Source organism: Cetorhinus maximus, chromosome 18, assembly GCF_964194155.1.
Source record: "Cetorhinus maximus chromosome 18, sCetMax3.hap1.1, whole genome shotgun sequence".
Classification (NCBI taxonomy): Eukaryota; Metazoa; Chordata; class Chondrichthyes; order Lamniformes; family Cetorhinidae; genus Cetorhinus; species Cetorhinus maximus.
Genome location: NC_135896.1, coordinates 34,503,257 through 35,079,972, shown reverse-complemented (window position 1 = coordinate 35,079,972; position 576,716 = coordinate 34,503,257). Strand labels below are relative to the sequence as shown.

Genomic DNA, 576,716 nt, shown 5'->3' with positions numbered 1-576,716 from the left:
CACAAAAAGAACTTAAACAATAAGCGATAAAAATAGTAAATACTTACCTGACCTTACCCACTACTTACCAATCATTCCTTTCCCTTGTACCCTCTACTGCTGCAGCAGGGCAAGACCACGCTCTGAAGATTTAAGAAGTTGGATAGCAAGGAAAAATGCAAAGAGCACCTGTTCCCCTATGCACCGAATTCCCACTGTGCAGCAAATTGCCTATACCCACACTCACTCTGGCTGTGTCAGCAGGTCTGACAGCTTCTGTGGAGAGGGAAACAGAGTTAACATTTCGAGTCCGTATGACTCTTCTTCAGAGCTTTGCTTGATCCCTGGCCAGACTACAGATACGAATGTCTGAAAATGTGGGGAAGTGAAACATTCTCTGGGACATGAGAATCTGAGGCATCGAAACCACAATCCAATCCGTAACAAACCTCACAATTATAACAATGCCCACTGGGAGTTGTATTAAAATTAGTTTGTGGAGGATTTTCTTAAACTCTTGGAATGACTCACAGCCAGAATATAAGCATAACAATGTGGATGATTTCCCCAGTATGGTATGGTAGGAGAATTTAACTGGGAGGTAGGCTGAGTGTTAAACCCATCACATGCCATCAGTTGCAGGCTTGGACGACTTTAACTTCTACATCTCATTTCCCAGCTGCCCGTCCAACGTACTGCTCCATTTATATAAAAACAAAAAACAACTGCGGATGCTGGAAATCCAAAACAAAACAAAAACAGAATTACCAGGAAAAACTCAGCAGGTCTGGCAGCATCAGTGGAGAAGAAAAGAGTTGACGTTTCGAGTCCTCACGACCCTTCAACAGAACTGAGTAATATTAGGAGAGGGGTGAAATATAAGCTGGTTTAAGGTGGTGGGGGGGTGGGGGGTGGGGTGGTTGTAGGGACAAGCAAGCAGTGATAGGAGCAGATAATCAAAAGATGTCACAGATAAAGGAACAAAGAGGTGTTGAAGGTGGTGATATTATCTAAGAGAATGTGCTAATTAAGAATGGATGGCAGGACACTCAAGGTACAGCTCTAGTGGGGGTGGGGTGGAAAGACTGACAGGGCATTACAGGTATAGATTTAAAAATAATGGAAATAGGTGGGAAAAGAAAAATCTATATAAATTATTGGAAAAAACAAAAGGGAGGGGGAAGAAACGGAAAGGGGGTGGGAATGGAGGAGGGAGTTCAAGATCTAAAGTTGTTGAATTCAATATTCAGTCCGGAAGGCTGTAAAGTGCCTAGTCGGGAGATGAGGTGCTGTTCCTCCAGTTTGCGTTGGGCTTCACTGGAACAATGCAGCAAGCCAAGGACAGACATGTGGGCAAGAGAGCAGGGTGGAGTGTTAAAATGGCAAGCGACAGGGAGGTTTGGGTCTTTCTTGCGGACAGACCGCAGGTGTTCTGCAAAGCGGTCGCCCAGTTTACGTTTGGTCTCTCCAATGCGGTCTCCTCTACATTGGATTCTCATGTTGAATATGAATGGTAGGTCACTGTGCCTCTACAGACAGCTCTTAAGATATCCACCAGAAGACTGCAAAATGTGGCATTCACCATCCAGTTCAGGCGCTGTATAGACTGGAAAGAAATTTAAATTTGTGACCCCCTAACCCCCCAAACCCCAACCACCACTATCTTTCTAGCGGTCACCTTGATAAGATTGTCACTTTTTAAACAAAATTTAAAATGGAGATGCTCTTCGCAGGTCTAGGCCATGATCCTGGCCTGTACTCCCAGGTGGGGCCCCCACATGCGCTATTGGTTAGCATACCACTGTTATTGCTACTCAGGGTCCCATCATTTATGAAAGTGCATGGGGAAAAATTTATCTGTGTTTCACTTTTTCCTGTGGAATAGCATTTTTATCATCCACTATCAACAAGTTAAAAATTAGCACTTCATGGTAAACATTTGCTTTTCATCTGTTTTCTTCATTTTACTTCAAGTTCATTCATCCCATGGTGTCACATGTTGTCTTAAAAATCACAAATAAGCATGCAGGACCGGGACATGTCCTTAATGACTTTTGTTGGCATATCCCCTGAAACCTATGACCTGAATTTTCAATACTTTGTGCAGGCTAGCTCCTCAACATAAACCACATCCCCAGTGTGTGTTTGAGTTTATTGAGTCAAGTACAATTTATACTTGTACTAAATGTTAATTTGTAATGCAATTTGCACAGACATATAGGGCCTCACTTACACAGAGTTAAAATCAGGCCCATAATTGTCAATTCATGTAGATGCATAAAGCAGACCAGGGCAAACAAAATGCAAAGTGGTTGCTCGTGCTGCACAGGCATAGTTAAAAGCGTTCACTTCTCTAACACATGGAGCAAAATTAGAAGACAACATCTAAAAGCATGCTTTCAGGTACACACAAAAATATTTTTCCAGAGTCAGTGCTCAATGTGGTGCTTCGATCAGACCACATGAAGATTTTGGAATCTCAAGATGCCAAAGATCCATGGAACATGGTAAGAAATAAACCAGTGCAACAGTATCAGGTTCACTATAAAAGACCAGGAAACACTTCAGAGAACATTTCAGTGATGTTAGGCACAAAACTGAAGTTAAGTTGACCTGGAAAGTATACTCAGGCACAGTAACAGAACACAAGAACGCATACCAGGAATTGCTGACTGGTGGGGGAGGCCTCCCAGGACATCAATATAGAGGCTGTATCTGGTGCTGAGGAAGTCCAAGTTCGTCCAGGAAAGAAAGTCAATAAACAGAGTCAAAATAACCACATAAAACTGTAAGGACATCATCAGAAGGAGTGAAAAGTTAAAGCAACACAAAGCACAGATTGAAAACAGTCTTTCTTCTTGATGCAGCCACCACCAAGTTCTTTTCAGGCTGTATTTAAAAGGAAATGATTCTCACGTTGTCTGCAAGCTCGGTTGAAATGAGTGTTACTTTATGAATGTGTTTGGCAGGAATTGGCCTGATTTTGATATATTGCCTGTTTCATTTTCTTTTGATTGAAATTACTGACCTGGAGTTTCTTGCGAACGGAGAATTAGTGGCCAATCCAAGTGGCTCTGTTGCTAACACACCTATTCTTCCTCCTTGGCTCCTTATTATGAATTATTAATAGGTTAGAAGCTACAACAACAAAATCAACTTGCACTTACATAGCTCCTTTAACGTAGTTAAACATCCCAAGGTGCTTAGCAATAAAGCTTCTCATTGAGTTATCACTGCTGGGAAGGCAATAGAGCAGCATTGGAACACTGCAGCCAACCAAAAAGCATCCGTGTTTTAGGAAATCAGTAGCCACAATGACTTTTAGAACAGAAGCCTTCAGGATCAGCAGCAGAAAAGGCTCATAGCTATACCTGTGGATGTCTCACTGGCTGAAGTAAGGGCTAGAAAGGTTACAGACTGAAAACAGGGAGCCACGTGGAGACAATGGCTCAGGGGAAATGCTGAAAGATTGCTGAAACAGTGAGCGCATTTCCCACCACCCCAAGAATAGTCACACAGTGCAAGAGGAAGTTCAAAGACTCACAAAGGATTCTGGAGTAACGGAAGTCAAGGCACATTCCAATCCTTGGTAGATGCTTCACTCATCTCCTCAACTCTAATGTTCATTCTGCACCATCACCTGGATGTTAAAGAAACAGACTTATATAAAAGAGACCCCCTGCAAACAATGAAGTATCATGTAAACACAAGCACTTTGTGAAGTCACAATGCCTGTCACAAGGCATCCTTGAAGACCAACAGAGGACAACTAAAAAAGAAATAAGGAGGGAGAAGATTAAATATGAGGGTAAACTAGCCAGTAATATAAAAGAAGATTGCAAGAGTATTTTAGATATATAAAGGGTAAGAGAGAGGCAAAAGTGGACATTGGGCCGCTGGAAAATGACACTGGAGAAGTAGTAGTGGGGAACAAAGAAATGGCGGAGGAACTGAATAGGTACTTTGCGTCAGTCTTCACGGTGGAAGACATGAGTAACATCCCCAAAGTTCAAGAGAGTCGGGGGGCAGAGGTGAGTATGGTGGCCATTACCAAGGAGAAGGTGCTAGGAAAACTGAAAGGTCTGAAGGTGGATAAATCACCTGGACCAGATGGATTACACCCCAGAGTTCTGAAGGAGATAGCTGAAGAGATAGTGGAGGCATTAGTGGTGATCTTTCAGGAATCACTGGAGTCAGGGAGGGCCCCAGAGGACTGGAAAATTGCTAACGTAACCCCCCTGTTTAAGAAGGGAGTGAGGCAAAAGACGGGAAATTACAGGCCGATTAGCCTGACCTCGGTCATTGGTAAGATTTTAGAGTCCATTATTAAGAATGAGATTTCAGAATACTTGGAAGTGCATGGTAAAATAGGGCAAAGTCAGCATGGTTTCATCAAGGGGAGGTCATGCCTGACAAATCTGTTAGAATTCTTTGAGGAGGTAATGAGTAGGTTAGACAAAGGAGAGCCAATGGATGTTATCTACTTGGACTTCCAGAAGGCCTTTGACAAGGTGCCGCACAGGAGGCTGCTCAGTAAGATAAGAGCCCATGGAGTTAAAGGCAAGGTACTAGCATGGATAGAAGATTGGCTGTCTGGCAGGAGGCAGAGAGTAGGGATAAGGGGGTCCTTCTCAGGATGGCGGCCGGTGACTAGTGGAGTTCCGCAGGGGTCAGCGTTGGGACCACAACTTTTCACTTTATACATTAATGATCTAGATGAAGGAACTGAGGGCATCCTGGCTAAGTTTGCAGATGATACAAAGATAGGTGGAGGGACAGGTAGTATTGAGGAGGCGGGGAGGCTGCAGAAGGATTTGGACAGGTTAGGAGAATGGGCAAAGAAGTGGCAGATGGAATACAACGTGGGGAAGTGTGAGGTCATGCACTTTGGTAGGAAGAAAAGAGGCATAGACTATTTTCTAAATGGGGAGAGAATTCAGAAATCTGGAGTGCAAAGGGACTTGGGAGTCCTAGTCCAGGATTCTCTTAAGGTTAACTTGCAGGTTGAGTCGGTAGTTAAGAAGGCAAATGAATGTTGGCATTTATTTCGAGAGGACTAGAATATAAAAGCAGGGATGTGCTGCTGAGGCTTTATAAGGCTCTGGTCAGACCACATTTAGAATATTGTGAGCAATTTTTGGCCCCGTATCTCAGGAAGGATGTGCTAGCCCTGGAGAGGGTCCAGAGGAGGTTCACAAGAATGATCCCAGGAATGAAAGGCTTAACATATGAGGAACGTTTGAGGACTCTGGGTCTTTACTCAATGGAGTTTAGAAGGATGAGGAGGGATCTGATTGAATCTTACAGAATACTGAAAGGCCTGGATAGAGTGGACGTGGGGAAGATGTTTCCATTGGTAGGAGAGACTAGGACCCGAGGGCACAGCCTCAGAGTAAAGGGGAGACCTTTTAGAACAGAGATGAGGAGAAACTTCTTTAGCCAGAGAGTGGTGAATCTATGGAATTCATTGCCACAGAAGACTGTGGAGGCCAGGTCATTGAGTGTATTTAAGACCGAGATAGATAGGTTCTTGATTGGTAAGGGGATGAAAGGTTATGGGGAGAAGGCGGGAGAATGGGGTTGAGAAACTTATCAGCCATGATTGAATGGCGGAGCAGGCTCGATGGGCCGAATGGCCTAATTTCTGCTCCTATGTCTTATGGTCTTATGGCAGTTCAATTAAAGAGAGAATATACCTGCATCTCTTATCCTCATGGGATTCATGCACTGTTATGGATGAAAAGAAGCATCCATGTCACTTAGGTTCCTTTAACATTCCGTTCTCTAGCTGCAAAGGAAAAGGTCGCTCCGATCCAGTGGTAAAGAAATAATGCAACTGGTGAGGGGGGTTGGGGGGTGGGGGGGGTGGGTGCGGTGTAATAAGGAACACCATTATCAAAAAACATGTATCCGAATGAAGAGGATGCTCTGGAGATAATTAACAGATGGGAAATTTGGGTTATGGCAAGGTTGGAGGCGAAGTAGCAAGGGAAAATTGATTAAAAATTAAGCAAGGATCCATGATAGGCAGTGCACTGCTATCTCAATGTATTACAGTACTTTACCCTCAGCTGTAATTTCTCAAGGCGAAATGTCACCACACAACTAAACAAGCTCTTCTGACTTTCAGATTATAGGGGAGGCTTGGATGAAATAATCAACCACTCTGATGACAACCAGATGCACACACATGCTGCCATGTCCTTACCAATTCCATCATGGAGTTGTGCTTGCACACGAGCAGGGGAGAGACCTCATCCTGAGTGAGACACAGCCTGAGTGAGTGTGGGTATTGGCAATTTGGTGCACAGTGGGAATTTGGTGCAATGGGGAAGAGGTGCTCTTTGCATTTTTTCGTTGCTATCCAACTTCTTAAATCTTCAGTAATTTAAGCAGTAGTAGAGGCTACAAGGGAGAGAGATGACAGGTAAGTAGTGGGTAAGGTCAGGTAAGTATTTACTATAATCGCTTATAGTTTAAGATCTTTTTGTGGTTTATAGTTTATATATTCTGTAGTAACGAGAATCGGGAAAGAAGGGCTCTAGAGTAATTGATTTAAAAGGTTTAATTTAAAGGGGATAAGTCATGGCAGGAGAGCTCAAAGCCATGGTGTGCTCTTTGTGCTCCATGTGGGAAGCTGGGAACATTTCCAGTACCCGGGACCAGCATGTGTGCAGGAAGTGTACTCCTGGAAGCTCGGATTTCAGAGCTGGAACGGTGGCTGGGGACACTATGGAGCATCCGCAAGTCTGAGAGCATCATGGATAGCACATTTGGAAAGGTGGTCACACTGCAGCTGAAGGGATTTGAGTAAGGAAGGGAATGGGTGACCACCAAGCAGTCCAAGAGAAACAGGCAGGTAGTTCAGGAGTCCCCTGGGGTCCCGCTCATAAATCGGTATTCCATTTTGGAGGCTGATGAGGGCGCTTGTTTCTCCAGGGAGTGCAGACAAAGCCAAGCTTCTGGCACCACAAGCAGCCTGTCTGTACAGGAGGGGACGAAGAGAGGAAGAGCAATAGTAATAGGGGATTCTATAGTCAGGTGAACAGATAGGCGCTACTGTGGCCGTCAACGTGACTCCAGGATGATGTGTTGCCTCCTTGGTGCCAGGGTCCGGGATGTCACTGAACGGCTGCAGGGCATCCTGAAGGGGGAGGGTGATAAAGGCAGAGGTCATGGTACATGTTGGTACCAATGACATAGGTAGAAAGAGGGATGAGATCTTGCATCAAGAATTCAGGGAGTTAGGCAGTAGACTGAAAAGCAGGACCTCTTGGGTTGTAATCTCTGGATTACTCCCAGTGCCACGTGCTAGCGGGCACACAAATAGGAGAATAGTGCAGATGAATACGTGGCATAAGAGTTGGTGCAGGAGGGAGGGTTTTAGATTCCAGGATCACTGGGACTGTTTCTGGGGAAGGTGGGACCAGTACAAGCGGGACGGTCTACATCTGAACCAGAGCGGGACTAACATCCTTGTGGGTGGGTTTGCTAGTGCTGTTGGGAGGAGTTTAAACTAATTCAGCAAGGGGAGGGGACACAGAATGTTAGGAGAATAGGGACATATCATAATACAGTAAAACAATCAAGTCAGAGGGAGTACAGCTGCATTAAGTTTCAGGGGAGTAAGGCAAGGCTGGATGGCCTCTACTTTAATGCCAGGAGTATTACAGGTAAAACAGATGAGTTAAGGGTGAGGATTGACACGTGGAATTGTGATCTAGTAGCCATCACTAAGGTGTGGTTGAGGGAGGAGCAGGATTGGCAGCTCAACATTCCGGGATATAGAATCTTCAGACGAGACAGGGGAGGGGGTAAAAGAGGAAGAGGCATGGTATTATTAGTTAAGGAGTCAGTTACTGCAATAAGAAGAGATGATATCTTGAAGGGGGCATCAAATGAAGCTTTGCGGGTAGAGTTTAGGAATAAAAAAGGGGCAGCCACATTGTTAGGTATTTATTATAGACCCCCAGATAGGCAGCGGGAAATTGAGGAGCAAATATGTGCACAATTCGCGGAGGTGTGTAAAAACAATAACAATAGGGTGATATTAATTATTACAATATTATTATAATATTACAATATCAGGTGATTTCAACTTTCCCAACATTAATTGGGATAGACATAGTGTTAAGGGCTTGGATGGAGTGGATTTCTTGAAATGTGTACAGGAGAACTTTTTAGGTCAATATGTAGAGTGTCCAACAAGGGACAGCACAGTGCTGGACCTAATTCCAGGGAATGAAGCCGGACAAGTGGCTGAGGTGGTGGTGGGGGAGCATTTTAGTGATAGTGACCACAGTTTAAGTTTGTTATGGACAAAGAAATAGACAAGTTGCAAAAAAAATGTTTTGGATTGGGGGAGAGTGGATTTTAGTAAAATAAGGCAGGATCTGGCCATGGTAGACTTGGAACAGCTAGTTTTGGGGAAATCTACAGAGGACCAGTGAGGGGTGATGAAAAAGGAAATGGGGAGGGTACAGGCTCAACATGTTCCCTCTCGGGTGATAGGAAGGAGTAACAAGCCCAGAGAACCATGGATGACCAGAGATATTCAGGTTACGATGAGAAGGAAAAGAGTGGCTTTTAGCAGGTACAAGGGGAGCAAATCAGCGGAGGCATTAGTGGAGTACAGAAAGTGCAGGGTGGAGCTTAAGAAAGCAATTAGGAGAGCAAAGAGGGGATATGAGAAAGCTCTGGCTGGTAAAAGTAGGGAAAATCCCAAGATATTCTATAAGTAAATCATTGGGAAGAGGATAACCAGGGAAAGAGTAGGGCCCATTAGGGACCAAGGGGGCAATTTATGGGTGGAGCCAGAGGACATTGCTAGAGTGCTGAATAAATACATCACATCCGTCTTCAACCAAGAGAATGAGGGTGAAGGTATGGAGCTCGGGGAGAGAGACTGCGAGGTTCTCGAGCAAATTGATATAGGGAGTGACAAGGTATTGGAGGTGTTGGCAGGCTTAAAAGTGGACAAATCTCCAGGTCCGGATGATTTGTGTCCCAGACTGCTGAGGGAAGCAAGGGAGGAAATCGCAGGGGCTCTGACCCAAATTTTAAATTCCTCTCTGGCTACGGGGGAGGTGCCAGAGGATTGGAGAACAGCTAATGTGGTTCTGCTATTTAAGAAAGGTTGTAGAGAGAAGCCAGGGAACTGCAGACCAGTGAGTCTCACGTCAGTGGTAGGGAAACTACTGGAGAAAATTCTGAAGGAGAGAATCTATCTCCACTTGGAGAGGCAAGGTTTGATCAGGGATAGTCAGCTTGGCTTCGTCAATGGGAGGTCATGCCTAACAAATTTGATTGAATTTTTTGAGGAGGTGCCCAGGTGTGTAGATGAGGGTAATGCAGTTGATGTGGTTTATATGGATTTCAGCAAAGCCTTTGACAAGGTCCCACATGGGAGATTTATAAAGAAGGCAGATGCACATGGGACACAGGGTAATTTGATAAGGTGCATTCAAAATTGGCTTAGTTGTAGGTGACAGAGGGTGATGACAGAAGACTGCTTTAGTGACTGGAAGCCAGTGTCCAGTGGCGTTCCACAGGGATCTGTGCTGGGTCCCCTATTATTTGTCATTTATATAATTTATATAGATGACAATGTGGAGGGTAGGATTAGTAAGTTTGCGGGTGACACAAAGATTGGCCGGGTGGTTAACAGTGACGTTGAGTGTCTTGGGCTACAGGAAGATATAGGCATGATGGTCAAATGGGCAGATAAGTGGCAGATGCAATTTAACCCTGAAAACTGTGAGGTGATACACTTTGGAAGGAGTAATTTGACAAGGAAGTATTCAATGAACAACATGGCACTAGGAGGTTCTAAGGAACAAAGGCGTGTGTGTCCATGGATCTCTGAAGGCAGAGGGGCATGTTAATGGGCTGGTGTGAAAGGCATATGGGACACTTGCCTTTATCAATCGAGGCATAGATTACAAAAGTAGGGAGGTCGTGTTGGAGTTGTATAGAACCTTGGTGAGGCCACAGCTGGAATACTGTGTGCAGATCTGGTTGCCACATTATAGGAAGGATGTGATTGCACTGGAGGTGGTGCAGAGGAGATTCACCAGGATGTTGCCTGGGATGAAACATTTAAGTTATGAAGAGAGGTTGGATAGACATGGGTTGTTTTCATTGGAGCAGAGAAGACTGAGGGGCGACCTGATCGAGGTGTACAAGATTATGAGGGGCATGGACAGGGTGGATAGGGAGCAGCTGTTCCTCTTAGTTGAAGAGTCAGTCACGAGGGGACACAAGTTCAAGGTGAGGGGCAGGAGGTTTAGGGGAGATGTGAGGAAAACCTTTTTACCCAGAGGGTGGTGACGGTCTGGAATGCGTTGCCTGGGAGGGTGGTGGAGGTGGGTTGCCTCGCATCCTTTAAAAAGTACCTGGATAAGCACTTGGCACGTCATAACCTTCAAGGCTATGGGCCAAGTGCTGGTAAATGGGATTAGGTGGGTATGTCAGGTGTTTCTCATGTGTCGGTGCAGACTCGATGGGCCGATGGGCTCCTTTGCACTGATGGTGTCTCATCTTCTCCAGCAGCAACCCAGAGAAGCTTACTCAGAATGATTTTCACTGAGTGAAAAACTAAGTGACCATGAGAACCTGAGTGTAGAAGGGGAGGACAGTGTTGCCCCTTCATGGAGAGTAGAGAAACAATAATGCTCAAGGCAGTAGTGACTTTGATTGGTACAGAAAAATACTGTTGCCATCTTGAAATCGAATAGCTGGTTTTCAGACAGCAGTTGACAAATCTTTCCAATAGTCATGCCACTTTATTCCCTGTAAATTTACTTACAAAGTTCTCACCTGTTTTAGATGGAAATCGCCACGATTCACTGGAGAATCAAGTGAAGTGCAGGGTGATCAGAAATCAGATGGAACTTATTTTTATGCCACTTTTGCACCAATCCACGCTTCTCTGTAGGTTGTAACAAAGACTAAAATTAATCATTGTGACTTCAGCGGAAGCTGGGATAAAGCACAGGCCATAACTTCTGATGGAGTGGCAATTAAGTCGGATTGCCACTCCGCTCAAAAGTTCCTACCTTGAAATCCAGATGATCCTATCTTGCCCGAAATTCTGACTAAGGCTGGGTGAGATCTGGGCAGTGCAGCATGTCCCTTGGGCCTAGCATCAAGGTCTGTAGAGTCGAAGGTAAGTAAGCCACAAGCTGTTTTTCACAGCACTAGCTACTGTAAACCAGGTAAGGTTTAAAGGTTGGGTTGGGCTTTGCTGTGGTTGAGAGCCGAGCCAGGCCTGGGGGCGGGGGGATGCAGGGCGGGCGAGGCCCTAATCGGGTTGGGCCTTGATTGGGGTTGGGTCAGGCCTAAGGGGTTGGGGGAAGTCCTGTGGGTGTGGGGGAAGTGGGGGGGGCGGAGTCCCATAGTGTGGCAGTCCCTTGGGGGAGGTGGGGGAATCCCATGGGGGTGGCAGCATGGAGGGGGGGGTGGTAGAGTTCCATGGGGGGAAGGAGTCCCATGGGGGTTGGGGGAGTCCTGTGGGGATGGGGGGGAGCAGTCGGAGGGTGGGGGGAGTCCCCTCGGGTTTTTGGGATGTTAGGGGAGTCCCTTGGGCGGAGTGGGTCAGGGTGCATCAGTACAATATAATTTCCCAGAAGTGTTATGGCACAGCGGATGGTAAATGCTGAGCTGCTCAGATCCCAGGGGGAAACTTAAAACAACTGACCCAGGCAAAGCACACAATACCCTGGGCAGTGATATTCATAATGAGTTTTCTTAGCTTCGGTTCCTGTAGACGGCAACCTGATACCTAGAGGCTGGAGGCTTTTCATACTTGTTAATCTTAAAATGCCTTCTCCTTACACATAACCACAGCTTCTTTATACATGTTTCTCCCTTTTTAATGTAAATCCCATTGTTCCAAATTTGTCTTTGCAACTTTACTTTTTCCATAATATAAATCTTTCATAGTACTCATATTATCAATAAACTTTGGGAAAAATAAACACACTGTTTGGCTTAGCCTCTTGTGGTTAAATGTAACACCTTACCATCTCTTTGAAATTCACTACTCTGGCTTATCGAAAAATACAAATTTTCCTCACACTTCATATTCTAAAACTTCAGCCATGTTTACATACTTAGCATTTCAAACCTAGCTTCCTTTTTGTACACTCAAAAGCTCCAGACTAACTGTCTCTAATTCAATTAAACCCCCACCACACACACACCTACACATCGAGAAACTAATCTAAACCTCACTCTTAACCTACCTTTACAATGAATCACAATAATATTATGAAAATTATTATATTTTAATGACAGAAGCTAAAAGTGTTTTTAAATCTTCTAACTTTTTCTGGCTAACTAGTGATGTAACACAGTCGGAACCATCTCAAGTTTGAAATTTAAATTGCATTTTCGGTTCCCAGTGCAGGGCAATTGCCCAAGGGAAGTTTGCACTTCCCATGCAATTGCCATGCAAATCCTATCTGGGAATGTCCAGTTGGGGTTCCCCAGCGCATCTTAGGGGTACCACCCAGATAGGATGCCCTGAAGCTCAGAAGTTACAGAAATTACGGAAGTTATTTATAGTACTTAGATAATCTGCACTGAATTTCATTGTGTGTAAATTTTGAGTAATGTTTAGAAATATTGGTGCACCAAATGTCATATTCCAAATACTGTGCTAGTTTGTTACATGGTGAAAACCAGCTCACAAACATCAGTGTTAACGTTTTGAGTCCAATATGACTCTTCATCGGAAGAAGAGTCATATTGGCCTCGAAACATTAATTCTGTCTCTCTCTCCACAGATGCTGCCAGACCTGCTGAGTTTTTTGAGCACTTTCTGTTTTTATTTCAGATCTCCAGCATCTGCAGTATTTTGTTTTATAGAAACATTAGTCCTAGGGAAGGCTTGAAGTGCATGAAACTCAATGAAGCTTTCTCTTCTGACACATCAGTACAAACTTATTTCAACACATTTGTAAATATATTTGTTTAAAACATTGGAGAATTTGTCTCAAAAAAATGTTCAATATTGTCAGAATTATTATTAATGACAATGAAATGTTTCTCTTCGAAGGCTGGAGCTGAAATAAATAAACATATATTTTTTAAAAACACATTTGTTATTTGTACAGTTTCTTATTTCCCAATAATAATATGGTCCTGCTGTTCAAATGACATTTGTTTAAGTGCAAAGGTCACTCATTTACAATGACGTATAACATAAAGATGTTAAACTTGGAAACAGCTATTACAAATACACATTCGATCCTATTCTTGTCGGCAGACTAGTTAATAAAGATTTGTGTCATAAACCATCAAGTACTCATTGTCCCTGGCATCTTACCGAGGAGAAATCTTTTTCCATCACTTTTTGAAGGCTGGAAGAAAAATCAGTTTCCAAAACACAAGCATAGTTCAGATTAAAAACAAATTTCAGTATTACTGACCAAAATACAGCGGCTCTCGAGAAGAATTGGCAAATTAAAAGATTGTGGAACAATATTACTACAATCAAACATTATTCCAAGACTATTCATATAAAGGGTATTTATTTCTATATCAATTGCTTGTAAAATTCAAATCTGATGAAACTTTAATTATGATTTAAATCTTTATTACATTGGCCGCAAGAATAAAAGACGTGAATTTGAATTTGGATTTTTAAAGTGTTTTTTCATGTTTTTTGAGTTTCGTTCATGCAAAAACTAAAACTAAACTACACATTTTAAAGTGTGTTCATAGTTGTCAGAAATGCTAAATTATTGAATATTGTAGAAAAAATAGTTATTTCAAGCTCTGAGAAAGAGAAAGCACATTGGAATACTTCCTTATTGTCCACTGGCACCAAACCTAGTGCAGCAGATAGAAATTTGTTCTCATTTCCCAGTATTGATTCAAAGTGTTAGAAATTGCTGATCTCAATGCATTCAGATTTACTAAATGTTGCAGTAAAAGGAACAGTGGTTACTTGTTGTGGTAAATCTGTTGGAAATAAATTATTCCTTTGTTACATTCTCTTGGTTAGTTTATCTGTGCTTTTAATTAAGATTCAAAAATTTAGCACCTGCAGAATCCCCTAGCTAATAGTCGTCAGTTATCAATGTGGAATCATTGGGCTTTGATTATAGTTCAAAATTGTAGAATTCCCTAGTTAATGCAATTAGCTGTCTTTGGATGATAAGTAATAATTTTACAGCCCCTGACAATGGGTTTGGAGGTAGGGTGGCCCATAAAATGTCCATCGATTCCATGCCCGCCACCTACTCGCCTGCCCCTGCCTCCCCACCGCAATTTTACCAGCAGTGAAGAAGGTGTTCAGCAGCCCGACAACCTGTGGGCCAAATAAGGCCCTTAAATGACTAATTAATAGCCTCATCCCACCACTGTTACAGAGGCCCATGCCAGGCATCCAGCCTGGCAGCTCTCACTGCACTGCCTGGTGGTGGACAAGGGGGCTATCTTCTTGATGGTCTCCCCAGTCCCATCGGAGGGCCCCCCAGGTCATTCCCCTCCTCAGTTTCCCTCCCCCACAACCTGTCTAACCCGGCCCCCACCCACCTTGCCGAGGCCTGCTAGCTTGTCCCAGCGATCCCACCCCCTCGATTAGCTTTCACTCCAGCTTTGGCTCCAGCTCCAGATCCAGCTCAAGTTCCTTGGTGTTCGGGACTGTTGTAGTCCCAGAAGTGGCCATTGCTCCCAGTGGCACAGCTGGGACCAGAGAGGTGCCAACCATTCAATTGTCCGGCAGCTCTCTGAGGCAGGGCTTCGTGCCCAGATGTGGGTGCAAATCCCGCCTTAAACCAATTTATGCCCTTCCAAGCATTAAATGCCTGTGGGGCGAACCCAGCCCTGACTTTTTCACTGTGGGTTGGGGGGCTGATCCTGCGGCCTGATAAATCCAGCCTAATGTTTCCATTCTCTTACTATTGGTTTCCTGTGTTAGGTGTAACCAGCAGCTACAATTTCATAATATTTCCAAATGGTCATAATCATCTTGTGGAGACACGTTCAATTCTACACTTGAGCAGTTGCTACTTTTAATTTACGCTTTGTTAGTTAAAGGTAGTGTTCCACCCATTTCTCCAACTGTTTATTGCAGTCTTTGATTAACTCCCCTGCCTTTGTTTTCAATGGAGCCATTTTCTTTGCCGATGGACCTGTTGCCTTTGTGATTCCTTCATACGTGCCTTTGTTACGATCCCCTTGAGGGAACCTTAAACCAAAATAATTAAATTAGCAAATGGCCCCCAGAAAAGAAATGACCAACAAGATTTCATTTTTTGTAACTTCTACTTTAACATGAATCAGAATCAATGGAAATTAAACATGAATTAACGGGCAAATGATACTTCAAATAAAAAGGTAAATTTCACTTTAAATAGTCGATACAACAGAGATATGTCTTATACAACCACAAGCATTCACCACTCCCCACAAAAGGATGGCACTGTGTAATCACACGGTTCCACAATATGCTGTTCTTTATTCACTTAGGGTAGGTCAAGAGTCCTATGTAACAACAGTTTTCACCTCTGAGTTTCATGGGTACAATTATCATAACCATAGCAATTTCTACAAACCCTCTCATCCATTTGGGTCAAGACATGTTCTGATGGTATCACTTTCCAGAGTTCATTTTCAACTGACCAATAACACTCTGGTTAAGGGTTTGGCCACTTCTAGGGAAACACCCAGTTCTTTCATGTCTCCAAGCTATCCACACAAATTTCCAGGTTTCAAACCTTTTAGCCAGCTCACACAGTGCCTCCAAGAGCTCCTGTCTCCTTTTCTGCCAAACAGAAAAACTGACCTCTTCCCGAATGTGATTTGCTTCTTCTCCTTACAAGAATTCTGTGTTCCTCTTTCTGTTTCTGTCTGCTTTCTCTTTGAGTCTGCATCTCTGTGCTGACACTTTCAACCTCCAACTCTTCTGCTTGTAGCTCTTTTTTGTGACTGCAGCTCTCCTTTGCGTCTGCCAGCCACATGCTTTTTTCTTACCTTCCTTCCTGTTGATACTGCTTCGAGGCCAAGGGTCGCCAGGCCATAATACCCAGTACTTATATTATCCAAGAAAAATACAATTGATTCCTTTACAATTGATACAAACTCTTAAATATCTTTTTCAACATTCTTAAAAACAAATACGGATTCCACAGGCCTGTTAAAGATGTTACATATTTTCCTTACGGCACTGCACATTCCTTGTGTTGAAGGACATCTGGCAAAGTAGTAACCAGTAGCCATTGATGCACCCTTAGCACCTCCTAGTGCATTCAGAGTCTTCTCTCTTGTATTTCTTTTGTAATTAATGAGAGTACATCACTTGCCTTCAATGACAGGTTCGATCACAGCGTGCACAGTCACCAATAAAGCTTTAGACAGCATAGAAAGCCTGCCTGTCATGGCACAGCAGGACATCGAACCCACAGTGGAGGAGCTTCTCAAAGCTATTAACTCATTTGCCATGGGCAAAACTCCAGGTGCTGATGTTATACTGCCTGAACTCATCAAACACAGGAAGCTAACACTCTTGTAGCATCTGCATGAACTTCTCTGTCTCTGCCGGAGGAAAGGTCAGTGCTCCAGGATATGTGTGATGAAAAGATTGTGACCCTGTACCAGAACAAGGGCAACCACAGCAACTGCAATAGCTATCTTCTTGCTGAACAACATGGGTAAAGTATTTACTCATGTTGCCCTTGTCAGACTGCAGATCCTGGCTGAATGCATCTATCTCAAATCCCAGTGTAGTTTCAAAACTGGAAGATCTACAATTGACGCAATCATCTCAGTCCAGCAACCGCCGTGAACAAATTCCTTCGACGGCGCCTTCCAAACCCACGATCTCTACCACCTAGAAGCTCAAGGGCAGCAGATGGTCGGGAACACCACCACCTGCTAGTTCCCCTCCAAGCCACACACCATCCTGACTTGGAAATTTATCGTCATTTCCTGTCCATTTCTTGCCTGTATGACTCTTCTTCAGAGATAAAATTAAGTAGAAATGTCATGGATTTTATATTGTTTAAGAGGGGTGGAGCAGGTGGAACAAGATAGAAGGTCAGGGATAGGTGACAGCTAAGGAAAGATTGACAAAGATGTCATGGACACAAGACAAAGGGAGTGTTAATAGTAGTGGTAAAGAGTAAAGAAGGTGCTAATACTGGTAGAAAGGTAAAATAGCAGAAGGTGTTAATAGCAGAACAAAGATCAGTGCTCTGTGAAAGCAAAACATAAAAACAAGTGATGATGGCGCTGTGGGGGGGCGGGGGGGGTTGTGGGGAGGAGGTGGGGGGAGGGTGGGTTTGGGGAAACAGGATTAAAAAATGAACAAATAAATAAAAGAATGAAATACAATTTAATATAAATAAATAAACAAAAATTGTATTAGAAAGTGGGTCAAGTTCATGGTCTGAAGTTGTTGAACTCAATGTTAAGTCCAGAATCGGGAGGTGAGGTATTGTGCCTCCAGTTTGCTTTGGGCTTCACTGGAGCTAGCGACACCCACATCCCGTAAAAGAATAAAGAATGAGGCCACTATATATCGCCTTCATCGATCTCATCAAGGCATTCTAATATATGAGCAAAGGTGGTCTATTTAAGCTGCTGGAGAAAATGGCTGCCCGCCAAACCTGCCCAATGTGATTTCCATGACAACATGATGGGTAAGGTCAGCTATGACGGGGAACCGGTTGAGATCTACAATGGAGGCAAACTGGGCTGTCTTCTGGTATTGACACTCTTTCGCATATTCTTCCCTTTGCAGCTGTCACATGCCTTCAGGTTATCTACGTAGGATGTCTACTTATGTACCAGAACTGATGGAGGAGTATTCAACCGTGCTCGCCTGAGATCCAAAACAATGGCGCACCAAGTCCCCATCAGAGTTGCTTTACACTGACGATGCTGCACTAGCATTCGATACCAAGGAAAACCTACAGTAGCAAATGGACAGACTTTCTCATGCCTGTAAAGTGTTTGGTTTGACCATCAGCATCATGAAGACAATTGTCATGGTCCAAGATTTTACCAAACCTCCAACTATTAGCATTGACATTGTGATGCTGGATGTTGTTGACAGCTTCACATATCTAGGCTCCACAATCACCAGCAATCTGTCACTTGATGCTGAAATCAACATATGCATCAAAAAGCTGCAGCTGTTAAGTCCAAGCTGAGTGAGAGAGTGGGGAATAATAGCAACCTGACTGAGAACACCAAACAGAGATCTACCAAGCCTGCGTTCTGAGTACACTCCTCTACAGTGGTGAGACCTGGTCAACAAATGCCAGGCAGGAGAAAAGGCCAAACAGTTTCCACTTTTGCTCTCTGAGGCATATCTTCAGCATCTCTTGACAGGACAAGATCACCAACTCAGAGGCCCTGGAGTCTGCTAATTCCATCAGTATACACTCATTGCCAAGCCAATGACATCTGCGCTGGCCTGGCCACATTCATCAGATTGAGGACGACCATATACCCAAAGACCTTCTATGCAGTGAATTGGCCATTGGGTCATAACACCCTGGGCATCCATACTTCCACCACAAGGGCACCTGCAAGCGAAGTATAAAGATGGTGGATATTGACACTGACCACTGGGAGACAGTCGCTGGTGGCTGAACAATGACTGTTTGGAGAGGCATTGGTAGAGGCTGGTTGAGAAGAGGGCCCAGAGAAAACAGAGGCCAAAAGATCCTGCACCTTCTCAACCCACGGTCTTCCTCTGCAGGAAATGTGGCAGAGACTGCTATGCCAGGGTGGGCATCCTGAGCCACACCAGGTGATGCTTAACACAGAGTTCACCATGGCGCAAACCATCGTCTTACAAAATGGAAGTTTCCAATGAGATAAAATGAGACTGCTAGTTGCACATGAATCTTCTTATTAGGTCTTATGTTATTTGTAACAGATAATGGGGTGCATGGTTGATCCTTGTTGGAAACAATGGGCTAGAAATTAATTTAGCCAACATAAACTGGGTGCAGGGATATTTCCTGGTGTTGGAGCTGGTAGGTCTGCGGTGCACCTGATATTGGGCCTCAGGCCTCATTTACATCAGAACAACTGACAACTGTGGGATGTTTCCATTTTTCCTGCAACGCCATGTTTCAATCTTTCCAATCAGGTTTCTGCCCCCGCCACACTGCTGAAATAGCCCCAAACAAAAGACATTCTCTGTAATTTTAACATGACTTCATAATTTTCCCATCTTCATTGGCCTCACTGCAGCCTTTGACTTGTTTGGCCATACCATCCTCCTCCAATACTTCTCCTCCGTAGTTCAGCTGAATACTCAGTTCCATTTTTATCTGATTGTAATCAGAGCATCGCCACAATGGTATCTTTTCCTACTATGGCACTGTTACTATTGGAATTCGCCAAGGATTTATCCTTGGCTCCGGTCACTTGAACATTTGCATGCTGCCCCTTGGCAATATTATCCCAATAGATGGGATCAGCTTCTAGATGTATGCTGATGACACCTAGCTCTAACTTTCTTCCCCTTCTCCCAATGCATTCAATGGCTGGAATTTTACCTTTGATAAACAGATGGTGATGAAGGTGGGAGGGCCATAAAATCACAGGGGAGGACATCGGGTCAGGTCCCTGATGTCACCATGCTGGGATGCAATTTCACAAGGGGTGGACAGTAAGACAAGTGGGAACTCTGCTCACACTCTCCAAAGGAGCAATTAAAGCCAATTAAGATCATTAAGGAGGCAATTGACAGGGATTTTACAAACCCTTCAGAATTTTGTCAGCAGTGCACAGGTGACACAGGGGTCGAAGCCTTGGCAGCATTTAAAGGGCGGCAACAGGGTGGCAGCTGTTGGTGTTGCAGCACTTAGCAACCACTCACTGAGGCCTTCTCATTTAATTGAAAGGAAGGAGAAGGGCAACTATTTGTTTTGACTTGAGGCCCCCTTGAGCAGTTAGACCTCCTGGCAGGGGGCTCATTAGAGAGGGGCAAAGAGGGGCACTGGTCTGGATGACATTTCTGCAACCACAGGAAGGGGCCCCTTTATAGCAGCGGTGCCCAGGTGCATTCCAGAGGAGGTTCCTCCAGCAAGGGGAAGAACCTGAGAGGGAGACAGAGTGGGTAAATGGAAACAGACATCAGCATCCTGCTGGCCACCTGCAGGGATAGCCTTGTGATAGGGGAAGTGGAGTGGCAGAAGGCCGCAGGGGTAACTGGGCACAGAGACCTGCGAGGAGACAAGGGTACTCAGTGGCCAGGGTGTACAGGCAACAGATGAGCTCACTCTAGGTGTCAGCTCTGCAGTGTTGCCAAAGACCACATCTTACCTGAGAGGCTGTGGCCAATATGTGTGCCACGATGGCAGAGGAAGTGAGCTCTGATTTTACTGATGGGCATCTGATGCCAGTGGCTCTCAAGGTCGCAGTGGTCCTGAATTTCCACACCTTGGGCTCATTCCAGGGTCCCACTGGAGGTAGGTGTAGCATCTCCCAATCAGCTGCATATCACTGCATCAAGGTAGTGACAGATGTTCCCTTCAGGGGGTCAACCGAAACATCAAGTTCAGAACAGAGGTAGACTGTTAGGTTGAGAGAGCCGAAGGCATCGGCATCATCATTGCTGGGCTCACCAGGTGCAAGGTCACATAGACTGCACGCATGTGGCCATCAAGACAGCCACATGCAAGCAGCAGTCTTCAATACATATAAAGGGTTTAATTCCATCAATATCCAACTGGCCCGTGACCACCATCAGCAGATCCTGCAGGTGTGTGCTCATTATTTTGGGCGCAGCCACGCTCAACACGACACCTCAGCCCCCAGATTCCCCCCTTCCCCCACCAGCACCACCGCAACCCCCCCGCCCCTCCTCCCACCAATGGCACTTGGGAGGATGGACATTCTCCAACAAAGATTACCCAGTGTAACATGGCTGATGACACCAGTAAGGAACCCAAGGACTGAGGCAGAGCAAGGGCATAACGTGAGTTACACTGCGACCAGAACAACCATTGAGTAGACCATCGGTCTCCTCAAAATGAGATTCAGGTGCCTGGACCAATCATGTGGCTCCCTTCAATATGTCCCGGAAAGGGTCTCCTGGATAGTGATGGTTTGCTGCACTCTACACAGCCAAGTGCTACAGAGTGGGTGGCTCTGGCTGCTGAAGGTATAGTGGAGCACAAGGCATCTTCAGATGTGGATGCTTCTGCTATGTGCATATATGATGAACACACATGCCGTGGTCACCCCCGGCAAACCCCTGGGTCACCACATGCCACTCTTACACTGCTGGATGGCCACCCCCGGCATTGAAATATTCATGAACCAAATTAAACATTTAGTGCAATAATAGTTGCACACTGGTGGACAATCGTTGCTTTTATGAGCATCGTGATGACCAAGTGTGTTATCCATGAAGGCTCCGCCTTCTCAACCTCCCCCTTCATCTGAGGTGTGGTGACCCTCTGATTAAACTCACCACCAGTTGTCTCTCTCTGATGAGAGAGCAGCCTATGGTCCTCCGGGACTATGGTGACTTTCATTCATTCATTCATTCATCGGAGTCTTTTCTTAAATTCCTTATACTTGCTCCTACATGGTGACCCCTCTTTGCTGCCAGCTGTAGTGGAAGGAGGTTGCTGACCCTGGCAGGTTGGAGAAGGTCATCGACCCACTTGCGGCACTGCAGCCAGTTTCTCCAGATGACCGCATGACTGCTGGTCTCCAGGCATCCAGGCTTCTGCCATGTCCACAAGAGAGATCCAACTGCATCCTGATTGGCCAGATCGGTGGCGACTGTTGGAGATGATCAGGGGGTCGTGGCGGATCCTTGGTGTGAGACAAAAGAGGATCGGCTGCAGGCTGTGAGGGGAGGTATTACAATTATGAGATGTATAAGAATGTTATGTTTTGGGACTGTATCTTTAATATAAGGTAAAATGTAGGGAGGTCATGTGACCTGTTCTAACATCTTCCTGACAGCAAGTCTGGATGGTTTGAGATTAAAAGGGGCCCAGATTGTTTTACTGGGAAGAAGGTGCAAGGCATTTACACTTGGAGACAATGGCAGCCTGTGTGCTAACAGTCAATAGATTGTGAGTCTCCAAAGTCCCAGAAGAGTGTTGAGAACGTCACGTTGTAAACGGTTATGCTTGAAACTGTCTATTTACTTCCAAGATAAAAGAGAGCTGGAAGGCTAATCAGGATTTCTATCTGGATATAAGGTCCATGTGATTCACATGAGTTCCTCAGGGTAGTGTCCTAGGCACAACCATCTTCAATTGCTTCATCAATGGCCTTCCTTCCATCATAAGGTCAGATTTGTGGATGTTCGTAGATGAGTGCACAATGCTCAGCAGCATCATTCGTAACACCTCCTGGATGAGTGCAGCTCCAACAACACTCAAGAAGCTTAACACTGTCCTGGACAAAGCAGCCCACTTGATTGGAAACCCATCCACAAACATTCACTCCCTCCACCACGGACACACAGTAGCAGCAATGTGTACCATCTATAAGATGAACTGCAGGAACTCACCAACGGTCCTTAGACAGCACCTTCCAAACTCATGACCACTACCATCTAGAAGTGCAAGGGCAGCAGGTACATGGGAACCCACCACCTGGAAGTTCCCCTCCAAGCCATTCACCATCCTGACTTGGAAATATAGTGCCTTTCCTTCACTGTCACTGCGTCAAAATCCTGTAACGCCCTCCCTAACAGCTATGTGGGTGTAACTATACCAAATGGACTGCAACGGTTCAAAAAGGCAGCTCACCACCACCTTCTCAAGGGCAATTAGGGATGGGTAATAAACACTGGCCTAGCCAGTGATGCCAACATCCCATGAATGAATTTTTAAAAATTGCCATGGATATGGGCTTTGAGAGAGGAAAGGTTTCCAAGATATCCCTGAAGCCCACAGACATTAATCCGCCAGGGCCATAGAGGGAGGGAGAAAGAGATATAAGGAGAGAGTAACTTTAGGTCAAATCTTCTAGGGCTCACCTTGTAAGAATGCGGGAGCTCGGGCTCAGATTGAAAAGTCCAAATTCATGAGGTCATAAAACAAGGCTGGAAGATTTGCCTAGCTTTAGTTAGATGGAAAAGTCGCCAGGTAAACTGGCACCATGAAAGACAGTTCTAGAGTTAAAATTTCTAGACTGGGAAAGGAAAAGATCCAGAAGTAAACTTTAGAGAGCTAAAAATCATTTTGGACTGGTTCCAGGAGAATTGAATGAATACTATTATGATCTTGGCAGAGTCCAGTGAAGTTTTTGGGGTTATTTTTGGAGATCCAAAACCTGGTATCTACTAAAATAATGAAGCCACAAGGTTCACTGTTTAAAATAAAGAATTTTACTACACAAAAATCAAAGAATATGAATACTAATAACCATACTCTATCTTAAAAGGGCAGTTATGTTAAAGATATTAAAACTACAAGGAACACATTTAGTCATACTCTAACTTGAACTTCTTAACTCAAATTTCCTTCTACATCCATATGTCTTACAGCCCCCCAACACCCCCCACCCCCACACCCCAAAAAACTCAAGCAAGAATTTGGAAGATTAACCATTTAGTCCGAGGACTGTTTCAAAGTTTCGTTTCAGGGTTGGCATTTCTGCTTACGTTGTCCCTTCAAATCTCCTCCAACCGTACCACGGTTGCAGACTCCTAATTCAACATAGGCATTGTTAGTGTCTTAAGTGTAGCCACCTCAGGTCAGAACTCTCCTGGTTCTAATATTCTTTAACAATTGAGTCTTACACCTAGTAACTGTCTCCTTCTCTCCCTCTCAGTTTGGCTATCCCAGAATTCCAACTCATAGTTAGTAGAAACCCTCAGTTATCAAGGGTTTTAAACCCATTTAACCAGCACACAGAATTTCATCTGAATTTTGTATGAAAGAGATGTTGATTGGATTGTTAACCTCAACATCAAACTATAACTGCTTCCCCAGCCATACAAATGAACAAAACATTTCTCCCAACCCCCAAACTCTTTGTTTCTCTGCTTCCCTTCTTCCTTTGCTCCACAAAGGAAGTTGTTCCTTGAGCCAACCATATCCCATGCCCTGGAATTCACACCCTAAACACGTCTGCTCCTGTACCTCTTTCTCCCTCTATCCTCCTAGTTTAGGAGGAGAATAAATTGCTTGGGCTCTTAAACCAAATCTCTACATGGCAACTCATGTTGCAGTTGCACATGTGCAAGCTTCAGGTAAGAATCCCTCCCCACCCTTCCATGGCTACATTGCCTTCCAACACCCGCACAAGTGGTCAAAGTCAGTGAATGTACCTTCAAATGCCACATACCATTAACTGCTCAATATCACTCACCTATCAACAATTTCTATTAACCTATTGGCTCATACCTAACATTCATAGCTTTAGACCACCCTCACACACTTAGCACTACCGCACGTCTCACACCTCACAGCTTGCACACATTGCCAGCTATTCAACCATGACAGGCACATTCTTCAAATAGGCTGTGGCTTGCTCACTGACATACTTCCCTCTCCCTTGAAGACAAGATGGAGGACAATCAGATGCAGCAGGAGCTAACTGAGGTAGGCCAGGCATGACAGCAGATCCTCATTCAGATGGAGGATTTGATAGACGTCATCATTGGAGTGTCTGTAGCTGAGGCCATGACCAGCAGCAGTGCTGAGTCCTTCGAAAATGACAGTGTCTCATATCTAATCCCCCTTCACACTTCCTAGTTCCCCCTCATCCCACACTCTTTTCTGGTTTACAAGCAGCACATGGTGTAAGCATGCACCTCTTGCTTTTCCCCCTTCCCTCAGTACAAACTTAGCATTGTGCCTCCCTCTTTTCAGACATCCAAGAACCAGAATCTAGCAGTGTAAGAGCAAGGAAGAGCAGAAAGACAGTGATGAAGAAGAAACATCATCACTCCCTCTCACACTCTTAGCTGCCAGTAGAGATACTGACACCACGTATAATTTTGAGGATAGCTTAGAGGTAAGATTTATCTGTGACCTTTCTGCCAGCCAGCACAGGTTGCTTCCAACCATACTGCGATGGTGCAGTCCAACCCCAGGGCTTATAGGGTCACAGCTACTTGAGGTCAACCTTCAAGACCACCTGCAGTCTCCCTCACTGAAAGTAAGCAGCCTTCCACCAACCATGCTGCAGCCACTGGGGTAGCACTGGATAGGAACACTAGGACAGGCGAAGGCATACGGAAGACAAACACTAAGGGATCATGCAGGGTGAGTAGTTGACTTTTATATGCAATATGGCATTAGTTCATTTCTAAATTTGGTTTGAGATGTTTATTTTGGGCTGGCTTTTATTCTTTCATTACGGCCAAGTGTATGGTGTAATAGAGGGAAAGTAAAGAATGGAACTGTTGATGAATGTTGAATTGTGGTTGTGGTAACTGATATCAGAGTTGGATATCAGATGAGTTATTCATGGACAGCCTGGCTAGAAAGGGGCTGTGTGAGTTGCCATCTCGTTGCCTCTACTGCCTCCTGATCCATCTTTTCCTTCTCCCATTTCTCCTTCTCCTCCAACTCCTCAGCTCGTAATGAAGCCGGTAAGGCCTGTCTCTCATGATGGCGAGGTTGTGCAGTATGAAGCAGGCTACCACAAATCTTGACACCCACTGTGGAGAGTACAACAGGGCTCCTCCTAAGCAGTCCAGAAACCGGATGTGTTGGCCCAAATCTTCCAGTCTCCAGATTGTCAGAGATCGAACATAACCCAAGATTCATGTCGGGATTCCACGGCCTGCCTGATGCGCTGACCTCCATGGGAATTGACCGGGAAGTTGGAGCTCCCTATGATTTACCCGTGACCTTTCTGCCAGCCAGCACAGGTTGTTTTCAACCATTCCATGATGGTGCAGTCCAACCCCAGGGCTTATAGGGTCACAGCTACTCGATTCCCATGCTCCCCAGGATTCTCTGTGAATGTCTCCAACTCTGAGTTACAGTTTCAGACTTGGCACAGTTCCAATTTGCTTACCGGGATAGTTACCTAGGAAATGTTAGACAGGAAAACCTAATCTAACTCCTGGTTAACTACAGACTGACACCCCAATCACTTACACTGACCCCAACCCCAAACTGACTATCCCCAATCCCACAACTATCCCCCCAATACCCAGACTATATCCCTAACCAGCCCTCCTGACCACCTGCCTATCTGCCTGAGCCCCCGACTAGCCCACTGACCAAACCCGACTATCCTCTGAGCCTCTGAATATCTCTGACCCCCTGACTACCTATGACCAAACTAATCCTACTCTCTACCCCTCCTGCCGACCCAACAATTCTCCAATCCAACCTGACCAACCCCCATTGCCACACCATAACCCCAAACCCAACCTGACTAGCCCCCAACCTGACTAACCCTCCTGACTCGACCTGGCTCCTGCCCGACCCACCTGCCACCTCATCCACCTGCCACCTTATCCGACTACCACATCACCCATCTACTACCTCACCCACCTTCCACGCTACCCACCTACTACCTTACCCACCTACCACCTCATCCACCTTCCACTCTACCCACCTAAACACTTACCCCACTGAACACATCCACCTACTCACCCTGCCACCCTGCCCATTCACTCATTCATCCGCTCACCCATTCACTAACATTCAAACTGGACATTTAAACTTGCCATACGGCAGCTAGTGCCATAAAATGGGTGTGCCCTGTCTTTCCCCAAACTCCACAGTGCTGCAACGGAGCTCTTAGAGGGATGCTGCGCTCTACATTTCTGGTAAAGCCGGCCTTGGAAGACGCAGCAAGGCGAGGGAAATTTCCAGCGGAGCAGCAATCCAATGACAATTGCCACTCCTTGGAAGTTCCGGGCTAACCTTTCTACACCTCAACGTTCTTCACTATTGCATTGCATGTGGCAGCATGACTTGCATTGTATTCCTGCTGGCCATGTATGCATGGGTGCACACCATAATCATGAACCTTATGTCAAATTCGCCCTTGTCGGCCAGTCGCCGCCCTCTGGCTTGTCATGGTGGTTCAAATACAGATAGCATAGCCAAATGCAACAGAATGAAGGCACCATGATTGATGTGAGGATACCGGCATTGATCTGCCTGATTCTGGATATGGTCACACATCAACTGACAGCTGAGGGAGTGGAATCCCTTTCAGTTGCAGTATAGGGCAGAGTTGACTTGTGGTGCTCGCAAAGTGATGTGCATACAGTCAATGGCACCCTGCACTATGGGAAACAATTCACATCTTCACTCTGCCTTCTCCACTCCGGCAAGAGAGAATGAAATGTATTCTGATCACTTGAAATGCAGAGCCCCATTGGTTTCCCTTGTGCAACAGTGGATGGTAAATTGGGAGATGTTGTAAATATTGTTGACCCCTGCCTGGAAGGAACCAAACACGTAAAGGTCATGGTCGATTTCACAGCCACTGGCAATAGGTCCTTGTCCTGTTCTGAGGTTGCAGTTGTGGTTACAGCAGGTAGCAGATTTCCTTCCTAAAGGGCACACATCAGACACACTGGGTAGAATTTTCTCAGCCAAATGGAGATGAATTCAAGGATGTGCATGTAGGGTCAGGATTCTGACCACATTCTCTTTCTGCTTTCCTCAGGTTGGATTCCATCCAATGGGGAACCAGCTTGGATCTGGCAGGATTGCAATTGAGCCAATTAAAAAGATAATTAAGATCCTTTCTAACCTTGGATTCCTTCTTCTCCAACAGCACACAGGTTTCCTGTTGTGTTTGTGCCTCACCAGGTTGGAGAAGGTTAATACACAGCAGGAAATTACCATAGAGTTCAACTGACCTGATATCAACAGTGTAAAGGATGAAACTGGCAAGCCTGTGTGTTAATAGTGGATAGACTGTAAGTCTCCAAGGTCCCAGTAAAGTGTTGAGAATGTCAGGTTGTAAACAGTTGTGCTTCAAGTTATAAGAAAATCTGGTCTTGAGGATAGCCACTCAGCATTTCTATCTGGATACAAGGTCCAAGTGATTCATGTTTCCATGGAGATGGACTTTGAGAGGGGAGGGTTTAAGATATTTCTAAAAACTCACTGTCAGGACCTGGGAGAGGAAGAACAGCTACAGGCAGCAAGATGCTATGGTTCACTGCACAGGAATGCAATGGGAACTTGCACTCAGGTTGAAAAGACCAAAGTTATGAGATGTTAAGACAAAACTGGAAGATTTGCCTAGTTTGTGCTAGAGGAAGAATCTCCAGGGAAAAACCCTCACTGTGGAAGACAGTTTGTGATTCTGAGTTCCCACACTGAGAAAAGAAACGAATAAAAGTAAACCCTTGAAAGCTAGGACACTTGCCAAAGGCGACAAAAAGTTGCTGTCCACAGCAAACTAGTGGATCAGGCTCCTCCTGTCTGTGTTAGCCTTTCACTGTGGCTCGCCCTAGCGTTACAATCTCCATCCAGCCCGATAACTTTTAAAAAGAAATTTGAACTTCTAGTTAGTAGCTGAAAGGATGGCATGACAAGATTTCACATTTTAAGGCTTTTACTATAACAAAAGACAAAAAGCTCCATGACTAAACACTATCTTTGTAGGCAACTTATACTTTAAACCACAAAACAGAACATTCCCTTTTTTCTTTTGGCACAATGAAAAACACGCTTTACAGATATACTTTACATTGTCCTTTAAGTAGACATTCAATTCTCCCAGAACTAGTCCAAGTGGATTCTTACCTTTCTAAGGGTAATTTCACCTTATTATCCATGAGACTTCCCTGTATCATGGGGTCTATATATTCTGCAATTGGTTGGATACTTAAGTATCAGATGAAGCTTGATCATATTCAACAGTCCCAGTGACAGAAGCAGCAGTTCCAGCAGTAGCAGCAGCTGCCTTCTCTGCAGCCACATGGAACTGCATGGTACAGAGGATGGACACAAAGCAGCTGCTCAAAGGAGGCGATATCCTCAGCACAGGGTCAATAGGCCAAGGGTCAGCTTCCTCAACATGTCTCAACAAGCATCACAGAAGTCTCAGGCTCTCAAGGCAGATAGGCACAGACATCTGCCAACTCTTGGAAGCAGACCTCGACACAAGAGGAGCAGGTGGCCACAAGTTCCCCATGGTTGACAAGATCACCACAGCCCTAAATGTTTTTGCACCCTGCTCTGTCCAGCAATATGCTGGTAACACCTGTAGGATTTCACAATCTGAAGCTCACAACTGCATCAGCCAAATCATCGATACCTTGTTTGCAAAGGCCTCCAACTATTGCCACTTTGAGGTGGACAAAGCTAGTCAAATTCAGAGGGCTGTTGGCTTTACTGCCCTTGCAGGATTTCCACAGGTCCAGGAGTGATACACTGTGCTCATGTGGCAATCAGAACAGTCATGCGTATCTGTTAATTTGACCACTGCAAGAAGATAATGCAAGTCTGCGCCAAGTATCCATGACTCTTTCATCCTTCAGCAGTTTTATGTCCTGTGGGTATTCTCTGCATCAGGTAACTCAGCAGTTGGCTCCTGGGGACAAGGGATACCCACTCAAGTCCTGGCTGATGACCGAGGGTGAGGAACTGTACCACAGAGGCACAAGAGAGATTGAACAGGAACCATGTCACCACCAGGACCACAATGGAGCAAGTCATTGTTTTTCTCAAATTCCACTGCCTTGTCAGATCTCGGGGTAGCCTTCATTATGACCCAGCAAGGATTTCCAGGATTGTTGTGATCTGCTGTGCCTTCACAACACAGTGTTGCAGAGAGGACTGGAGCTGGTGCCAGAGGAAGGTGGTGAGTGACTGGAATCCTCAGAGGAGAAGGTGCAGGAGGAGCATCCTGATGTAGTGTTGGTGCCTGCAGCAACAGACCTGCCTGCCAGAGAAATCGGTGATTGCCTTATCCAGACACGCTTCACCTGAGCAGCATTGAAAGCTTCCCATGATGACCTCTGTACACATCAGACACCTGTGGCAGACATTCTCTTCTTTTGGAACCCACGAGGACCCGGCCAAAAACTGCTGAACCTGCAACTGTGCAGGGCAAGCTCGGGCATCGGAGCAGGGAGCAACGTGTGCAGCTCTGTCAGGTGTAGTAGGGCAAGGGCTGAGAAGTGGGGGCACCTTCAGAAAAGCCCTTTCTGCATCTTCTCTCTCAGGATTCACCTACACTTCTTGCTAACAGATGGAGAGCACTTGGCTGCATGTGAAAGTGGCGTTCAGCCATCAAGATGAGGCTTTGATCGATGCCGTGCAAACTGGCAGCTAGAGCGTGCAGACCATTGGTGTGGGCCAGCATACACTCGGTTGTGTCTAATTCCCCATGAGGTTGGCTACTCTTTCAATGGAGGTGGTCATCAGTGCAAATGCCTGAGATATCATGGCACTCATGCTAGAAATGGACTCTTCAATTTTCTGTACAAGGATGCGCACTGCCTCTGGAAATTCTGGCAGAAGCACAGACATTTCCCATTGCTGCTCCACAAGTTCCCTTTTAATGTATGACCTCCGAGACTCAGCATCTGTGTCCAGCTGAGCAGAGCTTGAAATGTTATGTGTCCTCCAATGGGGACTCTCCATTGCTGTTCTGTCTTTAACTCCTGCCCACATGTGAAGTGCTCCTCATTATGTGCCACCTCATCTATATGAGCAGCTGCACCACCAAGGTGTGTGTATCTGAGCTGGTGGAGGGTGTGCAGGAGTCATGTGACAGCACGTCCCCAGACAGCTGGCCCTCCTAAGCCTTTCTACATTTTCCATCCATTCTGCAGGTCTTTGCTCCTTCCCACAGGGTTGTATACTGCAATAACTGCTGCCATTGAGAGTCCTGCCACGGCCCTTTAACTAGAGTTCAATCATTTGATCGCTCGGCGCAACTTCCCTCCCTGATTGGTCCAGATACCAGAAGTAGGATAATAATTACATTGCTCAGGGAAAGAGCAACAGCAGGGTGCACAAACTAATGAGCTGGATTCCCATCTCCAAAATGGTCCTGCTGTTCCAGCAAAATGGACAAAATTCTGCTCACTGTTTCTTGCTGAGGCTCAGGTAGGAGAATTGCTTCCTGAACATCCTGGGTGGATAAGGCTGCCTGTTGAGAGACCTTCTTCCCCTCCACTCCCTCTTCCAACAGTTTGTCCTGTTCTATGTCACATCTGCTGATTCTCTGTCATGTTGCAGTACAACCAGAAACTATATCACCCTTCATAACGTGGCGATGGGCATGGGTCATATCGTAAGTCATTAGAAGCATAGATCACATCACCCCCGAACCCCCTGCTCCCACCCCCCACCCACCCCTGCTCCCCCACCCACCCCACCACCACCATCACCCCCTCACCCCCGGCCTGCCATGCTGCTAAAACCAGGCACAGTACAGAGCTGAGTTTTGCAGCTTAATCAGTCTCTGGTTTCTGTATTGTTCATACAAACTTAATGGGGACAGGGCAGAGACATTGTTCCATCTTATGAACTAGCCAGACAGATATAGCAAGTTCTAGATCATCAACCTGAAATATTAACTCTGTTTTTCTCTCTCCACAGATCTTACCTGACCACCTGAGAATTCCCAGCATTCCTTGTTTTTATTTCAGGTTTCCAGCAGCCGCAGTATTTTGCTTTTATAGTAGATATAAAAACAGCCCCAAAGGCGAATCAGCTCTCTATAAATTGAATTTATGCCTATTTCAGGCAATCAATTCTACATTTCAACATTGATTATAAATAGTTCTGACATGAGCAGAAGTACAATGCCATTTCTGATTTGCCCCTGCACTCACTGCAGCTTATTCTAATCAGTTTTCTGGCACATTTTGCCATAAATTCACCATTGAAGGATCGAGGAGCACACGGTCTAACTTTTGACATTTTTGCAGCAAATTCTGGGCCAATGTCCTATGGTTACTGGCAGTCATACAGTAGTTTATCCAGGTAGTAATTGGTGATAATTGAGTTTTAATACTGAAATCAATATTCTCCTCCATGGTCATGATGAAGAATGACAGAAGTTTGAGGTCAAGAGGTCAATCACCATCTCACTGATCTGATCCCCAGACTTCCCTCCTGCGCCTGCCAGGACGGCTGCTGGGCATTCATTCTCTGTCTACTGCATGCAAGTGGCAGTGGGAGTGTGTGAGGATGGTGCCCGAGTACCTGGTGGATTTTCTTCCTGTCCACCTAATAACTGCTGCTTCCTGGGGCCTCCATGGGAATTTGGCGGTAGGATTTTGAAAATGGTGGTCATGGCCTATGTTTCCCCAATGGAGGTAGCTGGCTCTATAGTGGCCTCCTTTCCCTCCATTCTGGTGTGCCTTGTTGTAGGGTCCTAAATATCTGCCAAGGGCTACTGGAATGACAATCAGGAAACTGGGCGGGGGCTCCCCAGCAAAAGTCCCATCCTGTCACAACACTGTCGCTGGGAAGAAAATCCCCAACTGAATATTAGCAATAATTGTATGGGTCATCAGAGCTGAATTCAACATCCACCTGCAGTTTCCATTACCACTCATTAGATGCCAGTCAAATCCAGGAAGGAATGGTAATATTAACACTCCCTAACTGTGTGGCACTGGGCCTAGCTGTAGTATCCATACTGCTCCCTTGATGAAGACCAGAGATTGGACCTGGAAAGTTCCATATCAATGCGGCTTAATTCAAGAGTAGGTGGCTCATTATTTGCTAGTCCATGAGGAGTGGTCCTTCACAATCTTAAATAGCCAAAGGTTCATTGGTGAAGGATTATAGGGCAATTGACAAGAGTGATTCTCTATATAGTAACTTCTAAATTTCAGTTATATTGTCAATGGAAAGTGCCACAGGAAGGAGAGAGGGATGATCTGAAGGCAAATCAACCAAGACCAATAACACAAAATTTTCCGTTAGTAACTGAAGGGCATTGATAGGTTGCCTGCCCGACCTCTCACGTGGAGAATGTTATTTAGTGTGTGGCCTGAGAAAGAGGAATAAAAACACTAAGGGCGGAATTTTCCACTCCTGTTGGCAGCGGGCGTGTTTGGTAGCGTGAGCGGACAATATGGCGAGAAGGCCAAGATTAGTTTAACGCCGTCGTGGAACCAGTTTGCGATTGTCCGCGTCACCTGTCAATGTCCGGCCCCCTTTCTCCTGGCCACACATCGGGAACCTCATTTCAATACTTTAGCATCTCATTATAGGCCCTGCCCGCTGGAATCATCCCCCTGTGCTGGATGCTCCGGGAAATCATGCCGACGTGTTTCACAACTGTACATAAGTGACATGCACCTGGCCAGCTACACTTCGCTTGGAACTTCGAGGTTTATTTGCCTATCTTGCTTCGGGCAGTACTCACGGTCATCAGGTCCAGGCTTCACAGGCAGCACCACATCACTTTTAGGAGGGCTTACGGGCAGGTCTCTACCTACCTGACCAGCCATAAGGCAGGGGTGGCTTTTCAATGGCTGCAGGGTTAGGGCTTGCTTGGGGAAGGGGGAGAAGTGGCCTCAGGTTAGGGAAGAGGCTGCAGGGCGAGGACTGTCCTGGGGAAGGGGGATATCCCAGGGTGTGTGTGGGGGGGCACATGTTGATCTGTACAAATGGAGAGAAACTTCAGAATGCTTCAGTGCAGAGGGATCTGGGTGTCCTCGTGCATGAATCACTGAAAGCTAGTATGTAGGTACAGCAGGTAATAAGGAAGGCAAATGGAATTTTGGCATTCATTGCTAAAGGAATAGAGTATAAAAATAGGGAAGTGTTATTGCAACTGTACAAGGCATTGGTGAGACCGCACCTGGAGTACTGTGCACAGTTTTGGTCCCCTTACTTGAGGAAGGATGTAGTTGCACTGGAGGCGGTTCAGAGGAGGTTCACAAGATTGATTCCAGAGATGCGGGGCTTGACTTATGAAGAGAGATTGAGCAGTTTAGGCCTATACTCACTAGAGTTTAGAAGGATGAGAGGGGATCTAATTGAGGTATATAAGATGCTAAAGGGGATAGACAAAGTAGATATGGAGTGGATGTTTCCCCTTCTGGGGCATTCTAGAATGAGAGGCCATAGTTTTAGGCTAAGGGGTGGTAGATTTAAATCAGAGATGAGGAGGAATTACTTTTCTCAAAGGGTTGTGAGTCTGTGGAATTCACTACCTCAGAGTGCAGTGGATGCCAGGACGCTGAATAAATTTAAGGAGGAGATAGACAGATTTTTAATTAGTAATGGGTTGAAAGGTTATGGGGAGAGGGCGGAAAATTGGAGTTGAGGCCAAAATGAAATCAGCCATGATCGTAATGAATGGCAGGGCAGGCTCGAGGGGCTGAATTGCCTATTCCTGCTCCTAGTTCTTATGTTCTTATGTAAATGGTCTCAAGATGGTGAGGGCTGAGGAGGCAGTCTCCAGAGGATAATGAGGCCAGATATGGATGTGTGTGAGAGAGTGAGTGATGATGTCCCTTGAGCTGGCAGTAAGTGAGAATGTGCGATGGGCTTGAGAGTGTGTGAGTTTAGAGTAGGGAGATGGTTGCATTACCCTGTTGACACAGATGAGATCATTCATCCTCTTTTTGCACTGGGTGGCCAACCTCTTCTGTGCAGCATTGGCGCTGATCACCACTGCCACCACCTCCCAAGCTGGAGTGATGAGATTGCTGGACCTCTTGTGACCAGAGCAGGGGTGGAGGACATCATGGCGGGCCCCCAAAAGGCATTCCAGTGATGGGTCACTGAACTCTGCTTGGCTTTCAGGGCCATGTCATCACTGGAGCAGTCCTGGGCTGCAAATATTGAGCAGCATGTGGATGGCTATAGTTTAGATACGGCACCTGGAGTGAGGAAACGGTGAGGTAATGGTTTGGCGGGCGATTCAGAGGCCGCCCGCCATCGAGACAATGTATTTCCTGTGGCTGCTTAATTAATGAGGCGGGAAGCGGACGATACAGCGTGAAAACCCGCCATTGCGACCAGCAGGTAAAACGTCGTTTTTCAGGTCCACTACTGCATTTAGGGCAAATCTGGGACGATTCTGCCCTAAGTAATTTATTCAGAAGGATCAGTTCTAGGGAAGGATCACCTTGAAATGTTACATGTTATTTCTCTTTCAGCTTTGTGTATTCCCACGATTAACGATTGCAGATTTTTTTAATCATTGAAGGTTCAAAATGTACAAAAGCAGTTTGTGACTACTTCTGAAGTGAAATTAGGTTGTTTCCTAATGGAGGTATTTTCATATGTTCAAAACTTCTGCTTAAACATGATCTAACTGAATGCGGGCTACAATGATTTAAGAAGAATATTTTAATAAAATGACATTGGTTTTAAGAAAGGGTTAGGCATATAGTACAGGGTTTAAGACCCCAGAAAGTACAACGGTTAAAAACTATACAAAAGCTAAATCATGTGATGGAAGGGGCAAAACCTTTTCTGCTGTGCCAGAGGTTGGAGACCGAAAGGTTAGTCACTTGTTGTTTATTACAAGGCAAATTGCATTTATTTAATAAAGCCATGACCTTTGCACAAGAATGATGGTTTGTGTAACGTGTAGATTCTAGTAGATACCTTATGCTACAGTCACTTCTATCAGAAGCTGTGGGCTGGATTTTAACTTAACTGACCCACAGAGAGGGTGGAGGGGGGTTGGTAAGATGCGGGGTTCACACAGAAGTTGGGGTTCCCCTTCATACTGTGGAATTTCTGTGCCTGCGATATCACTGAACAGTTCCACGCCCTGAAGCCAGCCTGATTGACCCAGGGGGTGGGGTGGGGTGATGCGAGGGACGGGTTGTCAATTTGTAGGGCAGTGTTGATCCAGGGGTGGGGGTGGGCAATCCCAAAGTGGGGGCACAATCCCAAGGTTCTTGGAGGGGAGGGAGGGAATAATCAGATTCCGGGGTCCACGGAGAGGGGGAGAATGGAATGCCTTGGTGGAAGGTTGGAGGGCTCATATGGGAGGACGTGGTGGAAATCGGAACGGTGGAGAGGGGTGCCTGATCATGTTGGGGAGGTGGGGGGTGTTGCCCAGGCAGGCATGCTTGACCCAACACATTCAGCTCCTGGATCTGGCCGTCCTCACCTGGGTTTAGCTGCCAGGTTTCTGAGTATCAACAATTCAATGAGCTCCTTGAGATTCTGCGAAAAATCCATCAATGTATGATGGCTAGGATAGAGGAGTTCACTTCACAGCACATGGCAGGTCCCAAGGCATTCATAGATGGGGAGCTCCCACCCATGTCACTCTCCACCACAGCACCCTCCAACTTTAACTGAGGTGCTAAACACAGCTATCACTTCTCTCAGGCGCAGTATAACTAATGGCGATCTTGGACTCTCATTTCCATGAATTGGTTCTTATGGGACCTCAATGCTTGGGGATATATCTGGACAGAACCTTGACACAGAGCTTCCACAGCCTCGACGTGGACCTGAGGTCTACTCATGCAGCTAGCTAAACTTGGTAAGGGAGTCCTCAGCAGCAGACAGCTATGAGGAGGAGAGAGGAATGAGGGGGATGTTGTTCAGGTCAATTCATCCATAAGTGAGTCAGTCCATTGAAAGGATTCATGTGAAACTTGGCAGCTAGCACAGCTGGGCAAATGGTGACTCCAGCTGCAGGGTGACCTTGCTGAAGGAGCTAATGAGCCATTCTCCTCACAGGAAATCATCAGGGAAAGCAAGTAGACAGTCATCTCACTTTCTGTTTGCACTAAGTTAGCACGTGGAAGAAGCACTAGGATAACGTGTAACAAAACCTCATTATATCTCGGACTGAAAGCCGAAGCAGGGAAAGTAACACTAGACCACACGAGAAGCACATTTTTGTCATCAAAACATTTGATGCATTTTGCACTTGAACTTGATGTTTGGATTTTATTTGTGTTTGACCTCTTTTGCTCAGCGTATGACTGGACATGCTTTCATGGTGAGAGAGGTGTATTGTTGGCATGCTGTGACCATTCATTGGGAACCTGATGCAGGAATGCTTGTGCAGGGGAGCTTGCAAATTTTGAGTGAATTTGTTCTCAAGTAACCATTGGCAGAGTTCCCAGACATATTGCTGTTCAAGTGGAGCTGGAAAATCCGCAGGCTCTGCCTCAATGTTTCCATTCTCTTTGGCTTCCGCATGACCCACTCCTGTCCCTACTGTATGCTTTGTCTCCAGGCAGAAAAATTGTACAGCATGTTGCACGCTGCTGTAAATCAGGGCATTCCCTGCATCCATCTACACAGTAGAATCTTTGTTTGAGCAAATTAATAATGTGATCCTTTTGGTTCCTGGCAGGCAAGTAGCTGTTCTAGGAGTCCACATTGAAGTCATCAGTTCCAGAGAGTATCCGTTCATTTTTTGGGGTGAAACTGCCTTGAAGTAGTGCTGGGCCTATAGACTGGCATAGGAAAAAGAAACCATGGCAGTTTTCAGGGTACTTGGCATCTACCTACATGGTACATTTCCAGCGGTCATATACAACCTGCATGTTTATATACTGGAAATTCTTCCTGTTCATAATTATGGTGGCATTGGTGACAGGGGCTTTGATGAAGAATTGTACCTTTAGGAATCCTGCTCTTCTGCTAATATTCCTCAGTTTATTGGTCTTGCACTGCACACTGACTGATGCATCACATACCACCTGTGGGACCCTGAAAGGAGTCAATGAATTTCCACTGCAACTTCCACTTTCACTACCTCAGACAGAACTGGGCCAAGCATAGAGGAGGTTGGGAAGTCCTGCTGTAAAATACAATAAATTTCTGTAACTCCCTTCCTGTAGAAATCTAAGTGGAGAAAATACAATTCCTCTAATCTTTGCAACAAATTGTGGCATGGCTGTGAGGTAGACATGGGTCTGCTGAATCCTCCTCGAATCCAGGCCTATCAGTCTCTGTAGCTAGCTTAAAAATACTCCTATTCAGCCTCTGTCTTCTTAAGGGATGGCAGCGTTCCCCATGGAATTCCATCCTAAACAAAGGATGCTGTTCCCTATTCCTTGTAAACTATCTTACACGGGAACAAAGAGATTCAAACCAAAGAAAGACAATAAATTAAAGATTCAATCCAACCAAACTATGAGAGTACATGAGCAATGCAAAAAAACAAGGAAAGGCCCAAAAATGAGGGACTTCAATGAGAATTGAGAGAGGTGTTTACTGGGTGACAAGCCAATTTCACGATTTTACACTACCACCCAAAGTGAAAAATGACCCCAAAATGTCCTAAATAACAGGTCAGGCTGGACAGTTTTAAGAATCCTTTCACCATGAATGTGCTGTGCTTAGGCATTACAGGCTCACTGCAACCACAGCACACCAATGATGCAATGCAACACAAACACCAAGGTAGCAACAACATAAAGTGAACACCCCTTATCAAACTTGTGCAACAGCACACAGTGAGCCTCAAACTCTGCCTGTGCAGGCCCAATGGGGAAACTGGGACAAGTGCAAATTGGCTGCAAGCCCTTTCCCACTAGGTTTCTGTCCTCTCTGCATCTAATGTGCCTGACCATCAGTGCACAAGAGTGAACCATTTATCCCATAGAGTGCTTAGGACATCTCAAAATGCTTCACAGCCAATCAATTATTTTTAAGTGAAGTCAGTTACGTAGGGAAATGCAGTAGTGTTGTAAGGTGGCCGAGTTGTGCTGTTAATGATAGGATTGATCTGCAGACACTTCTTGGGTGGAAAAATTAAGTTTATTTACAACATACTCAGCAGCAACTATACTTGTGCTTTCAACTCTAACTCCATCACTACACTGATTCCCGAGGTAGCCCGAGCTACTCTCCTATTGGTTACTACAGATCATGTGATCTTCTTTAACAAGTATTATTCTTAAAGGTATATTACACACTAAATAAAACCATAATTACTACAAGCAACCATTCTGTACACAGCAGGATCCCAGAAAGAATAAAGAAATAAATGATCATTTAATTTGTTTTCTGGTGATGTTGGTTAAGGAAGAAATATTAGCCAAGGTACTTTGAACAATGAACTTTTACTGCCATTCAAACCACCACAACAGACAGATAGGACTGCTGTCAAAAGCCAAAAGACGGCACCTCCAACAAATTAATGCAATACTGTCAGTATTCCACTGTGTCAGTACTGAAGTGTCAGTTTAGATTATTCCTGGAGAGGGAATCCAGAATCATTACAGAGCAGAAAGATAAACTTGAAGAAAAGAAAAATCACAACCTGCCTCACCTCATTTAATTTGTGTAGAAGTGGTCAGATAAAGCCAAATTTTCATTTTATACAATATCTATGATTTTAATTTGTTGAGAAAATGGCTGATTTTTCTAAGCAGACTACAGATTCTACAGATAAAATACAGACTACAGGCAAAAAAAGCAAAATACTGCAGCTACTGGGAATATGAAATAAAAACAGAAAATGTTGGAAAAACTCAGTAGGTCAAGCAACATCTGTGGAGAGAGAGTTAACGTTTCACGTCAATATGACTCTTCTTTGGAACTGGAGAAAGCTAGAAATGTGATGGGTTTTATGCTATTGATAAAGTGGGAGGGGCAGGTGGAGCAAAATAGAAGTTCAGGGATAGGTTAACGAGTGGGGGAGATTAAATGACAATTATGTCATGGAGCACAAGACAAAGGGAGTGGTAATGATAGCATTGGTCCAGGGTACGTGTTAATAGCTGAATAAAGGGAAGTGCTGTCTGAAAGCAAAATCATTCTGCCAACTCCAGCACAATGCTATCACCAACACATCCTGCCCTCACCTCCCCTGTCAGCATTCTGAAGGGACCATTGCCTCCATGACACCCTGGCCCATTCCTCCATCATCCCCAACACCTCATCCCTTTCCCATGACACCTTCCCATGAAATCGCAGGAAATGTAACATCTGTCCCTTTATCTCCTCCCTCCTCACTATCCAGGGCCCCAAACACTCCTTCCATGTGAAGCAGCAATTTACTTGCACTTCTTTCAATTTGATCTACTGTACTCACTGCTCACAATGCAGTCCCCTCTACATTAGGGAGACCAAACGCAGACTGAGCGACCGCTTTGCAAAACACCTTCGCTCAGTCCGCAGGCATGACCCCGACCTTCCGGTTGCTTGCCATTTCGATTCACCATCCTACCCTCATACCCACATTTCTGTCGTCAGCCTGCTACAATGTTCCTGTGAAGCCCAACGAAAGCAGGAGGAACAGAACCTCGTCTTCCGATTAGGCACTTTACAGTTTCCTGGACTCAAATTCAAGTTTAACAACTTCAGACCAAGAACTCTGCCAGATCTGCTGAGTTATTGCTGCACAGTTTATAGGATGCACTCTAAGCCTTTTAGAGTCATAGAAGAAAAAAATAAAACCAAAGTTAAAGATCAATACAACAATAACGTGAATACTCTTTTTGGTAGAAAGGCATATGCTGTTAAAGTAAACATTTTTTCCTTCAGTGCTATCTTCCCTTTAAGACATTTGCTAACTTTAACCAATACACTTAGAACAAATTGCTTTGGAATCAATGGAACAATCCTATTGAAGTAAATATTGCTTTCTGATAGGTCACTCTAAAGTACGTAGTAAAGCTATCAGCAATCTGTTTTACCTCATTTGGCCTCGTCACAAAGTCAAGGTAGTTTTTAAACAAGTTACAGCCAGGACAGGTCAGCAAAGTGCCTTTTACTCCATTTGAAAGCAAAAAGATTGATACATTATCATATATTTTATCTGCTGCTAGAAATATTCTAAGCTGTAAGCTTTGAAGCAATGATCTGTAACTTTTGGCAAAATAATTTTATTCACCTTTTAGAAGAAGAAGTGGTTTTCTATTTGTTCTTCTGTCTTTCTGATGGTATTATCACATGGTGTTTTTTGGCATTCCAGTGAGAGGAACAGGAAATGTTTTAAATCAACAAGAGTTGGCTGACCCATTGTTTACTAGTTTCTGTAATATTTGATCATGCCATTGAAAGAAGTACTAAAACAAAATGATCTGTTCTTCTACAGATCAATAGGTGAAAAAAATGAAGATTTTTCCAAACAATCTGCTGAAAACATCCAAATTGTGTAGTTGTGAAATAAAATGTGGACTTAGTCTATCTGAATCTGTTTGAGTGCCTTGTATGTAGAATGGATAGTCGGCAATGAGCTACAGACACGCAGCAGTCCTAAGTTAGTTTGGCACCAATGTCTGAATGAGTGCATGCTAACAAATTTACTTAAATTTCCAAATATCTGTTCCTGTGCTAAAATCTACTACATTTATGTTGGGGTAAATATGCAGATGCTTTAAGTTCACATCACAACACAAAAACATTTTATGTGAACCAACACAAAGTAATTTGACTTCTCCTGGGGAGTGTTTATTCTTAAAGTTAAGACCACATTAATCTTCTTGCTCAACACAAAGAACTTCGGGAAAAAATTATGAATGCAAAAAGGGTTTTCAGGAATTTTTAGGTGGATGCGCTAAATGTTACATAACTTTTTTTTATTCATTCATGTGATGTGGGTGTCGCTGGCTAGGCCAGCATTTATTGCCCATCCCTAATTGCCTTTGTTCAGAGGGCATTTTTAAAAGTCAACCACTTTGCTGTGGGTCTGGAGTCACATATAGGCCAGACTGGGTAAGGATGGCAGATTTCCTTCCCTAAAGGACATTGGGACTGGAGTCTCTAAAGTAATTATTTTATTCTATGTATGTTGCATTTCTTCATCAAATTACAATACAGCTTAAAATTGAATCCTGATAATTGCACAGAAATTGCAAAAAAAATACAATGGCTCTGAAATTACCTGCACCATGATTCCAGTGAGAGATTGGTGGATCCACATTGCACCAGGCCTCCATTGTTTCTGGATGATTCCTGGTTTCATTGTAAAGGCTGGAATCTCTCCATGTCCTTCACAAGGCTGTTGCGCTGAAGACTTGCGCTCCAGAAATAGCCACACCTCAAGCCAAGCTGTTCCCATACAGCTACAATACTGGCATTTACAGAACAATGTGGAAAATTGCCCAGTTATATCCTGTCCAAAAAAAGCAAGACAAGTCCATTCTGATCAATCATCTCTCCATCAGTCTACTTTCAATCATCAGCAAAATGATGGAAGGAGTCATCAAATAGCATTTGTTCACCAATCACCTACTCAGCCTGGATTCTGCCAGAATCATTTGGCTCTTGACCTCATTACGGCTTCTGTCCAAATTCAAAAGAGCTGAACTCCAGAAGTGAAACTCTTTCGAGTTATCAATAGTCACAGATTGCAACTCTTTCGAGTACAATCACAGTTCTTGGTTTCCGGGAGTGGGACATGAACCCACAACCCTCTGATTCAAAGGCGAGGGTGCTATGAACCGAGCCACAGCTGACACCTCCAACTCCAGAGGTGAAGTGAAAGTGGTTGTCCTTAACACCAAGGCAGCATTTGACTCAGCATCAAGAAGTGAAGTCAATGGGAATCAGGGGGAAAGAATTGTATTGGCTGTAGATATAATTGGTACTAAGGAAGGTGACTATAGCTGTTGGAAGACAACCATCTCAGCCCCAAGACATTTGTGCAGAAATTCCTCAGGGTAGTGTCCTGGACAAAAGCATCTTCAGTGGTTTCATCAATGACCTTCCTTCCATGCTAAGGTCAGAAATGAGGATGTTCACTTATGACTGCACAGTGTTCAGTTCCATCTGCTACTCCTCAGATAATTAAACAGTTTGTTCCCACATGAAATGAGATCTGGACAACTTTCATCCTTGGCTTGATAAGTGGCAAACGCCATTCACACTACACAAGTGTCAAGCAATGGCCTCTCCAACAAGAGAGAATCTAACCATCTCCCCTTGATGTTCAGTGGCATTATAATCGCTGAATCCCCCACCATCAACATCCCAGGGGCCACTATCAGCCAGAAACTTAACTGGACAACAATAAAAATACTGTGGTTACAAAAGCAGGTCAGAGGCCGGATTACTGCGGCAAGTAACTCACCTCCTGACGCCCCAAAGCTTTGCCAACATCCACATGGCACAGGTCAGGAGTGTAATGGATACTCTCTACTTCCCTGAATTATAGAATCATAGAATGGTTTCAGCATAGAAGGAGGCTGTTCAGTCTGTCATGGCTGCACCAGCTCTCTACAAGAACAATTCACCTAGTCCCACTAACCCCCCAATTCCCTTGCAAGTTTTTTCTGTCTCAGATAGTTACCTAATTATCTTTTGAAGGCCTGGATTGAATCTGCCACAATCTCAGGTAGTGCATTCCAGATCCTAACCACTCACAGCATAAAAAAGTTTTTCCTCATGTTGCCATTGCTTCTTTTGGCAATCACCTTAAATCAGTGTCCTCTGGTTCTCAATGCTTTTACCAACAGGAACAGTTTCTCACTATCTACTCTGTCCAGACCCCTCATAATTTTGAACACCTATTGTCAAATCTCCTCTTAACCTTTCCTTCTCCAAGGAAAACAACCCCTGCTTCTCCAATCTATCCACATAACTAAAATTCTCCATCCCTGGGACCATTCTTGTGAATCTTTCCTGTACTCTTCCTAATGCCCTCATATCCTTCCTGAAGTGTGTGATCATAATTGGACATAGTACTCCAGTTGAGGTTGAACCTGTCTTTGTACAGGTTTATCAGAACTTCCTTGCTTTTGTATTCTATACCCCAATTTCTAATCCTGCCCGCTTTATTAACCTATTTCTCAACCTGCCCTGCCACCTTCAATAATTTGTGCACATATAACCCCATTCCCTCTGTTCCTGCACCTCCTTTAGAATTTGATCCTTTATGTTATATTGCCACTCCTCGTTTTTCCTACCAAAACGAATCACTTCACACTTCCCTTTCATTTGCCACCTATCCGGACATTTTAAAAAATTCTTTCATGGGCTGAGGGCTGTGGCTGGCAAGGCCAGTATTTGTTGCCCATCCCTAGTTGCCCTTGAGAAGGTGGTGGTGAGCTGTCTTCTTGAACCGCTGCAGTGGTGTAGATACACACATATGCTGTTAGGAAGGGAGTTTCAGGATTTTGATCCAGGCACAATGAAGGAACGGTGATTGAGTTCCAAGTCAGGACGGCATGTGACTTGGAGGGGAACTTATGAGTGGTGATATTCCCATGCGTCTGCTGCTCTCGTCCTTCTACATGTTGTCATGAAGATGTGCTTATTTCAAATAGTGATTTTCAATTCACTGGCTGGAAGTTTGAACTTGAACTTTAAAGAACAGAATTTTTAAAAACAACAGGCTTAAAAGGGTGACTGGAAATCACACCCAAAAAAATGGCTGCCGCAATGTGCATTACTATGCAGTCCACATTCCACTACATTGGGATGGGGATTCTGGATCGGTGAAGAGCCCACCAGAGGCAATAAACCCCTGAGGAATATGAAAGATGCCATCTCATGTGCCATTAACAGGGCATTAAGACAGGCACCTAAGGTTCAACTGTTGGAGTTGAGACATTAAATCTAATCACTTGGGCCATTGAGACAATGGCTAAGGTAACTTTGTAGACATGAGCTAATCAACCTACCTTTTGGAATACACGAACCTTATTTGGATTCCCCCCTCTGACAATCTGACAAAGTCACATGACCAGCACACCCCTTTTGCATGTTAAAAACAGCACATTTTGCAGTGAATTGAGGCTGAAATGCTGATGAACTGAGGCTGTTGAGCCTTGCTCGCTCTCTCTCTCTCTCCACCCTTCCTAAAAAGCTTCAAGCCTTGTTTGCAGATCAAGACCAATCAGAGACATACCAACTGTGAACAGAAACCTTTTAAAACAGAAATTCTGTTCAAAACCCACTGTCTCCAGCGAAACAAGCAAATTAACTGGCTGCAACTTTAAATTGAAATGACAGGGCCACCATTGGGCGTCTGACCAGCAGACTCACCGGCCATATATTGCTTTTACTTGCGGACTCTAGTTTGATCAACCTATCCTTCCTCACTCTGTAATCTGTATTTGTGTATGTGTGGGCCCTCTGAGTGTGTGGGTACATGTGGAAGTTGGTGCATGTTTCAATTCTTTACCCAGGTCGTTGTAGGTACAATAAAACTAACCTCTTTCTTTGTTAAACTAAAGAAAACACGTCCGGCTGGTTCCTTTATGATCAGACGGCGTAAACAGTTAAACACTTAGAGAATTGGAAAGTACATCCTTTTAAATTAAAAACCCTGTTACAATAAAATGACATGCGGGAAAAGAGGGGAGCCACTTGACCCCTCCTCGCCTGGTTGTAACAATGTCCTCTTGAAGTTTAACACTTCCTCAAAGATCACAATATTCCAAGTTTTGTGTCATCCACAAACTTTGAAATTGTGCCCTGTACACCTGAGTCTAGGTGATTAATGTACATCAAGAAAAGCAGGAATCTTAATACCAATTCCTGGGGAACCCCACTATATAACTTACTCCAGTCTGAAAAACAACTGTTGACCTCTATTTCCTGTCACTCAGCCAAAAGTGATGAGTGCAGCTCCAACAGTACTCAAGAAGCACAACACCAACATATCCCCTAAATTTTTTCTTGTAGTGAGCAGCTTATTTAAGTGTGTGAGCCTTTTAAATGTTTGGTCTGGCCATGCATGCATGCATGCTAACTTAAAGGGGACAATTGTGGCCTGTTCCCACGGGTGTATGGGAACATCTGTTGCCGCGCAACTTTGAAGTAACATTGCTCGACACTATCTGGGAAAAAGCAGCCTGCTTGACTGGTGCTTCACCCACTACCTTAAACATTTATTCCATTCACCACTAGCACACCTTGACTGCTGTATGTACCTTCAATAAGATGCATCACAGAAACTCACCAAGGTTTCTTCAACAGCTCCTCCCATACAGGGGACCACTGCTGCCTAGAAGGACATGGGCAGCAGATGCATGGGAACACCCAACCCAACCTGAAAATTCCCCTCCAAGTCACACACCATTCGGACTTGGAAATACATTGCCATTCCCTCATCGTCAGTGGGTCAAAATCCTGAAACTCCTTATCTACCAACACGACAGCAGTTCAATAAGGCGACTTACCACAAGGTTCTCAAGGAAAATGGGTTTTGCCAGGGATGTCCATATCCCATGAGTAAATGGACCATGGGTTGGGGATTCCTTAATCTGGGAGTTCCTCCTCCTCTGGCTGGTCAGGGGCCTGGGATATCACTATGCTGAGTGAGATGAGGGAAGCCTGTTTACTCCGCACTTGTGCTCCATTGGTGGGAGCAAGATCTAGTAAGAAGCATAAGTCCCCAAAGAAGAATGTAAAAAAATGTGCCACTGGTAGATCAGCCCCTTTCTTGTGCCTGGAGTTGGTAGAGGGTGTAGGGAATTGAGGAAGCAGCGAATTCTGACTAACCACACTGAAGGGTGTAAAGTTTCCATAGATACAAGGCAATCAGGTGTTTCATCCAAAGAGGTGTTTATATCCACCTGCCCTGTGTTAATTAAATGTTTCCCATTAACAACACAAACTTGAGGAAAGTCAGCATTGGAGGGCACCACAGTGGGTACAATCCAAATGTAATCATCAGGATCCCTTCTCAAGGAATTTTGGAGCCTATAGGTAAAATCTTCTGGATCGAATGAGAGGTAAAGAAAGATTCCACATTAAAATGTTGTTCTTAGGCCAAATAGGCATCTTCTACACTAGCACCATTTTAATAATTTTCACATAATTTTCTATTCAGATTAACAGCACACCTTCACTTCTTTAGAGAAAATAAATCCTTTAAGGTAAATTAACTCAAATGAGCTTGGTTATAATACACTCTCATTCATTTTCCATTTTCTGCTCAGTTGCTGTCTACAAATTTCTTCCGGTACTTTGGTGTTCTTTTTCTTCACATTACAGGGATAAATTTTTAGCTTCACCACAAAGGTGCTGATCTGGTGGAGTTTCAACCTGCAATGCAATAAAAATGAAATGGGTTCTACAACAAGCAGGTGATCCATTTCGCCAGATAACTACCCAGGCAGTGAAGAAGAAATACTATATAATTCTTTCCAATTAAAAATGATCTGTGATCAGATGATTTATTTTCATTTATGTCACTGGTTTATATTGTTTACTTAAAGTGGAGGGTAAGGAAGGCTAAGTATAATGAAATTACCATGGAATCTGAATTTTATGGCAGTGACACATTCTAGGTTTTGGCAATGCACTCACAGACCAGTCCTCCCTTTTCTCCTAAACTATGTGATAAAACATTTTTACTAGCCTCATTTCTTAAAAGAAAGCATGTTTCCAATTAATTAAAATTCACCTGTCAGTGAAAATGATAAACACTTGGAAGAAGATTTTAAGGCTGTTTATAAATATGAAAAATTTTAGAAGTTCTTGATTTTGTATTAAGCCCTTTAACACTGCTGACTGGATTACACTGGATTGCTTCAATATGAGTCACCGAGCACTTAGGTTAACCTTAACTGGTACTTACATTATGTCACAAGCACATGTTCTACACATATGAAACCACAAACGTGTGAGGACGGAAAGAGGCAAGAATTCAAAACACTCAGTTTACGCCAACTTAAATCCACTCTAGCTATATCACAGCTATGTTCAAAACATAATGCCCAGTGCCTGGGAAATCAACAGTTCCAAGGAAAAAGGGACAGAGAGTACCTTGTCACCACCCTAAAGTATTGCCCTGGAATTTCCCGAAGCTTCCCAGGATACTGAGGCCCATGCCTTTGGCAAGGGGCCCAATGATTCTATTTTACTAAGGAGGAAGGGGCACTCTTTCCCCTCTTCATTTCATTTCTATTGACTTTGTCCCAGCTGAGGGACACCTGTGAAAAGCTGGATCGCCAGCTTTCCAATGGAGCCTTGTAAATCAAAGGGTCAGCAGGAGTCCTGGAACCAGGCTGAAAACATGGAGGAATGCAATAAATTTCTAAATCAGATGAGCTCTCTGCCCGGAATATTTCCAGCATTGAAGGGCCTTTCTGATAGCAGATCTTCAGTTGCAGTTGAAGGCCTTCAACTATACTGAGATTTCTAGCTTGATTTTAAGACAGATGGCCCAGGGTAGGAAAGACAAGGGCAGTTGTTTCCTGTTGCGCTGGTCAGGCACCCATAGAAGGAAATTTGCCCTCACCTCTATTTCCTTATGTATAGATAAGAGAACAACTGGTGTTAGAAAACAACTTCATGGAATGCTATCAGTACTGTTGGTTATATCATCACTTGTGCTTGAAATCATTTGGATAAATGGTTAGAAAGGAAAATATAAAAGGATATAGAGTAATGAAATGGAGTTGTAGTTCCTCTCAAATGTTTAGTACTAACACAGTTTCAGCAAAACAAATTGCCCCCTTTTGTGTTGTGATTCCTACAATTGTATGAAACAACCAGAACCCTTAGGTCTCACCTGCATATGAGGATCTTCAGTAGCTGGAAAAATGTTCCTTTTTAATAAATAGCTTTTGGGTAACTCGGGCTTTAGACATGGTTTGTTTCATTCCTACTTGGGAATTGAGATATAATAAATTATAACACTTTGAGAAATTGGCACAGGAAATCGGAAACAGCTGCGCTTTGGCTTATGTCTCATTTATCCTTAAATTCAAAATATACACTTACTCCAAGTTTCCAGTTGAATCATAGAAAGTCAATAAACTGATCTACATCAAGTAGCCATTGCTTACAAAATCTGAAGGAGTGGGTAATCTCTAAGCAATTGATCTCAGAGATCAGGAGATTCTCATTCTGGATTAGGTTGAGGGAGCTGGAAACTTTTATACATTTTTTTTACGCTGCCAACATAATCGCAGAGCTATTGGAGCGAGAGAGATAGTTACACACAAATCTCTTAAGAGAATGATGGGCTGGATTTGGTTCTAGCTTCGCAGCATCCACCGGCAGGGGCCTGGAAACCGTCGGGGATCTGGTGCGGGTCTGTGGTGATCAGTTTTACCCGATTGAGTGGCAGTAAGCTCATGAATGTGGGTGACACAGGTTTACTGCCGGATCAGTGAATGGGGGGCAGCTCTGATGTCTGGAAACCCGCATCAGCTGATGGCAGCGGTACAGGAGCTGGCACCATATTTAAAGGACGGCCAGCCCTGTGTTAGAGTTGGAAATCATCTTGCAGGTTTTTTCTTAAAGAAAGCTCATGTCTTCTAAATATATCGATACATCACTTCTAAAATTTCTAACTGACGTTGATGAGATTTTACTATTGTCAGTTGTTCTTTCGCTGGATTTTGTAAACCAGACCTCGCAAATTCAAAAAGGAACTGTCAATTAAACATAAATGGAACAAAGTCATTTGAAAATCATATGTTACACTTTCTTTCAGGTGAGTTAGCAGAAAGATTAAAACAATAAATCTGTCAAAAATGTATAGGATCAGCTTGGTACAAGATCTTGCCTTTAGCTAGCCGTAAAATTCCTTAATCATAATTACTAAGTTATAAAAAGAAAGTTGCTAAATCAAAAACTGGGCAATATAAATAATTTTTGTTCCTAGCTGCTTTTGGTGATACTTAGGCCAGTTCATGTTAGATGTTGCTGATGTGAAATGGGAAGAATCAAGTTGTAATAAATAGTACCAAATTGGTTATACCAAAATAATGCCTAATACAAGGGGTCATGTGTGCTGTTCCTTAAGAAGAACAGTAGTAGGGACTCCTTAATACTATTCACACAAGAATGACTTTTCAATAAAAATAGCTGTTTGATTTTATAACAGGCCAGATTTTGCTGTAGAAATAATGGTAAAGCTAACAGCACTCACTGTTATTAAACTGTAAACTGGACAGCAATTCTGGCAACCAAATGCCAACCGTTAAACATGGAATTCAGCTTCCTTCAGGGTTGCCCTGCTACTACATTGGTATCTCACCAAGAGACTAGACATTCAAATATATTGAACAGTACAAAATTACAGTACTTCCAGAATAGATACCCTTTAAACCCAAAAATTGTTCTGACCTGTCCATTCAAGTATAAGTGACTTTTTAATGATGTGTTAAGTCTCAGTTACTGCTGAGTAACCTCTCCAGTACTGGAAATTAGCTTTTACAAGTGTGGAGTCTCATTATTTGAGATTTTAATTATTGTTAGAGATAACAAAGGTGTAAGCATACATATTTTTACTCTTTATTACTATGTATTTTGTCTTTCTGTCAACCCGTTTTTGTTCCCCTCTTTTTACTTTGCTTTCTATACCTGATTTAATGCAGAGAAGCTGCCACAGCTCTGCTACCAGGATGTATTAGCTTAGAAGAGGATACCATAAAAGCAAACATATTTTCACAAATACATAACACTTTCTTCACACACCATTATGTCACTTACATTTCTTCTATTCTTAACATCCAAAGCATTAAGAAGTAACCAGGAACTGACAGTGAATTAAATATTCTAACCTACAATTCCTAGTTTAGAATCTGCCCTGTTAATTAACAATTCTTCAATCTGATTGCCCTTTTCACACAGATCCCAGATCCCTGTAGAGGACACCACACTATTTTAGCTTTCTAATTTGCAGTAAATTTTACTGCAAAATCCCATAGAAAGTATGTGGGCTAGTGTAGGCGTAATGAACGGCTGACACCACTTGTTTGCCACTGAGAACAAAATCTGGCTCAACAATTGCTCCACACTGATGATACTATTATTAATAATGACCTAGGTGGTGTTTACAGTCAAGTCACAACGGGAGGTACATTTGACGTGGTGGTTTCATGTTCTCACAATCTGACTCTGTATTACAAATTTACATAGGGTAGTCGAAATGGGGCAGAATTTTCTGCCTGTTGGGCGGGCAGGCCAGATCCAATCTCCGGCGGGCGGGGAGCCGATCCCCGCCAGCGAAGCAGGCCGCACCGCCATTTTACGTGGGCAGGCCAATTAAGGCCCGCCCAGCGTGACGTCCAGCGGGAAGCGCTTCCTGTGCAGGCGGGGGGGATTCCCTAAAAGCGAGGGTGAGCTCTTTCGTGCATGCGCACGAAAGAGCGCACATCTCCCTGAGGCTAAGTGCAGCCTCAGGGAGATCGCTTCCACTTTGAAAAATATTAAAAATAGAAAAAAAAAAATTCCCTAACATGTACCCCTCATGTGACAATGTTACATGAGATGGGACATGTTCAGAATTTACAGAATAACTTTATTAAAATTTTTAAAACCCTGCATGAAACCTCATCCCGCCGCTGGATGAGGTTTTATGTTTTCTCTATTTGCCGCCGGGGCTCCTGGCCTGCCTGCCAACCTTAAGGTTGGACGGGCAGGTCCTTAATTGTTTAAATGATCCTGTCAATGGCCTCAAGGTCGGCGGGCCCACAGCTGATTTTGCTGCGCCCCCACCTTCCTGAAAATTTAAATGGGGCGGGATGGCGTCGGGGGTTCCGCCCAACATCATCCCACGTTATTTTAACGTGTCAGCAAGTGGGCCCCGCCCCCTACTCACCAACAGCAAAATTCTGCCCATGGTTTAGAAAGAATGCACATGCTGTATTTCCCACGGTGAAATTCTTCAAACAACTTATTATGATCCTAGTCCAGACCTTCAAGTTTTTGGTATGATCTGGTTAGGGACCAATAACATTTTGTTTAAAGCAGACAATTTTGAAATTTAAGACACTTGTTAAAAGAATAAAGCCACAAGATTCCACGAGTTTTGAAAAAACAAAAATAAACTTTACCATACAAATCAAAATGGTAAAACAATTTGCAAATCTATCTTATACGCTAATATTCAGGGTTAATATGAGGCATGTGAATCAACAGGCAAACTGTGGTCAAACACATCACATTATACAATAAATAGCAAATGTGACCAAGACAGATCCCATGGATTTCTTAGCAACACACCCAGACATCAGCAAACACTGCGAGTCAACCACTCTCACTGAAACTCTGTCTCCCTTATATGGGACTCCAAACTTTTCACTTTCGAAGATCAAGCCTCTGCATTCCCTCAAAGCCACTCCAACTCAGGCAGTCTTAATGACTGCACACCTCACAGGTTTCAATCTCATCTCCCAAGACTCTGTTGCCCTGGATTTCTCAGTCTGCACTCCATTCTCCACTTACTGGCGCAATTTCAGCTCTTTCACTGGGCTGGTACTACCCCTGGATTTCACAAAGCTCTAATTTCCCCAGCTACCCGAGTTGTGAAGAGGACATAAAGAGGCTACAAATCGATATAGATATTGATACAAGTGAGTGGACAAAGATCTGGCAGATGGAGTATAACGTGGAAAAAGATGAAATTGTCCATTTTGGCAGGAAGAATAAAAGAGAAGCATATTACCTAAATGGTGAGAGATTGCAGAGCTCTAAGGTGCAGAGGGATCTGGGTGTCCTAGTGCATGAATCGCAAAAGGCTAGTATGAAAGTACAGCAAGTAATTAGGAAACCTAATAGAATGTTGCCATTTATTGCGAGGGGAATTGAATACAAAAGTAGGCAGATTATGTTTCAGTTGTACAGGACACTAGTGAGACCACATTTGGAGCACTGTGTACAGTATTGGTCACCTTATTTAAGGAAGGATGTAAATGCATTGGAAGCAGTTCAGAGAAGGTTTACCAGACTACTACCTGGAATGGGTAAGTTGTCTTATGAGGAAAGGTTGGACAGGCTAGGCTTGTATCCACTGGAGTTTAGAAGAGTAAGAGGCGACTTGATTGAAACATAGATCCTGAGGGGTCTTGACAGGGTGGATGTGGAGAGGACGTTTCCTCCTGTGGGAGAATCTAGAACTAGGAGTCACTGTTTAAAAATAAGGAGTCGCCCATTTAAAACAGAGATGAGGAGAAATTTTTTCACTCAGGGGGTTGTGAGTCTTCGGAACTCTCTTCCTGAAAAGGTGGTGGAAGCAGAGTCTTTGAATATTTTTAAGGCAGAGGTGGATAGATTCTTGCTTAGCAAGGGGGTGATAGGTTATCGGGGGTAGGTGGGATGCAGATTTGAGGTCACTGTAGGGTCAGCCATGATCTTATTAAATGATGGAGCAGGCTCAAGGGGCTGAATGGCCTACTCCTGCTCCTTGTTCGTATGTTGTATGTTCATATGTATACCAAGCTATAAATGGCTCCCAGGCCATTTTCTGAGCTCTAACTCTTTCCAGGATGGAGCAAATGACCTTTAGCCATCCTCTCAATTCCTCAGGACTTCTCCTGAGCCCTAACTGCACAGAGCTATCAAACTGCTCCTGGGATTTCCCCTGAGTCCCAACTAAACAGAACCAGCTAACAGCAACACATTTGCTGCCTAGAGCCTGGTAACAGAGGTGCCATATCAGTATGGCCTTTCCCCCTGCTACAGATCACTCACTTCCCCAGCAAACACACAGATATATTGGAACCCTAGAACTTTCTTAAGCTCCACCTACCTCCAATGTAGCAATGTAACATTCCAGGGCTCACTGAAAGCTTTTAAATTAATTTTAGCTTTAACTTGCAAAGCAGAACAGCTCTTTGGGCTGCATTTCTTTGGCAGAATTTTCCGCTCCCATTGGTGGCGGATGTGTTTGGTGTAGTTAGCAGACAATATGGTGAGAAGGCCAAAAATCAGTTTCATGCTGTCATGAAGCCAGTTTGCAATCGTCCACCCCACCTGTCAAGGGCAGGCCGTGTTTCCCGCCACATCACGTCGCAAACCTCATTTCAATTATTTAGCATCTCATTATAAGCCCTGTTCGCTGGAATCATCCCCTCATGCTGGATCATTTGGACACGTCGCTGTGATTGCACATTGACTTGTTTCACAACAGTACATAAGCGACGTGCACCTGGCAGGCTGCACTTCGCTCGGGATTTCGAGGTTTGTTTGCCTACCTTGCTTCGGGCAGCACTGCGATCATCAGCGCCAGGCTTCACTGGCAGCACCACATCACTTTTAGGGGGGCTCACGGGCGGATCTCTACCTACCAGACCAGCTGTAAGGCGGGAGTAGCGTTTCAATGGCTGTAGGGCTAAGGCTTGTTTGGGGATGGGAGAGAAGTGGCCTCAGGAAAAGGAAGAGGCTATAGGGTAAGGGCTGTACTGGGGAAAGGGGATATCCCAGGGTGTGTGTGAGGGCACATGTTGATCTGTGCAAGTGGCCTCAAGGTGGTGAGCACTGAGAAGGCAGTCTCCTGAGAAGATGAGGCCAGATGGAGATGTGAGGGTTTGTGCGAGAGAATGAGTGGTGATGTCCCTTGATCAGGCAGTGAGTGAGATGCCAGTGAATGTGTGATGGTCTTGTGAGTGTGTGAGTTTAGAGTGATGAGATGGTTGCCTTACCCTGGTGGCACGGATGAGATCATTCATCCTCTTTCTGCAGTGGATGGCCAACCTCTTCTGTGCAGCATTGGCACTGACCACCACTGCCACCATCTACCAAGCTGGAGAAGTGAGATTGCTGGCCTCCTGTGGCCAGAGCGGGGGCTGGAGGACATCATGGCAGGCATCCAAAAGGCATTCTAGTGACAGGTCACTGAACTTCTCTTGGCTTTCAGGGCTTCACTGGAGCAGTCCTGGGCTGCAAGCATTGAGAACTGTGTGGGCGGCTACAGTTTAGATATGGCATCCGGAGTGAGGAAACAGCGAGGTAAAGTTGTGGCAGGTAATTCAGAGGCCTCCTGCCAGCAAGATGGCATGTTTCCTGTGGCTGCATAATTAATGAGGCGGGATTGGGACAATACGGCACGAAAACTCACCATTACGGCCGGCTTCCACACAGTGCAATTCGGGAACAATTCCGCCCTTCATCTCCAATTCTCCAGCTAAGTAAGCCCACCTGCTGTTTTATGATCTTACCTTTCCGGCTGTTAATCCCTTAAGCCAACATGGCCCTCAACCTCATAAATGTAATAATTTTCAAGCTGCTTAATTTGCATTTATCTCATTTTCTACAGTTAAACCTTAACCTTCCCAGAACGAAATTTAACCTCTGAAATATTACTACGAACCATAAACTAGGTATTTGTAACAAACTTAAATTAGACGAGGAAATGGAGAAAAAAGAAAAAACACATAAATGCTGGAAATCTGAAATAAAGAGAGTGATTTTAACCCTATCCACCTGGTAGAAACCAGGCAGATGGACAGTAAAAATCACTTAGTTGCTTATCTATCAGAAAGCCACCAGGATTCTCTCCTGTGCACATGGTAAGGAAAGCCGACAATGTCCTTCTTCACATATTCATGTCAGGTCCTGATGATATCATTAGGACCAGACAGCAATTTTAGCTCAGGCCTGAGGTGGGAATGCTGCTATGGCTCTCCCACTGGGCTCAAGCAGCCAGGAAAGGCCATGAAAGTGAACTTTTTTAAAGAAGTGTACAACATTTTCTTCACACAGCATTATGCCACTTACATCTCTTCTATCCTTAACACCGAAGTATTAAGAATTATCTTACCATGTGAGGACTGTGCCTCCTGACCGCCAGACAAATTATTTTTATTCTGTCTTATGTTGAAATCGCATCATGAGTCAAGTTTATGGCAAGGCTTTGGAATGTTTTTCATGTGGGTCCCGTTTGCAAAATGGGCAATGGAGTCAGGAGAGCCTAGAGTACAAATCAGGAAAAGTATATAAAGTTAATTATTTTAACATGCTGAAGCCACTTGTAGTAAATCAGCCATTATCCCAGCCAAAGTCAGTTAATTCAATATCGATCAGGCTCAAGCCTTCTTTGTCTGTATGAAGGAGCGCTGTACTGGGTGATGCATTTACTCACTGAACCATTCCTACATCACTGGTTGGACTGTAACTACATGCTTGTGGAACAGGGGGTTAATGCTTTTGTACAATAAAATTATGAGTACCTTACACAAATGCTTAAAATGAAATTGTAGATTATTGGGATAGTATTTATTAGTATCTTTTTGGGCACAGCAATTCAAGTAATGGTCGCTTTCCTTTACAAAGCAAGACAAACATAAACAATTCTGTGATATACTATGATGTTGATTAATTAAGTGTTTTTTATGCTTGCAGTAGCAACAGAAAACCAGAATAAAGGTTTATCCTCAGCCACATAATAGTTCAAAGTTGAGCACATATAATGAAGTCAATGTTGCTCAATTTTACCAAAACAGCTCATCATCTTTTGTAATAGTTTATCTTCACTGTGTTCAAAGCTGTGCCAAGGATTAAGGCTTTGCCAGTTGGATGGGGCTGACAAAAGTATTGCCAGAAGCAATGAAACTTTATCCAACATGCCAGACACATGCAAGACATTTGTTCAAAGCGCGTGAATAGTACGAGCAAAAAACATGGTACGAGGTTGGGTTCATGTGATCTCTAATGTCAGATGGTTGCAATCCACCACTAGGATACTCATTGAACTTTCACATTGATTTTTAGCACCCTCGTGCATTCCCACTTCATCCCAGGATGGATCACTAAAACTACAATTCTTAAGTGCAATCATGATATCTCATTCATGTGGTACCTCATAGAGCTGCCTTCTGTCCAATCTCAAATAGTGTGGCAGATCACTTAGTATATGTCCAGTTGAAAAGAGAACTACTGTGAGTGCCATACTTTGACAGATCTACATTACAACAGTGGCTACACTTCAAGAGTGCTTCATTGTCTGAAAGCAATTTGGAACATCCTGGGGTTGTGAAAGGTGCTACATAAATGCAAGTTCTTATTATCTTTCTTAAATTAGGTGATATTTTTTTCCTGCATTGCTTTGTTACCTGGGGTGAAGGAATTACCTTTAAACAGCTACACCCTTACTGGACTCATTTCAAAGGGATTCAACTGCTTTCATCTGTTTTGTACATGGAAAATGTCAGATTTACTCTTCAGCTTATGCAAATTAACTTATCCAGGAATCTGGTGTGTGACTCCCTCTGCTTGTGAATGGCATAATAACCTTCCAGCTAAACTGCGGTGTAACAATAATATAACTGCATCAAGAAAATTCAGGACTAATGTCTTTTCACCCAGCTGTCTGCAGCTACTCACTTATTAATAGAGCAGCAGTCACTTCATTTTTCAGTCAAACACTGTAGAAAATATGATCTGGGACAGTGGAATCAGAGGAGATGCACCCATGAAGTTGATGCTGAGGGTTTCTTGGGCCTACCAAGGCTCAATATTATTTCTCCCTTTGTACCATATGGTACTGGTTAGTGTGGGGTAACTCATGCTTTCACGAGTAGCCCAGTACCTCAGTATCTGGGGACTCAAGCCTTCATTCACTTGGGCTGGCACAAGATAGTCTGTGCCACTTCTCTCCAAACTGCCTGCACATCATTTCTAGAGTATAACTCCCTGGGTGCCAAACAGTTTTTGTCTTTTGGACCTTCTTTCTGCCAGAATTAGAGGCCTGTGATACAGTGACATGAGTTTAAAGCACACCACACCAAGTCTGGAATTTAAATGCAATTAATTAAATAAATCTGAAATTAGAAGCTAATAATGGTGACCACAAAATTGCCAGATTGTTAGAAAAACGTACCTGGTTTACTAATGTCCTTTAGGGAAGGAAATCTGCCATCATTACCCAGCCTGGCCTATAAGTGACTCCAGAGCCAGGGCAATGTGAGAATCTTATCTCCTCTTTGAAACAAGCCACTCAGTTGCATTCAAGGAAGTGGTTCACCACTACCTTCATGGGCAATAAAGGCTGGCCTTGCTAGTGATGCCTAGGCCCCAGGAATGAATTTTTTAAATCCTGCTCTTTAGTTTCACCAGTGCAATGTTTGGATATTCAAACTTTGGCTTTCCAACTGAGATCATCTTAGGGCAGAAGAACTCCTACTCACCCTGGAAAATGTTTCCTCACCTTGATCATATTTCTGGCCAAAAGTTCATTTATATGTAGGAGTCAGGACGGGGATCTGGAGAAAGTTAACTGAGCGCCCTAATGACAAGTGGTGGCTGAATCAACGTGAAGGCACATAGAGCAGAATTCTTCCCTCCTCAGGGTGGGCTTGGTGGGAGCAGTCGGGAAGCCGACCGCCGCCCGCGATCGGGGCTGGACCGCGATTTCACGCTGGTGGGCCAATTAAGGCCCACCCATCATGAAACACGTGCTTCAGTGCTCAGCACTGCATGTGTGAGGAGGAGGGCGAGAGCACAAGTTGGTGCATGCGCGCAGGTGTGCACTGGAAAAGCTCCCTGAGGCACAGAACTGCCTCAAAGAGATGAAGATATAATAAAATAAAAATAAAGAATTTTAAGGTGTTAAAGAACATGGCCTGAGCAGGGACATGTTAGAAATTAGTATTAAAATGTTTTAATTTTTTTTAATGACGGATCGAAACCTCATCCCGTCCGTAGATGAGGTTTCGCAAAAAATGCAAAAGCTGCTTGGCCTTTTCACCTGCCCGCCAACTGTATGGTTGGACTGGCAGCAAAAAATTAAATTCAATTACGTTGTTAATGGCCTTAATAGGCCTTTTAATTGTTGGCGGGCATGCTGCCAACTCCCGAGTGCGCCCGCCAACCGAAATATCGTGCGAGTGCGTGATGACGTCGGAACACTCGCCTGACGTCATCGCGCATCATTTTGCGCTCGTTCAGGTACGGGCGTAATATTCTGGCCAAAGAGTCAGAATTGATCATTGAACAAGGGACATGATGCATTATCTTTAATACTGAAATGATTAAATCAAACTCTTTTGTAAAAGATAGACTGTTGTATTGCTTTACTTCCCTCTAATCTTTAGGAGCTACAAACAGTCTCAATTTAGTCCGTTGGTTTAGTAATCACATCCAATCTGCAATAAAGCAAATAAATGATATAGGCGGTTGGAAAAGTTAGTAAAAGAATGATATTTTTGACAAAAAGCACCACTCTGTCACTATTAGGGTTCTAAAAATTGTAAATCTGCCTGATAATAAAATATTGCAACCCTTTTCTATCAGGCAGCAGAGTTAATGGGCTGAATTTTTACCATGGAGGTGGGAAATAGGAGCTGGGTATGTTTTGGATCAGAAACACACCTTCGGGGTGGTGGGTGGGGTGGGGGGTGGGGGGGTGGGGAGCGGCAGAGAGTGATTAAAGTTCACATTTTTTTACAATGATGAGTCCTAAATTGGCTTGGAGATGAGTCTCCTGTCCATTTAGAGCCAATGGGGGCAGGAATGGTGGTGTGTCAGATGAAGTGTGGGATTCATTTAGGCAACCCATGACAGCCATCGCTGAGACTGTTGGTGGTCCTGAGAGATTTGAGCTGGAATTTTATGGCACCATCAAGGTGAGAATGGGGTTATAATATGTGGAAAGCCATTGTAAACTCCATTGACTTCAGTGGGACCATAAAATCCCACCGGCGTAAAATTCCGCCCTTGCAGTTTGTGCCAAATCCTTCCTCTGCGTCGTGTGAGTTGTCACAGAGAAGCTGAGGCCTGACACTTGAAGCAGGGCAGATCCTTGCTTCAACAATGCCAACATGGGTCTAACACAGGAGGCCATGAGGGAGAAGAAGGAGGCCCCCTTCCCGAAGGATGGCAGGAGGACACCACCTCGTTGTGCAGCAGGGGCATATCTCTGTTTTCCGCATCATCTCCCTCCGCCTTCTCCTCCTGCTCCTATTTCCCTGCTCCTGCTTTCCCCCCGATGAGCTGTCTCTTTCCAGGGCCTAACTATCTACAAGGTCCGCTCTTCTCTGGAGGATATGGAGAGCACAACAGACCACCACAATGACTGAGACCCTTGCAGGGTGGACTAGGCACCAGAATGGCATCTTCAGAAATCTGATGACCTGATTAGTCATTGTCCTAGTGTGCAGGTGACACTGGTCGCCTCTGTATCTCTGTTCTTGACTTTGGCAGAGGGGTAAGTATCCATCTCTTCAAGCAATTTCCTTGACCTCTAGGATCCATCCATACACTTCAAGGGTTGGTGTGAAGATCTGGGGCAGCCTGGACTGCCAGAGGATGAAGGAATCATGGCAGCTGCCAGGAAAGTGAGCACACACATGGAGGATGTTCTTGCTGTCGCCAAAGACCAGTTGGACGCCCTTCCCGCTGCTGGATCTCACTGGATGGTCATTGATGAGGTCTTGGGTGCATTTGAAGATGCCCTGAATCAGGGCAATCCAGCGATGAAAATGAAACTCAATGACTTCTGTACCTGCAAGACCCGTCTGTCCTTAAGTGAATGCGCTGTCCAGCTCTGGCAAAGAAGGCATGAGTAACCAGTGAGATGCAGCGATGTGCAGGAGTTTTTGAGATATCATTAAGGTCCGCAGCTGATCCTTGGAAGGAGGCAGAAACAAAGAGGTTCAAGGCCACAGTGACTTTGATGGCCACTGGCGGGCATGGTGACCAGTGCTACAAAGTGTGAGGTCTTCGGCAGTGAGGGCACAGATGTCTGTGGCCATTTACCTGGAGAGCTGCAGTCTTCTGTGACACTGGTTCTCATTCATTGCCAGGTAGCTCCATCTTTGGCGGTCAATCCTGTGTTGAGGATTTGGTCTTCATTGCCTTTGTACCCTTCTTCCCACTCCCGTGCCCTCCTGATGTCTGCTCTTCCTCCTGAGGGTATTAATATTCATGCCACTGGGCCCAAAATCTGACAGTGGTGCTCCCATTTCCAGGTGGAGCCCTCTTCCTGGGCAAGTGGCAGCCCAATTGTCTCAAAAGCCTCGCTCCCTGCTCTTCTACTCCTGTGATGCAAGGGTTGCTGACCCCATTCAAAGGTCGAGCGCTGAGTGCCCATTCTCCCAGGCATCTGTGTAGCACCAAGGGCACTCCTTTACAAGTGCCCAGTCCTCCTTTGGCCCACTGACTCATTTATGGGACTAGGCTGATGTCTTAGGGCAGCCATGACTGGTTGCCTGCTCTCTACCCACTGGCCTTCAGCTAGTCACTTGCTGAAGGTGCAGATAACCTGTCAGCCCTTTAAAATTATGAAGGTCACACCTTGCTTTTTCATTGATTTAATTGACATCAATTGAATGTAGAGGAGGATTCTTGTCCCTTCCTCCCTTTGGCTGTCCTCTTGTGGGCCAGCTGCTCTCTCTGGGATGACAGAGGATGAGGTTGATGGGGTCACAGGCAAAGTGAACTTGGAGGGAGAGGACAGCCTCTGAGATCCCTGAGTGGATGACCCAGGGGTGTCCAGCTGCCGCTCCTCCTCCTCCATTCAGGTTCCCAAGGGCCCCGGCCTGACTCTTTGAGGGGAAGGAACACCTGTGGGGATGTCGAGATGCCCCATTTTCCTCTAGCATTGCCACTGCAGGAACTCGCCCATGGCTCTCGCAATGGAGTGCAGGTCTGTGCACATCTCGGTGTTCTACTGCACCAAGGTCTCGATAGCACCTGCCATCTTCCCCATGGAGACTTCCATACTCGCAAATATAGGCACCACTTCATCAGGGGGCAGGCGGACACACTCCTCCGACTCACGTGCCACTCTGTTGAGGGCTTCCAACAGCTCTGGGTGATGTTCCCACACCTTCTGCTGACTCTCCAGGATGAGTTGGAAGGCCAAATCCAGAGGCTCATCATCTGACTCGGACCTCTTAGATGCCTCTTCTCCGGCAGCCCTCCGAGTGCTGGGGAGTTTGGCTGAACCTGCCTCTTCCTGTGTCCATGTGGTGACCAACAGATTGTGAACCGAGCCTGCTATAGATCTAGGCCCCACCAAGGTATGTGTCTGCGCTGGTGGAGAGTGTGGTTAAGCACTGTGACGTGTCTTCCAGGCTGCTTATTTCCAGCTGTTCCATTTTGGCTGGAGGTGAGGAGCTGGATGGAGCTGAGGGGCTGGCTGGCTGAGGGTGTGAGTCCCTTGGCAGAGCTCCCTGTGAACAAAGTGGAGATAATTAGTGCATGGTAGCACAGTCAAGAGCAGGAGAGAGAACACTCGCAGTTGTGTTGAAAGAGGGATGATGTGGTACAGGATCCTCACATGGGTGTTCGCCGCTGACCTCACCGTCATCACAGGCATGGTCCAATCCTCATCAGTCAGCGCGATGGCACACTCCTCAAATTGAGAATGGGGAAGATGGCAAATAATGTGGGCCACTCCCCCCCTGGTCTGGGACCTCTCCCTGCTGATGTGAGCAGGTTTCTCCTGCATGAAAACAGATGGAGAGAGTGTGAGCAGGACACATGGCACTGCGTGGAATGTTTGTGTGGTGGGTGGAGACATGGACGGGATGAAGTTGTGAGCTCCAGAGGATATGAGCCTGAAGGAGATGTGAGGGTGTGTGTGAGAGTTAGTGTGTTGTCCCTTGAGGTGTGAGATCCCTGTGGATGTGTGATGGGTTTGTGAGTGTGTGAGTTGAGAGTGATGAGAAGAGTGAGTTACCCTGGCGGAATGGATGAGACCATTCATCCTGTAGTGGCACTGGGTGGCTGTCCTCTTTTGCAGGACATTGGCGCTGACCACAGCTGCCGCTGCCTCCCATGCTGGATTGGTGATACCGCTGCCCATCCTGTGGCCAGAGCAGGGGTGGAGGACATCACGGCGGGCCTCCACGGTGTCCAAAAGGGGACACATCATTAAACCAGGGCGGGGGGTGGGATGGTGGGGGGCTGCAGTCTTTTTGCCTTTTGGAGCCATGTCTTCTTTGCAGCAGCCATGGGCTGGAAGCACTGAGAGGTGTGCTCGCGACTGCACTTTAAATGTGGCGTCCGGTGTGATGAGGCTGAGAGGCAATGGCATGGCGGGTGAATGAGAGCCCGCTTGCCATTGCAACAGCGTGTTTCCTGGGAATACATGATTAATGTGGCGGGGTTGGGATGATACGGCGTGAGAAGCCGCCATTGCGGCTGGCGGGTAAAACATCGTTTTTCATGCCCGCTACCACACTTAGTGCAAATCTAAGATGTTTCCACCCCTCATTTCAGTTCTAAATGATCAACCCTTATCCTGAGGCTGAACTTCCATGTTGTAGATTCTCCAGCCAGGGGAAACAATCTCTCAGTGTCTGCCGAGCCCCTTTAGATCGTAATGGGTCTAGGAACAAAACGCTGGTTGGGCTGGATTTCTGGGCCCTCTCAAAGATGGGAATGGAAGCGGCAGCTCCTGAAAATACTGGTGCTGGGCGGTGCGTCAGTTTCAAAGTGCTGATTTCAGCGCTGGCAATGATCACCAGGACAGTCTGGAAATATATTCACTTTCACTGAATATTGTGTAATGGTGTCTTTCAGCTTCATTGACAGACTTCGCGAGTTCTCCCACTGCATTCCCCCCGACATGCTGCACACAACTGGCCCACGAGTAATTCTGGATGGAGAAGTGTGTGTGTGGCAGGATCTTTCAGAGCCTCGTGCAAGCACTCTCCCACACACCCAGATACTTCCTGTGTCACACTCATCTCAATGTCCTGAGCATTTTCAATGCTGCCTGCTGGTATTCGCTTTCAGTTGTCCATCAGAGCTGACCTGCATCTCCGCCCACCCACTGATCACACTCCCAAGCAGCACTTAATCTCAACCACCACTTTCACTTTCAATTTAGCCAGCATGTTAGTAATATTATTTTTCTTTCACTTCCTCGTCCTTTCCCCTCACCCAGTCACCCATTTCCTTTCTCCCATCACTGTCGACCCCCCGGCATCACCTTCCACCTCCTCCCAAACCTACCAGCCACAACCCTTTTCTTTTGGGGATATCCAGGTGAACGTGCACATTCCCTTCCTTCCCAAAAATCCCACCCCTATCCACATTGACCTGCTTGACCTCCTCCTTCCCACCCCAGGGTCTGCCTCCAAGTCCCCACTAACCACCTTCACTGTCCCTTCCACCGATAGCATTGAACTCTCACCCACCCACCCTACTGCACCACTCTGTCCTCGGTCGCTCTCACCATTCCCCCGTTCAATGCCCACCCTCAGTTCGCTCCCCAGGAGGTAGTCATGGACTCATCAGAGCCCTCCCTTGCATGTTCACCTGGACACCCCCCTGCTCCAGATTTCTTCCCCGCTCAGGACCCCTTCGCCCTTTGGAACTCCTTACCCCAATGCAACTCCTTCCCCACCTGGAACTCCTTCCCCCCTTGGAAACCCATCTCCCACCGGACTCTTCCCTTGCACCCCGTCTCCCCCACATTTAGTCCTTCCTTCCCTCCGGGAATCCCCATGCCACTTAGTCCTTCCCCATTCCTGATTCCTTCAGACACCATTACTTCTTCCACCACCCTTCCCCCTTCCCCCTTCCCTACTCCTTCCTCCACCCTTACTTCTTCCGCCACCCTTACTCCCTCCCCTGTCCACATTCCTTCCTCCCCCCAGACTCCTGCCTCCCCCTGGACTCTTTCCCCTCTCCACACTCCTTCCTCCCCCCGGACTCCTTCTTCCCTCTGGACTCCTTCCCCCCACTGCACTCCTTCCCTTACACCTTCCACCTCCCCCTTACTCCTACCTCCCCATTTGCCTTCTTCTACCGTTTCCACTTCCTCCCTTCAGTGGTCCCTCTCCCTCCTCCAAACCTCCCCTGCTGACACCTTCGTACCCCCCGCAACCTCCCCCCACCGATGCCTTTGCTCCCCCCCAACCTCCCCCCTGACATCTTCGTTACCCCCCACCAACCTCCCCTGCCGACACCTTTGTTCCCCCTTCCCAACCTCATTCACCCCCGACACCTCTTCCTCTCCCAGTTGATCCTAGACTTTCCTCTCCCAACCCCCTCGGTACATCTTCCTCTCCCAAACACAGCTGGACTTTCCTCTTCACCCCCTCGACCATCATCCATTATGTGCAGGCCCTTAACGGTGACTTTCCAACCTCTGTGAGCTGCTTCACGACTGAGCCATGTCCATGAGAACCCATCCAGCATCCCATGGACATTTCTCCAGGATCCCATTGCTGTTGGGCTTCAGCATCTTCTGCTCCTTGGATGTCCGTGATGTGAGCAAGGCCCTGGCGGTAAGTCCCGTGTTTTCCACCAGTGTGTTTTCCCGCCAACGTGGGCAGATGATCTAGCGTTGGGGTGATGATTCTAGCAGGCTGGCCTTATAACCATATGCAGATGGATTACAATGAAGTTCCAGATGGTGGGAAACGCGGCCCGCCATCGACAGGCTGAGTGGACGATTGCAAACTGGTTTCATGACGTCGTGAAACCAATTTTTGGCCTTCTCGCCATATCATCCGCTCACGCCACCAAACACGCCCGACACCGATGGCCACGGAAAATTCTGCCCAAGGAAACATTTCTCTAGTCAGAGGGTTGTAAATCTTTGGAATTATTTAGCTAGAGGTTTGTGGATGCTCCATTATTGAGTGTAATTAAGACTGAGATCGAGGGATTTTGATTTCAGAGTATCAAGGGACTGGACATTACAAGCCCTCGGCAGTGGGTTTGCAGATGGAAAACCCATAAAATACCATAGGCGCCATGCCCACCGGACACCCTCCCACCCCTTCCCACACTGTAATTTTACCTGCAGCAGGGGAGGCATCAGGAGGCCTGCCCGCAGACAAGGGCTTCATTCCACCACTGCTGAGATTTAACCAATGGCAGGAGAGGCACACATCAAGCGTCCAGCCCAGCAGCTTTCTTTACGCAGCCTGGTGGCAGGCAAGGGAGGGAACACCTCATTTACAGAGCCCTTGGGCCTACTGGAACCCCCCCACAACAGATCTTCCACCATCCCTGAGTTCCCCTTCCCATCTAGCCTGTCTAGCCCAGTCCTTCAACTCCCTTGCCCCCTCTTCAGGACCTTCTAGCTCCAGTGATACCTCCCCCATCCCACTTATCTTCCACTGCTGCTCCGGCTCCACAGCGTTGGGGACTGTTGTAGTCCCTGCATTGGCCACTTGCTTCTGGGACTGAGGAATTGCCAGCCATTTGATTGACCGCACCTCTCAAATACAGGACTTCCTGCATCGATGGGGCAGAAGTCCCACCTTGAAGAATTAATGTTCCTCCATGCATTAAATGCCTGTGGGGCAGACCTTCAGTTTGGGGGCAGGCTCGTCCCCAATTTTTATGCCGTGGGCGGGGAAGGACTCTGGTGCCCTGTTAAATCCAGCCCAAGGGATATGAAGAGCGAGCAGCAAAGCGGAGTTGAGGCAGAAGATCAGCCATGATCATATTGAATGGCAGAGTAGACATAAGAGGCCAAATGGTTTACTGCTCCTATTTCTTATGTTCTTACAAAAAGTCATGGGAGGTGAACTTCCATTGATTTTAATAAAATAAAATCAGATAGGTTGAAAAATGGACTCCAATTCACCATGACGCATTTTACGCTACTATCCAAGATGAATTTCACCCCCATATGGACCATTAAACTGGGGTGCCGATTGTCTATTCTATGCCTGGGACAATTGTGAGATTTGGCAGATCAAATATTACTAGAGCAGCAGTGGAGAGTTATTTCTGTACATGGAGTTTAAAGTTTATAATTATAAATTACATTAGACCCATCACCACTGTCTCTTCCTTAGAGAAGAATTTACTTTCACATGACAAGAGCTATTGAACAATACACTTGCATCATGCAAGTTTCCCTACCATGACCAGAAAGTTGTTAAAATTACTCCTAATGAATCACACCTAAGATTACTGAATCTGTTTTGTATAAATAAAACCATGTTTTATTTGGACCTAAAATAATGGAGCTTAATATTTTTATGCCAGGTGATTAGTGCAAGAGTGTACTCCATCATCATGAACAGTGCATTATCTTTTCTTTCATCTAATTGGCAAAATTCATTGTCCTTTGCCAGATTAGCAAATGGCAAAACTAATTTTTGTAAGGCCAGTGACTCAGCTGTAACTTCATTATGGTTTCCTGGAAATGTAACAGTACTCCATTAAGGTACTTATTGAAAGTGGAACATTCTACTATTCACTGTCATGTTAATGGCACCTATAATTATACGGTATTTACTGTAATTACAAATATACTCCTGTACTTGTGTGGGAACTACCACTAACAGGTAGTTTGAGGGGAGAAATTATTTGGCAGCGGTGTGCCTTGTCTGTTCATACTTTATACTTCCCAGGTTCCGTCAAGTTGATCTTTTGTAAACATGTTATAATTGCAAGGTGAATTAGAGGTGAATTTGAAGTAGTACAGTGATAATTTGAGCCTATTTCAAGCTACACAACAACAGAGTGCAACATAGAGCTGTCACTCAATTTTATTTTATTAACTAACATGAACATTGCTTGATCTCTATTCTCTTCCTCAAATACAAGTTTACTTCTGGTTGGCAAAGATCTTGTTAGTCTTCTTGAATATTGACAGAGTTACATAGAATGTTTCTTGATATTTTAACTAAATAATTATCCCTTCTGGCTTGTGTAGTGAGTGCAGATTCGATGCAAACTGTTACATGAATATATAAGTGGCATACTATCGAATAATAAAAATATTTGACAGTATAGGAAATATAGATTAGCCTTCACTCAAATAGCAGTAGATCATGATGTCATCATATGTTCATGATTGACATTAAAACATTTTGATACAGATTTTCATTCAGCTGCTCCCACCTTCCATCTTCACCCAGTAGAATTGAATTTCAGATCCCATAACAGACAGCAGAACATATTCCAGCAAAATGAAGGATCAAAGTGAAGGATAAGACACAATTAAGCCATTTGGTGCACAGAAGTTTTGCAAAACAGATACTTTTAGATGTTTATTGGCTTACTATTTTTGTTAGAAAACAGAAATGAAAGAATACAGTTATCTCTAAAAGAAAGTGGAGGTTTCTGTGTAAAAGTGCTATCTGTACAAGATCTGATATCTTAATGAAGTTATTACTGAGTCACTGCCCCCAGACAGACCAACCTTGTAATTTTATAGTTTCATGTGAATTACTTCATGCTTACAAAGGTCTTTTACCTGAGGGAGACATAAAGAAAACTTAATTTGTTTTGGGAAATAAATGGGAAAAGTTATTAAAAACATATTTATACCTGTCATTTATAGTATTTATTTAACTTTATTCTTCCTTCAGTGAATTCTGTATGTGATAAAGTAGAAAAATGAAAATAAACAGCCCAAGCAAGTGCTTATAATTTTATGCCAAAATGTGGTGCCATATTGCTAGAGCAGTGTGGGTGTACCTACACCACAAGAAGGCAGCTCACCACCATCTTTGCAAGGGCAATTAGGGATGGGTAATAAATACTGGCCTAGCCAGCAACGCCCACATCACATAAATGAATAAAAGAAATTGTAAATACAGTTCATGATGGTTGCATCAAATTCTATTTGATGATTCAACTATAGAATTATGTATATTCATTTATGAATATAAGCCATGTTACCTTCGCTACTTTGGGAAGAATATTTCCCCCACTGGGGGGAAGTGCAGGAGCGGGCGCGGGCAGGCACGCCTCTGATCGGTGCCCCCAATTGAGGGCGCGCCGCTATTTTACGTGGGCGGGCCAATTAAGGCCCACCCAGCATGACATTCGCCAGGAAGCGCTATGCGCTCCCTGTGCGGGTGGGAGGGGATTCCCTCAGCCGGGAGTGGGCTCTTTCGCGCATGCGCGCAAAAGAGCGCACTGATCTCCCTGAGCCTAAGTGCTGCCTCAGGGAGATCGGCTCAGAATTAAAACTTTTAAGGTAAATGTTTAAAAAATTTCCCTGACATGTCCCCTCACGTGACACTGTCACATGAGTTGGGACATGTCCATCACTTTTACTGAAACCTTTATTAAATATTTTAAAACTCTCATGAAACCTCATCCCACCCATGGATGAGGTTTCATGCTTTTTCTTAAGCCCGCCAGGGCTCCAGGCCTGCCCGGCCAACCCTAAGGTTGGACGGGCAGCCCTGTCAATTATCTAAATTGTTTTATTAATGACCGTTGATCAATAGGCCGTTGACAGGTCGGTGGGCACACAGCTGACTCGGCTGCGCCCCCGCCGACCTGAAAATGGAAATGACATGGGGTGATGCTGGGAGTTCCGCCCGGCGTCATCCCGCACCATTTTATGCGTTGGCAAGCGGGCCCCGCCCCCACTCGCCGACTGAAAGATCCTGCCTTTTAAAAAGAAAATCAAGCTAAAGTTTATACATTTGCTCGAATTTTGTTTCGGTCTGTCTCCGGTGCAGAACAATCACCATGTTGAGAGTGCACTAGAATCCAAAGACTCAACCAAAATTCGGTCTCAGGCTCCATTGGCATTATTCCTGGCAAATTGTGGATCTTAATTGGGCATCCAGATGTAGCTCACCAGCCTGAAGAGGACCAATTTTGATGGATAATTCCTGAGTGGGGGAGAGGGAGGAGAATTGAAATGAGACCAGTGGGGGCCAACAGAGGCATTTCCCCTTCCCGCCAAGTAGGTTTAGGTTAAAATTATCCCCAATAGTCTGTTGACACTTTGCAAGAACAGTGCAAAACTAATGCTTCAAACATTTACCTAAATTTCCTACAAGCTTCAAGCACTCCATGTAGCAAAGCATTCAAAGCTTTAAAAATCTACCGTGTGAAGTAGTTTTCTCCATAATTTCAGTGACAATTTTAAATTGATGATCTTTTGGCACCAACTCCCCAACCAGAGGAAATAGTTTTTCCAATGCACCCTATCAATTTTTTAAAATTCTTTTAACTATCCTCTTCTATGGTGTAGTGGATACAGTCCATTATCTCAAGTCTCTCTTCATAATTATCCCATCCCATGTCTGACATCACACTGAGGAATCTACACGGTACGCGCTCTATGGTTTTATGGCCTGAATCTTCCGATCAGTGCGCGGGGGCGGGCTCCACTCGCCAACGCTTAAAATGACGCACGGTGACATCAGGCGTGCGTCCTGACTCACTCCGATCTTCAGTTCGGCGGGCGCACACCAGAGTCGGCCTATTAAGGCCATTTTAAATACCAATTGAAATATTTAACAGGGCTGCCCGTCCAACCTTAAGGTTGTCGGGCAGGCAACGAGCCAAGGCTGCCTTCGCATTTTTCATAGAACCTCATCCACAGGCGGGTTGAGGTTTCATGAAGGGTTTATAAATGTAATAAAAATTTTTTAGTAAAATTCATTGACATGTCCCAGCTCATGTGACACTGTCACATGCGGGGACATGCCTGAATAATTTTTAAAATTTTTTTTTTTCAAGATTTCCAAATCAAATTAATTTTTCACGCGCATGCCCGAAAGAGCGCAGGCCCCGACTCTCCCTCCTCCCCCACCTGCGCTTCTGGGTACACATCACGCTGGGCGGGCCTTAATTGGCCCGCCCACGCAAAATGGCGGCGCGCAGCCTATCGCGGGCGGCGATCGGCTACACGCCCACCCGCGCCAACTCCCAAACCGCCCGCCCGACAGGGAGAATTCTCCCCTATGTCATTTCAATGGTGGGGCACCAACGGCAGGCAGTACTCCAGGTTTGGACTAAACATTAGCTATAAATTCACCATTGTTTCTTTACTCTTATACTCTATACCCCTATTTATAAAACTCAAAATTCTATTGGGTATTTTTATGGCTTTTTCTATTTGCATTTGCACTATCAAGATGATGAACGTGAACATATGATCCACGGTGATCACATGCATTATTTTTATACTGGTCTGTCTTGGGATAGTTCAATTTAATCAATATTGGTGGCCTGTTGTTTTTGCATTTATCTATGAACTGTGCGCAAATATCCCCTTCTAAACAATCTCCACTGTTGGTAGCCTATTATACAAACCAAAAATTGTGCCATTTCTCTTCCTATTTCTTAACTCTACCTTTATGGAATCTGACCTAATGCAACCCCATTCCTTTCAAATACACCAGTAGAATTCCTCATTAACAAAAATACAAAAGCAAAATACTGTGTATGCTGGAAATCTTAAAATGAAATAAAATGTCTTCATTAACACCATCTCCCAACCCTCTTTTCCCCCTCTCTATCACTTCTAAACATATTTTAACCAAGAAATTTAAGTTACTAATCTTAAATTTCAAAGAAATGTAAGCCATGTCTCTGGTACAGCCACTATATCATAGTCCTTATAATTATTAATGCTTCAAATGCTCCAATTTTGATTTGAATACTTGTCTTCACATATTTACCACTCATACATAGCAGCTTCATGACTGAAATGGAAGATCTTAGAAATTGAATTATAATATGAATGATGCTTAATTATCATAGAGGAATAAATTATATTTCAACTTGAAAAGATAAACGAAGACCATCTGTTATACAGCCAATTTGTGAAAAATTACTTATTTAGATGGTCTATACTTGCAGGTCCAATGAATTAGGCACATCTAAACTTTCAACTGCCAAATGCAACCTTTTGAATCGGAGATCAGCCCTCTTTGATCAAGTTTAGTTGTTGGAAGCTACATAACTTTGATCTTTGCAAGACAAATATCCTATCTTTGCAAATATGATAACCACAATTGATGTCTTCCCCTCACTACCATTCTCAATAAATACACAGTGAAGCCTGCCATTAGTTATCATATTAAAAATGAGTCACAGAGAAATGTCAATGTTTCCCTGAGGTGATCCTTGTCCTTTCTATTCTTTATATAACTGACTGACTAATGGCCCATTAACAGACATTAACAGATTGATGGGATTCCCTTACGCAGGAACCATTTGTTATGACGCTCATAGTCTGAAGCATGGACATTTTTAGCCAGTTTCTAATCTAAAAAAGATTCTGTGCAGTGAAAATACCAAACAAATCAAAAACCTTGTCCATCAAATGTTACTTATATATAATGTTCACATTTAGACTTGCTATTTTCTAATTATGAACTTGAGCTCCTTAAATGAAGGCTTTCTGTGCGCCGACTAAACCAATTAAATGTACTGAAATTTTTGCATAGCATTTGAACTTAGTTTGTTAAAATAGCTTATCTATACCAGAAACAAAATACCTTATGGGCACAGAGAGTTTTTGAAAGTATTCAAATAAAGATGAAAAAGGTAATTTATGTTCGTTATAGGAAAGTTTCTAAAGCTGTAGTTATACCACAGTATGTACCTGACAACAGTAGCTGTAGACTGCAGGCAAAATTGGCATCACCCAAGTTATGCTGCAAGCCATGACTCGCAGAAACTGCACTCCTTTAGTGACTACTTTAAATGTTAGGAGATCATGAGCTGTAAGGTTCACTTTCTTATAGCATTCATCAGTGGATTTGAGCCAAGCTTCATAGTTGACTGCAGTTATACCTCAGTCAAGCTTAAAACTGCATGAGACATCCTTTACGGTAGGGGTGGACATTCTCATATTGATTTGTTTTAATCAGATTGCGATATTATATGTGAATTATATTGCCAGCTTGATTCCCATATGCACTCGCACATTAATAATTTTGACACTAATATACCATCACGCAGAAAATGTAGGACTAGCTGTTAGTAAGCTGGTATTGATACTGGTTTTCATTTATCAAAATGGACTTAAAACAACTCCTAATAAGTGAAAAGCAGTATTATAAACCATCATTGGATAGGGGGATCCAATTACGTGTAGACATCTTGTATTTTTAAAAATGGATGGTGTACATAATCATTCAATTTAGAAACAACAAAGGATGTATTAGGTGACAAATTCAGCAGGAGAATAGCAACTTGGGCCAGAATTTCACATTCGGTGTCAACTCTTTCTCTGGTACATCAATGACTGTTTCGGTGCTGCTTCATGTGCTCGTTTGGACCTGGAAAAATTTATTAATTTTGCTTCCAATTTTCACCCCTCCATCACTTTCACATGGTCCATCACTGACACTTTCCTTTCCTTCCTTGACCTCTCTGTCTCAATTTCTGGTGATAGACTGTCCACCAATATTCATTACAAGCCCACCAACTCCCACAGCTACCTTGACTTCAACTCCTCACACCCCGCTTCCTGTAAGGACTCCATCCCATTCTCTCAGTTCCTTCGCCTCCGAGGCATCTGTTCTGATGATGCCACTTTCCAAAACAGTGCTTCTAACATATCTTCCTTCTTCCTTAACTGAGGTTTCCCACCCACGGTGGTTGACAGGGCCCTCAACCGTGTCTGACCCATCTCCCACGCCTCTACCTTCCTCTCCCTCCCAGAACCATGATAGGGTCCCCCTTTTCCTCACTATTCACCCCACCAGCCTCCGCATTCAAAGGATCATCCTCCGCCATTTCCACCAACTCCTGCATGATGCCATCACCAAACACATCTTCCCTTCACCCCTCCGCGGGATTCCATAGGGACCGTTCCCTCCGGGACACCCTGGTCCACTCCTCCATCACACCTAACACATCAATCCCCCTCCCATGGCACCTTCCCATGCAATCGCCGAAGGTGCAACACCTACCCCTTTATTTCCCCCTTCTTCACCGTCCAAGGGCCCAAACACTCCTTTCAAGTGAAGCAGTGCTTCACTTGCACTTCCCTCAATTTGGTCTACTGCATTTGCTGCTCCCAATGTGCTCTCCTCTACATTGGAGAAACCAAATGCAGACTGGGTGACCATTTTACGGAACACCTTCGGTCTGTCCGCAAGCATGACCCAGACTTTCCTGTCACTTGCCATTTCAACACACCATCCTGCTCTCGTGCCCACATGTCCGTCCTTGGCCTGCTGCAATGTTCCACTGAAGCTTAACGCAAACTGGGGGAACAGCACCTCATCTTCTGATTAGGCACTTTACAGCCTTCCGGACTTAACATTGAGTTCAACAACTTCAAATCATGAACTCTCTCCTCCATCTTCACCCCTTTTTGATCCCCTTTTTAAAATATTTATTTTTTAACTTCTATATATATATTTCTTCCCACCTATTTTTATTTATTTTTTTATTTATTTCCATTCATTGTTTTATCCCCACCTTCTAACCTATTTCGATCTTTTCTCCCACATCGTCCCCTCCCCCCACCCCACCCCCACTAGGGCCATCTGTCACTGGCTCATTCTGTTTTCTACTCTTAATGTCACCATTAGCACCTCCTTTAGCCAGTATCACCACCATCAACACCCCTTCGACCTTTTGTTCATGACATCATTTGCAATCTCTCCTTTGCCTCCACCTATCACTGGCCTTCTATCCAGCTTCACCTGTTCCACCCCCCTTAAACAGTATATATTTCACCACATTTTTACTTCTCTTTAGTTCTGAAGAAAAGTCCTACGGACTCGAAACATTAACTCTGTCTTTTTCTCCACAGATGCTGTCAGACCTGTTGAGTTTTTCCAACAATTTTTGCTTTCGTATCAGAATGCCAACATTCGCAGTATTTTGCTTTTATCAGTTGAAAACCTATTAGGTTTTAGAAATGTGTGGACAAATGGAATGCAGTGTCCAACAAATGGGCAAGTTCCTCAAATTGCCCAATTGTTGTAGCAAGCAATTTCAACAAACCAACTTTAGGCTGGCTTCACAAACTGAAGTTAGACTGGAAGCATGTTTTTCAAGTTGAGATGACCAAGAAGACAATCAGCTACCCAATAGCTCCGGCATCAAACGGAGCAGCTGAAAGATCTACTAGGATTGTTAAAGAAGCTCTCAAGAAGCACATGCTTTATGGGTGTCAAATGCAACTGGCTAATTTTCTGATGGGTTATAGAACAATTCCACACTCCACAATAGGGTATATGCCTGCTGAGCTTTGATGAAGACAAAGGTTAAGGACACATTTGAGGCTACTTCTGGGGAGGTGATGGCGTAGCGTATTGTTCCTGGTCGAGTAATCCAGAGACCTGGGGTAATGCTCTGGGACCCGGGTTCGAATCTTGCCACGGCAGATGATGGAATTTGAATTCAATAAAAATCTGGAACTAAAAGTCTAACGATTGTTGACATTGTTGTCACTAATGCCCTTTAGGGAAGGAAATCTGCTGTCCTTACCTGGTCTGGCCTACATGTGACTCCAGACCCAAATGCCCTCTGAACAAGGGCAATTAAGGACGGGCAATAAATGCCAGTGATGCCCACATCCCCTGAATGAATTAGAAAAAACTGACTGTTAAAGTTGAACACAAACGGTTCAAAAACATCAGTATGAAACAAACAAAATGGAATGCAGTTTCAGCCAATATTATAATATTACCCCCCCACCCCCACCCCCACCCCCACCAAACAAGTCACACAACACAAGATGATATCACGTGAAGATATGGAACCAAAACATACTTGGTTGAAGTTCTGTATGTTGACAGAAAGGTGAGAAATGTCCATGTAGATCACATGATCCCAATGAGGGATGAATCAAAACATGGGCCAGAATTCTTCGCTCACCGGGTGGGCGTGTGCCTGACCCAAACGAGCGTAAAATGGCCCACCTCGCACTCACATGATATTTTGGTCAGGAGTGCAGCAGTTGGCAGTGCGCCCACTGACAATTAACAGGCCTATTAAGGCCATTAAAGTCCCAATTGGATTAAATTTTTCACTGCCCATCCAACCTTGCGGCTGGTGGGCAGGCGAAAAGGCCAAGCGGCCTTTGGATTTTTTAGCAAACCTCATCCACGGGTGGGATGAGGTTTCCAAAAGCTATTAAAAATTAAATTAAAATGTTAACAATTCATTAATAACATGTCCCTGCTCATGTGACAGAGTCATGTGAGGGGACATGTTTTTTAAAAATTTAAAATTCTTTATTTTTAATTCTTAAAATCGTCATCTCCCTGAGGCAGTTCTGTGCCTCAGGGAGCTTTTCCTGCACACACTTGTGCGCATGTGTGAAGTTCCCCGCTCGCCCTCCTCCCCCCACCACACAGGCAGCGCTGAGCGCTGCAGCATGCGTTTCATGCTGGGCGGGCCTTAATTGGTCTACCAATGTGAAATCGTGGTCGGGACCCAATCACGGGCGGCAGTCAGCTTCCCAACTGCTCCCGCTCAACCCCGCTGAGCCCACATGACGAGGGCAAAATCCTGGCCATGAACATGATCCACTGAGCAGGACAGGTAGATAAGATGGTTAAGAAGGGATATGGGATACTTGCCTTTATTAACCGAGGCATAGAATATAAGAGCAGGGAGGTTATGCTGGAACTGTATAAAACACTGGTTAGGCCACAGCAAGAGTATTGCATGCAGTTCTGGAATCCGCATTATAGGAAGGATGTGATTGCACTAGAGAGTGCGCAGAGGTGATTTACCAGGATGTTGCCTGAGCTGGAGAGTTTCAGTTATGAGGAGAGATTGGATAGACTGAGGTTATTTTCCCTGGAGCAGAGGAGATTGAGGGGGGACATGATTGAGGTGTATAAAATTATGAGGGGCGTAGATTGGGTAGACAGGAAGTAACTTTTCCCCTTGGTGGAGGGATCAATGACCAGGGGGCATAGATTTAAGGTAAGGGGCAGGAGGTTTAGAGGGGACGTGAGGAAGAATTTTTTCACCCAGAGGGTGGTGGGAATCTGAAACTCACTGCCTGAAAGGGCGGTAGAGGCAAAAACCCTCACAACATTCAAGAAGTATTTGGATGTGCACTTGTGATGCCATGGCATACAAGGCTATGGGCCGAGTGCTGGAAAACAGGGTTCGAATAGTTAGGTATTTGTTTGACTGGTGCAGACTCAATGGGCCAAAGGGCCTTTTTCTGTGCTGTAGACCTCTATGACTATGACTCTATTACACTTGATCAGGGGCTTATGCCAGATTTTGCACCAGTTTAGACATCAGTATCTGAAGTACCAATTTCTGAGAATGAAACAGGATTTTCTTTGAGTATTTAACCAAAACCAAACAATCCAAAACACGACTCTATACCAAAACCTGTAAAGGTCAAAAAAACAGCCATAATCATGTCAAGTGTGTATATTCACAAAGATTTGTTTATTTGTTTTTCACTGTGGAAGTGGTACAGTTAGTGAAACAGGAAATAGTTCATTAAAAATACTTTTATAAGGAGAAAGCAGTGTAATTCATATATTGTGAGCATGCGCAGTGTGCAATGATGCCATTCAACATGTGAACTGGTCATCTAGGTGTCTGTCTTTCTTTGCAAGTGCCTCTCAATATGAAACACACCTCATGTTAGACTGCTCCTGTCGAGGGGATGTGAGGAAGAACTTTTTCACCCAGAGGGTGGTGGGAATATGGAACTCACTACCTGGAAGGGCGGTAGAGGCAGAAACCCTCATAACATTCAATAAGTATTTGGATGTGCACTTGCGATGCCGTGGCATACAAGGTATGGGCCTGCTGTGTCAGAAATCCTTGGAGCACAGCCTCTGCTCTGTAGCACCATATTCACTCTTCCTCTTGCTCAGAATGTCTTCTCCAGCTACTTCCAGTACCTGCTGCAAGAGGTGCTGTTTGGCTTTAAGTAGAGCAGGCTAACTTTAAGTGCCATTGTCCTCGTAAGAGCCTGGGCCCCCTGCAGAGGCATGCAGTCACCCAGCAGTGTCTTTAGCATGGGCTGCATTCTAATATTTAAATTAGCAGACAGCATGAACTTAATGGGTTAATCCTGCATCACGATCCCTGCGTCCATTTTCGAGGTGTATCGAATTTTGTACCTACTGTTACTTATAAAGCTGATCAGGAAGAATAGGGGTTTAAAATAATCTAATGGTCACCTATGTCAATTAAGGAATGGTCAAATGCCAAGGTAAGATATTTCATGCATCAAACTGGTTGCTGCAAAGTCATATATTTTGGGACATCATATCAACTTGCATGCACCTAAAAATTGTACGTAGGGTAGTAGAATTCTCATGGCAGTGCTCTCAGTAAATAGATGGATATACTGTTTTATAATAGATGAATCTTTTCACTGCAATAATGTAGACACCCAAAGCATTAAAAAAATTACATTCATATAGGACCTTTCACGACCATATGACACTCCAAAGCACAGCACTAGAATGTTAGGATGAAGTTTTGTACTAAAGTGAGACTTAAGCCCACAACCTCCTGACTCATAAGCAAACATACTACCTACTGAGCAACAACTCCAGCTAATTGTGCTACTGATTCTAAATGACCTTTTGTGTACTTCCAGCATCGTACCCTTCAATTTAGATTTTCAGCAAATACAGCATTCACCTCCATACCAACAACTCCCTCCCTTCCCCGCTGTTGTAAGGCATTTTGATATTTTGTGTATTTCTGAAATCACAGAATCACACAGTGCAGAAGAGGCCCTTCAGCCCATCGAGTCTGCACCAACACGTGAGAAACACCTGACCTACCTACCTAATCCCATTTACCAGCACTTGGCCCATAGCCTTGAAGGTTATGACGTGCCACGTGCTTATCCAGGTACTTTTTAAAGGATGTGAGGCAACCCGCCTCCACCACCCTCCCAGGCAGCGCATTCCAGACCGTCACCACCCTCTGGGTAAAAAGGTTTTTCCTCACATCCCCCCTAAACCTCATGCCCCTCACCTTGAACTTATGTCCCCTCGTGACTGACCCTTCAACTAAGGGGAACAGCTGCTCCCTATCCACCCTGTCCATGCCCCTCATAATCTTGTACACCTCGACCAGGTCGCCCTTCAGTCTTCTCTGCTCCGATGAAAACAACCCAAGTCTATCCAACCTCTCTTCATAACTTAAATGTTTCATCCCAGGCAGCATCCTGGTGAATCTCCTCTGCACCCCCTCCAGTGCAATCACATCCTTCCTATAATGTGGCAAGCAGAACTGCACACAGCACTCCAGCTGTGGCCTCACCAAGGTTCTATACAACTCCAACATGACCTGCCTACTTTTGTAATCTATGCCTCGATTGATAAAGGCTAGTGTTCCATATGCCTTTTTCACCACCCCACTAACATGCCCTTCCGCCTTCAGAGATCTATGGACACACACACCAAGGTACCTTTGTTCCTCAGAACTTCCTAGTGTCATGCCGTTCATTGAATACTTCCTTGTCAAATTACTCCTTCCAAAGTGTATCTCCTCACACTTTTCAGGGTTAAATTCCATCTGCCACTTATCTGCCCATTTGACCATCCCATCTATATTTTCCTGTAGCCCAAGACATTCAACCTCACTGTTAACCACCCGGCCAATCTTTGCATCATCCGCAAACCTACTAATCCTACCCCCCACATAGTCATCTATGTTGTTTATATAAATGACGAAAATTAGGGGACTGAGCACAGATCCCTAAGGTACCCCACTGGACACTGGCTTCCAGTCACTAAAGCATCCTTCTGTTATCACCCTCTGTCTCCTATATCTAAGCCAATTTTGAATCTATCTTATCAAATTACCCTGTATCCCATGTGCATTTGCCTTCTTTATAAGTCTCCCATGTGGGACCTTGTCAAAGGCTTTACTGAAATCCATATAAACTACATCAACTGCATTACCCTCATCTACACACCTGGTCACCTCCTCAAAAAATTCAATCAAATTTGTTAGGCATGACCTCCCTCTGACAAAGCCATGCTGGCTATCCCTGATCAAACCTTGCCTCTCCAATTGGAGATAGATTCTCTCCTTCAGAATTTTCTCCAATAGTTTCCCTACCACTGACGTGAAACTCACTGGTCTGTAGTTCCCTGGCTTATCTCTACAATCCTTCTTAAATAGTGGAACCACATTAGCTGTTCTCCAATCCTCTGGCACCTCCCCCGTGGCCAGAGAGGAATTAAAAATTTGGGTCAGAGCCCCTGCGATCTCTTCCTTTGCCTCCCTCAGCAGTCTGGGACACAAATCATCCGGACCTGGAGATTGTCCGCTTTCAAGCCTGCCAACACCTCCAACACATTGTCACTCCCTATATCAATTTGCTTAGGAACCTCGCAGTCTCTCCCCCCGAGTTCGATACCTTCATCCTCATTCTCTTGGGTGAAGACGGATGTGAAGTATTCGTTCAACACTCTACCGATGTCCTCTGGCTCCACCCATAGATTGCCCCCTTGGTCCCTTATGGGCCCTACTCTTTCCCTGGTTATCCTCTTTCCATTGATATACTTATAGAATATCTTGGGATTTTCCCTACTTTTACCAGCCAGAGCTTTCTCATATCCCCTCTTTGCTCTCCTAATTGCTTTCTTAAGCTCCACCCTGCACTTTCTGTACTCCACTAATGCCTCCGCTGATTTGCTTCCCTTGTACCTGCTAAAAGCCTCTCTTTTCCTTCTCATCGTATCCTGAATATCTCTGGTCATCCATGGTTCTCTGGGCTTGTTACTCCTGCCAATCACCCTAGAGGGAACATGTTGAGCCTGTACCCTCCCCATTTGCGTTTTGAATGCCCCCCACTATTCCTCTGTAGATTTCTCAGTCTACCTTGGCCAGATCCTGCCTTATTTTACTAAAATCCGCTCTCCCCCAATCCAAAACATTTTTTTGCAACTTGTCTATTTCTTTGTCCATAACAAGCTTCAATTGTACCATGTTGTGGTTGCTATCACTAAAATGCTCCCCCACCACCACCTCAGCCACCTGTCCGGCTTCATTCCCCAGAATTAGGTCCAGTACTGCGCCGTCCCTTGTTGGACCCTCTACATATTGACCTAAAAACTTCTCCTGTACACATTTCAAGAAAGCCACTCCATCCAAGCCCTTAACGCTATGTCTATCCCAATTAATGTTGGGAAAGTTGAAATCAACTAATATTAATCACCTAATATAATAAATCACCTAATCACCCTATTGTTATTGTTTTTACACACTTCCGCAAATTGTGCACATATTTGCTCCTCAATTTCCTGCTGACTATCTGGGGGTCTATAATAAACACTTAACAATGTGGCTGCCTCTTTTTTATTCCTAAGCTCTGCCCACAAAGCTTCATTCGATGCCCCCTCCAAGACATCATCTCTCCTTACTGCAGTAACTGACTCCTTAACTAATAATGCAATGCCTCCTCCTCTTTTACCCCCTCCCCTGACTCGCCTGAAGATTCTATATCCCGGAATGTTGAGCTGCCAATCCTGTCCCTCCCTCAACCACGTCTCAGTGATGGCTACTAGATCACAATTCCACATGTCAATCCTCACCCTTAACTCATCTGTTTTATCTATAAAACTCCTGGCATTAAAGTAGAGGCCATCCAGCCTTGCTTTACTCCCTTGAAACTTAATGCAGCTGTACTCCCTCTGACTTGATTGTTTTACTGTAAGACCTGTAATGCTGTAAGGCCTCTCTTTGTTTCTTTTTAATATGTATTATCTTTATACTTGTGTCAGATTTTAACTAGTTGAGAGCTGGACCAACACCCTGAGCTCAGAACCAGGTGGCATAAACATGGAGTGCAGAGGACATCGAACAAAGGGAGATTTTTGACTGAAGACATCAACTCTGAGGCTTATATGGAACTTTTAAAAAATAAAGCCTGGACAAGGACATAGACACACACAGACAGAGATGTGTCAGGACATAACACTGGGGTGTGGCTAACCATCAGGCTCCCTGATTTCAGAAACTGACTTAGACAATGGTCTCATTATTTTTAAATCTAAAACTAAAACCTTTAGTCTTTCCACCCCACCCCCACTAGAGCTGTACTTTGAATATCCTGTTTTCCATTCTTAATTAGCACTTTTCTCAGACAAAGACCACCACCTTCAGCACCTCTTTGACCCTTTTGTCTCTGACATCTTTTGATTATCTGCTCACACCACACCCTCAATGTGTCTCTTCCCCCCCACCCACCTTAAACCAATTTATATTTCTCCCTTGTTGAAACTATGCTTCAGTTCTGCCGAAGAGCCATGAGGGCTCGAAACGTTGACTGATTTCTTCTCCGCCGATGCTGCCAGACTTGCTGAGTTTTTCCAGGTAATTCTGTTTTTATTTTGTTTTGGATTTCCAGCATCCGCAGTAGCTTTTAGCTTTTTGTTTTTAGACAATGGTCTCTTGGGTATGTGTGAATGGCTTTCTTCCTGCTTTACCAAGATACAGAAATCACATCGATTGCTGGCAGGTACCTAGAGACACCCACTGCTGAGAGCAGGCAATGACCACAGGCAGATGGTCTTTGCATGGCCAGGGTGGGATTGATAATTCAACCAGATGACTCAATTTAAAACATTACTTTATATTCCGAGAGACCAGGGTCAGAAAGGGATATAAAGCCACAGCTCCCAAGGACATTGGGGCTGCGACCAAGAAGTATGATTTGGTTAGTCACAGGAAATCGTGTGGAGGAATTCGTTCAGCAGACCGACCACCCAGGGACAAGCTCCTACATGCGGGTCTTACTAAGCAACTGGTGTTGTAAGTATATACTATTGCTATTGCTTAGTGGATTAGTAAAGGCTTTCCACATAAAGTGGAAATTGTATCCATAGCTTGTTTCGTGTCGTTGACACCAAAGTATGGGGTTAAAGGATAGTGAGACCCCCTGGTTAAGAGCCCCCATAACTTTGACGCTTTACTGGGCAATGTTTTATGTTGGTAATTAGAAGTGCACATTACCTGACCTGTTCTTTTGAAGCTACAAGGCCTTATTACTGTAAGTAGAGACAATCTGAGATCTACTAGAAAGAAAATTGCTTTCACGCAAATGTGAGGTCAATCACAGAGAATGTTCTGTCGCTGGGGAAGCTTCTCTAAAACCAGCAGGAATCCTCTGGCATGCTTTCTTTCTTTACATATACTTCCTTTAGCACTGGCAGATCTCCCAGTAAATCAGAAGATAGAAGTGAGGTTTAGCTGTTAGCCTGTTCTTTTAAGGGCAGTGATGTAAATAGGCATGTCTCCTACCTTATCAAATATCTCTACAACTTGTATGTTTTTGGTTATCAGGTTCGCTTTGTCCAGCAAACATTAACTCCGCCCTTGATATTAACACATTATCTGGTGCTTGAAGCAAAATAGGCAGAGAGGCCGATTAACTGACCAAACACTGGTAGTTTACTGGAATTAAGAACAGAACACTAACACCATGTGTGCGTCTTCAATCAGCTCCAGCTCTAGACTTACAGTTACCCAAGAAGCCCGCGTTGTGTAGCGATTGGTCAATACAGTCACACGGTCAACTAACTACATTCTCTTAAAGGTACATAGCACTGCACTTTACCACATCCCACCCCCTTTACTTGAAAGTACAATTGACAAGCAAAACAACATCCCAATTATTTACATGAATAACTATTTACAAGTCAAGTCTCTCAGGAGGCTTCCTTGGACGTGCCGAGCATTGTAGCTCAACGGTCTCACCTGGTTTTTCCAAGACCCCCTTCTCAAGGGTCAACTGTCCACCAGGCTCTTCGGTGGAAGTGGGCAAGTTTGTGTCTTCAACCCTCTTGGGTCCAACAGGCCCCACTGGTACTTCCAAATTGTGTGACATTCCTTCTACCTGTGGTGCAAACTCAAATGCAAATGGTGACGGCATTCCTTCTAGTGGGACTGTCTCTCAATTAATGACATGTTGAGAGGCTGATTGATATGCGGAATCGGGGACGATGCTATTCAAAAGTGATTGCTATCTGAAACTAATCTAGACTTCAGTAAGGCATTAGAATTGGCAACAGCCATGGAGAGCGCTGTTAGAGACTCGGAGGGAATAAAAGATACACAAAATGGTGCCATCTATCTTCTAGGGCGAGAAGGGCCGGTAACAAAAGGCGCGAAAACGTTGGACTTTGCAGAAAGGTGGGAAACGCCCACTATATACAGACCATTGAAGAACAACAGTACTACAGTGAAAACCCACGACATTAATGAGAGAAATGCATCCAGGCAGCCTGCAGGCGATCGACAGTTCAGAAACATTGAATGCTTTCTCTGCCACCGCAATAGTCACCTAATGCAGCACTGTAAAGATAGGCTGAGACAGCATTTTAAAAACAAAGGTAGAAATCATGAAATCTGTCTCGTTGAAGAACCAGAGAAAGCAGAATCTGGCATCTATTAATTTTGCAACCTGAAAGTGGGTAGAAGTGATTTTAACTTGCGATGCATTCCCCTGTGGTAGACGGGGCTGTACTTTCATATCGGATGGCGGATGGCACCGAAAGACCCATTGGTTAACCGTCTCGCATGATCAGCGCTGCGAGTGACAATATTCTCAAATTGAGAAGGAGGGCTTGTCTGTCCCGTAGAGCATAAGGGACTGGTCTGGCTCTGATAAATCTGGGGGTTGTGTTAGGGTCTATGTGGATTTTGGTTTGTAGCCCCCAAATCCTTCCTAGCTTCTCACTGAAAATGGAAGCGTACTTTTGTAACAATTCCTGTAAGTTTCTCATTCTGATTTGAAAAATCTCGGCCTATTGCAATTTTATCTTTTTGAGCCAGTTGCGACCAATTAAACTGGGGCCCACCCCAGCTACTACTATAAGGGGTAAATTTTCACTGATCCCCATACTGCACCAGGACTTGACATATCCCTTTCACTCTTACTTCTTCGCCTGTATATGTTTTTAATTTAGTGTCCGATTGCTCCAAACTTAAAGGATGGACTCCTTTATTCAAGTGTCTGAATGTATGTTCTCCTATGACAGACATTGATGCCCCAGTATCGACCTCCATCTTGATGGGTTGTTCATTGACTCTAATGACTACCTGGATTGGCTCAGTTCTACCCAATTTCAGGTTGCAAAATGAATAGATGTCAGATTCTGCTTCTCTGGTTCTTCAACGAGACAGATTTCATGATTTATACCTTTGTTTTTAAAATGCTGTCTCAGCCTATCTTTACAGTGCTGCATTAGGTGACTATTGCGGTGGCAGAGAAAGCATTCAATGTTTCTGAACTGTCGATCGCCTGCAGGCTGCCTGGATGCATTTCTCTCATTAATGTCGTGGGTTTTCACTGTAGTACTGTTGTTCTTCAATGGTCTGTATATAGTGGGCGTTTCCCGCCTTTCTGCAAAGTCCAACGTTTTCGCGCCTTTTGTTACCGGCCCTTCTCGCCCTACAAGATGGATGGCACCATTTTGTGTATCTTTTATTCCCTCCGAGTCTCTAACAGCGCTCTCCATGGCTGTTGCCAATTCTAATGCTTTACTGAAGTCTAGATTAGTTTCAGATAGCAATCACTTTTGAATAGCATCGTCCCTGATTCCGCATATCAATCAGCCTCTCAACATGTCATTAATTGTGAACTCACAATATTCTGTTAATCCCTTTAAAGCAACTACACAGCCAGCGATTGTCTCTCCTGGAAGCCTATTCCTCGAACTGAATTTAAAACGCAGCATAGTGACTGAGCGCTTTGGCTTCACGTATTTTTTTACGATGTTTATTAACTCGTCGAAAGCCTTCGTATCGGGCACGTTAGGTGATGTGAGGCATACAGTTTGCTCCTGCATATGGACAAAAGAATCGCCCTCTTCTTGTCTTCCCCCGGGATGTCGTTGGCAATAAAGAAGAACGCTAGGCGTTCAACGTAATGAGACCAGTCATCGGAAACAGGGTCGAACGGTTCAAGATACCCAAACCGCGGCATACTCGATGACTAAGGAGACTGCGCTTTCAAGATAGTGGTGAAGTAACATAGCTGGCTTACCGCGGCTTTCTCGATTGCCGTCATTGATTGGTTTATCCTCGTCACCAGTTTTATGTTTTGGGTTATCAAGTTCGCTTTGTCCAGCAAACGCTAGCTCTGCCCTTGATATTAACACATTAGTTGGTGCTTGAAACAATATAGGCAGAGACCAATTAACTGACCAAACACTGGTAGTTTACTGGAACTAAGAACAGAGCATTAACACCATGTGTGCTTCTTCAATCACCTCCAGCTCTAGACTTACAGTTACCCAACAAGCCCGTGCTGTGTAGCAATTGTGTAGCAAATCCCAGTCACATGGTCAACTAACTACATTCTCTTAAAGGAACATAGCACTCCAATTTACCACAACAACTGATCTTCAGACAAAGACAGGTGAGGCTAGACGATAATCAAAGGACAGCATGGTAATTCAGTCCCTATTTTAAAGTCTTACATTCTGTTCAGATTCTTATATAAAAATCTTTTGAACACTAAGCATAATATTCGTCCATCTCCTGTGTAATGTACATGAAGAGTCAAACCAAATGCATTATTTAGGTCACATAGTGTTAAGGATTTTGGGGGGAATAATTGACGCCAGGCAGATGGCGAGAGCGGAGGAAGGATGAGGGAGGAGTGAAGAAGAGCAGGGGAGGGGAAAGAAAGGGGAGGCAGAGAAGAAACAAGAGAAGACACAAATAGTAATGGAAGGATAGATGGGAGGATGGGGTAGGGAAGACAAGATGGAAGGGGAGGAGAGTGATAGAGGAAAGAAACAATGAGAGGAATGGGAGAAGGGAGAAAAAGGAAGAGGCTAAAACATGAGGGGGAGATAGAAGGGAAAGGAGAGAATGTGGGAGGAGGAAAAGTGAGATGGAAGAGAAGCATGTGGGGACACAGAAAGGAAGGGAATGAGAGAAGGAAATAAGATGGAGACATGGAAGAGAAATAGAGAAGACGGGACAAAGGTAAGAAAATTATCTTAGCAGGGAGAGGTGACCTATATTTTCATCACAGAGCAACCAGCATGTTTTGTACATGAAGGACATTTTGAATTATGGACAGTTGCCCAGGTGGATACGCTGAAATCACAAAAATCTTCAATTACATAGCCATGATGTATTCTAGTTTTCTGTACATGTACAATGCAATAGTTTTATCACACCACAAGTGCAAAACATCTGTTTGACTATAATTAAATCTGTATCCCTATGAAACAACCTACAAATTGTGGATCCCCATCTGCTAAAAGCAGCACCAGCCATATTTACATAGCCTATAAATGCATCTCCAAGGGCAAACATTGACAAGATATTAATGCCTAAAGGAAATTCCATACTTAAACTTAATGACAATAATGTGAACTGCCAGTTATGGGCAGAATTTTATGGCCCCTTCTGCCAGCGGGATTTTACCGTCCCGCCAAAGTCAATGGGCTTTAGAACGGTTTGCTGCATTTTACAGCCCCTCCCCCGGTGTGACGGGGCCGTAAAATTCCACCCTTGAGTAATTGGAGAAAAGTTATTTCAATTATCTTACATTGGATGGAAAGGTTAAAACAAAGGGTTAAAGTAGAACGCAGTTGCTTTTTGTTCTCTTCTGAATAATGTCTGAATGAGTGGACCTAAATAACCTGCTACTTAATCTGAACTCAATGGTTTCCTTCTTCTTTATAAGTAGCCTATCTAAGCAAATTCCAATTTCTCTTTTAATAAAAACACAATGCTTTGTTGCCAAAGTCTTAGTAAGGTTCTATTTCTGCCATGAGACTGAATTAAACCTTTATCCCAGACACAGGGATTATCATGCTATTTTTGTAATAAATGGAGTGGCTGCTTATCGCATTACTGAAAGAAAGTATCATCCAGTTTTTGGGAATAAATCTTATGCGTTTATGTAAACTGTTCTTTTCTCCTTTCGCTGATTTGATAGGTGAACTATTATTGGTTAGACTCTGAGAAGGACACTGTTGATGTCTAGGCTTCTAAACAAAATTCAGTAAATGATTTTGTATCATCCCTCACTACCTCTCCAATTAACCATTTCCCTTTTAATCTCTTTCCTTCTGTCTCCACTGAATTCTCTTGCTTCACTTTGCAAGGCTACATTCTCAAAACGTAGCAAAAAATCACATATAGAACGGGACAACTTACTTTAGTAAGAAGATACGGGACAAAAATTGGATAAGGCTCTTTATGGGGTGAGAGACTAAAAATCTGCCTTAGTCAGCCATAAATATATTCAGTGATAGAATGTCTACAACCCTCTGGGGTAGAGAATTCCAAAGATTCACAATCCTTTGAGTGAAGAAATTTCTCTTTATCTCAGTCTTAAACGATCAGCCCCTTATCCTCCATCTGGGGAAACAACCTCTCAGTGTCTACTTAGCTATGGCAGGCACGACACCCATTGGGCGGAATCGTCCCAGATTTGCACTAAATGTGGTAGCTTATAAACGTTTTACCTGCCGGCCGCAATGGTAGGTTTTCATGCCATTTCGTCCCAAACTGGCCAGATTTTTTATGCGTTCCTGGGAAACACGCCATTTCAGGCTTTCATTCGCCTGCCCGCCATCACCTCGCCATTGCATCACACCGGGCGCCATATTTAAAGTCCAGCCACAAGCACACATCTCAGTGCTTCCAGACCACCACTGCTGCACGGAAGACATGGTCCTGAAACTGAAGCAGACTGCAGCCCCCAGGTTCAGCGACCCATCCCTTGAGTGCATTTTGGACGCCTGGAAGCTCACCGGGATGTCCTCTACCCCCACTCTGCCAGCAGGATGGGCAGCAACAGCACTAGCGTGGCTTGGGAGGCAATGGCAGCAGTGGTCAGCGCCAATGCCCTTCAAAAGAGGACAGCCACACAATGCCGAAAGAGGATGAATGATCTCCTCCGTTCCGCCAGGGTAAGTCACTCTTCTCATCACTCTCAATTCACACACTCATAAACTCATCACATATTCAGCGGTCCCTCACTCACTGCCAGTTCAAGGCCATTCCCTCTTTCACACTCACCTTCATTGTCCTCATCCTATCCATGGGACCACTCACCACCCATACAGGCCAGGCATACTTATCATCTGGCCTGGCAGGTGTCCTGCTTACACTTTCTCCATCTCTATTCATGAAGGACAAGCTGGCACACAACAAGGGGGAGAGGTTGCTGACCGGTGGCGAAATGCCTGAAATCAAGGTCCTCATGGACTTTGAAAACAGGGCCATCCAGCTAGGCGATGAGGATCTGGACCGGTCCTGTGCTGACGGTGAGGTCGGTGATGCTCTATCAAGTGAGGGTCCAGCAGTGCAATATCCATCAGATAACCATGCTGTGGGTGATGTGCCCTCTTTCATAGGCCACTGCCATGAACTAATTATCTCTCCTTGCTTTCGCAGGCACATCTGCCAAACAGCCGATGGAGTCCATGTCCCAGAGCCTCCCATCAAGCCCCAAAGAAACCTCTGAAGAGGAAACTGAAGGCACCCTCATTGAAGACCCATCTAAGCGCTCACCCACACCCTCCACCAGCGCAAAGACACAGACCTCGGTGGGACCTAGCATTAGAATAGCCCCAGGATCACAATCTGGTGAGCACATTGCTCCATCCGATCCACAGCTGGTGGAGGCAGGGTCTTCCCAGGTCCCCGGCACTCTGAGGACTGCTGGAGGCCAGAAGGTTGCTGAGTTTGAGTCAGATGACCAGTCTCTGGACTCGGTCATGTCATAGTTCCTGGAGCTACAAAGGCAAGCTCGGGAACATCAGGAAGGGATGTCCGCTGTGCTCCTCAGTTTGCAAGGCACGATGGGGGAGTCTATCTGCCATCAGGCTGAGGTGATAGCGTCGGCATGCCAACACACTGAGGTCAACACTGGTCGGATGGCGGCCGCCATGGAGACCTTGGTCCAGGACGTCACTCCTGCACTGCTGCGCAGGCTCAACTCCATTACTGATGCCATAGTTGGCCTCCAACATTGTGTACGTGAGAGGGGTCCCGGGCAGTTCGATCTCGCTCCAGCTACCCCTGCTCCTCAAGGAGTCAGCCTGGGGCTCCAGGGCACCCATAAGGAGGAGGATCAGCAGGTGAACACTCCGGGCCCATCCATCCAGGTGACTCCTAGAGTGTCCGGCCCATCCGAATCCCCTCTTCCTGTGACCTCAGCAGCTCCAGCTCCACAGGCTGAGAAGGGCACTACTACCACATAGCAGGACCTCGAAAGCAGGCCGGAGGCCAGAGCCCTCCAAGTCTCGGTCTTCCAGAGGACAACTACCAAGGTCATCACAGACAGGGTATCGCAGTCAGCAGGCTGCCTCCACCTCCGTTATGAATGTTCAGGGAGCACCATGATGTAGCGGCAGGGTTAGGAAAGTTAAGGAGAATTAGTTGTACAGCCTAGGCATGGGTGTTAATCATTTGTACATACTGTTCATTATTGTCAATAAACGCCCAAGAATATCTCCCTGCCTATGGCTCCTTTTTCTGATGAGCAGTGTTCATGTCAATCAGATGTGAAACCTTTCTGCACAAGATAAAAGGCAGGTGTCTCAGTCCAGGGCCTCTTCCCTGTGCTCTGTGCAGCCTTCAGGCCACAGTGATGGTCCAGCCTTACACTCCCTGGAAACATTACTGATGCCTGCACCTCGGCGATGCTGGTCATTGCTGCCAGAATGTAGTGGGCAGGCGCCACAGAGTTCTCTCATTCTCTCGATATGCTCTCAGCACCTTTAAAGTGGGGCTGGCCTCCATCTCGTCACATCTGTGACCACTGATGCTGTGCTCCTGAAAGGCTCAGGTGCTGAAGGCAGACAAAGGATCAGATGCTTCTAAAGTTTCATGGCTGCGTCTCTTCGATATGACCCTGATCACAGAGCACAAGCCATCCGCCCTCGGCCAGACAGGAGTCAGACATTCTCAGAGGCTATGTGAAGATTTAAGGAGTGTCCTTACTACGTGTTGTCATCATCCTCTTGCAATCGAGCGACTATTAGGGCCTCCACTGCGTCTCCATGACAGGAGCCTCTCACAGAGGGTATGCGCGCTGCCATAGCCAGACTGGAGTCAAACGTTCACAACTGCAATGTGAGAATCTATGGGGTCACCTCACTGCATGTCATCGTCATCCTCCACAAGTCTAGCTGCTGTGAGGGCCTCCCGAGCACGCCTGCCTTGTCTGGCCAGTGCGAGGGCCTAATCCCCGTCATCGTCACCTTCAAGGACCTCCTCACCCTCATCGCCGTCGGCGACCTCCTCATCAGACGAGACGTGCAGCTCCTCCAGTTCCTCCTCAGCCAGCTCGTCTCATTGTTGGAGCGCCAGGTTGTAAAGGGCGCAGCAGATGACAATAATGCATGACATCCTCTGTGGACTGTATTGCAGGGCTCCACCAGACCGGTCAACGCACCGGAATCTCATCTTCAGGGTCCCAATGGTCTGTTCCACCAAGTTGTGAGCTGCAGCATGAGCCTCATTATAGCAGTCTGACACCGCCCCATTGGTGTCGTCAGCCACAGCCTCTGCGGGTAGCCCTTGTCCCCGAGGAACCAATCCTGCAGCCTCTGTGGACCCTGGAAGACTCCCGGGATCTGTGACCGACTGAGGATAAAGGAGTCATGTACACTCCCTGGAAACCATGTGCATGCCTGCAGGATGCATTTCTGGAGGTCTCACACCAGCTGCACATTCAGCAAATGGAAGCCCTTGCAGATGATGTAGTCCACCACATGTTGCAATAGAGATCTGAGTGCAGGCGATCGCACCCTGCACCTGTGGGAATCCCAAGATCTGGGTGAATCCAATCGCTCTTGCATCCTGGTTGTCCTGGTCCCAGGTGAAATGCACAAAGCTGTGTGCCCTCGCAAAGATGGCATCCGTGACCTCATGGATGCATTTGTGGGTGGAGGCTTGTGAGATCCCACAGAGGTCACCTGTGGAACCCTGAAAGGAGTCACTGGTGTAGAAATTGAGCACCACGGTCACTTTCACAGCCATTGGCAGTGGATGCCCTCCATGTCCCGGTGGCACCAAATCCTGCAGCAGCTGGCAGATGTGACCAACCAGTTCCCTAGACATTCGCAGTCTTTGGCGACACTGGTTCTTGGTCATCTGCAGGAGTGAAAGGCAGTGTCTCTAGACCCTGGGTGTCACTAGGCACCGAACAATGACAGCTCCCTGTGGCTCTTGGGCGGCGTGTGCGAGAGCCCCAGCAGCCTCTTCCCCCTGAGGTTGCTGCCCCTCCCTCTGTGCAGTCAGGAGCCTCAGTCACTCTCCCCTTCGTCACCTTTGCTCTCTATAGGCCATCAAGCCTACAGTTAGTTCACCAGGCTCCATGGTCCTGATGTACTCCTCCTGCAGGATGAAAGAGACACATGGTTAGCGTGGGCATACCAAGAACCTGTCCTGGTTAAGTATAACAGCCTCCTAACGCTTCCCGGAGAGTGCTGGCCACCACTTGGATGGCCAGAAATTAGTGCGCTGCATGGCCACCCTGTCAGCTTGAACCACGGGGGAAACTGGTCCAAACCGAGATGCTGACATTGCAAGGGGCTGTGAGCGCTTCCTGCACTGACTGCTCCATGCCCAGCTTTAGCGAGGAGATTGTACAACATGTGCATTCGTCCAACTGTTCTGCAGTCCACTAAAATGCTCATGAATTTGCAGGCTGTGCCAGGGGTGGTGGTGGGGCGAAAAGCTCTGGAGCACTTGGTGGCACTTTGTTGCCTCTGCATTGCTTCAGTGGGCAGATAAGCTAGGAGCACAGCCCCAATCATATCAATGTGGCTGCGCCTGAACTGTATAAGTCACAGAGGAATGGTCACTTTATACATGTTTCCCTAATGCGTGCCCACTTCCCTCGTCCACCCTCGAATGCTTGTGCCCTATATTAAACGGCAGGGCTGCCCTTGCCCCTCGTCCCCCACCACCAGTTGCCTCAACAGCAGGGCTGCCCTTAACACCACCGCCCCTCGCCATGAGCCACCACAACAGCAGGGCTGCCCTTAACACCACCGCCCCTCGCCATGAGCCACCACAACAGCAGGGCTGCCCTTAACACCACCGCCCCTCGCCATGAGCCACCACAACGGCAGGGCTGCCCTTGCGCTCCCCCCCGCCACATCGTCTCAATGGCATCGCTGCCCTTAACCCCGAACCCCCTGAAGCTTGAAGTGCAACAGGCAACCTGGCGAGCGCTGCACAGAGTTACTGTGTACTCACCTCTGAGTTTCCCTCAAAGTGCAGGCCGCCAAGTGCACGCCTTTTATGTGCTGTTGTGAAACACGTTGGCGTGCTTCCCTGCTGACGTGGGCAGGAGATCCAGAAGGGGGTGGGGGGGTGGGAGGAGGAGGTAACGATTATGCTAATGTATTACAATAAGGTTCCCGACATCTGATGACGGGAAACGTGCCCCGCCGTTCGCGGGCTGAGTGGACGATTGTGAAGTGATTTCCCGCTGTCGTAATACTGATCGCACCATATTGTCTGCTCACACCGCTGATCACACCCGACGCCAACAGGCACAGAAAATTCCTCACATTGTATCACATTCACTGATACTCTTCCCTCTCTCTTTCAGGACAAGGTCACAGCAAAGAACTCGTAAGGGAACAGACTTGGCTTCGTGATGTCAGCCTTTTAGTGGAGATGGTGCTCCACTATATTGACATGACAGACACTGAGGCTGTGGCAGCTGGCGTGAATTAAATTATCCAGGCTGACGAATCTTCTTACCTTATGCACCTTTTCAATTCCCATTTCACCCTCATCCCACTATCTGGTATCAAGTACGAGCTGTTGATAGTGTAACCATGCACCGTTTGCTTTTCACCCATTGACCCCCAATTCCTCACTCCAACCCTCCCCTTCTGCATCTATGCTTTCAGAGCCCCAAGACCTGTCACCTGACCAGCCAGTTCAGCCTGACAATGAAGAGTGAGAAGAAGAACTTGCATCTAAGGAAGGAATATCATCACTTGATCTGACACTCACAACCACCAGTTCAGATACTGGAACTGCGAGCACTTCAGAGGGGGATATAGAGACATGATTTGCATGTGGTGAGTCATTGGGCCGAGTGGCTGCAGCAAGGCCAGGCGAAAAGGCCCGCACTTGAGCTAATTTCCTAGAAGGCGAGATTGCACACAAGTTCTGTTGCAGAGGACTCAGATGAGAGCATCGGTGGCCTGATGTACAAGAAAAGGTTGAGGGGCTTGCACACAGAGATGTCTAATGCATTGGCTGGCCTGATATTGAGATTGTTGTCACTGCAAAGGAACATGGAGGAATCTGCCTCCAATTTAGCACAGGGATTCATGTACATCTTGGAGCCCATTCTTTCCAGCATAGAAGTGGTGGCCAACTCCATTAGCACACTGGGAGACCCAATCATGATTCAGAGTTTAATGGCTGATGTTTCAGCTTCCATTGCATCACAAACAGAAACTACCCAATGTCTGTTGCATTGGAAGCTTGAACTGAGGTCATGAGATCTCTTCTTGTTGCCATGCACGCTCAGCTTAATTCCATTATGTTTGTGGATAGCAATGCTGAAAGGAGTTTGCAGTCTTTCACAGCAAGCCACTAGGGTTGCTGAGGCATCACCTCAGAGAAATGACAGTGGCTTTATGGAGCATGAACCTGCTGTCCTCTCTCAGAATGATACTGTTCACCAACCCAACACTCACTCCACTAGTACCCTTGCTGTTGCCTGTCAGCTAACCAGCCCAGACTGCTGCTGCCTATTCTCAGGTGGTGCGATCCAAAGCCAGATTGTCAAGGCCTAAAGCTACTTGAGGGCATCCTGTAAGAGCATCTTCAAACCCACCATTGAAAGTCAGCAGCCTTCCACCAGCCCTGCTACAGCCACTGAGTAGCACTGTGTAGGAGGACTAGGACAGGCAAAGGCACCTGCAAGAGAGGCACTAAGGGAATGCATAAGGGTCAATAAATGAGTACTATATGTATTATGGAAATGTTGTCGGATAACTTTGGTATGGAATAATTGGTGGCAAGGGCTCTTAAAAATCCTCAGGTCACCGTTGGTCCTTGACAGGCACTGGCAGCATCATCATGCTCAGCTCAGTGGCTGCAGGTCTAGTTGGAGGAGGTGGAATGGTTCTGTGACCACCATCTTGGTGAATTATATTCAACACAGACACTGCTCCTGTCTGAAGTGGAGGTAGGAGAAGAGCTCCCTCAATATCCTAGGTGGGTACAGCTTTCTGCAGGCATCTTCCGCCTCCTGCTGTGTACAGAGGAACAGCAAATACAGCCCCTTTGACTGAGAAAATGTTTTCTGATCAAAAGCCTTTCAAATTCACAATACTCCTTCCAAAGATCCAGCACCACTCCATGAAAAGACTTGTGTGAGTTCCTCCAACAACACAGTACACTATACTTCCACTAACTCTGCAACAGCAAAGGCAAGTCAAAAGCACATCACTTGAAAGCTGCATGGCGATCCCTTTATATAACACTAGTGAGGCATTCCTCGTGCAGCTGAACATATCTTCAGCTATGCGTATTTCAAAGAAGGCACCAATAGGACTGGTGAGGTCCAAAATGGCAAGTTAAGCGCCAAATCGACATTAGACGCTGACTACCGGTATATCGGCCCACACAGAATGCACCCTTCCCATCACAATTAACAGTGCAGACCACACTGGATGCATTGGGAGTGCTGTCCTACCTCCCCATATTTTCCATCTCTGGCCTCCAGTAGCATCAGGAGCAGCAATACCATAAAGCTGAATTTCACGGCCTATACATGTTCAAAGAGCATGTTTCACATAGGGATAAGAGCTGCCAAAGTATGCAGGTTGGTTCTGCTGTGAAATTGCAAATGACATTGATTGGCAGCAACATTATTCTTAGTTGTTGCCTCCAATCTCTTTTCTGACAAGCAAGCAATTTAAAATCAAATACAATAGCAGAGCCAGTAGGAGTGTTAGAAAAGTTCATGATCTCCCCCAGTTAATTTGGGGTTGGGCAATTTTGTACGTCAAGCCTCAGCCAAAATGGGCTGTAAATTTACTCGCTTAACCCTTAATTTCTGACTCATAGTCACATTGCCCTTTTATCTGATACAACTGATGATTAATGATGCTATACCTGAATATGTATGTGTGAAAGAGGATTTCTGTTAAATACAGTGAAACGTATATTTAAAGCTCAGCTCAATGATATCATTTAAGAAAAGCCACACATTCAGTATCTGTTTTCTCAGGAATAAACTAACATGGGGGCAGAATTTTATGCCAGTGGGTTTACAGGTAGGTAAAATTCGTGGATATTCCCTGGATAGCTTGCCCACCCCCAACCTGTCCTCATGGGTGGCAAAGGCTTCAGGTGGCCTGCACGCTTCCTGCCCAGCCGAAAGTTTTCGGCTGGTGGGGGGAGTTCAGGGATTGGAGGAGGGGGTGCGGAGGGGGGAGCCCAGCAGCTCACCCTGCTTGGGCCTCGGGTGAGAAGAGGGGGCACTTCCCTCACTGGCCCCCTTTCCACATCAGGCACCCCCTCAAGTCCACTCCAGGGGCGGAATCGTCCCAAATTTGCACCGTGCGGTAGCAGGCAGGAAAAATGATGTTTTACCTGCTATCCGCAATGGTGGCTTTTCACGCCATATCGTCCCAAGCCCACCACATTAATCATGCATTCCCAGGAAACACGCCGCTTCAATGGCGGGCGTGCTCTCATTCGCCCGCCATGCCATTATCCCGCTGCCTCACCTCACCGTGCACCACATTTAAAGTACAGCCACGTGCATCTCTCAGGTGTTTCCAGCCCAGGGCTGCTGCACAGAGGACAGGATGGCCCCGAAAGTCAAAAAGACTGCAGCCCTCTGGTTTATTGATGTGTCCCTCAAGCGCCTTTTGGATGCCATGGATGCCCACCATGATATTCTCTACCCCCGCTCAATCCACAGGATGGGCAGCAGTATCACCAATCCAGCATGGGAGGCAGCAGCAGCTGTGGTCAGTGCCATTGCCCTGCAAAACAGGACAGCCACCCAGTGCCGCTACAGGATAAACGGTCTCATCCGTTCCACCAGGATAAGTCTCTCTTCTCATCACTCTCAACTCACACACTCATAAACCCATCACACATCCACAGGGATCTCACCCCTCAAGGGGCAACACCACTAACTCTCACACACACCCTCACATCTCCATCAAGCTCATATCATCTTTGAGTTCGCATCCTCATCCCGTCCATGCCTCCGCTCACCACACAAACATTCCATGCAGTGCCATGTCTCCTGCTCACATTCTCTTAATCGGTTTTCTTGCAGGGAGAGGTCCCAGACTGGGGGTGGAGTGGCCCATATTAGGCCCCTCACTTACTCTGGGAAGCGTGCTATCACGCTGACTGGTGAGGGTGTGGACCGCACCAGCAGAGACGGTGAGGTCGGCGGTGAACACCCACGTGAGGATCCTGCACCACATCATCCCTCTCTCAACACAAATGTGAGGGCTCTCACTCCCACTTTTGACTGTGCTGCCATGCACTAATTATCTCTACTTTGGTTCACAGGGAGCTCTGCCAAGCGACCAACACCCTCAGCCAGCCAGGTCCTCACCTCCAACGAAGAGGACACCAACTCCATTGAAGAGCAGGAAACAAGCAGCCTGGAGGACCCGTTACAGCGCTCACCCACAGCCTCCACCAGCTCAGAGACACACACCTCAGTGGGACCTAGATCTAGAGCAGGCTCGGGTTCACAATCTGGTGGTCACCGCACGGACACGTGTTCTCAGCTGGAGGAGGCAGGTTCAGCCGAGCTCCCCAGCACTCAGAGGACTGTTGGGGAAGAGGCATCTGTGAGATTGAGTCAGATGACGAGCCTCTGAATTTGCCTTCCAACTCATCCTGGAGAGTCAGCAGAAGGCAGGGGAACTTCACGCAGAGCTGTTGGAAGCCCTCAACAGGATGGCTTATGAGTTAGAGGAGTGCGCCCACCTGCTCTCTGATGAAGTGATGCCCACATGTGCACATATGAAGATCTCCACAGGAAGGATGGCGGACACCATTGAGACACTGGCCCAGCAGAATGCAGAGATGTGTGCAAATCTGCACTGCATCGTTAGATCCATGGGTGAGTTCCGGCAGTGGCAACCCGAGAGGGAAACGGGGCACCTCAATGTCCTTCCAGGCGCTCCTTCCCCTCAAGGAGTCAGGCCAGGGCCCCTGGGCACCTGAAGGGAGGAAGAGTGGCAGCTGGGCACCTTAGGTTATCCACTCAGTAATCTCAGAGGCTGTCCTCTCCCTCTGAGTCCCCTTTGCCTGTGAGCCCCTGAACCACGTCCTCTGTCACCAAAGAGGAAGCAACTGGCCAACGAGTGATTCTGGAGGGAGAAGTGTGTGTGTGGCAGGGCCATTGAGACCCTTGTGCAAGAATTCTCCCATGCATGTGGATTCTTCCTGTATCACACTCACCTCAATGTCCTGAGCATTTTCAATGCTGCCTCCTGGTGTTCACTTTCAGTTGTCCATCTGAGCTGACCTGCATCGCCACCCATCCACTGATCACACTCCCAAGCAGCACCTGATCTCACCCACCACTGTTCCCATTTCACTTTCGATTTAGACAGCAGTACTGGTGATACAGTATTTCATTCGCTCCACCATCCTTTCCCCTCCCCCAACCACCCATTTCCTTTCCCCCATCACTGTCGACCGCCCTGGCATCGCCTTCCACTTCCCACCCATGACCTACCAGCCACAACCCTTTTCCTTCGGGGATATCCAGGTGAAAGTGTACGTTCCCTCCTTCCCAAAAATCCCACCCCCATCCACATTGACCTCCCCAACCTCTTCCTTCTCACCCCCAGGGTCCATGTCTGCCTCCGCGTCCCTGCCAACCAACCTCGCCATCCTTTATACCAATAATATTGAGCCCTCACCCTCCCATTCCACCACCTCACTCTGCCCTCGGTCACTCTCACCATTCCTTCGTTCCAAGCCCACCCTCAGTTCACTCCCCAGGAGGCAATCATGGACTCAACAGAGCCCTCCCTTGCACGTTCACCTGGACATCCCCCACTCCGGACCCTCTGGTCTCCCCCGGAACCCCCTCCTCCCTGGAATCCCTTCCCCCCCAAAACCCCATCCCCCCCCCCGGAATACCTTTCCCTCCCGGAACCCCTTCCCTTCCCTTCCCCCTCCCTGAACTCCTTCCCCACCAAAACCCCTTCCCCCCCGGAATCCTTTTCCCTCCCGGAACCCCTTCCTGTCCTGGAACCCTTCTCCCCGGAGCTCCTTCCTCCCCTGGAACCTCTTTCCTCCCTGGAACTCCTTCCCCTCCAGAACCCCTCCCCACCTTGGAATCTCTTCCCCCCCTAGAACTTCTTCTATTTCTTCCTCCAACCTTACTCCCTCCCCTCTCTTCACTCCTTCCTGCCCCTGGACCTCCTCCCCTCTCCACACTCCTTCCTCCCCCTGAGCTCCTTCCCCTCTCCACACTCCTTCCGACCTCCGAACCCATTCTCTTACACTTTCCGCCCCCACCCCTTACACCTACCTTCCCAGTTGCCGTCTTCTCCCCCCATTACTCCCTCCCCACCAACCTCTCCCCTGACACCTTCATTCCCCCTTCCCAACCACACCCCCCGGCACCTTCGCTCCTCCCTCCCAACCTCACCCCCCTGACACCTTCGTTCCCCTCCTCCCAACCTCATCCCCCCGACACCTTCATTTCCCCCTTCCAACCTCACCCCCTCCGATAACTCTTCCTCTCCCAGTTGATCCTAGACCTTCCTCTCCCACCCCCCCAGTACATCTTCCTCTCCCAAACACAGCTGGGCCTCCCTCTCCACCCCCTTGTCCAACATCCATTGTGAGCAGGCCCTCAACGGTGACTTGCCAACTTCAGTGAGCAGCAGAGCCATGTCCATGAGAATCCAACCTAGCATGCCATGGACATTCCTCCAGTGTGCCGTCGCTGTTGGGTTCCAGCATCCTCTGCTCCTCGGACGTCCGTGATGTGAGCCAGGTCCTGGCAGTAAGGCCCAACTTTTGCATGTCACACGTGTGATTTCCTGCCGACGTGGGCAGGCGATTCAGCGTGGGGGGATGATTCCGGCGGGCTTGCCTTATGATGGTATGTGGATGCATCACAATGAGGTTTCCGACGTCCGATGGCGGGAAACTCTGCTGGCCTTCGACGGGCTGAGCGGACGATCACGGACTGGTTTCACGCGTCGTGACACCGATTTCCGGCCTTCTCGCCATATTGTCCACTCACCCTGTCGAACACACCCGACACCAACAGGCACGGAAAATTCCGGCCCAGAGTTCAAACTTTTCTCTGTTGGAAACACTCTCAGCTTTGGAGCGATAAGCTGGCTAATGATGTTCTCGATTTTACCATGTTGTTTTACTTTTTACCTTCAAATGCTGATTAGCAAGAATGTCTCCTTGAATGATCAGCTATTCAGAAATGAAAAATACACTGCCAAAGCAGATCATAAAATTTTCATCAGTTGCATGCTTTTGTAGTGATGCCAAAGATTTGAAGAATTCCCATCAATTAGGTTGCATCTTCAGGGCCTTCTTTATGTAAATTAAAATTTTAAAGATGCCTTGTATAATTAATTGAGAAATTTTAGCATTTCAGGATCAAAGTACTTTTCTTCAGCTTTGAAGTCTTTTCTTAAAATCTGTGTGCAATAACAAAATGCAAATAATACAAGTAATTTGGTAGTAAAGGGGCATCCTCCTTTAATGAAGATTTATTATATTCAAAACATGAACACTTGAAATCAAGCGTGCATATATCATGATTTAGGTCATGCTCTGATCTGTCAGCTCTTTACCCACTGCTGTTTTGGCTGCAAGTCTGGTATCCTGTGGCTGCTTTTTGTTTGATTAAAAACAACCTCTCAAGCACATGACCCCATAACAGTTTTATCATTCATTTTTACGAGATGTGGGCATCACTGGCTAGGCCAGCATTTATTGTCCATGGGGAAGAAAAGAGTTGACGTTTCGAGTCCTCATGACCCTTCTACAGAACTGAGTAAAATTAGGAGGGGTGAAATATATATATATTTCACCCCTCTCCTAATTTTACTCAGTTCTGTAGAAGGGTCATGAGGACTCGAAACATCAACTCTTTTCTTCTCCCCGATGCTGCCAGACCTGCTGAGTTTTTCCAGGTAATTCTGTTTTTGTTTTGAATTTCCAGCATCCGCAGTAGTTTTTTGTTTTTATTTATTGTCCATCCCTAGTTGCTCTTGAGAAGTGGTGGTGAGCTGCCTTCTTGAACCGCTGCAGTCCATGTGGTGTAGGTACACCCACAGTGCTGGTAGGCAGGGAGTTCCAGGATTTTGACCCAGTGACAGTGAAGGAACGGTGATATATTTCCAAGTCAGGATGGTGAGTGGATTGGAGGAGCTCATCCAAGCGGTGGTGCTCCCATATGTCTGCTGCCCTTGTCCTTCTAGATGGTAGCAGTCATGTGTTTGGAAGGTGCTGTCTAAGGAGCCTTGGTGAATTTCTGCACTGCATCTTTAGATGGTACATACTGCTGCCACTGTGCGTCGGTGGTGGAGGGAGTGAATGTTTATGGATGGAGTGCCAATCAAGTGGACTGCTTTGTCCTGGATGTCTTGAGTGTTGTTGGAGCTGCACTCTTCCAGGCAAGTGGAGAATATTCCATCACGCTTCAGACTTGTGCCTTGTAGTTGTTGGACAGACTTTGCGGAGTCAGGAGGTGAGTTACTCTCCACAGAATTCCCAGCCTTTGACCTGCTCGTGTAGCCACAATATTACATGGCTGGTCCAGTTCAGTTTCTGATTAGTAGTAACCCCCAGCATGTTGATGGGGGATTCAGTGATGGTAATGCCATTAAATGTAAAAGGGTGATGGTTAGATTCTCTCTTGTTGAAGATGGTCATTGCCTGGCAGTTTTGTGGTTACTTGCCACTTGTCAGCCCAAGCCTGGATATTGTCCAGGTCTTGCTGCATTTGGGCATGGACTGCTTCAGCGTCAGAAGAGTCACCAATGGTGCTGAACATTGTGAAATCATCAGCAAACATCCCCTTTTCTGACCTTATGATGGAAGGAAAGTCATTGATGCAGCAGCTGAAGATGGTTGGGCCTTAGGCACTACCCTGAGGAACTCCTGCAGCGATGTCCTGGAAATGAGGTGACTGACCTCCACCAACCACAAACATCTTCCTTTGTGCTAGGTATGACTCCAACCAGCAGAGAGCATTCCCCCTGATCCCCATTGAGTCCAGTTTTGCAAGGGCTCCTTGATGGCACACTTGGTCAAATGCTGCCTTGATGTCAAGGCAGTGCTTCTCGCCTCATCTCTGGAGTTCAGCTCTTTTGTCCATGTTTGAACCAAGGTTGTAATAAGGTCAGGAGCTGAGTGACCCTGGTGGAACCCAAACTGAGCATCAGCGGGCAGTTATTGCTAAGCAAGTGCTGCTTGATAGCACTGTTGATTACGCCTGTTGTAATATGGGTTCTTTCAGTTTCTCACTGATGAGATCATGGGACTTGTATACTTAAACATGAACCACTTATTGTTAACCCTTAACTATTTACAGATCCAAGGTATGGTCATGCATGGTGCTGTTACCTCCATGCCGGCTGCTTCCAGAGCGTTCTTTCTGGACTGTTATTTCAGTCTCTTACCATGTGACTCTATACATCATACTGTGGACAGTGTTATTCTCCAGTCCCACATTAACCCTTACTCTGCCAAGCACCTTTGCATTACCATGGCATTCCAGCACATCATACAACATCCCCCTTTCTTCTCCAAAGAAAATTTTATTTCCAACAGAGTATAACTATTTGTAATACAATCTTTACTTGCTACCCCTGCTCCCCCATCTCAAGTCTCTGACTTTATAAATTTAGATGATCTGAGATTTGACAGTTCTTCCACATCTCAGTCTGTCACATTTGGAGGAATAGTAGTAGTAGTGGTACTGGGCTATCTCCATTTAATTTGCTCTTTATGCTCTACCGAGTTGTGTTTCTCTTTATTAACAACCCATCTGCTTTATTTGGACACAGTGGGCTTGTCCCATTCCTTCCTGAGGGAATGTGCACTCCGTTCATTCCTAGAATGGACTCGAACTTTCTTTTTCCGTGGTGTCTGCCATGTTCTTGCTGGACATTGACTTTTCACAAATGGAATCTTCATTTCCACTTCTTTCACAATTTCAGCCAAACACCTGTTTGCTGTTGTTTTCAAATCCTTTTACAGGCTTATGAATCTTTTCATTCAGCTCAATGGTTCTCAGTAATTCTGAGACATCCAGTGCTCTCTCTTCTTCTAGTGCCTTGCGCTTCAGTGTTGGATTTATATTTTTCAATCTCATTTGTCTTTTCTTTTTCTTCTGCAACAGAACTTTGTCCTTGTCCTTTATGTTGGATTCACTGTTGGCCAGGTCTGTCTCCGGTGAAGTCTTAACTTCAGTTCTGTAATTGTGCTACTCGTGTCTTCGTTATCCACCCACAGCTTGGAGAGTTCTACGGCTTTTCCTTTCAATGTCTCATCTTTGCCATTCAACTGCTTCTGTCTGTTTCTTGCAGCTTTTGGCTTCCTCCTGGAATATTGAATATTGCTGAATCTTCTCTGCCAATGGGTTCTTCAGTTTGTCCAGAGTGCCATTAAATTCATTTTCCTTCTCTTTGTAATTTTCCAGAAGAAGAAACTTTAACCTAAGGGATTCTTGTAACATGTGAAGGTCTTTCAATAGGTTTTCCTTTTCTTTGCAAAACTCGCTTCATCTTGAGTTTTCCTATAATTCAGCAGAGTTTCTTCTGCGGTGCTTCCAGTCTGCTGTTTAAAACAGTCTTCATTGCTTCATGTTGCTGAATGGTTATACATTCCTCTTGCATTTGACCTTGAAGGACAATCAATTGTTCTTTCAACTGCCCCTTTTCTTGTTGACCACTTGCCAACTCACTCTGGACTTCAGTGCATCATTTTGTTGCTATTGATAATTCCAATGTAGCTTTTTCTGAAGAAATATTCAATATCCTCTGTAGCTCCTCATGTCTTTCCATTGCTACATATTGATTCTTCAAGAAGTATTTCAGGCTCACAACTTCTTTGCATGCCTTTTCTTCCTGCTGTTTTGCTTGGCTGTACATCTGGTTGAGTTTTTCCCAACTCCTACTTCGATTTGTCAGCTATGGAATTGAGGGCTGTTATTGCCTCCTGGTAACCTTGTATCATCTCTGAAATTTGTTCAGATCTCAAAAAGCTTAGTTCATTAAAGGCTTCAGTTTATCATGCATTTTCAAAGGTATACACTCAGCTTGAATCTTGCACTTCAAATCTTCCAGTTCGGTTCTGATGCAAACATTTTCCTGTAAAACAGTTTCATTTACATTTTGCTTCTTTTGAGTTACCTCAGATAGCTTTCCTTCATGCAAATCCATCTGATCACTCCGCACTGCCAGCTGTGTCTTTCGTTCTGGGGTCTTTTGGCTCCTTCTCTCTGGGAATTTCTGTCACCCTGGCTCTGGAGACTTTTGTTACCCCCACACTGGGATCTTTTGCTGTCTTCTCTCTGAGGTCTTTTGTTGCACTCTCTTTGGGGCCTCTTATTGCCCTCGGAGCAGTTGACCTCTCTCTCTCTCGGGTCTCTTGTTGCTCTCTCTCTGGGGTCTCTTCCAATTCTGTTCATAGCTGTTTTCTCTTCTTGTAGTTACCGCTTTAAGAACTGTCAGTGTAGTAACTGTTTTTTACTCAGGCTGTCTCTGTAGCCTGTTGGTTTCTTTGTTGTGAGCTTCCCGCACTTTTCTGCTTTTGGCAGGCTTGCAGTGATCGTGGGCATTCTTTGTTTAAAATTTTTAAACTTTCAAGGCAGGAGAATTTCTTTTCTGGACAATTCTTTCCTTTTTTCTCCTACCCCTGCAGGTCTTCTTTGTTGAACTCTGCAGTTTGGTTGTTTTAGCAGTTGTGCTTATTTTGAACTTAAAGCTACAGCGCTTCTTTCTGTTTATACTGCCTGCCTTTTTATAAACCTTCAGAACAGCAGTAATTCTCTATTTTTTTCAAACTCTGCAGGGAATTTTTTTGTTTACTGTGCTCTGCAGATTTTCCTCTTTATTCTTCAAGCCGATTTTTAAACAACTTCAGTGCAGCATGGCCACCACTGCTGTAATATGCTGAGCCCTTGGAACCGTCACCTATTCTAAAATATAACTGCAGCTACATTTTTTTGTATTTTTGCTCACCATCTCATGAACTGTTTCACTCAGGTTCTTGCAATTTTCTGTCATGGATTTCCACTCACTCTGGTGGATTCCTCACTTCTGAGTCTGTAGCAAGCTTCTTCAACTGTTTCTTCGTTTTTTGCTTCTTAGGTGCACACCTCTCTAGTTAAGCTTCAGCTGCTTTTAGTGTCTCATACCTTGGGATACTGTGCTGGGTTTATGCATTTATCTGCCACCTTTCATATCAATGCAGATCACCATGTCAGATTATGGTACTATCACTGATGTGATTGCAGAAGCAACTACCACTACCGACCGTGTTGCATTATGCTGATAGCGCTGATATCTTTTAGGAGCTCCTACTCTCCCACTAGAATAGGTGGCAGTCCCAAGGGCTCAGCATATTGCAGCAGTGGTGGCCATGCTGCACTGAAGTTTAAAGAAAATCGGCTGGCAGAAAGAGGGAAAGCTGCAGAGCACAGTAAAAAAAATTCCCTGCAGCGTTTGAGAAAAAAAGAGAAATACTGCTGTCCCGAAGGTTTAAAAAAAGGCAAGCAGTGCAAACAAAAGAAAAAAGCGCTGGAGCTTTAAGTTCAAAATAAGCGCAACTGCCGAAACACCCGAAGCGCAGAGTTCAACAAACAGGACCTGCAGAGGTAGGAGAAAAATGGAAAGAACCGTCCAGAAAAGAAATTCTCCTATCTTGAAAGTTTAAAAAGTTTAAACAAAGAATGTCCACAATCGCAAGCCTGCCAAAAGCGGATAGTGTGGGAAACTCACTACAAAGGAGCTCCCACCGCTGCCAACCAAACTGTAATATGGGTTCTTTAGATGCCTCAATGGTGAGTTCTTGAGACTTGTAAATTTAATCATGAACCATTTATTGTTAACCCTTAACTAACAGACCCAAGATCTGGTCATGCATGGCGCTGCTACATACACGCAGGCTGCTTCCAGAGTGTTCTTTTTAGACTGTTCTCTCAGTCTATTACCATGCGGCCCTATACATCATACCATGGGTGGTGCTATTCCCCAGTCCCACATTAACCCTTGCTCTGCCAAGCACCTTTACATTACCATGGCATGCAGGCACATCATACAACCCCTTCCATTACTTTACTGGTGATCGAGGGTAGACTGATGGGGTGGTAATTGGCCAGGTTTGATTTGTCCTGCTTTTTGTGTACAGGACATACCTCCATAATTTTACACATTGTCGGGTGGATCCCAGTGTTTTAGCTGTACTGTGGGGAGGTGGTGGTGTAATGGTATTGTCACTGGACCAGTAATCCAGGGGCCCAGGGTAATGCTCTGGGACCTGGGTTCAAATCTGAAATTAAAAGTCTAATGACTATAAAACCATTGTCGATTATCGTTAAAAACCCACAAGGGCTTTTTCATGCCCTTAGGGATAGAAATCTGCCATCCTTACCTGCTCTGGCCTATATGTGGCTGCAGATCCACAGCAATGTGGTTGACTCTTAACTGCCCCTCTCAAATGGCCTAGCAAACCACTCAACTCAGTTATATCAGATAAGGATGAAACCGGACGGACCTAGGCATCAGAAACAACAATGGCAAATTCAGCCTTGTCGACCCTCCAAAGTCCTCCTGGGGGCTTGTGCCAAAATTGGGAGGGCTGTCTCACAGACTAGTCAAGCAACAACCTGACATAGTCATACTCACAGAATCAAACCTTACCTTACAGATAATGTCCCAGGCACCACCATCATCCCATTGGCAGGACAGACCTTGCAGAGGTGGCAGCACAGTGGTATACAATCGGGAGGGAGTTGCCCTGGGAGTCCACAATGTCGACTCCGGACTCCATGAAGTCTCATGGCATCATGTCAAACAATGGCAAGGAAACATCCTGCTGATTACCATGTATCGCCACATCCCCCCAGCTGATGAATCAGTACTCCTACCATGTTGAACACCACTTGGTGGAAGCACTGTAGGTGACAAGGGTGCAGAATGTACTCTGGATTGAACTTTCTATCAATGATAACCACATAATCTATATCTGTAATATTCACAATGCTTCAACAGGACAAATCAAACCTGGCCAATGCTGGCAAGAGATTTAGATTTATGTTAAATTTTAACTTAATGTTTATTTATTTACATTTTAAGATTGAGTCCTGTTCCCAGTTTGGTCAGAGGTTTTTATAGCTTGCAATTAGCCTTTAGAAGCAAGTTAGAAAATATTGTGACATTAAGAACTGTATGTCTAGTTATCAGAATCATATTCTGATTAATTCAGCACATTTTCAATTCTTACAAGCAATGAAATACAATATATCAAAAACATTACGAGTACCCATTTCCTATCCGTCAAATCACACTTATAAAAGTTTTGAACATCATGATCATTTCCAAGTCTAGACCTCACTTGAGTCAGCGGCCAGTACCAGCACGCCAGTACAGGAGATCTTCCAAGGGATGGCCAATTAGCAAGCCACCTCCGCATTCGCCACCAATTAAGGATGACAGGTGGAACAGGGAGACATGAGGGCCCACAGGAATGTCTGGCTGGCAGCCTCACCAGAAGAGCTGAGCACTGCTGAAAGAAGAGGGAGGTCTAGGGGGTGCCTTAAAATGGAGGCACTCACAAAAAACTCAATTTACAAGAACAAGGGCCAGGAGTGTGAGGGGCTTCAGGGTGGAGGGGGAACCCTCCCACACAGGAATGTATGAGGCAGCGATTGAACCTTTATGTGTCACACTTGCCCGCCGTACTTAAATATAGCTGTTATATTGTTATATTTTTAGTGAAGAACATGGAGCTAAGTGTTATGTGAATATATCCTGGGTTGCCATATTCACTGTCGCACTGGACTCAGTGCCGAGTAACAATATATCAGTTCATTAGTCCACCAGCCACATGGGGAGCTGAAAGAAATAGACTCGATGGAACTCCAGCGTTTTGAGTCTAAAGTGTGATTATTTCTAACTTATGGGAACCAGGGGATATAACATGATGGCAACAGTTGTCAGTGAGTAAACATCCAAACATTTTAAACAAATTTAATGCTGAATTGGACTGAAAAATGCAATCTGGATTAGGGTCAGAAAGAGAGAAAAACAGTGAGTTGTGCGAAAATGAAATGGCCTAGCAGAGAAAGCCCATGATGAATTAGGAATCTGACGATGTCTTGGAGGCATTTGAGAGGTGTAAACAAAAATGCGAACTGACATGCAGTAGCTTTCTCAGAGGCACGAAGAGGAAATGGTCAACTACATCTTTTTGTGGGCAGGAGAAAAAGGGTTAAATTTGTTTAATAGCTGGGAGCTAAGTGAAGACAACAGCCGGAACCCTGACAACATTTTCTTTAGAATTCAAAACAATACTCTGAGGTACTGACACGTTGATGGCATCACCAAGAGAAGTAGAATTTTGGCCCACATAATAAATTACCTAAACCTGTTCAAAAGCAGCCTTAGGTAAAGTCGAACTGCATTTCTTTGCTGTCAGCTTACAGCCTGGAAAATAAACCACAACCGATGTAGATTTGACAGGTACCACTCAGATACCAGAGATCATCAGATTTTCTTCTTTACCAAAACCCATCTTGATTGATGTCACGCTTAAAGAATAAACATAATGGGTTACTCTTCCTGCTTTATACGGAATCAGCAATTTGGGTGAAAATTTCATCTAAAATTGCGATACTTTTGAAAAGTATTTGGGTCGAATCATCCTGGTGCCGCAGAAATGGGTTTGGAATGGGAGGAAAATGAGAGAATTGGGGCAACTTCCTGATAAGCTCCTATTTCCGAGCAATCTTGCCAGAGGTGGGATCAGATCGGCACCAGCTACCCACCTGGTAGCAGGAGGGTAGGCAATTAGAATCAATTAAATGCCCAAGTAACCTAAACAGGCCCCTGCTGCTTGCAGGAACCTGGAGGCTGTCACAACTCAGGCTGAAAGAGCACCACTCAAAGTCACAGATTTAGCCACAAGGGCCACATCATTTAATCCGTTATGTAGTCTTAACTTACGACCACATGCTATCTGACCTCAGTTGAACTTCATCCATATGTGAAAGGGGAATTGTGTTTAACCAACTTATTGGAGTTCTTTGAGGAAGTATCAGTCATATCTTTAGATTTTCACCTGGGTCTGCAGTCTGAGTCTCTACATCATCAGACAGTAGGCCCGGAACTTCAACATTGTGTTTGTTTAGCTTCATGACAAATTGGTGTGCTTTTCCAATTAATCCAGATTCTAACTTGCCTAGGAACACAGAGTCCATAACCTTTTATTGGATAAAGCGGAACCAGTGGAGGTCCTGTACTTAGATTTCCAAAAGGCATTTGATAAGGTGCCACATCAAAGGTCATTGTGGAAAGTAAAAGCTCATGGCAGAGGGATAACATATTGGCATGGATAGAAGATTGGCTGGCTAACAGGAAGCAGAGAGAAGGCATAAATGGGTCTTTTTCAGGTTGGCAAGATGTAACGAGTGGTGTGCCACAGGGATCAGTGCTGGAACCTCAGCTGTTTAATTTATATAAATGGCTTATTTGAAGGGATGGTTGACAAATTTGCTGATGACACAAAGATAGGTAGGAAAGTAAGTTGTGGAGAGGACATAAGGAGGCTACAAAAATATATAGATAGGTTAAGTGAGTGGGCAAAGATCTGACAAATAGAGTATAATGTGGGAAAATGTGAAATTGTCCATTTGGCAGGAAGAATAAAAGACAAGCATATTATCTAAATAAAAACAGAAAATGCTGAAAAATATCAGCAGATCTGACAATATCTGTGGAGAGAGAAACAGAGTTAATGTTTCAAGTCTGTATGATCCTTCTTCAGCATTTCCAGCATTTTCTGTTTTTATTTCAGATTTCCAGCATCCGCAGTATTTTGCTTTCATATTATCTAAATGGCAAGAGATTGCAGAGCTCTGAGGTGCAGAGAGATCTGGGTATCCTAGTGCAAGAATCACAAAAGGCAGTATGCAAGTACAGCAAGTAATTAGGAAAGCTAATAGAATGTTATCATTTATTGTGAGGAGAATTGAATACAAAAGTAGCGAGGTTATGCTTCAGCTGTACTGGGCACTAGTGAGAACTGTGTACCGTATTGGTCGCCTTATTTAAGGAAGGACGTAAATGTGTTGGCAGCAGTTCAGAGAAGGTTTACCAGGCTAATACCTGGAATGGGTGGGTTGTCTTATGAGGAAATGTTGGGCAGACTAGGCTTGTATCCGCTGGAGTTTGGAAGAGTAAGAGAAGACTTGATTGAAACATATAAGATCCTGAGGGGTCTTGACAGGGTGAATGTGGAGAGAATGTTTCCTCTTGTGGAAGAATCTAGAACTAGGGGTCACTGTTTAAAAATAAGGGGTCACCCATTTAAAACAGAGATGAGGTGAAATTTTTTGTGAGTCTTTGGAACTCTCTTCCTGAAAAGGTGGTGGAAGCAGAGTCTTTGAATATTTTTAAGGCAGAGATGGATATATTCTTTGTAAGCAAGGGGGTGATAGGTTATCGGGGGTAGGTGGGATACAGATTTCAGGTTACTATCAGATCAACCAAGATCATATTAAATGACGGAGCAGGCTCGAGGGGCTGAATGGCCTACTCCTGCTCCTTGTTCGTATGTTGATCATATGTTCATATGCAACATGTGATACAGCACAACCCAAGTATCTGAACGCATTCAGTTATCACCATGACAACCGTCCTTTACCAAATTAAAAGCATGTCATCTTTGTTTAGTTTGTCTTTTACTTCTTCATCTGACCTTGTGTCATTATCCTACACAATTTTCCAAACAGTGACATGACTTCTCAAAATCTAACAATAACATTTAAATCAAACATCCTTCACAACATTCCAAATTTGAGTATGATATATGCATGTCAGTCAAATTTTCCTTCATCACTTTCTGCTTCATGTATGTAATTTAGGCTTACTAAACATATTGCAATAAATTTTGCAAACAAACTTAACAAATCATTATTTTCCTAACTCACTGAATAAATGAATTTCTTCAATTACAAGTGTCAGGTAAGTTCAATGCATCACATGAGACTGTCTAGTGCCCCTTCTATGATCTGCATAAAACTTTGCAACATCCTTTTTCTCAGCATCATGATCTCAAACCTTCTGATCAACACTGATGTCCCTCAGCTCTGGCATCTTGGTGCACTTTTTGCCTCCAAATAGCAGCTCTTCTGAGCTCTTTCCCATCGTAGTGTGCGGAGTTGCTCCATATATGGTCACATATGACAGCAACACCAGTTCCAATCTTTGTCCTCAGCCTGAGCAATCCTCATCGTTTCTCTAAGGATTGGTTTTGCTGTTCCACGTCCCCATTTGCTTGTGACCATTTAGGAGTCACTCTGTGATGTTGAATGCCTGTTTCTTACATGTAATCTTTAAAGGTCTGAGAAATGAATTGTGGCCCATTGTCTGAATATAGAGTGACTGGTGGACTGTGCATTGCAAATATTCCAGTCAATGCAGACACCGTTTTCTCCACTGTTGTAAACTTCATCACAACATACTCATGGTAACGTTTGTAATAGTTAATCACCACCAGTATGAACTCTCCTGATGGAAATGAGCATAAGAAGTAGTGTTGTTTTAGCCTTTCTCTGCAGTGCCACCTTGTGTGACCATAGCGGTGGCAGAAAAAGCACTCAACTTGTTTGAGTTGTCATTCACTCACTGGAGATCTGGATGTATTTCTCTCATACATTTTGTGGGTTTTCACTGCAGTATCATTATTTTTCAATGGTCCGGAGCTAGAGAGCGTTTCCTGTCTTTCCGTGGAATCCAAAGTTTTCACGCCTTTTGTTGCTGGATTGTCCGGCTCGACCAGATGGACAGTGCCATTTTGTGTATCTTTTACAGCTACGGAATTTCTAACAGCACTCTGCATCACGGTAGCTAACTCTAATGCCTTATTGAAGTCTAGACTAAGTTCGGCTAGCAAACGCCTTTGGATAGTATCATCTCCTATCTCGCAAATCAGCCGGTCTCTCAACATATCACTAATGGACGTTCCGAATTCACAATGCTCAGTTAATGCCTTTAAAACAGCAACATAGTCAGCTGTTATCTCCCCCAGAAGCCTGTTCCTTGAATTGAACTTGAAGCGCTGCATAGTAACTGAGGGCTTTGGTCTCAGGTGGCTCTGTACAATTTCTATTAACTCGTCAAAAGTCTTTGAGTCTGGGGTGCTAGGTGACGTAAGGCTTCAGATCAACCCGTATGATTTGCTCCCGAATGAGGACAAAAGAATCACCCTCTTCTTCTCCTCCCCCGCAATGTCGTTAGCGGTAAAAAAGAACACCAGGTGTTCGACATACTGAGACCAGTCATCTGAAATGGGGTTGAATAGATCGACAAGCCGGACCTGCAGCATCGTGAACAATTTCAAGGGGTCTGCACTTCCGATAGGCTTTTCAGGTAATGACAAATTAGGTGCTTGGTTTACCACGGAGGCACCCTCTCTCTGGGTCTCTTATAATTTTCTGTCCATAGCTATTTTTCATGTATTTACCCTTTTAAATGCATTGCTACTTTAAGAGCAGTCATTCTTTTTATAAACTCCATCTCTGTAGCTGCTGGCTTTTCTCTGCTGAGTTTTGTGCTCTTTTCGAGTTTTGCCAGGATCCCTGTGATCTCAATTCTGCACGGTTTTTTTTTATTTTAAAGTGCAGCACTGCTTTCTCCGATTGCTGGCTGTCACCTATTTTACAAGTTAAGTACAGATGCTCTTTCCAATGCTTTGCTCACCCATCTTGTGGACTCACACTCAGGGGTCTTGCAATGTTTTTATCCTCGTCACCACTTTTATGTCTTGGGTAAATGAGTTCATTGGCCAACCGAACTCTAACTGACGCCTTCCCATGTTCTCCTCAATTGCTGCTCGCAATCAATAACGGGGAGTGACTGATGTAAGAATAAACAGTGATGCTTTATTGAGGCATAGGGCAGAGCACCATATCATACGTGCTCACTCATAAACCTCCAGAACTAGACTTATAGTTCGAGTTGCCCACGCTGTACAGTGATTATTCATCAGTGCTGTCACATGATCAGTACACTTGCATTCTCTTAAAGGGACAAGGTACCTCACTTTACCACAGTTTCTGGCACATGGTTTGGATCTAGAGAATAAATCATCTCTAATGGCTTGTGATCCGTCACTAATTCAGACTCAATACTGAAGCAGTTTGCATGGAATCTTTCACATGCCCACACCAATCCAAGGCCACTTTCTCCATCTCAGAATATCTCCTCTCCACGTCTGTCAGAGATCTTCTCATACAGGTTCTCAAACCTTCAACATGCATTTGCACCAGCGCTGCTCCTAATCCTACTGGACTAACATCTGCTGTGACTTTTGTTAGTGCATTTGGATCACAGGGTGGAATTTTCCCCTCAGTGTACTAAGTGTGGTGGCGGGCTTGAAAAATCGGCATTTTACCCACCAGCCGCAATGGTGGGTTTTCACGCCATATCGTCTATTCCACACCTCATTAAATATACACACATGGTAAACATGCCAGATTGCTGGCGGGTGGCATCTGATTCGCCCACTCCACTGCGAGCTCTTCACTTCCTCACTCCGGACATCATATTTAAAGTGCAACCACGTACGGCGTGCTCAATGTCTGCAGCCCAGGACTCCTCCACTGAAGACGTGGCCCCAAAAGCCAAGAAGACGGCAGCTCCCAAATTCAGTTACACCTCTCTGGAACGCCTTTTGGACGCAGTTGAGGCCTGCTGCAATGTCCTCTATCCTTGCTCTGGCCGCAGGAGATCCAGCAAGCTCACCAATCTGGCTTGGGAGGCAGTGGCAGTAATGGTCAGTGCCAACACTGCACAAAAGAGTTCAGGCACCCGCTGCAGAAAGAGGATGAATGATCTCATCCGTGCTACCAGGGTAAGTCAACCATCTCATCGCTCTCAACTCACACATGCACAAGCCCATCACACATTCACAGGGATCTCACTCACTGCCAACTGAAGGGACATCATCACTCACTCTCACACACACCCTCTCATCTCCATCTGGCCTCATCTCCTCCGGAGTTCGCATCCTCATCCCGTCCATGGCTCCCCTCACCACCCACACATGCCAGGCATCCTATCCATCTGCCCTGGCGTCTGTCTCTGAGTTCGAAAACCAAACCATTGAGCTGGCCGGAGAGGACGTAAACTGTGGCTATGGTGACAGTGAGGTCGGCGGCAAACACCCGCGTGAGAATCCTGCAGCAACTCATCCCTCAGACAACCAAATGTGAGTTCATTGTCCTGTTTTAGAGTCATCTGCCATGCATTAATTATCTCTCTTTTCCTACTTAAGAACCTCAGCCAAGCACCTGATGGCCTCAACCAGCCTGGCCCGTAGCTCGTGCCCCAATGACACCTCAGATGAGGATACTGAGGACACTACAGCAGAAGACCCATCACAGCACTCACCCACACCCTTACCAGCACAGAGGCACACACCTCGGTGGGAGCTAGTACTGGAGCAGGCTCCGGGTCATAATCAGGTGAGCACAACACACAGTCTGGTCCACATCCGAGGTTGCCAGCACTCAGTGGAGTGTCCAGCTGATTCCAATCCCCTCTTCCTGTGAACCCATCACCTCCAGCTCCACAGGCTGAGGAAAGTCCACCTGCCCCACAGCAGGACACCCAAAGTAGGCTGGTGCCTTCCTGCTCTCGGTCCTCCAGAGGACACCCGCTAAAATTATCACAGACATCAGGACGTAGCAGTCAGCAGGCTGCCTCCATCTCTGCTGTGGATGTCGGCAATGCACCCAGACTTAGCGATAGGGTTAGTAAAGTTAAAACAATTTAGGACACAACGGTGGCATGGGTGTTCACAACATGTATATGATGTTCACAAATGTAAATAGAATCATATCCATTTCACCTCTCCTCTTGTGTACACCTTTTTATGATGAGCTGTGTTGCTGTCAATCAGGTGTGATACCATAGTGCCTCCCCCCCAACTTATCGCAGATGTCGCTATCATGGACCTCTCAGTAATGTAGTATGTTTCCATATTGCCACAGTGTGTGCCCCCTTTTCAGATCATTCTTGACATCAGTGATGCCTCGACCTTAATATTAAGTGTGCTTCTGGAAGTAACCTCGTTCACATGCTTTGCTGGGTTATGTTTATTCTTGGCTGTGTAAGATTGAGGCAGAGGTGTTCTCCTATCTCATCTGCATTCTTGAAAGGCGAAGGTGTAGCAAACAAGAGATATGTCTACGGATGGAGAAGGGTCATATCTCATGTAACTCCACGCGCTCTCTCTCAGCAGGATTTTCATGCTTTCAGCCCATACTCAGAGCTAATGCACTCCTGTCTGCCAATAGCATTTCTGACTTCCTGAATGTACATCTGCTAAGCTCACCAATAAGTGGGAAGACCTTGCCACCTCAAGGTGCCGAAGTTCTGCCCCTCTCAGCCACATTACTGCCCTAGCGCTCGAACCTACAACCTTGATCGTTTCTCAACCTGTAATTGTCTGTACTGCAGCCACAAGGCTCTCGTCATAATGTACGGATGCAGCGCTGTTCATCCCATTACCTAAGCATTTGCTGAGACGTGTGATGCTAATTGCAAATGGTGACTTTTGGCGGTCAACAAAAGCCTGAGCATTCTCTGCAAGCGCACATCGTAGCTTTAGGCAATGTTGAGGGGAGCAATAGGATAGCAGCGAGTCTGATCTTTATTAGCAATGACTCATCACCTTGAGGGCCTCATGGTGTCTGAGTATTTTGGAGTTTACAAGGGCCAAGGCTGGTCATGAGGGCACAATGTGTGTCTTAAAGAGGAAGCATTTTAATGGCTGGCACACAAGTGGTTGAACGTTGTCACCTTCAGGTGGTCCACGTGCATAGTAAGGTGAGGCTAAAAGAGGGCCAGCATTCCTAACTAAGAGTGCCAGATGTGAATGTGATGCAGAAGAAGGTGACACAGAGGATTGAGTCACCTCTGATTGGATGCACACCGGCAGAACGTCCTTGGCTGCCTTAGTCCAAGTGTCACCAATGCGTTGTCCAATTGCTGGAGATGGATCTCCTTGAGGAGCTTTGTCACACTGAAGACATAAACCTACGAGCTCAATGAGGATAGTGGAACAGCTCCTGGCTCTTGTAGGCTGCCGTTGCAACTGGGATTCCGGATAGATGCTTGAAGATGCAGCACCTTCTGATGTCTGATGCCGGGACTCCCTCCTCCTTTTAGCAACTCATCTCAGCAAGGACACATGCTCCCAAGGTTTCATCTTCCTTCAAGGGATCAGGGCAATGTGAGGCTGACCTGTAACTATTCACTCTTATAGTGAAGTGCATGGTTGAAATAAGAGGAATAGCAATGCTGGCCTATGATGCAGGGCACTTGCCCAAGAGGGTACTCACTGCAACTCATCATCCTCATCGTGAAATCTAGTGGCTATGAGGGCCTTACGCGCACGCCTGCCTCATCTAGCCTGTGCTATGACCTGTTCCCCTGCAGCATTGGCTTCCTCGAACTCAACACCCTCATCAGCTTCACTGCCCCCCTCATTGGAGGAGACGTGCTACTCCTCCATAGCAAGTCCTCCCCCTTTCCAGTACACAGCAAACAACTATAATCCGTGAGACCCTCTGGGGACTGCACTAGAGTGCTCTGCCAGATTTATTTAGGCATCGGAATCATATCTTTAAGATACCTACGGCCTGCTCCACCAATGCTTGGGTAGCGGCATGAGCGTCATTGTACCTTCTCTCTGCAGGATTCTGTGGTCATGTGGTCCCTGTGTGGTCCCTCAAAAATGTCCAGAATCGGCGATCTACTCAGGATGTATGAGTCATGGATGCTTCCTGCTTAACACCTGCATTGCTTTTCCTCTTATTTCAACCATGCACTTCCTGTATGATAAGTTTTGTGTGGTTGCAGGCCAGCTGTATATTGAGTGAGTGGAAGCCTTTCCTGTTTACATGTTGGAGTGCCTATTGCCAAGAGCTTTTATAGCTACATGAGTGCAGTCATTGGCACCCTGCACTTGTGGGAATCTGGAAATCGCTGGAAAGCCCAGTGCACTGGCGTCCTGGCTTGCTTGATCTCTGTTGAAGTTGACATAATTGTGGGCCTTGGCAAAAAGAGGGTCTGTGGCCTCTTGAATGCATTTGTGTGTGGACGCTTGAGAGATCCTGCAGAGTTCCCAGTAGAGCCCTGGAAGGAGCCACTCACGTAGAAGTTCAGTGCAGTGGTTTACTTTCATTGCCAGTGACACTGGATATCCTCCTAGTCCCCGTGGCACCAATTGCTGGAGAATGTGGAAAATTTGAGTCACCAGATCCTTGGACATGCAGAGTCACTGACACTGTCAGTGACACAGTCTCTTGCTCATCTGCAGATAAGACGTGCAAGTTCTGTACAACCTCGGTCTTGCGAGGTGCTTATCCTCTGTGTCTGGAGGGGGCCCTGCTGCCCCTTGGTCATGAAGGTTTAGCTCCTCCCTTTGGCAAGCCTGGTGCCTCTGTCGCAATCCTCTCCATCTCTCCTGCCTGTATGTGATTATGCAGCAGCAATAAATCCAGGCTCCATCTTCCTGATGGTTTCCTCTCTGCAGCCCCAGTGAGAAACAGACTTGGATCTGCATCAGCCTGCAAAGGCCCTATTTCTGTCAGTGACTCATTAGCGAATGTGGGTCCAAGGGCTTTGATCCAGAGTTAGAAACTAATTGCCCTAAAAATCCAGGCCAGCGCAGGGTTCATTTCAAGGGTTCACCTCACCTTCACCCCCCACCCGCCTCTTTACATGATTTACATGTGATTGCTTTGGCCAGGTACTTGGATGTACTGCTTTCAGCCCAGGTGCTTGAAAAAATATCACACTCTTTGGAATACACACGAGGGAAAATGTTTAGTCAGGAGCTGAGGTTATTTGAGGGCAGCCTGAGGTTTCTCTGCTATGAAGCTGTGAAGTTCACATGAGTAACACTCATGTGAAGCTTGTCCAGTCATCCAATTATTCTGGAACGTGTCACCGCTCTGGGGAGCATCCACGCTGTGAACAAGGGGTTAATACAAGGAGATCAATTAGTGCCGCTTTGCAGGATTAGTCTCGCATGAAAACACATCATAGCTTCACTTAACTGATTCCTTGCATTGTCATTGAAAGGCTCCTAACATGTCTCAGCTGTGCATCTCTCCTCATTTGGGAATGCACAGTTCAGGTGGGTGTCCCTTTAATCATCTTCCCCAGTGTATGCACCTTCATTCGGCCCTCAGAGCCCTCACCAACAGAGTATCTCCTCAGTTTAGTTTTGTACTGCGCCATCGCTGCAGGTTGAAAGGTGGTGGTGCTGAGGTCTCGCTACCAGACCAGCTTGGACTCTCCCTGTGTGAGTGTGGAAATCCCTCCGATCATCCTGCAGGAGCTTAATGTTCAGGTTTCCCTTGCTCCAAGAGACTCTCAATCCTCCCCCTGTATTCCTTGATCCCATCGTGATTGTGGTGGATATCCCTTTGTTACCCCTGGAACATGGTGAGGCAGATGTGCCTGTGTACTGTGTGGACCTCACCCCTCCCCATCTTGAGGACACTTGCACAGTCTGGCATATACTGTGCCCCACCTTCTGACGCCCACGAATGCCCCCACAATGCCTTTTCGCCATCTAAAGGCTACAGGTGCCTCCCCGACTATGTGTGCCATCTGCAGCCCAGTATGATGCCAGAAACCCCCCGGACCAATGCGCAGGAAGTTAATGACAATGCCCTGTGCACAACATCATGGGCACGACTGAGGCTGGACTCTCCCTGCCTGGGCTGGGACAAGGACAGTTTTTGCAAACTCAACACTGAAACGTTTCTTCACTCAGCAATCCTCCCTTTCTGGCCCAAAGTCACTTACATCATTGTGTAACCAATTCTCTCCCCAGCCTGGTGCAGAGGACACTTCTCCACCACAGCCACTGCCCCCAGTCATGTGTCTGAGTGTAACCTTCCTCACTCTTATCCCCCAGTGGAGCCCTTGGCCTGCAGCCCCTTCCCATGCCTCAGGCCAGTTTCCTCCCTTCTCCAGTGGTGGCCTCACCCTGCAGCCCCTTCCCATGCCTCAGGCCAGTTTCCTCCCTTCTCCAGTGGTGGCCTCACCCTGTAGCCCCTTCCCATGCCTCAGGCCAGTTTCCTTCCTTCCTCAGTGGTGGCCTCACCCTGCAGCACATTAAAAGTCGCCCCTGCCTGGTCTGGTAAGTAGAGACTTGCCTCTGACACCTGCCTGAAAGTGATGTGGTGCTGCCTGTGAAGCCTGGTGCTGAGTCTGAGTTGTCACGAGCTCTGTGCGATACAAGGTAGGCGAATGAACCTCGAAGTCATGAGCGAAGTACAGGTTGCCAGGTGCACGTCACTAATATACCATTGTGAAAGACGTCGGTCTACTTGGATGCCGACATGCCCTCTTGATCCAGCATGGGGGGGATGATTCCAGCGAGCAACCCTTCTAAGAAGATGCAAATGCATTAAAATGACATTCCCGATGTGCCGCGGCAGGAAATGCAGCCGCCATTGACGGCTAGAGCAGACGATCCCAGACTGCTTTTACGACAGCAGTAAACTAGTTTTTCCGATCTCGCTATATTTTCTGGTCTGCCCGCTGTGGGCGGGGCTAGGAAATCCCACCCACAGTATCCCAAAAAGCTTTGAAGACAGCTTTCTGTCCTTAGTCAAATCTGAACCATTCATTCTTTCTGGTCACTTCCTCAAAGGATCAGCCAGGGTGGTGAAGTTTGGGATATACCTCCCACAATAGTTCACAAGTCCCAGAAAACTCACTTTGCTGGTATTTTGTGGTTCACGTGACTCTGCTATTTCTTCTATCATGTCTTTGGCGGGATTGATTCTGCCACTCATGAGTTTATGCCCATGAACATTAGCTCTGTCACGCCCAGAAAGCACTTGTCTGCATTTACCCTAAATCCCGCTGACTGCAATCCAGCCAATATTAATCTCAGCCTCTCAAATGTTCCTCTCTGTTGGCTCTATAAATAAAGATGTCATCTGAGATACTGGCTGTGCTTAGGATCCCTTCTATCACCTTTTGGATTTAGTGTTGGTAAATCTCTGGTGCCACATTGATGACAAATAGCAATCCCTTGTATCAGTGAAGTCCACAATGAGTGACAAAAGTTGTCACCTTCCCTGAATCAGGATGAAGCTTCAGCTGGTGGTATCCCCACTTTAAATCTAATTTGGAAACTACCTTGTTTGTTGAAAACTCTTGAAACACTTCATCCACAGTGGGAATTGGATAACATTCTCTCACAACTGCTTCCTTCATCTGTCGCATGTCAACACAGAGTCTGATGTCACCACGACCACAACAGGGCTCATCTATGGTGTTGGTCCTTCAACTGGCTCTATGAGGTGTTGATCTTCGCCTCTACTTTCTCTCTCAGACCAAAAGGTGTTCTACATACAGGCTGAGTTACAGGCTTCATGTTCTCATCATTTGGTAGTTGTGTAATTTCCCAATTGCTTGAAACATTGCCCCAAACTCCTCTCTAAGCTTCACATAAGGTTTCACTTTCAATCCGATGTGTAGCCCCCTCTTCCCCCACCAAGGCTTGGACACTTTCTTTGCTTAGAAAAGGCTCACCATCCTCCTCAATCACCACAAATTCTACCTCTACATTCAAATTTCCAGCTCTCACACCTGCAATGAAGCGCCCAACAGTTTGAAGTGGGGTTTTAGAAGCGCAAGGATAAAGCTTTTTGATGCACTTTTGAGATAGGCACTTGATTCTCTTTGTCTTCAGATTCTTCCACAGAGCTGTGTCGATGACATTACTGTCACTGCCTGAATTTACAATAACGCTTACTTCAAAACCAACAACACTCACTGGAACTTTCACATGGTTGCTTCCATTGACAGAAAACATGTATCTATGATTGCTATTCGTGTCCTCACTCTCGGCATCTTCTTCAACTCATTTCACAGTTGTGCCATGTTCATGTTTCTTTCCTTTACATGGTTTGCCAGGTTTCCCTCTCTGTTCAGCTTTGCTTTTGTACTTCTTGGCAAAATGGTCTTTGCCCTCACATTTTCGGCATATCTTTCCCTTGGCAAGGCAGCAGGCATGTTTTCCATAGCGTCCCAAGTTGCCACATCTAAAACACTCTCTCTTAGACTTTTGCTGCTTACACTTACATGTACCTGGTTTCTGTTGTGCCACTCGGATAACCTCAACATTTGCCATGCCAATGGCAGAGGTGGGACCCAGTTTCATGCTGTGAACTTGTCCATCTACTGCTTCCAATGCAGCTACTATTTTCAAAGTGTCATTCAACATTAGGTCACTTCATCTTTCCAGCAGCTTACACCTCAACTTATCCGACTCGCAATGTTGCTCCACCTGATCCATTATCTGGATTTGTCGCAGTGTATCCCATGACCTGCCTTATGACACCACCGAATATCTCTACCTCAGATTCAGCCTGCCCCCTACCGAATCAAACTCCCACCTGCAACTGTGAGCATTCCTTCTGCCAGCTAAACCCCTGATTTTAACGCACTGGTTCCAACTTTGGAGAATGCTGATCCCACCCTTTAGGCCCCTCAATTGGTTTATCTTCACTGACTGCCCCAACCCTTCCCCCGCTGGCTGGTGCACACCACCTTTAAACAAATGTAAACTAGGTGCCATGAGATTCCGTGTGTTGCTGACTTAATCTTGAAGGTAGGACTTCATTTCCCAAAGTTTTAAAATAATGAGTATTCATGGATGCAAATGTATTACAAGTAGGAGCCTGCCACGGGACAGCATGAGGGCCGACCCGCCACAAACATGCCACCGACTTAATTTTTCAGTCTGAATCCACTGTCGTAATTTCAAAATTTCTTCCCCCACATAACTAACTCATTCCACCCACCATGTTACCACCTCCTGGGGTCTTCATTTAATTCTGCCCTCAGTTGTGTTTTTGTGTTTTGTAGTTTATCCTAAAGAAAGGCACAAGAACAGAAATACAAAGATATGGACACAGATTAATAATCATAGGTCGTGGTTAAAAACTACTAGGTCCCCAATTTCTCCTGGTCTCATAAGTGGGGTGGTTGGACTTCTACCAACCCACTACTTGCACCCCTTATCCCGTCCTACTTGCCAGGGTCAGAGCATCTATGTATGCCAGTGGGCACCCATGCTATATACTACATAGCTTAGTGCTCAACAGTTTGGGACAAAAGGAAACTCATTGCAATACCTCATCACAACACAATTGGGCCAATGGTCCTCCAGAAGATTTTTTTTTATTTTGAATTAAAGTGCCTTCTTCCTTTTTTGAAATAGGTTAATTTCCACACTGGCAATCAATCAACCACATATAGGTTGAAATAAGTGATCGGAAGGGATCAATCACATTAATAGGGGTAAACTTACAGTCCACCAAATAGTGGAGAAAAAAACATATCAACGAATATGTGAAATGAGTAAAGGACATAGAATAAGAATCATGAGAGATTTTAACTACTCCGAAGTAGGCTAGCAAGAAGAGGTAGGGAAAGAGGAAAAAGGGAATGGAGCTTATACAATGTGCACAGGACTCCTTTCATACCCAGTACATATGAAGGTCAACCAGAGAAGAATCACTATTGGATCTAGTAATGGAAAAAGAACTAGAACAAGTAAGAGAAGAGTTCATTGAAGAACATCTAGGATATAGCGATCACAATGTAATGAAATTTATGATAGAAGTTGAAGAAGACAGGAATAAGACAAAGAACAAAAGTAAATAAATTGAAAAAAAAGCTTTTAAGCGTATGATAATGAGATTGGGGAAAATCAACTGTAAATATTTACTGACAAACATAGAAATAGCACAACAGTGGGAAACATTTCAAACGGTGATCAATAGAGTCCAGGTGAAATATATCACACTGAAAAAACAAGAACAAATTAAGAAATAATAACACAACATGGATGAATTAGGAAGTAACAGAGAAATTTAATACACTAAGTACATAGACAACAAAGCAGGGGCTGACAAAAGAGAACACAGAATGGTTACTAAAGAAATTTTTTAAAAAACAATTAGGAAGGCAAAGAGAAACTACAAAAATAAATTAGTAGGGAATATAAAGAGAAAAAATAAAGCATTCTACTGACAAATCAATACTGAAGAAAATTCGAGATAGGGAGAAACACGATAAACTCAAAATATTGACAGCAAAATACCAGAAATAGTAAATAATTACTTTTCCTTGGTTTTACCAGGGAGATTAACATTAGGAGAGATCAAAAATGATAGAAAGCATTTACGATATAAAAATGGGAGATAACTGATAAACTAATCAAACTTGGACAGGATAAAATCCCTGGTCTGAATTTTCTGGTTGGCGGTGGGGCAGAGCAAGCACGGACCCAATCGCTGCTCACGATTGGCTCTGCGCCACCATTTTACGCGGGTGGGCCAATTAAGACCCGCCCAGCGTACTTCACGACTCCTGTGCATAGTGGGAGTGGGCGGGCGGTGGCGGGTGCACTCAGACCGCCGGGTCCCATGGCGACCCGGCAGTCTGTATAAAAGGAAGGCCTGGCAGCCTTGGAAAGGCTGCTCACAATGGCTGGGCAAAGGGCTGTGCAGAGCAGCAATGAAGTTCATACAAGTCCGGAGGCTAGGCCATCAGGGCAGGCCAGGCCGGAGGGTAGGGCAGGGGGCCAGTGTGCCCCTCATTTTTCCGATGACTGCCTGGCTGCCCTCCTCAAGGACGTGGCAGCACGGCCGGAGGCGCAGGTTCCCCAGGGTGGGAGGAGGAGGCCTCCTCACATGAAGAAACGTGCCTGGGAGGAGGTGGTGAGCTCCCACGAGGTGGTGCGGCGCGCCTGGATCCAGTGGAGCAAGCGCTTCAATGGCTTGTTGCACTCTAGCAGGGTGAGAACCATATTGGCATTGGTCATTTAACCTAGCAGGTCGGTTTACCCCACTGCTGCCCCCACTTCCCCCAAGTCTGAGTGTAGTGGCTGCATTGGATTATTGATGGCATGTGTCCTTGGCTGGGCGGGCCAGCTGGTATTTTCCATGCTGAAATCAGCCTGAGAGGGTGATGAAGAGATGTGTATTGCCCCTGCAGCATGTGTTACAGTGAGACCCACATGACTGGTTTGGGGGCAACCTGGAAGAGCTGCACCTTGGCGCAGTGCTTGAACTACAGGACACGTCCAAGTCAGGGTGATGATATGCTGGGAGGGGTGCTTCCAGGTGGTATGGCAACGAATCATCTGCTGCGCTCTGTGCTCCACGTGCTTGCGCCTCCTTGCTATGGAAGGATATACCATATGCTGCCTAATGTGATGTATGCAGCATGTGCCCAAGGGGGAGGTTGGGGGATGGGGAACAGGCCTAGCATCTTTGTGAGAGTGTTCGGCAGCAGCGGGGTGAGGAGGCTCTGGAGACCTGATATGTCCCACTCTGGTTGGGGTGGGCCGTGCGCAAACAGAGTCCATGTGCAATTTGCACTAATCAATGCTCGTCTCTCATTTTCAGGAGAAGAATGCTCATAACTTGGCAGAGGGTGTGAGGACTGGCAGCGGCCAGGCGCAGATCACCATTCTTAGCCGGTTCGAGCAGGAGGCCCTGGATCTGGAGAGGCACCATGCACCAGGGTCCACTAGTGTTGGTGAGGCTGGGGTGCCACGGCCAGGTATTTATGCCCAAAAGTGAGGTCAGCATTGTTCTCCCAACAGCCATAGCAGTGCTGAATGTTAATTGATTTAATTTTGCAACATGGCTTGAGCATTGCTTATGGAAGGATGAGCGCATAATGATCCAGGGGACAGGGATGCACTTTGTTATTGTCTCCACGTTGATTGGTCCACTGCCCTTGTTCTTCCTTTCAGCATCATCGGAGCAGGGCCGGGAGGAGGAGCAGCAGAGGCCCCCTCTCACACCTGAGGGCCCTGAAGTCTCACCAGCGTCACCCCATCTCTGTGAGGCAGGTACCAGCGCAGACACTAGCACCTCAGTGGGAATCCGAACATCGGCTGGTGTCCCGGGCACAGTGATGAGGGCACTTCACAGTCGCTGGAGGAGCTGGCAGAGACAGAGAGTGCCCATGGTGCCAGCAGTCGGAGGACTGCAAGGGACCAGGTACATGCTCAGTCAGTGCCTGGTGATGTGCCTCTGGAGTCGTCCACGATGCAGCAGGTGCAGGAAATGCGGCCGGGTGTGCGGGAGCATCTGAGGGAGATACATGAGGCTATGCTTGGCTTGGTCTCCGTGGTGGAGGAGTCTAGGCCGACGATCGCCGAAACAATGAGCCACATGTCCGACTTCCATGCGTCCTCCATGGAGAGAGTGGCCACTCTCGTGGAGAGGCTCCTCCAGGAGACCTGTCAGGGCTTCCTAGGGATGCGCTCTGACCAGCAAGCCCTCACATTAGCATTGACCTCAGCTGGTCAGTGCCAGTGTGGGAGGTGGTCTGGGCATCAAGTTTCCCAGCTCGGTGCCCATCCATCCATGGTGAGCAGGGAGGTCCGAAGCGACCTCACATCGGCATAGCAGCTGCCTGTCGTCTCTGCAGGCTCCTCTCAGGGCGCTCCGGATGAGGGCGGCAGCTCCTCCGCCCCTCTCCCAGTGACCATAGCATCCAGTGAGGCTGCAACAACTGGGGAGATGGCAGCTGTGGAACTGGAAGCTCCCTCCCAGGCGGGGCCAGCACAGACTCCACGGGCCAGAGGACGACCACCAAGGTCATCGAGGCCAACAGGGCAGCAGAGTGAGCAGGCTGTCTCAGATGCCACTCCCAGCGATGGGGCAGTGCCAAGACGCCTCACCCAGAAACGAAAACATGAGGCACCTTAGGCACACCAGGGATTTTTCACTGGTGCTTTTGTGTTGGCCTGAGATGAGGTCCTTATGATTTGTTCTGATTTGTAACACTATTGTCTTGTTTTTTTGCATAAGTTTGTTTGCTTGACATATTAAATTCAGGTATATCACCATGGCTGAGGGTGCTTCTTTTCTTCTGCATGTGGATTGTTTCCAAAAATGTAATGAGTGCTTTGTTGGACATTTAGTTTTATTAACAAGTCCCTTAGTTACTGTTCCTAACCTGGCAGATTTTGCACTTAGATGTCGCGTATCGAGCCTACAGCCCAGGCTTGTCCTGGACGTCCATCTGTGATGTGCTAGCTGAAGGTTCATTGGATTAAAGCTTCCTGGGTGTCCCTGCCTCCCTGCAGTATGCCCGGCTCAGAGTCTACCCCCTCAGCATTTTCCTGTGCATGCTCATCCTCAGACTCACTCTGGACTCATCGTGTGCAGCCGCAGCCACTGCATCGACGTCTTCATTGTCCACTGCATCCCTTCTTTCCAGCGCAAGATTGTGGAGAGCGCAGCATGCAACCACTATCACCGAGACACGATCTGGGGAGTACTGGAGTGCACCCTCTGAGCGGTCCAGGCATCGGAAGCGCATCTTGAGAAGACCGATGATTCTCTCCATCACAGCCCTTGTGGAGGCGTGGCTCCTATTGTACCGCTGCTCAGCTTCTGTTCTTGGATGGCAGAGAGGCGTCATGAGCCACCTTCTGAGGGGATAGCCCTTGTTACCCAGCAGCCAACCATCCAGCCGGGCTGGAGCACTGAAGAGCCCCAGCACCTGGGAGTGCCTGAGGATGTAGGCGTTGTGGGAGCTGCCTGGGTACCTTGCACAGACTTGTAGAATCAGCATCCTGTGATCACACACTATCTGCACATTCATGGAGTGGAAGCTCTTCCTGTTGACGAAGACACCAGGCTCACCTGCTGCTGCCTTGATGGCCACATGTGTACAGTCTATTGCACCCTGGACGCGGGGGGGCACCCTGGACGCGGGGGAAGCCAGCAATGGCCACGAAGCCTCTGGCTCGCTGTGTCTGACTTGCCTGGTCCCAACGGAAATGGATGAAGATCAATGCATGTCTGAACAGAGCGTCTGTAACATGCTTGACACAAGTACGCACAGCTGATTGGGAGACACCGCAAAGATCACCCACCGACCCCTGGGAGGAGCCAGAGGTATAGAAGTTGAGAGCAGCTGTGACCTTCAGAGCCACTGGCATGAGGTGTCCACCCACACAGTTAGGGAAGATCTCAGGGCCTATCATCTGACAGATAATAGTTGACTGTCTCCCTTGAGAGACAGAGCCTCCTTCGGCACTGCACCTCAGGCATACTGAGGTAGCTGCTTCGCTGCCTGTAAACCCTGGCAGCAGGAGAGTGGCATGTTCTGCAGCCCCTTCCATCTTGGTCCACCTCTTGGCCCTGCGCCCCTTGTGCCTGCTCCTGTCCTCCCAAAGGTGGCTCCCCTGGAGGCTGAATGTGCACTCCTGGCCTCCTTCCCTTTCTAGCCCTCCCTTCCTCCTCAGAGGAGCTGCCTCCAGTGGACAGTTCAGCTCCTATTCCCAGGCTAAGGGAAGGCTTCCTGAAACCTGCAGGCCCAGAAAAAATTACTCACTATAGTGTGCTGACCGGAAGGTTAAGAGTCCAGACAAAGCAGCTGGTATGCGTTTTGAAGTACTGTAGATCACACAGGCAAGTTTCAATAACTTTGAAAAATAAATACTTGACAGTGCACACTCATGACCCCACTGAGCCCTCTTATCCCGCCCATGGATGAGGTTTATACAAATGCATCCTACCCTTTGCCCGTTGCGCCTGTGTGCCGACCTGAAGATTGCACGGGTGCCGAAAAATCGACGTCGATTAGTGAGTCAAGGGCCTTAAGTGGCCCGTTAATTAATGGCGGACGCGTATCGGACATCATCGGGCACCCGCCCAACAAAATATCGCGATGGCACACGGTGATGTCAGGACGCTCGCCCGACATCACCGCGCGTCGTTTTACGTGCAGACATGCAGGGCTCACCCCCACATGCCAACGGGACAATTCTGCCCCCTGATGTAGACTGGTTGCATCTGCGAATGAAAGAAGTTAGGGATGAGATATATGAAAACTCATTAGGAAAGGGAATTGTGCCAATTAAGGAGTAACATGATTCCCATATATAAACAAAAGGGAGATAGAACAAGCGTAGGGAATTGTAAACCAATTAGCATCAGTGATAGGGAAGATAACGGAAGGAGCCCGAGTGGAGCAGCCCTGTCTCTGAGCTGGAAGGTTCTGGGTTCAAGTCCCACTCTAGGCCTTGTTGGCCCCAAAAGAACTCAGCCAGTGATGCAGGTAAAATAGCATGTGTTGGTGCTGGTTGCAAACCTGTATAAATGGGGAGGGTTAATGGCAGGAATGGCATCCAGCTGTAAAACCACCTGCCAAATCCAAAAATAATGGTTGGTATGAAGTGTGATCAACCAGCATTGTGGTGACCCCCATGTAACATGGGAAAAGCTGAGAGAGAGAGACAGATAGGGAAGCTAATGGAACCATTACTTAAAGATGTAATAGAAAAACATCTGGAAACTGAAAATATGGTAAAGAATATTCAGCAAGGGTTTCAAAACAGAAGATCATGCTTGACCAACATTAATTAGTGCTTTGAGGAACTAACGGAAATGACTGATAAGAGTAATGCAGTAGACATAAGTATATTTGGATTTCCAAATAGGCTTTGATAAGTTATCACACAATAGACTCATTGCTAAGGTTATGGTGAATCAGGGGACAAGCAGCAGAAAGGTTGGCAAGCTGGCTGCAAAACTGAAAACAGAGTGTAAGGGTTAACAGTGGTTACACAGATTGGCAATTGTTTGGGAGTGGTGTTCTACAAGGATCGACGTTGTTACCACTTGTTTATCATTTGCATAAACAATTTGGACTTAGGAATTGGAAGTACAATTTCAAAATTTACAGGTGCCACCAATTTGGGGGCTGTAGTTATCACAGAAGAGGACCATTATAAAATATAAGAAGACATTAATAAACTAGCAGAATACATATGTAATTGGCAAATTAACTTCAACACAGATAAATGTGAGGAGTGCATTTTGGTAGGAAGACTAGGAAGGTCACTTATTACTTGGAAGATGCAAGTCTAGGTGGAGTAGAAGAGCAATGGGATCTCGGAATATAAATACATCAGTCGCTAAAAGTTGTGTCACAGGTTAGCAAGGCCATAAAAAAAGGAAACTAAGTTCTAAGCTTTATTCTAGAGGGATAGAATGGAAAGTAGGGAAGTTATGCTAAGCTTATACTGAAAGTTGGATAGACAAGGCTTAAGAGTACTGCATAAAGTTCTGGTCGCCAAAGGACATGGAGGCACTTGAGACAGTGCAGAGAAAATTTACAAGAATGGTACCAGAAACGCATGGGTATACATTCAGAAAATGATTGACAGGTTAGGTTTCTTTTCTCTTGAAAAAAGGCTGAGGGGTGACCTAATAGAGGCCTTTGAAATTATGCAAGGTTTTGATAGAATGGATACAGAAAGAATGTTTCCTTTTGTGGGGAAGAGCATACTTAGAGGCCATCAATATAAAATAGTCACCAAGAAATTCAATAAGGAATTTAGAAGAAATTTCTTTACCCAAAGAGTGGTGAAACTTACTACCACAGGAAGTGTTTGAAATGAAAAGTATTGATGCCTTTAAGGGGAAACTAGACAGGTATTTGAGGGAGAAGAGAATAGATGATTACAATGATAGATATAGATGAGAAAAGGTAGGAGGGTGTCGAATGGAGCATAAACACCAGCATGGATGTGTTGGACCAAATGAGTTGTTTCTATGCCGTATATCCTATACAATTCTATGTTATATTATTTGGAAAATACAGCCCTAAATGGGGTAGAGGAACAAAGAAATCTTGGGGTACAGATACACAAATGACTAAAAGTAGCAATGCAGGCCAATACACTAAAAAAATAAACAGAGCACTGGAGCAGGATTCATTTCTAGGAGGATAGAATTGGAAAACAAATAAGTAATGTTAAATTTGTATAGAATCTTGGCTAGACAGCACTTGGACATGTATGAACAGTTCTGCTCTCCAAGTTATAGAAATGATCTAGAGACGATGTAAAAAAAGAGTTACTAGCTTGATACCAGCACTGAGAGGTTATGCCTATCGTGAAAGGTTGAACAGACTGGGGTTCCTTTCTCTGAAAAATGGAAGACTGAGGGATGGCCTGATGGAGGTGTTTAAAATTATGAGAGGATTTGACAGAGTAGATGTAGGGAAGATGTTTCCACTTTCAGGTGAGACCAAAACAAGGAGCCATAAGTATAAGGTAATCACTAATAAATCCAACTGCAAATTCTGGGAGGAAGTTCTTTACTCAGTGAGTTGTTAAAATGTGTAACTTGCTACTACAAGGAGTAGTTGAGGTGAATAGCATAGATGCATTTAAGCAGGAGCTTGATGAACATGCAAGAGAGAAATGAATAAAAGGATACATTGATAGGGTTAGATGAATATAGATGAATAAAGGTGGGAGATGACTTGTTTGGAAGATAAACACTGGTATGGACCTGTTGGGCTAAATGGCCCAGTTTTCTGCTATAAATACTTCGTGAGACTTTGGTTGAAGTGAGGATACCAACTGTTCATATTTCAAATCCCTCAAAGCCGTTTAATGCCAGGAACACATCCAGTGTTGCTAGGGTACCTATGGTGGAAAGTATGCCAGAAGATGTGTTTCCCGTCATTGGACTTATTTTCTACTATTTGTGTCCTCACTGGGTGGAAAAAGGAACTTGTTGGAACCAAGGGTCACATTAATTTCTGTAAACCTTTAGGAAATACAGGGTCCAAAAATGTTATTTCTGGCCATTGCAGCATTATGATCTGGTTTCAAAAATCTAGCAAAGAATGCTCCATGTCTCCTTTCACTAAGTGAAAAAACAAATCCATTTTGAAAATTACTTCTGGGGGTAAAGTTACCGCTTTGGGCGCAATCAGAAAATTGTGCTGGTTAGGTTACAGTTCAAGTTTTCAATAAAATGCATTTGCACAATTACAGATGAAAAATCTTCCATGAACCAGCCCAATTGGATAACACAACAGAAAGTAATTGTTTTTCTCTTCCCAGAAGTATCCCTCGATGCATTTAAGAGTGGTAATGTGGTACCATTATAATATATCTGAAAATGGGTTTATCACCAAGAGTAAACCTTTTTAATGAGTCCTTCACCTTTGAGTAACCTGATTTAAAATCACTGCAAATGAATTCAAAAAGTATATTGAAATATAATTGTTTCACTGGTGTAATTGAATCTTAAACCAGCATAAAAGATAATAGGAAACACAAGCATAAGTGGTTTTGGAATCATCTCACTTAAATTTAAAATTCCCTGATCTTTTCCACAATTCCACCTGGAGTATACTGCAATTACTAGCATAAACCAATGGAAACTTTACACCTGATGTTTGGATGAAATGACAGAAATTAATTGGTGCTGGTGACTATAGGTGGAATATTCCTTGTACTAAACCTGGTTTGTCTCATCTACCTAGCTTGTGAAAATCTAAGTTCCAAACAATTAAAGCAATAATATTTGTGTCAACAACTTACGTTTTCATGTCATTCCTCAAGGGGAAGAGTTGACTGTAAGCAGAAAGTTGAGCAGTTTGGGAGGAGACTGAAGGCACAGCGAAAGGCTTTAAGAGGATTTTGAAGGCTAATAAAGAGGCAGGAAGGAAAAGTGGTTTTGGAAGAAAATTTCACTGTGCGTGACACAGAAAACTGACTGTGATGAAGCGCAGAGAGCAGGGAATAAGCTGTAATCCCGAATCAAAGTGTAAGAGGGTGCAAGTATGATTGGATAGGATATCTCAGACAGTGGAGAGACTTGAAAATTAAGATGAACATCATGAAATTGATTCATTAGCTCACAAGGAATCACTGGAACTCGACAAGGACTGGACCATGAGGGGTACGAAAACTTATGTGCAGGAATGGGTTTGAAATGCAGATTGCAGGGTTAGCTGAGATCCACTAATTGAGCACAGGCCTTCCTGTGCTCCCATTCTGTAAGGCTCAGTGAGAACATTATCACATATTCACTGAGCCATAAATGTCTTAGTCAAACACAAATTGGGCCACACAACCATGTGGGATCGCATGCATTATTGTGTATATATATATATAATATATATATATTATTGTGTATATATATATATATATATATATAATATATATATATATATATAGAGAGAGAGAAAGAGAGAGATATGTTCAATAATTGGTTACAGTTCTTGCTTCATAAACTTTAAGTGTTTAAGGCTAGCAGTAATGGCTCTTTGCTGCCATAAAGTGGCTTTTCTAAAAGACACAAAGTGGGTGGCAAAATTACCAACAAACTCAAAATTCTGCCCACAATTTATTTTTTTCTAAATGTCATACATCATAATACAATAGGCACCACTTAGCCTTAAAATGCATAATTCTCTTATTCAAGGTTGTGATCCATTAGAGTTAAATTATATAATTCATTTTAGAGGGATTTTATACTTAGCCACTGGAAGTTAACATCCTCTATGAAAATGTCAATCAAGCATAATAAAGGCAAGTTCTGCTTATATAATTTGTTTGGGACTTAGTTATGTCTACAGATTAAGTTATGTACAAAGACTTGTCTCATGTGCACCTCCTGATGTCACATTTCCCATGTCAAACTATGAGGTCCATTTTCTTATATACAAATATCTTGCAACTGATTGGTCCAAATATCAGCATCAGAACCATAGAATGTAGTCAGAGAGAAAAGTCTATCCATAAAAAAAAACAGAAACTGAACCAATCAAATCACTTAAACTATTTTTAAATGTCACTAACCTTTCATCTACCATCTTTCTTTCTCACAAACTCAAAACATCCAGCATGTAGGTTGAGACAGAAGTAAGAAGGGAAAAAGAAGCTAAGGGCTGAAGAGGCTCTATGCGACAGCTCCTCCAGGGCTGACATTTATTATGGCTACGATTTGCCCCCTGCCCATTATTCCCAGCACATTCCCTGGGGACAGGATGTGCTTGTGGCCTCTAGATATCTGGTCACCATCTGTCACCTCATGTTGTGCCAATCCTTCTCCTGTAAGAAGTATTAGTAATGGTCTTGACAGCTGCTCTGAGAATTTTCCTATCATCGTTGAACAGTACATATGTTGTGTGCAAGATGCAGGGTGTAGAGGAGTGAGGGATTTCATACTGATAACAGTAGGAGTTGCATGGTGTATGAGTAGGAGGAGAAGAAGATACAGTAAAATGTGGTGGAGTGATTTTGGGAATGTGAAGGGAGGACATGCAGAGAAATGTTATGAGTGTGGATTTGGGTGGTGCAGATTTTAGGAGAGAATATTTGAGGTGAGAGTTATGATTCTTACCTTGCCAGCTGTGGTGAGGTCATTATACTTCTTTTGGCATTTCAGCCATGTCCAGAGAGCTAAGTTCCTTGAATTAACCTGATCAGCACTTTTTTCTCACTACCAACAGAGATGTTCCTAAGACTGCTTTCTGACCTATGGTAGAATAGAATCTACCTCCTTTGGTGAACATGGGTGCACTCTCTGGACCTCTAGCAGCCATTTTGTACCTTTCATAACATTTCATGCTATCTGCATTCAAAGTGTATCTCCCATTTAAGAGATGCTCGCTGTCTTTAAGTGACATCAAAAATGCATGATTTTCCATCTCCCCAAACAGCAACTAAGCCAATAAGCAGAATGGGTGGTGCCGGTTTCACAACAGGCATATGGAATTCATGTGGTCCTGGCACTCATTTGAACAAGCGCATGCCCTATCCACCCATTTTTGGGTGCAATCAAATTTCTAGGCCAATGATTCTAAGATTCTACAAATATCATCTTAATTAAGAAATAGCATTCTCAAAAGAACATAAGTAGGAGCAGGAGTAGACCATATGGCCCCTAAAGCCTGCTCCACCATTCAATAAGATCTTGGCTGGTGTGATTATGGTTTTAACTCATAAGTCTTAAATTCCCTGTAAATTAAAAATCTGTCTAACTTCAGCCATGAATATATTCAATGACCCATCCTCTGCTGCTCTCTGGGGTAGAGGATTCCAAAGATTAATGGCCCTCTGGGAGAAGAAATTCTTCCTCATCTACATCTTAAATGGGTGACCCCTTATTTTGAAACTGTGCCCCCTTGTTCTAGATTCCCCTAAAAGGGCAATGTTCTCTCAGCATCTACCCTGTCAAGCCCCTGAAAAATCTCATATGTTTCAATAACATCACCTCTCATTCTTCTAAACTCCAATGAGTGTAGGTCCAACCTGCTCAACCTTTACTCATAAGAAAACCCCTTCATCCCAGAAATCAACCTCATGAACCTTCTCTGAACTGCCTCCAATACAAGTATGGCCCTCCTTAAATAAGTAGACCAGACCCGTACACAGTGTTCTAGGTATGGTCTCACCAATGTCCTGTACGGTTGTAGCAAGACTTCCCTACATTTACATTCCATCCCCCTTGCACTAAAGGCTAACATTTGATTTGCCTTTCTAATTACTTGCTGTACCTACATGTTAACTTCTTGCGATTCATGTACAAGGATGCCCAGACCATTCAGCATCACAGCATTCTGCAACCCTTCTCCATTTAAATGATATTCTGCTTTTCTATTCTTTATGCCAAAGTGGACAACCTCACATTTTCCCAAATTATACTCCATCTGCCAAATATTTGCCCACTCTCTTAACCTATCTATATTCCTTTGCAGACTCTTTGGGCCGGAGTTTCAAGCAGTCATAAAGATGGACCTTTAAAAATCATGGACAGGATCCAGATGCAGAAGTCCTGCTTCCATTGCTGAAAGATTTCATTTGTACTGGTCGGGAAAAGGGTCAGGGTATGAATCACACAGGTAGGAAATGTGAACTCAGCAAGGCTATTTGAACTTAGTGCTGAGTTCAAACAGATGTCATTTTGGCTGTTGCAAGGGCCTTAACCTGCAGTGTGGGGGTCACAATTTTTTTAATGGAGTAAAATGCATTTGAAAGGAGGATAAGGTCTGTTTAACTGTCATTATCTGAAGTTTTTTAAATCCCACACTCCTTAAACTGTTAAAAAAAACTGACTGCAGCTGTCAGTGATTATTAAAAACAACCTCTGCTGGACTGCTTTGATTGACAGGCCAGCTCCTGTAGCATCTGTTCAAGCAAGTTCAACAGAATTCTTGGTTGACCTTTCCCCAAGGACTATTCATCATGAACACTTGGCTGAGCTTTAAAAGCTACTATTACCTCAGCAGGGGGTTCTGTGGTCACAGTTTGATTGACAGCTTAAAGAAGCTTTGAAAGGATTAGGGGTATGAACAGACATCTGTTTGTTTTTTGAAGAGATTGCTCACTTGAGGAGATTTAAAAGCTTTGATACTTTCATGAATGGGAGGTTTTTTTCACTATCAAGTCTATATAGTGAAAGCTGTATTAGATTTTTAGGAGTTTATTTTATTTCATCTCCACATGGCTCCTGAAGTCTACCCATCGTGGATGCTGAGTGAGTGGCCATGGAGTTGGCATGGAGGATATGACAGGCCATGGGGAGAGTAGAGTAGGAGACATGAGTTGGAATTGAATTGGCATGTAAAGTATATGGGGCTATGGGAGTGGGTGGGAGCATGAATTGGCATTGAGTTGGCCTGGAGGGTATGAGAGGCCTTGGAGTGGGTAAGGGACTGAGTGAGTGTGAGAGATGAGGTATAGAGGACTTAAAATCTTCTAAAACAACTGGGATGAAGTCGCAGAGAACCAAGGCAGGCCTTCTAACCAGCTCGCCTTGGCCTCGTCTGCCCCCGTGGCCACTTACACTCTCCTTTCAGGATCACCAAGCTCAACTCTATCCCGCACTTACCTCCCTGGAGCAAAAATCTCACACATTTTACCAAGGCAGGTCTGGTGACTTGAGAAATTTCAAGACTTGAGCTAACCACCTCGGTTGCCAAAATCCGGCCCTTTGTGCCCTTCTCACAATTTGCTTTCCTACCTAACTCTGTATCGTCAGCAAATTGAGCTACAGTACACTCTACTCCTTCATCCAAGTCATTAATATAGATTGTAAATAGTTGAGACCCCAGTACTGATCCCTGTGGCACTCCACTAGTTACAGTTTGTCAACCTGAAAATGAACTATTTATCCCGACTTTGTTTTCTGTTCATTAGCCAATCTTCTATCCATGAGACTATATTAGCCCCAGCACTTTGAGCTCTTAGCTTGTGCAGTAACCTATTATGTGCCAGCTTTTCAAATGCCTTTTGAAAATCCAAACAGACTGCATCTACTGGTTCCCCTTTACCTACCCCGCTTGTTACATATTCAAATAACTCTAATAAACTTCTCAAACACAATTTCCCTTTCAACCATGTTGACACTGTCTGATTATATTATGATTTTCTAAATGTCCTGCTACTACTTCCTTAATAATAGATTCTAGCATTTTCCAAATGATAAATGTTAGACAAAATGACCTATAGTTTCCTGCTTTCTGTCTCCCTCCTTTCTTGAATAGTGGTGTTACAGTAGTGGTTTTCCAATCCACTGGGGCATTTCCAGAATCAAGGAAGTTATGGAAGATTGCAAAAAATGCATCCACTCATCTGCAGTAACTTCTGTTGATGACCCAAGATGCAAACCATCAGGTCCAGGGGACTTGTCAGCCATTAGCCCCATTAGCTTTCCCAGTACTTTTTCCCTAGTGATACTGATTGTTCTAAGTTCCTCCCTCCCTTTTGTCCTTGATTTTCTCCTATTATTATTTGGTTTCTTTTGTGACATATACAAAATACTTGTTCAAAGCCTCTGTCATTTCCTTGTTTCCCATTATTAATTCCTCAGTCTCATTCATTTAAGGGACTAATGCACACCTTATCTGCTCCCTTCTTTTTTATATACTTGTACAAGTTCTTATTGTTTGTTTTTATGGACCCATCATCTGCAAAGCAGCAATCATCACAGGATTGCTCCTCCGCTTGAACTTTTCCATGCCTAGATACTGCTCGGAATTTCTTGCTGGGTCCTCTGATCTCAGTTTCTCCAGAACTGTGGAGTGCAGCGTTCCTCAGCGAACTCCATCGCAGCATTGTAGCATCATGGGGATGACAAGGCACAATCCCATTTTAGGGCATTAACTGCTATATGGTAAGTTTAAATGTCCAATGCAGATGTTAGTGAATGGGTGAATGGGCGAATGGGTGAGTGGATGAATGAGTGGATATGTAGGCTGGTAGGGTGGGTATGTGGGTGAGATAAGTGGGTAGGGTAGCAGATGGGCAAGTTGGCAGCTGGGTGAGGTGGCAGGTGGGTAGGGCAGCAGGTGGGCAGGGTGGTAGTTTGGGGAGATGGTTAGTGGGTGGGTGGCAGGTGGGTGAGGTGGCAGGTGGGTAGGGTGGGAGATGGGAAAGGTGGTAGGTGGGTTTTGTGCAAGTGTACAGTGGGTAAAATGGCAGGTAGGTAGGGTGGTAGGTGGGGAGGGTGGCAGATGGGTAGGGTGACGGGTGGGTTGCTTGGCAGGTGTACAGTGGATAGAATGGCAGGTGGGTAGTGGTAGGTGGGTAGGGTGAGGTGATAGGTGGGTGAAGGAGTAGTCCAGTCAGGTTGGAAGGGGTAGTCAGGTCAGGGGCCAATCAGATCTGGTTGTGGTGGGTAGTTGATTCGGGATGTGTCATGGGTTAGTTGCGGGGGTGGGGTCAGGCTGGGGTAGTTGGGTGGTCAGGGGTTGTATTTGGGTCGGATCATGGGGGGCTTGTTGGGGGTTCGGGGAGGTAATCGAGTGGTCGGGGGTGTTGTTGGTAGGGTCAGAGGTAGTTGAGGGGGTCAGACAGGGTATTCAGGGTGGGTCAGAAGGTTAATTAGTGGAGAGCCAGTTCTGTAGTTATCCAGGAGTTTAACTAGGATTTTTCTGTCTAACATTCCTGGGTAACTATTCAGGTTATTCCCATGGAACTATCCAAAGTCCTTGACTCTAACTCAGATTCGGGCACTTTTGCAGAGGGTCCCAGGGAACAGGACAATTGCCCATTGAAAGTTCAAACTTTCCGGGCAATTCCCATGGAGGTCAGCACGTCAGGATTTCTGTGGGTCCTGAGCACATTTTAGTCCGGTAGCCAACAATCCGTAGACCAAAAGATCTGGGCCTATATTTCTTGCTGGTTTACTCTCATATTCTAATTTCTCCATCTTTAATATTTTTTAGTTATCCTTTGTTGGTTTCTAAAATTTTCCCAACATTCTGGCTTACTATTAATCTTAACAGCATTGTAAGTCTTTTCTGTAAATTTGATACCATCCTTAACTTCTTTAGTTAGCCACAGATGGTGCATCCTTCTCAATAGTTACATTACCTTTGCGGTTCTGCTTTTTAATTTAACTTCTAGCTGCTAATACTCCCTCAGCAGAACCTCTTTTTTAGTTCTACCTTTGTCATTAGTACCCACATGGACTACAACAACTGGATCCTGTCCCTCCCACTCCACATTCCTCTGTAGCCTCAAGGAGAAGTCCTTACACCTGACACCGCACAGGCAACACTGCCTTGGGGACTCACGTGCTCAGCTGCAGAGAACAGTGTCTATCCTCATAACTATACTGTCCCCTATGACCACTACGTACCTTATTTACTCTCCCCACTTGAATAGCCTCTTTTACCATGGTTGCTCATACTCTTTGGAGTCCTTACTCTCGTCTACACAGGTCACACCAGCCTCAAACCAGCTAGACAAATGCAAGGGCTGTGGCTCCCCCAGTGCTATCTGCTGGATCATTATATTTGCCTCACTCATAGTCACACCCCTCTACCCTTACCATAGATCAAACCTGAAGTACCCAGACTAAGGGGTGTGACTGTCTCCTAGAACAAAATGCCCATGTAACCTTTCCCTTCCCTGATGTGTCACAGTGTCCAAAGCTCAAACTGCAGCTCAACAACCCTGAATTGATGTTCTTCAATCTGCAGACACTTGCTGCAGTGATGTGGTTTTCATGGATCACACTAGCGTCCAGCAGATCCTACATGCTAGAGCTGCAACACATCACCTGCCCTGCTATCTCTATTGTATCTTATTTAACTAATTAGAGTTTCAAGTTTAGAAATATTACTCAATGATTATTTGTAGTTATATCAAGTAGTTTAATTAGCTAAGCTATAAATTTAATACATTATTTTTTATCTCCCCAATACTAGTTTAAACTACCTCCCTAGTTTGAAGAAAGAAAGAAGCCTTTAAATTCACCAACCAATCACCTACCTGCTTACATAGTTAATGCCTCTGGACTTTACCTCTCAGCTCTCACTGTCTCTCGCTCCCTCTGTTGGACCATTCCACGTTCTGTAAGAGACCAGAACAGTACCTCTTCCCTCCCTGTGCCAAATTTCCTTGCGCAACAAATTCCCCAAGTTATACAAGTCAGCTATCTAGCAGTGCTCCACTGAGCTGGACTTTGTGCTACTTACTTTTTATGTTAGCAAAACCTCCTGTATTATACTAGCTGAAATTCCAGACACCTGAGTCAGGCCCTGCTGGTTAGGGAACCAGTTCTAACTAGCCACCCAATTAACTAATTGTACAGCTGCCACTCGCAGGTAACTTGTTTATCACTGACTAAGACTGGAAGAAACTACAATTTAATATTAAAGTTAAATACTAAATGCAAGCTTGACTAGATTTTACAAAGAGATCAGTCCTTAAAAATCCCCTCGCTCACCAAATTCCCTGAGTTAAACAGGTCCTCTGTCTAGCAGTACTCCATGGAGCTGAACCTCATGCTACTTACTTTGCATGTTAGCAAAACCTCCTGTTGTTCAACAGGCACTAGGAATTTGCTTGACCTTGCACCCATATGAAAGGTACTTGCACATGCCCTACTCAAGCATTTTTGAGTGCAACCACATTTCTAGGCCTATGGTTCTAAGATCCTACAAATATCAGCTTGGCTCAAAGATAGCATTCTCAACTCTGAGTCAGAAGGTTACGGTTCAAGCTACACTCCTGGGTTGTCCTTGCTAACAGAAAAGCAAGGTCAACACATTGAAAGTCATTAATTGGCTGTGGAGCACTTTGGAACACCCTGAAGATGAGAATAGCACAACGCAAATACATGTTTTTTATTCTTTCTTAGCTGATACCACTGCAGCGGCTTGGTTATAAAATAGATATTGCCCATACAACAAGAGCAAAATACTGCGGATGCTGGAAATCTGAAATAAAAACAGAAAGTGCTGGAAATACTCAGCAGGTCTGGTAGCATCTGTGGAGAGAAAAAACAGAGTTCAAATTTCAGGTTGATGAGCTTTCATCAGAACAATTGTGACAAAGGACCGTCATCTGAAAATTTGGGAAGGATTTTCCCTGTGGGTTTCTGAGCCCCACATTCACTCAATGTGATTTTTGAAGCAACGACCAATTAATGGTCAAACAGCGGGCTTGACATCTAATTAAGGACAGTGTACAGGCTCTTGAAACTGGAGGGCCAATCAGAGACCTTCCAACTTTAAAGCAGCAGCTGCATACCATAGCAGGTGAAGCAAAAGACTGGGGACTTCAAAATGGAGATGCCTTAACCAACTTTTTCAAACTTTAAATTAAAAATGGCCTGCTGCACCCAGGAAGGGTATCTAATGCTGCCTAGAGTGCTGGCCCCTGGTCTGCCACTGAGTTCACTTCCAGGCAGCTGCACTATGTAATTTTCAATTGCTCGGCATTTGATTATGTGTGTCAGGTATCTGTTCTCTATGTGTGATTAGTTAAGACTGGGTGTGGTTACTGAGAAAGAGAAACTAAACTTTAGGCAAGCAGCTGGAAGCATGAGAGCAGACATTTTAAATAGTCACAGAGTACGAGGCCAGGCCCCGCCATGGCGTGTCTCACCCCGGCGGATGCAGCAAGCCATTTAAATCCCCGTTCAGATCAGCGGGACCATAATATCCCGTCAGGTGGGAGGGGCCGCAAAATCCTGGCCAGAGAGTTTTACAGCATGGAAAAAGGCCCTTCGGCCCATCGTGTCCACGCTGGTTATCAAGCCCCTATCTACTGTAATCCCATTTCCCAGCATTTGGCCAATAGTCTTGTATGCTATGGCATTTCAAGTGTTCATCTAAATACTTCTTAAATGTTGTGAGGGTCCCAGCCTCTACCACCTTTTCAGGTAGTGAGTTCCATATAACCCCCACCCTCTGGGTGCAAAGATTTTCTTCAAATCCCCTCTAAACCTCCTGCCCGTTACCGTAAATCTATGCCCCCTGGTTATTGGCCTCTCTACCAAGAGGAAAAGTTTCTTCCTATCCACCCTATCTTTGCCCCTCATAATTTTGTACACCTCTATCGGGTCCCCCGTCAGTCTTCTCTACTATAAGGAAAACAACCCCAGCCTATCTAGTCCCTCTTCATAGCTGAAACACTCCAGCCCAGGCAACATCTTGGTGAATCTCTTCTGCACTCTCTCTAGTGTAATCACATCCTTCCTGTAGTGTAGCAACCAGAACTGCACACAGTACTCCAGGTGTGGCCTAACTAGCGTTTTATACAGCTCGAACATAACCTCCCTGCTCTTGTATTCAATGCCTCGACTAAAAAAGGCAAGTATCCCATATGCCTTCTTAACCACCTTATCTACCTGTCCTGCTGCTTTCAAGGATCTATGGATATACACACCAAGGTCCCTCTGATCCTCTATACTTCCTAGGGTCCTACCATTCATTGTCTACTCCACTGCCTTGTTATCCTCCCAAAATGTATCACTTCACACTTGTCAAGATTAAATTCCATTCACCACTGTTCTGTCCAACTGACCAGCCCATCTATATCGTCCTGTAGTCATCACTATTTACCAGACCAACAATTTTCATGTAATCTGCGAACTTACTGATCATACCTCCTACATTCATGTCTAGATCATTAATGTACACTACAAACAGCAAGGGACCCAGCGCCAAACCCTGCGGTACACCACTGAACACAGGCTTCCAGTCACAAAAACAACCTTCAACCATCACCCTCTGCCTCCTGCCACTAAGCCAATTTTGGATCCAATTTGCCAAACTGCCCTGGATCTGATGGGCTCTTACCTTCTTGACTGGTCTCCCATGCGAGACCTTGTCAAAAGCTTTACTGAAGTCTATGTAGACTACATCAACTGCACTACCTTCATCTACACACCTAGTCACCTCCTCAAAAAATTAAATCAAGTTTATTAGACATGATCTCCCCCTGACACCATGCTGACTATCCTTAATTAATCCTTGCTTCTCCAATGGAGATTAATTCTGTCCCTCAGTATTTTTTCTTAAAGTTTCCCGACCACTAATGTTAGAATCACTGGCCTATAACTCCCTGGTTTATCCCTACCACCCTTCTTGAATAATGGTACCACATTAGCTGTCCTCCAGTCTTCTGGCACCTCTCCTGTGGCCAGAGATGATTTGATGTCAGGGTCCCTGCAATCACCTCCCTTGACTCCCACAGCCACCTGAGATACATCTCATCTGGGCCTGGGGATTTATCCACTTTTAAGCCCACTAAAACCACTAATACCTCCTCCCTCTCAATGTTAATTTGTTCAAGTATATCACAGGTCCCCTCCCTAATTTCTATACCTACATCATCCTTCTCTATAGTGAATACAGATGCAAAGTATTCATTTAAAACCTCAACTACGTCTTCCGACTCTTCACACAGATTGCCACTTTGGTCCCTAATGGGCCCTACTCTTTCCGTGGTTATCCTCTTGCCCCTAATATACTTATAAAATGCCTTTGGGTATTCCTTTATTTTATCCACCAGTGTTTTTTCATACCCCCTCATCACTCTCCTAATTTCATTTTTAAGTAACCCCCTGCACTTTCTATACTCCTCTAGGGCTTATGCTGTTTTGAGCCCTCAGTATCTACCATAAGAATTCCTTTTTTCCTTATCCAATCTGTACATTCCTCAACATCCAGGGTTCTCTACACTTATTAGTCTCACTCTTCAGCTTTACGGGAACAGGTTGGCCCTGCAGTCTCACTATTTCCTTTTTGAATGACTCCTACTTTTCTGATGTAGATTTTCCTACAAGTAGCTGCTCCCAGTCCACTTTGGCCAGATCCTGTCTTATCATATTAAAATCAGCCTTCATTCAATTCAGAACCTTTATTCCCAGTCCATCTTTGTCCTTTTCCATAACTACTTTAAATCTTACTGAGCTAAGGTCACTATCACCGAAATGCTGCCCCACTGACACTTCTACCACTGCCTGGCTTCGTTCCCTAAAATTAGGTCCAGCACCACCTCTGTTGTAGGACTTTCTATGTGCTGGCTTAAAAAGCTCTCCTGGATACATTTTAAGAATTCCGCCCCCTCTAAGCCTTTCACACTTTGTCTATCCCAGTTAATACCGAGGAAGTTGAAATCCCCTGCTATTATTACCCTATTATTTTTACACTTCTCTGAGATTTGCCTACATATCTGCCCTTCTATCTCTCCCTAACTTTTTTGGGGCTCTATAGAATACACCCAGCAATGTGATTGCCCCCTTTTTGTTTTTAAGTTCTCATTTGAGGAACCTTTTAAGATATCATCCCTCTTTATTGCAATAATTGACTCCTTGATCAATATTGTGATCCCACCTCCTCTTTTACGCCTCCCCCCACCCCACCTCGCCTGAAGATTCTATACCCCGGAATATTGAGTTGCCACTCCTGCCCCTCCCTCAACCATGTTTCCGTGATAGCAATGATATCCTATCCCCATGTATTAATCAACACTCTCAACTCATCTGCCTTACTCGCAAGACTCCTTGCATTAAATCCAACCCCTTAATCTCTTGCACTATTCATTGTATTCATAAAGGGAGAGAAGGGATGAGAATTAAAATCTTCTGCAAAAATACTTCTGTTGTATTTATAATTGTGTTTCATTATGTGTCAATGCCAGAATAAAGTAGACAAGTTAATATAGTAAAATTGAACCTACTTTTCACAAAAACGAAATGCTTTTGTCACTTTTGACACTTATAAATGATGCATTTTATTAAAGCATTTGCCCAAGGACTGTTAATGCAGGTGCAGCTTCTGTGCTTCTGCTACTGGGACCACAGGATGAAAAGGATATGAGTGGGAAATCATGTACAGGGCACACTATGTTTTATATTTGAACTTCTGATCTGTATTCTTATCAAACAATGTTCCACACTCTAACTATAACTGTGAAAAATTTGCCCTATCATACCAGACTCTGTGTGCTGCTAGTCGCTGAATCAGTAGGAACAAAAAATTGAATTTAAATAGAGTCTTTAACCTGGAAACAGAAAAGTTTGAAGAAATGGGCACTGAATGAAAGAAGGAAAGAATAGGAGGAATTATCAAAAATCTGGTCAAAGATGTCGATTTGAAAGAGCATCTTAAGAGGAAGATGATGAAATGGATTGTTTTAGGGAAGGGATTTCAGAGCGTGGGGCCTAAGCGGCTCAAGGCATGACTGCCAACCATTAGGTAAAAGGAGGGAGAATGCACAAGGCCAGAATTGGAGGCACAGAGATTCCTGGGAAAAGAGGGTTGTAGGGTTGGGAGAGGACCAGATGCCACTGTAAGTCACCAAGGATACAAGCGAAGGGCAAGTGAGGCTTGATGTAAACTAGGTTATGAATAGCAGAATTTTGGATGAGCTGAATTCTATGGAGAGTGAAAAATGGGAGGCTGCCAGGAGAGCACTGATACAACTGAGTCCGGATTTGGCAATCCAAAGAATGAGCGCTTCAGCAGCAGATGGTTGTGGTTTGAGATGTGACACAGATGGGCAATGTTAGAAATGAGTGTGGTTTTTGTACAGGCTGACACTTCATGCAATATTGAGGGAGTGCTCCACTGTCAGAGAATCCATTTTTCAGCTGAGACAATAAAACAAGGCCCTATCAGCCCTCTCAGTTGGACATAAAAGAACTCAAGGCATTTTTTGAAGACAAGTTGGGGGGGTTTTCCCCAGGGTACTGGCCAATGTTTTATCCTTCAACAAACCTTAATGAAACAGATTATCTAGTCATATATCATTGTTGTTTATGGGACTTGCTGTGTGCACATTGGATTCACATTTCGACCATTACAACATCATTACAACATTACTTCAAAAGGACTCTGGGACATAGAGGATATGGGATCAAACCAGAATTGACCACAGGGTCAAACACGATATAGATTTTGGAACCATGCTGGAGGCATGAACTGAGGTGGATAGGCAAAGAATTTCCCACTGCTTGTTGGCAAGGTCCCGCCTCCAGGCTATTTTTTAAGGAGGCCAGGTTGCGGACAAGCCAATTAAGGTAATTAATGGGGCTATTAAGGCCCTTCTTCTGCTGACTGGAATTTTCATGAAGGGACTGAAACACAGCCGGAGAAAGGAGACAGCCTCTTGGTGACAGGCTGTGCGGCCAGCATTCCTGTAGCTTTAAACACCACCCATCCCACTGCCAATGCAGAAACTTGGTCACAGCTGCAGCCACAGGCCATCCTGTGAAGGGTTTCACAAAGCTAGTCAGGTAGCTAAGGCCATTTTTAATTCCAAAAATTTTAAAACTGCTGAGAGGGCTCCTCCATCTTGAGACACCTTTTCTCCCCCTTACATTCAGCGGCAGGCTGCAGCTTTCTCACTGGGGTCTTCCAGGTGCACTTCTCCTACCTCCATATAAGCCATGAACAATGTGTGCATTATCCGCATTTTATGAAGGAGCTGTCGACCGAACTCTGCCACCTCTAGGAATCAGACCTGCAGCCTCTGAGCCATGTGAAGATGGCACTGCCAATGACCATGAAGGTGACTGTGGCTCTCAACTTGTATATGTCAGGATCCTTCCAGGCTGGAGCAATCAACATAGCTAAAATGTCACAGCTCACCACCCATTTCTCTATCCGGCAGGTGACAGTGGCTTTGTATGCCAGCAGAGGGAACTTCATTTTCTTCTCTCTGAACAGAGGGAAGCAGGTGGAGCATGCACATGACTTTGCCAGGATAGCAGGATACCCATGGTGCAGGGAGCCATTACCTGCACAAACATACCTTTGCGGATGCCATATCTCAATTGGAAAATGTACCACAACTGCAAAGCTTACCATTCACTCAATGTGTAGTTGACGTGTGAGCCTGCTCAGGACATCATTGTGCTGAATGGCCGCTATCCCAGCAGCAGTAATGATGCTTTCGTTCTCTGCCATTCTACAACTCCATCAATCTTTTAGCCACAACATCAGACCAAAGGATGGCTGCTGGGCAACAAAAGCTAAAATTCATATTACACCTAGTTGATGATTTCCCCTCACAACTTGACCACTTGTGATCAGCACTCAGATAGTAAGAGCATTGCTGCCACAAAGATCATTATCGAGCAGATGATTGGGGGTCTGAGGCAAAGGTTCTTCTGCGTCAATCATTTTGGATGACCCCCCAGTACTTGCCGGAGTGGGTATCTCAATTTTTGGTGCTGTGCAACATCCTCCACAACCTGGAAATCATGAGGGCATGATCTCTGGAGGAGGAGGAAGAGGACAAGGATTAGGAGGAAGGGAGGGGGCAGCTGGCAAATCTATGATTTGGATGTGTTCTGTGAGCACCTAATTCAATTCGGGCTCTGCTGAATACAACATCAGACCTGTCTTGTCCAACAGTTCCACACTGTACCATCCCTCAGTGAGATATTAGTTATGTTGATTGTTCCAGCCTGGAAGGATCCTGACATGTACAAGTTGAGAGCCAAGGTCACCTTCACAGCCACTGGCAGTGCCATCTTCACACGGCTCTGAGGCTGCAGCTCTGATTTCTAGAGGTGGCATCACAGCACCTCACAGCCAAAATCCTGAAATAAAAGCTACCGCAAAACAACCATTCCATACCACCTAATGCAATAAAAATAATTCACAAAACATAAACTGATCACCATGGTGTATTGCGTTGGTACCTGTCCTGCAGGTTCCTTGGCTTGGCCCAGTGCTCCGACACAGTGCAACCCCAGTGACTGCAGCATTGCGGGTGGAAGGCTGCCTACTTTCAGGGAGGGAGACGGCAGATGACATTGTAGTATGCTGAGAGGGCCACGTTTCAGACTACACCATCTCAGCATGGCTGGCAGCAGTCTGGGCTGGCTGGCTGATAGATAATAGTAAGGGGATGGGAGAAGTGACAGTGGTGAGACCACAAATGCTGTCATTATAAGGGAGAGATGTAGGTTCAGGAGGGCCATTGGCATTGCCCTGCGACAGTACCTCAGCACTCTTGGTAATCTGTTGGAGGACAAACTGGTGGGCTGTTCTGCAACCCTCAGTGCCCTTTGAACACTGGCATCTGAAGTTATGAAAGCAACAGTCTGAGCCTGCATGGCATCAAGCTGGGCTTGTCTGGTAACAAGGTGAGATTTAATAACCAGTAGTTCTGAAGAAGAGTCATACAGACTTGAAACGTCAACTCTGTTTCTCTCTCCACAGATGCTGTCAGACCTGCTGACTTTTTCCAGCATTTTCTGCTTGCTTTTGAGATTTCATAACCTGGGTTTGAGCTCTACCGCAGCACTCAAATGTTGAGTGGCTTCTGCCTGTGCTGTATTAGAATTCGAATTACTGGCCAACTGACACTTTAACATGGATGGGTTCCCAAGAGTTCTCAAATAGTTGGCTACAACCTTCATGCTGGAAAGAATGGGTTCCAAGCTCCGCATAAGGCCCTGTGCCAAGTTGGAACCAAATTCCTCTCTGCTCCTTCACAGTGACGGAAGGCTTTCTGGCAGGCCTGTCAATGCACTGAGCATATCTGCATGCATCCCCATCAGCTGTTTTCTGTACATTGCCCCCATCAAAGTCCTCAGCTAAGTGCACTAGAACTCATGTGTGGCCTTGCCACCTGGAGAGCTGGCACCCATGTAATCCCTTCCTCTGCTTTGGCTGCAAGCTACTCAATGCCACCCTATGAATTTTATGCAGTGCCAGTATCCGAACTGGAGGCTGCGAGTGTCAGGTCAGTTTCTACTTCAGCAGTCTCATCTTCCCCTAGGTCTTCATCCTCCCACGTCAATGGCTGACCAGATGGCAGTCCTTGGGTGTCTGAAAGCATAAAGGCACAAGGGCAGGATTAGGGTCAGGGAAGCAGGAGAAAGCAAAATGCTTATGCCATCTGCAGCTTGTAGCTCATAACATAGTGTGAGATGAGGGGAAGTGGAATGAGAGAAGGTGGATTAGGCAGGAACATACCATCATTCTCTCTGGTTTCAGCCCTGCTACTGGCCACTGCCTTAGTGACGGCCACTCCAATCATTTGCTGCACCATCCATAGGGGTGAGCACATGCGGCCATGCCTGTCTCCCTCAGCGGTAAGCTGCTGCAGCTGCCTTTTATGTGCCACCTTGTCTTGCAAAAAGAAAGTAAGTTTGTCAGTGAGTGTGGAGCAATGCGTTGGGTGATGTGCTTGTCACAGCTAAATGCAAGCTGTGAGAGGTGTTGACTGTGAGATATGAGTCACGGTTGATAGAGATTGTTGGTAGGCAAGTGACAGGGCTGTGGTGAATGGAGCAGTATGTAAAGCTAATGGTGTAGCAGGATATGGCATTTGAAGATGCATTCACTTAGGCACTCATGTAAGAATTTCAAACTTCTTCCTACACTGCATCCAGGTTTTCAGGGCTAGTCTGATGGCATTGACCTCAACAGCTACCTGCTCTTACTGCCTTCTTAGAACCTGTCTGAAGAGCCACCTGGCCCCAAATGAATAGGACCTTTGTCCTTTGCACCTTCTGCACCAAGACCTCCACCACACTACCTTAAAACCTTGTGGCATGCTCTCTGGCCTACTGTGCCATTTCTGTACATTCTTTCAACTCTCCTGTAACCAGTTCCAGCCCCTGTTGCAGTCAGCATACAACTGCCTTTAAGAGGTGCAGACTGACTTTAGGCGGTCCAGGCTAATTTTAAGTGGTACTAACCCCACACGTTGGTTGGGCACCCTGCTGACACATGCAGCCAATAAACAATGCGTTCAGTGCTGGGCTGCATGCAGCAATCATGTAAATATCTTTCTTAAATGCTTATTGTTTTGTTCCAGCATTCCAGGATAGCTACACATTAAATCACATTTGTTTGCTCAATTAAACCTCGCACCTTATAAAGTACAAGAGCAGTCTGTACTCACTTACCATATAACACACTACACTTACAGTTGTCTCATTCTGAGATCAATGCAAAATATATCCAATGAGTCCTTAAACCATCAATATTATACAGGATTGTATACAAATATCAGAGTTAAACTCTAGCTATCTTCACCTCAATGTAAACTAGGAATGCTGAAGTAAAATTGCGTCAATCTTCATTTCAATTCAAACCATGAATGATGAAGTAAAATTGCATTAAATTTACATGAAGCTTATCTAAATTTATGTCAATTTATATAAATTGACTACAGAATTATTTGTTTCTTTTCTCCATCTGGGTAAAATAACAAAGGTGTTGCCAATAAGCCCACACATGAATGATTATCACGAACATGTTTAATTTGGTCAGCATTGTAAATATCAACTCCATATGCATTTACCACTTTAATCCAGACAGAGATTAATGAAGTTCGGCCTTGCTACTGGAGGCTTTTATTCTTGGCCAATATTTGGAAGATTTCACTATAAATTTACACAGGGAAAAGCAACCATCTCCATTTATAATATATCAAAAAGCATACAATTTGACATGATTTCATGTACTTAAAATAGCCCGTCTGTGAAACTGCATTCTAGGAATTGGGACCAAATACAGTCTTCAGGGGACACTACAGTGGGTAGTGTCCCTGCCTAGGACCTGATGGCCATGAAAGGAATGTTCATAACGTGGCCAAACAGGTTGATTATCAGCCTATAAATCCTTCCAATATGCCCATGGTAGGTGGTAAGAGTGAGAGAATCTCCTGGTAGGCCATGCTTCATACGGAAATGGCACCCCTCAAGCCATAGCCTCTAGTGACAGGAAAAATCAGCCATGGAAACAAACATAAGCATGTGCTTTTTCTGCCTCATGTACCAGTAGGCACAGGAGAGAAACAAGGAAAGTTTTAGTGCTACAGAACTTGGGTATTGCTGAAAAAACAGACACAATGTCTAAGCTTTTCATTTTGCACTCTTCAGGACAGATCGCAAGTTTACCAACAGTAAAGGGAACAACAATTTATACTGCATGAGAAGAGAGTGCTGACTAGTTGGCAACTGGACTCTGGTTGGTAGAGGCACCGCCATGAAGAATGCAAGAGGGACCAGTTAACTGCCAAGCTATAGTTCAAATTCAAACCAGGCAGGTCAACTCTGACTGGTCAAGGCATTGCCATGGGAAATGAACCAGGAAATGCTGTCCGGCAAGCTTTTGTTTAGTTGAAAAAGGTGCAATGTGTGGACACGCTCCTTCTATTTGCAAAAGACAGGGCCTTGTATGTGAATATATGTGGCTTCTAGCATGCGTAAGTGAGCCATGCTGTGAGCCCAACTGATAATGCAATATAAAATTGTTGTTCCCTTTACTATTGGTAATCTTGCGATCTGTCCTGAGTTCAAGACAAAAAGCTTAGACAGCATGTTTCTTTTTCAGCAATACTCAAGGGAAGTAGTCTCCAGGGGAAGTAGGATCAGCAAGCAGGGACTTTTAGAGCAGGGCAAGCAAACGTAAGATTTTTAATAATATGTGGGTAGACACCTAACACAAGGTATCTTGTGAATTCCCCACTTGAAAAAATACAAAGATAGAAGTTCATTTACATAAGGCTTTTCATGGTGACTGGATGTCTCAAAGTGCTTTACAGCTAATAAGTAATTTTGAAGTGTTGTCACTGTTGTAATGTAAGAAACGTGGCAGTCAGTTTGTACACAGCAAGCTCCCACAAACAGCAACGTGATAATGACAAGGTAATTTTATGATGTTCTTTCAGGAATAAATATTGGACAGGACACCAGCCATAAGGCATAACTCCCCTGCTCTTCCTCAAAATATTAACATAGGAAAGTACAATTTATCTTTTTTATATACTTTTAATATATCTTATTGTTTATGTTAAGTATCTAAACTTATAGCAATTCAAAAGCAGATAGTGGAATCAGAGTTTCTATGCTAAGAAGCTGGGTGATGCAAGACTGAGGTGCAACAGCACTACTACTGGTTGGAGGGTTAAACTACAGAATGACAAGTTTTGCCGCAATCGCTGCACGTGCAGTTGCAGTGCCTGGGACATCACCAACAGCAACATCCTAGATAGCTGCCTGCATCAAAGATGGTGCAGATCTAACAAAGACAAAAAAGAAAACACACTTTTGTCATTCCCATCCACTCACCACTCCCTTCCGCTCCCATCGCTGCTACACCCCCCAACCCCACCCCGCTCCCTGAAGGTTGTGGAGTGTGAGAGGGAGTGAAGGGTTACCAGAGAGTGGGGAGTAGGGAGACCGGTGAAGATACCCATAAGGGAAAAACAGTAAAAACTGAGAAATAAGAATACTGGTCCGAACTGGTCTTGTATACCTTAAAATGGAACACCAGTAAAAACTGAGAAATAAGAGTACTGGTCCAAACTGTTTTTTCGTTCTGGGTAGCAGCAAAAGGGAGAGAGTGCCCTGCCACCCACTCCCCACCTCCTGCTCCCCACCACCCTGCTGCTCCTTTTCTATTCGCTGTTCACTTCACCGCTCACTCTCACTCACTCCCAGTCCCCGCTCCTTGCTCCCTTCCCTTCTCACCACTCTCCCCTCACTCTCTCCCACTTCCCACCCCCGCTTCCATTCTCTCTTACCACTCCCCCCTCAGCCTCTCCCACTCCCTTCTCCCTTCCTCTCTTACCATTCCCCCCTCACCCTCTCCCATTCCCCACTTACCCTCGCTTCCCATTCTGTCCCACTTCCCACTCCCTTCTCCGCATCCTTCACTCCCCTAACTCCCCCACCTCCCCCACTCCCCTTGAATTTTGGGAGGGAGTGGGGAGTGAGGGTGGGGATGCACAGTTTCTTTTATGCACCTTTCTTCAATAGCTTCAATTGAAGGCTTTTATGTTTTGATCTAGTAGGTCTCTCATTCATGCCATTTCTTCCCTTCTCCATTTCACACTCTGAGATTGGAGTTGTTCCCAGAGTGCATGGGTCAGAGATAGAGTGATAATACTATAGTACTGATTCTCCAACCCACATTCCTTTCCAACAGGACTTCAGGCTGGCAGTACAAAATCGGTGAATTTGCCCTCCAAGTACAAGGGAATGCCTCAAATTAGAGGAGAGCTTAAAAGGTTTAAGTCTTAAGTTCCTTTATCAAAAACCATTTTGGATGTCTATGCACATAATATGGACTAACCAGCTAATTTCAATTTTAACCACTCCCACATAGGCAAACACACACAAACATTACACACAGTTCCTATCTTTAATACCAGCTCTGTTTGAAGGTTTGTCTTGCAGGCAGTATGTTAGCATTTGTTCTTTATCAATAATTGCAAATCAGGAACAACAAGTTGCCAGTGATCCAGAACAAGACTGCACCTCACACCACCTTGTATTCCTCTCAACACCATTTGCAATTACATCCCAGAGGATGCAATTGGTCAGGCTGAGGACGTAGCAGCGGAGGAGTCATAACGCACAGATGAGAAGAAAGAAATGGACCCAGTGGATAAGAAGCTCAACGAAACCATAGGACATAGGAAAATAGGAGTGGGAGTAGGCCATTTGTCCGCTCGAGCTCGCTGTACAATTCAATAAGATCATGACTAATCTTCTACCCCAGCTACATCTTCCCACACTATTCCCTTGATCTCAACATCCAAAATATTTTATCTCTGCCTTGAACATATTCAATAACTGAGTGTCCACAGCCATTTGCAAGAGAGAAGTCGAAAGATTCACAACACCATTTGCATCCTCATAACATTTAAGAGGTATTTGGATGTGCACTTGTGATGCCATGGCATACAAGGCTATGGGCCTAGTGCTGGACTCGATGGGCCGAAGGGCCTTTCTCTGTACTGTAGACCTCTATGACTATGTCTCGAGTCTCGGTCCTAAATGGCTGATCCCTTATTCTGACATTGTACCCCTAAATTCTAGTCTCCCCAGACAGAAGAAACATCCACGCAGTATCAACCCTATCAAGTCCCTTAAAGTTTTATATGTTCCAATTAGATCATGTTTCATTCATCTAAACACTGGGGAATGTAGCCCTAGTCTACAAAACTCTCTCTTCAGAGGTCAATCCCCTCATTTCAAGAACTAGTCTAGTGAATCTTTGTTTTACTACCTCTAAGGCAATTATATCCTTCCTTAAGTAAGGAGACCAAAACTGTACGCAGTACTCCAGGTATGACCTCACGAAGGCCTTATACAATTACAGTAAGGCTTCTTTACACTTATGCTCCAATCTCTTTGTAATAAAGGCTAACATACTAATTGCTTTCCTAACTGCTTCCTAATATTGTAGATAATTTTCCATCCCATGAATGAGTGAATCCCTGAAAGATCAGTTATAGGGGAATACATCTTAGGGAGAACTTCATTCGCATAGCGTGCTTCCAATGGGACCACAGAGAGGAAGAGAGGAGTCACCACAGTACTGGATCTAGTCATGGAAAATGAACCAGGGCAGATAAGAAAACTAAGCATAAGGGAACATCTAAGCAATAACAATCATAACATAATAAGGTTTAAATTTAATAACTGATTTTTGTCTTACTTAGGTCATTCTCAAAATTATAGGTTGGGGAAAAATGATTTTGAAGAAAGGAGAATGGAACTAAGAAAAATATGGAAGCAAAAAATATAATAAAGAGTAGTCAGCACCGATTTCAACGGGGTAACTGGACTTTCAAAAGGTCTTCAGTAAGGTACTGCAAGGGTAGAGCATGTCGATTCAGTGGACAGTTAGCAGAATAGACAGAAATCTGACTACAAAACAGAAAACAAAGAACAGGATTAAGGGTAGCTACTCAGTCTGGAAAAAGTGGGAAGTGGTGTTCCAAAGAGATCGGTGCTGGGACCACTGCTGTCGAAGGCTCTCTGACAAGCATGGCTGATGATTTAATAGTACGCAGACATCATACTGATGTCCATGTGCCTATGATCTCCCTGAATTTCCTTAGAACCTTAGAGAGAGATCTATAATGCCTGTGCTAGTTAATGATTTTGCAATTTTGCATAGCCAGGTGGAGAGGGGAAAAGTGTTGCTACCCAACCATGAGCTAGGTTTCAGTCAAAGCCAGAATGTCCATGCAATTATCCACAATAAAGTTAAGAACATAAGAACCTAAGAACGAGGAGAATGGGAAGGCCATTTGATCCTTCAAGCTTGCTCTGGTTTTCACTAAGATGCTGGTTGATCTTCCACTTCAAATATGCCTTCCTACACTATCCCCAGGTTGTGGATGGCAAGGATCTTTTTCATGAGTGAATGGACATGCTAAATGGGGGGCTACTTATTTAGCCTCAGCCAGGGCCATGGAATAGTGGTGGGTGGGGTAAACAGAATGGGAAGTAGGTTAGCAAAGTTACCCACCACTGGCAGGAAAGTTAGGTCAGAGAAGGGGATGGGGCATTTGGGGTTGCTGACCATAAGGAGGCAGTGATGAGTGCCTTGATTCACTCTTTGGAGAATACTGAGAGAAGCACAGGATGCAGCTGTGTGTTTATCCAAGAGGTAAATCAAGTTCAAAATCACATCAGGGGAAGGCAGAAGAGTCATGAAAGATTTGGTAAAGGATTTAGGATTCTGGGGGGCAGGAGAACACAAGGGCAATGTAGCCAAGAGCATGGAAATGAGAAGTGGCATTAGTAGGAAATAAGGGGAAGAGACAGAAGAGAGAATTCCAGGAGGGGACAAGACAAAAAAACAAAGGGAGATAGAAAGAAAATAACAAAAACTACAGAGTGTATGTTTCTTTTGTATCGCCTTTGAGCTCCTGACCTTTCTTTTAATTTCTAGTCGAAGAGTAAGTTGTTTCTTAGGAGCCTTTTTTGTGTTACTAGCTTTAGTTGTGCCATCTTTAGCATTTCTTTTCAACATCACTGTACAAGACTGATACGCCAAATCCCGCATTCAAATTTTATTGCAGCTAAAGCACAATCTTTGTCCAGGATTTTCCGGCCCCATCATGGCGGGACCTGCCGCGGGAGATTCAGTGGCCCAGCCAAAAGTCCATTGATTTTCAATGGGACTTGACGATCCCGGTGGCAGGCAGGGTGGGAAAATCTCACCCGTTATTTTTGACTTTAAAACATTCCAATACACTTTAATAATTAATCATTATTTTAATAAAAATATATTAACAAAGTGACCTCAGGGGGTTTAACATCCTCAGGTCATGCACTAGTGTGAAACTACTGTGAACTTCTTAACATATGATTTAACTCATTTGTGTTACCTGAGCCTCCAAATTTCTTTATTTATCTATTTTATCTGTACTTTAATGAAGGGTATTAACTTTGTTAAAACCTGCAGCTCCTCCATGAACCACAGATTACCTCAAAAAACCTTAGTTTCATAATCCTTTTCAGGGCTATGGGGTCAGTAGAGCACAAAGCAGCTTTGGCGGATTACCAAACAGGTGACACCAAGCCTAAGTCCTGTGTCCTTATGTGGCTTTACAAAGTTTACTTCAAACAATGTTTGTAAAACATGTGCCTACTGAATTAATCCCAGTTCCACCAAAAATAAAGCACAAAACACTGACATTCGAAAACATACATAATATGAAAACTTGATGTGCTTCTAAACACTAAAACTGTAAGTGGAACAAGTTACGCAGAAATAACACCGAATAATTTTACTCCACTGATGTCAGCGTCATAGATAAATATTGACTTGTGACACACAGATTTCATCAGAAGCATGTTTGTATTGTGTGTGCTGTTCCTCTAGTACTTTCACATCATTATTAACTAATAACCTTGCCAGTAAAAGTTACAATCTTACAAGCTTACTCACATGTAGTAAACAAAACCTCCCCTTGCCCCTCAACACCCCCAACACCCAAGAACTTCCATGGAAATTAACTGACTCATATGACATTTATTTAGAGATAACTGATTATGGTTCACAAGCCCTGAAATTCTAAGGGGAATCTCTTTGTTTCCTGCCATAACTTTGGCAGGAGTTCCCAGGGAAATTATGTAAACAGATGAAAATGGCCATTTGCCTCGTTCCCCTGGAAGTTCTGTCAGTCTCCAAACAAAGCTATAGTGGGGGATTGGCAGGTCTGCGAAATTTCGGGGCCTCAATGTTTCTGTTATTGTGGAAGAGATAATGAGCAGTAAATAGATGGGCCAGGGTTTACTGGAAAAAAATTGCAATTCTGTAGGTCCATTTGTACAATTTTATTTAAAAGCGCCAGTGTCGAGGGATATTATCCAGGCCTTTCAGGTAAGGAGATAAATAGATAACGTAGATGTGAGGAAGTTATTTAAATTAGACTGCAATCATAAAGATGGAGGATCCAAGTATGAAGTGAACAAGTGTTAATCAAAATTAAAAATTGTAATGTTCAACATATTCCAGTAAAACCAGTCAATTAACTCCTTCAAAAAAGGGCCTCTGGTTTGGAACAGTTTGAAGCCTAAAGGGATAATTATAGACTGAGGTAATCAAATAACCCACAGGACACAATGATTTCCTAACATCTTACAACTAACAAAATACCAACTACAAATAGTGTGGAGTTTCTTTATTTCCTTTGGTGGTCAGGGAGAAATTAGACAAAACTTTTCCCCAGGAAATTAAGTACATTGGTTTGAGTCCATGAAATGGTAGGTTGTATAAGGTCTAAAAAGCTGGTTTGCTGGGCCAAATAGCCTTTTCTTGTTTTTATATTCTTATAAAAGAAAGATTTGCATTTAAAAAGCACCTTTCATTACCTCAGGGTTTTCCAAAGTCCTTTATAGTCAATGAAGTATTTTTGAAATGTAGTCACTATTGTAACGTAGGAAATGCAGCATCCAATTTGTGCATAACAAGCTCCAACAAACAGCAATGTGATAATGACCAAATGATCTATTTTTGTGATGTTGACTGAATGATAAACATTGACCAGGACACTGGGCATAATTACCCTGCTCTTCTTTAAAATAGTACTTTGTGATCTTTTACTTCCACCTGTGAGGGCAGACAGAGCCTCGTTTTAACGTCTCATTTGAAAAATGACACCTCCGACAATGCACTGGATTAGCAGCTTCAGCTTTGATTTTCATGTTCAAGTCCCAGAGAGGGATTTACAGCACAATCAGGCCATAAAATTCACAAAGTTGGAAGCACTATTAAACCAAACCGAGCATTTGGCATGAGCAGGCATGGGGCCTCTTTTTCTGTAATGGTGAGTACAATACAACGGTAGATGGTATCATTGCACAAACTTTCAGGTGTGTTTCGCAATTGGGCATCATAAAAGTTTATTCAACATATTTGGAATTATGGAGATGTCTGTTGTTTTACCCATTTAGTTGTGCATAACGATTGCCAAAAGAGAATTTGGTGTATTTCAGCTCTGCATTCAAGCATTTGACAGTTATAGAACATAGCCACAATTTAAAAATTCATCAGAATATGGGTATTAATCTGCACACTACCAAATAATGCAAAGCAACGCTGTGAATTGGTCAAGTATTTGTAACAGGATCTGTGCTAGCACATTTCATAGGGAAAGAATTTATCCGGTAAGAACATGCATTCAGCTGCACAACAGAACCTACCCCCACTCCTCCCCCACCCCAACTAGTGCTATTTAAAAGGCCAGCCATCCAAATCGCATGTGAAGTGTTTTTGAGTTATCACTGCTGTAGCAAAGTTTGTGGAAATATTTTAGCACTGTGGGAGTGGATGGATTTTGAGTGGGTTAAGATCTTGCCCTTTGTCGCAGAATAATCAACAAATTAGCCCGGATTTTAACTCTCGGCTGAAGTCAAGCTGGTGGGGACCAAAGGAAACAGCCCAGCCTGCTGCACAGTGAGACCCTGCAGATTTTAACTCCCGGGTCAGTCTCCCACCCAAACCAGGCAGGAAGTGCCCACTGGTCAGTGGGAGGCAGCAGGATTTTTAAAAAATATATATTGATCTTCTTTTGATTTTTTTAGCAAGTCAAATAAGGATACGCTGGTTTTGTTTCTTTCGAACAAATAAACTGAGAGTCGAGCTTAATAACTGTAACACACAGTTGAGCAAAGAATTAATATTTTCTTTGGTACTCTTTAATCCAATAATGCTTTGTTTTCCGTTGGTGCCATAAATCCAGCACTGTTATAAAATTGTAGTTTTATATATAGCGTGATTTGACACAAATCTCCCGTCAAATCTGATTAAGTTCCAATTTAAAGTAGAATTATGTTGCAAAAAGTTCAGATGTCTAATACTTGCCTTTCATTTTCAGTAGGTCAGATGAGGCTAACATGCTTGTGATTCAAAGCCTAATTTTGTTTCACAATCTCCCTTTCTTGTAAAAGGCCAGAGATCTTAAAGATAAGCATTTTATTCTGTTTATGCCAGAATAGGTCATTTGAGGCTTTCGTTTCATCCACAAGTGCTCACCACTTAAAAGAAGGCAAGGTTTGTACTATTTTTAATTGCAGCGCTTGTTAATAAGGAAATGAGAACAGTACTTTAAGGCTATTTTAGGAGAGCTAATCCCATACATATTCAGCAACATGACTAAGCACTTGTTTTATCTATGTGTTTAATGAGAACAGGCCCTGTATTGTATGCAAGTTTACACTGATCATTCTCCTCAAATTATTAAATATAATGATATTCTGGCATCTGGGAATACATCATACTATATGGCTAACTGCAATGAATCTTTTCTCGCTGAATGCATTTGACTCTTTCAGACCCCTACACAATGCAATGTTGTGAAGGGATATTTAACTTCAGGTTTATTCATTAATTTTTTAACACTTGCTCCTGACCATATAATTTTTGTCATAACATCGTATTGTCAAAATCCCACTTACATTTTATAAGTTAGGCACCATCAAACAAAATTCAAAATGGCTGTTAGCAATGGTATAAATTCTTTTAACCAGTGACTTTGAAATGTTTTAGTCAACCACCAAGTTTAATATTTACATACAGTACATTTCGTTCAAAGCTTGCTGGGAAAACTCAGCAAGTCTGACAGCATCTGCGGAGAGAAAGACAGAGTTAACATTTCGATTAACGTTTCAGAATAAGAGTCATATGGACTCAAAACATTAACTCTGTCTTTCTCTTCACAGATGCTGTCATACCTGCTGAATTTTTCCAGCAATTTTTGTTTTTGTTTCAGATTTCCAGCATCCACAGTACTTTGCTTTTGTCGTTCAAATTCTTGCTTTCTTTGGAAGCTACAAAAGTGTACATGAATTCCAACATTCCAACAGCGTTATTTATTGATGAATGAGAATATGCAAAAACAAAACAAGACATTTTAGCTGCTGTAGTCTTAGTTTTTCCTATATTTATAATATTTCATTCTGTCTGCAATAGTTTTAAACCATCACCATAGGTTTGTGTTTTATTTCTAGCCAATGAAATCTATTGGAAATGAGGCATCAGAATTTATGTTAGCCTAGAATTTAATATGAGATTCTAAATTTAGCCACTATTCATTTTTATTTGACTAAAATTTATGTTCAAGGGTTCAAAAGGTCAAACTCACTATCAATAATAAAGTGCATCAATATTAAAGGCATAATTTAACATTTGCCTGCCTCTAAGTTAGAAAGTACTGCACAGAAACAGTAGCAGATCAAAAACAATTCACTTTCATTTAACTAGCAAGATAACATCACTGTCAGTGTAACCATTACAGCAACATTACAGGATCATACAGACTCGAAACACTAACTCTGTTTCTCTCTCCATAGATGCAGTCAGACCTGCTGAGTTTTTCCAGCATTTTCTATTTTTATTACAGCAACATTACAGTTCAGTTGAAGATTACCACAGACTCAGACATAACTGGATTCAGTGCCACATAATAAGGAATTAGATTCATAATTAAAGCACTAAAGCACATACCATGGAAGCCTTTTTCAAAGTTTTCTGAGAAGTGAATAACCACTTGTCCTCCTCCTGTCCAAGTCTACCTGACTGATAAGTAAAGATCTTACCACTTTCTTAGTCTGGTGCCAACTTAGTCTCAAAGCTTCCAATCTTCTTCTACAGCACTAGTTCCACGTCAGGTTCATTTCCACAACAATTCATGCTCAATCCTCTTTTCTTCCAACTTGGCAGTCAATTTCTTCTTGGCTGTGAAATTGGGCTCCACAATGGTCCCAGTGCTTCGAAAGCTCCAAAATAAGAAAAAGGTGCTCAACATGCTTCTGGCATGACTGTGGAGCACCCTATCATAGGGAGACTGCTAGCCCAGGTGTGCCAGGTGTACGCTGGAAATGTTAGGAGTAATTGGATTTTGATGACAGTCTGCCATTCCAGCTGATTTGATGCACATTCTGGAAACTTGGACCGTGCAGGTCCAGTGTATGCTTGTGCTAATCACTCCCAGCTGAACATGCATTCAACAGCATGAGGGAACCCATCCCACTACAACTAGTGCTATTTAAAGGACCAGCCATCCAACTTGCATGTGAGGTGTTTTTGATATACTCCACTGTAGCAAAGTTTGTAAAATACTCTGGATTGTTTTTGCAGTTGCTGTGGTCAGTTGGGGCATCTATACAGGGAGTGCACATGATTTTGTCACCTGTCCACACCAAAGTCTTCAAGAAATATGGCAATTGTAGTTGCAATGCCTCTGGGTTGCCAACATGAAGAAAGGCGCACAGAGGCTGCAGAGAAGGGAAGTGTTACACAGAGGGAGACTGGGCGGTGGGGGGCTCACCACTAAATGCTCTACCCAGCATGGGTTTTCAGGGAGCTCTTCTCCTACCTCCACCTCTACCAGCAGAGATGCCTAAGGTGTCTGAGATCCGCTAAGGAGGTGTTCACAAACAGCAGGGCAATGACAGTGCTTTAACCATCAATTTCTACATCTCAGGATCATCCCAGTAGGGAGCAGACAACAAAGCAAACATCCTCCATTGCGTAGTTTATCACTGCATCTGAGAGGTGACTGAGGCCGGATGTATGCATGGAAAGGCATGTTCATTGTAATCTCTCTAAGCAGAGAAAAGGAGGATGAGCGGGCACATGGCTTTACCAGGATAGCGGGACTTCCAATAGTGCAGGGAGCCACTGACCGCATGCAAGTGGTTCTGTCAATGGGGAGGGGTACAAGCACTGCAAGAGATTCCAGACCATTAATTTGCAGCTGGTGTGTAACCATGCACAACCCATTATCTCAGTGAATGCCCACTATCCTGGTAGCAGCCACAACGCCTTCATCTTGAGTCAGTCTACCATGTATGCCGCTTTGAGCACAGAGATTCGTAACTATGATGATAACAGTCTGAGCCTGCGTGGTGTGATGGCCTTTGACCCAGATGAATAGTAAGGAAAATTTGCAATTACGTTAAAACGTTTGAGGAATCTGTAATTGTTTTTTGAAAATATTTGAAAAGGACTTTTAATAGTTTATATCAATTATAAAGGTCTCAATTATAATTTTTGGATAATATGTTACAAAAGTATAGTAATTTTCATAATATTTTTCTGGTTTGTTGTAAAGTAGGTTTATGGGCGTGAGTATAGTTGGTCCTGTCTGTGTGATTTAAATACATTTGGAGTCAGGTAGACTGCAAGCTTGGAATTGTCAAAAGAAGTGAGGTGTAGAAATGTGTTTGAAATGCTAATGAGTAAACATGGATGCTGGCTTAGCATGTAAGGTGTGAAGGGAATTTACACTTTTAGATAAGTAAAGGGATTGTTTGGATTTCAAAGAGATGTTACTCTGTTTACAACTAGCCAGACAAGCAAGGCTAAGAAGTGTGTTTATTTTTCCCAAAGGATACAGACAATATTGGCAACATGAAAGTTTTTATATTATGAGAAAGATACAGTTCCAAAGACACATGGAATAATGGAAGTTACATATTAAAGAGAGAAACATAAGGGAGAATGAAAGCATATGTGAGAGAGGGCCATGTAGGTTCTAACAGGAGTATGTGAAACAGCCTTCAAGAAGTCTCCAGCCATTTGTGCATAAGTCAGCTGTGTCCAGTAACTAAAGTTGGAGAAAGCCATTTGGAATCCCACTTGCTGCTTTTGTTTTTAAATCTGTTGCCTTAAAGGGGGTTTATAACTGGGAGTCAGGTTAATTAGGAATTTTAGGAGTTATTATAGTAGTAAGTAATTATAGTCTTATGTATGTGCTTGAAATCTTTTATTTTGTTAATAAATATTTTAATTTAATTTTTAAAATCTTTAAAGGTCTTGGTGGACTCATTACTTCCGAATTCAGTGCACACATCTTCTCGTAATAAATATGAATGGCAAAACCATCGTGATAGTGCGTCCAAATTTCCCTTGTGGATTTGGTCCACCTGGCACACCTCGTCTGCCACATCATAACAAATAAGAAATACTAGTCCATGTGGCCTGGTGACTCTCAATCTGGAAGTAGTTCCAGAGGCCGCAGGGCAGACAGACAAAAGGGAGAATTTTCTCCCCGTCAGGGGGGTTGGACGTGAGCGAGCGCGGGCAGGCGCATAGCCAATCGCAGACCCAAAGATTCTGGCCAAAGAGAAAAGAGAAGAACTGGCAAGAGGAGGTGGTCAGCAAGCCAAGTCAGAGAGCTGGATTTCTGAGAGATCAGAAATCATGTTTAAGACTGCTGCTGCTATTTCTTTCACTTCCAAGTGATTGAATGCCCCGAATAAGCTAAATAATCTGGTGCACATTAGTGCACATCTGTTGGGGTCAGTGTGGAGCAAAAGGAAGTTCATTTCCAGCTGTGTTTTTCTGTGAAGTTTGAAAGGTCAACTAGCACCAGTCAAGCGCTGCACCTCAACTTGACTTCTATTGCCACTTTGCACTGTCCTTATCCTCCTAGCCCTTTCATGAGCTGCCTGCTGTCCTCAGCAAGGCAGCAGCAACCCGAGCATGGCTGCTGCCCGCCATTGCCACTGGTGCCAGGTCCCACCTCCTGGAGGCACTTGGGACCTCTAATTGGGCACCGAGCTCACCTCTTGCCCAATTAGCCCATTTGCATTTAAAAATAGTGCTGCGAGAGCAATGCAATTTAGTCAAGGGGTTGGGATTTTAAATTGATCTGGGTGTTGGGTTCCTGACCCTGCTTTGAAAATCCAGCCCTGGACTCCAAGGATTAAATTACAAGGAAAGATTACACAAACGAGGGATGCATTCCCTTGGATTTAGAAGATTAAGAGGTCATTTTATTGTTGTCTTCAAGTTGTCAAGAGGAACTGCCAGGGTAGATAGGGAGAAACTGTTTCCACTGGTTGGGGAGTCTAGGTCTAGGGGACATAGCCTAAATGTTAACACCAGATGTTAACACCAGACCTTTTAGAAGCGAAATTAAGAAACATTTCTGCATGCTAAGAGTATAAAAGTTTGGAACTTTGCTCCGCAAATGCCAGTTGATGCTGGGTAAATTGTTCATTTTAAATCTGAGATTGATAGATTTTGTTAACTGAAGATATTCAGAGATATGAGGAAAAGTTAGCTTGCAGATCATCCATGTTCTCATTGAATAGGTTCAGGTGGATGAATGGCCTATTCCTCTTACTACAAAAACAGAATATCTGAAATGACAACAGAGTTCTATTAATAAAAGCAGAATGCCAAATGGAAAGAGTTATTTTACATTCTGCATTAGCAAAGCAAGAACAAACTACCAGTATGTTATTAGTCAGAAGATTGTGCATTTCAAACCCTTCTTCCACTCCCGCCAGGACACAATGCTGACACTTCAGTGAAGTACTGAGAGAGTGTAATATTGTTGAAGTGCCATCTTTCAGATGAGATAATAAACCAAAGCTCCTTCTAATAGTCCAAGTGGATGGAAAAGGTCCCATGGCACTATTGAAAAATGGACAGGGAATTTCTATTGTGTCCTGGCTGTAGGTTTTTCGTATTGGGCCTGAAGAGTCAAGAATCAGCGGAGACTGGCTCTAAAATGGTTTCAAGCACTGTAAATAATTTTATCAATGTTAAGATATGATAAGTTTTCTAGATAACAATGTCATGTAACCTTATCCGAGACACACAAATCAGAAGCATGGGTGATCTAGGAAAAAAAGGAGGACGAGAGAAGGGGTGGGGAGAGAAAGAGACAGACAGACAGACTCAGAGGCAGGGTTAAAGAACGTTAGAACCAGGAGAGTTCTGACCCCAGGTGCTACCCTTAAAAGCTAGTGATGCCTGCTCCATAGATCTCACTTAATCCTCCTTAAGAGCAGGCACCAAAAAGTTTGTATTTAAAAAGCTCAAAATCTTTCATAGACAAAACTTCTCTCTCAACCAAAAACAAGCAAACAGATTTCTCATTCATCTCATTTGCTGAATATTGGGCCATATTGCCACTCTGTCTGCCCACATAACAGCAGTGACTGCTCTTATAAAGTAATTCACTGACTATGAAACAATTTGGGACATCCAGGGATATCGAAAAGAAATGAAGAAAGAAAAGAGAAACAGATGAGGGGACACAGAGAGAGCAACACCTAAACAAGAGGCAAAAGAGAAAGATTTATTCTCTAACTTAATTCTGTAATGTATAGCAGTTACACTCACTTTATATATATCACACACACAAAATTCACCATGAAGTTATTTAGTAAGCACTTCATCACATATTATAGTACAACATTTTACTTAGAGGTTTGAAAAAAATCAAAAGCAAATCATAAGAGCTTGATGAAAAATTGCCGGAAAAACTCAGCAGGTCTGACAGCATCTGTGGAGAGAAAGACAGAGTCTTCTGGACTCGAAACGTCAACTCTGTCTTTCTCTCCACAGATGCTGTCAGGCCTGCTGAGTTTTTCCAGCAATTTTTGTTTTTGTTTCAGATTTCCAGCATCCGCGGTATTTTGCTTTTACATAAGAGCTTAATGATTGTTCATAATTTTCCAAAATATTTGAACTTAATAGGATTAGCCATGCATCCTCCTACCTTCCAAATTCTTGTCCTACATAGCTCTAGTGTTATACACCATCTTCTTAACCATATTGTTCATTTTTGGTACCTGTAATAATATAGAAACATGAAATTAACTTTTCACTTATCAGATGCTGATAGACTTCCATTTCTCATTTTAATGATGTAGTATAAAGGGTTAACAAATGAGATATGCTAATGTATGACATAGATGATGATGTACCACTGACATCAGTCAGTCGTGTGTTAGACTCAAGAGAGAGAGAAAGGTTGAAATCATACCAAGGAGCAACATGACCACTCTGTAACTTGTTTAGAAGTAGTACAAATAAACAAGCGTTAAGTAGAGGCCAGAGTATGTCTACAGTCTGTCTACTAACCAAGTCCCACGCCTAGAGTCCAAGTTCAAGATAGAAGGACCATATCAGAACAAATAATGGCAGCACTGGAGACATTGATGTAAAAAAAAAACACAATCGGTGTTATCCAAGAAACCACAGAGTGATGCAAAACTTTGATAGCAGCTCTTAAAAAATTGGAAAAAGGAGGTGGCACACTGGAGAGAGGTAACGATGACCATACCTTGCCCTGCACACATTGACTGCTTTGAGGGCCCAGAGAGGCCAGCAGCGAGAGTTATGGAAATGCCATTTTCTCTAGTACCAAGCAGCATCAGGCCTTCAAGAAAAGGTGCAAAAGCTTCAAGTCAGCTCCTTTCTTTATGCAGTAGATCCAGTAGCAGACTTTGTTCTCCTAAGACAGGGCTGCAGGAGTTCACCATGGTCCTTGAGTCCATTCTTAAAGCCTTTGACGCTTATTTTAGCCCAAAGCAAAACTTAGTAATTGAACGTGCATGTTTTAACCAGCGGTCGCAACAACCTAGGGAATCAATTGAATTATTTCTAATTGACCTATATTGCCTAACTAGTTCTTGCAGATACGGGGCACTGAAGGACAAGTTAATTCATGATTGCATAGTCGTGGGTGTCCAGAATGAAAAACTTTGACTTTGAATCAAGCAGTCCAGTATGTGAGGCAGGCCAACTCCAAGACTTCACATGACTCCGTAGGTTGGATAGGCCCATGGGCAGCAGCCGCACCCATAGTGAATCCTGTCAAATCAGGTGAAAGGATGGGAAACTCCACACCAGCAGCATTTTGAGATGCTTGCGTTGTGGTGCGAAAGCCCAACAATGACGCCAGGTCTGCCCAGCAGAGAGCGCAGAATGCTTCCAGTGCGGCAACACTGGACACTTCAAACATTTCTGCAAATCCAACAACCTTACTCCAAGTCAAAGACAACAAACTATTTATGAAACACATTCCATCCAATCAACGGAAAGCCAAGAAAAAGATGAAATTACAGAGTCCCAGGGGAAGTAGATAGTCTTAGTCCAGACTATTAATCAGTTACAGTCCAAGCTAAAGGCTACCGTACTACTCTTAACATTGATACTGGAGCAGCTTTTAACATATTAGCAGATGACCTCGACTGGCTTCAACCAATGACCCTTCATCCATCAGACATCAGTTTACAAGGTCCAGGTGGCATCAACTTTCCAATCAAAGGCAGGATTCTTGCTCCTCTCAGCTAAAAGAGGCGGCAGGTCGTTGGTTCTCTCTATGTTCTTCACAATCATTATTGAGTGCGATGTTGGCAGACTTCTATGAATCCTGGAAAATCTTTGGGCAGAATTTTCACCTCGGTGGGTGGGCGCCCAACCCGTTCGAGCGGGAAATGATGTGCGTTGACGTCGGGTGAGCGTCCCGACGTCAACGTGCAGTCGAACGATAGTTTGGTTGGCATGAGCGCGCGGGAATTGGCAGCACGCCCGCCGACAATTAAAAGGCCTGTTAAGGCCATTATCAATTAAGTTAAATTTTTCACAAGCAGGCGAAAAGGCCAAGCGGCCTTTGCACTTTTTAGGAAACCTCATCCACAGGCAGGACAAGGTTTCCTAAAGCAAATAAAAATAAAACTTTAAAACTTAATTAATAACATGTCCCTGACCATGTGTCAGAGTTACATGAGGGGTCATGTTTTATAACATTTTAAATTTCCTTATATTTTTTTTTAAAACTCTTCATCTCCCTGAGGCAGCTCTGTGCCTTAGGGAGATGCCCACTCGTGCGCATGCACCAAGTTCCCGCTCGCCCTCCACCCCCCCCCACCCGCACAGGCAGCCCTGAACGCTGCCGCTCGCGTTTCACACTAGGTGGGCCTTAAGTTCCCCGCCAGCGTGAAATCGCCTTCCAGCCCCGGTCACAGGCGGCAATCGGCTTTCCACCCACCCCCGCCAAGCCCACCTGACATGGGCAAGATTCTGCCCCATCTGTTGCTCATCATTTGAACGACTCACTGTCTTCTTCAACCTTTTGTTTAGAAACAGTGGAACTTCAGCCTTCAGAAGCTGAGGAAGTTTATGTAAACAGCAGAAAATTCCTTTCTTTCACAGATAAACCAACCACTATACCCCGGGCGGAGAGTGATGTTATGAATCTCTTTAGTTCTTCATGAAGTAAGGCCAGAGGTGGTGGATACAAAAGGCACTGCAGCAGACGGTGGCCATCCCCATGAAGACCTGCTGGACCCGAATTGGCTCTTCCTGGAGTGATGAGGAAGAGTCCCTTGTGGTACTGAATGATATCCTGGAGGTTGAGGTCCTAGAGAATGATTCATCTTTTCAGTTGAAGGACGCAGGATATGAAGTCTCTGTTGTCATTTAGAGGAGTCAGATGTCTTCATGGTGGCTGAGCAGCATTCAGACTTAGTTTCATTGGTAGATTCAATGTATTCCCTACTTTATCATCTATTGTCCATGAAGAGTCTTCCACAGAGAATGCCTTGCCTGAGTCCAGGGCAGAGTCCATAGAGGATCACGCTACTACAGATCTGGTGCTGTCCAGGGGTGAGAGTCAATTGACTCTCACAGATCAGTCCCAGCTGAAGGTCTTCTTCCCTCCAGAGTTGGAGATCAGCACAGAAGCTGTAGCTGAATCTTTAGCACTTCTGAAGCTGCAGAATCCTGTACAGCAATCTTGTTCTCAAGTTACTTGTCTACAGGAAATTACTCTCATTACAGAAGATTAGGCTGTCTTGTCTCCACATCCTCAGCAATTCTTCCTATTGCTGATAGTAGAGCTACCTCACATAGAGAGAAGTGTGGCTCTCTTACCACTGCCTACAGAAAGTAAACAGTCCTCCCAAAATGTTATTGGGAAATCATCTCTTCTTCTTTCCCTGAAAGTATTACAGGAAGTTGATCATTTTCTTTCCTTCATCGTCTAAGTTAATTGAAATCTCAGATCTTCAATGCCTTTTCAGTCATCAATACATCAGTGGATGATATGCTGTGACAGGCTTCACTGGAGTCAAAGATCATTGCTCTTTCCGTGTTCTTTGAGGGAGCAACAAGTTCCTCAGATTGTCCTGAGTTCTTCTCTCCTAGTTCCAAAGAGTCCAAAGGTCGATTCTCTTCGGCCGTTGTTGTCTTTGCTGTTCAAACATCCTGATTCCCAGCAATGCTGACAACAATGCTGCTAAAGTGTTGTCCTATTCTGCAGATGATGATGTCCTTCTAGATGCAGAATTCCTCTGTCTCCAAGGCATCTTTCCTAAGGACCAGGAATATCGAAGGGAGATCAAAGCCTCCAGGACTGTGACTTGGGGAGGGAAAGAGTAGGAGTTGGAGTTGGGCAGAATCTGTAACTGTGAAAAGGGAGTTGCAGAAATGGAATGTAAATAGTTAAATATATAGCTTCATGTTGTTGTTAAAAACAGGATAGTATTGGGGGAGGCGTAGCATAAAGGGTTAACAGATGGCATATGCTAATATATGATGTAGATGATAATGTACCACTGACATCACTCAGTCATGCGTTAGACGAGAGAGAGAGAGAGAGAGTGGGAGAGGTTGAAATCATGCCTAGGAGCTACATGCCTACTCTGAAACCTGTTTAGATGTGGTACTAATAAACAAGTGTTAAGCAGATACTAGAATATATCTGTCTAAGAACTAAGTCCCATGCCAAGAGTCCAAGATAGAAGAACCATCTCAGAACAAATGAAACTATATGCTCCATTTACAACTGGTTGGAATATCTATCCAGAGATGCCTGAGGAAACTATAGTACAAAAAAATTGCAGTGCCTGTTTCTTATTCTTTTTTAGCAAACCAATGTATTATAATATTCAAGATTATTATTCCAAGTACATTCCATAACCTCATTGTATTTACAACAATGTTCAGTACACAGGCTTTTAAAACATGAAGGTTATAAGAACAGATCACTTAGTAAGATTGCAGTATAAGATGGTTACTGAATAATTTACACAAGCATGATCACAATTGTCTCCCCAATTTGAGTTCCAATTTAAAGACAACGAAAGTGTTCAAAAGTGGTAAAGTGGTGTTTTTCTTGACATAAGCACTTACTCAAAGAAATGAAAATAAGCCGAGCCTCCAAACAAAATAACCAGTTCTGTGGGTAGAATTGTACATTTATTGAAAAAAGGAATGAGAATGAAACCTAGAAATTACTCTTGGCAATATTAACAGACAAGCACTTAATGCATGTGAATAACAGTTTTGAATCCACTCCTTTAACCCTTTTATTTTATCTTAAACACTTTAAAAATGTTGCTTAAATAATAGAACCATAGTAAATTTATGGCACAGAAAGAGGCCATTCAGCCCATTATGTTTGTGCCGGCCGAAAAATTAAAAATAAAAAAACTAGCCGCCCAATCTAATCCCACCTTCCAGCACCTGGTCTGTAACCTTGCAGGTTACAGCACTTCAGGTGCAAGTCCAGGTATCTTTTAAATGAGTTGAGGATTTCAGTCTCCACCACCAAACAAGGCAGTGAATTCCAGACACCCACCACCCTCTGGGTGAAGACGTTTTTCCTCATGTCCCCTCTAACCCACCTACCAATCACCTTAAATATGTGCCCCCTGACAATTAACCTCTCTGCTAGGGTAAACAGGGCATTCCTGTCTATCTAGGCCCCACATAACCTTGTACACCTCAATTAATTCACCCCTCAGCCTCCTCTGTTCTAAGGAAAATAACCCAAGCTTCTCCAATCTTTCCTCATAGCTGCAATTTTCAAGCCCTGGCAACATTCCTGTAGATTTCCTCTGCATTCTCTCCAGAGCAATTAGGTCTGAGCTGTAATGTGGCAACCAGAAATGTACACAAAATTCCAGCTGTGGCCTAATCAACATTTTATACAGTTCCACCATTACATCCCTGCTTTTGTATTCAATACCTTGCCAAATAAAGGAAAGCATTACATATGCTTTCTCTACCACCTTATCCACCTGTCCTGCCACTTCAGAGACCTGTGGACATGCACTCCAAGGTCTCTCACTTTTTTAATGAACAGAACAATCTTGTATGAGCATGTTAAGTGTTCATCAGCAAGAATCAAGAGCAGCCCCAGAACTCACAGGAACACGCTATTAAGAAAAATGCATATACAGTATTACAAGATCAATTTTATTAGAAATGGTAAATGATTTAGCCAATCATCATGCACCAGCAATAATAGTGCTCAACCATTGTTAAGTGGCTAATGAGGCATTTAATGAGCTAAAACCTGACAAAACTTCACTAATGTAGCCATGCAAAGCGCAAAGCACACATTGTTGTACTTAATGGCTCAGCTGAAATTATAAAAATGCTGAAAGCCCTCCAAAGCCCTGCCTATGCAAAGCCCTTCTGCCTGGTACAAATCAAATTGCACCCTCCACTGAGATTATTGTGGGCAGGAGTGCTCTTTACTGTCCATTTGATAAGGACAATCATCAGTTGCTGGATATGTTTCCATCAACTCCTGGAACAGAGCTGTAATTGTTGTAAACTGAAGAGGAATGAGGTCAGATGACCAAACAAGGGTAGTGCAACAAGAGTGTGAAATCTTATAATTCAGAGAGCATACACTTCAGTTGTGCATTAGGGTGAGGATGTCTTAAAAGCTCAGGTATAAATATTCATTTTACTCATTTTATTTATTCATTGAAAAGTGAAAAAATAAAGCGATGAAGCATGCAAAGATTTTATTTGAATCAGATATAATTTAGAAAAAGCATAATTGCATTTTGTATTTCTTCCACCAGCACTCCCACCACCACCACACTCCCCACCAATACCATCTCTACATCTTGTGTGGAACTGGTTTCAATGGTGCAGCTTTTATTTTTAAAAAAACAATGGGAGCAGGTAACCACTGCAGTCAATGCCAGCAGTCTAGACCCGAGGACTGCAGTGCAAGAAGGAGCTTAATAACCTCACACGAGTGGTGAAGGTCAGTGAATGCATCTTCACATGCTATATCCTACCAACTGCACCACACATTATTCCATTCACCATATCCCCGTCACATGCCTACTAACAATCTCGATCAACCATGAGACGTACCTCATATTCATCGCCTTAGCTTGTTGTAGGTTGTTGGTTACAGTTCAGTAAGCCTGAAGAAATCTTTGTAGTTATACATAGGTTAACTGTTAATCTTTATTGACTTTTTTTTATTCATCCATGGGATGTGGGTGCCGGTGGCTAGGCCAACATTTATTACCCATCCCTAATTGTCCTTGTTCAGAGGACATTTAAGAGTCAACCACATTGCTGTGGGTCTGGAGTCACATGTAGGCAAGATTCCTTCCCTAAAGGGAATTAGTGAACCAGATGAGTTTTTACAAATCGGCAATGGTATTATGGTCATCATTAGACTTAATTCTTATTTGAATTCAAATTCCACCATCTACCATGGTGGGATTCGAACCCAGGACCAGTCTAGTGACAATACCACTATGCCACCAACTCTCCCATACTGCCAGAACTATTTACAAATATACAGTAAAGGGTACAAGCTGCAAGCTGTCTCCATGCTTGCTGGTACACACGGCTCTGTCCAACACTAGACTCATTGCAGGTCATGTGCTCTCTTACATCACTGTCTGGCAATACTGCGCCATATTACTATCATACATTTACATTGTCTTTACTACATTATTACTACACCATCTGCCCCATTCAAGTCCTTGAATGCAAAGGTTCAGGCAGTCTGGAGGCCTTGTAACCCGCCCATATCTAGTTCACACTACTGTTGGAGGAATGGTAGGCTCTGTCACTGCTGCTTCTTCCTCTGGGTTTGGAGGTTGTTCTGGCATCTGGGTATGTTTCTTGATATCTCTCCACTGTACAGTGAGGTCGGGTGGTCTAGGGATGAGGAGTCTCCTCCTGTTTCTCCTGAATGTGCCCTCTGTGGTGCCAACCAGGTAAGAGCAAGGTTGGCCCTCATTCTTTCTAATGGTGGTACCTTCTTTCTGGAGATCTTTAATCCAAACCTTGTCATATTTCTGTAATTGTGGCAAGTGTCTGGTGCGGTACCTTCTATTGTAGGCAAAAGCTTGCTTCTGCCTGTACGACTCCTCTCTTGCTTGGATGTCTTGGTAATCCTCAATTACGAACCATGGTTGGAGTTTTCTTGGCAGGATTGGAAGTTGTGTGCAGAGTTTCCTGTCTATCAGGAGTTCGGATCTGGACAGGTCACATCGTAAAGGGGTGAACCTGTATGTGAGCAGTGCTGTGGGGAATCCCTCATTCTTTTTTAGGATGGCTTTTACTGTGAGGACCCCTCTTTCAGTCTCCCATTTGACTGTGAATATCTTGGGGAGCTGGTGTGGTGGTGGAAGCCGGATGTGGTGACAAAGTGCGCAAACTATTCATTTGAAAATTGTGGGCCATTATTGGATACGATCTCGTCCAGGAGGCCGTGGTTTGTAAATATCTTTTTTGGCGCCTCAATTACTGCCTTTGTGGTAGTCATGTATAGTTGCTTCACCTCAACTCATCTGGAGAAGTTGTCCACCACCATAAGAAATGATTTGCTGTTGAAGCTGAACAGGTCAACACCCAGCCTCTCCCATGGCGTGCTTGGGAATTGTGTGGAGATGAGGAGCTCTCTTTGATCCTGCCTGTGGAATGCACTCGCCTGGCCATTTGCAATGGTGCCTTTAATCACCTTGGAAACTCCTGACCACCAGACAGCAAATTGGGCCCATGCTCTGCACTTGGTGATGCCCAGGTAGCCCTGGTGTATTTTTTGAAGGATCTCTGGCCACAGGGAGGCTGAGATGATCAGCCGCTCGTCTATAACCGTAGAGTGTCTTTGTTGTTCGAACAAAGTTTTCACGGTCGCTCTGGGTTTGGTCTCTGCTGAGGCTATCCTTGTTGACAGTATCTGTGGATATGGGCACATTCCTCATCGCAGAGGTCTGTTGGATTTTAGTAGTGGTCACTGGCAGGTGTCTCCATGTCAGTGGGAGCACACTTCCAGTTGTTCGATGAGATTGACATCCAGTTTTGTCAGGAGGTTCACTGTAGTGTCTGAAAGTGTGCCTGCTGTTGTCTGGTTTTTACCTTGGGCGTATACTGTCTCATAGGCAAACAGCATGAGGAGCAGGCAAAACCTCTGGATTCTGGGAGGCATCCTAGCTAGCTCCTTCTTGTCCAATAAGGATACTAGTGGTTTGTGGTGCTTACTGATTGTAACCTTGAGGTCGGTGATATAATCTGAAAACATCCTGCATGCCCGCATGACTGCGAGGGCTTCCTTTTCTATTACGGCATACCTCATCTCCATGCCCAACAGCCCTCTGGATGTGTAGTACACAGGTCAGTAACTTCCATCCAATTGTTCCTGGAATAGGACCATTCCCACACCTGTGGACGAAGCATCTGCCGCTGTGGTGGTGGGCAAAGCTGGGCCAAAATGTTGGTTGAGAGCTGCATCGCCTTGGTGTGAGTGAACGCTTGCTCTTGATGTGAGTGCCAGCGCCATGCTTGGTCTTTCTTAAGTAGATGCTTCAAGGGTTCCATGATCTGTGCCAAATTTGGTAAAAGTTTTGCCAGCTGGTTCGCCATCCCCAAGAATTGCTGGAGGTCAGGAATTGAAGATGGGGTCGGAAACTCGCTGATAGCCTTGGTTTTTTGTGGGTCCGCCATGATGCCTTTATTGCTGATGATGTGGCCCAGGAACCGAGTTGATATTTTGGAAAACTCACATTTGTCATTCAGCGTCAGGCCAGCTTCCTGCAGGCGCTCTGAGACTGCCATGATTCTCTTGTCATGGTCACCTACATTGTACCATGAACCAATACATTAACCATGTGGCAAATGACCCCCTGAAGGCCCTGCAAAAATGGCCAATGTCATACGTTGGAATACTTCTAGAGCCGACGGCAGGTGGTTAAGAGAATCTGCCAAAGGGGGTAATGAATGTTGTCAATGACCTGGAATCTTTGTCAAGGGGGAGTTGCCAAAAGCCGCTGTTTGTGTCCAGTTTTGAAAATGCTGTGTTCCTTGAGTTTAGCCAGGCTTTCGTCCACTAGGGACATGTGATGTACTTCCCTGGCTACAGCTTTGTTGAGCTGTGTCAGGTCGACACAGATTTAGATGGACATATTGGGTTTTAGGACTGGGACCATCCCGGAGCACCGTGCAGTTGGTTGTGTGACTGGGGAGATGACTCCCATGTTTGTTTGAGTGGGTGGGGATCTTACGTGGTGTGAATAGGCACACAGGTTTAGCAGCCTCTCTCAGTCTCTCAGTGTGATCCTTGTGCATTTTTCAGTCACCCCAGTCCTGCAAAGCATTTCGGGAACTCACATTTGTACTTGGAGCCAGGCCCTTGCTGTCTGACCTTGTCAATCTTCTGCAACAGGCTAAGTTCAACACAGGCTTTGCGGCTTAGTAATAAATAGTCCTGGTTTGGATCACAAAGACGGTCTCAAAGATTGTTTATTCTTGTATCTCAGTGTCACCTCCGGAGTGCCTTTCACTGGGAGCTTTAAGCCTCCTGCCCTGGATAGGGATGTTGTGGGCAATGTCAGCTGCTGGGTTACCAACCATGGTTCTTTGTCCAACAGGACTGCTATACTGGCTCCAGTGTATAATTTAACATTTGTTAAATGGCCATTGACTGAAATGTCCGCATTACAAAATATAAGAAACTAAGATCTTTGACCTCATCCAAGAAGCATGGCTGTGTGTCTTCTGGGCTTGCATTCTCAACCTCATGGATGATCTTCTGTGCATTTCAGAGACTTTGCGCTGCACAGTTTGCCGTAGTGTCCAATCCTATTGCACTGAAAGCATTTGGCTTAAATTGCAGGACATTGATCTCACCTGTGGGGTGCTTTGCTCCACAGCGATGGCGTGGGCACTCTATTGGCCAGTTCGGGTAATGCTTTCCCTGGCCTGGAGTGTCCCTGTGTCTTTGTTGCTTAACTAGCTGAAATGTGGGTTGGCCTCTGCACCACGGTTTATTTTCTCCCCTTAAAATGGTCCTGTGCTGCTCATGGAGTTCTGACGGCCCAACTATCTGGACTGCGTTTTCTAGGGTTGGATCTTCCTTTGCTTGCATGAGGTCAGAGAGTGTGTCATCCGCTACTCTTACCACTATTCTGTCTCTGATGAGTTCAGATTTAAGTATTTGCAACCTTCCGCCTTCCTGTACAGATCACTGATGAATGAATCAATAGGTTCTCCTGGCTGATAGACTCGCTTGTTAAATTTAGCTCTTTCGAGTATTTTATTGCTTCTTAGATTAGTCCCTATTTTGCAATAATATCGTCCATAATCGGGCCTACCTAGTAAAGCAATGTGTTAATCTGCTCTGCTTCTTACTTCTTGTCCAAACCTGAAGTGACGCTGTATCTTAGGAATCTTTTCCTCCAAATTTCCCAATTATGTGATTGATCTGGGCCTCGGATTAGTCCGAATTGATGTGTGGAATTCTGATCCATGGTTAAATTTTTTAAAGTGTAGGTTCTGCTTTAAGAGCTGTCTGAATTTCAAGATGGCTTCGCCATTCACTTAGAGACAAAGGGATTTCCTGCACTTGCTGGTTTTGGTGCGCTCTGCTACAATAACGATTGCGCTCAGCTTGAAAATAAATTTTCAACAACAGCTACCTGAATCGACTGCCTGCAGAGTTCTTTTGCTTCGTTTTTTTACTTTAAAATTGCAAATTTGTCAAATCCTGGCTTTTGCTTTCTCTCAACTGAGTTGAGAAGTCATGATTCTCCCGTATTATTTAAGTAATTATTATTTTCCATTCTGGAGCAAGTGTTCAGGCTCTGACTTGGGGATCGGGTTTTAGCGAAGGGATTTTTCAAACTGCACTCTGACTCAACTGTTTAAAGATTTCTCAGGATTTGCTGTAGCCTGGAGTTTTAAAAGATTTAGCTCGCCACTGTTGGGTTTGCTGATTCCGCACTCTGGGATTAGAAGCAGAACTTCCAATGGAGTCTTCTGCTGCAGTATGGAATTTTAAATTTCTGCATTCAGCTTCCAAGCCTTTCTTTGGAGGTTTTTACTGGTGATTTTCCCTCTGTGCCTCTGCTTCTGGAGCTTCGTTTCAGGTCAGGCTGCTTTACTTAATTGTTTCTCAGTCTTCTAGCATTTTAATTTTTCTTTGCATTTTCTGCGAGGGTCTTAGGTTTTTCCACAAGCTGCCACCATATTGTAGAGCATTGGTTACAGTTCAGTAGGTCTGAAGAAGTCTTCGCAGTTATACGTAGGTTAACTGTAAGTCTTTATTGACTCTTAGAACTATTTACAAATATACAATAAAGGGTACAAGCTAGAAGCTGTCCCCATGCTTGTTGGTATACATGGCTCTGTCCAACACCAGACTGACCCTGGGTGCAGGTCATGTGCTGTCTTACACCACTGTATGGGCGGTACTGTACTCAGTCCCACATTAACTCTACATGATCCAGACCCTCACACATTTAACACTGCTGCCAGCTGCACACTCATCTCACAACATATACACACAACCCAGCTACTCAACCGTGGAAGGCACATCAAGCATATTGCACCACACTCACTGGCACAATTCTTTCTCTCTTGCAGGGGAAGATGGCTAATAATTGTAGAAAGCTGTGCCTAACCAGCGAGGGGGGCAGGTACAGTGCCATATCCTCACTCTCATGGAGGAGATGGTGCTGGAAATCATTGGAGCAACCGTCACTGAGGCCATGGCCAGAGTGGAGCTGAAGCCATAGAGGATGATGGCATGTTCTTGCCACATATATTAGAGGGTAGCACAGAGGTGGGATCTGCACATGGTAAGCCACCGGCATGAGTGGCCTGCAGCCAGGGCAAGGATAAGGAAGGTGTCAGTTCCAACTACCCGGAGGGGGAGCTCACACATAATTTTGCCAGAGAGAAGACAATGGGGTCCCCTCTCCTGGTGTAAAGAGCCTCTATCACCTCTCAGATTCAACAATGGACAGAGAACAGAGAGATGTTAGATATACTGGCTAGCAGGATCCCAGTTCAAAGAAATTCAGGGCCCATGTGGCCACCTTCACACCCAGCAGCAGAGCTCTCACCCTGCTTTGAAGCTGATTCCAAGAGGCGGCAGACTTGTATGAGCACCTACTTTGTGAATTGCAGGTGATACACATACTGCTCCTGACTTAGATGGAGGTAAGAAAAGTGCTTCCAGAAGACCCTGGATGGATAAGGCCTCCTACTGAGAAAGCTTCTCCCCACCCCCCATCCCCTCACCCCTCCTCCACCCTCTGCAAGCAGCTTCTTTTTTTGATGCCTCTGGACCATCTCCCTCTCATGCTCCAGCCCAAGGGCAATTGCTACTATGGCTACTATAGGAGCAAGTGGCATGCTCAGAGTCAGTCACCACCAACTCCTTCTATAAATGCAGCACCACTCCCTGCAGACTTCACCAATTGTAACCGACTCCTCAAAACATCCAGAACTTCCATAAACTCAGACAGGGCCAAAAGAAAGTAATCAAACTAACCTTTGCATTGTTGATAATCTCTTTAAATAGCGGTGGTGGCGGAATCCTTCTTGCTGCTGAACATGTGCAAGGTGTGCGCGTTTAAAAGAGGCTATTAACTAGAGCGGTGAGGTCCAAAATGGCAACGTTCGTGCCAAATCAGCATTGCACGCAAGACATCACAATTTGCTTACTCTGCATACTTACAGTGCATGCTTGCAATGCCCACGCTAACACCCTCAATACAATGGTATTCAGAATGGGCCATGCCAGAAGTGAGTGAAAGCGGCACAGATATCATTTTAAAACTAAAATGGTGTGCATAATGATGAAATTACCACCGTTACAGAGCCCAAATTTGTGGCCTTATTGCCACCCTGGAAGAAAATCTCAGTAGCCATGTTTCACATGTACAGCAACTGAAATCAGTAAACACAAAGTTTACTGGAGCCGCAGTGAAGAATTTTGTTTAAAAATAAATTACTTCATTCTATTCAGGCTGAATAGATTATCACACTATTCATGAATCCTAAAACCTTGTTTGAACTGCTGGAATGCCTTAGTTGACCTCGTTCACAAATCCCTGCAAAGCACTACATCCTGAAGATTAATGAAAATCTTCAAATAGGATAAACAATTAAAGAACTGACAGAAATCTACCTACTCTCCCACACCAATACAAGAACTGAGAGGTAGATTTTGTCTTCGCCACCTCAGTAAATATCTGGCAGAGCGGATTACTCGTCTTTATTTTCAGTCTATTGAAATCAGAAAATCAGGTAGGTTCTATAAAGGACAGGCTGTTTGCTCCATTGGATTACTGCCCAGGCAGTGAAGACAAAAACATTATCTTTTCATCCTCCTTTTATTTATCAAACCCTGTGGTCAACTATGTCACATAAACTAGACTTTTTTTTTCCAGTCTTGCCAATTTTCTCTTTATGTTAATTTACTAAACCAGGATTAATGAAATCAGATTAACCTTTCTCACAGATTTTGAATTACCAGCAATAATTTTACCATTTACTCTTTTCATATTTCATCCAATGATTCCACCAACAATGCTTGTAATATAAAACAAAATGCATGCATTTAAAATGACATTTAAATACTTACTCTCATTTCACATTAGGAGCTATAATTGTTTTTCTATGTTCAAACATACATCTACATTACAGGTAGTGACAATCATAAAATAGAGTACAGCAATGTAAAGGCTAGTTACAGAGTAAAAGAGAGGTCTTATGGTGCAGTGCTCTGTGCCAGAAGCTCTGGGTCCAAGTGTCACTTCAGGACTTGATGGCCACAGTAGGTACATTCATAATGTAACCAAACAGGTTATCAGCCTGTAAACCCTTCCAGTACGCCTGATGGCAGGTGGTAAGAGCAGGAGAGTTTCCTGCTCAGCCATACTGCAGAAGGCAATGGCAAACCACTGCAGTACTTTGCCAAGCATAATCATGGACCAATCCAACAGAAATCCATGGTCACCAATGCCCTCTTAGGGAATGGTGTGAGGAGTATGGAGTCAGAAAATTTCACTGTTTCTCAGGGACATGGCCAAGGTTGTAGTCTGACAGCAGAATGACATTAGGCTATTTTTGTAAAAATTGGGGTAAATGGTACATTCCAACATTTTTTATTACTGCATCCAAATGGCTCTTTACTCTTGATATTTGGGATTTGCATGATTTGTCTAGTTCATGAGAGATCTGCCTGCGCAGTAACCTACTTGATGGAACATCTCTGCACAAGATCAATAGCTGAGGCAGATTTAACTCTTTCTGGCAGCATCTTAAATGGCTGCATCTTAACCTGCGACAAAAGGATAGGAGTTTCAGCTGGACCTGCAGGTTTCTTGACCACACAATAGCAAACTTGCTAATGCTGCACTAGAGCTCTACACTGCAGAAAGTGAGGAGGAAAGATCTCATGCTTTTTCAAAAGAAATGACATGCAGCAACTCTGGCAGAGATAGCCAATGAAATGATCAAATACTGTCAACCAAGCCAAAATTAGAGGTAATTATCAAACCACCGAGCAGTTGCCAATGTATAGATGCCACAATGCGTTTCCTCTTAATCTGTTACTATTTTGGAAAGCATCTGAGAACTTTGGGCCTCCTTCCCTCTCCTTCCAGCCTTGTTGCCAATTTTTAATTCTGCTTTCCAGGCAATTGACTACTATATCTTAGCCTCTCCTGCAGAAGTGGATAGAGGCTTTAAAAAAAGGATGCCGGGAAATTGCGCCATGCAAGCGGGTAGCAGATCTGCAGGCATGTCTGTCTTCTGCAAAACCCAGAAGCTTCATTTACAGGAAGCCTTGGCATTAAAATCAGCCAATCTTACACGTCGCCCAATGTTGTAGGCTCATTGCTGGCTACAGCCCTTGCACACTCCCTTCCAGTCTGTCACCAAAAATTAGGGAATCAGACTCCAGATATATATTTGTTGATGGGGGTTGGGGGCGCAGTTCAGTGTGTCAGACTCCTCACAGCGATGATAGTTCTCTCTATATGTTCCATTGCTCTACCTTGCTCAATTATCCAAGAAAATGTTTTAGTCCTGAAATCAAAGAACTCTTCACTTTGTTTCATCAAATAGATCAACAATCATCATCAACAATTTATATAACATAATTAATGTAGAATATTGTCCCTTGGCATTTAGAACATAAGAACATAAGAACTAGGAGCAGGAGTAGGCAATTCAGCCCCTCGAGCTTGCCCCGCCATTCATTATGATCATGGCTGATCTCATTTCAGCCTCAACTCCAATTTCCCACCCTCTCCCCATAACCTTTCAACCCATTACTAATTAAAAATCTGTCTATCTCCTCCTTAAATTTATTCAGCGTCCCAGCATCCACTGCACTCTGAGGTAGTCAATTCTACAGATTCACAACCCTTTGAGAAAAGTAATTCCTCCTCATCTCTGATTTAAATCTACCACCCCTTAGCCTAAAACTATGGCTTCTCATTCTAAAATGCCCCAGAAGGGGAAACATCTGCTCCACGTCTACTTTGTCTATCCCCTTTAGCATCTTATATACCTCAATTAGATCTCTTCTCATCCTTCTAAACTCTAGCGAGTATAGGCCTAAACTGCCCAATCTCCCCTCATAAGACAAGCCCCATATCTCTGGAATCAATCTAGTGAACCTCCTCTGAACTGCCTCCAATGCAACTACATCCTTCCTCAAGTAAGGGGCCAAAACTGTGCACAGTACTCCAGGTGCGGTTTCACCAATGACTTGTACAGTTGCAACAACACTTCCCTATTTTTATACTCTATTCCTTTAGCAATAAATGCCAAAATTCCATTTGCCTTCTTTATTACCTGCTGTACCTGCATATTAGCTTTCAGCGATTCATGCACGAGGACACCCAGATCCCTCTGCACTGAAGCATTCTGAAGTTTCTCTCCATGTAAATAATAAGTTGCCTTTTTATTCTTCCGACCAAAGTGGATAACCTCACACTTATCCACGTTAAACTCCATCTGCCAAATTTTGGCCCATTCACCTAACCTGTCCATATCCATTTGTAAATTTCTTATTTCTTTATTGCAACTTACTTTCCCACCTATTTTGGTGTCATCTGCAAATTTAGCTATAGTACCTTCTATCCCTGAATCCAAGTCATTAATATAGATTGTAAATAGTTGGGACCCAAGGACCAAACCCTGTGGCACCCCACTAGTTACATCTTGCCATCCAGAAAAAGACCCATTTATCCCGACTCTTTGCTTTCTGTTGGTTAGCCAATCCTTTATCCAAGCTAATGTATTACCCCTAACTCCGTGTGGTCTTATCTTGTGTATTAATCTTTAGTGCGGCACCTTGTCAAAGGCCTTCTGGAAGTCCAGATATACTACACCTACCGGATCCCCATTATCCACTTTGCTTGTCACATCTTCAAAGAACTCTAGCAAATTAGTCAAACATGATTTACTCTTCATAAAACCTTGCTGACTCTGATGGATTGCATTTTGACTTTCCAAATGCCCCATTACTACTTCCTTAATAATGGATTCCAACAATTTCCTAACGACAGATGTTAAACTAACTGGTTTATAGCTTCCTACTTTCTGCCTCCCCCCCTTTTTGAATAAGGGAGTTATATTAGCATTTTTCCAATCCACTGGAGCCTTTCCAGAATCCAGGGAATTTTGGAATATTATAGTCAATGCATCCGCTATCTCTTCTGCCACTTCCTTTAAGACCCTGGGATGTAGGCCATCAGGTCCTGGGGACTGGTCACCCTTTAAACCCAATCGTTTGCTCAGTACTTTTTCTCTAGTGATGGTGATTGTTCTAAGTTCCTCCTTCTCTATACCCTCTGCACTACCTGTTACTATTGGGGTGGTACTAGTGTCCTCCACTGTGAAAACTGAGGTAAAATATTGATTAAGCGTCTCTGCCATTTCTGCATTCCCCACTATTAGCTCCCCCATCTCATCCTCCAAGGGACCAACATTCACTTTAGCTACTCTCTTTCTTTTTATATACTTGTAGAAGCTTTTGCTATCAGTTTTTACATTTTGCGCTAGTTTTCTTTCATAATTTACCTTTGCTCTTTTTATTATATTTTAGTAACCCTTTGTTGATCTTTAAAAGTTTCCCAATCTTCCAGCCTGCCACTGATCTTTGCAATTTGGTATGCTTTAGTTTTTGCCTTTATGTTATCTTTAACTTCCTTGCTTAGCCATGGATGCTTTTTCTCCCTCTTACCATCTTTCTTCCTCTTTGGAATATATTTTACTTGGGAGGAATTGAACATCTCCTTAAATACCTGCCACTGTTCATCAACTGTCCTACCTTGTAGCCTTCCTGCCCAGTCCACTAGGGCCAAATCTGCCCTCATGTCTATGTAGTTACCTTTGTTTAACTCCAAAACACTAGTGTGGGACTCCAGTTTCTCGCTCTCAAACTGAACTTGAAATTCTAGCATGCTATGATCACTCTTCCCTGGAGGATCCTTTACTATGAGATCATTAATTAATCCCATCTCATTACACAAAACCAAATCCAGGATAGCCTGCTCGCTGGCTGGTTCCACAACATATTGCTCCAAGAAACAATCTCTAATACACTCTATGAACCCTCCCTCAAGGCTACCCTTGCCAATTTGATTAGTCCAATCTATATGAACATTAAAATCACCCATGATTATTGCCGTGCCTTTCTTACATGCTCCCAGTATTTCCTGGTTTTTCTGTACCCTACTGCTGAACTACTGTTTGGGGACCTATAGATTACTCCCACCAGGGACTTCTTTCCCTTGCTATTTCTTATTTCTACCCAGACTGACTTTACGTCTTGCTCTCCAATGCTACATCATTCCGCACTATAGCACTGATCTCTTCCTTTACTAACAAAGCTACACCACCTCCTTTTCCTTCCTGCCTATCCTTCCGAAACACTGAGTACCCTTGGATATTCAACACCCAAACCTGTTCTCCCTGTAACCACGTCTCAGTAATTGCCACCAAATCATATCTATTTATCTCTATTTGCACTGTTAACTCATTAGTTTTATTCCGAATGCTACGCGCATTCAGATACAAAGCCCTTAAGTTTGCCCTATTGTCAATTTTCCCTACTCTTATATGATTTTTTGGTGCAATATGGTGTTCACACACTCTGTCCCTTCCTTTCACCTTTTGGTAACAATCAGCCTCGTCACTAACCTGCACTCTTACCCTCTCCTTAAACATTGATTTTTTATATTTCCATGCAACTGAACCCTCCTCCCAACTATTTAGTTTAAAGCCCTATCTACAACCCTAGTTATGCGATCCACCAGGACACTGGTCCCAGCCTGATTCAAGTGGAGCCCGCCCGAACGGAATAGCTCCCTCTTTCTCCGGTACTGATGCTAATGTCCCATGAATTCGAACCCATTTCTCCCACGCAATCTTTGAGCCATGCATTTACCTCTAATCTTATTGGCCCTGTGCCAATTAGCTCGTGGCTCAGGTAGTAATCTGGAGATTATTACCTTTTTGAGTTTTTTTTGTTTCAGGATTGAAATTTTAGAAAACAGAAGCCAAGCCAAAGATGAAGGTATTAGTGGTAGGGAGCAAATTCTTGGGGGCTGGGGACTGAAGGCACAACCCACCAAAAGTGAACCAAAGGGAGCTCAGGATACATAAGCAGTCAGAGCTTAGAAGAATGGAATGCTTTGGAGGGGTTGTAGGGCTGGTTGAGAATATGGGCATAGGGCAAGGTCAAAGGTTATGAGGGATTTAACACTCTAATTAAAATTAGAAATTTCAGGCTTTGGAGGACAGGAGCCTATGTAGGTCTGCAAAGACAGGGGTGATGTGTGAATAGAATTTGGTGTGGTATAGGATATCAGCATTAGAATTTTGGATGAGGTAAAGTTTACAACGTGGAGGGCGAGGTAAGTTGGCTTGGAGAACATCTGAATACAGTAATTCTCCCATCTAGAGCACTTTCCAATAATGTGCTTTTGTTTTAGAGTGGGTTTCATATTAAGGAACTTTTTCAAATCATGCTGCCAGCCACAAAGCTTAGTACACTCAAGGGACTGAATGAACTGCTCCAGTTATTAATCCAGCCTCTCCTGGTGAAATGGGAACCCATTCCCAGACTCTCCCATTCCTCCTCTCTCCTGGCGGGACCTTTCTGTTCCTGTCCCCCTGCTTGGGCTGTTTGCCTGCAGCAGCTCCAGATTCTCCTGACGGTAACTCCAACCAGTACCGTGCTTGTCCTGCTAACAGCAGATAAAAGTGGCAGGACTAGGGGCCCAGTAGCGATCCTAAACTCCGGGCTGGGTGCTCACTCCTCACCTTCTCTGTGTCATGTGGCTGCCAGCCAGCAGCGTGTTGCCAGGGCTAAGGTAGAGGCAAACACTTCCCCACCATTTCCCAGTCTCCACGTTAGAACGTAAGAAATAGGAGCAGGAATAAACTAGACGGCCCATCGAGCCTGCTCTGCCATTCAATACGATCATAGCTGATCTTGGGCTTCAACCATTTTCCCGCTCACTCCCCATATCCCTTAATTCCCTGACAGACCAAAAATCTGTCAATCCCAAACTGTCTATCCACAATCAAGTGATTCCTGTGTCGGACAGGAGGAGCAACCATGTCAGGAACATAACCCACCCTTATTACATGTTACCCTATAGGATTTTTTTTTTTATTTAGTGCAATTTCATTTAGCATTCCATTTTCTAGAAACTCATTAGGCATGCTAAATGTAGTTCAATCTGAAGATGACAAGCACAGGGACAAGTTATTCAGCAGAGGATACACCGAGGGAAGGGCAGAGGCAGACAATGTAACGGAGACGCATGTGGATGCTCTTTGTGATGGAATTTAGAATATCTACTCTGGGGTAAATAGGTTGCTGCGATTCAACCTGAGGCTGTAGCCAGAGAGGAGGTAGGTCAAGGGCATGGAGTTTGAGGCAGGGACCGAAGATTTAGCTGGAGGAAGTTGCAGCTCATCCAAGACTGGGCACCTGACTACACAGAGGCATTGCTGAGGTCGAGAGGAAAGGTAGAGATAGAGTTGGGCATTAACAGCCATGTGACAGCTGACTCACATGTCTGAGGATGATGCTGTCCAGTGGAAGAATGTACATGAAGAGAAGTGGGGGGCAAGGGCAGATCCTTGCAAGATTTCAGAGGTAACAGTGCGGGAAGAGAAAAATAAGTTGTTGCTGAAGGTGCACAAGCAACAATCAGATAAGCATGTGAGAACAATCTCAATGAGCTGAACAACAGAAGAAAAGCATTGGAAGAGGATGGCATGGTGACTGTGTCAAATGCAGCAGAGACTGAAGAGGTTGAGGACAAATAATGCACCACACATGGGAACTCTGCCAGACTAAAAAAGTGTTAAGTCCTCTTAAACTGTGGATTATGATGAAGGTGGTGTCTCTGGCAAGCGTAGCATCCATAGCATTTGATGTATCTGTGTGTAGATGATTGGCTAATTTGACCAGTGTCAGCCCCACAGGCCTGTTGTGCCATTTAATAAGATATGGCTGATTCTCAGCATCAACTCCATATTCCTGCCTAATCCCCATATCACATGGCTTCGGGGATTTGTATTTGCTGAATAAATAAAAAGTGAGGACATATCTGTCTTGTAAAGCGGAGGTGGAAAAGGCCATTTTGGATATCCCTAGATCCAACTGTCAGGTTCTGTTTATTGTGAATACAAATATAAGTCCTGAGGTGATTTTGTGTCTGAAAACAGGGCATCCTCATATATTGGTCCTCCTCTTCCAAGTAGTGAATTGCAAATGAAAACCCCAAAGACATTTCCATTCTTCCACCTTGCTTAGGTTCATTTGACTTACAGAATTCTCCCAATTGACCAAAAGCTTTTCAACTAAAGAAAAGCTTGGGGGACAGCCATTCCCTGGTTCATTCCCCATGGCAATGCCTTGATAAATCACAGTCGACTTGCCTGGTTTGAATTTAAACAAAAGCTTGGCAGTTAACTGTTCCCTTCTGCATTCTCCATGGCAATGCCTCTACCAATCAGAGACCACTTGCCAACCAAACAACACCCTCTTCCCATGCCGTATAAATTGTTGTTCCCTTTGAGATTTGGACCCTGAACGTCCAATCTCTGGATGTCGTACCCAGAGGTAACCCCACCCCCGCCAATAGATGGACTGCGGGACCACTTAGGAGTCCCGGCGTACTGACTACACGGGAATTTCCCACGGAGTTTAGACATCCGATGAGCAATTCCCTTGCATCTGGAACCCTCCAAAACTCTGACTTAGAGTTGGACACTTCGGATGGCTCTGACTCACTTATCTGAATAGTTACCTAGGAAAAGTTAGAAGGGTTAAAATCAGTTCTAACTCCTGAGTAACTATACAACTGACCCCCTGACTCCCCATTGGACATCCCAACTACACCCCTGACCAACCAACTATTTCCCAACTACACCCAAAACCCCCAATTAGACCGCCAACCCCTGACCCCACCCCAACAATCCCACTGACCACTCAACAACCCTTCGAACCCCCGATATCACCTCCCCCAAACCCCACCAACCATCCAAGTACTCCCCCAACAACTCAACTACCGCAGACCTCCCCATACTTTCTTACCCACCCACCCACCACCCTATCTCCTCACCCATTTATCTTAAGCACTTACTTCTCTCCATAGCTTCTCAAAGTGGTTTTGGCACCTTTAAGCTCTTTTCTTACCAGAATACGGTAGTTGGTGCTGTAAAAAGTGGGCATGGCTTCTACGAAGATTCACTTCGACTTCTCCCTGCAAGGATTGCTGCACTGCATGAGTTTAGAAGGATCCTCCCATCAGAAGACAGGCCCAAAAAGTCCTCAGAAGGTAAATAGGTAACTTTTTGTGTGACCTGGGTTGGAAATAGGGATTCCTGGAAGTTGAAAAAGTCATTTAACAGTTTTTGTTTATTCTTTCACAGGATTTGGACATCGCTGGCTAGGCCAGCATTTATTGTCCACTCCTAATTGTCCTTAAGAAGGTGGTAACTCACCTTCTTGAATCGCTGTAGTCCGTGTGGTGTAGGTATACCCATAGTGCTGTTAAGGAAGGGAGTTCCAGGATTTTTCCCCAGCGACAGTGAAGGAACAGCAGTAGAGTTCCAAGTCAGGATGGTGTGTGGTTTGAAGGGGAACTTGCAGGTGGTGTGTTCCCATGCATCTGCTGCCTTTGTCCCTCTAGGTGGTAGAGGTCACGGGTTTGGAAGCTGCTGTTGAAGGAGCCTTGGAGAGTTGCTGCAGTGCATCTTGTAGATGGTTCACACTGCAACCACTGTGCTTCTGAGGTGGAGGAAATGAACGTTGAAGGTAGTGGATGAGGTGTCAATCAAGCAGGTTGCTTTGTCCTGGATAGTGCTGTGCTTCTTGAGTTTTGTTAGAGCTGCACTCATCTAGGCAAGTGCAGAGTATTCCATCACACTCTTGACTTGCGCCTTGTAGATGGTGGACAGGCTTTGGGGAGTCAGAAGGTGAGTCACTTATTGCAGATTTCACAGACTCTGACCTGCTCTTGTAGCCACAATAATTATGTGGCAAGTTCAGTTCAGTATCTGATCAGTGGCAACCCCCAGGATGTTGATAGTAGGGCATTCAGCGATGGTAATGTCATTGAATGTCAAGGGGAGATGGTTAGATTCTCTCCTGTTGGCATTGCCCGGCACTTGTGTGGCGCAAATGTAACTTGCCCCTTATCAGCCCAATCCTGAATGTTGTCCAGTAAAATAAAAACAAAATACTGCAGATGCTGGAGATCCAAAATAAAAATAGAAAATGCTGGAAAAACTCAGCACATCTGGCAGCATCTGTGGAGAGAGAGAATTAACATTTCGAGTCCAGTGGGACTCTTCTTCAGAACTTTGGAGCAAGGTTGTAATAAGGTCAGGAGCTGAGTGGCCCTGGCAAAACACAAACTGAGTGTCAGTGAGCAGGTTATTGCTGAATAAATGCCGCTTGATAGTACTGCGTGACACTTTCCATCACTTTGCTGGTAATCGAGAGTAGGCTGATGGGGCAGTAATTGGCTGGATTGGACTTATCCTGCTTTTTGTGGACAGGACATACCTGGGCAATTTTCCACATTGCTGCATATATGCTAGTGTTGTAGTTGGAAAACAACAAGGCTGCTGGAGCATATGAAATCCCTAAAATTCTGAAGCACAGCAGAACAATCTCATATCCCTCATCTGGAAAGAAGAGCACATGCCAGGGGATCTTAGGGCGATTGTAATCACGACTATATCCAAGAAGGGAGACAATTCCAATTGCAGTAACTACAGAGGAGTCTCCCTGCTGTCTGCCACAGGGAAAATCATTGCAAGGATCCTCCTCAACCACCTCCTCCCAGTGGCCAAGGAACTCCTTCCAGAGTCACGTGGTTTTTGCCCATCAATAGACACCACAGACATGATCCTCACTACACAGCAAATTCAAGAAAAGTACTAGGATCAGCACCAACCACCGTACATGGCCTCTTTTGAGCTCATGAAAGCCTTTGTCTCTTTCAACCATGAAGGCTTGTGTATCCTCCACAAATCCTCTCAGAAACTTGTCACAGTCCTCTACCTACTTCATGATGAAATGCAAGCTGTGATCCTCATCAATGGAACCATCACAAAGCCAAAAATCAGTGAAAACTGGGATCAAATAAGGCTGTGTCATTGCACCAACCCTCTTCCCCATTTTCCTCACTACAATACTGCACCTCACCTCCAGCTAATTACCCACAGGCATGGAGATAATCCACAAAACAGATGGGAAACTGTTCAACCTACGCCACCTTCAATCCAAAACCACTCCAACCTCAGGGCTTCAGTGTGCAGATGAAGCTTGTGCCTGCACTCACTCAGAAACTGAGCTCTGGGTCATTGTCGACTCCTTCTCTGATGCATATGGAGAAAAATAGCATCATACCTCCCCCCGTCGATTAAGATTGATGGCGAAATCCTGGAAAATGCGGACCATTTTCCATATCTTGGAAGCCTCCTCTCAATGAAGGCAGAAATTCATCAATGCCTCTAATGTGCCAGCTCAGACCTCGGCCAACTGAGGAAAAGAGTATTTGAGGACCAGGATCTCAAACCAAGACGAAAGTCATGGTTTACTGGGCAGCAGTGATCCCCGCACTCCTAGATGCTTTGGAGATTTGGAAGACCTGCAGCCGACACCTCAAGCACTAGAGAAGTAGCAACAGCAGTGCCTTCTCAAGATCTGCCAAATCCGGTGGCAAGATTGGCAGTCCAACAGCAGCGTCCTCTCCCAAGCCAGCTTGCCCAGTTTTGAGGCACTAATCACACAAAATCAACTCTGCTGGGTGGGGCATGTCGTTTGTATGCCCAACACCAGACTCCCAAAGCAACTGCTCTAATCAGAACTCAGTCATGGCATGAGACTCCCAGGAGGACAGTGGTCAGGATATTCTTCAAAGCATCCCTGAAAAGGTCAAACATACCCACTGACTTATGGGAGGCCCTGGCTTGTGACCGACCGAAATGGAGAAATTCAGAAAGACACCAGACATATCGAGAGACTTCATAAGAACATAAGAAACAGGAACAGGAGTAGACTGTTCGGCCCCTCGAGCCTGCTCTGTAATTCAATAAGATCATGGCTGACGTTCTTGTGTTTCAATTTCCACATTGCCACCTAACCCCGATAACCATTGATTCCCTTGCCTAACAAGAATCTATCTACCTCTGCCTTAAAAATATTCAATGACCCGCTTCCACCACCTTCTGAGGCAGAAAGTTCCAAAGTCACACAACCCTCTGAGAGAAACGGCAGAGGCAAAGCCGAGGCATCAGAAGGAGCGCATGAAATTCCAAACAAACATCTACCCAAATCTTTAAGCACTACCTGCCTTGCATGTAGCAGTCTACTGGTCACGCATTGGACTAATCAGCCATTGCCGAATCCATCGAACTGGAGTGGAAACAAGTCATCCCATGGAACTGGCTAAGAAGAAGAAAGAGGATTACCCTTGCCTCACCCTTCCTCCCAAAGGTAGGCTGCTGAGAGAGATGCTATTAGAGCAGCAAGGAAAATTGGACTGATTCTCATCCATGTAACAGTTGTTACAGTGCAATTTTGATAATAAATTCACTGAACACTGGTTACGTCTTTCCTTTTTTTTATTCATTCATGGGGTGTGGGCATCACTGGCTAGGCCAGCATTTATTGCCCATCCCTAGTTCAGAGGGCAATTAAGAGTCAATCACATGTAGGCCAGACCAGGTAAGGGCAGCAGATTTCCTTTCCTAAAGGGGATTAGTGAACCAGATGGGTTTTTACAACAATCAGCAATGGTTGCGTGGTTAGCATTAGACTTTAATTCCAGATTTTTTTTTAATTGAATTCAAATTCCACCATGTGCCATGGCAGGTCCGCAGAGCATTACCTGGTTGTGCGCTAAATCTCTGGATTACTAGTCCAACGATAATACCACTACGCCATCACCTCCCCTTAATTTTACCCACCTACAGGAAAAGGAAATATACACTCTGCATTTTTTTTAAATTAAGAAGAAAAAAATGTTAACATTTAATAATGCCACTTTTCTCTGTAAAATCTTAAAATATTCCATATATAAAGACAGGAGGGGTATCTCACACATGCCCATTTTTCTATTTATTTCTCAAGCTGAGTACAGTGTTTGTTTGATAACTTTAATAGAACCTGATACACTTTTGATCAGTCGTAGCAAGACTTGCCTACTTTTATACTCTAGCTCCCTTGCAATAAAGGCCAACATTCTATTTGCCTTCCTAATTGCTTGCTGTACCTGCATGCTGACTTTTTAATGATTCATTTACAAGGATACCCAAATAATATTCTGCTTTTCTATTTTTCCCACCAAAGTGGAAAACGTCTCATTTTCCCACATTATACTCCATCTGCCAAATTTTAACGTAGATTGTAAATAGTTGAAGCCCCAGCAGTGAACCCTGTGACATTCCACTGTGACACCTAATCAAATGCCTTTTGAAACCTAAATACACTACATCTACTCATTCCCCTTTATCCAAAACAAAAACAGAATTACCTGGAAAAACTCAGCAGGTCTGGCAGCATCAGCGGAGAAAAAAAGAGTTGACGTTTCGAGTCCTCATGACCCTTCAACAGAACTAAGTAAAAATAGGAGAGGGGTGAAATATAAGCTGGTTTAAGGTGGGTGGGGGGGGTGGTGGGGGGAGAGAAGTGGGGGGGGGGGGGGTTGTAGGAACATGCAAGCAGTGATAGGAGCAGATAATCAAAAGATGTCACAGACAAAGGGACAAAGAGGTGTTGAAGGTGGTGATATTATCTAAGAGAATGTGCTAATTAAGAACGGATGGCAGGACACTCAAGGTACAGCTCTAGTAGGGGGTGGGGTGGAAAGGCTGACAGGGCATTACAGGTATAGATTTAAAAATAATGGAAATAGGTGGGAAAAGAAAAATCTATATAAATTATTGGAAAAAACAAAAGGGAGGGGGAAGAAATGGAAAGGGGGTGGGGATGGACGAGGGAGTTCAAGATCTAAAGTTGTTGAATTCAATATTCAGTCAGAAGGCTGTAAAGTGCCTAGTCGAAAGATGAGGTGCTGTTCCTCCAGTTTGCGTTGGGCTTCACTGGAACAATGCAGCAAGCCAAGGACAGACATGTGGGCAAGAGAGCAGGGTGGAGTGTTAAAATGGCAAGCGACAGGGAGGTTTGGGTCTTTCTTGCGGACAGACCGCAGGTGTTCTGCAAAGCGGTCGCCCAGTTTGCGTTTGGTCTCTCCAATGTAGAGGAGACCGCATTGGGAGCAACGAATGCAGTAGACTAAGTTAGGGGAAATGCAAGTGAAATGCTGCTTTACTTGAAAGGAGTGTTTGGGCCCTTGGACGGTGAGGAGAGAGGAAGTGAAGGGGCAGGTGTTGCATCTTCTGCGTGGGCATAGGGAGGTGCCATAGGTGGGGGTTGAGGAGTAGGGGGTGATGGAGGAGTGGACCAGGGTGCCCCGGAGGGAACGATCCCCTTATCCACCCTGTTTGTTGCATCCTCAAAGAACTAATATATTTATCAAACACAATTTTCCTTTCACAAAACCATGTGGACTCTGCCTGATATTCAAAATGTCCTGCTACCACCTCTTTAATAATGGATTCAAGCATTTTCCTAACGACAGACATTAGGTTAACTTAACTATAGTTTCCTGCATTTTATTTACGTCCTTTCTTGAACAGAGGTAGTAGATTTGTGGTTTTCCAATCCGCTGGGACCTTTCCAGAATTTAGGAAATAGCCAGTAAAGTAATTCTGATGTGGTCACTGTTGTAATGCAAGGGTACCAGGTAGCCAGGTTGCTCATAGCAAAGTCCCATATACAGCAGTGAGATAAATTACCAGATGATTTGTTTAGTCGTGTTGGTTCAGGGATAAATGTTGGCCAGAATGCTGGGACCATTTTTCTTTACTTTTATGTCCACCTAGAAGGATAGACAGATCCTTCATTCAATATCTCATTAGAAAACACCTCCAACAGTACAGCATTCATTCAGTACTAGGGTGGGGTGACACCTTAGATTACATACTCAAGTCTCGGGAATAGAACGAGAACCATAAACCTTCTAAGTCAGAGGAGAAAGTGTTACCACAGAACGCAAATTGAAATCAAACCCTGAAACTATTATGGACACAGAATTCTATGACTTAACCGCAAATATTCCTCCAAAAACCATCAGTGACTTGTCTGCTTGTCCTTAAAAATCAATTAGCCAGTCAAAGCTTACTATCAAGTTAACAGATGGATAATCACTTGGTGTGCCAGTGGCAAGGGCAATTAGAAAATCAGAACCAGTAGAAGCGTATCCCAGCAATGAATCAATGCATTTTGGAGAGGGTAGAACAGCAAACTGACTGCTGTTCTCCCTCATAAACAGCAACTTCTCTACATGTGTTGAAATGTTTACAGTTCTTGGGTGTACCGTTTTACTGCAAACTCCCTAAGGGCCTTTGTTATGTTCCAAAATGACTCATCAACAGTTTTGTTATGTACTTGTTCCTTCAGTTCAGCCTTAAAATGTTTATTTTGTGAAACTATTCTTTCATAACACTTTCTAGATTCCCAGGACAAAATAGAACATTGCATCGCTGCAGATCACATTTTCTGCCTCATTGAGTGATGTGGTTTAAATTTGAATGTAAAAATCATTGTTCTGCCCTCGTTGCTTCCTGAGTTTCAGTCATTTGTACTCAAACCATTTTGGTTTGGCTTTAATTTTTGAGTTTTTTTCTTTATTTGCATTCAATTGTGTGGGCTTTTTTGCCCCCGTTGATTGTAATACTGCAATGCCACGCCCATCAGAAATTGGGAATCTGAAATATTTCCCTTTAGTATTTCCTACTTAGTAGATGTATATGTAACTATAGTTTTCAGAGTTGAAATGGATTGCAGTTATACCCTTTCAGTTTACGCTTTTACACCAAGCCTGATTAGAGACTATAACATAGTTGTAAACATGAACAAGAAAGGACATATTGTCAGAAGTGAAGCAGAAAAATTTAGAAATGATAGTTAACTGAAAGAAAATTTGTAGGGAAAGATTGCCAAAGCACTATATTGTACAATTAAATTGAACATTTATATCCAAGAGGATGTGAGCATCACCGGCAAAGTCACCATTTATGGGAATCTCTAATTGCCCTCGACAAGATCGGGGTGAGCCACCTAACTGAGTGGCTTGCCGTTTCAGAAGGTAGTTAAGAGTCAACCACTGTCATGGTGGATTTGAACTCACAGCTGCAGATCATTAGTCCAGGGGCAGAATGTTACAGGGGATGGGGGGTGCGGGAATGGAAATGGACGGACGGCCAACCACCCCCTCCCTCCAGAAGCAAAGTTGGCTTAGAGCCGACCCACCCTACACCAGCCCACCCCACAGCCATAATGTGCTGTGGGCGAGCTAAATTGGGCAATGTGGGGCTTCCGCCCCTCACCGGGACTATGGTGGATTGGAATAGTATCACTAAGAGATTTGACAATGGACAGGGAATGGTATTTAAAGAAATGCTACAACAGATATATATTCTTCTAAGGCATAAACATACAAAGGGAAAGGTAAATCAACTGTGGTTAACAAAAGAAGTTAAAGATTGCATTAAATCAAAGGAAGTGGTTTATAAGTATGCTGGAAAAAAGTAGTAAGCCTGAGGATTGGGAGCATTTTAGAAACCAGCAAAGGAGGACCAAGAGACTGATTAAGAGAGGGAAGAAAGAATATGAATGCAAACTAGCGAGAAACATAAAGGTGAACTGTAGAAGCTTCTTTAGGTATGTGAAAAGGAAAAGATTAGCAAGGACAAATGTGGATCCATTACAGGTGCGGAAAGGAGAGTTTATAGTGGAGGATAGGGAAATGGCAGAGAAGTTAAACAGTTACTTTGCACCTGCCTTCACAGAAGATGATACCAAAAATCTCCCAGAAATATTAGGCAACCAAGGGACATGTAGAACTGAGGAACTAAAAGAAATTAGTATTACTAAAAGAGGTAGTACCTGAAAAGTTAACTGGATTGAAGGTTGATAAATCCCCTGGGCCAAATGAGCTTCACCTCAGAGTGTTGAAGGAGGTGGCTAGAGAAATATTGGATGCATTGGTGGTTATCTTTCAAAATTCTATAGATTCTGGAAAGGTTCCTGCTGACTGGAAAGCAGAAAATGTAACTACACTATTGAAGAAGAGAGGAATAGGGAGAATGGAGAACTACAGACCTGTCAGTAGTAGGGAAAATGTTAGAATCTATTATAAAGGATGTGATAACTGGACATTTAGAGCAGAATGATAAAATTGGGCAGAATCAACATGGATTTATGAAAGGGAAGACAAACCTGTTGGAGTTTTTGTGGATGTTACTTGTAGCATAGATAAAGGGGAAACAGTGGACTTGGATTTTCAGAAGACTTTTGATAAGGTCCCACACAGAATGTTAGTAAATAAAATTAGAGTGCATGGGATTGGGGGAAGTATACAAGTATGCTAGTATGGATTGAGAATTGGTTATCAGACAGAAAGCAGAGAGTAGGAATAAACAGATTATTCTCAGAATGGCAGGTTCTACTTGTGGGGCACCATAAGGATCCGTGCTTGGCCCATAGCTGTTCACAGTACAAGTAAATGATTTGGATGTGGGGACAAATTGTAATATTTGTAAGGAGAATGCAAGGAGGCTTCAGAGAACTTGGACAGGTTAAGTGAATAGGCTAGAACATGGCAGATGGAATATCATGTGAATAAGTGTGAAATTATTCACTTTGGTAGAAAAAGCAAGAAGGCAGAGTATTTCTTAAATGGTGAGAGGTTGGGAAGTGTGGGTGTCCAAAAGGATCTAGGTGTCCTTATTCATGAGTCACTAAAAGTTAGCACACAGGTGCAGCAAGCAATTAGGAAGGCAAATGGTATACAAAACAAAAACAGAATTACCTGGAAAAACTCAGCAAGTCTGGCAGCATCGGCGGAGAAGAAATCAGTTAACGTTTCGAGCCTTCATGGCCCTTCGGCAGAACTGCAGCATAGTTTCAACAAGGGAGAAATATAAATTGGTTTAAGGTGGGTGGGGGGGGGGGGGAAGAGACACATTGAGGGTGTGGTGTGAGCAGATAATCAAAAGATGTCACAGACAAAAGGGTCAAAGAGGTGTTGAAGGTGGTGGTCTTTGTCTGAGAAAAGTGCTAATTAAGAATGGAAAACAGGATATGTTGGCCTTTATCGCGAGGGGATTTGAGTACTGAAGTAAGGATGACTTGCTGCAGTTATATAGAACCTTAGTGAGACCTCACTTGGGAATACTGTGCACAGTTTTGGTCCCCTTATCTAAGGAAGGATATACTTGCCATAGAAGGAATGCAATGGAGGTTCACCAGATGAATCCCTGGGATGGCAGGATTGTCTTATGAGGAGGGATTGAGGAGACTGGGTCTGTATTCCCTAGAGTTTCAAAAATGAGGGGTAACCTCATTCGAATTTACAAAATTCTTACATAACATGACAAGGGGAGGTGGAGGCGTAATGGTATTGTCACTGCACTAGTAATCCAAAGACCTAGGGTAATGCTCTGGGGACCTGGGTTCAAATCCTACCACAGAAGATGGTGACATTTGAATTCAGTTTTTTTTAAATATGGAATTAGAAGTCTAATAATGACCATGCAACCATTGTTGATTGTTGTAAAAACCCATCCGGTTCATTTAAGGTCCTAGTCTGCCTTCCTTACCTGGTCTAGCCTACATGTGACTCCAGACCCACAGCAATGTGGTTGACTCTTAAATGCCCTCTGAAATGGCCTAGCAATCCATCAGTTCTCAAGGGGAAATTAGGGATGGGCATTAAATGCTGGCCTAGCTAGTGACGAACGAACGAATTTTAAAAAAAGGATGGATGTAGATAATATGTTTACCCAGGCTGGTGAGTCTAGAACCAGGGGACAGAGTCTCAGAATAAGGGGTAGGCCATTTAACACTGAGATGAGGAGGAACTTGTCCACTCAGAGTGGTGAATCTTTGGAATTCTCTACCCCAAAGCGCTGTGGAAGCACAATCATTGAGCATGTTCAAGACAGAAATCGTTAGATTTCTGGAGACCAATGATATCAAGGGATATGGGGATAGTGGTAGAAGATGACACTGAGGTAAACGATCAAATTGAATGGTGGAGCAGGCTCGACTGGTTGAATGACCTACTCCTGTTCCTATGCTACTGCAGCCTGTATCTAGCTGATACTATTGTACAAAGCATTGAAACATGATTCCTATGGTACTAGTTTTAGCAGATTAAAAAACATAAAAGCATTGGAAATGGTTCAAAGAAAGGCAACAAGGATTGCTCAGGCTGTTAAAAGCATTGAGCTGTGAAGAGAGGCTTAGAGAACACAACTGTTCCTTCACAAGAAAAAAATGTCTGAAATATAATACAATTCATTAAATCATGAAAGGAATGGATATGCTGCATAAGGAGATGCTTTAAGCAGAACTAGTAGATAATCAAGGCAAGAAAGTTATTTAATATATCTTCACAATTAGAGATTTTAATTTGCAGGATAAACTATAATCAGTGCAGAAAATACTGTATTCAAAAAATTCACAAGAAAATGGACAAATTGCAAATCCAAATGTCGAGGAAGTGATTGAAGAAATTAGCTCAATAAATCTAGCAACCATATATTAGGATTGGGAGAAGCAAATTTATCATGATACTCAAAAATTGAAAACTATAGACTAATTAGTCTAACATCTGTAGCAGCAAAAATATATAAAGTATAATATAGAATTCCATCAATGAGGAATATGACTAAGCAGATAAAGTGAACAACAACAGATCGATATTAGTGTAGAAAAACGTAATGTTTCCTGAGGTGTGTGTACGCAAAGGGATCTTATTTTGAAATAGGCCATATATCTGTATGTAGTAATTGAAGGTATAGTATAGTCTTTCCTACTGCCTACTGGGGTCACGTGATTGTTCTTGGAGATTCTGACCAATGAGCCCTTAACGTGGGTAATCCGGGGAGGGCGTGGCTTTCTAGTTGAAAACCTGGTTCAAGCATGTAGCTTCTGGAAAAGCTCTCTGCAAAAAAGTTATCTGTTTCAAGTAGAAACCTGTCCCGGTACGTCAAGACATTACATTTGGCGACGAGGGTAAAATAGCTCCAATGCTGCACCTCGCCTTGTGAATGTGAGTACATCAGAGCTTAAGAAAAAGAGAAAAGTATACTCACCATCATGCCACTCTTCGGCAGAATTGATCCTTATGACTTGCCTATGGAAGGCTGGAGCCAGCATGTAGAGCACCTTGGCTTTTATTTTGTGGCGAACGAAATTACTGCGGAGAAGAAGCAGAAAGCAATCCTTCTGAGTGTATGTGGTAGCAAGACATACCATCTCACCGCAGTCTGATGGCCCCGAATGCGCCCAATTCTAAGTCCTTTAACGAATTAGTAGGCCTCATGAAAACGCATTTTCAGCTGAAGTCATCCGTAATAATGCAGAGGTTTAAGTTTAACTCCTGAGTAAGGGACCCATGAGAGTCCATTGCAACCTATATTCCAAAGTTGAAGCAGTTGACAGAGAACTGCGACTTCGGAGACGCATTCAATGATATGTTGCGGGACCGATTAGTTTGTGGAGTTCACGACGACGCCATTCAGTGCCATTTACTCGCAGAAGTCAACGTTGATTTGAAGCGTGCCATGGAAATAGTGCTAACCATGAAAGTGCTGCGAGAGACTCGCAGGCTTTACAACATGTACAACATGGCACTGTTCTTCATGTGAGGTGGGAACCTACCACCAGGCGTGGCATGAAAACCAGAGATAGCAATGAAGCAAGAGGCAATGTCCACTGTTAGAAAAATGAAAAGGCCTAGTGGAAGCATTTCTGCAGCGACTCCGAGGTTAATCTGTTATAGATGTGGGAGTGACCGCATACTAGACACCTTCGGATTCAAGGAGACAGAATGTCATTACTGCCACAAGGCCACATAACAAAGCAATGCAGAGGGAAATCGAAACAGCCCAGAAAGCAGCAGGCCAAAATGATTGAAGTGAATGATATAACAGAACCTGAAGCTGTCGAAACTGACATCTATTCCTTGTACAATGTCACAGGATATTACCGTCACAATCTAAGTGAATAGGAAGCCATTAATAATGGAGGTAGATATGGGAGCCTCAGCCACAATGGTAGGAGAGTACACATTTAAATACCTAAATGAAGGGACACGGCCACTGAATCTGGAGTGAACAATGGCTCAATTGAAGATATACACTGGAGAATCCATACAGGTAAAGGGCATTGCCACTGTACCTGTGTCCTATAGGCAAAAGGCAGCCCAGTTTCCAGTGATTATAGTGACAGGTGAAGGACCTAGTCTTCTGGGCTGAGACTGGTTACAAAAAATTAAGCTTAACTGGTCTGAAATATTCCACTTGAGAACAGGAGGAGTTCCTGAACTGTTAAGGAAATATGACAGTGTATTTTGTGATGCATTAGGGAAGTTAAAAGGCTTGCAAGCAGAAATATATGTGGATGCTCAGGCGTCACCCCATTTCTTTAAGGCCTTAAAGGAGAAGGTGGATGCAGAGCTGTGCTGGTTAGAAAAGCTAGGCACCATCCAACCAGTCCAATTTTCGGAATGGGCAGCGCCCATAGTCCCAGTGGTGAAACCTGATCATTTGTGGGGACTATAAATTGACCGTGAACAAGGCAGCTAAACTAAATAAATGTCCTATCCTGAGGATAGACGACTTATATGCAAAGCTAGCTGGAGACAAGTCCTATACCAAACTGGACGTGAACCATGCATACCAACAGCGAGAGCTGGATAGCACATCTAGAGGGCATGTAACCATCAACACACAAAACAGTCTTTATCAATATACTCCCCTACCCTTTGGGGTATCATCTGCATGTGCAATCTTCCAAAGGACATTGGAAAGTCTTTTGCAAGGACTTCCCCAAATAGTAGTATACCTAGATGATGTTCTGATCAACAGAAGCCAAACATTTGGCCAACCTGGAAGAGGCGTTAAAAAGATTCTTGGAAGCCGAGTACGATTAAAGGAGAAATGTACATTCCAAGCACCAGAAGTTACTTACCTGGGTCACCAGTTGGATGCCATGGGTTTGCATCCAGTAAAAGAGAAAGTTAGGGCAATCAAACAGGTGCCTTCTCCATCCAGTGTAACTGAACTCAAGTCTTTTCTGGGCATGATCAATTATTTTAGCCGCTTCTTGACAAACTTGTCAATGACGTTAGCACATTACACTTGTTGTTAAAAAAGAATCATCGTTGGTCATGGAATTCGCAACAAGAAGAAGCCTTTGTGAAAGTTAAGAAACTACTACAGTCATCATGTTTGCTGGTACATTACGACCCATCGAAAGAATTAGTATTAATATGTGCTGCATCTCCTTATGGTGTGAGAGCTGTATTATCACAAAAGGATGGAAGATGGATGAGAAAGTCCAATTGGCTATGTCTCCAGAACCCTCTCTGCAATCGAGAAGGGTTATTCCCAACTAGAAAAGGAAGGTTTGTCAGTAATATTTAGAGTGAAGAAATTCCACCAGTATTTGCACGGACGACATTTCACCATTGTGTCGGACCATAAACCATTGATGGGTTTATTCAGTGAGGATAATGACCTTCCACCAATAGCCTCAGCAAGATTCAACATTAGGCTTTGATATTATCTGCATGTGAGTATACCTTTATGCACTGTCCTGGCTTGCATATTACAAATGCGGACGCACTCAGTCATCTCCCATTACCAGATAGCATTGTACATGCTCCAATGCCACAAGAAGTGGTGCTTGTACTGCATTTCTTGGATTCTTAACCTGTGTGCGTGAAGCAAATTAGGAATTGGACGAACAGAGATCCAATTTTGTTAGAAGTCCAAGACCTTATATTGCAAGGGCACACAGAATGCACAGAGAAAATGACAGAAATCTGACGTCTGCCCACGACATTCTGGCAGCAATGACAAGCATCATAGAGATGAGGCATCAGAAATGTGTCCAGGGAGTGTGAGGCCAGACCGTCACTTTGGTCTGAAGGTTGCACAGAACACAGGAAGAGGCCGTGGACTGAGACACATGCCTTTATCTTGTGCAGGAACCAAGGTTTCATATCTGAGTGACATGAACATTGCTCATCAGAACAAGGAGCCATAGGCAGGGAGAGTTTATTTACAATCGTGAATATTATGTACAAGTGATTGACACCCATGCCCAGGCTGTGGAACTACATCTTCTTAACCTTCCTTAACCCTGCCACTACGCCTTGGTGATCCCCGGACATCCACAGCGGAGGTGGAGGCAGCCTGCTGACTGTTACACCTTGCCTGTGATGACCTTGGTGGGCATTCTCTGGAGGGCTGAGACCTGGAGGGCCCCGGCCTGCTTTCGGGACCCTGCTGTATGGCAGTGCCACCTTCCTTAGCCTGTGGAGCTGGAGCTGCTGAGGTCACAGGAAGAGGGGATTCGGATGGGCCAGACTCTCCCGGAATCACCTGGGTGGATGGCCCCGGGATGTGCACCTGCTGATCCTCCTCCCTATGGGCGCCCAAGGGCCCATGGCTGACTCCTTAAGGACAGGGAAAGCTGGAGTGAGATCAAGCTGCCCCACACCCCTCTCGCGTACACACTGTTGGAGGCCAACGATGGCATCAGCAATGGAGTTGAGCCCACGCAGCAGTGCAGGAGTGACGTCTCCATGGTCCAGCATGGTCTCCATGGCGGCCGCCATCCTACAAGTGTTCACCTCAGTGCATTGGCATACCGGCGCTATCACCTCAGCCTGAAGGCAGACGGATTCCTCCATCACGCCTTGCAATCTGAGGAGTGCACCGGACATCCCTTCCTGATGTTCCCGAGCTTATCTTTACAGCTCCAGCAACTGTGACATGACCAAGTCCAGAGGATCATCATCTGGCGGGCTCAGCAAAGTTCTGTCCTCAGCAGTCCTCAGAGTGCCGGGGACCTGGGAAATCCCTACCGCTGCCTGCTATGGATCAGACAGTACGATTTGCTCACCAGATTGTGATCCTGAGGCTGCTCTAAAGCTAGGTCTCTGCATTGGTGGAAGGTGTGGGTGAGCGCTATGATGGGTCTTCAATGAGGGTACCTTCAGATTCCTCTTCAGAGGTTTCTTCCGGGCTTGATTGAAGGCCCTGGGTCATGGACTCCATTGGCTGTTTCCCAGATGTGCCTGCGGAAGCAAGGAGAGAGAATTAGTGCATGGCAGTGGCCTGTGAAACAGGACACATAACTCACAGCATGATTTCTGATGGATGTTGCACTGCCGGATCCTCACTTGGTAGAGCACTGCCAACCTCACCATCAGCACAGGAATGGCACAGATCCTCGTCTGCCAGCTGGATGGCTCTGTTTTCAAAGTCCGAGAGGACCTTGATTTCAAGCATTCCTCCACCAGTCTGCAGCCTCTCCCTTTTGTTGTGTGCCACCTTGTCCTGCATAAATAAAGATGGAGAGAGTGTAAGCAGGATGCCTTCCAGGCCAGATGATAAGTATGCCTGGCATGTGCGGGTGGTGAGTGGTCCATGGACAGGATGAGGACAATGAAGGTGCGTAAGAGAGAGTGAATGGTGATGTCCCTTGAACTGGCAGTGAGTGAGGGCCCTATGGATGAGTGATGGGTTTGTGAGTGAGAGAGTTGACAGTGATGAGATGAGTGACTTACCTTGGCAGAACAAATAGGATCATTCATCCTTTTTCGGCACTGGGTGGCTGTCCTCTTCTGCAGGGCATTGGCACTGACTACCACTGCCACTGTCTCCCAAGCTGGATTGATGACATTGCTGCCCATCCTGCGGCTAGAGTGGGGATAGAGGAGATCACAGTGAGCCTCCACTGTGCCCAAAAAACACTCAAGGGATGCGTCACTAAACCTGGGAGCTGCAGTCTTCTTGCCTTTCGGGGCCATGTGTTCTGTGCAGCAGTCCTGAGCTGCACTTTAAACATGATGCCCAACATGAGGTGATGGCGCGGCGGGTGAATGAGAGCCCGCCTGCCATTGAAATGGCGTGTTTCCCGGGAATGCATAATTAATACAGCTGGATTGGGACAATGTGACGTGAAAGGCCGCCATTGTGGCCAGCAGGTAAAGTGGTGTTTTTCCTGTCGACTGCCGCACTTAGTGCAAATCTGGGATGATTCCACCCCATGGCGTGTAACTTGCACATACATTGAGATGTATGTTAATAGAAGCTCTGTCAAACATGAACTTCCCCCTCAAGGGGAAGGATAATTTTACCGATTTGGTTTCCTTTCTGAAACATGCCCATGCACTTAGACTTTTCTTGTTTTATAGACCATGGTAGTTGAAAACTCAAGTAATTTTTCCATAAATTGGCAGGCAATTTCACCGGCTGTAATTTTGCATAGGAATACTTCCAGCATTGTCAAAATATGTACGGAAGATTGTTCGTTTAATTACAATATACTTCAAAAGTTGACGTTTTGAAATTCTTCATCAGTGTATGTTTCACAAAATAATGTTGGTAAATAGTTGTGGATCCATTTGCTAAAAGCACAACCTAAAAGAAATTTGGTCAGCAAAGGTTTTTTTTGCCTTAACAGAATACAATCTGCTTGTATTTGGCACCTTCCAGGTATGAAGGACGGGTATTTTTTCCTTTAGTAAAGTTTTAAATTTAAGTCTGTTATGAAGTTCCAATGCATAAACATTTTGATCATTATGTCATATTAAGATGCTTGTATAACCAGTTAAATGGATAAAGGAGTGAGTGGTAATCTGGTATATGGGAGTGTTGCTCAGGAGAATTGATAATAAACTATCAAATCTCCCTTGACAAGAGTCATCATGAATCAGAAGCTTTCTATGAACTGGGATGTTATGTGCAGTCGTGCTGCCAGGAACATTGACTTCTTCACATTTGGATCAGACCTGGTTTAGCTATGCCAGAATAGGGTCTTAAGAGTTTTGAAGTATTTTAAAGAGAACCTCAGGATCTGAGAGCACTGGAGAGGGAACTTCTAGGAACACTTGGGAAGATCCGGGCATCTGGAATGACGGTTTCTTGATGCACTGAGGAATGGAGCCTCAATGTGTGCTAGCATTGGGGTGGTCCCAGGATCAAGGAGAACCTGGAATGTAATTTAGAGATTTCTAAGCACTGTGAGGGGTGCTGGAATCTGACAGCTGTGGTGAATAAATGTTTGTGGATAAATATATTTGTGTCCAGCAGGACCAATGAGCAGCGGAGGGGGTGGCGGTGGGGGGGGGGGGGGGGGTGGGGGGTGCATGGGAACGAAAAACAGTGGGGGTAGTTTGAGTATTGGGGCTGCTGAAGTCTCTCAATGATCATGCATTGTTAGTATCTAGCAGTATCAGAACATCATAAATATGGTTGCCATTATTAAACATTATCCAAAAGGGAAACAATTCATGATTGTTAATGAGTTTGCCTATTTTCATAAACAAGCTTAAATTGCGTTTTAAAACTCAAAACTTCATTGACTTATGTGCTTTCAAGTTTTAAATAAAGAAAAAAATCCTACAGCCTGAAAAATTGTTCAGAAGAGAGCAGTTAGCTGCATTTTCGAGAGCAATTACCTGCAATCCATTCTCTATGATTTCTCTTCTATCGGCAAAAATGTACAATCACAGATGTTACTATTCACAGGAGCTCTTAGGTTTAAACAAACTTCTGATCTACTAGATATAAAGGTTTGACATTTCAATTTCCAGTTTCTTTCAAAGTCTTCAGGTAAAGCAAAGAAACTCTCATTGCTTCATACTGTGAAGCAATTCCTGTTAATGAACAGATTGCCTGTTGAAAAATCTATAAACTCTGCATGCTTGGAATGGTGCTTCATCTCAAGATGTACCCTGAACCTACATGTTAGATCCATGCAATCAGATGCTGCCTGACCTGCTGAGTATTTCCAGCATTTTTTTATTTTTATTACAGATTTCCAGCATCTGCAGTATTTTGCTGTTGCACTGTGTTTTATTCTATTCCAAAATCATTCATAGTTAGGCTAGCTACACTCTGAATGTTATTCAAAACTTTTCAAATGTCTGCAAATTGAATGTTCTTGCCCTCTACTGATTAAATCTAGACAGCATTGCATGAACTGAAAGATGCTGCAGTCTGGTGCAACAAAGGCCAGCTGTCATTTTTTTGGTTTATTTAGAAAGCCTTACTATAATCCAGCATGACATAATCTTTGTTTCTGTTTCTGTTTCTTTGCTAATGATGTGTGGTTAAAGACATTGGAACTCCATGGATGAAATGAATCATAATGAGAAACATTCAGATCTAAGACTTACATCACATAATTTAAAACTCTTCAAGAAATATTGGCTTGCAAGTATTCCTGATACTCAATGGGTAAATACAGGGCTGTGCACCATGATGGAGGATGAGCTGAGCCCAATGGGGAGTAGTGGCCACCCAATGCTTGTGGTGCTGTAGGTCACCATGGCACTGAATTTCCATGCCTCTGGATTGTTCCAGAAATCCTCTGGAGATATATGTGGGATCTCTCAGTCTGTGGCTCATTGTTGCATCAAGATGCTCACCATCTTTAAGAGGGCCAGCCGTTATGTGTTTTTTTCTCATTGATCTAGACAGTCAGTTGAGAGGACCATAGGGTTTGTGGCCATCACTGGATTCCCTAGGTGCAGGGTGTAATTGACTGGCACACATGGGGCCAGGCAGCAGGAAGGATTTCCATTCGCACAATGTACAACTGGTCTGTGACCACCACAAATGGTTCCTTCAGATTTGTGCACCATTCCTGGGAAAAAAGCATGATGTCTACATGACTGAGAATCCCAGATGCCAGGCCTCTTCAGCCGTGCCTTCAAGGATGGATAGTGGGTAATAAGGACTACACATTGAAGTTGTGGCTACTGACAACTATACTGCACCCAAGCACTGACACAGAGGGGAGGCAACATCTGCCAAGGGACAAATCCAACATCCATCAAGCAGGCCATAGGCCTTCTGAAGATGCAGTTTAGATGCTTATAAAGATCTGCTCAAGCCCTTCAATATACCCCAGCAAGGGTCTCACATGTTTTAGCATGCTGTGCTCTACACAACCTGCTGCTACAGAGGGAGGTGGCTTTGAACAATAAAGATATCATGGAGCATGATACCTCCTCCGATGATGAGGATAAGGAGGAAGATGCTAACCAAGCACTGAATAATGAATTCAGGGACCGCAGGCAAGGTGCAACGAGATATGAGCAAAGGAGACTTGGGACGCACTAATGCAGTAAAGTTTCAGCTGATCCTTCCTGTCAGATTCACGCAATCCAATAAAGCTTCAGTACTTTGCAGCCATGTTGCTGTTTCCATCATTGTCCATAACATTTACCTGCACCCCTTAGGGCAATAGACTGCAGCATGGGGGATGCCTTGACCTCACATGGTGTGGCCCTTCCCATCACATCCTCTGAGAGAATCAGGGATTCTAGCCCTTGGGTTTTACATTTTTCCAAATAGCACTTTTAAAGAATCTTTACTGTTAGAGTCTGCGGTTCAGTCATAGCAGGCCAATTAACTGCCGGGAGATGGAGGGGCCATCCATTCAGGCAGTGCAGGCGGTGTGACTTCATGCCACTGGAAGCACTGGCGCCATATTTAAAGGGCTGTTGGAATTCTGTCAATTCAATCCATCTACAAAGACAACATATATTGAAGCCTTCAAAACAAGGCAACACGAGGAATAGCTGAAGGACAATACAGGGTGGTCCCACAGTTTAGTAAAGATTACACTCATGCAGCTTGATGACAAAGAGGAAGAAATGATCAATTTGACGGTTTGTTAAATAGACAATATCATATATGGTTCCTGACTGTAAATCTAATGAAGCCAAATAGTTAACCTTCAGTTCTTCCTATCCAACTTAGGTCCCTTTCAGAACAATCCTAGTAAGCTCACAACAACCATCTTCAATTTTTGATAACTCTTAACTAAGGAGTGTATAAGTGCCTATTACAACACATAGCTTATACTTTACAGGCATCCGTCTTTAAAAATGTTTTGGCAGAAATCATGTACAGGTAGTCAGAATTTTAGAAAAATGCACTCTTTAAAAAATAACTGCCACAGCTTGACAGTGTTAGAACATTTACATTTTATTAAAATATATTTTAAAGTAAGGAATTCATAATAATATTCAGAGCCAATATGGAGCAATGTAATCTGCAATTTATAAAGGGTTGATTCTATGACTTGCATGTGATTGTAACATAATTTGGTTTAGAATAATTATGAGGGCCTTTAGCAAAGCTTCTGGGGGTAGGAAAAAGGTTTAAAAAAAAAGGACCTCAAAGATACTAATCTCAAAATTACTCCCTGTGCCACATGCTAATGAATATCAAAACAGGAAGATAGTAAATGCACAGCTGGAGAAGTGATACAGCAAGGAGGATTTAAGATTCTTAGGGCACTGGGGCCAGTTCTGGGATTAGGGCACCTATATAAGATGAATGGGTTTTCCCCACCATCCTACCACCCCCTGACCCGACTCGACCACCCCGACCCCGGTGACCCAACCACCCTCCTGACCCAACCCAACTACCCCTCCCGACCACCCAACTACCCTATCATCCCCGACCTGACACAACTACCTGAACAAAGCCAGGACCACTATTGGTTAATGAGCCCTTTTGGGAAGGGTTTAAACTAATTTGGGGCTGGAGGGGGGAAGGTGAAGGGCTGTCGTTGTTGGGGAACCAGAAAATAAATCCTAAGACAGAGATATATGAGAAGCAGTAAAATTAGTAATAGCTCAAAAATTGCAGAGACCAGATTGAGAAAATAGCAAAAATGACAAGGGAGGCATTAAATTGTCTGTACGTCAATGTCTGTTGTGTAACTAATAAAGTTGCTGGGCTTCAGGCAGAAATTGCCATATGGTGATTATGTAGTTGCATTAACAGGGAAACGGCTGATACAAGGCCAGAAAGTAATTCCTGGCTAGTGAGTATTCAGGAACAATAGAGAAGGAAATTGGGGGACGGGGGTGCAGATGGGGCTGACAGTATTGATTAAGTATGATGTTACTGTTCTAAATAGAAAGAATAGCTCAAATCTTCCAGTCTCTGGGTCATCATTTCAACTTCCAGTGGGCAATTCTCTTGCTCCCCAGTGCCCTCCACAAATGTCTCTGCATTGGAGTCAGAGTCAAAGACTTCAGACAGTTCTGATGTACTTACCTGGATAGTTACTCAGGAAATATTGGACAAATTAAAACCTAATCTAATTCCTGAGTAACTACAGAACAGACCCTCCAATCACTTGCTGACTCGACCCGACCTGACTACCCACCTCCAACCCAACCTGACCACTCCCCAACCACCCAACTACCCCCCGACCTGACTCGACCACCCCGCTCTAACTTGGCCCAGTCACCCTCCTGACCACCCTTCTACCACCGATCCAATCCAGCTACCCCACAACATTACCCAACTATTCCCCCCACTCAACACAGCTACCCCTGCAGACCACCCGACTACCCCTGACCCTACTCAACTACCCCCAACCACCCAACTACTTCCCAGATCTGACTGCCACCTCAGCCAACTGCCACCTACCACCAAACCCACCTGCCACCTACCATCTCACCTCGCCCACCTTCGATTGCCAACTGTGATTAAGTGTATCCCTGGAGGTTTCATCACATGGCTTGCCCTACGCTCCAGCCATTAGTCAGACAACATATACATCCTTGTGATACACTTCCTTCCTACACCAATTAGAAAGCAAAAAGACTCATTGCCCGATTGGATGGTGATTAACTGTCAGCCAAACAGCCTTTTTCTTCACAATTTTCAATATTTATATATCTGGTAAAGAGAAATGTTCAAAGAAAATTTAAAAACAAACCAGCTTTTTTAACGTCCCTACGATTTTTTTCTCCAGGATTGCACACAGCAGTGTCCTGGAGATTAATCTTCAATTCTTGGAACCTCCAGGACAATTCTCGAGGGTTGGCAACCCTACACCTACCTACCACCCCACCTGCCTGCCTCCTCACCCGCCTGCCCATTCACTAACATACAAACTGGACCTTTAAATGTACCACATGGAAGCTAGTGCTGTAAAAAGAGGGCATGTCCTGGCTTCACCCACCATTGACTCCACTCTGCTATGGTGAAGCTCTCCAAAGGACGCTGTCCTCTGCATTTCTGGAAAAGCCGGGTTCAGAAGGTACCGGAAGAAATGCAGAGCAGTGGTGAGTTGGGGAAAACGTTCAACCGGAACAGCAATCCAACGATGGTTGCTGCCCCTCGGAAGAACCAGGCCAATATATTTTAGGTTCTAGGACTGAATTTATTTGACTTTAGTTAAGGAACAGAGGGGGAGCAGAGAGATTTTATAGAGTTCCAAACAGTGGCAAGGAGACAGATGAGCAAATTTGTTAGCAAATTTCAAAGGTGCATAACAAAAATAGAATAGAAATAGTAGGAGATTTTAATTACCCTAATATAAACTGGGAAAATCGTGGTGCTGAGTGTAGCAAAGGAGAGAAATGTCTGATTTGTGTACAGTAGATCTTTCTCAATCAACAGATCTCCAGTTCAACAAGAAAGGAAGCAATATTGGATCTGGTTCTGAATCATCTAGCTAATAGCGACCACAACCTAATTCAACTTAGAGTAATTATGGAAAGAGATCAGAAAATGTCAAAGGTAAAATTGCTCAACTGGGGAAGAGCTCATTTCAGTGATTTAAGAAGGAACGTAGCACAGGTAGATTGTAAAAGGCAATTGTGGGTAAAGCAGTAATCGAGCAATGGAAGGCATTCATAATGTCATACAGTCTTTATGGCGCAGAAGAAGGTCATTCAATCCATCACATCCATATCAGCTCTGAGAGCAATCCAATCAGTCCCATCCCACTCTCTATCCCCAAAGAGACAGTTCGGGTATAAATTAAGCATATTCCATTGAAGGTAGAAGGTAGAGCATCCAAAGCTAATACACCCTTGAAATAAAAGTTAAAATGATTAGGGAGAGGCGATTTAGGCCCAGATTTTCACTCCTGGGTTAGGTGCGCAGAGACAGGAGAATTCCCAGCTCTGCAAACCTGACTTTTAAAATTGGCAGCCCACAGTTCCAGTTTTCACTCCAGGGGCTGAGTTGGAATGGAGGTTGGGCCCGCCGCTCCCGGAACAAGTATGGAGGCTGCCGGGAGCAGAGATGGGCTGGGCGAAAGCATGCCTCTGTGCTCCGGCACTTTGTTGAATTTAATTTTTTTTAAATTAAGACAAAAAACTGCCCTCCAGCCCTCAGCCTTCAGCCCCCCACAAACTCCCCAAGCCCATCCATGCCAACCAATGCCACCTCATGCTTCCCACCCACCCATGGCCCCTCATAACCCTCTATGCCAACACATGTCCCTCTCCCCAACCCCATGACCCTCATACCCCCATGCCAACATATGACCCTCTTCCCAAACCCAGGGCCCCTCATACCTGCTATGCCAACCCATGTCCCTTTACCCAACTCCATGGCCTTCATACCCCCATGACCTCCACATCCCCATAGCCCTTTATAGCCCCTATGCCAACTTAGTGCCAACTCATGCCAAACCATGCCCCCCACTCATCACCCTTTTCCTTTACCCCCTCCATGCCAACTCACCTAGCATCCACCATGGGCACACCTCAGAAGCCATGCTGACCTAAAATAAAGTTGTGTGTCCAATTTGTCCATTAAACAAAAAACACTCTCATTGATAAAAGCTCATTCAATAAAAGAGTGGTAAAAGAAAGAGTAGGGCCGATTAGGGACGAAAAAGGGGTCTTGCATGTGGAAACTGACGAAATAGCGGAGATGTTGAACACGTTGCACCTGTCTTTACAAAGGAAGAACTTGCTACCCAAGCTAAGGTGAGAGGGGAGCTAACTGGTACACTAGAAGAACTTGCAATCGCAAGGAAGGTGGTGTTGGAAGGCTATCTTTACTTAAAATAGATAAGGTACCAGGACCAGATGAGATGCATCCAAGGGCACTGAGGGAAGTGAGAGTGGAAATTGCAGAGGCACTAATGATAACCTTCCAGTCTTCCTTAGACGCAGGGGAGGTACCAGAAGACTGGAGAACTGCAAATGTTGCACCCTTGTTCAATAAGGGGTGCAAGGATAAAGCTGGCAACTACAGGCCAGTCAGTTTGACCTCAGTGGTAGGGAAATCTCTGGAAACTATAGTAAAGGATAAATCAATAATCACTTAGACAAGTGCAGTATAATTAAGGAAAGCCAGTATGGGTTCATCAAGGGAAAATCATGTTTAACTAACTTGCTGGAGTTTTTTGAGGAGGTAACAAAGAAAGTTGATAAAGGAAAAACTGTTGATGTGGTGTATATAGATTTTCAAAAGGCATTTGATCCAGTGCCACACAACAGACTTTGAGCAAAATTCTAGGTCATGGAATAAAAAGTAGGCACTTGGATAAGAAATTGGCTGAGTGACAGGAAACAGAGAGATGTTGTTTTTCAGAATGGAGGAAGGTTTGTAGTGGAGTTCCTCAGGGATTAGTGTTGAGATCCTTGTTCTTCCTGATATATATTAATGACCTAGACTGTGGTGTGCAGGGCATGATTTCAAAATTTGCAGATAATACAAGGACTGGAAATGTTGTCATCTGTGAAGGACACAGACATGTTGGTGGATTGGGCAGACAAGTGGCAGATGAAGCTCAATGCAGAGAAGTGTGAGGTGATTCATTTTGGCAGGGAAGATATGGTAAGACAGTATAAAATGAAGGGAGAGCCTCTGAAGGAGATGCAGGAACATAGAAGCCTCAGTGTATACGTACATAGGTCATTGAAGGTGGCAGGGCATGTTGAGAGAGCAGTTAATAAAGCATATCTTATCTTAGGCTTTATTAATAGGGGCATTGAGTACAAGAGTAAGGAGGTCATGTTGAATTTGTACGAGACACTAGTTAGGCCTCATCTGGAGTACTGCATCCAGTTCCAGCGGCATACCTGAAGAAGGATGTAAAGGCTTTGGAGAGGGTACAGAGGAGATTCACAAGAATGATTCCCGGGATGAAGAACAGTAGCTATGAGGATAGATTGGAGACGTTGGGACTGTTTTCCTTGGAGAAAAGAAGGCTGAAAGGAGACTTGATAGAGGTATTCGAGATCCTGAGGGGTATGGACAGGGTAAATGGTGAGAAACTGTTCCCATGCAAGAGAACATCAAGAACTAGAGGGCACAGATTCAAATTAATTGGCAAAAGGAGTAAATGTGATGTGAAGAAAAATGTTTTCACCCGAGGGTGGTTGGAGTCTGGAACAAACTTCCTGAAAGATTGGTGGAGGCAGGGTCGATCAGGTATACAAAAGGGAGTTGGATTGCTACACGAAAAGAGAGAATATGCAAGGTTATGGGGATAAGGCAGGGAAGTGGGACTAGGTGGATTGCTCTTTCAGAGAACCAGTGCAGACTCGATGGGCCAAATGGCTTCCTTCTGCACTGCAAAGATACAGTGATACATAGGAATTCCTTCAACTAATCTCTTATGAAAACAAATATTTCTGTTCTACAACCACTTGGAGCTATCAAACTACTTACTTTACAGGCGACCTACCATGATCATTTTAGTTTGTAAAATCAGTCGATGCAACACAAATCCTATAATGATAACCCTCAGGCTTATGTCAACAGACAAAATGAAATACCAACCACTGATTTTCACAGAATCACAGAGCAGAAGAGGCCCTTCGGCCCATTGAGTCTGCACCAACACGTGAGAAACACCTGACCTACCTACCTAATCCCATTTACCAGCATTTGGCCCATAGCCTTAAATGTTATGACGTGCCAAGTGCTCATCCAGGTACTTTTTAAAGGATGTGAGGCAACCCGCCTCCACCACCCTCCCAAGCAGTGCATTCCAGACCATCACCACCCTCTGGGTAAAAAAGTTTTTCCTCACATCCCCCCTAAACCTCCTGCCCCTCACCTTGAACTTACGCCCCCTTGTGACTGACCCTTCAACTAAGGGGAACAGCTGCTCCCTATCCACCCTGTCCATGCCCCTCAATCTTGTATACCTCGATCAGGTCGCTCCTCAGTCTTCTCTGCTCCAACAAAAACAACAACCTCACTTCATAACTTAAATGTTTCATCCCAGGCAACATCCTGGTGAATCTTCTCTGTATCCCCTCCAGTGCAAATTTGAACTCCAGTTTTGTTTGAACTCCAGGCTTTTTTAAAATTTAAAGTCCAGCAGAGTTAAATCCATTGACAGCCTTGACAGTTCCAATAAGTTTTGAATTTGACTGTTCTTTGATGACTTGACAGTTCTTTGACGGCTTGACAGTTCCAATGAGTTTATGCACTTTTTATGCATAATCATGTTTACTTTTAACAATCCCAAAGGGTTCCTTACCTATCTCAAAAGGTGCCTTACTGAAATGTTTTGTCACTTCTTGACAATTAAGAATATACGCGCACACAGCTATCTGCTTCCGAACCCCAGCTTCCTGTGTAAAAAACAGAAAGTTCCTTTATTCCTTATTCTACACCACAGGGCAATACATCTGCGACTTAGAACACCCTACTGTCAGGTTTTTTTTTAATATAACACTTTTTAACTAAAATGTCCTTTTACAAAAAAACATAAACGTTAAACGCAAACATCGCATCTCCTCCCCCTTTAGCCAGGAACAAATCTGTCAGGCGGTTTGCAGATTCGCTTTGGTCTAGAGAGGAGTGTGGGCTTAGGTATCTCAATTTGTTTGCTTAGAAATGGAAGGTTCTGCTATTCCACTTGTTTCTGTTCAGGTTCAACAGTTGCAGCTACAGGTACTACAGGTTTGTCAATTGAATCAAGTCGGGTTTCACCAACTGGAGCAGGTGTTTCCCAGAAATCTTCCACTGTGAGCTGGAGATCCCTGGAAATTTGGTTCCTTGGATTTGGCTTCTCTAATCTGGTCAGTGTGTCTCTTCCAGATTCCACAGGAAGATTCAACATCATAGGTCAGAGGTCCTTGTCACTTGATGATTCTCCCCAGGAGCCACTTTGGTGTTCCATAGTAATTTCGAACCCAAACAGACTGATTCAGATTAAACTCACGAGCTGTTTACTTGTGTCATGTGACCTTTTCTGATCAAGTTGCCTTGAACCGATCTTTCCTTTCAAATCCGGACACAGTAAATCCATTCTGGTCCGCAGTCACCTTCCAAACATCAGCTCAGCAGGAGATATGCCTGTTGTTGAATGTGGAGTGTTATGATACATCATCAAAAGGTTCTTCAGCTTCAGCTTCCAATCTGTTTGCGTCCTCCCCTTCAATATGGCCATTTTGAATGTCTGGAAAAAGAGCTTTACTTCACCATTTGAGGATGGGTGGTAAGGCAAGATGAGAATCTGCTTGATCCATTGTTTTTCAGGAATGTTTGAAATTCACATGATGTTAAGTGTGTGCCAATGTCAGACACAATCTGCTCCAGCAATCCAAAAGTAGTGAACACATTCCAGAGAGCATCAATGGTCTTTACTGAAGTAGTCAACTTCATGGGAATAACATGAGGCCACTTTGTGCAGGCATCCACCACAATCAAGGGTGTTTGTCTGAGAAGTGGTCCGGCAAAGTCCATATGAAATCTCTGTCATGGGTGGTCAGGTCAAGCCAACAGATGTAATGGGGCAGGTGCAGGAGAAGACTTCATTTCTTGGCATGGAAGGCAATCACTGACCATGCCTTTGATGTCTTTATCCAGGTGTGGCCACCATACATGTAGACAAACTAATGCTTTTATTTTGACGATTCCCATGTGACTGAGATGAAGTTCTTCTAACACTCTTTTGTTTGGAATTTTGGAGGAATAACAACTCTGATTCCCCATAACAAACAACCTTCTTGCAGAATCAGCTCAAATCTACACATGTAGTAAGGTTTAAGCTCAATAGTCACTTCTTGAGGTACACACGAATCCTTCAGTGTGTACAGGTAAACTTTGGAAGCACAGCATCCCTCTGCATTTCAAATTGAATTTGATCCACTTTAACAGGTAACATGTCTATCTGGTTCACACTGAAAGCAATGACTTTACTTCGGGTTGTGGAGCTGTGATCTAACAGAAGTCTGGAAAGTGTGACTGCATTTCTATGATTCTCAGTAAAGTGTAATGTAATTTCATACTGGTAAGCAGATAAGATCAGTGCCCAGTAGAATCAGTAGAGCAGTAGACGTGCAGCAGCAAGTGTCGGGGATGTGACTTCAGGCTAAGCAACCAGGTCAAAGGCTTGTGGTCTGTAATTAACGTGAATTTACGCCCATGCAAATATTGGTGGAACTTCTTGACTGCATAGATTAGTCCAGGAGCTTCCTTCTCAATTTAGGCATAACTTTGTTCTGCCTTGGACAATGTGCATGAGGTGTATGCAATGGGCCTTTCACTGCCATCAGGAAATGTGTGGGAGATAACAGCTCCAACACCATATCCAGATGCATCACAAGCCAGGCTGACAGGCAACTTTTCATTGAAATGTGCCAGGACTTTAGCAGAAGCGAGCTCTTGCTTGAGTTCCTTGAAAATTTCCCGACAGCCTTATGACCAATCGCATTTTGCATTCTACTTCAGCAGATTAATCAGTGGTGCTGCCTTGGTAGCCAAACTGGAAATGAACTTGCCATAGTAATTCACAAGTCCCAAAAACAAATGAAGCTCCTTATCATTTTTGAGCTGGGGTACATTCACCACTGCCTCCACCTTTCTGGGTGAGGTTGAGAGGCCAGTTTCGTTGATCACATGTCCCAGGTACTCCACTGACGGCTTCAGGATCAAGTATTTGGATTTTTTTTTCACAGCGGATGCCATATTTTCCAGTCTACACAGGACCCTGCCTAGGTTCTCTAAATGAGTTGGGAGGTTTTTGCCGGTGATGAGCATGTCATCTTGGAAGCAGATAACACCAGGGAGGCCCTGCAGTATTTTGTCCATGGCCTGAAGGAATAAGGCTGGTAATGACGTGATTCTGAATGGTAGTCGTTTATATTGATTATATTGATTATATTGATATGGGCTTGTGCTGATGTTGCATACTTCCTGGAATCTTCACTCAGCTGCATTTGCAAAAATGCCTGTGATAGGTCAAGCTTTGTGAATAATTCACCTCCATACAGAGCAGCGAACAGGTCCTCAATTTTCAGTAGCAGGTACTGATGCACTTCCAGGAAAGGATTAATGGTGATTTTAGGGTCATCACATATTCTGATGGACCTGTCATCCTTCACTACTATTGGAGCTGCCCGCTCTGCATAATCAACTTTCCCAATTATCTGAAAGTTTTCAAGTCGATCTAGTTCCTGCTCGATTTTCTGTCGCATTAGTAGGGAACTGAACGTGGTTTGAAGAACCTTGGAGAAGCCTCGGCCTTCACAGCAAGTTTAGCTTCAATGTCTTTAGTAACTCCAAGACCTTCTTTGAAGGCATCAGTAGACTTGTTTAACAAGGTCTGCAACATGGAGACCTTTATTTCTTTATTCCAGTCTGGCCGAATTTTTTTTAGCTAGTTCCAGTTCTAGTGATCATAACTCCATTAGATTCAAGGTTGTTATGGAAAAGGACAAGGGCGTGCCAGAAATCAAAGTTCTAAATTGGGGGAAGGTCGATTTTAATAAGATCAGATATGATTTGGCCAGAGTGGACTGGGAGCAGCTACTTTTAGGTAAATCTGCATCAGAGCAGTGGCACTCATTCAAGAAGGGATGATGGAGAGTAAGGGGCCAACATATTCCAGTAAAGATAAAGGGTGTGGGACTAACAAATCCAGGGAACCCTGGATGTCGAGGGATATACAGGATTGGATAAAGAGAAAAAGGGAGGCTTATGGCAGATACCAAGGGCTCAAAACAGCAGAAGTCCCAGAGAAGTATAGAATGTGTAGGAGGGAAACTTAAAAAGGAAATTAGGAGAGCAAAAAGGGGGCATGAAAAACATTGGTAGGTAAAATAAAGGAAAATCCAAAGTTATTTTACAAGTACATTAAGTGTAAGAGGATAACTAGGGAAAGAGTAGGGCCCATTAAGGACCATAGTGGTCATTTGTGTGCGGAGCCGGAAGACGTAGGTAGGGTTCTAAATTAAAACTTTGTGTCGGTGTTCACAAGTGAGAGAGAAGACGTGGGTATGGAAATCAGGCAGAAGAACTGTGATATAATTAAAGAAATTAGCTAGAAAGGGAGGAGGTTCTAAGTGGTCTGGCAGGCTTAAAAGTAGATAAATCTCCAGGCCCAGATGAAATGTATCCCAAGCTATTGAGTGAGGCAAGGGAGGAGATAGCAGGGGCGCTGGCAATAATTTTCAATACCTCTCTGGCCACAGGAGAGGTGCCAGAGGACTGGAGGACAGCCAATGTGGTACCGTTATTCAAGAAGGGAGGAAAGGATAAACCAGGGAACTACAGGCCAGTCAGTCTAACCTCAGTGGTGGGGAAACTAATGGGAGCAATTCTGAGGGACAGAATTAATCTACACTTGGAGAGGCAGGGATTAATCAAGGACAGTCAGCATGGTTTTGTTATGGGAAGCAATTTGATTGAATTTTTTGAAGAGGTGACCAGGTGTGTAAATGAGGACAATGCATTTGACGTAGTTTACTTGGACTTCAGCGAGGCTTTTGTTATGGTCCCACATGAGAGACTGATAACGAGTGTAAGAGCCAATAGGATCCAAGGCAATTTGGCAAATTGGATCCAAAATTGGCTGAGTGGCAGGAAGCAGAGGGTGATGGTCGAGGGGTGTTTGTGTGACTGGATGCTGTGTCCAGTGGGGTTCCACAGGAATCAGTTTTGTGTCCCTTGCTGTTTGTGGTATATATAAACGATCTAGACTTGAATGTAGGAGGGTTGATCAGTAAGTTCGCGGATTACACGAAAATTTGCGGGGTGGTAAATAGTGAGGAAGATAGCCTTAGATTACAGGAGGATATAGACTGGCTGGTCAGATGGGTTGATCAGTGGCAATTGGAATTTAATCCAGATAAGTGTGAGGTGATGCACTTGGGCAGGACAAACAAGGCACAGGAATACACTATGAATGGTAGGACCCTGAGAAGTACCGAGGATCAGAGGGACCTTGATGTGCATGTCCATCGGTCCCTTAGGGTAGCGAGACAGGTACATCAGGTGGTTAAGAAGGCATATGGGATACTTGCCTTTATTAGCTGAGGCATAGAATATAAGAGCAGGGAGGTTATGCTGGAACTGTATAAAACGCTGATTAGGCCACAGCTAGAGTGTTGCAAGCAGTTCTGGAATCCGCATTATAGGAAGGATGTAATTGCACTAGAGAGAGTGCAGAGGAGATTTACCAGGATGTTGCCTGGGCTGGAGAGTTTTAGTTATGTGGAAAGATTGGATAGATGGGGTTATTTTCCCTGGAGCAGAGGAGATTGAGGGGACATGATTGAGGTGTATAAAATTATGAGGGTCATAGGTAGGGTAGACAGGAAGGAACGTTTCCCCTTGGTGGAGGGATCAATAACCAGGGGGCATAGATTTAAGGTAAGGGGCAGGAGGTTTAGAGGGGATGGTGAGAAAGAATTTTTTCATCCAGAGGGTGGTGGGAATCTGGAACTCACTGCCTGGAAGGATGGCAGAGGCAGAAACCCTCATAACATTTAAGAAGTATTTGGATGTGCACTTGCAATGCCATGGCTATGGGCCTAGTGCTGGAGAATGGGATTAGAATAGTTCGGTACTTGTTTGACCGGCGCAGACTCAATGGGCTGAAGGGCCTTTTTCTGTGCTGTAGACCTCTATGATTCTACGACTATGACTCCTGCCCATAAGCGATGGATAATCCCCTTTCACAATGATAAGTAGCAACCTTGCTATTTGATCTCCATATTTAGCTTGAACAGACATTTTTCCAAGTATATTCACAAACTCACCAGTGTAGGTGTTAAACTGGAGGAGGGTTTTCTCCAATGGGCATTTCTTGAAAATTTTCTCCTATGTCTTCTCTGAAGCAACAGAAACAGATGCTCCAGTGTCAGCCTCCATTTCAACCATTTTACCAAATAAGGCAATGCCAACTTTCAGTCCCTCATCTATTTTCAGATCAGACTGAATGAAATACAATTGCTCATCTGCATTGTCACTGTTAGTTTCACTTTCTGTCTCGTCTGGACTTGCAATACTTTTGCATTTTGTTTCCAAGCAATGCATCTTTTTAAACTGCCTGTTTATTTTCAAGTGCAACTTGTCTGTGTGCTCCTTGTGATGCCCTTTTCTTGGCAGCACTGCTTTACTGTGATCAGCCTTTGATCTACATGCATGCTGTATGCGTCCTTTTTTCCCCCCACAGTAGCAACAATCAGCGGTTTTCCAATTACAGACTTCTGCATTATGCCTTGTTCCATTACTGTGGTAACATGCTTCAAAGCGAGCATGCCCCGACTTTACTATTTTAACTTCGGCATTGTTAGAATGCGCTTTCAAATATCCAGCTTGTTTCTCTGCCAGTCTATGCTTTGCATAATCTCGAACACTTTCTTCAGTATCAACTCTTGCTCCACAAACAACCTACGCTGAATTCTTTCATTTCTTAGTCCACAAACCAAATGATCATGCAATGCTTCTTCCAAGGAACCTTTGAAGTCACAATGTTCCACTACTTTTCTCAACTCAGGCAGGAACTGGAAAACTGACTCACCCTCATGCTGTTCTCTTTGGTGAAACTTGAATCTCTCGGCAATAATTGCTGGTCTGGGATCAAAGTGCTTTTTCAAAATATCAACAAGCTCTTTAAAACTTTAATCTGCTTGCTTGTCAGGAGCAATGAGATTTCTCAGTAAAGTGAAATTTTTCATTCCAATGACTGTAAGAAACACTGAGGCCTGCTTTTCCTCTTCAATCTCATTCGCCATGAAAAACTGTTCCGTTTGCTCGACATAAACTAAAAAGTCCATAGTAGCTGGATCAAAAACATCTAAAGCCCCTAATAATGATGATCCCATCCTCGTCGCCATTTGGAGTGTTTTATCACTTAACAATTAAGAATACACATACAGCTATCTACTTCTGAACCCCGGCTTCCTGTGTAAAAAACAGAAGGTCCTTTTATTCCTTATTCTGCACCACAGGGCAATACATCTGAGACTTAGCACACCCTACTGTCAGGTTTTTATATAACACTTCTTTTTAACTAAAATGTCCTTTTACAAAAAGCATAAATGTTAAACGCTAACATCACACTTACGTACCCCAAAGGTGTCCCAGGACCATTTTCAAAGGGATACCTTACCTCTCCCAAGGGGTACCCCTGGCTATCCAAATGAATCCAAGTTTACACCAGCTCTTACCTGCACATTCCAGGTTTCACACTTCTGGGCTACCAAAATCACACTTCAGTGGAGGCAGCTGATGATTTAAATGGACAGTTGCCTCTGTAAAACCCACATGCTGATGATTGCACAATGTTCAGTACCATTCGTGACTCCTCAGTTACTGAAGCAGTCCACGTCCAAATGCAGCAAGACCTGGACAATATCCAGGCTTGGGCTGACAAGTGGCAAATAACATTCTTGCCACACAAGTGTCAGGCAATGACCATCTCCAACAAGAGAGAATCTAACCATCGCCCTTTGACGTTCAATGGCATTATAATCACTGAATCCCCCATTATCAACATCCTGGGGGTTACCATAGACCAGAAACTGAACTGGACTAGCAGCATAAATACTGCGGTTACAAGAGCAGGTCAGAGGCTAGGAATCCTGCGACAAGTAACTCACCTCCTGACTCCCCAAAGCCTGTCCACCATCTAGAAGCTACAAGTCAGGAGTATGATGGAATACTCCCCACCTGCCTGGATGTGTGCAGCTCCAAAAACACTCAAGAAGCTTTATACCATCCAGGACAAAGCAGCCCACTTGATTATTTGTGGTGGTGGTGCCATTCACTCACTCGACCACCGATGCACAGTAGCAGCAGTTTGTACCATCTACAGGACGCAATGCAGGAATTTACTAAGGCTCCTTAGTCAGCACCTTCCAAACCCACAACCACTACCAACGAGAAGAACAAGGGCAACAGAGAGATGGGAACGCCACCAACTGGAAGTTCCCCTCCAAGTCACTCACCATCCTGACTTGCAAATATACCGCCGTTCCTTCACTGTCACTGGGTCAAAATCCTGGAACTCCCTACCTAACAGCACTGTGGGTGTTCCTACACCACATGGACTGCAGTGGTTCAAGGCAGCAGCTCACCACCACCTTCTCAAGGGCAACTAGGGATGGGCAATAAATGCTGGTCCAGCCAGCGAAGCCCACATCCCGTGAATGAATTTTTTTTAAATGCGCGAATCCCAGCCCCACTCGTCTTGCCCCCTTGAAAATAGGAAATGTCATGTTTGGGGTTTGGGACTTAGGATTTTCTGCCATTTTCGCCACAATGGAGAGCCTCTCCATTGTTGTCAAAATCCGGGCCTTAGGACAAGTGTCAGGAGCAAGATTCGGTTAATAACCTGGAAGACTATGGAAAGCATAGGAGAGAACTGAAAAAGTGAGGCAGAGAGATCATGAGAAAAGATTTGCAGGAAACATTAAATTTCACCGAAAATCATTTTAGAGACATATAAAGTGTAAGAAGTTAGCTATGAAAATTAAAGAAAGGGTTGCATTTATATAACACTTTTCGTAGCCACCGGAAGTCTCAAAGCACCTTACAGCCAATTAAGTACTTTTTGAAATGTAGTCACTGTATGTAATGAAGGAAAAGGTTGGCCCTATTAAAGGCACAAATGGAAATCTCCATGTAGAGGCAGGGGGCATTACTAATGTATTAAATGAGTACTTTCCACCTGCTTTCACAAAGAAAGCAGATGATGTGAAGTTTGCACTAAAAGATGAGGAAAAAAAGCTATGGACAGGATAGTGACAGGTACAGAGATGTTCTAAAAAAGATCAGCATTATTGGAAATTAGCAAGTCACTTGGTCCAGGTGGAATGCATCCTAAGTTGCTGAAAGAAGCAAAGAGAAAAATAGCAGAGACATTGATCATAATCTTTCAGTCCTCATTGAATACAGGAGTACGGTCCTAATGTTCTACCACTATTCAAAGGGAGAGGGATACACCAGGAAACTACAGGCCAATGAGACTAATATTGGTGGTGGGAAAGTTATTGGAAACCATCATCAGGGATAAAGTAAATGTTCATTTGGAAAAGCATGGGTTAATCAAGGAGCATCAGTATGGAACAAAAACAAAAATACCTGGAAAAACTCAGCAGGTCTGACAGCATCTGCGGAGAGGAATACAGTTAATGTTTCGAGTCCGAATGACTCTTCACCAGAATCATTACGGATTTGTTAAAGGCAAACCATGTTTAATTAACTTAATTCTTTGATAAGGTAACAAAAAAGATTGATCAAGGTATTGTAGTAGATGTTTAGATATGAACTTTCAAAAGTCTTTCAGCAAAATGTTTGACATGAGGCTTATTAATGGAACTCCACAGAATTAGGGAGGATATTGACAAAATTGGTGCTGAATTTGCACAGTGACAGGCATGGTAGTGTATGCATATTAAAGTGTTCAATTGTTCTGTGTCTGATTATGTGAATCTGTTTACTATTGATGCTCACTGTGCTTGGTTAGTTAAGCATGGGTATGGACTCAGAGAAAAGAAAAAAAATCTGTAGAAGTTGCTGGAAGCTAAAGCTATAAGCGTGGAGCAGACATTTTAAAGCACTGTGTATAAAAGCTGTTACACACGAAAGAAACTCTCTGCAGAGCTCCAAGAAATAAAATATACAACAGATCTCATTACAGCCTTGTTTCAAACATGGACAAAAGAGCTGAACTCCAGAGGTGAGGTGATGGTGACTGCCCTTGACATCAAGGCAGCATTTGGCTGAGTGTGGCATCAATGAGCCATAGCAAAATGGAGTTAATGGGAATCAGGGGGAAAACTCTCCGCTGATTGGAGTCATACCTAACACAAAGGAAGGTGGTTATGGTTGTTGGCGGTCAGTCGTCTCAGTTCCAAGACATCATTGCTGGAGTTCCTCAGGGTAATGTCCCAGGCCCAATCATCTTCAGCTGCTTCATCAATGACCTTCCTTCCATCGTGAGGTCAGAAGTGGGGATGTTCGCTGATAATTGCACAATGTTCAGCACCATTCACGAATCCTCAGATACTGAAGCAGTCCATATACAAATGCAGCAAAACCTGGACAATATCCAGGCTTGGGCTGACAAGTGGCAAGTAACATTCGTGCCACACAAGTGTCAGGCAACAGCCATCTCCAACAAAAGAGAATCTAACTATTGCCCCTTGACAGTCAACGGTATTACCATCACTGAATCACCCACTGTCAACAGCCTAAGGACTACCATTGACCAGAAACTGAATTGGACTAGCCATATAAATACTGTGGCTACAAAAGCAGGTCAGAAGCTAGGAATCTTGCGGCAATTCACCTCCTGACTCCCCAAAGCCTGACCACCATCTACAAGGCACAAATCAAGAGGGTGATGGAATACTCTCCACTTGCCTGGATGAGTACAGCTCCAACAACACTCAAGAAGCTTGACACCATCCAGGACAAAGCAGCCTGCTTGATTGGCACCCCTTCCATAAACATTTTCTCCCTCCACCACCAACAAACAGTGGCAGCAGTGTGTACCATCTACAAGATACACTGCAGAAACTCACCAAGGCTCCTTAGGCACCACCTTCCAAACCCACAACTGCTACCATCTAGAAGGACAAAGGCAGCAGATACATGGGGACGCTACCACTAGCTGGAAGTTCCCCTCCAAGCCACTCCCCAACTTGACTTGGAAATACATCGCCATTCCTTCATTATCAATGGGTAAAAATCATGGAACTCCTTCCCTAACAGCACTGTGGATGTACCTACACCACAGGAACTGCAGCGGTTCGAGAAGGCAGCTCACCACCACCTTCTCAAGGGCAATTAGGAATAGGCAATAAATGCTGGCCTAGCCAGCGATGCCCACATCCGATAAATGAATAAAAAAGATATTTTTCAGTCTGGGAGGTGGTTTGCAGTGGTGTTCCCCAAGAGTCAACTTTGATTCCAGTAATCTTAATTTTTGTAAACAACTTAGACTCGGGTGTAGGTAACAGTATTATAAACTTTGTAGTTAAATGCAGCTTATCAATGTCATGGATAGTGATGAGGATAGTTGTAGACTTTAGGAGACAGGATGGTGAACCAGGAAGAAACACAGGAGATGAAATTCAATGCAAAGAAGTGTGAAATGATGCACTTTGGGAGGACTGATATAGAAAGACAATATTTTATAAATGGCAAAATTTTGATGTGTAGATGAGCAGAGGGACCTTGATGTCGATATATCAAATTGTTAAAGTTGGCAGTAAAAGCTGATGAGTGGTTAAAGAAGAATTTGGTTATAAATGGAGGCATGGGATATAAAAGCCAGAGCCTTATGAATCACTGGTTATGCCTCAGTTGGAGTATTTGGACAATTCTGGCAGCACAAAAAGTAAAGGGGCAGAATTTTACATCCTGCGGGCGGGCACTCATCCGACCAGATAGGGCGTAAAATAGCTCGCGATGACATGAGGCAGGCATCCCGACGTCATCGCGCACGCTCACGATATTTCGGTCGGCAGGCGCACACGCGAGTTGGCAGCGCGCCCACCGACAATCAAGAGACCTAACAAAGCCATTAAAGTATTAAAAGAGATTTTTCGCTGCCTTTCCGGCCTTACGGTTGGCGGGTGGGCGAATAGGCTAGGCGGCCTTTGCGTTTTTCAGGAAAGATCATCCAAGGACGGGATGAAGTTTCTGACAATTTTTTTAAAAAGTTTTGACACAATTTTTATTATGTATACGTTCACGCAAGTGAGTCCTATGTGGGGACATTTTTTTTCAGGTTTTCCAAATCTTTACTTTTGATTTTAAAATTCTTCAGCTCCCTGAGGCAGCTCCCTACCTTCAGGGACCTTTCACTGCGCGCTCCCCGGCGCCCACGCTGACTTCAGCGCTTGCCCTCCTCCCGCCCTCTTCCCAGCAGCACTGAGCCTTTCAGCGCACGTTTCACTTTGGCTGGCTGTTAATTGGCCAGCCAGCACGAAATCGCGGTCGGGGGCCGATCACGGGTGGCGGACCGTTTCCCTGCCGCGCCCAACCGATAACCCGAAAATCCTGCCCAAGGTCTTAACAAAGCTGTGGAGGAGGTTTAACAGAATGTTACTAGAGATGAGGGACTTGAATAATGAGGAGAGGTTGGAAAAGTTAGAACTGTTCTCCTTTGAACAGGGAAGGTTTAGAGCAGGGGTGGGAACCCACAGCCCTTGGTCATTCCAGCCTGTTGGTCAATTTCATCCAACCCACAGCGAGGTTTCTAAAAATATAGACCTATGACAGTAGCGCCTTCAAAACAGCATTTATCATCATCATTATGAAATTACTTTGGATAAAAGTGTCAGCTAAATTACTATAATAAGTTAACAAAATGATATTTAAATTCAGCCATCACAATAAAACAGCGGGTGAGTTGAAAAAAACTAAATTAAGCTGATTTTCACATGTGTGTGGCCCGTGACTGATTTTGTCTATGTGTGACTGGCCCGTGATAAGAAAAAGGTTCTACACCCATGGGTTAGAGGTTACCTAACAGAGGATTACTAAGATGTTGGGAGGTTCTGATGAAGTAGATAGAGAAAAGCTATTCCCTCTGCCGAGTGGGTCAATAGATTTAAAATCATTGACAAAAGATCTGGAAGTCTTTGGTAATGAGAAGAAACGTTTTCACTCCGAAAGGTGTTAGGATCAGGAGCACTGTAGCTGAAAAAGTGACAGAAGCTGATTCCATATATAATTTTAGAAGGGATTTGGACAGGTACTTGAGCATGAGGAAGTTACATGGTTAGGGATAAAAAACGGTGATGTGAGACTAAGCATAACTGCTCTTTGAATGACCCAGCACAGGAATGATGGAACAAATGGCCTCCTTCAGTGTTGTAAATGTCTATGATTCTATCCTGTATCCTGGTCTACATGTTAACGGTTCTCCCTCTTCAGGTACTGTCTTTCCTTCAAAACTTCCATCACTAATCCTCTTCTCAAAAATCAATCCTTGACCTCATTGTCCTTGCAAATTACTGTCCCATCACCAACTTCCCAAAGTTATAAACATGTTGTTGTCCTTGCTCACCTTTCCCAGAATTTATGTCTGGATCTCTCCAAATCAGGTTTCCACCCCTGCCAGGGTATTGAAGTAGCTCATATCAAAGTCAAACATGACATCCTATGTGATTGTGACAAAGCTAAACTTTCCTTCCTCTTCCTTCCTGACCTGTCTGCAGCCTTTGACATGGTTGACCACACAGCCTCCCCCAACATCTCTCCACTGTCATCCACCTGGGTGGGACTGCACTCTATTAGTTCCAATCTTTCTTATCTATCTAACTATTGTCAGAGAATCACCTGTAATGACTTCTCCTGCCTCCATACTATTATCTCTGGTATTCCCCCAAGGGTCTATCCATTGCCCCCTCCTATTTCTCATCTACACGCTGCCCCTCAGCGACATTATCGGAATGCCTGGCATTAGTTTTCACATGGAAGCTGACTACCAGCTCTGCCTCACCAGCAGCTTCCTCAACACCTCGCTAAATTATCAGACTGCTTATCCAACATCCAGTACTGGATAAGGAGAAATTAAATCCAAATAAATATTGAGATGACCAAAGCCATTGTCTTCTGCCCCCATTACAAGCACTGTTGCCATACCACCAAATTCATCTCTCTCACTGGCAACTCTCTGTGGCTGAACCTGACTATTCGCAACTTTGGTGTCATATTTGGCATGAGGATGAACTTCAGACCACATGTATCCGCGCCATCACTAAAGACTGCCTATTTCAACTTCCATAACATCGCCTGACTTTGCACCTGCCTCAGCTCATCCATTGATGAGACCCTCATCCATGTGTTTGTTACCTCTAGATTTGGCTATACCAATGCACTCCTGGCCGACCTTCCACATACTACCCTTGATAAACTTGAGGTCATCCAAAACACTCTGCTGCCATGTCCTTATATGAGTCCTTACAGAGTCCTATACACCCACTGCCCTGTGCTCATTAACTGCAATGGCTTCCAATCGATTCTAAACTTCTCATCCTTGATTTGAAAACTGCTGCCCCACCCCCGCCAAAGCCTCGATCATCCCTATCTCTATAATCTCTTCCAGCTCCATGATTCTCCAAAATATCATTCATATGCATTCATCAAATCCTGACCACTTCAGCAGTCCCAAATTTAGTTGTCCCACCATTGGTAGCCATGTCTTTAGTTGCTCAGGCCCCAAGTTCCAGAAATCCTTCCATAAATTTCTCCGCCTCTCTACCTTCGTTTCTCCTTTATGATGCTCCTTAAAATCTACTGCTTTGACCAAGCTTTTGGCCATTTGCCGTAATATCGCTTTATGTGGCTCAGTGTCAAATTTTGCTTTGTAATGCTGCTGTGAAGTGCTCTGGTGCTTTTTTTCACATTAAAGATGATACATAAGTACAAGTTGTAGTAATGCTGCCAAAAAGGAAATAATAGTTTACTCCAAATTTAACTACTTTACATAGAGGTTGAAGGCAATGTGTGAAACAGAGAGCCAGAAACACTGTGCCCTGTATGTTTAGGGGGAAATTGGGTCATTTTTAGCAAATAGGTTTTGGAGATGATGTCATTTTTCCATCTTTGGCACCAGCAGTGGTCTTACAATGCTGCACATTCAAAAAAATCTGTTTAATTGATCACATTATACTGGTTATAATAAAGGTGCAATTTAAAAATAATCTTTTGTTAACAGAAGAATCAGTTGCTGACATACTGGTGAAAGCCATTAACATCCCCTATGTATCTCAAAGTGCATTATCTTAAAACAGTCGCAAAAAGCCTGACATTATCAGTCTCTTGGAATTGGCAACGGTGCTACAGGATATATCTATAGAGGTTCATTATGAAGGTTCAAATCAATGATCATAAGAAATGACAATAATTAGTCATAACTTAGCTGTGCAGTTCCTAAATCCAGATTAATATTTTTATAAAGTGCTTTAGTCCTTTTCACATTAAGTGGAAAGTCATCATTAAAAATATTTTGAGCAAAAACAATGAGCAAACAATATTATCAATATCAAAATGTGTTCTTGAAGTGATTACTGCAGATACAAAAATAAAAGCTGGGAATCCAAATTAGAAGTTCTAACTAAAATGTTAATCTGACTTTTCTCATTCTGGAAGTCGATGAACTAACTTTTTTGTTTTTATTACAGATTTAAATTAGGAAACTGGGTCCTTCCATTTTATACCCAAGCTAATACTAATGAGCCTTAATTTCATGGATACTCTATTTTGAAGGCATTGAATCCTTCTATCTTTCTCCCTGTCCCCTGATATTCCCCTTAATGGTTCACCTGCTACCTAAGGCAAACAATCTGCTCTTAAGTCACCGAGCATGCTGCAATGCGTTTGTCATTAGGAGATGTTATGGTGGCATCTTGGGAATAATTCTCTCTGTAATGTGCCTCCCCACAGCAGCAGTGAGAAAACCCTAAAGCTACCAGTTTGTTTCATTGCAGACAGTAATGTTTAATTGCAGACAGTACTAAAAATAACTCCCCAACTGAATAAAACTCTCTCTCATGCTTTAGTAACCTGATCAATTGAGAAGTATTATTCGCCTACATATGATGATATCCAATGGTAGCATACATGGCATTGTTTTATCAGTTATTAATTTTTTTTATAAAGTATAAAGAAATAAGTGTAGTTACTTAGAATGCCCAGAAAAATCTTCTGCTCCAAGAATAGAAAATATCAGAGTCACTTGATCTAAAGCCTCTTCATTTCACCAACCATCCTAGAAATAACAGCAATTAAAAAGTTAAATGAAACTCATCCAGTGCTTATTTAGTATCAATTAGACTTGGAGCCTTAAACAGACCCACCTTAACCTTAGCAGCAGAAAACTGTATTGTGCGTTAGACAGAATAGCGTTCCTCTCTTTATAATTCATCATGTCATCCAGCTTACCATTAGCAACACAATGAGAGACTGCTAACATCAAAAGTCGTGTACCTAATTAAATTGTGATTTGTGATGTGTCCATAAAATGAAAGCTTCGGATTGACTCAAATGGAACATCACCACAACACACTTCCTACACTGTCTTTCCCTTAATCTTGCACATGCTTCTACACTGTCTTCTGGCTCACCAGGTGGAATGCCACAGGAATTTATTTAGTATCTACTATAAATTTAAATTCTACCATCTTCTAATATTAAACTGTTATAAGCAGCTACATTTACTTGAACATCTGTTTGATTTTGTTTCTATTTCTATTCATTCTTTTTCTGAATATCATTATTCAGGCTGTAATTCTGATGATACCGATTTACTAATTCTGGTGTATGAGAATTCACCTTAGTCAATCCCACTATCATCCTGCTATTAAAAACCCAGAGATTGAAATTCAGCTTTGGCGGGGCTGTAAAGTAGATGGTAGGGCATCAGCTTCCTCTTGTGAATCCTTCCCTTTCTAGTGACTTGAGAGGAAAGGAAAATCAGGCATTGAGTATAATGGATGGCAGTTCTGCTAATGCCCATTTCTCAGTCCCACTTTTGTTGATTTTAACCTCCCTACTCTTTAAAAGTCAACAGAACTGATGGAAGAAAATTAAAGTCAAAACTGGCACAAATCCTTTTTTAAAACGGCCTATATATATATAACTTGCTAACACTCCACCTTTAATAAATTGAAGCAGTGCGCTGTTTGAATAAGCAGTTATAGCATTGAGTCAGTCAGTGTACAACACAACGAAGCTGCCAATAGACAAAATGCCTTTGTCTACTGTCTGACTAGTCTCTTTGGCATTATATTCCAACTGCTGAGAATGGAACATAAACAAAGTATGGCTGCAGTACTCGCACAAGTGCCCTGTTTGCATGGCTCAGAGAGCAGCCTGAAATGAATACCAGTCCTTAAAAAATGTTTTGAAATTTCTGTAATTCAAATCAAATTTATCTAATGGAACTTTTTGGTAACAAAAATGCTATTTAAAATAATTAAAATGAATCCCAAATTTAATTAAACAAATGCTGCCAGAAAGGCTCAATGGGTAAATGCACTGTGATGTGAAACAGAGCGAAATAGAGCGTATACGTTCATCTTAAGCCAAAGCAGTAGTGAGCTATCAGTGTCACTGACTGCAGCATCCCACACCACAAGAAGCATGTAATTTTACAAAACTATCCTAATGGTACAGCAGATTTTAGCAACTGCAGAATGGCAGTGCAAAAACATAATTCTTAACATCTCCTGTCATATTAATTAGTTTGGCAATCCCAATAGCCCCTGCTAAAATATTATTGTTCAGCAACAGCAGGCCACATAGAAGCCCAATTAAATCTGTGGCCAGGAATTAAAGACTTTAGTCAACAACTTTGCGGCACAGAGCTTTGCAGAGCACACACAGCTACAATTAATTCAGTGCAGATGCTTAGTCCCAGTAAAACCAAAATCACTGGTGCCGGGTCAACAATCTACTGTACAAAAACATTGTTAATTAAATGACGTTACAAAATGGAAAATCAACAGATGGCTGCCCTGTTAAATGTTGCCATGTTAATAGAATCAGGTTTTTGAACACAATGGACAGAATTTAATTGAACCCATCAGAGCAAGCATGATGGCAAGAGCGGGAGAATTGGGCAGGAGTACCAGTGCCCAATTCCTGGTGTCAGGAAAACTGGGGATAGGAAGGGCCCAATGTGGAAAACCCACCCACTGGAGGTGGAATGTCAATTAGGCTCAATAATGAGCCACTTGACACCAATTATCCCTGACCACCCCAGATTGCAGGTTCTGGGATTTAGCAGGACTCACACGGCTCTCACATGCCTCCCAAAAGCCACCCAGCAAACCCTGTCAGGGTTGAGGGGGCATCCCTTGTTGACAGGAACTCAGTGTCCAATCAAGGGACCTGGCATCAGGAAGTGGGGGGTTCACTGAAAGCCACTCCACTAACCTTGCTCCCAATCCCCTGGCCTCCCTCCACTCCCCAGCATCCCCCACCCCACTCACCTGTGTCAAGGGATCCAGCAGCGATCCTCTGGATGGGCCTCTGAGCATTACCAGCAGCAGCCACTGCTCTCAGTGGCACTACCAGCAATGGAGAGCCAGCATATGTTTGACCAATAATTCTTAGGTTGTGGGATTTTCACACCCCTCCCCGCCCCGCAAGAGGCCTTGATCGCATGGGAGACCCAACACTCGTCAGCAAAGTACCTGAGTGCACTTCAATCACATCGGGCTTCCCACAGGTTCTCCAACCAATGTAGGGGGGACACCCACCCCAAGAACTAAATCCTGACCGATGGCTCCAAAATTGTAATGCTGCAGTGGCAGGGGCAAAGCCTCGCCAGCACTGAGCGTGGATGGGAATTCTGGGTGCACAGGTATATATGCCCAATCCTCAGGGCACATTTCACAGCAAGAGAGAAAGAGCTAAAGAGTTGCTGGGCCAGCTGCAGCCTCATTGTAATGCTAATGATTATGTCCCACACAATTGCCATTATGCTGGTGAACCAAGGGTAAGATAGATGAGGTACATACCTACTGGTCTGCTCTGCTGAAGTTAGATTCTTAAAGACATAGCTATTCCGTTGCATTTGTTTCTCTGGCTCTTAAGATCACCACTTTAACACGTTTATTTTGTGACTTCACCAAACTTGTACAGTGCAGTTTCTTGATGCTACATGGGCCCCCGCACAAATCTAAGTGTTGAGGATATGAATTCCTTTGGGAGTTCATACTGTGTTCCACGATATAAATGAAGAAGCTGGGCCATTTGGTACAATAACACCTGAGGTACGTACACAGCAATCACTAGCTCAGCAGCCACATTTATAGGACCTGGGCTGAATTTTCAGGCTCTTCCGACATCGGGAGTGGAGGCAGGTGGGTGGGCGTGCGGGGCCCGAAAATTATGAGCCCGGCTATAGCTTCCCAGCCCCGTTCCCGACGTCGGCCATTTCAGGGCCTGGGAAGACAGTCCACTTAGGGGGAAGGGGATGGAGGATGGGGGAGGCAATTAGCTTGTTCAGAACCTTATTAACAGCATTTAAAGGAGGCCGACTGGACGAAGCGGGCACCCAGCAGCAGGCGTGGCGGGAGCGGAAGCGCTAAAGGCCGGATTACAGGCCTTTCCCTCCCTCCTGGCTGCATAGCAACCGAATGCTGCCCACCTCCCACAACATTGGCGGCCTGGCTGCTTTTTGTACATTTTTATTGACGTTTGCAAAAAGTGGCTAACAACGCACCTTCTTATTGAAGTGCCCCTCCCAGTTACTTACCTTGTACTGTAGTCAGATACTTCTCCAAACTTGGAAGGCCTCTGATTGGCCTTCCAGCTTCGAGAGCCCAAAAAACTGGGAAATAAGGATACTGGTCCGAACTGGTCTTGTATACCTTAAAATAGTATACCAGTAAAAACTGGGAAATAAGAGCACTGGTCCAAACAGTTTTTTTCCTATTGGGAGGGAATCTGTCTCCTCGCCAATTAAGGGTTCACTCACGTGAAATTCTTGACTTTAATCAGTTTCCCACCGGTGGTATTTCACAACCAGAAAACAATCCTGACTCCTGTTATCCCATCTCCATGGGGAATATTCAGTCCACCATGTCAGAGGAAAGGTTGTGACTGAACTTGTTTTAAATTACCTCAGCTTCATAAGAGATGTCAAAAGTGAGCTTTGTCACTTGTTCCAACTTCACCTGCTGACAATTTCTGTAACAAGGGTTGTTTTTCTTACAAACTCTCCTCTGCAGCAATGATTGATGGCCTCACCAAGAAACCCCAGAACAGCAGCCAAATGTAGATACAAGGGGACACAAATATCAACCAGAATTACTAAACAGTGCATGTTGGAAGGCTTAACCAAATTTCAGCTGTTAGTGCTGCTGAAGTAGGGTTCTTCTGTCTGGCTTAACAAAGGTGTCTCTTATAATCATTGGCTTACTGGCTGAGTTGTATTCAGCTCTGTGGGACTGGATCGGCCCACACCTGTTGGAAGGGTATGAGAGTTTGCTTCTGGCCGGCAGCATTACAGAATCCATGGGGAAAGGTATCTTCGCCCTCTTCTACAAGCGGAAGGGGGAAAGGGAGGAAATTAGAACTTGGCGACCCATTTTACTGTTGAATGTGGACTATAAAATTCTGTCCAAGGTCACTGCCAATCAGGTCAAGTCTGCTCTGGAGTTGGTGATCCACCCTGACCAGACCTGCGCTGTACCCAGCAGGAAGATCTCTAATAGGCAATTGTATCCTGAGTAGTGTGAGGCTATGTACAGGACAGGGGTGTGGACACCTGCCTCATCAGCCTGGACCAAGAGAAGGCCTTTGACAGAATATCTACATGATGGATGTGCTCTATAAAACGGGGTTTGGAGAGGGAATCTGCAATTGGATCAACTGCCCTACTCAAACATCTGTAATGCAGTTTCAATCAATGGGTGAGAATCGGAAAACTTTCCAATGAAATCTGGAGTCAGGCAGGGCTTCCCTCTCTCCCCTGTCTTGTTCGTGTGTTATGTAGAACCCTTTGCTGAGTTCATCAGGAAGGATTCAGGCATAAGAGGAGTGGTGGTCCCAGGCAGTGTAGGCACTCGGGTCAGAACCTTCCAGTACATGGACAATGCCGCCATCTTCTGCTCGGTCCCACTGTCGGTGCAAAGACTGATGAGCATCTGTTACCAGTTCAAACTGGCCTCGGGAGCCAAAGTAAATCACAACAAGAACGAAGCCACGTAGGCAACTGGGCTGACCAATCCTTTGGCCCCTTCATTGTCAGGTCAGATTGTCTGAAGGTGCTGGGGATATGGTTCAGAGGGACCAGGGCATGCACTAGAAACTGGAAGGAGCGAGAAGCTATGGTCAAACAAAAACTGGGAATGTGGGAGTGACGCTCCTTCTCCATTGCGGGCAAGAACCTGGTCATCAGTGTGAGGCACTCTCGGTGTTGCTGTACGTGGCACAGGTTTGGCCTATTCCTCAGTCCTGCACTGCGGCGATCACCCGAGCCATCTTCCACTTTATCTGGAGGTCAAAAATGGACAATGTTCACAGTGACATGATGTACAAACTTTTAGATTAAGGGGGGGAAAAAACATATCCAATATTGCCCTCATCCTGATGGCCACCTTTGTGTGTGGCTGCATCAAGCTGTGTGTAGATTCTCAATAGGCAAACACCAAGTGTCACTACCTGCTGAGGTTCTACCTGTCCCTGGTATTGCAAAAGGTGAGTCTGGCCACGCAGCCGTGGAACGCTACAAGTAGTTGGACCGTGCCGTACCACCTATCCCTTGTGGAAAAATTTATGCAGGGAAGCACCTTTGACCACAAGTCCATCAGGCAGTGGTCTGCATATGTCCTAAAGGCCCTGTGGGAAAAGGAGATGGTGGATCCTCTCGGATGGTTCCTTGAACAGACTGTCAAAATCATTTGGCAGAATGCATCATCGCCGAAATTTTCAAACAAGCACCAAGACGTAGCTTGGCTGGTGATGAGAAAGGCCCTCTCCATCAGATCCTACATGCCTAGAGTCTCGTTTCCTCTGCACGTTCCCATCTAGATGGCTGTGGTGGGGAAGAGACTGTTGTCCACCTCCTTCTGGAATGTACCTTTGCAAAGGTCTAGAGGCTGATGCAGTTGTTTTTGTCGGGGTTCACCCCGAGCAGTTCTGTGACACACGACTCTGTGCTCTATGGGCTGTTCCCAGGGACGCACACTGATACAAACATCAACTGCAGCTGGAGGATAATCAACTCAGTGAAAGACGCTCTTTGGTCTGACTGAAACTTGCTGGTCTTCCAGTCCATGACTGAGAGTTGCAGACTAGCACATTTCAAGGTCCAGGACTACTTGCTAAGGGATGCACTAAAGCTTGGGGCAGAGGCACAATAGGGAAAGGCCGCCGTCTAAGACCTTTTAGCCATGGTACAACGAGGGGCTGGAAATTGTATAGAACTCCTCAGGCTGTAGGACTCACATTGAATGCATACAGTGGATATTACATGTATCACAATTGTATTGAAGCTCCTCAGAGTGCAACATGATCTGTGTAGAAAATTTGAATATCATTGCTCTCTCTGTAATGACCATTTTGAAATTTTTGTAAGTTTCTTTTAGGTAATTTAAGAATAAAGTACATTTTTGCAAATAAAAAGCATTAAGACCATTGTCTGCTGTATGTTATGTCAAGAAAACAAGAAATTGTAATATTTTTCTTCTGTTAATAACCTTGTCATATTTCTTATGAACTGGAAGATAGGCTGTTGGGGTGTAAATATGGTCATTGGAGTAAGAGCCAGGGTGAATGCAAGAGTCTAAAGTCAACAGTAAGAAGTGGTTTTGATACGTTAATGAACCAAGAGATATTTCAATCAGAGTTTTATATAAAGCAATAACAGGAATAGATTTGAATTGAGTTGTTTTAGTTCAAAGGGGGATATATGCAGATTGTAAAAACATGTAAGTAAATAAGGTAAAGATAGGGTAAGTTTACTTTTTTAAAAAAACCTAAGAGCTGAAGTAAAGAAGAGTTTAATCAAGTCTGGGAAGAAAGCATTTCTAAACAGACTGGTTGAAACAATAGAGAGATCAAAGGGAAGGAACACATTTAAGGAAATACTGAAGCCTATGTGAGGGGGTAACTGTTTTGATTGCTCAGAAGACAGCAGGATAGCTGGCCATAACTCCCAGAAGACAATATGAATAAGGCAGACCAGGAAAACCAGTTGCTGTCAGCCTCAGAGGACATCCCAAGGGGAAAAGGCACTGTGTGATAAAAAATACTGGAATCCTATAGATTTTAAAATCTATAAGTATAGTTGCTGAACAGAAAAGGGGAAGGTTAGCTCTGAGGGTAGTTAAGTTAAGATCTTGCGGAACTGTTTTAAAGTACTGTTTACTGTGTGAAGCCACTTTTGTATTTAAGTGTAATTGTGTTTTTTTGCTTTAGTTTTTTAAATAAAAATTACTTTACTATAAAATCATCACAAGTAGTCAGAGACATCATTTCCTGATTTCAGAACTTCTCCTCATACTATACAAATTGCAAAAACCGCTTTGGCAGCTGTTTCAAGTTTCCTTCTGGGATTTGAGCAGCTTGGCATTCACCATCAGCCATGCCATAACAAAATTGGGGGCTCTTTGTGGGATATTAAAAGAATAATTCCTTGATTGACTTTGAATTGGTGAATTTAAAGGCAACGTGGATAAGGAGTACACTGAACCAGGAGTGGTATTGTGAGATTTTAAAGTGAAAGATTGCAAAATGGCTTTAGCAGTTACTACAGCTTGTCTGGGAGTAGAAGTTATAACCTTGGATGGTTTCCAAAAGGTAACTAAAGCTAAGTGAATAGAATTGGCAGATAAATTACAATTAGGATTACCTGCAGGGGAAAGGAAACCAATCATAATTAAAGTAATAGTACAACATTTGAAATTGGAAGGGAAATTCTGAAACTAGTGAGGCACAGCTGGAGGTAGGGAGACTTCAATTACAAATGAAGGAGCTTGAATTTGAACAAGCAAAGGAACTGAAGAAACTTGAATTGGAAGCAAAAGAAAAAAAGAAGGAACGAGGAAGGGCATTCCAAAGGGAACAAGCAGAAAGGCAGGAGAGAGAAAGAAAACTGGAAAGGGAATTGGAACTGGATAAATTAGCAATGGGGGAAAGGGAGAAGGAAAGAGAATGGGAATATCAGCTTAGAAAGCTGGAAGTTAAAAAAGAGATTTCAGAGGCTGAGGGAGGTTCTGAGGATTCAATGGCCACTTCCAATCTAAAACCCAGTGGGGAGATGTTTAAACTTGTACAAGCTTTTCCAAAGTTTGAAGTAAGAGATGTCGAAGCATTCTTTATCTCATTTGAGAAGATAACTAAACAGATGAAATGGCCGGAAGAAATTTGGACATTGCTATTACAGTCTAGGTTGGTGGGTAGAGCTAATGAGGTATATGCATCGCTGTCCGAAGAAATATCTGGGGAATATTGGTTCCAGAGGCATACAGACAGAAATTTCAAAATGTAAGAAAACAACCTGGACAGACTTATATTGAGTTTGAAAGAGGCAAACAAAGTAATTTTGACAGGTGGATAAGGGCATTAAAAATAGGGGAGCCCTTAGAGAAGTCATTCTTTTGGGAGAATTCAAAGATTCACTTCCTTCAATAGTAAGAACTCATGTGGAGGAACAAAGGGTTAAAACTGCTGGGCAGGCAGCAGAGATAGCAGACGATCATCAGCTGGCTGATAAATCAAATCCTTTTATTCAACACCTTTTGAAATCTGAGGATAGAAAACGGGAAGGTGAGACGAAGGTAGGAATCAAGGAAGAGAAGAAGCAGCTGGAGATTCTAAGGAGATTTCACCTCAGACTAGGAAGAAAGGTACTGAGCGTGGAAGAAATGTAAGAAAGCTTAAATGTTTTCATTGTAACAAGATTGGCCATATGAAGTCAATGTGCTGGGGGTTACATCGGAAACCTTTTGGATTAGTAGGGACTACGAAAGCGGCTATAAAGTCAGAGGCTTTAGAACAAGGCAAACTGATAGGATTTGTTCAAGCAGAAAAGCAAGCACAAGTATTAGCCAAAGGTGTGAAAATTGGATCACAGCCTATTCAAAGGAATGTTGAAAGGCATGATTAAAGATTTCATCTGTGAGGGAAAAGTCTTTTCATGTGTACAAAGTGGAGCTGGCAACTTTGTACAAATTTTAAGGGATACGGGAGTTGGTCAGTCCTTAATGTTATGGGTTAGTGATATTTGTTGTCCAGAAGGCATTCTGGAAGAAAAGATGTTAATAAGGGGAATTCATGGAGAAACAATAAGCATTCCATCATGTGAGGTGAATTTGAAAAGTAGCTTGAAAACAGGTGAAGTGGTTGTAGGAGCAGTGGAGAAATTGCCTATTTCAGGGGTTCAATTTATCTTAGGAAACGATATAGCTGGGTCACAGATGTTGGTGATGCATACTGTAGTTGAACAACCTGTGGAAAAGCAATCCACAGAAGTGTTGCAGGAAGAATATCCTGGTTTGTTTCCAGACTGTGGTAACACGGTCACAGATTCATAAGTTGAGAAAGGTGGAGGAGTCTAGAATTCAGGGCAAAGAGACTGAAGTGTAATTTTTTGACACTATCTTTGAAAGATTGTTCAGGAAGAGAGAATAGAGGAGAGTGAAGCTGAAATGTTTTGCTCAAGAAAATTGATTGAGTTACAGCAAAAATATCTGAAAATAAAGCAATTGCACCAAAAAGCTTACTCAGAAACCGAGGCAAAGTGTATTCCAAAATGTTATTATCTTAAGGATAATACAGTAATGAGGAAGTGGAGACCTTCTAATATTCTGGCGGATGAGAAGTGGGTAGAAATACATCAGGTAGTAATACCATCTGGATACAGGAAGGAAATTCTGAGAGTAGCTCATGAAGTTCCAGTAGGGGGCATTTAGGAATAAAGAGCAGAATTTTTAGCTCGGCGTGCTGGCACGTACCCGACCTGCTCAAGCATGTGATGACGTCAGGCGAGTGTCCCGATGTCATCCCACACTCGCACAATATTTCGGTCAGCGGGCATATGCAAAAGTCGGAAGCGCTCCTGCTGACAATTAAGAGGACAATTAAGCCCATTAAAGTTCCAATTGTCCCCAATTTTTCATGGCCTGTTAAACCTTACGACTGGCAGACAGGTGAGTCTACCAGGCGGACTTTGCATTTTTGATGAAGCCTCATCCAAGGGTGGGATGAAGTTTCTGTTATTAAATTAAAGAAATAAAATGTTGGGCAGAATTTTCATCATGTATACATTCAGGTGACTGATTCTGATGCATAGACAATTTTTTATGGATTTTAAAATCTTTATTTATTGTTTTAAATTCTTCAGCTCCCTGAGGCAAGCTCTCTGCCTTCATGGAGCTTTCATTCCACACACCCCTGCACCTGCGCTTACGTCAGCGCCCGCTCTCCTCTCAACCTCATCCCAGCAGCGCTGAGCATTTCAGCGCGCATTTCACGCTGGCTAGCCATTAATTGGCCAGCCAGTGTGAATTCGCGGTCGGGGGCCGATCACAGGCAGCGGTCCATTCCCCAGCTGTTCCCGGGCCCTCCAATCAAAAAATCCTGCCCAAAGAAAATCCATGCTAAAATACATAGACAATTTTACTGGCCCAGACTGCCTAAAGATGTAGTCAGGTTCTGTCAAACATGTCACACGTGTCAGGTGATAGGAAAACCTGTACCTTTAATTCCTATTCTAGCATTTGAGGAATGTTTTACTAGGGTCCAGATTGTGGAGGACCCCTCCCTGAGATAAAAAGTAGAAATCAGTACTTGCTGACAATCATGGATGTTTCCCTTAGATTCCCGGAAGCAATACCATTGAGAAATATCACAACAAAAGGATTGTAGAAGAATTGACCAAATCCTTTACCAGATATGGTTTGCCAAAAGAAATCCTGTCGGATCAGGGTTCAAATTTCATGTCACAGTTGTCTAGGGAAGTCATGAAAAGCCTAAAGATAAGGCAATTTAAATCATCAGCTTATCATCCTGAATCACAAGGGGTGTTAGAGAGATGACATCAAACTCCAAAGACTATGATGAGGGCATATAGTCAGGATTACCCACAAGACTGGAGAGGAATTGTGTTCCTATTATTCGCTATTAAGAGATACATCTATTGACTCAACAAAGTTTAGTCCTTTTGAATTAGTATATGGCCATGAAGTGAAAGGACACTCAAACTAATTCAGGAGAAGTTAGTGAGTATGAATTCGGAAACCACACTCTTGGACTGTGTATCAAAGTTCAGGGAAATATTGAACAGAGCATATGAATTATTTAAACAGCATTTAAAATTTTCACAGCGGGTGATTAAGACAGAAGCAGATAGAAAGCCAAAGACTCGTGGCTTTTTAGCTGGAGAAAAAGTATTAGTTTTGTTGCCAGTAGTGTTAAAAGCCAAGTTTAGTGGGCCTTGCCAATTGAAAAGAAATTAAGTGAAGTTAATTATTTACTAAGAACTCTAGATAGAAGGAAAACCAAAGGGTATGTCATATAAATATGCTCAAAAAGTATTTCGATGGGGAGGATAGCCAAAAAGAAGAAGTATTAATAGTGAAGAATCAGGAAAAGGAAATAGGGATGGAAGATTCTGAAATTGAATTCCTTGAATTCAAATGAACAATGAGGAAGTGCTTAAAAATTTGAATGAAATACTGAGTTACCTTCCAGTTAAGAATCGAAGTGATTTGAGAGAGCTATTGCAGTCACATAGAACTATCTGTAGGGATAAATTGGGAAAAACAAAGGTAGCTGTACATGATGTCGATGTGGGGAATTCTGTTCCAATCAAACAACATCCTTATAGGTTGAATCCAGTAAAATTATCAGAATTGCGAAAAAGAAATTGAATTCATGCTCAAGAACGACATTATTGAGTTGAGTTGCAGCAATTGGAGTTCACCTGTTGTGATGGTATTGAAGCCGGATGGAACACAAAGACTGTGTGTGGATTGTCGAAGAATGAATGCAGTGACAAAAGTGGATTCATATCCTTTCCCACATTTGGAAGACTGCATTCAGAAAGTGGGACAATCAAAGTTCATTACAAAGATTGACTTGCTGAAAGGATATTTGCAAGTACCTCTATCAGGAATGGACAAAGGCTTCAGCTTTTGTAACACCAGATGGGCTCTATCAGTTCAAAGTCATTCCTTTTGGTATGAAAAATGCACCAGCAACCTTCCACAGACTAACGAACAAGGTTATTGCTGCACTGAGTCATTGTGCTGTGTACATTGATGATTTGGTGGTATTCACCACCAAATGGGAGGAGCACTTACAACATCTGGGAGAACTATTCAGTCGCCTACAAGGAGCTAATTTGGTGGTGAACTTAGCTAAGAGTAAATTTGCAAAAGCACAGGTCACATATTTAGGCCATACTGTCTATTGTCAGATGGCCCCACGAGATGCAAAAATAAAGGTGATTGATGAGTTTCCAGTGCCTTCAACGAAAAGGGAAGTTTTACAATTTCTGGGCATGAGTGGTTTTACGGAAGTTCATGCTAAATTTTAGCAGTGTGGTTGTTCCATTAACTGAACGAAAAGTTCAACTGGACATCAGCGTGCCAAAATGCATTCAAAAATCTGAAAACTGCTGACAACAGGCCAGTTTTAGCAACACCGAATTATACCAAGCAGTTTAAATTGGCTATTGATGCAAGTGATGTGGGTATTGGTGCAAGAAGATGACGCAGGTATTGAAAAACCTGTGGAATATTTTTGAAAGAAGTTAAATATTCTTCAACAAAAATACTCCACCGTTGAAAAGGAAATACTGAGTTTGGTACGCAGACTGGGTGACCGCTTTGCGGAACACCTTCGGTCTGTCCACAGGCATGACCCAGACCTTCCTGTCGCTTGCCATTTCAACACACCACCCTGCTCTCATGCCCACATGTCCGTCCTTGGCCAGCTGCAATGTTCCAGTGGAGCTCAACACAAACTGGAGGAACAGCACCTCGTCTTCCAATTAGGCACTTTACAGCCTTCCGGACTGAATATTGAGTTCAACAACTTCAGACCATGAGCTCTCTCCTCCATCCCCACTCCTTTTTGATACCCCCCTTTTCTCTTATTCATTTTAATTTTATAATTTTATTTATTTATTTATTTTCTCACTTATTTTCATTATTATTATTTTTAAAATTTATTTCCATTTTTATTCATTGTTTTATCCCCAGCTTTTAGCCTTTTCGATCTTTTTCCCCACCATTGTCCCCTCCCCCCCACCCCTCCCCCACTAGGGCCATCTGTCACTTTCCAGAGTGCTGACCCTGGTCCTGCCATTATCACATTCTGCTTTCCACTCTTAATGTCACCATTAGCACCTCCTTTAGCCAGTATCACCACAATTAACAACCCTTTGACCTTTTGTTTATGACATCTTTCGCAATCTCTCCTTTGCCTCCACCTATCGCTGGCCTTCTATCCAACTTCACCTGTTCCCCCCACCCCCTTAAACAGTATATACTTCACCACATTTCTACTTCCCTTTAGCTCTGGAGAAGAATCATACAGACTCAAAATGTTAACTCTGTCCTTCTCCCCACAGGTGCTGTCAGACCTGCTGAGTGTTCCCAGCATTTTTTGTTTTTGTTTCAGATTTCAAGCATCTGCAGTATTTTGCCTTTAGATTAGTTTCTTCGGGTTTTCACCCCTTCTGCCTTTGGGAGCAATTTCCCCTTATGTACACTGTTCAGGCCTTCATGATTTTGAGCACCTCTATCAAATCTCCTCTCAACATTCTCTTTTCTAAGCAGAACAATCCCACCTTTGCCAATCTATCCATGTAATTGAAATTCCTCATGCCTGGAACCATTCTCATAAAATCCTTCCTACAGTCTATCGAATGCTTTCATATCCTTCCTAAAGCATGGTGTACAGAATTGAACATGATACTCTAGATGAAGCCGAACCAGTGTTTTATAAAGGCTCACCGTAACTTATTTGCTTTCGTACTCTAGGCTTCTATTTATAAAGCCCAGGATTCTATATGCCTTATTAACCATTATGCAGCGATCTTTTTCGAAAAGTAATGCTTTCTGGCGACAATAGATTAAATTCTGTTTCATTTCACAGCGTTCCTAGATTTTCATGAGGATTTCAGAACCAGGGGCTGGATTTTATAGAGCACCGTGTTCCCCACCCCCACAGCTGAAATGTCAGTCAGGAGCCTGTCCACGAAAAAGCCTGCTGCCTCGCAGCCATTTACTGCTCGATGGGGCGTTAATTGGCTCAGGGCAAGATTTCTGCTTCCATCTGGGAAGAGAGCTGCTGGCCAATCCCATTGGCCAACAGTTCTGTAATCCCAGCTGTGCCAGGTTCTAATGGTGGCTACTGCTGGGATTACAGGCAGTCCCCAAAGAAGAGGAGGTTATGGACCCTGGACACCAAGGTAAATCCAGGGTATCGCCAAGGTGAGGCTGGCAGACCTCAGTGGGCCTATAAGGGGGTTGGGGCTGCTGGGTTTGAGAGGCTGGGGATAAGGGTTAAAGGAGTATGGCCTTGGAGGGGGGGTGCTTCCAATGTACACAGGAAGATTCTCCCCCTTTTACCCAACACCAGCCCACCCAGCTAAAGATGCCTAGATCCCTGCAAGCCTCCCCCTGCCATGGATAAAATACCAGTGAGGGGGCAGGAAGAGGCATTTAAGTGGCTATTAATCGGCCCCTTAAGGGCCTCAACAGGCCAAAGTGTGGGCCAGCTGCCCAGCGCCTCCACCACCCCCCAAAAAATAGGAAACAGGTCAGGGATGGGCGGGTAGATGGCGATCAGGCCACGAGCTGCATTTTACAAGGCCTGCCTCACCTTCAAACACGTCAGCGGGAGAGTGTAAAACCCAGCCCCACATTTCAAATATTAAATCCTTTTACTATGATAAAACAAAACCCCAAAGCCTAGCTTAAGGAGTGCAATAAGCTTGTTACAATTTAAGCTGTAGGTATACCCAATATATCCAATGTTTTTATTGCAGAGAAAAAAAATCGTAGAAATATGAAAGTGCATATTTGGCCATGGTATATCTAGAAATCTATGAACACTGAAGGCACTAAGGTTTGTTTCCTAACAGACCTGGGAACTTGCTCCCCGCTCCCAGAAAACCATTAAGATAAAAGCAAAAAACTGCGGATGCTGGAAATCCAAAACAAAAATAAAAATACCTGGAAAAACTCAGCAGGTCTGGCAGCATCTGCGGAGAGGAACACAGTTAACGTTTCGAGTCTGTACGACTCTTCAACAGAACTAAGTAAAATGTTGAAGAGTCAAATGGACTTGAAACGTTAACTGTGTTCCTCTCCGCAGATGCTGCCAGACCTGCTGAGTTTTTCCAGGTATTTTTATTTTTGTCCCAGAAAACCATTGATGTTTGGCATTTTTAAGAATTTTGAATTATATTGTTACAAATGCATGTTAAATTAATATATTTTAGGATTGTAACCTTTGGTTTATAAGATATTATTCTGGTTCAGGAGGCTGATTTTAAATGCAGGATAGATGAAAAAAATCTTGGTCTGTATAGCTTATTAGATAGGCCTGGAGTAGCAAATCAAAGGGGAAGTCCTATTGTGTTGCTGGGATGGTGGTGATGATGATGGTATTCACACCTAGGATTATGATGTTCTCTCTGAATACCCTTCGAGGAGAAAGGCTGTCTGTAAGTATCTCGGAAAAGCTTTGAAGGCACTTGGTAAACAAAGGAAGGTTTTAAAGTATCCACATACTTTTCAAATCAAAGGAGAAGTTTAAAGTTAAAGATAATTAATTTACATTTCTATCTGGAAACAGGCCATGTGTGTCGCGTTACCATGGAGATGGGCTGTGGGGGTTAGGCAAGTTTTTTTTTGTTTACCATATCTCTGCTGTAGTTGGCAGTCTGCATGTTAGTCTGTGTCCAGAGAAGCTTGGAGAAGGCAGAAAGAGAAACTGCCAACAGCAAGGACATGGAGCAGAGAGCCATCAGGAGTGTTTCTGATTTGGAGTCGCTACACAAGAATATGAATGAGGCCAATGCTTAGGCTAGGGAAATCCAAATTCGTGAGGTGTTGAAGTTGGGCTGGATGATTTGCCTAGCCGGATGCTTGTGGGAGAACCCCCAAGATACTCCTCACCTCGTAAGATAACTGGGAAAATAAGGAGAATCAGAGTGAATTCTTGGGAACTGTGACACACCTTGATTTGGTTCCAGGAGAATTGAATAACCTCAAGAAGCATAAAAGAAAAGGAGTTCTCTGTTAAAATTAAAAGTAGAATGGGGAAAGTTCTGTTCAGAATTTTAGTTTAAAGTATAAGTGCTTACGATATGTATTATAAAGTTAATAGTGCTTGTTCGTTTTCTTTTGTCTGTAAAGGTTTTTTCTGTTCAAAATGTGAAATCTTGTTGCACAGTCTTTTCAATTAATAACTGGGGATTCAAATGTCTTTTTAAAAGTTACTGGTCCCTACTGAGGTCGTAACAATATATTCAAACCTTTGAAGCAAAAGCTCATTTATTCTGGAAGGGTCACAGTTATTTTAAATAATAAAATGAAGAAACTATTATAAGTTACATTTGACCCTAACTATCAAAAGGTGGGATCGAGATCCCTGGAATATGCTGCTGGTGGTTATGCTGGGATTGCATCTTTTTGTGCCCTCAAATTTTTTTTATTCATTTATAGGATGTGGACACCCCTGGCTAGGCCAGCATTTATTGCCCATCCCCTAATTGCCCTTGAGAAAGTGGTGGTGAGCTGCCTTCTTGAACTGCAGCAGTTCCTGTGGTGTAGGTACACCCACAGTGCTGTTAGGGAAGGAGTTCCAGGATTTTGACCCAGCGACAGTGAAGGAACAGCGATATATTTCCAAGTCAGGATGCCTAAGGAGCCTTGGTGAGTTTCTGAAGTACATCTTGTAGATGGTACACACTGCTGCTACTGTTCATCGGTGGGGGAGGGAGTTAAGTTTGTGGTAGGTGTGCCAATCAAGCAGGCTGCTTTGTCCTGGATAGTGTCAAGCTTCTTGAGTGTTGTTGGAGCCGCACTCATCCAGGCAAGTGGGGAGTATTCCATCATACTCCTGGCTTATGTCTTGTAGATGGTGGACAGGCTTTGGGGAGTCAGGAGGTGAGTTGATCGCTGCAGAATTCCTAGCCCCTGACCTGGTCTTGTAGCCACAGTTTTTACATGACTAGTCCAATTCAGTTTATGGTCAATGGTAACCCCCAGGATGTTGACAGTGGGGGATTCAGTGATGGTAATGCCATGAAATGTCAAGGGGCGATGGTTAGATTCTCTCTTGTTGGAGATGGCCATTGCCTGGCACTTGTGTGGCACGAATGTTATTTGCCACTTAGCCCAAGCCTGGACATTGTCCAGGTCTTGCTGCGTTTGGACATGGACTGCTTCAGTATCTGAGGAGTGACGAATGGTGCTGAACATTGTGAAATCATCAGCGAACATCCCCACTTCTGACCTTACAATGGAAGGAAGGTCATTGATGAAGCAGCTGAAGATGGTCAGGCATAGGACACTACCCTGAGGAACTCCTGCAGTTATGTCCTGGAACTGAGATGATTGACCTCCAACAACATTAATCCCCCCAGTACTGGCAAAGTAAGTTGCAGGGCACATAATTTGCATTGGGTTGCATTTCCAGCATCTGCCTGGCCTGTACTTCCACTAAGTCAGGGAGAGGCAAAGATGGCTGACGAGCCTCTCCACAACTCTCTGAGATTTTTAAAAAGAAAATGTCAGCCTTCTTCAGGGCTCCACTGTCCACAATGAGGGCCATTTTCGCCTTCCCCGAAGACCCGTATACCTCCGCTCGCTCTGCATGCTGACCTCCAGAGATGAATTGGGCCCCAACTAAGCCAAGCAAGCAGCAACCCATCTTGGCTCTGCTCTTAATGACATTCGCCTGTATGGAATGAGTAGAGATTCATCCCTCATCAGGCATCTCAGAAAGCCACAGAAACAACAGACTCTTTGTTTGGAAAGCAGAGCGATTTAAATTCGCCAACTATGACTAATCAGGTACACCATCACCAGTTGTTACATTTGTTTCCATCTTACATCTTACCTTAAGCGTGGACCTTTTACAGCATTTAGTTGAAGACGATTTCAGTGAATGTAATATGTATTTATGCTCATTTAAAAGTTACCCCTCCACTCCTTTAATAACACAACTCTAAAAGGAATATCTTTTGTGCTGTGTTTGGTTCCCATTTTGCCTTTCCGGTAATAATTTTATGATGGCACTTGAAATTCCTTTCCCCTGTGTTGAGAGTGTCTCCTCAAAATTTCCTCCGCAGTACACAATTGTGTTGGTTGGGAGGAAATTGAGAGCAGATACTTCACCTTAAAGGCATGTAGCTTTTCACAAAATAGGGCAAGCGTGTAGGAAACTGTCATGGAAACAGACCTATGAATGAGAATGCATATTTCAGTTAACTCTGTAGACTGAATTGCTAAAAGTGGGGCAATGCGAGTGAATTTATTTCCCTTTTGGTCATTCTTCCACCACCTTCTCAGAAGTTATTAGGGATGGGCAATAAAATGCTAGCCATGCCAGTGATGCCCATAACCCATAAATGAATTTAAAATAAAGTTTGTTACTTACATTATTCACCTCAAACTCTGCTCTTGAACACTTCAGTAAGTCAGTTACTGCCTTGTACAGCAACGTATGTTACCTACAAATAAATTACTATCACATCTCCTGACCACAGTTACATTATTATGGCTATCTACTTTCTTCCCAAATTCTCTATGCAGTATTTGACAGTTCATCCTCAGAGTTTACATTAATTCAAGGGTGCCCCAGATCTCTTCCTTCTCCCACTCCTTCATGGTGCTCATTGCCCAACTCTAATTTTTTTTCACTCTACCCTCATCAACTTCCTTCAGATCACATACTGAATGCTTATAACATTCAGTCTACTAGAAGTGCAATAACTGAATCACTACAGCTTGATCCCTCAATCACATCAATGGAACAATGAAATTCTTGTTTCCCCCTCTCTACCCCTAAATTCTTCAAAGATACTAATTCTTCATACCTCTCCATAGTCTCTCCTTGTAACATGAGTTGGTAATTGATCAGAAAACAGGGAATAGGGATAAAGGGAATGTAATCTGATTGGTGGGTTTGACAAGTGGTATCCCCTAAGGATCTGTACAAGGGTGTTAACTTTTCACCATGTATATAATAATGGCTTGAATGAAGGAATAGCAAGTTTTTTTTTAGTTCATTTACAGGATGTGGGTGTTGCTGGCTAGGCGAGCATTTATTGTCCGTTCCTAATTGCCCTTGAGAAGGTGGTGGTGAGCTGCCTTCTTAAACCGCTGAAGTCCCTGTGGTGTAGGTACACTCAGAGTGCTGTTAGGGAGGGGTTGTATATCCAAGTTTACAGATCACATAATCACAGAATTGTTACAGTGCAGAAGGCAGCCATTCATCCCATTGTACCTGCACCTGATCTCTCAATGACCAATTCACCTAATGCCATTCACCTGTCTTCTTCCCGTAACCCTGTACCTTCTTTCTTTACAGATAGCAGTCTAATTCCCTTTGGAAGGCTTCAATTGAACCTGCCTCCCCCACACTCTCAGGCAGTGCATTCTAAACCTTAACCACTCGCTGTGTGAAAAAGTTTCTTTGCTTACCACTTTTGCTTCTTTTGCCAATTATTTGAAATCTGTGCCCTTTCGTTCTTGATCCTTTCACAAGTAGAAACTGTTTCTCCCTATCTACTCCGTCCTCACCCCTCATGATTTTGAACATCTCTATCAAAGCTCCTCTCAGCCTTCTTTTCTCCAAGGAAAACAGTCCCAACCTCTCTAATCTATCTTTATAACTAAAGTTCCTCATCTCCGGAACCATTCATGTGCACTCTCTACAATGCCTTCACATCCTTCCTAAAGTGCAGCACACAGAACTGGATGCAATACTTCAGCTGATGCCAAACTAGTATCTTATACAAGTTCAACATAACCTTGTTACTCTTTTAAGTGTCAAAATCTTATCTGGGTCAAAATCCCGGAACTCCCTCCCTTACAGCACTGTGGGTGTTCCCACAACACATGGACTAAAGCGGTTCAAGAAGGCAGCTCACCACCACGTTCTCAAGGGAATTAGGGATGGGCAATAAACGCTCGCATAGCCTGTGATGCTCACATCCCGCAAAAAAAAACTTCTATGCCCCTATTAATAAAGCCTAGTTTAGTGTATGTTTTATTAACTGCACTCTCAATCTGTCCTGCCACCTTCAATGACTTACGAACAAATACACCCAGGTCGCTCTGTCCTGCACCCCCTTTAGAATTGTACCCTTTATTTTATATTGTCTCTCCATGTTCTTCCTACCAAGATGAATTATTTTACATTTCTACACATTTAACTTCATCTGCCACCTGTCTACCCATTCCACCAACTTGTCTATGTCCTTTTCAAGTTCTACACTATCCTCCTCACAGTTCACAATGCTTCCAAGTTTCATATCATCCACAAACTTTGAAATTGTGCCCTGTACACCAAGGTCTAGATCAGTAATATATATCAGGAAAAGCAAGGGTCCCAACACTGACCCCTGGGGAACTCCACAGCAAACCTTCCACTAGCCTGAAAAACATCCATTAATTACCGCTCTCTGTTTCCTGTCACTCAGCCAATTTCGCATCCATGTTGCTACTGTCCCTTTTATTCCATGAGCTATAACTTTGTTCACAAGTCTACTGTGTGGCACTGTATCAAATGCCTTTTGGAAGTCCATGTACACCACATGAACAGCATTGCCCACATCAAACCTCCCCATTACCTCTTCAAAAAACTCTGCCAAGTTAGTTAAACACAATTTTCCCTTAAGAAATCCATGCTGGCTTTCCTTAATTAACCTACATTTGTCCATGTGAATATTAATTTTGTCCCAAATTATTGTTTCTAGAAGTTTCCCCACCACCAAAGTTAAACTGACTGGCTTGTATTTGGGCGAGCAGGGCAAGTGGAAAACTTCATGCATGCGGGTGGCTGCGGGCTTGGAAATCTCCCTGAGACACAGAGCTGCCTCAGGGAGCTGAACAGTTTTCAAAAAAAAATAAAGATTTCAAAAATGTTATGAAACATGTCCCCTCATGTGACATGTTATAATTGAGATGTAAGATGTTTTATTTTTATTTGCCGTTGGAAACCTCATCCCACCCGTGGCCGCTTGGCTTTTTTGCCTGCCTGCCAACCGTAAGGTTGGGCGGGCAGTGAAAAACTTAAGTTAATTATCCTTTTAATGGCCTTAATAGGCCTTTTAATTGTTGGCAGATGTGCTGCCAATTCCCGCGTGCGCCCGCCGACTGAAATATCGCGCGACTGTGCGTTGACATCAGGGCGCTTGCTGACGTCACCGTGCGTCATTTTACGCTCGAGAGGGTCAGGCACGCGCCCGCCCACCGAGGTAAAAATTCTGCCCTTAGTAACACTTGATCCACTTGGCCCACATCGTTCTCAAGAACCAGGTCTAGCAGTGCATCCTTTCTCATTGAACTGGAAACACACTGCTGAAGAAAATTTTCCTGAACACACTCTAGGAACTCTTGCCTTCTCTTCCCTTTACATTACCACTATCTTGGTCAAAATCAGATAATTAAAGTCCCACATTATAACAACTTAATAATTTTTGCACACCTCTGTAATTTCCTTGCAAGTTTGTTCCTCTACATCCTTCCCACTAGTGGCCTTAAAGATTGCACTCAGCAATGTAATTGTACCTTTTTTGTTCCTTAGCTTGAGCCAAATAGATTCTACCCTTGGCCTCTCTGGAACATCCTCGTTCTCCAGCACTGCAATGTTCTCCTTAAGCAACACCGCCACTCCCTCCCCCTTTTCTTCTTTTCCTATCTTTCCTGAACACGATGGGCAGGATTTTACGTCTGTTGGGTGGGTGCATGCCTGACCTGCTTGGGCGTAAAATCTCATGTGATGACATCAGGCAAGCGTCCCAACATTATTGCACACTCCCGTGATCTTTTGGTCAGCGGGCACGCATGTGAGTCGGCAGCACGCCTGCCGACAATCAATTCACTGCTCAACCATTTAGTTGGCGGACAGGTGAAAAGGCCAGGCAGCCTTTGCATTTTTTTATGAAACCTCATCCATGGGCAGGATGAGGTTGCCATCAGTTAAGTAAAAAGCTCAAAAAAAATTTCCACTTCATTTTAAACATGTGTCTCTTCATGTGACTGAGTCACATGTGGGGACATGTTTATATCATTTATTAAAGCTTTATTTTCCTTTGTCCAAATCTTCAGCTCCCTGAGGCAGCTCTATGCTCTCAGGGAGGTGTCAGTGCATGCACCCCCGCGCATGCGCAGACATCCACACTCACCCTCCTCCCGCCCCCACCCCGGCAGCGCTGAGCCCTTCAGCGCACTTTTCACACTGGCCGGCCGTTAATTGGCCAGCCAGCGTGAAATCGCAATCAGGGCCTGATCACAGGCAGCGGTCTGTTTCGCAGCCGTTCCCAGGCCCGCCTGCCGTGCCCACCCGACGCCCACCCAACATATCCAAGAATATATAGCACCCAGGCCTGCCCTTCTTTGAGCCAGGTCTCTGTTATAGCCACACTATTTTATTTCTACATGGCAATCTGTAACTCACCAATCATTTTTAACACACTCCGTGCATTCACATACATGCATAGTAACCCTGATTTAGACTTTATTACATTCTCCCTTACTCTGACCCCACTTAACTTTCTATTCCTTATTCTAGTGCTATCTGTCTCTCATGGTATACTGTGCACCTTGGTGTCCTGATATCTGATATTATCTCCTCGTTCCCACATTCTTGCCAAGTTAGTTTAAACCTTCCCCTAAAGCACTAGCAAAACACTCGCAAGGAACTCAGTCCTGACTCTATTTAGGTGCAACCCGTCCAGCCTGTACAGGTCCCATCTCCCCCTGAGATGATCCTAATAGGCCAAGAATCTAAAGCCCTCCTTCCTGCACCATCTTTCCAGCCATACATTCATCTGCTTTATCCTCCTATTTCTATACTCACTGGCACGTGGTACTGGGAGTAATCCAGAGTGTTACAGACAGGGGAGAGAGGCAAACTGAACACCGTTATTTTTCTCACCGTCAGTCCATTAGGAGAGGTGTTCTCATTTTTTAAATAGACTGTGACATGTTTCCCCAAACTCTCTGTTTGTGAAGTCAATTTTAAAATGACTCGCAGCAAAGTCTCTTTAGGGTTAAATCAGAAGTATTGTTTACTCGTACATTCAAATCCTGGGAGTGGTCACTGCAACTACGTACACACGCAAGCATGCAAGAAGATGATAGGAAAGAAGAGTTTTACATTTAGGAATAACTTAGAACCAAAAATTCACCAAAGATAGGAACATTAATTCATGTGAAGGTTAGAGTTCAGTGAGTGTTCCTTCACACAGGATTTAAAGTTCAGGCAGGTTCAGTTAGCTGAAAGCAGGAGTTGCCAAATTCCTTCAAAGTTGGTGATGATGCCACTATATATAGACTTGGTCTGCTCTACAGGCGATGGCAGGAAGCTTCCAGAAAAGCAGGCTTCAAGGATGTTTAGACTTACGGCAGGCTTTGTTGTCAGCCTGAAGTCCTGCTTTGGTGTCAACAGGCTGAATGTTAACAGCAGACTGCCCTGGGAGTTCAGGAATGTAACATTAAAACTTTCCAAAGGCCATAGAAGCTTAGGTCATGTGGTGTTACCCACTGATGAGTCAGTTTCTAACAATCAGTTTCTATATCTCTGGTCAAAATCCATTGTTCACCTTAGGAGATAGATGGTGGCTATTAGCACCTCCACAGATATAATGAGTTTCAATGGCTCTCTCTTTGTTATAAGTCCAGGATGGGGAGACAGACCATCTGCTGCTCCCTTGTTTCATTGATTGTAATGGATCCGCACAATGATAAGCGTGAGATTTCCACAAGGATGAGGGCTGAGCTTTGACCTGTAATTACTGCTGGAAGTTTCTAAAATTGTAGACAACTTGCAAATCATGTAGCAGCCATGTTTTTGGTTCAGCAAAGTCCATTTTTAAATAAGCAAAAAGTAAGGTTTGATTTACACAGCTTATGATCTCTTTCATGTCGTACAGACATGACAAGAGATTACTACTTTTGAGGTCTTGCTTGATAATTTCCTACCTAACCCCCTAAATTCTGACTGCAGGACCCCATCCCTCTTTCTGCCTATGTTGTTCATACCAATGTGGACCATGACTGCTGGCTGCTCACCCTCCCTCCTCAAAGTGCTCTGCATCTATTCAGTGACATCCTTGACCCTGGCACCAGGGAGGCAACACATCATTTTGAACTCACATCTGCGGCCGCAGAAAAGCCTATATATTCTCCTAACTATCGAATTACCTATATCTATTGCTCTTTGAGTCTTCCTTGTACCCTCTGAGCTGAGCCACCCATGGTGCCATGGACTTAGCTCTGGCTGCACTTCCCTGATGAACCATCACTCTCATCAGTATCCAGAACTGAATACTAGTTGGAGAGTGGAATGCACTCAAGGGACTCCTGGACTATCTGTTCCTTTTTGACTGCCTGGTCACTCATTTCCTCTCTCCCTGCGTACTCTTAAGCTGTGGGGTGCTATCCATGAACCTCTCAACCTCACAGATGCACCACAGTGACACCAGCTGCTGCTCAAGTTCCGAAACCCAGAGCTCAAGCTTGTACAACTAATGACACTTCCTGCACAAATGGTTATTCAGGACACAGCAAGCATCCTGGAGTTCCCACATAGCACGGGATGTGTACTCTAGTGCACCCTAGATGACACCAAGTTAGGAGATGCAGTAGTTGTGTAGGTCAGAGCAGGAAGTTGCAAACAGACAGTGACAAAGTAAATGAGCGGGCAAAACATTGGCAGGTACAGCACAGTGTGGAGAAGTATCTTTCACTTTGGACCCAAGAATAACAACATTCAACCTTTTCAAAATTGCAAGGGGATAGGAACTGTGGAGGAGCAAAGTAATTTGGGTGTCAGTGCAAAACTTACTAAAAGCGATTGCACAGATGCAAAAACTAATCAAAAAGGTTAATAGGATGTTAGTCTTTATCTCAAGGTGGCTGGAGTTCAGAAGGTTGTGAGATGACCTAGAGTGATAGAGTTTTACAGCACGGAAGAGGCCCTTCGGCCTATCATGCCCACACCAGCCATTAAGCCCCAGTCTACTCTAATCCCATTTTCCAGCACTTGACTCGTAGCTTTGTATGCTATGGTGTTTCAAGTGTTCATCTAAATACTTCTTAAATATTGTGAGGGTTCCCGCCTCTACCACCCTTTCAGGTAGTGAGTTCCAGATACCCCCCCACCCACAGGGAAAAAAAATCTTTCCTCAAATCCCCTCTAAACATTCTGCCCCTCGCCTTAAATCTAAGCCCCCTGGTTATTGACCTCTCCACTAAGGGGAAAAGTTTATTCCTATCTACCCTATCTATGCCCCTCATAATTTTGTACACCTCAATCAGGTCCCCCTTGAGCCTTCTCTGCTCTAAGGAAAACAACCCCAGCCTAAATAGTCCCTCTTCATAGCTGAAACGCTCCAGCCCAGGCAACATCCTGGCAAATATCTTCTGCACTCTCTAGTGCAATCACATCCTTCCTATAGTGTGGTGACCAGAACTGCACACAGTATTCCAGATGTGACCTAACTAATGTTTTTTCCAGCTCCATCATAACCCCACTGCTCTTGTATTCAATGCCTCGACTAATAAATGCAAGTATCCCATGTGCCTTCTTAACCACCTTATCTACCTGTCCTGCTACCTTCAAGGATTATGAATATGCATACCAAGGTCCCTCTGATCTTCTGTACTTCCTAGGGTCCTGCCATTCATCGTGTACTCCCTTGTCTTGCTAATCCTCCTAAAATGCATCACCTCATAGTTTTCAGGATTAAATTCCATTTGCCACTGTTCTGCCTATCTGACCAACCCATCTATATCATCCTGTAGCCTAAGGCTTTCCTCCTCATTATTTATCACACCACCAATTTTCGTGTAATCTGCGAACTTACTGATCATACCTCCCACATTCATGTCTAGATCATTAATGTACACTACAAACATCAAGGAACCCAGCACCGAACCCTGCAGTACACCACTGGACACAGGCTTCCAGTCACAAAAACAACCTTCCACCATCACCCTCTGCCTCTTGCCACTATTGGATCCAATTTGCCAAACTGCCCTGGGCTCTTACCTTTCTGACCAGTCTCCCATGCGAGACCTTGTCAAAAGCTTTACTGAAATCCATGTAGACTACATCAACTACACTACCTTCATCTACACACCTGGATTCTGGATTCCCTGGATTATCCCTACCACCCTTCTTGAATAATGGTACCACATTAGCTGTCCTCTAGTCCTCTGGCACCTCTCCGATGGCCAGAGAGGATTTCAAAATGAATGTCAGGTCCCCTGTAATCTCCTCCTTTGCCTCCCACAGCAGCCTGGGACACATCTTATTTGGGCCTGGGGATTTATCCACTTTAAAGCCTGCTAAAACCATTAATACCTCCTCCCTCTCATTGCTAATTTGTTCAAGTATATCACAGGATCCCTCCCTGATTTCTATACCTACATCATCCTTCTCTATAGTGAATACAGGTGCAAAGTACTCATTTAAAACCTCACCTACGTCTTCTGACTCCTCACACAGATTGCCGCTTTGGTCCCTAATGGGCCCTACTCTTTCCGTGGTTATCCTCTTGCCCCTAATGTACTTATATACCTTTATTTTACCCACCAGTGTTTTTTCATACCCCCTCTTCGCTCTCCTAATTTCTTTTTAACTTTCTATACTCCTCTAGGGCTTGTCCTGTTTTAAGCCCTCAGTATCTACCATAAGCTTCCCTTTTTTTCCTTATCCAATACTGTACATTCCTCAACATCCAGGGTTCTCTGGACTTGTTAGTCCCACCCTTCAGCTTTACGGGAACAGGTTGGCCCTGCAGTCTCACTATTTCCTTTTTGAATGACTCCTACTTTTCTGATGTAGATTTTCCTACAAGTAGCTGCTCCCAGTCCACTTTGGCCAGATCTTGTCTTATCATATTAAAATCGGCCTTCCCCCAATTCAGAACTTTTATTTCTAGCCCATCTTTGTCCTTTTCCATAACTACCTTAAATCTTACTGAGCTATGGTCACTATCACCGAAATGCTCCCCCACTGACATTTCTACCACTTGCCCGACTTCGTTCCCTAAAATTAGGTCCAGCACCGCCCCCTCTTTTGTAGGACTTTCTATGTGCTGGCTTAAAAAGCACTCCTGGGTACATTTTAAGAATTCCGCCCCCTCTAAGCCTTTCACACATTGTCTATCCCAGTTAATATTGGGGAAGTTGAAATCCCCTACTATTATTACCCTGTTACTTTTATACTTCTCTGAGACTTGCCTACATATCTACCCTCTATCTTTCCCTGACTGTTTGTCAGTGTGATTGACCCATTTTTGTTTTTAAATTCCACCCATATGGGCTCATTTGAGGAACCTTCTAAGATATCAGCCCTCCTTATTGCAATAATTGACTCCTTGATCAATATTGCGACCCCACCTCCTCTTTTACACCAACCCCCCCACCCCATCTTGCCCGAAGATTCTATACTCCGGAATATTGAGCTGCCAGTCCTGCCCCTCCCTAAACCATGTCTCTGTGATAGCAATGATATCATATCCCCATGTGTAAATCAACACCCTCAACTCATTTGCCTTACTAACAAGACTCCTTGCATTAAAATAAATGCCAACCAGCCTTGCCATGCTCCCTTGTGCCTTAACTTGACTATATATGCTCTGCCTTCCAGATTGATTTGGTTTTTCGTCTATATGTCTGTGCATCACCCCCTACCACACCTCTATTATATCCCATCCCTCTGCCAAATTAGTTTTAACCCCACCAACAGCACTAGCAAACCGCCCCCCCCTCCCCCACAAAGACGTTGGTCCCATTCCAGTTCAGGTGGAACCGTCAGACTTGTACAGGTCCCACCTTCCCCAGAAACAGACCCAGTGATTCAGGAATCTAAAGCCCTCCTTCCTGCACCAACTCTTCAGCCACGCATTCATCTGCCCCATCCACCTATTCCTATACTCACTAGCACGTGGCACCGGGAGTAATCCAGAGATTACAACCTTTGAGGTCCTGCTTTTCAATCTGCTACCTAGCTCCCTAAATTCTTGTTGCAGGACCTCATCCCTCTTTCTACCTATGTCGTTGGTACCAATGTGAACCACAATCTCTGAGTGTTCGCCCTCCCCCTTCAGAATGCCCTGCAGCTATTCAGTGACATCCTTGATCCTGGCCCCAGGGAGGCAACACAACATCGTGGAGTCACGTCTGCGTCCGTAGAAGTGCTTGCTTGTACCCCTCACTATTGATCTCCTACCACTATTGCTCTTCCTCTCTTTCTTCTCCCCCCTTGTGCAGCTGGGCACTGTCTGCACTCCCCAAATTGCAGAATTTTCTCACTGTTTTCTAACACAGAAGAGCTATTCTTGAGTGAGATGCTTTCCTGACTATCTGCCTGCTTCCCTTCTTCTGACTGGTGGTCACCCATTCCTTCTCTGACTGCACTTCCTTAAGCTGCTGGGTGATCACATCCGAAAACATGCTATCCATATAACTCTCACGGCTGTGCACTGCTGTGCCTCCAGCCAACGCTCAAGCTCCAAAACCCGGCACTGAATCTGGTCACACTGTTGGCACTTCCTGCAGACGTGGTCATCCAGACTGCCAGGAGCATATAAGACTTCCCACATACTGCAGGCTGTGCAACACATGAGACTGAACTCCTCTGCCATACCTTTAGTTAAAATACTCTTAGCCTAAATTTAAGCCAAGTAGAAAATTATTTGTTGCTTTTAAAAAAAAAGCTAGAACTCTTACCTTTGCTTAATGTAGCTATAAAGTGGAGAAAAACAACATACTCACTGCATACCAATCATCTCTCTGCTTTGCGCTGACGTCACTTTCATCATCCTTTTTGAATTCTGGCAGGGTTCCTGTTGGGGTTAGCTGCTGCTCCAACTGGATCCATCTGAGCCTTAACCCTCAGGCTTTTATTGAGAAGCTCTGCTGGCGCCTTCACCCACAAGTTTGCTCTCCCTCTCCCGCTGCTGCTCCAACTGGCTCCAAATCAAATGTTTCAAAAGATAAAAGGCTTCATTTTGTAGATTAAAAAGAAATGATTTCCTCTGGTGAGGTAATCTAAAGCAAGGGGACACAACCTTAAAACTAGAGTTACATAATTTCAAACTGAAATCAGAAAACACTTATTCACACAAATGGTGGAGGAAATATGGAGCTCTCGTTTCTAAAAAGCTGCAGATGCTGGATCAATTGAAATTTTCAAGATTCAGATTGATCGATTTTTGATAGATGAGAGCCTTCATCAGAACTGACCTGAAACCTTAACTCTGTTTTTCCCTCTCCACGGATGCTGCCAGACCTGCTGAGTATTTCCAGGATTTTCTGTTATTTCAGATTTCCAGCATCTGCTATAATTTGCTCCAAGAAATGAATGTTTTATCTGCAAATATCTCTCAGAAATAGACCACTACATTGTAACAAAAAGTACGAGGCAAGCTTGTTTTCTTAGTGATGCAGTGCAACCCAACAGGCCATTGCTTGATCTGTAGATTTTCCAAAGCACTTTAACATATCATTATGACCCTGAAACTGTACTAAATTGCAACAACAGAATTTAATTACCTTGTATGTTAGATGAAAGGGAACTTTACTATCTTGTTTGCAGTGTACTTCACATCAAGTGGCTATTACTTCATAAATATTAATAATACAGAATTTCATTACGATTTGAAATCTGAACGAGATTTGAAACAAGGCGAAGTAAAAGTAAAAACGTGAGCACTGGAATTCTGTAAGGAAAGCAAGCATTTTGAAAAAGTTGGAGCACGACTGCCAAGTCATATTTTACTGTGCTGAATGTCAAACGTAACATCACTAAGAGATTAAGACACCCAGGTTAACATAGAAGCGGAACGCTTCCAAATGTTGCTTTACAAGCTTTCTGTGCAGTTATTACATTGTTTTTCACCTGCATTGGAATTCTCACTTGATCAGGATTATATAACTTGAAACTCGATAAACTGAATGGTAATGCCAAAACCAGGCTGTTTTATATCATGGGTTGTACTGTTGGGCTTATATTATTCAAGAGATGTGGGTTTTCACACCTTATCCTTTTCTCAATATTATTGTTTCTATTAAATTGTGAAAGTCCATTGTTGACGAATGGGATACAATATTTGTCCAGCAGGCTTGTTGTTTTCGTACCTAATATTCCCTTGGTGTGAAGCAATCGGAGGATTGTGCGCTGATTAACGGCTCCCTCCATAGCTATTTGTACTAACTAACCGAGGTAGTTAGACCTATAGGGAGGTTTCAAGGGCTCGCACAAGCCGTACAATGGATTGGATTGGGGTGGGACCAGGGCCAAGTATCTAGTTGGGTGCGAACCCAGACGTCAGAATCACGGCACTTGCCTGGAACGGTATTCTGTACTTTCTGACTGAGGTCAGCTACCACGAAACCAAAGGCTGGATCCATCCACCGGAGTAATCCGACACCATCCCCGACTTAATTGCTTGTATGCAGTCTGGGGAGCCACCGTATAAACATAATGTCCAACAGCTCTCCCCCGCCTATCATAGAACCACCCGAAATTATTCCTTTTACAAGGTTTTCTGGAAACTTTAAAAACTTCCTTTAAGAAACGCATTTTTATCGTAACAAAAACAAATGTGAATCCAGCCAAGGCAAATCCGAGAAGAATGAGCAGTTCACTATGTTAAAAAAATGTAAACCAATGTGTTCCTTGTCATAATTGACCTGTAAATGAAACGTAATGGGATAGTCACGATTTCCCGTTATATAAAAAATTACAGGAGGTGGAACATGAAAACATTCCGATATTGTAATTCCACATCTACCCCAGTCAAGCTATATGCCCATGGCCTGGGATAAAGGGGCGAGTCGCTTCTCTCGCGAGCACCAGCTTCCTTGTCAATCTATATCTGCTTTAGGAATATTAGTCAGCCCTCCTAGTGGAAAGTAGGATTTTAAACTGGGAATAAAAGTTACACAATATTCGAAGCACTTTCGATTAAAATTATATCTTAAAGTAACACAACAATTTTCCTAACTCAGTAGCTCTCTTTGTGCTTTGAAAGTAAAGCAAGATACAGTCACGTACTTCCTGTATTTTGGAAGCTTTTACATTTCTTCCCTTTTTATTTCTCCTTGCCGCGTTTATTGGCAATTTGCATTTTTGAAACAAATGTCGATTCGACAATTTATTAAAATAAGCAAGACCAGAATTCACTGGAAATGTACGACCCGGGACTTGCAGGTTTCCTTTAGCGTAAAACTTTCATGTCAATGTTTATGTTTGAGGTATAGGAATAGTCAAGTCTGCCGATTTTCCTGCCGGCATTTCCAAGGCATTGTTTGGAAGTGCACCCTGGTAAGAACGTTTTACTCGCTTTAATTCAATAAGAACCTTCATTTCAATTGCAATTAGATTGACTCCTGCAAGAGAACTCAGTCAGATGTAATGGAAGTGAAAATAATGCATTGGTTAAATTTTCTACGAAAAAGCTTGATCTAAAATAATGCACAATTGCATGTTCTACAGAGTATTTTGAGCTATGTATTTGAATATAGTACAGATTTATAATCAGATCAACTTTTAACCTATCGCCATCACTGGTTCCTTTAAAGATTAAAAAATATGTATGTTGTTGGTTATCAACCGGTTGAACAGATTGATTTCAGAAATTACTGTGCTGAACTCGGGGTGTTTAAGTAGCCTGTGATTTGTGCATTGTTCTATATAAGATGTTTGATTGTGTGTGTGTGTGTGTAGAGTGCTCTGAACGTTATAATTAAAATTGTTTTCGTCGATGTGCTGTCAGGAATGCAGTGATTAAAACCAATTCCACGTTCATTCTGTGTAATAAATACCACATTCATCACCATTCAACGTGCGTTGGAGCACTGCTTGTCCCCAGATGAACTCCACTCCGTGCCAGCAATCCAGCTCTGGGCAGTCTGTCAACCAACAGAATATCAAAACAAGAATATATATTTGGTTAGCTTGACAGCAAAGGCGGGTGACGGGGGTTGGGGGCTGGTGTTGGAAGCGGTGATTCAGCATGCAATATGTGTTCATTGTGTAGCGAATACACTAGTCTTTGAATATCTTACATTCTTAAAAATGTAACATTAAGTTATTTAACCATGAACTGTGCTTTGGTGATGAAATCATGAATTAAGGTAAGGTTCTTGGTGTGATATTTACAAACTTTTTGTCTCTTCATATTGGTAATTGGAAATAAATCATAAAGAGAGTGCCTCTGTAAATGTATATATAAAGGTCAGTTAATATTTTAATCCTTGCAGCCTGCATAAAAGTCAGTTGAATGTAGAAAAGAAAGAAAAACTTGCATTTATATAACACCTTTCATGACCTCAGGGTGTCCCAAAGTGCGATGAAACCAATTAAATACTTTTCTGAAGCATAATCACTTTCAATGCAGGAAGCACAGCAACCAATTTGGGCACAGCAAGCTCCCTCAAACTGCAATCTGATAAAGGCCAGATAATCTGCTTTGGTGATGTTGATGGAGGGATAAATGTCGAACAGGATACTGGGATAATTCCCTTTCTCTTTTTCAAAATGGTGCCATAAGATCTTTTACATCCATCCGAGAGGGCAGACTGGGCTTCAGTTACATCTCATCCGAAAGATGACATCTCCGGCAGTGCAGAAGTCCCATCAATACGGCACCAGAGTGTCGGCCCAGACTTTTGTACTCGAGTCTCTGAAATGAGACTTGACCCTACAATCTCCTGGCTCAGAGGTGAAAGTTTGATCAGCTGAGCCATTGCTGACACTTTGATTATACTCCAAAGAACTGTAAAATAACTTCCAGTACGTTTATTGCTACCATAAATTTCTCTTACACCTTGGCTGGGATTTTATCAAAGGCCGGATTGTCCGGCCACCTGGACCTAAAGTGGAGTTCAAGCCCACGTGGATGAAGGCAGGATCCCTGGGTGGCATTTTCCTGGTGCCAGGTAATTGAGGCTGCTGTCAGGACTGCCATCTAATTGAGGATGGCAGCCTACCTCCCAGAGATGCTGGCTCAATTAGAAGGCAACAATCTTGGCAACACCATCAATAAAGGTGACCACTGCTGAGACTGAAGAAGGAGAGGCCACCTCCATGTTACCTTGCTCAAAGGCAAGGTGAGTTTGCCAGGGCCATCAGAGGAGTTCACCCTCCAGCGGTAGCACCATAGCTGCAGGGGCGGCAATTGCCACTGGGGTGCCTCTCCATGGGCTATGGAGCAGCCATAAAGGAGGACTATCCCTCTACCCCTCCACCCTGCCACCTGCCCACCCAGGAACCTGCTATGTGGCTGCCACATTTTACCTGGCAGCCTCCCCATGCAATGGCAGTCCTGCCTGATGCTGGTAAAATGCCTGATGCTGGTAAAATGCCAGTGGGGATGGAAAATGGCTGATAATTGTCCAATTAATCGATTTAATTAGCTGCTCACCACTGGTAGTGGGCAGCCATGCAGCTGAGATTCCCACTCCCTTCCCAAGGCATCTGTCCACCATTTTAAGAGACTTCTTGCCTCTCAGCCTATCTCCAAAGGGCTAGTAAAATCCTGCCCAACATTTCTATAATTAAACCTTAAAGTAAACTGAAGATTCTATTATTGCGGTGTGGAAGACCACAAAATCTAATTAGCTTCTCTCCTTGAATGTAACTCTATTTTATAAGATTTTGCAGCTATTTTTAATTGTGTATGAAAATATAATTAATATGTAGATCCATGATTAAAAGAAATTAGGTTATTCATATATTCCATTAAATGAGCCAACTGGTATTTTTGAATTGCTTATTGTATTAGCTGCTAAAGGAAATGATTCAGTTGTGTTTCCTTTGGTTCATGTCAGAAATGATTTATGAATGAGGCCCAAGTAAGCATTCATAATGGGAAAGCTCCATCTAAATATGTTAACATTTTATCATGGGGACACCATATATAAATACTTTGCTGCCATGGTTTGTTGATGAATCGACAAAATTTTTTTTTGAAGTAATAGGTATCTGCCACTTCTTGTCAAAACCTAACATTTCTAGCATTCAAAAAATAAAATGTTAAACATTTTTTAAATAAAAAATACATATTTCAGTAATATTCCATTTATCCATTGAATTGTCTTTTATTACCTTCATTTAATATTAGCATATCCCAAAAGCCTGGCTTGGAATTAATATTTTTGCCAAGAGCGCTAACACTGTAGGTAAAGGCAGATCATGCAGTCTGGCAACGTGCAGCGTACACAATTTCCCAGGGTATGTCAGGAACAGTTGGCTAACCAAATGGTAGAATGCTTCTCTCTCATTACCTAACAAAAACATTTTGGTTATCCTTTGAAATTATTTGAAGAAATTTGAAGAAAAAAGCTACAGGACAATTTTCACAAGGTTTATTCAAGTCAAATTCATTTAAAATATGTGTGTGTGTGTGAGAGAAAGAAAAAAATGACTATACCGATCACACACATGTTGCAGTTTTTGCTGGACATGAATTAGAAAAACTCTATATGCCTCAAAGTGTTAAAATGAGAGAGGTATCGAGAGAATTTCAATCCTCATCCTAATCTGAGTTGCTTTTTAAAGTAAATTTTGAAAGCAAACAAAATCTCTAATTATCATCTGAGTCTTGTGTTTGTTAATAGTTAGAAAATGTAAGCATTCTAATTATGGACATATGTGAGACAGAGTTGGGGGGGGGGTGGGGGGGCGGAGACTGAGAGAAACACACATGGTGAAACACATTCTTCATCCGAATGTGATTTTTTTTAAGTGAGTTGCATTTTGAAAGAAAACGAAAGCTGTACTTGTTGCCTGATTGCCATTTGTATTTGAAGTTAGAAATGGAAGTATTTTAATTACTGACACTTGAGACACAGAAAGTGAAGGAAATAGACATGAGAGACAGTGATAGATATAGAAAGGAGGCAGACAGAGAGACACTAATATGGAGATGTACTTCCAGCAATCAATCACAAATGTCTAATACGATATTTTCAGAGATTTCCGTTAGAGTTATGAACTAATGCTGTCAGGCCTGAGAGACTTCACCGCCACCCAGTGGAGTAAGACCTTGCTCACCTCCTCTCTTGGAATCCATGAGGGAACCAGCCTCCACATTCCACATTACCAAGTTCTGTCAAATCATAGGTTTACCCATCACATGGTCCCCATTCCACAGTGATATCAGACCAAGGGATTATATGCATGCTGCTAAATTCTACAACCACCCCACCGACCCCCCACCCGCCCCCCCCTTCCCCCCCCACCCACCTCCTGGCCAAAGCCCAGGATCAATACCCACTGCTAACAAAGTGTGGGACTGCTCTCAGTACATCATATTCCCCCGACATAGCAATGCTAAATATCAGATATCTAACTCCAGTTGATATATCTTTCATATCATTTTGTTCTGTATTCTCAGCTTTAAAACTGGTAATGGATCAAAACTGCACACGTATGTTTTAAAAAAAACCTATATCTTACTAACATTTCAAGATCTGCCTCTGCTTATCCAGTCCTTACTTCCTATTGTGAAGTTTTTTGTCACAATTGTTTATCCGTATATTCCCATTACAATGAACACAAGAACATTAGAAATGAGAGTATGCCATTCAGCCCCTCAGACCTGCTCCACCATTCAATTAGGCTGATCTGCACCACAACTCCATTTTCATGCCTTTTCTCCATCATCCTTTATATCCTTATCTAACAAAAAGCTAACTCTGTTAGCCTTAAAGACTCCAGCCTTTTGGGGAGGGAACGTGAAATTTCCACCACCCTTTGTGTGAAAAAGTATTTCCTGATCTCGCTATTAAATAGCCTAGCTATTATTTTAAGATTATGTTCTGTTGTTCTTGATTCCTTTGCCAGAGCAAATAGTTTTTCTGTATTTATTCTACCAAATTATTTTAGCATTTTAAATATCTGGATAAAATTACCCCCCCGCCCCCGCCCCCCCATCTCCTATACACAAGGAAACACAAGTTAACTTTATGCAACCTGTTCTCATCATTTAGGCCTCTAAGCCCTGGTACCTTTATGTACACACCCTCTCCAAGGTCACTATATCCTCCTGAAGTGCTGTGTGCAAAACTGAATGCAGCATTCCAGATGCTGTCTGACCAAGGCTGTATACACCTGCAGCGCAATTTCCTCCCTTTTGTAATCCAGCCCCTTGTGATAAAGACCAATTTCCATTGACCTTTTTGATTGCTTTTTGCCCCTGCCGGCTGGCTTTTAATGCTTTGGGCACTTCAACTCCAAGATCCCTTTGCTAATTTATTAATCCCTTTGTAAACTAGTCATGCTGTATAATTGCACAATTTGGTCACTGGAGGTGGGGGTGGAACTCTGTGAACCAATCAGGATTTTTTTTGTAAGTGTTTTTTTTCTTGCACAGCAAGTTGGTTTTAAACTTCAGATTTGAACTTTTGAATTTCAGATTTCTGCATTTTGCATTAGATATCAATAACAAACAATTTCATTTGGTGTTGCACATGTCGAGTGAAGACCAACTGGTCGGACTTGGAACAATTTGAGAAGCTGGAAAGCAGAGTTCATTGAAGTGTAACAGCCTCCCTACAGTCCAGGTTAAGAGAAATGCAAAGATAAAAGCAAAATACTGCGGATGCTGGAAATCCGAAACAAAAATAAAAATAAAAACAGCTGGAAAAACTCAGCAGGTCTGACAACATCTGTGGAGAGGAATATAATTAATGTTTCGAGTCCATATGACTCTTCATCAGAACTGAGGAAAAGTAGAAATGAGGTGAAATATAAGCTGGTTGAGGGGGGTGGGCCAGGTAGAGCTGGATAGAGGGCCAGTGATAGGTGGGGGCAAAGAAGAGATTGCCAAAGATGTCATAGACAAAAGGACAAAGGGGTGTTGACGGTGGTGATATTAGCTAAGAAATGTGCTAATGGTGACATTAAGGGTAGAAAGCAGAACAGGCCTGTGACAGATGGCCCTAGTGGGGTGGGGTAGGGGGAAGGGATTGAAATAGGCTAAAAGGTGGAGATGAAACAATGGATGGGAATACATTTTAAAAATAATGGAAATAGGTGGGAAAAGAAAAATATATTTTAAAAATATAAATAATTAGAAAAAGGGGGATCGGAAAGGGGGTGGGGATGGAGGAGAGAGTTCATGATCTGAAGTTATTGAACTCAATATTATGTCTGGCAGGTTGTAAAGTGCCTAATTGGAAGATGAGGTGCTGTTCCTCCAGTTTGCATTGAGCTTCAATGGAACATTGCAGCAGGCCAAGGATGGATACGTGGGCATGAGAGCAGGGTGGTGTGTTGACAAGGCAAGCAACAGGGAGGTCAGGGCCATGCTTGCGGACAGACCGAAGGTGTTCCGCAAAGCGGTCACCCAGTCTGCGTTTGGTCTCTCCAATGTAGAGGAGATCTCATTGGGAGCAGCAAATGCAGTAGACTAAATTGAGGGAAGTGCAAGTGAAGTGCTGCTTCACTCGAAAGGAGTGTTTGGGCCCTTGGATGGTGAGGAGGGGGGGAAGTAAAGGGGCAGGTGCCTTTTGTCTATGACAATCTCTTCTTTGCCTCCACCTATCACTGGCCCTCTATCCAGCTCTACCTGGCCCACCCCCCTCAACCAGCTTATATTACATCTCATTTCTATTTTTCCTCAGTTCTGATGAAGAGTCATATGGACTCAAAACGTTAACTGTATTCCTCTCCGCAGATGCTGTCAGACCTGCTGAGTTTTTCCAGCTATTTTTATTTTTGTAAGGGAAATGCAAAACTGAGATGCTATGGCACCACCGGTGGCAGCAGGGTGTAATTACAGCATGACCATTGTATTGGCTGTTTCCATTATAATTATGGACAACAAACTTAATAATGGAAACGTGGCACCAGGAAATTAGACAGAAATACAAACATGTATAAGAGTTTTAATATTTTGCCAATATGTCTTCCTCTAAGACTTTGTTCATCCCTTGTTCTTTTCTGTCAATATCTTGTCTCGCCTCTCAACCCCTGCCTATTTCATCCAACTGCTTGCAACATTGAGGGTCTGTTTCCGCTGTTGTTGCTGGTCCCCACCTATCCACTGATCAGCTAATCCACACCCTTCACTGTCATTTGATTTATACTATGTGTGATTTTAAGTTCGTTTGACAGTCCATTCACAACTGTGCCTGGACTGTGTTCCTACTAATCTTTTGTGTCCAATTCTCAGGTCTTTGCCCCACTACTCAATCGTTCACAGAGGGCACTGGTGAGAAGTGACTGAAGCATTCTGGGAGAAGTCACCGCAGCCACCGCGACTCAGGAGGGAATTGAGGAGGACCCACTGTCAAAGAATGGAATAGATCCAAACATTACATTGTTGTAATGTTTCCATCCCTCCCTCGTCCTCAAACCTAAAAAAAAAGAGAGAGAGGGAGAGGCAGTGCCTTCAGGAGTGCACCAGACCTGCGAGGGACACTCTTCTGAAAGTCGATTTTAAAGAAAAAGCAGCTGATTGGTGAGTAAATCCTGGGAGCAGACTCGGAGGGAGGAGCACCGGAGCGGTGAGCTCGGGGCCCAGAGTAATTGAAGCCAAAACTGAAAAAGTGACATCACAAGAAAGCTGTTACCTGATTGGTTGGTAGGAAATCTGCACCAAATTTGAAAAAAAACGCTGCAAAGCTAACTAATAAATTAATTATCTAAGTTGAGATGGCTGGGCAGGTGATGTGCTGTAGCTGTATGATGTGGGAGCTGGCAGATCCCATTGCGAGCCGCAGTGACCACATCTGCAGCAAGTGTTGGTTGCTGGAGGAACTCCGGCTCAGAATTGATGAGCTGGAGTCCGAGCTCCAGACGCTGCGACACATCCGGGAAGGGGGAGAGTTGCCTGGACGCTTTGTTTCAGGAGGCAGTCACACCCGGTAGATTAAGTACCTCAAGTTCGGTCAGTGGTCAGGGTCAGCAGGGTGTGACTGCGCGTGAGGCAGGTAGAGGGATCCTGTGTTCAGGAACAGAGGAGCCTCAGCTCTTGACCTTGTCCAACAGGTACGAGGTACTTGCTCCCTGTGTGGATGAGGAACAAGGCTGTAGGGAGGATGAGCCAGCTGACCACGGCACCGTGGTACAGGAGGCCATTCAAGAGGGGGGAGCAAAAAGACAAGTGGTAATTGTAGGGGATTCTATAATATGGGGAATTGATAGCACCCTTTGTAAGCAGGGTCGAGAGTCCCGCATGGTATGTTGCCTGCCCAGTGCCAGGATGGGGGACATCTCTGACCAGCTTGAAAGGCTATTGGAGAGGGAGGGGGTGGATCCAGTTGTTGTGGTCCACGTCGGGACAAATAACATAGGTAAAACTAGGAAAGAGGACCTGTTTGGGGATTATCAGGAACTAGGAACTAAATTAAAGAACAGGTCCTCAAGGGTTATAATCTCCGGATTACTACCCGAGCCACGTGCAAATTGGCATAGGGACGCGAGAATAAGGGAAATAAACACATGGATAAAGGAGTGGTGCAGGAAAGAAGGGTTCCATTTCGTGGGGCACTGGCATCACTTTTGGAACAGGAGGGATTTGGACTGTTGGGACGGTCTCCACCTGAACCGATCTGGAACCAATGTTCTAGCGAAAAGGGTAAATAGGGTGGTCAACAGGACTTTAAACTAGAAATTCGGGGGGTGGAGGGAAGGGTAAAACTCCAAGAAGTATGACTAATGGGAAACAAAGCAGCAGGTTAGCGTGTGGGGGGCTGGATTCAACTTCATGGAGTATTATGAAAAAACTGAAAAGAAAGGAGAGCCCAGGAGAGGCTATTAAAGTCCCCAGAACACAAATAGGACAGTGTGTTTGGAAAGGGCTAGGAATCTAACTTCAAGCACATCAGATAAAGGGATGACAATGAGAAAGGGGATGGGAAATACAGGACTGAAGGTGTTGTATCTGAATGCACGCAGTATACGAAATAATGAGCTTGTGGCACATATTGAAATTGACAGGTATGATGTGGTGTGCATCACGGAGACATGGCTGCAAGGGGATCAGGACTGGGAGCTAAATATCCAAGGATATACATCCTATCGAAAAGATAGGCAGGTTGGCAGAGGGGGTGAGGTTGCTTTCTTAGTAAGAAATGAAATTAATTCGATAGCAAGGAATGACGTAGGGTCAGATGATGTAGAATCTGTGTGGGTAGAGTTGAGGAACCGCAAAGGTAAAAAAACCATAATGGGAGTTATGTACAGGCCTCCGAACAGTAGTCAGGATGTGGGGCACAAGATGCACCAGGAGATAGAAAAGGTGTGAAAGAAAGTCAAGGTTACAGTGATCATGGGGGATTTCAATATGCAGGTAGACTGGGAAAATCAGGTTGGTAGCGGATCCCAAGAAAAGGAATTTGTGGAATGTCTACAAGATGGGTTTTTGGAGCAGCTTGTGGTGGAGCCCACCAGGGAACAGGTAATTCTAGATTTAGTGATGTGTAATGAGGCAGATTTGATAAGGGAGCTTAAGGTGAAGGAACCCTTAGGAGGAAGTGACCATAATATGATAGAATTTACCCTGCAATTTGAGAGGAAAAAGCTGGAATCAGATGTAACGGTATTACAGTTGAATAAAGGCAACTACAGAGGCATGAGGGAGGAGCTAGCCAGAATTGACTGGGAGATGAGCCTAGCAGGAAAGACAGTGGAACAGAAATGGCAGGAGATTCTGGGAGTAATTTGGGAGACACTGCAAAAATTCATCCCTAGGAAGAAGAAGCATACTAAAGGGAGGATGAGGCAACCATGACTGACAAGGGAAGTCAGGGACAGCATAAAAGCTAAAGAGAAAGCATACAATGCGGCGAAGAGCAGTGGGAAACCAAGGGATTGGGAAGCTGACAAAGACCAACAGAGGACAACTAAAAAAGAAATAAGGAGGGAGATTAAATATGAGGGTAAACTAGCCAATAATATAAAAGAAAATTGCAAGAGTTTTTTTTTGATATATAAAGGGTAAGAGAGAGACAAAAGTGGACATTGGGCCGCTGGAAAATGACGCTGGAGAAGTAGTAGTGGGGAACAAAGAAATGGCGGAGGAACTGAATAGGTACTTTGCATCAGTCTTCACGGTGGAAGACACGAGTAACATCCCCAAAGTTCAAGAGAGTTGGGGGGCAGAGGTGAGTATGGTGGCCATTACCAAGGAGAAGGTGCTAGGAAAACTGAAAGGTCTGAAGATGGATAAATCACCTGGACCAGATAGATTACATTCCAGAGTTCTGAAGGAGATAGCTGAAGAGATAGTGGAGGCGTTAGTGGTAATCTTTCAGGAATCACTGGAATCAGGGAAGGTCCCAGAGGACTGGAAAATCGTTAATGTAACCCCCCTGTTTAAGAAGGGAGTGAGGCAAAAGATGGGAAATTACAGGCCGATTAGCCTGACCTCGGTCATTGGTAAGATTTTAGAGTCCGTTATTAAGAATGAGATTTCAGAATACTTGGAAGTGCATGGAAAAATAGGGCAAAGTCAGCATGTTTTCATCAAGGGGAGGTCATGCCTGACAAATCTGTTAGAATTCTTTGAGGAGGTAACGAGTAGGTTAGACAAAGGAGAGCCAATGGATGTTATCTACTTGGGACTTCCAGAAGGCCTTTGACAAGGTGCCACACAGGAGCCTGCTCAGTAAGATAAGAGCCCATGGTGTTAGAGGCAAGGTACTAGCATGGATAGAAGATTGGCTGTCTGGCAGGAGGCAGAGAGTGGGGATAAGGGGGTCGTTCTCAGGATGGCGGCCGGTGACTAGTGGAGTTCCGCAGGGGTCAGTGTTGGGACCACAACTTTTCACTTTATACATTAATGATTTAGATGAAGGAACTGAGGGCATCCTGGCTAAATTTGCAGATGATACAAAGATAGATGGAGGGACAGGTAGTATTGAGGAGGCGGGGAGGCTGCAGAAGGATTTGGACAGGTTAGGAGAATGGGCAAAGAAGTGGCAGATGGAATATAATGTGGGGAAGTGTGAGGTAGGAAGAATAGGAGGCATAGACTATTTTCTAAATGGGGAGAGAATTCAGAAATCTGGAGTGCAAAGGGACTTGGGAGTCCTAGTCCAGGATTCTCTTAAGGTTAACTTGCAGGTTGACGCGGTAGTTAGGAAGGCAAATGCAATGTTGGCATTTATTTCGAGAAGACTAGAATATAAAAGCAGGAATGTGCTGCTGAGGCTTTATAAGGTTCTGGTCAGACCACATTTAGAATATTGTGAGCAATTTTGGGCCCCATACCTCAGGGATGATGTTCCGGCCCTGGAGAGGGTCCAGAGGAGGTTCGCGAGAACGATCCCAGGAATGAAAGGCTTAACATATGAGGAACGTTTGAGGACTCTGGGTCTATACTCGATGGAGTTTAGAAGGATGAAGGGGGATCTGATTGAAACTTACAGAATACTGAAAGGCCTGGATAGAGTGGACGTGGGGTAGATGTTTCCATTAGTAGGAGAGACTAGGACCTGAGCACACAGCCTCAGAGTAAAGGGAAGACCTTTTAGAACAGAGATGAGGAGAAACTTCTTTAGCCAGAGAGTGGTGAATCTATGGAATTCAATGCCACAGAAGGCTGTGGAGGCCAGGTCATTGAGTGTATTTAAGACCGAGATAGATAGGTTCTTGATTGGTAAGGGGATCAAAGGTTACGGGGAGAAGGTGGGAGAATGGGGTTGAGAAACCTATCAGCCATGATTGAATGGCAGAGCAGACTCGATGGGCCGAATGGCCTAATTTCTGCTCCTATGTCTTCTGGTCTTATGGTCTTCTGAGGCCCATTGCCATCATCCCAAACCTTTTAAAGAAAAAAACCAGCAATCCATTCTCAACTGCTTCTGCTGCAGCTTGACCCTGCTCTTAATGTCAATGCTACAACAGGCCATTTTCAAATGCCACTGCTGATCCCTGTCCCTGCAGGTGCATACTTCTGGTTAGTTCCTATTATAAATTTCAAAATATTTTCAATCAACTGGTTATTTAATAATGAAGTAATAATCTCTTCTCCATTTACTCCCCTCTCCACACCTGTCCACTCCTCCACAGCTGCCCCCTTCTTGTCTCCCTCCCCCTTTGTCATTCGCCCTTCTCTCCACTTTCCCCATCCCTCCTCTCCTCTTTCTTCACTGCCATCTCTCTTTTTGCCCTCCTCTGCCTCCTTCCCCATTCCTATTCCATTCTGGTGCTTGCCCCCTTCCCTTTTTTCTTCTTCTTTCTCACTTCCTATTTCACCCATTGTCTCACTTCACTCTTGCCAAGCTTACCATGCTGATGTCACTCATTCCAGCAAAGTGGTCTCTCCTTCTGAGCCCCAATCCGTATTCTATGGTGACCATCAATTCACTTCCTCCTTAATCCATTAGTGCTCTCTTGATGCTTGCTATACACTAACATCCTCCCTATCCAGGTCTCAAATTCTTTGTCCTCACAATATCTCTGTTTCTCACCATTTCCAGTCACCACTCTCCCCTGCCCCCTTCCACCCACCCCCAGCTTCTAACCAGACAGGCTCCAACCCATTATCTACATTTCCCATCGTCTCCAACTACTGACTTGTTCCACCTCCCCCTTGTCCCTAACTTCACTCTTCTTTCTCTACTGCACTTTCTCTCCCTGATTTCCAGCATTGCAGTGCTCCCTCCAAACCCAGTCCAATTGTTCCCCACCCTTTAACCCCAAATCATCTGAAAACTCTACGTGGGCTTGATTCGCTGTGTGCAATGCCATGATAGATCAGTTAATCTATAACAAGGGTTATTCATTTACACTTTTTACAAAGTAGTGAACAGAGTCATGGAATTAAACTCCCAAAGCAGATGAGATCAACTAATTTAGCGCAGACTAAGGATCAAACCTGGGACATTCCTGGACTGGATGACTCAGCTCCTCAATGGAGGGAGCCTTTGGTAGGAAAGTACTTTTTAAACCGTTAACGTGGAATAACTAGAAGAAGGAAATGCTTTATATTGAACATGCTTCCCCTACAGCAATAGCCTCTTAGTTTCATATCCTGATAATAATGTGCTCAGATTTTTAAAGACTGTGTCGAAATTTCTTGCTAATTGCTGTAATTAACTCAAACCTGTGTATATCATGCTAATCCCATTAGCGAGATATGTGATAGAAAGTACCATCACCAAACTGGAACAGTAAACAGGTTTATTTCTATGAATTCATTTTACCTCAAGCTGCAGAGTTGAACAGCCATTCTTATCCCATCACTCACTGTTAAAACCAATTGATTGTGGTGCTAAAATGGCCCCATTTTTCATACAAATTAGGAAAAGGATTAGATTGTCATTAGAGGCAATCCCATTCTCAAATTAATTGCAAAATATGCAGTATTATTCTTATCATTGGAAAAAAACCGGGTGTGATATGTGTACCTACTCTGTAGGATCTGGTTGAATCCTGAGAATTAACTTTTACTCTATTATGAGCTGTGACTGTGTAATTCATTCAAAAATCAGTAAAAGGAAACAAAAATATAACCTGAAAGAACAGCATCCCATCTTCAAGTATTTGAGGAGCCAATCGTTTTGGATGTTATAACAAAATGTGTGTTTTGGTAAATACTCATAAAGTAAATTGTAGCATATGGAATTTAGCTCTAGTAATCCCATTATTGAAAAATAATAATGGTTCTTGCTGTAAAATCATACTTCCAGTAATTTTCATTTAACATGGAAGATCCAGGCACACATTTAACGTCTGTCATTCCTGTAACTCTAAGTGTTTACAGTTCTGTTTCAGTTGTAGCTAAGAGTGTGTAACAATGTGTATATGTTTTATGTCCAGGGTGGCAAATCAGCTGTTAAAATGTGAGTTTGTTTTGAAACAGCTGATATGCTGTCCAGGGGATCTTAAAAGGAAATTATTGCACTCATTCACTGTTATTGCTGCAGTGGGAATTCCTGGTCTTGCAACGAATCAGGAATTCCTGATTGCAAAATAGAATCTGATCCCAGAAGTGCAGCAGTAAACAGCATGTCAAGTATGCAGTGTACATGGCTCTGTGGCCTGGGAATAAGGGGTAACAAGGAAAAGTACTTTGTGAAAGAAGATGAAATAGAGAGAGTCAATGTAAAGGAGGAGGTTGAATATTGAGATAGGGTTTTGGGGGAAATTGGTCTGGTTGTTTTGTTGAAGATGTATAAGACCAATGTCAACTATTTTAAATCTATCAACTGTGCAGTTAAAATGTGTTTCAATTATCTAGAATGCACCATTTTAATACAAAATTTTCTTGGAGTATTCTCCAACTCCCTAGAGAAATTGGGAAATCTTAACCTAACTTGCCAGGTGGGAATCCCACAGGATCAGATGAAGTGCTGGTTTTACAGCCCCATCCCCTCTCACCCCAATATTGCTCTCTGTAAACTTCAGTACAGAGTGAAATTGGGTGGATTGTAAAACTGCCCAATCCTGATCCTGATCCTTTCTGATGAAATGTCAGCAGCCTGAAATGTCAACTCTGTTTTTCTCTCTACACAAATTCTTCCAGACCGGTTGAGCGTTTCCAGCATTTTCTCTTTTTAATTTCAGATTCCCAGCATCTGCAGTATTTTGCTTTTGTACCTGATCTTTTCAGTTTCCCAAAGGGTGGGTTAAGTTAAAATTGCTCCTAATATTTTCCTTTGGGAGAATGGAGACAGTATTTGGACAGAATGTGTATAATAATACATTTACTGTATACAGCCATCTTCATAGCCAATGTAATCAAAATCTTCACATAACAACAGCTGCAGTTACCACAGAAAGGGAACACTTATGTGCAGGAGCATTTACGCAAAGCACTTCACCTTGAACCTTCCTCTGAGAAATGTGGAATTCTGTGTAGTCAAACCCAAACACTTACCTCACCATAGGTATCAGCTTTATGGCTAGAAAACAAAGTGGCATTAATAAGAATCTACTCAACTTGTTTGTTGTGAGAAATTTCAGTCAGCACTCTTTTTCACATTCTTGATAGTACAAACAATGCCAAAAAGGAACAGAACATATTTATAACATTAACCTTCTGTTTATTTTGCAATATTTATTGGCAAGTATTAAAAAGCAAAGCTTCTCACTGTATCCTCAGATTTTAAAAATAAACTCAAACTTTAAGTTTAAAATATAGATTATGTAATTACTAATTTATTGATCCTCAACAATTTTGAATGCAAACTGAGCAAAAGTAAATTAATTGCTCAGTAAATCAAACTGTATTCAACATAACATTAGCTTCAATAGCCTTTTACCTTTTTTGTGTTAATGAGTATCTAAAAAGCCTATCAAATCTTATTCAAAACTTTACAACCATCTCCTGCTTACTAAGCAGTTGAACTCCTCAGGACTGTGTTTACTAGACAGCAACTGCAGAAACCTGTCCTACATAACAGATTCTCCAGGGTGTATTTTGTTTTGTTTCGGAAAAAACGTGATCAACACTTTCCATGTTCTACTCTAAACTAAAGGCAGCAGGATGTTGCATATCAAACATATTAGACTTAAACCAAAAACAAAGTACTGTGGATGGTGGAAATCTGAAATTAAAACAGAAATGCTGGAAGTACTCAGCAGAACTGAGTCTGATGAAAAGCCATTGACCTGAAAGGTTGGAATGAATTATACAGGGCACTATGGTCCCCACCCCTCATTTAAAAAGTTGGGAGGAGCCTGTCCAGGGCAAGAATGGCTGCCCTGCAGTCATTTAATGGCCAATTTGGAGGCGGGATTTCCACCCCTCAGAGTCAGGAAATCCAGCCTCAGAGAGCCTCCAGCCAATCAGAGGCTGGCAGCTCTTGATGTACCAGCAGCGCCAGTGGGAGCAGTGGCCACTGCCTGTAAGTGTTGGGGGGTCAGCAAGGTGGGTGAGGGCTAGGATTTGAGAGGCCATGGGCTAGATTTTACACTCCCCCTGCCAGCATGTTTGAAGCGGGTGGCACATAAAATCGAACAGGTGGCCTTCCCACTTCCTACTGACCCGTCCCCAACCTGAGAAACTTTACAGGTGGCTAGGGAGGCAGCGGGTGGCCTTCCCGCCTTTGGGCCTATTGAAGCCCTTAGGTGCTACTCTACCCACGGCAGGGGGAGGCCCATGCCGTGCAAGAAGCCCAGCAGCTTTAGCTGCGCGGGCTGGTGTCAGGCAAGGGATGAGGGATCTTTGTGGGTTCCCTGGGCCCATCGGCGGAAGTCCTCCAGGTCATCCCCCCACTTTAACTCTCCCCCTCCCTGGCCTTTTGAAACCAGCTCCTTCACCCCTATCACTAAGACTGCCCGACCTAGGCTTACCTGGGTTCCTTGGCATGGTGGGACTGTCTGTAGTCCCAGCAGTGGCCACCGCTTCTGCCTGGCGCTGCTGGGACTACAGAGCTGCCAGCCATCCGATTGACCAGAAGTTCTCTAAGGTGGGACTTACCCCTGAAAAAGGGGTGGAAGTCTCACCTTAAAGCAATTAATGCTGCTCCCAGTTTTAAATTGTTGTGGTGCAGCTGTCAGGATTGTGGGCAGGCTCCCACCCTGACTTTTTAACCTCGGGGGAGGGAAACATAGTGCCTGTAAAATCCATTGAGGGGAGGGTGACCTGGCATTGTCACACCTGGGGGACCCGCCAATGTACCCTGGGGCCAGATAAGGAGGGACTCCATCCTACCCACCACTAGTCCACACAGGAAAACCTTCCATGCTGGCCACTTGGTGTGGGCCTCTCCCACTATCAGTTAAATGCCTGCAGCAAAGGAATGAGGCCCTTAAATTAGCATGAATTGCCCGCTTAAGGGCCTCAATTGGCCCACTAGTGGGCAGGCCACCCGCACCATCCCTGTCGCTGGTATAATTACGGTGGGGACAGGGACATGCAGATAAGCAGCGGGCAGGCCACCCACTGGATTTAACATGATTTACCCCACCCCACCCCCGCTTCAGTGGGGGAGCATTAAATACAGGCCATTAATTTTGTTTATCTCACCACAGATGTTGCCAGACTTGCTAAGTAATTCCAGCATTCTTTATGTTCATTTCAGGTAACTAGATAATTTGTTATGCTCCTGTCCGATCACTCACAAATGTAATCTGATGATTGGTAAGTTGCACTGAAATGTTAACAGGCAACTCCCAAATTTCCCATAACCTAATGGTTGGTCCAATAGCATTGTTCAGTACATGATGTCTGATTCTGACTTAATTTTTCCATATAATTTCCATTAATATTACCACACAAGTGAAAGATGGCTGTGGCAGTGACAAAAAGATGGAATACACAAATTGACAACAGTTGAACCTCATCTCCAACATTATGTCAGGAACACAAGCGATGATACTTTTTCATTTATGCAAAACATTCTACACAGAATCCCAGCAATGAACCTTCAGATGCACAATTTTGTCCTGGTGTGGAATCTTTTCTCATGCCATCTGGCCAGTGAAGTTTACATGCACCCTTACCCCTGCCTTCTTATATTTAAGGATATGCCCAGGATAAGTGTTTTAAACTTACCTCAACATAAAACAAGAGAGGGGGAATTAAAGATCCCAATTTACATTAACAGCATTTGATATTTCTTATCATTGAATGCATACGGCATTGCACTTTCCTTGCTGTTTTGGAAAAGCTTCTAGCAGCCCCACACAAAGATGTTATATAATACTCAGGAGTATTTAAGGACATCCCAATGGCCATTAGATCCACAGATATTTTGAAGAGAATGTGCAACTATCAATCCAGTATAATCTAGACTGGAAATTATTTTGAGATTGAAAATTAATGGTGCATCAATATTGGGAGACCTCTACTCAGGAGATGGGTTTAAATCACTTAAATCAGCTAATGGCAAGAGAAGAGCCTACTACTACACAAAGATTACTTCAACCTTGTGAAGCTCAAAACTTTGAATACTTCAATACTTTGAAAGTCATGCCTTAAGATCAGTTGTAGCTACTAAAATATTTACAAGAAAAACAATACCAGAAGAGACATATGGCTTCAAAGATGTACAGGTTATTTCAAAAAGCAGTGCACTCTAAGACACTTTATTTGAATATGGTGTCAGAGAAATAGTTGGTATTCTCCGTGTGGGAGAGGATTCAGCAATGGTAATGCGATTGAATGTCAAGGGGAGATGGTTAGATTTTCTCCTGTTGAAGATGGTCATTGCCTGGCAATTGTGTGGCACAAATGTTACTTGCCACTTATCAACCCAAGCCTGAGTGTTGACCAGGTCTTGCTGCGAATGGACACGGTCTGCTTCAGTATCTGAGGTGTCACAAATGGTACTGAACATTGTGCAATCACCAGCGAACATCCCCACGCCTTATGATGGATGGAAGGTTATTGATGAAGCAACTGAAGATAGTTGGGCCTAGGACACTACCCTGAGGAACTCCGTCAGCAAAATCCTGGGAATAGCCTTTGCAGTATGCAGTGCCTTCAGCTGTTTCTTGGTATCACGTGGAGTAAATTCAATAGGCTGAAGACTGGCATCTGAGATGCTGGGGACCACAGGAGAAGAGCGAGATGGATCATCCACTCGCCATTTCTGGCTGAAGCTGGTTGCAAATGCTTCAGCCTTATCTCCATCACTAAGGATGGGGATATTTGTGGATTCTTCTCCAGTTTAACTGACCACTGCCATTCAGACCACTGAGCTTTGATCTGATCCGTTGGTTGTGGGATCGCTTAGCTCTGTCTATCACTTGCTGCTTCCTTGTTTGGCATGCTGGTAGTCCTTGTGTTGTAGCTTCACCAGGTTGGCACCTCATTTTTAGGTATGCCTGGTGCTGCTCCTGCATTCTTCACTGATTTTTTGATTTGATGGTAATGGTAGAGTCGGCGATGTGCCAGGCCATGAGATTACAGATTATGTTCGAGTACAATTCTGCTGCTGCTGATGACTCACAGCACCTCATGGTTGCCCAGTCTTCAGTTGCTAGATCTGTTCGACATCTATCCCATTTAGCACATTGGTAGTGCCACATAATTCAACGGAGGGTATCCTCAACCTGAAGACAAGACTTCTTCTCCCCAAGGACTGTGCAGTGGAATCATCAACAAACTTTGTAATTTTACTCTGTATTCCAATATGCAAGACATACATATATATGTCAAAGAAGCAGAGGTCCTAGCACTGAACAGTAGGGAAAATCACTGTCTACCATCCTCTGTTCTGAAAAACAACCATTTACTATGACTAACTGTTTTCTGTCTTTAAGCCAATTTTTTACCCAAGCTGTCACTGACCCTCCTATTCCATGAACCTTTATTTTGTTAACCAGTGTTTTATGTGGTACTTTATCAAAGGCTTTCTTAAAATCCATATAGACAATATCATTGCACTCCCATCATTAACATTCTCTGTTTCTTTGTCAAAAATTTCGAGCACAGTCTGCCTTTTACAAATCTGTGCTGGCTATCTTTAAAAAACTGAAACCTCTTCAGGTGTCTGTTGATTTTTTAAACTACTATCATTTCTAAAGCCTTATCCACCACAGGTGTTAAACATACTGGCATGTAGTTACAGTACGAGGAATGTCCTTACATCCCTCCTTGAATAAGGTGTCACATTTGCCACTTTCCAATCCTCTGGCAGCTCCCCCATATCTAGGGAAGATTGAAAGATTAAGGCAAGTCCTTCTCTTATCAGCATTCCAATGTATTGCAGCCAAATTTGCTGACGATGCAAAGATAGGTTGGAAAACAAATTGTGAAGAGGATACAATGAGTCTGCAAAGGGATATAAATAGGTTAACTGAGTAGGCAAAGATCTGGTAGATGGAGTATAATGTGGGAAAATGTGAGTTTGCCCATTTTGATGGAAAGAATAGAAAAGCAGAATTTCGTTTAGATGGCAAGAGACTGTAGATTGCTGCAGTACAGCGCAATCTGGATGTCGTTGTACATGAATCACAAAAAATTAGCATGCAGGTGCAGCAAGTAATTCTAATATTCTTGGTCTTGTTTGCTAACACTGAATATTTACAAAGGTAAGGGAAACATTGGCCAGAATTTTATGCGCCTCGATCAGAGGTGCAGCCGACTCGAACGAGCGCGAAATCACACGAGAAAATGTCGAGCGTACATCCTGACATCATCGCGACATCGTCCAACATTATGATCGGCAGGCGCACACGGCAGTCAGAAGCGCCTGTGCAATTTGGCGTTCGATGCACAGGCCAAACAGGCAGGCAGCCATCCCGCTTTTATTGATTTCTCAATCCAGGGCATGATAAAAGTCGCCCGGATCCGAGCAATGTGAGTAGTTAGGAGTTCAGGTGAGAGTTTGTCGTTGGTTTATTCCTGTTAGTTCATAGCTTTTTCAGTGTTTTCTGGAGGACTCTTTTGTGTACAAGCTTTTTTTTCGGGACTCTCTGACTTTTAAACTTCCTTGAAGGCTTTCTGCCAAGTGGACCCTTCAGCGCACGAGACAGCATCATCTGCATTTCTGCAAATGGGGATTACATATATATTATATACAATATTACCATCCCAAAGCTTGCGGATGATATAAAATTTGGAAGCATTGTAAACTGTGAGGAGGACAGTGTAGAACTTCAAAGGGCATAGACAAGTTGGTGGAGTGGGCAGATGAAGTTGAATGCAGAGAAGTGGGAGGTGATTCATTTTGGTAGGAAGACAAGACAAAATAAGGGGTACAACTCTGAAGGGAGTGCAGGAGCAGAGGGACCTGGGTGTATGTGTGCATAAGTCATTAAAGGTGGCAGGGCAGGGGGAGAGAGCAGTTAATAATGCATACAGTATCCTAGGCTTTATTAATAATGACATAGAGAACAAGAGCAAGGAGGTTATGCTGAACTTCTATAAGACACTAGTTAGATCTCAGCTGGAGTAGTGTACACAGTGGGTGCCACACTTTAGGGAGGATGTGAACGCATTGGAGAGAGTGCAGAAGGGGTTTACAGAAATGGTTCCAGGGTTGAGAAACTTCAGTTATGAAGATAGATTGGAGAAGTTGGGACTGTTCTCCTTGGAGAGGAGACGGCTAAGAGGAGATTTGATAGAGGTGTTCAAAATCATGAGGGGGCTGGACAGAGTAGATAGGGAGAAACTGTTCCCGCTCGTAAAAGGAGCGAGAACAAGAGGGCGCAGATTTAAAGTGATTTGCAAAAAAACTAAATGCGATGTGTGAAAAATCTTTTTCACGCAGAGAGTGGTTCAAGCCTGGAATGCACTGCCTGGAAGTGTGCTGGAGGCAGGCTCAATCGAGGCATTGATGAGGCCATTAGATGATTATTTAAATAGAAACAATGTGCAGGGTTATGGAGAAAAGGCAGGAGAATGGCACTGAGTCATAATGCTCATTCGTAGAGCTGGTGCAGACATGATGGGCTGAATGGCCTCCTTCTGCACCTTAACAATTCTGTGATTCTGTATACTCTACTGGTGGGACCTCCTCTGGAGAGGAAGAGAGGGCCATAAGAGAGAGGAAGCCAGGTGTCCACAGGCAGCGTCCCAGAGAGTGACCTGTGGGGAGAGAGGGGCAGCCACATAGGGCTTAGGGCCATCAGGAAGTGCAAGGCAGAAGGATCACAGAAGACGCCACTATCCTGCATTCAGAGTCTACAGGCAGTGCTCCAGCTACCTCAACATGTCTGAGGTCCAGTGCAAAAGGAGGCTCCACCTCTCTAGGGAAACTGTAACCTTCGTATGCCAGATGATTGGGCTGGCAATCACCTCCAACTGCGTAGGTGGCCAGCCTATGCCAGTGCTCTGAAGGCTGCAGCAGGCCTCAACCTTTTTGCTTCAAGATCTTTCCAAGGGTCAGTGGGGATCTATGTGGTGTGTCCCAATCTGCTGCTCACAGCTGCTTCAAGCTAATTACTGATGCTCTCTTTAGACGGGCCATGACATTCATTCATTTCCAGATCGATGAAGCAATCCAGGCTGAGCAAGCCAGAGATTTCGCAACAAATGCTGGGTCCCCCCTGCATCCAGGGTGCCATAGACTGCACTCATGTAGCCATCAAAGCACCAACAGGTGAGCCGGGTGCCTTCGTGAACAGAAAGGGATTCCACTCCCTGAACGTTCAGATAGCTTGTGATCACAAGCCACAGATTCTGCAAGTCTGTGCAAGGTACCCTGGCAGCTCCCATGATGCCTACATCCTGTGACAATCCCAGGTGCCAAAGTTGTTCATGGCTCCAGTTCAGCTGGATGGTTGGCTCCTGGGTGACAAAGGGTATCCCTTGAGGAGGAAAGTTACAGAAGGAGGCAGGCCTCCACAAGGGCGGTGGTTGAGAGGACCATTCGGCTGCTGAAGATGAGGTTTCGCTGCTTGGACCAATCAGGGTTCAATATCCTCCAGAGCACATGCCACTCATAGCCATTGTCTGCTGTGCTCTGCATAATCTGGCTCTGACAAGAGGGGACCCACTGGAGGATGAAGACATCAGTACAGCCCCACAGGCCACAGAGGATGACTCAAGTGATGGTTCTGATGAGGAGCAGGGGAAGGCTCAAGGTGAGGATGTGGATGCAAATGTGAGGAACCTTCAGAGAGGCAGGAACACCAGTGAGGCCTTGAGGAACGGTCACCCCTCAAAACATCTCTACACAGTTCCATGCCAACTCAGCATTCACTCTTGCAAAGCACAGAAGATTGTTAAACCTTTTGCAGCACTGCATTCACGTGCGACGAATCATGTCATGCCTACTGACCTGGGCTGCCACCTCTGACCACGCCTTCTTGGTGAGAAGCAGTGGCCTCCTCTTGCCATCCCGCGGCATTAAAATGTCATGCCTGGCACTGCCTCAACAAGAATGTCCAGGCACTCATCAGAAAATCAGGGATGGGGGTGGGCAGAATGCCCACTGGCCTTGCCCTCATGCCTGGTGTGCCCAGCAGGTGCAGATGCCATTAGCTCTTCAGAGGCTTCTACTCACTTGCAGGACGGCTCCCTCCCTCTCCAGAAGACCCTGTCAGCCTTCAGGGAGCTGCTTCTGCTCTTTGTGAATCCCCCCACTGGTTCCCCATTGGACCTGACACCCAACAAGTTCCTGCCCCCGCCCAGACCACTGCACCAACAAAATGATGTGTTTCACGCTGGGTGGGCCTTAATTGGCCAGACAGCATGAAATTGCATTTCTAACCTGATGTCGCCTAGGAGTGGATTCTACATCCACTTCCAGTGCCGCCAATCAGGCATGCTCAACAGGCGCAGAATTCAGGCCATTAACTTTTATTTAAGAGCTATCTTACAGTGACTTCAACTTCGCATGAGGTCTAAAAAAGAAAGCAAGATCATGAGACATTTCATCGTTTCCTGTGATGATGTAAACTGTCTGATTAGCATATCACAGTTAGCATTACCCCTTATACTTCATCTCCCCCAAGTCTCTAATTTCAATTTCTTTCTTATAAGGTCTACCCGAACGGGTTCTCAATCCCTTTGGAGGAGATTGGGAATTTAAGTCCTCCATGTGGTCTCTCAGACTCTGCTGGGCAGAAGGAGAATTGACAAATGACTTCGGTTCAGCAATTAGGCAATCATCTGGATCTCTTGATGAACGCAACATCTCCAGTCTGTTCAGTTGTGTAGATGACTGTTTCAACTGTGTAAAAAGTTGCTTCTGTATAGAAACAAGTGCACATCTGTTCCATCGCATCATACCATTTTCAGTTTGAGTAAGGTAGGACCATTGATGTGGCCTGTTCAACCACTTGTTCATCCTGATGATAAAAAGCACATATAATGCAGTTTGATATCATCTCTTCCAATTACTTTGAGAGACTTGGACACCAAACAGAATATCTTGCTCTGGCTCGACATCTTGTGATGCCCAAATGTCCTTGCTGCAATCGTCGCAGTGCATTGAGTCTCAGAACTCTGGGAATGGCCAATCAAAACGTTAACTGATTTCTTCTCCGCCGATGCTGCCAGACTTGCTGAGTTTTTCCAGGTAATTCTGTTTTTGTTTTTAATCTCTCGTCATTGATGAGTAAATCATTCACTACACTAAGGTGTCCTCCCTGTTCATAGTATTGTCTGAGAATAGGATTTTGTGGTATGTATGCTGGCCATCATTTGATGAAGTACTCTCTGGCCAGAGCACACTCTTCATCAGATTTTTGTGCATCTCTGATTTTGTTCACTTGCTGATTTGTTGCTGGTAGATTTGTGGCTGTTGTCGATGCAAAGGTTTCTACCTCTTCAACGAGGATTACATCACCTTGTTCAGGCCTTGCCACTAGGATACGGGATCAAGCATCTGCTGTGGTCTGCTGCTTTCCTGGAGCGTACTCTGCCTTTGCATTAAACCTCATCATCTTCAATCTGAATTGTACTTGTGGAGGCATTTCTGCAAACTCCTTAGAACTGAAGAAAGTCACTAAAGGTTTGTGGTCTGTCTTTATCTTGAACTGGAGACCAAGAACATAATCTTCAAACTTTTCACAAGCCCATTTAGCAGCTAATGATTCCCTCTCTATCACTGCATATTCCTGTTCAGTCTCTATCAGTGCATGGGATGCGTAGTAAACTGGTCAACACTTTCCATCCATCTGTATCTGAAAGAGGGCAGCCACCAATCCCGTAGAAGGTGCATCCGCAGCAATGATAGCGGGTTGTTCTGGGTCATAGCAGGTGATATCAGCATCTCTGATTTTCTGAAAGAATCTCTGCTGTGCTTCCTCTCAGCAAAGACGACATGGGATGAATTTTGTGTCCAACTGCTTTGTTCAGCTGGGTAAGGTCTGATCGATCCGTTAGGTTTTGGCACTTGGACCATTCCCAAGCACCAGCTTGTTGGCTCTGTCACAGGTGAAACAACCCCTTGCTCCAACATAGTCAATTTCCTTCTTTACCTTTAGCAAAAGTGGACGAGGAACTTTTCTGAGTGTAAACTGATACACTGGCTTTGTTTCAGGATGTAGAATGATGTGGTTTGCTGTCTTCGGCTTTCCCGGTCCTATGAACAGCTGCGAAAGTTCCAGTTCCTTGACTCTGCAAATCAACTGTAAGTCAGCACAGGCTTTCCTGCTTAAGAGTGAACAGCTCTGGTTCATGATCACATATAAGGTTTTAGTGATTTTTCTCTCTCGATATTGAAGGGTTGCATTCAATTGTCCTATGACTTTGAGTTCTATACCTCCTGGCCTATGTCATTTTATGCATGTTGGATAAAAAGTAACTCTTCTCCAACCACTGTTCAGCATCAGAGCATGTCTTGTGTCCCTCTACTAGGATACCAGCACTTCAGTGGCTTTCACTTGGATCCTGGTTCTCTCTAAGGAATGGTTATCTCGTTGATGTCTTTTATTTCATGGATCTTGCCACCTTTCAAAGGCTTTTCTTTTTGCTTATCCTGCATAGGCTTCTTGTTGCAACACACAGCCAGAAAGGGACCTTTCTTTCTGCAGAAACGGCATTCCGCCTCTTTGGCGGGACAACTTTTGTGACTATGGGCGGAATTTTACAGCCCCTCCCACCAGCAGGATTTCCCGGTCCCGCCGAAATCAATGGACTTTTGAACAGCTAGCCGCATTTTACAACTCTGCCCCCGCCAATTGATGGACCCTCTTCCTGCCTGCCCTGCTTCTGTACAGTCACTTCACTGCTTTTAAATTTAACATAACCCACTGAGTCTGTCATTTTTGGGATATGGTTCTCCGTGTCACCCTGAATCACTGATTGATTTTGCTTCCTGCCTTCGGCTTGTCTGCTCAGTTGAACTGTCTTTGTTAAGGTCAAATCATTCACCGACTGCAAGTGGTCAGACAATGCTTCATCCAAGATTCAGACAACAATTCTGTCCCAGATTAGTTCATCTTTTAAGTGCCGTATTCACAGTTTTCTACAAGTTTGTACAGATCATTGATAAATGTATCAATACTTACCCATTTTCTTTGGGTACGTTTGTTAAATTTATTTAACAATTTAGCCCACTCGACAATGGTGTTCTTTCACAGATTGAAGTAGGCATCAAGTACTTTTATTACATCATTGTACATAGCTGTTTCTTCATTGATCCCCTACCTGACTAGGATATCATCTGGTATTGTACACATTAGGGTACTGGCCTGTTCACCATGTGGCCCGATGTGGTGCAACACCTGGCAAACCTTCAGCGCCAATTCAGCCACACTTCTGCTCAATTTTTTTTATTCATTCATGGAATGTGGGCATTACTGGCTAGTCCAGTATTTATTGCCCACTCCTAGTTTCCCTTGAGAAGATGGCGGTGAACTGCCTTCTTGAACCGCTGCAGTCTATGTGGTGTAGGTACACCCACAGTGGTGTTAGGGAGAGAGCTCCAGAATTTTGACCCAGCGACAGCGAAGGAATGGTGATATTTTTCCAAATCAGGATGGTGCGTGGCTTGGCAGGGAACTTCCAGGTGGTGGTGGTGTTATGTGTTTGCTGCCCTCGTGCTTCTGGATGGTAGCAGTCATGAGTTTGGAAGGTGCTGTCTAAGGAGGCTTGGTAAGTTCCTACAGTGCATCTTGTAAATGATACACAATGCAGCCGCTGCATGTCGGTGGTGGAGGGAGTGAATATTTGTGGATGAGGTGCCAATCAAGCAGGTTGCTTTGCCTTGGGTAGTGTTGAGCTTCTTGACTGTTGTTGGAACTGCACTCATCCACACAAGTGGAGAGTATTCCAAAACATTTCTGACTTGTGCTTTGTAGATGGACAGGCTTTCAAGGACAGCTCAAGAGCGGTGAACTAGTGATATTGTCACTGACTAGTATCCTAGAGATCCAGGATAATGCTTGGGGGCCTGGGTTCAAATCCTACCATGGCAGATGGTGAAATTTGAATTCAATGAAAATCTGGAATTAAAAGTCTAATGATGACCATGAAATCATTGCCGATTGTCGTAAAAATCCATCTGGTTCACCAATGACCCTTTAGGGAGGGAAATTTACTGCTCTCGACCATCCACAGCCCTGAACAAGGGCAATAAATGCTGGCCTAGCCAGCGATGCTCACATCCCATGAACAAATAAAACTTTGGGGAGTCAGGAGGTGAGTTACTCGCCACATGATTCCTAGCCTCTGATCTGCTCTTGTAGCCACAGTATTTATAAGGCTAGTCCAGTTCAGTTTCTGGTCAATGGTAACCCCCAGGATTTTGATTGATACCTGTGACCTGCATGAAGCTTTCTGGTAACGGCAGAGACTTTTCCATATTGTTCTTTCACTCACTATCACAATCTAATATTTGTGGTCTCGGCCAACACAGAATATTTACAGAGTCTGCTGAGGTAAGGGAAACAATCATTTTTATTTGAGAGCTACCTTACACTAGCTTCAGCATGCCATGAGGTCTAAAAAAGAAAACAAGATCACGAGGCATTGCATCACCTCCTGTGATGTTGTGTACTGTCTCATTAGCATATCACACAGTATTAACCCCTTATACTACATCTCACCCCAAGTCTCTGATTCCACCCATTTTACTATGGTAATTAGGAAGGCAAATGGAATGTTGACCTTTATTGAAAGAGAAATAGATTATAAAGTGAAGCCTTGTTACAACTATACAGGCCATTGGTGAGACCACACTTGGAGTACTGCTTACAATTTTGGTCTCTTTACTTAAGGAGGTAATTCTTTGACTGGAGGCAGTTCTGAGAAGGTTCACGGTATTGATTCCTGGAATAAGGAGTTTCTCCTATGAGGAAAAGTTGAGCAAGTTAGACCTATACTCATTGGAGTTTAGAGGAATAATAGATGATCTGATTAAAATATAAAAGATTCTAAGGGGCTTGAGGGTAGATGCTGAGAGGATGTTTCCCCACCCCCCACCCATCCATGTCAGAGAATATAGAACTAGGTGTACAGTTTCAAGATAAGGGATGTCGCATTTAAGATAGAGATGAGGAGCAATTTCTCTCAGAGGGTCATTAATCTTTGGAATTCACTGCCCCAGAGAGCAGTGGAGGCTGAGCCATTGAACATATTCAAGGTTGGGTTAGACAGATTTTTGATCTACAAGGGAGTCAAAGGTCATGGGGGGCAGGTAGGACGTGTAGTTAAAGTCACAATCTAATCAGCCATAACATTATTGAATGGCAGAGCAGTCTCTAGGACCAAATGGCCTACACCTGCTCCTATTTCTTATGCTCTTCTGCTCCATGACCCACCTCATTTCCCAGCACTGGATCCAGCAAATGCTTCCTTAATTTCTACCCCTCCTTACTCTTTACACTACCATTATCTCAATTGATACTTGGGTAATTAAATTCTCCAGATATCATCGATCTATAGTTCTTGCAGCTCTCTTTGATTTTTCTGCGGATTTACTCCTCTATCTCTCTCACTAATTGAAGGCCTATAGAATACCTCCAGTAGAGTGACGATCCCACTTTTGCTTCTCAGCTCTAACCTTGTAGCCGCAGTACTTACATGGTTGGTCCAGTTAAGTTTCTAGTCAATAAATATCCCCTGGACATTGACGGTGGAGGATTCAGCAGTGGTAATGCCATTGAATGTCAAAAGGAGATGGTTAGATTCACTCTTGTTGGAGATGGATATTGCCTGGCACTTGTGCAAGCAAGAAATGTTGCTTGCCACTTATCAACTCGAACCTGAATGTTATCCAGTCTTGCTCATGAGGGCAAGGGCTACTTCAGCATCTGAGGAATCACAAATGGTACTGTACATTGTGCAATCATCAATGTAGATGCTCACTTCTGATCTTATGATGGAGAGAAGGTCATTAATGAAGCAGCTGAAAATGGTTGCCCTGAGGAATTCCTGCAGCAATGCCCTCCTACTGAGATGATTGACCTCCAACAACCACAACATCTTCCTTTGTGTTAGGTATGACTCCAATGAGTGAAGAGTATTCCACCCCCCCCCCCCACCCCCCAACCGATTCCCATTGACTTCAATTTTATTCGGGGTCCTTGATGCCACATTCGGTCAAATGCTACCTTAAGCCAAGGGCAGTCACTCTCACCTCACCTCTGGAATTTTGCTCTTTTGTCAATGTAATTAGGTCTGGAGGTGGTTGGCCCTGGCAGAATCCAAACTGAGCATCGGTGAGCAACTTGATAGCACTGTCAACAACACCTTCTACCTCTTTGCTGATGATTGAGAGTAGATTGATAGCATGATAACTGGGACAATTAGGTTTGTCCTGTTTTTGTGGATAGGACATGCTAAGGCTATTTTCCACATCATCAGGTAGATGCCTGTGTTGTAGCTGTACTGAAAGAGCTTAGCTAACAATGTAGCTAGTTCTGCAGCACAAGTCTTCAATACTATAGCCAGGATATAGTCAAGGCCCATAGCCTTTGCTGTATCCAGTGACTTCAGCTGTTCTTGATATCGTGTAGAGTGAATTGAATTTTTAAGGATTGATATCTATGATGGGGACCTCAGTAGAAGGTTGGGATGAATCATCCACTTGCCAATTCTGGCTGATGGTGGTTGCAAATGTTTCAGCCTTGTCTTTTGCAGTAACATGCAGGCTCTGCGGTCATTCAGAAAGAGGATGCTTGTGGAGCCTCCTCCTCTGATTAGTTGTTTAATTGTCCACTGGATGTGGCAGGACTGCAGAACTATGATCTGATCCTTTGGTTATGGGATCGCTTATCTCTGTCTATAGCATGATGCTTCTGCTGTTTAGCATACTTGTAGCCCTGTATTCCAGTATTGTTCTCTTGGTTAATGATCTCCCAAGGCTCAGCATCTGCATCTAGCTAATCAGACCTTGGACAGTCCGGCGCCCTCAGACTGGAACTTTCCGGTGCCATCAACCAGGAGTATTCATCAACCTAAAGGGATTTCACTTCATTTCACTTCACAAATGTTCAGTTGGTATGTAATCCCAAGAAGATATCTTGTATGTCTGTGCAAGATATCCGGAAAGCTCACACATTTCCCAGGCTCCAAGCAGACTCAGCTCCTTGTAAACAAGGGATACAGTTTAAGGACATGACTGCTGTTCATTTGTGATGCATGGCTCACCATGTAATAAACAAACTACCTGTCTTAAAGGGCCCATCAAGGCATATTTATCTGGGGTGGTGGAAGGTGTGCATGAGTCGTGTGATGGCGATTCCTCAGTTTGCACAACCTCCTCTGAGGACTCCTCCTTCACCAGCTCCACAATCACACAAAGAACCCATAGAAGATGAAAGCCATGAATCAAACCAACAAGAGGAAAGGACTCAAATACATCATTGTGCAAATGTTCATATTTCACTTACAAGTGACACACAACATAAGTGAGTGTTGTGTGCCATTTTACTGTGTAATATCTACTTTTGGTACCAGGAATCTGGGACAACCACATCTCTCTCTCTCTAGCGGCCAAGCATTCTGACAGTCTGCCAATTTCTAGTACCTCCTCCCCCGCAGCAGTCAGGGTGACAATTACTGAAGGGCCACACCTGTTTCTCTGCCGCCCTCTGGAGTTGTGTGCTCTCTTCTCCTGCGGGGAACAATATTTAAGGAGGGTGACTGTGAGGGATGGGTGTGGGATGGCAATTAGCCGAAGGTGAGTGTCAATGGTAGCTGTTTACATGGGGATATGTGGAGGTGCCTCAAAAGAGAGAAATGGGTGGAGCAGCAAGGTATGTTGGTCTGAGGAGTGCTGTGCAGGATAAGGCTGAAGTCAGAATGAGGGGCTTGGCACTTGAATATGGAATGCCACCTTTCCTGCCCTGATGTGGTCATTGAATCTCTTTGTCACAGCACCCATGACCAAGGGCTGCACTCCTGCTGCTCACCTCTTCAGCCACTTCCAGTCACATCTGCTTTGTTTCAAAGGTTGGCTTCCTCTTCCCACCACTGAGAGGAGTATCTCTCTACAGGCAAGAAATGTTTAAACAGAAAATAAGATGCAAAACTTGTTTTTATAAGGTTAGCCTTAGCTCCGTGGGTAGCACTGTCCCCTCTGAATAGCAAGGTTCTGGGTTGAAGTTCCACTCCAGGGACAGAGTATAAATTCCAGGCTGATGCTTTGGATGTACTACACTGTTAGATGTGCCATCTTTTGGATGATATGCAAAACTGAGACCCTGCCTGCCCTCTCAGGTTGATGTAAAAGATCTCATGAATTATTTCAAAGAAGAGTAGAAGAATTCGCCCTGACCAATAATTGACCATCAGCCAACAATGAAAGCAGATTATCTAGTCATTATCACATTTCTGTTGTTGGGACCTTGCTGTGCATAAATTTATTGTCAGATTTCCCATGTTACAGTAGTGACTACACTTCAAAAGTACTTCATTGGATGTAGAGTACTTTGGGATGCCCCAGGGTTATGAAAGGTGCTATATAAATGCAAGCTTTTCCTTTTTTGTTATTTATATAAATATTGTCATGATCCCCGTAGAGACTGATGACTTTTTAAGAAAATATGAATTTCTCAATGACCAACAGAAGGAATCGCGCAAGGTTTCATGTTTTAAGACTTTATCTATAAAAATCAAACTAAAATCAGCATAGACTAAACCTTACTCAATAGACAACTAATATACCAAACTACAGAAAAGCTACTTCCCCATTTGTTAATTGACGCAACTGAAAATACTTTACGAACAGTTTCTATGTTGCGCCAAGCTCTCAGCAGATATGTAGACTTGCAGATTAAGTCCCACATTCCTCCCAGATTTTCAGCAGGCTCCATTCTCCCTGCCATACCCAGGGTAAGTCTTCCAGTGTCCTTTGAAAGTCCCTTCATTCAGCCACCTGAGTATCCTCAAACTGACCTCCAGAGGCGAGACCCATTCCAGCATCTCTTTGGTCCTTAAAGTTCTGTCTCTTCAACAGAAAAACAGTTCTCCTGGGCATCCTACTTGGTGGCTAACACAAAACGGCCGTTTTTCCTATTCTTTATACAGTAGTACCTGTTTTGGTCTCTCTCTCTCTCTCTCTCTTCCTCCTGGCCTCTGAGTCTAAGAGTCCATGTAGAAAGACAAGCTGCTGCTCTTTTGTGTCACGGTATGAAAACTAGCACTTGATTTTCTATAGGTTTGGGCCTGGGTCTCTTTCTTCATAACAACCAAGGCCAGGATTTAACGGCGCCATCACAGCGTGTCTCCCCTCCCGGCAGACGCGGTGAGCCATTTAAAACTTCATTCAGTTCAGCGGGACCATAATAATATCCCACCAGGCGGGAGGGGCCATAAAATCGTGGCCCAAATCACATTGGCTTGTCTCCGGACAGAATTTAGTATGATTTCACCAGCCACCATTCCAGGACATTCTGTTTTATCTTAAATTAAAAGAAACAGTTTAAAACATAACTGCCTTATAAAGTTTTGCATTCGGAACAATATATGAGTATAGATTTTCTTAAGAAATATTAGGCGATATGCTAAAAGAGTGCTAATTAGTTTAATAAGATAGAGCTACCTATGGCTAACAAAATGGTAGAAGGAGATCATTGGGTCAAATGGCCAAATCCTGTTCCTATGCTTTGTTGAACTGTATATTGTGGATCTGTTATTTAAAATGAAAACCTTCTACCATAAGTGTAATGATTACAAATGCTATAGAACTTAAATATATTATGTTTATATCATCCTGAGAAGTACAATACCTGGGTGGACCTTGCATTTGAAAATTAATTACAAAATCAATTTATGATGCTGTAATTACAATAAAGGGGACCTGACCATTTTTCAACAGTGATTTGAAAGAACTACATTTAAGATGCTTTCTCACAGCAATAGATTGTAATAGCTCATGTTACCATCTCCGTAGAGAACGATAACATCTAAAAAGAAATTCAAATTTCAAGTTAAAAATTGAAAAGGATGGCATGACAAAATTCCACATTTTAAAACTTTTACTGTAACAGATGACTAAAGAAACACTATTGACTAAACACTTTATCCTTTTTGTAGACAACTTATACTTTAAACTACAGAAAGGAACATTCCTCTTTGGGTCTAGCACGCACTGCACTCCCCATGAAATTATAGTCCTTATAGCAAACAGCACACAGTTGCCCCCAGCTTCCAAAGAGTTCCCATATCCTGGTTTCACTGAGTAGTAACTTCGAGTGAACACTTCAGGTGCTTTCTTCAATTTTCAGAGAGTTCCTTAAATCCACCACCAGCAGTATGACTCTTGATGACTCTTCTTCCCCCTCACCAGGCCAGGACAAATCTCCTGAAATCCTTAGAAGGCAGCAGGATGTATCTCTTCCCTCCCACGTCCAGCTATGGTAACTCGCAAAGTCACAAGAACACAGGAAATAGGAGCAGTAATAGACCATATGGCCTGTCGATCCTGCTCTGCCATTCAATATGATTATGGCTGATCTTGGGCTTCAGCCCCATTTCCTGCCCCCTCCCCATATCCCTTAATTCCCTGGGATACCAAAAACCTGTCCATACCAGCCTTAAATATATTCAACGATGGAGCATCCACAACCCTCTGGGGCCGAGAATCCCAAAGATTCATAACACTTTGAGTGAAGTAATTTCTGCTCATCTCAGTCCTAGGTGATTGGCTCCTTATCTTGAGACTGTGCCCTCATGTTTTAGACTCCTTATTTAGTGGAAACAATCTCTCAGCATCTACCCTATCAAGCCCCTTCAGAATTTTGTGGGTTTCAATGAGATCGCCCCTCATTCTTCTAAACTCCAGAGAATATAAGCCCAATTTACTCAGCCTCTCATTATTCAACAACCTCTTTATCCCAGGGACCAATCTAGTAAACCTTTGCTGTACTGCCTCCAATACAAGCATATCCTTTCTTAAATGTGGAGACCAAAATTGCATACAGTATTCCAGATGTGGTCTCAATGCAACTCTGTACAATTGCAGCAAGACTTCTTTATTCTTGTACTCCAATCCCCTTGCAATAAAGGCCAACATGCCATTTGCCTTCCTAATTGCTTGCTGTACCTGCATCCTAACATTCTGCATTCCTTGTACAAGCACATCCAAGTCTCTTTGAACATCAACACTTACACGTTTCACACCTTTTAAAAATATTCTGCTTTTCTATTCTTATGACCAAAGTGAATAACTTCACACTTCCCTACATTATACTCTATCTGCTATCTTGTTACCCATTCAGTTAACCTGTCTATGTTTCTTTGCAGCCCCTCTGTGTCCTCCTCACAGCTTACCTTTCCACCTAGCTTGGTATCATCAGCAAACTTTTGATAAATTACTCTCTGTCTCTTCATCTAAGTCATTCAAATAGCTGAGGCCCCAGCACTGATCCTTGCGGCACTTCACTATTCACTGCCTGCCAACTTGAAAAAGCCCTGTTTATGCCCACTCTCTACTTCTATCCATTAGCCAATCCTCTATCCATACTAAAATATCACCCCCAACTTAATGAGCCCTTATCTTGCCTGTTAACCTTTTGTGTGGCACCTTATCGAATGCCTTTTGGAAATCCAGGTCCACATCTACTGGTTTCCCCTTTATCTATCCTACTAGTTACATCCACAAAAAACTCTAATAAATTTGTCAAACAGGATTTCTCTTTAATAAAACCATGTTGACCCATTCTAGTACTATCTTTTCTAAGTATATCGTTAAGACTTCCTTAATAATAGATGACAGCATTTTCCCAACAACTGATAATAGGCTAGCTGGCCTGTAGTTCACTGTTTTCTCTCCTCCTCCATCCTGAAAAGTGCTGTAACTTTGCCAACTTTCAATTCAATGGGGCTGTTCCCAAAGCTAAGGAATTTTGGAAAACCATATCCAGCAGATCCACTATCTCTGCAGCTATCTCTTTTAGAACCCTAGGTTGTAAGTCATCAGGTCCTGGGAATTTGTCTAATTTTAGTCCCTTAAGTTTCACCAATACTTTTTCTCTGCTGATATTAACTCCCTTAATTTCCTCACTCTTTTTAGCCCCTAGGTTACCGTCTATTTCTGGTATGAAACTTGTGCCTTCTACTGTTGAGACAGACACAAAATATTTGTTCAGTGCCTCTGCTATTTCCTCATTCCCCATGATAATTTCTCCTGTCTCTGCTTCTAAGGGACCAATGCTTACTTTAGCTACTCTCTTCCTCTTCATATACTTATAAAAACTCTCTCAATCTGTTCTTATATTTCTGGCTGGTTTACTTTTAACTTCTATTTTTTCCCTTTTTATCAACTTTCTGTGGCCCCCTGCTGGTTTCTAAAACATTCCCAATTCTCAGAGTTGCTACTATTTTTTGCAACATTGTAAAATCAGCTGACCATGCAGAATTGCTGTATGTCTAAGATTCATTGATCTCAAAAATGGCTTCCTCTGTCCTCATCCCCATGGCAACATGAAACACAGCCTTGTGTCTAGGAAGAAATGCTCATTAGCTATCCTTCAGAGTCCAATTCTCTTTCATCTTAGAAGTAAGGTGATAGTTACAGCACACCTGTCTACAAGTCAATACCTTCAACACTTTTCTGGGACTTTGGGAGACTCAGAGTCTACCCGTTGTAACCTCAGAGACTGCTGTAATTGTCTCCAAGCATAAATACCTTGCACCTTATTCTCAGTAAACCTTCCTTTGATCTCTAACTATCAAACCAATCAAACTTACTGTCAGGCAGACTTCAAAATGGGTCACATGCCTTCCTTCATTTACCCTAAACTTAACATACCATTCCAAAACTTAATAATCGTATAAACCTAACAATTGTAACACTCAATAAGTTATCTATAAATGAATAAAACATAGTGGTTATTTAAGGTCAGCTAAACCCTATTAAACTTTCACTCTTTCTGATAACAATTGATATTTCACTTTTAAAAGTGTTTACATTTACAAGATGAACAATCAATATTCTGTTTGAAGCAAGGTTTGTTTTTGAACTAGAACATGCAATTTTTAAATAATATTTAATAGAGTGGTCAATAATGTTGTTTGAGCAACTGATCTGCAATTAGGTTTACAAGTTAAACATTAGACAATATTTTTTGGTTAGGTTAGTAGCATTTTAGCCTCTAGGTAAAAGAACTCTAACAATCAAAAAATATACCCTTCAAAAGTATTGAATGAGGTCTTGTCACAGAAAATTCATTTTTCATGTAATGGTAAATATAATCCTTTCTTTGCTACCTTTGAAGACTATAACAGTATTCTTAAACCACAAAATGCACAACCTTTACCTATCAAGAAAGAAAGATTTCTATTTATATAGTGCCCTATCACCCCTTTCCAAAGCATGTTATGAATTACTTTGAAGTGCAGTGAACATTATTACATAAGTAAATGCAGCAGCCATATTGTACAACGGGAGGCTTCACAACAGCAGTGAGATGAATGGCCAGTCATTCTTTTCTTTTGATGGAATTTCTGAAAAAGGAATGCATGCCAGGACACCAAGATGAGAGGCTGCTCTTAAGCAATGCAATGGAACCTTTAATGTATACCTGAGCCAAAAGCAAGGACCTAATTTAATATTCCTCCAAACAATAGCCACTCTGACAGTACAGGAATCACTGGAGTGGCAACCTAGATTATTTACTCAAGTCCTGTAGTCATGTCCTAGAGTAGGGCTTAAATTCACCAGCTTCTCTGGCTCATTAACAAGTGGCCTCAGTATTTTAATCACCACCTGATGACAAAAGAGGCCACTTATAATATTGGATAATTTTTGGTTGTTCAGACATAACCCTATCTATATATGTGTGTGTGTATTTGTATATTTTTGTGTGTGCTTGCATGTGTGAAGGACACATCCTTTGTAAAACTGAGTTCTCCAGAAACAGTGTCAATATCAGACTGGCTTGTGTAGCTCACTATTTACAAGTAGTACTGTTAACTTCTATTCATTATATAACAGAAATAAAGTAAATGGATGTATTAAAAAGACACCAGAATAGCTGTAATGATAATATTGAAACCCTGTTCTGTGTTCAAGTTTGAATGTCATTTTCAACTATTACTTGAAGTCAGAAATTCTATGGGCTGAATTCTGGTTCTGTCAACTATCAGTTTAGGAATGGTGATCATTGCTGCTATGATTCACACCCAAAAACAAGCACAATGAGGATCAATTTCTACTCCATTAGCTTCTATTTGTGGTGTTCAACATTAGAAAATATTTCCTAATTTTGAAAACACAGAAGATGTCCCGTAGGATTAAAATATTTTGAATGAAACAGAGATGGATGAATGTAATGCAATTTACTTTGCAATACTCAAAACAACATTGACACAAAATGAAAAGTTAATCAGTGTTTTAAATTACCGGTATGATGGAGTCCCTATCATCCACATTCATGATTATTTGCAGCAAGGCCAATGAGAATCAGGGTTACAGGTCATGTCTTTCATTGTCAGACTGCAACTGCAGGTCATGTCAAGTACACACTTAATTGCTGTGCATTTTGGGTCAGGTTATTTGGACATTCACATTGGGTCATATCTTTGTTTCCCATACAATTTCATGTCAAGTTGGGGATTAAGGTCAGATCACATTGTACCTTTTTACTGGGCTTCTTTAACTGATGACCTGCCAATTCAGCGCAGGTCAATGTTTCAGAATGAGTCCTTCACACGACTGAGTTGATTATCCACTAATTTCACTTATCCACATGGAGAGGGTGGTTCCCTCCATTTTGGCAAATAAGTGAAGTTCTGCCAGATGTTTGTGTTCTTAAGCAGCCATTTATAAAATGGTAAACTTATTTTGTTAGTTTTACTTTGATGTTTGCGTATTTGGCATTGTTGAAAACTGGCTAGAATTTACCTGTTGGTAAGGTTTCTTATTTACATAGCCTTGTAGTAATCATACATTTCTAGTGCCACATCACATGGCTTCCTTCCTATATTTATTTTGGCTCATGTATTGTTTTTTTAAATCGCTACTAATTTTCAGGAAAATTACAGTTCTACGAGTTATCCACTGTTATGCATAAATTGAAACACATGAAGAAATGTTTAGAATCTGAATACAAATTCACCCTGGCAGTGCTTTACTTGTAATTGTAAGGTTTTTACAACCATTCCACAATGACTTATTTTTCCAAAAATGAAACACAAAAGCTGATCACCATTTTACATTCACAATAAATGGTATTTTATTTAAAACTAGTGAAACACTTAGAACATATTTGTGATCAATGGAATTCAAAGTTATCAATTAACTCATATATTTGCTTAAATGTAGCTTTAAAAAAAGCCTAGGCAACAGATCAGCATTGCAACTTTTTAAATTTGATATAATTACCAAATATTTTGATTGTTGCAACATGATTTGATTTCAAAATGAGTCAAAACCACTTAGGACTGTTGGTAATTACCATTTTTGTATTTAAATGATTTTACCAGACGTTGTCACTTTTAACTGCCTGTGCCTCCGCTCTACCTTCCTGCTTCTGAAATTTTCAAGGCTGCCATCTGTACCACTTTATCATCAAACATAAGTTGCAAGTGCAGTATTGCAAGTGCACCCATTCTAATCTGTCTCTCTCTGATCTTACTGCACTCCGTTCTCTCAGGTCCAACCCCAACATTGTCATCAAACCCGCTGACAAGGGTGGTGCTGTTGTTGTCTGGCGCACTGACCGCTACCTCGCAGAGGCTGAGCATCAACTCGCAGACACTTCCTCCTACCTCTCCCTGGACCATGATCCCACCACGGAACATCAAGCCATTGTTTCCAGGACTGTCACTGACCTCATCTCCTCTGGAGATCTTCCTCCCACAGCTTCCAACCTGATAGTCGACCAACCTCGGACGGCCCGCTTCTACCTCCTACCCAAAATCCACACAGAACTGTCCTGGCAGACCGATCGTGTCAGCCTGTTCCTGCCCCACGGAACTCATTTCTCGTTATCTTGGCTCCCTTCTCTCTCCCCTTGTCCAGTCCCTTCCCACCTACATCCGTGATTCCTCTGACACCTTACGTCACATCAACAATTTCCAGTTCCCTGGCCCCAACCGCTTCCTCTTCACCATGGATGTCCAATCCCTCTACACCTCCATCCCCCACCAGGATGGTCTGAGGGCCCTTAGCTTCTTCCTTGAACAGAGGCCCGAACAATCCCCATCCACCACTACTCTCCTCCGTCTGGCTGAACTTGTTCTCACAATGAACAATTTCTCCTTTAACTCCTCTCACTTCCTCGAAATAAAAGATGTGGCTATGGGTATCCGCATGGGCCCCAGCTATGCCTGTCTCTTTATGGGGTATGTGGAACATTCCTTATTCCAGTCCTACTCCGGCCCCCTCCCACAACTCTTTCTCTGGTACATCGATGATTACTTCGGTGCTGCTTCATGCTCTCGTTGGGACCTGGAAAAATTTATTAATTTTGCTTCCAATCTCCACCCCTCCATCATTTTCACATGGTCCATCTCTGACACTTCTTTTCCCTTCCTTGACCTCTCTGTCTCAATTTCTGATGATAGACTGTCCACCAATATCCATTACAAGCCTACCGACTCCCACAGCTACCTCAACTACAGCTCCTCACACCCCGCTTCCTGTAAGGACTCCATCCCATTCTCTCAGTTCCTTCGCCTCCGTCGCATCTGTTCTGATGACGCTACCTTCAAAAACAGTTCCTCTGACATGTCCTCCTCCTTTAACCGAGGTTTTCCACCCACGGTCATTGACAGGGCCCTCAACCGTGTCTGGCCCATCTCCCGCGCATCCGCCCTCACGCCTTCTCCTCCCTCCCAGAAACATGATAGGGCCCCCCTTGTCCTCACTTATCACCCCACCAGCCTCCGCATTCAAAGGATCATCCTCCGCCATTTCCGCCAACTCTAGCATGATGCCACCACCAAACACATCTTCCCTTCACCCCCCCTGGCGGCATTCCGTAGGGATCGTTCCCTCCGGGACACCCTGGTCCACTCCTCCATCACCCCCTACTCCTCAACCCCCACCTATGGCACCTCCCCATGCCTACACAGAAGATGCAACACCTGCCCCTTCACTTCCTCTCTCCTCACCGTCCAAGGGCCCAAACACTCCTTTCAAGTGAAGCAGCATTTCACTTGCACTTCCCCTAACTTAGTCTACTGCATTCGTTGCTCCCAATGCGGTCTCCTCTACATTGTAGAGACCAAACGCAAACTGGGTGACCGCTTTGCAGAACACCTGCGGTCTGTCCGCAAGAAAGACCCAAACCTCCCTGTCGCTTGCCATTTTAACACTCCACCCTGCTCTCTTGCCCACATGTCTGTCCTTGGCTTGCTGCATTGTTCCAGTGAAGCCCAACGCAAACTGGAGGAACAGCACCTCATCTTCCGACTAGGCACTTTACAGCCTTCCAGGCTGAATATTGAATTCAACAACTTTAGATCTTAAACTCCCTCCCCACCCCGTTTCTTCCCCCTCCCTTTTGTTTTTTTCAATAATTTATATAGATTTTTCTTTTCCCACCTATTTCCATTATTTAATACCTTGTCAGTCTTTCCACCCCACCCCCACTAGAGCTGTACCTTGAGTGTCCTGCCATCCATTCTTAATTAGCATTTTTCTTAGATAATATCACCACCTCCAACACCTCTTTGATCCTTTTGTCTGTGACATCTTTTGATTATCTGCTCCTATCACTGCTTGCTTGTCCCTACAACCACCCCACCCTCAACTTCTCTCCCCCCGCCCCCCCCCACCTTAAACCAGCTTATATTTCACCCCTCTCCTAACTACACTCAGTTCTGTTGAAGGGTCATGTGGACTCGAAGCGTCAACTCTTTTCTTCTCCACCGATGCTGCCAGACCTGCTGAGTTTTTCCAGGTAATTCTGTTTTTGTTTTGCAAGTGCAGTATATATTCCTGACTATATTCTGCAAAGATGGAATCCTTCCACCATCAAAGGATGTATCATCTACAGGCTCAGAAGACAGTCAACTCAGCCCATAGAATTTCTGACTTCAAGTAATGGTTAAAAATTACATTCAAACTTGGACACTGAACACAGTTTCAATATTATCACTAGAGCTATTCTGGTTTCTTTTTAATAGATCCATTTACTTTATTTCTGATATACAACGAATAGAAGTTAACTGTACTATTTGTAAAGAAAGAGCTACACAAGCCAGTCTCACATTGACACTGTTTCTGGAGAACTGAGTTTCAAAAAAGGTGTGTCTCTCATACATGCAAACACACACAAAAATATACAAATACACACACACACACATATAGATAAGGTTATGTCTGAACAACCGAAAATTATCCAACGTTATAAGTAGCCTAACAGGTCTTCTTCCTGATCTTAGTTTGTCTACCCATTCTATTTTCCTATGTCCTAAACCTCAGTTATTACAATTACTATGGGCAGAATATTGCCGTTGGCGTGCGGGGGCGGGCCCGACATGCCAATGCTTAAGTGACACGCGATGACATCAAGCGTGCATCCCAACGTCATCGCGCGTCATTTTGATATTTCGTTCAGCGGTTGCATGCCAGAGGTGGCTGCACGTCCGCCAAACTGTCAATGGCCTATTAAAGTCATTAAAAAAGAAATTAAGCTTGTCAACAGCACTGCCCGTCCAACCTTAAGGTTGACGGGCAGGCGAAGAGCCCGAGCAGCCTTCGCGTTTTTCAGGAAACCCCATCCATGGGCGGGATGAGTTTTCCTGAAGCTTTTATAAAATAAATACATTTTCTTAACTTCACAAACATGTCCCAGCTCATGTGACACTCACATGAGGGGACATGTTTAAATAAATTTTCCTTTATTTATTAAAAAGTCTTGTAACCCATTCAATTTTCCTGAGGCAGCTCCGTGCCTCAGGGAGATTGCTGTGCTCTTTGGCACGCATGCGCGAAAGAACGCAGGCCCCGACTCTCTCTCCTCCCCCGACTCTCCCCCCTCCCCCCGCCCGCACAGGTAGTGCTGAGCGCTACTGGTCGCGCGTTACGCTGGGCAGGCCTTAATTGGCCTGCTTGCGTAAAGCGATCGGCTCCGCGCCTGCCCCCGCCCAGCCCGCCTACCATAGGAAAAATTCTCCCCTATGGGCGGAATTGTCCCACATTTGCACTAAATGCGGGCGTGAAGAAAGACATTTCACCCCCCACCAGCCGCAATGGCAGATTTTCACACCGTATCATCCCGTTCAAACATCATAAATTATGCAGTCACAGGAAGCACGGGCGGATAGCTGGTGGCCGGCCTCCAAATTGCCCGCCACGATGTTACCTCACCACTTCCTCACTCGGGGGCGCCACATTTAAACTGCAGCCGCGTGCACACTTCTCAATGCTTGCACCCCAGAACTGCTCTGGTGAAGACAATGGCCCCAAAAGCCAAGAAGAGTGCAGCCCCCAATTCAGTGATGCATCTCTGGGATGCCTTTTGGAAGCTGTGGAGGCCCAGTGGGATATCCTGTATTCCAGCTCTGGACGCAGGAGGCTCATCAGTTTCACCACTCCGGCTCGGGAGGCAGCGGCAGTGGTGGTCAGTGCCAACGCTGCACACAAGCAGTCGGCCATCCAGTGCAGAAAGAGGATGAATGATCTCATCCGTGTCGCCAAGGTAAGGCAGCTATCTCATCACTTTCATATCACACGCTAACAGACCCATCACACATTCAATGGCATCTCACTCACTGCCAGCTCACATCTCTATCTGGCCTAATTTTCTCTGCAGACTGCCTCCTCATCCCATCCATTGTTCCACTCAGTTCACACGCAAACCTGCCATCCTTCTCATTTGGCCTGGCATGCTCACACTCTCTCCATCTGTCTTTATGCAGGACAAGATCATGCACAATCATCGGGAGAGGTTCCAGACCAGGGGTGGAGTGCCAGACATCAAGGTCCTCATTCCATTCAAGAGATATGTGTTGGAGCTGGCAGAGAGGACGAGGGCCGTTCCTGCAATGACGCTGAGGTCAGCGGCAAGCATCCACGTGAGGATCCTGCACCACATCATCCCTCTGTCAATGCTACTCTGAGTCCACTGTTCTGTATGTAACGCAGCTGCCAAACACTAATAATCTCCACTTTCTCTCTCAGGCACACCTGACACATTGCCCCAGTGCTTGGATGAGGACTCTGAGGGCAGCACCATTGAAGACCCGTCACGGCGCTCACCCATACGCTCCTCCAACGCAGCAACACACACCTTGGCGGGATGTAGATGTAGAGCAGCCTCGGGATCACAACCTGGTGAGCACAGCACACAATCTGTTCCACAGCAGGCGGAGGCTGGGATGTCCAAGATAGCCGACACTCGGAGGACTGCTGGAGGGAAGGAATCTGCTGAGTCCAAGTTAGATAATGAGCCTCTGTACTTGGTTCTCAGTCAGTTGTTGGAGTTGCAAAGACAACCACGGGAACATCAGGAAGGGATGTCTGGTGCACTCCTCAAAATGCAAGGGATGATGGAGGAGTCCGTCCGACTTCAGTCTGAGGTGATAGCGCTGGCATGCTGATGCGCCAAGGTCAACGCTGGCAGGATGGTGGCTGCCATGGAGGCCTTGGTCCAGGACATTGGTGCTTTGGGCTGAACTCCATCGCTAATACCATAATTGGCCTCCAACAGTGTCAACGCGAGAGGGGTGTGGGGCAGCTCAATCTCACTCCAGCTTCCCCTTCACCTCAAGGAGTCAGCTGAGGCCATCAGGCACCCATAGGGAGGAGGACCAGCAGCTCAACACACTGGGGCCATCCATCCAGGTGACTCCGGGAGTGTCCAGCCCATCCGAATCCTGTCTTTCTGTGACCCCATCATCTCCAGCTCCACGGGCAGAGGACAGAGCAGCTGGTCCACAGCAGAACACCCAAAACAGGCCAGGGCGCTCCAGGTCTCGGCCCTCCAGAGGACACAGACCAAAGTCATCACAGACAACAGGGTGTAGCAGTCAGCAGGTTGCCTCCACCTCTACTGTGAATGTCAGGGGAGCACCAAGATGTAGTGTCAAGGTTAGGAAGGTTAAGAAGATGTTGTTGCACCACGTGGGCACAGGGTGTTAATCACTTGTACATAATGTTCACTATTGTAAATAAACTCCAAGAATGTCTCCCTGCCTTTGTCTCCTTACTATGATGAGTAGTGTTTGTGTCATTCAGACATGAAACCTTGGTTCCTGCACAAGATAAAGGCAGGTGTCTCAGTCCAGGGCCTCTTCCCTGTGCAGCGTGTAACCTTCAGAGCAAAGTGATGGTTCGGATTCACACTTACGGGACACATTAGTGATGCCTGCACCTCGACGGTCCTCATCATTGCTGCCAGATTGTCGTAGGTAGGAGTCACAGAATTCCATCATTCTCTCTGGGTGCTCTCAGCACCTTTTGAGGTGAAGTTGCCCCTCCCCCCATCTCTTCAGCATCTGTGCCTGGTGACGGTGTGGTCCTGAAGGGGCCAGGTGCTGAAGGCTGCCAAAGGATCGGGTGCACTTAAAGTTTCACGGCTTCAACTCCATGATATGACCCTGATCACAAAGCACAAGCGAGCTGCCCTCAGCCAGACGAGAGTCGGACATTCACAGAGGCAATGTGAAGATCTATGGAGTGTCCTCACTGCATCTCGTCATCATCCTCTATGAATCTTGCGGCTATGAGGGCCTCACGTACGCGCCTGCCTCATCTGGCCAGTGTAATGGCCTCATTACCGGCATCCTCACCTTCAAGGACCTCATCACCCTCATTGCCTTTAACGTCCTCCTCATCGGAGGAGATTTGCATCTCTTCCATCTGCTCCTCAGCCGGGTCCTCCCCCAATTGCAGCACCAGGTTGTGTAGCATGCAGCAAGTGAAGTGATGATGATGCGCGACACCCTCTGGGGACTGATTGCAGTGCTCCACCGAACCTGTCGAGGCACTGGAACCTCATTTTCAAAATGCCTATGGTTTGTTCCACCAAAGTCCGGGTCGCTGCATGAGCCTCTTTATACCATCGCTCTGCTGCAGTCTGAGGCCCACCACACAGGCGTCATCAGCCACGTTCTCTGTGGGTAGCCCTTGTCCCCAAGGAGCCAACCCTGCAGCCTCTGTGGACCCTGGAAGCTGTCAGGGATCTGAGACCTGCTAAGGATGTAGGAGTCATGGACACTCACTCCCTAGGAGTCGTGCACAGACCTGTAGGATGTGTTTGTGATGGCAGCAGACCATCTGAACATTCAGCAAATGGAAGCCCCCATGGTTGACATAGTTGACTGCTTGTTGCCATGGAGATCTAAGCGCCACATGAGTGCAGTCAATGGCACCCTGCACCGGTGGAAAACCAGAGATCTGCGCAAATCCCAGTGCACTTGCTTCCTGGCTTGCCCTCTCCTGGTCGAAATGCACAAAGTTCTGTGCCTTCACGAAAATGGTGTCTGTGAACTCCTGGATACACTTGTGCGTGGAGGCTTGCAAGATCCCGCACAGGTCACCTGTGGAGCCCTGGAAGGAGCCACTGATGTAGAATTTGATGTCACAGTCACTTTCATGGCACTGGCAGTGGATGCTTTCCACATGTCCCCATGGCGCTAAATTCTGCAGTAGGTGGTATATGTGACCGATCAGTTCCCTAGACACTGGTTCTCAGTCACCTGCAGGGATGACAAGAGTTGTCTATAGACCCTAGGAATAGCAAGGTGCCTAAGAGCGACGGCTCAGTGTGGATCTTCAGCTGCATGAGCAGGAGATCCTGCCACACCTTCATCTTGAGGGTGGTGCTCCTCCCATTGGTGAGCCAGGCGCTTCCATCGCACTCTTCTCTTTCTTCTCTGCTCCCTGTAAGCCATGAGGCTCCAAGATTCTGATGTTCTCTTTCTGCAGGATGAAAGAGAGAGACATGTGGGTTAGTATGTGTCCTAAGGGCCTCTCTTCAAGGCCCCTTCATGCATGCTGGAGAGATTGACCACCACTTGGATGGCCAATGTGCAGTGCACTTCATGACCGTCTGAAACCCCACCCACCTCCGCCTCTCCACTTGACCGATTGGCCGCAGCTTCGGCCACTGGACTGCATACTGTGCTCTCAGCACAGGCGCAGGTATTCTCCAAACCCGCGCTGCAAGGCTGTACTGTTAGCTTGAACCATGGGGGAGACCGGTCCAAATCTTAAGGGGCTGTGAGCGCCTCCTCCAGTGACTGCGCCATGGCCACCTTTTGCAAGGGGATTCTACAACTTGCCCAGTCATCCAATTGTTCTGCTGCCCCCAAAACGCATATTAATTTGCAGTCTGTGCCCAAGGGGTGAAAAGTTCTGGAGAATTTGGTGGCACTTTCATGCTTTTGTGTTGCTTGAGTGGGCAGAAAAGCTTCAGAGGCTCAATTCCAAGCCTGTAAATGGAGCTGCTGCTGAACGATTTCCTCTGGGGAAGAGTGCTTGCTTTTGACGAGCTTTTCCAAGTGCGTGGCCAATTCCCTCACTCCCCTACCTCGCACCCACCCACCCCGGCATGTGCTTGTGTACTTCCTTCAGCCTGTGCTGCCTTGCCCCCCCACCAGACCCACCCGCACTGGAGCCCTTGTCCCGGTACTGCACTGAAAGCCAGCCAGGAGAAAAACGACTTGCCTGTGCCCCCCCACCGAATGGGCGGCACCTCTTTCTTGATGTCCTATGGGCGATCCTTGTGAGCGCTGTGCAAGGTTGTGCACAGTCACCTCCGAGTTCCCCTCGAAGTTCAGCTCGCCAGGTGCACGCCTTTTAAAGGCAGTCGTGAAGCACGCCGTTCTGAAGTCACGCCAGCATGGGAGGTAAATTTGAAGTGGGGGATGATTCTGGCGTGCAGACACAATGATGGGATGCAAGTGCATTAAAATTAAGTTCCCGACGTTGGACAGCGGGAAATACGGCCGGCCATTGACAGGCAGAGTAGACGATTGCAAACTGGCTTCGCAACGGCGTTAGACCGATTTCTGCTCATGCCCACCAGGACGCCCCCTGCCAAACGTACCAGACAATTCTGGCCCATGTGTTCTCGGCCAAGGAAAAGGCTGAGACACAGAGTGTAAACACAGAGCCCAATGTTAACTGAGTGCATTGCAAACAGCATGTGAAGTTGCTAATTTAGTGAAAATGCGATTCTCTAAGTAAGTAGATGAATAGGTTAAAATTAGATGTAGTCTTAACATTTAGAACTTAACTTTAAAAGCTTAGCTTTAAAATCTGCAAGAAAATTAGCAGTTAAGCAGTTAGCAGTTAACAGTCAATCAACTATAAGATAAAAGCAAAATACTGCGGATGCTGGAAATCTAGAACAAAAACAAAAATAGCTGGAAAAACTCAGCAGGTCTGACAGCACCTGCGGAGAGGAATACAGTTAATGTTTTGAGTCTGAATGACTCTTCATCAGAACGAAGGAAAAATAGAAAAGAGGTGAAATATAAGCTGGTTTAAGGGGGGCGGGGTGGGACAGGTAGAGCTGGATAGAGGGCCAGTGATAGGTGGAGATTGCCAAAACATGTCATAGACAAAAGGACTAAGAGGTGTTGACGGTGGTGAAATGACACATGTTGACATCGGCCGAGCATGGCAACTTCAACGCCCAGTCACGCAATAGTACGGTTGGCGGGCGCATGCCGGAGTCAGGAGCACACCCACTGACAATTAAAAGGCCTGTGGAGGCCCTTAAAGAATCAATTAACTTAAATTTTTCACTGCCCGTCTGACCTTCTGGTTGGCGGGCAGGCAAAAAGGCCAAGCGGCCTTTGCATTTTTTTGGAAACCTCATCCACGAGCAAATAAAAATAAAGTAACAGTTTTAAAGTTGAGTTAATAACTTGTCTCTGCTCATGTGACAGTCACATGAGGGGACATGTTTCATTACATTTTTATTTTCTTTATTTTATTTATATGTCTCATCATCCTGCCTCAGGGAGATTATGAAGTGCGCACTCGCGCACATGCGCGAAGCTTGCGCTCATCCCGCTTGCCCTCCTCCCACACAGGAATTACGTTTCACGCTGGGCGAGCCTTAATTGACCCGCCCAGCGTGAAATTGCTGTCCAGCCTCGATTGCAGAGGGCTTCCTGACCCCTCTACCAGCCCTTGCAGAGCCCGCCCAACATGGGCTAAGTTCAGCCCTAGGACGTAGATAGGGCATTAAATTAATAACGGGGATGGAGGGTTCACACAAGACTAAATATATAAATCTGACCAAAAATATCAGGACTGTAGAGCAGAGTAATGACTTGGGTAAAATCAAGCAGATTAGGTAAAATTAAACAGATTATGTTAGGAAGAGACAGAAAGTTTAATATTGGTAATAAGGCATTAGTGACTAAGGCCACATCAGGGGAAGATAGTAAAAAGTTATAAGTGCTACATCTGAATGCATGCAGCAATCATAACAAGACTAATAAACTCATGGCACAAAGAAATGTGTGCTTGATTTCTGGTTGCAGAGTGACCAAGGTTGAGAACCAAATATTCCAGGATCCTTGACTTTTAGAAAAGACAAATAAAATGGAAAATAAGGTGGCCTTGATAATAAGAGATGAGATAAAGACAGTAGGGAGAAAGGATCTTAGCCTAGAAATTCAGGACGTGGAATCAAAATGGATGGAGTTACAAAGTAACAAAGGGCAGAAAACACTTGTGGGACTAGTTTATAAATCCCCAAACAGTAATCAGAATGTTAGACAGAGCATAGATCTAGAAATTAGAGGAGCATGTAACAAAGCAAATGTAATAATCATGGGGACTTGAATCTTCACATAGACTGGCAAAAGAAATTGGCAAAAGCCATTTGGAGCACAAGTTTGTGGAATGCAGTCGAGGCAGTTTTTGAGAACAATATGTTGCGAAGCCAGGGAATAGGTTATTTAGATCAAATATTGTGTAACAAGACAAGGTTAATTAGTAATTTTATTGTAAAGGATCGTCTGGGAAGAATGATCATAATACAATAGAATTTCATATTATGTTTGAGACCAATGTGGTTAAGTTTGAATCCAGGGTCTTAAGGTTAGAAAAAAGCCAATTATGCGGGTAATGAGGTTTGTGTTGGCTGATGTAAATTGGGAAATTAGATTTCAAGATCTGTGTTAGATAAGCAATGGGAAACATTTAAAGAAATATCATAATTCTCAACAAATATACATTTCCTTCAGGAATAAAGACTCCACTATACAAGTAGTTAGCCATGGTAATGGATTTTTAAAAAATGCTTGCAGTGTTGCCAAAAGGAATAGTAAACCTGAGGATTTGGAGGGTTTTAGACATCAGCAAAAGATGACAAAGAAATTGATAGAGAAAAAATAGAATGAGAGTAAATTAGCAAGAAATTTAAAAAGATTGTAAGAGCTTTTAAGTACGTAAAAACGAAGAAATTGGTGTAAGAGACAGGAGAAATTATCATGGGGAAAAGGCAAATGGAGCAACATTAAACAAATATTTGTGTCTATCTTCATAGTAGAAGCCACAAAGAACATAGTACGCACGCTAAACAAAGCCATAACTGTGGAAGCACTGGAAGTTGTAGTTCTTGTGGCCTGAATTGGACCTGCTCTACAGCTTAAGGCCAGTAAGCCAAGTGAGCTGAGATTTACGGCCCTCCTGAAGGGTGTATCAGAAGATGGACTAGCTTAGAGTTGTGCCTGTCAAAGAGCCCATATGATTTTGAATTTGTTTAAATGAATTGAGGGGAGATTGGGCAGGTTTCTTTACAGGCGTATTCTATGAGCTACCTGATTTTCCATTATTTATTACACCCAGATGATACACTGCACCTGGGCACAAAACCAGGAAAATGGTTTTGGCTTCTTTAATTCTGTCACAATATATAAGAGATTAAAAACTGGCTTTACTCACAGACATGAAAAAGTTCTGGTTTGTTTTTAATTGTTGTAATCGATACTTTTGTGCACGATGACGGAATCGGGGCATTAAAGTTCAAACTTCTTATATAACTGGTTTAAAAATATATTTGATTGGCAGATCTTTCAAATTATAACATCCAGTTATTTAAATTTACCTGGCCCCTTTTATTTTGTTTGGAAAGTACTTCTCAGTCTATCTGAAGCCTTCAGAGGGAGGTTCTGTGGATGTTGAGGGGGAATAAAAGAACTGCCACATAAGAATGTTATGCACATTATGATTTAGCACAGCAGTTATTACAACCTGTCATTTTCCACTTACTTGAGGAGATGGTTAAACCTAAAATCTGAGTGTACTGTTAATTAATATTTGTTTGGTAACGAAAGCCTCAAGTCATAATCTACTGAAATGTTATTCTCCTGCCTTACAAAGTCAAAGAACATCAAGACAAAAGCAGTAAAATAAAATGAAAAATGTTCTCTGTTCACCCACCTCCTTCCTGCCTCCATCCCAATTGAGTCCGTGGCGGGAAGACCCTTGGACGGCCTTCCACCCTGCTAACAATTGAGGCCCTGAAGTGGGCAATTAATGCCCACTTTAGAACTTCATCCCGCTGCCACAGACATTAACCCAGCAGTGGACAGGGGGCTTGCCATGCGAAAAGCACAACAAGCAAACTTGTGCTGGGTTGTTTCAGAGGCCGCAGTGTTGATGGGCTGGGCGTGGGGTGCCCTTCTTCAAACGCACTCAGTGCCTGATTGAGGGACCCAGCATCGGGAAGTGGGGGGCAGGGTGCCAGCTGAGAACACCCCTGCCTTTGCTGTCGCCTTCCTTCGCCCTTCACCCATGAGCCCCCCTACCCCCACTATCACTCACCTGTGACCTGGGATCCAGCAACAATACTAGTCCTTGGGCGGGCATCACACCAACATCAGCCATCGCCTCCCTGGTGGCACTGCTGTTCAATAGAGTTGACAGCCTCTGATTGGCCAGCTGCTCTCAGTGGGGGGAACTTCCACCCCCGGGGTTCTCGATCCCGGGAAAGCCCACTGCTGTCCCGTCAAGTGCCTGAGTGGCACTTAATACAGCGGGCCTTCCCTAAAAGAGGCGATGCAGGGCTCTCGCCACCTCCCCAGCTGGTGGGCAAGACCCCCATTTCCTGTAAATACCACCCCTAGAATAAAAAGAGCGTAACAATGAAAAACATAATACTTCTTTATTTGTTCATAAGATGTTGGTATCACTGGTAAGGACAGCATTTATTGCCAATCCCTAATTGCCCTTGAGAATGTGGTGGTGAATCGCCTTCTATAGCAGTTGCAGCCCATGTGGTATAGATACATGCATATTGCTGGGTAGAAAGTTTTAGGATTTTAACCCAGCGATGACGAAGAATCAGTGATATGTTTTCAAATCAGGATGGTCTGTGGCTTGGAGGGGAATGTGCAGTTGGCGATATTCCTATGTGTCTGCTGTCCTTGTTCTTTGAGGTGGTAGAGGTCACAGGTTTGGAAGGTGCTATTGAAGGAGCCTTGGAGATTTGCTGCAGTGCATCTTGTAGATGGTAGATGACCTATCTTTCGGAACAGAAACTATCAATTAGTGCCTTTGATCACTCACAGCTGTCAGTCTTCCTATGTGCTTAATTTACCTGTCAAGTTTTTTAAAGCCTTGAATACAGAGGAAGATGCTGAGATGCTCTAGGTTCAATGTAGAAGGAAGATAAGTCCCAGGATTTGCCTGCAGCAGAAGGAGGGAGTTGAGGAGCCTGTACAGACTGCAACCACGGTCTACCAGTAGCGGAGGGAGTGAAAGCTTAAGGTGGCCGATGGGTGCCAATCAGGTAGCTGCTTTATCCTGGATGGTGTTGAGCTTCAAGTGTTGTTATAGCTGCCTTCATCCAGGCAAGTGGAGAGTATTCCATCACACTCCTGACTCGCGACTTGTAAGTGGTGGAAAGACTTTGGGGAATCAGGAGGTGGGTTACTCGCTGCAGAATTCCCAGCCTCTGACCTGCTCTTGCAGCCACAGTATTCCTGTGACTAGTCCCATTAAGTTTCTGGTCAATAGTGACCCCCAAGATGTTGATGTTGGGGTGCAGCGATGGTAATACCTTTGAACTTCAAAAGGAGGTGGTTAGACTCTGTCATGTTGAAGATGGTAATTGTCTGGCAGTTGTATGGCATAAATGTTATTTGCAACTTGTTAGCCGAGGATTAAATGTTGTCCAGGTCTTGTTGCATGTTGGCACAAACTCTTTCATTATTTAAGGAGTTGTGATGGAACTGAACACTCTGCAATCATCAGCGAACATCGCCACTGCTGCCCTTATGATGGAAGGAAGGTCATTGATGAAGTAACTGAAGGTGGTTGGGCGTAGGACACTATTCCGTGGCACTCCTGCAGCAGTGTCCTGGGACTGAGATGATTGACCTCCAACAGCCATGATCATCTTCCTTTGTGCTCGCCAATAGAGTGTTTATCCCTGATTTCCAATGACTTCAATTTTACTAGGGCTCCTTGATGTGACATCAGTCACATGCTACCTCGATATTAAGGACAGTTACTCTCACTTCATCTCTGGAATTCAACTCTTTTGTCCATGTTTGGTAATGAGGTCTGGAGCTGAGTAGCGCAGTGGAGCCAAACTGAGCACCAATGAGCAGCTTGTTCCTGAGTGCTGTTGCTGGCCTTTCTGGATCCTCTCAGGTATTCCCACTTTCCATAAAGGCAAAATACCGCAGATGCTGGAAATCTGAAATAAAAACAGAAAATGCTGGAAAAATTCAGCAATTCTGGCAGCATCTGTGGAGAGAGAAACAGAATTAACATTTCAAGTCCGTTTGACTCTCCTTCAAATCTGTTTTTTTCTCAACAGTTGCTGCCAGACCTGGTGAGTTTTCCAGCATTTTCTGTTTTTATTCCCACTTTCCAATTGTTCTGTAAAAGCTGATGCAAAATTCTTAAACATCTCTGCCATTCCCTCATTTTCAAGTGAAAGATGCTCCCCTTTATCTATTAGTGGCATAGGGCAGATTTTCCCGCTGGTGTGCAGGAGTGGGACCCGCACGCCGATGCGTAAAATGATGCGCAGTGACATCGGGCGAGTGTCCCAACGTCACCGCTTGCCATCACGATATTTCGTTGGGCAGGTGCACAATAATATCCAATGCGCACCTGCCATTAATTAATGGGCCACTTAAGGCCCTTGAAGGGCCAATTGACAGTGATTTTTCGATGCCCGTGCGATCTTCGGTTGTTGCACGGGTGCAACGGGCAGGCAGATAGGACACATTTGTATGAACCTCATCCACGGGCAGGATAAGAGGGCTCAGTGGGATCGCGATTGTGCTCTGTCAAATATTTAGTTTTCAAAGTTACTGATACTTGCCTGTGTGAGCTGCCATACTTCAAAACGCATACCAGCTGCTTGGACTGGACTCACAACCTTCAGGTCAGCACTCTGCAGTGTGGAATCGTTTTTGGGCCTGCAGGTTTCAGGAAGCCTTCCTTTAGCCTGGGAATGGGATTGAACTCTCTACTGGAAGCACCTCCTCTGAGGAGGAAGGGAAGGCTAGAAGGGGGAGGAGGCCAGGAGTGCACATTCAGCCTCCAGGGGAGCCACCTTTGGGAGGAGAGGGACAGGCACAAGGGGTGCAGGGCCAAGAGGTAGTCCAAGGTGGAAGGGGCTGCAGAAGACACCACTTTCCTGCTGTCAGGGCGGCGAAGCAGCTGCCTCAATATTTCTGAGGTGCAGTGCCGAATGAGGCTCCATCTCTCAAGGGAGACAGTCAACTATATCTGTCAGATGATAGGGCCTAACATCTCCCTAACTGTGTGGGTGGACACCCCATACCAGTGGCTCTAAAGGTCACAGCTGCCCTCAATTTCTATGCCTCTGGCTCCTTCCAGGGCTCGGTGGGTGATCTTTGCAGTGTCTCCCAATCAGCTGTCCACACTTGTGTCAAGCAAGTTACAGACGCTCTGTTCAAGAGTGCATTGACCTTCATCCACTACTGTTAGGACCAGGCAAGCCAGACACAGCGAGCCAGAGGCTTCGCGGCCATTGCTGGCTTCTCCCGCATCCAGGGTGCTATAGACTTTGCACATGTGGCCATCAAGGTGCCAGCAGGTGAGCCCGGTGCCTTCGTCAACAGGAAGGGCTTCCACTCCATGAACGTGCAGATAGTGTGTGATCATAAGCTGCAGATTCTGCAAGTCTGAGCAAGGTACCCAGGCAGCTCCCACGACGCCTACATCCTCAGACACTCCCAGGTGCCGGGGCTCTTCAGTGCTCCAGCCTGGCTGGATGGATGGCTGCTGGGCGACAAGGGCTATCCCCTCAGAAGGTGGTTCATGACGCCTCTCCGCCGTCCAAGAACAGAAGCTGAGCAGCGGTACAATAGGAGCCATGGCACCACAAGGGCTGTGGTGGAGAGAACCATCGGTCTTGTCAAAATGTGCTTCCGATGCCTGGGCCGTTCAGGGGGCGCACTCCAGTACCCCCCAGATCATGTGTCTCTGATAGTGGTTGCATGCTGCGCTCTCCACAACCTTGCACTGGAAAGGGGGGGACGCTGTGGACGAAGAAGATGTAGATGCGGTGGCTGTGGAGTCCAAGGATGAGCACGCACAGGGAAATGCTGAGAGGGTAGACGCTGACCTGGGCATACTCCAGGGAGGCAGGGACACATGGGAGGCTTTAATCCAACAAACCTTCAGCTAGCACAATACATATGGACCTCCAGGGTAGGCCTGGGCTGCAGGCTCTACACTTGATACCTGAGTGCAAAATCTGCCTGGATTGGAACATTAACTAAGGGCCTTGTCAATAAAGCTGAATGTCCCACAAATCACTCATAACATTATTGGTAACCATCCACCTGCAGAAGAAAAGAGGCACCCTCAGCCACGGTAACATGTCTGAATTTAATGTTTTAACAAAAGGAACTTAAGAGAACAAAATGACAAAGGTGTTCAACATCACACCAACTCATAAAGACCTCATTGTGGGCCAACACAAAAGCACCAGTGATAAACCCGTGGTTAGCCTAAGATGCCTTATGTTTTCGTTTTCGGGTGCTACGTCTTGGTGCCGCCCCCTCGCTGGGACTGGCATCTGAGACAGCCTGCTCACTCTGCTGTCCTGTTGGCCTTGATGACCTTGGTGGCCATCCTCTGGCCCATGGAGCCTATGCTGGCCCCGCCTGGGAGGGAGTTGCCAGTTCCACAGCTGGCATCTCCCCAATTGTCACAGCCTCATCGGATGCAACGGTCACTGGGAGAGGGGCGGAGGAGCTGCCGCCCTCATCCGGAGCGCCCTGAGAGGTGCCCGCAGAGACGACAGGCACCTGCTGCTCCCTGCTCACCGTGGATGGATGGGCACCAAACTGGGAAACTTGGATGCCCAGACCATCTTCACACTGGCACTGACCTGCTGAAGTCAATGCCGATGTGAGGGCTTGCTGGTCCAAGTGCATCCCCAGGAAGCCTGGATTGATCTCCTAGTGGAGCGTCTCCACCAGAGTCGCCACTCTGTCCATGGAGGATGCATGGTGCTCAGCCATGAGGCTCATTGCTTTGGCAATGGTCCATATAGACTCCTCCACCACAGACACCAAGCCAAGCACAGCCTCATGTATCTCCACCAGATGCTCCCACACACCTGGCCACATTTCCTGCATTTGCTGCATCACGGTCGACTCCAGAGGCACATCATCAGCCACTGACTGAGCATATGCCTGGTCCCCTGCAGTCCTCCAACTGCTGGAGCCTCTATCTCTGCCAGCTCCTCCAGCAATTGTGAAGTTCACTCACCGCTGTACACCGGGACACTCGCTAATAATCTAATTCCCACCGAGGTGCTAGACTCTGCGCTGGTGCCTGCCTGGCAGAGATGGTGTGACGCTGGTGGGTCCAAGACTTCAGGGCCCTCAGGTATGAGAGGGGGCCCCTGCTACTCCTCTACCCAGCCCTGCTCCGCTGATGCTGAAAGGAAGAACGAGGAGATTTGATTAGTTAAAGTGGATACAATGTCAAAGTGCATCCCTGCCCCCCAGATCATTATGCGCTCATCCTTCCATAAGCAATGGTCAAGCCATGTTGCAAACTTCAGTCACTGAACATTCAGCACTGCCATGGCAATGGTGACCTCAGTGCTCGGTAAACGTATCTGCCCGTGCACCCAAGCCTCACCGACACCAGTGGACCTGGGCGCATGGTGCCTCTCCAGATCTGAGGCCTCCTGCTCGAACCAGCTAAGCATCGCCACCTGGGCCGGCACTCCACCAGTCCTCACCCACTCGGCGGCATTATGTGCGTTCTTCTACTGAAAAGGAGAGAAGAGCTTTGATTAGTGTTATTTGTACCTGGATTCTCTTCATGGATGGCCCACCCCACCCCTCCTCACCCCGCTGCTGCCGAACACTCACACAAAGATACCAGGCCTGTACCCCTGCCACCTTGGCCAAATGCTGCCTACATCACATTTGGCACCACACAGTCTAACCTTCCATAGCAAGGAAGCACAAGCACGTGGAGCGCAGAGGGCAGCAGGTCAATCGGTGACATGCCACCTTGAAGCTCCCCTCCCAGCATATCATCACCCTGACTTTGACATGTCCTGGAGTTCCAGCACTGCGCCTAGGTGCAGCTCCTCCAGGTTACCCCCAAAACAGTCATGTGGGTCTCAGTGTACCACATGCTGCGGGGGCAGAACCCATCTCTTCACCACCCTCTCAGGGTGACCTAGGCATAGGCAATATCTGCTGGCCCACCCAGCAGAAGACACATGCTGTCAATGATTCAATGCAGTCACTACACTCAGACTTGGGGGGTGGGGCACCAGGGGGGAAAGCCGACCTGCTGGGTTAAGTGACCAATTCCAACATGCTACTCACCCTTCCCGAGTGCAAGACGTCATTGAAGCGCTTGCGGCACTGGATCCATGTGCTTTGCACCACATCGTGGGAGCTCACTATCTCTGCCATCTCTTCCCAGACATATTTAGTCATGTGGGGGGGGCCTTCTCCCCCCGTCCTGGGGTTCGAGGACCTCCCGCCGTGCTGCCACCTCCTCGAGGAGGGCAGCAAGGCAATCATCAGAAAATCGAGGGACACAGTGCCCCCCCTGCCCTACCCCCCTGCCTGGCCTGCTCACCAGCAGCGCTCTGGGGAGCCCTTCCAGTAGCCATGTTTGTTAGCCTTTGAAAGGCTGCAGCAGCTTTTTTTAAACAGGCCGCCGGGTCGCCATTGGACCCAGCAGTCATTACAGCCCCACCGCCACCTGCCCACTCCCGCTGTCCTTGAGAGTCGCGTTTCATGCTGTGTGGGCCTTAATCGCAGGCGGCGATCGGGTCCACACCCACCCGCACCCACTCCACCCGCCCGCCAGAAACTTCTGCACATAAGATTGTTGGTATCAGATAATGTTTTAAAGAACTAGTGTATCACCCCTGGTGTTGACCAAGGTGTGCCAGAAGATATGTTGCTTTATGGTATGTAAATTACAATAATAGTAGGAGGACCATAGATTTATAGTGATTCAATAAATCAAATTACATTTTTTATTGCATTGTATTGGACCCTTGGTAATATTTTGAATTTTATGATTGTACTCATATCTGAACAGAAACTGTCAATTAGTGTCTTTGATCACTCATAACAGTCAGCTTTACCATGTGCTTAATTTGCTTCAGTTTTTTTAAAGCCTTGAGTACAGAGAAAGATGCTGCGATTCTCTAGATTCAATGTAGAAGGAAGAGAAATCCCAGGATTTGCCTGCAGCAGATGTAGGGAGTTGAGAAGCCTGTCTGGTCTAGTCCTTTTAGGAGGTTGGTTCTGAAATTTGGGAATGAACATCATGGTGTGTAGGAACATATGCAGGGAGTCTTGGATAATAGATGGATTTATTTTTGCGTCTACTAAGATTTCCTCTAAAAAGTATTTAGCAGCAATTTATTGAGCAATGGTAGAATCTTAACAATTAATTCAAGCGTCTGAGTGGTCATCTAGAATGCCAGGGAAAGGTGAATTTAGATTCCTTTGGAACACATCATGAGGAAATTGAAGTGACTACAGACTTTCACACCAGTTTAGTTACATCAAATCAAGATGGCCATCTCATCAGTTTATGCAAAGCTCTTCACTGGAGAGCTAACAATGTCTTACAAAATGAGACCAAGTTGATCCAATTAAAGGGGGAGAAATATAGATATATTTCTTGAGAAGAGGACTTGCAGTCACTTTGGGCATGATGTCAGTCCTTTATGAGATAGATCTGAGTTTTCAAACTAGCAGAACATACTGAGCTCCATGCATTAAGTTTCATCCTTGAAGCATTTATTTACTGTTAGAAAAAAAATCCGTCCTGAGCATCTGGTTCCTTGGCCAACTTCAAACAATTCCAATTTGAAAGACTGAAATTTTACATATTTTACTGAAGATACTCTCTGTGAGCAGGTGACAGTTTTTGATGAGTGTTGTGCTATATTTTTGCATTTGATTAGAGGCTGTGGTGCTTGCTGGACTAGCAATTCAGAGGTTGTGAGAACAAATTTCACTACAGGTTCACTCTCTCAAAATTGGCAGCCTCTGGACTAAGGCTGTGCCGATTTAGGATTTTGCCAGATATCAGTGGGTGGTTCGTGCCATCCACGTTGGGTGGGGACAAGGGCCACTTGCAGCATAGGCAGAGACATTCTAAAAATGTCCAGTTTTCAGGCAACTCCAGTTTTTAAACAGCCGGTTTTGAGAGAGCGTACCTGTATAACATGTGTGAATTGATTCCTAGTAAATCTGGTCATTTGTGGATCATCAACATAAAAACATGACCATGTAAGATGCTAGATTTGTCTAACAGCATCTGTGGAGAAAAAAAGAGTTAACATTTCAAGTCCGTATAACTCTTCTTCCAGCTCTGAAGAAGAGTCATATGGACTCAAAACGTTAACTCTGTTTTTCTCTCCCCAGATGCCGTTAGACCTGCCGAGTTTTCCCAGCATTTTCCATTTTTGTTTCAGATTTCCAGCATCCGCAGTATTTTGCCTTTATCTAAGATGTTAGATTATTGTGAAAAGCCAACTGATATCCTAATGTTCTTCAAACCTGGCCTACAGGTGACTCCAGTTCCAGACCAAGTAGTTGACTCTCACCCTCAGGCAAATAGGGTTGGGTAAAAAATATTGCTTTGACAATGCTGCCCACATCCAAAAATTAAACAAATAAAAATGGGATCACTGCTTATAAGGCAACTCAGACCCTAGTGGCCAGAGATTACAGAAAATATTGCAATTTTTCTGCAAACAAATTAATGTACTGTTTGGAGAACTTATCAACAACCTTTCACAGAGGCACAGCTTGACATGCTTTTAGAAAATTCATTTATTATTATGTTTTATTCCTTCCTTTTTATAATCATAATACATAATTATAGAAACACAGAAAATAGGAGCAGGAGTAGGCCATTTGGCCCTTCAAGCCTGCTCCGCCATTCATTATGATCATGGCTGATCATGCAACTCAATAGCCTGCTCCCGCTTTCTCCCTGTATCCTTTGATCCCATTCGCCCCAAGAGCTATATCTAACTCCTTCTTGAAAACATACAATGTTTTGGCCTCAACTATTTTCTGTGGTAGCTAATTCCACAGGCTCACCACTCTCTCGGTGAAGAAATTTCTCCTCATCTCAGTCCTAAATGGTCTACCCCGTATCCTCAGACTGTGACCCCTGGTTCTGGACTCACCCACCATCGGGAACATCCTTCCTGCATCTACCCTGTCTAGTTCTGTTAGAATTTTATAGGTTTCTATGAGATCCCCCCCTCATGCTTCTGAACTCCAGCGAATGTAATCCGAACCGAGTCAATCTCTCCTCATATGTCAGCCCCGCCATCCCAGGAATCAGTCTGGTAAACCTTCGCTGCACTCCCTCTATAGCAAGAACATCCTTCCTCAGATAAGGAGACCAAAACTGCACACAATATTCCGGGTGTGGTCTCACCAAGGCCCTGTATAATTGCAACAAGACACCCCTTTTCCTGTACTCAAATCCTCTCGCTATGGAGGCCAACATACCATTTGCCTTCTTTACTGCCTGCTGCACTTGCATGCTTATCTTCAGCGATTGGTGTATGCCCAAGTCTTGTTGCACATTCCCCTCTCTCAATTTAAGATAATAATCTGCCTTCCTGTTTTTGCTACCAAAGTGGATAACCTCACATTTATCCACATTATACTACATCTGCCATGCATTTGCCCACTCACTCAGCTTGTCCAAATCACACTGAATCATCTCTGTATCTTCCTCACAGCTCATCCTCCCAACCAGCTTTGTGTCATCTGCAAATTTGGAGATATTACATTTAGTTCCCTCATCTAAATCATTAATATATATTGTGAATAGCTGGGGTCCCAGCATCGATCCCTGCAGTACCCCACTAGTCACTGCCTGCCATTCGGAAAAAGACCCGTTTATTCCTACTCTTTGTTTCCCGTTTGCCAACCAGTTTTCTATCCATCTCAGTACACTACCCCCAATCCCATGCACTTTAATTTTACGTGCTAATCTCTTAGGTGGGACTTTGTCGAAAGCCTTCTGAAAGTCCAAATAAACCACATCCACTGGCTCCCCCTCATCAACTCTACTAGTTACACCCTCAAAAATTTCCAGTTGGCTTGTCGAGCATGATTTCCCTTTCATAAACCCATGTCCAATTCTGCCACTGTTTTCCAAGTGCTCAGCTATTAAATCTTTTATAATGGACACAGGAAATATCCCCACTACCGACGTCAGGCTGACTGGTCTATAATTCCCTGTTTTCTCTCTACCTCCCTTTTTAAATAGTGGGGTTACATTAGCTACCCTCCAATCTGCAGGAACTGTTCCAGAATCTATAGAATCTTGGAAGATGACCACCAATGCATCCACTATTTCTAGGGCCACTTCCATAAGTACTCTGGGATGTAGATTATCAGGCCCTGGGAATTTATCGGCCTTCAATCCCATCAATTTCCCCAACACCATTTCTCTACTAATACTGATTTCTTTCAGTTCCTCCCTCTCACTAAACCCTATGTTCCCCAACATTCCTGGTATGTTATTTGTGTCCTCCTTTGTGAAGACAGAACCAAAATGTGTATTTAGTTGGTCAGCCATTTCTCTGTTCCCCATTATAAATTCCCCTGTTTCTGACTGTAAGGGACCTACATTTGTCTTCACCAATCTTTTTCTCTTCACATACCTATAGAAACTTTTACAGTCAGTTTTTATATTCCCAGCAAGCTTACTCTCGTATTCTATTTTCCCCTTCTTAATCAATCCCTTGGTCCTCCTTTGCTGAATTCTAAACTGTTCCCAATCCTCAGGCCTGTTGTTTTTTCTGGCCAATTTTTATGCCTCTTCTTTGGATCTAATACTATCTCTAATTTCCCTTGTAAGCCATGGTTTGGCCACCTTTCCTGTCTTACTTTTGCACCAGACAGTAATAAACAATTGTTGCAGTTCACCTATGCGCTCTTTGAATGTTTGCCATTGCCTATCCACCGTCATCCCTTTAAGTAATGTTTCCCAATCCATCATAGCCAACTTGCGCCTCATACCATGGTAGTTTCCTTTATTAAGATTCAAGACCCTCGTCTCAGAATCAACTACGTCACTCTCCATCTTGATGAAGAATTCTATCATATTATGGTTGCTCATCCCCAAGGGGCCTCACACAACTAGATTGCCAATTATTCCTTTCTCATTACACAATACTCAGTCTAGGATGGCCTGTTCTCTAGTTGGTTCCTCAAAGTATTGGTCCAGAAAACCATCCCATATACATTCCAGGAATTCCTCTTCTACGGTATTGTTATTAATTTGATTTGCCGAATCTAAATGCAGATTAAAGTCACCCATAATTACAGATGTTCCTTTATTGCATGCGTCTCTAATTTCTTGTTTAATTCCATTCCCAACATCACCACTACAGTTTGGTGGTCTATATACAACCCCCACTAACGTTTTTTGCCCCTTAATGTTTCTCAGCTCTACCCGTACAGATTCCACATCGTCGGAGCTAATATCTTTCCTCACTATTGCGTTAATTTCTTCTTTAACCAGCAATGCAACTCCACCACCTTTTCCTTTTTATCTGTCCTTCCTAAATACTGAATACCCCTGGATGTTCAGTTCCCATCCCTGGTCACCCTGCAGCCATGTCTCCGTAATCCCGACTATATCATACCTGTTTACAACTAATTACATGGTTAATTCATCCACTTGATTGTGAATGCTCCTCGTGTTAAGGCACAAAGCCTTAAGGCTTGCCTTTTTAACATTACTTGTCCCGTTCCCACTATTTTTCACTGAGGCCCTGTTTGATTCTTGCCCTTGATTTCTCTGCCTATCACTTTTCTTATTCCCCTTTCTGTCTTTTGTTCTTGTCCTTGATTCCCCCTCCTCTGACTCCTTGCATAGGTTCCCATCCCCCTGTCATTTTAGTTTAAACCCTCCCCAGCCACTCTAGCAAATATTCCCCCTTGGACATCAGTCCCGGTCCTGCCCAGGTGTAACCCGTCCAGTTTGTACTGGTCCCACCTCCCCCAGAACCGGTCCCAATGTCCTAGGAATCTGAAACCCTCCCCCTCACACCATCTCTTCAGCCACGTATTCATCCGATATATCCTATTTCTACCCTGACTAACACGTGGAACTGGTAGTAATCCTGAGATCAATACCTTTGAGGTCCTACTTTTCAACTTACTTCCTAACTCCCTAAATTCTGTTTTTAGGACCTCAGCCCTTTTTTTACCTATGTCGTTTGTACCAATGTGTACTATGGCCACTGGCTGTTCACCCTCCCCCTTCAGAATGTCCTATAATTGCTCTGAGACATCCTTGACCCTGGCACCAGGTAGGCAACATACCATCCTGGAATCTCGTTTGCAGCCACAGAAACGCCTATCTATTCCCCTTACAATTGAATCCCCTATAACTATTGCATTCCCACACTTCTTACTCCTCCCCTCTGCAGCAGAACCAACTGTGGTGCAATGAATTTGGCTTTTGCTGTTTTCCCAAGAGGCCATTCCCCCAACAGTATCCAAAGTGGTATATCTGTTTTGCAGGGGAATAGCCACAGGAGATTCCTGCACTGCCTGCCTAGTCCTCTTGCCCTGCCTGGTGGTCACCCATTCCCTACCTGTCTGTGGACTCTTAGCTTGCGGTGTGACCACCTCTCTATACGTGCTATCCATGATACTCGCTGCCTCGCGGATGCTCCAATATGTCCCCAGCCGCCGTAGCAGCTCCGAAACCTGGGCTTCCAGGAGCTACAGCTGGAGACCCTGCCCGCACACATTCTGGCCCTGGGCACTGGAAATGTTCCCAGCTTCCCACATAGAGCAGGAGGAGCATACCACAGCATTGAGCTCTCCTGCCATGTCTTACCCCTTGAAATTTAAATTAAACCTTTTGGAAGACACTTAATATCAAATACTATCAATTACTCTAGGGCCCTTCTTCCCTGCTCCTCATTGTTACAGAATATAGCCCTTACAAATGATGAACCACAAAATAAGACCTTAAAAACTATAAGCGATAAAAGTAGTTAACGCTTACCCGACCGTACTCTCAGTACTCAAAGGATCACCCCATTTCCTCCTCACCAAACTCCCTCAGTCAGCAAACTCCAAATTAAGCACTCTACTGCAGCCCAAAGCAGCACTCCAGTGCAGACAAAATCAGCACTGTAAGATGGCCTGTTTTTATACTCTCTGAACAAGGAGCCTGTATAAACCCTGTTTTAAAGCTAGCCTAAAACTCACCTTCTTCCAACCCAAACAGCAACTTTTAGTTAATTACTAAATTAAAGAAAGACTAGGCTTTAGATAGAAATTAACCCTTAAATTCCCTCAGTCAGCAAACTCCAACTTAAGCACTCTACTGCAGCCCAAAGAAAGACTCCAGTGCAGGAATAAGTTCTGGTTGAAACAGCTCATTTTGGCACCCAGCGGTATGTGAAAAGTTTGTGCCTTAGATCATTGCCGGTTGCATCATGCATTTTTATATTTAAATCTATGGCACAATGCAAACTAGTAATTCAAATGCATAGGACCTTGGTCTATAAATCTATTAATGTAAAGGGATGAATCTATTGTTTTTCTTATTTTAATACCAACTCTGATATGTGCACACAAGCAGCATATGTATACATGATAGATGGTGCATGACTATATAAAATAAAATATACTTTTGTAAATTTAGTAGAGTAGAAAATCAAAAATGTTATAATCATACTACTGAGCTACCAAATAATGATATAGAGGACCAAATTTGCAGAGAAATCACAAAGATGTGCAAGAACTATAGAGTGGTGATAGGTGTTACAACCACAGCCAATGTTATTTGCTGAGCAAGCCAAATCTAAGAGGGAAACTTGTCTTACTGATCATAATGGGTTTTTTTGTATTTTGAGAATGAGGGAAAGAACTATTGATCCCAAAAGCATGGAATCCCAGTAACACTTTTAGGATTTTAAAATTAAAAAATTTATTAACAACAACAAAAAATTAAACACACAAGATTAAAGTTTCACAGTTTTAACCATGAACATCCAATAATATTACCCAAGGCAAAAACTGCTGTCACTTTAGTAAAGGTATGCCACATGACCTCTCACTCTCTTCCACTCTGCTGTGGCAATCCAAGAAAGCTCAGAAACAGACTGCTTTCTGAAAACAAAGACTTCTGTGGCTTGAAAACTTGAGGGCTGCTTCAAATCCAGAACTTTTACACCTTCTCCCAACACAGATCTAATCTCAGGACATCTCCCACACACAGCCACACAACTCAGCTCAACATCTTTCTTTAAATATCCTTTTCCCCTTTCATCTTAGATTCCATTGTCCTAAGCACTGCTTTGAACTCGACTTTTCCAAAATATATAAATCTCTCATGTTTTCCTACTACCTCCACTTTTGGGTCAAATAAAATTTAATAATCTTCCATTGTTTATTTATGAAACCTTTGTAAGTTGTACAAGTTCCTTGTCACTTCTAAACACCCCTTTGAAATTTAACAACTGAAAAGTCAAGTCCCTGCCTATCACCTAATGCAAATTTTAAAGCCCAACTTATTTACATTCAACTTCACCATAGCCTTTCGTTACAAATGCATGCATTGATCTCCTTTAACTTTCATCTCTCATTTCCCACAGACAAGCTGTCTTTACTAACCTCCTCCCTGTTCAATTAATCATGGACGCACACACACAAATAGAGATTGGGATAATGTTAGCATAAAGGGAAAGGAGGGAGAGGAATTTCTAAAATGTGTTCAGGAGAACATCCTTGACCTGTATGTTCTCAGTCCAACTAGGGAGAAGGCATTGCTGGATCTGATGCTGGAGAATGCAATGGGCCAGCTGTCCCAAATGTCTATGGGAGTGATTATTGTATCATATGGTTCAGATTAGTAATGGGGAAGAGCAAGGAAAAATCTAATGTAGAGCTTCTAAATTGGAAGAGGGTTAACTTAATTGGCATAAGATGGGATCTAGCTAGGGTAAAATGGAACCAAAGTTTGACAGAAAAAAACTGTATTGGAGCAATGGGTGATCTACAAGATGCTTCAGGCAAGGCTAGGTACATTCCAACAAGAGGGAAAGCTAGGGAAACCAATGCCAGGGCTCTTTGGATGCAGAGGGAGATAGAGAATATAAAGAAATGTAAAAAAGGGTGTATGATGCATGTCAAGTGAATTCTTCAAGCAAGAACCAAGTCAAATATAATAAATTGAAGTGGAAAGTGAAGCGCACAATAAGACTGGCAAAGAGAGAATATGAGAATAGAATGACAGTTAACATAAAAGAGAACTCAAAAATCTTCTACTGACATGTAAATAATAATTGGGTAATAAAAGTCAGTGTGGAGCCTATTAGGGACAAAGAAGGTGATAAATATGTTTAGAGGTATAGAGCAAGGCTAGAATATTGAATGAGTTCTTTGTATTAGTATTTACTAAGGAACAGGATACTGACAAATTTTTAGTACAAGCAGTGATGGTAGAGGTAATGGATGGGATGAAAATTGATAGGAAGGATGTACTGGAAAGGCTGACTATGCTTAGAATGGATAAGTTGCCTGATCCAGATGCTTACATCCCAGGTTACCAAGAGAAGTGGGAGTAGGGACAGCAGAAGGACTGGCCATAATTTTCCAATCTTCCCTAGATATGAGTTAGGTGCCAGGGGATTGGAAAGTGGAAAATGTGACATCCTTGTTCAAGAAAGGTGTAAGAACATTCCTAGTAACTACAGGCCAGTCAGTTTAACATTACTGGTGGGTAAGATTTAAGAAACAATAATCACGAAAAAAAAATCAACGGGCATTTGGAGAGATGAGTTAATTAAGGAGAGCCAACACAGATTTGTAAAAGGCAGATTGTATTTGACTAATCTAATTGAATTTTTTGATGAAGTAATAGAAAAGGTTGATGAAGGACATGCAGTGGATTTTAAAAAAGCCTTTGACAAAGTACTACTTAAAAGGCTGGTTAACAAAGCTGATGTTCATGGAATAGAAGGGTCTGTGTCAGTTGGATGAAAATTTGACATAAGGATAGAAAACAATGGGTCATGATAAATGGTTGTTTTTCAGACTGGAGGATTGCAGACAGTGGTGTTCCCAAGGGTCAGTGCTAGGGCCCCTGTTTTCTTGATACATATAAATGACTTGGATATTGGAGTAGAGGGTAAAATTTCAAAATTTGATAATACCAAACTTGGAGGTGTGGCAAATAGTGAGAATGATACCAATTGACTGCTATAGGACACAAATAGGTTAACAGAATGGACAAACATGTGGCAGATGGAATTTAATACAGAGAGGTATGAGCTGATGCATTTTGGCAGAAGGGATAGGGAGAGGCAAATAAAACTTAATGTCACAGTTCTAATGAGTGTACAGGTTGGAATGACCTGGGGTTCTTGTGCATGGATGATTGAAGGTGGCAGGATATGTAATTACATACGACCGTAGAAATTAGGAGCAGGAGTAGGCCACTCGGCCCCTCAAGCCTGCTCCGTCATTCAATAAGATCATGGCAGATCTAATTTTACCCTCAACGTCACATTCATGCCTACCCCCAATAACCTTTCACCCCCTTGCTTATCAAGATTCTATCTCCATCTGCCTTAAAGATATTCAAAGACTCTGTCTCAACCACATGTCGAGGAAGAGAATTCCAAAGGGCAGAATATTGAGCTCGGGGGGTGGGCGCGCGCCTCCCCCAGCCGAGTGTAGAATGACGTGTGATGACGTTGGGCAAGCATCCCGACATCATCATGTAATCCCACGAGATTTCGTTCAATGGGCACGCACCGGAGTCAGCAGCACGCCTGCCAGCAATTAAAAGGCCTATTAAGTCCATTAAAAAGTCATTAAATTCAAATTTACGCTGCCCATCCAACCTTACAGTTGGCAGGCAAGCGAAAACCCCATCGGCCTTTGCACTTTTTAGGAAACCTCATCCATGGGTGGGATGAGGTTTCCTAAAGCAAATAAAATAAAAATAAAAAGTTTACACTTGAATTAAAAACATGATCCTGCTCATGTGACAGAGTCACACGATGGGACACATTTTATGACATTTTTATTTTCTTCATTGCTTTTTTTAAACAGCGCTTCATCTCCATGAGGCAGGTTCGTGCTAGACCCGCTCGCCCTCTTCCCCCCCACCCACACAGGCAATGCTCAGCGCTGCCACTCGCATTCCATGCTGGGCGGACCTTAATTGGCCCACCAGCATGAAATGCGGTGCAGTGCCAATCACTGGCGGCGGTCAGCTTCCCAACCATCCCCACCGAACGCCCCCGCCAAGGGCAAAATTCTGCCGAAAGTCTCACAACCTGCTGAGAGGAAAAAAAATTCTTATCTCTGTCTTAAATGGGCACCCCTTTATTTTTAAACAGCGGCCCCTAGTTCTCGATTCTCCCACAAGATGAAACATCCTCTCCACATCCACCCTGTCAAGTCCCCTCAGGATCTTATATGCTTCAATCAAAGTACCTCTTGCTCTTCTAAACTCCAGCGGTTACAAGCCTAGCCTATCCAGCCTTTTGTCATAAGACAGCCCGCCTATTCCAGGAATTAATCTAGCGAACCTTCTCTGAACTGCTTCCAATGCATTTACATCTTTCCTTAAATAAGGAGACCAATACTGTACACAGTACTCCAGATGTGGCCTCACCAATGCCCTGTATAACAGAAGCATAACCTCCCTAGTCTCGTATTCAGTTCCCATGCAAAAAACAATAATATTCTATTAGTTTTGCTAATTACTTGCTGCACCTTCGTAGTAACATTTTGCAATTCATACATGAGGACATCCACATCCCTCTGCATCTCAGCTATTAGCAAAGCAAACGGGATCTTGGCTTCATAAATAGAGATATTGGGAAGAATTTTCCTCCCATCGGGGGGGAAGTGCAGGAGCAGGCGCGCCTCCGATCGGCACCCCCGATCGGGGGCACGCCACCATTTTATGTGGGCCGTCCAATTAAGGCCCGCCCAGCATGACGTCCGCCAGGAAACACTATATGCTCCCTGTGTGGGAGGGGGGGGGAACCCCTCAGCCGAGAGGGGCTAAGTGCTGCCTCAGGGAGATCAGCGCCAAATTTAAAAATGGTGAAGGGGCAAAAATAAAGTTTCCCTGACATGTCCTGTCATGTGACACTGTCACGTGAGTTGGGACATGTCCATCACTTTTAATCAAACATTTATTAAATTTTTAAAAACCCTCATGAAACCTCATCCCGCCCTGCCCCCCGCTCGCCAACCTAAAGATCCTGGCCATTAAGTATAAAAGCAGGGAGTTTATATTGAACCTCTATGACACTGAAAGCTCTGAGTTGGCAACAACTGAAACATTGCATCTAGTTCTGGTCACCACATTTTAGGAAGGCTGGGAAGGTCCTTCATAAGGTGCAGAGGAAATTTACCAGAATGGTTCTAGAGATGGAGGTAATTTAGTTACAAGCTGTTATGATCTCTATAGAGACTGATAACTTTTAAAAAGAGATTCAAACTTCCAGTTATTAGGGGGAAAGTTTTCCCCCCATTGGGGGGGAAGTGCGGTAGCGGGCATGCCTCCGATCGGGGGCATGCCACCATTTTATGTGGGCGGGCCAATTAAGGCCCACCCAGCATGACATCCGCCAGGAAGCGCTACCCTGTGCGGGCAGGCGGGGGTGGGGGGGGGGGGATTCCCTCAGCCAGGAGTGCACACTTTTGCGCATGTGCATGAAAGAACGCACTGATCTCCCTGAGGCTAAGTGCTGCCTCAGGGAGATCGGCTCCGAATTAAAATTTGCAATAAAAATGTTAGGGAAATTTCCCTGACGTGTCCCCTCAAGTGACACTGTCACATGAGTTGGGACATGTCCATAGCTTTAGCTGAAACCTTTATTAAAAATTTAAATACTCTCATGAAACCTCATCCCACTTGTGGATGAGGCTTCATGCTTTTTCTGAAGCCCGCCAGGGCTCCCGGCCTGCCCGCCAACCTTAGGTTGGATAGGCAGGTCCATTAATGATTTTAATTAGTGTCTCAATGGCCTCAATAGGCCGTTGACAGGTCGGCGGGCACGCAGCTGACTCGGCTACGCCCCCACTGACCTGAAAATGGAAATGACGCGGGGTGACGTCGGGAGTTCCATCCGACATCATCCCGCGTCATTTTACGCCCACTCGCTGACCAGAAGATACTGCCCTAGGTGAAAGAATGACCCGCCAAGCATTCATGTTTTAAATCTTATACCATAAGAATTGACTAAAAGAAATTGACTAAACATTATTTTCATTTTGTAGGTAACATACTTTAACCACAGAAAGTGTATTCTCCCTTGTGTATTTGTCATCCATCGCACTCTCCAGGGAATTATAGTCCCTTCAGAAAACAGTTCACAGCTACTCCCAGCTTCCCATGGCTGCACCCAGCCCTGAGTTAATGAGTAGTAACTTTGAATGTCTGTCTCCAGGTCCTTTCCCCAGTTTTGGAGAGTTTCTTAAAGCTACCACCAGCAGTAAAACCTGTTCTAATGATTCTTCTTCCCCTGGTTACACCAGAACAAATCTCTCAGAATCCATAGAAGGCTGCAGGATGTGCCTCTTTGACTAGGGACCATCTCCCTCCTGCATATAGTTATGGTAGCCTGCAAAGTCAAGCAGCATTTAATCTCTGCTGACCTCATGGAACCTCTGATGTCTGCCTGTGATATTCATTGATTTGTAGGAAAGCCTGTAACCTGATCTCAAAAATGGTTTTCTCTGCCCTCTTCCTCATGGCAACATGAAACACATTAGTCTTGTGTCTAGGTAGAAATGCTAATTATCTATCTTTGACCCCAACTCCCTTTCATCCTAGAAGTAAATGGACCATTTACAACACTACTGTTTATATCCAGTACCTTCAACACCTTTCTGGGACTTTGGGAGACTCAAGAGTCTACCCATTGTAAACTTGGAGACTGTTGCGATCATCTCCAAGCATAAATATCATGTACCTTCTTCCCAGTAAAATAATCTAAGCCCTCCTTTGATCTCTAAGAATCAAACCACCCAGGCTTCTGTCTGGCAGACTTCAGAACAGGTCACATGACCCCCTTTCATTTCCCCTAAATTTAAAGCTACTGTCGCAATCTCTAATAATCTTATAAACCTCATAATTGTAATACCTCCCCCTAAAAAATGAAAAGCCATCACCATAGTGATGAGTTTTCATAAACATTATCCAAAATATAACAACCTATAACATTCTACACAATTTAGCAGTTGATTTACTACATATAGTACAAGTAACGTTCTCCACCACCACACCCCATCCTGCCCCAGCACCATGCTATCACATTTTGCCCATCTTGGCAGCATCACAATGTTTAACCTCCATCAATCAAATATATGTAACACTTAAGTCCTTTTTATATTGATACGAAAAGTATTTCCTAGTAGCTAGTAGCTCCTTTCACGTGACAATTAAAGTTCACATTGTTTCCATGTCCTTGCTTAACAGATGGCACACTTGATCCAGTCTGGGAAACTTTGTCAAAAACAATACTGCTGACTTCTGATAGTCTGTCTGGTTTTTGAATACCAGAAGGTGTAAATTGTACAATCAGAATAAATCCTCTGCCATGGTGCTTTTTACCCTCTGGCTTTAGCATTTCCTTTTGTTTTCCCTTCGAATCAGTCTGTGAATCACTTGGCCCATGTTTTAACATTTGATCTCCATTTTCTTTCATGGCTGCAGGTTTTATAAATGTTTAAATTCACAGAAAAAGTTTCAGCTAGGCAACCATCGATGTCATCTTTCTCCTATTTAAACGTAGGATTATGGTTCATCTTCACTGCTTTAAGAATTTTGTTGGGATTGTGTTTGTGTTCTGATAAAAATTCTTGATATTTTTAATTATCTCTCACAGTTTTCTGCACTCTTTCTGTTTCTCGTTTTCCCATTCACTACGGGCTTTGTTTAATTCTCTCTGAGCAAGAGTCACAGTTTCTTCATTTTGGAGTTTCGTTCTCCGCTCCAGAACTTTAATGTGTTCCCGTAATTCCACTGCATCAGCTGTAGCTACAAACAAATCCTTTTCTTTCAAAGCACTGTCTTTCTCTGGTTTCCATCAGCCAGGAGCACTGTTGCTGTATTCTGTTTTAACATCTGTGACTTAGGACCTGCAGGCAAGTTCAAAGCAGATAGAGTCAGTTCGTTTGCATTTGACTTTAGCTCTTTGCTGCCAGTCAGAGATTTCAAGGGTTCTTTGCTTTCAGAAGTCTGACCTTTTGGATTGTCTGGGCAGATTTTGAGTCTACAGCCGGATTGCCAATAGTGCTTGACTATTTGAGGACATTTTCAACTTCAGTAGACTTACCTCCCATCCCAGGAGATGGCAACACCTTATCCCCAACAAGGTCATTCCCTAATGTGAAATCAACACGATGATAAGCAGTTTCAACATCATTCCCACAATAACAGACCCATTGGCTAAAGCACAGTTTATATTCACTCTACACATGGGCCAGAATCTTCTGTTCGGCGTGCAGGGGTGGGCCCCACATGTCGACGCGTACAATAACACGTGGTGACGTCGGGCTTGCATCCTGACATCATCGCATGTCATTCTGATCTTCCGTTTGGCGGGCACGCACCAGAGTCAGCTGCGCACCCGCTGAACTGTCAAAGACCTGTTAAGGCTGTTAATAATCTAATTAAAGTATTGTCAGAGCTGCCCGTCCAACCTTAAGGTTGGTGGGCAGGCAAAGAGCCCAGGTGGCCTTCGCATTTTTCATGGAACCTCATCCACGGACGGGATGAGGTTTCATGAAGGGCTTATTAATTAAATAAGTTTTTTAATGAAAAATCATAAACGTGGTCCAGCTCATGTGACACTGTCACATGAGGGGACACTTCTGAATAATTTTATTTCTTTATTTTTTTCCATCTTCATAACTGAACTTAACCTCCCTTTAGGCAGCTCCATGCCTCAGGGAGATTTCTGCTCTCTTTCACGCATATGCGCGAAAGAGCGCAGGCCCCGACTCTCCCTCCTCCCCCCACCCACACAGGTAGCGCCGAGCACTTCCAGGTGTGCATCATGCTGGGTGGGCCTTAACTGGCCCACCCACGTAAAATGGCAGCGCGCAGCCGATCGCGGGCAGCGATCGACTCCGCACCCACTCTCGACTGGCCCACCCAACATTTGTACCCGAAAATTCTCCCCATGGAATAGGTAAACAAATTCCATCAGTAGCCATTTCTATTTAGTGAACTCTCTGGAGAAAAGTTCACATTTTTTGTTAACATCAAACTTTGAGCCAAACCTATATCCCTAAGGATAATCATCTTTTTTGAGTCTTTTAGCAGACAAAACTGGAGCTACTTCATCCTTAAATATAAAACTCCTATAATCTCTTATGTTCTGATTTACACCCACTGCATAAATTGGATGGAATCAGTTTTTCACTGGCTCCACCAGTGCTGCAACATTCTCTAGAGAAACACCAGACACATTCACAAAGGCTACAGGTTTTTGTCTTGACCTCTAGCAGCCTGATTTTACATGTCCTGTCTTATGACAATAAAAACATGTTGGTCTCCTTGAAACAATCCTATCATCTATATCCTCTCTTTTACTACTTTGAAAAATATCTATCTTTTCATTTATGTTACACCCCTCATTGTAATTAGTGCTGTGTTCACTATCAACTTGTTTAACTCTCCAGCTCCTGTGTGGGTTTACAAACTAAAGAATTGTGCCATCTATGTGTTTGTGGGATAACACATAACTATCAGCTAAAACTGCAGCGTCCCTTATTTTAGAAAGCTTATGCTCTTCTAGGGGGTCCTGATTCTAAAGTTATACTGTTTTTAAATTCTTCCAGTAACAATGACGCTCTAAAATTTTCAAAATTGTGCTCCGACTTCATCGATCAAAGTTCATCTCTTTTCCTCCAGCAAATTCCACAAAAGTCTGATTCTGTCTCTTTTACAGGTTTCTTACTTTTTGTTTAAAAGCTTCTGGGGGAGGATCTTCCAGTTGGCGAGCAAGGGCGGGGCCCGCTCACCGACGCGTAAAATGACACGGGATGAGGTCGGGAGTTCCACCCGACGTCACCCCGCGTCATTTCAATTTTCAGGTCGGCGGGGGCACAGCCGAATCAGCTGTACGCCCGCCGACCAGTCAACAGCCAATTGAGGCCATTCAAAAAGTAATTAACCTCATTAATGGACCTGCCCGTCCAACCTTAGGGTTGGCAGGCAGGCCGGGAGCCCTGGCGGGCTTAAGAAAGAACATGAAACCTCATCCACAGGCAGGATGAGGTTTCATGAGGGTTTTAAAATATTTAATAAAGGTTTCAGTAAAACTGATGGACATGTCCCGACTCATGTGACACGAGGGGACATGTCAGGGAAATTTTGCTATCATTTGTTGAACATTTTTAAATTTGGAGCCGATCTCCCTGAGGCATCACTTAGCCTCAGGGAGATTAGCGCGTTGCACAAAAGTACGCACTCTCGGCTGAGGGAATCCACCCCCCCCCCCCCTGCCAGCATAGGGAGCGCATAGCGCATCCTGGTGGACATCACACTGGGCGGGCCTTAATTGGCCCACCCATGTAAAATGGCGGCGCACCCCCGATTGGGGGCATCAATCGGAGGCGCACCTGCCCACGCCCGCTCCTGCACTTACCCCCGCAATGGGGGGGAAATTTTTCCCCTGGAACTATCTAATACACATTAAGCACAGCAATCTTAACCATGTCATAACCTGCAGACCATTCATCCGAAAGGGTTGAATTATCCCCCAATGTTTTTCAGACCAAAACACTTTGTAATAGGATTGTCCAAATTTTGCGTGGCCGTTATAACTTCATAGCAATTTTCTCAAACAATACAAATTGCAATTCAACTCCTGCCTCACTGAATTTAGGCACTAGGCAAATGTTCCATGCCAAGTCAAAATTGGGAGTTAAATCTGACCACTCGTCAAATCTGCCTGTTACTCCCTGACCACAATGCCTCTCTCCTGCCTATTCAAATTCCCTGACTTTACTTTCTCTTTGCAGTTCAAGGCTTTCCCTTTCCATTACACTTTGAATTCTACTACATGTTTTCACATTTCCCTTTCTTCTCTTTCTCTTCCCCTTTCTTTTTCTTCTTTTTCTTTTTTGAGTTCAAGTTGCTTTATTTGTAACTGATTCTTAGCCAAGTCATGCTGCATTTTATCTGGATTACCTTTTTCTTCCTCAAGGTTTAAATGTTGAGCCAGTACATAAACTATTTCTGCTTTCTTGGTGCTTACTTTGAACTCTATTTCCAACTTTTCTGCCTCTGCTTTAAAATTAACCTTTGTTAACCGTTACAAGGCACTCAAAGACAAATCCTGTCTTTCGAGGAAAGCTTCCACAATAGACTTAGCCATTTTTAATTTCTCAATGAATACAGCGAAAGACACAGAAAAATCTTGTTCATTTACACTTTAGCAAATCCCAGCATATCCATCTCAGCTTGTGGATTTGAAATCTCGCAAAGAGCCCCCAATTTTGGTACAATCTCCATAAAGACCAATAACTTTTAATAAGAAATTCAAACTTCCTGTTATTAGCTGAAAGAATGACCCAACAATATTTCACTTTTTAACACTTTTAATGTACCAAATGACTAAACAAACACTATTGACTTAACACTATTTTCAGTCAGTAGGCAACCTATACTTTAACTACAGAAAGTGACATTCCTCATTGTGCATGGCAAGATACTGAGCCTGATTCTATTCTAATCTGATGGCCATACACGTGCCCAGTTGGGATCAGCAAATAGAAAGCAGGAACAGGAACTTTGACTGATTTTCCCTTTACTAATCTCGGAGCTCTGAAGGTAGCTTTTGTGCCCCTTCCACTGCCCTGACTGAAATCAAATAACTCAGCACAGATCAGGAATAAAACTTAGGACCTTCCTTCTCTTTAACTCTGAGACAGATACTTGAGTTGATTTTACCCTGCTCGAGTGACACTGCCCTGCAGGAGACTAAAATGGCGAGACATTATGCTGTGTTCCTGCCCATTGCCATTGTAACTTACAAACACAGGCAAACCACTATCCTCAGGCAGGCGGGCGAGTGTCTGCATTGGATTACACAGGATTCGTGGCACAGAAACAGGTCATTCAGCCCAAACATCCATGCAGTGTTATGCTCTACTTGAGCCCTTACAGTTAAAAATCACAGCCCAATTCTGTCATCAGCACCACGACACAGTTTAAACTGTCAAAATTGCAACACCCACACAAGTGACAGCTACACCAAGCCAGGAATTATTGAAGAGGCAAAGGTAAGTACTTAAATTATCCAAGGATTCTTTGTAGGTAAGGAGGAGGAGGAATACTTCCCTGAGCAGTACATGAAATGTCTGGGCCTCCCAACATGACTTTTTTCATTGCTTGAGTTTAGGCCTTGAATTTGGATACGTCTCTTCTAGAGAAGTTCTGTCCAATGTTTTTTTTTAAATATTCTCTATGCCTGAATACATTTTCTACCTTGATTGGCCAGTCTTTTTTTTTAAGATGGATCGCCATCCTACCCCAGAAAAACATGGCTGTTTATAATATGTTACTATAAAACCAGACAATGGTCTCGTCTGACATTCAGGATAAGCCACCTTACACTCTACAAACTCTGAAAGGTCAAAATTAACTGCTTAACCTGTCTGTATTCAATTTAATTGAAACTGGATGCTACTACCCATCTTTAAAATTTAAACCATTTTTCTTACTGGGAAATATCTGTGGGTCTGTAAGATGCAACAACCCTATCATGATAACTCATACTGTAGAATTAATTGAACCAATTTCTCCACAAACACTGAGAAAAGCATTGGAATGTATTTTTGGCAGGAATTTGTAAAGGTACCACACACCAGAATAAGTAAGCACAATACCTTTAGGTTGAATAATGAAAAAGAAGCTTTATCACATTAAAATCCTGATACAATACTGACATCACAGAATTCGGAGAAATAAGAGAATATAAGAAAATTCAAGAGATGCAGATGGGGGTTTGTGCTCCTTGTTCTTTGTCCCTAAAAACAAATATTTGTCACACTATGTGCAGTAATGTGACTTTCTTGTTAAATTAGTATTCAGGAAAGTAAAATTGAATAAAATAAAAAATACATTGATGTTAAGCCATAAACTGGAATAGAACTAAAGATGAATTTCCATTATATGGTGGTGTTGGCGCAAACCAATTTCAATAATGCAATAATATGCCACAGAAATAACAATCATTATTTGCGTACAATAAAATATACTAGAGACTTCTTGGATGGCCCTCATCCTCTCTTGCCTACTCCAAAAGGCACAAAATATCATATTGACAGGTTTTATTTTATTTGTTCTTTCATGGGATGTGGGTGTTGCTGGCTTGTCCAGTATTTGTTGCCTATCCTTAATTGGCCTTCAGACCACTACATTCAGGCTAAAACCAATAAACAAAATTTATTTACAAGTAAAATAATTACACAGGCTAAAACCAATAAACAAAATTTATTTGCAAGTAAAATAATTACACAGAAGCTGAAAAACATTGCAAGAAACCAATGGTAAGTATTTAGAAAACAATGGAGATTGAATTCATTCACAAATGGTTAAATTGATTTCTTCAAAACATAGCCCAATTAATTAAGATAGCTGTGGAAGGAAACAATATTTAATAAATTGCACAGAGTAATGTTTGTACATGGTGAGGCAATATTACTATCCATAATATGGATTTTGAGTGTCAATTCTAGAAATGGACTGAAAACCAAACTCACAACTTGAATGTTAAACTAAGGATGCTGAAGGAAATATTTTCCATATATCTAGTACAAAACTCCTCTGAATAAAGGACTATCAATCAATCAAGTTTAAAAATACAATAGTGCATTCTTTCCATAGAAAAATGATAAGGTGCCTTTGTGACCCCATCAAGGTCTTGCTTATCAATTAACACTTTGATCATAAATAAAAAATCTCTACATCCTAGATAATCTGCAGAATAAATAGCTTGACTGTGTTGTGTAGATAGCTAGGCTTTAGCCTCCAACTTGTAGTTCAATAAAGAACAACAGCTTCTGTCTTAATTCTACTTATATCTAAAACATATTTACCCTTTGTATGTCAAGTCATATGTAAAAATGTATGCAATGTAAAGATATTCATGATTTGACATGGGACAAAAGCTTTGTTTTCATCACAATTCTCAATGCCATCTGAAATTTCAGGGGAGGGTTTTGGAGAGCAGTCAAGGGTCAGAGAACAACTCCCATCCACCTAGCAGATGCACACAAAACTTTGTTCCATATCCCAGAGTCTCCCATTTACATATTGCTGATGGGCGCCTATGCCATTTCAAGCCTCAGCCTGTTCAATGTTTCCTGATAGTTCTAACCTTTCTGTTCTGGAATCATCCTTGTTAAAAAAAAAAATTGTGCTTTTCTCCACTGCTTCTATATCATTTTTGTAATATGAAGACCAGGACTGTGCATAGTCCTCAACATTTTAAATTACCCTCCTGAGGCCTGTAGTAACATTGGCTGACTATGGCAACAATTGGTCTTTGCATCCAAAATTACTATGGTTAAAATGATGGAACATGCACCATATTAGGTATTTCTTTAATTTGTGTCATACATAATGGCCCAGATTTTGCGCATGCAACATCATTAGGATTTCAAAACTGACAGCAACTCTTTGCATTCACACCTGTACAGTTAAATGTGGAAATACACTGATTCTCCCCTTCTCCATGGGGTACGCTTTTGAATCCCTTGCAGATGGAAATTTCAGAAATCACTTGAATTGATGTGAAGATCCACTTTTACTCTATTAGTCTGTTACAAGCCTGTTGCTGCAAATATCTAGTTCATGATATGTTTTAGAATATAACTTTTAGTTTTAGGAATATAACTTTTAGGATGAAGGTTAAGGCCTGAATCTTCTGGTTGGCATGCAGGGGCAGGCCCCACTCACCAACCCATAAAACGATGCTCGGTGACATTGGGCATGCGTCCCAACATCACGCATGTCATTCTGATCTTCAGTTCGGTGGGCGCGCTCTGGAGTCTGCTGTGCACCCACCAAACTGTCAAAGGCCTATTAAGGCCATTTAAATAGCAATTGAAGTAATTAACAGGGCTGCCCATCCAACCTTAAGGTTGGCAGGCAGGCAAAGAGCCCAGGAGGCCTTTGCATTTTTCATGGAACCTCGTCCACGGGCGGGATGAGATTTCATGTAGGTTTTTAAACTTTAATAAAACTTTTTAATAAAATTCATAGACATGTCCCAGATCACGTGATACTGTCACATGAGGGGACATGTCCAAATAGTTTTTAAAAATCTTTTATTCACTTTTTCACAATGAAACTAAACTCCCTGAGGCAACTCCATGCCTCAGGGAGATTTCTGCACTCCTTCACATGCATGCATGAAAGGGCGCAGGCCCTGACTCAGCCTCCTGCCCCCACCCGCACAAGGAGCGCTCAGCGCTACCGGATGCGTGTCACACTGGGCGGGCCTTAATTGACCCGCCCACATAAAATAGCGGTGCACAGCCGATCGCGGGCAGCAATCAGCTGCGCACCCACCCACGACCGCTCTCGCTCAGCTCCCCCCCCCAACTAGGAGAAAATTCTCCCCTAAGTGTTAAATGTAAGATAAGTGGAAAATTCTGACTGAAAAACTGATAATAATCCTGAAGTGAATGCAATTCAAACAAGCTGGGAATTAATTACAGTTAAAAGCTACTGTTTTTATCTTCCAAGGTGAGAGAGAGAGGCGTAAACACTATAACAGTGAGTGACCCATCTCTGAACCTCTGGGTAGAGCCACAGTATCTCTTGTTATCTCAATAAAAGAAGCTAAAAGCTAGCAATTCTGGGAAAGAGTTGTAATACTCCATTAGAGATAGAAATCATTCATGTGGGATGCAGAACCAAAGAGTTATGTTGAAGGTAAAATAATTTGTTTATACTTCTGGTTGAATCATTCTAAAAAATGCCACATTGTCACTTTGATGATGATGAAGGTTGAAGCCTTGATTAGAAGGTTCTTTTGTTTATCACTGTGCATTTGCTGATAGAGCAGGCAGTTCAGTTTGGGGACTGACAGAGGGGGTTGTGGCTTTGCTGTGGTGAAGACTACATCTCACTGGATTAAAAGAGCAAACAGGATGTGATGTTCAGGCTTGTATTTCAAGCAGAAAGAATACTAACTTCATGTTCACCATGTGGAATGCGGATGTTTGAACTTTGTGAGGGAATAGCAACTGGAAGATTTGCCTAATTTGAAGCTAGAGGAAGAAATCTACCATGGTCCTCATAGAACCTTGTGGCAGAAAGCAGTCAGCAGAGTTATTTTGGAAAACTGTGGGAAGGCAATTGAATCTGCCAGCAACCTGAACAAGGAGCTTAGGCATCCACAGTCGTGGGGTCGGTAAAGAAAAAGACAAGGGTCATGTAGCCAAAAAGCTAACAGAAGGAGCCCCATAGAATCTTATCTCAGAGGAATAGCTGGAATACTAAGGAGAATTAAAATAAATTCTGGGGGCTGTTGCATAACTTTTGGGTTAGTCCCAGGAAAGGTGAATGAATCTTCAAGATTTTGTAAGATAAGGGAATTTTTTAGGGGACAGTAGGAGTAAAAAGTAGAACTGAATTTATAGCATAAGACCTTATAAGCTTTAATGTTAAATTAATCATGCTAGCTTTGTTTAATTTCTCTTTATATATAGTTTATATATAAAGTTTGTTTATGTTAAAACACAACGTGAAATATCGTGGCATAGCCCTGTCAGCTAATTACTGGTGTTTGGACTTTTTCTTTAAATGTTAATTGTCCCAAATAGGATTGTAACACTTTAAAGAATTGTGCCTTGTTGAATGAAATGTAACCGGGTTTCTAATGATGTGCTAAGTTCATAATTACCACTGAACAACCTCTCTGGTCCTGAACAACTTACTTTCTATTTGTGGAACATTAAATTTCTCCATTATGATAAATAAAATCAAAGATTGTTAGAATAAAATGTTTTTTTTTAATTAAACTTCATTTATATTTCAACACCTACCTGAATCCCATACATTGTCCCAATCTTTATTTCCCTCTTTGCAATGATTAAAAAGTGAAGGGTAACTGGTGCTTTTTACTTTTTGGTTTATTGTCTGTGAGAACTCTTTAATGTGATTCAAATAAATAATTCCTTGACTATAGGTAGCTAAAGTCAGCTTTATTTCTATGAGCAAGGCAATGGAATATGTTTTAGCCTGCTTGATGACGTGACTGTTGCTGTATGTTCAGAAAGGTGAAATCCACGTCACAGGAATTGCTAGATCTTTGTGAGCAGCTTTCTTCAAGGTCAGTGACAAGCGCCATCACTGACCACAAAAATCTGGACCAATACATAATGTTATCCTATATATTGTGGATATTATGTGCCTGCCCTATTTCTAGCAAAACCTTTCAATGGGCAAAGAAGAGTTGGGGTCTCAACATAACTAGATCCTGCCCAAGTCTGCTGCTGCCCACTCAAATATATTTTTGTACCAACATTACCATGGAGATTTGATTCTAACATATTTTATACTTCAGCCTTAAAAAAATCAATTATTTGTCAAACTAACTTGTTAGGCCACTAACTTTAATTTCTGAATACCAAAGATGATTGCCATATTTACTTTTATTTCCCTATTATATTAGGCCTTTACCATTCAGGCATATTCTTCAGATCGTTTCTTCAAACAGTTTTCATCTGCTAATTTTCTTCTTGAGCTAGGTGACTGTACACAGTTTGAAATAATGGTTGGGATTTTCCATTTGCCATATTGCCAGCAGAAGTGCAACATAGCAGGACTTCTACCCACCCCATCCATTTGCCACTGGCTTTGTGTATTTTCTAGGGGCCAGCAAATTTAAGTACAGTTGGAGGGCTGTCTCTGAGAATTCTACCAGAATTGGGGACTCCTCGTGTTAGACGTTCATTTGGGACGTGGCTTAGGCCCAGAATGGGTTACACCCAGAAAGATGATCACAGGCCACAGATTTTTGGCATATATGTATAAAATAATGTCTGTATAATTTGGATAGGATAAAGAGCTACAATATCAAATTTGCTAACAACACAGAAATAGAATATTTAACAAAGAGGGAAGAGGACTGTAAGAGAATTCAATGTGTAGTTGAATAGATCAGCACAATAGGATGACAGGTGGATTTAACATGAAAGTGTGCGGTAATGCACTTTTGGAGGGAAAACAAGCAATGGAAGAACTTAGTCAAGAGAAATATACTAAAAGACACAAAATTCAAATCAATAGTTCCTTGAGTGTAGATAGATAAAGCTACAGCATTTTTATGAGCAAGGTAATGGAATCCATTTTGATTGTTCTAGCCAGCGGGCACAATTTATTGGGAAGCTACATGGGTGGGGGGGGAAAGGAATAAAAGGTTATGCTGGTAGGGTTAGATGAAGAGGAATGGGTGGAGGTCCATGTGAAGCATAAACATCAACATGGTCCAGTTGGGTTAAAAGGCCTTTTTCTGCACTGTATATTTTATTTCAATTTTATAGTAGGGAAATGGCCTCCTTATGTTTTATAAACTTCTACAACTCTACCTGGAGTTTGAGCTGAAAAGAAAGGTTCTCGCCTTCTTCCTTGTCTGCGCAGTAGAAGCGCATTCTATCTGTTCGAAGTGGGCTCAGATCATTAGCCTAGTTCCAACATACCCCAAATGCAGGCTCACCCCATGTTAAGGCCTTGTGGGCTAGCAAAGGATGCAGAAATCAAGCCATTGTTCCCAGTCTTAGAGCAGTAAAGGCCATCAACATCAGAACCTTCTGACAGCATCCGCCAATGCCCATTCCTGTCCTACTATATCTGAAAGAGAAAAGGACATATTTCTTTGGTCCTCAGGTCTTTGCTGCTGCGCTTTCCAATCAGAAAGGGATGTAAAGTTCACTTTACTGGATTGCTTCACCATCAGGAGAGAAAAATTAGCCCTGTTATGTGCCATTCTGCCTCACTGCCATGCCTGCCCTTTGCACCTGCTGTATTCCGTTCCACCACTGAGGAAACTCTGAAAATGCCTGGGTAACATTAAAGAGGCAGGGATTTCATGGATCTCTTATCTTCTTTCCCTTTCCTCTGCAACTGCAAAGTGAGCATCCCCCAGATATCTTGGAATTAAAAATCAGCTTTAAGAGGAAGGGAATCACAACATTACTTAGAATTTTTGAAAAATAGTGCATTAATTGAATTACAAATATTATATCCATGGAGTCTGTAACTTTCAATATCAATCAGATGTGTAATATATTTACCTGAATAGTTCATGAGATTTTTTGCTTAAGTGAATTTCCTGGATTACAGCGATGTGCAAGACCACTGTCATATTTAGCCTGCAGCAGACTGTAGTAAATATCAAAAACCATATTCCAAATCCTGACAGCCTGTGATCAGTGTCAACAGAGATCTATTGTAAACGATAAAAATGACAGCCATGAAGCAAGACAGTTTGAAAAGGTAATTTTTGTCCAGAGGAGATAATAAATCTTTGGCATGGATGAAAATACTTCTCATAAACAACTTCCATGCACCCTGTTGGGGGAATGGAAGTGTGGCAGGGTGGAACGCTTCCCTGCTGCTTTCCTCTGCAGCTGACCCCTTGAATTCCTGGGGAGGGGATAATTTAAATATTCAGAGCAGACCCTGCACCCTTGTATAGGTGCAGCTTGGATGTCCATCCTATGGAAACCGCTGGCAACCTGAAGCAGCAGGAGTACCAAAGACCAGAATTGAGCCAAAGACAAGGCTGCAATAAATATAAAAGCTTACAGTCAAGAGACAGAGGGGCACGTGCTTAGGTAGCCCTTGAGCCCCATCATGGGGACTAACCTATCTGGGGTGAGCTAGAGATGGCATTCATTGTGCTGAGACATGAAACCAGCCAATGCAGTTACCTGTGTGATGTAGCAGTCAGTAACATCTTGATAATCCTGAAGACCTGTTTGCAATTTTTTTTTAAAAGTAATAACTTGACATGAGCAGCAAAGGTAGGTGACATGTCTATGGTCAGGGAATCCAAAGCCATTTTCTGACAAAAATTCAAGAGGGATTTTTATCTGGAGAGAGTGGGATTTCTAGAAGCATCCCACTTAACAAGGCCCACTAACAAGGACGTAAAATCCGGTTCCGCAGAGCTGCTGGAAATGGCATTATGGAGGTTGATCACCTTCCTGGGCTTCCGTGCTGCATCACCAGCCACTTCCAGCTCAGTCCTTGCGACACACAACCTTGAGAAGGGTGCTCGTGTGGGCGTCCCCTCCAAACACCAGAAACAACTGAGCTGGTGATATCATGACATCAGGCAGTCCTAATGGTATCTTCCAAATTTGGACCACGCTGGCTCACTCAATGAACCTGCACATCATTCACCAAAGAACAAGGGTTCAGCTGCAAGGGGGGGTCCAGCGATGGTGTTATTTAAAGGGCCAGGCACCCAACTTGCAGGTAAGGTAACTTAGAAGAACTTCTGCAAGTGCAAAGTATCTGAAAGTAGTCTGGAGTGTTTTTGGAGGTATTGTGGCAAGTTCCTGGATTTGGCAGGGAGTGTTGCAGCATCCTCACAGGAAGGGAAACGATGTAGTGTCTGTATAAAGGTTGCAACAGGCATGGGGGTGCCTCTGGATCTGCAGCACAACAGGGAGATGGAGCAAAGGCTGCAGAGAGCACAAACTCTGCACAATGCCCTCTTCCAACTTGGAGCTGAACTCCTCCATGCTCCTTGGCAGTGACAGGAGGCTGCCTGCCAGGCCAACCAATACACCCAGTATCTCATTGTGCATGCCCATCCCATCTCTACCCCAACCCGCTTCTCAGCGCAACCTTCCCATTCTGATTTTCTGCTTTCAGACACCCAAAACTGCAGCCAGCCCAGGCACAGCAGTCCCAGGAAGAGGACAGAGAACTACAGGACAGTCACTTGATCTGACACTCACAATCATCAGCTTAGATATTCTCCTGCACGAGTTGAAACATTAACTGTTGGCCTTCAAACCTTGGAAGACCATATGGAGACAATGATAGCTATTGGCCTTAATGATATCCAGAGCAACATCTGGGATAGTTTTTGAGAGCAAACTCTCTCAAAACTTACTGGCTTTACTGTGTTTGCACAGGCCTATTATGCAGCAGATCTTGGAGCTCCAGTGTTCTGTTCCCAGATCAGGTGGCATTGCCAAAGTTCACATTTGGTGAAGCAGATTTGATTTGGGACAGCTCCACGTCAGAGATCTCCAAACAATCCCATCTAGACACTTGCACAAGTTGAAGAAACAAAGCAAAATTAGGCTGTGAATGATCCAGTGAGCACACCTCAGCTTGTGTCAGGTCCATCTCAGAACACAGCAGTCATAACACCACCAGTCCATCAAGATGCTCGATACTTCTCAGAAGCCAGCAACATCCCGAATTCTTAGCCCTAAGGTAGCATTTAGGTGGTACAGAAGTCTGAATATATATCATCAGTGAGTTGTCTTTTGTAATTTTGGGATGGTTGATGTGGTGATTTTGTGTCTTTTTGAAAACAGGACATAAAGTATCACTTTGAACTGTCAGTATCATGTTAGTTTTGTGTTTTCCAGACAGCACTGCATTCAAGGGAATTTCTTATTAAGGGAAGTGATTTAGACAAGCAATGGTTCAAACCCTTACTGACTGTCAGAAATATACCTCTATCATAGCTCTTGTTGTTATACTTATTGATTCAGCTGCTCCCTCTTTTATGGGTGATCTTCAGCCTTCACGTTCATCATCCACTTCTGTCTCCTCCTCTGGCATCTCCACCTCGGTGCCTTTATGGACGGCAAATCTGCAGAGCACACTACAATTCTCGACATCATATCGAGTGCTTTGGAACATTGAAACAGGAATGAGCCATTTAGCCCCTCCAGCCTGTTCCATTATTCAATGAGATCATGGCTGATCCGTGACCTAGCTCCATACACCCACCTTTGTGCCATATCCCTTAATACTTTTGGATAATAAAAATCTATCAATCTCAGATTTAAAATGAAGAATTGACCTAGCATCAACTGTCATTTTCAGAATAGTTCTCTACGACCCTTTGTGTGTGGAAGTGTTTCCCAATTTCACTCTTGAAAGGCCTGACTCTAATTTTTAGATTATGGTGCCTGGTCCTAGACTCCCCAGACTTCAGAAATAGTTTCTAATGACCCTATCTGTTTCTCATGATATCTTATAACCTTTGATCAAATCACCCCTCAACCTTCTAGTTGTGTAATTTTTTCTTGCAATTTAACCCTTGGGGTTTGGGTATCATTCTGGTATTTTTACGATGGGCTCACTCCAAGGCCAATATATCCTTCTTAACATGTATTGCCTAGAACTGAACACAGTACTCCAGGTATGGTCTAACCAGGGTTCTGTATAGCTGTAACATAACTTCTATCCCATTGTATTCTAGTTCTCTAGATGCAAAGTTTGCATTTCATTAGCCTTTTTGATTATTTTCTGTATCTGTTCATGACATTTTAATGATTTTGTGAGGGACTAAGACCTCACACTGTATACTTTTATAAAATATCTATTGAGTCCTCATGGCTATTTCCAAAACTAAAAAAAAACTGAACAAAGATCCTTAAAATGGCTGAAACAGTGTCTGTCTGTAACTCCAGAGAAAAGAAGCCACTTAGCAATTTTGGAAGTCTCACACCTTGTTATCTCTGAGGAGCTACTAATGATGACCTGGGGACTGCACAGCCCAACATCAAAAGGAGCTACATCGAAGGCCTTTTGTATTTGATAACCCAGGCTGGCCAGCGGAAACGGAACGTCTACTAAGACAATGGCCTCTCAAACATTCCTTTTAACCCGTAATGGCCAAGACATTATCAGCCTGGAATACAAAGCCAATTTCCAAACACTGGATAAACATCCTTCGTTGAAGACATCGTTGAGAGGTAAAGTCACAACTGCCTCTGGCTTATTGAACAAGTAATATTACCTAAAAGCAAAATACTACAGATGCTGGAAATCTGAAACAAAAACAGAAAATGCTGGAAAAACTCAGCAGGTCTGACAGCATCTGTGGAGAGAGAAATAGAATTAACATTTCAAGTCCACATGACCCTTCTTCAGAGCTCTGAAGGGTCATACGGATTAGAAACGTTAACTCTGTTTCTCTCTCCACAGATGCTGTTGGACCTGCTGAGTTTTTCTAGCATTTTCTGTTTTGGTTTGAAGCAATATTGCCTTGCTGGGCTGATTAGCTCAGTCTGCTGTTTATCACTTATGGCAGCCTCACAGAAAAGGGGCTCTACCCAGGTTGGACACCTGGCCTGATCTACACTGCCTCTGCTGGAACTTCTGTAGTATTGCCTACAAGACTGATCCATCTCTATGTATCTATCTTGTGAAGTCAACACCATTGGAAAAGTGAATTCTACAACATCGGTTTTCAGCCCATTGGGCTTTGAGTCTGCACTTTGGAACTCACATGATCCAATATTTATTCCTTGTGGTCTCTGCACTGTAAATCCTTCTTTTCTGTATCCCTCTCTTTATTATCCAAGTGTGGAGGTGATGTTGCGACCTTCCTCCGCGTTTTGAGTGTGTGCAAATGAACTAATCCCTTTAGTTCATCCTATTACAAGTTTGCTGAGGGGTTATTACCATAAAATTGGATTACACAAAAACTGAGGGGTTCAGGAAATACAGCACCGCTCATAAAGAGGGAAACAAATCAAAACACCTTTCTGTTTATGGACGGGTGGTGAGAGGAGAAGTTAGTGCTGTTTAAATTAAACTCCCTTCCTGTCCATAACAGAAATCAGGAGCTCAAATCTGAGATCACTCATTTTAATTTGACCAGAGTCCAAGTAAGACATGAGCCTAATCTGATATAAAAGAGCCAACTGGAAGTCAAAAGGTAAAAACGCGGTGGCTGGAACGAATTAAAACACAAGTAACTTACCACAGCAAATTCTTTTTCCCTAACACTAAGAAAATGGCAACTTTTGATGCCCAGATGTGGGTCAAGCAAGGAGATCTGAACAGTAAAACATTAGTAGCCCTTAGCACAGAGCAACTGAAAGTTGTAGAGCTAGGGAGGTAAAGTTAAAGTTACCGTGTAAAGTAAAGAGAAGTGAACTGATCCAGTTGTTGGTTCTCACGTATCAGATAGAACAGGTAGATAAAGAACTCAACCATGATTCTGTATCCCTCCCCTAGACAAATTAATGCTGGAAAAGCTCAGAATACAGCTAGAATTTAAGGAGCAGGAAAGAGAGATAGAAAGGGAAGTTCAGGAGAGAGAAAGAGACAGAGAAAAGGAAAGAGAGAGAGAGAGCAAGGGAACAGGAAAGGGAAAGAGAATCCCAGCTCCAAAAATTGGAAATGGAGCTAGCAGCTAAAAGGCAAAGAGAGAGAGAGAAACCAGATAGCTGGAAGCTGCAAGGGAAAATCTCTCTCTACCCAGTAGCACCCCCTATCTTCCTAACCCAGAACCACTGTCTGAGGCCCTCAAGTATGCTAGATTCATTTCCAAATTCGAAGAGAGTGATGTGGAGTCATTTTTCTGCCACTTTTGAGAAAGTAACAGGACAGCCAAAACGGCCATCAGATATCTGGATCTTTTTAATTCACGGGCAGCTGTCAGGGAGAGCCCAAGAGGTCTACTCCATGCTTACTCCTGATTATCCATGAATTATGAGCATACCGAGGCTGTCATCCTAAGTGCCTATGAATTCGACCCTGAGGCATATCACCGGCAATTCTGGAACACTCGCAAGAAATCCACACAAACCTTGAATAGCTGAAGTAAATCACATTTGATCGATGGGTAAGGTCCCTAAAGATCCCACTACCTATGAGGGATTGCGTGAGCTGATATTTTTGGATGAATTCAAAAACTGCTTACCCTCCAACCTGCAGATGCACTTAGAGGAGCAGGAATCCTCACACCCAGGGATGCAGCAGTCACAGCAGACAGCTACAATCTCACCCAATGTCCTGGACACTCAGGCAGACCCTTTCCAAACCATTCCCATGAACATTGGAAAGATAAGCAGGGCAACCTAGATAGAAGAGGCCTCCCACCCAAAAAAGAAAACACAAAGGAGGGTGCGTGAAGTCCTCCTGCAGCCCGAAAGGAGAACCCCCGGAGGCTGGTGAGTTCCCATTGTAAAAAAAAGCCATTCCATGCCTGAGTGTTGGAGGTTGTGAGGAAAGCCTATGGGTCTAATAGGGCTCCATATGAGTAGTACCCCGAAGGACGCCCCAAATGGGTACTGCAACAGTGCAGGCAAAGACTCTAGCAACAGAAGCTTACATCTTGGAGGGCAAGGTACTGTGTGCGTTTGAGTCAGACAAATTACCAGAGAGCTTCCGGAGTTTTGTCCTTTTAGGAACAGTGTCCCTCTACCAATCTCAAGATGTGAGCAAGTCCATTGTACTACTCGGGGACACAGGGGCCATTCGGTCCTTAATGTCGGAGGGAAAAATAAACCTACTTCCCCCCGCAACACCCACTACTATCCCCTCCCCCAAACACTCACCACTAACCCCCCCCCCCCCCCCCCCCCCCCCCAACCAAGTCCTCCCTGAAGGCCAAAGCACAGATCAGTAGAGAGGGAGGAGGATCTGCGTTTGCACCCCTCCATAGGGTCCACCTAGAGTGTGACCTTGTTTCAGGCCCCGTCACAATAGCAAGAATCGATTTCCTCCTCAGAAATGATTTGGCTGGCAGCAAAGTGTTAGCCAGCAAAAGAAAAGAGGCCAATGTCAGCCATCAGAAACCTGCAGGAGTGCAAAAGACTGGGGAAGGTTTAGAGGCCCAAAAGGATGAAATAAAACCCATAACCATTGAGCGAGGGCTGCTTGAATGTAACAAGGCCAAAGCCAGGCCAGTGAAGTTAAAAGAAGTCCAGGAAGGGCCAATAGAATTTAATATAGACTCACAGAATATCCCAGAATTAAACAAGGACCAAAGAAGTCCCAGAGCAGGGAAAGAGATAGTGAGGGAGACGTCCCATGTAGTCGAAGAGACTGAAGGAAGAACAAGTAATTAAACCAGGAAAGGAAAAGGTTAAGAAATTATAGATGGTCCAAAACGCAAATAAACTAAGCCTTTGAGTTCAAATTATCTTGAGTTTGCTGTGGGTTATTACTAGAAACTTAGATCATACAAAAACCGAGGGGTTGGGGAAATACGCCACTGCTTATAAAGAGGGAAACAAATCAAAATACCTTTCTTTTACAGACGGGTGCTGAGAGGAGAAATTATAGCTGTTTAAATTAACCCCTTTCCTGCCTGTAACAATCTATTGCATGTACCTGGATCCTAAAAAAGAAATATGGAGGGAGAAGATTAAATATGAGGGTAAACTAGCCAGTAATATAAAAGAAGATTGCAAGAGTTTTTTTAGATATATAAAGGGTAAGAGAGAGGCAAAATTGGACATTGGGCTGCTGGAAAATGACGCTGGAGAAGTAGTAGTGGGGAACAAAGAAATGGCGGAGGAACTGAATAGGTACTTTGCGTCAGTCTTCACGGTGGAAGACACGAGTGACATCCCCAAAGTTCAAGAGAGTCGGGGGGCAGAGGTGAGTATGGTGGCCATTACCAAGGAGAAGGTGCTAGGAAAACTGAAAGGTTTGAAGGTGGATAAATCTCCTGGACCAGATGGATTACACCCCAGAATTCTGAAGGAGATAGCTGAAGAGATAGTGGAGGCGTTAGTGGTGATCTTTCAGGAATCACTGGAGCCTGGGAGGGTCCCAGAGGACTGGAAAATCGCTAATGTAACCCCCCTGTTTAAGAAGGGAGTGAGGCAAAAGACGGGAAATTACAGGCCGATTAGCCTGACCTCGGTCATTGGTAAGATTTTAGAGTCCGTTATTAAGGATGAGATTTCAGAATACTTGGAAGTGCATGATAAAATCAGGCAAAGTCAGCATGGTTTCATCAAGGGGAGGTCGTGCCTGACAAATCTGTTAGAATTCTTTGAGGAGGTAACAAGTAGGTTAGACAAAGGAGAGCCAATGGATGTTATCTACTTGGACTTCCAGGAGGCCTTTGACAAGGTGCCGCACAGGAGGCTGCTCAGTAAGATAAGAGCCCATGGTGTTAGAGGCAAGGTACTAGCATGGATAGAAGATTGGCTGTCTGGCAGGAGGCAGAGAGTGGGGATAAGGGGGTCCTTCTCAGGATGGCGGCCGGTGACTAATGGAGTTCCGCAGGGGTCAGTGTTGGGACCACAATTTTTCACTTTATACACTATTGATTTAGATGAAGGAACTGAGGGCATCCTGGCTAAGTTTTCAGATAATACAAAGATAGGTGGAGGGACAGGTAGAATTGAGGAGGCGGGGAGGCTGCAGAAGGATTTGGACAGGTTAGGAGAATGGGCAAAGAAGTGGCAGATGGAATACAACGTGGGGAAGTGTGAGGTCATGCACTTTGGTAGGAAGAATAGAGGCATAGAATATTTTCTAAATGAGGAGAGAATTCAGAAATCTGGAGCGCAAAGGGACTTGGGAGTCCTAGTCCAGGATTCTCTTAAGGTTAACTTGCAGGTTGACGCGGTAGTTAGGAAGGCAAATGCAATATTGGCATTTATTTTGAGAAGACTAGAATATAAAAGCAGGGATGTGCTGCTGAGGCTTTACAAGGCTCTGGTCAGACCACATTTAGAATATTGTGAGCAATTTTGGGCCCCGTATCTCAGGAAGGATGTGCTGGCCCTGGAGAGGGTCCAGAGGAGGTTCACGAGAATGATCCCAGGAATGAAAGGCTTAACAAATGAGGAACGTTTGAGGACTCTGGGTCTATACTCGATGGAGTTTAGAAGGATGAGGGGGGATCTGATTGAAACTTACAGAATACTGAAAGGCCTGGATAGAGTGGACGTGGGGAAGATGTTTCCATTAGTAGAAGAGACTAGGACCTGAGGGCACAGCCTCAGAGTAAAGGGAAGACCTTTTAGAACAGAGATGAGGAGAAACTTCTTTCGCCAGAAAGTGGTGAATCTACGGAATTCATTGCCACAGAAGGCTGTGGAGGCCAGGTCATTGAGTGTATTTAAGACCGAGATAGATAGGTTCTTGATTGGTAAGGGGATCAAAGGTTACGGGGAGAAGGCGGGAGAATGGGGTTGAAAAACTTATCAGCCATGATTGAATGGCGGAGCAGACTCGATGGGCTGAATGGCCTAATTTCTGCTCCTATGTCTTAAGGTCTTATGGATTCACAAGTCCCTGGACCTACACTCTTCCTAGCTATTCACCAAAGCCTCCTATTTGCCTACATTGAATTCCATTGGCCATATTTTTGTCCATTCACTTAATACTGAAGTGACCATCCTGAACATATCTAAGGATCTAAGCAATCTTTTTGGCATTCCTGCTGCTTGTTCTATAAAACTTCTTGTTCTCAAATTAGATTTGTCATGCCTCTCTTCAGCTGCTTTAGTGATCCTGCACAATCATTTTATTAGCTATGGAGAAGAGGTATTTTTTGTCTTCAGGGAACCACCCCAACAGATACTTCATTCTGAAACATGGCAGAAATTCTTGCCTGAAGAAGTATAAATGCATCGTGGCAGTTGCTTGCATGCTTATTACTGATGTGAAGAAACTGGTGTCTAGATGATCCATCTCCGTGGATAATCAATCTCGGCTTCCTCCTAAGGTCTTCAGCATCACAGATACCAATTTTCAGCCAATTTGATCCACTTCTCATGATACCAAGAAACGGCTGAAAGCACTGAACATTGCAAAGGCTGTGGGCTCTGACAACATCCCGGCAATAGTACTGAAGACATGTGCTCCAGAACTAGCCGTGCCTTGAGCCAAGCTGTTCCAATATAGCTACAGCACTGGCATCTACTTGACAATGTGGAAAATTGCCCAGGTACGTCCTGTCAACAAAAATCAGGACAAATCCATCCTGGTCAATTGCCACCCCATCAGTCTACTCTCGATCATCAGCAAAGTGATGGAAGGGGTCACTGAAAATGCTATCTAGTGGCACTTGCTTAGCAATAACCTGCTCACTGATGCTCAGTTAAGGTTCCGCCAGATCCACTCAGCTCCTGACCTCATTACAGCCTTGATCCAAACATGCACAAAAGAGCTGAACTCCAGAAGTGAGGTGACATTGACATCAAGGCAGCATTTGACCAAGTGTGGCATCAAGGAGCCCTAGCAAAACTAAAATCAATGGGGATCAGGGGGAAAACCCTCCACGGGTTGGAGTCATACCTAGCACAAAGGAAGATGGTTGTGGTTGTTGAAGGTCAATCATCGAAATCTCAAGACATTGCTGCAGGAGTTCCTCAGGATAGTGTCCCAGGCCCAACCATCTTCAGTTCCTCCATCAATGACCTACACCCCGCCATCATAAGGTCAGAAGTGGGTATGTTCGCTGATGATTACACAATGTTCAGCACCATTCACAACTCCTCAGATACTGAAGCAATCCGTGTCCATATGTATCAAGACCTATACAACATTCAGGTTTAGGCTGATAAGTGGCAAGTAACAATCGCATCACACAAGTGCCAGGCTATGACCATCTCCAACAAGAGAGAGAATCTAACCATCTCCCCTTGATATTCAATGGCATTACCTCCTTGAGAAGGGGCATCTGGAGGGAGGTGCCCCGTCCACCCCTCGCGTAGCCATAGCAAGAGCTCATCCATGGCTACAGCGATGGAGTGCAGGTCCACATGCACCTCCAACAAAAACTTGGCATTCTGCTGGACAAGGTTCTCCATGGCATTTGCCATCGTCCCGATGGAGACCTCCATGTGTGCACTACATCAGAGAACAGGCGGCCAGACTCTTCCACTTCACGAGCCACTCTGCCTAATGTTCCCCCGCCTCTCGCAGCATCTCCAACATCTCGGGCAGAGCCAATCCCAGAGGTCCATCATCTGATTTGGACATCGCAGATGTCTCTTCCCCAGCAGTCCCCTGAGTAACAGTGAGCTTGGCTGACCCTGCCTCCTCCTGCTGGGGACACCTGTCCATGTGATGACCACCAGAATGAGAGACCCTGTCTGAAGTAAATGTAATACCCACTGTGGTGTGTGGAGGGTGCAGTGACTGCTGTGACTGCTCTGTATGTGTACTTTCTTCCTCCTCCGCAATGTCCTTGGTCCTCTGTGGGCTGGAGGACCTGCTGGACTAGGCTTCTTCTTCTGGCCTTCACCTCTTCCTGCTGGCACCAATAAGCGAAAGAGGAGAGAGTGACTGCCTGAACTGCCTCCAACATGGAGGAATGCATGACCCTTAGGTTTCTATATAACTACATTATGCATAGACCATTACTGGATGGAGGCTGCCTGCTGACGTCTCCATCTGCACAGGCTTGGTCCAGTTCCTCCCCTGCCAGCTCAGCTGCCCGCTCATCAAACTCTAAGATGCCTCAATTCAGACAGGGCCCCTCCCATCTTCTCTCTCTCTCTTTCCTGCACAAACAGAGCAGATAGAGTTGAGAACAATTGGGTTTCAGGTATCTTTCTCATGCTTCCACTCTGGATTGTGTGCCATGTGATTGATGCATTGCAGGTTGTCCACAAGGGTTCTGGGGCAACACTGTCCAGAACAGTGAAGGATAAGGCTCACAGAGGCACATCATTAGCAGTGCTTGCTAGTGCTCTCAATGCCCCTCTCCCTCCCACCCCCAGAAAGCACCTGAGCTCTCTGTGTGGCAGGGTCAGGGATCCGCAGTGGCTTCTCCACCTGCAGTCTAGATGGACTGCAGTGGGGCTATGAGGCGTCACCTTATCACGTTGAGTAGCTCTTTTATGCATGGGCCGCATGGATGGTGCCCTTGCCACTGTGGCCCACGCCCACTCTACCATTCAGTGAGGTGAGTGTGAGCAGTTGTTGGTTCACTTATCCTGACGGAGTGGATGAGGTCATTCATCCATTTCCGGCACTGCAGGGCAGTCGTTCGGTGGAGGCCGTGGGCACTGACCAGTCTGGCGACTTCCTCCCTTGCAGGGTTGGTCAGACAGCTCTGCTTCCTCCTTCCATCCTCGAGGTAAAGACACCCTTCCTGGCCTCCACTACACTGAGCAGCACATCGAGGGAAGTGTCGCTGGATCTGGGGGCCGGAGCTCCCTGAGATCGCTGGCCTATCTCCTCCTTCAATGGTGGGTTCGCGACAAGGAAATTGATGTCTGGGGCGCCTTTTAAATATGGCACCCGGATATGATGGCAGGGGGCATATCATCCAGCCTGCCCTGCCACACAACATGTCGGAAAACCCCGATTGCATAACTAATGAGCCCAGCATCGCACAATTCGGCGCAAATTCCTACCAAGCTCCGCGGCAAGAAACACACCAGGTTCCTACCCCCGCCATGGGACTTAGGCCCAAAATGGAAAACCTGGCCTAAGTCTAAGTAAGTCATAACATCATTAATTCTGTCACATTTTGGAATAAAGCAATGGCATAAAATTCAGTGCAGTGGTGCCTGTCACAGTCAGTGAAGTCCTACCTCTGAAGCTGGTCTGCAGCTCTGGGTTGAAACCGGAAGTGCAACTGCTCCAGGATTTTTAGTACTGAAGTTTAGCCCCTGGCATATCTCCAGCGAGAGATTCAGAGAGGACCTTTTAAGTCTCTAAACCTTCATTGCAGGGTATACGTGAGAGGATCTGATCTTCATTCGTGCTGCTGTATTTGCAGAGCTTCCCATCCAGCCTGTGTTCCTGCTCTTCCACCATCAATATAATGGAATCGTCATTGGAAATCCCATTTTGCTGCCTTCAGAAACTATATGCCAAGTTATCCCGGCTGTTTGTCCTCCCCAAGCTTCAAATTAAAAAAAGGTCAATGAAATATCCAGAAAGATGCAGGTAAAGCAAAGTTACAGGCAAAAGTTCACTCCTACCCCAAAGCTGCTGCAGAATTCCTGTAAGACTCTATTAGCTCCTTTATTACATGGTTCTAACAGATCTGTGTTTTACAGATGCTTCTGAGAAGGGCAGAGTTCAGGGCAAAAATGAAGGAATTTAGGATGGTAATGTCACCCTCACCTAAATCCATCATTTACATGCTTGCACTTAATATTGGCAGCTGTTTCAACCTCATTCCCTCTCATACTAAACAAGTTAAAGTGCATTTTTATGGGACATAAACTCAGCACATCCAAAAGTCCTATCCCAGGTTCCTGTCTTCCCCCCACAATCCCTGCCCCCGGTGCAAAAATCACAACCAATGCATCTAAGAGTGCTAAACAATATGGAACCAAGGTAGGTAAATAGAGTTAAGATACAGATCAGCCATGATCCAATTGAATGGAAGAACAGACTTTTTGGGCTGAATAGCTTACTCTTGTTCCTATATTCTTTCCTATGACTAACCAGAGGCCACAAATTTTGGGGCCAATGTAATTAGCTATAATCTTATTTGAAGATTAGTACTTTTCAGAATTTAGGATTTTGAATTATTGTAAAATGTTGAGAAAACTGGAGAATTGTTCACCAATATCTATTATAAAAATCTAATTCTTAATGATGTGCATAATTCCATTTATGGTTTGTTTCAATATATATCTGTATTTTGTAATTTAGAAAGAAGCTTCAAAGTATTGAGTTTCTTCCACTTTATATTTTGTGTCAATTAAGGACAATTCATTCATGAAAATGCCTCAAGTCAAATCCAGTCAAGGAAAGGAAGTACTTTCGAAGCAAAGAGCTAATATTCTATTCTGCTTTAAAATGATTAGCTGCTGGAATGCAAGTTAATTTCCTTCATTAACGAGTCTCTTATTTGAAGTGAAAATGTTGGAAATAAAGGAAGCCAAATCAGAAGAACAGGAAGCAAAGTTTGTGGACAGGAACTGTACGCTGTCCCAAGATGTTTAATAATTATGAAATATGAGAGAAATATTTATATCTTTTGAACTAATTTCCAATACGCTTAAAGGAAACTGAACATTTTGATGTTTTAGCTAAATATCCCCAGGAAATTTTAACCACTATTTTTAAATGTAGTAATTGGAACAAGGACTTAGTCATTATTCTGCTAACATGGGAAAAAATGGTCAGGGGGTTGTGGAAATTATACACTCAAATACATCACAGGAACTTAGAAATCAAGTATATAAGGTCAATTCTCACCACATGGAAAAGGAAGAAAAAAATCAACCTATGATAACTTATCAAACAGAACAGATTGACATAACAATATTCCAAGTAACAACCTCAAATTCTTAGTGTGGGCTATCAATTTAAAAGGTTCATGTACAAAATTAATTCTAAAATGACCATTAAAATCAAAATAATTTCCAAGAAATGTTTCTCAAGTACTGTACCACATAAACCTTAAAAGCAATTATAATATATTTACATATCAACTTTAAAAATACCAGAAAACAGGTTGCATCAATTTATTCTATTTGACTTTACATGTTTAATTTAATTTTGCACATCATACCTAAGCAGTCCAAAGCGTAATCCAATGAGTCAAACCTGTTTTTATTTGTAGGATGCTTTTAAATTGCATTTTAAGTCAATGAAACATTAAACTATTTTTATAATATTCATGTGGTCTGGCAAGTGTGAAATAAAATCCACATTTCTACAGTTGCCACATCATCACTCATCTAGTGGTATGCCAGCAGCATATTCCACTATGATAGTCCAATAACTGAAAATGCATGAACAGTTCTCCGGCCTGTTTTCAAGCATTTTCCACCAATAGCAATGCACTTCCGCCTGATTACGGAACTGAAGGCAATAATGAATCTACAAAAGTTGAGATACAATTTATAAAAGGGGCTCTAAACCACAAAATAAAATAAAATAAAACCACAAGGATTTTTTAGAAACAGGAAGATATCAAATAACCTATCCCTTTCTCATCTGCAAACTTTGTCACCTCCTCAGCGTAAATCTCAATTTCTTCCCTTTCTGGAAATACATGTTATTGTCTCTCAGAACCATGTTGTCCTTTTTAGTGGCCATGATGGAATGGACAGAAAATGAACCCACTCTACACCATCTTCTTATCATGAGATGAAGCAGCTTCTAGGACAGCAAAATCTCATTAGAGCTTTATAATCCTCCTAGTCATGTCCAAGGATAATCTCTAAACTGGTAAACCCAGTTGACCTGAATGTACAAGCTTGAGTACATTATTCCACAGCCTGTTCACTAAACTTTAGCAAGGATCCTACACTCCACCTGAAGGAGAGAAATCAGTTGTTGGCTCAACACTGTTGCTGGATCTGTATCTTGCTTTACTAGTGAGGAAATGAATGTAGTGAACGTCATACTAGCTATTTGGCATCCGTCCTACATCTCTTCAAAAGGCACTTAACAGCAATAGACTAGTTAAATCCCACAATTCCTGGTAAAGTTCCACTGGAAAATGGTGTAGAATAAACTGGATTAATATAATTCTAGTAATACACAAAAAGAAAACATTAAAGGGCAAAAAGTAAGAAACAATAAAAACAGTAAAATGCAATGAATTTAATCTCAAAGTCAGAACAAAACCCATGCAAAACATAAAAGCAAATACAGGTAACATCATAATTTCGCAGGATAAATATAAGGAAATGAACCAGAAAAACACAAACAGCTCATACAAAAAAAATCATTACACAGTTAACATCCTCCAAATATTTCTGGCAGACAACAAAACAAAAGACAGTTAATCAGACAACTTTCCTTTGAAGAATCACAAGATCAAATTAAATGGCCTTGCCAGTGGCACTCTCACCCCACGAAGGAATATGAAAAAAATGACTATCGTGAACTTGGCCAAAGAACTTTGAATATCAGAACATGGCCTAGGTTTTTGGAGTAGGGAAAATAAATGGAAATAATTCCCTTCCAAGTTCCATTAAGACATGAAACAGTGTACTGAAAAAAAATTGAGGATGTTAGCTCATGTTACCTCTATTTTATGCTCACTGGACCCACTTATAAGATTCATTAAGCACTCAACTCCAGACAAAACATCCATCTGTAGGAAAGTTATCCCTTCATTTAAACAAATACTGACATTTGAACAAATACTGATTACAAATGCTCTAAAGACTAACTACACCTCTCTAAACTTTTGGTCAAAATATTCTCTGATATCTTTTGGACTTTTATTAGCAAAAAGACTGGTAATTAAGCAATAATCTGATTAATCTTGATCTGTCAGACTTAAACTTATCAATAAACTTGCTTTTGGCTTGCAGGGTGTGTGATTGAAGTTTTTAAATTCTAAAGGGATTGAATATAGTCTAGCTATACAGATAATTTGAAATGGCTTAGAATGACAGAACAAGAGTTTACTTATAACATCCATGGACATACACCTGGAAATACTTAGTTTTGAAAAATCAAGCTGCTAAGCCAAATTACATTAAGTTTTTGAGAGAAAAGGATGCTCCCAATTATAGGGGCATGTTGCGATGATTTAAGGGCAGCTGTAATCTCCTGGGTCATGTTTGAATTCCATGGAGCATTTGAATGGAATTTCCCAGAGTTTTTCTTGAATATTTCCAATTTTATTTTTATCATGAGGGGCCTGGACTATAGTAGATGAGGAGAAAACTGTTCCCACTCGTGAAGGGATCGAGAACAAGAGGGCACAGATTTATAATAATTGGCAAAAGAAGCAAAACCTTTTGCTATGAAAAAATACTTTTTCACACAGTGAGTGGTTAGGGTCTGGAATACACTGCCTGAGAGTGTGGTAGAGACAGGTTCAATCGAGGCATTCAAGAGGGAATTCGATGACTATTTAAAAAGAAACAATCTTCTGGGTTATGGGGAGAAAGCAGGAGAATGGCACTAGGTGAATTACTCATTCAGAGAGCCAGTGCAGACACGATGGGCCGAATGGCCTCCTTCTGCACTGTAACAATCCTGTGAAATCCCCTTCAGTAATAAGACCTCATCTTTTCCACTCCTCTGAACTTAAAATATAATTTTGGATATTTTTAACTGATTACCAATTTAAATAAATAAAATAAATTATTTCTTGTGGTCCATCATAAGGTTTATTTAATGATATCGATAATAAGATTTATCTAGGCTGTCTCTCCACCAAATCCCAACCTATTAAACAAATTATATAATCTATCATCGGCTGATATCCTTCAAGATTTCATAAAATTTTGATGATAAGGAGTTACTTTCTGCCAAATGCGATGTCAAAGAGCAACCCCAAAAAGTGTGATCAACTATCTCTTCCTTTTTAAGCCTATGCCAAGACCCACAAGCACAAGATGCTGATTAGAAAAGAAAAAAAATGTACAAAAAACACTAATGAACCGTAATCCATCGAATTTTCCCCTCTATCTCATTCAAATAATTATTCAACCAAGTTTTCTTATGTACATCAACTGGAAATTGTTTTACTTATATTTGTCCTTGCTTTTTAAGCAAATGTTTAAATCATGTTTGTAATTACTAGCTCATAAAATAAAATCAAAGAATATTTCATTCATTGAATCATAGTTTCTCTTAAGATACGCTAATTCTCTCAGGGCTATCCCCAAATTTTGAAGCATTTTTAGGATTCATAGAATTACATAGAACCTATAGTATATAAACAGGGCATTTGTCCCAATTGGTCTATAATGGTTATTATACCCCTCCTTGCACTCTAACTCCCTCTTGTATGACACTCTCATGTATGCATCAAGACTTCCCTTAATTGGATCAATGCTATCTGCTTCAATCACTTCAAGTGGCAACAAATTTCACGTTCTCACTGCTCAGCATGAAGAAATTCCTCCTAAATGTTTTATTAATGGATATCTTATATTTATTTCTTCTTATTCTGGACTCACCAAAAATGAAAACAATTTCATTATATTCACCTTAACAAACTCCTTTGTTACCTCTAGATTTAACTATTTCAATGTTCCCTTGGTCAATCTCCAATCTTCCACCCCTATAAACTTAAGCTATGCCAAAACCCTGCTGCCCTTATCCTAACTTGCACCATATCCCATTCACGCATCATCCCAGTGCTCCCCACACTGACCAAAACCTCGATTGTAAAATTCTTAACCTTGTTTTCAAATTCCTCCGTGACCTCAGCCTCCTATATTTCTGTAACCTCCCCCACCCTTGGAACCCTCCGAGGTCTCTGCGCTTCTCCAATTCTGGCCTTTTGCGCATCTTCTATTTTAATTGGTTCCCCCATTTGTGGCCATGCCTTCAGATGCTTAGACCCTAAGGTCTGGAATTCCTTCCTAAACCTTTCTACCTCTCTTTCTTCCTTTAAGACACTCCTTAAAACCCAACTCTTTGACCAAACTTTTGGTTATGTGTCCTAACATCTCCTTTTGTGGTTCAGTCTCAAATTTTGTTTGATAATGCTCCTGTGAAGGATCTCGGGACATTTTATTATGCGAACGGTGCTTTAGGAATGCAACTAGAACTTGCATTTATAATCTTTAAAACTCAAAAGTCTCTTTATAGTTTATTTTCTCTCCAATAGAAAAAAGCCTCCACCTTTTCAATCTTTTCCTGATTGCTGCATTCTCTCAATTCTTGTAACATCCTTGCAAATGATTTCTTCCATTTGCCACTGCCTCGCTGCCCTTTTTATAGAATGGAGAATGGAACTTGAAGTGGTCTAACCAAGATTCCATATAAATTTAATATTACCTCCCTACTTTTATGTGCTATTCCTCTAGAAATTAACTCTAATACTTTCCTTACACTTTTTATGGTCTACACAATCTGTTATGCTACTTTTTGTGATATATCAATATTTCCCTTCTGTTACTAGCACAGCAGTGATGATGGGGCAGGTGGGGGGGGTGTGGTGAATGAATTTTCTGAACTAGCCTGACCACGTTATTCACCTGCAACCCTCTCTTTGACAAGTCACTCTTCGCATTGTCTATCCTGTGCTTCTTTGGTTTTCCTTAGCTGCCTGTTCGATAAACCACTATATACAGGGCCACGAAAGGCATTCTAGTTGTTTCCATTTATGAGGTATGCCCAAACAATCACAATCACCTTTCTTGATCCTTTGCATCTTGGATAGTCTGCAGTATTCCTCTCAACAAACTCATCTCTGCTGCCAGTATCCTTGGCTCATCGACTGTTTTTCTCATGTTCCAACATTCAGATTAATATAATAATATGGGGATAATTACTGCTTCACAAACTTCATTTTCATTTTTATCAAAATACCTTTAGCATACCATATCTGGCATCCAGAAGCAAGTCCAATCTGTTTAATATCTTCTTCACAGCTCCCATTCTCTGACACTACCCACCAAGGAACTGTGCCACCTGTTCACCTGCATCCCTTCCAACTATAATCTTCCTGATGCCTCCCAGATGACATGATCTTTGACTTCTGTTTTAGTGTAATTCAAATTTTCTAGTTTCAACTTACACCGTATCAATTAATTTCTGCAAATCTATTTTAAATTTTCCTGCACAATGAGTGCTATTTGCAAATCTGAGATTGGTTTAAATCATTCCACATAAGCAGACTCCTCCAATATTAACGTAGTGCAAGGTTAATTACTGCTTCCTGTATTAAATAAATCAGGCATAGTGTCTCAGCCCAATGTTGGTATAAACAATTCCATTAATTTCCTTTCCACTCTTACATGGACTCTTATAAAGGACTGTAGGAAGGAAATTCCGTAAGAACACTGGGTGTACCTACATCACATAGACTGCAACAGTTCAGGGCAGTGGCTCACCACCACCACTACCTTCTCAAGAGCAGTTAGTGATGGGCAACAAATGCTGGCCTTGCCAGCAAGGCTCACATCCAGTGGAAGAATTTTAAAAAGCCCATAACTAAAAAATATATTCGTTCTGTCAGTTGACAAATATGCAACTTGTAATATTTTTTGATGCAATAGTCAAACTCATAACCAAATCACAAAGGAAAAAGACACATCACCATCATTGTCATGAACTATCTATTTGGTTCTCCTTGACCTTTCCTTTAGCCTTTCCTGTCTTACTAACTTTTCTAAGTTATGTTCCTCCAAACTATCCTTGAAAGGGTGCTACCAGCTCCTCTAAAAAGCTGGCATCATCAGATCTAAACTAAGAATCCAACATGTATCTTCCCTGACTGGGAGGAATCACCAAAGGAGACAGTAAACTCCCCAAAAAACTAAAAAAAGATCCAATTCCACACTGTCTTTCTCCTCTTTATTTCTTTACTCCGTAAATCCTTTTGTCACTCTTATCCTAATTCCCATTTCCATCTCCTCCTCCAGGACTTCTGATTTCCCAATATTTTTTATTCATTCTTGTGATGTAAGCATTGCTGGTAAGGACAAGATTATTGCCCATCCCTAATTGCCCTCAAGCAAGAGGTAATGAGCTGCCTTCTTGAACTGCTGCAGTTCATTTGGTGCAGATACACCCACAATGCTGTTAGGGAGGGAAGTTCCAGGTTTGTGACCCAGCAGCAGTGAATTAATGGTGATATAGTTCCAAGTCAGAATGGTATATGACTTGGAGGGGAACTTGTTGGTGGCAATGTTCCCATGCATCTACTGCCCTTGTTCTCATAGGTGTTAGAGATCATGCAGGTTTGGAAGGTACTATGGAAGGAGCCTTGATTGTTGCTGCAATGCATCTCGCAGATGGTCCACACTGCTGCCATTGTGTGCCTGTGGTGGAGGGAGTGAATGTTTAGTGATGGATGGCATACTGATCAAGTGAGCTGGTTTGTCTTGGATGGTGTTGAGCTTCTTAATGTGTGTACTCATCCATCCAAGTGGAGAGTATTCCATCACATCTCTGACTTCCGCCTTGTAGATGGTGGACAGGCTTTCAGGAGTCAGGAGGTGAATTACTGGCTATAGAATTCACAGCCTCTGAGCTACTCTTGTAGCCATAGTATTTATATTATTTATAAGTTTCTGGTCAATTGTAGTGCTCAGAATGTTGACAGTGAGGGGATTCAGCAATGGTAATGTTCCTGAATGTCAAGGAGAGATGGTCGTATTCTCTCTTGTCCAGGTGTTGCTGCATGCAGACATGGACTGCTCCTGTATGGTACTTAACTATAAATCACCAACAAACATCCCCACCTCTGATCTTACGTTGGAGGGAAGATCACTGATAAAGCAGCTGACCATGATTGGTCCTAGGTCACGGGGAAACCAGATTCTTATCAAGTATTATCATCCATTGTAATACTTTTCTTACGTATGTTTCCAGACTGACAACTTTGATCCTTTCTTCCATTTTACAAGAGAATTTGTTAGGTAACAGTTACAAAGGATATGGAGCAAAAGGTAGTAAATGGAGTTGCACTCCAAAACGAAGCAGCAAAATGTCCTTCCAGGACTTTCATTTTTTTTATTTCACAACTTCACTCCCTTCTGAATAAAGACAAATTCTAAGATGGGACTCTTTTTAAATAGTTCGCATAATGTAGGAAACATAAGACACATCATCACGTGTATCGAACAAAACTAAAAGTAATTTTTCACCAACATCTATATCAAACAACTTTGCAAGTTATTAGTAATTATTTTAATAACACACGACACAAAGATGAAAAGAAATCCAACATATTATCCTCTTGGGTCTTCACACTATGTCAACATAACTTTATACCAGAAAACAACCCTAGAAATTTGTTAAAATACACATGATGGGGTCACTTAAACCTAATCCACCAGGTATTATGCAGTCTTTGTTGCCAAATCTCAAGATCAACATTGTTACAATTGGCCCCCGGGTGGGGCCGCCCAATTTGTTTCCCGAATGAGACCCCAATTTTGTTATGCTCCCCGGGTGCGGAGGAGTGAGTTGGCTCCCCTTCCTTATTCAACCCCCTCGGTTGGTCACAACAAGGTTAATTTAAAAAAGATCCCTTCTCTCCCCCGATGGATACTTTTCCCAGTCCAAAAGTATTTATTTTTTAGAAGGAGCCAATTTAACCAGACTTTCTTGAGTCAAAGAAAGATTAAGCTTATTAGTTACTAAAAAACCCAAGAAAAATAATAAAAACACAACACAAATGCATACACAGCAGAAATGAGAAGTTAAGAGTCCAAATAAAAGTTAAAAAAAAAACAAATCAGTCTTTTGCTTTCCTGAGGTGTAGATGGCAGTACATTGCAGCCTTTAAGTTGGATGATTCCGGTAGAGTTGATTTTGGCAGTTTTACAGCTGGTTTGGAGACACTTTGTTCTGCAGGGTAGCTGAAGAGGCTGTCCTATTTTCTTTTTGATTGTGGCTTCCGCTGAGCTTTGCCTCCAGCAAGAGAGAGAGAAAGAGACTTCACCTGCAACTGCAGGGTGAGTAGTCCGTCTTCTTATGCTGTCACTCTCACAGTACACCAGCATTCACTGCATTGCTCTGTAACTAATAAAATAATTCTTTCTTTGACTCAAGAACATAAGGGCATAAGAACTAGGAGCAGGAGTAGGCAATTCAGCCCCTCGAGCCTGTCCTGCCATTCATTACGATCATGGCTGATCTCACTTTGGCCTCAACTCCAATTTCCCGCCCTCTCCCCATAACCTTTTAACCCATTACTAATTAAAAATCTGTCTATCTCCTCCTTAAATATATTCAGCGTCTCTGCATCCACTGCACTCTGAGGTAGTGAATTCCACAGATTCACGACCCTTTGAGAAAAGTAGTTCCTCCTCATCTCTGATTTAAATCTACCACCCCTTAGCCTAAAACTATGGCCTCTCATTCTAGAATGCCCCAGAAGGGGAAACATCCGCTCCAAGTCTACTTTGTCTACCCCCTCTAGCATCTTATATACCTCAATTAGATCTCCTCTCATCCTTCTAAATTCTAGTGAGTATAGGCCTAAACTGCTCAATCTCTCCTCAAAAGACAAGCCCTGCATCTCTGGAATCAATCTAGTGAACCTCCTCTGAACCGCCTCCAGTGCAACTACATCCTTCCTCAAGTAAGGGGACCAAAACTGTGCACAGTACTTCAGGTGCAGTCTCACCAATGCCTTGTACAGTTGCAACAACACCTCCCTATTTTTATACTCTATTCCTTTAGCAATAAATGCCAAAATTCCATTTGCCTTCCTTATTACCTGATGTACCTGCATACTAGCTTTCAGCGATTCATGCACGAGGACACCCAGATCCCTCTGCACTGAAGCATTCTAAAGTTTCTCTCCATTTAAATAATAAGTCGCCTTTTTATTCTTCCGACCAAAATGGAAAACCTCGCATTTATCCACGTTAAACTCCATCTGCCAGATTTTGGCCCATTTACCTAACCTGTCCATATCCATTTGTAAATTTCTTATTTCTTCCTTGCAACTTACTTTCCCACCTATTTTGGTGTCATCTGCAAATTTAGCTATAGTACCTTCTACCCATGAATCCAAGTCATTAATATAGATTGTAAATAGTTGGGGCCCAAGGACCAAACCCTGTGGCACAGCTTGCCATCCAGAAAAAGACCCATTTATCCCGATTCTCTGCTTTCTGTTGGTTAGCCAATCCTCTTTCGAAGCTCATATATTACCCCTAACTCTGTGTGATCTTATCTTGTGTACTAATCTTTAGTGAAAGTCTGGTTAAATTGGCTCCTTCTAAAAAATAAATACATTTGGACTGGGAAAAGTATTCATGGAGGGGGGAGGGACCCCTTTTAACCCAATTTTCCCTGTGTACTCCAGGAGAGGAAATAGTTGTCTTGCATTCACATCAGAACTATTTACACATTCTGAGATATAAATCAACAGGAGATGGATTTTTGGGTGACTGCTGAGACATGCAAATCAGTTTTTTTGTCTCCACAACCACAGGAGATTAAAGTTCAGTCTTTTGAATCTTTCCTATTTCCCTTTTAAGTGTCTCTGCTTGAAGAAGGCCAAGATACCTTTTCAGGTGCAACATTCCATGTTCTCTCAGGACAGGTCTGTTAGTATAATCCACATATGAATTTTCCAGTAAGTGGTCACTTTACATTATTAGCCATCTTTTGCTCAGTGTCATTGCTTGTATTTCTTTAAAAACACATAAGTTTTCTTTAAAAAGTTCAATATGTCTATAAGTAATTCATGGCAGTAATCGGCTTTTCATGGCAACATTTTTCACGCTACTGCCCAGTTAAAATCGAGGTTTACATCCTATAATGGTCTCTAGCCAACCAAATATAGTTTTGCTAAAACTGTCATCATACATTCATTAATTAAATTTTTAATTTTACTGGATTACTAAATCCTTGTCTCTGTGATATTTCAACTGAATAGCATCAATTTGGATTATACTTCAGCATTTTAACCAAAAAGCACTTCAGCTAGAATCTCACTGGTGTTTAACGCCCCGAGTTCCCCGGCTGATTGCATGACACGTTTAGAAGATTTCATCATTATCACTTTTTACAAAACATCTGATTTCCCCTGTAAAATACCTGTAAGGATAAATGGTATGTGCTCCTGAAAAGATATTTGTTCTAGTTTTGGAAACTCAGCATCTTACTAGTAGATACAGTTTAAGTTACAAAGCATTCCTTTGGCGCTTGATCTGGTTTGAAAAAAATACACGTATTTATAAACTCCTACTATGTGTAACAAAATCTCACGGATTATGGTACTCTACTGCATGGGGGCGGGGTGGGAACAATCATGCAAATTGTTGCAGGATGTGAAACACCAACCAGCCAACAGCGCCCTCTAATGATGATTGAGTTCTGTAGCGGTACACATGTCAACACTGCGCTCAGACACCAAAAGCCAAATCCAACTCAACTATAAAAAGTTTTCTTTCGAGATTTTAAAATGAAGTAAAACCAGCTGTACATGAGTTTGTACATATTTCAAACTAGGAACACCCCTTAAAAGGAATTTATAGTGGAAAGAGTTTCGGAAACAAACTTCCTTGCTGGAGCATGAACCATTTTACGTCCAGTTCGAACAAGCTGTCCAATAAAATAAACAGCTGATTGCAATTGTGAATATTTCCATGAACTCAATAACCCGAAAGATTATAAAATTATAATGAAAATGCGGTGGTTTGGTGCACTTACAGCTGATGGTTACATGCATGATGAAACTCTCATTAGCTAATGTTTAATGCTTTTGAAATGTTAACTGTTAAATGCGGGTCAAAGAACTACTAACTTTTCGTGCCTCGATGCGTATATATGAGCTTTAAAGTATTCGATTTCAAACTAAACCCACACGCTTTTTATTCAAGTTCAAAGCAGGTACAAACTGAACCTTTCATTAAAGAGTTACGGGGCAATGTAATTAGGTAAACCTTTTGTCGTAACATTTAACCAGGTTTGTATGAAATGATCGCTTTGTTAGCAGCCAAGATTTGTCTTTTTATTCTCTAATGTAACGTGGGTGTCACTGGGACGGCCAGCATTCGTTGCCAGTTTTATACTTCGTCATTGATTCGCTGTTGGATCAGGTATAATTTTGTTGTACAACTCTAAACTCCTTTTCACGGTCGTACAGCTTAATTTGCTTACGTTCGAGCGCCTTCATCTATGCTATTGACGTTGCATCAGTTTACCAATTGCCCTTTGACGGTATATACTCTTAGATTTACTTTCGATTAAACTATATAAGCTATAAGAGAGAAGTTGACAATGACCATTTACTCAGATACATGGTCTTGGAAGCTGCTCCTGCGTCTTGCTCCTTCACTCCCCCACGTCCTAGTCTTCCCCGTCCTCCCCCCCCCCCACCCCCACCCCCTTCCATGTGTGAGGTGTTCTGGAGCTGGTGGGTAATCCCCGGGGCGGGTCCACAAGGAGGCGGGGGCTGTCTTCATTCAACACAGGAGTTTTAAAAGAGGGCGCGTCGTGGTTGTTGGCTCAGAGCAGCAGGGAGACACCGCTGGGTTACGGCTAGTACCAAACTCCAACTCAACCATGAATCTCCTGAAAGAGATAGTGGCTGTACTCCTCCTACTGCCCAGGTTCCTCATCACCGCCCTTATGCTGTGGCTACTCGATATCCTGTGCATTCGAAAGCGGCTGTTGTCTAAGACTAGGGAACAGACCGAGGGAAATGCTGATGATCCTCCCCTTTGTGTCTCGGACACAAACCGAATGTTTACTCTCGAGTCTCTCAAAGCGATCTGGTACGGCCAGAAACTGGACTTCTTCAAATCTGCACACGTGGGCTCGCCGGCTCCAAACCCGGAGGTGGTGTCGCTACAAGAGCAGAGAAAGGTCCGGCTGCTCGACTACAGTCGAGGGGCGAGGCCACTGATTCTGAACTTCGGCAGCTGCACCTGACCCCCCTTCATGGCGCGCCTCAAGTCCTTCCAACGAGTCGCCACCCAATATGCAGACATTGCAGACTTTCTCCTGGTCTACATTGAGGAAGCCCACCCTGCCGACGGCTGGGTCAGCACCGACGCCCCCTACGATATCCCAAGGCACCGCTCTCTGGAAGACCGACTGAGAGCAGCCAGCCTGATCAACAAGGAGAACCCCGGCTGCCCTGTGGTCGCGGACACCATGGACAACTCTTCCAACGCTGCCTACGGTGCTTACTTTGAAAGGCTGTATGTCCTGCAGAACCAGACAGTGGTGTATCAAGGAAGGAGGGGACCAGAGGGATACAAGATTTCGGAACTCAGACTGTGGCTTGAGCAGTATAAAAACCAGAGCCACAATTCCAGCACTGTCCTGATTGAAGTGTGAATGACCTGAATGCACTGAACTTGTAGAAAGGTTAATATATTTTGAACACGACTCTTCCTTCGTTCTGTTTACCGCAATGTTTATTATTGAACGAACTCGTGAAACACGTGGTGACTTGTAATTTACGGTTAATGTGACCTTATTCTCAATGTATATTTGTAAATACAACTTTGAAATACTATTATATTTTGTGTTTATTTTTTATGATGTTTTGCCTGGCTTGAAAAGTGAATTAAAGCAAAGTTGGAATTCGCAGATATTCTTGACACTTCTTTGTGAAAGCCGGTTTTGAAATGGTTTTTGTGCCAGGAAACCGCGCCTGATGTGACAAGTGTCCTGGATATGGTGAACTTTGTGTGTGAGGTCAGCACTGTATTGAGTGAGATGAAAACAAATGTTTCGAAATCGCGGACTTTCAAATAGATCGCGTTTTCAATTTTTTTCCAAATCACTTTTATTACATTTTATAATAAATATTCAAAAAAAACTGTGCAATTTGTTTCGTTTCTCGTGCCAGCTTCAACTACATCATTTAGAGTTGATTTTGGGTGTGCACAGGCTGGAAGGGACAAAGCTTACAAAGTATAAATCTCCAGTTTATTTCTCCAGGGTTCATTGTTCTGGACCAGGGCTTCTGTACTCACTACCCCTGCCCCCGTGGAATCTTCTATTATCCCTCAATATCCGGGAATTTGCACATAACCAGACATCGCGAACATACCAGCAGGAAAAGACCAGCTGCTCCATCAAGCCTGTCCCACACCTTGCACATCCCCCGATAGAGGCAAAACAAAACACCCGGGATTAATCAGGGACAAGTACATTAGAAATTTCACCTTTAACCCGTTCCCCGCTTCCCCTGGCAATCAAAACCAATCCAGGGGATCACAGGACCAAGTGTTATCTATAAAGATATTGTTCCTCTGTTAACATTGTCACTTTCCATGTTGTGTTATTCTGATAATCCTCTAAACCGGGGTGGGGAACCTACGGCCCTTGGGCCAGATCTGGCCCGCAGCAAGATTTCTATAAAATACAGAATATGACAGTGGCACCTTCAAAATAGCATTTATCATCACCTTTTCGAATTTGCTTTGGATAAATGTGTCAGCTAAATTACTATAATAATATTTAACAATATTACATTCAAATTTAGCCATCGCATTAAAACGACGAGTGAGTTGAACGTTCCTGTCTTCTATCTTAAAAATCTTAATAATCTAGTTCTTTTGATGTGTGTGTGGCCCGCGACTGGTTTTGTCTTTTTGCCAGTGGCCCAGGATAAGTAAAAGGTCCCCCATCCCTGCTTTAAGCAATCTCTATGAGAACGTTACATTTAGATTTGAATTTCCAAAACCACACAAAATTAATTTGCCAAGAACATTTAATCAGCCACATTCATCTATTATTTGGAAATTGTAAGTGATATTGGTCAAAACCATGCATTTTAAAATATATAAATGTATTAGTGGACTAGTGCCTAGTAGAGCACTTAAAATCAGATCAAGGAAGGTGTTAAGGATTTAGCACCAACCTTCTTCACTTCAGCTGTTGTGATAATTTGAGTTGGATGTCTCCTTGATCTAAGTGTGAAATGGGTCACAGACAGAGAATATTTCATTTTGGAAAGAAGCTTTATACAAATGCTGTCATTGGAATTGTTTTTTAATTTGTTCATGGGATGTGGGCCTCATTATTCCCCATCCCTAGTTCAGAGGGCATTTAGGGAGTCACATGTAGGCCAGACCAGCAGATTTCCTTCCCTAAAGAGCATTAGTGAACCAGATGGGTTTTTTTTTAACAACAATCAACAATGGTCTCATCTGCCATGGTGGAATTCGAACCCGGGTCCCCAGAGCATTACCCCGGGTCTCTGGAATACTAGTCCAGTGACAATACCTCTATACCATCGCTTCCCCATTGATTCACCAACTGATAGCTTAAGTTGGTGTTGTACACTGTGTAGTACAGATATTTAGTTAATAGTCTGAAGAGTGATTCTGATATGTACATACTGACTCAATACCGAAACTTCAATAGCACTATATATTGTAGATGTGCTCTCTGCCGTAAGGAGATAATTCCATGAGCAACTGGGTCACTATTATTTTTGGCTTAATTTTCTAATGGCAGAAAGTATTTACGTACAATGTAGAATGCTATTAAAATGTTAATATCCACCATGTCAGCCTATACTGAGTGCAGAGAAAATAAATAGAGAACTGAATGAGCAAACTGGCAAATTCACTTTCCAAAATGGCATGTCATAATGTTAAGACATGGATTCATGCTTATGATTCTCTGCACTGCACATTTCCCATACCAGCTGAACCATAACTAGTCACATCAGTGAAGGACAGGAAGTCTGCCCGTAAGTTTTTTTGTCTCTCTATTCCTTTTATGAATGGCTAGATAGACTATCTAGTTCTTCTGTTTTATATATTTAATGGTCTTGCCATCTCAGCTGAGAAAGCAAGACAATGCATGACATAGGAAGACCAATAATTCACTCAGGTTTCCTACAACATTGGTCCCTGCTCTCATCTCCTGAATAGGACTAAATAGGCTTTTGTATATTGAGATGGTTTATGTTCCTGCTATTCAGCCTGAACAAACTGTTCACCTCTTAACAGGATATATTGCTGACATTCTCTTGTTTAATGTCACAAATTGAAGTTTGGGTAGTTAATGCTATTTTTCTACACCTCCATTCCAAGCATTGCATTTAACAAATAAATCAGTCCTCTGTTTGGTTAGAGCAAGAAAATTGTGAGCCAAATTATGTTCTGGCTTTTGTACTTTCTGTTTTCCTACCCAAAAATGGTCAATGAGAAAATATACAATTGATCTATACAAAATTATGATCATGATCAGGGAGCAGTAATTTACACCAATTTCTGTAGTAGTGTAGCGTTTTCTCTTGATACATTAGATGTCTGTTACAATAAGTAAAAAGAGAAAATTGCAAATGCAAATCTACAATAAAATCAGCATTTACAAAGAGAAAAATAGCTTAAAATTTAATTATAAACCTTTCCTTGGTGATGAAAATAGTTGGGTTGGACCAATAATCTACATTTAAAAGACTTATACACCCCCTCTCAGAAATCATTGTTTCTCCCCTGGATAAACACACAAACTTCGATTGCATTTCATATATTTATTTGTGTTACATGAATATATATTTTATATAAATTATTGATATTCATTATTTACAAGCATGATTTCAACTGTATACATCCCTCATCCTAGAATATCCTCCCTCGGCTTCTATGCCTCTTCACTTCCCTCTTGTCCTTCAACACACTTCCTTAAAACCCATTTCCTTGACCAAGCTTTCTGTTGGAGCTCCTTATATGTCCCTCTTTAACTTGGCATTGATTTTGTCCGATTACGCCCTTGTGAAGTCCCTTGGATCTTGTTTCTACATAAAGGACCATATAAATGCAAATTGTTGTTGCCAATAAGAAAAATGAGATTATGAAGGATGGTAGTTCACTTTGATGAAAATAAGTTATTTATATATCTAAGAATGATTAAATAAATTAGGGTCAGAGGAAAATTGATAACGCAAAGGGCCAGCAGTGAGATTGAAGAAGATAAGATAGAAATAGAGAATCAGAATATAAGTTTAAAAGCAGGTCTCTGAGTGTAAGGTTATTAAAATTGGCCATGAGAATCAAGTAAATGTGATTGGCAGATTGATTATTAGATAAGTAGATGAATGAAGGATATTATTATGTGGTTTTGTATTTACTAGGGACAGTGACTGTGATTATATTTAATGAATTACATTATAGAGAGTACTGACCGTTAAAGGTTTCTGAGAAGAGATTAAATTAAAGATATGATTCTGAGATTGAAAGGCGAAACCTCATAATAATATGTGGACCCATTGACAATAATACTTTGAGATGATGAGATGGTGAATGGAATAATTAGTTTCAACTGCTGTCTGAAAATGAATTGTAAGGTGAAGTGGAGTAAAATGCATTGATAGTGGACAATTTGGGCCCGATTTTAATTCTGTGCAAATGGGTGGATTTTGAATGAGTCAAAATCTTGCCCTAAAATTTACATTTGTTCCCTTCATTCTTGCCCTAGAGTTACTATTTTTAACATGAAATTGTTCTTAAAGATTGAATTCAAATGAATTGCTTACTTGTTGATTTTACTAATAAAACAGGAAATGCTGAAAACACTCAATAGGTCAGGCAGCATCTGTGAAGCAAGATACAAAGTCAACAAGGGGAAATTTAACCTAAAAAAGAAAGTGGTTTGGGAGCTGGAAGCTGGTTAAAAGGGCTGAAATTGATAGTACATAGGGAAGACAGCAGTAGCCCTTCAACCTCCACCTTTTAATATCAGTACTTTCAGTTGCACACGCAAATGTCCACATGGAAGGAGTTGCCAAGTTTCAAATGTAAAGAGATTGGGTCTTACATCTCCTACAAGCCTATCAAGCATCCCGCAGGAAGTGGTACTCTCTGAGGATGCACTGTCTAGGACTCATTCAGACCATCCGCTTTGGTGGGGCCAAGAATACAGGCAGTTGGATCATGAAAAGGAATATTGAGGAAGAGGATGTGGAAATGGGGACTCTGCTCAAACTGCTTCCACTTCTCATCCATTGCACCCCCATCCCTTCCCCAGTCAGTGCCCCACATGCCTCATTTTGAGGGTTAGGTAAGACATTGCATTAAATGAAGGTAGATGGTCAGATATGCGACGGTGCCTTGACAGAAAGGTATGGGTGGACCTGCAAGCTAAGCTGCCACTGGAAGTGATGTTTAGAAGTATGTTGTATGTTGGGAGTCACAGATTACCCTAAATAGGCGGTTAAGAACTCATAAGTGATTTTAAGATAGTTTATTAAGCTAATTAAGAAACAACAGTTTAGAATAATGCATGAGTTAAATGGATAGGAAAAGTATACGACCCGTGACAGGTGAGAGCAGTTTACTGATCCAGAGGACAAACAGATGGATGACGCAGAGTGAGTGTTAATCTCTGTAGCTTGTGGAAGCCGTCTACTGCTCTCTAGCCAAAGTGTTAGGAAGCTCTTCCTCCAGTCTTCCTCCATCTTCCCTGGTCTTCCTCCTTCTGAAGATCAAACAGTTGCCTGACAAGGATTGGCCCCTGTCTCTGAGCACATGATAATATACTTTATTTCTAGAGGCTTTTTTTTATGCTATGTCAATGACTTGTTCGAATAGCTCTGACCAATAACCACAGGGCAGGTACCCAAGGTCTTGGGGGTGGCGGGAGGAGATCACCTCCTCCTTTCCATCACTTTAGCCCAAGATCATCTTCTAGCTTAGTTCATGCTGGGAGCCATTTGTTAGCCTTTACTAGACACGTATGGATAAGCGGGTACAAGACGCCGTCCTATCGACTTAGGAATGTGAACATGGAAGCTTGAACCAGAAGACCTTCACATTTCTAGGGACTGTCTATGTATTTTTTCAGAGGGAGAAGAGAAACAGCCTTCTACCAGATGGCCTCATACTGCGCCCAGTAATTCAATAAGAATTCTATAATATTTTTAAAAATATAATTTCTTACAATGTTTGGGAAGGCAAAGTGGGATCAGGTGCATGATAGGATATACTTGAATACACAATGCCACCGTCTGATATTAGACCTCTTCTGGCACTGTATCCAAGACCATGGTGCCAGATTCCTATTGCTCACCTCCTCAGAAATTTCCAACCATGCTTTCTTGTTCTTTCTTTTTCTCTAGCTCAGAGTTGGAGACATTTGTGCAGGGTCTCGGGCAGCAGGGGAATTGCCCATCGGAAGTTTAAACTTCAAGGGCAATTCTCACTGAGGTTCGTGCGTCAGGACATCCACAGGTTCCTGACACACATCTTCAGTCATAGGTCCGGTCTCCAACGATCCGGAGACCAGAAAATTTGGACCATTAACTCTGTTTCTCTCTCCACAGATGCTGCCTGACCTGCTGAATATTTCCAGCTTTTTCTGTTTTCTATTTCAGATTTCTAACATTCACGGTATTTTGTCTTAGGCTAGGAATGTACTAGGGTTGACATGTTTCCCATGCTCATCCCATTCACCATTTGCATTGAATAATCTTTTCTCAGACATGCAAGTTAATTCTTTGTCATTTGTACCAAATTATGAGAATTTTTCTGCGGCTAGCCCATACTTACTGGATATGAAGCTGTGCCAGGCAGCAGAGAGAGGGCACATTAAACACATCAATCTGGCTTCAGCCTTATCAACCTGCGTTGAAATAATCAAATAAATTGCTAGCCAATTACCTTCACTCATAAATGTATTCCTTGATACATAAGCTATGCAGTTATAGATTTATCAATTAACTTCCATTTTTTTCTGTAATTCTTCGGTTGGAAACAACTATCAAGAAAATTAATTAATACATCATGCATGGAATAAAAGACTTTGCAGAACTATGGTCATTTCACAATTGCAAATATAACGAAACTTATTTTTTTCTAATTCATTTCTGGTGAAATCGTGAATTGCAAATTCTGTGTGTAGCACATTATATAACGATTAAAGCTACTTCAATCAGTTAATATTGTTCTAACTTTTTCCTGATGTTTTCATTTAATAGCCACAGTAATGAAATTGTTGCCTAACTCAGTTTAATTCGCTGTTTATTGAATGGTAAGTATGTGGGATGCACTCCCACAAGGAGTATTAGAGTGAGTAGTTACGGTGAAACAAAAATTGGGCATGTGGGAGAGACGTTTCCTCTCCACTGCAGGTAAGAACTTGGTGCAAGGTGCTCTCGGTGTTGCCCATTTCTCACTTCTGCACTGTGGCAATCACCCAAGCCATCTTCCACTTTTCTGGAGGTCAAATATGGACCATGTTCTCGGGGACACTATGTGCAAACCTCTTGATAAAGGGGGGAAAATGTACCCAATATTACCCTGATCCTGATGGCCACCTTTGTGTGTGCCTGCTTCAAGCTGTGGACCCTCAGTACACAAACACCATGCTGTGATTCTACCTGTCCCCCATGTTGCGAAGAATGGATCCGGCCAGAATGCTCCAAGCAGTTGGACCATGCCATACCACCTAGCCCTCATGGAAAGGTTTATGCAGAAAAACACCATCGGACAGTGGTCTGCACATAACATCCTAGAGGCCATGCAGGAAAAGGAGATGGTAGTTTTTTTTTTATTCATTGGATGTGGCCATCCCTAATTGCCCTTGTTCCGAGGGCATTTAAGAGTCAAGCAACATTGCTGGAGTCACCAGGTAAGGCCAACAGATTTCCTTCTCTAAAGGACATTAGTGAATCAGACAGGTCACATAGTCATCATTAGACTTTTAATTCCAGATTTTTATTGAATTCAAATTCCACCATCTGCCATGGTAGAATTCAAACCCAAGTCCCCAAAACATTATCCTGGGTCTCTGGATTACTAGTCCAGCATCAATACAGGCACCAAAGAGAATGTACTCAATCTCCCATCCTAATAAATATAAATCACACCAAAAGTGTTTTTTTTTGTTTTTAAACATCTTAAGGCTGCACCACTACAAATGTAAGCCATAGAACAAAGCCAGTGTGACTGATAGGTCAGCATTGCAATTAGATTAAGGCTATTGTAATCACAAAGACATAAAAATGTTAAGGTTTCATTTTGCAGATCCTTACTTACATGTTGAGGCATCAGGTGCCATTACTTCATTCTAACATTCATGCAGTTTTAGACCATTGTTTTGCAGAACTTGCAGAAAATTTTCTGTCAGGTCATGCAAATCTCTGAAGATTCCGGCAAGGATTGTAAAGTTGGGGATAGGGAGCCAAAATATTCCACAATGACTGGAGTGATGTGCAAACAAAACCTTGTCAGGGACAGGATACAGGCAGCTACGTTTGGACAGATTGGAGTTTATGGTCTCTGGACAATATAATTCTTTAGGCAGAATGGATAAAATGTGTGTGCATGATGTTCCCAAGGGAGTCCAGCTACATTAAATAAATCTTATAAAGTTGCTAAATCTGTAGATTTGGTTACTGAATGCAAAGCCATGGGTTATAATTGTGAAAGGTATGCAGTGGAAGTGGTGTGAAGAATTTGAGAGCAGGGACTAGAAAATTCTTGAAAAGGCTAAGTATGAGAATAATAAAGGATGGTACTATGATGAAGAGGATTGAGCGGGCAGTGAAGAGAGATTTGTTGCTGATGTTCTGTGCAGATATTTTAAACTGAAAGAGAATGTTTTACTGCAGCTGTAATAACTCTTGTGTTCTTGCCATGGCATGAGAGATTTCTGAGATGCAATTTATAATTTATTGGTGGAACAAGAGATTAGCCATACGTTTTCAATGTTGTAAAGAGTGTTCTTTGGCATGTGATAGGCTACATGCCAACGAGATCTACTCAGCTGCCCAGCTTGCATTGCACTAGCATATTGTTTAACAGTATGTGCTTAACAGAAGGATGTGCTGGCCCTGGAGAGGGTCCAGAGGAGGTTCACGAGAATGATCCCAGGAATGAAAGGCTTAACATATGAGGAACGTTTGAGGACTCTGGGTCTATACTCGATGGAGTTTAGAAGGATGAGGAGGGATCTGATTGAAACTTACAGAATACTGAAAGGCCTGGATAGACTGGATGTGGGGAAGATGTTTCCATTAGTAGGAGAGACTAGGACCCGAGGGCACAGCCTCAGAGTAAAGGGAAGACCTTTTAGAACAGAGATGAGGAGAAACTTCTTTAGCCAGAGAGTGGTGAATCTATGGAATTCATTGCCACAGAAGGCTGTGGAGGCCAGGTCATTGAGTGTATTTAAGACCGAGATAGATAGGTTCTTGATTGGTAAGGGGATCAAAGGTTATGGGGGAGAAGGCGGGAGAATGGGGTTGAGAAACTTATCAGCCATGATTGAATGGCGGAGCAGACTCAATGGGCCGAATGGCCTAATTTCTGCTCCTATGTCTTATGGTCTTATGGTCTAGTATGTGTGAGCTTTCTTAAAGATTTTGAATTTTTACCAGCTTTTCCAACCATTACCATAATGTATTATGCCCTGACGCAAGTTGAGTGATTGCTAAGACAGGCAACTAAGTGTTAGCAATTTGTAGAGTTTACAATGCTTATAGAGTACAGGTGGCTAGGCAATATCATGATAAGCTTTGTTCAAGAAATTAGCGTTGTTCCTTACAAGCTGATCATAATTGTAACCAATTCTGTTTGTGGCTGGGTGCAATGTGGATTTGGTTGCCATTTGCCTTTCAGATGGGTAATTAACCACTTTGTCATCAAGAAAATTACTAGTAGTTTTAAATATTCCTGCCTGGTCCTCAACAGTAGTGCACCGCCAGTGTTCTGCACTGAAAGACTTCCTACGTGAATTGAATGGAAAGATGAATATCCATTGATGAAGTCATATATACATTATAACAGCTCATTCAAGAGGTCAAATCCTAATTATTTTTAGAATTTAATATAAAGGCTCTATAAATTTTGAAATTTTTTTTTTTATGTTGGGCACGAATAAAATTACTTTTGTTATGCTTGACGAGACTGACAGTGTCACAAGTTGATAAATTTGCTCAGTAGCAGGTTGGCAAATAGCAGGTAGTTATACTAAGATATAGTCCGGAATTTTCCAGCCCGCTGGCATCGGGCATGTTCAGTGGCATGAGCGGACAATATGGCACGATCGGTTTCATGACAGTGTGCAACCAGTTTGCATTTGTCCACTCAGCCCGCAATGGCATCGGATGTCGGGAAGCTTATTGTAATACATCTGCATATCATTGTAAAGCCAGCCCACCAGGCTCATTCCCCCCCCGCTGGATCGTCCGCCCAGGTCGGCAGGAAAACACGCCAATGTGTTTCACAACAACACATAAGCAATGTGCACCTGGTGAGTCGCACTTCACTGGGGACTTCAAGGTTTGTTTGCCTACCTTGCTTCGGTCAGCACTCACAGTCATCAGTGCCAGGTTTCATAGACAGCACCACATCACTTTTAGGAGGACTCATGGGTAGTCCTCTACTTACCAGATCAGCCATATGTGGGTGGCTTTTCAATGGCTGCAGGGCTAGAGCTTGCTTGGGGAAGAGGGAGAAGTGGCCTCAGGCAAGGGAAGAATCTGCAGGACGAGAACTGTACTGGGGAAGAGGGGTATCCCAGGGTATGTGTGGGGGCACATGTTGATCTGTGCAAGTGGCCTCAAGATGGTGAGAGCTGAGGAGGCAGTATCCAGAGGAGATGAGGCCAGATGGACATATGAGGGTGTGTGTGTGAGAATGGGTGGTGATGTCCCTTGAGCTGGTAGTGAGTGAGATGCCAGTGAATGTGTGAAGGACTTGAGTGTGTGAGTTTAGAGTGATGAGATGCTTGCTTTACCCTGGCAGCATGGATGAGATCATTCATCCTCGATCTGCATTGGATGGCCTACCTCTTCTGTGCAGCATTGGCACTGATCACCGCTACCACCGCCTGCCATGCTGAATTGGTGATGCTGCTGCCCATCCTGTAGCCAGACGGAGTTGGGGGGGGGGGGGGTGGTGGTGGGGGGTAGAGGACATCACATTGCGCCTCCACGGTGTTCAAATGGCATTCTAATGATGCATTATCTAACCTGGGGGTTGCAGGCTTTTTGCCTCTCATGGACATCTTCCCTGCAGTAGTTGTGGGCTGGAAGCACTGAGATGCGTGCGCGCGGCTGAACTTTAAATATGGCGCCTGGCGTGATGAAGTGGCGAGGTGATGGCATGGCGTGGCGGGAATATAAGAGCCTGCCCACCATAGAAATGACATGTTTTCCAGGAATGCATAAATAATGAGGTGGGTTTAGGACGATTCGGCGTGAAAACCTGCCATCGCAGCTGGTGGGTAAAATGTTGTTTTACCTGCCCGCTACCACACTTAGTGCAAATCTGAGACGATTCTGCCCATACTATCTCATTCACTATAATTTCAATAAACGATGATATAATTGACAGTTGTGATAGTTAACTACTATACTATTACTATAGTCAACTGTGGTTTAACAGTCTGCAGTCTGCACACTTCTGTTTCATACATCGGCTAGTAGAAATGGTTCAAACTGAAATCTGGTTTCTCAGTGCTTTAATCATCACAGCTTCAAAGCTAATATAATTTAAAGGATTATGAATTTGAAAGGATAGCTAACTTTCCTGTGCTTGATTTTTATTTAGTTGATTAGCTGATACATTTCTGGTACCTGACTTTGGCTTTCAGAACACTTTTCACCAGATATGGTCATCCCATTTCAGATGTTTCAACCTTTTATCCAAAGAAAAGATTTGAATATGTTACATTTAATGTTGAGCTCTTAAGTAAAAATGAAGATGTTAATATGCTAACTGGAAGTTGCTTTCTCCTAGAAGCTAAATGATAAGAATTTGGTTAGTTAAAAATAAATCTATTCCTTGTGTAGGAAAACCCTTTGATTTCTGGTTGTGAAGAGAGAGATAAAAAGAGAGATAGATGGACTTTTTGGGTAACAGGATGCTGCACAGACAGTCAGGCAGCAAAACCTAGGCTCAGAAAGACAGGAAAATGTACAAGGATGATTCTGTGGGGAATTATAGTGTATGCATTATTTTAAATAATTACATAGACAAGCTGTGATGATTGAAGTAAATGAATCTGATCATCTAATATAAATTAAACTGCTTCAATAATTCATATCAAGCCTCAGTTCACCTTTGAGAGATTGAACAAATACTTGTGAAAGATGTACATATTCAGTCCAGATCATCAAAATGCTATTGATACATCCCTGGGTTATGCTGTCATGTAGGTGTATATAGGGCACCATGAATCAATTCCCCTAATAAAAATAAGATTCTCAAACTACTTACAGAAGTGACTGATGCTACCAAATCTGAGGAGGTAGCTACAAAAGAATCAAATTCATAGAAGTGATGTCCAGCAGTTTTGCCTTAGCCATAGAAGTGTCTGGATGGGTGCACTGTGGAGTCAGCTTGAGGGTGGGATGCCTGGACAACCCCATCCCCTCCCCTAAAGGTAGGAAGGCAGTCAATTTTTTTTGGCTGCATGGGACAGTCAGATGTCATTGATGGACCTGTAGTGATGTGAGCATCTGCCAATTCCATGTTTGTGAGAGGCCCTCCTAATGAGCCTGCCATGGTCTGGTATGGTCAGCACTGGGGGCACTAGCATGCACAATCCTATCAGGAATCAGGTCTGCAAATTTTCACGGCCTGTATCTTTTGACTAATGATGGAGTACAACCTAAAAACTTTCAGAAATGAAAACAAAAAATGTTGGAAATGCTCAGCAGGTCAGGCAGCAACTGTGGAAAGAAACAGGGTTAACATTTCAAGTTGATGACCTTTCATCAGAACAGGGAAAAGTTATAGAGATGTGACAGGTTTTAAGTAAATGAAAGGGGGAGGGGGAGAAAAAGGACAAAAGGGAAGATTTGTGATAGGTTGGAAGGTAGGAGAGATTAAATGACAAAAAGTGGTGCAAGGCTAAAGAGAGTGGTAACTGGACAAGTAAAGGACAAAGATGTGTCTAGAGAATATCAGAATGGCAGAATGATGAACAGCTGCCACCCAAAAGAAAATGACAAGCAAGAAATGAAAGTAAAACCAAAACCAGCAAAGAAGAAAGGAAACAAAATGGAGGCCGAGGTCACAGTCTGAAATTGTTGAATTCAATGAGGCTGTAAAGTGCCCAGTCGAAAAATGAGGTGCTGGTCCTTTACCTTATGTTAGCCTCATTTAGAGTTGCTAACCCTCCAGTATTGGCCTGGAGTCTCCAAAAATTGAAGATCGATCTCCAGGACACCGCAGTGTGCAATCCTGGAGAAAAATCATTGGGACATTAAAAAAGGCTTTTTTTTTGTAATTTTCTTCAAACATTTCTCTTTACCAGCTATAAAAATATTGGAAGTGGGAAATAAAGGCTGTTCAGCTGACAGTCAAACATCATCCAACTGTGTAATGAGTCAGTTGGTGTAGGAAGGCAGTATGTCACAAGGATAGATGTGTTGGCCAACTAATGGCTGGAGCATGGAGGCAAGCCATGTGATGAAACTTCCAGTAATACATTTAATCACAGTTGGCAATCCTAGCCTCACTGGAACACTGCAGGAGGCTGAGGACAGAGGGTTCAGAATAGGAGTGAGGTGAAGAATTAAAATGAGAAGCAACCAGAAGCTCAGGGTTATGCTTGCAGACTGAACAGAGGTGTTCTGCAAGGCGTTTATCCAAACTGTGTTTAGCCTCCCCAGTGTAGAGCAGACCAAATGGTGAGTAGCAAATATAGCATACTCAGTTGAAAGAAGTATGCAAATCATTGTTTAATTCGGAAGAAATGCTTGGGGCCATGGATGGTGAGAAGGTAAAAGGCCAAGTGTTGCATCTCTTACACTTGCATGGAAAGGTGCCAAAGGAAAGGGAGGGGTAGCGATTTTCTGCATGCACCATTCCAATGGTAACCAGCCATGGAGAAAAACTTTGCACTTTTCCCTTTCAAGCTACCACTGCCATTTGGGTGATTTTGGAATAGTTAAATTTGCCACAAACATAAATAAAAGTGCCTAAAGCAATAAATTGTATATTAATCACTGCTCAAATAACCTTTACAAATGCAGAAGATGGTTCTACTTTAAAAGTGTCTGAAATGTATGAGAAGCAAGAGGTAACAGTTAGAAATGGTTCAAAGGCTATAGTTTAAAGACAGGATTCAAATAATCTTCATAAAGCACTCACATTTTACTGTCATGGTTTTTAATATTATCAAAATGTTTCAATTGCATTCTAGCCTTGTGATACTACTTACAATCCACGGGTATGGTATCCCAGCATGTAATTGTGTAATCCAGTGGCTATGGCACTGAACTGGTAATCTAGAGATTCTTTTTTTTTCAATCATTTACGGGATGTGGGCATTGCTAGCTAGGCTGACATTTATTGCTCATCCCTAATGAGATGAGCCCTTGAGAAGCTGCAGTCCCTGTGCTGTAGGTACACCCACAGTGCTGTTAGGGAGGGAGTCCTTGCTTAGTTCACAATCACACCATAATAAGTTATAAAACTGAATTTAATCAGTTTGGTCATTTGTAGGCTAGCACCAGAAAACTGACCACAAAAGCTGCTGGTTTATTAATATTGTACCCATAATTCCATTCCCACGCTCTGTGGTTGAATCTCAATACCCTTGGGGAAACAAGTGATTGGAAGTAAATATTTTCTTGCCAGTGTCACCCATATCACAAGAACATTTTTTTTAAATCTTTCTGAAAGGTACCAGTAACAAGGTGTGCACTACTTTTTGAGGAAATTAATTCTCTTTTTATTTTGAGGTCAGTACAAGATAAGCCTAGCATTCTACCTGCAGTCATTTAACCAAAATTTGATATTGAATAGCACATAAATGAGTTTTTCCCACAATGAGTTACTCCTATAGTATCAGTCACTGATAAGGCCATTTCTGATCACTTTCTTGTATCGCACTGCACCCACATTCCCCTTCCACCTCCTAATCCTACCTCCTCTGTCCATCATTGGAAAAAGCACTCTCCTAATTCACCTACAACTGCACTTTCAAAATTCCAAATGATTTGCCTTTAAGTCCTCCATTCACCTCAAAATTTCTGCAGTTCAATCAGTCCTTCATTTCCACCTTTACCCAAGTTCCATTAAAACAATTACTCTCTCTCACCTTGGCCATTTGTCCTGGTATGGCTTTTATCTCTGCTCCCTCATCTCTGCTCCCTTACATTCAAGGGGTGCAGACTTGAAAGGATATGGTGACAACTGGTTTAGCCATTCATCGCCAGATCTGGAAGGACCAATTAAAGCACCATCTGGTCCTGCTGTTACCTGCAAAAACTGCTCACTATTCCAGGATCATCCTGGAATGCAAAGAAAACCCCTGACTTCCTTTCTTTTCTGGAAACCATCTTCTTAAACCCTTCTGCCATGTCTCCTCCACCCTCGCCTCCAACAACAGGTGCGAGGAGCTCATGGGTTTCTTTGTCACCAAGATTGAGACCAAGTAATCCAAACTCTTGTTGTCCAAGAGATTCACCTCCATTTCCTGCAACCCTAATCCCACTAAACTGCTGACCACCTAACTTCCCTTCCTGCCTACCATGTTAGCTGATGGTTCTTTCTCCTCAGGTTATGTTCCCCTCTCCATCAAATTTACTGTCATCACCTCCCTCCTCAAAAAATATCAACCTTTGACCCCTCTGTCCTTGCAAACTATTTTTCCATCTTCAACCTCCCTTTCCTCTCAAAGTTCTTCAGTGTGTTGTTGTCTCTCTAATTCATGCCCATCTTTCCCGAGCTCTATGTTTGAATCCCTCCAATCAGATTTCTGCCCCTGCCACATCTCAATCATTGTCCACATGAGTGTGACTGCACTTGCCTAATTCCATTCTTTTCTGTCTGTTCATACCCAGAGAATCACTTGCAATGGCTTCTCTTCCTGCTCCCACACCATTAACACTGGTGACACTCCAAAGAATCTAGCTATCTACATGCTGCCCCTAGGCGACATCATCCAAAAACACAATGTCAGTTTCCACCTGTACAGTGACAACACCCAGCTCTACCTCATCACTGCCTCTCTTGATCCCCTCTATGGTCTCTAAATTATCACCCTCCTTGTCCAAAATCCAGAACTGGATGAGCAGAAATTTCATCAAACTAAATATTGGGAAGACCAAAGTCACTTTCATTGACCCCCACCACAAACTCCACTCCCTAGTCACCGACTCCATCCATCTCCCTTGCAACTGCAAGAGGCTAAACCAGACTCTACACAACCTTGGTGTCATATTTGACCCCAAGATGAGCATCCAGCCACATATCCATGGCATCACTAAAATCGCGTATTTCCCCCTCTGCCCAAATCTTCTCCTACCTCAGGTCATCTGTTACTGGAACCCTCAACAATGCCTTTGATGCCTCTAAACTTGACAATTCTAATATACTCCTGGTCAGCCTCCCATGTTCTACCATCCATAAACTTGAGATCAGCCAAAACTCTGCCCATGTCCCAACTTGCTGACCTACATTGGCTCCCAGTTGCTAATTCATTTTGAAGCAAGATGATGAAGAAAACCAGATGCCAATCTTTCACTTAATACTAGATTTATTTACCAAATGCAACATTACAAATGTTTGCCTCCTCCCTAATCAACACCTAAGCCTGAAATTTCACATAGACTGAGAGGCTCTCCACTTTAGTGGAGGCCCAAATCCTGAAGTCACGTGCCCAAACCTGGCCCCCGCCATTTTTATGGGGTGGAGAATGGGGGCGGGTTCTAATCTGCGTATCTGTGGCTCATGGAGGAACTGCACATGTTAAAGTGCAGCTGCCTCAGTCAGATCTAATTTTTCGCTAGTGGGATGTCCAAAACATGACTTGTGCACTTTAGACCAGTGTTGTGGTGTACCCACTATCTAACACAGTACAATTAAATGAATCCACAACTAAGTCACTCATTACCAGAATAAAGCTTTTTTGTTTCACTAATACAATTCCCTCAGACTAATCATTATCATCATCTTCAATTTCCAAATTCTCTGTGTCATGCATCGCTTCAAAAACCCTGATATTCTGCTTTGGGCAGTTCATCGCATAATGATATTTTCAGTCACATCTGAAATACCTGCTAACTGCTTCCCTGGCATTCATAGGGTTCACTTGCCTATTATTACTAGTGCAATGTAGAAGCGTTCACATCACGGCCCTGATTCAACCAATTCTACCACCACCACACACAGCAAGTAGTGTATACAACATTTTCGTACCACTGATTTGATCAAGTACCAACATCATGCCTGAAGACGGAAGTCGTCGATATCAGAAACACGGGTCTTTTTCAAGACCGGTATTGACTGTTATATCTGCTAACGTTGAAGGGCTCTCTGTAGCTAAACAAAACATCCTCGCTACATTATGCAATGAGTTGCAGTGTGATGTCCCCTGCCTGCAGGAGACACATAGAGGAAGTGAGAACAACCGCCCAAAAATACCAGGAATGTTCCTGGTTATTGAAAGACCTCATCAACAATATGGCAGTGCTGTATTTGTTAGAGCTGGTTCAGTTGTAGAAGCCAATTCTAAAATAGAGGAGGACAACATCGAAATTCTAACTGTAGAGCTGAGCAAAGTAGTAGTGACCTCAGTGTACAAACCATCTGGCACAGATTTCAGTTTCTCTAACCCTGTGCCCAACCTGCACAGTAAACCACAGATCATCATTGGAGACTTTAATAGCCACAGTACCCAATGGGGGTACAAGGAGTCTAACAACGATGGAGAAGTAGTCGAAGAATGGATGGACGCTAACCAGCTTAGTTTCATCCATGATCCTAAAGTGCCAGCCTCCTTCCACAGTGCCCACTGGAAGTGTAGTTATAACCCAGATCTTGCCATTGTCAGCAACGACATCACTGGCCTCTGCAAGAAGCTTGTCACAGACCCAATACCACAGACACAACACCGTCCTATTGGTATCCAGGTAAATGCAGCAGTGTTACAAACCGTCGTACTATTCAAAAGGCTCTTCAACTTCAAGAAGGCCGATTGGAACGGGTTCATACGAGCACTTGACCGCAAGGTTAAATGAATTAAACCATTACCTGTGCACTACAACCTGTTTGCAAAAGCTGTCCAGAAAACAGCCAGAAGGAAGATCCCCCGAGGTTGTAGAGCACACTACATCTCTGGTCTCACCAAGGAGAATGCTGAACTCTACTGGGAGTATGTCTCAATGTTTGAATCTGACCCCGTCTCGGAGGAAACAATATCTACTGGTGAGAAGGTGATGTTAAGTATCTCTCAAGAGCGTCAAAACACCTGGGACACCTTGATAGAGACAACAGATCTTACAAAAAACAGCAAGAAGGCATGGTTTCTCATACACAAACTTGGAGGCGATCCCAAGAAAGCTGCCCAACATCCAAATGTGTCTGCAAACCAAGTTGCACACCAGTTGCTCCTAAATGGAAAAATCAACAAGAAACAACCAAGAACACAACTAGATGGGAAGAAGTACAGCGATGACCCTGGCTTCACTGGACCATGCACCATGGAAGAGCTGGAAACTGATATATCTAGTCTAAAACACGGGAAAGCAATTGGTCTTGACAATATAGCAACGGAGCAGATAAAGCATTTTGGACAGCAAGCAAAGAAATGGCTCCTACAATTGTTCAACCACTGCCTGGCAACACACAAACTACCTAATATTTGGCAGAAGGCACATGCAATAGCACTATTAAAGCCCGGAAAAGATCCCTCAGATCCTAAGAGTTTTCGGCCAATTTCACTGCTTTGCCACACCAATAAGCTGTTTGAATGCCTGATACTCTATAGGATAGCACCACGTGTAGATGAGAAGATCATTCCAGAGCAAGCAGGTTTCTGCCCCGGCAAATCAACAACAAGCCAACTGCTCAACCTCACACAACATATCGAAGATGGTTTTGAGCAAGGGATGGTAACAGGTGCTGTTTTTGTAGACCTGTCAACAGCATATGATACAGTGAACCATAGACATCTCCTCTGCAAGATCCTAGAGATGACAAAAGATATTCACTTAACAGAGCTGTTAGAAAGCATGCTTCAGAATCGCCGGTTCTATGTTGAACTAGGTGGGAAACGCAGCAGGTGGCATATTCAGAAGAATGGTCTTCCTCAGGGAAGCGTGCTTGCACCACTGCTGTACAACATCTACATGAATGACCAACCTATAGATGGTGTCACACGCCGTTTTATATGTGCTGATGACTTATGTGTCACTGCCCAAGGCACTGATTTTAACACCGTGGAGAAAACGCTTTCTGAGGCCTTGGAGGGACTAACATCCTACAATGAAGAAAACCACCTTCGCGCAAACCCATCAAAGACGAAAGTTTGTGCATTCCACCTCAGAAACCGTGAAGCCAAACGCCAGCTTAAAGTAACCTGGTGTGGAGCAACACTGACGCATTGTGAGCACCCTATCTACTTAGGAGTCACCCTTGACAGATGCCTCACCTTCAAGAACCACATCGAAAAGACAAAGGCAAAAGTGAGCATACAAAACAACATCCTGAATAAGTTCACTAACACAAAATGGGGAGCAAGCTCAAAAACATTGCGAACCAGTGCACTTGCTCTTTGCTATTCCACTGCCGAATACGCCTGCCCTGCATGGGAAAGATCTACTCATGCTAAGAAGGTAGATGCCATTCTGAATGCAAGCTGCCAACTTATCACAGGTTGTTTAAAACCAACAAACACCAACAGCCTATATATCCTGGCAGGTATCGCTCCCCCGATATAAGAAAAACGGTAGCCAGCAAGAAAGAGCGACTCCGTCGAACATCAGATGAGAGGAACCCTCTACATGGTCATACACCTACACCCAGCCGCCTAAAGTCAAGGAAGAGCTTCATGAACAGTGTTGTTCCATTACAATCAACCCCATCTGAAGCCCACATCACCTTGTGGAAAGACCGGCTCGCCAGTCTCAAACAACCCCCTGTGATGGAAATTCTACCGGATGAAAGCCTTCCCCTAGGAGCTAATTGCAACTGGGCAACCTGGAAGTGCCTTAACAGACTTAGGACTGGTGTAGGTCTTTCAAAGGTGTCACTAAGCAAATGGGGATATACAACCAGCCCGACAACTTGTGAATGTGGAACTGAGCCACAGACTATGCAACATCTCCTGCAATGCCTATCGCTAGAGGAACCCTGCACTGTTGCAGATCTTGCCAAATTCAACAACAAGGCACAAAAATGTGTCCAGTTCTGGCTGGGCCATGTACAGACTGTCCGTGGACACGATAAGAAGAAGAGGAAGACTAGTGCAATCCTGTCGTCTGCCAGATCTGTTTAAAATGCCTTCATCCTCATTCCTTTGCCTGAAACTCTTCCATTGTACCGACGCCCACATGATCTCAAAAGGTCACAATCATTGAGTCCTCCATCCTTTGTGACACTGCAGAATGTCCTGTTTGCGCCATCAAAGATGCTGGAAATGAGATTCTTCAGGAATTTTTTTAATGCAGCAGACATTTAATCCAAAAGGGTGTCTTTTTGTGAGAACCAGATGCCACTTAAGACCAGGAACCTATCCATATGCGACACCTTAGCACAATTTAGCAATTTAAATATGAGCACTGAATAAGAAATGTCCAAATTGAATTCCTGCAATTTTTAACTGAGTCTTTTAAAGTCCATGATATATTCCACTGTGGAGTGACTGTCCATCTTTTGAAATCTATCAAAGTCTGACCATGCTTCATAAGCATCTAATGCATCAACCTTCTTGTAAATGTCATCTATGAAACTTAATAGAAGATCCAAACCTTCATCAGTGTCCAGCTAATGGGCATTCAGTTGAGAAAATACTTTGCTTTTGATTTTACTTTTGTTAGGAAGCGACAAGTTCAAGGCCATGCATCGTTTCTCTTTGGCAAGAACATAACCTGTGCCCACATATCCACTTCGTTTTACCACTGGTCATAAGGTTTGGGTTCAGAGAACATCAGTGAGTAATCATGCCCTGACAATTTGTTCTCGTTTTCAGCCATTCTTCACAAATGAACTCAGATTACAATCTTCTGCCTGAAAAAAATTCCTCAGTTTCCAATCTTCGCCTTTAAGCAACCATTCTCTGCTATCATGTTAAATCATTCTGAAGCCAGATGTTAAAGTCGGAAACCAGATGCCAATCTTTTACTTTATCTTAGATTTATTTACACAATGCAACATTACAAATGTCTGTCTCCTCCCTAACCAACACCTGCTGCCCCAGAAGTCCCTTTTTAATGCTCTTTTTAAAACAACAATGGCACTGAAACACAAATAAAATCACCAACGGAAACTTACAAACTTTTAAATTAAAATGGCATTTTGAGGGGTTATGATGCACCCCAGATCTCACGGTTCCCACCAGTCGCAGAAGACTTCAAGCATACAATCAGACACCGTGTGCTCCCTCTCCAAGGATACCAGGGCACGGATGTAACCACAGTAGAGAGGCAGAAAGTCGGGTGCAATAACCACCCTCTACGGCCTGCTGCCTGGACAAGTCTCTCTTTATATGTGTTCAAGGTACTTAATCAATCAATGCCCTCCACATGTATATCTTAAGCTTAACAATAAAATTAACACACCATTAACAGTTAAGCAATATCTCAATTTTAAAATTCTTATTCTTGTTTTCAGATCCCTCCCTAGCCTCATCCCACCCTATATCTGTGATTTTTCCAACCTCACAACCCTCCTGATATCTGCAATTCTCTAGTTCCAGCCTCTTGAGCAGCCTTGATTTTAAATTATTACATGATGGATGGCTGTGCCTTCAGCTGCCTGGACCCTAAGCTCTAGAATTTGCTTCCTACATGTCTCCACCTTTTTACCTCTCTTTCCTTCTTTATGACACTCCTTAAACTCATATCTTCCTATGTGGCTTGGCGCGTAATGCCCCTGAAGTGACTTGGGACAATTTATTACGTTAAAGACGCTATATAAAGGCAAGCTGTTGCTGAATATTTTTTTCCAAAAAGACCAGCTAGTCAAAAAAGTAATAATACAAGGCAAATTTATTTCTTTAATATTTTGGAACATGTAGCACTGTAAACCCTTCATACTTGTAGTGGTGTTCCAAAAGCAATAATGGTAAGGAAATCCTTTAAACATAAGTAGCTGTGTGTGTGTCCAGGAATGTAATACAATTTAAAATATTGGGTTCTGATGACTACATAAACAACTTAAACTTCACTCTCACAGTTAATAATGGAGATCAGATGCTTCCCCTGGTTGGGGAGTCTAGAACGAGGGGATACAATTTCAAAATAAGGGAAAAGCCATACAGGACTGAGATGAGTAGAATCTTTTTTACTCAGAGGGTTGTGAATGCTTGGAATTATCTACCCCAGAGGGCTGTGGGAGCTCAGTCACTGAGTATGTTTAAAGTAGAGATTGACAAATTTCTAAATATATGGGAATAGGGTGGGAAAAGGCATTGAAGTAGATGAACAGACATGATCGTATTGAATGGTGGAGCAGGCTCAACGGGCTGAATGGCCTACTCCTGCTCCTATGTTCCGATGATTATGCTAACCTTTGTAGTACACTCACCGCTACTTTGAATTGTTTGAGCGCAAATCTGATCAACATAGTGGAGGTAGTGCTACGTGAGCCTCCTGGAGTTGAGCGCTTCAGGTGCAGCTCGTGTGACGTGCCCTCCTGAGATGGGCGCTCATGTAGGCTGATGTGATGCTGGAGTTCTTAATTTGGACCAAGCAGGTCCATTGAAAGAATTTGCTCATCACTCAACAAAGAGTAAACTTTGAACTTAAGATAGCTCCAGCATCAGTGTCGCTTAAAGGACCAGGCACCCAATATGCAGATAAGGTGATTTTCGAAGTTCTGCTATTGCAAAGTGTTTGGAAATACTCTGGAATGTTTTAGAGGTGTTTTGGTGAGTTTCAGGATTTGCCAGAGAATGTTACTACATCCCCACAGGGAGGGCAGAGGATTAGGTGAGCTATACATACAAAGGCTTCAACAGGTATGTGGGCTGTAGTGGTAGTACCTCTGCGACTGCAATACAACAGGTAGATGGAACAGAGGCTACGTACAGGGCAACTTCTGCGTGGTGCACTCTGCCAACTTGGAGCTAGACTCCTCCATGCTTCTTGACAGTGGCAAAGTGCCAGCCAATGCAGCCAGCATCTCATCTGCAACTTTATCCTCTGGTGAGCTGGCAAATGAACCATCCTTTACCCCTGGCCTGGCTGCAATCCACCCATGCCCAATGACTCACCATGTGCTGATCCCAATACATGCAGTGCCAATATCTTGAGCTGAAGAATCCTGTTTTGGACACCATGAAGTAGGCTTCATAGTCTGGAGTATGTTAACAGCAAATCTTTATTAATAACTCACAACTATATGCATATTTACAGTGGAGGGTACAAGTATGGAGCTGACTCCATCCTAGATCTTTACCCATCTCTGTCCATTTCTAGACTGACCCTGGCTCTGGGTCTTGTGACTCCTTACATCACTGTCTGTCTGGTACTGTATGCAGTCTCACATTAACCCTTCATGTACCAGACCCTACTACTACACCTCCCCCCAAGCCTCTATCCCATGGGTATAGAGTTACTTAGTTTACTTCCAAGTCTTACATTGTTATTAGTCTTGTGCATTAACCTTATTGTTATAACCTTAATGCTATTATAATGTTATTGCTTTTACAGTATTAACATTTATAACATTTACAACATTCTCACTACCCCTCTCCCCCTTCAAGTCCTTGAGGTTAGAGGTTCAGGCAGCTTTAAGGCCTTATAATATTTCCACACCTCGTTTGCCGTTATGTTGGGAGAATGGTAGCCCTTGTATTGCTTGTTCTTGTTGTTGGCTTGGAGGTTGAACTGACGTTCGGGTATGGTTTCATCCATTTCTTCCATTGGCTGAGGCTAAATCATACATGGTTGGTCTGGCTGTCTCAGCAGTGTTTGGTTGTTGTTTGCCTTGACCGTTGTTTGTGAGGTGGACAAAAGTGGTATTTGTCTACTTGGGAGTGTTTTTTCTTCTTTCTTTTCCATTTAGGCCATCTGGAAGCTCTCTGAGGCTGAGGAAGATGTTGCTGTGGCAAAGAGATTGAGTAGCATGATCACCTCTGCTTTTTGTTGTTTGTTTTGTTGTTGATGGTGCACAACTGTCACCAAGTTCCAGCATCACTTATGGTTTTGGCAGCAAGTTGCTGTGTGTGCACAATGGTTGGTGTGTCTACCAACTATATCATCATCATAGTTGGAGGAAGAGGCACCTCAGACTTTGATCCTTCTCAGGTACCAGTGCCACCGGAGATGCAATGGTAAAGTCATGTGCGGGAGGTTGGTCTGACCATTGGGGACTTTCCAGGATCTGAAAAGATGATGGACAAACCTGCTCAGCAAAAATAGAAGAGAGATCATAGGTGAAATCAGAGTCTGAATACTCTTTAGTGTTTGAGGACTCAGGACCGTGGTGTTCTGGCTGACTAATGACTTTGGTAGTCTTGATATCTTCCGCTGGCTGGAGAAGATCAAGGGCTACACAGGCATCTCTGCTCAGAGGAGAGAAAGGCTGATTGCAGATGACATGCATCAGCTCAAAGATTTGTTTTTCACCGTGCCTCAGTGGTTCACAGATCATGCCGAGGACCGGGAGTCAGATTCCCCCTGCTCCATACAGTGGAATGTCTGTTGTTCAAATCCAATGACTTTGGAGCCGTGGTTCCTCGTCTGACAGGACTGTCACGCTGGCACCTGGATCTGATTTAAAATTGGTTAACTGACCGTTTACCAGGATATCAGCATTCCAAAACGAAGAACCGCATTCTCCGATGTCCCTCAAGAAGAATGGCTGTGCATCTTCTGGGTCTTTGGTGTCAACCTCGTGGATTACCTTTGGGATGTCTGTATGGTGCTGGGGTTGTGACTTGCACAGTTTACCAAAGTGTCCCTGCCTGTTGCAGTGGAAGCATTGTGCAGTACTCGCAGGGCATTGATCTCTCCCGTGAGGGCGCTTCTCACCGCAGCACTGGCAAGGTCATTCTGCTGGGCGGTTCAGGGATTATTTTCCCTGACTTGGGTGGTCCCTGTGTTTTTGTGACCTGATGTGGTGGACTGAGGGTTGGTTTCTGCCCCATGAAGTGTTCTTGCCTTATTAGGATGGTCCTGTGTTGTTCACATAGCCCAGGCACTCTAGCTAGCTGGATTGCCTTGTCTAGGCTAAGATAGCCCCTAGCTTGCAGATCTAAAGAATTTTTCCTGTAGTCTGGAGCAATGGTGTATCTTAAAAATCTTTTCTTCCAAAGATTCAAATTGTGTGTTTGGTCTGAGCCATGGACGAATCCAAGTGGAGCTGAGAGTGTGGAATTGCAATCCGTTTTTGATGATTTTAAAATGTGTGGGTACAGCTTTAAGAGATTACAGGCGTCCAAGATAGCATTGCCGGTTACTGCTGATCAAAGGATCTTGCTGCGCTTGCCAATTTTTGGTGGACTTTTTGAAATGCCAGCGGCGTGCTTCTGCCTAAAGAAGTGACCGCAATGGCGGTGTAGGTCAGCTGGCTGCTGACTTAATTCATTCAGCGGCATCGTATTACGAGTCGGGATTCTTTAAATAGAACTGCAAGCTTGCTGTTTCCCGACTTGGACGGTCGCAAGTTACCCAGAGCATGCAAAGTTAATTATTAATGATTTTTTTTTTTCTTTTTGCCGGACTTGGAAGCCACCATTGAGACTTGGAGTCAGGGACTGGGTTTAGTTATTGGTTGCTTTCACACGGTGCTTCTGACTGAATGACTTAAAAGGGATTTCTCAGGACTAGCTGGCCTGGAATTCTAAAATTTTATCTCACCCTTGCAGGCTGCGAGCGCTGCTTAACGCTGGACTTCCAAGGAGGATGCAATGGATTCTTCTGCTTAAGTAAAATTTCCACCTTTCTTGTTTGCTCCCAGGCTCTTCTGTCCCTGGAGCTTTATCTTTATTTTTTTCTGGTGAGTTTTCTCAGTGTCTGTAGCTTCAGTTGGGAATTGGGTTCAGTGCAGAATCCATTGAAGAGATCTTTTTTCTTAATTTTTTCCCATTCTTGTGAGGATGAGGGTTTTGATCCCGATGCTGGCACCATGAAGAATCCTGCTTTAGACACCATGAAGTAGGCTTTGTAGTCTTGATAATAAAAGCAAGTCTTTATTAACAACTCATAACTATGTACAAATTACAGTAGAAGGTACAGGTATGGAGCTGACTCCATCCTAGGTTTTTATTCATCTCTGTCCATCTCCTAGACTGACCTTGGCCTCTGGGTCATGTGTCTTCTTACATCACTGTGTGGGCCGTACTGTACTCAGTCCCACATTAACCCTTCATGTACCAGACCCTACTACTACAGCTGTGAGTCGCAGCTCAAGTAACTTCGCTGCCATCAGACTTGTGCCATTTCTCTCTCTCTCTCTCTCTGTCTCTCTCTGTCTCTCACTCTCGCTCTCTCTCTCCACCCCCTTGGACTGCTACAGCTGACCAGATAGAATTTTTGAGTTCTTGAAAGCAGGAAGTCAGAAGGGGAAGATTAACGTCAGAGAATCGGGCGGGGGGGGGGGATGGAATCCATGGTCACACTATCAGCAGCTTGCTCATTATGCCAGGTAGCAGGATGAGGGCGTGTTGGGAGTTGAGAAGGGGCATAAGCCAGATACATACCATCATTCTTAATGTTCTCAGAGATGCCAGATGACAGGGGCTTTGTCACAGTCTGTCCATGATGCTAAGAGCAATTTCCTCCATTGGGTTCAGGAGATCCAGGCATCCTTGTCTCCCATCAGTTCTGCACTGCTCCCATCCATTGTGTGCCACCTTGTCCTGCAAGAGGGAGAGGGCAGAATGTCAGTAGTTCTGTAGCACAGTGTTTGGGTGATGTGCCTTCCATGGCTGATTAAGTGAAGATATGTGGAGACAGTGAGAGATGGGTATAAAGCTGATAGGATTGGTAGGTATGGTGGAGTTTCTGAATGTTAGATGCGAGTGCTAAATGCCAGGAAGTGTTACTGGATGAATTATGGGGGCGTGCTGAATTGAGCAGCATAATAGGTTGGTGATGTGGCGGTAGGTAGGAGATTATATATGAAAATACATTCACTGACTGTGAACACCTGCATAATGTCTTTGCACTTCTTGCAGCACTGCTGGCAGTGCACTTAAAGACTTAAAGGAATGTATAGTTTTGTGCCACACGTTGACTTCATTAAATAAAATAAGACTTTAGCAACTGACCTTTTGTGCAGATTGCATCAACAGTAGCTGGAAGCCTGTATTGTCTAAATGTAAATGATCAATAATTTATTTGTTCATTCATGGAATGTGGGCATCGCTGGATAGGCCAGCATGTATTGCCATCCCTAATTGCCCTTCAGAAGGTGGTGTTGAGCTACCTTCTTGAACCGCTGCAGTCCATGTGGTGTAGGTACACCCACAGTGCTGGTAGGAAGCGAGTTCCAGGATTTTGACCCAGCGACAGTGAAGCAACGGCGATATATTTCCAAATCAGGATGGTAAGTGGCTTGGAGGGAAACTTCCAGGTGGTGGTGTTCACAAGAGTCTGCATCCTTGTCCTTCTAGATAGTAGCGGTCGTGGGTTTGGAAGTGCTGTCTAAGGAGCCTGGGTGAGTTCCTGCAGTGCATCTTTTAGAGGGTACACACTGCTGCCACAGTGTGTCAGTGGTGGAGGGAGTGAATGTTTGTAGATGGTGTGCTAATCAAGTGGGCTGCTTTGTCCTGGATGGTGTCAAGCTTCTTAAGTGTTGTTGGAGCTGCACTCTTTCAGGCAAGTGGAGAGTATTCCATCAAACTCCTGACTTGTGCCTTGTAGATTGTGGGATATTTGTGGAGCCTCCTCCTCCAGTGAGCTGTTTAATTGTCCACCACCATTCACGACTGGATGTGGCAGGACCGCAGAGCTTAGACCTGATCCCTTGGTTATGGGATCACTTAGCTCTGTCAATCACTTGCTGCTTATGCTGGTTTGCACACAAGTAGTCCTGTGTTATAGCTCTGCCTCATTTTTAGGCATGCCAGGTGCTGTTCCTGGCGTTCTCTCCTGCACTCTTCATTGAACAAGGGTTGATCCCCTGGCTTGATGGTAATGATAGAGTGGGAGATATGCCAGGCCATGAGGTTACAGATTGTGTTCAAGTGCAATTCTGCTTCTGCTGATGGCCCACAGTGCCTCATGGATGCCAGTCTTGAGTTTCTAGATCTGTTCGAAATCTATCCCATGTAGCATGGTGGTAGTGCCACACAACACAATGGAGGGTATCCTCAATATGAAGGCAGGACTTTGTCTCCACAACACTGTGCAGTGGTCAGTCCTGTTGATACTGTCATGGACAGGTGCATCTGTGACAGGAAAAGGATGAGGTCAAGTATGTTTTTCCCTCTTGTTGGTTCCCTCGTCACCTGTCACAGACCCAGTCTAGCAGCTATGTCCTTTAGGACTCGGCCAGCTCGGTCAGTAGCAGTACTACTGAGCCACTCTTGGTGATGGACATTGAAGACCCCTGCCCAGGGTACATTCTGTGCCCTTGCCATCCGCAATGCTTCCTCCAAGTGAGGAGGACTGATTCATCAGCTGAGGGAGGGCAGTGAGTTGTAATCAGCAGGAGGTTTCCTTGCACATGTTTGACCTGATGCCATGAGACTTCATGGGGTCCAAGTCGATGTTAAGGATTCCCAGTGCAACTCCCTCCTGACTTTATACCACTGTGCCGCCACCTCTGCTGGAATGGTGTCTGGGAAATTATCTGTAAGGTATGATTCCGTGAGGATGACTATTTCAAGTTGTTGCTTGACTAGTCTGTGAGACAGCTCTCCCAGTTTTGGCAGTAGACCCCAGATGTTAGTAAGGTGGGCTTTGCAAGGTCGACAGCGCTAAGTTTGCTTTATTGTATCACTGATGCATGATGACCAGAAGAAACATTCCCAGAGGTAGGGCCAGAATGGAGTTAATGCTCATTTACATAAAGAGGAAGTGATGGTCAGGTTGACTCAACCATTTTTACTCAGCTCTCTATGTCTAATTTTAGAGTTACATTGCAAGTAGCTTCAGAAATGATCACCTGCTCATGCTCTCAGTCAGAGAATTGAGTTTAACATCATTTTTTTAAAAAAGTTTTTAAAAAAATTAATATAGAAGGATGTAGTAATTGTAAGTTAACCCTATCATACTGTTGTGTTGATCATGTGACTGTGCAGACGAATCAGCCCTAAGCACAGGTAATCGTAGGGGCAGAGCTTTCTAGCCTTGGTCTCGGAACAAGCTTCATCAGAAGCTCTGAAAATAAAGTTACGCTTTATTAAAAGAAACCTGCCCTGCATTCCAAGTTTATTAGAATTGGCGATGAGGATAAATAGCACCAATGCAGCACCTCGCCATGTGACTGTGAGTATTTCTATTTTTAAGTAAAATGAATACTCACCAGCAATGCCTCTCTTTGGCAGAATTGACCTGTATGCCTCATCCATCGAGGACTGGAGTCAGTATAAAGAGCACCAAGGTTTCTACTTTGTGGTAAATGAAATAACAGCAGAGGAGAAACAGAAGGCAAATCGCCTAAGTATCTGCAGGAGTTAAACATATAACCTAATCCGTAGTCTGACGGCTCCGAACGTGCCAAATTTCAGATCCTTCACCGAGCTAGTAGACCTTGTGAAGGCACATTTTCAGCCTAAACCATCGGTGATCATGCAAAGATTCAAGTTCAACTCTTGAGTAAGGGCTCACAGTGAGTCGATCACAACATACATCGCAAAGTTAAAACAGTTAACAGAGCATTGTGACTTCAGTGATACTTTAAACGACATGTTGCGAGATAATTTGGTTTGCGGTGTAAAAGACGATGCCATTCAGCGCCATTTACTTGCAGAAGTTAATATAGACCTGAAGCGCACCATGGAGACAGCGATAGCAATGGAGAGTGCTGAGAGGGACTTGCGAGCTTTACAAAGTGTGCAACATGGCACCGTTCTGCAGTTAGGGTGGGAACCTGCCGCCAGACGTGGCATAAAGACCAGGAAGGCCATCACAAAGCAGGACACAGTTCCTACTCCGAGAAAAACAAAAAGAAATGCTGGAAGCAGCATACCAGTAATCCAGAAGAGTTAAAGTGTTACCAATGTGGGGGTAATTATTTACCCAAAACCTGCAGATTTAAAGATGTGGAAAGCCACTACTGTCACAAAAAAGGGCATGTTGTTAAACAATGCAGGGCTAGATCAAGACAGCCATTCAGACAGCAGGTTAAGTTAAATGAAGTGCACAATATACATGAGCCAGAAGTTACTGAGGCTAAAATTTATTCCCTACACAATCTGAAGGCCAGGAAAACTGAACCAATCACTGTTAACCTTCAAGTAAATGGAAAGCCTCTGGTCGTGGAGGTTGACAAAGAAGCATCGACCACAGTGGTGGGAGAACACATCTTTAAATATCTCAGAGAAGGTACCCAGCCATTGAGTTCAGCTAAAATCGTAAACTGGAGAGACAATACTGAGGCATTGCCTCTGTACCTGTATCCTACAGGCAACAGACAGCCCATCTGCCAATAATTGTTGTAACAGGAGAAGAAACTAGCCTTCTGGGCCGTGATTGGTTGAAAGAAATTAAACTAAACTGATCAGAAATCTTTCAGGTCAGGACAGGAGGAATTCCTGAGTTGTTAAAAAAAGTATGACGGAGTATTCCAAGATGAGTTGGGGAAAATAAAAGGTTTACAAGTTAAAATATACGTGGATTCTGAAGCAACATCCCCGTTATTTAAGGCAAGACCTGTGCCTTACTCTCTAAAGGAGAAGGTAGATGCGGAATTATGCCTTTGGAGAAGTTAGGAATAATCCAGCTAGTCCAATTTTCAGAATGGGCAGCACCCATAGTCCCTGTGATGAAACCAGATCAAACCATTCGCATCTGTGGAGATTATAAATTAACTGTGAACAAGGCTGAAAAATTAGACAAATATCCAATCCCAAGGACTGAAGATCTGTACGCTAAACAATTAGGAGGAAAATCCTACACTGAATTGGACTTGAGCCGTGCATACCAACAGCTAGAGCTGGACAACATATCAAGAGGTTATATCACCATAAACATGCACAAGGGCCTGTACCAATATACACGCCTACCCTTTTATGTCATCTGCCTGTGCAATTTTCCAAAGAGCCATGGAAAGCCAACTGCAAGGACTTCCCTAAGTTATATTGTACCTGGATGATGTCCTGATCACAGGAAAACATTTGGCCGACCTGGAAGAGGTTCTGAAGAGATTTTTGGAGGCTGGCATTTGTTTGAAAAAAGAGAAGTGCACTTTCCAAGCAACTGAAGTCATGTATTTGGGTCATCGAATGGGTGCATCCATTAGAGGAGAAAATCAGGGCAATCAAGGAAGCACCCTCTCCTACCAATGTCACAGAGCTCAAGTCTTTTTTGGGCATGGTAACTTATTACGGTCAATTCTTGCCTAATCTATCTACAGTGTTAGCCCCTTTACACTTATTATTAAAGAAGAACCACAGGTGGTCCTGGAAGGCACAGCAAGAGGAAGCCTTCATAAAAGTCAAGAAGCTTTTACGTCTATCGTGTCTGCTAGTGCACTATGACCTGTCTAAGGAATTGATACTCACTTGCAATGCATTTCCCTACGGAGTGGGAGAAGTATTGTCACGCAAGATGGAGGATGGATCTGAACGATCAATAGGATATGTATCCAGAACCCTTTTTACGGCTGAGAAAGGTTACTCACAAATTGAAAAAGAAGGCTTATCTATCGTATTTGGAGTGAAAAAGTTCTATCAATATTTGCACAGTCGACTCTTCACTATAGTGTCAGATCACAGGCCACTGTTAGGTTTGTTTAGTGAAAATAAAGCAATCCCACCAATAGCCTCTGCTAGAATTCAAAGATGGGCTTTAATTTTTGTTGGCACATAAGTACATTTTTATGCACCATCTGGGAGTGCATATAGCAAATGCAGACCACTCAGTCGTCTTCCTTTGCCAGACAGCATTACACACGTTCCAGTACCCCAAGAGGTAGTACCTGTGTTGAATTTCCTGGACTCCTCACCAGTCTGCAAGAGACAGATGAAGAATTGGACAAACCGGGATCCAATTTTATCAAGAGTCCAAGAACAGTTGCAAGGATGGTCAAATGCACAAGTCTTTGAAGAATTAAAACCATTCTATGCCTGTAAACCTGAACTGAGTTGACAGGATGGTATCTTGTTCTGGGGAGCAAGAGTCATTACCCCTTTGCAATGAAGATAAACCACTATTGACAGAGCTTCATAGTGTGCATCCTGGTATTTTGAAAACGAAGGTGCTTGCACAAAGTTATATCTGGTGGCCAGGTATAGACAGTGATGTCAAAAAAATGGTTAAACATTGTCGCCAGTGTCAGCAACAGCAGACATTTCAGCTCCACTGCATCCGTGGAAGTGGCCTGGTCAACCCTGGGTTAGAATAATATAGACTTTGTGGGTCCATTTCTAGGTACCATGTTTCTTGTGATCATCGGCGCACATTCAAAATGGATGGATGTGTATGAAGTGAGATCACCTACATCGTGTACAACTATTGAAAAGCTGCGCCAATGTATCAGTGTACATGGTCTAGCAGGAGTTATTGTGTCAGATAATAGTATTGCTTTCACTAGCACTGAATTTCAAAGATTCATGAACCTAAATGGGATTAAACATGTCAGAACAGCACCATATCATCCCTCATCCAATGGGTTAGCAGAAAAAGCAGCACAAACCTTTAAAAGGGGAATGAAGAAACTATCCAAGGGAATGTTGGAAAAATGAATTTCAAGATCTCTGTTCAACTATCGTACAACTCCTCATGCAAACATGTTCAATGCCTTCTGAATTGCTAATGAAGTGCCAACTTCGTACAAGATTAAGTCCAGTATTCCCTAATTAAGAGAGGAAGGTGGAGAAAAACCAGAGCAGTCAGAAAGTGAACCATGATGTTCACAGTAAAGGTTGAGAATTTACTGTGGGAGGGACAGTTTTTGCATGAAATTTTGCAACTAGACCAAGATGGGTTCCTGGTACAATCGTCTCAGAAACAGGACCTTTATCATATCAAGTGGAAGTGGAAAACAGGATTATTAGGAAACGCATGAAGTCAGAAAGTCGAGACACACTCCAACAACCAATTAATCCACCTGAAATTAAAGTTGAACCTTTGATCCCTGAGGTACCAGATCGACAAAGAATAGACATACCTGATGTCTCTGCTGAAGTAAATAATTCTGATTTGCCATTGTCTAAGAATGTCTCTGATGCTGCAGTTCCTAGTCAAGATGATCCAATGGAAGAACCTCTAGTTATAGACTTGCGCCACTCTACCCAAACCATAAAGCCTCCTCAAAGACTAAATTTATAATTGCATGAACTGTATATAATTGCATATGATATGGATTAAGGTATTTTTATAAATAAGAGTGGTAAAACAAAATTAAGGGGGAGGAATGCAGTAATTGTAAGTTAAACCTATCATACGCTTATGGGGATCATGTGACTACAGACGAATCAGCCCTAAGCGTGGGTAATCTTAGGGGCAGAGCTTTCTAGCCTTGGTCTCGGAACAAGCATGTAGCTTCATCAGGAGCTCTGTAAATAAAGTTTACTGTTTATTAAAATAAACCTGCCCTGCATTCCAAGTTTGTTACAAAGGAAAAGGTAGATTGACCTTTATAATTCTGGCATGCAACATTTGTTTTTCCATTCTCAGTCAAGGAACTTATGACATTTCTTACTGTGAGACATTGTGAGATATCCATCTTGTGATTGTCTGCCATGTCTGCTTTAAAAATGTTCACTGACAGTAATTGTTTTAGAATTTTAACTGCGCCTCTGAATAACATTTCCTCCTACTGCTGATACATCTGACTCATTAGAACTGACTCATACTTTTCATTTGTATTTAAATATTCTTCCTCCTCTCCTAGCTTTCTTATTTCTTCCCCATCAAGAGGGTAGGCTGCAAACTTGATCCCAGGGCTTTGCAAGGCTGCTTTTTATTCAACTATTAGAAGGAGCCTGAAAGCAGCATGTCAAGACCAACATTTCAATTAATTACAAGAATTAAAATTACTGATCAAAACTGTTCACACTATTTACAGTAATGACAATCCCACCATCTCATAAATCAGGAGACAAATTCTTAAAAATCAAGAGATTTAGTATGAATATAGTTGCTTTATAAACTTCATTTAGGGCTTATTTAACCTCCAACAGGTCAGAGCTCTTTACAAAAATTATATTGCTGCTCCATTTAGGCATATTGAGGCCTAATTTCAGGGACCAATACCCTATGTCCCAAGAATGCATGCAGAACTTCTGACCCAAAATTGAGTCAGGCAGTTTTTTCAGATATCCAGAGTGACTGTCTAATATGAGCATTTGGCCCCTCCCATAGATTAATGAGGAGCCTAACACTTGATTTACAACTTCTTCAGGAAATGGGGAGGGCCACCACCAATGGAACTACGTCTCTCCTCTTTGTGGGTGTCTCCTCCAGTGATTATCTATGGGAGGTCACTCTGGGGAGGCTCAGTAGTATCCTTCTCTCCCCAGTATGAATGGGAGTCTCCCTTTCTTGCTTTTGGCCTATCTTTCACCACCTCCCCCGCCCAGAATGAATTCTGGGCCTCTGAAAGCATCATTTGACTACTTGGTACAAGGGTTTCCCAGCTTTGTGTGAATGCACCTGGGACTCCAAGTCCCACCTCCTCCTTGGGTCTCTGAACTGCTCCATGCAGTAGGGCCAAGTGTCCCAAATCTGCAAATGGATCCTTTCACTTTAGCTCAAAGGCAAAATGGACCAGGTGCTGCTTCACCCCATAACTCAAGATCGCAAGTCAGGCAGAATTTGAGTGAAAAATCATGTCTCTCACAATCAGTTCGTGAGAGTTGACAATTCTGTGTTTAGAAACTATATTTTGAAAATTTCGGAGAAGACTGATGGATTAAGGAAAAGTGAGGGAGAGGAGGGGCTTGAGAAAGAGAAGAGATGGGGCAATGGGAACCGGGAGGAGAGGAAAAGTAGAAAGGGAGATATGAAGAGCAGGGAGGAAAGAGTAAGAGGCAAGGGAGGGGAAACAGAAAGAGAGGGAGGGAAGAGAATGGAGGCGAGAGTAGAGAGAGGATGCGATTGGTAAAAGATTTGGATCCAATCACCAGCTGCTCAATGGAGGGGGAGGGGAGAAGATGTATTCAGATGAAGAGTAGGAGCTCTGATCATCAAAACAATGGTCAGTGTGTGAGGGATGGTGCTTGACTAAGGAGCTGGATTATAATCACAGCAATAATGCTCAACACAGAGCATGAAATTGGCTCCAAATACCTAGGTACAGCTTAAGGGTGACAGACAGCACCTTATTTCTGCTGACTGCTGATTTGGAGGATTCCTTTCACATATCTGTCCTCTTTGGGGGGTTTGGTTGGTAGGGAGCGGAGACAAATGCAAGAGAGTTACCATGATGCCTTTGCTTAGTTGCCTGAATCTAATGTAGGATTGAAGTTAGTTCTAGATATTTCTGCTCAAGGGTGAGGATCATGTTCTCTCTGCTCACTAGGATGGGAAAACCCAATGAAAATTTGAAATCCTATCCCAATATCTATGCTTAATGCAGGGGCGGATTTAATGTGGGTTTTTGAACGCATCCTGGAACCGTTTACATTGAAGGGAAATGGTACGTCCAAATTGATGAACTGGAGTCCGAACTTTGGACACTGCAATGCAACAAGGAGGGGGAAGTTATCTGGACACTTTGTTCCAGGAGGCAATCAAATCCCTTTGACTAGGCACTTCAGATTTGGTCCAAGGTCAGGGGCAGCTGGCTATGACTGTAAGGGAGGCAGTTATAGGGATCCAGAAGGATGCAATGGAGCACTCTCAGCCCTTGCAATTGCCAAGCAGGTTTGATGTTCTTGCAGCTTATATGGGCAACTGCAATGAGGATGAGCAAACTGATCACGGTACCATGGTGCAGGGGGCCATTCAAGTGAGGGGAGCAAATAGGAATGCAGTTGAACTAGGGGAAAATATAGTTAGGGGGATAGACACTGTTCTCTGCAGTTGAGTACATGAGTCCCAAGGCTGTGTTGTCTGCCCAGTGCCAAGGCTAATGACATCTCCTCGGCGCTGGAAAGGAAAAGGAAGTGGGGTAGCTCTGCTCTTAAAGGATGAGATTAATGCAATTGTGAGAAATAATCTTGGTTTGGACGATCAAAATGTAAAATCTGTTTGGGTGGAGATAAAAAAAAAAGCAAAGGAAAGAAGTCACTGGTGTGAGTGATTTTAAGGCCCCCTGACAGTAACTACATTGTACAGCAGAATAATGGAAATAAATAAGGGAGTTGAGGATTATGGGGAGCTGGTAGGAAAGTGGAGTTACAGCCCTAACCGGATCAGCTATGATCTTATTAAATGGCGGAGTAGGCTCGAAGGGCTAATTCCTGCTCATATTCCTTATGCTCTTATATAATGGGGCTTGTAAAAAAGGTACTGCAATAATTGTGGGAGATTTTAATCTTTCTATAGATTGGATCAATCAAAGTGGCGAATGTAGCCTGGAGGATGAGTTTAGAGTGTATCCGGGACAGTTTCTTAGAACAATACTTTATGGAACCAACCATAACAGGTGATTTTTGACCTAGTAATGTTTAATGAGACAGGATTAATCAAAGACCTCATAGTAAAGGATCCTCTAGGTAAGAGTGATCAATACATGATGGAATATTACATTCAGTTTGAGGGTGTGAAATTTGGACCTGAAATTAGTGTCTTAAACTTAAATAAAGGCAATTACAAGGGTGTGAAAACAGAGGTAATAAGGAAGAGAAGCAGTGGTAGATATTTAAGGAGATATTTTATAACTCTGAACAAAGATAAATTCTCATGAGAAAGAAACACTGTACAAGAAGCATGGAACATCCATAGCTAACCAAGGAAGTTAAGGATGGTGTCAAATTGAAAGAAAAGATTTACAATGCTGCAAAGATTAATGGTAGGTCAGAAGACTGGGAAAAGTTTAGCAACCAGCAAAAGATGACTAAAAAAAATAATGGAGGAGTAATTGGAGAATGAGAGAAAACTAGCAAGAAATATATACTAGTATATAAAACAGAAAACAGTAGCTAAAGTGAGTGTTGGTCCCTTAGAGAATGAGACTGGGGAGTTAATAATGGGTTCCTTCACTGTCACTGGGTCAAAATCCTGGAACTCCCTTCCTAACAGCACTATGGATGTACCTACACCACATGGACTGTAGCGGTTCAAGAAGGCAGCTCACCACCACTTTCTCAAGGGCAACTAGGGATGGGCAATAAATGCTGGCCCAGCCAGTGAAGCCCACATCCCGTGAATAAATTTTTAAAAATAATGGGAAACAAGGAAATGGCAGAGACTTTGAACAGGTATTTTGTAGCTGTCTTCATAGTAGAAGACACAAAAAGCAAGGGGCAAAAGGGAGGGAGGAACTTAAAACAATCATGATCACTAGAAAAAAAAAGTACTAGGAATACTAATAGGACTAAAGGCTGACAAGTCCCCTGGACCTGATGGCTTGCATCCTAGGGTCTTAAAGGCAGTGGCTGCAGAGATCATGGATGCATTGCTTGGAATCTTCCAAAATTCCCTATATTCTGGTAAGGTCCCAGTGGACTGGAAAGTGCAAATGTAACAAGAAAAGAGTGAGACCGAAAGCAGGAAATTATAAGCTGTTAGTCTTACTAACACTGGGAAAATGCTAGAATCCACTATTAAGAAGTTAGTAACAGGACACTTAGGGCAGGATTTTCCGGTCAACTTTTGACCGCTCTCCAAATTTTCCTGTCCCACCTGCGACAACACCCATCACTGGTGTGACCGGAAAATCCCGGCCTTAGGATATCATAAAACGATCTGGCAGAGTAAACATGGTTTTGTGAATTGTGTTTAACAAATATATATCATGTCAAGAAAACAAGAAATTGTAATATTATTCTTATGGTAATAACCCTGGCATATTTTCTTATATACTGGAAGTCGGGCTGTAATTGAATTAAGAGCTAGAGTGACAGCAAGGGTCTAAAGTCAACAGCAAGAAGCTGTTTTGATATGTTAATGAACCAAGAGGAGCTTCAATCAGAGTTTTACATAAAGCAATAACAGGAGTGTTTTTGAATTGAGGTGTTGTAGTTCAAAGCGGATATATATAGGTTGTAAAAGGTATATGTGAGTTAAAGATAGGGTAAGTTTGTTTGTACAAGTCTAAGAGCTAAAGAAAAGAACGATTTAATCAATTCTGGGAAGAAAGCATTTCTGAAGAGATTGGTTGAAACAATAGAGAGATCAAAGGGAAGGAACACATTTAAGGAAATACTGAAGCCTATGTGAGAGGGTAGCTGGTCAGAACTCCCAGAAGACAGTAGGGTAGCTGGTCACACTGAAGACAGTGTGAACACGGCCAGACCTGAAGACCCAGTTGCTGTCAGCGTCAGAGGACATCCCAAGGGAAAAAGGCATTGTGTGGTAAAAATTACTGGAATTCTATAGATTTTAAAATCTATAAGGATAGTTGCTGAACAGAAAAGGGGAAGGTTAGCTCTGAGGGTAGTTAAGTTAAGATTTGTGGAACTGTTTTAAAGTGCTATTTACTGTGTAAAGTCGTTTATTGTGCTTAAGTGTAATTGTGTTTTTTTTCCTTTATTCTTTTAATAAATGTTTACTTTAATATAAAATTATCACATGTAATCGGGGACATCATTTCTTGTTTTCAGAACCTCTCCTCATACTATACAAATTGCAAAGATCATTTTGGCAGTTGTTTCAAGTTTCCCTCTGGGATTTGAGCAGCTCGGCATTTACCATCCGCCGTGCCATAACAATTAGAGTTCTTTGACCATGCAAGAAGCAGGGTGGATAAAGGGGAACCAGTTGATCTAATGTATTTGGGTTTACAAAAGGCATGCGATAAGGTGCCACATAATAAGTTACTGCATACAATAAGAGCTCATGGTGTTAAAGGTGATATTTTAGCGTGGATAGATGACTGGCTAACAGTGAACAAACAGAAAACAGTGAGTCAAGATAATTGGGACATTTTCAGGTTGGCAAACTGTAACTGATGGAGTGCCACAGGGATCAGTACTGGGACCTCAACTACTTATGATCTATATTAATAATTTGGATGAGGGGGTTGTATTGTAGCCAAATTTGCTGATGATACAAAAATAGCTAGGAAACAAGTTGTGAGGAGGGTACAAAGAGTCTGTAAAGGGATATAGATATGTTGAGTGAGTGGGCAAAAATTTGGCAGATGGAGTATAATGTGGGGAATATGTGAGATTGGCCATTTTGGCAGGAAGAATAGAAAAACAGAATATTATTTAAATGGAGAGAGACTGCAAAATGCTGCAGTACAACAGGATCTGGGTGTCCTTGTACATGAACCACAAAAGGTTAGCATGCAGATACCGCTAGTAATTGGGAAGGCAAATGGAGTGTTGGCCTTTATTCTAAGGGAGATGGTGTATAAAAACAGGGAAGTGTTGCTACACCTGTGCAGGGCATTTGTGACGTCACATCTGGAGTACTCTGTACTGTTCAGGTCTCCTTGCATAAGGAAGAATATGCTTGCATTGGAAGCAGTTCAGAGAAGGTTCACTCGGCTGATTCCTGGTTAAAGGGGTTGTCTTAAGAGGTTAAAGCTGAATAGGCTGGGCCTAAACTCATTGGTGTTTAGAAGAATGGGAGATGATCTTATTGAAACATGTAAGGTTCTGAGGGGGCTTGACATTGTTGAGATTCGTGGGGAATCTAGAACTAAGAGGCACAGTTTAAAAATATTGGGTTTCCTATTTAAGATAGAGATGAGGAGGAATTTCTTCTCTCAGAGAGTAGTTAGTTTTTGGAATTCTCTTTCACAGAGTGCAGTGGGGGTGGAGTCATTGAATATATTGAATGCTGAGTTAGACAGAAATTTTGATTGACAAGGGAGTAGAGGGTTATGAGGGACAGGCAGGAAAGTGGAGTTAAGGCCAAAATCAGGTCAGCCATGATCTTACTGAATGGTGGAGCAGGTTCTATGGGCTGAATGGCCTATCCCTGCTCTTATTTCTTATGATCCCATGTGGTGGCAGGGTGGGGTATTCCACTCAACACGTGTGAGGGTTAATTTGATCTGAGTTTGAGGTTAGACTAATTTCTTGTCATTGTTGGGGGTTTGGGCAACAGACGTTACTCTACAACAATGACAACCTTCAGCTCAAAAATGCACAGCAGGGCTTAAGGGCACAAATCACTCACTATTGGCTCAAAAGCCAAATGGTGGTGTTCATCCAAGATAATTGTCTACGGCAGATCACATGTTGCTTGACAGCACTTCTCCAGAGTAATCTCAACAGTAGCTTTGGTTTGACCCACTTGTCTTTCATATGTTCTCAGTTCTTCGCTCATTTTAACATAACTACTGTTGCATATTCAATGGATACTGGTCCAGATTTTGCAGTCAACACCAAAATGGCAGCACTTACTGTTGACCTCCAAGAAAGCTGCTCGCAAAAATATAGCAATCTGTGGTATATATTTCACCTGTTCCAACATTAATTTGAATCTGATGCCAAGTCAAGGGGATCTCCAGCAGCAGTGATGTCATCAAAGAGGGTGAGCAGCCAATCACATTGAAGAATTCTCAGACAGCAAAACAAGAAGTATATGCACTGATTATCCTTCACTTTGTTGTGACGTGGCAGATGATGTGTGCCAGGTAGATCAAATCCACGAGGGAAATTTGATCACACGGTCACAACTTTCTATGCACTTTATTTACTTAAACTAAGTTCCTCTGGTCCTGTGGGGGACAATGGACAGCAATACTCAGCCACCTGCTCCAGTACATCGCAATTTATTTTGCTCTATCCCAGATGGTGTCCCACTCTTGAAGGTCCTCCTTTTATGTACTTAGCCAGGTCTTCTTTTTCTGCCCATCTTCTTTTTCCATTTGGTGTTATCCATTCTACTGCCACGCTGGGAGGCAAAATACGTGTCCTGCCATTCTCAGTCAACTCTCCATTACTATGTCCTGCAGGCGCTTTTTACCAGTTCTCCATAGCGCTTATTCATTGGTGACATTTTATCTACATGTAATGCCCAAGATCTTACATAGGCAACGCTGGTGAAAGACGTCCAACTTACATGACACCTTTGCTGCTCTCTTCCATTTTTTGCTGGCTTGGATTGTGGTTGGTACTGCTATGGACTTGTAGAGTCACTGTTTCATGGCCATGTTAATGATGTTGAATGTCCAGACCATATGGAGCCATTAGGTGCTGCTTTTCCGATTCTTGTGTGGATGTCAATCTCTATATCGCCCTCCCTGGAGAAGTTGCTCCCTAGGAATGGGAAAGTGGTTGACGTCCTCAATGTTCTGTTAGCCGATGGTGATGGGATGGCCTTGTTGCTGTCCAGTCATAATTGTCTTGGTCTTCTCGCAGCTGATTCATAGACCAACCTTGGTGTCTCTACTCTCAAAACTGGTGGTAAGGTTTTAGAGTGCATGCAATTTTTCAGCCTGCAAGGTGGTGTTAGTTATGAAATGCAGGCCCATAAACCGGTGGCATTGCCATGGGATGCCAAAGTCTGCACCCACCATTGCCTTCCTCATGATGAAATCAATAACCAAAAGGAAAAGGAATGGCGATAGTATGCTGCCTCACTGTACTCCTGTAATGATGATGTTGGAGTCCATGGTGCTATTGCTGGTCTCAACACAGCAGCTGAAGTCACACTATAAGGCTTTGAGGATGTTAATACACCGCTCTAGTATATACTATCTTGCAACGTACTAGAGTGACTGCCAATGGATGCTATCGAAAGCTTTCTTGAAATCAATTAAGTTGATAACAACTGGTTTCTGATATTCCAGGCTCTGCTCTATGATGTTCCTGAGCATGACAATCTGCTCGCAGCATGATCTGCCACCCCAGAAACCTGCCTGTTCTTCGCAAAAGATACTGTCAACTTTCAATCTGTTGAGGAGCACTGTGCTGAAGATCTTGCCAGGTACTGACAGCAATGTTATGCCCCACCAGTTATTGCAGTCACTGAGGTCCCCTTTCTTTAGCAGCTTGACGATTACTCCTCGTCTCCAGTCATCAGGGAAACTCCGCTGAAACCAGTCCAAGCCTGGTTGGAAAAGGAGGAGGTTGGGCTTGGGGCTAGCACCCTCAGCCTGTAAAAATCCATCACTGCTCCAGAAACAACAAGAACTATGCACTTTACAGAGACCAAAATAAGGTTTGGGACATATACATCATAATCTGAAATATCATAAACAAACTTCAAAAATAAAAGTTTTGTTATATTAAAAAGCTATGCAATTTTTATCATAATAGTAAAAATTGACATTGCACAGAAACAAAATGAATTTTCCAGGGCCAGAGAGCCTGTTCAGCACTAGTTATAACTTAGTATGACTTATCAACAAGATGTAACATTTTGTTTTTTTTTATCAGAAATGTTACTGCGTAAAAGGGAAGTTCTTGTCAGTTCGGTGATTTCTGAAGATTGCTTTCTGTGGGGACTTCAACAACACACCCTGTGGAGGAGCAGGCACAGGGAATCACCAACAGCAGCTTCTGGATTTCCATGTTTAACAGTGCTTGTGCGGATGTCAGAAGTTGCTGTCAGTTTCACAGGGTAATGATGGTGAATGCTGACCATTTCACTGTCATTACATCAAAACAAAAACTGGACCATTATTTCTGTTTTCATCACCATGCATAAAATTGGTAGACATTCTCTGCTTTGCTGCTTTTCATTCTGCTCTGTGTTAAGGTCAATTGAATTCAGGCCACAAAAGTGTTTTGGTTTGAGTAGTTTCCATTTGGTTTGCCAGTTCCTGGAAAGCTGCAATCATTGATCTTTTCTGAAATGAGTACTTGAGGACTACTGAGGGTTCAGGTTGGAATGTGTCACATAAGGTTAGGCACAGCCCTGCTGTTCTCAAGTTATTAAAATTACATACACAACACCAACAACAACCACAGTACCTTTGAAATCCAGAGACCATTCACAGTTATTACATATAATAGGTGAGTGCCATGGTGCAAATTGTGCAGACAACTTTGCTTATTCTAATAACTGTCATATTATTTTTATATACAAAAAAACAGAGATCTCATTATCAGAGTCCTGCACTGTGTATTGCATTTCTTAAGTAACTTTCAAAATATGTTTGTGGTTTCTACCATAAACATTTAGAAAAATTGTGTTTTGTGAGTTCTGGAATCCTGGGAAATTAAGGAAGCATGTGAAATCATAGATTATTTCCTTGTTAATGCATTTTCATCTATTTTCTGGAGGGTTGGAGAATCAATACCATCATATTTCATGGGAAAATAGCTCTATGTTTGTAACAACATTGTAATACACTCAAAAAGAATATGTTTACCAATTTCCCAGCCTATCACAACCAGAGTAGCCAAAACAGTCAAAGGATGAAAAGGTTCCTGTGAAACATTTCACTGCTGTTTGTACAGAAAGGTCTTTTCAAATTGGAATTTTGGATCTACAATTCCCAACAAGTGTTACTGCAGGCATGGGAAAAATACCTGATACCCTAAGCAAATCATTCAGGATACTGAGAGAACATTGAGTTGAAACAAATATATATGGGGATCAATTTTAACTCTACCCGTTTGAAACTCAGCCCTTTCACTCCATTTCCCATTTTAATCTGCAAGGTTCTGTGGGGGGGTCCACACAAATTTACACAAATCTTGTCCTATTACATCAGAAGAACCCTGACTACATTTTAACTTTGGCCTGTGTTGTATGATGTGCCTGCATGCCATTTTAATGTAAAGGTGCTACACAGAGCAAGGGTTAATGTGTGACTGGACAATAGACCCGCCCATGGTATGGTTTTTTTTTTTATTCATTCACGGAATATGGGCTTTGTTGGCAGGGCCCAGCATTTATTGCTCATCTCGAGTTGCCCTTGAGAAGGTGGTGGTGAGCTGCCTTCTTGAACCGCTGCAGTTCATGTGGTGTAGGTGCACCCAGCGACAGTGAAATAACAGCGCTATATTTCCAAGTCAGGATGGTGAGTGGCTTGGAGGGGAACTTCCAGATGGTGGTGTTCACATCTATCTGCTGCCCTTATCCTTCTAGCTGGTAGTGGTCATGGGTTTGGCAGGTGCTGTCTAAGGAGTCTTGGTGAATTCCTGCAGTGCATCTTATAGAAGGTACACACTGCTGCTACTGTGCATCGATGGTGGAGGGAGTGAATTTTTGTGGATGTGGTGCCAATCAAGCAGGCTGCGTTGTCCTGGATGGTGTCAAGCTTCTTGAGTGTTGTGGGAGCTTGTAGATGGTGCCATGTAGATGGTGGGCAGGCTTTGGGGAGTCAGGAGGTGAGTTACGGATCACAAGATTCCTAGCCTCTGACATGCTCTTGTAGCCACAGTATTTATATGACTAGTCCAGTTCAGTTTCTGGTCATTGGGAACCCCCAGGTTGTTGACAGTGGGGTATTCAGTGATGATAAAACCATTGAACGTCAAGGGGCGATGGTTAGATTCTCTCTTGTTGGAGATGGTCATTGCCTGGCACTTGTGTGGTGCGAATGTTACTTGCCACTTGTCAGCCCAACCCTGGATATTGTCCAGGTCCTGCTGCATTTGGACTTGGACTGCTTCTGTATCTGAAGAGTTGTGAATGGTGCTGAACATTGTGCAATCATCAGCAAACATCCCCACTTCTGACCCTATGATAGAAGGAAGGTCGTTGATGAAGCAGCTGAAGATGGTTTGCCTTAGGACACTACTCTGAGGAACTCCTGCAGTGTTTCCTGGAGCTGAGATGACTGACCTCCCAGAACCACAACCATCTTCCTTTGTGCTAGGTATGACTCCAACCAGTAAAAAGTTTTCCCCCTGATTCCCATTGACTTCAGTTTTGCTAGGGCTCCTTGATGCCACACTCAGTCAAATGCTTGATGTCAAGGGCAGTCACTCTGACCTCACCTCTGGAGTTCAGCTCTTTTGTCCATGTTTGAACCAAGGCTGTAATGAGGTCAGGAGCTGAGTGGCCCTGATGGAATCCAAACTGGGCGTCAATGAGCAGGTTAGAGCTAAGCAAGTTCCCCTTGATAGCACTATTGCTGACCCTTCCATCACTTTGATGATTGAGAGTAAACTGATGGGACAGTAATTGGCCGGGTTGGATTTGTCCTGCATTTTGTGTTCAGGTCTCTCCAGTGACCCCCTTTAATGATGGATGGACAGGCCTCTCAATTGCATATTCAAACGACCTACTGTCTGTTTTGGATGTGAGCGCTGTGTGTCCATTTAAAGACTTGTCTGAAAATTGGCTCAGGCTGGCAAATGGGGACACAAGGTCCCATCAGATATTCAGCTGCTGACTGTGCAAACCAGGTGACCAGCAGTTGAAAGTATCTGTGTCTGTTAATGCTACAAATTGTTTCTCCATTGTACAACTCTCTGAAATGAAAGACAGGTAGAATGAAAGACAATCACATATGTGAGCAGAAACAGAAAATGCTGGAAAAACTCAACAGGTCTAACAGCATCTGTGGAGAGAAAAAACAGAGTTAACGTTTCGAGTCCGTACGACTCTTCTTCAGAGATCTTGTGTACACATATGAACAGCACCTTTTATAATTGAATGTTAATAAGAAATATTTAACAAGTCTTGAGCCATGATATATAGCTAATTACATAACTTAAATTATTTTGTGATCTTACTGCATTCATTTTGATTTCTTCTGATTGTTTCATTTCCTTTACTGCAGTGAAAGACATTCACTCAGCTGTGCCTTTAAGGAGGTTTCTTGGTTTCAGCTGAGAGTGCTGTTAGCTGTTCCATGTTCTGGTGGAATATAGTTTTCACACAACAAAACTGATAGATTTAACAAGGGTCTAGGCAAGCACTAACTATAAATGTAAGCAATGAGATCCTCCACTTGCAACCTTCACACCATCCTTTGTGAATTTACACGTAGCTATTAATAATTGCACAGCTTTGAGCTTCAGAAAACCAAGTTCTTAGCACAATTCATGTGGGTTCCAAATCCACTTTATGCAAGTTTGTAACTTTTTAAAAATTCCTTAACTGTTTGGAGTGTTCAATCAATGAGTAGATTTATTCAAATTATATGATTTTAGATACCAGTGAAAAATTAGAGAAAGAAAAAAGATTTGCATTTACATCTTCTATTCTTTCATGTGATGTAAACGTTGCTGGCATGGCCAGTATTATGCTCCTGTCGGGTCACTTAGTTCAGCGAACACGGTTGCACTGGTGAGTGAGTTGGTAAACAAGATACTGCAGACGCAGAGACCAATGTAAGATGAAGCACATGCTCTTTATTAACACAAGTAACAGAGCACTAATACATTCGTGCTTCTCAAACCAGACCCTATTCCAAATTACTGATTAACATTGTAGCCCACGCTACACAGCAATTGGATAATACAATCACGTGGTCAATCTGCTCACATTCTCTTAAAGGTGTATTGCACCTCAGATTACCACAGTCAGTATTTATTGCCCATCCGTAATTGTCCTTGAGAAGGTTGTGTTGAACCACCTTCCTGATCAGATGCAGTGCATGTAGTATATTACCATTTCAGCCACAGCGCTGTTAGGGAGTGAATTCCATGATTTTGACCAAGCAACAGTGAAGAAATGGTAATATAGTTCCAAGTCAGCATGGTGTGTGACTTGGATGGGAACTTGGTGTTCCCATGAAATTGCTACCCTTGTTCTCCCTGGTAGAGGTTATGGCTTTGGAAGGTGATGTGAAAGAATGCCTGGGCGAGATGCTGCATTGCATCCTGTAGATGGTACACACTGTGCCATTGTGCACCAGTGGTGAAGGTAGTGAATGTTTAAGATGGTGGATGGGATGACGATCAAGATGGATGCTTTGTCTTGGATGGTGTCGAGTTTCTTGAACACTATTGGAGTTGCACTCATCCAGACAAGTGGAGAATATTCCAACACATTCCTAACCTATGTCTTGTAGATGATGGACAGGCTTTAGTGAGTTAGGAGGTGAATCACACACAGTATTCCTGGCTCCTGACCTACTTTTGCAGCAACAGTATTTATATGGCTGGCCCAGTTAAGTTTTCGGTCAATGGTAACACCCAGGATGTTGATAGTGGAGGATTCAGTGATGGTAATTGCATTGAATATCAAGGTGAGATGGTTAGATTCTCTCTTGTTGGAGATGATCATTGCCTCGCACTTGTCTTTTGTGTATGTTACTTGTCACTTATCAGCTGAATGCTGTTCAAATCTTGCTGCATGTGACCACAGACTACTTCATTATCTGAGGAGTTGCAAATGGTACGGAACACTGAGTTGTGTCCTCAGGGTAGTGTCTTAGGCTCAACCATCTTCTGATGCTTCACCAATGACCTTCCCTCAACCATAAGGTCAGAACTGAAGATGCTCACTTATGATTACACGACACTCAGTACCACTCACAACTCCTCAGATACTGAAGTAGTCTGAGCCTGCATGCAGAAAACATGCACAATCTTTGTCTGATAAGTGGCTAGTGACATTCGTACCACACAGGTGCAAGGTAATGACCAGCTCCAACAAATGAGTAACTAACCATCTCCCATTGACATTTTCCGGCAATACCATTGCTGAATCCCCACAATCAACATCCTGGGGTTACCATTGACCAGAAACTGAACTGGACCAGCTGTATAAAGACTGGCTACAGGAGTAGGTCAGAGATTAGGAATTTTGAGGCGAGTAACTTACTTCTGACTCCCCAAAGGCTGTTCACCATCTCTCAGGCACAAGTGAGGAATGTTGTGGAATACTCTTCACTTGCCTGGATGAGAGTAGCTCCAATATCACTGAAGAAGCTCAACAGCATCCAAGGCAAAACAACCCACTTGATTGGCCTTTCATCCACCACCTTAAAAATTCACTGCCTCCATCTTCAGCGCACAGTGCCAGGAGTGCGTATCAAGATGTACTGCAGCAACTCGCCAAGCATTCTTCAACAGCATCTTCCAAACCTGCGACCACCTAGAAGGACAAGGGCAGCAGGCATATGGGAATATCATCATCTGCATGTTTCCCTCCATGTCAACCACCATCCTGACTTGGAACTACATCACTGTTCCTTCACTGTCACTGAATCAAAATCCTGGAATTCCCTCCCTAAAAGTATTGTGGGTATATGTGCACAACACAGACTGCAGCGATTCAAGTAGGTGGCTCATCATCACCACCAAATTTTGGCCTTGCCAGTGATGCCGACATTCCAAGAATGAATAATAATAAAAGAATGGGAAGCACCCCTAGCCAAGCTGTTCCACAACAGCTATGGTGCTGGCATGTACCCGGCAATGTGGAAAATTGCACAGGTATGTCCTGTCGTCAAAAGCAGGACAAACCCCATCTTGCCAATTACTGCCCCATCAGTCTGCTCTCGATTAGTGTGGGTTTTGCCAGGGCTACTTGGCCTCAGACCTCATTACAATACATGGACAGAAGAGCTGAATTCCAGATGTGAAAGTGAAAAATAGATGGTTTGGGATGGGCTGTGAAAGAAGCCTTGGCAAGTTGCTGCAGCGCATCTTGTAGGTGGTACAGCCAATGACTCTGAACTGGAGTATCTCTAAGGCAGAGGCATTTCCTGCCTATGTGGCAATCTAGCACAGTCTCACTGTCCACAATTTCCCACATATCACACTCCTAACATATAGCCCGTGTTGTCATTGCTAATTTATATTTGTTAGTTAGCAGTAACTTATATCTTGAACTAATGGAATCACTTGAAGTCCTTCATTAGCTGATGAATTAGTTAAATTTCAAATTAATTAATCCTGTACCTTTAATACATATATAATAAATAATCAGTAATTAATTATTTAATGCAAATTGGATCCTTAAATTGGTTTCTCTAATTAATCTGTTTTGTCCCCATTAAATTTATTTAGGCTATTTAGCCTCTGAGGTTTAAACCTAAAGGATTCATTTCAAATTAATCCATCAGTTTCACCTCTTATTCCTAAAAGATAAGACAATTTTGCATGGTTATAAACATCACACCTTTCTAGAATACTAACAAATTAAACTGGACTTATTTCCAAATTAGATTTTAGACTTTACATAAATCCTTTGATTTTTAAATTACCTGACAACTACCTCACATCCTGCTTGCCTAGCTTTAGTCTGCAGAATCCTAATGATGTTATCTAAAACATGTTAGCTTATATCACTGAACACATTCTCATCATACTACTGAGCTCAAATGAAATTTCCATATCTCTTCTATTACTAAAGATTGCTCCAAGAAGCTTGATTTCTGCTTCTATGTCAAATACTACATTTTTCCTCAAAACTGTCAACAATTTCTATTAAACCAGTTTGCCCAAGACTACAATGTTCAATATTCCTCTCAGATCTGGGGAAGCTTTTATAATGTCTCTCTCACATTCGTGGAACAGGATACAAAAAAAGCTTATTGTTACCAATAGTCTCATAATCTATTTTGTTGTCATGACAATAGCACTTTTCTGAAGTTTGTTTTCTTGTTCCTTTTAACTTCTAATTGTGCAATTTTAAATCCATTTTTTCCTCCTAACATATTTCATGCGCTAGATCTGCCCCATACAGTAGTTTATTTTTCCATGACTTCAAAACAATGGAATTATTTATCTCCTTAATTCTTTCCCTCCTCTTACAATATCCAGGCTTTTAAAATCCAAGCTGGCTTTACTTATCACTGCTTTCTAATTTATCACTTTTAAAGCTGTGCAGTGTCGGCTACATGGACTTTGGCTCTTCACCTTTGTTACTTAATTTTTAAAAATCTTTTCACATACAGTTACAATTGCAGGTATAGTGATGATTAACATCCTAATATGGGAATCGTGAGTAACAAATGTATATTTCTATGCAGCTCATAGCCCTGGTTACTGCAATTGCTCTCCTTTTAAGTATAGCCATATTTATTGACGCTAGATCAGTATGACATAAATATGCTATAGTTACATTAATCATGAACATTAGTAGTTCATCAAAAGAAATAGGTAATTTTTGGCAGAGAAGTAAACAATGATGTTTTGCACTTTCAAGTCAGTTAATGCAGTACATAATGTACCCACTATATGGCACTACGAGTGCAGTAAAACATGCAGTATGTTTTACTGCAGGACATTTTCGTGAGATTTTCAGTTTAAACCACTGAAAAAGTACATATTAGCGTAACTTTTAACAACTTTTTGAAGTACTATACTTCCTTTTACAGATCATCTCTGGAAATTTTATTTTAGAGAGAAAATGCTTCTTCTGAATATCTTTCCATGTACATATGTTTTCATGAGACCAGGTGAAAATGCATAAATACTGCTTTGGGACAGCATGATCACTTGATGTCATTTTGCATCTGGAATTTGAGCTCAATCCTAGGTAAGTCTGAGTAGATAACAATTTATTTTCTTTCTGCTATAAGGGCCCTACATGCAATCATAGAATGTTGCAATACACAAACAGACCATGAGTTAATTCTTTGCCAATGTTTTCCTCCATCTAAATCATCTAGTCTTACCACATTCTCTCGTTCACCCCATACTCTTTTTAATATTAATCTTTTTCAAACTACTAGTTGTCTTTTAGAACAATTTGAGGTAGATTTTCAAAGTTCCTACCCATGGCAATGTACCTCATTCATCCTGACCACCTAAGAAAATTGGGGGCTGTGCATTCTTAATTTTCCCAATGCTCACTCATGGCAGGATTTTTTTTTCATTTCTTCATGGTATGTGGGCATCACTGTCAAGGCCAGCATTTATTGCCCATCTCTAATTGCTCTTTGAACAGCCTTTTGAACAGCTGTAGTCCTTATAGTGTAGGTACACCCATGGTGCTGTTATGAAGTTCCGGAATTTTGACCCAGCAACAACGAAGAAATGGCAATTTATTTGTAAGTCAGGATGATTATATATTTTATCACAGGTGAGGACTGAAAATCTGCCTTACGGACTCAGCTTCAGCAATAGTTTCCGACAGAAAACATTCTAAGTGTAAAGAAATTTCTTCAAACCTCTCCTATAATTTCTTTGCAATCATCATAAATGTGTACATTCTTGTTATTCTCTCACAAGTCAATGAAAACAATTTATTTACCTTGTTATAACCCTTTGTAATCTTAAATCTCTATAAGATCACCGGTCAATCATTTGAGTGCCACTGAAACTTACCCACTAAACTTTTCACCCCTCTCCTAACTATACTTCAGTTCTGTTGAAGAGTCATGTGGACCCGAAACGTCGACTCTTTTCTTCTCCACCGATGCTGCCAGACCTGCTGAGTTTTTCCAGGTAATTCTGTTTTTGTTACAGTAGTGAATTTCATTGAAACTGACCCACTGATAATGAAGAAATTGCAATATATGCTTAATTTAAGAAAATGTGTGATTTGGAAGGGAACTTGGAGGTGATGGTGTTTCCACAACATTCTTGCTTTCATTTTCTTAATGGTGGGGTCACAGGACAGGGGAATACCATTGAAGTTATGATGCTGAATAGCTGCTGTGCATCTATAAATTGTTTAGACTGCAGCTACAGTACACTGAGGATAGAACACATGGATATTGAGTCCAGTGGCAGGGCAGCAGTCAAGAAATTTTTTTCTGTCCTGGATGGTGTTGATGTTATTCAGTGTTGTAGCGGATGCACCCATCCAGGTGAGTGTTGAGTATTCCATCACACTCCTGATTTGACCCTTGTAGATGGTGGATAATCTTTGAGGAGTTTTGAGGTGAGCCACCCATCATATACTCCCCAGCATTAAAGGCTTTATGTTTAACTGTTTTCAACATTCCATTGGTTTTGTTGATTGCTGCTCTAGTTTGGTTGGACATGTTTAGTACAGAGTCTACTAAAACTCCTATGTCTCATTTCACTTCAGCCTTAGCTATTCTAATGCTACTAAATGTGTTGCTAGGTTTTCCACTCTATGTACCATATTGCACTTTACACTTGTGTCATGGACAGAATTTGGGTATTTTCTTACTGCCTGTGATCAGTGTGTTTTGCATGTGGGGGATTTGTTTTCTTGCCCTCGGAGTAATTGTCCCAATTTAAATAATTCCAGCAGCCAGCTGTTGTGAATTATTATCACACACTTGCCACAGAGGTTTAAAAATGCGACATCTCCCTCACTTGACTCACCCACACTATCACTCGCATAAAGATTAGATACAGATGAGGAAAAAAACAATAAAACTTATGATTGTCTCAGTCTCATTTGTGGCAAACTTGTAGTTTCTTAGATGAGTTGATACTTTGGTTGAAGTGCAGGTCTTATAAAGCAGACAATTTTCAGTAAGCTACAAAACCTCTTGAAGTCGAATTTCCAGGAGGTTGGTTCTCTGGTAAACTCAAAGTTGGAACAAGTTGGGGGTGTCTTTCTCCCACTTTCAAGGTATTGGTGTCTATTGACTTGGTTGCTTAGTTGACTTGTAGCTGGTTCAATAGCTGTCTGATGGATCTCTGCCTCTGAGCAGCTCCATGCTGAATTTTTAAAGTAGGCCATAAAATGGCTTCCTCACCATGTGACTTGGACAAGTTTGAGTCCTTTATCCAAAAGGGGGTGGTGTGTGTTGATTGTACCTCCTGTGTTGTCATTTGAGACTTTGAAATTCACCCAATCTAGGTTGGATAAGAGAGCATCAAAATACAGTGAAAGGTTGATGGGAATTCATTCACGTTCATCTAACACTCATTGAGTTTCGATGTTTCTTTTGTCCATGATGGAACAGAAAGATGAGCCGACTGGAATGCTATGGTTCTTTTGTTGACGGTCCATCTTTAAACAAAGGGTTGTGTGAATTCTTCAGATGGCTGTGAATGCCTATATTTAATTAGGATTTGCTTGAAAATTAAGACTGTCTGGAGCTCAGAAACTAAAAGCTCATGTGATTTGCAGTAGCCATTGTAATAGAATATGTTCAAAATTTTTGAAAGTATTGACTGAAAGTTCTTATGTACTGGAACATGACACTTGGCTACATTAAATTTAATCTGTAATTTGTCTGTCTATATACTTATTTTGTAGAACTCTGTTACTTTTGAATTACACTTCCAAAACCATTGCTCTTCCCAGTTTGGTAATCAGCAAACTTGATCACTTTGCATTGTAATTCCGAATCTAGGTCATTTAAGTGATGGAGAAATAATAGCAATCCCAATCCCAAACCCTGGAGCACCAACTCAGTACTTTTCCCTGATCCTGACCAACTCCTCTATTAAGTACTCCTAGCTTTAAATCCTTCACCCAGTTTCTTATCCATTCCCAGGTTTACCCTTAATCACCTCAGTTTTACCTTTACCTGTCTTGATGAACTTTGACAAATGCCTTTTGAGGAGGTTGTTCAGATATAACCCTTCCCTTCTGAATCTATGTTGGCTAATATTTATAAGATTATTAAACAGATATTCCTCATTTACTGCTGATGACTAATTTTGTTATTTTACATAGAATAGAGGTAAGACTATAGCTTCCTGTATGTTTTACTACCCTTTTTTGAATATGGCCACAACTTTGGCCAGCTTCCAATCTACTGGTACCTCCCCAGTATCCAGCAACACCATTATAATAATTCTCAATGCCTTGCATATCTTCTTCCTGGTCTCTTTCAGCGTTTTGGAATAAATGCCATTTGGCTTCAGTGATTTGTTTTGAGCCCTTTAAGTTCTATAAACACCACAAATTAGTATTTATTTCATAAAAATGATAGATGTGAATTTGATTTTTTTAAGCTTGTTTTTAATGTTTTTATACCATAAATCATAGGTGCAACCGGCTGGAAGAATTAAGAGAGAGTCCTACCACTCCCACCAATTTCTTTGGCCTAGGTTATTGTCCCTTTCTATAAAATTGGAATTAACCATGATATCCCCGAAATCTCTTTGTGTGATTGGGTCTCCACCCTAAATAAAAATCAGCATTTTAACAATTTGATTTTTCTTATTTCTACATTGCATCAATTGCTACCAACTTTTGTTAAAACCTGCATTGTAAGTAGATATTTTATTTGTTGCAGAATAACCCTTTGCTAAGTAGCTTTAACAAAATTTATTTTAATATTCAAAATATATATTATTTTCAACTGTGTGTCCACATCTTTTATAAACTTGGTTGAACTGTTACAAAACTTTGTTTTATGTGATTTCTCAAACCCACAGGCTCTAGTGCCTCACAGCACATAAAACTTCCTTATAGATGGAATTTATTCTTGGCCAAGTATAATGAATTCTGTGCCAGTATTTGCAGATGTCATTTCAAGGCTCTTGATATTAAATTTAAAGTTGTTGTTCATTTACATGATTCCTCACTTCCTTCCCAGCTGAAAAAAGGGCTGCAAAATTGGACTCCTTATTGCCACTGGTGTTGGCACAACGGGAGCTCAGAGTCCTGAAATTACCAGCCGATCTGTTTCTGGCCACTTCCAGCACAGCCCACACAGCGTCAGAGCTGCAGAGTAGGGCACCAAGGACACCATTGCCCTCAATGTCTACATCTTAGGTACCTTCCAGGCTGAAGCCTTCATCATGCATTGCTGCATTGGGGAGGCTCTGTACACAAGAGGAACTTCATAGTCTTCTCTCTAAGCAGAGGGAAGCAGGAGGAGCAGGTGTGTGGCTTTAGCAGAGTACTGGGATTCCCAACAATGCAGGAAGCCACAGATTGCACGCGTGTGGCTCTGCAGACACCACATCTCAATCGGCAGATGTCCCAGAGCTGCAGATGTTACCACTGCCTTAACACATTGAATGCCACTGTCCTGGCAGCAGCCACAATGTTTTTATCCTGTTCCAGTCAACCATTTCTGCCATATTCAATCTGCCATGACGAACCAGAGAGTGTTTACTTGGTGATGAGGGATAACTGCACTACACATGGCTCATGACACCTCCACGTCACCCAACCACCCATATTCAGTGTGCATAAAGCAAGAGCCATGCTGTCACCAGGAATGCCGTGGCACAAACTATGGCATTCTAAACCAACAATTCTGCTGCCTAGACCATTCAGGGGGAAACCTACAACACTTGCTGGAGCATGCCTCCAAATTCATGATGGTCTGCTGCATGCTATACCATCTGACTCTCATGAGGATGCATTCCTTGCTTACCAGCCCTTGGGACAAGCACCTCAGGAGGAGGAAGGGAGGAGGTATCCTGGACCCCTCTCCAGACTGGCCATTTGTGAGTAGTTAATCTGACTCCTGTTCCCCTAAAATCATCACCACTTCACATTGCTCCATAATTCCCCACCTTTCATCCCTCTGCTATGGATCATTACAGTTTCCTCTTGACTAAAATCCTGGAATAAAAGGTACCAATAAATGTCAGTCCATAACAACTTTATCTAACAACACTTCCAAAATACAGAACTGAATTGCCTGTCCCTAATGCTCCTACACAGTGCTACCCTATGGTTTGGCTAGTGGAAGGTTTATAGTGGAATACACTGCAGATGGCCTTGCAGGACAGCTCTCAAAAGGCCTTGAGGGCCTAGCTCTGGACTGCAGCACTTTGGCATGGGTGGCAGCTATCTGAGTTGGCTAGCTGACAGGCAGCAGCATGGTCACTGGCAGTAGTTGGGGTACGAATGAGAGTACAGCAGGCACATGCACCACGGAGCACCTCAACAATCCTAGTAATGTGCTGGAGCACAGATTGCGGGACTACTGTGAGTCCCTGAAAGCCCCTTTCAGCACTGTTATCTGCAGCCATGATTGCAGCAGCTCTAGCATCTAATGCTCCAAGCTCTGTATGAAGACCAGTTTGAAGCCGGACCCTCCATGCTCCTTGATAGTGACAATAGGCTTTGTGGCAGGCATGCCAAAGCACTCGGCATATTTGTGTATGTGTCTGTCAGCTGACTCCTCAATGCCACCCCATCAAAGTCCTCTGCAGCAGAACCTGTCTGCGAGCTCACCCTCTGGGAGTGGTACATGTTCTATTTTTTCTCCAAGCCTGGCTGCAGCCCACCCATGCCTGATGACTCATCACAAACTGAGCTCACCTCTGTAGTACCCAAGAAATGCACACGTCAAATCAAGAGGTGGTGCTTCTTTATCAGATGTGTGCTGTTGCTTATGCTCTTCATCATTTTGCTGCACCAGCAGACCAAGTGACCTATCTTGGGTCCCTAAAAGCTTAAGTACAGAAAGTGAGGGTTGGGGTGAGGAAAGGATGGTTGGGTGGAAAGCAAGATCCATGGTCACACCATCTTCAGCTTGCACTTCATGATAGGTGAACCTCATACAGGATGAAGTTCATCTGTGAAGTGGGATTTGAGAAAGTGCATAAGGTATGAAGATACCATCATCCTGGATGATTTTGGCAAAATTGGTTGCAATGGCCTCAGTCACTGCCAGCCCAGTAATACACAGCAATACCTTCTCCAAGAGGCTCAGGAGATGGAGGCATGTCTGTCCCTTGGTGGTTCTGACATGCTAACTCCTGTTATGTGTGAACTTGGCCTGCGGGGTGACAGTGGGTGGAAAGCAAGATTACAGGGAAGAGTGTCACTGAGTGTGTGGCAAGGTGTTTAGGTGATGCGCCTGCCACAGCTGAATAAATACCTGAAAAGTATGTGAAAATTGCCAGATGTGGGTGCGAGACTTGCAGCATTGGAGAATGTGAGGGTGACGTGAAGCATCTGAGGGTTAGGCGCAGGGGTCCTGGTTGCTAGGGAGTGCTGATGGGTGGGTGATGGAGGGTGCATTGAGCAGTGCGTGAGCTTGGTGGTGCAGCTTGATAGTGCTACACGTGAGGTGAGAAGTTTTGAAGCATATCCGTGCGAAGAAGATGCCTTGGAGGCTCTGGGCGGTCACGTGTGTCCGAGTGGCCAATGGCAGTGAGGGCTGAGCAGGCGGCGAGAGCCGGGCTTGAGGAAGGGTAGCGGCGGCCGGGGAGTGGGCCTGGGCCGGCCCGCACTGGAAATGCCCAATAAAAACAAGAAAGACAAGGTAAAGGTGGGCGGCTCAGCGCTCGAGTGGAGGGAGCTATGGCTTAAGCCGGGCATGTTGTGTTTCTTGGGGGCTGGAGGTGGAGAGGGGGTAACGGGCTGGACTTGGCCCCCTCCCCTCCCCCGGGGGCTGTCTCTCCCCCCCCGCCGGCCCGGGGGTGGGGATGGCCGGTCTCCACCCCCCACCCTCTCCGACAGAGCCACCCTCAGTCTGGGCCACCGGCGGCCTCTGGGGTTTTGGATGGGGAATGTCCTGCGCGGAGCGGCCGGTAACCGGGGGGCGGGGGCGGGGGCGGGGGGGGGGACACTAACTGTAGACTCTCCGCCCTCTTGTTCCTCAACTCCGGGCTGATGGTTTATCTCTGCATCTCTCACTTCCAGGAACCTCCTAAAACTGGGAAAAGTAGCAAAGGCGGCACAAAGGACGGGCAGGAAAATGCCGAAGTGGAGGTAAAGATTGAAGGAGGGAGTTTCAGAGGCGGCCCTCGCGCCCTCCGAGCGGTTTAACTGGAGAGTGTGAGTGAGAGAGAGAGAGTTTGGGCTGGGGATTGAAGCCCTTCCCGGGTATGTGGGCACTGCCGTTGCCCCTTCCTCCTGTTTATCCCCCAGCTCATGCACCTACCGTTGCTGCTTGACGCAAGGACACACACTGCAGCGCAATATTTAGATACCGTTTTGTGTCTGTTGTAGGACTGAGGTGACACGGATCCTATTTCGATGCCTGTTTACTTTTCTAAATCGAAGAGATACCTATGATCGTTTCTGGGAGGGTAGTTTAATTTGTCATTCCCAAGAATCTAAAGCACAAAAGCTGGCCATTTGTATGTGTCGATTAACTTCCTCCCATTCTACCTCTTCCTATTCTCCTCCATCGCTCTAATCTCTCGTCTCTTCCCCCAATTTATCGTCTCTCTCTCTCCACCGCCCCCCCCACTTCCCTCCAATCGCTCGTCTCTCTCCTCCGCCATCCCTCCAATCGCTCGTCTCTCTCCCCGCCATCCCTCCAAACTCTCGTCTCTCCACCATCATCCCTCCAATCGCTCGTCTCTCTCCCCGCCATCCCTCCAGTCGCTCGTCTCTCTCCCCGCCATCCCTCCAATCGCTCGTCCCTCTCTCTCCCCGCCATCCCTCCAATCGCTCGTCCCTCTCTCTCCCCGCCATCCCTCCAATCGCTCGTCCCTCTCTCTCCCCGCCATCCCTCCAATCGCTCGTCCCTCTCTCTCCCCGCCATCCCTCCAATCGCTCGTCCCTCTCTCTCCCCGCCATCCCTCCAAACTCTCGTCTCTCCCCGCCATCCCTCCAATCGCTCGTCTCTCTCCCTGCCATCCCTCCAATCGCTCGTCTCTCTCCCCGCCATCCCTCCAATCGCTCGTCTCTCTCCCCGCCATCCCTCCAATCGCTCGTCTCTCTCTCTCTCTCCCCGCCATCCCTCCAAACTCTCGTCTCTCCACCATCATCCCTCCAATCTCTCGTCTCTCTCTCTCCCCGCCATCCCTCCAAACTCTCGTCTCTCTCCACCATCATCCCTCCGATCGCTCGTCTCTCCCCGCCATCCCTCCAATCGCTCGTCTCTCTCCCCCGCCATCCCTCCAAACTCTCGTCTCTCCACCATCATCCCTCCAATCTCTCGTCTCTCTCTCTCCCCGCCATCCCTCCAAACACTCGTCTCTCTCCAGCATCATCCCTCCGATCGCTCGTCTCCCCCCCCCGCCTTCCCGCCGGTCGCTCGCCTCTCTCTCCCCCCGCCTTCCCGCCGGTCGCTCGCCTCTCTCTCCCCCCGCCTTCCCGCCGGTCGCTCGCCTCTCTCTCCCCCCGCCTTCCCGCCGGTCGCTCACCTCTCCCCCGCCTTCCCGCCGGTCGCTCGCCTCTCTCTCCCCCGCCTTCCCGCCGGTCGCTCGCCTCTCTCTCCCCCACCTTCCCGCCAGTCGCTCGCATGTGTCAAGTTGTTCCTTTAAATACAGTAATGCTGTTTCAACTAATCTATGGAGTAGTAAGTTTTGCATACTTGGTGTCAAGTGATTCCCCATTTTTTATTTGACGTTAGTGACTTTTTTTATATTTAGGTCGCATTGTTCTTAACTGGTCCACAAATGAACGTAGTTTCAACCTTTTCATCAAACTCTCTTACAGTTTTAAACATCAGGTCTCTTCTTGTCCTTTTCCAGAGCAAAGAGCCACCGCCTGATTGACCTTACCTTATTTTTCTTATTAGATCAAGCAATCATGTGGTGGCATTACCTTCTGTATTTGTGTTGAATTTTTTTTCATGGTTTCCTTCTTTAGGTAGCACAAATACCAAATGGAAAGACTATACTGTATAGCAGCTCATCGAATCTCGAGCCAAGGATTAATCAGATCAAAATAGTATGCCAGCCATGTGTCAGCGCTATAAAGTCATGTCCTATTGCCCATCCCAAATTATACTTAAGTGAGCTGCCGCCTTGAATACAACTGAGTAGCTTGCTAAACCATTTCAGAGTGCAGTTAAGAGACAACCAAACTGACGTGAGTTTAGAATCAAATATAGTCCAGACCAGGTAAGGATAATTCTTTTCTCTAAAGGACATTTAGGATTTTTCTTGTTACAACAATTAAGTCTAAGTTCTCTTGTGGGAAGGAAATTCCTGTCTCCCAATCATTAATTCAGGCCTCTAGATTACTAGTTTAGTAAGGTGACCACTCTGCTACTGCTCCCCGTCATGAACTGAACTAGCGTCAAAAGTAAAAATATCTTGGCACACTCCTGTCTTCACCGTTGCAAGTCATATGTTCTGACATCCACTCATTCCAATGCATTACCACATCAGGATCCAGGAGCCATTTGTTCTTCTATACTCCCAAAACAGAGGCTGCATTCACACTGCAAACTAAAGTCAGGTTAAAGTGAGGAGGAGGTTCTGACGCTAGTTACAGGCAAGTGTAGCTCGAAGCTGAGCTGATACCAGAGCAAAGTATGGCGAGGCATTCTACAGGAGGGAGTCTTGCTCCCAATTCACTCTGGAGGCGATGTGGACTTTTCACGTTTAAATCCATTTAAAAATGGAAACTGCTTTCCAACTATATTATACTTTTAAATGCAAATGTACCCTTAGCAGCAACATAACTAAAGCCAGTGATAAATTTAGGGGCAAAAACATTTTTAAAATATAACAGAGGTATAAGAAAATGGATAAACGAAGTAAGTGGCTTAAAGAATGTGAACTGAGTGTCCCAGATTAACAGTTTGGAAGTGATGGGACAGACAGCTTTGAGACACTTCCCTGACAGGGACTGTGGTGTGTGTTTTTTACACTTTCATACTTTTAGTTGTCATGGCTGTGTCACTTTCCTTCCAGGTTCAGCTTGGAATCGCGGTGGCTGCCAGTGCTGTGATGTCGGCATGTGCCATCCTTGTTTTGTCTCCACAATGTCCGGAGCAACTTTTCTCTCTGTTGTCCACAGGCTTTTTGGGGGTTTTCGAGGGTGAATTCACCCACTGTCCCCGTGTATACCTCAGCTGGTTCCATTCTTTTCTAATTAGTTGTGGCCAAAGTATCACTTGCAGTGGGTTCTCTTTCTGCTCCCATATTGTTACCTCTGGTGTTTCTTCAAGGGTCTGTCCTTGGCCCCCTACTATTTCTCATCTACGTGCTGTCTCTTGGCGCCATCATCCGAATGCACAGCTAATTTTTTACGTGTACATTGACGACATCCAGCCCTACCTCACCACCACTTCTCTCCACCTCTCTGCTGTTGCTAAATCATACTGCTTATCTGACACCCAGTACTGGATGAGCAGAAGTTTCCTACAATTAAATGTTGGGAAGACTGAAGCTATTGTATTTGGTCCACACTCCAAACTCTGTTTCGTAGCTACCAACTCCATCCCTCTCTCTGGCAACTGTCTGAGATTAAGCCAGTCTGTTTGCAACTTTGTAGTCACATTTGACCCTCGGATGAGCTTCTGATCAGACTCTCACCATCACCGACTGCCTATTTCCATCTCTGTAACTTTGCCCCTGCTTTAGCTCATCTGCTGAAACGCTCAAACTCATGCCATCGTTGCATCTAGTCTTGACTATTCCAATGCGCACCTGGCCGATCTCCCATATTCTACCCTGAATAACCTTGATGTTATCCAAAACTCTGCTGTCTGTGTCCTAACTTGCACCATGTTCCATTCACCTATCACCCCTGTGCCCACTGACCTACATGGCTCCTGATGAAGCAACAAGTTGATTTTAAAATTCTCATCCTTGTTTTCGAGTTCCTCCATCACTTTGCTTCTTCCTATTTCTGTAATCTCCAATCACACAACCCTTGCATATCTACGCTCGCCTAATACTAGCCTTTTAAGCATCCCCAACTTTAAATGCTCCACTCCTGCTGCCCATGCCTTCAGTTGCTTTGGTCTTAAGGATGTTGAGGGATAAAGCAGAAAATTGAAGTTGAAGATGATCAGCCATGAACTAACTGAATTGCAGTGCAGGCTTGAGGGACGGTGTGGCCTATTCCTGCTCAGGCATGATTGCCCTTTTGTACATGGATACTGGTGCACCTATTGTCGCCTCCCCAGTTTCTCTGAGTATCTATGGGTACATCAGGGAGGCAGTGGCGTAAGTGGTATTGTCACTGGACCTTGGTTCGAATCCCACCGTGGCAGATGGTGGAATTTGAATTCGATCAATAAAAAATACCTGGAATTATAAGTCTAATGTTAACCATGAAACCATTGTCGATTGTTATAACCTATCTGGTTCACTAATGTCCTTTTAGATAAGGATACCTGCTGTCGTTACCTGGTCTGGCCCACAGCAATGTGGTTGACTCTTAAATGCCCTCTAAAATGGCCTAGAAATCCACTGTAAAGTTAATAAGGAATGAAACTGGACAGACCACCTGGCAATGACCTAGGCGCCAGAAATGAATGACAGACTCAACCCTGCAAAGTCCTTTTACTAATATCTGAGGGATTGTGCCAAAATTGGGAGAGCTGTCTCACAGACTAGTCAAGCAACAGCCTGATCTAGTCATACACGCAAAATCATACCTTACGGATAATGTCCCAAACACCACCATCACCATCCCTGGGTATATCTTGTTCCATGGGCAGGACAGATCCAGCAGAAGTGGAGGCACAGTGGTACACAGTTGGGAGGGAGTTGCCCAGGGAGTTCTTAACATCGCTCTGGACCCCATGAAGTCTCATGGCATCAGGTCAAATATCGGCAAGGAAACCTCCTGCCTATTGCCACGTTCCGTCTTCCACACCCTTCAGCTGATGAATCAGTACTCCTCCATGTTGAGCACACCTTGGAGGAAGCACTGGGTGTGGCAAGGGTGCAGAATGTACTCTGGGATGGGGACTTGAACATTCATCACCAAGTGTGGCTTAGTAACACCACCAGAAACCCAGCTGGCCGAGTCCAAAGGACATAGCTGCTAGACTGGGTCTGCAGCAGGTGGTGAGGGAAAAACATACTTGACCTCATCCCCACCAACCTACCTGCAGCAGAGGCATCTGTCCATGACTGTATTGGTAAGAGTGACCACTGCATACCCCTTGTGGAGACGAAGTCCCGTCCTCACATTGAGGATACCCTCCATTGTGTGGTGTGGCACTACCAAAGTGCTAAATGAGAGATTTCGAACAGATCTAGCAGCTCAAAACTGGGCATCTTTGAGGCGCTGTGGACCATCAGCAGCAGCAGAATTGTACTCGATAATTTGTAATCTCATGGCCTGGCATATCCCCCACTCTACCATGACTACCAAGCCAGGGGTTCAACCCTGGTTTAATGAAGAGCGCAGGAGGGCATGCCAGGAGCAGCACCAGGCATACCTAAAAATGGGGTGTCAGCTACAACCCAGTACTACTTGCATGCCAAACAGCATAAGCAGCAAGTGATAGAGCTAAGCGATTCCACAGCCAACGGATCAGATCTAAGCTGCCACATCCTATCTTGAATGGTGGTGGACAATTAAGCAACTCACTGGAGGGGGCTTCACAAATATCTCCATCCTGAATGATGAGGGAGCCCAGCACACCAATGCAAAAGATGAGGCTGAAGCATTTGCAATAACCTTCAGCCAGAAGTGCTGAATGGCTGATCCATCTTGGCCTGCCCCAGAGTTCCACAGATGTCAGTCTTCAGCCAATTCGATCCACTGCACATGATATCAGGAAAAGGCTGAAGGCACTGGATACTGCATAGGCTATGAGCCCGGACAATATTCTGGCAATAGTACTGAAGACTTGTGCTCCAGAAATTGCCACACCTCTAGCCAAGCTGTTTCAGTACACCGTTCCAGAGCACTTGATTTCTACAGAAGATGGCCAGGACCAAGCAGACAGCGTGCAAGTCAACTGGAGGGCAAGCTCCCTGCCAGCAGCTGGCTACTAAAGCTGCCTGCAAGAGCGCTCCAGCCACGAGTGGCATGAAGAATCCTCATTGCTACAGGCCTGGCACTGTGGCTCTGCGGGAGATCCTATGCTACCAGAAATCCACTGAGCTGCCAATCCACAAACTGCCCTTCTAGCACCTGGTGCGAGAGATCGCTCAGGACTTCAAGACAGTCCTGCGCTTCCAGAGCTCTACTGTCATGGCCCTGCAGGAGGCCAGTGAGGCTTATCTGGTGGGGCTCTTTGAGGACACCAACCTGTTCGCCATCCATGCCAAGCGAGTCACCATCATGCCCAAAGACATCCAGCTGGCCCGTCACATCCGCGGGGAGCGCGCCTAAACTCACCCTACCCGACTAAGACTACAACACTGGCAACTACCCAGGAATGTGGAAAACTGCCCAGGGCTGCCCTGTGCATAAAAAGCAGGACAAATCCAACCCAACCAATTACCGCCTCACCAGTATACTCTTGATCTCAGTAAAGTGATGGAAGGGGTCATCAATGGTGTGTTCAAGTGGCACTTGCTTAACAATAATCAGCTGACTGATGCTCACTTTGGGTTCCAGCAGGGTCACTTAGCTCCTGACCTTGTTACAACCTTGTTTCAAACACGGAAAAGAAAGCTGAATACCAGAGGTGACAGTGACTGCCCTTGACGTCAAGGAAGCATTTGACCGAGTATGGCATCAAGGAGCCCTAGCAAAACTGGAGTTAGTGGAAATTGGGTTGGTGGGGGAGGCGGTGGGGGGGTGGGGGGGGGGGGGGGGTGGTAGCTCCGCTGGTTGGAGTCATACCTAGCACAAAGGAAGATGGTTGTGGTTGTTGGAGGTCAATCATCTGAGTTCCAGGACATCACTTCAGGAGTTCCTCAGGGTAGTGTCCTAGGCCCAAACGTCTTCAGCTGCTACATCAATGACCTTCCTTCCATCATAAGGTCAGAAGTGGGGGTGTTCACTGATGATTGCACAATGTTCAGCACCATTCACGATACTGAAGCAGTCCATGTCCAAATGCAGCAAGAGCTGGACAATATCCAGGCTTGGTAAGTGGCAAGTAACATTCACGTCACACAAATAGGCAATGACCAGCTCTAACAAGAGAGAATCTAACCATCACTCATTGACATTCAGTGGCATTACTATTGTTTGACCCCACTATCAACATCCTGGGGGTGACCAGAAACTGAACTGTACTAGCCAGAAAAAATATTGTGGCTACAAGAGCAGGTCAGAGGCTAGGAATCCTGTGGCGAGTAACTCGCTTGACTCCCCAAAGTCTGTCCATCGTCTACAAGGCAAAAATTAGGAGTGTGATGGAATACTTCCCACCTGTCTGGATGAGTGCAGCCGAAGCTTGACACCTTCCAGGACAAAGCAGCCTGCTTAATTGGCACCCTATCCACAAATATCCACCACCGACGTGCAGTGGCAGCAGTGTGTACCATCTACAAGATGCACTGCAGAAACTCGCCAGGGCGACTTAGCCAGCACCTGGGGGTCACTATTGACTAGAAACTTAACTGGATCAGCCACTTAAATGCAATGGCTACAAGAGGAGGACAAAGATTGATTATGCTGCAGTGAATTCCTGACTTCCCCGTGCAGGCAGTTTAGTGTGCTCTTTTTGCTTTAATTTTGTCAGTTATTCCAAAACTCTTTATATCCCCTGAATATATTATCTTTATTTGTTATTGTATTCAGACCTTTCCTTGTATCTCTTTTTCGTACCTCTATAGGTTGCCATTATATCCTGCCCTCACTGTCCCTTATTAGTTAAAAGTTTTTTTTTCCCTACTGTCTTATTTGTTTTTTCTTGGCGGATCTTGGTCCCAGCCTGATTCAATTGAAGCATGTTCCAGTACTCGTGACAGTGTCTCATGAAGTGCAACCACTCCTTCTGACACCACTCCCAGATTCACTTTCCTGATTTGTTTTTCCCTGTGCCAAGGAGCATGTGGCTTGGGTGATGAGTTGGGGATTACCACCCTCAAGGTCCTGCTTTTTAAACTTAGCTCCTGATATTCATGTAACAGAGTCATCTCCCTGCTCTTTCTATGCTGTTGGTTCTGACATGGGCTACCACAATTGGTTTCCCTCACCCCACCCTCTACTTTTCAATACCTTGCCCTCACTTTGACAATGCTTCCACCCCAATTGGAGAAAATATCCCCTGTTTCCTTAATTATTGAATTCCTTAAAGTTATAACCTTTCTATTCTGTGCCCTTTCCACTTCCCTATTGAATTTCCTCCTGTTGCAAGATGCTTTGGTTAACATCTGGTGACCTACCTTCAGCTTTCCTCCTTATCCACCAATAGTGGTACATACATCATACCTGTTGAACAAAACTATTTTCTGTAGTGCCTCTTTGCCTCCACAGGTTAATTCTATTGATCTGTAGTCTCACACTCCTCTCCTGTATTTGAATCTCTCAATGTGGTGTGGCTGTTTTCTGGAAAAAAACGCTATGGATGTTCCTCCCTTCCCTTATGTTTTGCAGTATTTCCTGCCTCAGCTCAATGACAGAACCAGAGTCACTTGACATCGGCATTTCCCTGGAACGGTCAGCCATGCGTAAATTTCTACATTCTGCAGTCCTGTTACATTTGCTGTCTGTTTTGCCATATTTGCTCTTTCTTTATTTACTGTTTAGTTATTCCTTTCTAGTGCTAACTAGTTGGCCCTTAATACTTAACTATGATCACAAATGGAGTTCATTAGTTGTGGTAATGGATTGTTGTGACTTTACAATGTAAAAGAAGGTAGCTGACCCACCGCTTAGCACTTCTAACACATGGTGACACTTATGCAGGTAAGCAACTCTGAGTGGGCATAGAAGAAAAAAATCTCAGCATTCATTCACTCTGGAATGTGTGATGAAGGCCTGACTTAAAATAAGTACTCTAACTTATAAACTCAGGAGGTATTGGAGACAGTAGTAGCTAACAACTAAAATGTAGTTGTCATTACTGGCTTCTCAAATGTATTCAGGGTTAACTAAATCATCTTGTTGAAATCTTTTTTTTAAATTGTCAAAGATGGAAAGAATAGTTTTCTTGAATATGGTGTGAATGTTGGGAGCCAGCTCACAGAGGCTGATCTCCCAGAATTCCATATGAAAGCTTTTCTAGGCAGCGAACACTGTACACTTGTTAATGCAAAGTGGCTTCGTCCTTTACATAGGAAATCACACAACAGCTTGCACCTAAGTGTATTTAGGAACGTGAGCGTGAACGTATCTCGAACTAGAAGTTTAGTACTTCTGCAGCTTCCCACCCATTTTGTATACGGTAACTAAGCTGGTACAAGGAGAAGTTTTAGAAGTTACTTTTGGTGTTAATGAACAGACTGGCATTAAAATTTAACTGGCACACAGTCCCAGGACTCTTCACTGAATGCAGAGAGTAATCTGAAACTTTAATTAAACTGGACCTTGATGGTCCTGTAGCAGTTTCAGCAGGTACCTGTCTCAAACTAGATTCTATGGTGATCCCCTGATTATATGTCCCCTCTAAGGAAATTGGGGAGAATTTTTGCTGAGAGGTTTTACCTCCTCCAAAGTCAAAGTAAAATTTTCTCCAAACGTCAAAGGCCCATGAGTAGATGCCATTATTAATTTATTTCTCACTTTTTGAAATGACTTCAAACAAGCTGCAACATGGAATCCAAGCAGGCAAAATATTCTTTCCAGAAGGGTGCAGAGCACCAAACAATAAACCCATTTTTGAGGCTAAGAATGTTTTAAAAGAGGCCTATTTATATATTCCCTCCAAACATCACAGGGACTTGAAGGCTGATGAGGCCTTTGCAGGGACAAAAAAATAGGCTCTGCATAGAGTTACAGAACTCGATATTGGATATTTTAACAAATTTGAGAGATTGGCATAGTTTTCATTTCTGGATGCTGTCCTTTGTTCCCTAAATGTGACATTAATTTTTTCTCCTTCAGCTTTTAGCGAGCTAAGTGCTGATATGCAACTTAGCTATTCCTCATAGCGTCTAAGAATGAAAATCCTCAGTTTTCAAGTGGTGCATTGAAACTATGCATAAATGATATGGCATATATATCTATGCCTGTAATCCTTGAGGCTTAATTTATAATGTCAGTCATTTTAGCTAAGGCCTGACTGAATGAGGACTGTTTGCTTCTGCATAGGAAGGGGGAAGTTTCTGTAAAAGTTCTTGCACAATTTCAATATTTAGTTTTGAAGTAGGTCTAGAACTGGTGTAAGTCAACAGCCAGTCAGTCATTGTTGTCTCATGGATGCTGTTTTCGAGAAGAGAAAAACATAAATGCCTTAATTTCACCCTGAAATATTACCCTTGTTCTGCATCATTTTGTGGTTGATGTCAGCTGCATTAATCTGTTATGACCTTTTGAATGCTCATTTCCTTCAAGTTATCCAAAAAGGCTATCGCAGGGGCATGTCAAAGTTCCTATTTTTTTGTTGAAACCAGTAGGAAATTATCTTTCTTCCATCCATCACCCACATGACACTAAACTCCCTACCTAACAGAGTACTTTCACCTCATGGATTGCAGTGGTTCAAGAAAGCAGCTCATCACAATCTTCTAAAGGGCAATTAAGGATGGGCAATTAATGCTGGCCTTGCCAGCAACATGCACATCCCATGAAGGAATAATTTAAAAAGTGGGGGGGGTGGGGAAACAGATCAAACTGGTTCTTAGCCACTTTGATCACTGAGCCCAATCAGATTAGGAGGCGAAAGTCTCAGTTGCAAAGGTGACGTGTCACAAAAGTGGATCTCTGCCTGCCGCACTTGATATAAGTAGGAATTGCAGTACAAAAAACTTCTCTCAGTTTGTAGTATAAGGGAAAAAATCAAGGATTTGGAATGGCTGTGCTAAAATCGAGACTGCAGTTAAGTGAGTTGCAAATAAAGGCTGTATTTATAAGTTCAAGACTTTTTAAATGGAACTTTGTTAATTTAGCAAATCGCCCATGTTTAGCAGTTCTAACTTTTTATATACTAACAAATTTGTAATTTTTAAGTGCTTAAACGAATGAATTTGTATCCGTTCTGCCACCGGTTTATAAAAGGCTTGTCAGTGCGTGATAAAGAACTTGTAACCACTCTCAAACATTTGGATTTGTAATTTAATAATACTGCCATGGGTTTTTTTTACAAGCTTTACAGTGGGCATTTGAACTGTTTATATTGGTACCAATATACTAAAGGTGCCTAGCAAGAATACAGCAAGGAATACTTCATTTTCAAAATATGCAGTGCTATTGCAGTGTTTAGTTTCATCGTCTTTACAGAATTTCTAGTTTTCATCTTTGACCAAGGTAACTGATTGCACTTTCTCCTCAATTCCAGAGCCATCTGGAAACTCATCCTATCTGATGGAAGACCACAGTTTCATTATTGCTAGTCCCAACGGCATTTGGAGAAAATGAAGAACCTAGGATAAACTTAATCCTCCAATAAGAGAGAAAGAAATTTGCATTTATATAGCACCTTTCAGGATCACAAAACTTCTCAAAGTACTTTACAACTTTTGAAGTGTAGGTCCTTGTTATGTAGGAGTTGCAGCAGCTAATTTGGGCACAGCAAGCTCCCACAAACAGCAATGTGATAATGGCCAAATAATCTGTTTTATGATATTGATTGACGGATAATTGGCCAGGACAGAGGGGGTATAATTACCCCACTGTTTGAAGTAATGCTATGGGATCTTTTGCATCCACCTGGTTTAACATCTGTACAGCACTCCCTCAACATGAGTGTTAGCCTTGATTTTTGTGCTCAGGTCCTGGAGTGAGACTTGAACCCACAACCTTCTGACTCTGAGGGAAGAGCGCTGCCAGAGAACGGCAGCTAACAAGATTAATGTAGCATTGCTGGATTGGTAGTAATAATGCCTGCCTCTGACGTGATCTTCCAAGTCATACATGATTTGGGCCTTGATCTTTTTCTGATTGGAGGTCACTCGATTTTTGCTTGTATTCCACTTCTGAAGCTGAATTCAAAAGGTTAGCAATGGACTTGGTAACACCCTGGGGTGAATTGTCTTTTTAAGCATTGCCATTTAGAAATAGGGAGGGTGTTGCAAAGGTGTCTGCCTCCTGTCCTATCAAAATGTGTTTGCCAACTTCAAACATCACCTCTTTAACAACAGTTGCTGTGAACCCCATGCAGTTAAACAGGGTATAAATGTGCCTTTATAACAGCTCAATACAGAGGTGGTCATGGTGGAACCATTTTGAATTCAGCAACTTAACCTTGACTGTATGAAATCTAATTTGCATGCATTAGTTTGGGCTGTATTCTGAATATTGATTGGTGCATTTGTGTATATGTCCATAGTGTAGGAATAATAGGAGTGATGTATCTATGTAGTGACTAGTGCCCTTTCCAGTAACAGGTAGAATCTTGTGAACTTGGGTCCAGTCTGAACAGTGGCACAGTTTTTGGATCGGAGCCCGACTAATTTGCATACTCTGTGGCTGCTCTTTCCCAGGGCAATGTAATTATCACCCTGCCTCTTGTTTCCTGACCAATTAGGGAGACCAGCAATGAAGGGTCTCTATTTAAAGGGACCACTCAATGGCAGCAATGACTACAGCATACAATCCAGTGGGAAGGAGCAGAGACCTGCATGGATGGAAAGCGTGGAAAGACTGCACCCACCTCAGTTCGCAGACTTGTGTCTAGCGGAGGTGATTGCAGTAAAGCACAGAGAGAAGCCTTTTTCCCTGATAATGGCAGGAGGAGGCCATCCATCCTTACCAAGCGATCATGGTTGCAAGTCGCAGAGGCTGTTAGCCTCCTCTAGATGCGTAATTTTTCTTTACTTGTACCACTCTCTTTAGCCTTGCAATATGAAACTTTTTGTCATTTAATCTCTCCTGCCCTTGACCCTATCACAAACCTTCCCTTTTCTTTTTCCTCCCACCCCCCCTTGCCCTTGCTTAAAGCCTATTACATTTCTAACTTTTCCCAGTTCGGATGAAAGGTCACAGACTTGAAACGTTAAGTTTGTTTCTTTTCATCAATGCTGCCAGACCTGTTGGGTATTTCCTCCTTTTTCAGTTTTTATTTTTAAAAATCTTACCTGTTATCAGCACAGTATCACAGAATTGTTACAGCACAGAAAGAGGCCTTCCAGCTCATCAAGTCTGTGCTGGCTCTCCAAATGAGCAGTTCACCTATTGCCATCCCCCCGCCTTCTTCCTTTAACCCTGCACATTCTTCCTTTTCAGATAATCCAATTTCCTCTTGAATGCCTCGATTGAACCTGTGTTCACCACACACTCGGGCATCACATTTCCGATTTTAACTACTTGCTATGTGAAAAAATTTCTCCTCGTGTCTCCATTGCTTCTTTTGCCAATTATAAATCTGTGCGCTCTCATTCTTGATCCTTCCACCAGTGGCAACAGTTTTTCACTATCTACTGTCATGATTTTGAATACCTCTATCAAATCTCCTCTAACCTTCTCTTCCACGAAAAAAAGCAGCTCCATCTTCCTCCAATCAATCTATATAACTGAAGTTCCTCTTCGCTGGAACTATTCTAATGAACCTTTTCGGCACTCTCTCTAACCACGTTGCTATGCATCTCCATTTAAAGTTATGATGATGGTGATTGGGATGAGATCTGCAGGCGTGTTGCACATTTCACAATTTCAAGCGGCTGTGGGAAGATTTCAGTTCAGAGCAGGCCAGGCCATTTGTTTTTGTTAAAGAGTACAACAGATAAAACTCTACACATTCTGGACTGGAAACTGGTGTTTATCTGCATCAGGGAGAAAACACACCCCATGCTAGCCAGATCAGGGTGAATCAGAAGCATAGCAATCAATTTTCAAAGGGCTGGATACTGCTTGTGTCTTTGTTTTGTTAAGATTCAGCACTTTCTTCCACCAGTGATCCAGTCTTGTTACCTCTGGTTGGAAATCGGGCTGTTCAGAATCGACTTGATACTGGTCCCACACTTTCCCCCCCAAAGAAAAATTCTTTTGCAATGTTTGAAATGGGAAACATCAGCTTTACGAGTTTTGTGACATGATCTGCAAAGCATTTGTAATCCATGTTCTGCAAATGGCTAGGTAAAAAAGTACTTCAGCATTTTTAACCTTCTGACCAAGTCTGTTGACTTAGACTTAAATAACCTGTTCTCAACTATTGCATTTTTGAGGCCACGGCTCAACTTGCGTGCTTGTAAGTGTTCAGTGCTTTTTGAAGGTTTTTTCCCAGAATTCCCTATGCTGATGTCCTCAGAAGAAACAATGACAAAATGCGTATTCATCTGAAAGTCTGCTGTTTCCTACTGGGTAGAAACTGCTCCAGTGGTGGTGTTGCTTATTTTGATTTTTCTTCTTCAACATGACTAATGAGCAGTAAGAAAAAATTCTGAGATTTGAGTTCTATCGCAAGATCATGAGTGAGGTTTAATTTTACTTATAAATCACACACCTCTCAAATTTGAGAGAGTCAGCATAGCTGGGAAAGTATTTTACAGTTTTGAATTATGACCTGAGTTGCCCTTGAAGACTTGGACATTTCCCAGAGGTTGATATTTTATCCAGTGCATAGCTGATCCCTGCAGATCGGAAAGGTCCAGGCTTGATTGAGTCTGTAACTAGGGCAACAGTTGGGAATTGCATTTGATTTTAGTGACTCTGGATTGGGGAAAGAAAAATCAAGTAATATCCTTGTTCCTGTCTTCTGTTGGAAGTGCGTTTGTATAGCTGTTGGTTGAGGACAGGATTGGGCAAGCCTGTCCCTACGGTAGAATACACTACCGATGCTGGCATGTGCATAATATAATGTTAATTTTCTCAAGAAGCTGAAGAAAAGCCAGCATCCATGGAATTGTACTCAAGGATGGATTTACTGGGATCAGTAGAAGGAAGAGAAGCTGATGGAGGGAAACAAATACTGAATTTGGCCCTAAGATAAAGGCAAAATACTGCGGATGCTGGAAATCTGAAACAAAAACAAAAAATGCTGGAAAAACTCAGGTCTGACAGCATCTGTGGAGAGAAAGACAGAGCTAACATTTCGAGTCTGTATGCCATACGGACCCGAAACGTTAACTCGCTCCTCAGATGCTGTCAGACCTGCCGAGTTTTTCCAGCATTTTCTGTTTTTGTTCATTTCTACATCCTTGTTCATTTCCTATAGCCCTTTTTTAAAGCTTTTCAAATATTTGTCAAATATGCTTTTGCAAGTAATTGTTCTGCTTCTACCAACCCTTTCAGATCATAACTTGCTGTGTAAATTTTTCTCTCATGCTGTCTCATTGTTTTTCCTAATTATCTTAACCCAGTGCCTTCTGGTGACCGTCCCTTTTACCTCTCTGATGCTGATACTGTAAACATTACACCATGTAAACACGCAATTCAATCAGGAATCTGGTGACGGAACTCAAACATGGGACAAGTTCCTGTTGGAAGAGCTACCATACATCTGCTTACATTGTGATATATTTATATAGTAATTTGCACAATTGGGGATAAAACAGTTTAAAGAAAAATCAGTAAGCTACTGTAAAGCCTTCCTCATTTGCCTAACTTGCTAATGTGATGGGACACAGGCCCAGGTGTCCCAAGTACACCAACAGTTTATGTAGCGCTCCTGTTGTGCAAAGACCAATACTGAGAATTAAAATGTTAATCAGTTTGTGAATTAATTAGACTTTTTAAATAATTGAAAAATCAGTTTCACATTGATATTTTGAACATTTCCTTTCCAAGTAAAAATGATAAGATTTGAAACAAGCACTCTATTTTTAAAAAGTTCACTCACCACTCCAACCACAACCCTGCCTCCCCAATCCCACAGGCAGGGAGGGACAATTTAAGGTAATTTTCCCCAAAATTTCAAGTCCAAAAGATACACGGGAGCTGCAAAAAATGACAGTGCCTAAAATAATATTTATTTAAAATCACCGTCTGATTACTTTTAGACTCTGCGAATTGGCAATACAGCAAACCTAATACTGTACAAGCACTATTTTTCAGCAAATTTACAAAATTATTTTTTCTATTAATAACTAAAGGGCCAAATTCATTTACAAAAACAAGTTTCGAGTCTGTATGACTTCTTCAGAGCATCCGCAGTATTTTGCTTTTATCGAGGATATAGAACTAGTTAGATAGCTCTTTCAGAGTCAAAACAAGTTTAATGGTCCAAATGGCCTCCTGAGCTGTATCAATCTGAGGATCCTTCTTACCTTAGATGTATCCAGATCCTTTCTTCACTTTTGTAGCATGCTATCATTCTCCATTTGGGAGACTGAATGTTTCTGGTCATTTATATTGATCTTTAACCTCCAAGAGAAGGGTAATATAAGAACATTTTAGTCATAGAGATGTGGTGCGTATGACATTTCTCTCCCCCACCCCCCCCACCCCCTCTCAGAAAATGCTTAGCTGTATTCCCTCAGTTTTCACTTGATGCATTATCCAACTGACTGGGCTACATTTGGCAGAGATACAACCATTTTCTATCATTCCACAATGTTGGCACACTGGGTACTGATACTTTATATTTTATATCTCAATGCCAACATTTGTTTATTGAAGGGAATGGGTTAATTTTTGCCTCACTGCCTGTCCTGCTCGCTGCCTCTCACCCCTACTTTCATGCTTGCATCCGCTCGCCACCCCCCTCCCTGACCCTCCCACTCACCACTTCCTTCCCAAGGTAAGACGGTAGAGTCACAGTGGCAGATTATTAAGGAGATATTTTAATAACTGCCATTAAATATTTATCCCAGTGAGAAAGAAAAACCCATGGCTAAATAAGGAAGCTAAGGATGATATCAAATCGAAAGAAACACTACAAATCTGCATTGATATTAGTGTTAGGCAAGAACAACCAGCAAAAAATGACTTAAAAAAAGGGAGAAAGTAGAGTATGGGAGAAAGCTAGCTCGTAATATATAAACAGATAGTAAGAGTTTCTACAAGTATTCAAATAGGAAAAGAATGAGTGAGTCAGGGGAATTGATAATGGAAAATGGTGAAAAGCGGAGACGTTGAACAAATATTTTCTGTCTTCAATGCACAAGACTTAGAAAACTTCCCAAAGATACCTGAAGATCAAGAGGTGAAAGGGAGGGAGGAACTTAAAACAATCACCATCGTCAGGGAAATGTTGCTGGGAAAGCTTTTAGATCTAAAGGCCGACAAGTCCCAGGACCAGATGGTCTCCATCCTAGGGTCTTAAAAGAAGTGGTTGCAGAAATAGTAGAGACATTGTTTATAATCTTCCAAAATTCCTTAGCGTCTGGAAGAGCCCCAGTGGATTAGAAAATAGCTAATGTAACACTTTCTCTCAAGAAAGGAGGAGTCAGAAAGCAAGAAAATATAGGCCAGTTAGCCTAACAGCTGTCACGGGGAAATTACTAGAATCCATTATTAAAAAGGTTATAGCAGGATGTTTAGAAAATTATAATGGGATCAGACAGAGTCAACATAGTTTTGAGAAAGGGAAATCGTATTTAACTAATTTATTAGACTTCTTTGAGGAAGTAACAAGCAAGGTGGATAAAGGGGAACCCGTAGATGTGGTGTACTTGGATTTCTAAAAGGCATTTGATAAGGTGGCACATCATAGGTGCACAAGATAAGAGCAAATGGTGTAGGGGTAACATTAGTATGGATAAAGGATTGGTGAGCTAACAGGAAGCAGAGAGTGGGGCTAAACTGATCTTTTTCAGGTTGGCAAGCTGTAACTAATGGAATGCCACAGGAATCAGTGCTGGTACCTCAACTATTTACTATCTACATCAGTGACTAGGATGAAGGGACTGAATGTTATGGTATCTAATTTTGCCGATGACACCAAGATAGGAGGAAAGAGAGTTATCAAAAGGAGGTAAAGAGTCTACAAAGGGTTATAGGTAGATTAAGTGAGAGGGTAGAAATTTAGCAGATGGAGTATAATGTGGGAAAATGTGAACTTGTCTGTTTTGGTAGGAAGAATAGGAAAGCAGTATACTATTTAAATGGAGAGAGATTGCAGAACTCTGGTACAGAGGGATCTGGTTGTCCTGGTACATAAATCACAACTTGGTATACAGGTACAGCAAGTGATTAGGCACGCAAATGGAATGTTGGTGTTTATTGCAAGGGGAATGGAATAAGCAGCAAAGTTTGACTGAAATGAAAATGGAATATGCTGGAAAAACTCAGCAGGTCTGGCAGCATCTGTGAAAAAAGAGAGTTAATTTTTTGAGTCCGTATGATTTCTTCAGAGCTAAAGAGAGGTAGAAATGTGGTGGATTTTATACTGTTTAAGAGTGGGTGGAGCAAAATAGGTGGTCAGGGATAGGTGGGGGCTCAGGAGAGATTTGACAAAGATATCATGGACACCAGACAAAGGGAGTGTTAATGGTAGTGTTAAAGGTGCTGTTAGTGGCATAAAGGTAAGATAACAGAATGTGTTAATAGCAGAACAAGTCAGTGCTCTGTGAAAGCAAAACATAAGAACAAGTGACAGATGGCCCTCTGGAGGGGGAGAGTGGGGGTTGGGGAAAGAAAAAAATTGGATTAAAAAAGGGGTCAAGATGGAGGAGAGAGTTTATGGTCTGAAGTAGTTGAACTCGTTAAGTCCGGAAGGTTGTAAAGTGCCTGATCAGATGATGAGGTGCTGTTCCTCCGGTTTGCGTTTTGAACTTGTTTCCATGTGTCTGTCAACTCTTAAGGTTTCACATTCAGTGGGAATGGTGCTTGTAAAGAGTAATTCCAGTTTTTATTAATATTTACATTTTTAAGTACCTGTTGTAAATAATTTAAGATTTCAGCTCCTCTATGTTTACATTGACTCAAATGCTTCCAGTACAATGTTGCTGTGAGATGAGTGCTCCACTTTGGGGGGATTTTTGTTTTCTGGTAAAGAGACATTCCTACTAGAACCCAATTTTCCTTTTATGCTGCTCATATTTGGATAACTCATTGGATGCCCAATTATCTCCAAGCGCACTGAAGAGCAAGACTAATTTAAGCAAAACAGCTTTTGTATGATTTTCATTAGTAGCAGTTGTTGGGATTGTTTGGATAACCGAAAATAGTCTTCCTATCTTCTTCCCCTGGCATAAAACCATTGAACAAGAAAACCTCTGATTGCTAAGGGTTTCTAAAATTATCAGTATCACTATAACCAAGTGGAGCCTCTGCAGTTAATTTATGAATTCTGGGGCTGTAATTTAATCTAGTTGGACACTTGAAATTGTGGTGGTATTAGAAGGTTCCTGTAGCATGTGGGGAGCACATTTACATAACAACTGGACCCCGAAACTGTGGACTTGAAGAGATCCAATGCTGAAATGAGCTAAAGTTGATATCTTGTTTTTCTAACTCTGCAAAGTTTCAGAATTTTCCTTGTGATCAGTTGTTGTATTTGTGAATGGACAATGCTACCATAGTGTGGTATATCAAATGAAAGGAATATCTCTGGTTGAATGTTTCCTTTGTTTCCACATTCCCACAAGGAAGATAAATATAACATTTGCTGGAAGATCTGGGCCTTTGCTTTGGCATGTAACTTGTTGACCTATATTATCTTGGATAAAACATGAAGAATGGCTAATTGGGTGAGATATCGATAAGCTGCTAACACCTTAGAACTGTACTGCTGCAAGTGTGTTCGAGTTGAGTGGAATTTTGTTTTTAAAGATGTCAAAACATTCTTTTGTCTCTTATCCTGATTTTTCTTTGTTTCCTCCTTACCCCATATGCCACTCAACATTGTGTTACTCTGAATTTTCCTGCTTCAGATGCTGCTTGTGGGTATTCAGGGGACAAAAGGATGTTAATTGGTGCCTTTTCCCACTGTGAAGTTCCCTGATGGTCCTGTAGTTACCCAGCAAGTGTGAAGATCTAAAATAGCAGATCTGTGGGCCTGAAAAACAAAATATTTTCCAACATGATAAGACACCCTTAAACTCTCATTTGTCAGGAAGATATAATGTTATTGGAATTTACTGTAAAATAGTGGTATCTGTGTCTATATGTGCCTGTGTGTGTGAGACTTAATTGGATAAAAGTCAGCTGGTCTGAAGCCTTTGATATATTAGAAGATAAACTAGGTTTGAAATGTTAAGTAGGTAAACATGGGGGAAGTTTGGAACGTAAAGTGTAAAAGGACATTTGCATTTTTAAATTAACTAGACTAGTTTGAATTCAAAAGAGGGAGCGAAATATTACACCAAACCAGCAGAAGCTAAGAAACTGTGTGTTTATTTGTCCCAAAGATTACTGGTAAAATTGGTCCTATGATAAATTTTTATTATTAGGGACGTAAAGTCCAAAGACATAATGAAACAATGGGAATTTGCATTCAAAGGGGAAACTATGTATAAAGGAGTGAAGGCTGTGTGTAAGGGTAGGCATTCTAAGATATAACAAGTGTGAAAAGCCTTTAGCATCTAAGCCTCAAGCTGCTGTCTACAACGAATTGAAGTTAAGGAACCTCACTTTGAATTGGATTGTTCAGGGTTTCATGTTTCTTTGCCTGGGTCTTTTAAAATTTGTGTCTTACTGTTGCCTTAACGAAAATGTAACTGGGAGTTAGATTAATTAGGAGATTTAGAAGTTATAGTAATTTGTAGATTATGTATGTATTTAAAATCATTTAATCTATTAATAAAGGTTTAACTTAGTTTGGTAATAACTAAGTGGTCTTAAGACTTAGTGTTCTTATTACTACTAAATTCAAGGCACGCATCTCAAAATTTATACAAATTGCAAAACAAATTGTGGCAGTTGTTTCAAATTTCTCTTTGGGATTTGAGCAGCTCAGCATTTACCATCGGCTACGCCATAACAAAGTTGGGGGCTCTTTGCGGGATATATTTGAAATTCCTTGATTGGGCTAGAGTTCGTGAATCTTAAGGTTACGAGTATGAGAAGCACTTTGAATTAAGGAGTTGGTGTGAGGTTTTTTTGAAGTGGTGAGACTGCAACATGACTTTGGCAGTTGCTAAAACTTGTCTGGGTGTCGAAGTTATAACTTTGGCTGGTTTACAAAAGGTAACTAAAGTTAAATTAATGGAGTCGATGGATAAATTACAATTGGGGTTACCTGCGGGGATGAAGAAAGCAGATATAATTGAAGGTATAGCACAGCATTTAAAATTAGAAGTGATACCTGACACTAGTGAGTCACAGCTGGAGTGAGACTTCAGTTAGAAATGAAGAGGATTGAATTTGAACAAGCAAAGGAACTAAAAACTTGAATTGGAGCCAAACGAAAAGGAAAAAGAATTGGAAATGAAAAAAACTGGAACTAGAGGCAGCAGAAAAAGAAAGGGAAAAAGAGAGCTTATTTCAAAAAGAAATGGAAATGTGAAAACTTGATCTCCACAGGGAAAAGTTAGCAATGGAACAGAGAATGAAGGAAAGAGACAGAGAGTATTGACTTAAAAAGCTGGATTTTATAAAGGAGACATCAGATGCTGAGGAAAATTCTGATGAAAAATCCTTTAACCTAAAACCCAATGGGGAGATGTTTAAATTTATACAAACTCTTCCAAAATTTGAAGAAAGAAACGTGGAAGCATTCTTTATTTCATTTGAGAGGATAGCTAAAAAGACAAAATGGCCACAGGAAAACTGGACATTGTTGTTACAACCCAGGTTAGTCAGTAAAGCACATGAAGTTTATGCTTCATTGTCAGAAGAAATGTTGGTGAGCTATGATGTGGTGTAAAAGGTAATTTTGAGTGCATATGAGTTGTTTCCTGAGGCATACAGGCAGAAATTTAGGAATATGAGCAAACAGTCAGGGAAAACATATATTGAGTTTGAAAGAGTAAAGCAAAATAATTTTGACCAGTGGATATGGGTATTAAAGATAGAGACAACATATGCATCTCTTGGAGAAGTAATTCTTTTAGAAGAATTTAAAGATTCAATTCCTTCGGTAGTGAGAAGTCATGTGGAGGATCAGAGGATTCAAATGGTAAGACAAGCAGCAGTGATAGCTAATGCTTATGAGTTAGTTCATAGAGCTAAGTCACCCTTTTAAATCCAACAAAGATAGAAAGTAGGAAGGTGGGTAGTCAGGGAAGAGAAGAAGTAGGTGGAAATTCACAGGAAGTTTTTTCTCAGAATAAAAAGGAAGGTGCTGAGGGTAGAAGTGACATTTGAAAATTAGGTGTTTTCATTGTAATGAAGTTGGATATACGAAATCTGTGTGCTGGAAATTGCAGGGAAAATCTGTTGGAATTATAGGGGTGCAGAAAAGTTCTGGAAGTAAAAGTACTGCGGGTTCTAAGGTTCAAGCACAGGAAAAAAAAAGCGGTTTGTGTACAGGTAAAACGGGGAGAATCAGCGATAGGTAAAGAAGTGGGAATGTGTTCACAAATTACCCTGCAGAAATGTTTAAAGATTTTTTGTGTGAAGGGAAAGTCTTTCCATAGGTACAGGGCGGAGTAGGTAAAGAGCTTAAAATTTTAAGAGAGACAGCAGCTAGTCAATCCTTAATGTTGTGGGATAGTAACATTTTTGTGCCGAGAGTGTTACAGGGACAGGTGATAATAAGTGGGGTTCATGGATATGCTAAACCTATTCCATTGTGGAAGGTAAATTTAAAGAATAAGTAGAAAACAGGTGAAGTGACTGTTGGGGTGATGGAAAATTGCCCATTGCAGGGGTTCACTTTATTCTGGGTAATGATATAGCTGGATCACAGATGTGGGTGATCCCTATGGTAGTTGAGCAGCCTGTAGAAGTGCTTTCAACAGAAGTGTTGCAGAGGGAGCATCCTGGATTATTTCCAGATTGTGTGATAATGAGATCACACAGGTTGAAACGAGAAGAACAAGAAGTTCAAAGGCTGAGGAAGGTGTGGAAGTCCAATTAGCTGACGCTGTGTTTGACAAGATTGTTCAGGAGGAAAGAGCAGAGGACAATTCAGCTGAAGTGTTTAGCTCAAGGCGGTTAGTGGAGTTACAGAAAAAGGATTTGCAAATAAAACATTTATATCAGACAGCTTAATCAGAAACAGAGGCAAAATATATTCCAGAATGTTATTATCTTAAGGGCGATGTTTTAATGAGAAAATGGAGGTCTTATTATGTTTCAGCAAATGAAAGCTGGAAGGAGGTGCATCAGCTTGTAATACCATTTGGATATAGAAATGAGATTCTGAGGATAGCTAATGAAATTCCAATGGGTGGACATTTAGGAAATAGACACGGACGAAGATAAAAAACATTTTTATTGGCCTGGATTGCATAGAGATGTAGTCAAATTCTGTAGAACATGTCACACATGTCAGGTGATAGGGAAACCACAAGCAGTGATTAAGCCAGCACCTTTAATTCCAATTCCAGCATTTGAAGAACCTTTTACTAGGGTCATGATTGATTGTGTAGGACACCTCCGTAAAATGAAAAGCGGAAATCAGTACTTACTGACAACAATGGATGTGCCTACCAGGTTTCCTGAAGCAACACCTTTGAGAAATATTACAACAAAGAAAATTGTGGAAGAGTTAACTAAATTTTTACAAGATATGGTTTACCTAAAAAAATACAAAAGAATAAGGGTTTAAATTTCATATCACAGCTATTTAAGGAAGCAATGAACAGTTTGGGAATAAAACAGTTGAAGTCAACAGCTTATCATCCTGAGTCACAAGGGGCTTTGGAAAGATGGCATCAAACTCTTAAAAAAAAAACTATGATGAAGGCCTTGGGATTGGGGAATTCCATTTTTGTTATTTGCTATTAGGGACGCTCCTATTGCATCGACCGGTTTCAGTCCTTTTGAACTAGTTTATGGTCATGTGGTAAGGGGACCACTGAAATTGATTCATGAGAAACTGGTGGGTCAAAATTCAAAAACTACTCCTGGATTATGTGCCAAACTTCAGAGAGAGATTGGACATTGCATGTGAGTTGGCTGGAGAACATTTAAAGATACCACAGCAAGTGTTGAAAATGAAAGCAGACAGGAAAGCTATAGTTCGTAGTACTGTTGCTGGGGAGAAGGTATTAGTTCTGTTACTAATACTGGGTGACTCATTAAAGGTAAGGTTTAGTGGGCCTTACAGGATTGAAAAGAAATTCAGTGAACTAACTTACTTAATAAATATTCCAGATAGAAGAAAGACGCAGAGGATATGTCATGTAAAGATGCTTAAAAAGTACTTTGACTGGGAAGAGGACCAAAAGGAGGCACTTGTGGTGGTAGATAATGAGAAAGAGGTAGAAATGCAGAATTCTGAAATTGATTTTCCTCTAATCAAACTGGATAATGAGGGGATACTTAAAAATTTAAATGTAATATTGAGTTACCTTCCAGACAAGTGTCAAAGTGATTTGGAAAAGCAATTGCGGTCACACAAATCTATTTGTGGAAATAAGCTGGGAAGGACGAATTTAGCTATACATGATGTGCCTATAGAAGCTTCATCTTAGCAAAGGCAACATCCTTATAGATTAAATCCGGCAAAGTTATCACAAATACAGAAAGAAATTGAATTCATGCTTCAAGATGATATAATTGAGTCTAGTTGCAGTAACTGGAGTTTGCCTATTGTGCTGGTACCGAAACCAGATGGAACACACAGACTGTGTGGGGGCTAGCAAAAGATGAATGCGGTGACAAAAATGAATTCATATCCTATGCCACAGTTGGAAGATTGTATTGAGAGAGTGAGACAGTCAAAATTTATCACAAAGATTGACTTGCTAAAAGGATATTGGCAAGTACTGTTATTGGAGAGAGCAAAGGAGATATTGGCTTTTGTGACGCCAGATGGGCTATATCAGTTTAAAGTCATGCCGTTTGGTATGAAAAATGCACCTGTAACATTTCAAAGACAGAAAGACAAAGTAATTGCAGGTCTGAACAATTGTGCTGTTTATATTGATGATCTGATAATTTTCAATCAGATGTGGAAGAAGCATTTACAACATCTGGCAGAATTATTTACTCAATTACAAGAAGCTAATGTGGTAAACCTGGCTAAAAGTGAATTTGCAAAAATGCAAGTTACCTATCTAGGCCATACCATTGGACATGGTAAGGTGGTTCTGAGAGATGTGAAAGTCAAGTCTATCGTGGATTTCCCGTGCCTACATCAAAACAAGAAGTTTTGAGATTTCTGGGCATGAGTGGGTTTTATTGGAAATTTGTACCAAATTTTAGCGGTGTAGTTGCTCCATTGACTGAACTATTAAAAAAGGACAAGAAGTTTCAATGGACACAGGAGTGTCCGAAGGCATTTGACAGTTTGAAAACTGTATTAACTACGACACCAGCCTTGGCAGTACCCAATTATGCCAATTAATTTAAGTTGGCTTTTGATGCAAGTGTTATAGGTATTGAGGCTTTACTGTTACAAGATGACGACACGGGAATTGAAAAACCGATAGGGTATTTTTCCCGGAAATTTAATGTACAACAGAAGATACTCAACAATTGAAAAGGAGACTTTGGGTTTGGTGTTAGCATTGCAACATTTTGAGATTTATGTTGCAAACAATTCGTTGGAAACTATTGTTTATACAGACTGCAATCCTTTGAAGTTTCTGGACAAATTTTGAGACAGAAGTGCAAGGCTATTCAGATGAAGTTTATTACTGCAACCATTTAATCTACAGATTATACATGTAGCAGGGCAAGGAAATCTGATTGCAGATGCATTGTCAAGAGTTTGAAGCTTAGAGGGAAAATTGGACATTTAAAAATCTGAACACTGGACTAGAATGATTTCTGTTGATACCAAGTATTTGTGTATATATTATGTTAATTTTAGAGTCCATTATTAAGGATGAGATTTCAGAATACTTGGAAGTGCATGATAAAATAGGGCAAAGTCAGCATGGTTTCATCAAGGGGAGGTCATGCCTGACAAATCTGTTAGAATTCTTTGAGGAGGTAACGAGTAGGTTAGACAAAGAGCCAATGGATGTTATCTACTGGGACTTCCAGAAGGCCTTTGACAAGGTGCCACACAGGAGGCTGCTCAGTAAGATAAGAGCCCTTGGTGTTAGAGGCAAGGTACTAGCATGGATAGAAGATTGGCTGTCTGGCAGGAGGCAGAGAGTGGGGATAAGGGGGTCGTTCTCAGGATGGCGGCCGGTGACTAGTGGAGTTCCGCAGGGGTCAGTGTTGGGACCACAACTTTTCACTTTATACATTAATGATCTAGATGAAGGAACTGAGGGCATCCTGGCTAAGTTTGCAGATGATACAAAGATAGGTGGAGGGACAGGTAGTATTGAGGAGGCGGGGAGGCTGCAGAAGGATTTGGACAGGTTAGGAGAATGGGCAAAGAAGTGGCAGACGGAATATAACGTGGGGAAGTGTGAGGTCATGCACTTTGGTAGGAAGAATAGAGACATAGACTATTTTCTAAATGGGGAGAGAATTCAGAAATCTGGAGTGCAAAGGGACTTGTGAGTCCTAGTCCAGGATTCTCTTAAGGTTAACTTGCAGGTTGAGTCAGTAGTTAGGAAGGCAAATGCAATGTTGGCATTTATTTCGAGAGGACTAGAATATAAAGGCAGGGATGTGCTGCTGAGGCTTTATAAGGCTCTGATCAGACCACATTTAGAATATTGTGAGCAATTTTGGGCCCGGTATCTCAGGAAGAATGTTCTGGCCGTGGAGAGGGTCCAGAGGAGGTTCACGAGAACAATCCCAGGAATGAAAGGCTTAAAATATGAGGAACGTTTGAGGACTCTGGGTCTATACTCGATGGAGTTTAGAAGGATGAGGGGGGATCTGATTGAAACTTACAGAATACTGAAAGGCCTGGATAGAGTGGACGTGGGTAAGATGTTTCCATTAGTAGAAGAGACTAGGACCCGAGGGCACAGCCTCAGAGTAAAGGGAAGACCTTTTAGAACAGAGATGAGGAGATACTTCTTTAGCCAGAGAGTGGTGAATCTATGGAATTCATTGCCACAGAAGGCTGTGGAGGCCAGGTCATTGAGTGTATTTAAGACCGAGATAGATAGGTTCTTGATTGGTAAGGGGATCAAAGGTTACGGGGAGAAGGCGGGAGAATGGGGTTGAAAAACCTATCAGCCATGATTGAATGGCGTAGCAGACTCAATAGGCCGAATGGCCTAATTTCTGCTCCTATGTCGTATGGTCTTAATGCATGCATCTGGTAATGTAATAGTGTAAGTATATAGATAAGTATAGGAGATAGTAAAAGATGGGTTAATAAAAATGAACCCATTGTTTTAAATTATGACCGTTCATTTTTCAATAAGGAGGGGGATGTCAGGAAGATGATATAATGTTATTGGAATTTATTGTAAAATAGTGGTATCTGTGTCTATGTGCCTGTGTGTGTGTATGTGACTTAATTGGTTTAAAGGCAGCTGGCCTGAAGGCTTTGATGTATTAGAAGATAAGCTAGGTTTAAAATGTTAAGTAGATAAACATGGGGGAGGTTTAGAATGTAAGGTGTAAAAGGACATTTGCATTTTTAAATAAACTAGAGCAGCTTGAATTCAAAAGAGGGAGTGAAATATTACACCAAACCAGCAGAAGCTAAGAAACAGTGTGTTTATTTTTCCTAAAGATTACTGGTAAAATTGGTACTATGATAAATTTTGCCTTAACGAAAGTGTAACTGGGAGTTAGATTAATTAGGGGTTTAGAAGTTATCATAATATTAATTTGTAGACCTATGTATGTATTTAAAATCGTTTCTTCTATTAATAAAGGTTTAATTTAGTTTGGTAAGAAACCTGTAAGACTTGGTCTTATTACTACTGAATTTAAGGCACACATCTCGAATTTATACAAATTGCAAAACCAGTTGTGGCAGTTGTTTCAAGTTTCCCTTTGTGATTGGAGCAGCTCAGCATTTACCATCAGCTGTGCCATAACATTTGTAAATTGAGTGTTGATAAGTAAAGTGATTTTCCTCTGTACCCCTTTAAGTTGTGTGCATTTAAGTAAAAATACAGATTTGGGCTCAAAGGGTATGTAGTTCATGTACCATCCTTTTAACTTCATGCTGTGGCCGCAGAACCTGCCTGTTGCAAATATACTGTTGCGGAAAAATTGTCAAATGGTAAGCATGTAGAACAGTAACTGGAATTACATTATTAATGAAATTCCAAAAACCTCCAATATAGGAAAACTGTAAGCAGCGAATTCGAACACCATGATGTATTCGTGTTCTTGGACAGGGGAGGGGGGAGTTAAAGAGAGTGCTGCTCACAAGTTTTATTTTTCATTCATTGAGTAACAATCAAGAACCTTTCACTCACTTATTTTGTAATTTATGTAGAATATATTTAATACTTTAAAGAAACTTTGTAAAGGAAATACACATTTCTCTGTGATAAAGCAGTGCCTATCTCATTAGATAACTTAGTAATATTTTTATGTTGTTCCATTTCTACATTATATTGATTGTGATTCAAACTGATGTGATTGGATTGCACTAGTGATTTCTCTTATTCCTTCATGGGATGTGGACGTTGCTGATAAGGCCAGCATTTATGGCTCATCCCTAATTGTCCGTGAATAGATGATGAGCCGCTGCAATCCATGGTGCAGATCCTGCCACAGTGCTGTTGGGTAGGGAAATGAAGGAACAATAATATATTTCATAAAATAGTGTGCCTTAGGGAGAAACTTGCAAGTGATAGTGTTTCCGTGTCCCTGCTGTCCTTGTCACTCTAGGCAGTTGAGGTCATGGGCAGTTGGGTGGTGCTCTTGAAGAAGCCTTGATGAGCTTCTACAGTGTATCTTATAGATGGTATACACTGCTGTCACTGTGTCCTGGTGGTGGAGGGAGTGAGTGTTTAAGGTGCTGTGTGGGGTGCCAATCAAGCAAGTTGTTTTGTCCTGGATAATGTTGTGCTTGTATTATTGAGTCTGCACTGCACCATGGCAAGTGGAGAGTATCCCATTTGCACTCATAACTTGAGTCTTGTAGAGGCTTTGGGGTGTCAGGAAGTGAGTTACTTGCCACAGAACACCTGGCCTCTGGCCTGCTCTTGTAGCCACAGTATTTATCTGGCTAGCTCAGTTAAGTTTCTGGTCAGTGGTGACCCCCATGATATTGATGGTAGATTGTACATGAAGAGGAGTTGGTTAGACTCTCTTGTTGGAGATATGCAATCATCTGTGAGCATTCCTACTTCTGACCTTATTTTGGAGGGAAGGTCATTGATGAAGAAGCTGAGTATGGTTGGGCCTAAGGCTCTACCCTGAGGAACTCCTGCAGCGATACCCTGGTCTTGAGATGATTGGTCTCCAATAACCATAGCCACATTCCTTTGTGATAGATATGACTCAAGCCAGTGGAGAGCTGTTCCCCTGGTTCCCTTTGGCTTCAGTTCTACTAGGGCTCCTTGGTGTCTCACACAACCAAATGCTGCCTTGATATCAAGGGCAGTCGCTCTTACCTCACCCCTGGAATTCAGCTCCTTTGGCCATGTTTGAACCAAAGTTGCTATTCTGGAGCCAAGTGGTCCTAGTAAAATCCAAACTCAGCAACAGTGAGTAGGTCATTGGTGGGTAAATGCTGATTGACAGCACTGTCAATGACACCATCCATCACTTTGCTGGTGATTGAGAGTAATGGGGTGGTAATAGGCTGTTTTGGATATGTTATGCTTTTTTTTTTGCTTTGTGGACAGGACATACCTGAGCAATTTTCCAATTTCTCTGGTAGATGTCAGTAATGCAGTTGTACTGGACCAGCCATGTTGAGAGTTCTGGAACATGCATCTTCAGTGGTATGTTACTGTGGCCCATAGCCTTTTCTGTATACAGTGCGCTAAGCCACTTCTTTATCACATGGAGTGAATCAAATTGGCTGAAGACTGGCATCTGAGATGGTAGAAACCTTAGGACGTGATCATCTGCTCATAGTTGTAAATGCCTCCGGTGTTGTCTCTTTGCACTCATTGGGCACCAACACCATTGAGGATGGTTGGAGTGGTGGAATATGGATCCTTCTCCTGTTTAGTTGTCCCCCTCCATTAATGACTGGATGTGTAGTACTGCGGAGCTTTGATGTGATCCATTGGCTATGGAATGGCTTAGCTCTGTTTATGGCATGCTGCTTCAACTGTTTACCATGTACATAGTACATATTTGCAGCTTCACCAAGTTGGCAATTCATTCTCAGGTATGCCTGATGCTGCTGATGGCATGTTCTCCTACACTCAATAAAGCAGGGTTGGTCCCCTGGCTTGCTGGTAGAGTGTGGGATGTACTAAGCCGTGAGGTTGCAGATTGTGAGGGAACACAATTCTGCTGCTGGTGGCTTATAGTGCCTCGTGATTTCCACTTTTGAATTGTTCGACCTGTTCTGAAGCTGGTCCTTCAGCACCCGGCATGCTCGATCAATCATGGCGTTGCCGAGCCACTCTTGGTGATAGCCATTGAAGTCCCCATTTAGAGAAAGTAACCTCTGAATAATGTAGCAAATTGAGAAATGCCACATCCCATGAATTGTAACCCTTTTGGTAGAAGCAACATAAAAAAGTCTTAAAATATTGCCTATTTCATCAGTGTAAATCTTTCATTTCTCTCTCTCTGACACCAGAATTCACCCAGAGTACAATTATAATTGCTACAGCATGACAAGGGCATTCAGGCCCTGAAGCTTGTATAGAGGAGACAATGAGGCTGATCCTAATGTAAAAGCATTGAACTATAAAGAACAGCTAAAATGGGGTTGCTTAAAAGTTGGAAAGAGATACCTGAAGAAATCAAGATAAGAAGATGCTTAATGGAATAGAAAATTCTTCCTATTAAGGGTTTATGGTGATTGAAAATTGTCTATGTTCCCTCCCACTTGTTCATTTTTTTTCCATGAACACATGAAATGTGGAATTTGCGAGAACTTCAGAATTTGCTGTGTCTACAAATATGACAGGCAAGTGATATTCTGTATGACTCCTCAGGAACAGGTTGGTTGATGTGATTGAACCACAACAGAAAAAATACACAAATAATGCACTCCAGTTATAATATTGACTTCTTTTGTGGTATTGAGTTGTAAATCCTTTGAATGTTTTATTTAGATATAATTACATGGGAAATATTTACACATAATTGACTATAAATTAAAATTTATAGTCAAATTTTAAAAGTTAAATTTATAAAGGACGTATATTTTTACTTGCGCTGCTAACCAAAGTCATGTGATTTTGGTGCTCAGAGATGGTCACAAGGGAGTTGAAGTGGACAATGTCATGGGGAATTTTGTCATGCCTATAAGGAAAGGCACGTAACTTGATTGGAAATGCACCTCTGTTTTTTAATGGAATTTCTTGTTGATGATAACTGGCCTTTGGTCAGCCCTCACTGAATATGATGTAAGTAGGAACAAGAGTAAGCCATTTGGCCTGTCAAGCCTGCTCTGCCACTCCATAAGATTATGGCTGATCCGATTGTGGCCTTGACTCCACTTTCCTACCTATTCCCTAAAACCCTCGCGTTTCTTTGTATATCAAAAATCTGTCTAACTGAGCCTTGAAAGTATTAAGTGACCCAGTCTACACAGCTCTCTGAGGTGGAGAATTCCAATGATTTAAAGACCCTCTGAGAAAAGAAATGCCTCCTCATCTCTCTCTCAAGTGGGAGACCCCTTATTCTGAAACTGTGCCCTTTAGTTCTAGATGCCCCCACAAGGGGAAATATCCTCTCAGCAGCTACCCTGTCAAAGCCCCCTTAGAATCATATGTTTCAGTAAGATCACCCCTCATTCTTCTAAACTCCAATGAGCATAGGCCCAACCTGCTCGACTTTACCTCATAAGATAACCCCTTCATCTCAGGAAACAGCCTAACAAATCCTCTCTGAACTGCCTCAATGCAAGTACAGCCCTCGTTAAAGAAGGAGACCAAAGCTATACAAAGTACTCCAGGTGTGGTCTCACCAATGCACTGTACAGTTGTATCAAAGCCCCCTTGCAATAAAGGCCAAAATTCAATTTGCCTTTCTAATTACTTGCTGTACCTGCTTGCTAACTGTCCTCATGTATGAGGACACCCAGATCCCCTTGTGCTGCAGTATTCTGTAGTTTCCATTTTAAATAATGCTTTTCTATTCTTCCCACCTAAGTGGACAACCACATTTTCCCCACTCACTTAACATATATATATGTCTCTCTGTAAGCTCCGAGTCCTCTCAACTTGCTTTTCTGCCTATCTTTGTATTGTCAGCAAATTTGGCTACAGTACACTCTACCCCTTCACCTTGTCATTAATATTGATCATAAATAGTCGAGGCACCAGCACTGATTCCTGTGGCAATACATTAGTTACAGTTTGCCAATCTGAAAATGGTCTATTTATCCCGACTCTGTTAGTTAGCTAATTCCCTATCAATGCAAATATACTACCCCCAACACCAGGAGCTCTCTTCTTCTGTTGTAACCTTTAATGGGACACTTTATCGAATGTCTTTTGGAAATCCAAATATAGCACATATATGGGTTCCCCTTTACTGTGCTTGTTCCATCCTCAAAGAACTCTAATAAAATTTGTCAAACTCAATTTTCCTTTCATAAAATCATATTGACCCTGCTTCATTATATTGTGATTTTCTAAATGTCCTGCTCCTACTTCCTTAATTACGGATTCCAGCATTTCCCCAATGACAGATGCTCGTCTATTGTTTCCCGCTTTCTGTCTCCTTCCTTTCTAGAATAGGAGTGTTACCTTCGTGGTTTTCCAATCTACTGGCAACTTTCCAGAATACAAGGAATTTTGGAAGATTATAACCAATGTATCCACTATCTCTGCAGCTAGTTTTAAGACCCTAGAATGCAGACCATCGGATCCAGGAGACTTGTCAGCCTTTAGTCCTGTGAGTTTACCTTGTACTTTTTTTCTCATGATAGAGATTGTTTGTTGTAAGTTTCTCCCTCCCTTTTGCCTCTTGATTTTCTACTATTATTGAAATGCTTTTTGTGTCTTCTACTATGAAGAGAGATACAAAACACTTGTTCAAAGCCTCTGCCGTTTCCACGTTTCCCATTATTGATTCTTCAGTCTCCTCCTCTAAGGGACCAAAGCTAACTTCAGCTATTCTGTAGAAGCTTTTACAGCCTTTTTATATTTCTTGCTAGTTTACAACTCCTGTTCCAATTTCCCCCTCTTTTGGATCATCCTTTGCTGGTTTCTAAAATTTTTGCAATCTTCTGGCCTACCAATAATGTTCGCATCATCGTACAGCTCTTCTTGCAATTTGATGCCATACTCAACTGTTAACCACAGCTGGTTCATCCTTCTTGTCTTTCTTTCTCAATGGAATGTATCTTTGCTGCAAGTTATGAAATATCTCCTTAAATGTCTGCCATTGCTTATCTGCTGTCATACTTTCCCAGTCCTCTTTGGCCAACTCTGGCTTCCTACTCTTGTAATTGCCTTTATTTGAGTTTAAGACTCTAGTTTCAGATCTAATTTTCTCATCCTCAAGCTCAATATGAAATTCCATGTTATGATCACTACTACCTAGAGCATCCTTTACTATGAGGTCATTAATTAATTTTGTCTCATTATACATCACCAGGTCTAAAATCATGTGTCCCCTGGTAGATTCCCCAAAGTATTCTTCTGAGAAACTGTTCCGAATACACGCTGTGAACTCGTCCTTGGGACTACCTTTGGCAATCTGATCCGCCTAGTCTATATGAGGATTAAAATCTCCTATAATTATTACAGTACCTTTCTTACAAGCCTTCATTATTTCTTGATTTATACTCTGTCCTACAGTGTAGATACTATCAAGGAGCCTATAAACCAATCCCACCAATGACTTCTTTGTTTTGCTATTTCTTAAATACACCCAAACTGATTCTACATTTTACTCCTCCAAACCAAGATCGTTTCTCATGACTGTACTGATCGCATCCTTTATTAACAGAGCTACCCCACCTCCTTTTCCTTTTCTTCCTGTCCTTCCGAAATGTCAAATACCCTTGAATATTCAAGTCCAGGCATGATCACTTTCCAGCCATGTCTCGTTAATGGCTATCATATCATATTCCTTTATTTCTATTTGTGCTACCAATTCATCCATCTTGTTATGAATGCTGCATGCATTCAGATAAAGAGCCCCCAATTCTCTCTTATTTTTGCCTATTCCTGACCTTTTTTGCTGCTCTGACCTTTCCTAACACACTTTGGCTATCATTGCCTGCATGACTACCCTTCACTATTATCTCGTCCTTTCTCTTTAGCTTTCCAAATCTCCCCTCACATGAACCCTCCCAACTATTTAGTTTACAGCCCTCTCTACAGCCCTAGTTAGATGATTCGTCAGTACACTGCTCCCAGTATGGTTCAGGTGAAGGGCATCCTAATGGTACAACTTCCCGTTTCCCCAGTATTGGCACTAGTGCCCCATGAATCGAAACCCATTTCTGCCACACCAATCTTTGAGCCATGCATTCAAATCTCTGATCATATTTACCCTCTGCCAATTTGCTCTTGGCTCGGGTAGGAATCCAAAGATTATTACCTTTGTGGTTTTGTTTTTAAATTTATCCTCTAGCTGCTCATTCTCCCTTAGCAGAACCTCTTTCTTAGTCCTATCTATGTTATTGGTGCCCACGACAACTGGATCATTCCCCTCCAACACTAAGTTCCTCTCCTTAATCTTTGAAACATTGTTCCCAGGAGAGCAGTGGAGGCAGGTCATTGAATAATTTTATGGCAGAGGTAGATAGATTCTTGACTAACAAGAGATTATTAGAGGTTGGCAGAATGTGGAATTGAGGCCGCAATCAGATCAGCCATGATCTTATTGAATGGCAGAGCAGGCTTGAGGGGCTGAATGGCCTACTCTTGCTTCTATTTCATATGTTGGTATGTCCAGCCCCAAGATGTCCTTAACTCTGGCACTGGGCAAACAACACAGCCTTCAGGACTCATGCTCTCAGCTGCATAGAACAGTGTCTATCCACCTAACTAAACTGTGGCCTACTACAACGACATTCCATTTTGCTCCCTACACCACGATGCTGTTGTCACTTGACTCATCCTCACTCAAGTCCTGGCTCTCGTCCACACAAGCTGCAAGCACATGAAACCTGTTGGACAATTGTAAGGGCTAAGGCCCTTCAGTTTCTCAGTTTCTACCTTCTGGATCCCCATACCGACCTCTCTTACAGTCACACCCCCCTGTCCCTGACCACCGATCAAATCTGAGGTACCTAACCTAAGAGGTGTGACTGTCTCCAAAAGGTTTCCAGGTAACTTTCTCCCTCCCTGATGTGTTCAGGATCAGAAGAACTGATACTCCAAACCCACCAGTTTACAGTGGACTTTTTGTGTTTCAGCAAGTGTCCTTTTTGATTTTGAAAAGACTAAGAATAGAAGTGGTCTGTTGATATATTAGTCCTTCTTAGAAATGTGTAGGTTGGGAAGCTACATTCAAGTAGAACAAGTGAAATGTATTTAAATCTAAATATGAAATTTTATGTAATTTAAACACCTTAAGAACATTGAGTAGTTGATTAACATATTCATGATATTTATGAATATGTAATAAGGCAGTGGCAATATCAGGTGGTAAATATGTCAATATCTTCATATTAGATTTCAACTTGAAAAAGTTAAATATGTGACGTTTTGTTATTAATTGCTTAAACATTCTGTATTGTTTTCAATTTAAACATTAATGGCACTATTCATATTGTGCAATACTGACGCCTGCTCATCATCTCCAAAAAAAGAACATAGGTTGTGTTCATATTTGCCTGATCTGAGATCTAAGAGTGTATAGATGTAATCTGTTATTTTGTGAACTGTTGGTGTATAATTCATTGGTTACCTGAGAAAACAGTCTATGGAATAAATTAGGTTGAAAGCCATGTAAATTAAGTTCTTCATCTTTGTGATAATTCTGTTGCATCCACATTGTGGTGTTGTTTGGATTCTTAGCTGTAATTGACCAGTACTCTGTACAAAACAACCGTTCCCAGATTGTCTTGCTACTGGCCTCATGTTTGAGATCAAGGGTGTTGAAATTTTGTGGGAAAAATGCTTTTCTCTTGAATATTGGACATGAGCTAGAGGTTTTGTATACTAAAGCAACTAAAATTTCTACATATTGTAAGACTAATGGTATGCACTTCCTATTGACATAGGCTTATTTCCTGTGTCACAATTGATATACAAATTTTTGTCAATATTTCATAATGGCAAAACTATCTCAGCATGTCAACATATTTTACAAAGAAGGAAGAAAGATTGATAGTTGTATAACTCCTTTCACAATCTCAGGACTTCTCAAAGCATTTTACAGCTGAAGTGCAGTCGTTGTTTCATTGGAGGAAATGCAGTAGCGAATTTGCATACAGCAAGGTTCCACAAACAGCAGTGAGTTCATGACAAGGTGACCTGATTTAATGATGTTTGGTTGAAAAATAAATGTTGCTCAGGCACTGTGAAAATTCCTTGATCATTGAATAGTGCCATTGGATCTTTTTTATATTCACCTGAGAGGGCATAATTGTTTATTGTCTGACCCAAAAAACAGCACCTCTGACAGTAGGGCAACATACTCTTAGTACTGCACTAGAATGTCAGCCTAGATCTTGTGTTAGCGTCTGGTGGGACAAGAATCCATAACCTCCAGACTCAGGTGAACATGCTGCCAGTAAGCCACAGCTAATAATGGCAAAAAGATATGTCATCTTTTTAAATGGAGAAGGAGTTCCAGATTTTGACCCAATAGCGATATATTTCCAAGTCAGGACAATGTATGATTTGAAGGGGAACTTGCAAGTAGTGGCGTTCCCATGCGCTTACTATGTTTATTCTTCTAGGTAGTAGAGGTATGGATTTGGAATGTACTGCCAAAGAAGCCTTGTTGAGTTGCTGCATTGCTTCCTGTACATGGTACAAACTGCAGCCACAGTTCACTGGTGGTGGAGGGAGTGAATGCTTAAGGTGGCGGATGGGAGTAACTGGAGAGTATTCCACCACACTCCTGACTTGATCCTTGTAGGTGATGAAAAGGCTTTGGGGTTTAGGGAGCTGTGTTATTTACCATAGAACACCTAGCCCTCTGACCTGCTCTTGTAGCTACAGTATTCATGTAGGATGCCCAGTTGTTTTTCTGGTCATTGGTGACCCTCCAGTTGTTGATGGTCAGGTATTCAGCAATGGTAATGTCATTGAATGTCAGGTGAAGTAGTTAGATATTCTTGTTGGAGATGGTCATTGCTTGGTATTTGTGTGGCACAAATGTTACTTGCAGCTTATCAGCCTGAGCTTACTTGCCACTTACCAGCATAAACTGACAGTTGTCCTGGTCTTGCTGCATTTGGGATGGATTGCTTTAAATTAGTTCCGAATAGCACTGAACACTGCAAACATCAAACATCCTGCTTCTGATCTTATGTTTGGGCAAGGGTCATTGATAAAACAGCTGACGGCGGTTGGGCCTAGGACCCTGTCCTGAGGAACTCCTGCAGCAATGCCCTGTGCTGAGTTGATTGGCCTCCAGCTAGCAAAGCCATCTTCCTCTATACTATGTATGACTCTAGCTGGTGGAGAATTTTTCCCCAGACCCCACTGACTTCAATTTTAGTAGATGTCATACTCTGTCAAATGCTGCCTTGATGTTGAGGATGGAGACTGCTATATTACCTCACCTCAAGAACTCCGCTGTTTCTGCCATGTTTGAAACAAGGTTGTAAAGAGGCCAGGAGCTGAATGGTGCTCAGAAATTCATTGAGCATCAGTGAGCAGGCTATTGGTGAATAAGTGACTCTTTTTTTTAAAAAATCACTTGATGCCTTTGCTCACTTTGATGGTTGAGAGTAGATTGATGGGGCAGTAATTGGCCAGACAGGATTTGACCTGCTTTTTGCAGACTCAATAAGCAATATCCCAAGGAATCTGAAGGTTTAATAAAATTTTTTAAATGAAATAATTAAAGTATGAGGCATTAAAATATGAAAATATTGTATAATTAAGCACACACACAATTAAACTTAATCATAGGGTAAATACCTTGTTGTTTGGCTATTGAATCCATGGTTGCATTGATAAGTCAAAGACAGGTGGAATTTATCATGTTGCCCTTCCCCACCCTTCTGTTTGGTCTCTATGCTGATTATAGCTAAATTGTGATGCCCAATTTCAGCCCAAATACCAGAACTTAGTCCGTTGTTGAATTTGAAAACCATTTGGCTTTTAATCTGTGATATTTTAAAAATGTAATTCTCAAAATTTGAAAGAGTGCCTGTCATGGATTGCAGGGCAAATGGACAATGCTTAACAATGCTACAGTTCTGAAATACAAAACGTTGATTGTTTGAATACAGAAAGAGACCTTTGGCCCATCATGTAATTGTCAGCTCTTTCAATCAATTTAGTATCACTCATATAAGGGGGCACCTAGAACTTTGCACAATAATTCTGGGCCCAACAGTTGTTTTGTAAAAATGTATTACTTATTTCCCTACTTATTCTTGTACTCTGTTTCTCTTTATAAAACTCAAAACGCTTTTTTGGACTTGGACGTATGTCTTTATTTACTTGCAAATGCAACCCCTTCAGTGGCTCCCTTCAGTGGCTTTTCATTAATTGTGTACTCCATTCCTTGTTCTCCCAAAGTGTATAACCTCACATTTAATCTACTTGCATGTGTAAGCTGTCTAACCTGTCTTTAAAGTACATGTTTGCTAATCCCCATAATTTTGTCATCTAAACTTAATGTGCTCCATTGGCCTAAATCCAAATCATTTATATATGTATAGAGAACAGACCAAGCAACAACCTTGGCATATGCCACTCCCAACCCAGCACCAATCTGAGCAATCCCAATTTACCCTAATTTTGTATCCCTTCCATCAACTAACTTACTAATTGATGGCTGCTGTATTTTTTTCATGTAACCATATGACTGTTTCTTGAAACCTTACTGAATGCCTTCTAAAAATTCATATGCATTGCACCCCTTTAATCAAATTGAACATTTCAGAAAAACTGAAATTTGGCAAACATTGCTTTTTACCATATCAATGCTGTCATTGATTAACCCACATATTTCTAAGTGCTTGCTAATTTCTAGATTCATGTCTAACATTATTTGTTGACAAAATGCATAGAGTTACCCAGTTTATTCTTTTATTCCTTTCTTGAACAAAAGCCCCATAAAAGAATTTTCATACTTAATGAAGATTGAAAAAGTTGTGACCAGAACTTTTGCTAAATCCGACATGATTTCTTTCAACAGTCTGGAGCGCACGCTATTAAGACTCAGTGCATATCCACCTTGAGCTTTTGTTGTTTTTTTTTTCCTTTTAATCTATTTCCTTTACTATTATTGCTCTGTATCCTTCTCTAGTACATTTCTGCAGTTAGTTGTAAAACCAAAGAAAATATTTTAATATTCCCACTTAACTTCATCCTTGAGCTGTTCAAGAGACTGGAGTCAAAGCAGCGTTGGGATGTGGTATACAGGACTGGAGGAGGTTAGCAATATTGAGTGATGAGGCCAAAGATGAAAATTTTAAATTTGGAGATGGGCAGCCTGGGAGCTAATATAGATGAGCAAGAATAGAGGTATAGGCAGAAGAATTTTGAATAAACAGAAGTTTAGGAGTGGTGCAGATTGAGAAGTATTGTGATAGGCATGTCTGGAGGTGATAAAGAATTAAATTATGGTTTAAACAGATGATGGATAGAGGTGAAAGTAGGTGATCTTTGTGATGATATGGGGTTGGAAGTTCAGAACAGGTCAAATAAGATGTTGAGATTGTAAACAGCCTGGTTCAAACTAAAACAGTGATTAGGATGGGAGCCGGCAACGAGGGTCTTTACCAACTGTTCCCATTTTTGTTTTTTTCTTAAATTTCAATTTCTCCTTCCATTTCCTACTAGTATAGTAAATCTTTACTTTAGCCAATTAAGTAATGTTATCATTGTTCAGACTGGAGATACTGCAAGTGTGAAGTCTTATCTAGCGTTTGAACAAATTTTAATTGAACTTGAAGTTTGCTCCTGGGATGGGAAGAGGAAGTTCAAATAATTTTGACATTTATTTTCAAATCATCTATTGTCATCCAAGAGTGAGTGAGTACAGGGTTCTGTTATAAAAATAGAAAACGATAGCGATACTCAGGTCAGGCAGCATCTGTGGAGAGATAAACAAAGTCAACATATCATCACTACTGGAAAAATTTAGAGGTGTAACAGGTTTTAGGCAAGCACAGAGAGGAAAGTGGGGGGGAGAACAAAAAGGAAGGCCTGTGATAGGGTGGAGGCAGGAGTGATTAAATAACAAAAGGGATGATGTTGCATGACAAAGGGGATGGTTATAGGGTAGAAAAGAAAGAAAAGATGGGTCTAGTGTTATGGGAATAGCAAAATTATTGCCAACAGCAGCCATTTGAAAGTAAATGAGGCAGTTACGATTTGAAATTGTTGAATTCAATCTGGAAGGCTGCAAGGTGCCTAATCAAAAGATGCGATACTGTTCCTCAAACTTGTGCTGAGCTTCATCAGAACACTGTAGGAGGTTGAGGTCAGAGTGGGACAGAAATGGCAGGAAACCAGAGACTTGGGGTCACTCTTGTAGACTGAACAAGGTGCTCTACATTGTCTGTCTCCAAATTTATAATTTTCATCATGGTCTCATTACTCAATATTGCTAACCTCCTCCAGCTCAATACCACCATCTCATTCTGCTTTCTGACTCCAGGCTCTTGTGCAACTCGAGGAGGTGTTGTCAAAATGATTGCCCTGTCTGCAGTTGATCTCCCTAGTATGGAGCAGACTGCATTGGGAGCAATGAATAAGATGTGCTGCATTGAAGAAAGTATACTTAAATCACTTTTTCAACTGGAAGGAGTGTTTAGGCCCTGGACAGTGAGAAGGGAGGTGGTGAAAAGTCAGGTGTTGTTTCTTGTGCTTGCACAGGTAAGTGTTGTGGTAAGGGAAGGAGATGTTGGGGGTGATTGAAGAATGGGCTAGTTTGTGGGAGAGGGAATGGTCGCTTGGAAATGCTGAAGGGGGAAGGGCTAGAATCACCCCTTCATTTGCCAGTAGATTAGAAAGTTGCCCTTTTTTGTTGGCACCTGCTTTTGGCATCAGGCATCTGCTTTTGGAAAACTACTCCAGCATGTAGCTAGCCATGACCACAGCCCATATGACTTAAGACAACACAATCCAGGAATAAGAGATCGTCCACAGTCTGCAGCCAGCGTAGAAGCTTATGATATTTCACAGCTAGATGGATGTAGGCCACTCTAGTAACCTACAGTTGATATCTCATCCTGACCTGGTATTGCAGGTTGAGCTCGGCGGTCAACTTGTGCAAAAGTCAAAACGATAATTGTGACGAGCAGAAACAGTGCAGCTATCCGGGAGCTGAGAAGCTGGAGCAATTTTTTACTTATCTGAATTTGCTTTTCCTTTTGAGCAGAGTTTAAGGTTTAAGCTTTATGATGGTACAGATTTAGCAGTCTATAACCATAAATTGAAATAACCTATTAGCAGCAATCTAGTTTCTACCATAAGCTATTCTAAATATGTCAAAGAATGAGACTATACAGCAGTTGGAGGATTAATTGCTTCAGAACAAACAAGATGACTTTGTTCTTGTTGGAAAATTTAAATATTGTGAACTTAGACTATAGTTGCTGCCAGGTTTTGCTCCTCTATGCGCCATGTGCTTCATTAAAAAACTAACACAACTATGATTGGCCGAATAGCTTCCTGTATCCTTCTATGATCCTATGACCCAGTTTTTTCATTTCACCTCTCTTGTTTGTTTGTCTTCTGAAATGGAAACATTTGTCCCAATATTGGTGGGAAGGATGCGGGTGAGGTCGAAAACGTCATGAGCTCATTAATGTCTTATGGGTTCGTTTTCTGGCCAGCTGACAGGAAGAGATACCAATGGCTGGAAGCTGCAGCCAGGGACCTTTGCACCATTCCAAGTGATCCGCTGCAGGGTGGTCAGTAATGGTGGGTGGGGAGGAAGCATGCACTTGAGCTTGGAGCAGGCCAAAGGCAGCCTTAAAGGAACTGGGGAATCGTCATTCCTCCTGGCCCACAATGAGTGCTGAAAGAGGCACTTGCCTTAGGGAGTCGGAAATTCCCACATTCATTTCACTGTAGAGTTTCCTAACCCCTCAGGAAACCTGTGTGTACCAGTAAATGTTAAATTGGGCCTTCAGTTGCACTGTGGGAGCCTGATTTTAAATATGTTAATTAAATGTCCTGCCTCTGACTGCCCCTCCTTGTAGACACCCTAATATCTGCTGCTGTAATTTTTTTTTTAAAGTGTGATGGGTTGGACTCACATGCCTATTTAATTTTCTAATCTCCTCTTGCCTGTTGTGGGGGGTTAATATTGAGGCTGTTTTGTGTCTCTACAAGGAACAATTAGACCTGATAACTACAGACCAATATTGCTACTGCAAATTATAAACAAGCTCATGGTGAATATCTTATTGAAATATCACTCACTGGGTGCTAATTGGTCACCACTTGGACTTCTGAGCACTTGGGTCAATGTAGAATAATTGGATCATCATAGATGGTATTTGTACTAATATTGCTGTGTAACCTGTTCATGGTTCAATGCTGCTTCTCATTTTGATCGATGACCTGGTGGAGACTGCTTGTGGAAAAGAAGGAAGAACATCTAAGATGTTGCATATTTTATCCCAATAACTGGCATAAGAGTAACATTGACAACTCTGAAACAAATTTCATGTCCACATGCTGGTAGCTTGTAGTTGAGAGAAGAAAGATTTGATACCTTCCAACAAAAGCAACAAATGCAAGTATTTAGAAGGATATACTGATTAATAGTAAAGTTGAATAATTTTGAACTTCCAATTTTTAATGTTTCTGCAATATAGCTGGAGACTATAAGTAATAAGTGACTGCAAATATAGAACCAATAATAAAATTTCTGCCAGTAAAATTGGCATTGCACCTTTATATCATGTTTGTGTTTGAATCCTTTGGTAACATTTAGAAGGGCAAGAAATTTTTTTTTGGTCACTTACTGGAAATTTTACATAGATGTTGAACGCTAGATCCATTTCCAAAAGTTCTTTCTAAATTCTGATCAAAACTATTTGTCTTTAGTATTATTTCCTTGAAACTATTCTGTTCACTTATTTTATAACTATAGGAAATATTTGTTATCCTGATTTACGTTTGGTTATTTTTGGTAGAGGGTATCAAATCTTTCCTCTCTTTCAACTACATCGTACCAGTGTGTGGACATGAAAATTGTTCCAGAGTCTCTTTAATGTTAGATTTCGCTCTTCAGATATGCTGCTTGGTTTGCCTTTAAAAATACTAAACATATTGACATTGACCAGTTTCCCTACATACTGTTTAAAATATTTTTGAAATTAACTACAAGTGATATCTTAAAAAATGGTTGATTTTAATTATTGAAAGTTTTGATTTAAATTATAAAAGTTGCAGCTTTTGAAAAGCCAGCCAAACTACCAATTAGAACTGTAATATTGTAAATGTTGTGAATGATTTGGGATACAAAGAGTTTATAAATCTTGACGTTGAATCATTAAGCTATTCACCAGCCTAAACTCTCCAGGAAGACTCAAAATCAAATCTTTTTTTTGCAGATCTCAAACAAGAGGCCCAACAACAGCACCCCTCCTACTACACAGTTAACAAAGATAAAGTTTCCAGGACCTACAGCAGTAGTGAAGAAAGAAAAGCGTCATAGTTCTTCTAGGTTCAATATCAGTACCAACAGGGAACTACAAAAACTACCACCTTTGAAAGGTAAAACTTATGTTCAGAGTCTTAAGTAGTTAACTCTGAAGGCATCAATGTTTTTCCAAATTATTAAATTTCCTTTTATGCACATAGAAAATCAGTAGAAATAGTTTGTTGCCTGTGTATGTCTTTGTCTTGTTGCCGGTTTCCTGTATGCCTCCTGTTTGTTTTCTTTTTTATGTCTTTTTCTTTCTATTCTACCTTGGCTCAGTGGTAGAATTCTCACCTGAGTCAGAAGGCCATGGATTCAAGCCTCACTTCAAGGACTTGAGGACATAATCTAGGCTGGCACTACTGTGCAGTACTGAGGGAGTGCTGCACTGTCTGATGTGCTGACTTTCAATTGAGACATTAAGTCTCTGCCCCCACAGGTACATGTAAAAGATTCCACAACACTATTCAAAGAGGAGTAGGGGAGTTCCCCTGATTTTCTAATCAACATTTATCCCTCAGCTGAAACCTAAAACAAATGATTTGGTCATGTTTGTTTTTTTTTGTGGACTTTGACGTGTGCACTCCATGCCCGTCTTTCCCGGAACTCCAGGTTTGTATCCATCTAATCGGGTTTTTGCCCTTGCCACAGTACTAAAATGGATCTTATTAAAGTCACAGATGACATCCCATGTTACTGTGACAAAGGTAAACTATCCCTTCTTGTCCTTCTTGACCTGTCTGCAACCTTTGACACAGTTGACCACGCCATTCTCCTCCAACACCTCTCCGTTGTTGTCCAACTGGGTGGTCCGCACTCACTGGTCGCTTATTCTTATCTATCTGTTCGTAGTTAGAGTATTGCTTGCAATAGCTTCTCTTCCTGTTCCCACACTGTGACCTCTGGTGTTCCTCAATGATCTTACCTTAGCTTCCTCCTATTTCTCATCTAAATGCTCTCTTTGGCAACATCATCTGAGAGCATAGTTTGTTCGTTTCCACATGCACGCTGATGACACCCAGCTGCACCTCACCATGACCTCGCTCACTCCTTCACTGTGGCTAAGTTATCAGACTGTTTATTTGACATTCACTACTGGATGAGCAGAAATTTCCTCCAATTAAATATTGGGAAGACTGAAGCCAGTATCTTCAGTCCCCACCTCAAAGTCCGTTCCCTACCTACCGGCTCCATTCCTCTCCCTGGCAACTGTTTGAGACCAAAACAACTGTCCATGACCTTGGTGCCATGTTTGACCCAAGATAAGCTTTCGATAACATATGTGCGCCATCACTAAGGCCCCCTATTTCCACCTCAGTAACATCGCCCAACCATCCCTGGCTTAGCTCACCTGCTGATAACGCTCGATCATGTCTTTTTTAATCTCTAGACTTGGTAATTCCAATACACTTATGGCTGGTTTTCCACAATCTACTCTCCATAAACTTGAGCCGAAACTCTGCTGCCCGTGTCCTTGCTCATATCAAGTCCCATTCACTTAGTATCTCTGTGCTTGCTGGCCTGCTTTCACTCCCGGTCAAGCAACACAATATTGAAATTCTCATTCTAGTTTTCAAGCCCCTCCATGGCTCCACCCCTCCCTATCTTTGTCATCTCCAGCCCCTCAACCCTCAATGTCTGTGCTCATCCAGTTCTGGACTCTTGAGCATCCTTGATTTTAATTGCTCCACCAATGGTGGCTGTGCCTTCAGCTACCTGGGCCCTAAGCTCTGGAATTCACTCCCTAAACTTAACTTTCTATCTTTCTCTTTAAGACACTCCTTTAAACCTACCTCTTAGAACAAGCTTTTAGCCTTCCGCACTAATATCACCTTATCTGTCTTGGTGTCTAATTTTGTTTTCTATTGCTTCTATGAGGAGCCTTGGGCCATTTTATTGGGTTAAATGTGCTATTTAAAAAGCTGTTGCAAATGGGCTGTTATATAGCCTACATTACCACTATTAAGATACTTGATCTCTCCGCTTTTGATGCCTTTGTCTCCATTTGGACCATTACGTTCTCTCTCACTCTTGTCGTTCACTGGTATGCCCCTCACCTCCACTGCCTTAAAGTTAAAGAACACAGATTTGAGCATGCTTGGTAGACAACTGAGCTAATCACTCATTGCCAGATCAGGCTGAACCACAGATAGCATTGTTGAGTCCTGCCCTCCATTGCCAAAACTGCTCTCCACTCAAAAATTATCCAGGAATGTAAAGATGATCCCTGACTTCACAAGCTGTTTTCGTAAATCACTCTCCCCTGCCTCCAACAACAAGGTTAAGGAACTCATGGACTTTTTGTCATCAGTTCTGTTTCCTGCCCTTTCCCTAGCCTGCTGAACCAAACTTTAAATGTTCCCTGCTGCTGCTCTAGCCCTGACCTCACATCTTTCTGTAGATTCTATCCCATCCCCTGCCTTGGTCTCTCCGAGTTCACCTTGTCCATGAGACCCACATCCTAGCTCGCTTGATCTTATTCCAACGGAACTGTTAACCATTCAGCTGTCTTTCCTGCGGCCCATGTTAGCTGCTATTGTTAACACATCCCTCTCATCAGCTATGGTTACCCACTCCACGTCCTTCAAATCTGTTGTCACCATCCTTTTCAAAATAAAACCAATCCATGACCCCTGTCCTTGCAAGCTACCACCCAGTTTCCTTTTCCTATCCAAAGTCCTCAGATGTGTTAGCATCTGTGGAGAGAGTTAACGTTGAGTCCAGATGACTCTTCAGAACTAAAGAGAAGTAGAAATGTGATGAAATATATACTGTTTAAGGGAGGGTGGAACAGGTGAAGCTGGATAGAAGGTCAGTGATAGGTGGAGGCAAAGGGGAGATTGCAAAAGATGTCATAAACAAAAGGTCGAAGGGGTGTTGATGGTGGTGATACTGGCTAAAGGAGGTGCTAATGGTGAATGGTAATGTCACCATTAGCACCTCCTTTAGCTAGTATCACCACCATCAACACCCCTTCGACCTTTTGTTTATGACATCTTTTGGAATCTCCCCTTTGCCACCACCTATCACTAGCCTTCTATCCAGCTTCACCTGTTCCACCCTCTCTTAAACAGTATATATTTCATCACATTCCTACTCTTTAGTTCTGGAGAAGAGTCATCTGGACTCAAAATGTTAACTCTTTCTTTCTCTCCACAGATGCTGTCAGACCTGCTGAGTTTTTCCAGCAATTTTTGATTTTGTTTCTGTTTTCCAGCATCCGCAGTATTTTGCTTTTGTCCTTGGATGTGTTGTTGCCTCAAATCCATGTCCATCTTTCCCAGAACTCCATGTTTGAATCTCTCCAATCAGGTTTCCAGCACCGTCACAGTACCGAAAAGACTCTTCAAAGTGACGTGCTATACTGTTAGACTATGACAAAGGTCAACAATCCCTCCTCATTCTTCTCAACCTGTCTGCAGTCTTGACACAGTTGGTCATTCCATCGTCTTCCAATGCCTTTCCACCATCAGCCGCCTGAGTGGGACTGTACTCAACTGCACTAAAATAGTCCTCATGAAAGTCACACATGATATGACTGTGGTAAATAATCCCTCCTAATCCTCCTTGACTTGCTACATCTTTCAATACAGTTGACCACACCATCATCTTCTAACACCTCTCCTCTTGTTCAACTGGGTGGAATTGCCCTTGCTTGGTTCCAATTTACCCATCTAAATGTAGCTAGAGAATCACCTGTAATGGTTTTTCTTCCCACTCCTGCCCTGTTGCCTGTGGAGTCCCCCCCAAGGACCTATCCTTGGGCCCCCTTCTATTTCTCATCTACATGCTACCCCTTAGTGATATTATCCAAGAACACAACAAGTTCCACGTGTATGCTGATGACACTTAATTCTATCTCACCATCATTTGTCTGGACCCTTCTACTGTATCTGATTTGTCACACTATTTGCCCAATATCCATACTGGGTGAGCTTAAGTCTCCTCGAACTAATTGATGTAATTGTCTTTCTTCCTACTTCCTAGATCCTCATACCTGCCTCACTCGTAGTCACACCCTCCTGTACCTGTCCACAGACCAAACCTGAAGTACCTAGCTTAAGGGATGTGACTAAAGTTTCCAGGTAGCTTTCCCTCTCCCTGATGCATCAGTGTCCAAAGCTCAGACTCGAGCTCACCAACTCTGAGCTGAAGTTCCTGCAGATGTGGTTGCTGTGTATCTCACAGGTGTCCACTAGCGCTGCTAGCGCTAACATGCTACAGCTGTAACACACAAAATGCCCTGCCATCTTTATGGTATTTTGTTTAACTAATTAGGGTTTTGAGTTCTATTTGAGCAACTTTTGTAAATTAAAATGCTGACAGCTTGGTTAGCTATGATCATTTTTAGACAGCCTATTCTTTATTCAAATTATCTGAATTAATTTTTACAGTCAAATTTCCACTTTACTGTGTGACTTAGTTTAAACTATAACATTTTTTTGGCACAAGCAGTTTTGAATTTTTCAGACAGGACTGTATGTTATGTGGAAAGTAGTGTGTATTTGCAAGCTAGAATGGTTCCACATTAGTTATCACAATGCTTGATGATTGCCTGTGAGGGAGGATGTATTTTGTTATAACATTCTATGATATGGTTAACTGATCAGAAAAACAGGGGAGGTTATATTGCAGTACATAGATTTCTGCAACTCTGTGCTCGAGAGGGACCTTGTATTTTAAAATGTGCAAGATTTATTCATGTTGTTTATTAAGACAAGGTACTGGTGGGGAACTGTTGCTTGCACTTGGTGATGTCTGTAAGATTGGATCACTTGTGTCTGCTCATGTTCCAAAATGCTTAGGATGTGCCATGACCACAGCTAATTGCTGATGGTGAGTACTGATACACCAGAGTTAGATTTATATTTGGATCTCCTGGGAAAGTAATTGTGTGCCCAGGATGTGTATACTACATGCTTTTATGGGATGCATGTGTCAAATGTGTTGAGTTCTTACAAAGGTATGATGCAACAGAGGTTGTGATATAAGAATAGTTGGATGTGGCTAGAACTGTCAATTTCATTACTGCCATATGTTTGCACAGATATCCATAGTATATTAAAATTCTTGTGAATTCCTTTGAAAACTGTTACATAAACAGGAATTTGAATTCCAGTGTTAAATCTTTCACATTTGCCTGGCATGGTACTTTGTCATGTCTTTGGATGACACTACATAGCATTTCCAGTGTTGATCAGAGCAATGGCCTGCCATGGCTCTTTGTTCCAACACCACATGTATTATTGTTTCCCTACAAAGCACTCCAAATGCATGCTGAAAATATTGGCCATATTATTCTCACCAACTGAAATTTCTAATGTCCATTGTTTATATTTTAAACAAAAGCAAAAAATACATACTTGAATAACACAATTAAATTTATCCATTGAATTGTCTCCTTTTAATGTTGTCATTGACCATTCACAAAAGCCTGGGCTAACATTGATATTTTTGCCCAGAGCTATGATTTGGTTAGTTAAATTTAGATTGTGCAGTTTGAACATGTGCTTTGTACCCAATTTTCAGGATGCATTGCACTGTTCAGTCAGCTGAAATGCTGGAAGGTTTGCCGTTAGCTTCTCGCAGTTTCAGCAGTGGTTTCTCGATGTTCAGGAAAGCAGGAGAACAAATTTCAGTTGCTTTACTTAGGTAAAATTTGAAGTGCGGGTGAAGAGTGGCAGGTAGAGGTGACCCCTGTCTCTCTGTCGTGTGCCATTGTTTGGCACAAGGGTTCTCAACATTTTTGCTTCTGAGGTTCCCCCTCCAGTGTCGAAAGGTACAAACGACCCCCCACCTCACAACAAATAACACAGCACAAGTATTTATTTCTCTATAAAAGTTAGAGAATTCAAAATAATTTGAGGGGGCCGTGTCGTGTCGTGCCACCTTCTTGAACTGCTGCAGTCCCTGTGTTGTAGGAACAGCCACAATGCTGTTAGGAAGGGAGTTCTAGGATTTTGACCCAATGATAGTGAAAGGATGGCGATATAGTTGCAAGTCAGGATTGTGTGTGGCTTGGAGGGGAACTTGAAGGTGGTGGTTCCCATGCATCTGCTCCCTTTGTCCATTTAGGTGAAGTCGTAGGTTTGGAAGTTGTTGTCGAAGGAGGCTTGGTGTGTTGCTGCATGGATCATGTAGATGGTCCACACTGCTGCTGCTGTGCGTTGGTGGTGGAGGGAATAAATGTATAAGGTGGTGGATGGGGTGTCATAGTCTTCACAGATGTAGGTGAAACAATTAGTGAAATGGGGTCACACGTCATGGTGGAAATGCATTGTAGTCACCTAAGACTGTCATTGCTTAAAAAGTAATTCATTTGCTAGACCTGGACATTGCCAAATCCAAATTGACTTACACAGCACCTTTTAAATGGTAGGCTTCAACTTTCCTTTACTGATGAACAATGCATGGTGATCTAATTAAAGGATTGATTAATATATGAGCTAGATTTGTTTTTATTTAAAATGAGCAAGGGGGGAGTTTAAGAGAAAAAAGAAAATAGTGTCATATAAAATCTGATGCGTAGCCTATCCAAGATTTCAAATCTGATTTTTAAATATATATGTGTTTCCTTTGAAGGAACTATTGCTTGCTCTAATTAAACCTGGGGAACGAAGAGTTGAGCAGTAATCTGATCAATGTATGCACTTAATGCACAGTGATGGCCAATCAGAAATGCTTTTCTATTTGCAGTTTGTTAGTGTCATTTTATGTAGTCATTACTACCCAATCAGCTTTCTGCTGGGTGCTGACATCACTAACTAGCCTCTTCCCTTCGGTGTAGCTTCATTTTCTGAGTGTTTTGTGCTAAAATGGAAGCTGGTTTCTTGCCTTAAGGAACAGCTTGTTCTGCTGGTATAGGCTAGATGTTGACATGTAACAGACCTGGTAGCAGGATGGTGGTGGATGCAGCCAGTTCGAATGGGCCTTTCCAGCCCACGGGCCTTCTACACTTTCGAGGTAGGTTATACTGTAAGCGACCGTGGAATGTTTCGCTTGCTTATCTGTTCGTGCAGAGCTTTTGTGAGGTGATTAGAAATAAAGGAAGTGCGCTCTTGGATAGCAGCTCTGCTGAAGCTTCTGTTCCGTAAGCTTTTCTTTTGCTGTTCTTTAAAATAAAATGATAAACCCTGCAATAGGCTGCAATTGTATGATTGGTAAGTCTGCTTGGGTTCATTGAAGCGTTTCCCACCAATCTTGAAACTGGGTTTGCTGCTTTCTGCTGTCACTGTCCCATCCCCCAGTCAAGCATGCTGATGTCAAAGGAAGTGAGGTCATTAGCCTTTAGGAGAGATTGAATGATTGTTGGGGGCTGGGCATTGGCCCAATTTTGGCTCTTCACGGAGGTTGTTTTGTAACAGAACTTTTGCCTGCTCACATTTGTCTAAAAATTACACAGCCTCAATTTAATCGATTCTACTTGACTTTTTTTAAAAATCCTTGAGGTCTTTTATATAGCGAATGATTGCATTAATAATCCGAGGAAATTTAGATGTATACTGTGCTGAATTTATTTGCAGCTTGGTGTGTTTTACTTGCTGACTTTTTTAAAACTTTTGGAATGTTGTGTACAAGATGGGACCTATCCAGGAATTATAATTAGCCAAGTATTTGAAAGCTACTTTTAGAATTTAGCAGCTTATTAGAAAAGGAAGCTTCCCTATTTTATGATTCATGTCTATTGGATGTGCATTAAAATATTTTCAACATTCTATTGCCTGTAATGTGTTTTCTGTAAGTTTAAAATACATTGTTCCACATATAGGCAGGTGCTTAAGTAAAACTATTAAAAAGCTATCAATTTTCATTAAAAATAGTTTTTTCAGCAGAAGCCTGTTTCATAAACATAAAATTCTGACAGGGCTGGGCAGACTCTATACAGGGGTGATGTTTCCTCTGGCTTGGGGGGGGGGGGGGGTTCTAGAACAAGGGGTCACAATCTCAGGATACGGGGTAGGCCATTTAAGACTGAGATGAGGAGAAACCTCTTCACTCAGAGAGTGGTGAACCCTTGGAATTCTCTATGTCAGAGGGCTGTGGAGGCCAAGTCACTGAATATATTTAAGAAAGAAATAGATTTCTAGACTCTAAAGACATCAAGGGGTATGGGGAGAGAGCGAGAGTATGACGTTGAGATAGAGGATCAGCCATGATCATGTTGAATGGCGGAGCAGGCTCGAAGGGCCGAATGACCAACTCCTATTTTTCTATGTTTCTAATGCATGAAATTGTGTACTTGTATTGCTGATTTTTCTTTCAGCCTTAGTTTTAGATTTAATTAGTGTGAACTTAAGGACAAAGATCAGAGGTAACGAATTTAATTACACAAACTTGCTACCCTTGAAAGTAACTGCTACAAATACTATCACCGAGAAACCTCAAAGTCAGGTATCGAGAATTGTATTTTTAAAACACTAAAGCATGTTGTAAAATTTGCTGTATGTTTCCAAGCCAAAATTCAGGCTAGAATGAAATAATTGTTATTAATTGTGATGTTTGCTAGTTGCAAGTCTGGCATGTTGAACTTTTCAGTTTAGTTACTTTCTCAGTTCAGGGTGCAGACAGCATGTACCAGTCCCATTACTTAATTTGTGGCCAGAAATTGCAGTAGTCTTATTGCGAGCCTTAAGTAACATGTTGCTAGGAATTACTGCAAATAATAGCTTTACATTATTGACCTGTTAGTAAATGTTTGAATCAAAGTGCAAATCTGTAGAAAGCATGTTATCATTACTGTAGAACATTCTCTCATCATACATTTGTCTAAAGAGCAAGTGTTTGGGTGCATTATGATATTCAGCTACAAATACTAGGATTTCCAACACTTCGGATGCAGAGTAATTTGGAATTTCTGAATACTGCAGTTATGCATAAAATGTTTTGCAGGCAATGACAGCCGTTTTTTAGTGCGACCTATCACTTCATTCACGGTGTCAAAGGGGGCCATTAGGCCATCAAGTCCATGCTGGCTCTCTGTAGAGCAATCCAGTCAGTCCCATTCCCCCACTCTATCCCTGTAGCCCTGCAAGTTTATTTACTTCAAGTCCCCATCCAGTTTCTTACAGAAATCATTGGTTGTCTTTGCTTCCTCCACCAAGCATCAAATTGCAGGTCATACACTTGCTGGATTCAAAAAATTCTTCCTTGCATCCCCCTGAACCAGTTGTCCAAGACTTTAAATCTGAGTTCCCAAGTCCTTGTACCATCAGCTAATGGGAACAGCTTTTCTTTGTCAATTTTATGTCATAATCTTGTACACCACTATCAAATTTTCCATCAACTTCCTTTGCTCCAAGAACAACCTCAGTTTCTCCAAACTATTCTTGTTAGTTAAAATTCTTCATGTCTTGAAGCATTCTGACATATCTCCTCTGAACCCTCTCAAGCACTCCCACCCTTCCTAAAGTGTGGTGAGCAGAACTGGACACAGTACTCTAGTTGTGGTCTAATCAGAGGCCTGTACAGGTTCAGCATAACCTCCCTGCTTTTGTACTCTATGTCTATTTATGAAGCCCAGGATCCCAAATGCTTTGCTAGCAACTCTTTCAAAATGTCCTGTCATCTTCAAAGATCTATGTATTTGAATCCCCAGGTCCTTCTGTCTCTGCACACATTGGGACTGTGCCATTAAATCTGTATTACCTCTTTCTGTCCCTTCTGCCAAAATGCATTACCTCATGCTTCTCTGTATTGAATTCTATCTGCCACTTGTCTTCCCATTCTGCTAGCCTACCTGTGTCCTGTTGCAGTCGATTAGAATAATTCTCTAAGTTTGATATCATTGGCAAATTTTGAAATTTTACTCTTCCAACATCCACGTCATTTATATTTATTTTACATCACTGCCTGCCATCCTCCAGTTTGAAAAACAACTGTTTACCATGGCTTGCTGTTTTCTGTATTTAAACCAAATTTTTATCCAGACTGACACTTGACTACCTATTCCATGAGCTTCAGTTTTGTTAACATGTCTTTTATGTGATACTTTATCAGATATGTTCTAAAAATCATATGGACAACATCCATCCCATTCAAGCTTTACAATTCCCTGTTACTTCATCAAAAAATCATTTACATTAGTCAAACATGATACGAGCATAAAATCTACCTTTTTAGAACTTGTGCTGGCTCTCTTTGATTAACTCCAACCTCTCCAATTCTTTCCTTGATTATTATTTTTAAAACCTTACCCACCACTGATGTTAAACTGACTGGATGTCCTTGCAGCCTTTTTTGAACAAGCATGCCACTTTTGCCACTTTCCAATCCTAGACCACCCCCATATCTGGGGAAGTTTGAAAGGTTATGGCAAGCACTTCATTGGGTGTTTATTTAATCTGTTTCAAATCAGAAATGGCAAAATGACTTAAACTTAAAATTTAACAGAACAATACATTACATTGACGTGATGCTAAGGTTTAAAAACAGTTGAAAGCAGCCTTCTGGGTTTTGCCCAAATTTTAACAAGTAATGTGCAAAAAAAACTGTAGGTGTGAAGCATGTTGATTAGTATTGGAAATGGATATTTGTGACATATACCTGCATACACACCTATAATTTGAGATTTTTTTTGTCAAGTAAACAGTTTTAAGTTTGTGGTTTAAAGAAATTGTCGCACACCTGATTTTTGATCTTGTTGTAATGGTCCTTAATTCTCATTTTTATCTAATTGTAATAAATTAACTGGAAAGAAGCACAAACACTCACATTTCTGATTTAAAACATTCCACACAATGAGTGGTTCGGGTCTGGAATACACTGCCTGGAAGTGTGGTGGAGGCAGGTTCAATCAAGGCGTTCAAGAGGGCATTAGATGATTGTTTCTGTTCAAATTATGTACAAGGGTACGGGGAAAAGGCAGGGCAATGGCATTAGGTCATAATGCTCATTTGGAGAGCCGTTGCGGACATGATGGGCCGAATGGCCTCCTTCTGTGCCGTTAAAATTCTGTGATTTCAATTATTAATCAATATTTCCAACCATCGAATGAAAGGAAAGCAAATGAGGGCATAAAGTTTGTTTGATACTTGTTTGATTCTCCATTGGGATATTGAGCAAAGTTTGCAGTGTATTAAATCAAAATTGTGAGCATTTGTATTTCCTAAATTAATTCTATATTTTTACCTAAAAGAAACCTGTTATTTTCATAACATCCTTCATGTATATTTTATACATCTGAACATAAGTAAAATGTAAGCTAACTCACTTTGCAAAGCGATAGTTAGGGCTATCAGAACCTTTTCTAGCTCATGGCCTTAGCATTAAGTACCCCCGCCCAGATCAGAGAGTACAATCAGCAGAATTCCCTGCTCTATCTGAATACATTTCAGTCCCAATCTCAACACTTGTTGCTGCATTGTGGATTTTTCTGGTCAATTATTATGGGCCTGTCTGAGCAATATTGCTAATTAATGCCAAGGCATGGGTAGATTTTGTGCTATAGGTTTGTGCCCATTAAGAACTGAATTGAAATGGCCCAAACTCATTTATAGTGTTCCTATGTCTGATATTTAACCCTCTGTGTTTTTGTTTGTTTCATTGACCCTGGTATAAGGCCATTGTAAAATCTTTCAAAACTTGATGCTGCACAATATTTCTTAAAGGTCATCTAACATTGTTTTTTTAACAAAGTACTTTTTTCCTTCCAATCCATGAGTCTTGTCAATGAAGTGATTTGAGTGCAGGTTGTCTCGATGCAGTGACTATGTAATATCAGAAAATACAAAATGAAAAGGTTATTCAGTAGTACTATCGTCATGCATAAAGAAAGAAAAGATTTGCATAGTGGTTTTCGTGACCACCAGAAGTCCCGGTGTGCTTTTCAGCCATTTAAGTGCTTTTGAACTGTCGTCAATGTTGTGGGAAACATGGCAGCCAGTTTGCGCATAACAAACTCCCACAATCAGCAGTGTATTAATGACCAGATAATCTGTTTTTGTGATGGTGATTGAGGAATAAATATTGGCCAGGACACCAAGGATAATTCCTCTGCTCTCTTTCGAAATAGAGCCATGGATCTTTAACATCCGCCCAAAAAGGCAGAGGGGGTCTCGTTTTTAACATCCCATCTGAAAAACGGCACCTCTGACTGTACAGCATTCCCTCAGTACTACACTGGAGCGTCAGCCTTAATTTTGTGTTCAGGCTCTAGATTCGGACTTGAAGCCAGAACTTTGTGATTGCCTGACAACTTTTGTATTTATTAAACATTTGTTTTGGGAAACTTAACAGAAATTTTGTTGCACCAGTTAAAATATTTAAGTTTTTAAAAAAAAATTGGAAAGTTTATCACAATTGTTTCACCAGTTTATTTTAGTTAAGCGTTATAAGTGTTTGTGATACATTTCATTAAGAAAGGATTCCTTGAAAACCTGAGTTTGAATTCAGACATTTTTTTTGACATGCACTTGTAAACATCAGGCCACATACGTAAGGCATCCATCCCAAAGTGTTGCATTACCAATTAATTATTTTTGGAGTGCAGTCACTATTATGTACAATTAAACATCTAACTGGAGTTGGCGGTTCCACAAACATCCTCATCCTCTCAATGATGGCTGAGCCCAGCTTGTCAGTGCAGAAGGCATGACTGAAACGTTTGCAATGATCTTCAGCTAGAAGGGCTGAGTTGATCTTTCTTGACCTCCTCCTGAGGTCCCAAGCTTCACAGATGCTAGTCTTCAGCCCATTCAATATGACTCCACGTGAGACAAGAAATGATGGAAGGTACTGTATAGGCCCTGACAACATCCTAGCTGTAGTATTGTAGACTTGTGCTCCAGAACCAGCTACAACACTCTGAGTCAAGTTGTTCCAGTACAGTTACAATACTGGCATCTACACGACAGTGTGGAAAAAAAATGTCCAGGCACAGTCTGTCCATAAAGGACAGGGCAAATCCCATCTGGCCAATTCCCCACCCCATCAGTTTACTCTCAATCGTCATCAAAGTGATGAAAGATGATGTTGATTCTGTTGATCAACAAATTGGTACTCTTTGAATAATTCCTTAGGATCTTTTATGTTTATCTGAATCACTGGAGCAGGCAGACAGAGCCACAGTTCCATCTCAACAGCAACTTGCACTTAGGTAGCACTTAACAGTAAAACGTTCCAAAATGCTTCATGGGAGCATTATCGAGTAAATTTTGACATCGAGCAACATGGACAAATGACCAAAAGCTTGATCAGAGGTTGGTTATAATGAGCCTGTTATATGGCGAGAGAGAAGTTTTATGGAGGGAACTCTGAGCTTAGGTCCTTGGCCGCTGAAGGGAGTACCACCAATGGTAGAGTGATTTTAAATTGGCAAAAGGCCAGATTTGGAAGGTTGTGGGGCTAGAGGAGTGTACAGAGTTAAGAAGGGATGAGGCCTTTAAAGGAGAATTTTAAAATAGAGGTACTACTTAATGGGAAATCAGTGTAGGCCAGAAAGCAGGGGAGATTGGCAAATAGGACTTCGTGCGAGTTAGGAAAAAGACAGTAGAATTTTGGATGACCAATAGTTTATGGAGGGTAGGAAACTGGAGTGTGTTGAAATAATCAAATCTAGAGGTAGTGAAGGCACAGATGAGAGTTTCAGCAGCAGATGAGTTGAAGTTGGGCTGAGTCGAGTAGAGGTGGAAATAGTAAAGGCTCTGAGATATGGTTGGTATGGCAGTTTATTTTGGTCAAATATGACACCAAGGTTCCAAACCCGCTGGTTCAGCCTCGCACAGTTACCAGGCAGAGGAACGGAGTTGGTGTATGCAAATGAATAATAGGGAGCCAAAGATAGATCCTTGGGGGACCAGTAGTAACAGTGCAGGTGTAAGATGTTAAGCTATAGCAGGTGATTCTCTGGCTATGACAGGATGGAACCAGGTGAGTACAGTTCCACCCAACCTTCTATTTATTTGTTCATCGGATATGGGCATCACTGGTAAGACATTTATTGCCCAGCCCTAATTACTCTTGAGAAGGTGTCAATCAGCTGCCACCTCGCGCCACTGCAGTTCATGTGATGCAGATACACCCACAGTGCTGTTAGGGAGAGTGTTTCCCGGATTTTGAATCTGCGACAATGAAGAAGCATGAAGGTCCTTCTGAGAGAGCTTTGGTGAATTTCTGCAGTGCATCTTGTAGGTGGTATACACTGTAGCCACAGTGTGCCGGTGGTGATGGATTGAATGTTTAAGGTACTAGGTGGTGTGCAAATCAAGCAGGCTGCTTTGTTTTGGGTGGTGCCAAGCTTCTCATGTTGGAACTGCACCCATCCAGACAAATGCATGGCTACTTGCTGCAGAATAGCCAGTTTCTGACCTGTTTTTTAATCCACAGTATTTATATGGCTGGTCCACTTCATCATCCTGGGGGTTATCAGAGGTTTAAGGTGGGGTATTTAGCAATGGTAGTGCCCTGGATGTTGTTAGTCTTTATCATCAATTGTAAAGTTCAGTTTTAAAAGGACAATGAAAGTATGCATTTTTTTTAGAAAATCATGTAGCAAGCTGCTACGATGCATAGATCGAAAATTTCATCAACCATGACAGTCAAAATTTCAGTAAGTGGAACATTTTTTCCTTCTCAATATGGCTACTTTTGTCTCTTTCCCCCATTAGTGAAACCAACTGCAGGGTTAATTGGGCTGCATCATCAAAAAGTCAAAATGATCTGAACAATGTTCCATTGCAGTTTGACAGTGGAAACAAGGCGCAAAGGAAACTTCAAAACCATCTAATCTGAAATACAAAGTGTGAAATTCAATTCCCTGAAGCAACAATATTAAGCTCGAGAGAATCTGGTTAGAATATTTGGATGTATTTCTGATCAAGGAAGGGACTTCAGCGATAATAGAAGTGTTTCAGTTTTTTTGCTCTCTGTCAGCATCAAGTCAATTAGTGGAAAAAGAGTTTACTGCTTCAATATTCAACTTAATCCCAACTTCCTCAGGATAACACTCTCTAGAGCATTGGTGCAATGTTCACCTTTTCCATTAGTGAGCTTTGTAGCATTGGCATGGATTTTCCTTTGTGTTGCTGCCCTTCCCCTGACACCGCCACCCCCTCCATAAGTCACAGGCTGGGTTTGGTCGGCAGTGGTGTTATTGGACCACTTGGTGTTAGACGTTGGAGTCCACCACCTAGAGTTCATTCTGTGCCCTTGCTACTCCAGTGCTGCTTTCAATTGGTGTTGGTTTTCAACGTGCAAGAGTACTGATTCATCAGCTGTGGGCGGTAGGTGGTGATTTAATGACTTTTGCCCCTGCAATCAGTCATAAACTGAAACCAGTACACTATAGTGACGTCCATTATTCAGTGTCCAGGCCAAGGGAAAGGGAGCTATTAGGTGAAAACAGAGGGCTTTTAAACTGATACTTGAAACTTCTTCAGCGCAATCGAGATGCTGCAATGTTAATATATTCTGTCATGATGTCAAGTGCATCATTAGGGAGATGAAGCTTGATCAGTGGAGTATGTTTAGCGGCAAAGGTGTACAATTACACAAATAATTTAAATAATTTTTCCTCAGCAAAAGTCTGTCAAATGAGATCCTCTGTACGAATGCAATATCTGACAAATCGACTGCTGTTCAAAACGTGATTAGAGGAATCTTCCAAGAAGAGAGTTATTCTGAGTTAATAAGCCATAGGTTGGACCTGTCTGGCTCTTGGAAAAATTATGCTGTGACATAGGCTTTAATAAGTCAGTTTTATGAGGACGTGGACTGCACACTGCGTAACCTGGTCGCTGATTGGATGGCAGGTTCGGTGCAGTAGTCATGCTGTGAAATAGGGCGGGGTAGAGCGACAAATAAAATGGCGATTGTCTTATGGATCAGTGCCAGGAGCAGCTGCCTGATTTCGACTGCATCTACCTAACTTTGCAGGGTTGCCCAGGTATATCCTAGCCCTAAAAAAAGGATATATCTAATCTGATTTACAGCACAAAATCAGGTTACACCAGAACTACTCTGCTCCAGACTTCATTACAGTTTGCTTCCAGATATGGAAACAAGAGCTGAGATCGGAAGAGAGGTGAGAGTAGCTGCCCTTGACGTGAAGCAGCATTCAATCAAGTTTGGCATCAAGGAGCCCTAGCAAAGTTGAAATTAATGAGGACTTAAGAATTAAATACATTTCTTTTGTATGTAAGGGTTTGCGAAAGTTGAATAAATGGAGGTCAGGTACAGATCAGCCATGATCTAATGGAATGGTGGAATAAGCTCAAGCTGCTGTATGATCTGCTGTTCTGCTTCATTACCCTCATGTGCATACCTATGTGCGTGTCCCTTTCCCCCTCATTTTTTTTCATTTTATATGCCCTTGCCCTGTTTGTCACTCCCTTCCTTGTTGCAGGCTTGGTCTTTAGTGATCAGTAGAGGAAGCCAAGTTAGTTCCCCTTTCTGACTCTACTGTTGTCATAGCTGAGGTCCAATAACTGCATAGATTATGCACAAAATAAATTAATTTATTGGAGAGCATAGCTGTAAATATTTTTAAGCTCACAAAAATGAGGAATATTTCACCAGCCCATATAATCATTATTCATTTTACAAATCTGCAGGGCATGAGGGAATCTGTTTTGTCTGACAAAAAGAATTGTCCAGGTAATTGAACAGAATGGCTGCTAATTTACTTTTATTTGCTATATTTTGTAACCATATGATGTAATATAAGTGGGACAGGATTTCCCTGAATTCCAGTACAAGGGAACTTCAGACATCTCAAACTTTTTGTGCTTGCTGCTTACCTGTGAGTTTTGCATTCTAAAGCTTAATTGTGCAATTTCAAAGGAGTCATAATTTGGGAGTGCTTTCAAAATTTAAAACTCATAGCTTGGCATTACCCTGCGAGTAGTTTTCTAAACTGCAGCAACTGGTTTGAAGACTTATGATATTCTGATGCAGATACTGAAATATAAATGTACTTCATGTATTTTCTGTATCTTATATACTGAAGCAGTCAATGTGAATTAATGTCATTTAGACTTGAGGTGTTATGTAAATTTCTGTCAAACTTTAAAAAAAGGTGGTGAATAGCTGGAAGGGGGAAGCCAGTTATTCCTTATCTTAGAACAAGTTCTTTTCTCAAACCCCCAGAAGGCACAACCATTAGATTTTGTGGACTTAAATCAAGTTGAACACAGTTGCACTTTTGGAGCAAAGTAATAGTTTAGATGGTATAATGTTCTTATTAAAATAATATATACTCCCACTTTTGATGAGCAATGCCATGGGAGAGCTGTTAATTTCAGAACAGTTCTGGTAAAATTAGTGCAATTCCAGAGTATTTTTTTGTCTGTTTAGATAACTGTACTTAGTTGGAAGTGAGGAACTTATTTGAATATCTAACTCTTTCAAACATTCACCTTACTATTTATCAGACATTTAATAAATATTTAACAAGTACCATGAGCCTTCTCTTCTCAACCACCATGTCTAGATGCCAGAATTAACACCATCTGTCACTTAAGTTTAATTTTGGGATTTTCACAAAACATGACGCAAATCACGTTTTTCTGGTTTCTCCCAGTTATTTTGAAAATGTATGCTGGACTTCCTTTGAAACGTTTTACAATGTTTTCATGAAATTTGAGGCTTGCATCTATAGTGTGCTTTTCCCACATGTACACTATTTCTTCATTGGCTAAGTGGTTGGGCTGATGTTCCCCCTCAAGTTGAGCAGTGTATAATATATAAAATGAGGTAACATACGGAGTCCATAGAAATTGAAATAATTAATATTAGTGATGATTGAAATACAGCTTATATCATTGAATCAACGTGGATGCTGTAATAATCTAATGCCATTTTCATCTCAATACTGTTGTTGGAAGTGATGCTTAAATACCCTGCCTATCACACTTCTTTCATCTTCCCCACACCCCCAACCCAAAGATATATACACCATTTGATGCTCTTTAAGACTAAGACCCATTTTAACTGTGCTATATAATTTTATTAGGAATTAAAATTGTTATTAAAAGGTTGTAAGGGAGCAAAAAATAAAGCATCTAAGTTGTCATGGTGCAGAGGAGGCCTCAAAATTGAGACACAACCTTTTCTGTGCATATGCAACATGACATAAGATATCTGTGGAACCAACTCTGCACATTAGCTGGATAGCACCAAGGATGATTAATCCAATGCCAGCTCAGAAGATGTATGAAAAAGTGAACCTCTGTTGGCAGAACTCATTGTGGGGAAATTCTGATGGAGAGATTCAAACATTGAATTGCAGGAAAGGTGGACGCAGGTTTTGGAAGCATCATCTTATTTAAGGAATTTGGAGAAGAACAAAAATTAGAGATCAGATGGATGGTTGCTAGGAAAAGAGGGGTTATGGGTAGGTTTTTAAGGAAGGTGTGGTGGTGCATTTTCAAAGGGAAAATGAAAAGGATTACAGACTCAACAGAAACAGTCTGAAGGGTGTTACATATAGATGAACAGAGATCTATAGATGCAAATACATAATACTTTGAGAAAGCGAGTATAAGCAGATTAAGTCAGAATTCTGGGTTTAATAAATAAGAGCATAAACATAAAAAGCAATAGAAAGAAAGCAATAATTACAGATACAGTGCAGATTACAGTATTGGGAGCCTTATTATAGAAAAAAACATTAATTTCACAGGCTCACCAGGGATGGTAAACCATTATTTTTATTCATTCATGGGATGTGGGTGCTGCTGACCAGGCCAGTATTTATTGCTTTTGGCTGTGATGCAATCTGCTGCTTTGAGCTGCTGCAATCTGTGTGGCGTAGGTACTTCCACAGTGCTGTTGGATAGGAGGTTCCAGGATTTTAACCCAATGACAATGAAGGAACACCGATGTATTCCCAAATCAGGATGGTATATCACTTGGGAAACTTGCATGTTGCGATATCCCTATGCACTTACTGCACTTGAGACCTCTATGGCCCAGAAGAACAAGTTTTGGAGCTGCTGTTGAAAAAGCCTTGACAAGTTGCTGCAGTGCAACATTGCAGTCACAGTATGCTGGACATGGTGGGAGGGAATGTTGGAGATGGTGGATGGGTACAATCAAATGGGCTGCCTTGCACAGGATAATGTCAAGCTCCTTGAGTGTTGTCAGTGTGACACTCCAGGGAAGTGGACACTATTCCATCTCACTCCTTACTCATGCCGAGATGAGTAATTTGCCACAGAATACCCAGGTTCTAACCTCTCCTGCTCATGTTGAAGATGGTCATTGCCTGGCACTTGGACTGATAAGTGGCAGGTAACATTTACAAGTTAGAACATTGGCCAGGTCTTGCTTATATGCAGGTGCAGACTGCTTCATTATCTGCAGAGTTGCGAATGGAAATGAACACAGCAATTGTCAGCGCACATCCCCACTTCTGGCCTTTTATGATAGCAGGAAGGTCATTGAAACAGTTGAAGATGATTGGGGCTTGTGGTGGGATGCTCATAGTAAAGATCACATGCTGATTGCAAATCGCTAATTGTCAATACCTTAGGGAAGGTCTGTGGTAAGAACCAATCGCTGCCCTTGTAGGATGTAATATGATGAAGTTGAGGAAGAACATTGCCCTAAGGGACCCCTGCAGCAATCTGCTGGGACTGAGATGATTGACTTCCAACAACCACAACTATCTTGTGCTACGTATGACCCCAGGTGATGGAGAATTTTCCCTCTGATTCCCAATTAATTCAATTTTATGAGGGCTCTTTGATGCCATATTCGGCTAAATGCTACCTTTAATGTCACTTTTGCGTGACCTCTGGAATTCAGCTCTCTCCTCCACGGCTGTCATGAGGTCTGAACCAAGTAATCATGGCAGAACCCAAACTGAGCATTGCTAAGCAAGTTATTAGTGAGCAAGTGCTGCTTGATGGCACTGTCGATTATGCCTTTCATCACTTTGCCGATAATTGAAAGTAGACTGCAGTGGTAATTCACTGGATTGAATTTGTCTTTTTATGAGGAGAAACAAAATAGCTGTGCTATTTCCACTGCAGCAGAGATGGGGTTTAACAATTTAAAACTCACGAGAAGTTGAAAGGTTTCTTTATTCAGCACTGTTGGGAGGAAAGAATTGCATTTTTAGTTGAAGCAGAGTAAGATTCAAGACTGTGGGCTTATTTTTGGGTTGCTCTAGCAAAGAGCCAACACTGCACTGTAAATATCGATAATTATTGTGAATAATATTTAGAAAAATTAAACCATGACCCAGATTACGATTTAGGCAATATGGTAACACCATACGGTCATCTTGATGTGTTCTCCACATACAAATGCATAGAAGAACAAATTGCATTTATATGTTAAATTGATGCCATCAAACTGAGCTATTTTGGGAACCTGGCCATTTAAGTTTCCTTGCATAATAGATATGTGGCCTCCTGTAAATGGCACTATTTGTATTCCTTTATTCACCCCTCATTTAACATTCCGTATCAGGAAAATGGTTTTTGACCTGCCATTAATCCTGTTTTTTAAACATACAAATATATTTTCTAAACTGTGATTTACTTAGTTTTGCATAATCTAATTTTGTGCTTTAACTTGTCATTTCTGTCTGTGACTCTTGATCACCTTAATTTTGAGTGCTTTTTATTTTTGTTTTACACTGTAACTTCTGCCAACACAAGATGGCCACTGACAGCACTTCCGCACAGATGTACGGCTCAGCGCATGCGTAGAAATCCAATGTTGTCATTATGCAGCACCCAGCCTGCCAGGACCACTTTGCGCTTGCATTGATGGCGTCACTGCACCCAGGTGTGCTGACGGCAGAAGGATCGCACATAAATGAATTTCAAAATTTGATGGGGTCTCTCGCTTTTTCCCCCCCCCCGCCACCAGCAGGCTCTCCCAAAGATCACGACAGAAGAGGCCACTGAATGGTGCGACTGAGTCGACAGTGGGCACCACACACAGCCGCAATAAAATCTGGCACTCTGTGGGGTGTTCCCCCGTACCTCCCTATCTCTGATACTTTCTCCATTCCCTACAAACCTCATTAACCTGCCCCAGACCCCACACCCTTTCCTATCTCTGTGACCCCCTGCAACCCTCCATGATTTGCATGTTACTGCAATTCTGGCCTCTTGAGCATTCCTCATTGCTACTAAATTGGTGCCATTGTTTTCAGCTGCTAAATTTCTCATGCCTAGAATTAACATTCTTTGGATGATTACAAATTCATACATTTCACAACTCTGCTCCAAGTGCACGTTAAACGGGTGCTGCCACTCAACTGTGGTGATTTCAGCAGCGCCATCTTTGGTCCTGGTTGCTGCTTACTCTGTCACTTCAAATAACATCAAGAAGCAGCACGCTCAAATTGCACATGCACGGTATATGCACGGCGTTGGCAGGAAACGCAGCCATTGTTTTAACATTGGTATACTTTCACCCGTTCCAGCAATAGTACCTATAATAACGAATAACAATTTATATAGCGCCTTTAACATAACAAAACATGTCAGGGGGCTTCCCAGGAACACTCTAAAACTGAGCCACATAAGGTGATTTTAGGTCAGATGATCAAAAGCTTGGTCAAAGAAGTACGTTTTAAGGTGTGTCTTATAGGAGGAAAATTAAATAAAGGTGCATAGAGATATAGGAAAGGTATTCCAGAGCTTAGGCCCTCAGCAACTGAAGATACAGCTACCTGTGGTGGAGCAATTAAAATCGGGTTGCTCAAGAGACCAGAATTTGTGCACAGATAACTCCTGAGGTTGAATCAGACTGAAGGCGATTACAGAGATAGAGAGGGGGTGAAGCCATGGATTTGAAAACCAGGATGAGAATTTTAAAATCAAGGTGTTGCTTGACCGGGAGTCAATCTAGGTCAGTGAACACCAGAGTAATGTGTGAATGGGACTCCTTATGAGCAAGGACACTGGCAGCAGAGTTTTGGATGACCTAAGTCCATGGAGGGCAGAATATGGGAGATCAGCCAGGAGTGCAATGGAGCAGTCAAGTCTAAAGGTTACAAAGGCACGAATGAGGTTTCGGCAGCAGATGAGCTGAGGCCGGGGTGAAGTTGGGCGAGGTTAATGAGGTGGAAATAGGCTGTCTTAGTGATGGCACGGATATGTGGTCAGAGCCTTTACTTGAGAAAGTTGACCAGTTTGTGAAGTCTCTGCACAGATGCTGCTAACACCACCTTTGATGGATGATTGCAATGCTGCTTGCAGCTGATTCTCTATTTTGACACTAATGCACAGCAGGTGGGACTGACTTTAGCCAGCAAACCTTCCATTTGATGTTTCTCTTTATATTTGTAATGTAAAGTCGTTGATCAAGCAAAACAACTTGATTCTTAATTCCTTTAAAGATGCTTGTCAAAGTGTGGTTGGGCTTTGTGCATACTGTAGTAACACTTCCTCCATTCCTGGCAATAACCCATAAAATACAAATGCTGCAGAACTAGCAGCATGGTTTAATATTGTTGGTCCTGAAGCTTGTATGTTTTATCCAGAATGAGATGAGACTAGCATGCTTCCAACGATAGTGGAAGTATCCTGTTCTTAAAGGGCATCCTCAGACTTAGTTAGTTCCAGGAACTAGTTGCATCTTTGACCTCCTCCCACTTAAAAAATCAAGATTTGCATTTATTAAGTGCTTTTCACGACAGTTGGATGTCTTAAAGCAATTTACAGCCACTGAAATACTTTTGAAGTATAATGGTGTAAGAAACGTAGCAGCCAATTTGTGCACAGTAACCCCCACATTCAGCTACGTGATAATGAACAGATTTTTTTAAATTAAAGCAAAATACTGCGGATGCTGGAAATCTAGAACAAAAACAAAAGTACCTGGAAAAACTCAGCAGGTCTGACAGCATCTGCAGAGAGGGATACAGTTGACGTTTTGAGTCCGTATGACCCTTCATCAAAACTAAGAAATATGGAACATTTTTTTTGTGTGATGTTGATTGAAGAATAAATATTGGCTAGGACACCAAGGATATCTCCCTTGCACTTCTTTAAAATGGTGCCATGGGGTCTTTTACATCCACCCAAACAGGCAAATGGCGCTTCGGTTGATCGTCTCATCCAAAGGAGGGCACATTGCTGCACTCTGTCAGTACTGCAATAAGTTGTCAGCCTTGATTTTTGTACTTGTGCCCTGGAGTAGAACTTGAGCCCAGAACTTTGTGACTTGGAGGCTATCAACTGAGCCACAGCTGGAATTTTAAGTTCCAAACATCTGGATTTACATCTGAGAATCCTAACGTTAACAGACTTTATTTTAAGGCAGAGTTGAATTATTCACTCCCAGGCTTCCCGATCATCTTTCCAAAATGTAAGGACACTTTACAATAGTCATCTCTTAGTAGTTAAATTCTCATGGTGATAACTTTGTTGCCCATAGGAATCGGATGGATAGCTGGATCAGGACAGACATTTGTGGTCTGTAGAAACTTTATTGATGGAGATAGCTTTTTAACCAAGCTCATTGTGTTAAGTTTATATCCAAAACATCTAAATTGTCTGAATAGAGCTCAGGTCTCAGCTGTCTTGATGGGAACTATGAATGTAGCTTTGAGAATAGCAGCCAAAGGATTCTGTGTGGAATCAATTTTTCCTGCAAAAACTTCATGAACCAAATTGCAGCTACTATGGACATTTGGAAGACCCAGCAAATTCTTAACTGTCTTGGTAAGCTCAAGTCCTCGGCCACCAAGCTCTGGTGCTTTCAGTTGTTGAGCAGTATAGGAGGAAATTTTATCTGATCCAAACAATGTAAGTAGACTGCAATAAGGTAAATGTTAGGAATAAGATTTATAGTAAGTGAAGCACATCTTAAGCCTCTCAAATGAAGGTGTCCGTTTTTAGGAGTAAGATGTTTTTAAAATGTATAAGATTTGATGGATATGAATTTTCTAGGAGAGAGGGATAAACTGCTGTTTCCTGTCATGTTCCTCTGCTACTCAGTGGTTGGTCACCGTTGCCTTGAACACAGCCAAACAATCTAATGGGGACCCTGTGCAATCCAGATTCATAAGTGCTTTTTGGAAAATTTGATAAGTTGCATGTGGAATTTGAATTTAGTTTCAGGTGGTCCTCCACAAGGATAACAACATGCTGCTAAAACATGGAAGTCTTCTATAGGTTGCAGATATTTTTTTTTTCTGGATTATTTGGTTTTATAGGAGGTATTTCAAATGAACAATTCCATACTTTTTACTTTTCTAGTAAAGGATGTGTCTCAAGGTGACAACACCAGATGTTTCCCCTGCCCTCCCTATGATGGTTGAGTTTTGAATGAGAAAAACATGATCTAATATTAATCTCTCATGCTTTTCCAAATATTTTTTACTTTGATTTTAAATCCAGTGCGATTATATTAGAATATCAAGATGTTATAGTTATTTTGAGAAACAGCTATCATTTAGCAGTTTTCGGGTTTTATCATCACCTAGCAACACAGATAAAAGCACAAATTGAGTTTGTTTTTGCATCCTGAATGGTTTGCTTTGAAGAAGTACTTCTGTTGCTAATTTCCTCAGTGTTTGATTCCTTTAAAGCATGTTATTAAATAATGCAGCAAATGAATTTTAAAATTACTTCTGAATTGAAATTTACAGCAGCATCTTTGTTGCCATAACTAAAATCACAATAACTTCCAAAAGGATTACAGAAAATATTTTTTAAAAAGTTGCTCAGTATTTAGAAACATTTTTGTTGTGGGCTTTTGCCACATACTGCATGTGTGGAAAATATGTAGTGTAAAACACTTTCATATTTAAAACAGCACATCCTGTATGTGTGTTTTGTACTCCGCAATCCAGATGTTGCTCATTGACTTTGTTTTTCATTTGTAACATTCACAGAATGGCGGGTGCACTAACCTGAAGTCTGAAACTGTTGAGCATTTTCTAATCCGTTTCTTCACGAAATAGTAATTAAATTGATTGGCCTGTGGCCCTGTCTACTCAACAGTCAGACTTTGTGCCCTGAAAGGGTCAAAGCTTCATCTTGGCAGCAGAATAATATGTTGTGCATTGCACTTGCCTCCTTTATAAAAGTCTATTACCTGACCAGCCATGCATGCCATGGGTCTCTTACGAAAGCTGGTTGATCAGCAAGTTGCCATGAAGCTGTGAAGTGTATGTCAAGGCTGACTAGTTGGATTTTTCGAGGAGCTCAATGGCATGAATGTTGTCTGCGTGGATTTTCAGAAGGCAGTTAGGTCCCGCAAAAGTTAATTAAAATGTTTGACTCCATGGTTGTGATTCATATATTCCATGAAAGGTGTTGAAATTTCTTGAGGTGAAGCTGAAAGACTTCTAGTTTTAGTATTCAATGCTAAATTTGTTGAACCAATGCAGAACACCAATCACCAAAACTAAGAGATTGTTGAACTAAATAGCCAAAACTGCGGAATGCAAGTGAAAGGAAGTTATGTCCAGATTGTACAGTGTTCTGTTTAGACCACACTTTGGATAGAGTGCTCAATTTTGCTCACCGTGGAGCTCGGGAGCAGCACAGAGAAGAACCAAGAAGCTGACTTCTACTGTAAAAGCTCTGATTTGGTAAAAGATCAGTAAAACTTGGGATTTTCAGCCTGGAAAAAGAGCATCTAAGGGGGATATGAGATAGTTAAGGGAATGGGAAAAGTAACACAAATATTGCTCCAATTTGCTAGAACATCCTAAGGAGGCACAAGTTCCAATTAGTAAATTTAGGATTGAGTTGATCAGCAAGTCGGCATGAAACCGTGAAAAGTATGTTAAATCTGACTAGTTTAGTTGGATTTTTTGAGGTCATTGGCATGAATGTTGTCTGTGTGGATTTTCAGAGGCAGTTAGTAAGGTCCAGCAAAAGATTAGAAAAAATGAAAGGACACCTAATTGAAGGCAACCTTATGACATGGGTTAATAATTAAAAACAAAAAGCTAAAAGCTACTGCGGATGCTGGAAATCCAAAACAAAAACAGAATTACCTGGAAAAACTCAGCAGGTCTGGCAGCATCGGTGGAGAAGAAAAGAGTCGACGTTTCGAGTCCACATGACCCTTCAACAGAACTGAGTATAGTTAGGAGAGGGGTGAAATATAAGCTGGTTTAAGGTGGGGGGGCGGGGGGAGAGAAGTTGAGGGTGGGGTGGTTGTAGGGACAAGCAAGCAGTGATAGGAGCAGATAATCAAAAGATGTCATAGGCAAAAGGATTAAAGAGGTGTTGAAGGTGGTGATATTATCTAAGAAAAGTGCTAATTAAGAATGGATGGCAGGACACTCAAGGTACAGCTCTAGTGGGGGTGGGGTGGAAAGACTGACAAGGTATTAGTTGTAGATTTAAAAATAATGGAAATAGGTGGGAAAAGAAAAATCTATATAAATTATTGACAAAAACAAAAGGGAGGGGGAAGAAACGGGGTGGGGATGGGGGGAGGGAGTTTAAGATCTAAAGTTGTTGAATTCAATATTCAGCCCGGAAGGCTGTAAAGTGCCTAGTCGGAAGATGAGGTGCTGTTCCTCCAGTTTGCGTTGGGCTTCACTGGAACAATGCAGCAAGCCAAGGACAGACATGTGGGCAAGAGAGCAGGGTGGAGTGTTAAAATGGCAAGCGACAGGGAGGTTTGGGTCTTTCTTGCGGACAGACCGCAGGTGTTCTGCAAAGCGGTCGCCCAGTTTGCGTTTGGTCTCTCCAATGTAGAGGAGACCGCATTGGGAGCAACGAATGCAGTAGACTAAGTTAGGGGAAATGCAAGTGAAATGCTGCTTCACTTGAAAGGAGTGTTTGGGCCCTTGGACGGTGAGGAGAGAGGAAGTGAAGGGGCAGGTGTTGCATCTTATGTGTGGGCATGGGGAGGTGCCATAGGTGGGGGTTGAGGAGTAGGGGGTGATGGAGGAGTGGACCAGGATGTCCCGGAGGGAACGATCCCTACGGAATGCCGCCAGGGAGGGTGAAGGGAAGATGTGTTTGGTGGTGGCATCATGCTGGAGTTGGCGGAAATGGCGGAGGATGATCCTTTGAATGCGGAGGCTGGTGGGGTGATAAGTGAGGACAAGGGGGACCCTATCATGTTTCTGGGAGGGAGGAGAAGGCGTGAGGGCGGATGCACGGGATATGAGCCGGATACGGTTGAGGACCCTGTCAACGACCGTGGGTGGAAAACCTCGGTTAAGGAAGAAGGAGGACATGTCAGAGGAACTGTTTTTGAAGGTAGCGTCATCAGAACAGATGCGACGGAGGCGAAGGAACTGAGAGAATGGGATGGAGTCCTTACAGGAAGCGGGGTGTGAGGAGCTGTAGTCGAGGTAGCTGTGGGAGTCGGTAGGCTTGTAATAGATATTGGTGGACAGTCTATCATCAGAAATTGAGACAGAGAGGTCAAGGAAGGTGAAGAGAAGTGTCAGAGATGGACCATGTGAAAATGATGGAGGGGTGGAGATTGGAAGCAAAATTAATAAATTTTTCCAGGTCCCGACGAGAGCATGAAGCAGCACCGAAGTAATCATCGATGTACCGGAGAAAGAGTTGTGGGAGGGGGCCGGAGTAGGACTGGAACAAGGAATGTTCCACATACCCCATAAAGAGACAGGCATAGCTGGGGCCCATGCGGGTACCCATAGCCACACCTTTTATTTGGAGGAAGTGAGAGGAGTTAAAGGAGAAATTGTTCAGTGTGAGAACAAGTTCAGCCAGACGGAGGAGAGTAGTGGTGGATGGGGATTGTTCGGGCCTCTGTTCAAGGAAGAAGCTAAGGGCCCTCAGACCATCCTGGTGGGGGATGGAGGTGTAGAGGGATTGGACATCAATGGTGAAGAGGAAGCGGTTGGGGCCAGGGAACTGGAAATTGTTGATGTAACGTAAGGTGTCAGAGGAATCATGGATGTAGGTGGGAAGGGACTGGACAAGGGGAGAGAGAAGGGAGTCAAGATAACGAGAAATGAGTTCCATGCGGCAGGAACAGGCTGACACGATCGGTCTGCCAGGACACTTCTGTTTGTGGATTTTGGGTAGGAGGTAGAAGTGGGCCGTCCGAGGTTGGGCGACTATCAGGTTGGAAGCTGTGGGAGGAAGATCTCCAGAGGAGATGAGGTCAGTGACAGTCCTGGAAACAATGGCTTGATGTTCTGTGGTGGGGTCATGGTCCAGGGAGAGGTAGGAGGAAGTGTCTGCGAGTTGACGCTCAGCCTCCGCGAGGTAGAGGTCAGTGCGCCAGACAACAACAGCACCACCCTTGTCAGCGGGTTTGATGACAATGTTGGGGTTGGACCTGAGAGAACGAAGTGCAGTAAGTTCAGAGAGAGACAGATTAGAATGGGTGAGAGGAGCAGAGAAATTGAGACGGCTAATGTCACGCCGACAGTTCTCAATGAAAAGATCAAGAGAAGGTAAGAATCCAGAGGGAGGAGGGGTGGGGCGACTGCTTTGCAGAACACCTGCGGTCTGTCCGCAAGAAAGACCCAAACCTCCCTGTCGCTTGCCATTTTAACACTCCACCCTGCTCTCTTGCCCACATGTCTGTCCTTGGCTTGCTGCATTGTTCCAGTGAAGCCCAACGCAAACTGGAGGAACAGCACCTCATCTTCCGACTAGGCACTTTACAGCCTTCCGGGCTGAATATTGAATTCAACAACTTTAGATCTTAAACTCCCCCTCCCCCCATCCCCACCCCGTTTCTTCCTCCCTTTTTTTTTCAATAATTTATATAGATTTTTCTTTTCCCACCTATTTCCATTATTTTTAAATCTACAACTAATACCTTGTTAGTCTTTCCACCCCACCCCCACTAGAGCTGTACCTTGAGTATCCTGCCATCCATTCTTAATTAGCACTTTTCTTAGATAATATCACCACCTTCAACACCTCTTTGATCCTTTTGTCTGTGACATCTTTTGATTATCTGCTCCTATCACTGCTTGCCTGTCCCCACAACCACCCGACCCTCAACTTCTCTCCTCCCCCGCCCCCCACCTTAGACCAGCTTATATTTCACCTCTCTCCTAACTATACTTCAGTTCTGCTGAAGGGTCATGAGGACTCGAAACGTCGACTCTTTTCTTCTCCACCGATGCTGCCAGACCTGCTGAGTTTTTCCAGGTAATTCTGTTTTTGTTTTGGGTTAATAATTAGTTGAGCGATAAAAGCCAGAATAGGGATAAAGAGAATACACTCTGATTTGCAGGGTTTGATAAATGATGTTCCTTGGGGCCCTGTTCTAGGGCCTCGGCATTTGAGTGAAATAATAGGGAATTGTATATGCAGGAGGGTATAGTAAGTTGCATATATGGAAGCAGAAAGTTACAAAGGGATTTGAGTAGACTAAGTGGACAAAACAGTGGCCAGTGGCATTCCAGATCAAAGAAAGACACATCAGAATATTTGAGAGTGCTGAGGAGATGTGGAAGAACAAAAGGAGTTTGTGTTTATTTGTACAAATCACTAAATGGAATCTTGGCCTTTATTTCAAGGGAGTTGGTATACAAAAGTGAAGAAGTAATGCTTCATTTGTACCAAATATTGGTCAAACCCCATCTGATGTACAGCATTCATGTTGGATACCAAACCTCAGGAGAGATGTATTCACCTTCAGAGGCACAGTGCTGTTTCACCAGAATTATAGAGCTTTAAAGGGTCAAAGTCAGGGCAAGTTGAATGAACTTGGCTTGCATTCCCTCAATTATGGAAGATTGAGTAGTATAATCAATGTCTTTAAAATATGATTTGATAAGGTATATAAAGAGAAACTCTCCTCTGGTGGGGCGGCAAGTCTGGAACAAGGATGCTGAATCAAATTCAACTTTCAAAACTGATCTTGATGTTTTTTTGTTACATGACAAGGAATATGGAGCAAAGATGCTTACTATAAATTGCGGGGTAAAAGTCGACCAGGCATATAAGACAACCCCATTTTTCCGGTCCCAAAAATCATGCTTTTGCATATACACGGCATTTCAGCCATGACATGCTATGCTCACATTAGTAGTCAGCCTCAATTTTTCACCCCACAATTGGATGTTTTGCTTATCGGCACCCTATAACTTGGTGCAGTGGATCAAGCAAGCAATATGCCTGTGTAACAAAGATGCGTGGGTGTTTAAGACATGCCTACACAGAACAGATCCTCCATGGTGAACAAGAATGGCAACCACCCACACCAGTGGTTCACTTTTATACTTGCTATATAAGCCAACCCCTGTGTTTGTTTGTTTGGAGGAATTTTTCGAGGCTTCAAAGGATGACTTACATGCTTACATCTATGGTAACTGTCATGGAGGTACAGGTCAGCTATGATCTAATTGAATGACGGAGCAGAATGGCTTACTCGTGCTCCTACGTTAATCAGATTTATGTTTCTAAAAAAGTTTTAAAGAAGTGCTTACAAGTTCATTATGTACCTGTGTTTATGTCTGACAAGTCAGGTTAAACAACATTTTCCCTTGTTGTAAAAGAAGTTGAGAATATTGAGATCTGCATTAGATTACTTTGCAATCATGAAAAGAGTGCAACTTCTTTTCAATAGCAGTTGTCTTGTTTATTTCTGCTGACACCACGTGATTCCTCTCCACGTCACACTAACACAGGAAGTGTTGAATTCAAAGTAAATAGGACATGGAGCTATTTTGCAAGATTTCTGCTTGCAGCCCTAAAACAAAGGGGAAAAGGCAGTGTGTGATTATAGTTACTTTCCATTTATACAATTTTATTCAGAGTCCTTCTAGGACCTCGTTGGTCAGGTAGCAGTCTAATTATTTACCTGTGATGTAACTGTGTTTAACCCATCGGGGGACCAGGTGGCTGACCGTTCACTATTAGATACAGTAAAAAGGGAAATCACAAGATGTTCAATATGGATTTTTGGGAACTACCGGCCCGTTTTTGGGGCATGGCCTCATCAGATTAGGAGGAATTCTGCTCTAGTAAATACATTGTTGACGAAGGACACCAACCTGCCATCATTTCTGAAAACCTGACAAGTTCATTCGAAATTAGCAAAGGTGTGGCTTTCACTTACTATGACCTCTTATTACATTTGGGATGGAATTCTCAGGTATCTCCAATCAATAGATAGGTCTTCAAAAAGAAGGTAACAACGCCTCACTTAATCAAGTAGTGTGTCCCTCAACAGCTTTAGCAAGCATTAAGTATGCCTATTTGCAGATCCCCATTTAATCAAAGCTACTTTTGTACATTTGTAACCACTAATACAAGTGTATAGCTTCAGCTTTTATGCAGCCATTTGTGTTGGACTGTTGCATATCTCCTCCTTTAAATAATTGGCTTCGAGTTCTTTCAAAAACAGCCATCAGTAAATTCTCACCTTTTGTCAGCTGATTAGCTTCCTCATCAAATACAATAAAACCATGTACAGTAAGATGACTAATTTGGGTCCAAAGCAAAACAGATTTAATTTTCCCCACATGTCAGTAACTTCATATTAATGGTTTAAACCATATGCACTTAAAATGGCATTTTATTCTCCCACATGCATGCATGTGGACTTATCAATTGGCAGTATTTTATTGATGCAGATTTGAATATTTTGAACTCTGTAGCTTTGGAATATTATCTAGACAGTAGAAGGCATTTAGCTGCAGAATGGGTCATTATGTAAAAACAGTTTGTGAAGTAAAGTGCATAGCATTTTTTATTCGCAAAAAATAGAGAGTGGTTGTCTTGCATTTTTATGTTCTTTCATGGGACATGAACATTACTGACAAGGCCAGCATTTGTTGCCCATCCCTAGTTGCCCTTGAGAAGATGGTGGTGAGCTGCTGCCTTGACTGCTGCAGTCCATTTGGTGCAGGTACACCCAGAGTACTGTTAGGAAGGGGTTTCTAGGATTTGGTCTGGTGACGCAGAAGGAATAGCAATATAATGTAGTTCCAAGTCAGGATGGCGTGTAGTTTGGAGAAGAACTTGCAGGTGGTGGTGTTCCCTTCATCTGCTGCCCTTGTCCTTCTAGGTGGTAGAGATCTCCGGGTTTAAAAAGTGCTGAGAGTTGCTGCACTGCATCTTGTAGATGGTGCACACTGCTACCACTGTGAGCTGGTGGTGGAGGGAGTGAATGTTGAAGGTGGTGAATAGGGTGCTGATCAAGCAAGCTGCTTTGTCCTGGATGGTGTTGGGCTTCTCGTGTTGCTGGAGCTATACTCATCCAGGCAAGTGGAGAATATTCCATCACACTCTTGATGTGCCTTGTGGAAGGTGGACAAGCTTTGGGGATTCGAGAGGTGAATTACTTGCTGTGGAATTTCCAGCCTCTGACCTGCTCTTTTAGCTACATTTTTTATATGACTGGCCCAGTTCAGTTTCTGGTCTGTGGTCATCCCCAGGATGTTGATATTGGGGGATTCAGCAATACAATTTGAATGTCATGGGGAGATGGTTGAATTCACTCTTGTTGGAGATGGTCATTGCCTGTCACTTGTGCAGTGTGAATGTTACTTGCCAAACATCAGTGCAAGCCTGAATGTTGTCCAGGAGTTGCTGCATATGGACACAGACTGCTTCATTATCCGAGGAGTTTCGAATGGTGCTGAACATTGCGCAATCATCAGCGAGCATCCCCATTTCTGACCTAATAAATGGAAGGTTATTGATGAAACAACTGAAGATGGTTGGGCATAGGACACTGCGCTGAGGAACTCCTGCAGCGATGTCCTGGGACTGAGATGATTGGCCTCCAACAACCGCAACTATATCTAGATTTAACTCCAACCAATGGAGAGTTTTCCCGCTGATTCTCATTGACTTTAATTTTGATAGGATTCCTTTATTCCACACTCAACAAAGGGCAGTCACTCTTTGCACCTTCAATTCAGCTGTTTTGCCCATGTTCGGATGAAGGCTGCAGTGAGGTCACTGAACATCAGTGAACAGGTCTTTGCTGTGAAAGTGCTACTTGATAGCACTGTCGACACCACCTTCCATCACTTTGCTGAAGATTGAGAGTAGGCTGACGGGTGGTAATTGGCCTGATTGGATTTGCCCTGCTTTTTGCGGACAGAGCATACCTGGCAATTGTCTGGTAGATGCTAGTATTGTAGCTGCATTGTTGCTGTATGAATTCCAAATTTTGAGTATCTGAACCCTAATTCTGTGTAAATATCTTATTCCCTTGTGAAATATGGACAATTGTGACATGTATTATATTCGGACTAAGTGTTTGCTATGGTAGTCCTGATCTTTCTCTATTCAGCATAAAAATGAAGCAGATAAACTTTTGGGTCATTATTCTTTGCAATCTTTAAAAGAACAAATGTGATTTTTGTTTTGTAGATGTTCCTGCACCTGAACAAGAAAAGCTTTTTATTCAAAAACTGCGTCAGTGCTGTGTCCTTTTCGACTTTATTGCTGATCCACTTAGTGACTTAAAATGGAAGGAAGTGAAAAGGGCTGCTTTAAGTGAAATGGTGGAATATATCACACACAACCGCAATGTTATCACAGAGCCCATTTATCCAGAAGTAGTCCATGTGGTAAGTAATTTGTCAGCATACTGTGCGGCACTTGACCAGGGATAAATATTTAATGGCTGATAGAGCATGAACACCTAGATTTTGCCCACCATCTCTGTAAAAATGCTTAATTTAATTTGATTGGCTGCCAATGCAAAAGCAAAATATGCAACATAGATTCTTAAACTGGTACCAGTCCAGACTAGTTGAACTATGTTGGACGAGTGTCAATTGGAATTTGAACACACTTCTGCAAAACTATACAAAGTACTATGAATTAGTAGTTATAGAAATATTCACCCTTGCATACTGAATCTATTTCCATCAAAAAAAAATCTTGTTATTTGGAATGGTGACCCAGTCACTTGTCAAGTAATCCACAAATAATATGCGGATCATTTTTACAGATGCAGATTAGCCAGCTAATCATTAACTCCAGTTAGAACTCAAGTTTTGCAGCAACCTACCAGAGGTGTCAAATGTAAAATTTTCTTCCAGAGCACAACAGAAGAAAGACCAGGCTTCAATCTTTCAATACCTGTTTAGAATAAAGGTGATGAAATAATTAATGACCATCTTTATACCAAAAATTAAGAGTGGTAAATAAGAAATAACCCATTCAGCCGAGCTCTTATCTTAACTTCTTGGCATAGTATATTTGGTAGGGACTTTTTAAAACAAAAAGGTCTCAGAAGTAGGCAATTTGTTTTAAAAGACTTTTGGAGCAATGCCCATATGTTTGGTGTGCACTCTTGCATTGGAAATCTGAGAAAAAAACAGAAAATTATTGTACTACAGAAGATTACAGACCTGTAAAGTGAGAAGATGGATTATGACATTTCAGGTGTGTACTATTATCAGAACTGAAGACTGAAAGATGAGCAACTGTTTTGGCGATAGATACCAGATACAGCAATCACAGGAAGGAAGTTGGTCAGTTAATGACTTGCAAACTGCTTAATAAGCTCAGGATAATCGGTGATGCAGAGATTAAGAAAGGATAAAATTATGTGCAAATGAGTAGAGGGGGTGTCACGGAAGTGTACATACAAACAAAATGTGAGAACAATAGAGAGAGTGAGATTGTTTTGTCTATTTCTTATGGGAAAAAGTAGGTTCATGCTCTGGGCTTTCACTTTAGGCTGTGCTCATTCTGACTTGAGAGTCTCCAATTTAAGTGTCACCCTGTCTACCCTCCTCCAAACACCAACAGACTGTGCCCACATCACAAGAACCACTACTATGGCGTTCTAGATAATGTTTGAAGTTGATCATTGTTCCAATATTTCTGAAGTGTGTGTTGAGCTTTATTGGAATAGTGCAAGAGATTGAAGACAGGTGTCAGCATAGGAATTGAAAGAAGATGGCAAGCCAGAGAGTTCCAGACCACACTTGCAGGCAAAATAGAGATGTTCAATGAAGTAATCACTTAATCTGTGTTTGGCCTCCTCAATGCAGAGGGCACTACAACTAGCAGTGAACACATGTCAGGTTAGAAGAAGTACATGTGAATTACTGCCTCATGGTAGGAGATTTTTAGCCCTGGAGAGTGGCAGGAAGGAAATAAATGGTATAGGTGTTTTGCTTCCTGCTGAAGTCATGCTAGAAGGTGCCAACCAAAGGAAAGCTGGATAGGGGTGAGCAAGAGGGACTAGTCTCTCTAGAAACCAGAGACTGGAGAGTACAATGTGCTTGGTGATGGTGAAAATTATAGAATATTACCTAATGAAGGTATAGAGACTGATGAGATGGATAATGGCAGTTAGGACCTCTTTTCATTAGGAATGGCATAAGAGTAGAAACCTGGGAACTGAAATTAAGTTTTTATTTAAACATGTAATGAAGCAAGTATAGTACAAGTTGGTTAAAGATCCACATGTGAATGTCTTTCAGATTAATTGAAGCACATGAGATTAGAGATCAATTTAGGACTGAATTATTCTGCAGGGAAAAGATCAACAAATACATCGCCTATCAAGATTTGAATAACTCCAAGTTTTTAATCTATCAAAATGACCTTGAAGCTGTACCCTTTCATCTAAAATTTCAAAGAGGAACGTTTGTTACATATGCTGATGATTTTACAGTTTTATGTTGATTTGAACCAAACCAAGCTGAATTGTAGTGCACATGAAGCAATTGATCATCACATTATAAAGTTCACACTGTAGCTTTATCAAAACTTCCATCACTGCTTTGTCAAAATTTCAGTTTTATTTGGCATTTATCTATTTTTTTCCATAACCTTAGTTTTAGAAAATCTTTGCAGCTTTATAATCACAATTTGATAAACCAGGCTGTTCTGTTTGATATCTTATTCACTGTGCTTACACAGGAAATGAAACCACCATATGATATAAACTAAATAGTGAATATTCTTGTTACCCATTTTTTTGAATTCATTTATTTCACTTAAATCATTGCCGTTTCAAAGATGAACAGAGTAGCTTTGGATTACTCCACTAAAAGCTAGTACAGGAACGATGGACTAATTAACTTCCTTTCATGCTGTAAACATCTATGGTTTATGTTGAGTATGTCACAACAGTACAATTTTTTTAAATTTTGTACAACAACTTGTCTTTGTATGGAGCTGTTAAAGTAATAAAACGTCCCCAGACACTCTAGAGGAGTATTATAAAACAAATATCTGACACTGAGCCACAAGGTATTAGGACAGATAACTAAAAGCTTGGTCAAAGGAGTAGCGAGACAGAGATTTAGGGAGAGAATTCCAGATCTTAGGGCCTTGCCAGGTAAAGGCACAGCCACCAATGGTGGAATAATTAAAATCAGTTATGCTCAAGACCAGAAATGGAGGAGCACAGATATCTAAGGTTTGTGGATTGGAGGAGATTAGAGATATTGAGGGATTTGAGAAAACAAATATTTGACATCAAGGTGTTACTTAGCCAAGCCCATTGTAAACCAGCAAGCACAGTGATGACGGATGAATTTAGTGCGAGCTGGGTCACGGGCAGCGTAGTTTTGGATGGCCTCAAGTTTTTGGAGGGCAGAATGTGGGAGGCCAGCCACTTGTACATTGGAATAGTAAAGTCTAGAGGTAACAGACATGGATCAGAAGCAGATGTACTTAGGCAAGGGCAGATTTGGATAATGTTGTGGAAGTCCAAATAGGCGACGTCGGTGATGTCTAAACAGAAGTACTATAACAATATTTTACAAATGCTACCTTATTGCAAAGTTCTGGCCCCCAAGTCAAATATTTATACATAAGTAACTGGGTAGAATTTCGCTATTGGTTCCCCCCAATTGCTGTAAAATTGACTGATCCCCTGACAGTGTTAAAAAGTAATTATCAATATTTCTCCAGGGTTTCCACCAATCTTCTGCTAAAACTGCAGCCTGTATTGTGGCAAAATTGGTGTAAGGTTTTGGCTCAAAGTTTAAGGCAATGACAGATTTTAATTTAGCAGTTCAATCACGTCACTACCTCATCTGAGTGTACATGGATATCAGATGAAGGCAGGAGTAAACTCACATGGGATACTTCCACCCTTTGCTGGCTAAATCATCCTACAATCACTGCTATTTGGGCTAGATAATGAAGTGACCCAGCAAGAAGTTAACACCTTTATTTGGGTGGGGGCCATGGGGGAAGAGTTTGGAAAGAGAGAGGAAATTGATATGTAGAAAAATATGTTTGTTATACTCGCAATCATATTAGCTTTAATCATATTTTGCTGAAAGATGTTCTTGGGCTTTTTGAACAGTTTTCACTTTAAAATTTGGCTTTTCATAAATTTAAAAGATTCACTAAAATGGTTCTCCCAAAGATTGGGGCTTAGTGGTCCAAGCTGGCTACATTTTCCACTTTCCATTTTACTCAAAATAGTTTAAAAAGGCAATTTTTTAATCAACACAGTGAATTAGGTCCTGCCTTTGTTAGAGTTTCACTTATGGCTTGTGTGTTATCAAAATTTTTTTAAATTGTGGATAGGCTGCAACGATATTTTTGAACTAGAATTAATCTTTAGAATTGTTAACTTTTCCAATGGTTCAGCTATAGCAAACATGATTTTTAACAAATGTGAAATACTGCTAATCTCTGGAATACCTTTTCAGTTTGCAGTGAACATGTTTCGAACATTACCACCATCATCTAACCCCACAGGAGCAGAGTTTGACCCTGAAGAGGATGAACCAACACTGGAGGCTGCATGGCCTCATCTACAGGTACCAAATACTTAACTGTATTCAAACATTCTAATTCAGAGCTTATGATCCCATGAAAACCAGAGAAGAGAGCCTTATTTCTTAAATGAGATTCCCCTTTTTTACATTTTTCTGTTGCTTTTCTTTTGTTTCTTTTCTGTCGTTTGAAACCTTTTGTTGCTCAATTTCTTTAATTATTTACATACTGCGAAAATTTTGGCAGTGTGAAAATTGTTATATCTTTGAAGGACTGCTTAAATGCATTCTGTGATGCGCCATGCATGAACTGTTGTTTAATTTCAAAAAATTGGTTTGTTTTCATGTTTCCTGTTCAGTCAGCTGCTGAATACAACCGTGCATGGTTTCTCTGGCATGGGAAATTATCATGAAGCAGTGTCGTTTTGAAAGCTTTGCAACACCATGTGACCATTTTGTTTAGGAGGTCTTTCCATGCTGCAAATTAAGTATTGTTCTGGACCATGAACTGTTGGCACCAATTTATCTACGCACATGGAACAAAGCTTTTGTGTTTTCTGTTTTGTTACATTTTTTAAAACTGATGTACCAACGTTTGTATTTGCACTCCAAATCTTGGTCTACTGAGACCAATGTCTGGCAAATTTTCCAAATGGACTTTGACCAACGTGAACATTTTGTTTCAATTTTGGCATTTCATGAAATTTTCACCGTGGCAAACAACTAGAATGCTTGGAAAAGGAGGCTTCCAGAAGTTGCAAATTGGTTCAAACTCAGCACACCATCTTGTTGTGATAGCCTTGTTTGCTGGAAGGTGATTCGAGTGGAAAGTATATCCAAGCTTGCTTCTTTCTAAGCACTGACAATTCCAAGATCTACATTCTTCAAGATAATTCCCTGCCAATCAAAAACAGGTTTGATTCAGATAGGGAGAAAGCAATTGAGAATGACATAGTGTATGCATGAACTTTTGCATTCTCAGAATGTGGTTTTCCTGACTCCAGTCAGATTGAGTTGCCAATACTGAGGAACCCACCTACAATATATTGGAATGAATTTCATGCTGGTCGTTTCAACTTTTAGCAGACATTCTATAACATAAGCCTAATGTTACTGTCAGATTAGATCCTTAATTTTCTTTACCATTTCGTCAAGCAACTGTGAGTATAAGACAAAGGACATCTGTTTCCAGTATCGTTCACCTAAGGATGCTACTGTGAGGTGCTAACTGTCTCCTTTTTGTCCTCATTATTCCTCTGTGAACATGGAATAATCAAAAGCTCAAGAAAACGGTCATTGGGTTTGAACAATTCCATCAAAGCCATTTTCTCAGTATTTCAGCTCTAACTGAGGGCCTTGTTACTTGGTTGCCACTTTTTTTTGCATGATGAGAGATGAGACCTGAACCACTTCCTCAAATTGGGTCACCGACAAGCTAAAAACTGGCCTACAAGCCGAGGCAACTACTTTGAAGGGTATTGAAGATGAACCTGTAAATTAAATTTTTAATTTGTTTAAAGCTGATACCGGGTCAATGGTAAAGCCAAATATTAGGTCAGTGACCCAGTTGCAGATCAGCGATGTGAAAACCCTTAATATTCCTTCTAGCTATTTATACCATCCAATATTTCACACTCTTCAGCTACAGTGTCTCCATTGTCCCTCTCCTTTGTGAAGTCAAATGCAAAGTATTCATTTGAGAACGATGTATCTCCCCTCTTCTGGCACAAGTTTCCTTTTTGGTTTCCACTAGGCCCTACTCTGAGTAATCCTCTTGGTCTGTATGTACTTCTAAAACATCGTTGAGTTTTCCTTGCAAGCATTTTTTCAGACCCTCTCTTTTCTTTATAACTTCTTCTTTTTAATTTCATCCCTGCATTTTTTAGGCTTTCTACAGCATTGAGCTCTGGGTATGTGGCATAAGCTCCCCTTTTTCACGTTGACCTACTCTGTATGTTCTCTGACATCCAGGCAGATTCTAGATTTGGGAGTGTCACCCTCTTTGTGGATACATATTTGTCTTGAATCCTCCCTTTCTCCTCCTTGAATGATTCCCATTGCTCTGACATTGATTTCTCTTCAAGAAGCTGTTTCCAGGCCACACTTGTCAAACATCACAATTCAGTAAAATTAACCTTCCCAATTTAGAATCTTTATACATGGTCTATCTTTAATATAACTACTCTAAACCTAACTGAATTATGATCACTCCCATCAAATGTCCTCCTGCGCCCGCGCGCCCCCTCCCAAAGACACCCCTTCCATGTCCCCAGCTTCATTTCTTAAAATTAAGTCCAAAACTACTGCTTGTCTTGATACATACTGGCCAACAGAAATTTAATAATTGTGTCCTTTATCTTTTGCACTGGTATCCCAGATGATATTAGGATCGTTGAAATCACCTATTACTGTCCTGTAATTCAGCAATTTTTCTGCATACTTGCCCTTCTGTCTCCCTCTGACAGGTCTATAGTATGCTCCCAGAAGTGTGATGCCCTTTATTTTGTTAAGTTCAACTCATATATCATTTGATCCTTCTAACATAGTGTGTCTCCTCTTACAGCTGTGATTGTTTTTTTAATCAATATTGTGACCTTGCTCTCTCCTTTTCGATGCCCCTCTTTATTCTGTCTGAAAACTCTGTAATCAGGAATCCTGAATTGCCATTGCTGCCCTTTAAGCCCTCTTTCAATAATAGGAGAAATTTGCAGGACATTGAAGAAAGGGGAGGAGAATAGGTCTGATTGAATTGTTTTTCAAAGAGCTGACACAGATAAGCTGGGCCAAATGGCCTCATGGCTATATCATCCAATTTCTGTAACTTTCAGTTTAGCTTCTGATCATACGTTATTGATGCTACATTGGATGATTTAGGTGTTCTCACAAATCCCAGCATGAGTTGAAACAACTTGCATTTATATAATCCCTTTTTCTATATTAAAGTTCCAATGTGCTTCATAGAAGCATAAGGAAAAATAGATGGCAAAACAAAGAAGGGGTCATTAGGAGGGGGATCCAAACTTGCCAAAAAGGCTTTTAATGGAAGAGAAGGAGGTGAACTGATGGAGTTTAGGAAGGTAGTTGTGGAAAGTGGAGTCTGTTACTTAAGGCACGGGTGCCAATGATGAGCTGAAATGAGATACGCCAGAGGCTAGAGTAAAGAAAGAATATAATTTAAGAGGAAGTTGTGGCACTGGAGAAAATCGTATAGGGTAGGGCATCATTCTAAGAGAGCAGAAGATCAAAGACTGCCTAGGAGAGTATGAGTAATGGAATTTGAAGGTGGGAAACGTTGGAGATGGAAGCAAATGGTCTTTGTGACAGAGTTTACGGTTAGAAGCTCAGCTTGAATAGAGTACCCTGTTGCAAACAGTCTGGCTCTGTCTTAGGTAGTAAATGTGGAGGAGCATAATTGGTGATGAGGGCCAAAGGCAATAGCTCAAGAAGTAGTCTTAACCAAGTCTGGATGTCTGATGAGCAGTCATGCAGCCAGGAGATGATGGACGGTAGAGCTGGCTGTAATCAATGTACAACTGGAAGCTGACCCCATGTGGTAATGGCACCAAGGGACCATGTAAATGAGGAAGAGGCAGGGTCAAGGGTTTACCTTTATGGGACGGCAAGAGAAGCCATTGATAGAGAAGCTCCAGCTATTATTGGTAGATAGTAGTGAAATCATGCAAAAACTGTCTCATCAACCTGAATGGAGGCATTGGAGATACTGCACAGAAAATAGACCATTTGGTCCAACTAGTCAGTCCTTTTTTTTCATTCTTTCACAGGATGTGGGCGTTGCTGGTTAGGCCAGCATTTTTATTACCCATCCCTAATTGCCCTTGAGAAGATGGTGATGAGCTGCCTACTTGAACTGCTGCAGTCCATGTGGTGTAGGTACACCCACAATGTCGTTAGGGAGGGAGTTTCACAATTTTGACCCAGTAAAATTGAAGGAACAGTGATATAGTTCCAAGTCAGGATGGCATGTGGTTTGGAGGGGAACTTGCAGGCGACAGGTGGTGGTGTTCCCATGCATTTGCTATCCTTGTTCTTCTAGATGGTAGAGGTCATGGGTTTGGAAGGTGCTATTTTTGTTCTGCTCAAGCCTCTTCCTGTATTTGTTCGTCTAACTCTGAATAGCCCTCTGTACCCTTTGCCCTCATGTACTTATCCGGCCTCCCCTTAATGCTTTTATGCTGTTAACTTCAACTACTCCCTTGGTGACGAGTTGCACACTCTCATGACTGTCTTGTAAAGAAATTTCTTCTGATTTCCCTATTTGCTACCTTGGTGACTGACTATCTTATTTTGAAAACCTTCAGTTTTACCCTTCCCCATAAGTGGAAACATTTGATCTCTGTCTACTCTCTCAAACCTTGATTATTTTAAAGACTTCTATTAGGTCATCCCAATTGATTGGCAATGTCAAATATATAGCAACGGTCAAAATGGCAAAATAAGCAATGCTCACAGTTGAAGTATGTCAATAGTTATATTTGTTTGAATTATTTCAATGCTGGGAAGGGTGGCTATCTTATAGGAGGGATTCTTGGAAGAGATGGCATATATCTGGAATGTGATTACACTATCAGAGACTGGGGAGACAAAGTTGAAGATGGGTTGGTAGTTTGTAGTTCGGATGAGGGAGTTTTTTTTTGAGAAAGGAAGTGATGGCAGTTTTTAAAGTTTCCGGGTGCTGTTGGGGGACTACTGTGCATTGAAGGTGCTTGAGAGGAGGAGAAAATTTACATCATCTAGCATGGTGGCCAGGCATGGAAATTGGTTAGTGCTTTAGTGGGATGAAGATCAAGTTACATTTCCTATGAACCTGAGGACATGGGAATGATAGAGAAACTACTGCTTCAGCATTAGGGTAGTGGGATACTGGGGGAAGGTTTGGCTTAGAGGGCAAGGGACGGGGAGAAGCAGCAGAAACAGGTGGCCTCTATCCATATGACAAATCCATGAGCTTCTCATCTGTTAAAGAAGGCAAGGGAGAGCGATATAAGTTGACAGTTTGTGAAGAAAAGGAGCTTGATGTTGTCTTTACTCTAGGATCATCTGGAGGGCAATGGGTGAGCTGTTTGATGGTGAAGACTGAGACTTCCATGTGGTCCACTTGAACCTGCCAGTGGATGCCTTAGCCAGTTGTGCATCAAGTGGTGAAATGTGTGTCAAATTTGAGGGATAGGAGAGAAAGATGTAGCAAGGTTTTGTAGAAACCTACTACTGCAAATTTCATGAGTCTAAATGGACCAAATTTTGCTGATAAGTACCTGAACAATGCATCCTATTAATATGCAAATTGATCAACATATTGTGACAAAGAAATGCCCTGAATTGAGAATTGCCAAAAGAGGCTGGTCAATTTGTGCCACACCACTGTTAGCTTTGTGAAAATGGCATCTCGTGTTTAACCTTCCTTTGATTTTCATCAAGTAGCTTATTGGCATGCTAATTGCCCATTAAACTTGTCACAAAGTTAAGTAACTTAGCCATTAACAGTCTAAGTAAATTTAATGACTGCCAATAACCCCTGTTGCTCAAAGTGAACAATTATAAGTGTGGACTGGTTCCTTCCGGTTGTGAATTATTTTAAGAGACTGTAAAAATGTCAAATTTTACAAAAGATTATTTTCCTTTCTGCCTCTTTTTCTCTGGAATCCAATCTTCCTATCCCCCTCTTTCTATTTCTGATTTAATGTGGAATTCACCTGTCTTCTCAGTCCTCCTTCTCCTTTATTCCTCAATCCTTAGCTCTGGTCGGTTTGTCCCATTGCTCACCAAGGTTTTAGATGCCCAATTACATTCACTGCAGCATTAAAACATGGGGCCCAAACTCAACCATACCAAAAGGCTTGTATATCTCTGAAGCTAATCCTTTGTAAACTGAATCTAACAATTCATCTGTAATTAAAGCAAAATCCGTCCAGATAAAGTAGACAATAGTCCCAAAATTAAAATTTTAATTCAGTGGTTTGTTATTGAATGGCCCTATGTTGGACCTTAGTTGCATTTTGTTCCAAAAAAACATCAGCATGGAACAACCGGCATTAATTGTTTCTTACTGCAATCAGTGTCCTACTCCTAGCAGGAGATGACCCTGACCCTGATGGTGGTGTAGTGGTAATGTTGCTGGACTGGTAATCCAAAGACCCACGCTAATCCTCTGGGGACCTGGGTTCAAATCCCACCATGGCAGCTGGTGGAATTTGAATTCGGTTAATAAATCTGGAATATAAAGTTAGCCTCCGCAGTGGTGACTATGAAACTATCATTGATTGTCATAAAAACCCAACAAGGTTCACTAATGGTTCACCAGGATTTTGACCTCTGCCTAGTTGCTGCAGGTTCAACAGCTGAGGATAAAGCACTTCCCAGTGGGTGGTGCAGGGGGGAGGGAATAAAAATAGTGGCAAGTTGCCACTTGTACATGCCCTACGAGCCAGCTCAGCTGTGAATGGTATACAAGCAAGAGATTTAAAATTAGAACATGATTACATTTTTATTATCCCTTTAAGCAATGTAATGTGATCTTGGTAATCTATTAATGCTAATAAACTTTATTAAAATTTCTTTCTTCAGTTGGTGTATGAATTTTTCTTGAGGTTTCTAGAGTCTCCTGATTTTCAACCAAATATAGCAAAGAAGTACATTGACCAGAAATTTGTAATGCAGGTAAGCGAGATAACTAGCTGTTTGATCATTCAAAAGCAAAATCATTTGCTTTTTCCCTTCTAAAGTATCATGTTCATTTTTTAACATTTATAACCTGCAATGTAGATGGCAATACCTTCTTTGCATTTTCTAATTTTGTGGTATAGCATAACATTCTTGTTAATCAAACTGATCACATTAAATTGGATCATCTTTGGCATTAATTTCCATTATTTTTACTACTGATTGGTATGTGGTGATGGTCCAAACAAGATAAATCTTTTTGGTGCAGCAGATTCGGCAGTGATTGTTGCTCTACAGATTTGTGTGCATCTTTGTTGGTAATGGGATATATTGCTTCACATCATGACTAACATTTATAAATTTCAGTTGTAGAATTGTGATGCTAACTTCTGTGTTGTCCAAGTTGCAACACTATAAAGTGGTCTGTAGAGACTTAAGTGAGTGCAATGAAGCAGTGAATATGCTGGTTAACCTTTAGCTTTTTTCTTCATTTTTGAGGTGTAGTGCAAAGCGATAAGGAGCTCTTGCATTGTTTGCCTTTGAGTACAATTCAAACATAGTTTATCATTCTAAGATGCTCTAGGTTCTCCTGAGGGTATGATGGGATGCTGTACAAATATAAGTTTGTTCTTCCATAGAGCATCTCAAAGTTTGTTATCGCAAGATAAGTAACATACCATAGATTACTTTGAATGTGGTGCTCATTATGTTAGCAAACATGGCAACCATTTTAAACAAGGCAACAACCCATAAACAGCAGTTAATTTGCTTTTGATACTGTTGTTTGAAGGGGAAATGATGGAAAGGACACTGGGAGATCTACTTCTCTTCAAATTGTGCCACAGGAACTCCTCATTAAACAGAAGTTTAGATACTTTCAGAACATGGGTCACTAGAGCATATGTTATAATAGAGGTTTTAGCAATACTTTCAATGCATTTAATTGTCTTGGGCAGGGAGTGGTTTGGATTCCTTAGTTATGCGAAGGTAAGTTAGTTGTATAGTTTATATGCATGAGGGTAAGGGATATCCTGGCAGGGCCGGGTGCATCCCATGTCAGTTGATGTTCAGGGGCTTGAAGAAAGGGTTGTGGAGCTTCAGGACAAAAATTGGTGTAGGTCCTTATTGTAGTTCTGCAGAGCAGTTACACTTGTACGCTAAGCAGTTAGCCCTAGGATTAATCTGGTTGTGGATAGATAAGAAGTTCATCTATTACTTGCTCTGCTGGGCAAATGTACTGTGTGTGCACTTAGATCACATTAGTTGCAGAAGGATGCTAGATTCTGCCACAAGTTGTGGAATTTTCTGGTGGTTAGGAGCAAGATCTGAACAAACTTGAGTAGTGGGGATTTCTTGCTCTGTCGGTTATGGGTTAAGTATGTATGGACATTCAGTTTTTGGTGTTTCCTTGAATGAACCTAGTTGGGGAAACAAGTCCAGGACATTTGATAAGTTTGGAGGCCAGAATTGAGAGTATTTAATCCCAATTGAATGGTATCAGCATTGGAGTCTTTGTCTTTGTATGATGGTGTTTGTAGCTGGGTGGAGGCTTGTGTGGAGCATAAAGACTGCCTTGGGCCAAATGACCTGTTTCTGTGCTGTATATTTTTAATGTAATTCTATGTAATTGTGGGTGATTTGAAAGATTCTAGGGTGAGTAACATTAGCATGTGGTAAATAGCTTTCCTTTGAGATTAAGTGGTGAAAGTTCCATTTCTTGTGAGGCTGCACTCCTGAGGTTGAGAGGAAAGCATAATATCTAGCAAAATCTGTTTACTTCCAATGAGAGTCACTGAGGATTGAACTTCTGGTTTTCTGATTTTATTGAATGCTTTATCAGTGCCTAATTTTGCACGATATATTTTTTATCCTGGCTTGTTCCCCATTGATAAGTATTTGATTTTGGTGCAGCAGAGTGTTATTGAGCACAAGCAGAGAGTAGACTGTTTAGCTGTTTCTAGATCAGGGCGTTCTCAGCATTTAATAAGTGGAGCTTTTGAGGGATTTCTTGTTGACATATTCTTTGTTCTGTGTGACGTGTAGGCTAATATGTGGCACTTGAAGACCACTCTTCCATAATAATGCTGATGTGGATTTAGGGCTTTCATTCTGAGGCAAAGTGACTAAGCCAGGTACGTTCTGAATTTCAAGTCAAGAAGGAAAGGGTCGATGTGCCAGTGCCTTGGGGTGGAGAGTGGATTTGGTTCCTAAAGAGCTGGCCTGTTACTGTGGGTTGCTGGGTAGTTTTAGTGGACATCTGTGCAGCAGTTACATTGTTTTATGGGTTGAATTTTGATAGATATGTTTGTTCCGTGTAGCCAACTGATTTGCTGGGTTTTCTGGTGCCAGAACAGCTTTTGAGCAAATATATGCCATGGGATATTTAATCAGAGCAGGCAGACTGAGCTCACCTAAATAATGAACCTCTGGTGATGTAACACTTTCAGTACTGCACTAGAGTATCAGCCTAGATTAGGAGCTCAGGTCCTGCAGTGGGCTGGAATCCACAACATTCTGATTCAGAGATGAAAGTGCTACCAACTAAGCAGAAATTGCATCTGATTTCTGAAGCAGCTATTGTTTGAAGTATGGATTGGGAAGGCCATTCAATCCACTGAGCCGTTGTTAGCCGACACTAATTTATATCAACACATGCATCTGATTTATTTATCGCCTGACAGTGAATAACCAGGTGAAATTTGAGAAAATTTTGAAATTTCCACCAAAGTCAAAGTTAATCTAAGAAAATTCTTGCATGTCACCAATATCACCATCAACATTTCAACAGTTTTATCCCAGTTCCCCAATACTGAACTGTGTATAATAAAAATATTTGATCTGCCTCCAATATTGCAATTTGAGCTTAATCTCTCTCTAAATTTTTTTTTGTTATTTAAAGGAGTTCATTGGCATAGTATTAACCTCTTTTGTTCAGGGTCTATAGTGCATCCTCAACTGTGTGGATGGGTAATGCTCTTCTAATCTCTACTCTGGATTACCAGTGTTTTCAGCATTTAAAAACTTTTGTTCACCGAATGCAAACAAACCAAATGCTGGCTTCTCTTGCTAAGGATTTTCACTTTGTCAAAAGCACAAAGCCCAAATAGTCTCTGATTGCAGCCCTGCTTTTAATTTATAATTTTAAGTTTGGTTTAATCATGCCAATACAGATATTTAAACAATCAATTCACATCAACTGGATGCGCCTGATTCCTTTATCATTCTAGCTCACCTAAACTTGGCCATGTAATTTGGTGTGATTGAGAGAAAAATGATATCGTGTGAAGAAAATGAGAAGCAAAATAGCCCTCTGAAGTGTCATTACAGTCTGCCTCGAAAGCCGATATTGCCTACCCTGTTTACGATTGCCAACCTCTTTTTCAACCAAAAAAGTCATACTGTAGTTCTTATCTGGCTAGGTTATGCATAACTTTCAATCCAATTTCTAATACTTTTTTTTTTGTTTTCAACAGCTGTTAGAACTATTTGACAGTGAAGATCCACGTGAAAGAGACTTTTTGAAAACAACCCTGCATCGCATCTATGGAAAATTTTTGGGCCTAAGAGCTTATATCCGAAAACAAATCAATAATATATTTTATAGGTGTGTAGAAATAAAGCTATTTGCGTAAATTTGCATCTCGTAGTTTTTTGATTAGTAATGGGGAGTCCAGCATGTTGTAATTTTTAAACCAGAATATCAATTATTTTGAATTTGTAAGAAATGCAGGTAAGGAAAGTTATTCATCCCATGTTAGCTTATCTGTCCAGAAACCCCATATGTGGTCTTTCTTCCCCTCACCATCACAACGTTGAATTGTTCATTAAATAATTCCAGGGTTTTCATTTCAATGTCGTCTTTACTCAAGTCCTAAATGTACCTTCTACAGTTTGAGCTTCTTGTTCTGCTCATGGTTTAGCCTCCAAAGATTTCCTGTATTTACATTTTCAACACAATTATCATCATAAACCTCTATATAGTCATCGTTCAAGATTCGAAAGCCCCAGCCTCTTATGCCTCGGTCCTCCAGCACTAGAAATGAGCCTAGTGTCTCTTGTGATTTTCTTCCAAGGCTTCAGTAACTCATTTGCCTCTTGGTGGCCAGAATTGTATAAAGTACTCATATATAGCATGATCTGACCAGAGCATTGTACAGTTTGTCTATGACTTTCACTTTTATCCTAGGGATGTGGGCAATGCAAGGCCACATTTATTGCCCATCTCTGATTACACTGAGGTGTTAGTGGACCTTTTCCTTGAACAACAACAGCCTTTATGATGATTGTGCCCTCACAAATGGTGGATAGGGTATTCCAGGATACTGATGCAGCAGCAATATGCATGCAAGTTGGAATGTGGCTTGGAGGCAATGGTCTTCCCACTACATTGTTACTTTTATTAACCAACAGTAGAGGTTACAGGAGAGAGAGATGCCTCCTGTCAATCTTGTGTATTGCAGCCACAGTGCACCAATAGTGGATATTGGCAGGCACTGATCAACAAGCAGTTCTGTGTTGTATGATGTTGACTTTCTTGAGTATTGTTGCAGCTGCTCTTAACCAGATGGGTGATAATATTCCATCACATTCTTAACTAGAGAGGTAGATGTGGAGAGGCTTTAAGGGATTCAAGCGGTGAATCACTCACTGCACTTGTGATGACTGTCCTTATGACTAGTCTGGTTGTTTCTGGTCACTGGTGGCTCTAAGATGGTGATGCCACTGAAGGTCATGAGGGAACAGCTATACTGCCTCTTGTTTGAGATGGTCATTACCTGGCACTTGGGTTGATGAGCAGTGTTGCACCCTAAGCCTGAATGCTATCCAGGCCCTGGCAAAGACTGCTTTCATATTGGAAGAGTTGTGACTAGAGCTGAACATCATGGAATCAACTTTATTATGGATCAAAAGTCATTTAATGGAACAGGTGAAATGATTGGGTGAAGGACACTTGCCTGAGGAACTCCTGCATTAGCGTCCTGGGGCTGTGATGACAGCCTTCGACAACCTCAAAAAGCTTTCTTTGCATTAGTAAGACACTAGTCACAGTAGGGGTTTCCTCTTGCTCCCATTGATATCAGTTTTGCTAGAGTCCTTAGGTGGCAAACTTGGTCAAATGCTGTTGAGGCCAATTACTTGGTTCTCCCCTCTGGCATCCAGCTATTGCGCCCATGTCTGGGTTAAGGCTTTGATGAGATCTAAAACAGAATGATTCAGGCAGCAATTAAACTGAAAATCCCGCAGGATATTGGGGAGCGGTGTAACTTGATGGCACTATTGTTGACATCTTCTATTGCTTTACTGATTGAGAAGGCTGTTAAGGTGGTAATTGGTCAGTTGAAATTTATCCTACTTTTTTATGAATTATAGGACATACCGAGACAGTCTTTAACATGGAGTAGATACCAGTGTCATAACTGTATTGGAACTGATTAGGACATGTAGCCTTTGCTGTGTTCAGTGCAGTGAGTTACTTAATGTGGTATGAAGTGAACTGAATTGACTATACCTCGGTATTTATGAAGGAACCTTCAGAAGGAAGCTGGGTAGGATTATCCACTCAAAGATAAATGCAAGCACTTCAGCCTTGTTATTTTGAACTCAAATCCTGGGCTCCACTTTGAGGATATTCATGAGGCCAACCCTTGTTAGTTGTCTGGTTGTTCACCACAATTCTTGACCCAATGTGATAGCACTACAGAGCCTTGCTCTGATCTGTTGGTTGTGGAACCACTTAGCTGTTTCTATTGCCTGAAATTTTTGGTGTTTGGCATACAGATGACATTATGTAGTAACTTCTTTAATTTCATGAGTTATCCTAAGCCATGCATAGTGCTCCTGGTACATTTTCCTACACTGCATTGAACTATGGTCTCCTGGCTTGATTGTGATCAAGGATTGAGGGATGTGGCAGGTCAAACTGTGGTGCTATTCTGTTCACTTACAACTTCTCATACCCAATTTGGACCTAGATCTTTCCTTAGATTTGTCCCACTTAGCACGAAGGCAGTATCATACAGTGAAGACAAAGCTTTGCCTTCTGGCACTGTGTGGTGGACACTTCTGATAATACTGTTGGATGCATCTGTGACAAATTGGTTAGTAGGTTGGTTCCCTCAGGCACAGCCTGAGAACTGTGCCCTTCCGGACTCTGTGGTGGTCCAATCAAGTTATTCTTGGTGATGAACATTGGAGTCCCATACCCAGAGTGCATTTTGTGACCTTGCGTTTTTCAGATTGCCTTCCAAGTATGTTCAGTGTGAAGGAGAGCTGATCCATCTTTTAAGGAAGTGTGGTTGGTGATTAGCTGAAGTTTTCTCTGACTTAGTTTTGCCTTGAAGCCATGATATTTCATGGAATCCAGAGTTAATGTTGACTATTTGTTTTGCCACACTCACCAGGCTGTACCTTCACATCTGGTGGGTAAGAACATAATCAGGGAAACTGGTCGGTAGATATGATTCTAACAGTAAGTTATATTGGGATGTTCCTTCACCAGTCCATGGGATTGCTCTCCCATTAGCGAATGGGACTTTTCAGCATTGATCAGGGTAGAATTGTCCTACTTTTATCCTAATACAGCACTGTTAAATTCTCTTATTTTTTAACTTTGTTGTAATGTTTCCACATGTGCTCTGATGGCATCCAGCTCTACTTCACCACCACCTCTCTATACCCCTCCACTGATTGTCCAACATCCAATACTGGATGACCAGAAATTTCTTCCAATTAAATTTAGTTGCCGTGGTCCGCGTTGGAACAAACTACAAATTGCAGGTGGACATTAATAAACTTGCAGAATGAACCAACAGTTGGCAAATGAAGTTCAACACTGATAAATGTGAGGTAGGAAGAATAAGGTGGTCACTTAATACTTGCAAGGTGCAAGTCTAGGTGGGGTAGAGGAACAGAGAGATCTCAGAATCCAAATACATCAAACTCTAAATAGATCAATAACTAAACCAGTATCAAACCTTGGTTAGATCACACTCGCAGTACTGTTTGCAGTTCTGGTCACTATATTATAAAAAGCATATAGAGGCACTGAAGAGGGTGTAGAGAAGATTTACAAGGATGGTAGCAGAAATGTGTGGGTATACATAGGAAAGAATTGACAGGCTGGGTTACTTCTCCTTTGAATAAAGGCTGCAGGGTGACCTAATAGAGGTCTTTAAAATTATGAAAAGTTTTGATAGAGTGGATTCGGAGAGAGTGTTTTTTCTTGTGGGAAAGGGCATAACTTGAGGCCATCAATATAAGATAATCACCAAGAAATCCAATAGGGAATTCAGAAGAAACTTCTTCATCCAAAGAGTGGTGAGAATGTGGGACTTGCTACCATAGGGAGTGGGTGAAATGAATAGTATAGATGCATTTAAGGGGAAACTAGGCAGACATTTGAGGGAGAAAGGAATAGAAGATAACAATGGTAGATTTAGATGTGAAAAGATGGGGGAAGGCTCAAGTGGAGCATGACCAAGCTTTTGCTCATAATATGGCTTGGTATTGTATTTATAATGTCCCTGTGGGAAACACCTTGGGACATTCTGTTAAAGGTGTTATTGCAACATGTTCACAACTGGGTAACTTTCCAGGCAACTAATAATTAATTTCAGTTTCACCACTTGCCGTGTGTGATTTGAACTCGTGATCTCTGGACTAAAGTTAGTACTATACCATATAAACTAGATGACCTTATCTTACATAATTCAGTATTATTCTGGCTTTTAAATTTAGTTGATTGGCTTAAGTATTCTAACAGCTTTCTGAATATATTGTAATTTTTCATTCATCCTAGGTTTATTTATGAAACCGAACATCACAATGGTATAGCAGAACTATTGGAAATTTTGGGAAGGTGAGTAGTTGCTATTTTCTTTCATAATTCAAATATGTCTAAACTGCTTAAAATTATCATAATTAGCATTAATATGCTTTTATTTTTCATAAGAATGGTCTGTTTCAAAGTATCACCATGACTGCCAGAGAGAGTACATGGTTTTGATCATGGCTTGTTTGAGAAGAAGGTTTTAAAAATAGGTCTGTGGTATATCTAGAGGAAATGTAACTAGGTTGCATGTACTGTTTTGCTCCCATGTGGTAATACATTTGAACTTATATGTGCCTGCCATGAGGTTTATTATTTCAGTAGGTGTTTGCATTAACAAAGATCTTGGACCTGTAATCTGCACTTGAATGTAGATAAGATCTTTAAGAGCACTAACTATACAATTCAGCTAAAGCAGCAAATAAATGCATTATATTTAATGCAGAAGTAGTCAAGAATTATGAAAGTCACAGGAAATGTGTGATTTTAGAACCTTTAAAAATGATGAAGTGCTGCTTAACAATAGTGGAGAATGTATTCTGGCTGGTTTAGAAATACTTTATAAATTTAAGTTTACAAGTAACAGTTTAGAACATTACCTCAGGAAAAGAGCATGTGCTGACTTAAGAGGGGGAGGAAGAAGGAGGAAAAAGTTGGGTTTGGTATAATAACTCATTAACAAAAGAAAAAGAACTCTGGATTTGAAAAATAACACTTGAAAATATAATTTCAAATCCATTTTACTACTGCTTTCGAATTTTGTACCATTTTATATTCCTTGGGTATGGAATCAAACATTAAATACATTAGCCAAATATTCTCAACACACTATTATGTACATTCTTCAGAACTCCATCTAGTATTAAGAAACCATTTAAAAGTCCTGCTTTTTATTCTCAATTCCTTTTGAAGAAAGCTGTTTCCTTGTTCTAGAAACCCAGAGTCTCTGGCCATACTGCTCTCTGATCCAAAGGGGAGACATTTTTCTATGGAATCAATTTGCCAGCTGCAGCTTTAAGAGAATCACAGTTCAGTCATTTTAGGACAAACAAAATTGGAAGCCATGCTTCTGTCTGATATTTTGCCATAACTAGTTACTTATATTGTAGGAACCAATTTCATACCAATTCTGGCATATGGCTAAATTGAATGATAAGTTCCAGAAGGAATGAACATTCCTTCTAATATTTTCAAATTAGTCACCTGATCTAATTTCAGAGGTGTAAAAACATGTAATTTTCTTTGAAATAAGGAAAGAACATCATAATTTTAAATAGAAATAGAAAATGCTGAAAATACTCAGGTCAACCGCATCTGTGAAGAAGGAAGCACAGTTAAGTTTTCAGATCAACGATCCTTCATCAGAACTGGAAGAAGTTGTAACAGGTTTTAAACAAGTACAGAGGGAGGGAAAGAAAGAACAAAAGGCAAGGCCCAATAAGGTGGAAGGCAGTGAGAATAAATGACAAAAGGTATGATAATGCAAGACAAAGTGGATGGCAATAGTTCAAGCATAAGATGGATTTTGTTCCTTTCTCCCTTTCCCTGCATCCATACTTGTTTAAAACCTGTTCCATCCTCAGCACTTTCCAGTTCTAATGAAAGTTTTATGATGCATTCAACACTGGATACTATATTTTACAAAACTTTCTAGTCCAGTAGTGGTAAGCCAACGTTGTAAAGAAATAAAAGGTGTGTATTCTCTCTCACTGCTACTACATATCTGAAATCACCCAATGGATCTAAAGGGAACTGAAGGTCATTTCATGTAATTATTACAAGCAATTACTTATGAATGGAGAGAAAAGTCATTCAGCTTTCACCCACATAAAACATTGGTTTCCCTTAGTGCAGATAGGCGATCAACCAACAGTTGAGAAAATAGGAATGAGGTTATCGCCATCTTCTGTTCTTGCCTGCGTAAAAGTCGGTGCATTTCTAAAAGTCACTTAATTGTGCAAAGTATGTTGAGATGATTTGAAATAAAAGATAGCAATAAAAATGCAATTATATGTATCAACATCACATAATTATACCAATGTGCAGGTGGAGATTGGTTCCCAGCTCACTATGTTTCATGTGCACCATAAGAGCGATGTTGTTAACTGGCACTTCCCAAAAAATGAGATTTAGGGCTGTAAGTCGCCAATTATAAATTATAATATAACTGAGATTTGCTGAAAGACATGCTGTTGAAGCCTTTAGTCTTGCACTCAACAGGACAGATTCACACGAGTACTAATCGTAAAGGGGACAATTTATATTGCACAAGAGAGTGGTTGGTTGGTAAGTGGACTCTGGTAGAGGTGTTGCCATGGCGAATGCACTAGGGAGCAGTTAACTGCCAAGCTTTTATTTAAATTAAAACCAGGCATGTTGACTCTTGGCTAAGGCGTTGCCATGGGGAATGAGCCAGGGAATGACTGTCCCCCAGGCTTTTGTTCAGTTGAAAAAGGTGCAAAGTGTGGACATGTTCCTTCTGTCTGCAAAGGACAGGGTCCTGTATGTGAATATATAGTGTCTAGTGCACACAAGTGAGCCATACTGTGAGCTGTGAATTACACTGACCAATCAGGATTGCTTAGCAAGTGTCATCCAATCGCAGAATCAGATCGAATGTTGGACAGTATATTTTGAGTTTTGCAAGCACGGGCTGGTTGGTATGGTCAGTACTTGCCTGTTGCGAACAGCCAAAGGGACGTGCTGTTTGATATGACCCACCAGTCATTGGGATGTATGGCCTGCAACTAGCATCACCCTGGTATTGAAATTCATATACCACATTATTCATTTGTGTGATAGGCAGAACAGCTTTTTGGCTTGATGGCAGCATCCTGTTAGTGGAGAATACCACTCATGTTGCTACTGCGTCGTAGTAGTGTGAAACGGCTGGTTTCACCTGATGTTCAAACTTATGAGATGCCTTGCCCTCCAGGGTAACCTAAGGTAGACTAGGCACTTTTCAGGACCGAAAGTGGTGGTCTTAGTTCCATTTGCACAGTATACAGTGAGTAATGATCTGATCAGGCTAGCCATTATCCCACAGGATGGCTTTGCTGTGCCCTATTTCAGCATCAAGCTTGCATAGTGAGCAAATGGCTTGCATCCTATTTATGAGGTTGCCAATAAGGCCAATCTTATAGCAGTGGATCTGTATGAATGCATATATTGACCAGTGAAGGTAGGCTTGTAGTAGACAGTAGTAAAGAACACATTGGCAGATTTCTCATTGATTTTTCATATCTGCTCCATTTCAAAGGTGAATTTGAGCCAAGATGGAGCCCATTAAGGTGTTTAAGGAAATGTGTGATGTAGCTGCAGATTCAAATATAGCAAATGTACCGTCCACATATCGGAAATATGAATGGAGCAGGAGGTTCAGTGTCATTCCATCGACAATGTGTTTCCCATGGGAACCAACAAAGATGTTTGCAAGAGATGGGCCTAGAAGGGATCCCATGGCGACACTATCTATTTGGGCATACATGATGTTTTTAAAACTGAACTCAACTGCATGGGTTGCTGAGTTCATAAGTTCAGTGAATGCAGATTCAAAGACAGTAGATGATCTTCTAGATCTCCATGATATAGTGACGCAGTGCACATGTCTTTGGCTTCTTTGAATGGTACATTGGTGAATAGGCTAGCAATGTTGAATAAGCACATGGACACGGCATTGCTATCAATATGCAAGTCCTGTATGGTCTTCGCCACGGTTAAGGAATCCTTCAATGTGTACGCGGAAACCTTGATCAAAACTGGTTGTAGCAACTCATCCAATCATTTGGCCAATTCATGTTTTGCAGAACTAGTCACAGATAAAGATAGGGTGTAAAGGTCCATTTTATCTCAGTGAGAATAAACAAACTTTCCAATCGAGTGCGCACACTTGCTTAGAGTGATTACAGCAACCGTGATGGTCAGGATAATCACCATTTCTGGGGAGATGCATCATATGTATATTTGAACACATTGTTTATTTGCAAATTTATTTACCACGTTCTACAGTATTTCCAGCTATATGTTTATAGTAGAAGAAATGCATGATCTGCACTGGTGTATTGTCGACATGGAAATTACTGAACTTGTAGCCCCTTTCCAAGAGGTGCATTATTATAATTTATATAGAAAATACTTTATTCTAGGTGGTTCTTGGTCAACCAGGCGCTTTGTACTTAAAGACCTTTTTGAATTCAATTTTTATTTCCAGTTTAGAAGCTTGTACTTATTTAGTGTTAAAAAATAAATCGGACCCAAAAACTTGAATAAACACAAAAAACCTGTTAAAACATTGTGTCACTAAAATTCACGCAAGAGACTTTTTAAAAGAATAAAAGTGAAAATCTGCAGTTATGTAATTCCAACAACACTATGTGGCTCATTCTCAGCTTTTTCCTTAACTTCTAGATGATTTTCAAAAATTAAAATTGAACTCGTGTTAATTATTGTCGCTAATGTCACTATGATGGTGGAATATTAATTAGTTTGTTTCATAAACCATGCATAAGAGAACAATTGCAATGTTTCTAGTAATTCTGACTTCGTGTTTGAAGACTTCAGTCATGCATCAGTTTGGCATTTACATGCTTCATACGTCAGAATGAGAGTGATATTTGCTGTATTAGAATAAAGCCTTTACAACAATGTGTAAAATATCCAGATTGTAAAAAAATCTATATAGTGTATCCTTCATTTCTTGTCAAGTTGTTAGAGATGCAAAGTGAAGAATATATTTTAAAACTATCTAAATAGTGAATTAATTTAGCAGCTTTGTCCTGTATGGGTCAAGCTTCTTGAGTGTCATTGGAACTGCATTCATCCAGGCAAGTGGAGAGTATTCCGTCACACTCCTGACTTGTGCCTTGTAGATGGTGGACAGGCTTTTGGAGTCATGAGGTGAGTTACTGCCACAGGATTCCTAGCCTCTGACCAGCTCTTGTAGCTACAGAATTTTATTAGGGGGGGGGGAATCAGTGATGGTAATGCCATTGAATGTCATGGGGCAATGGTTAGATTCTCTCTTGCTGGAGATGGTCATTGCCTGGCACTTGTGTGGCACAAATGTTACTTGCCACTTGTCAGCCCAAGCCTGGATATTGTCCAGGTCCTGCTGCATTTGGACTGCTACAGTATCTAAGGAGTAACAAATGGTGCTGAACAATGTGCAATCATCAATGAACATGCCCACTTCTGACCATATGATTGATGGAAAGAAGGTTATTGATGAATCAGCTGAAGATGGTTGGGCCAAGGGCGCTACACTGAGGAACTCCTGCAGTAATGTCCTGGGGCAGAGATGATTGACCTCTAACAGCCACAATCATCATCATTTGTGCTAGGTATGACTCCAACCAGTGGAGAATTTTCCACCGATTGCCTTGACTGCAGTTTTACTAGGGTTCTTTGGTGCCACACTTGGTCAAATGCTGCCTTGATGAGAAGGGCAGTCACTCTCACCTAATCTCTGGAGTTCAGCTCTTTTGTCAAATGTTTAAAGCAAGGCTGTAATGAGGTCAAGAGCTAAGAGACCCTCGCTGAACCTAAACTGAGCATCAGTGAGCAGGTCAGCAAGTGCTGCTTGAAAATGCTGTCAATGACCTCTTCCATCACTTTACTGATGATCGGGAGTAGACTGATGGGGCAGTAATTGGCTGGGTTGAATTTGTCCTGCATTTTGCATACAGGACATACCTGGGCAATTTTCCACATTGCTGGGTAGATGCCTTTGTTGTGGCTGCACTGGAACAGCTTGGCTAGGGGTGCGGCAGGTTATGGAGCACAAGTCCTCAGTACTATTATCGGGATATTGTCAGGGCCCATAGCCTTTGCATGATCCAGTGCCTTCAGCCATTTCTTGATATCACCGTGGAGTGAATCGAGTTGACTGAAGACTGGCATCCCTGATGCTGGGGGCCTCCGGAAGAGGCCGAGATAGATCATCCACTTGGCACTTCTGGCTGAAGGCTGTTGCAAATGCTTCAGCCTTATCTTTTGTGCTGATGTGCTGGGCTTCCCCCATCATTGAGGATGGAGATATTTGCAGAGCCACTGCCTCCAGTGAGTTGCTTAATTGTCGTCCTCCATTCACGCTTGAATATGTCAGGACTGCAGACCTTACATCTCATCTGTTAGCTGTGGAATCACTTAGTTCTGTCTATTGCTTGTTTCATGAACACTTAACTCACAGGAAATGGTTCATCTTCAGGGACTGAGAACATTTTGGAAGAATTTGCTTTAAAAGGCACTGTCCCTTAAAGGGTTAATGCAGAACTCTGATTGCTATTCCTGGAAAAAGCATCCTTTTACAAGAAAAGGTAATTAAGCAGTTTTGTAGAAGTTGGAAACCACTTGACCCGGACTGTGTACAAAAGGGGTCACATGGTGATTTATGGCTCTAGAAAAAATACATGCCTGGAAAAACTGTTTAAAAGTTGGTTTTGGTTTGAGAAGGAAAAGGACCAACTGCTTGTGAAAGGAAAGACAGCCTTTTTGCAGTCCAAAGCCGGTCCACAGCCAGAAGTGAATATAAGCTGTTTCTAAGTTGCCACATGCTGGAATAGGGTACCTGCGAGAGTTCCTCGAATCTGGCTGAAAAGCAGTGCAAGAGTCATCAACTGTTCTGCAGCTCGGCGCTGAGAGACCAACCGTTTAACCCAGGCACCATTTCAAGGACTCCACCATGTTTCCTTTTCCCTTGAACCATTGACTTTTAACCTTTGGCAGAGTTCCTCCATTTTTATTTTGTGTGTGAGAGAGAAATACTGACTTAGGGTATGTTAAGAGTAATCAGTATACTTTTGTTAGAAAATAGAGAGAGTTTAAGTTCTATTTGTAGGTATAGGAATTTTTTTTTTAGCTTTAATGTTTAAGTTTGATTTATATTTCTATGTATTAAGAAAAGTCAAATGGAGTTTTAATTTCACTTTTAAGAAAGTGCTTGCATTGCTAATGAGCGTTTATGACTTAAGAAGTTAAACGAGTAGAAGAATTGAGTTGTTGCCTAGCAACAGGGGGCTAAAGAGGCAGGCCCCTCCCACAGACACACACACAAGAGAAATAGCAGTTTGTTTTGGAAGCTGTTGGAGTTCAGTTAGTTTGGAAGACAGCTGCCAAACAGAAACCACCTAGAAGGGGCAGATAGCCACCTCCAAGCTAAAGTTGGTTGAAAGTAGCTGCCAGAGAGAGACTGGGGCAACAGAGACAGATAGCCAGTTCCAAGCTAAGGAAAAGCTCCAAGAAACCAGGGGGTGGAAACAGGGGAAAGTCCAAAGCAGACCTTCTAGTCAAAGAAAGGACAGGAACCTGGAAAAGGTCCTGTTAGGTGAAGTTGAGAGTGAGGGGCAGAGAGAAAGGCTCCAAGGTGCAGATTTAAAGAGACAAAAGCTGCAGAAAGATTTAAAGCAAGAACAGCTTGTAAAAGGCAAGAGGGTCCAAAGAGACAACTGAAGATCTGTAACTCTTTGCTATGTTCAAGTGAAGCAGTGGTACTGTTGACGGCTGAGTTGGTGAGAGAGAGCATATGGAAGACAGCTTGAATGCATGTGGTGACCCAGGGAAAAGGAACATCTGAAGGAGAGTTCGAAACCCTGGAGGTGAACCCTTGTGGAATGCGTCTGAGAGAAAGCATTGGTTTGGGAGAAGATTCCAAGGCGAGGTCTGGGAGAGGGGAGATTGGAAACGCTCGCGCGGAAACCCTCGTGTGAAAGACGCAGTGCAGTTAGACCATTTGGCTCACGGTGTGACAAGCGTCTGGGGGGAGTTGATGAGAGATCCATAGTATCTGGTTAAGGTTGCATCTGTCGCTTGGTTTACGTGTGGGGTGTCTGACCACAGGGTGCCATAGATTTACATGGACTACTTATTGTGGACATTAGAGTATAAGATAGCTTTTGTAACTTGTGTTATCCTTATAAATCTGTATATATCTGTATATATGGGTGAAGGAGTATCGTAATATAGTTCATTTCTTGTTTAATAAATGTTTTATTCCTTTATTAAAAGTTCATTAGCTGACTCCTGTGACTCTGTTGAGTAGCTACTCTCCATGTAGCTAAACAAACAAATAAAAGCTAGGATCTATCAAGCTGGGTTCCACTCTGGGATCAGGCTTGTTCAGAGATAACCTCAGCTGCGGATGGTAACACTTTAATATTCTGTACTGTATGTTAATAAGCTTTGCCGTTCTATTGAACAAGACTGGTTTTATAATAAACTAATAAATTTGTTGTTTATTGAAAGCAGTCTGGTTGAAGCCACTTTTATTCTGGATAACAGTAGCAAAGGTAAATGATTGGCCATTTTGGTGAGTGAATCGAACTTTTAAACTAATGGTGCGACCTGTTGAGTGGTGGGGCTAGTCCTCCCATCCCGGTCATAATACTTGCTGCTTATGCTGTTTGGCATGCAAGTAGTCCTGTGTTGTAGCTTCACCAGGTTGATGCCTCATTTTTGGGTATGCCTAGCGCAGCTCTTGGCATGCCCTCCTGCACTCTTCATTGAACCAGGGTTGGTCCTCTGGCTTAGTGGCAATGGTAGAGTTGGGGGCATGGTGGACCATGAGGTTACAAATTGTGGTTGAGTACAATTCTGCTCCTGCCTATGGCCCAGTCTTGAGTTGCTAGATCTGTTAAAAATTTACCCCATTTGGCATGGTAGTCATGCCACACAACATGGAAGATATCCTGAATGTGAATACAGAGCTTTGTTTCCACAAGGACTACGCAGTGGTCACTCCTATCAATACGGCCATGGGCAGATGCATCTGCGGCAGGCAGGTTGGTGAGGATGAGGTCAAGTATGTTTTTCCCTCTTGGTTCCCTCACCACCTGCTGCAGATACAGTCTAGCAGCAAGGTCCTTTAGGACTTGGCCAGCTTGGGCTGTACTGGTGCTACTGAGCCACTCTTGGTGATGAACATTGAAGTCCCTCACCCAGAGTATATTCTGCACCCTTTCCACCCTCAGTGCTTTCTCCAAGCGGTGTCCAATATGGAGGAGACCTGATGAGTAGTCAGAGTTTGCAGTTCATCATGAATCCCAGAGTCATCAGTTTTAGCTGGAAGTACTCCCCAAGCATGTATTTTCACTTGATGGATGAGTCATTCACAAAGCATGTCAAGACTTGCTATTGTAAGCCCTGCTCTTTTTTCCTGTCCTGTCAATTGATAAAGGAAGACTGACAACCAAAACCCTAGGAAACTATTTTGGACTACGAAAGTAAATCAAGTTACATGATATAAACCTCAAATATGTGTAAATTTGGAATTTAACTGAGGTACCATTCACAATAATCAATATTACTATTTTAAAGTAGTTAAGCAGTTTTTATTTATGCATGTTATTTTAGTGACAAGTAAAATTTTGTGGTTTGTAACATTGCTTAATTATGTATTGGAAACAGTTAGAATACCTGCACTTTTGTGTTAGAGAGAATCATAGGAAAAATTGACAACTGTCCTTCATCCAGTTTGAAGAGGACTTCTCCTGAAATAAAATGTTTACACGCTTTCAGGAATAACAAATGTTAGGCCGGAGTTATTTGTTCATTAGGAACAACATAAATTAGTTTAACCTTGTCTTAGATTTCTTGCTCCTCACTGTAAAAACTCATGCCAACCACATGGGGACAGCTGCCTATTTGATATTATACATTAAGGCTTCTTTGGAATGGATGATATTTTTACTCGAAGCATTTCAGGTAAATGGAGATTTTAAGGTGACTTTTTGCTAATGTTGTACCACAGCTGTCCTCCAATCCGATTTTTGTTGCTAGTTAATAGCATTTTAGTCATGTCTGACTTCTGTGACTAATTGTACACAACTATAGGAAGATGTAGTTAAAGAACTGAACTTCAACTCATCTGCAGCAATGCCACAGAAGATTTGCTAGTAGCCATTTATTTTCTTTCAAGTAATTGGAATAATTATAACTTATATCTCCATATAAGATGGAATTGAAGATAATTTTTTTCTGAGGGTTGTTAGTCTGTGGAATTCACTTGCCCAGGGAATGGTGGAGGCAGGGTCATTGAGTATTTTTAAGGCTGAGCTAGATAGATTTTTGATTGACAAGGGAGTCAGAGGATCTAGGGGGAATGCAGGAAAGTAGAGTTGAGGTCACAATCAGATCATCTATGACCTTATCAAATGGCAGAGCAGGCTTGAGGGGCCAACTAGCCTTCTCCTACCCTTAATTCATATGTTCATATGTTAGTTGTTTGAATACTTCATTGGCTAACTTTTTTTTTCTTGCTGCAGCATAATTAATGGATTTGCCTTGCCATTAAAAGAAGAGCACAAAGTTTTCCTGTTGAAAGTGTTGTTACCACTCCACAAAGTAAAATCTCTCAGTGTCTACCATCCACAGGTAATTTAAAAATGATATTCCACCACCTTAACTTTGGAAATCTTTTTAGAAAACAGCAGTTTTAAATTATGGTTGTTATTGATCAGAAAGACCTAGCAACGGGTGTTAACTTGATAACCCATTCCTGGAGTTTCTTCTTCCTTCAGAAATGTATCTAGTTTTTTGTTGAGCCGATTTCTAGCCACTTGCTTTAATTGCTTTTTGTGGTGATTTACTGTACATGCATTATCTTTTTATGTGAAATAGTTCTGCGTGTATTTCAAATTACTGAATTATCCTAATCCTCTGGAACTTTTCCAGAATCTAAGGATTCTTGGAAGAATACTACCAGTGCATCCACTATCTCTGTAGCTATTTACTTTAATATCATAGGATGCAACCTATCAGGCCCAGGGCACTTAGCGGCCTTTAGCCCCATTAGTTTCCCGAGTACTTTTTCTCTAGTGATAGTTATTGTATTTATTTCCTCCCCTCTTTTTACCCCTTGATTATTTAGTATTTTTGGAATGCTATTAATGTCATCTTCTGTGAAGACTGATGCAAAGTATTAATTCAACTCCTCTGCTGTTTCCTGGTCCCCATTATTATTTCCCCAGCCTTATTCTCCAAGGGGCCTATGTTCACTTTGGCGTCTCTTTTCCTTTTGTATATATTTAAAGAAGCTCTTACTGTCCGTTTTTATATTACTTCCTAGTTTACCCTCAAACTTTATTTTCTCCCTCTTAATTGTTTTTTTGGTCATCTTTTGTTGGCATTTAAAACGTTCCCAATCTTTGCCACATTGAATGTTTTTTCTTTCAATTTGATACTGTCCTTAAGTTCCTTGGTTAACCATGGTTGATTTATCCCTTTCTTACAATCCTCCTTCCTCACTGGGTTATATCTTTGTTGTGAGTTATGAGCTGTTTTCTTAAACGTCTGCCATTGCTTAACAACCGTCTTGTTTGCTAAACTCCTTTCCCAGTCCACTCCAGCCAACTCTGCCCTCGTTCCTTTGTAATTAACCTTGTTTAAGTTCAGCACAGTTGTTTCCGACCCAAGTTTCTCACTCTCAAACTGAATGCTAAATTCTACCATGTTATGGCTGCTGTTTCCTAGGGGATCTTTTACTCTGAGATCATTTATTAAACCTGCCTCATTACACATTATCAGATCCAAAATAGCTTGATCCCTGGTTGGATCCACAACATATTGTTCTAGGAAACTGTCCCGAATACACTTTATGAATTCTTGTTTGTGGCTACCTCTGTCAATTTGATTTTTCCAATCTACTTGAAAATTAAAGTCACTCATGATTAATGTACTGCCTTTTTTATATGCCCTCATTATCTCCTGATTTATTCTGTCCTACAGTATAGCTACTGTTAAGGGGCCTATAGACTACTCCCACCAGTGTCGTCTTCCCCTTGTTGTTTCTTACCTCCACTCATATGGATTCTACATCTTCCGATCTATTATACTTATTCCACCTCCTACTAACAAAGCTACCCCACTTCCTGCCTGTCCTTTCAAAAAAGTCACATATCCCTGAATATTTAGTTCCCAGCTTTGATCTTCTTGTAACCATGTCTCCATAATGGCTATAAGATCATACCTGTTAACTTCTATTTGTGCCATTAATTCATTTATTTTGTTCTGAATACTGTGTGCATTTAAGTAAAGAGCCGTTAATTTTGCCTTTTTATCATTTTTTTTCCCTCTTTGACCCTGTTTGCTGCTTTTTTTTATGTTTGTACATTCTATCCCTTCTTGTCATACTCTGGGTATCATTACCTAAATAGCTGCCCTGCAATGCTGCCATATCCTTTTGCTTTGTAAGCTTGCGTATCCCTCTCCAGAATATAATGCAGAATATCATTATGGAATTTCAAGTTGCAAATACTTTACAAACCAACTAGGAATCCTGCGATTGTGATGTGACTTTTTATAATTATCTTTATTGAAGGAGAAATGTTGTACTTGTTGTGATCAGTTTTTTGGAAAAGAATTTCAACAAAAAATTACTTTTGCTTTTAACTTTGTCAAAAATGGAGAGCCTTGGGTGTCACAGTATTTTAAATTTAAATAAGGATAAGCTTAAATCACTCAGCCTGTGATTCATTTTTCAAAACATGAAACAATGACTTTTTGTGAAATTTGATAATGGGACCACTATCTTCAGACTGCTTGAAGTGGGGAACAGGAACTGCATCCCAAGCCCCCTACCCCGTAGCCTTACAAGCATACAGGAAAAGAATGCGTTGCTCTTCGTTTTAAGTTAGAATAAAAAATACAATTTTGTAATCCCAGTGGCTCCCACAGAATTGTAGTGGAGCAAGGGAGAGGGCAAATGATAGGTAATTGTGTTGTCTATGAAAACTTAACTTGAAGATTCCAATAATTATTATCCAACCTTCAAGTTTACCCCTCAATCAGATATTTAGCTCCGTTCAGGATAGACATGTTGGATTCTTTTATGTCATCAGGATATTGTACCACCTTATTAGCTTAAATGAATTTGCACATAGATTCTACTCTCTTCTGCCATGCCTTACTAGCAGAATTTTCACAAATTGCACAACCACACCTCCCTTAAAAGAGAGGGTGAAGCAGCAATTGTGTTTGAGGAGGTGGTGGTGTAATAATTGGATTGGTTAAACATAGTGAGGGAGTTATTAAATTGTTTAGAATTCTTGAAAGTGGATAAGTCACAAGGCCCAAATGCACACTTCCCAGGCTAAGAGAGACAAGGAAAATAATTAGCTAAGGAGATTCTGACCATCATTTTCCAATTGTCTCTGGCTAAAGACTTGGTGCCAGAGGACTGGAGGAATGCTAACATTGCACTGCTCTTTGAGAGAAAGGGACAGCCCAAGTAATTACAGGCCAGTCGGCCTAACCTCAGTGGCAAACAAATCATTGGAAAAAATTCTGAAGGCCTGTATAAATCAATATTTAGAAAGGCGTGGACTACTCCAAGATGGTCAGCAAAGATTTGTTAAGGGAAGGTCATTCCTGACTAACTTGATTGAACTTTTTTTAAGGATGGTCGAAGAGGGTGATGCTTTTGATGTAGTCTGCATGCTTTTGACATGGTTCCATAAGATGGATTGATCAGAAAATCAAAAGCTTTTGAGATCCAAGGGAAAGTAGCAAGTTGGATCCAAAATTGACTGAGTGACAGGAAACAAAGGGTAACGGTTGACAGGTGTTTTTGTCACAGGAGGGCTGTTGCCATTGGATGTCCAATGGCTTAGTAGTAGATTCATTATTTTTCATGGCGTATATCAATGATTTAAACATAAATGTAGGGAGCATGATTAAGAAGTTTGCAGATGATCCAAAAATTTTCTGTGTGGTTGAAACTGAGGAAGAAAGTTGAACGCTGCAGGAATATATCAATGAACAGGTCAGTTGGACAGAAAAGCAGCAAATGGAATTCAACCCAGAGGAGTGTGGTGTAGGCAAGGGAGGACATCATAAATGGTAGGATATTGAGAAGTGTGGAGAGACCTTGGAGTGCTAGTCCACAGGTTCTTGAAAGTAGCAGGACAGGTAGATAAGGTGGTTAAGAAGGCATATGGGATACCTTCCTTCATTGGCCAAGGCGCGCAATAAAAGAACAGGGAGATTATTCTAGAACTATAGGAATCCTAGTTAGACTGCACCTAGAGTACACATCTAATCACTGTACTACATGAAGGATGTTGGTATGGAGGAGATTTACAAGGATGTTGCCAGGAAAGAAGAATTTTAGCCCTGAGGAAAGATTGGATAGGCTGGGGTTGTTGCCTTTGGAATAGAGGAAGGTGAAGAGAGATTTAATTGAGGCATATTAAATTATGAGGTGCCTAGATGGAGTGGATAGGAAGGACTTATTTCTCTTAACAGAGGGCTAGAAAGATGATAGAGGAGTTCAGGAGTGCTTTTTTTCACCCAGAGGGTGGTAGATGTTTGGAGCTTGCTGCCTGAAAGGGTGACAGAGATAGAAACCCTCATCAGGTTCAAAAAAAGTATGTGGATAAGCACTTGAGGTGCTGTAGCCCACAGCTATGAACTAAGAGCTTGAAGGTGAGATTAGACTAAATAACTTTTTGTGGCTGGTGTGTACGCAATGGGCAGAATGGCCTCCTGTACTGTACATTTTTATGTTTCTAATTCATAGAAGTTGAAAGTTTGATTTTTCTTTTGCTGTACTCACTTTCAAAAAGCACTTGTGCCTTGGCTTTATTACTGATATGTTAGGCATGTTGAGTAGTGTGATGCAGCCACATAATATGAAATAAACTATGCTGCTAACTGAGTGATAGGATGGAATCTAATCTTGGGATAGTGTCAGATTCCAATGTTCTGTACCACAGTGGATTGCAGATTTGCACCCACACTTCTATACATTAGCTGTGCAGTTAGATGGATGCAAAATTGTTCCCAAAAGTAGGTAAAACTGGGAACCTAATTGCTTGCACTCAGTGTGTATGTTTTCCAGTATCCAACCAAAGAGTAGTTTGGTACAATTTGAAGCAGGTCATTTACTGAGGTGAAAATTACTCAGCACGAAGAGGACCCACCCTCCAGTCTTCCCTGGTCCCAGCCAGCTTTGTCTACACGCTAATATAGTATCAAATACTACTAAAGAAGTTGAAGTACAATAGAATACTGTACTGGAGCTATCTGATTCCAATAGGTAGCCCAGAATATGCTGGGATTTCTGTAGAGCTTTGCCATTGCCTAGGCAAATGCTTGCTTCTAACATCTAAATTCAGAAATGTTGAATTCTGTCAAGGGCATTTCCTTCTCTCAATTTTCAACACTGACTCCACATACATTTATACATCTGTTTGAAACATATATCCTCCTGTGTGATTCGTCACTTATCAGACAGAAATTATGAAAATTAGTGCATATAAAAGGAGATATAATATGTAATGTTTTAACCTGTTGATTCTTTCCTTCATTTAGCTGGCATACTGTGTGGTGCAGTTCCTTGAAAAAGACAGCACTCTTACTGAACCTGTGAGTTTGCCATAATATTTTATAATATGTGCTTACATTTCTTGTGAAAGGGGTTATTCTGTTTTGTTTGAAGATTTTCAAGAATGCATTTTTGGAAATGCCTAATTATTTTTAAGTGTTCATAATGTGTTCTAAATTTATTTATGAAATACTTAGCATCCTGAGCTTGCACTTCCATTTAAATAAATATCAGAATTAAATTTTAGTTGATCTGTTCTAATTTGGTTAACCTGTTTTAAAAATCCGCTGTGATGAGTATTATGTATTTTGGTTAGAGTTTTACTATCATAAGCAGGTCATGATTTCTGCCTTGGAAAATCTTAGTTCTAATTGCATTAATTACCTTTTCACCCCCATATCAATAGGAAATATGCTCCAGTTAATTGGTGTGCTTATTGCTATATAAAATGCATTTATTGGATAGTATGCAAAATATCTAATGTAGTGAGAGGTTTCTTATTTAAAGAACAGTGGCTACTAATTAGATGTGCAAAATACATGGTGGTTATATGGCTTCATTGGACCATTGCATGATGCTGTTCGTGCCAGCTGATAATCATAAAATAGTCTCAGAATGCTGAAAGATGTCACTTCATGGCTGTCAGCGGAAAACAATCAATGTTGAGATACAATCGTTGTATTGAAAACAAGTAGTTTCACAGCCTAGTTTAATTATCCGTTTTCATTCAAAAGCTGAACTTTTCTTATATTGGCTACTCTAAGGTTCTTGATGTGTTTCAGAATTTTCAGATTATTCAGCTCCAACACAGTTTTGACTTTTCTAGGTTGTTATGGCATTGCTCAAGTACTGGCCAAAAACCCACAGTCCAAAGGAAGTGATGTTTCTAAATGAATTGGAGGAGATTTTAGATGTAATTGAACCATCAGAATTTGTAAAAGTCATGGAGCCCCTATTTCGACAGCTGGCTAAGTGTGTTTCCAGTCCACATTTTCAGGTGAGCAGTAAGTTGTATAGAAAATAATTTGGATAATTCTCATGCTTTCACATTAATGCAAGCTAATTTAAAGCAAGAAGCATGACAGTGACCAAACTATTAAAATGGACTGTATGAAGTAATAAAGGTTTACGTTTATCTTTTCCGTATAAAAATGTTTTAATTTCTTTTAGTTGCAAGTAGTGTCCACTACAATTTTATTCTAGTTTTGGTCTGCATTCTTTGATCTAGGTGGCAGAACGAGCCTTGTATTATTGGAATAATGAATACATTATGAGTCTAATCAGTGACAATGCTGCCAAGATCTTGCCCATTATGTTCCCGTCCCTATACCGTAATTCAAAGACTCATTGGAACAAGTAAGTGGACCACTGTATTATGTTATCCCTAGCTTTTCATAAGCTTATGTAAAAAGAAAAATAATTTCTTTTGAAATAAATTGTAATACTAAAATAGTTCAATGAAGAATAATAAAGGCACAAATATTAATAAGAAATGTTTTTCTGATTTTGATTTTCACACTGTGGTATATTGATTATTAAAATTGATAATTAAATTCACATGAAATAATTCCATGTTTTTATTCCGGCAACTTGGAGCATAAATATTCTATTTATATATTTTAATTATCTAACTGGGTAGTTTTAAATTTTGCAAGACGTTGTTTCATGCAAATAAGCTGAAAACACTTCTATAGGAACAGAAGAAGGCAATTCAGCCGCTCAACCTGGAGTCTGTTCCAGCATTCAGTTAGATCATGGCTGATCTGTTCCTCAACACCACTCACCTGCCTTGGCCCATATTGCTCAATACCCTTATCTGACAAAAATCTATTGACCTCAATTTGGAAAGTTTCAATTGATCCAATCTTTTGGATTTGCAGCCACAATTTTTTGGAGGGAGAGTTCCAGATTTCTACTTTTTGTGTGGAGAATTGCTTCCTGATTTCACTCCTGATTGGCCTGACTAATTTTCAGATTATGCCTCCTGTTCTTGATTTTCCCCGTCAGAGGAAATCATTTCCCAGTCAACTCCTTTTATCATTTTAAACATGTCAATTGGATCGCCCCAAGTCTTCCAAACTCCAGGCAATGCAAGCCAAAATTTTGTAACCTGGCTTCATAATTTATCCCTTTTAAACCCTGGTATAATTCTGGTGATTCAGTGCTGTCCTGCCTCCCAATTTGTATTTGCCAAATTAAGTAGATTGGAGTTCAGTATTCAATAGTACTGAATTAAATCCCACTTTAAAGTATGGCTAATTCCATAATAGAAGGCAGAGAGAGGATCTGTTCTGAACATTGCTATATAGGTCCTCCATATACATTTGAAAGTTTAAAATAAACTTGCTGCTTGCAGGCGACCATTTAGGAGCACACAGCATACGTTCAAAATTTCTCAAAATATTTTTAAAGTTTAATTTTAAGCATGTAATTTTGGCCCTAATTGCTGATTACCATAATTGAAAATTGCCTGGAAACGGTAGTACTCTGATGCTGTTTAGATGCAATTTTCATGGAGTAATACAAGTTCCTGGATTTGCTAGCTATGCAATTAGATAGAAAACACATTTGTTGGGTTTTTTTTCAGTTCCTGTGATCTGTAGCTTTAAATGTTTTTGATGCAATAGTTTTAAACTTTTAAAATTTAAATTTTAAAATTTATTTCTTTTTGGCCTTGCGCTGTGTGTAGGGAAATTTGATAGACCGGTTTGAAAGTATATGTTAACAGCAAAGTGAGATTTTGACATTATTTTCGGTAACTTATAAAGTGAACTTGCACATTATTATAAATGGAAATAGAACTACTAAAATATTTCTGTTTTAGAAGTATGATACTGTTACATTTAGTGTTATTACAAATCAGTATTTTAGATTATTCTCAACTGAAAACGTTGGGGGTAATTTTTGTCTCACCCGCCCGGTGGAAAAATTGGGCAGGCGAAAGCAGGACTTTTAACGTCATATTTATTAATGTGCACTTCAAATTCTGAATAAGATATACACATTTTTAGTTCCACAATATAGTTAATGTTTTGTAATCACCTAATATAGGCCTATTACATGGAGGAGAGCACTGTTAAGCATACTTGAGGTTTAATTAAATGTTTTATGAATATAGGACTATCCATGGATTAATCTACAATGCTCTGAAACTCTTTATGGAAATGAATCAGAAACTATTTGATGACTGCACCCAACAGTTCAAAGCAGAAAGGCAAAAGTAAGTTTAAACTGTATCTATCCATCTATCTAACTCTGTGTACAGATCTCGCACAAAGTTGTTTACCATGCATTTGATGTCATACAGTTCTTGCACAGTTGGCCTAAGCTTGTATTCTTAAAACAACAAACAACAAAAGAATCCGTGGTGAATGCACCAATCAGCAAACAGAACAGTACACCGTTCCCCAAAGTTTATTTTATAAAACATATATTTGCATCAATTTAAATAAAATGGGCTAAACTATGGGGAAGCAGGATCTGTAAGGTGAAAATGAAGTAAATATTAGCAAGTAAAATGGTCTCCAGTTTCTGTGGTGTTCTGTATACCGGGGATGCACTCTTTATAAAATATAAGCATAAAGGTTGAAGAGAGCTCCAAAGGGAGCATAGCTGGCCTGCAAAATAAATAATATGCTCAACTGTAAAAGTCTGGGAGAGGTATGTAGGCTGTACCTGGGATGTTGATTGGCTCTGCAGTCATCCTTCTCCCTCTGTACTTGAACGGAATATGACTTGTCACATAGTCTTTAGTCCCACTTAAGCTGAGCCTTTGTGGCTATCTCTATTATTTCTGGAAGCTAGTTTGGTGACATACTTCTGGCCCCAATTGGAAATCATGGAGAGAGTTACCATAGCGGAACTGGGTATCTATGACACTTGATATTGGGTCTTATGAGTAAAAGATACAGCATGATGTAGGTCAGCTGAGATAAAGCTAGAAAATAAACAGAAGTATGGGCAATAATGATAGTAAGTGATAGGCGAGGTAAGTGAAAGTAGAAGTAGTTACATTCTAAAGGCAAAATTCCTGATAAACCACTTTCCATAAAAGATGTAAGAACATAAATAGGAGCAGGAGTAGGCAATTTGCCCACTCAAACCTGCTCCATCATTCAATAAGATCATGGCTGATCTGATTGTGGCCTTAACTCAATTTTCCTGTCTGCCCACCAATCCCCCACCAACCCATGACTCCCTTATCAAAAATCTATGAAACTTGGCCTTGAATATATTCAATGATTCAGAGTCAACTGGGGAAGAGAATTCTAAACAATAACAATCCTCAGAGAGAAGAAATCCCTCCTCTTAAATGGGAAACCCCTTATTTTGAAACTGTGTCCCCTAGCCCTACATTCCCCCACAAGAGGAAAATATTATCTCAGCATCTACCCAGTCAACCCCCCTCAGAATCGTATATATTTCAATAAGACCACCTCTCATCCTTCTAAACTCCAATAAGTATAGGCCTAACTTGCTCAACCTTTCCTCATAAGGCAAACCTCTCATCCCAGGAATCAACCTAGCAATCCCTCTCTGAACTGCTTCCAATGCAAGTATGTCATTCCTTAAGTAAGGTAACTAAAACCGTAGCAGTAACCTAGGTGTGTGCTCACCAATACCCTGTACGTTTGTAGCAAGACTTTCCTACTTTTATACTCCATCCCCCTTACAATAAAGGCCAATATTATGTTTCCTCATTACTTGTTGTAACTGCATGCTGACTTATTGTGATTCATGCACAAGGACACCCAGCTCCCTCTGCACTGCAGCATTCTGCAGCCTCAAATAATATTCTGCTTTCTATTCTTCCTGCCAAAGTGGACAACCTCACATATTCCCACATTATACTACATCTGCCAAATTTTTATCCACTCACTTAACCTGTCTATATTTCTTTGCAGACTCTTTGTATCCTCCTCACCACTTGCTTTCCTACCTATCTGTGTATTGTCAGCAAATTTGTATATGCTACAGTCTGCCCCTGCATCCAGATCATTAATATAGATCGTAAACAGTTGAGGCCCCAGCACTGATTCCTGTGGCACTCCACTAGTTAGTTTGGCATCCTGAAAATGACCCATTTATCCCACCTCTGTTTCCTGTTAGCTAGCTAGCCCCCCATCCATGCTAATATATTACCCCCAACTTCATATGCTCTTGTCTTGTGTAGTAACCTTTTATGTGATACCTTATCAACTGCCTTCGGAAATCCAAATACACTACATCTACTGGTTGCCCTTTATCCACCCTACTTGTTACCTCCTCAAAGCACACTCATACATTTGTCAGACATGATTTCCCTTTCACAAAAGCATGTTGATTCTGCCTGATTGTGTTATGATTTTCTAAATGCCCTGCTTACACCCCTTTAATAATGGATTCTAGCATTTTCCCAATTAAAGACATTATCTAACTGATCTATAAGTTTCCTGCTTTCTGTCTCACTCATTTCTTGAACAGAGGTATCATATTTGTGGTTTTCCAATCAGCTGGGACCTTTCCAGAATCTAGGAAACTTTGGAAGATTGCAACCAATGCATCCATAATCCCTGCAGCAACTTCTTTTTAAGACCCTAGGATACAGGCCATCAGGTCCAGGGGGCTTGTCAGCCTTAAGTTCCCTTAGTATTGCCATTTTCCAGGGAGGTGATGGCGCAGTGATATTGTCACTGGAACAGAGACCCAGGTTCGAATCCCGCCACGGCAGATGGTGGAATTTAAACTCAATGAAAATCTGGAATTAAAAGTCTAATGATGACCATGAAATCATTGTCAATTGTTGTAACCCACCTGGTTCACTAATGTCCTTTAGGGAAGGAAATCTGTCATCCTCACCTGGTCTGGCCTGCACGTGACTCCAGGCCCACAGCAATGTGGTTGACTCTTAAATGCCTCTGACTAGCAAGCCACTCAGTTGTAACAAGCTGTTATAAAGTCACAAAAAAGGAATGAAACCGGACAGACCACCTGGTATCGACCTAGACACTGGAAACAACAACAGCAATCTCAGCCCTGTCGACCCTGCAAAGCCCTCCTTACTATAACATCTGGGGGCTAGTGTCAAAATTGGGAGTGCTGTCTCATAGACTAGTCAAGCAACAGCCTGACATAGTCCTCACAGAATCATACCTTCTCTCCCTTTACCACCAACCCACAGTAGCAGCAAGATGCACTGCAGGAATTCACCAAGGCTCCTTCGACAGCAACTTCCAAACCCACGACCGCATCCATCTAGAAAGATAAGGGCAGCAGATAGATGGTAACACCACCATCTGGAAGCTCCCCTCCAAGTCACTCACCGTCCTAACTTGGAAATATATCACCGTTCCTTCACTGTTGCTGGGTCAAAATCCTGGAACTCCCTTCCTAACAGCACTGTGGGTGTACCCACACCATGTGGACTGCAGTGATTCAAGAAGGCAGCTTACCACCACCTTCTCAAGGGCAACTAGGGATGGGCAATAAAGACTGACCCAGTCAGCGAAGCCTACATCGCATGAATAAAAAAAAAAATACTTTTTCTCTAGTGATTGTTTTAACTTCAACCCCCCCCCTTTTGCCTCTTGATTTCCTACTGTTCTTCAGATGCTTTTTGTGTTTTCTACTGTGAAATACATAAGACCATAAGATGTAGGAGCAGAAGTAGGCCATTCGGCCCATCAAGTCTGATGGCTGATCTGATAATCCTCAACTCCACTTTCCTGCCGATTCCCTTACTGATTAAAAATCTGTCTATCTCTGCCTTGAACACACTAAACAACCCAGCCAATACAGCCCTCTGCGGTAAAGAATTCCACAGATTGACTACCCTCATGAGAGAAGAAATTCCTCCTCATCTCTGTTTTAAGTGGGCACCCCCTTTGAGATTATGCCCCTGGTCCTAGACTCTCCCACAAGGGGAAACAGCCTCTCAGTATCTACCCTGTCAAGCCCCCTAAGAATCCTATATGTTTCATTAAGGTCGCCTCTCATTCTTCTAAACTCCAATGAGTACAGGTCCAACTTACTCAGGCTCTCCTCATAAGAAAATCCCTCCATCCCCGGGATCAACCTAGTGAATCTTCTCTGGACTACCTGTATGCCAGTATATCTTTTCTTAGATAAGGGAACCAAAACTGTTCATAGTATTCTAGGTGTGGTCTAACTAGTGCCTTGTATAGTTTTAGCAAGACTATTTTTATACTCCATTCCCTTTGAAATAAAGGCCAACATTCCATTTGCCTTGCCTATTACCTGCTGAACTTGTATGCTAGCTTTTTGGGACTCATGCATGAGAACTCCCAAATCCCTCTGTGCTGCAGCTTTCTTCAGTCTTTCTCCATTTGAATAATATTCAGCTCCTCTATTCTTCCTGCCAGAGTGCATAACCTCTCACTTTCCCACATTACTTTCCATCTGCCATGTTTTTGCCCACTCACTTAACCTGTCTGTATCCCTCTGTAGACTCTTTGTGTCATCCTCACCACTTGCCTTCCCACCTATTTTTGTGTCATCTGCAAACTTGGCGGTAGTGCATTCATTTCCCTCATCCAAGTCATTAACATATATTGTAAATAATTGTGGTCCCAGCACTGATCCTTGTGGTACTACTCCACTACAGGTTGCCATCCTGAAAATGCCCCCATATCCCAACTCTCTGTCTTCTATTAGTTAGCCAATCCTCTATCCATGCTAATATACTACTCCCAACACCATGGGCTCTTATCTTATTAAGTAGCCTTATGTTTGTTGCCTAATCGAATGCCTTTTGGCAATCCAGATATATTACATCTTCTGGTTCCCCTTTATCTATCCTGCTTGTTATCTCCTCAAAGAATTCTAATAAATTTGTCAGGCATGATTTTCCCTTCATGAAGCCATGCTGACTCTGTTTGATTATATTATGCATTTCTAAATGCTCTGTTATTACGTCCTTTATAATAGACTCTAACGTTTTCCCAATGACAGATGTTAAGCTAACTGGCCTATAGTTACCTATAACTCCCCTTTTAAATAAGGGTGTTACATTGGCAGTTTTCCAATCCCCTGAGACGTTTCCAGAATCTAAGGATTCTTGGAAAATTGCTACCAGTGCACCCACTACCTCTGCAGCTACTTCCTTTAATATGCTAGGATGCAGCCCATCAGGTCCAGGGGACTTATTGGCCTTTAGCCTCATTAGTTTCCCTCGTACATTTTCTCTAGTGATAGTTATTGTATTTATTTCCTCCCCCTCCTTTGCCCCTTGATTATTTAGTATTTTTGGTATGTCTTCTACCAGGAAGACCGATGCAAAGTATTTATTCAACTCCTCTGCCATTTCCTGGTTCCCTATTATTATTTCCCCAGCCTCATTCTCCAAGAGGCCTATGTTCACTTTGGCCTCTCTCTTCCATTTTATATATTTAAAGAAGTTCTTACTGTCTGTTTTTATATTACTTCCTAGTTTACCCTCAAAGTTTATTTTCTCCCTCTTTATTATTTTTTTGGTCATCTTCTGTTGGTTTTTAAAACTTTCCCAAACCTCTGGCTTGCCACTAATCTTTGCCACATTGAATGTTTTTTCTTTCAATTTGATACTGTCCTTAAGTTCCTTGGTTAACCATGGTTGGTTTATCCCTCTCCTACAATCCTCCTTCCTCACTGGGATATATCCTTGTTGCGAGTCATGAACTATTTTTTTAAATGTCTGCCATTGTTCATCAACTGTCTTTTCTGCTAAACTCCTTTCCCAGTCCACTCCAGCCAACTCTGCCCTCATTCCTTTGTAATTACCCTTATTTAAGTTTAGCACATGTTCAAAAGGCGTGAGATCAGTACAGTAGAGAGAAATGATCTCAGTTCAGAAGTTCAAGATGCAGAATCAGTTTGGGCGGAAAGAAGAAATAGTATTGGAGAGAAGTCACCGGTGGGAGTAGTCTTTACACCCTGTAACAGTAGCTATACAGGACAGATTATACATTAATTGTATAATCCTCTGCTATTTTCTTGATTCCCATTATTAATTCTCCAGTCTAATTAAGCAATCAATGCTCTTTTCCTTATTATATACTTGTAGAATCTTTTATTTCTGTATTATATTTCTTGCCAGTTTTCTCATACTCCAATTTGCCCCTTTTTGGTCATTCTTTGCTGGTCTCTAAAACTTCTGGCCTACCGCTAATCTTCATCGCATTTTAATTTGATACCACCCTTAACTTCCTTAGCTAGCCATCTTTTTGGTAGTCTTTTTGGTAGTCTTTCTCAATTAAATATATCTTTGTTGAGAGTTATGAAATATCTCCTTAAATGTCTGCCACTGCTTCTCTACCGTCTTACTTTTAACCAATTTATCCACTCCACTTTAGCCACCTCTGACTTCCTACCCTTGTAATTACCCTTATTTAAGTTGTGGACCCACATTTGTCACTGTCAAACTGAATGCGATTCTATCATGTTATGATTACTGTTGCCTAGAGGATCCTTTACTGTGAGGTCTTTAATCTCGTATCATTACACTTTACCAGGTCTGAAATAGTTTTTGAACGTATTGTTCTAAGAAACTGTCCTAAATACGTTCTATGAATTCATCCTGCTGGTTACCTTTGCCAATTTGATTTGTCTAGTCGATGTGAAGATTAAAGCCACCAACTTGCAAGCCTCCAATTAATGTATAATCTGTCCTGTATAGCTACTGTTACAGGGTGTAAAGACTACCCCCACCGGTGACTTCTCTCCAATACTATTTCTTCTTTCCGCCCAAACTGATTCTGCATCTTGAACTTCTGAACTGAGATCATTTCTCTCTATTGTACTGATCTCATACTTTTATTAACAGAGCTAACCCACCTCTTCTTCCTTTCCTCCTGGCCTTCCAAAATGTCAAATACCCTTGAATATTCAGGTCCCAGCCTTGATCACCTTGCAACCATGTCTCTGTAATGGCTATCATATCATACCCATTTGTTTCTATTTGTGGTATCAATTTATCCATCCCGTTATGAAAATTGTGAGCATTTGGATAAAGAGTCTTTAATTCTGTCTTTTTTTCGTTTTTTGCCTACTCTGGCCTTATTTGCTGGTGCACTCTATCCCTTCCTGTTACACTCTGGTTATTATTACCCATATCGTCACCCTGCACCATTTGCCCTGTCCTTTCTCTTCAAATTTTTAAATCTTCTCCCATGTGAACCCTAACCCCCTGCCCCCTATTTAGTTTAAAGCTCTCTCTACAGCTCTAGTTAGCAATTTGCCAGAACACTGTTCCCAGCATGGTTCTGGTGAAGACTGTCCCAACAATACAGCTCCCTCTTTCCCTAGTACTGATGCCATTACCCCACTAAGCAAAACCCATTTCTGCCACACCAACCTTTGAGCTGTGCATTGAACTCTCTAAGCTTTCTTACCCTGTGCCAATATGCTTGTGACTCAGGTAGTAATCCAGAGGTTATTACCTTTGTGGTTCTGCCTTTTAATTTGGCCCCTAGCTGCTCTTGCTCCCTCAAAAGACCCTCCTCCTTCGTCCTACCTATATTGTTGGTACTCAAGTGGACCAGAATAACTGGATCCTTCCCTTCCCAATCCAAGTTCCGCTCCAGCCCCAAAGAGATGTCCTTAACCCTGGCACTGGACAGACAACACAGCCTTGGGGACTTGCGCTCTTGGCTGCAAAGAATCTTATCTATCCCTCTAACTATACTGTACCTTATTACAATACATTCCTTTTTACCCCACCCCCCACTTGAAAGGCCCACTGCACCACAGTGCCGTGGTCAGTTGGTGCCTCCTGCCTGCAGTCCCTGCTCTCATCCATACAAGCTGCAAGAACCTCGAACCTGTTGGACAATTGCATGGGCCAAGGCCTGTCGAGTGCTACTTTCTGGATCCCTACACCTGCCTCACTCACAGTCATATCCTCCTGTCCCTGACTATGGACGAAGTTCGAAGTACTTAGCCTAAGAGTTTTGACTATCCCCTGGAACGAATTCTCCAGGTAACTATCCCCCTCCCTGATGCATTGCAGACTGCAGCTCATCAACTCTTGAGCTGAATTTTCTGAAGCTCCAGACACTTATTGTGAATCACACAGATGTCCACCAGCATTCACGTGCTATAGCTGCTACACATTTACCTGCCCTGTTGCCTTTACTGTACTTTAAAACATCTCTAAATGATTACCTGTAGTTATATCAATTGATTTAACTGGCTAAACTAGAAATTTAATGCAATACCAGTTTAAACTACTGTCCCCATTTATAGAGAGAAAAAAAACTTTACCTGCTTACCTAATTAATGCTTCCAGGTTTCAGCTCTCGCGTCCTGCTGCTGGCCTCTGGCTCTTTCTCGCTCAGACCACTCCATTTTTTGTAAAAGGCCAGAACAGCACCGAATTCCAACTCTTACCAAATTCCCAACCTCTCAGTCTTCTTGACCTGCACTCAGTCACAAACTGCTATCTTTGTGCTTGCTTACCTCGTGCACTTAGCAAGACCACCTGCATTTATATTGGCTGAAATTCTGCAGAGCTGAGTCAGGCATTGCTGGCTAGAGAAACTAATCTTAACTAACTACCTAATTAATTAACTAACTGTAGCTGCCTCTTTAGGGAGCTTGTTTATCCCTGACTAAGACTGAAGGAACCTTAAGTTTAACAGTAAATGGTAGTTATAAATTTTGAATGTAAACTTGACAAGTTTTTAGAAAGAGATTAACCCTTAAAATTTCCTCACTTACCAAATTCCCAAGCTCCTACTCTCTCTGCTGCACGTCAAGTCATAAGCTGCTACCTTGATGCTTGCTTCAGTTTCAAAACATTAGAGAGCAAGAGTTGTAAGGAGTTATGCATCTAAATGGCTGGAAGGAAGGCGAGGGACAAAAGGTGGGATGAGGAAGTCTAGCAAGGGTGTGGAGATGACGTGTAATATTTAAAAGAGCCTTATTGGAATCTTCTATCATACCACCTACAAAAATAACAAATTCTACAGACACTACAATGGGTTTTTCCTGTAGGAGAAAGTTTATAGAAAAGTTCTGTTGAAACATGCACCGTGACAATTTATTTTTAAATATAAAATAGAGATATCCGTTCATGCCTTCCCTTGAATGTCGCTAAGAGACTGAAAGCTAAATATATCATACCCACAGAGATCTACTGTCTTTATGAAAAAGTCTAATAAATCTGTGACACATGATCCTTCCCACAAATTCATGCTGATTCCTCCTTGCCATGCCTGGCCATTTGTTTCATTGTTCCCCTTCATGTTAGGATATGTTCTAATAATTTCCCTATAACACATCTTAGGCTCACTGGTTACTAATTTCTTGAGTCAATTTTATTTTCCTTTTTAAACTTTGCTGCTTTGTTAGCTACTTTCCAATCCATAAGCACTATTCCCATTTCTAATGAAGGGCTTGATTAGTTTTGTTAGCTGGCACCTTAAATATCCTTATGTGACGTTCACCTTGAGGTGGCGCATTGTCTTTAATTACCTCAGCCTATTTATTGGTGTTGCTGTTCTGTGAAATCTTTGTTTCTTTTGTAGCAGCCATCTCAACCAACTATCTGCCTCCCCTCACCCAATGACTGTACTTCCACCTTTCTCCTTGCCTGTGCCCCTGTGCTCTTTCAATGTAGATGTATTTATAAAAATAGATGACATTTCATTTCAATTTCCTAGCAATCCAGGTTTGGCCAGCTTTTCAGTCTCCTTTATGTTTTATATTCACCTTGGCCCATTTTGCTACCAATGGCCTTAAATTTTGCATGATATCTTTTATTGCCCTTAATCCCTCCAATATATTTTTGAGAGACATATTAGTCTTTATTTTCCACCTAGTGGTATATATTTATTCTGTAATGTATGTAGTAAGATGACATGAGGATCAAGGTTATTATTTTTCTCCTCTAAGAGCATTATCAAGTTCACTTTCCTTAGCCTACCTTCATTCTTTCAAAATCTGACCGTATAAAGTTGAATGCTTCTATTGAAGTGATTTTTGACTAATTCTTGGATCATCACTATGTATGGATTTTCAGAAGGCTTATGGTCTCCCAAAAACTCATCAGAAAAATTCTGGCCTACTGTATAAGTAGGACTGTGCACTTTTACTCAACAAGTTATAATATGGAACGCACTGCCTGAGGAATGGTGGAAACAAGATCAGTAGTTACTTTCAAAAAGATATTGAATAAATATATGAAGGGGAAAAATTTGTGAAAGATATGAGGAAAGGGCAAGGAATGTGGGACAAATTGGATAGCTCTTTCAAAGCCAGTACAAGAACAGTGGGGTGAGTGATCCTCTTGAGGTGTAACATTCTGTTATATATTTGGAACATTAATTGGTGTTGACGGTAATTGGAGTTGTGGTATTAGGTGTTTGAATTATAGATTTAAAGTGGCCAAAACCTGGCCTGCCTTTGCATTCAGTATATAGAAATGATTTGGATATAGGCACAAAATTTCAAGCACAAAATAAAGGGTTTGGCAATTAGCAAAAAGGATTGTAAAGTACTCCAGGAAGTCACAGATAAGTTAGTTTAATGCGCAGAATAGTACCAGATATAATTTGTGATTTAATATGGTTAAGTATGAGGGAATAAATTATGGAAGGAAAACAAAGAACAGGAGAATATACTCAATGAAATCATGCTGAAGGGTGTGGATGGGAAATTAAATTTAGGTATTTAATATAATTTCCTTAAACTGAGACTAGGCAGCTGAAGTCATAAAGGCCAGCAACATTTTGGATCTAATAAATTAAATAATTTAATAGTATAATGTATGAGAGTCAAGGAATAATAAATTTGTGTGAAACAATGGTTAGTCATAGTATTGTGTGCAGTTTTGGGTGTCACAGTATTTAAAGGACATTAAAGCCATAAGGGAGCATGCAGTGTAAATTCACCACGGCAGTGTCTGAGATGGGAAACTACAGCTGTGAAGTTAATATACGTGACTATTTAGACCAGTGGTAGGCAGGGCAGCATGCGGTCCATCAGGGTTCTGAGTGTGGCCCGTGAGACATTTTGTTGAACGTTGCCCACGTGCAGGGTTGCTAGATTCCACTGGTTCCTGTCTGCGTAGTTTTTTCTGCAGGTATTACTAAAGTGATACGCACGCAAATCGAGGGCATATGAAGTGCGTGTTGATTGCGCACAACATTGACTGTGAAATCCCTCCCTCTGTGTCCAATCAAAGCACTGCTACGGTTCAATCGACACGCCCACAAATTTGTATTCATGGGGTCATGGTTAGTGCACATGCACAATTTCAAGCTTGCGGCCCACTGAGATGGAGGAGGGCCCTCGTGCGGCCCTCTCACTAGCCTAGGTTGCCCATAGTTGATTTAGCAGAGGAGGCAAAAGGGATACTTAATAGAAGCTTTTATAATTGTAAAAGATCTCAACAGTGAATAGAGGAAGACAGCTTCTGGTTGGGGAGGCAGTCATGAATAGGTCATTATTTAAAATTGGATAACTAGCACAGAAAGGTGAGAGCCAGATTTGGGTTGCTCTAACAAACAAAGAGCCAGCATAAATACAGTGGGCCACATGATGGCCGCTTGTGCTGTAAACTTCTTTGATTCCGTTCTTTTCACATCCACTAATAATATTTGGGCTCAATTTACGGACTATAGAGCAATACCACTGAAATTACCGGTGCTATTTTAACGCACTCCAGCCGTGCCTTATCTGAGATAAATTGTTACTTCAAACTATTGAACTGGTTTCCTTAGCTTTAAAACTTTCATTTTTGTTTTTGTAACGTTTAGGGAGAAAGCAAAGTTGAAAGAACGTGAAGAGGCTTGGCTCAAAATAGAGAATTTAGCCAAAGCAAACCCACAGGTATGTTTATATTATCACTGTTACAATACTGTCCATAGAGTAATATTTGAAGGTAATATGTGTTGCAGTAAACAACCTTCATAGCTATTTCTTATCAGCACAGGTGGGATTTGGATTATGTTAAGCTGATTGTTTACTTATGAAAATATTTTATCTGTAAGGACTAAGCTTATTGTGCGTGTTTCCAACCAAATTCAGAAATAGAATTAACATTGGATTGATTTGCTTTCTAAACTTTAGAAATTGAAGTCTGCTTTGTAAACTTGTACTGGTATCTGATTATAGATTTTAATTTTTTTTTAAAATAGAAGCATTTGAAACATTTTTTAGCTGGTATATTGTAATATCTACTGTCTTCAATTCCAACTGTTTATCCTGATTTGTCAGAATTACAGAAGTTGTTTTAAGTTCAGCCATGAAAACTGTGGTAGTGTTACAAACACATAAAAATGAACTTGAGAGAAGCCTTGTCACGCTCTTAACCTCTCTTTCTCCACCCCCTGTCTCCCCCCGCCCCCCCCTCCCCACCCCCCATGCCTGACCAACAATGTCACTACAGGTGTGATTAATGTTGTCAGCTCTCTCTCCATTCATTCATTTTATTTAAAATTGCTGGTAGATGACATTTAATTTGGAAATTCTTGAAAACTCCCATGTCATCTAATTTCTATGGGAATATACATTTAAAAACATGTCCTTTTGTACCTGTAGTGCCTGTTAAGCTATAAGTGGCAATGTGATGTCTTAAAGCATCAGAACTATTTAAAACACTTGATCTAAGGGCCCACTAGTATACAGTTTAAGTTCATTTTAACGCACTTTCTCTTTTCTCCACCCACCTTGGTGTTCCCTGAACATTAACTTCATGTTGCGTTGAGGCTTGCAGTCCTTTCTACAGTGCTTTGTGTATTCCGTATGAATCTCTTTCTAATCCTAAAATGGATGTTACGGGAAATATGCAGCAGACCTCTGGAATGACAGTTTTCCGGGATAGTGAAATTGACAGTGATCCACAAGCTGTGAATTTCAATGGCTGCGCACCCATCCGTTCTTCTCCACCCCCGCCCCTCAGGCCACCCTATAGTTAGATTATTTACCAGACATGCCAGTAGTAAATTGCTAATAGTATTCCTTTACTGCAAGCTTTCAGCCTTTCCTTCCCCATAATCTGACAGATTTCTGGCTTCCCAACCCCTTCTCCACCCAGTTTCCCTGCCTTGATCCACTTATTCCTCCCCCTGCACACACTTACCCCTCCCCCAGCTTGCTTGACTTGAATGGTGGAATTGACTCCTCATACGTAACATTATAAGAGGTCAACTAGTAAATTTTAAAAGCTCATATGTGACTGAACGGCACAGTAATTTCCTCCTTGTACCTGAGTAATACAGCCAAAACTAATTGAGTGAATGACTTGTTTCTTTCCAGTAAGGCCAAGTGAAATAACTGTGACCAATCTCAACCTAGTAGGTGTAGGCCCACAGAACAAAACTGCTGATAATTTAATACAAAGTTTCAGTTTACCCTTTGGAAATAAGAATACTGTCATCCATTTAGGAGCACCCTTCTGAAGTTGAGGTTGAATTCCATTGTTGGGAAAAGTAGAGGAAGATTTATTGTGCTTTGTTCCTGTGCTTTGCCTGACCTGAGGCTATTTGTCCATAAATACTGACATATCTCCAAGTCAAAAATGCTTTATTTTAACCAAACTTCATAAGTGACTTCCTTTCATCAGACACTGGGTTCCTTTCAAAACTGGCCATCCTGGGAACTGTCCATGTGCCCTGTCTCCAAAAACCAGGTAGGCACTTATATCAAAATGCACCAAAGCTTCAACTTTTTTTTAAAAAAATGTCTTGTGATTTTTAATTAGTAGCCCACTGAACAAATGAAATGTCTAATCATCTGGAACAGAGAAAGCTCTCCTTAGATACAAATTTGACACTCTTGCTAATGGCACATAGTGTTAGAAGTAAGGTCAGTGAGCTCAAAGGAAATACTCTGAACTACCACCTAACCTCCGTGCAGTCCAGAAAGTTGAATGTAAAGGATCAGCACAATTTTTTTCGTTATTTTTATTTATTTTTGTTGTAGTAAAATAAACCTTTCCATTTAGAATAATTAGTAATTGTCAGATTTCAAGATCCTTTGAACAAACATTTTTAATTTAGTGATATTTGCATGTCCTTGTGTACTTTCAATTTTGAATAGCTTTCTAACCATTAATCACTAGCTGTGCATTACTGAATAAAAGATTGAGGGTACACCTTGCAGTTTCATGTTCCTGACATGCAATGCCTTTGTGACTGGAATGTATAAGTGGTAAATTTATCATTTGTAGAGCTTACACCCATTCATTCAAAGTTGCCTAATTATAATTACGGATAAATTTATTTAAATACATTTTTAGCACAAATGATTTCAAAACAGGAATAGGCTGTATGCCCTTTTTTTAGTAATGGGAGTAATCTTCTGTACAGTCCTTTTTATATCAGGCTTAATGACAAGTAGCCTACTAATGTTCCCAAGTTCCAGTTTCAATCTTGAGGGTATTTTCAGGCAATTATTGTATTAAATATTGCATTTGTATATTGCCTTTCACAACCTTGAGACATCCCAAAGCACTTCATAGTGAATAAAGTACTTTTAATGTATATTCACTGTTGTAACGTACTTTTAAATGTTTTTCTCTATCCATGAATTTCATTAGTGCCACTTTATATCAGCTGGTATGAGGCGTGTTTTGCAACCATTGTTATGTTTTTATACTTGTGTCTTTTTATATATAAAAATGCTCCAAGTGACCAGAATGAGACCACGTAAAATTTCAGTCACTGGGACACGCAAGTTTGAAGGGGTTTTTGAACACTAAAGAAGAATTTGGCATTCCATTGTGGAGCTATTTAAATACTCATATTATGGAACATTTGTGAAAGGGAAAGTATGTACTTCTGTTTTGCATTATAAAAAAAAACAGATGAATTAGTGAGTTCTATTAGATAACAACCATAGATATTTTGCTAGAATTGTTTTACGACATGGTTATCAGCCCATGTTTAAACTAGAGTTGAACCTTTCAAGTTGTGTAATCTATTTAGCTACAATTTTGTTAGAATCCTGATTGGATCCTCCCACTAGATGCCCAGAGAGAAACTTATTCTGTTCACTTAATTTCCTCACCATGAACCAAAGGCACACATTAATTTGTAGGCTTTTTTTTAAACAAACATGCAAATAGGTTTCTGAAGCGGTAGGAAGGAGAGAGAAGTTGACATGAAAAAATTCAGTTCTCGGTACATCAGATAATATCATAAAGCTATTCTGGTTGAATACAAAAAACTTAACCATAACCCATATCTAAAATAGACTGGAGATGCTCTGGGCATTAAATCATTACTTTTCAGTGCATGTCCATGCATACAACAGAGAAAAACATGAGAACCCATAAACCAGCATGGACAAGTTCATTCAATACGTGTATTAATAAAAAAATGTAATTTACCAGAGTTGATACTTGCTGTATACCAAAAGGGAACATTTATTGATTAATTCTCATTGCAAAATCATTTTAATTGAATATTTATTATAACCTGGTAACAAATGTCTCTTCAGCTCTCCCTGCTCCCTCCCCCCACCTAGCACTATCAGTGTATGTATATCTGCCTAAATAAAGTTGTTCTAGTTCATATGCTGCAAGATGAATCACCTTGAATTTGGGAATTTGCTTTATAGAGGATAACAATAGTCTGTCTAGAGATAGAATGGCATTTTTTTAAAGCCTGCTCTGTTGCATTCCTCGCCACCTTTTTTTAATTCACATGAATCATATTCCCTCCAAATTTCACCAGTTGCCCCTCTCCCGAGTATAGTTACTTATGTTGTTATATATTTCTTTGGGGACTTGCAAGCTTCCAATACCTTGCTGAAGTGGTACACAAGCACATTTTCCAGCAAGGGTCATCGGTTAGTAATTAGGGGGAACCCTAGTCAATTTCCTGAACTTAATATTCCAGTGATGCTGAGATCACTTTGCTACAGTCCCAAATGAAATTGGCTATTTCAGAACAGAACAGGTTACTGGTCTAGATGATCCAGTACAGGAGGCAGTCACCCCCCTTACGTTAGGCAGAACTTTAGAGTTTGTCAATGGTCAGGGACAGGAGGAGGTGACTGCAAGTCAGGCAGATAAGAACCAGCATGTAGCGATGGAGGAGCTTCAGCCCCTGACTTTGTCCAACAGGGACAAGGTGCTTGCTACCTGTGTGGATGAGGCGAAGGACTGTAAGGTGGATGATTGGACTGACCATGACACCATGGTGAAGGATGCCATTCAAGTGGGGGGAGCGAAGATGAACGTGGTAGTGATAGGAGACAGCATAGTTAAGAGGATAGATGCTGTTCTCTGTGGTCGAGAGCGTGAGTCCAGAGGGCTGTATTGCCTGCCTGGTGCCAGGGTTCAGGATATCTGCTCAGGGCTGGAGAGGAACTTGCAGTGAGAGATGGAGGATCCAGTGATCATGGTCCATATAGGTGCTAATGACATAGCAACAAGGTTCTGCATAGAGAGGTAAGACTAGGAAAGACGTTCATCAAAGAGTGTATGAAGAGCTAGGCACTAAATTAAAAAGCAGAACCTCAAAGGTAATAATCTCTGAATTATTACCTAAACCACGTGCAAATTGGAATAGAGCAAATAAAATTATAGAGATGAATGCATGGCTCAGAGACAGGTGTGGGAGAAGTAGGTTCCGGTTCGTGGAGTACTGGCACCAGTGCTGGGAAAAGTGGGGGCTGTATCGTTGGGGCAGTATACACCTGAACCGTGCTGAGACCAGTATTCTAGTGAGCTGCGTAAGTAGGGAAGTAGAGAGGGTTTTAAACTAAATAGTTGGAGCAAAGGAAAAGATTTGGGAAGATGTGGTAGATCAAAGGGTAGAGACAAGGCAAGAGAGAAAAGTATTAATATGGGAAAGGATAAACAGACCACGACAGGAAGGGACAGTGTACAGGGAGTACATATCTAAAAGTAAATCAGATAAGGCTAGAGGTTACAAAAATAAATAAAAGAACAAAACTAAAGGCTCTGAATCTGAATGCACATAGCATTCGAAATAAAGCAGATGAACTGATGGTGCAAATAAAAATAAAAAAGTACAATCGGACAGCCATTACAGAGATGTGGCTGCAGGATGACAGATTAGGACCTGAATATTGAAGGGTACGTGACATTTAGGAAGGATAGAAGCTAGGAAAAGGTGGAGGGGTGGCTCTTAATTAATGATGGTATTAGCACAATAGAGAGGGATGACTTAAGTTTCAGGAAACCAGGATTTAAAAGTGGTTTGGTAGAGATGAGAAATGATAAAGGCAAGAAGTCACTTGTGGGAGTGGTATACAGGCCCCCTAACAGTAACCACATGGTAGGTTGGGCCAGAAAGGAAGAAATACTGGGAGCCTGTCAGAAAGGTATGGCGATAATCATGGGGAATTTATTCTACATAGACTGGAAAAATCTGATGGGCAAAGCTATCCTAGATGAGGAATTCATAGAATGTTTTTGGGATAGTTTCTTAGAACAGCACATTCTGGCACTATAGAGGATACAAGTAACATCCCAGAAATTGCTGTAAATCAGGAAATAGAAGGGAGGGAGGAACTCAAAATTACAACCACCAGAGAGGTGGTACTGAGATATCTTAAACCAGAGAGCAGGTTACACTAGATCTGGTATTGTTCAATGAGATAGGATTAATTAATGACCTCCTAGTGAAGGCGCCCCTAGACAACAACACTCATAATATGATTGAATTTTACATTCAGTTTGAGGGAGAGAAGAGTGGGTCTAAGATTAGTATTTTAAACTTAAAGGGAAATTATGAGGAATGAAAACAGAGCTAGCTAAAGTGAACTGGCCAATTAGGTTGAGGGATAGGTCAATGGAGATGCAGTGGCAGACATTTAAGGAGATATTTCAGAATGCACAAAATAGATACGTTCCAATGAGAGAAAAATTCCAAGGGGAGGACCCACCATCCGTGATTGACTAAACAATTAAAAATAGTATCAAACTTAAAGGAAAAGCATATAATTGCACAAAGGTAGGTGGCAGGTCAGAAGATTAGATGGAATATAAAAAACAGCAAAGAATTACTACAAGATTAAGGAGGGAGAAAGCTAGCTAGAAATATAAAGACAGATAGTAAGAGTTTCTTTAGATTTTTTTAAAAGTTGAGCATTGGTCTTATCGAAAGTGAGCCTGGGGAATTAATGAAAATAAGGACCTGGCAGATGAATTGAACAGGTATTTTGCATTGTTCTTCACTATAGAGGATATAAGTAACATCCCAGAAATTGCTGTAAATCAGGAAATAGAAGGGAGGGTGTAACTCAAAATTACAATCACCAGGGAGGTGGTACTGAGAAAATTGTTGGAACTGCAGGCTGACAAGTGCCCGAGTCCTGATGGACTTATCCTGGTATCTTAAAAAAGTGGCTAGTGAGATAGTTGATGCATTGCTTCTAATTTTCCAAAATTCCCTAGACTTGGGAAAGGTTCCATTCAATTGGAAAATAGCTAATATAACCCCTTTATTCAAAAAGAGAGTGAGACAGAAAACAGGAAAATACAGGCCAATTAGCTTAACATCTGCCATAGGGAAAATGTTAGAAGCTATTATTAAAGACGTTATATAATTTATAAAAATTCAAGGTAATCAAGCAGAGTCAACATGGTTTTGTGAAAGGGAAACCATGTTTAACCATTTTTTTTTGAGCTCTCTGAAGGAGTAACGTGCTGTGGATAAAGGGGAACTGGTGGATGTACTGTACTTAGATTTCTAGAAGGCATTTGATAAGGTGCTACATCAAAGGTTATTGTGGAAAATAAAAGCTCATGGCACAGGGATTAAATATTGGCATGGATAGAAGATTGGTGGCTAGCTCACAGGAAACAGTAGGCATGAATGGGTTATTTTCTGGTTGGTAAGATGTAACGAGTGGTGTGCCACAGGGATCACTGCTGGGTCCTCAACTTTTTATAATTTATATAAATGACAACTTGGATGAAGTGACCGAAGGTATAGTTGCTAAATTTGCTAATGACACAAAGATAGGTAGGATAGTAAGTTGTGAAGAGGAGGCTTCAAAGGGATATAGATAGGTTAACTGAGTGGGCAAAGATCTGGCAAATGGGGTATAATTTGGAAAAATGTGAAATTGTCCATTTTGGCAGAAAGGATAAAAAAGAAGCATATTATCTAAATGGGAGAGATTGCAGAGATCCAAGATGCAGAGGGATCTGGGTGCCCTCGTGCATGAATCGCAAAAGGTTAGTATGCAGGTACAGCAAGTAATTAGAAAGCTAATAGAATGTTATTGTGAGGGGAATTGAATACAAAAGTAGGGGGGGTTATGCTTCAGTTATACAGGGCATTGGTGAGACTACATCTTGAGTACTGTGTACAGTATTGGTCTCCATATTTAAAGGGTGTAAATGTGTTGGAAACAGTTTAGAGAAGTTTACTGTATTAATACATGGAATGGGAGGGGTTGTCTTATGAGGAAAGGTTGGACAGGCTAGGCTTGTATCCTCTGGAGTTTAGAAGAGTAAAAGGTGACTTGATTGAAACATATAAGATCATGAAGGGTCTTGAAAGGGTAAATATGGAGAGGATGTTCCGCCTTGCAAGAGAATCTAGAACTAGGTGGGAATGTGGAGTTGAGATTACAATCTGATCAGCCATGATCTTATTTAATGGAGGAGCAGGCTCGAGGGGCCGAGTGGCCTACTCCTAATTCACATGTTCGTACGCACTGTTGCATATACTCACTGAGCCAATGGGAAAACTTGAAGCAAATTCTATTAACTCTTTCAGGCTGTGTATTGAGGCTTTTTGCTATATTACAGTGTTAGTTCTTTCAACCTACAAGCTACATTCAATTTTGCTTGTAGCTGCAAACTTTATATACAACTCAATTAAGTTGAATAACAAACCACAAATTAATAATCTCATTAGAGAACATATGTATTGAAGGTGCTACATTCTTAAATTGTTCGTCAATACAAATAGGATATTCTGCTCAACCAGTAGGATACTAAGAAAGTGCCTTGGAATGTTGCATTGTAGTGTGCAGTGCCGGACACAACCCTGTTGGATACTGATAACTACTTCCAACAACTCCGAGGAACTGCCGTTAACCCCTCCTCTGTTTCCTCCCTTCTACCTGATTTAAATCCAATTTTTTATTCTTCTCATTATGTACCCCTTAATCTTCAAGCGTTTTCTGTGTGCTACTTTGTTAAAGATTTACTGTCCACCATTTGTCAACCAAAAAATATAATCTCTAGGGCTTCCAGTGTTTATCCCCCCACCTCCCCCTCCGCCTTTTTCCACAGGATCCTTGAATGTATTTGTCAGTTCTTGGTATTTTGTCCTCCAGTGGTTAACTTTTTCTATCGTTAAATCCCTCATTTTGCTTTTAACCAGCTCATGGTTTACCTTCTCCCCAATATTGTTATCTCAGAGGTACCATTTTGAACATTGTACATAGCCACTGCCCTTTGCACCCAGCTTATTTGTGCTAAACTGGGATGGGCAGACTTCTTTTACAGATGTAAGTGGCAGATATGGGACAACAAACTGGTCAGATGTTCAGCCCAAGGCTGCCCTCTGCTGTCATTGAGGGACAATGTCACTGTGGGGTCAACATAGATTAGCCCTGATCATCATCTAAAAACGCCTTTGTGTTTCTTCTTTCAAAAATGCAGCCATGAATCTTTCCTGGCTGTTTCCTGCATGCGAATCATTGATGTATGTAATATTTTTGAGGCCAGATAATGCTTGAGGATGAATTGATTTTTGTTTTTATTTGTTCATGGGATGGAGGCGTCACTGGCTAGGCCAGTATTTATTGCCCATCCTTAATTGCCCTTGAGAACGGAGTGGCTTGCTAGGCCATTTCAGAGGGCATGTAAGAGTCAACCACATTGCTGTGGGTCTGGAGTCACATGTAGGCCAAACCAGGTTGAGATGGCAGAGTCCCTTAAAGGACATTAGTGAACCTGATGGGTTTTTACAGCAATCGACAGTGGTTTCATGGTCATCATTAGACTTTTAATTCCAAATTTTTTTTATTGAATTCAAATTTCACCACCTGCCATTTATTTCGAACCTGGGTCTCTGGATTAAGAATCCAATACCACTATGCCACAGCCTCCCCCTGAAAATCCTATCTTTGCGCATCAGTCATAGTATTGCTACAAGGATCTCTGGTGCTCACGAGGGTCATTGGTGACATCTTGAGAGAAGCCTACTACCTGAAAGCTCTGAGTACTGACCAGTTCCTTTTCAATACAAAGTAATTAAGGTACTATCCTTTGCAAAAACTCGTTTCATGCAGGTGTGAACTAAAGCGTGCCTTATATAGCACAAGTCTTCTCACCTGACTTAGAAGAATCTATTAGTATAAAAAATGTTAGCTGCTATAGGTAAAGCCATGAGTGTTCCAGTTGTTTGCAGGTCAACCAACAGCAAACTGTACTAGTGTGTGACAGCCAACCTTGTAAAGCAGAAAAAAGATCAGTTCTGACTTGTGCAGGTACATATGGAGGAGCGTCCAAATATGGCTCTTGAATAGTGATTTGTGTCAGCCAGAGTCACTTCAATGTTTAGTGGTTCCTTGTGAACTCCTTTACTTAATCTAAAGCATCTAGCATGTTTGGACCCCTGAAGGGAGGAATCCATATGATTCACACAGCCATTTAAATACTCTTACCAATCAAAAACACTAAAGGAAAGCATTGGCAACAAATAAATCCCAAAAATGAAACAATTATCAGTAAAAACAAGTTCATGGAGCAAAATTCAGCAACATTGAACAGAAAGCTCAAATAAAAAGAAAAGTCTCCAATGAACATGGCATGGACTAAGGCCTGCTTAACTCTGTTCTGGATGCAACAGTTAGAAATTCTGATTAGATTAAATTTGTAATTATGCATTTAAATAAGACCCAAGAAAGGTGGTAGCAGTGTCTCTTTTTGGACTGAAAACCACCAATTGGAAATCCAGGCATACATAACTATGACAATGATTGCTGCCTACGTGCTTCAATACCACTAATGCAGCTTTGGAAAGTCAGGGCTACAGGCTCAAAGAAAGATTATTTACTTTTGTGCCCTTTGATATATATTTATATATGTGTTTGTATGTGTATATATATGTCCGTATAAAATCACACTTGAAGATGGTGTTGTAAGATGTCACATGGCAGACTTGTCCAGATGAATGCAAATGAATGTATTTTATGCAGACCCAAGTTGAAAATAGGTGCGCTGACCTTGTAGAATTTTACAGTTAATTTCATCACTCTAAATGGAAAGGGTGGGGGGGAACAAAGCTTGTCATGTTAGTCCCAGTTACCAAATCTGTTACAATTCACCAATTGGAGTTATAAAACAAGAGAATAAATGTAATTTCCATCCATGTTTTTATCTGATTTCCAACATTTGCATTTTTTATTATAAAGATGACCTCGCTTTGTAGGAATATGGAAGTTGCTTTGTACGAGATCTGAGATGTTTGTTGCAGCATTAATGACCCAAAAGTGTGTGTGATGGATGTAAAATTAAAGTGAGCATAATAAAGGAAAATATCCCCTAGAACTTACTGTCATTTCATGTTTCATGTAATTTTATCATTTTACCTACTTACAAGGTTGGCATAAGAAGCCAACTGAATGTAGTCCATTTGTTACAGAAGTTTGAGATGCAGTAGATGTAATGTGCAGCAGAAGCAGTGGAACATCAGAACTTAATTGTCACCTGAATCAAGCTTTATACTTGGCCTGTCACAGTGCATTAAAGGGCAAGAAATAGATGTATTGGCACCATTAGCACTACTGGATAGAATACTACACAGAAAAAAATTGGTTGACATACTAAAATGAATATTTTATTCCCTCTTTTCAGTTACCTAATTGGGCAACTTTGTATATATCACTGGGAATTCTAAATTATAAAATTTTATGTAATAAATTTAACACACTTAATATATTGATATCTTAAGAAAACGAGCACATTTTGGTCACTTTAGGTTGACTTTAAACTGCATGTTTATGCTTTATTTCTGTTCTGAGCTGAAATACTTTCCTTGTTGATTTGTGTTTGTACTAAATTTTTGGTGAGTATGAATCCTCCGTGTTATGAACATCTGTGACTGAGCACAAGTCGCCTATTTCTAAATCCCTCTCTCCTCCACCAGTCCCCCTGAGTTTTAAGTTTCCATCCTCAAGTAGGTATTGGGTTGTTGTTGGGGTGTGATTACAATGTTGAAATCCCTCCCCTCCCCACACAGGGTCTAAATGGCAAATATTCATTTATGAGCATCGACAATGAATGGTGGAGGCTATTTGACAGCAGGGCATCACAGCTAAGCTTGGTCCTATCCTTGCCGTGTAGCCATATAAATACAAATTCAATAAGGAATGCTAGACAAAGACTAGAAGTGGAAATCCTTCCCAGTTGTGTCACTATTTCTGCTGTGGCTGAGATTGGCTAACCCAAGATGACCAAGTTTCTGGACAGTTTAACTCACTCCAGTGCTGCTCTCAAGTCAGCCATCTAGTAGACCCAGGTTCAGCTCTCTTTGATTTGGCTTGCATTCTTCTTAAACCACCACTTCAGTAGTGCCACGTGAAAGCTGCATGCCATGAGCATCCAGGGCAGACTCATCTTCTTAATTTTTAATTTAAAACATATATCCCTTATTTGTAGAGCCAATTTTATTTTTAAATATAACTTCAGATTATTTGTACATGAAACTTAAATTCTGTCTTTCAGTATCAGCTTATCATCGATCCCAGTGGCATGAATAGTCCAGTTGCTATGGAAACAGATGGTCCATTGATAGAAGATATCCAAATGATCAGAAAGGCAGTAGAAGATCAAGCAACTCAGGTATAAAATGGCTACAAAAATGCCATCATTTCATTTTTTTTATGAAAGTCATTAAAGAACTTAATGACATTGTACAACTCACATGTGCGGCTGTAAATTGGTACCTGTCTGATTCACTTTAAATTTCATTTCTTACACTATTTAATCTTATGAATTCATTGGTGTTCAGTTTCATAATTGCTCTTGCTATGATGTTATAAATTGAACTTAATGGAGGTGTTGTTTGCATCCTATTATAATTTTTAAGTCATTCTTTTTAAAAATATATGAAATTGCAGAAAAGATTGGAACAGCCCAAGATTACTTTTTATTGAATCCATTAGGCCCTTCATAAGATCTTGCCCCAGGTGGACACAAATAGGATTGGCTTTGTGTGACAGCTGAAATCGTAAACATTCCTTTTGAAATTATTTCACTGGAAATGTGAACTCATTGCCCTGCTTGTACAGTTCAACAATCCTCTCTTGCATGAGCATAACTGGTTGATCTGATAGAATTTTTAATATATTCTAAGTCTGCATGAACTTCCCTTTTCACACTTGCAGTGTTGCTTAATTATTTGCACATTTGTTTCACTTCTGTCTATTATTGGCATAAACATTTGAAATAACATTTGTGGCTTTAAAGGAACACATTTAAATATGACCACTAGGATAGCGTGTTTTGCACTACATAGTATAACCTTCCATGCCTTGCAAAATAATGTGTCATTTAAACTTTTCATGACTAATGCCATAGGAGATCAACTAGTATAATAAAAATATCCCTTCAGTGCATTTCTTATCTGTCAGATTCATGTCACTCTTCATTTTTGTTTACTTTAAACTCATTTGGAATTGCATAGTCCCTCTCTAGTTGAAAATAATTTAGTTGCCAGCCTAACCCTGTATAAACTTAAGAACTACACTTGTGAAAGCTAGGCTTCTGTCCTCAACAGCCTGAAGAGCAATTAAACTCTACCACTGAATACTTAACAGCAATTATACTTTCTTCTCTGAAAGAAACACCGGTTTGCCTCCGCAGCAGATTAGTTTAATGTGCATTATGTGGCAACGTGTTCCTGTCTTTATAGAACAGTCATCTTCCAACTTAACAGCAAGCAACTTAACTACAAGCAACAAGGAAGATTCATAACACCCACATCGACATACATTGTGGTATTATTTTTGGTTACTGGAAAATAAACTTGCCAATTTCAGACAGCACTTATAAATGAACTGTGTGTAGTGATTACAAATAGTACATTTATGATGTATGTGCCTTTACAGAAAAATGCCCTTGTATTGTGAGATATACATTTTGCTAACATTTCGGATCTCATCCATGTGTGAAGCTGCAATGTCAGAAAACATTTTAAGCAGTGTAGTGGGTATTAATGCAGTATATAGTTTCAAATCTCTCAGGTAGCACTCTACATAATTTTTAATATAGTGCAGTGGCATTTCATTATTGTTACTGTAACAGGGTCTTTCCTCATTCCTGTGGAAAGTCTTTATTAAGAAGGCATGTCTTTGTCAACTGACCCCTTGAAGGAAAGGCAGAGTTTTATATATTAATAGCTATTGCCTTGGTAAAAGAGTGATTTAAAATGAAATTACTGACAGAGTAAAAAAAAACTTTAAAACAGAAAATTGTGTAAATACGCAGCAGGTTGGGCAGCATCTGTGAAGACATCCAAAGTTAATGCTTTGGGTCGATGACCTATCATCTCTGAATTTAGGTTTTCGATACAAATTTTTTTTCTCTGTGGCCAAATCTTATTGTATTAAAAACCTATAAAATAGTTACTTTAGTTGCTGGTATTGTTAGCATTGCTTGATAGTCACTTACTTTTCTGCAGGCACAGAAAGATCTTCGAAAGGATCGTCCACTTGTGCGTCGCAAGTCTGAGCTGCCTCAGGATATCTACACCGTGAAGGCCTTGGAATCCCATCGCCGGGCTGAAGAGATAATATCTGCTCACGATGGGCATTAGGCTATTTCAACAGAATATTGTAAAAAGCTATTCTCTGAACTCGGTCTCTTGTAGAAGCTATTATGCTTTGTGCCATACCAATCAGCTATACATTGAGTCAACGCTTTCTTGAATCCAGTTTGTAGGCAATAACTTACCATGTATGAAGTCAAGCCTTGGTAGTTCAAACAATGGTAAATAGAGTATTGTACTTTCTACAATCTACATCAAAAGATGGAGTTAAATTTGTGAGTTGTCGTATCCACAAAACCATTGAGTTATAAAATTTGTTTAGCATTTATATTTATCCTTTTATTTACACCTGTGTTTGAAAATAAATGGGATATTGAGTCTAAAATTATTCCTGAGAAGTCACAGACTGAGTTTTTAGTACTAAAACCACCATTTTTTGCATTATGACTGTATTCAACCCAGTATACTTATCATTACATCACAAAATTTATTGGTATAAATGTAAATGTCAATATAAATGTAAATGTCAAGAGTTTCTGAACTCATTAAACATCTTGCACTAAATCGGACTTTTAAGCAAGGAACCATCCTGTTTTTTTAAAGTAAATTCTATTAATGCACTGCATGAAAAGGAAGTATCTTTAGGGGATATTAAAAATATTGGTCATAATTTTTTCCATATAATAGTACCACATCTTATAGAACACATAGGATTTTATCTTTAAGTAAATTATTAACTTGAAATTTTAAATCTGATTTAGCTCCCCATTAATGTATAAAATAACTACAATTAATTCCTGCTGGATTAGTTTGGATCTAATCTTTTTATTCAGGTGCTTTGACATCTCATTTTATAGTTTTTAAAGTTTGTCAAAGTTCTTTACATGTTGTCTGTCTTCATGTATGTTATGCAAGACAAGTTAGGAGTTCTGATGGAACTCTAATTGTATTAAATCGGCTGTGGCAAGAATTCTCAGGGTTCGCTATTACCTTAATCCATTCCTTCAACCTTTTAACGTTCTCAAACGTAACTTTCCTGGTATTTTTAATAATCTGTCCTGTCGGTTTGCCGTCTACTTTATGAAATTGTTCTGTCTCAAAACTTATGGGGAATTTTGATCTCTTGTAGAGAATGGATCTGGAAAAATGTCACTCTTCTAATTTAATGCGCACTAGATTTTGGATATGAAAGATGTCACATGCTATTCTAACTTTAATGTGCACTAGATTTTATAACAACTGTTAGAAGGAAGATATGATGGGCTAGGCATGTGAAACACCAAGGTACGTATATCTGTTGTAAGCTATACGAAATGACTGATTATGATTAGTAATCGGAAGCTGGTCAGAGGAAAACCAAAAATAAGTATTTGTGCATATTCTTGAAGTTCATGTTTGGTCAGTTTCATGTAACTTTACCACCAAGTTTGAGTGATTATAATCCCTAGCTGATTATCAGGTTTGTGTTGCAAATGGTGCATGGTAAGAACATCTGCAAACACCATTCAGTTAAAATATCTTCTCAAGTGTTCCCACCTCTGTTTACGTTATTTTAAGATTTTTTTTCTGAGCCTAACATGCTAAGGAAAGTTTAAAATTGGAGGGGTATTCAGGGCTGTAAAGAAAACAACAAAATTAGAAGTTTTCCCAATTATTGTTGTATGAGAAAAATCTTCAAATTTCAGAAAGCACTTCCTGTTTAACTTGAAAAGTGAATGCTTAAAAAAAAGTAATGTCCTACACAAGCATGTTGGAAAATCTATTTTGACTTACATGTAGTTAAGTTTCTTCTCAATAGTTGTCTTGGAAATCTGTCCCCAATACCTTTTTCTTTTAGGACAGTAGGGTGCTTTTACCATGTGGAATCTTACAAGCTATGGCTGTGCTCTTTTTTTATTTGCATACCATTGTTTGAACTTCCGTCTGACATTGACTAGTAGTCTATCTCACATATTCTTTGGTTTTGGGTGTTCAGCAGTACGTTTGTGTGAGGTGTTCGAGAAGGATTGTAATTTTATTTTGGCCACTAGAAAGTATATTGTTTGTATACAGTTCAGAATATGATCCTGTCTTTAGCAGTTTTCCCTCATTTTAACTTGCCTATTGCTAAAGATTAACACTCACCAAGTTGCAAGTCAACTTTGAATTACCTTTTTTTTTGCTAGGATGATTGGGAGTATTTTCACATTAATTGGCAAATTACTTTGTATTAAAAAGCATTAGTCCTTGTTTTCTGGCTTGCAATGGATGATACACAGGTAGTTGTGGCAAATTTCACCTACTGGGGCTGTTATTAAAGTAGTACTAGCAATTACTGTGCAAAACACCGAGATGTGTTGTCTATTCATAAATTGCAGAATATATTTTTACTCTCAATTCAAAACTAAATGACAATTTGGGAAAATATATGTAGACTCTGGAAGACTTGGGTAATTTAAAATGACCTGCAGAATGGCTTTTGATCATTCTGCAGATTAACCAGCACAAAACGGATACCCCACAACCAGCACATGAGCAGTTTTATGATTGGTTATAAAAAATCTTAAATGTCTAAAGAAAAAGTAATTCCAAAAGTTGTTCTGGTGACTGTTTTTCTTTAAAAGCAGCTTTATGATTGACACCTTTTTTAAGTTTATTTGTATCTGTTTTTAAAAAGAAAAGCCCTGTACAAGAGGAATGTCCAGTAACATGACAAGTGACCTTTAGTGTGATACCTATATAAACGGCTTCATTTTAATATTGTACATATGTTGTACTTTGTTTTAAGTAGTGTAATATCTAATAAAGTAGATTTCATATTTTGTACAAAATGGTCCTATGTACAGAATAAAAACTTCCTAGCAACTACGAAAGTTGGTAAGTGGCAAAGATGTTTCTCTCTCAGAAAATATTTGCCATAAGTCGGCATTAAAGATTTTGAAATTTCAGAATTTTAAGGTTATTTAAATTTTTTTGTTTTTGTGCAGTTTTATTCAGTTTGGAAATATAGACTAGCTCTACAGCTTTGTATAGAGAATCAAAATACCATTTTAATCTTACAGTTTTAGTCTGCGAACTACAGTAGGCAGTGTTCAATTGGCTTGTGTTTTATTAAGCAAGACAACCATTCCTTCAGCATTCCAGTAACACACTGCAATACAGTTTCTTCAATCTTCCGGTGAAAACGTTCTGTGCTTATCTTGATGTCACAGTCTTTTATCTTCGATTTACTTTGTACATTGCGTATTCCTTTTATCATTTTGGACGTCTAGAATTTTTAATTTTTAATCCTAGTTGGATGAGCTTTTCCTCCTCATTCAGATATCATCCTGGTAAATCTGCCCTTTTTTCTATTAGTGAGAAGCCCAAAACTGCACTTGATATTCTTGTGTTTGCTAACCATGACCTCTTCACTTCTGAATTTAATCCCTTGATTCTAAATTTTACAAATACGAAGTTTATAAGTTTGTTTTGGGACTGTCAGCTTAATTTAAGATAAAATAGAGAGCAGTGAAGGGAGTCATTTGACTTGCTCTGAATCCTGCTTGAGAACAAACTTGGGTGACTTGGTTGCTTTGGGGTCAGTGAGGCCCTGATTGATTTACTGGGAAGAAGGTACAAGATGTCCACATCTGTGAACAATGGCGAAGGGTATCTGTGATGACTTTGGTAGAAGGTTAGTCTCCAAGTCTCAAAGAGAGGTGTTAGGAATGTCAGGTTTTAATTTCTAGAATGGAGTTAGGAGTCTAACGGATAGCTAATTAGCATTCTAGCTGGATACAAGGCCCAGTGTGATTCACGTTACCATGGAGATGGGCTTTGAGAGGGGATCTAGTATCAGGTTTTGGGTTTTGCTTAAGATATCTCTAAACCTCTCAGACAGGTCGGCCTGCAAGAACCAGAGAGAGGCAGTCAGTCTCTATTGTTCACCATGTAGAATGTGGGTGGGAGTTTGCACTGGGACTGAAGAGACTAAGTTCATAGGATTTTAATGAGGCTGCAAGATTTACCTAGCTTTGGCTAGAGGGTGGCATCTCCAGGGTAACCCTCATCGTTAAAGTCAGTTCAGGGATTAGAAGTTACTGGACTGGGAAAGGGAAGTAAGCCATCGGAACCTGAGAATAGCTTTGGACCGGTTCCTGGAAAATAATGTGTCCACGTAAGGGACAGAGTAAAGTATGAATGTGGAGGGGGATTTTCGGTTGTTTTAAAAGTTAAATGGGGGAGCTATTCTGTAGTTTAGAGCATAAGTTGCCTACAAAAATAGCGTTAGTGGTGGTTTTAGTTTATTACAGTAAAAATTTTAAACTTGAAATCTTATGTGATCAAGTGAAGAGGCAGAGATCCTAGAGATGTTAATAGGACAATGGCTCAGAAGGTGAAAACCAGCAAGATGTGTGACACCCAAAGTCATAGTCATGACACTTTGGAAGGCAATATAGCCAGTCACCTGCGAAGAGTCTGGAACCTTGCACAGTATATACCCTATGGTTTTTCATGGCAAGTCATAGTCGAAGAATGGGAGATACAGAAGAGGTTGGGCCCCCAGAACTGATTCTGTTGTAATTAGTGACAGGGAAGGAGAAGCCCTTGCCCAACAAAGTAACCAACACATTTATGAGAAAGTTAACCTACACTCACGGAGGTCAGCTTCTGAACCCTTTACACTCAATGGAAGAAGTAGTTTATTGAATTGGTAATTGCATACAGGTGATGGATAAACACTATATTGACTTAACTAGGAATTGCAGAAGTAAAATGGTTAGAATCTGGTGGGATGAAAAAGAAGAATTATGTGCTTCTGGGAGGTGAGAAACATAGGGATGGAGTAGGAATCACAAAATACAAGAAATCAGTTCAAAGTTACTTGCCAATCTCAGAGTGATTGTGATTAAGATCAAAAGAAAGCCTTTTGATCTGGTTGTCATACAAGTTTATGCCCTAACCTAACTGAGATCCTTTTCAAATATTCGTTCATGGGATTTGGGCATCAATGGCTAAGCCAGCATTTATTGTCCATCCCTAATTGCCCCTGTTCATAGGGCGTTTAAGAGTCAACCACATTGCTGATACCCAGAGTGTGACAGGAAGGGACAGAATGTAAAACACAAAAAAACAGCAGCAAATAGGGTCAAAGGGGGAAAAAATGGTAAAAGGGCAAAATTAATGGCCCTTTACTTAAATGCACATCATATTCAGAACAAAATTAATGAATTAACGGCACAAACAGAGGTTAATAGGTATGATTTTATAGCCATTACGGAGACGTGGTTACAAGGAGATCAAAGCTGGGAACTAAATATCCAGTGACTTTTCGAAAGGCAGGAAGGAAAGGGTGATGGGGTAGCTTTGTTAGTACAAGATGGAATAAGTACAATGGCAAGAAAAGATATTGGATTGGAAGATGTAAAATCCATATATATGGGTGGAGCTAAGAAATGACAAGGGGAAGACGACACTGGTGCGTGTAATGTATAGGCCCCCTAACAGCTATACTGTAGGACAGAGAATAAATCAGGAGATAACGAGGGCATGTAAAAAAGGCAGTACATTAATCATGAGTGACTTTAACCTTCATGCAGATTGGGAAAATCAAATTAGCAGAGGTAGACATGAGCTTGAATTCAGAGTATTCGGGGCAGTCCCTTAGAACAATAGGTTGTGAATCCAACCAGGGATCAGGCTATTTTGAATCTGGTAATGTGTAATGAGGCAGGTTTAATAAATGATCTCAGAGTAAAGGATCCCCTAGGAAACAGTGACCATAATATGGTAGAATTTAGCATTCAGTTTGAGAGTGAGAAACTTGGGTCGGAAACAACTGTGCTAAACTTAAATAAGGGTAATTACAGTGGAATGCAGGCAGAGTTGGTCGGAGTGGACTGGGAAAGCAGTTTAGCAGAAAAGACAGTTGATGAACAATGGCAGATGTTTAAGAAAATTGTTCATGACTCTCAGTGAGGAAGAAGGATTCAAGGAAGGGGATAACCATGGTTAACCAAGCAACTTAAGGACAGTATCAAACTGAAAGAAAAAACATACAATGTGGCAAAGATTAGTAGTAAGCCAGAGGATTGGGAAAGTTTTAAAAACCAACAAAAGATGACCAAAAAAAATAACAGGAAGAAAATAAACTTTGAAGGTAAACTAGCAAGTTAAATAAAAACAAACAGTAAGAACTTCTTTAAATATATAAAAAGGAAGGGAGAGGCCAAAGTGAACATAGGCCCCTTAGAGAATGGGGCTGGGGAAATAATGGGAAACCAGGAAATGGCAGAGGAGTTGAATAAATACTTTGCTTCAGTCTTTACAGTAGAAGATACTAATAGCATTCCAAAAATACTAAATAATCAAGGGGCAAAAGAGGAGGAGGAAATAAATACAATAACTATCACTAGAGAAAATGCACTAGGGAAACTAATGGGGCTAAAAGCTGATAAGTCCCCTGGACCTGATGGGTTGCATCCTATGATATTAAAGGAAGTAGCTACAGAGATAGTGGATGCACTGATAGTAATCTTCCAAGCAAGAATCCTTAGATTCTTGAAAAGTCCCATAGGATTAGAGAACAGCCAATGTAGCACCCTTTTTCAAAAAGGGAGGGAGACAAAAACAGGTGACTAGAGGCCAGTTAGCTTAACATCTGTCATTGGGAAAATGTTCGGAGTCTACTATAAAGAATGTAATAGCAGAGCATTTAGAAATACATAATAAAATCAAGCAGAGTCAGCATAGCTTCATGAAGGGGAAATCATGCCTAACAAATTTATTAGAATTCTTTGATGAGGTAAAAAGCAGGATAAAGGAGAACCAGTAGATGTACTATATTTGGATTGCCAAAAGGCATTCAATAAGGTACCGCACATAAGGCTACTTAAGATAAGAAACCATGGTGTTGGGGGTAGTGTATTAGCATGGATAGAGGTTTGGCTAACTAATAGAAGACAGGAAGTTGGGATAAGGGGGGCATTTTCGAGATGGCAACCTGTAACTAGCGGAGTTCCACAGGGATCAGTGCTGGGGCCTCAATTAATTACAATATATTAATGACTTAAATGAGGGAAGTGAATGTACTATCTCCAAGTTTGCACATGACACAAAAATAGGTGGGAAGGCAAGTGGTGAGGATGACACAAGTCGTCTGCAGAGGGATATAGACAGGTTGAGTGAGCAAAAACTTGGCAGATGGAATATATTGTGGTAAAGTGTGAGGTTATGCACTTTGGCAGTAAGAATAGAGGGGCTGAATATTATTTGAAAGGAGAAAGACTGAAGAAGGCTGCAGCACAGAAGGATTTGGAGTCCTTGTGCATGAATCACAAGAAGCTAACATATAAGTTCAACAGGTAATAAGGAAGGCAAATGGAATGTTGGCCTTTATTTCAAAGGGAATGGAGTATAAAAATAGGGAATTCTTGCTAAAACTATACAAGGCACTAGTTAGACCACACCTAGAATACTGTGAACAATTTGGTCCCCTTATCTGACCAGTCCAGAGAAAGTTCACTAGGTTGATCCTGGGTATGGAAGGATTTTCTTATGAGGAGAGGTTGAGTTGGTTGGGCCTGTACTCATTGGAGTTTAGAAGAATGAGAGGTGACCTTATTGAAACATAAGATTCTTAGGGGGCTTGACAGGGTAGATGCTGAGAGGTTGTTTCCCTTTGTGGGAGAGCCTAGGACCAGAGGGCATAATCTCAGAGTAAGGGGGTACCCATTTAAGACACAGATGCTGAGGAATTTCTTCTGAGGTCAATCAATCTGTGGAATTCTTTACCACAGAGGGCTGTAGAGGCTGGGTCGTTAAGTATATTCAAGACGGAAATGGCCAGATTTTTAATCAGCAAGGGAGTGAAGGGTTATGGGGAAAAGGCAGGAAAGTGGAATTAAGGATTATCAAATCAGATATGATCTCATTGAATGGCGGAGCAGACTCGATGGGCCGAATAGCCTAACTCTACTCCTACGACTTATGGGTCTGGCGTTGCATGTAGGCCAGACCAGGTAAGGACAGCAGATTTCCTTCCCTAAAGGACATTGGTGAACCAGATGGGTTTTTATGACAATCGGCAATGGTTTCATGGTTGTCATCAGACTTCTAATTCCAAATTTTTTATTGAATTCACATTTCACTATCTGCCTTGGTGGGATTCGAGCCTGGGTGCAGAACATTACCCTGGATCTCTGGAATGCTAGCCATTGACAATACCACTATGCCACTGCCTCCCCAGTGAACAGGAAATAGAGGCATTTTATAGTGACATCCTGAAGTGTTATGATCAAGTTAAATCAGCTGATTGTAATGGGTGACTCAAATGCTTAAATCAGTGAAGGAATATCAGGAACACACGTCGGTCAATGTGGCCTTAGATTGAGAAATGAAAGAGGAGAGAGACTATTAGAAGTTTGTCAAAAAAAATGATCCGATTGTAGCAAACACCTTTAAGCAACTAAAAAGACTGTACATTGGGAGAATCCAGGTGATGTGTATAGAAATCAAATAGATTGTTTCACCATCACAATGTTTTACAAACAGTATAAAGAACATTCATACCTATCCCAGTACCGATATACATTCAGATCATTGTCTTCTTTTGGCAAAAGATAATTTTCTATTTGAAAATGCCAAAAAAGAAACAAGAGACCATTTAGACCTTGACATGTTGAAGAATGAAAACGTCAGAGGGGCATTCACTCTTAAAATAAGAAACAAGTATGAATGTCTGAAGATTGAGAAATCAGAATAAATAGAGATCTTAGAACAAGAAGTAGAAGGCAAATGGAAAAAACATGAAAACGTGTATACATCATTTTGCAAAGGGAATATTACCAAAATGAAAAAGATAAGGAGTGGATGATAGATGAGATACTAGCAATGATGAAAGAGGAAAGAAAAGAAACACATGAGTATGATGAAATTGAAAAGAAAATAAAGAATAGATGTAGGCAGGCTAAAGAGTGATGATATAATGAAATGTGATGAAGTATTGGAGCTGGAAAGAAATCACAAAATGAGTGTTATGCACCAGAAGATGAAATCTTTAACAAGATAAAAAGAAAGTGATAACAAATAGTGGATGCATAACAGACAAAGGCAAAATATTGTTTGAAAGGGATGCAGTAGCAAAAAGATGGACAAGAATATATGTGAATGGTACGATGATCCAAATTGAGGGAGTTATCAAGCTATAGAGGCAAACAATGAACCAAACATTATATCGGAGGTAAGGAATGCTTTGATAAGTGCATGAAAAACTAGGCATAGATGAAATAACAACAGAAAATCTAAAAGCCATTGGAGAAACTGAATTGAAGTAGTAACAGAAATTTCTGATCAAATATATACCAAAGAATACATTCCAAGGGACTTGAGACATTCATTAAGTTACCTAAGAAGCCTAAAGTAACAAAGTGCAATCATTTTTAGAACTGTAAGCTTAATGAGTCCTCTCATTAAAGTGATTTTGAAAATCATAAATAATGATACATTTGAAGTAGAAATTGGTGAAATGCTGTCTGGCTTTAGACCTGGAGTAGGAACAAGAGAGGAAATATTTAACCTACAAACAATCTTTGATAAATATCTAGAAGTAAACCAGAACATTTACGTATGCTTCATAGACTATGAAAAAGTGCTTGTGTTTATCATCAAAAGTTAATAGGTGATGCTGAAATCTGATATTGACAGTAAAGATGAGAGATTTATCCAGGGCTTATATTGGGATCAAATATCAAGCATCAGACTAGAAGAGAGACAACCAGATATCTTTCAGGCAAAAAGGAGTACAACAAGGTTGTGTACTACCAAAATTATTTAACCTGTACACAGAATAAATATTCAGAGAATTGGATGTACTTCCAGGGGTAAAAATTTGAGGCAGGTGCATAACAAACTTGTGCTACACTGAGAACACAATGCTACTTGCAGTACCAGAAGAGACCCTACAAAATATTATAGATCAAGAAAAATCTAGAAGGTTAGAATATGGATTCAGTATGAACACCAAAAAGACACAGCCAATAGTAGTTAGAAGGAATACATTAGAAGAAGCTAGTAGATAAGTTTGTCTTTAGCACCTCCTTTAGCCAGTACCACCACTATTAACAACCCTTTGACCTTTTGTTTGACATCTTTCGCAATCTCTCCTTTGCCCCCGCCTATCGCTGGCCACCTATCCGGCTTCACCTGTTCCGCCCCCCTTAAACAGTGTATATTTCACCACATTTCTACTGCCCTTTAGCTCTGAAGAAGAGTCATATGGGCTTGAAACGTTAACTCTGTCTTTCTCTCCACAGATGCTGTCAGACCTGCTGAGTTTTTCCAGCATTTTTTGTTTTTGTTTCAGATTTCCAGCATCCGCAGTATTTTGCCTTTATCTTAGATAAGTTTGTCTGGTTAGAACAAATGATAACAAGATGGCAGATGTGATAGAGAAGTTAGAAGGATAGAGATAGCCAACAGTAATTTTGGGAAGCTGAAGGATATGTTAACAACAAAAAAAAACTCAAGCTTGTAACAAGAAAACAAACTCCAGATGCCACATTCTATCCGCTTTCCTGTATGTCTCAGAAAACTGGTCAATAAATAAAGATCTGTGGAAGGAAATAGAGGCCTTGAAATGTGGATGCTAAGACATATGCTTGAAATTGTTAGAGCAAAAAGAACACTTGGAAAGTGACATCCATCAAAGAAAATGTCAGTATTTCAGCCATTTGATCAGAGCTGTAAAGTAAGAGATCTCTTCTAGAGGGCAAAGTGGAGGGCAGCAGAAAAAGGGGGTCATCCTAGGGCCTAGTTGAATGATGGTTGTCTCAGAGTGTTTGCAGACAAGCTACAACACATGTGAAGATGGTGCAAGACAGACAAGTGTGGCATTCTACAACAGCAACTTTTCTTTTTAAGAGAACTTTTTAAGTTCTATTGAAGGGTCATGAGGACTCGAAATATCAACTGTACTCTTCTCCGCCGATGCTGCCAGACCTGCTGAGATTTTCCAGGTATTTTTTGTTTTGGATTTCCAGCATCGCAGTTTTTTTGTTTTTAGCAACTTTTCTGCCAGGAGGAGATCATTCAGTCAATGGAATTCAATTTTTTTTTTAACATTATTGTTCACTATGGGGATTGTAACACTAAACCCCAAATTCCCATTTATCTTGTTAATGGTTTATTTTTACATGTCCAACCACTTGTGTAGATGTAACTGCTCAGCTAGATACATTTTTGCTTTGCCATTGCATTGAGAAAGTTGGCCATTAAATATTTATTCTCATTCTGTAATTCCTTTCACTTTTCTGTATTAAGCTGAACCTTCCACTTATTTCTGCATTCAGCTTGCCTATTTGTCTTTATTATTGTTTGCTGCTATATTCAGTTTGACATTGAGATTCATCCATTCAAGTCCTAACACTTATCCCTGTGGCACCTCAATAGTCCATGCCTGCTAATCTGAAAAACATACATTTACCATATTGCTTTGCAATCTACCTTTCAGCCATCTCTTGAATAAACTTAGAAAGGCAAAACCTTATGTTTGGAAAATTTATAATCCTAGATAAATCAACTCATATGTTGCTGATGAAGAGGATTCTGAGTAGAACAACGAAGATTCTATTAAATATAGGAGAAAGGCTTACAATCCTGCTTCTGCATCAGTCCTGAATCAGTGTCGGTGCAGACACGATGGGCCGAAGGGCTTTTTCTGCACTGTGTGATTCTGTGAAATAAATCACTCCCCTAAGTCATTTGTAAATTCACTTTCTAGGCTCAACTGTGTATCCTTTGATCCACTATTGGCCATGATACTTCTACAGTTGTCAATGTACTCAACCACCTACTAAACATCCACCTCTGATGTCTTTACCACCACTAAAACACTTGCTGTCTCCCATCCTGGTTGTTCCCACTTATGTGGCTTACACATTTTTGCACTCAAGTCTAAGGGGCGCAGATTTAAGCATATTGTGCACAACTGGTTTCAGCCTCCCAGTGCCAAATCTGGCTAAATCATATTGACCACTATCGGAGCTTGCTCTCATTTGCCAGAAATGATCATCCTGAAAATCAAAACCTTAGCTTCTTTTCTCTACTACCAATTGCCTCCTTAAACCCTTGCCCACAATCCCCTTATCTCCCAACAAGTGTAAGAAACTCATGGGCTGCTTTGTCATTAAAATTAAGATCTGTATGTTCACTTGCTAATTGTAAAATATAGCAGCTTAAGAACTTGGATCTAGACCTGCCTCATTAATGCCATCTGAAAAATTGCAAAGGTGATTTGCATCTTCAGTAAAAAATCAGGTTAGTGCTGGGTGGAATGTCCACTACTGTACTTACCCAAAGATATAGGTTAGAGGCCAAGGTGATTTTCACAGCTGGAACCTGTTAGTATTAAATAGGTACACTGTCAGTGCTACATTTGTAATTACTGAAGACAGAACTAACACCTATTTGCTTAACATAAT

At 42.7% G+C, this 576,716-nt stretch overlaps 2 protein-coding genes across 9 annotated transcripts; both read left to right on the top strand.

Annotated features, from left to right (window-relative positions):
- Nucleotides 1-258,940: 258,940 nt before the first annotated feature.
- Nucleotides 258,941-567,128, top strand: ppp2r5ca (protein phosphatase 2, regulatory subunit B', gamma a). 8 transcript variants are annotated; one of them, XM_078562375.1, is made up of 17 exons: nucleotides 258,941-259,147; nucleotides 266,004-266,291; nucleotides 468,147-468,309; nucleotides 501,436-501,635; nucleotides 505,701-505,811; nucleotides 512,349-512,441; nucleotides 515,918-516,048; nucleotides 520,243-520,302; nucleotides 530,529-530,637; nucleotides 535,576-535,629; nucleotides 536,415-536,585; nucleotides 536,817-536,944; nucleotides 538,707-538,808; nucleotides 550,324-550,396; nucleotides 552,132-552,197; nucleotides 562,233-562,349; nucleotides 564,190-567,128. In XM_078562375.1, exons 4-17 carry the CDS (start codon nucleotides 501,567-501,569, stop codon nucleotides 564,322-564,324), a joined length of 1,419 nt encoding a protein of 472 aa, XP_078418501.1. In that variant the 5' UTR covers nucleotides 258,941-259,147; nucleotides 266,004-266,291; nucleotides 468,147-468,309; nucleotides 501,436-501,566; the 3' UTR covers nucleotides 564,325-567,128. The 8 variants fall into 8 exon arrangements, with proteins under 8 accessions (XP_078418501.1, XP_078418502.1, XP_078418494.1 ...); XM_078562376.1 differs by lacking the exon at nucleotides 258,941-259,147 and adding an exon at nucleotides 259,836-259,959; XM_078562368.1 differs by lacking the exons at nucleotides 258,941-259,147; nucleotides 266,004-266,291 and adding exons at nucleotides 424,109-424,208; nucleotides 424,589-424,657.
- dio3a (iodothyronine deiodinase 3a) lies at nucleotides 366,720-368,072 on the top strand. Its single transcript, XM_078562367.1, has one exon. It carries the CDS (start codon nucleotides 366,811-366,813, stop codon nucleotides 367,588-367,590), a length of 780 nt encoding a protein of 259 aa, XP_078418493.1. The 5' UTR covers nucleotides 366,720-366,810; the 3' UTR covers nucleotides 367,591-368,072.
- Nucleotides 567,129-576,716: the final 9,588 nt, after the last annotated feature.

Excerpts from the sequence above, each read along its gene's own strand:
- ppp2r5ca (XM_078562368.1), top strand. The coding sequence starts at position 424,182 with ATGCCCAATAAAAACAAGAAAGACAAG. Across the intron at positions 520,303-530,528 it reads CTATTGGAAATTTTGGGAAG|CATAATTAATGGATTTGCCT; the intron begins GTGAGTAGTTGC and ends TTCTTGCTGCAG. Across the intron at positions 538,809-550,323 it reads TTCAAAGCAGAAAGGCAAAA|GGAGAAAGCAAAGTTGAAAG; the intron begins GTAAGTTTAAAC and ends TGTAACGTTTAG.